The sequence below is a fragment of the Apis laboriosa genome, unplaced genomic scaffold (genome assembly GCF_014066325.1).
Source record: "Apis laboriosa isolate Shangri-la unplaced genomic scaffold, ASM1406632v1 scaffold122_cov146, whole genome shotgun sequence".
NCBI lineage: Eukaryota > Metazoa > Arthropoda > Insecta > Hymenoptera > Apidae > Apis > Apis laboriosa.
Genome location: NW_025221084.1, coordinates 2442799 through 2917390, shown reverse-complemented (window position 1 = coordinate 2917390; position 474592 = coordinate 2442799). Strand labels below are relative to the sequence as shown.

Here is a 474592-nt window from a genome sequence, read left to right as displayed (position 1 = left end):
ATAGATGGAAATTAATTTGTTAATCGATGACATTTGCGCCAGGATTTAAATTAATTAATTAATATTATAATTGAAAGGAATCGTGGCAATGGTTTATTGCTATCTCAATTCTGCTTCACGAAAAATGTTCTAAAATTCTAAACTATATATTCTACGATTCTATACATGTATAAAATAATAATATAAAAATAAGCGTTTAATAAAATTATAAAATTATAAATTATAAAATTTAATAAAATTCTAAACTTTGCTCTTCGATTGGATCGGGAATAGATGGAAAGATGGAAATTAATTTGTTGTAATCGATGACATTTGTGCCAGGATTTAAATTAATTAACAGAAATATTATAATTAAAAGGAATCGTGGCAATGATTTATTAATTATTATCTCAATTCTACTTCACGAAAAATATTTTAAAATTCTAAATTATAATGTTCTAAATTATAATATTATAAAATATAAATTATAAAATATAATATAATTCTAAATTATAAAATTCTAAAAATAAAAAATAAATTAAAATATAAATAAAAAAATAAGCGTTTAATAAATACTTACTTATGCAGAAACATACGCTCCAACAAGAGTAGAAGAAGAAATAGATTATCGGCAAAACCTCCCTTTTAAATTAATAATCGTACAGCGATAAAATAATTTATGGACAGGACAGGATCGAAATTGCAGTCTGGGGAGCTTACTTTAAGTCCCACGGCGAGGCTCACACCTTCATCCCTATAAGGCTTCGTCTAGGAACTCGCGTGGAACAGACGGACAGGTTAAATGTCGAAATGATCGATTGCGAATCCACGGGATGGATCGTGCGTGCAACGAGACGCGTTTCTCTATAATCTGTAAATGGCGATACTCTTTTTGAAAGGGCTTTTTCGAAGGAGGAGGAGGAGGAGGAGGAGGATTCGACGAATGGGCATTTTTACCTCGAGAAGCGTTTTCGGGATCGTTTACGACGGAACGGAAACATCTTCCGCCCGAAGGGAAATGATTTATCGGCTCTTTGAAGTTTCAACTCGCTGTGAAGTTAACTGTAAAACTGATTGCGCGCTTAAGTATGTTAAAACTTTGATTTATCTGGGAAAACTCGAGGAATTGATTGAGTCGTCGTTGACACGTGTAAAATTACGAAAATTACGATATTTAAACAGAAAGATATTTTCTTGAAAGAAGTTGGAAGTGTTTTGTCTCGTAGTAAAATCGAAGATCTTCCTCGGTTCTTCGAAGAGGGGTCGATGACGGAGATTGATAAGACTCTATGCGATAAGAATTTAATTATGCGGTGATTCTTACTTGAAATTCTTACAATTGTTTGATTTAAACTTCGACCCTCTCAACAGTAACTTACAATCGTTCAAAGTCAGATTGATCCTTATATTCTGAACTCTGATTCCTCAATTGCTTACTCATTTATCCTCATATACGTGTTTATTCTCTCGTTCTTTATTCACCTATTTAGCCCGTATTTTATCATAAATTTTTAATAAATTATGTAATATTTTTCTCTGATTTGGATCATAGAATAAACACTGTCATTTGACTCTTGAAACATTCTGTTGTTTAAGTTTTCCTCGTGTGATAAAATAAAACACGTATACACATATATATATATATATATACAAATTATGTACATAAAACTTATCAGAAACGTGTTGGCAATATTTTATGTCGAGTTATTTTTACAGGCTTGCAACTTCATTGTATCGTTAGGAGCACGCGAGAACTACACGTTCTAGAAATAAACCAAACTAGTTTTCCCTTAAAGCTGGACAATAGTTAATTTGAAGACGCAGATGAATTATTCCGGACCTCTACGCTCTCAGACTCGTGCGAGACGCTGCCTACTACTCGACTAAATTGGGAACAGTCAAATTTTCTGTTATTGTGGGCCGTGATTCATACCGACAATGTTTTCATTCTTTTCGCTGTTGTGAGATATAATCAGCTAGAGAGATATAAACAAGACGTATGTACGTATGTTTAGAACGATCTTACTTTTATTTACAGTGTTTAAATATATTCACAAGTTCTTAATGATTTTCAAAATTTTATCCTATTTTAAATTTTATTAAATATATAGAAATTAATAGAGTCAAAGATCATCTTGATTATGTTTAGATAATTTAGTATATTTAATATTTTTCAAAATATGTAATTTTATATTAGAATAGAAAAATGTGAAAAATAGAAAATCAATAAAAATGAAAGACTTCAAGATTTCTCTTCTACTTTTCACTTATTGTATATTTGAGATTTAAATTGTATTTTTTTCTTTTTTTTGAGAAATTGGAAAATGATATAGCTTCGTTTTGAAAAATTCAAAACAGTAATTGCTAGAAATTATATATCAAAATGAATTTCAGATATGATAGACATTTGGATTGATGGCAAAATGGCTTTCAAATTTGATTGTTTAATTTTACTTTATACATATATGTGATCAAGATCAATTATCTTATTGAAATAATGACAAATACATTTCAGAATTTAATTGTTGGTTAACATTCAAATATTTTGACATTACAATTACGTGTAAAATTGCAAAGTATTTTATATAGATACATTTTATTATATTGCAATTTAAATTATAATATACAATGTACAATTATTATTATTATTACGTAAAATAACTTAAATACAATAGCCAGTAAAAATGGCTATTAAAAGATTATTATAACCATTACTCGCTTCGAAATAAAAATAGAAACGATAAAGAAGTTTGACGAAAAGAGGAAAAAAGGCGTACGACAATCGTTTCGTTGTTACTTGTGCCGATGTCGTTTCAATATTCAACTATAATAATAATATTCATCAGGTGACTAAGCATGCGAGTCACCGATTCTTCCAATTCTAATTCGCTCTACGTACACCCACCATCTTTCAATCGTCCATAAAACCAATATTGGAGATGCTCATTATCTTTAATTGTCAATTATATACGATGACTTTAGAAACGCGATACCTTTTCCATTTCGAATCCATTTTCCATAATCCAATAATTAATTACATAACTCTCTCTTATTTTCGTATATATTTTGAAACAATACTCTATATTCTATCCAAATAAAAAAACAAATATACTTTTCTCCTTGTTCTTGAGAATAAAATAAACGCATCAATTGATACGATCTTCCAAGAAAAAGAAAGAAACCAATAATTTCTAAATGCGAAATATTTTTCGAATTACTTGCTTTCGCTCAAAAAAAAAAAAAAAAAAAAAAAAACGAAGCTTCGACATTTCATTTCCCATTAGTCTTTTTTTTTTTTTTTAGAAATACACACTCATCCACCGGTCGCAACTCGGTTGCAACTCGGTCGCCATCACCAATTACAGATATATTCCATTATCGAGGCAACTGTCGTCGACGAGTTAGCAGGATACTTTCTCTCCGCCACGTAAACAGGCCACGGCTCCAAAGCACAGTGATACATTTAGCGTGGCGGATAACGAGCCAATTACGATTTCCTTTCGTATATGTACACCGTGGCGATAGCCATAGGTGTGCGGGGCTCACCCGGGCGTAATTTTAATTAGCCGTCCACGAGTGAAGACGCTCGTGAGGATGGGAGGGTAACACGAGGCGGCCTATGAATCAGGAAACCGGAGGTCTTCGAGGACGGGCTCGAGATAATCTTTCTCGAGTTCGGTGAAATAAGCTACTTTCCACGCGCTTGTCCACCCACGCGCCGCTCGATGGATCACGCTCGCTTTAATCCGCCCGAGATATCTGTCGCTCGATAATTTCATAAAGGTCCGGCCAAGTGGTGAAATTTCAGATTAATTCGACGAGTGAAAGGGGGGGGGGGGGAATGGTTAAAAAATTCTGCGCGCTTCTTTCTTTTTCTAACTTTATTCTCTGTTCTTTTTTTTGGTTCTTCTTCTTTGAAAATGGTAGATTTAATGGCAGAGAGGATAAGATTGATAATGCAATTTTAATGTATTTGATGCTTTAATGGAGTGGATATAAGTGGGAATTGTAATAAAAATATGGGTGATGATTGAAAAGAGTAACGATAATGTAATTTTTGTGTACATATATAATGAATCTTGCTATAATAAAATAAATATATATTGGAATAGTAATTAATTTATCCACGTGTCATAAATTAAAATCTTTTTTAAACCTGATAATAAAACCTAATAACTGAAAATATTAAATATGAAAGTATTATCAATGAAATATATTAATTTATGGATTAGAGAAATTTCTCATATAAATCCAAATAATTTCAATTATTATCCTTATTAATGAATCGTTTGAAACTTCATTTATTCATCACCAAACAATCTCTCTCTTCCATTACAAACATTTCTTTCATTAATTAATCCCATAAATTAACTGAATCATCGTGACTATCAAATCTATCTCTTTTAATCGAGGCCATCGATAATCCTAATCCGTCGAGAAAAGATCCAGCAGACTGATGCATAAATCAATACATTTCATCGACAGAGAATTTTCACTCACGAACGTTCGTTCACTTTACTTGAAAGGAAAGAGAGCCTCGGATAATACGATGTTGAATATAATATCGTCTCAGATTCGAAACATCTCGTATCTGGACAGAAAGGTTTGCGGTAAAGTAAGCCGTTAATTAAAGAGGATCGAATTAATGCCCCTGGTTGGTGGTAAGAGCTTCAACGCTCTATTTAAGAGGAATCGAGCAGATTCTGTAACTGCGCCTTAGATCTCGCAGGCACAGATACATAATCGTTCGTTCAGAATTCGTCGTTGAAACTATGATCTTTGTGTTAATTGTATTTGCGTATAGACGTATCTTTGCGCAGAGACGTGTAAGAGAAGATTTTAGCACTTTGTGGTAATAAACAAGAAATTGTTCGTATATCATGTTTTCGATGAAAGTATAAAATTTGTAATATTGTTCTTTCTTTTTAATATTTATTAAATAGAAATATTTTAGAAATTTTTATCAATAGAACATCAAAACGATAGGAGAAAGTAATTTTGAACGAGTTTCTAATAAGGGATGTTTTTAAAAAATGAAGATATAAATTTCTTTTTCCTCGTGTCTCTAGTAGTATGGCGATTAATTTATGTTAATTTTATATTAGATTTATACGTATCGTGGAAATTTATTTTGAAAGTAGATATGTAATTTAAAAAATTTATTTATGTATACTTTGAATTACACGTTGATTAATGCACATTTCTATAATTGAAACGTTTAATATTTTACGATGAAATATAAATCTAGAATAAAAATATCAATTGAGAAAAGAGATTTTTATTATCTTACCACGTTTATTCCACATTTTCAGTGAACTTTTCTCATAACTGACTGAATATCTGCCAAGTTAAACTTATGGGTGTGGAGTTTCCTCATCATCTTATGTTTTTGATATTAATACGTGTAACGTTACTAATATCTATTTACTGGAAAGCTTGTGACCATTTCCTTTTCTCTTTTATTGAATCGAAGAATCAATTTGAGGAAGGAACAAGAGAGGAAAAGTCCATTTCGTAATTACAATATTCCTGCTTTCCGAGACCTTCCAATATCGGTTTCTTTTTTCTCGAATTAGTGGAAAAGTCACATATTGAGAAGGAAGAAAAAAAAAAAAAAAAGAGAAGGAAGCAAGAGTACGCACATTGAATTTCTATTTTGGATATCGAAAAGAAAAAGCTTGGTCGTGAAATTGTATGTATTAAACTTCCATCTCTCGAAATTTTGTACTTATTGTAATTAATATAATAGACGATACAAAATAAATGTTAATTATTATTAATAAATTTTTATTATTAGTACAATATTCGCTTCCTTTTATTTCTATCTTTTCGCTTAATAATTAAAAATTTATCTTCCCTTTAAAAAAATTATTCAAATTTTCCAAGCTTAAAATTTTATTATTCCAAAAATTAGTGAGATCAAAAATTGAAATCAGACCTTTTCCACCAATAGAATTTTCCATTGCATGATATCATCTACCTAAGAAATAATACATCGATATTTATTTCTAAGAACTTCAATAATAAATCGTTACGAGATTTAGTTTCCATATATATATATCTACGTCTTATAAACATTTTAAATACACATTTTAAATAAAATCTTCACGTGCAAACATAAAGACATTTAACACTTACATAGAAAAATATATTTTCAAGTTCTCTTGTGACAATCATTTAGCATAATATTTTTAGCAAGTGTCTTTAGTAAGATTCTAATAAAATTGTAATAACAAATGAGCACGATCATTTATTTCAATGGATTCCTCATAAAATTATAATTTATCGACTATCGTGGGTAGCAGGAAACACATGAAAAGTGACTCACCTGTTTCGTTTCGATGTCTTATGTAATTGTTATGGATTTATGTAATCGAAGTAACGCGCGATTTCCTCGACTCAACATCGTAATTACGTTGAAAAATATATCAATTGGAAGGATTTAAACAAATATTAACAAGATTAAAAAATATCTTTTTAATTAATTTTTTCATATTTTTTTCTTATCCATATTTGCATCACCTCTTATCAATTTTCGTAAACAAGCAAAAATTTTCAATTTTTATTCAATAATAAATAAAAAAAAATATTTACTTTTCTTCTTTCATATATTTTTTACCAATAGAATCTTTTTGTTCAACAAAATATTTATTATTTTTATTCAGCAATAAATCAAGAATTTCGTTACGTTATCTCATCCAAGGAATCTAAGAAAATTGATAAAAGTTGCTCACTATTTCTTACAGTATCCAAATTGAAAGCTGAATATTACATTCGTTCCTCCAAGCTGATAGAAAAAGGCGATTTTATACTCGTACGAATCACCCCGGCCGTGTTCTGAATTCGAACAGATATGCAAATGCGCGACGCGTTAATTGGACTTCTTTTGCCACTATTTTACCCGAGCAGTGATTAGCCACAAATTGACCGTCAAAGAGTTAGCCTGTGTGGCGAGATACCACGAATTATTTACACTGTGTTACTTTGCAAACTTGGCGACACTTAAGCAGCTTGAATGAAATGAAGTTGTAACTATGGTATGGAAATCGTTGAACAGGTGTAATTAACTTTTATAAAACGTGATACCCACTTGAAATGGGTTCGTTGGAACCATAGAAGTTGCAGTCTAACTTTAATGTGAAATTTTCGCAATATAATTTTCGGTCGGATGTAAATTAGAGAAATATGAATGGCATTTATACGTGGAGTTTTTCTTAGTGATAATAACAGTGGTAATTTACCTTCAAGAGTTTCTTTTCTCTTGAAGGAAAAAACATTTGCAATAAAAGTGATTAATTAATTAAGGATAAATAATGTGAGGAAAGGTTTCAATAAAGGGAATATTTATAATAAAAGCTTAGGATAAATTCCAATTCTGAATAGTGTTCCAATGTAATAAAATATAGAGAGAGAAAAATGTTAATTGTTATGTGAAATTTTTATAATATAATTTTAATTTTAATATTTTAATAGTAATGAGAAAATACAAGTTTCTTATATGAGATTTTTGATGATATTAAAATTGTAGAATTATTATACTACTGTTTGATTGATTTATTATTGGAAAAACGATTAAATTGTTGAAATTTATTACAAAACTTTGTTAAATTCAATTTAATGTGAAATTCCTATGCTTTTATGCTGTAACTATTCCTTTTAATACAGAACCATGCTAAAATAAGCTTGAAACTCGACAAACATTCTTGCTTTTACGTCCATCTCTCACATTCTCACATACATAACACATAAAATTATTATAAATAATAGTTCAGTATCAAATCCTTTCCAACAACTTATCAAATACTTTACATCAATAAATATATTTATCTAAATACAGTAAAATAAAAAATAGAACAAGAGAAATGCCACATTTATAATACCACAAAAAAATCATTTGATATGTGTATCTATTTTTATTAATTTTATTTTATATCATTCACCAAACACCATAACTTTTAGACTATTTAAGAATCAGAATGAAATATGTTAGAATTGTTCTGTAATAAAAATATACTGACATATAATACTCACAATAATACATTTTAAAAATATTTACATATTTTCTGTTTCTGATTTTATTTAAGATACATGTTCTTCATGTTTGATCGTGGGAAAGAAGCTGCTGTCAAAATTTTAAAGCTGCTTTAGGAGTGGTAAGGAATTGTGTGATCAGAATATTGTCGATATTCAACTACAATACCTTTCCTATTTCAGAAATCATATTGTATCAAAACATTCTGCTATTGGTAAAAATACAACGTATTGTGATCGATGTGAAACTAATAAAATTAAATATCATGCACAAGTTTAGAATTTATGAATCATTTTTCTTTGTTCTTCAAGCAATTGCAAAATTAAATTATGCTCAATAATAACGGGAAAATTCTATTGTAATATTTTTAATATCTTCTTTATTTAAGATATTATCGAGAAATATTTGTGATAATATTATAAATATAATTTTTAATTTTTTTTTTAATTTATCAATTCCTTTATACTCCAGATTTCATTTATAAGAACGTGCTTTGATTTTCGGCTTTTTAAAAAATGAGACCGCCTTTGAAAATTTCAAGCTAGCGATGGGATAATTTATTTTAGAAGAGAATTTTGCAAATTCACTTTTGAAAAGTGAAAGAAGAATACTTTAGAAAAGGATTAAGGATTATCCCGTGTTATTTATTCTTCAATATTTAATAGACGAATACTCTCCGAACGAAATCTTCCTTTTATAACGTAATCTCTCTTTTTTATAACATCTAAATAACCTCTCTTCGCATAAAATCACTTATTCGATACCGTGTAATAAACATTTTCAAAGATAAATTAAAACCCAACAACTCAACATTGGCTGAACATTCCCATCATAAATATCCCACACGTAAATAATTACAAATGAAAAAACAACCCCCCATTCCTCTTCCAACCCCAATTTTCCACGAATCAAATCCTTTAAATTCATCATCAAGTATCTCAAGTATCATCTACCCTCTTAATTCAACTTTGGAAACGCTTCCCCCTCCCCCGAGATTTCCAAGGGATCGATCCTTATTTCCAATCGTTTCCAAGGACCACCACGAGGTAATATCATCGAGGCTCCGCTCGAACGAGTCATATCGCTTTCTAGGTTTATTTGAATCCACGCACGCCCCGAAGGTTTATTCGCACGAGCGACCCCCTCCGCTTATCCCTTCCTATTCCTGCAGTTTTCATCTCGCGAAAATGCAATCTTGGGAGTCACGTCGCGCTACACGTTCGCTCCTCTCCTTCGCCCGGCCGAGACGGAAGAAGTCGAGGCACGAAGCCCCTTTGTTGTGGGGCGGGCCAAGGGTGAAGACAAGGGGGAATCGAGATCGAGGCCCCGGATACATTGTTCCGAAATTTCCTTCGGCTTAGCCGGCCGTGTTTCGCGATATCACGGCGTTGCACGCGATAACGTTATGCGGCTGAGAAGCTGGCGGCCTGACTCGATCTCTCCCCGATAAGTGTCCCGGGGACGCTGGAACGGGGGATGGAATTTTGTACGCGGGAGAAATGAGGATTTTTGCGCGGTTCGGAAGAAGTTTGGAAGAGGGGATTTTAATAATGCAGTGCAATGGGAGATTATTTTATTTAACGGGATGATATAGATGAGGAGAAGAAGGCGTGTTGATTTTGCAACGTGGTTTTCGATGGTTTGATGGTATGAATATGTATAGTGTAATATTTTATTAATTAATAAGGAATTTTTAATTACAGTTTGGATTCTTTCTGTTCGTAATTCGTAATTCTTTTTGTTCGTATTAAAAGTTATTTTAAATAAATCAAGGTTGTATGGTGTATAATAAAATGAATGAGGAATTTATGAAATCGAAAAGGTAATTCAAGAGTTGATTCGCCTTTTCTGGTCAAAAGATTGAACGAGTACGTTTTTGTGAAAAAAAATTTTTTTTATCTCTTATAATATTGCGATTAAATGCTTTTCATATAGACGCAAGCAATTATCGTGGACGGGGAATTATTGAAATAAATTAAAATTCGCGTGAAAAACAACGACCCACGCAAAAAACTCGACATAAAATCATCGATATTTGCATTACAAACACGAACGGAGAAATATATTTCATGATCGATTTAAAAATAAAAACTATATATAACGTTATCATGAATTACACATACACAATTATCTCGTACATATTTTCCATGAATAAATATATTTATTTATTAGCAAAAGATAATAAATATAACAAATACTTTTGTATATAAATTTATAGAAATTTTTGATATTGATATAAACCAATTAAAAGTAAAAAAAAGAAATCATAATTTTATATAAAGTCGATAGGACAGATAAAGAGAATCTCTCGTTCTGAAATGCAATCTTTATAGTTCTTCGATTCTGTTTCAGATGGCGGTACGCGATGATGCCTGACCATGTTCACCCTTGTTCTACTTTCGTCTGATTATGCGATCGGCCTTGCCGTTTATCACTTAAAAGCCATTCTGTTCGTATATTTTTCCCGATCAACTGTAGATATTTTCCTCATAGAATCGTTTGCAGTATTGGAAAATCATTTGTAGACTTTTTACGAAATATTGAGCTCATAAACTGTGTAAATGCGAAGAAATATCTCCCTTTTTTTTTAAATAGATCAAGTTGTTTCAATACGCGCAACTATCTTATTCTTTATATTTAACTTTTTCTACGATTAACTGATTAACTAAATAATTAATTTATTTCTTAAATTCACTTCGAAATTATTTATTTGAAATTTTTATTAGGAATGGAATTGAAAATTTGTGAAACGCATGAAAAAATTAATTCTAATAAATAATAATGTAAAGCTTTTCTTATATTCTTATTGTTTATCTGAAAATATTGAATTGAAAAAGAAATCGTTTTATTTATCATATTTATATTGTTTCAACATCACAACGGATGTTCCTCCTGTTTTAATAAATAAACTAATTCAAAATTTTTATTCACAATCTGATTAAATTTCTTCGTGATATTCAATTATTACGTAAATAAGATTAATAATCAGAAGAAAAATATATATTTGCATAAATACCCTCGGCCTATTCATAAGAATCCCCAATTCAATATTGAAAATCTTAACACGGCTGAGTGAAAGCAATATCTCGAAATTCGAGAATATTCCGCCTATCTTTGAGAACAGAACAAACAGCGATCAAATCTTCCATTTATTTTCTCTTCTTTTTCAACTTTTAAATAACTCGCCCCTTACTCTTTGAATAAGCGCGAAATAAGTCGCTGGCAAACGAAACGAGGGAAGAATTGGTTGGAAATTAGAGCGCGATCGTGAAACAATCACGGACGATTTCTTGAAAAGGACGTGCGCCCTTTCCAACACGATGATGATTCAGCCGGATAAAATATTAGAATTATTCCTTCGAAATTCAAAAAATCGAGAATAAAATAAAATTAACAGGGTTTTAAACGAAGATTCGATTTCTAGCATCGTCGTTGCAATCTATTTCTAAAGAAAACTGTTCAGGTGATGAAATATACATGCAAAATAAACAACGAGATTTCGTGAAACGATAAAAATCGAAGAATGCTTGAGAATGCTAATCCTAATTTTTATTTTTTCTAGTGTTTCTAGTGAAACTTAAAGGTTTAAATTGCAAATTTCATTAATTATTTACAACGCAATTTATTTATAACTTATATGCTAACAACTTCGTAATTGAAGTATAAATTATTAATATATAATACTTGCAGTTAATAAAAGTAATAATCAATAGAATTTAATATTTAATAAAAATTAATATTAAATGGTACGCTAGAAATGCGAAAAATATTGAGAATCGTGAATGGAATTTATCAGAATTAGCGAGCGCAAGTAGTATTAGATTGCAATGATCAGGCATACGTAGACTAATCCACGTACATACAAGTATCATATTTTCTCCCAATTTCTATCTACTTGAAATGATAAAAATTATTCCACTACACAGACCTTTAAAAAACCTTTAAAAAACGGGCATTAAAATTGCAGAAATTATCTCGAATAATCGACTCATCACGTCCACTTATTCCATAAAAAGAAAGAGTTATTCAACAACAAAGAGAGAAACATCGCGAAAGAAGCGAAACGATAAAGGCCTAATTCACGTCAAAGCGAAAGGAAACGAAGACAGCCATTAGGGGAAAACAGAGAGGGAGCTAGATAGAGAGAAAGAGAGAGAGAATAATCGAAGAAAAGTGTGCAGAAGGAACGGGAAAGGACAAAGGGAATCGGTCCACGGTCACAGGGTCGCGTTTCGACGTATTTTTAGAGCGCATCCCCTATATTTCGCTATTTCAAAGCATCGCCTGTTCTACGAGCGAGACGAAATCCGGTGCACTTAAGCTTTAACGTTCGTTCTCACGCGAGCTGGAATGCGGGCGTTTCAAGGCTTCCAGAGACCAAGGACACGGTTTTTCTACCTTTGCATTTCCCAGCTGGAATTTCACCGATTTCAACCCCCTTTTGTCGCAAATTCTTCCCGTCCACTGGATGAAAGAACGACATCTTTTTTTAAATTATCAAACCGTTTATTTCTTCTTTTTTTCCCCCTCCTCCCCCTCCCCCATTTCAAGCTTTCTGGATTGGATGCCGAGTTAAATGAAACGAATGCGTTTAAGGGTTGGTGGCTTTGTGGTTTATGAATTTTATGATTACACGTAGTGTGTAGGTGAAGTGTGTTCCTTTTTTCTTTCCTTGGATCTCTTTGCTGCTTCTACATTTTAACATTTTGATTTAGTTAATATAAATGGAGATTCTGCAAGTAATTTTTTTATTGTATTGTTCACGAATGAATCATTTCTCAATTCAATATTTTATTAAAAAAATATTGTAAATGAGTTGTTATCATAAGAATTAAGTAATGATATGTCATAATTACTTACTTTATTTGAAAAATTATATTATTTGAATTCTTTTAAGATACTTTCAAGCGAAAGAATTTTGAAATCTTCTCTCGAAAAAAGTTTAATAAGGGATACGTTTCTTCAATAAGAAAATGTAAAGGTAATCTTGATTGATTATAAGATATTAAACCTTGAAAGTTATTTCAAGAAATCGCATTGGTGGGACAATCGATCATCCCTTTCGATAGATGTGTCTCAAAGTCGTGTTAACGTTTCGAGGCCAGGCCTTAAAAAAACAGAGAGAGAGAGAAAGAGAAAGAAATTAAATTATAAATTATAGAAAATTCTTTTAAACGCGTAATAAAAATAAGTAATTAATAATTGTATATTTTTGTTCGCGTTAATTATTTTCTTTTTTTTCAGAAATCACGATCGAATTAACGGCGATACACCCAGCCAGTTTCATTCGGATTATTTGCCAACTTCTCGATTTTCCGCGATTTAATTGAAAAGTTAGCTCCTCTGAGAGTCAGTCAACGCTTCGTCAATTTTAATAGAATCCCGTCTCCGTGACAAATTGCGTAACTGCAAGTTTTACGTTCGTCTGTTGTAGAATCGAGGCGATTAATAAACGAAACGACGTCAGTTCCTGTCGACGAGCCGAGAACTGAAAGTGAAAAGTTGGGAACAAGTTTCCTTCTCCCCTCCTCCCTCCCATTTCCTTCCTTTTTTCCTCCCCTTCCTCCCCAGTTCCTTTCTTCATTTTTCCTCCCCCTTTTTTCCCTTCTTTCCTTCATTGTTATACCCTCCTCCCTCGTTTTTATCAATTTCCAGCCCCTTGTCGCGCTATTCTTCTTGCACGGCCATCTTTCGTCCCTGCCACAATTTCTCTTCAATTTCGTTTCATTAATCGAACTTATTCGTTCGATTTTCCTCGATTATGGAAACTCTATCGATCTTCGTTTCCGTTACCGGATAATTTTGTGTGATTCATCGGCGTTGTTTTTAGATTTGGAAAAAGAATTTGGGGGAAAAAAAGTAAATTATTTAAAATCGTCGCAGGGAATAAAGTTGTCGATATAGATAAATTAAAATGGAACTCTCTCTGGAGGAATGATATTTCCATTTGGAATTTTCGAAAACAACAAAATTTCGTATCACTTTGTTGGCATTAGTATAGAAGATATAAGCAAAAAACAATCAATTTGCGTAGTCAACGTTTTTAGTTGCGCAGCTAACAAAACTGAAATGAAAACCAATAACCTAATTATGAATAAAATCACAAAATTAATACAAATACTATCAGACTAAGTTCAAAATGAAGAGATTATTAAATTTTCTAAACAATTGAATAGTTTCTTAATAATTAAAATAAAGATTGGAAATACAAGATATAATATATTGAAAAAGATATTAAAAATTTTCTATCTTACGGATAAATAAAAAATTCCACATTAATTGTCGCTATTAATTAAAAATTGGAATAAAAGGAAATAAATTTATCTTCGTACTATCAATTTTTGTACGAAATTGTACAATTAAAATCTATCTCGATAACAAAAAGTACGAAACGAACGTGAATCCCTCTCCACAAAATTTCCATCGTTAAAAGCCTCCGTTAAAAATTCGTTTTTCACCGGTGGATCTCGTAAATTTTCTCATCGACCTTGTCCTTGCCTCGCTTTTTCTCTCATTCAGTAGTTTTCTTCCCATCCTCCATTATCACGGATAATTTCCGTGCAGCCTTTTCTCCCCGCCAAACTTTCCCCTCCGCGATCCCTTTATTTCAATCCTTCTTTCTCTTCCCCTTTCCCTTTCCCCCTCCTCCACCTCTTTTTATCCCTTTCTCTACTTTTCTCTCTCTTCTTTACTCCTCTCCTTCACATTTTATCTTCACGCCCCTTGAACTCTTCCCAACTTTCATCCTTCTTTTTATCCAGACTTTTTGTCACTGTCTCCCTCGAGCTTTTCTCGGTTTCTCCCTCTCTCTCTCTCTCTCTCGATATTTTTCGACGAAAGAGACGAGGGGACGAGGGGCGACCAGCCTTAATCAGATCTGGAGGGAAAATAATTAATGCGAATAAGATTACGAGATGGAGGGATCTCTCTCCTTCAGATAAACTTTCTAATTATCCTCGTTTCAGGGGATACACTTGGCTTTCCTTACTTCAAAAATTGCCGGTCGCCATTTTGGATTTAGCGAGAAATTCACGGTTCCAACGACTGACAATACTCGGTTGATTATTTTACTCAGCGAATAATTTTCACGAAATAATTAATTACTGATGGAGATGAGAAATCATCAGAATCGATAGGAGGGAGTTTATCTTTTTGTAGCGAATTTATTTCTATTTATTAATCAATTATTCTCCGTTTTCCTTTCTTCTTTTATGCAATATTAATTTTTGTTGCGTGTCAATTAACATTTTTAATGAAATAATTAAGCAGGTTTGTTTTTTAAAAGTTAAACCCTCGTATAAAGAAATAATTTTATCCATTTGGTATTCGTATCGACGTTCGAATCATCTGTCTTTGATAAAATTCTGAAAGAAATGATACCGATTTCCTATTTCTTATCTTCTCTCTCTCTTTGTGAACGTGATATTTTTTTTTTTGCAATAATATCTCGCGTGATAGTTTTATATTGAACGCGTTATTGAATTTTCTTTTTATATCTAGATAGGGTGGATTAGTATTAGGGGTCGTCGGGAAACGAGTTCGTAAATTGCATTTTCTGAGGAAATTACTTTCCGATTTGAAATCAAACGTGCAGATATATGGAAATAATATCGTTACTTTTGTGGAATTTTAAAGATTGGATTCGGTTAAGTTTGAAAATAACGTGATTTTTCAAAAGTTTTATGGATTATTCAATTTGATCAATTCAATTAATTATTATCACTCTTCGAATTACTGTGAAATTATCAATAAAATATCTATATTATATATTATATCCTACATTTTATTGCAAAAATCACGATCTTAAGAAAACACTTTACAAAAACTTTTATATTGATAATTAATTAATCACGGTTACTGGAAATGAGGGATATATTACACCGTAAATTCCTGTCAAAATGAAGGATAACTTATCGAAAAGCACGAATGGAAAAAGCACTTATGGAAAAACTTTTCTCTTCTTAAACAAATTAAAATTCCTTAAATAAATTAAAATACATTAACAAACGTCACGAAACAAATTGCACAATGTCGCGTCTGCGATATTTCGATAGTAACTATCCGCGATTTTTAATTTTTCCAATTAAACATTTCCCCATTTACTTTCGTTCATTAAAAGCGGGAAAGTTGTACGCAACGAATTTCACTCGGCTCTCGTGTCATTTTTACACGCGGCCACGTTCCAATTATTCCCCGTTCTTTTTCAACCCCCTACCCCCTCTCGCGCTTTTCTTCGACCCTTGTCAGACTCGCGAATAATCGCCGCTATATATCGAACAAACAATTTTAATTAATAATGGTCGTGCAACGATCATTGCCAGTGCTGTCTCGCTTAAAAACTTTCGTTTAATTTTGTTCATACTTGAATGCGACGTCACTGCTTTTTGTGAAAGTGTGAAATCCGATCGGTTTACTTAACGAATCAGTGGTTGAAATCGATTAAACATTTGTCAGTTTGTTATTCGTGAGATTATTTAATTTTTCGATGCTTTCAGAGGAATTTTTAGGAATGAGAATTTGGGGAGGAGTATAATGAGTGATTGAGCTTCGAATATTTGTAAAGGAAATATAGAAAGTTTCGAAATAATTAAAAAGGAGATGATCTTTCTTAGTGTGTACATTTATATCATAGAATTTTATTCAGTAAATTTTATTAGTTGTATATTTTAATTATTCTAATTTAATAAATTCCTAAAATTTAGTAATAAATTATTAAAATCATGAATATTTAAAATTTGCATATAAATTGTAATATATATACTTTTTTTTCTATATTGAATTTTAAAGTACTAATAAATGTTAAAAATTTTATATATCAGTAATCTTTATACACATATATATGTATATATTTTTCCATAGATTTTATTAATTTTTTTTTCTAAAAGAAACGAATACAAATTTTGAAAAAATGTAATAACTATTTTGAACATTTCATAAATGACAATTTTCATTCAAATATAATTTCTTAAAGAACTATTTTCTTATTAATTTCTATGATTTTGAAATATTCTGTTAAAAGTATTATATTAATAATAATAATAATAATGAAGAATATTTTTCCTCGTAATTAAAATCGATTGTCATGGAGAAAAGTTAGTTAATATGATATTCTTAACAACAACACAATCGTTGAAATCGATGAAAAGTTAACTTTTCGACACGAACTTTTCACCAAAAATAATTACGCTCTACAGATGGATATATTAACATATAATTATGCAAGGATTTATTGCATTGTTCAAAAAGTTTGCAACATTTATTACATATTATTATCCGCCCGTAATGAATTTTAATAAGTATTTAAATGGAATGAAAAAGGATTATTTATAACAAACTTCTATGATATAATAACTTCTATGATATATTGCTTCTGAGTTGGATGTTAAACAGCAGCAATTAAATAGAAATATTCAGGTCCAGTTAATAAACGACTAATAATATTCGTTAAGCTTTAATCACGATGCTCAATCCCACTTTTATTCGTCAAAAATAATATCTATTTAAAAATTGAATATCTGTATTCTGATTTGTAATTGAAAAAAATCTAATATTATTATACATCAGAAACAGATTAAAGAATATATTAATCAATAAAATCCTAATTATATAAAAATATATACTCTCTAAATCGTAACTTTATAAATTTTCCAAACAAATCGATGATCCATATCGATGAAACGAATCATTTTACATTAAAAAATAAGCAAAAAAATATCCTTAATTCTTTGATTATTGGCAAGAATTACGTTTCTATATATATATATATATATATCCATAAAAATCCAATGAAAATTATTTTTTAAAACTACTGTTTACTTACTTCCATGATATTCCACCCTCCATGCTTTAGCCAAATACATTTGTTCGCATCCTATTTGTCCGATTCCGTGCTATTGTTGTCCCGAGACGAAGATCGACGAGGATGCTCGCACGTGGAATAATTGTGGCGTAGGTTCGTTCCAAACGTTGAAAGTCTACGAAATCTGGTTATTATTCGAGAAATTCTAGTTATTATTCGCTTACGCTCCCCGTGTTCCACCAAATCTTCGGAAACCGGCTCGCCACCCCAAATTTCCCCGTTAAATTTATCTTCCATTATTGCTTTATCCATTCCACGCGAATCGCGAGTTATTTATTTTTCAACGGTGGCCAATTAACCACCCGCTAATTAACCGTTTCACGAGGCCCTTTTCAACAAATTTTGATCCCCATTTTTCCCCCTTCCTCCCCCAATCCCCGTAATTTATAATAAATCATCGCAGTTTCGTACATCCCTGTTATCGTCCAGTGAAATTAACAATTTTGTTCGTATATTATTTTTTTCGAGCTGAAAGCAGAGAAAGTTTAGATGAAAATATATAAAAGTATTTGTTAAATTTTAAAATCTTTATATATACATATTTGGGGAGAATATGTGTTAAATGGACGACGACCTTTAACCTCTTTCGTTTAATCGTCGATTCTGATTCTGGTAAACGATAGCCAAATGCATTCGTACGGCCAAGTGTCGATTTTAGTCAACGACCGCCAAATGCGTTCGAGCACTTCAATTTTTCAAACTGTTTCTCGCTTTTGCCAACTCGTCGCCATTCCTCGTATAAATATCTTTGATAATTCTCTATTAAAATGTATGCACAGACGTTAAAAATGAAATTATAAATGCATAACAGACTTGTATGCATTCAATTATTAACTTTAATATTATTATTGTAAATAGATTAATGGAAATCGGATTAAATATTAGAGATTACAAGCAAAAAATAAATCTATCTTTCAGGTATACTTTATAATTTATACGTAATAAAAATATCTAACATTCACTAAAATTTTCTTCGTTTTCCTATTTACCAATCACAATAATCCGATATCGCGAAAGGAAACATTGAAAATTTCTTGAAAATTTTTATGAAATACCAGAGAAATACTATCAATACTATCTTGGAATTTATCTCATCGTAAGTAAAGATATTAAGACACCTTTCTCCCACACATGAAGGCGATGAAAAGCAATCTGGGGGTGAGCGCAATTACCGCAAGGGTACAGTGTTTCATAGGGCGAGAATTGGCTGGACGAACGAAGAAATGCAAGATCTTCCAAGGTTTTTGCCTCTCGACGAAACGACGCGACCAATGTGCATCGCCGAATTACCAAAGTGACGCGAAGGCTAAGAACTAGGTGGAGCCACTGTCGTGACTCCAGCCATCCGAGCAACGACCGGTATTATTCCACTAGATAAATTCACGTTCCTACCGCGATATATTCACGGAACGGGGTAAACATCGGGGAAGAAATAGCCCTTTGGTGTTTTCTTTACACGGCGTATCTCCACTCCATGCGCTATTTATTTCAAACGAACAATTCTCCCTCTCTGTTTAACTCGTCTTCTAAAACGTGAAGACAAATCGGCACGTTTGCGTTTTTAATTGATAAACGAAGAGGAAAGGAAATACTGGAATTTTATTTTTTCTTGGTCGAGTGGAATTATTTCTGGAGGAAGAGATTTTCGTTTTGTTTGATTATTACTGTGATGACGTTTAATGACGATGCAGTTTCATAAATCTATTACAAATAATCGCAATTTGATAATTATTCGAGGATTTACGAATTTACGAGATAAATTGTTAATTAGATTATCACGCGTTAAATTATTAAATTATTATTCATCATTGTAGTTATTAATATCTGTTCAAAAGATATTTTATACAATTTAATTATTTGATTTAAATAGAACTCGCGAATTTCCAAAATAATTTCATAATTTTAGATAACGTTCAATTTTTATAAAATATCTGTATCGAATTAACTGAATGAAATTTTAATAGAATTAGTATAAATGTTACTTTCTTTCAACAATTAGAGTAATGCAGAAGAATGTCTGATTAAGCAATGCAAAATCTCCTATATTTCATTTTTCTTCTAGGGATATAACGTTTTAATTTATTCAGAATAATTCTTACGCAAAGTAACTTTTCAAATGTTTTTTCTCTTCCTTTATTTTTGTTGGAATTTTGGCAAAGATCCGATTATTAATTTACTCTTTCATCGTTAAATAAAAAATAAAAAAATTCATTGCTATAAATGAATAACCCATTTAATCCATTTTAAACATATTGCTCATATAATTACTTCTGCAATTACCAAAAATATGAAATAAAATATCATCGATGATGACGATTACTCAATTTTGAAAACGGAGAACCCTTTAATTCAAACACTTTGCAATAACCAATTGCAAAATACCTTTTCACATCACAATAATCATGATATAATAACAAGAACTATAATTATATCATAGATATTCCCACACACTGATTCCACAATTAAATTATTACATTTTGCGGAATATTTCTGAAACACCGTCTGAAGCACAAATTCGTTGAATCAACTTTCCACCAGTGTTGTTTCAAACATACCACCGAGCACCAAGTTTCAATAGCCCAACTATTTTCTTTCCCCGCTTCGGGACCCCTAAAATTTATCTAGGAAATATTGTTCCAGTTTCGCACTCGCTCACAAAGCATCTGCAATAGGAGGGGTTGCGGTCTAAAACGAAATATATATATATATATATATACACACACACACACACACACACACACAGATACACATAGTATAATATCGTCTTTATCCGCAGGTGACTTAGAATCGAGGAATGGTTGTGCTATCAGTGGCAAATGTGCCCATCTGTACTCCACACATACACACAGCCATGTCTCTGCGGGTCATTTGTCATTGGAAATAATCAGACGAGAGCCGGTGTGCGGCTAACCGCTTCGTTAATCCAATTTCCGCAATCCAGTTTGACCAAGAAAGAGAAATTCCTGGATAATCGCCGTGTCTTACGGTCTTGGCTCCGATCGTGTTGGATTGGGAACACTGCAATGTTCAAAAGTATTGCTGTTTTTTCAATTGGATTCTTCTGGAGTCTTGGATCTTATGGATTTTTGAATTTTGAGTTGTAGAGGGCGGTGGAATCGTTCAATCGTCCAATTAGTTTAGTAGATTATTTATAACGGTCGCAAATTGACATGGGGGCAATTAAATGCATAAATTATATATTTTGCATTTCAAATTACGTCAATTGTATTCATCAAGCAATTTTCGATGTTAATAGTTACAAACTGGGTAAGTACACTCGCAACAATTCGATTTTCCAAATAATTTCAGTTCCAGATTATAGTTCCACGTAATTAATTGTACGTATGATTTTAATTTTCGAAATATATATAAAAGAGTGATAGTTGTATATTTGTACAAAAAAAGAGGTTTCGCACATGAGACACATTTATACACGTTTTAATTTATCATGTTGATTTTTATATAATATTCTCGTTCTCATCCAAGAGAAGGCCGTTAATAATAATAATTCAAACGATCTGGCAAAATGTTTGCTCATAACAACGCGTCGTAAATCTATGGGAAGTAGAACTAAAATTACCCTCAAAGCTCTTCAAAAGTAAATATGTGTCCCGTATTATGTCCCACCAGCTGTATTAAATATTAACAATCTACACACCAGTCACTATCCTCATGGATACACGTGAATGCTCACTGTTTCGGTGATGGTACACGGTGAATATTGCGGATTATACATTCAATGGTGTGCAATACTCTGTTCCGCTTTAAAAGTGGCCACACATATACGCATACTTATCTTTATATGCCAACGTATAATGAGTATATATATATATATATATATATATATATTCGTGCACTGCTTTTTGAAATTTTATCTCTGGAAAAAGCTCTTTTTAACCACCTTATTTTTCGTTTATTCGTATTATCGATATATCGATCCTCTTGATTTGATTACGAGTTTAACGAACAATAGAGAATAGTATTGTTGATAAGTTACTTAGATAAGATAACGTTTCAAAATTGAAGGAAATGTTAAAAAAATTGGTATCGAGAAAGTGATGGAAAATCATGTTTCAATAAGAATTACACTTAGTTATTGTACCACGTAATTTTTCACGCATCTTCTTCAATCTAAATTTAAAAATTGATATTGATCATCTTTACGTAACTTTACGTAAGATTTCATAACGATTGTCGATCGTTCGAAGAAATTACGTAAGACAACTTCTTACGTATAATAGCCGGTCATAAATCATTAAAACCGATGCGAGCAAACTTCGATCTGTCATCCGACGTATTCACTCTGCCCATTACTCATCCATTTACATATATCAAAAGTTCATCGTGGCCGACGTCTATTAACGGAGATACTTTCGCAAGTTGCTCGTGGTCACGTCTCGTGGAACGTCTATATGCACATCATAGATCGAAGTTCAAAGGAAATGTTCGGTTATTCCAACTCGAATCTTTCCTAATAATTTCAGTTACTTGTATATATATTAATTAAAGGATATATTTGGGTATCCTTTTTTAGCGAGAAAATTGCTTTTAATGGAGATCGTAGATAAATGATTTATTCAAGCACTTAGATATCGCAACAAGATTATCGTCATTGATTATTTTTATAAAAAAGAATCGGTACAAGATTAATAATGTTTGAAATATCTTTGTGACCAATAAAAATTCTATCATAAACATCGATAAACATCTTTCAATATTATTTATTTATAATTAAATAATGTGATCAAATTAATTCCTTTCGTTTCAAAATCTCACCATTCTCACTTTCACTAACGCATCAGAATGGTTTCGAAAATTTCTTTGACCTAAAATCGTATCGAATCGTGGCCGAAATATTCTTCGAATAAACCTTTCCTATTAAAAAATATATATATATATATAAACTCACGTCGAGATAAGAAACAAATTTTAATAAGATCGAGAGGCACACGTCGAGGTGATTGATTCGAATATTCCGTGCGATTCGAAAACTCGTGACATGCCAAGAATCTCCATAGATCCCGGGCGTCACCCAGTTTTCACGATCGTTTTCACAAACTTAAATGGATCAGATATTTCAGTACGCGACGAACTTTCCACCCTCCCTCAATCTTTTTCCATCCGTCTCCATTCCTCTCTCGGATCGATCGGATTCGAATCGTTTGATCCGGCCTATCGTTCCAACAACCGAGTTACGAAGTTTCGATACGGGGCAGACTCGAATTATTTATCCGATTGAAATATTCAAAACGCAGATAATACTCCCCCAGTTGTGTCTTCAACGAACCGTGGATTCTCGACGTGGATGATCTGGAGGGGGAGGGAGGGAGATTCGATAGGATTTTAAACGAAGGGTCCAGGGATTTATTTCTTCATTCTGGGGTAAAAAAAGATAATTGGCCAAGTTGAGGGGGGAGGGATATGGAAGGACGTCTTGAAGAGGATTTGAGAAATTTATCGTGAATAACGGGGGATGTATATATATATATTTAGGATTCGATTCGAGTATTCTGGGATAATATTGTGACATTTAAATTCGTTCGGGAATAATATACTTTGCTTGGATTTCGTGCGATTTTATCTTCTTTGTATTTCTTGTAGATGGATTATGATTTTCGTATGTTGTTTCGTTGTTGAGATATTTTTTTTTCTTTTGTATCATTGTTCTCGATGGAAGATGTTCTCGATGATTTAATGAGATGAGATACTTTTCGATTTTCGAAAAATCAAACTTGAAATTTAATAAATAATTTATTCATTCATTATTTAAGTATCAAGGATGTATTAAACTCAAAACTGTACTTCCAATATTCATAATAGTTCATATTATGTAGAAATAATTATAATAATTATGAAATAAAATAAATTGTGATTATTTATAATTAAAATTAGTTTAATAACATCTCAACGCATTTTATGTTTCTTAAAACTTATATACTGTCTCATATTATTAAATTTTTTTATCTTAATCTAAGTAAAAAGTAAAAAATTCATAAATTTCTTAAAATATACAATATTTCGTATCTTCTAAACCTATTCGTTCGATCAATTTATTTAAGCTATTCTAAGAAATCCCGAATAGAAAGAAGAATATTTCACATTTCTACCACTAATTTTTTTCATCCCTTGCATTAACAAAAAAATCGAAGAACGTAACAACAATTAAAGAAAATAAATTATCATAACTCGAGCTTGATAAACAGTCGATCAGTACCACTGCACTCCATTTTCCCTTCCAACGGCTGCTCTTTTCTCTCTCTCTCTCTCCCTCTCTTTTTTAATCGACAACCAGGCAACTCCGATCGAGTTCGATCGAGCCGCAGTTTCAATTGAATTACGCAGGATCGGATTGACGATCGAGTTTCACGTGTGGACCGGGCTTAACAACCTACCACCGATATTACCACACTTAACCAGCCATGGATCCAGCCGTGAATTCGTGCCGAATTGCCTTTTGCATCCACGAGCACGTTTTCCCGCCGATTCTTCCATGCTAAATGTAACATTTTTCGCCCTTTCTAACCCCTTCCTCCCCCTTTTTCATTCGTAATCTCTTCCTATCCTTCCGCGTGTTCTTTTCTTTTTTTTTCAATTCAACCCGTGGCGAAAAAGAATACAGACGAAAGTTTGTAACAATGGCGGAAAAAGCGAGCGGATCGCTCGAAACAGGATTTTGAGATTTCGTTGTTTGTTTAAATTTTAAATTATCGAGAAAGAAAAATAAAGAGTAACTGAGGATACAAAGATGTAATTAATTTTTACGTATACAAAGAGATTAAATCTTGTTAAATACTCGTCACATTTAATCAGAAAGATATCGATAAAATAAAAAACCAGAAATTTTTATACCAATTTATTCAAAGATATGTATTTTCAATTTTATTAATTCTTCATTTTTCTGAATCAAATTAATTAAATGAAAAAAAATTTTCCATTTCATATAGTAACTAATAGACCAATTATTCTATCTTTTAGATTATTAAATACTCTTGTTGGAACAGCAATTTGAATCTACAGATCTATATATTTATTTTTAATTTTAAATTTAAGTCAAATTCGAAAAAGAACTTTTCAAGGTTTGCATACTTGCATGTTATTAATTTTTAAAAATTTCGAATAATTTTATTTATTATTTCAAAATTAATATTTTTCGTATCTTTTTTTTCTCCTGATAAAACCGAAAGCTCTTCCTTCCTCATCTTCCAAAATGTATCTACCTGTTTATCAAATTTCAAACGGATCACGTACTCACCGGAGAAACTCCATTGTTTCCGGGGCAAGAAACGGCAGATCCTGGACTGCGGCCACGATTCGGGGGTGGCGATGGTCGTTTATACCACCTCTATAAACTTTCATCGATTCGATCCTTCCGGTTTCCTGTAGGGAAAGGTCGCGCGCCCACACACACACGCGCGCGCGCTCGCGCGCCTCGTGGGCTGAAATTAAACGAGGGATATATTCTGTGTCGGCCCTTTGTAACCGGAAAACTGGGTCGAGATTCGTGGCTCGATTCGAGGGGAAAAGTCGTGGTGGCCGCCGGCTCGTTATCGCGTGTACCACGCGGAATAAGAATACGGCGGCAAGAAGAAGGACGAGGAGGAATGGAAATTTTCTGGCCGAGCTCTCGCCTCCAAAACCCCCTCCCTCTCCTCCTCTTGTCGCTGTTCAGATTCGATCCGAATTAAGATTGATTAAAGGCGAGAGATTGAATTAAAAAGTTTGAGAGGGTTTTGGGTTTCTTTCTGAGAGGGATGCTGTTTCAACTATAAATTTAAATAAAGTGGGGGCGGGGATTTTAGGATTTTTTTTTCTTTTTATATATATATATATGTGGAAGATTGTTGTCTTGAGGATGAAGATTTTTAAGGAGATGTGTGTTAAATTAATAATTATTGTTGTAATAGAATTATAAATATGTAAAAGAGATGGAAGAGCGGATTTTCTTTGAAATTTAAGTCGCGAAATTATTATAAAGGTATTGCATGGAATAATATAATTCTAGTTTGTATTATTGTATTAGCGCTATGATTAATCTTTCATATGAAGAGATATTATTATACTGTCGTCCAATTGTTATCATAATGCGAAGAGTTATAATAAAATGAAATTTGGATATAATTCTCGTTCAACAACTGATTCTCGATAATAATTCCTCCCTGAATGAAAATGGATTTCTATCCACATTCTATATTATATATACGTATACACGATTGAAAAACGAAGCAAATAATATTGCATATTATTATAAACGAGTTTCACGAGTTATACGCGTGTATTTTTTCTTTTATTTAAATTTCGATATTTCATCGTTGATTTTGTATCTTATGAATGATTTACCTTGTTTAAGAAAAATCTAAATCTAAAAAAATAAATTGAAAACAAAAGTGCTAATGAAATTTATCTCCATTAAAAATTATATACTTCGTTTTAAAATTAAATTCAATACAATTATATTATTTTAAGTATATATAATTATACCTGCTATATAATTATACCATGTATTGACCAAACAATTAAATATCATATTTCCAAAAAAAAAATAAAAGGATAAACCTGGATGATTTTGCAATTCGAAGAATTGGAAACTGATTGATATACACTTGAATATTTCTAGAAATCGTCGAATACGAGGGGCGAATTGAATGGAAAATAACGAGAAGCCGATCAAAACTGGCCGATCGATGGGATCGAGAAAAAGGAATATCGTCGACAGAATGCGGTATCAATTTTTGCAGATAAAGAGAATATTGCGAATATTTTCATTGATAAAAGTAGGAGAAGATTTTTCGTTTCTCGATTCGTGGCAGGTAATGGAAAGAGGGATGAAGTGTCTCGGCTCATTTCGCAGTTCGACAGACCGCGGAATTCCTTAGGCCGCATTTCCAGGATCGAGAACAATATTATTATGGCCCTGCTCGTTTCTTCTCCCTCCGGATGCCACCATCGAAAACTAATAAAATCGCCGATCGATCATTCACCCTCCTATCCTCCTCCTACGAATTTCTACGTATTCTACGAATTCCCCGTATCCGTAATTATTGAATTTCGAAGGTGGAATGACCACCGCGTACGCGAAATTCTCATTTCTCTTTCCGAATGTATAAACGCGTTGTATGACAAGTTTCGATCGATGCAACCAATTTGGATAATTTGCGTAATTTCTTTTGTCGAGATAAACATGGAAATAATGCGCGTTTTGCGAAGGATACATTCAAAATATCGTTGTGAAGGAAATACATTTACATCTATTTTTGTAGCATTTAATTTTTATAACGAATCTAATTAATCAGATTATGCAAACATTGTAATACACAAGTATGTTTCTTATACGTGTACATAATCAAATCTGTAATGTTTTTGTGTTTTTTCGATTAATAAAGAAACAGACAAATAAGTTGCAAACAAAATAAATTATCACTTTGTATTCGTCGTTATTTTAAATAATAATTATTGAATTTTAAATATATGAAAAATTTCTCTTGTATATATAATAATTTCGTGATTACCCCTGATATTGTTATTTTCAAGCAAGAATTATTTTACACGGTGCATAAACACCGTGAATTAAAAATAAAAATCTTCTAAAAAAAAAAAAAAAAAAAAAAATGCTGTTTTGAAAATCAATATCGAACGATTCGTAACACTATCTACGAGCAGCCATTAACAGAATTAATTCAAATCGACGGACTAACCGCAACAACCCCTCACGACCGCGATGGATATTACCTGCCACGTCATCATTATTAATTAAATCAAACTTGCGGGTCATTTGCATCGAAGTAACGACGAGCAATCTTGTAAAAGATAAATCGTGAAATTCAATATTTCATCACAAAAAAAAAAGGAATTGAATTTTTTAAATTTCCATTGGCACAGAATTAAGAAACAACAGTTTCATAACAAACTATTAAATATTACACGTTCACGATTGATAAATTAATATTGACTAGAGATAAATAATTTAGCTTCTTAAATTTATTTACTTTTGTAATTATACTCGATATTTTAATTTTAATATCGAATCACAGAAAATTATAATTTTCCTTTTTTAAGAATTTTTAAATATCGTTGTTACCATATTTTCGCGTACACAAACGAACAGTGGAACCGTGTTATCGATTCCTCTCACGATCCTCAGAGGAAATGAGAAATTGAAAGGATTGAGCCAATGATATGCGCCCCTGTCACGTGGCTTCGACAGGAACTATTTTCCGCTTTCCCCCCTCCCCGGCGTGTCTCCACCACTCGCGTCCCTTCTCATCTGCATCGCGCGGCTTGATCATCGCGCCTTTCCGCTTCCATTTATTTCTCGATATTTGAATGGCCCGCCACGTTATATCATCGCTGGTTAACGCGTTTTCCGTTCTTTAAATTTCTCGGGAAAAATTAAGAAGGAAGGAGCTCAAAGAAGTTTTGATGGCGATAGTAATTGGATTTAATGGGAGATTCGTTTCCGTTTCCATTCTTCCGATCCACGTTTCGGAACAATCGATTCCACGATAGATATATCGTGTCTTCAATAACGCTTTTCGCGTTTGCTGAACGTTCGAGGAACGTTCTTTCGTCTGCGAGGTCGTTCTCGAGTGGTACGAGTGGCTCATGGGTCAGACCGTATAAGGTAAGTGTTCCGCCACTTTGGATCGAACATTCGTATCGATCGTGGAGAGAATTTAGAAATGTATATATATTTTATTATTAGGAAAGTATCATCAAGCGTTGACTTAAATAGCCGATATGCAATGTGCAGAGGTATCGACGATTTATTATATTTTGTAAAGAAATATTATCTTGTTCCATCAATAATGTGGAATTGTGACTTGGTGTTAATTAATTAGTGTTTACATGGTGTAATAAATGGCATGTATTCATAAAAATGAATTATTATATATTTTGTTCCATAAGTTTCTTCTTTCTTTCTTTCTTTCTTTCTTTGGAAATAACGTTTGTAGATTATAATGATTATTGTGCAGATATACGTTTCGAAAACGACTGTCTATTCTTTCTGTAATTAATCAATATTGGATTTCAGTAAGAATTCTTTTTAAATATTTAATATATATTGGTTTTGATGTTTCGTATAAAATTAATTAAAAATAGTATTTAAATATTGTTTTCCATGATAATTAATTTTATCTTCAAGATATATTTCTCAAAAATATAATATAATTTAAAAATCATCGAATTGGAAATTATATTTGATATTTAATTAAATTGTAATTCAAAAATCTCTTGTATACACACACAAAACTTCAAGTTGCTGCACTATTATTAATCGCTATAATAAATCTCAATATCTCCCTCATGATTATTACACATCCAAATGAATTACAATCTATAAAGCAATAACATATTAAATTATTCTCGTATCGGAGGTTAGTATTTTCAATTTTAATTACCATTGCACGTTCCGATACAATTATATATATTTATACATTTAACACAATGATAAAATATTCTTCGACGAAATAATTACTCCCACCTGCTAATTCTTTATACTTGGAATAATTTATCGTCCGATACCGGTTAAACCGTGGAGGGTATAATTTCCTCTTGAAACGTGAAATTTATATTAAATACATGCACGTCCCGATTTTGCAGGCGCAGTGGTATCAGTTTTAACTGTCCGTTTCACCTCGACCTCGATATTTTATAGGTGCGTACTTCTGTTTCTCTCAATTGTCGTTTCTATTCATTTAAAAATATCAAAGAAAGAAAGGAATTGACGAGCTTTCAAACGTGATGCTTTACATTTCAATCGTTGGAGCATCACGATATATATATATATCTGAATATTCAGTTTCCCGTCGTTTTAAATGAAAAGAGAAAAATCAATCGGTTAATAAACAGTATTCTGATCTTTTTTTTTATTTTTTATTTTTTTTAAATTAATGCTTTGTACGCATGATTTAAACTTATTATGGATTTTTAGATTGATTGTTATAAAAATTTCCCCGACAGCGAAATAAAATAAAAAATATTCAAAAGTGAAATTTTTCAATGATTAGTGAAACGGGAGATAATATTTTTGAAAAATTTATGATATGATTGATTATTTTATAAAATTGTCAATGTAAAAATTAAGATTGCTTTTTTTTTTATAAATATGATATAATATATTTGCAACATGTGTGTTCAATTTATAATTAAGAAAAAAATAAAATAACTTTTTTCTAATGTCTTAAATAAATGTATTATTTATAATTATGCGATAAAACGCATTCAAGATATAACGCAAAAGGGAATAATTTAAAAAAAGATAATATATAATCAAGTGAATTTCAAATGGAAGTATAGTGGAGATGAAGAAAAATATCTCGAAAAGGATCAAATGTAATAGATCATGGCAGATATATCGTATTACAAATTACAATCTCCTTCAACAACTTTCTATCTTCTTACATCTTATTCATTATAAATAAAACATATAATAAAAATCGATATTCTTTTGACGATTATTTTTCTCTTTTCTTCCTTTGAACTTTAACTCGACGATTCAATTTACAAATCAAATGCATAATGTATTAAATATAAAAGAATCGAATGTTCAAAAATTAAAAAGCAGGATTAGCTTTTAAAGAACATTCGTGTGATTTAAGAAACAAAATTTCAAAGAAATAATAATAATAAATTTGATTGAAAAAAAATAATGTTTCTCACACGTATCATCTGCACCAAATTAGTCAATTATTTTTCAATTTTCAATCAAGATCCTTCGTATTTATATACATCTTTCTCTTCGATACACGTATATAAAAGGAAATAAAGTATCCACTTTCGAACACTATACACTATACACTATATATTCGCAGAAACGAGTTGATAAAGCTTTCCACAGCATCTGGCCCTCTCGTTAGATTGCTCCAAGATTCTGAAGTGGCGCTCGCCACTCTGCCCCCTCTCTAAGACACCCTCCGGGGTTGGTTATTGGTATTTAAATTTCTTCCATTTCAAGTAAATGGCGTCGTCTGTTGTAGGTTAATTACACGCCAACGTAAGGCCCGGTGGACTTTATAATTATTGCACAGCGGCCGTGAAAAGTCACGAGCATCGATACCGCCATTTCCTCATTTCAGTTAATTAATTTTCCTTTCCTATTCCGTGGAACCATCATTTTTAAAATTTTTAATTACAACCGTGGCCGTAACTACTTCTTCGATAGAATTATATAACCTCGATAAAGTCATCGAATGGAATTAACTCTTAAAGTGAATTCGATAATATTGATACAGCTTTTTTCAAACTTTTTTTTTTTTTCTCTTTTAGATTTAGTTGTTTTATTAATCTAAAAAAGGATACGAAGATTAAAAATACTTTTATATTTATTTTCATATTATTAATTATAAGATGTTTCTTGAAGAAAATATTGGAAATTATATTTTTAATTCAATTCTGAAATTTGAAACTTGAAGATTTTCTTTTTATCATTCAAGATTGTGTAGAATGCTTATTATTAAATAAATTATAAATTAATTGGATTAAATTTATAATTGTCGACATATTCTTTAAAAGAACAGTTCTTCCTTAGAAATATTCCTTCCTCCAAAATTTTATCTCATCCACATCATGATGATTCATCTTGAATTTAATTCAATTTAAAGAAAGGCAAGTATTTCATGTAGTATAGACAATATATTTAATAGAAAAAGACAATCTTCTTCATTACTTGCATTTTTTGAGAAATTTTCAATTTTAATATCCATAAAAATATACGATCAACTTTCCAGGAATCAAATGATCAGTGATAATTAAGAATGATTAATAACATACAACTACCATACTATTGCACTCAATAAAGTAAAAATTTTTGGCTTCTTGATCCGTTTCAAAATTTCATTTCCACAATTATTATTTTATTTTTTTCTTCTTCTTTAGAATCAAAAAAAGATCGTAAGATTACAAGCAAAGCAAATATTTCAGCTGATATTTTACTTATTTCCCGATCTCCTCGATCGTTCAAATGTAAATCAGAGACGAATGTGGAAAGTGGATTCATTCAGCAAGATTGAATAGCACTCGTTTTACCCTGTCACTCTTTGCTATTTGGCCGCGTCTGCCTTTTCTCTTTACGTCCTCTTTTGTCAAGTCTCACCCCTTAAGGGATTACTTTCTCTCCCCGTTTCATCTCCCCGTGTAACGTTATTTTCTTATGGGTATTATGTATTCGTGGGGAGGAGGGGGGGATTTAACAAAAAACAAAGCTGTCTCTTGATTTTACTGGGGCAATTTAGTCTCCAGCAACAGTACCACGTTTAAATTCAGAAATAATTTTGTAAAATAATTTTTACGTTGTTATCATATTTTATTATACTTTCAATAGTCGATAAATGTTTTATTCTTGAATTTTGTTTTAACGAGTTACGATGAAAAATTAGCAAAAGAAGGTTATTTTAATATTTGCTATGAAAATTTATTATATATTCACGAAGAAAAGAGATTATAATTTAGAAATTATAATTTATGTATGATGAAAACGCGACTTTCCACACTACACTATCAATCGTAACGAGAGATAAAATACAATTCTTAAAAGAGAATTAATTTATATTCAGTTTCTTTAAATTTCAACTTTTGTATATTTCAATAATGATGATGAATTATTCGATATCAGAGAAAACATACTTAAGAGACATTTAATCTTTAAAGTACCAAGTTAAATCAATCCACGAAGATAATATTACAAATCCACCTAATTTCTCAAAATTAATGGCGGGCAATAATGTAACATAAACAACATTTTAATTTGGAAACAATGTCGAGATTCTCTCTCTTTGCAAAAGCCATTTAGATAACGAAATTCGGTCTTCAAGGCGAAATTCCTATCCGATTGTACACGCGGATTGGTCGCACGAGTTGCAAATAATTCTACTGCTACGTATATACTCGAAATAATATGAAACTTTCTTTGGACGACTGAGCAATGATATCATAACCATGGATCAAGTTTTCAATATTTCTGAATTTTAATATAATAAAATTAGGGGCCAAAATAAAAGATATAATATAAAATTAATCCGACGAAGATAAATCCACTAACGTAAATATCAATACTTAATAGAATAAAGATTCTCGAATATTTCTTCTGTAACATATTTCAAAGATATAACACAAGTTTCGTTCGTTATTTAAGAATATTTTATTCGCGACGTTCTAATGCAAGCATTGTATAATAAATAAGTAAGGAATTAAAGGAAAGTGCTGGGTCGATAAATGATTAAAGGAATCATTTTCGCGGGGAAAGAAGAAAAGTTTCGCCTAGAAATTTTCATTTCATAAGTTTTCGCTCCTTGATAATCCGGTTTGGAGAGAATAACGACATTCCATTAATATTTAAATCGTCTTCGAAACGATTCGCCGTGGTCCCCGCTCGCGAGGATGGAAATTATACGCGCGAATATGCGAACACCAACGCGCGTTTTACCGCACTTTCGTGCAACGATGAAAGTTTTCATCGCGTAGAAGAAAGAGTGGAGGAGTTTCGAAAAGTTTCGGGACGATGATTGTTTAGATGAGAATGGAATAGAAGTGAAAGTATCACGCGAGTTGCTAATGGTCCATAGTAATTAGTAGGGGCAAGTAAAACTTTTCTTTGACACAAAACTTGGTACAAAAAGCCGAGCATGAAAACAGGTCGAAGTGTGGAAAATTTAATCGCTGTCTCTTTATGATTAAATATCGAAAGATAAGTGGATGAGAGTAATGTTTACAGATTTTCAACGATAAATTGAAATATTTGAAATGTTACCTTTTTTTTGTACCAGAAATTTAACTTCCATAATCTTATGGAAACATTATTAATTATGGAAGTAAATTTATAAAAATAATATTGGAGTCTCTAATTGATAAATACCTATCTAAAAAGAATCTTGATGCGAATCTTTCCATTCGATTATTAAATTATAATAAGATTATCTAAGCGAAAACACGACTGTTTTTATTATTTTGTCGAATTATTCCTCTTCACTGCGATCGAAAGTAGGGCAAAACATTTAATTTCACTTGACGAAATATTTTTGACTAATAAGAGACGGCGTAATAATAATGTATGGATCAAAAGTGCAACGTGGATGAGGAGTTAGAGTTTGTTAAAGCCTGTTAAAGTTGGTGATGGTCCATTGAAGATGGTTGAAAGCTGATGAAGATAATCGATGTTGGCTAGTCTATTGGGAGAGAAGCTCAATTGAACTGTTTAGAAAGTCGAGAGACAGGTGTTTATGAGGGAATTTTCTTTAGAATCTATGCGAAATTGTACAATTATATCGTAGAAAGCTTCGATTAATACGTAAGTCGAATACGAGGAATAAATTCTATTTAGATTCGAGAACTATATTCTTCAAAGTGAAAATCAATAGATAAAATAATATCTTTCCAACATCTCCTTCCTTCATCACCGAATCATCCAATTTAAAATCAAATCCAAATTCTTTAAACCACAATCATTTCATTTCCCATGGAAAATCGAATCCTCGGCGCAAAATTATCCTATAAATTCTCACCTTGCCCTGGATAACGATCGTCAAAAACTTCCATTGTTCCACAACGTTCGAAAAACCACCCGCTAAATCCACCAACCCCCAAATTACCCCGCTTAATTAATAGCCCCCTAGATTCCTCTAATTGACACTCGACGACAACGATAACGATATCTCGGCAAATATTCCCCGCTCGATCCTCTCTTTCCAGGGTGGATCCACCCCTCGGCCATAAAAGACTGAAGGGAAGGGAAGGGAGGGATAAGAAGAAGGACGGAAAGAACGACGTTGGCCATCTTGCCCGTTCGTGTTGTATCGTTCTCGCGGATCGCTGCCTTTCACGGGCTTGTGCCATGCTTCCTCAGCATCGCCGCCCTCTGTTGGTGATGGTGGTGGTGGTGGACCTCGGTTTCCACCTTCTGCCAGACACCTACCACCTTTGTACGGTGCCTCTGCGGCTTTTCCCTCCCCTGTCTAACCACTCTTATTCGGACACTTGGTCTGGCTCTCTTCCACCCCCTCTCTTCCATCACGTCTCCTCCTACCCCCGACGTTTTTCCACCTCGTTTCAGAACTCGAATATTGTGGTTCCCCGTGGTTTCACGAGGATTCGTCATTGCTTATTTCGATCTTGCACGAATTAATCGAACTCGAGGATTAAAATATTTTGCCTCTTTGGCTTTTTTTTTTTTATCATCATGGCATTCGTTTTATTTATTTTTATGCTACGACTTCCATGCTTTTTTGCGAGAATCTTCTTCGAGATTGGTGAAACGAAAGCAAAGTATTTTGAAAGTGATTTGGAAAATTGGGGAGAATATTATTATGAATTTTTATTGTCCATTTATATTTATTTCGTATCTTTATCGCGAAACGATTTAATTTTTGAAAGATTTTCAACAAGATCATCGAGATGCGTTACGAGTTCCCTTGTTAATCAAGTTTTGGAAGGGATTCAAAATCGTGCTTGAAATATTCAAGAATATAAATAAACTCGATGAAATCGAGAATCAAGTAATATGTTATAAATAAATATTTTTATGTATTTTATAATTACGAATTATACACGTCAAATTTTCCGCATGAATTATAACAATCGCTCAATTGTAATTAATTAAACGAAATCGTATCTGGATTTCTATTACATTTTCGGGTTTCAATTTATTATGACGAATTTCTGAACGTTCTATTTTATTCATGTAGATACACATCCGGATGAAAATGTACAAATTGCACAATAACACGCTCTCCTGAAAATTCGAAATGTTGAATTTCTTCTGAAAGACAATGCCATTTCACGAATTATTGGCACGCTTCATCGTGAAATTTGATATCCCTTCAATTTCTCTCAGCTCAACAGCTGATACGTCAACCATTCTTCGATTATTTCTTCTTCTTCGAACACGATTCGATTTCAATTATCACCGACGACAATTTGATTTCTTGTAAAATCACTACACACGAGATTAATATAGTGAACAATTTTCTAGTTTAATCGAAATATAACATTTTCAGATTCCAATACATTATTTCTTTACTGATAAAGTGACAAAGCACGCTTGAAAAAGAAAAAAGAAAAATTCCCAAAATCCAAATTTCTAACGCTTCATCGTCATCGAGCTCGGCTCAATAATCGACAATCAAACATTTCACGTTGCGTGCCCGCTCGAATCTCGCGGAATTAACTTCGACCAACAGAACGTTACGAAGCCCCCTCTCGTCGAACACGTGCCAACGCGCGAAACACCCGATAAATCCACCGTCATCCCCCTAACCCCCAATTAAACAAAGAAAGTCAGTGTGTCTGGCCAGGAACAGTGTCATCACGGACCGTGCAAAAAAAAAAAAAAAAAAAAGAAACGCTCTTCTTCTCGATCGTTCGGGGCCCACCGTTCCATCCGGCAATTTTTCCAGCCCGAGCATTTTCCGCGAGAGCCGCGAGCAATCTCGTTCCCATACATCGCCTATACCACCCACCCACCACCCTCTCTCCCTCTCACACACACGCAACCCTCGAAGCAAACTCCTCCGTCCTCGTCCAACCTCGGCCGTCGAGCATCGCCCCCTCCTCGTCCCCGTTTGCGCGTCGAAGCGTCGGGGCGCCTGCGCGCGGAAACGGCGCGAGGCGTCGGCGTCGTGCCGGGGGCGTCGCACCAACGTCGTCGGCCAACCGACCGACCGACCGACCGACCGTCTCGACCGAGCCGTCTCCTCTCAGCCAGGCCAGTATCAAGCCGGGAGCCGTCGAGAGGGTTGTTCCACCTCCGCAATCGGCGCTCATGCTACGCTCTTCCGTGCATCCCAACGCATCGAACGCAACGCGACCCACCACGACCAACGACGCACGTCCCTTTATTTAAGTCGCGCGCGGGTGCCACCACCGTGGCAGGCAGCCCGGTGCACCGGTGAGCTCTGGCGGCTCGACTCGACGAGAAAAATGGGGCGTACGCCGAGCCACGAGCCACGGATCGATCGCGAAATAAACGTACGCTGGATGGACGTGGAGTAACCCTCTATCGAGAGTGGAGATCGAATATACGAGTATACATACCGTGATAAGATAGTCGCGCCTTGGTGGTGGATAGTGGTGGAGTTGGTTAGAGTTGTGGTGACGGTATCCGGTTTTATTTTATTCCTCGTGTACGTGGCACGGCCCTGCGCGTGATCGGAGAAGCGTGTGAATGATTTACGAATGCGGTCGTGGAGTAGTGCGTGGTGAGTGTGGTCGGGTGTATTGAGAGGGAGGAAAAGAAAGGGGAGGAGGAGAAAGGGTCGAGGTCGTGCCTCGTCTCGTCGAGGAATCTTCGGTGGATGGTTTTCGAAACGATTTTCGTGACGAGTCCTCGTTCGATGTAAGCTTACGATTGATCTCTGTCCCTTTTTCGAGATAGCTGGGAAGGAAGGAAACGTGGTGGTGGGACCAGGAATCGACCAAGCGAGGTTGAGAAGTGGTTTGAAGAGACGGGGAAAGTGTGTCACCGACGTGGTGCGAGAGGCGCCTTAGGTTAGGTCGCTGCTGCTAGAGTGTCTTGATGCGAAGCGACGATGGAATAACAAACCCGCGCAATTAATTATCGAATTCGTTCCACTCGGCGATTTTGAAGGAGGGGGAGAACGGGATGCCGAGAGAAATAATTGAAACTTGATGATAAACCTCTTCGATTTCCAGATCGTAAGGGTTGTAATATAGCTCGAAAGGGGTTGACAGGATTAGCCTTGATTACTCGTGCTTTAATGGAGGAAATATATATAATCGTCCACACTTTGGCATATATATACATACATGACAAGAAGATGACCACGACGAGAAAGCATCCGTCGTTGCACTCGGTCGATTTCATCGATCCGATTGTTGGAAAAGTGGATTCATCGACAAGGTTAATCTAGTGCAGGATTTCTAGGCCACGGAAAGATTCGTTCGAATTGTGTATAACGTGATTGTGAAGTGTGATACTCTTCGGGGGTTACGAAGTGTGTGACACAAACGTGTGTTAAAAGAATCGTTGAGTGATAAAGGTGATAACGTGTTCTCGAAGCGTGTCGCGTGTCCTCTCGATCAACCTAAAAATCCCATAGTTAGATCAAAATAAATAAATAAATAAATAAATAAATAACAAAAATTAGGTCCAAAACATATCACGATTACTCTGCCAATTTCAAACGAAACGTGTTCCCTTCTCCCTCAAGTCCAATTTCTCTCCAAACACGATTAAATCCTTTCCAAAAATTAACTCGACCAAGCATCGTCGAACATCCTCCAACGAGTGAGACAGACGAAAACGAACGAGTGGAGGAAAAGATCCCGCAGACAGACGTGTGTGCACGGTCACTCTCTCTTTCCGTATCCGCCAGCCACGCAGTCGAGGCCACCCGCGCGTGCGTGCTCACGTGCGATCACAGCCGGTCACAACGTGGCTGGCTGGCTGGCTGCTGCCACTTCCAATCTCGGAACCACGATCCGAATGTCGAGATCTGATCGTCCTCGTACGAGAACGTTTTGACATGTGACGCGACGCGAGGAGGAGAAGAGGAAGGAAGGAAGGAAGGAAGGAAGGAAGGAAGGAAGGAAGGAACGCATCGAAGAAACAATCTGATGATCTAGCAGATGATCCAGCTACCGAAGCCAGGAGTAGAAACCATGTCTATAAGAAACGTGGGCACGTTGCTGCCGTTCCTGGTCGTGCTGTTGGGCCAGGTGGCCATGTCGTTCGTGCTCGAGGGCTCGGCCACGAGTTACGCCCAGTTCAGGAAATGGAACGCGGGGTTGAACGGCACGTTGGAGTTCGAGTTCAAGACCGAGCAGGGGAACGGTCTGCTGCTGTACACGGACGACGGGGGCACGTACGACTTCTTCGAGGCGAAGCTCGTCGAGAGCGCGCTCAGGTTGAGATACAATCTGGGAGGCGGTGCGCAGATCGTGACAGTCGGCCACGATCTCGGCGACGGCCACTGGCACAAGGTGCAGATCACAAGGTGCGCGGAGAACACCACGTTGACCGTGGACGGCGTGAGCGCGGTCTCCACCTCCCGTGGGAAGGAGTTCGAGTTCGGCAAGCTGGCCGGCAATTCCGACGTTTACGTGGGCGGTATGCCCAGCTGGTACAACAGCAAGCTCACGTTGCTCGCGTTGCCGAGCGTCATCTTCGAGCCTAGGTTCAACGGGTTGATCAGGAACCTGGTGTACGCAGATGGCGAGAACACGGTGCCGAGGAGGCAGGAGATGAAGAGCCGGGACGCCAAGGTAAACGGACACCCTTCTTATCGTACGGTGATAAGTGAATTTAATAAGAGGGGGAATGAGGGGTGTATTTACGTAGGGCGGAAATAGAAAGAGGAGGGGATCTCGCGTGGTGAAAGGGTGAACGTCGGTGGATGATGTAACGATTCGTCGAACCGAATGGTGTGTATAAATAGTCGTTGCATAATGGGCTCGATTCAATAACGGTGACAAAGATGAGAAGGTGTTCCGCTTTGTGGATTGTATCTTATCGTACGTGTCGTGAAATTGTTGAATTGGAAAAAAATAAGAAAAGTTGGGCATCAGAAATTTGTTTAATTGAAATTATGATATTTGACGTGAAGGATTGAAGAAGAAAGAAACTCTTATCGAGATAACGTTAATAGGTGAAATTATTATTTAAGGAGGAACGAGATTGTGGTTATGAATTTTTTAAGAAGATTCGGTGGATGGTTCTTTGACTTGGCAAATTTTCAAATTGAAGAAAAATCCGATTTTAATTTTAAATCTCGTGTATATGGTATAGGATTATGTGTAGTAAGTGGGGCTGAGAGACTGTAATTTGCGTGTTATTGTCTTATTGTTAGGGATGACTCGACAAAACTCTCGACCATCCCTCAAATAACACGTCGAATATGGCAGGAAACGGACCGATCGATAGGAAGAGTGGTGCAGTGACTCCCTTAATGGCCAGTTTATTTTTGGCTTCTTCCAAATATTTGCGATTTAGGGGGAGATCAGAAAAATGTGTGCAAGGTGGATTATCCTGACTCAGCTGACGTAGAATAGAATTTTAACACGGATATTTCTTTCTCTTCTATTTTTAATTGTTTATACTTTATATCGATTTTTTTCAAATGAATTACTATTATAACAGATAGAAATACATTCAATTTGCAAAATGGATCCAACAAGAACATGGAATCTAACGATTCTTGCAATAATATATTCTGACTTTAAGTAATACTAAAATGATATATAAAGATTCAAACATTTAATGAAATTCATTTTATCGTAATAATACCATTTCACTGTTAATATCCAGAAAATTCGTATCGTTAAGACAATATTATTATAAGAATCGCGAAGAAACAATTTCTTTCGACTCGTGTTGTAAATCATATCATCTGTATGAGAGTGTTAAATACAATAAATCCATCGCTCGTGTGTACTCGAGAAAAAGAGAAAGAGAGAGAGAGAGAGAAATTTCATAACTCTGATATCTGCACGATTACACCCAAGAATTTCTTTCGTCCACGTTAATCTGGGCCAGCCATCGCACAGACGTATTGTTACGCACGCTGCTGACACCATTTCGGTGCTTCATAACGCGAGGCTCGTTTCAAAAAACAAAAGGGGAGAGGAGAAGAGCGAGAGAGAGAGAGAGAGAGAGAAAAAAAAATCATAGAAAACAGAAAAAGAAAACAGACAGTTTTTTTTTTTTGCTTTTTCTTTTTGCAAAACTAAAAATTCTCTTCCGCCCTTCTTTGCTTTCAGAAACGGGCTCTTGTTTAATAATAGAGAAGAACGAGGGTGGGAAGGGGTTGTTAGCCCGGTCGTTACATTAATCAAAAAGGCAAGGGTTGTTTTTCTTCTTACTCTTTCGGACGCAACCGGCTGCGTAAATCAACGATAAACTCCAAAAGTAATTTAACGTTTAACTGGATTTCCCAGGCGCACCTGTCTGAACCGCACGTGCTGTAACTACTTGGACGTGGAAGCGAGAGGGCGAGTATATTTCAAAGGATTTATATCAACGGATTTTAAAACATTTAAATGCAGGCGTTCACGGGGAAATGCTCGAAATTTTTCCCTCCCGAATAATTGCAATTTTCTTCGAAAATTGGATAACGATTAAATCCAAATCATGCTCGCGATTAATTCTTCTCTAAAAAAAAAAAAAAAAAATACTTTTATTCGCTTTTCTCGTTATTGATCGTAGAACGATGGATTTATTTTAGGAAAGGACATGGACAAATAAATCGAAATTCTGATGCTTTCTATGTATCAAAACAAAATTTACGGATACAGTTATTATAAAAGATAAAAAGAAATCGCGATTCTGCGTCGTTAAAATTTGTTTGTGCAGTATTAATATTTTTTTTCAAACTTATTCATTTTTCGCATCTCTTTTTGCTTCTTCTAATTCCATACCGTGGAAGCGTGACTTTCAACAATATTAATTTAGCAGTTGCTATTTCGTTTGGGGGGAAGCTCGTAGTAAACTCCGCCCCCTCCACAGAAATTTACCCCTCTGAATACTAATCTCAATCTCTTTTCAGTTAATCCTTCTATTATTCGCAGCTACTATTCTAAAACTTTTTTATTAAAAAAAAATAATAATAAAGATTTATACCACCTATAATAATTTCCTCATAGAAATATTCACTTTCCATTCAACGGATATTAATTTAATTTCCAATGAAAGCCACTTTCTTTTTCTTTTTTTCATCGAAACCTCTTTCATCTCATAATAATTCCCCCATAAAAGTATCATTTCCCATTCAACAATCATTCTATCATCTCGTTCAATGGGAATTCCACCCCCGAGAACGAAACAGAAGAAAGAGACGATGATGGTCCTCCTTTCCTTTCCTCTTCGAGAGGAGCACAATTTCCTTGGCACGTCGATAAATCCAAGTCGCATCCAGGTTTGTTGCGCGGAGAGGTGATCTAGGAAGGGCGATAACGTCGCCCGAATTATACTACCAGGCCAACGACCCAACGCGCCAACTGACGGATATTCCCGATTTGTCTCCTTATCTAATCGCAGATACGCGCTTTATGCTTGGCAAACGAGCAGCGTCGTTAAAATTTCGAATGGTTCAGCGTGATGACGGACAAGCGTGGATGCGTTCTTGGCCATCTCGAGAAAATATCGAACCGAGGCTGGAAGGATCCTCGATTTCTCAATCAATCTTCTCCTTTCTCGTTAATTACGATGATGATGTAATCAATGATAATCAACATTATTTTGATTGAAATGGTTGGACAAGTTTTTGAAGAATTTTCGAATTTAATAAGTAGGAGGAAAAATTAAAATAAATAGAATATGTTTTACATAAAATAATTATTAAACGTTGATAAACTTTTAGAAGAAGTTAATCTGTTAACCGATGATATTTGGTTTATCGGTGATTTAGGAAAAGAGAGTTGATAAATCTCGACAACGAGATGGTGAAAGAATAAGTGGCGTACATATAGAATATATAGTAAGCAGCAAAAGTACATAATATATGCGACTTAACCTTAAACGCGAATTTTAGAGTGGTCTCTCGAGTAATAAATCTTTCAGCCTGATAAAAATCTTAAGCTATCGCTTATCCGCCTTAATATCCGGACCCCGTAACACATCTTAATAACAAAAGGTCGATTGTAAGAGTAGATCGAGCCGATGTTCGACAGAAAATCTTAACAGAAAAAGAAAGATTACTTGAGAGACAAGTTCATAAACAATAATACCTGTGATTGTATTTATATATATACGATGATGATGTAATCAATGATAATCAACATTATTTTGATTGAAATGGTTGGACAAGTTTTTGAAGAATTTTCGAATTTAATAAGTAGAAGGAAAAATTAAAATAAATAGAATATGTTTTACATAAAATATATATTTATATATTTATATATTTAAATATATAAAATATATATTTATTTTATTAATAATAGAATTGTTTTTAAATACGTTATTCATAAATATAAACTTTTCCAATTGATCATTTTTAATTATGTAAATTTCTATTTCAATATAGTCAGATTTTTTTATAAGTAAGAAAGAAATAAATATAGGGTTTTAGAAATAAATTTATTTAGAAATAAATAGGGAAAAATTTCTATGATTTAAGAAAATTATATTTAATATTAACAATTTTTTTAGGAATTTATTTTACAATTCTTCAATCAATTGAATATTTAAATTCATATTTTTGTTTTAATATGATAGAGTTTATGGATCAATTTTTTTATTTATATCTTTATATCGAATAATAAAAATTCAATTTTCAAATATACATAATATTAATTTTGAATTAGCAATTTGATATTGGCATTTTGTAGATATTATTTGACGTCATTCTATATATATATATAGGGTGTATAGAATCACTCGGAAAAACGATCGAGAAACAGTGATCTAAAGGGAAGGAAGATGAATTCCTTTCCACTTCCGCTTCACGCTAGTTGATAAATAACTCGATAACTGTGTGTGCGTATACGTTATTACCAGGTGATAATAATTGTTCCTAACGTGACATAAATGCAACGTGATAAGCTACGGACGGGGATAAAGTTAATGTATGCAACGCGCGACAGGCTATCAATTATGCCCGGTTTCAACAATGTTTTTTTCGAGGCCGGATCCCCCAACCAACGTTATTGAACGGCCGATGTTTCATTCGCGGCGGATCGAAAGGAGCGGGGGGAAAAAGACGATAAACGTGATTAATAGACGAGGAAAGGATATCGTTGCCCGGAAAGATAAGTCCCCTCCACCGGTTTCGACGTTGACTGATCGCCCCAGATTAATCGCCACACCCAATAACTCGCGAAACTTATTCCATTTTTCGACGCGGCAATTAGCGGTTCGCTGGATGTAATTATCCAGTAGTGGAGTGGAGAAAGAGAGAGAGAGAGAGAGTAGAGCTTTGATTAATTTTCTTAATCCGATGTGATGCAATTAGAGCTACGTTATTACGTCTACCAGCGTTATTGGAATCCGAAAGAACACGAGTTATAATCAATCACGAGCAATTATCCACTATCGAGTAATAAACTCGATGAACTGAATTTATTTGTATCATAATTGGAACGATTCGCTTTTCTTTTTTTTTTTTTTTTTTCCCCAGGAACTTTCTTGAAGAATATATCAGAGATCGTCGTCGTCTTATTCGTTAGATATTATTCGATAGATTTTAGGATTTTTTTTTGACTGAAAAATAAAATTACAAAGTATCAATATCGTTGGATTTATGAACAATTGATGTTCAGACGAGTCGTTCGATTCTTTGTTCCCGCTTCGTTTCTAATTCAAGCTTCGATTGATTATATAACTAAAGAAGAAATAAGGAAGACTGGTTCTTAAAAATACTTATGCTATGAAAATTTGAAAATGAAAATATCTATATTAAAAGGTGCAAGGCTAATAGCGTACGTATACTATCACTGTAGCGTATAACGCGTCCATGATCTATCAACGAGTGGACTATGATGGATGGATTTGTAGATTATGTGTCGATCAATAAGCAAACGCGCAGAACGTATCTGTGTATCGTGGGATGCACGAAATTTACTTTTGAAGCGACTGATAAATGTGTTTGCATTTCTTATATACATTTGGGATAGTTATGTAGGGCGCATACTGTTAATTCCTCCTGTAATATGTACAAGCCAGTAATTGAAACGTACTCCCTCGAATCGGTTTATAATATCGATCAAATTCGCTGTTATGCCTGCTTTCTTATTCTTAGAATAAATTTACTACGATTATTAATTTTCATGATTATTAATAATCATACGATTTAGAAAATGGATAAAATGTTATTTGCCATCAACAAATTTAGAAAATCTTGGTTTGTATCCAAGTATCTAGTAGATGTGTGTAATTACATCGCAATTAGATTAGATTAAAATATTAATTTTCATAAAAAATACGAAATTTGTTATTTTAGGGTTTGGTTGTTCCAGTGTTAAAACTTGATGAGTGTAAAAACTTAAATTTAGTGTAGATATAGTATATTTATATATATATGCTTTTAAGCATGTAGAAGTGATAATTTTAAGTAGAATTTAAAGTAACTGGTTTTTACACGGTAGATCGATAATTAACGAGTGTGCACAGGAGCGTAAGTGTCCTACCAGTGCAAGTAAGTGGATTATCGTTAATGCTTGAATTTCCTAAATCCTTGATCCCCTCAAGATAAATTAGCTTTTTGAGGGTACTTTGCATGATGATGTGGTTGTACGACGAGCATGAATATTCTTTATTTACTGAATTTTTAATGAGGAAATATATAGAAAATATGAGATAGAAGACAATTTATATAATCAGTGCTATCATCCGCTCTAAAAGGATTAAATCGGAATTGACAATATTTTAAATATTTTAAAAATGAACGACAACGTAATATATTGATTATTCGAAAAGGGGGGCAAACTATATTTTTTTCTGACGTGTTTTGTCGTCTCTTGTCGACCATTTCTCTCGAGTTGGAGAAAGTACGATGTAGGGAAGCATTGGAAAAGCTGTGTATAGTGGAGGGTGCGCGACACGCATTGCGTGCTTCGTTGATGCGTAAAAACGGCGCGATATGCTAAGTAAGTAAGTGAATAATTTCGTTTAATTCGTATAACACCGTACCAGGGTTTATTTATGTTCGAAAACATTTTAATTATATTCCATCGAGTGTTGGGAAATTTTTATAGTTTAAAATAATAATGTTTTTTTTTTTTTTTTTACTTTTAAGATAATATATGGATGGAACGAATGTTCTACTTGTGAATATTTAAAGCACGATAACAGTTATTTCAAGAGGATTGATATTCAGTTTTTAATGGAAATATTATCGATGCAAAGGGAGGTCCAAATTGTTGTTTCGATACCGATACGTCTTATTTTAATTTGGAATAAAATTTATTCGACTCTTCTATATGCATATTTATTAATTATTAGCATACAGATTCAGTATGCAAATATTTTGTGTCATTGTGAAAGCAATTACATTAAACAATTTTTCTTAGTACTAGTATCAAAGAATCCAAAAACAAAAGACTCTTTGAAATTAGTTTCTTGAAATTGCAAACGTCAATTATCTCGTTCTATGTTAATTTCGAGAAGTAAAATTTTATCATATCTACATAATAACAAAAAAGATAGATAAAATCGTTATTATATAAAAAAGATTATTAATTGTAAATTATTGCGTTAAAAAAGCAAGCAGTTGTGATAAATAAGCAGAATAAAATTCTATCTCTCTCTTTTTTCTTTTCATCCTATTCAATTATCGGTTTTTCATAAAATAAAATTGACGATCCAAATGAATCGTGTGTACTTAAAACGAGCAACAATATCGTCACAGGTAATCTGCTTCGTTAACACGTTCAATGGCGACGCCAAAAATTGAAGGAGGTCCCCGGTGGCGGTGGATATTGGTTTTTGATAAATACAGGAAAACAGTCCTGAAACGAAATTCTAAACAGTTGTGACGACGATATTTGCACACGTTTTAAGAAAAGTCTTTTCTTTCTCTGGAGACGATATTGAGTTATGCGTTAAAAAATATTCCAAATTTTTAATTATCAATTTCGCTTTGCAATTAAAATATTCCTTTATCAAAATATAGATAAGAAAATTAATGAACCGGTAATAACAGTAGTGAGAGACAAAACTAAGATAATAACAGATTTATTCATAATGGAGATCATTATTTCCCTATTGTTTCGTCGAGTCAATCCTTTCTTTTTATTTTTTTCACTTTATTTACTTTTGTATAATAATTTATTGCGCGAGCTTAAAATGAACGCAATATCGCGTGATCAATATGCGTAATCCTCCGCGTTGAAGAGCGCTCGACATCGAAATTTCCACCCCCCCCAAGAATTTCCCCACGAAATTCCCGAAGCGAAAGTATATATATTTAGTCTTTTGAGCTTCACTTCAATATTTCCTCAGCAGGTCCACAGCAGTTATCACAGCAGCTTTTCGATAAAATCTATTTACCCTTGTGACACTTTCCTGGATACGCGGCTATTAACGCCGTTGGTGAATATTTTACACGTGCGTTTTCCATTGTTTCCAACGAGATAATGGGGGGCAGGAAAGCTTTATAACTTTACAACTTTAAGTATTCATCGTTTGTCGAAAACCAAGCTTTATGTATAATGGAGAAACCATGATTAATATCCGTCTCATTCATTGTTACATTGTTTTCCGTTGATGAACTTCGTCATCGGCCCAATTCAATATTTTCACGATTGAGGTCCGTTCCATTTTCGAATTGCGGAGCTTATCAAAATAAATTATAAACGTCGTTCGAGTGAAATTTTTATTTCATTCCGTTCACGCGTTGTTCAAATAATTATCACTCGAATTGATAATACGTTTGAAAGGGTAAACTAATATTTAATATTTAACGTGTCAGTTATTTTCGACAGAGGGGGTGGTGGTTATAATAGAGTAACTCTGTGCCGGCTATGTAAATAAAATCTTTCGTTGAATATTTTAGGTCAATGCTTGCAACAGTACTTTTAAAATGTTCATGATAGAGTGCTGCTCTGACGTCAATTTTTTTGGGGTCAGAGAATATGATGTTTCCTGAGCAATATATGTGAAAGAGGTCATGTTACTACGTGCTACAGCGAGTACAGAAGATTGACTACACGTTAAAGAATATTTTCCATAGAAATATCTGCTGCAATAGCAGTAACATTTCATTTTTAACTTTATAATTATACACACATCTCAATAAAAGAAACAAATATTATTTATAATTAATTTTACAATCCATTATCAATTCAGGAACACGAAATCATCACGGAAAGGACAAGTATGAAAATCGTCTTAAAGTTTTCACCCTCAACAATACTAGTAGAATAAAACAGAGAACACAATAATCGTCTTTAACCGAGCTCAATTATAACGCGAGGGGAAACATCTTTTCTGTCGTATAATCGTCCAAAAGGCGTTCTATCACGAAAAACTAATTAAATTCAGCGGAGGGAAGAGAGCGTTTACCAGTCGATGAAAATGCTCCCTTCGAGTCGAATACCTCGGCCAACTCCCGCCAAAGTTTCACCACGGCGAGAAGGAGGTTGAAACGGTTTGTCATTATGAAAAGCAATTTCATGCCAATGTAATTACAACCCAGACGTCGCGGTTGCTCACAGAGCTATGTATTTGCGTTTTAATGCGTGGATCGTCCTCGATTTCCATTGGAAATGGCGATTCACAAATCGAAATCAAGGAACACCGATGCACTTTTTGATCCATTAAGTGTCAAGAATTCGTCAAGGATGGCGCTAATTAATTAGAGTGATTCGTCAGTAGGTGTATTTAGAAATATATGAGCTCGAAATTTTCTAATTTCAGAGAATCTTTGAGTTTAAAAGTCTCTCAGTGTCTCGATAAAAAGTTCCTAAGTTGTAAAAATTTTTTCATTCGACAGTTTACGAGATTCGTCTTTTTTAAGAGCTAGGGGAAGGTAACTCAAAGTGTTGATGATATAGATACCAAAAATCCACCATTTCGAATTAAGTAAAAATTATATATCTTGGTAAAGATATATAAAGATTTTAATTTGCTGCTAACAAGTTTGTTAATTCAACATGATAATTGGAGGGTTAAAATATAATTTCTAATCAACAAATTAGAATCACTCACAATTTTCAATATTTTCCGCGTTTTCAGTAAAATTTGAACGATTGAACGAAATTTTATTTTGTTACTCACAATTGTTATACCACATCAATGACTTTTACTATGCACATATCGCATATTCACTTTTCTTTCGTTGAAATTTAAATTTTTACATGCAATACGAACAAATAGTTATTATCTTAGTATACAAAAACCACATACTTAATAGATTTCTATGAAAAAAGAAATTTAACAAAATACCTGCTACGTCCATCCAAAAATTATTCCTTATTATAAAAGAAAAACTATTGTATATTTATCAAGAGACTTGAATCATTCGCAATGATTTTTCTATAATTTTCCGATCGAACGTAAAAAGGGCGGGAATTTTGAACAGCGGTACAGAGAGGCGGACGAAATTACGAGAATTGGAGAGACGATGCTCGGTTTTGCCGGCGGTTCCCCGAACAGACCAGGCCGCGGTCACTGCGCGGAAGAGTGGGAACGCTTTCCGCTTCCGGCGAAATTCCCGCCATATTCCCAAAGCGCGCTTCCGGATCAGTGTAATTCACTATCGTCTCCACCCTCCTGCACCCTTCGAGAAACGATCCAAACCCGCTCCTGCTTTTGCACAACACGATGAAACAACGATACCCCCTGTTAGTTGCAGATCACTCAAGTTTTATACCTTATTTTATATTAAATTTGAAATATTATTGCGAGAATTTCGTTCGTTTCTCTGTGGAAAAATGACAGTTGCATCGTGAAACTATGAAGTTGAAACAAAGATTCAATGATTTCCAATGACTATTCGAAAATGAAAATTCTGTAGGAAAAAGTGGAAAAAGAAGAAGAAGAAGAAGAAGAAGAAGAGAAGTCTTGGAACTTTCCAAAGTTAGTGGTCAATTAACACTTGGTTAGAAGTCAATCGTGAAACAGAATCATTACACTTCCAAAGTCCGTCTTAGAAGCAATCAAGCTTTGAATATTCTCAACTGAGTTCAACTTCAGCTTCTAAAGCACAGTCGACTTTAGCCAGGTGGTAATTAAATTCAAAACTTTCAACATTTGGACAAATGTTAATTAATTGTAATATACCTTCTTTGTTGTTTGCTAAAATGAAATGTGCTAAGGCAGAAGCAGTTTTCAACATTTCCTAGGAAATTTCTTGCGTAATTAATAGAAAATTTCACGAGGAATTGCTTGCAAGAGTACAAAACTACGAGTTACATTTAATTTTAAAAAAACAATTTCAATACAATATGTATTTAATGATATTTAATAATATAATGTCAAAGGTTAATTAAATTACTTTGTAAAAGATACTTGAGAAATATATATAGAATAGAACACAATTCTTTAGAAACTGACAATAAATCCTAAGATAATTTTTACAATATTACGAATGATTAAAGAGACTATATTCTCTTGAGTATGCAATGATTGAAATATGCATATATATAATTATTCACGTTAGAAAAATTCTTATATCTTATATCTCAATTATAGCATTCATCTATAGAATAAAAACTCAAGGAAATTCGATAATCAATTACCATTCGTTTTCAATCGAGAAGGAAAATCAGGCAAAGTATAAAGTCTCCGAAGGAAACTATAATAAAAATTTTCAACGTTCTAGCAGCACGTCTGTGAATAATAAATATTCCCAGAACACGTGTCGTGATCGTAAAATCCAAAGGAGGAGGAAATTGTCGTATGGAAAATTCTCGTTGCAAGAAGGACAGACAATCACAGGTGTTTCGTGCGAGAAACTAAAAAACTCTTCTTTTTTTTTTTTTTACGACATCCTCGTCTCGTGCTTCGAATACCAATTTCACGGATAAAACACAGTCGGAGGGGAAATATTTTCTCATCTTCAAAAACAGATGTTTGCGCCGAAACGCACACGTGGACGCGCTTTGGATATCGATTCCACTCGTGCCTTCCTCGAGATCGTTCAACAGAGGGAAACGCTTTCTTTCTTCCACGTGATCCATGCCACACTTATCCACCCCTTTCTCTCGCCTCTTAACCCCGTGTCACGAGTATTCTGGCCAGAGTTTTTGGGGTTAATGGTTTCTGCGCGATACTTTTACCCCGATTTCATCTCGAGGTCGATTGTGACAAATATTTTCACGCGTCGAATTAATCCTCATCTTTCAATTTCTTCTTATTATATAATTCTTCTTAATATATTATATTATTCTTCTTATTATATAATCTTTTACTAAATTTTTTTCGTCTCTCGAACTAAGAAGATTCGATTAAGAAAAAAAAAAAGGAAGGAATTTAAAGAAAACCGAATACCAAAGATTTCCCTCGAATTCCCTTTGCTTAGTGCACGCAAACCACGCGTTGTTGCCTCTTCCGGTTTTATCAGAGGAGAATAAACGTCTAACAGAGCGGCGTGTTCTCTTTTATGAATTATCCGTATCGATGAATAATTCAACAATGTTTACAGAGCGGAACTATTTACCCCTGCCAAAGTTCACGTTCTCGAAGTTTCGAGGAGGCCGTCTCCCCTTTCAAGGAGCGCGAGGGATGGAAAAAAGACGCGAGGACGCGAGCAAGCTCGAGCCTCGAGGTTTTAGAATATTTATGACTACGAAACTATCCCTTGGAACGGGGACAGTTTTTTATCGAACGAGAATGCGCGCTCTCTCGAAGCAGCCTTATCGTCACGACTTCTGCAGGGGAACGAGATTTTCCCCAGGATCCTCTCCAACCAACTTTGGGCAAGTTCGCAGAGTCGACTTCCGCCAATCGAGCCACTTGGACGATAGCTTTAGATTCTGTTTAATAAACGCTCCTTTCTTCGTTCGAACTTTCGTTATTATTCCTTCTACGCGATTGGTCATCGTGATTTCGCGACGGAGTGTCCTCGATCAGTGTTCCAGCACACGGTGACGTAATTCGTCACGTTTCTCTCGAATCGATGCAAAGAGACACGTCCCTGATTCGAAGAATTAGACACGATTTCTTTTCACTTTACCCATTCACCACAGTTTGGGAAATGAATCACGAGATAAGCCGAGGCATTTCTCCTCGAAAGAAAGAATCGATTCTCCTCGAGAGTCCTCCACGTCCATCCCTTCTCCGCGAAAGAGAAGAAGCTAAAACTGAATAAATTACCCGAATATTTCTCTTCCCTTCCATTTACTTTGTTCGAGAATAAGGGAAGAATTTCCAGTGTCCGATCAAATGTCGAGATGACATCCAGTTGTTCGAGGATCGGCCCAAAGCGTTCCGCCGCTTTTTTCTTTTCGAGGGAGGGGAGGGGACGGAAGAAGCGAAGGGGGTTGGAAGAAAATGTCCAGAAGTGGAAGTCTGCCATCGAGTCCCCTTTCAAACGATACCTTATATACCCCTCTCCCTCTCTCCCTTCGTTTCTTACACCCTCAACTCGAGTCTTGCCTCCGGCCGACACGGCTTCCACTCACCGCCGACATAATAGGAATTTAATACCTGCTAGCATCGCCGGTGAAACGAAGCGAGCGAAAGCCAAGCGATTATTTATAAAACCATTGATTTCTCTCTCGATGCACACATTTTCCCACCCCCTCCTACATTTTTCTCTGCACCTGACACGCTCCCCCTTTCACGCGTTTCACTTTATACTTCTTCTTCCTCCTCCTCCTCTCTTTTTATTCCTCGTTGGACGAGGATGTTGTGCAGCGAGCAGAAGCAGCCGTCGAGAATCTCGAACGTTAAAGCAGCTCCAGTGGCCGGAGAAGTCCCCGGAGAAATTCGATAAATTCGGTGCCCGGGGCTCTCTCTTGCTACTCGATCGCGTAATTCGACGTGAGAAAGGCGACGGGGTAGGAAAAATGAGGAGCGATGCTGATATCGACGAACCTGGCTAAGAATATGTGTGTATGTGTGTGTAGGATAGATATTACTGCTGTAAATTTCGAAATACGGTGCAACATCGTGTTTTTAAATTTTCGAGACGCGTGTCGATGATCCAATCGCTTGATATCGTCTTCTTTTCTTTTTTTTCTAAATTCTAGAATTATCTCAAATAAGATAACAAATTTACCTCTTCGCTCTTCGATACGTAAATAGCCGTAGAAATTAATTAATCAAATTGGGAAATTATTCATATAAATTTGTTGCGAAATTATATCTGTCGTGGATGTAATAACGTTTGATTTAATCTTGAGAAGATAATTTAAAAAAGTATATAAATATTGTTCGTATTTTTTTTAACATGAACGTTTATGTATTGATCAGAGCAAGAATTAAATTTTAAATAAATTTCAAATTATTTCGAATCGTAGTTATAAACGATTTGTTTATAATTTAATTTATAAATTTTATATCACATCATCGTTGCACGTATTTCTTTTCTTTTGGATGGAAATAAGCGAGAATCGGGGGGCAATGTAACGCGTCTTGTTCAAAAGACCGATTTAGTTGGATCATCGTGTATCATCTCTCCTTGATGTGACGACAAAAAAATTAACAAATTGACAGATTGATATTTATGAAGCATGACTCATCACAATGTTTTGACACGATGCTTCCTGTCCATATTGATACTCAACAATGATAGATTGAAGACACGAGGATGTATAACAAGTGTAAACCATCTTCACCAACCTGTGCATCGAAACCTGTATTTCGATCGAATACACAATGAATAGAGGCACAGAAAACCACACTATACTTGTATCCTCGAACGACACGCAACACGTAGTACGGATAAGAAACAAGTGGATACTCAATTTTACATGACATTTATGCGTATATAGTCGAACCTCGATCGAACTTCTTATTCTAAAATAAATAAAATTTGCTTTAATTCGAACTGTGCACTACTATTTTATCAGTGTAACTCGAGTTTAAAATTAACCTTAAACTTTTATAAATCGAATTTCCATTAATCCAATCACTTGATATCGTCTTTTCTTTTTTTCTAAATTCTAGAATTATCTCAAATAAGATAACAAATTTACTTCTTCGATACGTAAATAGCCATAGAAACTAATTAATCAAATTACAAAAATTGGAAAATTATCTCTCTTGAAAAAATCTTCCAAACCTCTATAACTCGATCAACGAACGGGATAAATAAACGGAAAAATATCGATTTTGATAAATCATCGTGGATAAATCGATCACTGCTCGACACGGTTCATTAGCCAGTGTACCGGCAAGTTCCTCAGACGATCGGTTTTCTCTTTTCCTCACAAAGGATCGTTGGAAGACTCTCTCGCTCTTTTCTTGGATCCGAAGGAAAAAGACCTTGCCCATCGATGATTAAGTCGTCCCTCGAGTTTTATCCTCGAAGGGTGGCCGAGCACGCTCGAACCATCCCTCTCTCTCTGTCCTTCTCCTTCTCGGGTTACAGAGCTTACAGAGAGGCTGGCTTTATCTTCGATCGTACTTTCGCGCCGCTGCGGTCTCGTTTGCGCAAAGTCGAGCGAGATAATCGATACGTCTTCGTCTACTCTCGCCACCTGGACCTGGTGGCGAGATGCTATTTCCTTCCTTCTTTCTTTCTTTCTTTCTTTCTTTCTTTCTTTCACCCCTGTCCTTTATACCTTTTCCAAACGATTCCTTTTATCGAGCCACTTGCACCACCGTCTTTCGATCCCTTGTTTGTCCATCCGTTTCTTACCACCGGATTCCTCGATTCGGATAATCCGAATGGAGTAGAAATCCATTTTCTTTCGCGGTTTGCAGTCGTCTCGTGATCGTATTTTTTTTGTGAGAGCTTCGTACATAATTCTTGAAAAGGAAATTTTGAAAGTATGGAAAGTATCGGTAATTGATGTGGATCTGTAAACAGGTTCTTATGAGAACCGTGTGTGTATAAATTTTTTTATATATCGTTTTATTTAGCAGTTATTTCGAAGTATTATTAATTTTAATTTTATACCAATCATTTTCTAAGAGATACACATGTTATATAATCTTAATTTGTTAAAGAATGAATTTAAAATATACTTGGATTTACACGGTTGAGAAAAATGGGAAGTATTAGTGTAAAGAACTTTTAAGATTTCCTACGATACGTTCATCTTTCAATTCATATTAGACAACGAATCATAAATATCAAGCCTGGAGCACGAACCATAAATTTCCGTGAAACATCCCGGCTCGAGCAGCATCCTTTGCTTCGAACAACTTCTGCGTTTTGCAAATCTTTATTTATCCTATCCCCTATATATATTCTTTGTACAAAAAAGATTCGAAAACGACCCATAAAAAATGATCAAAAAAGCCTTCCTTCCCAGTATTCCTTTTCAATTATATTCTCGTATCGAGGATTTTACCTATAAGGGATAAAAGTTTCCAGGAGAAGAAGAAGAAGAAGAAGAAAAGGAGGAGGAGGAGGAGGGTTTCTAGGAGCGCAAAATTGCACGCTTGACTTTTCGTCGAAATGTAAACCTAATAATGGAAAAGCTACGAGTAGTGGTCGAAAGGACATTTCGAAACATTTCGCAATTTCGAGGTTCGTATTCGACGTCCGCCATAAACCACCAAGTATTAAAGCCTCCACCCCCCCATCCTCTTCGTGAGTTTCCAACGATTCGAAATACACTATTCGGTTTAAGTACCGTGCATCCTCCTTCTCCTTCTGCAATAGAAAGCTCTTAAACACGTATACACGCGATCTCCACGTTTGATTTATATAAGTACTTGACTCGTTCCGCTCCTTCGAATGGAATGCCTTTCGAAAGCAGGGAGGGGGAAACTCGATAAAGCGACGTCGTTATAAAATAGTTTATAAAACGCTTGGCTTGGTTGAACTTGGAGATCGATGATTCCAAAAGAGCAATTCCTTTTTTTCCTTTTTTTTTTTGTCGTTTAATTGGAATAAATGATTTTGAGTAGATCGTTTCTTGAAAATTTGGTACAGTTTTTTTTTTTTTTTTTTTTTTTCTAAGTTTTGCACTGGTCAGAACAAGAGTAATCCTCTTGTCGGACTACAGGTCACGTTTCGCAAATCCTTGACATTTCAAGTTAACAATGGTGGAGTGTTTTCGTATCAGTTATAGCTCGGAGCAACAATTTCAAATTCTTGGTGAATGCAAGGACAAATGCGACGAGATGTTCAGTATCTGTTATTTAATTTAACTCTTGCATTTGGGTCGAAGAAGAGTAATCAATTAAGAGAGATCTATATCCGGTATATCTTTCTTCGTAACGAAGATCATTTAAGCAGTAAATTCGTTACACGCAAGAATTGGCAACAAATGATTGAAAAATATGGAATTATATTGTGACAGTATCAAAGAGTTATTAACAAAATTATTTAACAAATTTTATTTATAATTTGCTTGTTACGATTGCACCCTGACCTATCCTATAAAGCTTCCACTCCTTGTTTATTCCAAGAATTAATAAAGAATTAATTTTCTTTGTAACTTCCCTTCTAAAAAAAAAAAATATCTTCGTGTTTATTTTTCAATCCTTAAAGCATTGTGAACACATCTATATCTATTCGTTGAGTTATAACTCAACGATAACATTTTATCAATTAAAATTACTTATAAACTAATTGTGATTCAATGATAGGCTAATGATTCTAAGCTCAGAAATCTGTCAATAATTATATAATTTTTCAAAATTTTTAAATAAGTATAAGGAATAATTCAAGATCGTTGCGGATTTATTCACTAATTCATCTCAGAATCTGTTTTGCAATAACACAATAAATAGTAATAATAAAGTCGACGATCTGTTTGCATTCTGAAAATATTAGAATCTGGCAAAGTTATAACTCGATAATATTTTAAAGAAGATGCTTGACGTACGAAATGCCACCGCTTTCGCGACAATAAAGATCAGTCGTAAATATTTTATCGTAGCCAAGATTACCATGTTCATTCTTCGGATTTCCTTAGACGATTTTTTCTCAAAAGCAATTTTCTAGTGAAGTTTAAGCATATTGTATCGATTTTATTGTCAATCATAAACCGGTTGGTTAAATTACCCTGAATAATTGCTGGATTATGCTAACTATTTATAGATTTTTAAATAGTTACTTTGATATGATGTTCGTTTCTGATTAGGATTATTTAAATAAATATATATAAGGATGAAACAGTGAAAATAAGGTATTTGTATGCACGAAAATTGCGTGTATACAAAATGAAAGAAAAAAATTTACATATCATGTCAAAGTACAAAAGAATATTTAAACAATAGATGGTACAAAAGCTTACTGTATGCACACGATTATAATATAAAAGATATAAAAGATAAAAGACGATTTGTTAATGATGAAATAAATTCTCATAGAATTTCAGAATGTAACAACAAATATTTATAAAATACATAGCAATGGAAAAAAAATATTAACAAAATCCCTGAAATTCTTTTTCATAAATGCAATATGATACGAGATAATCAAGTGAACAATCTAAATAAATTGAAGAACGAACTGCAAACAAATATAAATATCCTATCCTATGCATCGAAGTCCGATTTACTTTTTCTTTTCGAAATTGGAAAACGTTCGAAAGATATAAAAATTAAACTGCTTCAAAAAAAAAAACGATAGAACAATTCTTAATAGACTTAATCAAACAATTGATATTACAAGCCAAATAAATTCCTCTCAGAATCAGATCAAATTTATTTACGTGCAAAGTTACGTGGTTACTGGTGTAATTTCTTTTTTTTCGAGAGTATTGCGTTTGGGAATGGGTAAATTAGTAATCCCATTTCGCGTAATTTATCAGAAATTGCAACGAACGAATCCATCGAGAAACAAGATTATTAAGGAAAAACCGGATCAGCGAAAATGAGCCGGCTTAAAAATTGTCCGTCGATCGAGCGTAAATTTTGACTCGATTCTTTTGAAATGGTCGCGACGACGAATCATTCGCGTTAAAATTTGTATAATATTTTCGTCGATTGGGGCATCATTTCCGGATTCTTTGAAAATTTTCCACGCACGGGATACATCCAATCGGCCTTAATCCGACATTCGACCCCGATGGATGGAATTCGGCCAACTCCTCTCCTTCGTCTATTACCTACTGCTACTATTAGGTTTTTGGGATTGTCGGGTTACGGGACGAATTTCCAAAACAAAAAGATCGGGCGAGCGCGGATGTTGTAAGCGGATTTCCCCGGAAATCCGTCCACGTAAAGGGGAAAATTGAAATTGGACATTTTTTTCCCGCAGGGGAGGGGAATTAAATTGGTACGAAGATGAAAGTTTCTGATAAGCTCTCGACACCGCGCTGTTATTTTAAATAATCCTTTCGCGGAGGGGAGGGGGTGGACCATGAAATTGACTGTGCACGGATTATGCTTCCGGAAGCCTTTTACCTTGGCCTCCTCCACCTTTTCCCCCATCATGGAAGGATTAAACGAATCGTAATAGTTGACCGTTGAGCACACTGTTCGCTTATCTCTTATCAATCTATTCAATTTAGCTTTATATGTCGTGGCGAATGAGAAGAGAGAGAGAGAGAGAGAGAGAGGGAGAAGAAGAGAGATCGCATAAATTAAAAATTCATATTTTTAATCCATCAAAAGGGTTTAGGGTTCGTTATTGAAGAATTATTTTTTCGTTCTCGTTATATTATATTATTTTCGTATCGTCTGATAATATTAGGATAAAGATATATATATATATATTTTTTTACGAGATGTAAGAAGGGATGATTCCTCGTTTGTAAGATTGTGGAGAAACGTAAAGTAACAATTTTCGATCGAAAATTTCGAGAAAATGATAAACAATATTATAATTTTGTAATCTATATTTATTTAGAAATTATTTATTTATTTAAGAAATTTATTATTTTTTATATATTTATTATTTAATTATTTATTTATTTAAGAAATTATAATAATATCGCTCAAATATAGAATTAAAGTTTCAAAAATTATGAAAATTCTCATATATATATATATAGGATGCATTATAAAAATCGATGTTCTGATTTACGATGCACTCTATATATAAGGCTTTTTATAATTCATTTTCAGTTATATAATATATCGAGATATATATCGAGTATAAAATTAAAATTGCTGTTTAAAGCATAAAGGTATTTCGAATTTTGGTAACTCTTTTGAGACCACGGTTATTATACCTTCCTTGAATGTGCTTTTTAAAAATGTCTGTGGTCTATTGTACATCTTTGTGGTATAAGATATACAACTTTTGATAAGCTCAACATTGGACTAGTTTACAGCAGCTAAAGCTCGTCTTTGTGACGTGACTTGCCTTCCATAACGTGGAACGTTATAGGGGTAGGGATAATCCAAGTAGTACTTTTGTAATGGATGTATTATAAAAAGAATTTATGGATTATAGACACGCTTCGATCCTGTCCAAGATATATAACAACGCGTTCCCGATGAAATAAATAATTTACCGAATGATAAAATTCCAAACAACGATAACGTATTTTGATAACATTTTAACGTTATTATTGGCGTGAATTATTAAATTTTTGAAAACAAGCACAAATTTTTGAAAATAAAATATAGCTATGTCGAAATTTATCGATTTGGAATTTTAAAATATACAAAAGTGCAATTTCTGATAAAGAAATTTTGTCAGAATATAAATAAAAATTCCTTAATCAATGTGTAGAAATATAATTTACATCATCCAATCTTATTGTGAATCGAGTAATTAATAACCGAGAATTGATATAATGATATATCAAAAGAAAATATTATTACGTTATTAAAATAATAAAATAAAATTCAATCAATTTTAGATTTCTAAAAAAAGGAAGAGATATTAATTCGTACGCTAAAATCCTAATTTAATAATTTTTTTAACAATTTGTAACATTAAAAAATCTGTTATTGATAAAAATTAACGAAAGAATGTAAGAAAAGAAAAACATTTATACGAAGAAAAATAAAATTGAATTTTTACAAAATTATTACACCATAATACCTAAACTAATAATTAATCAATGAAACTGATCTCTTAATACTTTCGCCACACGATGATTTAGCCTCAAAGAATACGATTTATATTATCACGTACACCAGATATGACGTGAAAGACATGTACACGATGATAACATGGAAGAACGAAAACGGTTAAGGTGGAAAAGGATTCGCCAAAATCGCATTGTAAGCTCTTTGAAGTTATCCCTCCTTCTATCTCAAGATGCGAAGCGTGGAAGATCGGATAATCTTTTTTCATGGGATCGTATATCTTTGCCGGGTAATAGCTATAGCGCGATACAAAATATGGTTGGGGCATTGACATGAAAAATTCTTTGGACTCTTTCCGAGAGGAACTATCTTGGAATTCTTTTGCGAGACAAGATATAACGGCCGAGTTATTTTGATTGGTACAATTATGGAAATTATTATTTTGCGATGAAAAACAGTTGTATACAAAATTAATCAATGTCGGAATTTACAAGTAAATAATCCTGAATATTTTATATTTATACGTTTTAAAGCAGAGCTGATGATTGTTTGTACAAAAATAAAAGAAAATAAATTGTTTATGATAATAAAAATCCAAATAATTATTATTCATAACAATAAGCTTTTATGCTAAAAACTTATAATTCTTTTCTTCTAATAATTATTTTCTTTTTAAACGAAAATGGAAAAGGAATAGTCATTATAATCAAATGAATCTATATCTATATTATCATTCTCAACATCAGACTCTAAAATTGCAGGTTTCAATTTTTGACAATAGTAAATTCTTCTTCCTCGTTAATTAAAAGGTTAAACATTCAAATCAATATTTCTATTTTGATATTTAATATTTTCACTTTTGATATTTAAAAGTTATTAAAAGTTTGCTCATATAAATTCATCTGATGCAAGAATATTTATTTTACACAACATTTTATAATATCTATTCGATCCTTCCTCCCCTACATCCCTTCGAATCGCACTAACATCCATTTTTCTTCTTTCAGTGCGGTGGATTTCCATGCGTGGAGAGCATGAAGCGCAAATCGGCGAGGGTAAGTTGCATTTTCAACTTGCTAAAAGACAGAAAACTTTTTGGAGGAGCAAGCGTAATTTGAAATTAGATTTCAAAAAATCGCGCGCGCGACAACCTCTGTTCTTCTCATTCCATTTCTCTCGCTTTCGCGCGAGGGAAAGAAGCTTGAATTTGTGGGTATTCAGACGTCTTATGTAATCAAATTACTCGAATCCAATTAATAGAGTCTCGATAACGCGACGACACGCACCCCTCCAACTTCTCGTTCCACGTGTACACGTATTACACGGGGGCGTGTTACGAACACGGACACGGGCGCGCACACTTGTGCAACGGCGCGTAATTAACCGCGATGCATGTATGCAGAAACAGCGCGTTGTTTGCGAGTAGCAATTCGGCGGGTACGGGATTGAAATGTAACACGGGAGGCGCGTACAATACACGCGGAATGCGCACGGCCCTCGTCTTACGGGCCTATTACCTCCCCCCAGACTTGGCCCCAATTGCCCATAGGATTGGTTCAATGAGTGATTACGCGGCCGAAAACGAAGATTTGCGGAACAATGAAGGTATAACAATAGTATGAGAATTGTCTTAATGGTTGTATACTTAATCCAGATGTATTCTTTGGATTGGTTTTTATTCTAAGGGACGCTGGTCAACCGATGATAATATTGGATAATTTCTTTTTTTACGTTACTGTAAAGGAAGATGTCAATTAAAAATTGACTTGATCCTAAGAGAGAGTAGGAAGGAATTGATCGTATATTTTTAATCTATAAAAGAACCTATGAAATTTTATGGATAATTAAATAATCTTCCAAAAAAGAAAATTGTTGTAGAAGTGAATAGTTGATTAAATTTATTTTTCTTACAACTTTGCTTTGATCGATCATAATATTTAAATTGGAGACTAATATTAATATCAATATAACAAGTTAAAATTAACATGAAATTGATCTACGAGTCTAATTTCGAAAAGCTGGTTCGAACAAGTTGTGCCAAGAGCAGTGGAAAGGAAAAGTTCGAAACGCATCGGGGAAACAATAATTTCAGCAATCGTACGAGGGAGCGTCAAATAAATTCGTGGATGGAATATAAAAACACGAGTGAAATCGATGGGGCACGCGCGAGCTTTCCGAAATAAAATCGGGAAAAAGTAGGAAGGGAAAAAGTATCGTGGGTAACGATAAGAACATCGGGTATATATGGAAGAGAAATCAGCGTGTGCTAAAGTATACGCGGATGGATAAAGGGAGAGGTAAAGTCGGAAATGTGGGAAGGAAAAGTGGAAAATCTCAAAACAATGCGCCGCCGTATTGCGTATACGTGCACGTATCGCACACACACACACACACACATTGCACAGCTGCATTGCGTCAGATCGCTATCCGGAATAACGATACGTCGTCGCTCTTCGCGTCGTTGTGATTTGCCACGGTGCAATAATATTACACGCTCTCTCGTCTATTTTCTGGCTGACACCAAACTGCTGGCGCACTAGCTGCGCGGTATTATTCGAACCGCTTCCACCCGACGAAACGAAATTTCGCGATACCCAGAAAATTGTATCCGCCAGTCGAGATTTCCACGCTCCGCCTTATTTCTGTCCCCTTTGACGAATCGACGACGGGAACAATTCGTTACTTTCCCCCGCGCGCGTCCATTTATATCGTTCCATCCGATTAAAAGAGTATTAGAAGAGTCACGATTGATCCAAGCGTTCTAATGGAAATTGTGACGATTTGAAATATTTTTAGAGAGAGAGAGAGAGAGTATTATAGTTTAATTTGATACGAGTCTAATGGTATATCGATAATACATGAAACTGTACCCGGTCAAAGCGTTATGAAACTCTCGTTACAGCTAAGTACTTAGCCCCATCACCGATGAATCGATCGAAGTCTTGTTCCAGACGCGCATATAATACCCTTCAAATTTACAGACTGAAGCTTGGAAACGGATTTAAAGAGAATTTAAGAAAGGATTACTAATCATTTTCGACGCTAGTCTTTCTTAATCATAAATTATCCATTATTCTCGTCAAGAATTTTGTACAACAAACGAATGAAATCATCGAAATCTTCGATCGAAATTTAAAGAAAAACTCTAAGAGTGATAAATTGAAGTTTAATAAAGCGTATCGCTTAAAACATATCGATTAATTCGTCCATATCCCTATACACTCCCTTTCCCCTCCCTTTCGATAATCGGCGATATCAGGGCCTTATCTATCTTCATCCATCCCGATTTAACCGAAATTTACACCGATGCGTATCATAAATCCCGGGCGGAAACGTTTCCTTGGGCGAAACAAGGAAGAGACGAGGTGGGCGAAGATCGATCGTCCAGAAAGGATTGCACTCGTTCGAAAGGATTCGTTGTGGGCTGCATGTGAAAGTGGGCCGTGGAGGGGGTGGAGGGAGAATTGTTGGAAGGAGAAATGAAAACAAATTGCCCGGGTGGGTGGGTTCGCCAGAGAGAGAGAGAGAGAGAGAAAGAGAGAGGGGCGAAAACTCGGGCGGGTAAAAGTGCGATTTGACAAATGGCGTGTGATAAAAGCGTGCAACGTTCATTAAGGGAAATGGTCCTGGGTAATGCAACTTCGATCATAAAACTGATGCATTGTAAACACGTTTAGGATAGGCTATATATGTTCCACGCAACGGGTTACAGCTTCATACGTCAATGCCTTTTCCAACTTTATATCCTCCGGGTTAAGCACGCTTTTAACCCTTTTCAATGCTAAGATTTCAAATTTCCCGTGCACTCGTCAGCGAGCGACGAGAAGTTTAGGTGAACTGAATATCCCTTGCCTCTTGCGTAGAAAATCTTGGGAACGCGTTAAATTATTCAGATATTTTGTTGCCCTACACGATGTCACATCGATTCCTTGAAAGTTTTGTAAGCGAAACTCGGTTCATTCAAATTCAAGGGGATGGATTTTAATTAATTCGTTTTGAATGGTTGAATGATAGGGGAGGAAATGAGTGTAAATGAAAATTTTCGTTGAAACAGAGAAGAATTTTATAAAATATAGAAAAACAATTGTGAAAATTTGTATGCAGAAATGTTAATTGAGGCTTATTTGTTTATACCTTTGTCTCTTTGAGCTTTATAAATAAATCTAAGAGCTATTGGAATTAATTTTGTAAAGATTAGGAATAATGAATTAAGAATAATGAATATATTAACATCTTGCATGTAGAATAATTCAAATTGAGCTAAACTATTACAAGAAAAAGCAACAACACTTTACTTTCCTATCAGAATTATTTTTTTGAAGAACAGTTCATAATTGTATCGATATAGAAGAAAATATATCATAATTAAAAATCTTATTTATTCCCTTTTGCAACTTTTTATAAAAATATTCAATTCTATTTTAATATATTAAAAATCTTTAAGATATTATTAGATGCTTTTATCTATCTTTGAATTATCCTAAAATTTTCTTCACAAAGAAATCTTTCCATCTTTTATAATTTCTCTATAAATGTTAATAAATTAAATGCAAAGATATTGTTTAATAGATTATTTCCTCTTCCCTTGAAATAATTTTAAAATCGAAAACTAATTAAATTTCATCGAAAAAATATCGAAATATTCACAAGAATTGGATATTTTGATAAAATAAAAAAGAAAATGAACCTGTGAATGGAAAATTTTCACATTGCTCGTTTTCCTAAATCGATTAACAAAAAAAAAAAAAAAATCTATAACACTACTCCCATTTGAAGTCAGTTAAACGCTAAAGTCTAAACTATTTGATACTCAATACTACCCTATCGTACTTGACGATATAATCTCCTTGACGATGTCGAGAACATTTAGCGAAACTGAGAAAAGGATCTTGACAACTCGAGACTCCTTCAACTAGAATTTCAAAAGAACTTCAAAACGCGTGTCGAAGACTTTGCTTCGACAAAAGAAAATGGAAACGGTTCTCTTTTTTGAAAAGTATTTTTGAAAATTTATGTTTGTGCTATATCTAAAAAAGAAAGCTATTTTATAAATCGCCCGAGAGATCTTTAATATTCTGTAACAAAATAAAAGGAAAATTTTATTGCTTAATTTCGTAAACGATAGTACTATTTGAGAAAAAAGTAAATATATTTTTCTTTTTTTTAGTTATAAATGAATCACGTACTTTTATTAATATAAAAAAAATTTGTGTCAAACTTAAAAATAAATCTCTACATTAAAAGCACAAACATCTATCTTCTTTTTACTAGATAATATACCTAGTAACAAAACTAAATGGATAAAATATTGATATGAGTATTAATATGTAGATTAGATATTTGTAGAAATTTAATATCATTTTATCTGAATTTGAGAAATATAGGTCATTATTGGATTAAAGTCTCCAATACTTGCATATAAGCGCCTTAAAATTGTATAGAGCAATACCTATTTGTTTTAATTAATAGTATTAATCTATTAAACATCATAATTATGATGTTACATCATATTATGATAAAAATATAATAAAGCAAAATAATTGTTTAATTTTTAATCATTCTTATTTTCCTTTTTTTAAAATGTTATTAAAGTATTGGAGACTATTTATGAAATTAAAAAAATTTTTCATAATGGTATATAAAACCATTATAGAAAATTATTACTTCACAATATATACAAATTAAAAAAAATATCGAAACTATTAATTAAAGTTAAAAATAGTCATCATATTCAAAAAGCAATCTTTTTCAAATATTATTTCTCTTCCAAAAATATCCAATGTATGTGATCTAAAACTTGAGAACGCTTGAATACATGAAACAATAGACTTGAAAGCATTCCTATTACAGTTTCAATTAACTAAAATGAACAAGAACTATCCTATATGTACGAGTTCCATTTTCTTTCACAGAGAAATTACAACTTTGAATCGAGAATTCGTGTCTGTTCTCTTAAAATGTTTTTTTTTTTTTCTTTCCAACATGCTCTCTTTCCCGTGCATAGTAACAGTCTGTACAGTATGGCCTGTCGCAAGTATCGACTGTTAGTTAACCAATATAGCAAAACGACTTTGGAATTCAATTTGTAGACTAGAATCGCACGAGTTTTAATATGGCATTGCGCACCAAAGTGGACACGTAATTTCCGTTGGATCGATTAACGGTACACAGCATTTTAAAGAGGGAAGTGAATTTAATCCATCGACCGATCGCGTAATATCGGTCGTCCTATAAAGTGGATGAAGATTCCCTTAACTATCTTTTGTATCTCGTAGTTTTCGAATATCTTTATCACTATAGAGCGTACAATCAGCTTTTTAATCAACGAAAAATTAACAATTCCGATATAACATAAATAAGAAAATTGGAATTACGACAAATGATGCGATATTAGAAAAAGAAAATGATGTTTAACGATACTAGAATGAATGGAATAGATGAATTGAATATTAACAAAAAAAATATATGTTATTATGTATATGTTACTCAATGTATATTATATATAACTTTATAATAAATTGCTTTTATAACTTAACAAATAAGCCTCAAGTGATATTTGTGTGTATTATTTTGATCTTTAAAATCTATCCTCTAAAAGTAATTCACAAATGATGAAATTAATTTGGTAAATTCATAAATGAAAATGCGAAAATCTTTTCCATCCATATTGTGAGATATCCATTAAAAAATGCACAGAGTATCAACTGAATTCATATTTATATTTATATTTCCTAAACGACGACACTCGCTCAAATATTTTTAACAATCATCATTAAAGTTGAAATTTCCTATGTGTTTTTATACGATTCCTGATTTCCCTAAGCGTATGCGTAAAATTGATATAAAAACATCGTTACGATATGCTAAAATTAAATTACAAATTAAATTGAAAGTCTATTTTAATCATATGTAAAATCTGATTCATTCAATTCTAGTTGATACAATGTGCAAACGAATTTTTTAATGATACATATTTAACGGATTGAAAATTTTGTAAAAATATATTGAATGAATTGTAATTTGTTTGTAATCTTGATAATGCTTTCTGCAAAAACTATCTCTTTGAATTGTGAGATTTGAATTTTATATTATATTAATTGAATATTAAAATAATATACAATATTTGTAAAATAAAAGAATATTGAAAATTTATACTTTATAATGCTTTATATTACTGATAATATTAAAGATATATTATCAATTTATTATTATTATTATCTATTTTAATATTAATTATATTAATATTAACTACATGTGATAAATTTCATCAAAATATAGATGGAAAAGTAATAACCATATAAAAATGTATAAATTTTGCTTTTCTTTTTCTTTTTTATTAAGCTATAATGTATAATTTAAGCTAAAATAGCTATCTTCTTTGAATCTTTTATATAATTACTATTACTATATGAATCTCTTATATAATTACTATTATATAATATTATATTATATAATCTATAATATAATATTATATAATTAAATTATTATAATTATATAATGACAATATACTTTAATATTATATGCATTATGAATATAATGCAATAAATTATAGAAAATAATAAGTGAAATCTGATAAACTTAAATAATAATATAATGTATAAATTATAGAAAGTAATAAGTGAAATCTGATATTTAAATAATAATATAATAATATAATAATAGTATAAATTATAGTTTAACAAAGTTTGTACTTACCTTTTTCCTTCTTATTAACTAAGAAATAGTTATTTCTATATAATTTATTAACTATATAATTTAAGGTTAGGATAATACATCTTTACTTCATTTAATTATGAAGTTCTACTTGTTATATTATATTTTAATTTTAAATATATTGTAATTTAAATAATTTAAACAAATATAAATTATAAAAAACATCAAGCATATTAAATGTATATATATACATTTGATATTAAAAAAAATTTTTTAAATTATAACTATTTTTCAAAATATTAGTCTTTGAAATGTTATGTTATGAAATATTCTAAACTTTTTTCAATCAATTTTAAAATAACTTCATTTTATCAATTAAAAATTCAAAAAAATAAGAAGAATATTATATTAACTCACCCAAACATGATGATTGAAAATTCCTTATAACTGTACTGATGTTTGATGTTTGTTTATTCAAGATTCCAAGTCGTAGAAGTATCTATCTAGAACATAAACATAAAATATATTACGATCAAACAAAAAATAAAACATTTGTCAGTTATTTAGATAACAATCACTTCTTGAACTTACACATTATTGCAAGGTTATAGTTTGTCGTTGAATTTTTTCACTTAATCATTACACTATATCTTGAAAGAAAACAATATTATAAATTATGTCACAACTGAAATGTTTTTTACGCAAAATATTTCAATAAAATTATCTCGTTCAATCACATTTCTCTCAAATATTTCTTTATTTGAAAGAAAAAAACTGTTTCACGAAACGACTATCTAAACTCTTACTTATATTGAGAATCGATTTCAATAGTCAGAAGCTATACGTCGCAATTCTTTCGCGTACTGTGATTGGTCGATTCCAAATGTTACCATATTCACTTTTTTAAAGTGCTACGTTTTGAATCTACATTGGAAACTATATAAGAAAATTATTTAATCTATTTAATTATTTTATTAATTATATCGTGAAAGTTATAAATATTAGTATTCTTCAGTTATTGTTTAAATATATATAACATTATTACTATGAATATTAAATCAAATAAGAAAATTTCTTTTGAACGAAGTAAGTCAAATATATGTTTAAAACATTTGAATAAAAATTTAACTAATCGTAATTAAAATTATTGATCAAAAAATCATGCTCTTAAAATTTTAATTGAAGCATATATTTTATAAATATTTTCATATATTTTGTATCAGTAGTATATTGAAATTTATACAATTTATATAATATATATATATATATTTTTTATTATTATTAGTATTAATATTAAATAATATTAATATTATTTAAATAATTAATCTTAATTTTATAATATTAATATTATCACAATTTAAGAGAAAATAATAGAGATAAAAAATTTGTATTATACATATGATTCATATTTCACGGGGCCTTGCACCCATGCTAGTTCCGCTCCTGTTTCCGGCGTAATGTAGCGCCACTAAATCCGTGACGTCATTTCCGCTTTTGTTTCTCCGCGTTTTGTGTGCTACGTGTTCGTTTGAATGAAAGTGTCGTGAGTGTGTGACAAAAACCATGGAAAAACAGAAAAATACGGAAGCAAAAGGAATCCTAGACTGTAGCAGAACGTCTATTGTGCAGCAGAATTTCGTAGCATGGTATTTTCAACGCGGTAAGTCATTATTTTTTAGCACATGCGATGCTACCTTATTCTGACCAATTAGATTATATTTAACACCGCTTTAAATTCGTATATTCAGAAAAAATATCATTCTCTCTTCTTCTCTATCGTATTTCCTAATTCAATTTATGAATTAAATATATGAATTATCGTTAGAAGTCGTTTTATATAACATATTGGTGATGTTATATTTGAAGCATTTCATAATGCATAAAGCGTATGCAATTTTTGAATCGTGCTTGTAACAATTTTATAGAAGGTAGATGGCGTACTTTTCGCGCCATATATGATAGTACCATATGAAATTTGAAATGAATCATAAGTGGAACATAGGTTACATTTACTATATTAATTATTACACAATTAAAAATGATCACAAAATTGAAAATAATTTTATAATTATACGAAAGATTATTGAATATATTTATAAGATTTTCATTATTTTTAATGATATCATATAAAAACATTCGAATATGTACAATATAATAATTTAAATTTTTTTCACAAATTTGAAAGAAAAATTATTACATTAACGTAGTAATTAAATAATTAATATAGTAAAAATTATAATTAATATAGTATATAATAAAATCAAACAAAATAATAAAGATTAAAGCATAATATTTTAAATATAAAGATTATGTATTAATTATGCATTCTTTTAATATTATTCATTTTAAAATCACATTTCCTTTAGCTACTAAATCAAAATTTATTCCAACTAGCTAAGATTAAGCTATTAAAGCGCGCGTTAACGATATTCTTAATTGTCTCTCGTTCGTGTCGAAACATTTATACGCGGATAATCAAGTATCGCGTCGATACTTTTCAATGAAAAACGAATGTTATAACACGTGTATAACATTCCAAGAATAGGGAATATCAGAAATGCAAGATATGCTTAAATTATACAAGGAATAGGACGTTTGGCCACCATCTCGCCATAAGAGCTAAGACAACCGTAGACAGGCTTACGAGGCATATTATGCGGAGATTTGGTGATTTGCATAAAGCTGGTTCATGCTGTTGATTCGGTGGAAAGAGGAATAGAGAGACAGTTGGCTGATTATAGGATGAATGGCGAAAGAGGAGATAGAATAGGGAGTAGGTGGGGAGGAAGGGAGGAGGGAGAGACACTCGGTTCTACAATCGTTGAAATTTCGCGTGATGGATCTTATCGGGGCGAATGCATAATTTCGAGGTATAATATAATAATGCAGTCTTATCGGAACGTTTGCTATATGATGGAACGCGGAAAATATTCGCTCGATGTTTGATTCCTTGCCACGAAATTGAGCCCCTCTCCTGGGAATTGATTGATACGTACATTCCTGTCTGTCTTCGAGTAACCACGAGATAATGAACTAAATGATCCTGTGAAACTGGCCTCGATAAATTTCAAACGAAGCTTTGATGGAAGCACGCGCGTGTGAAACAAACGTTTACGCGTTTAATCGTGTGTCAAATGTTCTTGAGTTTTCATTTATATACGTATAAGTAAGAAACGTGATACGGGATTAAAGTAAAGTCGAGGGATTACTACTGAAAAGACTAAATTTATGGCGTATTAGCTTTGGATTTTCCGTCGTACCTATATAGATATAAGATACAACTCTCTCTAAGAGGATATCGTTCTAATCTTGTGTGACTTTATTCTCTTCGTTTAATACGTGTAACGAAATTGGAATCGCTTCTTACGTTTTAACATTATATACATATTGAAATTAAAATTAGATTTTTTTGAATCAACAACCGCGACGACAATAATTATAATTATCTGATCGAAACGTAATTTCGAACAATCGCGACAGTGATTCGCTTTTATTATTATTTATTATTATTTATTCGTCCAATATTTTCGATATTATAAGCTCTATCTTGGAAATTACTTACATTATTACAGCGAATTCGGAATATCGTGAGAACTATCCCGATACACCGTAAATGGTATACTATTAGACGAGGAATGTTCTTCAAATTAAACTTCCTTTCAATGAACGTTCCATAGTGTCTATCGATTTTGTCGAGCTATCACGAAGGGCCCGAGTAGTTTGAACAATTGGTTGACGGTTCTATTGTCGCGGGTTCGCCTCCTTAGATCTTCGTTTCAATGTCCTTAACCTACCAAGTGGAATAGCCACTCGACTCGTCTTTCTCTTTCTCCCCCTCCCTTGTCACCTCTCATACCTCTTGTAATTCTGTCTCTCTACTTTTGGAGAATCCTTCTCGCTTCCGTTAAGGAAGCTTCCAGATTGGACGGAAACTCATTGCGTCGGATTATACTTGTACACTTGTTCGCGAGATACTCGAAGATGAGATTCGATCTCAACGAATGATTGATTCAAAGTGAAAACGATTGTAACTACAAATACAGAGATTGATTTAGGACTATTCGATAAAAGTATTAATATTTCTTTTTATAGAATATATTATAATAATATCATTCGATTTTATTCGATATATTTTTCTTTTATTATATTCTATAATATTTTATAATTTCTATTTAAATTTCCCTATACTTTCTACAACACTTATTAGTTACAATAATTTCTTAAGTTCTTCTTCGCGACTATTTTATCATAGAATAATTATAATATTTTTAGAAAAATTGTATAGCGATATTTCTATAACACGTTTTAAAAGAATAAATATTTTCCAAAACATAATCTGTGTATCACCGCAGAATTTTCACATTGTCGCGACAGTTTCAAGAATCTTTATCGAAAAATATATTCTATCTTCCTTCGAATCTTTACAACAGATCCTAGTGAGATTAGTTCCTAATGAGATTCAGCGTAGATACGAAGCCAAATCCCACGTCATTCCAAAGTAGGCTCATAATAAGAATCACCGAAGCGTTTTAATTTCTAAGAACTTCCAACTTGCACTCTATCAGATATCTATATCATAATCGAAATCTCTACCTACATATCGAATAGTATACCTTCCATTACTTCCAAAATCATGAATCCATCCATCCGAATGGAAAAAGGGCAGGAGGAATATGAGAAGGATTCGAAGCGTTATCCATTATTTCAAAGATACGTGGCAATGGGAGCGGTGGAGGTAAATCGCGCCAGTTTCATCGATGATGTAGAAGGGGGGTGAGGAGGGGGCGATTCCTTTTCCTTTTCCCCTTCGTCGTGGCCCCGTCGTCATCCTTTCCACCGTCGTCTCGACGGTGGCAATCTTCCTCGTCTTCGACGATCTGAAGATTTCCTCTCGATCTCACGGCAAGATAGAAATTTCGCCTCCCCTTCCCTCTCACGGCAAACGTTTCAGAACGAACCATCGTTTCCACTTTACCTCTTCTATTTTGCCCTCTGCCACTCTACTCATCCTCGATTTCCTCTGTATGCCCGATTCCTTCGATCCCCCTTCGAAAGAGGGGATCGAAAAAAGCTAGACTTACGGATGAATACCCCCTCCCCCGGTGAATTCATAACGTTCATTTATCCACGGGTCAGTAACTCATATCCTTGCTCGAGGGGACGTACTGATTCCCGATCCTCGAATTCCCCCATTTTCCGAATTCAATTTAACCCACGATAATGAAACATCGCGCGAGTCCCCCTCGCGAGTCCCCTCCTCAACCCCCTCAGGCCTCAACCTCATTTTCATCTTGGATCCGTTCCGGAGCGAGGATAAGAGGAGGCGAAGAAGGAGGCCGTGGAAAGGCGGTGTATGGGGGTGGAGGCGTGTTTGGGAACCCTTTTGCGGCCGGCTACGGAGCCAAGAGCGCGAAGACAATGGCGATGGGGGGGCGGAGGACGGGTGGAAACAGAAGACGAGTTGGATGGTATAAAGCAAACCGTGCCAGCCAAGAGGATTCGTTCGCTCCACCCTTTCTTCCTTTCCCACCTCTTCCTCCTCCTCCTCTCAATTTTCCACCTGCTCTTTTCACTCCACCGCCGTTGTTACCTTTTAAGCTACTTCGCGCTCCCAGGTATTGTATTCTCATGCTTGCTTATTCTCGCGTTACTCTTCCGTGTTACGCTCACGACCAACCTGTGCTTCCTCTCGCCTCTGTGAAAAACCTTCCCATCGCGTCCTTCCTTCTCGCTCCCTCTCTCTTTCTCTCTCCTTCACTCTTTCGGCCGTGTGAAATTTTGCGGTTTCCAAACTCCCTGTCAGAGCCACGCTTTCGATATCGGACATTCGTCACGCTCGAGTGAAACTCGCTTTTTCATGCATTTCATAGTACACTGATTTTTTGGTTATGTATATATATATATATATATATTTCGAGGATATTATTATTCTGTTTCTGTTTATTCCTGTAATATCATTCGTTGGATTAATTTATATTATTTTTATGAGATTTTTTTTCTTCCTTGCTTCAGGTGAAAAGTATCATATATTTGTTGAGAGAAACTATGATCGATGTTAGATGGTAGAATGGATAATTGGCGGAGAATTATGAAATTAAAATATGATTAATTAATGACACAATAGCGCGATAAATTTTCAAATTCGATTTTCACAAAGAAGTTGTATTTATTATATTTTATTTCTGCATGTTTTTTCATAATTCATTTAATTTCTCGATTATTGAGTCCATTTGGAAATAAATTAGCTTTTTAATGTTAATTAAATGCAATTTATAAATAAAATCTTCAACCTAGCTTTGTCACTCTTAATTTTTCTTTTATCATCTTATTTGTATTTCGATGCAATGTGTGTTAACATCAATTTTTTTTTATTTCTTTCGAATTACTTTCCCCTCGTATGAAAAATAACCGAGTCAAATTTCATTTTTTATATACTTCTCCAAAAAAAAAGAAACACGATGCATGCTTCGTTTTTTCGTATCGACAGGTGGTTGGAAAAATGATGGTCGTAAAATAATGGTTTCGACACTTTGATAATTTTTAAAGAATCTTAACGACGAGATCTTGGCTTCGTACCACCAACGAGAAAGGTTCAATTCGCAGTTTCAAAGTTTCCGGGCTGCTATATACTATAAAAACTTTGTGGAAACAAGGAAATGCATCTCTTCCGTATAGAAGACACGTGTATATATTCTTTCCGGAAACTGCACTTTTATCAGAGAATATTTCTCGTTCAACTTTTCATCCGGATGTAACTTTATATATATATATAGATTATAAGAACGAGAGGTTAAAAGCAGGAAAGTATAATGCAGAAATAGAATGATTCTTTCTGAGAAAAAGGTTATTTCACGTTACATTCGTTCTTTGAGATATTAGATATTTTATTCGATGTATTTTTCTTTCATTATATTCTACAATATTTCATAATTTCTATTTAAATTTCCCTACACTTTCTACAACACTTAGTTACAATAATTTCTTAAGTTCTTCTTCGCGACTATTTCGTCATAGAATCAGAAGAAAATATTAATTATAGCGTTTAAATTATCATTAAATTTCGACTTTGTTCGTTAATATTGAAAAATTTCCAATGACTCTCCGGTTATAGCATAAAAGATGCAAGCCTATAACCGGTTGCTTTTTTCTTTTTTATCATTCTTCGGGCACAAAGACATCGTTAATTATTTCACGTTAAAATTTTTACTTTGATGCGGTTCGTGATCTTCCGTTAACAACCGCCGATATCGATGTATCGTTGCACGCGTTTGATGTATTACCTTTTCAACCCGCGACCGCTTAATCAACGCGATTTGTCTCGCTTTGACGCGTGTTCTTGAGGCAGTTTCAATGGAAACAATCGTTCGAATCGTCGATCAAATCTCGAATCTTCATTCTTAAATTTCCTTTCAAATTTTCGCGCTCATCGTTATCGATACAATTAATCGAAGATAGTTTAATACGATTTTTACATCGATTTCCACTACCGAAAAGACACAATGGAACGGATTCGATATTTAAAAATTGGCGCAAACAACGCCACGACGATTCCAAGAATAGATTTATTTGGACGAACAACGAGGATAGAAACGAGATGTCCGTGGTTTCGAAGGCATTTGTTAGAAAGAGAAAGGAAAAACGGAAGCACTCGTGCCGATAGTCAAAGGAATTTTCAACCGTGTTTTCTCCCCTCCTTCGTCGAGCGTTTTTCGTAGTTTCTAAAGAGACCAACCTATCCCAACCTCGAAAAAAGGCCTCGTTTTCCCTCGTTCAACCAAGAGAGCATCCACTACTTTTACTTTTCCACGGCGTTGGTAAGCTTCATTCATCCAGTTACTCCCGCCCTTCCCTTTTGCCCCCGTATTTGGTACAAGTTTCGTCGAAGAAGAAGGGAAACTGGGAGTGAACAACGCCATTGCCGCTGCCGGAAACTTTCAATTACGCTCACGTAGCGTGTCGGTATATCCCGATATCCCTTTCTGCCTAGAATTGAACCTTCCAAGCTCCTATTCCAAGGGGATCAAATCCATCTGATTACTGGTAATAGAGTTGTGTTTCAATCCTGTTTCCCTTACTACTAGTTAAATCTCCTCCAATATTTCCACGATCGAACGTTCGAATTACAGGTTTGGTAAATATGAAATATCGTTTATGCGTTTGATGAAGGGGGTTTTGCATTAATCATCGATAGTTAGAGAAAATTTATCACATTATTTATTTATAGGGTTGAAATTAAGAAAATTTTGGAAAGTCGTTCGATTTGATTTTTCGTTGGTTCCAGATATGAATTTAAAACGATTCAAAGTGTTCATAATAAAATTTTTCGTGCGTTATTATATGCATTTATATCGTAGAAATTTTATGTCTGGCCGAATCGTGTAAGGGTTGATTTTTAATAATAATTGAAATTCTTACTTCGTTATTATTAAATTTAGAATCTAGTTTCTCTTTTTCTGATTTTCTTGTTGGACAGATCATTTTAAGGGAAGTATTTTGCGAGATAAAGAAACTCGCATTATTATTCTAATGCTTACTGGATTTTACATTGGATTTTAAGATTCAAGTTGTTCGTTATTTTCGAAACTTTGATAATTTTCACCTGTCCAAATATGAAAGAAAATTAAATTTTCTTGTTACACGGTGGAAGTTCGTCGATTTATTTGAATTCGATTCGAAGCATAGTTCGATTTCACCGGCGAAGTCGTGATTCTTTTTGATTGCCCTCGCTGTTTGCGTTCCAATGATAAATCGTTGGCTAAAACGAGAGGAAATTTTTTTTTCTTCTTTCTTTTTTTTTTTTTTTTTTTTTCACGACCTACATCCCAGTTTTATATTTTCCATTCTATCTTTTCCTATCGCGCACGCTTTATTCCTGAAATTTACTCTCGAGCCGGATACACTTCTCGCGTTACACACTCGTCAGTTCAGAAATGCTGCTACATTCATCGAGGGTAGCCTCGCGCAAGTAATATAAAAATCGATAAACGAACTAATGGAACTACCTCAGTCGCAGCACGTAACATATTTCATCGAACCTCATCGATTTATTTTTATTGTTATTTTTAAAATTATTTTCTCATTTCATGCGTATCTACCTCTCTCGAGTATTTCATTAAAAGCTACGAATCGTCTTAGAAGATACACACGAGGATACAGATTATTCTTAAAACATAATTCATAATATTCCCTCTTCACAAATTGATATATCCTAGGCTCACAATGATTTGAATACAAATGCGATGAATATTAAATAATTCGAATCCGCGTACATTTAAATTTTCCGTAACTTTTTAGAGCACTTGATGCAAAATAATAGCAATTAATAGCAAAACGAGAATACGATTTTTGGAAATGTCGAGAATCCGTGTAATTCGAATAAATATATACATAAATATCCAGGAATCAAAATTATATTCGAATATAATAATCTCCATTTTAATTAACATAATTAATTCAACGATCTCCTAGCAGAGGGGGCCATGAGATTTCACAAGCCAAGAAAATTATACGGATTTTCGTGCTTCCGGTTGCACTTGTAATTGATGAATAATTACGTTCGTCGTTCCTCTGTTTGACAACCGCGAAATTGGGTTGCATCTGATGGAAAAAAGGGCGGGCACACACACACACACACACACGAGTGCAAAGAAGAGGGGAGGGATGGACGGACACAGGCGCCGCGTTGGTGTGGGATAGGTGATAGCATTAATTTATACGAGAGAAACTTTGACGTGAATGAATGGGCCCTGCGATCGAGTAACCGTGCGAGAGCCGTGTCGATGAAATTAATTGAAAACTTGTTTATTTATTGGTGACTCGGCCCCGGCATCCAACCCACCTCGAAGTTTTTGGCGAACGTCGGCGGATCGCCGATACGAGACCCACGGCACACGGGGTAATTGGGAATAGGATTTGGAGCACGAAAATAATTGGTTTCTGCCAGGTGACTGGTATAACAGTGCAGTTATACCGTTTAACCTAGACCTAATCTCTTATCCACTTTTACGCGTTGTTGCCCAGTTGTTCTCCAGTCTTTCGTTTCTTCGTTTCGAAATCGAGAGAGATGTTTATTGATCCAATTTTCGTTGATACATCTTCTTAGAAGGGAATATCACGTTCCTTTTATTCGTATTATTTGTATACGAAAATCAAGCCTTTGTATTTATTTTTCGAAGTTTTCTTTCACAAATTTATAAGTCTTCGTAGTAATAGTAACTTTTGTGTGTCCTTTGGTTTCTGAATCACTATTTAAGTGAAATGGCTAGAGATGATGTAAAGGACAGTTGTGACAAGTTTTATCAGTCGTTGATAGCTTTTGGTAGTTTCATTGCGTGGATTATTTCGTTGAACGACACGAATAATTTTCTTGTTCATAAAATCATCTTGATGTAAATATACAAATTATTATAATGTCAATTGAGCGGAAATTTGATTCGTTGTTTCAATTGGTATACATTCAATTTCAGAATTTAATAAATGAAATTTCTTTCGTTTCTTTCTCTATAGCAAATGGAACGAATGACTGTATACACTCGTTGTTAGGAATTTCCACTTTTCAGCATGATATTCCCGAGAATTTATTCGATCCCCTCGAGCTTTTTGGCCATTAAAGACGTCGAAACTTGGAGACTCGGTGAAAGAAGATCTTTTAATGCTGTTTTCACGATCGTGAAAGTGAGCTGTAATAATTCGAGCTTGTAAGATGGCTTGTACGAAATTCGTTCCCTCTCTGCTTTCTTGTAATTTATATAAAAAAAACTGAAATATCGAGGAATATTCAAAAAAGAACGTATTAAATAATGATTTTCATTTGTATTTCATATAAGAAGAAAAAACAAATTTAAAGGATACGCTTTACCCTCGATATTTAAATTTAAGTTTTAATTTATGAGAATTGAAATTCGAGAAATTTAAAGAACTGATTATTTCTTGCGAAATTTTTATCTCGAAGATGTGGCATTTTGTTCTTATTTTCTGAAAAAGAAGCGATACCTATTTTTATTATGAATATTCATTCTTTCCTATCTTTCTATATTTCTCACTCCATTCCAACTAAACATATTCAAAAAGGATATTCCGTCACGTTCGAATCCTCGCGTGGCCACCATTCTCAAGTTAAATTGAGCTCCGTTCCAAATCTAGAATTTTCAAATCCAATTTTAAAATCTATCCCAAACACGCGTCTTCTTTCATACTTTCATTTTCCCACATTTAATAAAATATCCCTATTGATCCCTATCCATCATCGATCGAATGACAAAGTTGAAAATCAGTCTCCAATCATACACACGTATGTCGAAAATGTCACGAAGAAATCCCAGTTTCCTGTTTCGAAATTGCAATTGCTCGAACGAACCTTGGCTTCCCCAGATTTCGCCACTTTAAAAGTTGCAAATCCTTCGCGGACTTCCGGGTCTCGAAGAAAGAAACGAGGAGTCGGATCGAGGAAGCTTAACTTTCGAAGAAGCAAGCCGACGGTTGTGCGCGATAAAAAGCGTTCCGTTGAAATTGAAATGGATTTGAAAATGGGAAGATTCGGGGAATAATTGGAAATTAATGCGGGACAAATGAAGTTTTCGTACGACGAATCTTTCATCGTTCGTGATTTCAATCGCGAGAGTCATTGATATCGGGTATAAATTAACGAAGGAGAGACGATGATGATGACGATTCGAAACGAATAACCGGGTTCCGCCTTCCCCGTGTTTCGCGCAGGAAATTATTCATCGAGGAGGAAATTGAAATTTTCAAAATGTATGTCGCTCGACTTGAACTTCGACGAAGGTTTCGCAAAATAGCGGCTCGTTGGCCCAACAAGGTTTCGTTTCACGGATGATCCGTAACCGGAGAAAGGAAATTGAAATTGAAGATGGGAACGCGTCGATAATTGAAACTACTATACCGCGGTTTCTCGCGAATTATACAAAATGGTGGAAATGAAATCGAAGTTAATTTACTCTTTATCTTAATCTATTATTTATAAAAGTTGAAGTTTGAATGCTGTAAATCGAGAGAGAACGAGATTATCTGTATAGAAAACGCGTGAAAGAAAATTTAGAAAAATTATCTTCTAATTCTTTCTTATCGAAAATAAACCAATAAGAAAATGATTTACGATAATTTAAAACATTCTCGACACGATTCATCAATCTCTTTCAGATCGGTAATTTAATAACAACGTTAATAACATTTTCTTCTCGATGGTTAAGCGTAGCACAGATCCATGCACGATTGAAATAGATACATCGTGAACCGAATTCAATATCGATATTGTCGAGCATGCAACAGAGAAGCAGCAGAAGGATATTGGTATCCTTCGAATCAAAGCAGTTCGCTTATATTAACCATCGCGCATCCTGCGCTAGATTCTTCTTCTTCTTCTTCTTCTTCTTATTCTTCTTCTTCTCTTTTCGTGCAGTTTCGACTTTTTATTCGGCAATAAGAAAGTTTTGACAAGAATCTTTATGGAATAAGTTTCGACGGAGGAATCGTGGAAAGTTGGTTGGTACTGGCGCCCAGCCTTTTCCGTGTCCTTTTGTACTCTCTGCCCTCCCCTCCTCCCCCTCCCCTCTATCTCGCGCGCCTCTCCTGTCCTACCTCTCAATCTCCCGGTCTCCTCTTTATGAATACTCGCTCGTTCTCAATACTAATCCAGACTAAATTTGAAAGCGGGCAAACTTAGATTGCTCTCGTAATCTTTTTTTTTATAAAGAAAGGATGGGGAGAGGGAGGGGAATTGAAAGTTGGAGGGGAGTTGCAAAAAGGGTTTTCTCTTTCTATTTCTCTCTCTGTCCCTCGTCACTTTGGGAATTTTCCACGAATTTTTTGATTTACTCGATTTCGAAATTTCTTCTCTTCTGCTACAATCTTTTGTAAAATTTAATTCCTTTCGAAGATTCTTCTTCTTCTTCTTCTTCTTCTTCTTCTTCTTCTTCTTCTTCTTCTTCTTCTGGATTGAGAAGAATGAAACGAAAGTTTCACGATGTTTTAAAAATTAAGAATAAAAACTTTGTTTATCAAAGATTCGTTATTAATTTCGAGCCAGCTTTTTCAATCTCCTCGGTTTCTCGCGAGTGTCAATCCTAAATTTATCTCTGCCCTCGATTGCGAGCAGATCTCGTTACATTTATCCATCATTTTGGAAAAAGTATCTCGATCGAACGTTAATCAAAATAGAATCGGACTTTTCAGCTTTCCTTCCATTTCTCGCATTTGCCAACAATACGTTTAAACGTTCCGCTTAATTCGAACGGTATACACGTATTTCCAACCGTGTTTTCCCTTCGTTTTAACTTTTCCGCTTGTACAATGTCAGCTTGAACGTGACACGGTTGAAATTTCGTGACGTTTCTCTTTCTGCCCCCTTCCCCCAAGGGGCAGAAAGAATTTTTCCTCCGATTCTCCCCCCACTTTTTCGTTGGACAGCCATGAAAATCGGATACGACCCATGCCCTGCCCCTGTATGCAAGGGCATGCATCGATTTGGCACACGCGTAATTGTGTGTCGCCGTGTGTGGATGTTGCTGCACAGGGATCTCCTATAAACTGCAAACAGAAAAATTATTATAAAAATATTAATTTTTTTGGAATTTTATTATTTAAATTTAGATTATTTATAATAGTAATAAGGTTATATTTTATATTTTTAAATAAATTAATTTTTTTTGAATGATTAATTTATTCAATTAATTCAATAAAATTTAATTTTTTAATATTAATTGATTATAAATCATTAATATTTGTATTTTTAGTAAGAATAATTTTTTCAATAATTATTATTTATGGAATTAGATATATAGATTTAAGAATGTATATAATAGATCGATTTTTTTATTTAATAATTTTATTTTTAGTTTCAATATATATTAATTTTAAGACCAAATATATTATCAATTATTTTAGGATGAGATGATTTAGGATTAATTTCATTTTGTTTAGTTATTTATTATATAAAAATAAAATCTTTTACTTCAGGAATAGTAACTATTATTTTAAATCGAATTGGTAATTCAGGATTGTTATTAATAATATGTTTTGTTGCTTGTTTTGGAAGATGAAATTTAATATTATATAGAATAAATGAATATATAATATTTTATTATATTAATAACCTTTACTAAAAGTGCACAAATTTGAAACTTTTCGTCCTTCTGTATTTATCCATATTTATGAAATTCTCTCACTTTTTTCTTCCTCCCCCTCCTCCGATTAAATGATCCGTGTCAATTCAATCCTCCTAATCGTTTTAAAATTTAATTGTGTTATTCTCATTGATAATTGCGGTTTCGAGTGTTGAAACGGGTCGATTATAATTATTTTGAAGTTGAAAATTCGACGATTGATGGACGGGAATAATAATGGAAGGATATGGAGGAATAAAAGAGAAGTAAAGAAATGTATATGTAGATGATAGGTGAAATTAGAAATTGAATAGTTTATAGAGGTATCTCTATAACTTTTCTGGCGAAATTAATTACATTGCGAAATATAAAGTATTCAGAAAATTTTCACCGTGTGTTTCGAGTATTTATTTTTTAATCGAATTTTGATTGATTATTTAAAATCTATCCTTCAATATTTCTCTCTCCTTAATTTGATTAGAATTCTTTGTAACTCTGTATTTACGTATAACAAAATCCTTAGATTTCTAGTGATAGCTTTTGCAATTGAAAAATATATCATTCACTACGTTCAATAATTAATTTTGTTCCATTTGATCGCAAGTACCATTATAATTTAAAAGAAAAAAAATTGTGTACGATTTAGGAAGAATTTTTCACAGATTTCCTTAGATTTTGTAACTTATCTTCATTTAGTTTCAACTCGAGTTGTAGCGAAATATTTGAAGTGGTCGAAACGAGAACACGTTCCTCGTTAAAATTGTTCAACCGCATGTCGCGATATCAAATAAATTGAATTTATTTCGGCATCTTTGACCCTGTTTGCCCGTGTAAATGTATCACGTGTCCAATTCAGCCTTTACACGGACATTTTGCGGACATGTACAGTTGTCTGTGAGCCGCAACAAGGGCAGGGAACAGATGCAGACGCGAAGGAAACTGGGCGTGAAACAGACTTTGATGTAGAAAGGAAGGATTTTGTGGTTGAGGTTGATGGAACGTGAATAATCGCAACCCCTCTCTCTCTCTTTTTCTCTCTCTCTCTCTCTCTACATAAGATAAGAAAACTTTGAAAGAGACGGAGATAAACGGTACAAAGAAACAGGTGCAGGTGCGCATTGACACTTTTTTAAAATGCGAAGATTTGTTTATTGTTTCGTGAATAAATATAATTTTAATTCGAATTTTTAAGCGATTTTAGTTTTATTCTCGACATTTTTACACGTAGATTTAGACTTCTCTTCACTTGGAATTAGATTAGAATGGTTAAAATGATCATAAGAAAAGAAAATTTCTTCTTAATGAAAATTAATTTCAATAGATATTTATCGATTGTTTCTAATTTAGAAAATTATAAAAGAAAATTTATTAGAAGAATTATATTATAACAGCAACGATGCAACTAGCTTTATCAAAGGTATTTGAAAGTATACAAATATCGAGCTCACTTTTCAAGTTACGTCTGTTTAAATTACAGAAAAAAATTATTTCCATCCGCGTTCTATTTCGCGATACATATACCCAGCTTTTACAATTTTCGCTATGAACTCTTTCAAAAAAAAAAAAAAAAGAAACATTAAAAAAAAATAATAATAATAAGAGAAAAGGAAATATTTCTGCAAATACACGCAGCAAGTTATTTCAGTTGAACGGAGTATCAAAAAAAAAAAAAAGTCTCATTTTCATGCCACGTCACGTACAACCGAGGGAAAGAATGAAAAGCATTCAAGCTGAAATCTAAACGAAGAAAAAGAAGAAGAAGAAAGTGCGTCGGAACGAACGAGCTCGATTCACGATCAAATTGTCCTGTAGGGAAAGAGTGGCTGTCCTCTTTAGAATCCATGTGTATGCACTTTTCAACGCGTATTTGCCCTGTGGCGTACACTAAAAGTGAAAGAAATACCGGCTGGGAAGGGAGAGAGAGAGAGAGAAGCGAGAGTGAACAGGAAGAACAAAGCAAGCAAAGCAAACGAGAGGGGAAGTTCCATGATACCGTTAAACGTCGCGCCGCGACCCATAAATTCCTTTAATTAAAACTTCATACCGTGCATCTGCATAAAGACTGAAGAACCTTCTACAACCTCGGCTCTCTCGTGCTCATTCATATTTACATTCTGTAGCGGGGAACGCGAAAGCAGTGCGTAATATAGCTACGTGTCAGAATGGAGAATATTCGTTGTTAATGGCGGCGAGTGGCCATTATTTTTTCCACGGAATCGTATAATTGATTGTACTGCTCAGGTGAATAATTTAATAGGATTTATTACGAGACTTAAGACTTCTCGATAAACGTTTGTATTATTCAAAATTTTTTTATTATTTTTCTCTCCATCTCTCTCCATCGATGATATTTCACTTTCTTTCATTTTCTTTCTTCTTGTGTTTATTATTTTTTTTTTTTTAACTCGTACGAGAAGATGAACGAAATAGGAATACGATAATATGGTCATGACGTGTGATACGTTGTTATAAATATTTAATGTAACGTAATGTAGTGTAAGTTGTTTACATTATTAGTTGAAATAGATATTTTATGGGAAGATGGAGGGAGGTCTAAGAATTGATTGGTGAATCGCTATTTTCATATTTATTCGGATAAATGCTTACGTTTTCGAAGCGAAATGGTCTTGGTGTTGTGTTGGTTATTAAAATTGAATGTACTTGTTCGGGTACACGCATTTGTACTTTGGACGAACGCTTGTTTTGCAATAACATCGTTCATTATATTGTTACGAATACAAATAGCTTCTGACGGTTTTCATTATTACCGTTCGATGTTATCGGAAATCTGTTATTCTTTTATAGATTTTATTGAGTTTGTCACGGTATATTTGCTACGAAATTTAACATGAAATAAACATTATTGTCATAAATTATAATTATCATTTGACATTCATAGAATGTTCTTTTTTTCCATGATACATATATTTATTCTGCAAAATTATATCTTCTTTTCAAAAATTTCAGAAAATTCATTCTATCACCAATTATCCAAATGTACATTTTTTTTTTCAAAATATAATTTCAATTTGGACGATAATTGATTGATTAATTCTCTATTACTAATCATATTTGATCACTATTTCCTTTGTTAATTCCTTCGAAATTGTGCCTCGAATATAGAGCTACACGTTTATTAAATCATTTTTAATTCTTTTCCTTCAAATCATTTCACTCGAAATTAGATATTTACCGTTGCAGAATATTAAATTACGCATAATTTATAATTAATAACATTTAATTAGCCCGAAGTTCAAATTGAACTTTATTAAAATTATTAAATTGAATCCATAATCCCAACCACGATTGTTAATTTCATGTTACAAAACGCGATATTAACCGGCATTCGAGGCCGGTCACGAGAATTTCCAATATAGTTACATCAAAAAATCTTCCAAAAAAAAAAAAAAAATACGAAATAATTCGCACGAGTATTCTTCTCCATTTCAAAATTCCGTTTTTTCCGCCATTTTTCATCGTTTCGCAACCGATTTTTTTTCGTAATTTACTACAAAAATCCTCCACCCCCTCCCCCTTCTATTCTTATCATTATAGCCTCGAACACGAATAAATATCTCAGATGAACGTGAATCAAGCACTTGGCAAATATACGCGGGATGTTACTTACCTACCTATATAATTCATTCAGGTTAGCCTAACGAAGGAATCGTGTGTGGTTCCGAATTCAGGCAATGCACGTTAATGCACGAAACATAACTGATGCACCAATAGGGAAACGGGCCAGGCGCTCGATCATACACTACTAACTACTGCCGGCGGGTCCTACGCTGGCAAGTGCACGATTTGCATGTGGAGTACGAATGGAGTTTGGCGGATGAGTGTACGGCCAGTCGTGCATCTGCATACGATTATGCAGCTACGTGTTGCCCTAACTGTCGACAACCTCGGCGAAGATGGCTGACCACCCTCATAACACGCGTTGGAGCACTCTTGAAACAGAGGAAAAAATCTCCATGAAAATTTATTTATTTATTTATTTGTTTGTACGAAAAACTGTTCGTTAGTCGGTATGGCGATTATTAGGGGATGAGGGGAGACAATTTTTTGCCCTTTTTTAATTTTAATTTTATCAGATCTGGTATGACGAAAAAATTTGGACGAATTCGTTCATATGTTTTTGAAATATTAAATATTTCTGTACGTGGAACGTGATGTATAATAATAAATGTATTGAATTATTTTTAATGTAGGGAAAGAAGAATAGATTTCGATGTATTTATTTGTTCGTGAATCGTAGGAATTAGATTTTAGAGGATTGTACAAAAATAGTGAGTACTATAGAATATCGAAATGAAGAAATAAAGATAGTTAATTACGAAGCTATTACATCTACTCAATAAAATGAAAACACTTCACAATAAACTTCATTAATTATAATATTGTTAATAGTGAAAAATATTTCGAATTGAAAATTTTTCCAATCGAGTTTTCCTCCCCGTTCCAAAGCGTTGAAGAAATCTCTTTTCCACATGAAAATGTGGATAATCTTTGACGGTGAATTTATTATTTCCGTGGAATCGTGGCGTGGCGTGAATTCCAGCCAGTGTTATTTAGAATGCACGAAAGTGTCGTGAGTGCTTGACACATACAGGATTGGCGGAGAGTGGCTCGAAATGTAGGGAGCTGCCGCCTAGATTGTACAAGGGCGCGAGAGGAAAGTAGGAAAGGGGATGCTTGAGCGGCCTCTGTCCTCGTTACGTGTAGTGCTACGATTCCATGGAGGAAGGTTTCCAACCGGTTTCTTAACAGGTAGTACAAACATTTCAAGTATTCGCCACTACCTGAAAGAAATGGCATCACACGTGGGAAACACGTATATCTTTGAGGTCACTTTAGTTCTTAGATAGGGGTAAGAGGTTGCTGGCCAAGTAAGAAATCTTGTCGAAGACTTGTTTCCCTCTGACGTTGCTCGTTCGTCTTTTTCCTTCTTTCTTTCTTTCTTTCTTTCTTTTTTTCTTTCTTTCTTTCTTTTTACTCGAGAATAAAAAGAGAGGATCGAAAAGCGTGATCAAAAATCTTAGAAGTAATAAGTTTTGTTTGTATTCTTGTCGATGGAGATAAAAAAGAGAGAAAAGAAAGTAGATTCTCGAAAATTATGGGTAAAAGGTAAATACATTGATAACTTGTGCTTAAGATTTTGAAAAGATCTCGACGTTTTGAAATAACTTGAAACAATTATACTGATATTTCAAAATTCTAATTTAATTAGTAATTTCGTTCGTGAAAGTTTAAAACAGCTTGAAACAACTGCAAGGATGTTAAAGAAGCATTTTAATATTCCACCAGATAAGTTAAAAATGAACTCGTACATACATTTTACTCAAGAGCGAAATTGCAGTGTGCTGCAAGGTGTTGTTCGCCATTAAGGTTACGCGGAGTAGTCGCATTTGTTCTTAAGACTTGTTAAGAGGTTGCCAACTGTATACGGAAGTTTCCTTGCGCATCTTCTCTCTGGAAGATACTTCTTTCGCGCTTTTATCTTTTTTAGAAGCCTGTGAAATTGTCCAAATGACAAATCTTGCACCTTCTCTTCAACTACGTATACTTCTATGCACTTTTGTCTCTCTCTCTCTTCATTTATTTATTTATTTTTTCTTTTTTTTTTTTTTGTAAATCAGTACTTTTCGTTTAACGCAAAAAGTTTTTTTTCTTAATAAAACTCGTTAAGAAATTGTCAAATGTGTGGAAATTTTCTCGCGCATTCTTTCTTTGAAGATACTTCTTTCTATTTTCTTTTTATCTTCTTTAGAAGTTTGTGAAATTGTCCTAGTGGTTATATGTAAAATTTACATATCATCCCTTGCGTGTTTCCTTAACAAGAATTCTATGCTTTTCATCTTTCTCTTCGCTTATTTACTTCTCTCAATAATCAGACAGACAATATCGTACTTTATATTTTATTTCAAACGATATACCGCTTATTCATTTTCACATGATGAAAAAGGGAGATGAACACCATGATCTTTTCTTCTGACTCGTATATAAAGCCAGTAACAGGTGATGCAATGTTGCCCCTGCAACTGGCGAAATTCCAGCTGCTTTTTACGTTCGATGCACCTCACTGCCAAAAATGATTACACGGCTAGACGATGGTCGTGCCAAGAAATTGTTGCCTTCCCAGCCACAGCGACGCCCTTCGATCTTCGATATCTGGTGGTGGTGCTGCAAAAACAATCCTCCCCTCATTAATATCGAACGTTGAACATTTTCAAAATACTCACCTCTTTTGAATAATGTAGGAAAATAATTGATGGCAAATAACAACCAATTTCAAATCGGTAAATATTTTATTTCCGTGCATTATAAATTTGTTCACGATACGATAAATCCCTGTTTTCGAATCTTTTCAATCATTGGAATCATTTCGAAACTCGTGAATTTTAAAAACCTTTTAAATTATTATCCTCTTCATTTTCTATAAATTTCCATCTTAATATTCAAAATTCACAAAATCTACGGAGATTATTAAATTTTCATTTGCTGCTACAACTTCAATTCCCAAAATTGTGCAATATATCCCCCATTCTATCGCCATTTTTCATTGGTAATTTTTTTAATTACCCTCCAAATAAAATATAACAACAACTTTTCTCCAATTTCACCCTCATTTCACCCCAAAATCGCAATCTCCAAAATTTACCAAAATGCTTCCCATTTCCACGATTTACTTTCCCATTTCTTCAAACGCGTTCCACGCGTAAGAATTATCAACCACCGTTAAATATTCAAAACTCACCCCTTGCGCTTTGAACACAGCCTCGTGCATCGAGGGAAAAAAAGAGTTGCTAGAGAAAGAGAGAGAGAGAGAGAAAGAAAAGGTGACGAACAATCGGTTACCAAATGGGGTTGGAGCGAGACGAGGTGGAAGAAGCATGGATACGGGTTCGGTTGATAAGAGGGTGATGCGGGGTTAATCGCCGCGTTCACACTGAGCGGGTATCAAAGCCGCCCCGCTCGCATCGGTGTGCGAAGGGAGGGGACCTGGCTCGCTTTGAAACTATCCATGCACGGCGAGGGTGATCTGGAAAAGCCAGAGGGAGGGTGTCATTAAAGGATAGCGGCGGTGAAAGCAACGTCGGGTAGTTGCATCGCCGGCGACGTGGAATTATAAGCTGATGGATAGGATTACCGTGGCCAGGCCGTGTTTAGGCATTTTGACAAACGCCACCCTCGCGTTTCCGAGCCGTATATCATACTTAACGTGTGCAAATTATTTCTTTCCAGGATATTTGCACACAAGACTCTCGTGAGGACCATAATTATTTCAAACTGTGAAACGTTTATTTGTGGATTTTAAAACAGATTTAAAACACTTTGCACCTTAGAAGAATTAAAAATTTATTTGGAACAAAGATAAAGTATTTAAGGGGAATTTTTTAGGGAGTTTCTTCTTAACGCAATGAAATTAAATTTTCGAGTAGCTCGTGATATCGTCGTTTATTATACACTCGAGAATAAAACTTTTATCTCGTGAATTATCTTTCTTTGTTTTATTTGAAAAATATCTTCCAATCAACCGAACACATCTCTAACATTTTTATAATAGATCAATAGTGTGTTGCATCGATCGAAACAATTGCACACGATCGATGGATATTATTCGAATTATTCATTACTTCAAGCGAACGTTTCGATGCAACATTATACGATAGATGGCGCGATTCGAAACATTCTATTTAGACCAGCTCGGTAAGAAATTGTAGCCACGAAATGGTCATCACAGTCGGGCGATCGATACCCCGAACTGTGTCCACGAGAAACTAATCGGCATAGTTGGAAAGCCGGCGGTTATCCTGGGAATCCTACGGGATCGGTTGTCCCTCGTGCCGCTGCGGTTACAACTAACGATCCTTCCTTCCCCGCCCCCAACGTCATCTCTAGAACAGTTGCACGGTTTAACAACCCCCTGTATTACTTAGCAGTTTGATTTACAACCGGGGTTGAAGTGAAAACGTAAAACTCCACTGGGCGAAATTGAAATTCCCCATTTAAAACGACTCGCTTATGGGGCGATTCGCAATAAACCTGCTTCATTTGTCTTCCCTTACCCGATTCGGTATAGATTATTCGTATGAGAATGTTGGAGAAGTTTGTTCGTATGTTTGCTTGCAACCGTGCATAAATACCGCTTCGCTTAATTCTTCCATTATCTATGATATTCTGTTCGGTTAATAGGTAGTTCGAATTCGTACCGAGTGGATTCTATCGAATACTCGTTGAAAGGATAAATCGTTTTAATTGCTGGGAAATTCGTAACGAGGCTACGTAAGCTGAATCCTTTATTTCGGTATAAAAATTGTTAGATTTTATAGGTTGGAACGCGCAAAAATATTTCTTATTTCTAAAAATAGATTTAGTAATTTGGTTCTCAGAATATAAAATTGTCTATACAATGTATGATTTATTTTTTTAACAAAAGGAATATCAAAATATCTGTTAGAAAATATCAAAATATCTGTTAGAAAAATTGTTCGATTTTATAGGTTGGAACGCGTAAAAATATTTCTTATTTCTAAAAATAGATTTAGTAATTTATATGATTTAGTATGATTTATTTTTTTAACAAAAGTAATATCAAAATATCTGTTCTGGAGGATAGAGATATTATTATGATAGAATTGAAACTATATAATATAGTTTATGTGTAATAAATTCCTGAAACATCTCTGGCAAAAAGAAATACATAAATGCCAGTTTACTTATTGAGTTATAGACAATAAACTTAAATTGCTCGTAGCATAATAAATAAAACGCTCGCTTTCGTCCAAGATGTTCCAAAAAATCGTATCATTGTATATTGTTATATTATAAAAAATATTCAACACGAAACAGAGTTCAATTAATGAGTTCAATTAATTGAAAGGACAATTCAATCGAAATAAAGTTTCGATAAACCAAATTCCACTGAAACAAGGATAGGGACGATAGCCAGGATTCTATTTGAAAAATTTGGTGCGTCGACTCGTTCGATTCCCCACTCTTGCGTCAAGTGCAATCAGGCTTGCACTCTATCCCGAGGAGAGGTATTATTTTGCGGCAGATTCGTTGATGCGCCATTGTACCTAAATCGAGCAACGTTATCGCCTTTCCCTTCTTCTCCCGTGATCGAAATTTCTAGGACGCGATTTTTTCGGTATGCCGCGCGCGCTTCGATCGATGATTCTGGATCTAGGCGCATAATAGCTCGTCAATTTCGCGAAATTCGAAAGTTCTCGTCCTCCTTTATATGGAAAAATAGGAGATTTTATATCATTTTTTCCCTCTTCCTCCACTCGACTCGACTTTTATTCTCGAATGATCGGAGTTTCGATATAAATTAGAGTGTCGCTCTGGTCGAGCAGATCCGTTTCAATCGCTGTTTAATCGATGCGAGATAATGGAACGAACGCTCGAAACACGATAACCGATCGAAATTTGCCAAGCATTTCGTTCTTCCTTGATTCGATTCGCGATGAAATTTCTGATAGAAAATTAGAGGCAGAGAGATACGTCGTTTTTGTTTCAAACTTGAAAGCTGCGCATTTCTTTGTCCACATGGATTATTGTATTAGTATAAAGGATACCGGATTGCTCAGAGTTGCAGAAAAAGTTGCACAAAATTGATCTCTTTGTTCGGAGTCTTTGTATTATTCATCCTTTGCTTTGTAAATTTTCGGAAAAAAAAAATTTTTCTGAAAAAAAATTTCCAGAAAAATTTATATAAGAAATAAGAAAAATTCGTCGAATATTAAAATTAATATTTATAAAATAAATAAATAAAAAAAAAAGGAAAAAGAAAGCAAAAGGACATTCATCCTAATCAAAGGATAAAAATATTTCACGATTCGAGACACAAATATGAAAATTTCGTTTCAACGCGACGCGACCACGTTCGAATTTATCCGCCGTTAAATTCCATCCATCCGTGTTTCTATCCCTCCCCACCTCCCCCCGCATCGAAACCTCCACCCGACGCATTAAATCTCGCTACGTAACGAGATTCCCCCCCGGGCGCGGCAATTTTTCTCTTCCGCCTATTAAACCTGCGAGTCGTCATTTTGTCATAGAAGCATTAACCCATCCCTTGTGTCGACCCTCCATTTTTCCACCTACCGTCCCATCGATTGACCATCGACGCGTCCTCCTCGTAGCCATCGTCGTTTAAACGGCCGTAAGCCTATCCAGACTTCGTTAAAAAAAGAAAAAAGGAAAAAATAGAAGGAAGAGGAAGAAAAATTCGACGCGTTTCACCTGTGTGTGTGTGTGTACAAAGCTACAGGCTCCCTTTAATCAGGCTCCCTTTCTCTCTATCTGGCGTCTCTATCGCACATCCAAACGTAGGATGCACTTTGTGGATCGTCGGTGGTGGGCGCGTTCGCGCAGAAAAACGACAGAGCTGCACGCTTGACGGCGTATTTCTGCAACTACCCCCTTCTCCCCCTTCCATGACCTTCCTTTCTTTAACAGGCCCGCCATTTCTACTCCGTGCAAAAGGGGTCGAAGGCTGGCCCAGGCGTATGTAGGTCGATTTTAAGGTTCTAACCTACATTTACATCGCACAAACGAACCAATCCCCCGAGACAGAGACGGAGACAAGGCAAGGATGGAGAGGAGGGGATGAGAGGAGGGTGGATATGCGGCAAAGGTAAAGGTCATGCGAGCCGAGTGCTATCGACTGCTTTTACATCGGTGGAAGCACTTTCATCGGTTCTGTTCTCTCTCTCTCTCTCTCTCTCTCTCTCTCTCTCTCTCTCTTTCTCTCTTTCGTTCTCGTCTTTTCATCCATGCTCGATTTCCCCTTCGTTTTGTGTTTCTTCGTTTCGTTGCTTTTCTTCTGGATTCTGGTTGGATACTTCTTACTTTCGAGATTGAGAGTAAACGACGTTATCGCGAATACTGTTGCGCACAATGAGACGCTTTGTTACACGATCCCTTTTCTTTTTTTTTTTCTTTTCTTGGGAACGGAAAAAGGGGTTTTTTTTTATTGCGTCTCGATTTGTTTCGATTTGTTCTTTTTCTTTTTTCTTTTTCATTAATTAAATTAAGTTTTTCAAAGTTTTGGGGATTAACGGTGATTGGAAAGGAACTAGTTTTGTGCAACTAGATTGGAATTTAATTTTTCAAGGTGTAAAAAATGAGGTGAGATTATATTAGAGAAAGGGAATTTAATTCGAAGGAAAAACAATTCGTGCAAATAATTATATCTATAATTATATATAAAAATCTATAAAGTAATAGAATAGTTGTATTGTTTGTAAATTTTAGGTAATAATTCAATTCGATGATAGGATTAAATTCTATTATATAATATGATATATCGTGTACGTGTACATTTCAAAAACGGATTTATTTCGAAAATTTTATTCTCCTTCATTCAATACGCGTTTTTTTATTCTCTATATAAAAAAATATGCATTTAAGAACTATTGAAAGATATTTTAACCAACATTTATTGTCATTAAAGACACAAAGGATTGTAATTGAATATGTTTGAGATATAAAAAAAAAAAAAAAAAAAAAAAAAAGGTGCATTCAAAAATAACCGACACGTAATGCCATATTTATATTCATTGCGAGTTTCCAATAAAAATACAAAGAATCGATTTAAATACCGCCGTTTGAATGACAATATACTTTTCGATTTATATTCCTGAAAGTTTTACTGAATACTTATATACGGATAACCACGAACGAATGGGTCATTCGTTCTATTATTCTTATGCACGAGGAAGAAATATAGTGTTTATCTGAAGGCGAAAAGGCTGACATTGAAATATTGTTAATGTTTCTATCTGTGAATTCTATCCCTTTGACATTCCATTTATACGTGTCAAAACTTGGCTGTAATTCACTTCTTTTGTGCGAAAGTATCGACGATTTTATATAGTTGAAATGCGCGCGTAATGCGCGGCGTTTCGGGATTAAAAAAAAAAAAAAAAAAAAAAAAGAAACAGAGAGAAAAACTTGTTATTTCGAACGAATGTTGTAAACACAAGCAATGTATTATTAATCCTGTAATCCCTCTAATTGGAGTACACGTGTAATATTTCAGAATAAAAGTAAAAAAATTTTGACATCGTTGCAAATAATTCTACGTTAACTATCCTTCAATTTCTCTAATTCTAATTATTTCATGCTTAATCAAGCATGAATATAGTTGATTATAAATCGATTCAACTATCTATTTTGTTATACTGTATAATCTTTTTAAATATTTTTAATTCACTAGAAAGAGAAAACTATTAGTCAGGATAAAGATATTGAATATCAATAAATAGAAATTTTCTCGAAAATTTGTTTAAAAATATTTGAATTAAAGAGACAATAATTGTGTTTTTCTTTGGTAAAAGAGCAATTGCAAAGAAAAATTAAAAAGAAAAATTAAAAATTAAAAATTATAAAGAAAAAAATAATAAAAAGGAATGCGAAAGATACCAAAAAATTGAACATCCTCCATAGAGAAATATTTTGCCCAGTAATACCATTTCCGTGGGAAACCGAGATAAGAAAGGAACGTTGTTAAGGAGAAAACGCGGTTCTTGATTCGTGGCCCTCGCACCTTTCACAATTCGCCAGGGAATGAAATTGTTTCGCGTCTTTTCCGTCTACTTTTTAGTCTTATTCATCGACTATAGCCGAGGACAATTTTAGATATCAATTTTAGGATATTTAGCGGACAAGAAATCGTTTTTAACTTCTCAGAGATTGCCTAGAAATACTTTTATTGATTGCAGTTAGATACAATGGAATAATATCTAATAATCTGAAGATTTATTCGAATATTTTATTTTTCTGTCTATATTCTACGAACAAATGTGTTTTCTCTCAATTTTATATTCCTATTGGCGTATGTTGAAGAGGAAAAACTTGTACTATTAACTGTAAGCGTTGAAATGAAACAAGAGATATTTCAAAGGTTAGAAAAATAATGGAAATTAATGAAGAAGCAGGAAAAAATTGTTACAAGAATATCAAGAATGAAATAATAATAAGAAGAAAGCAATGTAATGACAAAAATATATCTTCACATTCTGAAATATTTATGGAAAAGGATTGAAATGGTTTGAAAAACGCATAGATTCAATGTAATTCAAGGTATTAAAAAATTCATATGAGTAACAGCAAATATAGAATCTATGAATAATTAAAAAAATATTTCATTTCTTGAAAAAGAAGAGGTCAATCATATCCTTCTATTATTTTAAATAGGATTCACTGTAACTGTGAAAAATCATATCTGAACTTACCTAAGATTTATCAAATTGTAACAAGGATTTAGTACGTGGCGTGGCACAAAAAAATTCGAGGAAACCATTTTTGTATCAGATTTCCAAGTAGAAAAGTTCGTTATTGATCAGACGGTCTGCCTTGGAGTGCTCTCGATTATCTATTCATAACGAGAAAAAAAAAAAAAAAAAAAAGAAAAAGAAAAGAAAGGAAAAAGGGAAAGAAAAAGAAGATTATAAGCGATGTTGATTGAATGTTTTGTAGCAGAAATTTCTTTCGATCTGGAATTAATTTGCATCATAAATATCGAGTTGCAATTATCCTTGCTTTTAGTAGATACATGCTATTCTTTACTCACTCTGGTCGGAAGAGTTATACATAAATCAAACGATCTGTTCCTTATAACAACAGCAATTAGTAGCAATTTCACGATCGAGAAAAGTTTTATAATTTATTTAAAGTACTCTCTTATGCATTATAGTCGTACGTATTTTTGCTCGTACAAGACATTTGATTATATTATTCTTGCGATAATAATCTTGATCATACTTAATATGATTCTATTTAAATTGAATTTGAAAATGGATTAAGATTGAAAGAACATTTTAATTATTCTTGTTAACAAATAATCAAATTTTTTCTTGTTTATTCTTGAATGAATAATAGAATAAAACATTTTTAAACTTTCTTTTTTTTTCTACGTTCCTTTTCAAGCAAGTTTTCAAAATCATTTTCAATCATATTGTACAATTTTATAATTTTCAATACTATACAATTTTATTACCAGTTTTTCATTACCACATGTAATATTTCTTCAGAAACTATAATAGTAGAAAATCAACTTATCTAACTTGCTTGTAAAATTCTCTCTTACCTTCATCATTCAAACTTTTTATCTTCCATTCCATTCCATAACATAAACTTGAAAAATAATTTCAAATTCCTAGAAATTTTGTGACAAAATTCTCATCCTCCTCGTTCAAACTTCATAAACACGGAATGGAAACAGAACAAGGATAACAATATACCCTAATGATAGCGTAGACGAAAAAGGCTATAAATTGGCCTGCCGTGTAAACAGCATAGATAATTGTTTACCGGGAATCGTTTACGTGAGAGTAATTGTTTCGACGAACGGAATGCTCACAATGCTCTTTGACATAGTTGATTATTATCGTAGCCGAACAAACTCGTTTTACATGCTCGAAGGATACCTGGATCGATGTGGAAACCATTTCAGATACGTAAAGGTCACCTGTAAAGGTAAAGGTACACTCGGTCTTGAACAATCTCTCTGCTCGTCCTCCGTGCCGTTTCCTACCACGAATTACAACTTTCTGCATATTCTATCGTCACAACACATAAATTGTGAATTAACACTTGCCGAGAAATCTGACGTATAAAAAAGTCAATGAAATTAAATTGAATTTTCGTATTATCTTTCACATCCTTTGATATAAATATACATTTTCAATATTCGAGTAGATACAATTCATCAAACTCTTCCAAACTCTTCCAAACCAAAATAGAATAATAATAATAATTTTCTAGATATATTTCTATCCCCCTTTTAATCAACGAGATCGTTCTTTTAAAAATTCGTTCTCACGAATGAATGATAATAATAAAAAAAAAAAAGAAAAAAACATTTGCACAGAACTCTAGAATGATAAATTAATGGAGTAATCGAAAATTCAATTACCGAGATTAAAACTTATCTCGGCAAATTATGACGACAAATAATCGAAACTGGGTGAAGGGTCGCGAGATCGCAGTGCCTCTTTGTTTCATCGGGACGACGATACCCGGGACGAAACTTTTTAATCCCGGAGGAGTAAATAACCGGGCCGGAAACTGGTGAAGTAGCGGGTGAAAAAGCGGCATTCAACGGGTTCCCTTCGAGCGTGAAACAAACGATGCCGCCTGAAGTTGAAAGCCTGAAACACGTTTTGCGGTTGTAAAATGTAGGGGGATAACTATGAGCTAGGATATCGAGGAACGGACGAGAGAAAGGGTTGAGAAGGGGCATTGACACGGAGAGGGAACACCCCTTTTCAACCCTCCTGCGGTTGAAAAAAAGGAAATCGAACAATTTGATCGGACGATACCCACGTTTTTTCGACCTTGTTCAGAGTTCTGAAGGCTCTGGAAATCGAGCTTGCCTCCTCCTCGATCTTCTCAGAGGAGAACGGAGGAGAGGAAACGAAATATTCTCTCCTCCTCCCTTTCTCTCCTCTTCCCCTCGTTCTTCTTCGTTTTAATACTTTCTTCTCTCTCTCTCTCTCTCTCTCAGTCACGATGATGTTCGTGACTGGAAAAAGACACGCGACAAAGAAAAAGAGGAGGAAACTTGGTTTAAAAAACCTTTGACGTCGAGAAAACGTCCGCCCATCGACGGGGATCGCGACATCCTTTTCCTTCGAGGATGCTCGCGTGGCAAGCAAGTTGGGAATGCTTTATGAGACATTGAATTTCGCTTCCTCCTGCTCGTATTGTGTCATTTTATCAATTTATCAGCTTCGTGACTCGAATTGGCCGCGCGAAAGCATTTCGTAAGAATTTTACTTTGGCACAGTTTGCAACGTAGTTTCATAATCCTGGAGCGTGATTATCGAATTTTATTTTCGCCAGATGGGTGATATATTGTATCGATCTGAATGTTGAGTCTTCATAATTCGATTTAGCAATTTGCTCGAACAATATCGAAAACATTCTTAGTTTCGCGTAGCTGCTCGAAATAACTCCTTTAAATTTCACATTTCGTTAGGAGGAAAAAGGTTTGATATATGAATTCCACGTGTATGGAATAAAATTAAGGGAAACAGGAAGATTAGTTTCAATTTGAATGAGTATATATATAGGAATAAAAGATATGCTCTTTTGAAATAATCATAAACTCATAGTTGAAAATTTTAACAATCTCGTCCAACTCGTAAGAAATTAGGTTAATTTCATGTTGTTGTATCTTTCACCACGAATTTCCAACCCCATGAAGATTAACAAATTGTATATGGATTAAATGAATCATCAATGAAAAAAATTTTAAGAATTCTACAACTATAGATAAGCGAAAATAATTTATTGGAAAGCAGGGATCGCGAGTTTGACCGTACTAAAAATTCGAGAGGAAAGAAACTCGGGGAAAGAAAATGGCGGAGGAGGAAGAAGAAGAAATGGAATAATAGTGATTCAACTTTTAGCTCGAATTGGTCGCCCCACAGTGTTCTTCTCGAATGGCCATTCTTGAAACCGGTGTAGTACATTCGTCAGAAAAATTACTGGAGAAGGAGCGGGCGGTGGAGTGAGATTTCCGACGATTTTTCAAAGGACACATCCGGTTTCCTCCTTATACCTATTCGCGTGTGTCGCGTGGATCGCGTGACCGCCGTTCAAAAGGTCGCCCCGAGTTTCATATAAAAAGCTTCGTGGCCCGGAAATTTTAGTAAGACGAAGTAACGTGGGAATTGCACGGTGAAAGAAACCAACCCCCTCCTCCAGCTTTTGGGGTCAGCGGATAATTTCGGTTACATCCTATCCTGCATCCCTTTCTTCTTGGCAAAGAAGAGCCTGCTGGACTATTTAATGTGAAATATCGGCGAACTTTGGAACAATGGATCGAATTCTTCTGGTGTGATTGATAATTGGCCAGGAGGGAATATTTAATCGCCTTTTGACATTTGATAAAAGAAGATGCGTACGTTATTTTCAAGCTTCCACGCTTATTCTCTTCTATCGTCAATTAGATTGGTTTCTTTAAATTGATGCTTCTTTGATCCATGAATTTATTATTGATTTCATTGGAATATCTTTTCAAGTTTCAACAACGAGATTGAGCCTCTTTCATAACTCTCTTTGATAACTCGAAATCTTGAACGATTTGCATAGATCGAAATTTGAACGAGGTTGAAAAGTGGTTGAGTGTGTTATTAAGCTGGAAACGAAGGAAATGTCAAAATTTGTAACAAATGAGAAACACGATGTCTATGGAAAGAAATATTTAATATTGCAAAATATGCGTGAAAAATTTCAATTTCTCTTGAAATAAAAGCGAAATAATATCTTGGTAACTTTTTAATCAAAATTATAATATCTGAGCAAATTCTTTTATTTGTCACAATCTTCGAACAATCGTTCGTAAAATATTACAGAGATATGTTTGAGAGCGAAAGGGTCGAGCTACATCATTTCTTTGAAAAGAAAGAGGGGAAAAGAAAATGAGAAAATGTTTTTTGGACAGTATACTAACTATAAATCGAGTACACATATCCTTCGAATATATAAATTCTTCTCGAACGCGAGTTCAACGTCGTGTGCAAATGATTAATCGTGTACAACCTAAACTTTGAAGGTACATTTTTCCAACTGTTTCTGTTTAATCCGTATTCACGGCATGATTTATATCTTCATTTACCAGTGACCCAGTTCGCGTGGGTCACATCATTAGCCATTTATTTTGAAGCATTACGCTTTCGTGTTTAATTAAAGCCCAGATATTTCGTTGAATTTTTCGTAATAAGACTACAAACTCTCACAATTTTTCCATATTTTCCTCTACGTCTCAATTATAACTTGCACACCCATAATTTCATTTCCTCTCATTTGTTTCGATATAATTAGCAATTTTTCGTTACGAAACCTTGTGTCGTAACGTGGATGCAGATTTATATTGACCTTCGCTTGCTGCGGGATTAATGCAATTGATAATTTCGATAAACAATCTATGACATTTTATAATTATACGTGTAATTTAAAAATCTGAATGATGAGAGGACAAGATTAAACGTTACTTATTTTTTTGTTACTTCAAAAACAAATTCTAAAAATAAGATTTTTACTTTAAAAAGAAAAAAAAGAAAAAGAAAAGATGGCTTTGGATAGATTTCGTTAATAAAAGTTCGATATTTTTTGCGTGGAAAAAGCTCGTGCAAATCTTTGCTATTCTATTTCCATTACCATCCTTTCTCGTACTATTTTATCTCACCTTCTTCCGTGAAAACTTCACGAGTTCATAACCTTTTCGCTTCGTCTCGCTTCCTTTTTCATATTTTCATACCGTAGCATCATCGTCGATCCATCAATCCTCACGATTCATCGATTAAGGGATGTCATAGGTGCACCTCATCGACGTGTCCCTGCGCACCCTTCTTCCTCCGTGCATATTAATATATGCACGGGGATCATGCAAGCATAAGATGCATCGAACCGTTTCATCCGGCATGAATCAAAGCAGAATGGATCGTATCGATCGTTAATAAAGTGAAGCAAGAACGATGAACGCAATGTCTTAATAGAATCGTTGACAGGGAATTTTACGAATTTTATATCTCTTCTTTTCTTAAATAATTCGATTCTCAAATAATTCTCTCTCTCTCTCTCTCTCTCTTTCTAATTTTTAAATCGCGTCCACGATGAATTTGAAATTTTTGAAACAGAACGAGAGAAAGAAACGAAAGAATTTCGCGAGGATTTCGTTCAAGGAAACGAGAAATATTTTATTGCATCACAGTGTTGCGGACGACTTCGACTATAAAAATACCCGATTCTTACCATCTCTCCGCTAAATTCCTCGGCTGTCAAAAGAGCATAATACAGAAACGTCTGGAAACAGACGTGGAATGTAGACGCGCAATAAAGAACGACAATCCGCTCGAAGAGAATTTATGTAACGTGGACGGTGGTTGAATATTTTGGGGATGATTGAACACAGAGAAAAAGAGAGAGACGAAAAGAAATAATACATAGAAGAACAGTGTATCGATATTTGGCGAAAAATTGATAAAAAAGGAAAATAGGGTTATAAAAACATACGCCGTACGTGGGAGAAGAAACGTAAGAAGAACTTTCCATGTTATCTGAAAGTAAAAGAGATGGAGTGAGAAAGAGAGGAAAAATCAAAGGTTAATGGTATGCAAATTAGGTGAAAAAGATGAATTATGAAAAATTATATGAGTACAGGAATAGAATTGACTTTTGAACTATTTAAAGTAAAAAGAAATGGGAGGAAAGGAAAGATTTAGTTATCAGATCGAATAAGAGTGATAGATGCAGTCCAAGATGATCGTTTAAGGGACTGATTCATGGCATAACTCTGTCAAATCTGCTAGTCTTGGTTTTAAAAGAAAGCTGATGCATGAAACGTTTCTTGAATTTTATTCTATAAATGCGTGTATAATAGTAAATATTATAAACAGGAATTATTAAAATTTGCACAACTTTTACACGCAATTAAAACTTTGTAAAGGTTATTCTATGTTTCATAAAAGATTCGTAAATATTTTGTTAGAAACGAAATAGATTGTTAATATGAAACTAGTATTGAAACTAATAATGTTAAATTGTCTCTTTATCTTTTTTGTATCTTTTTAATGAAACATTTATGTTTTTTTCTTATTTTTATGCATGCTGACAGAGACGTCTCGTACATTCAATAACAATTCTTAAGCTCGTTATAGAAATAATAATGAAATTATTTTTCCAAAGTTTCAAATTTCACTTAATTCGTAGTATAATTTTAATTATTGTACGTTTATTATATATCGTTGTTCAAGTGAAAATGTCCAAACGAAAAAGTGGAATTCCAATTTTGGTTCGTTCTCGAATTATGACGTGCTTTATGTGACCTAAAAGCAGCAGAGACGAGTAATAAAATCCTTACAGGGCTGTCGCACATGCAATATTTTCACGTTCGTAACGAATGTTTTAAAGCGATTCTTTGTATTTGACGTACAATTATGGAAAACGAAGGCCAACAGCTACGTTTGAACACAATCTTTCGTATTCTTTTGAATTCGTTTCGAAAGCTTCTTCGTATTCCGTGTCACATTATATTCGAATATATAGAATTTATTGATAAAAATGGAAACTCAGTTACGTAGAAAGAAAGAAAATATTTCATCTCCTTTACACCAATGTGTAACTTATGTCTAAAGAAGACAACTATCGAGATCATTTTTTTTTAGATGCCTGTACCTTACTTCAAAGTTCATCTTGATTGAAAAAAATATTCAGTCATTTCGAAGATATTCAATAATTAAAAAGTTGATTTATAATAATTTATTCGATTACACACTTTTACACATTCGTGCATAAAGGAAATTTGTTTTTGTGATGATTGAATTAAAGATAGAATTTTTAATCATATTTATTTCGTAAAATTTTCTAACATATTATTAGGTCAATAAATAATAGAGTTAATTAGAACGAGTTAATTAGTTATGTAATTATAGGAAAAAGTGGATATAGACAAAATATTTGGAAGTTAGTCAATAGTTGTCTAAACTATTGTTTGATGTTCAACTTCAAAATATGTATTTATCTACTTTATTTATCAACAGAAAAAAAAAGAAAGAATGTTTAAATAAATTAAACAGTTTAAATGTTTTATTTTTCATCACGAAAAATATCAAAGAGATTTAATTTTTAATTTAAAAAAATGTATATGCATTTACAAATATTTGCACCGCAATATGGAAATGATCAATTCGAATGAAAGTTTAAAAGAAACAATCAAAGGAAGAAAATTGATACAAACAGTTTAAAAAGTTTAATAATCGATATAAAGCTTATGGTGTATCATTACGAGCTTTCAAATAAATAAAATTGTTACGATCGAAATAATTCTTTTATTTCGTATTAGGCGGATTAAAGCCGTTTCGTTTTAAAAACTTACAAAGGGAAGGATGAACGAATGCAACAAAAAGTGATAATGCGTTATGCTGTATGTAAAAACGCGAATTAAACCAACTGCAAAGTATTAAACGAAGTTACATTATAATATATTCCTCGCTGTAATATATTCGTAAAATGTAACGAATTCTTTGTGTTTTTTATACATATACAGAATTTTCCGCCCGTGTAAAAAGTAACAGAAATTACTTATCGGTAATTTTAATGTGATATTGATTCTTATGAAAACGGGAACACGAAACGCGGCAATAAGAAGTGTTTAATTGGACGCGCGAATTAAAGGAAGGGATGAAAAATGACAGATGCGATTTGCATATTTGGAATAGGAAACATGGATGAAACAGATTCAAGATGATTAATTATAAAGTTTCGTTACGTTCTAAGGTCTCACAAATCATGCTGTTTGAACTTTGGCCTTGACATTTTGGAACCAACGTGCTCACCCATCGGTGAGCGTTCGAGTTCACGTTTTGCACGTATCTCCTCTGTAACAATATACGATATCCATATCCTAGATATTTACTGTACTAATTTAATATTTATTCATCGATGGAAATGATTTTTTCTCCATTCTTTCTTTTTTCCTTTTCCTATAGATTATTGCATACATACATGTAGATAAAATTCAGAATTTTTGTGCTTATATTTTACAAATATGGATATATATAATAATATACCCATAATTGCATTTAGGAATACAAATGAAAAACTCTAATTCGTGTGTTCAAAAGAGAGTCGATATTTAATATTTAACGAACAAAATATTAGAAAAAAACCATCTACTTATATCGAATAACTATGCGATTAAATTAACTGTCACAGTTTTAACGATTCAAAAATTTTTCAAAGCATTTTAAAAAAAGAGAAAGAAGAAAAAAACCAGCAACAAGAATCAACGATATTATATATGAATACCTCATCGAAGGAACGACAGAATCTCAATTAATTTAAGAAATTAGGGACAGAGGGGAGGAAAATTTTAGGAAAAAATTTTTCCTAAAATCCAAATCATTCCCTTTTTCCATGAATTCCATCAAAGTCTGGATGATCCCTGAAAGGCGTCGAGGCGAAAGGAACCGCGAAAAGACGCGGCAACGTTGCGGAGCGACGTTGGTATGTCGGTGATGGGGGAGGAAGGGGGAGAGGCTCGACTGGTGGGGGGTGCACCGATCAATATGGCGGCAGGGGAGGGTGTGGCAGAGGCGGTAAGGGTAGTTTCGAGGGGGTGGTGGATGGAGCGAGGGGTACGTCCACCGCGATTCGTATCGCGCCTCTGCGACCTTGAGCTTTTTCCACCCCCGCAGGAAAAAGCGGCTCGCGCCCGACCATCTCCTCCCTCGTCCTGTTCCGCGCGCCACAAGAGGGGGAGGTGGATCGTGATGCACCGTGTAATGCATCCTCGAGATATCTCGCACGCGTAACTTGCTGGAAGGGAACCAGGTGGCTCCCGATTTTCGTGGCCGCCTCCTTGTTCGATTTTTCGCGTAGAGCACGTGTTTATTCGGGGATGGAAAATTGATCGGATTAGGTTGTCGAATTGAAATGGGTTGGGGGGAGGAAATGCGGTCTGGGTTTCTGGTTGATTAAAGATTCTTAGCGAACATCTTTACCCAGAATCTGATGCCGTGAAATTCTATGATCTCGGATTTGGCCGGGGTCGATTGATCGAAACGATGATAGGCATTGTTTCGTTGGAATTTGTCGACGATTATACGGTTAGGTTAGGAAATTTTAAGGGGGAGGATTAGAGTATTTAATAAAATGCTCTCATCATCGGGGAATCGAGCTTTTGTTTGGTTAAAATTAAAATTGTAAGTTTTTATGGGAAATTTATTTTGGTAAGGAAAATTGATTTGAATGTGATTGTTTAAAAAATATATATATATAATGATATAATCATTTAAAGTCTAATTTTAAAGTTAGATTGTAACTGGAACTATATCATGATACGATTTATCATGATGTTTATCTTGAAAGCATAATGGTTTTATTGTGTTCCATTAAATTCAAATCTTCTTTGTTTATATTAAATGAATTATCGGTTAGATGGATGCATTGTCTACGGGTTTGAGTGCAATTGCATGAGTGACACTCAACCCAACAATGCAAAATCACCCTGGCAGCAAATCCTCCTTTCCAACGCTCTCATCACCACCACTCAAGCTAATCAGAACGATACATTTCTTAATGAAACAATTGCATCTCCATGTTACATAATTTTCTGAAACGGTTAATATAATTATTTCGAATGTATGCTCTTCAGGAAATACGCAATGAAATAAATATCTTAATATTTTAACAGTTTACAAATTATGATATATAGAAATTAGAAATTATATATCATGTTGATAATTTTCAATGTTTCTCTTAGAATTTAAAAAGAAATTCTGTTGTAAAAATAATAGAAATTGCATAGAAATGTATAATTACATTCAGACACGTCTATCTATGAATTTTTTTGTTTTAAACAAGGAAAGGATTATTTAAATATTTCGTTGCTTATGACATGTGAAAATATGAAGTAATAATTATAATTCGTAAATAAATTGCACAATTTTTCGTAATATCATCTACAAACATACTAATATTAGTATGTTTTAAATAAAAGAATTTTATGTTGAATAAATGATTTGAAAAGTTTTAAAACAACTAAAAAGATTAAAAATAAAAACGTTGGAAAATATTAAACTCATACTTTCCTTTCAAATTTTATACATAAAATATTCCTTTTCCATGAAATATCCACATATTAATGAAAATATGAAAATATAATATTCTTCATTTAAATTTAATTATGCAAATAGTATCATCACTTTCAAAAAAATTTTGTGTATATTCACGAGGTAAAATAACACCAAGTATATTATATTTTCATATCGAAATCAACACGACGTTCAAATAAATCGAAAATAAATTCAGAAATAAACTGATATATATATTATATATCCAAATATTAACACGATTAATTATACATAAAAAAAAAAGAAAAAAAGAAATTTATTTACCGAATAGAAATAAAAAATATTTCAAAATCAAATAACGAATTTCAAGAACTTTAAGATATTATTCCACAACAAATGAAATCTTCTCAAGAGTTTACATTATACATCCTCCATCATATTTTCTCACACTGTTGTACAGTGTACATATGGTTCTTCTTTCGTTTCTTCGTATAAAATGCACTTCGACGGTTCGAAGGGCGTTTCTCCAAGGGATAGAAATTATTTCTTTCCGTTCTATATATCACGATAAAAGCGGGATAATATTCACCGAATGCTTACCAACCAAATACGTCGTATCATTCGCTCCGTGCGTGAACCAAGAAACCTTTTTTTATTTCGATTTATATATCCTCCGATAATTTCGGAAAGGATTCTCAGTAAACGAGAGCCGTTCGTTTTATCAAACCATTTTATCGATTGGTTTTTCTCCTTACATCTCTAAAACGTCTCCTTCTCTTAGAAAACTTTCTCCCTCTCTCTCTCTCTCTCCCTCTCTCTTTACACATTCATTCTTTCACTGTTCAACCTGTCAACCGTCTCATACGCTTAGAAAACTTTTCTCCCATCTCTCCCTCTCCCCCAACGTTTCTATCTATATTCGCTCTCTCTCTCTCTCTCTTCCTCGTCCTTCTCTCTCGCTCTCACTGTCGTCGAGAAGAATTCGATATTCGCGGATCCCGCGTTTATATTCGCTCGATCGACCGTGAATATCCTTCTTTTCGACCCTCGAGCCATTCCGAGAAGCGAAAATTCGAGGGATCGTATGTTATCGACGTTTCCTACCTTCTTCCTCCCACCATTTCCTCGCACGACGCGCGTTCACGTCTGGTGGATTGCGGTGATTACGTTTCCACGTGCACGAGTCTAACATCGCGCGCCAGGTTTCACGCGCAAACACGAGTACCAGAGGCGCACGAAATTATTCAACTGGGATGGATGGAGTGTTTGTTTGTTATGGTATTGTTTCATACCTGATGCGTCGTATATTCTATGGAAGATACATTTTTGAAATTGAGCAGTATATTTTTTGAAAGGCCGTTTTTATATAAATGACGAATGTCGAGTCTTCTAGAGACTTCTTGAAAATAAATTTCATGTTGGTAAGTTTGTTTCTAATTAATTAAATCGACACTGAGAATTTTTATTATATTTTTAAAAGAAAGAACTTTAAAAGAAATCAAATATATGGGAACTTCTATGGGGTTTTGATTATGGATTAATAATTTAATGCTTGGAAGCTTTGCAAGAGGATTTTTGATTAAATATTTTGGGCCATCGTATTTGATAAATTTTTAAAAATTTGATAAATGATAATTCTCGCGTTGATGTACGAATAATTGATTGATTCTTGCGCGAAACTATTTTTTCATGGTTTTCTTATATTATTCGAGGATTTATATTCATTCTAATAAATATTTCATAACTTATTATAATAATTTATTACACTACACTGGTTTTTATTTTCCTTTCGTAAAATATTTTTGCGTTTTATTCATAAAATCTGAATATAAAATAAAAATTCGATTGAAATATTCAAATCATTCTGTAATAATACACGAATGAATTTTTCTTCCCATATATTTTCATATGTGATATAGAAAAAAAAAAATATATATATATATACAATCGTATACGTTCCATGAAAAATTGATATACGTCATAATGTCGATCAGAATCATAAAAAAAAAAATGACTTATTAACATAAATAATATCCCCTTTATTTTCCTTTCCTTAACATTTATTATTTCTCTCGAACGATGAACACGAACATGAATTTATAATTTTTCAAAAGATGTAACACGTTGATATTTAACCCGTTTAATTAAAAAAAAATTAAACGACAGAATCATCAAGTTTCTGTCAGTGATTGAACGTTAAGATTGAAAATTGAGCCGGTTTATCTAAGGCAGGACGTAGAGCAGTGACGCGAATCCGTGTCGTTTATTTATCGAGCAGCTCCATTATGCATCTGCCAATAATGCGATTCACCGAAGCGCTGCGCCTCAATTTCAGTTCCTGAGGAAAATAAATGGAGGATCAATAATCCACGTTTGCTAATAACTATACCATCGTGAACCCTGTGCTCGTTATAAATGCTCCGGATAAATGTTTTTCAAGGAAATGTTTGCCTTTTTCTCGATCTATAATGCAATTTATCTTTTAATATCCACTATTAATCAATTTTCAATAACGTGTAGTAATTTTGTTTTCGATTCTTCTCCATAATTAAATATCCTCGATATTTTCCTCCAACATTTTACTTTTACGATTTGTCCAACGTTTTTTCCACTCGCCAATATTAAGTCACGAAATTGACCATAAGCTTATAATTATTTAAACGTACGTAATCTTTTTAACTTTATCTGGTATGAATTTTTATAAATGGATAGATATTGGTTCTTCCTATTCTTTCCTTTTCATTCAGAGGATTGAAAATCCATTAAAATGGATATTATCGAATAATAATTTTACTTATTGTATCAAAATTAACGAAGCCAAATTAACAAACGTAATTTTAAAGCGTATAATCGATATTTACAAAGCAATTATTTAAGTAACAATTTTTAACCGGTAAGATAAGATCCGCGTAATATTATTCGATAAAGTAATTTTCGTTTTTTTAAAAGAATTTTCCACTTTTCGAGAATAAGACTTTGCGAGGATACGCGAAATTATGAGGAAGAACCGTTCGTTTTCTCGACAAAGGGAATATGAAGTAAAGAGATCAAGAACTGGATGTTCGACTTTCCCCCGCTGACACGGGGGATCTAGATTTCGATGAAGAATAGCACGAGGAAACGAGGAGGAAGAAAGGATGAGTCGCGCTCGAAGAACTTTCTTTTCTACAATCCTAGTCGGCAAATGTATCAAATCTCTTTTCTCTTCGAGGAGCAGGCCATTTCTCCTTTCGGTATCTTTGATCTTAGAACGCCCCCTATCTATTTTGTTTGAACGGATAGTTGTGTAACTGTCGCGCACATTCTTCATTTCCTTCCATTCTTATATCTCTGATAAAAAAATTTCGATTTCTGCAAATTCTAAGGTAATTTCAATTCTTCCAAATTATATCTCGTTATTAAGATACATAGAGCGAATTTCTAACTTGAGCGTTTATAACGTTCATTCTTAGTCGAGAAAATATATAAATGCTGAAAAAACTATGGTTATTTTTAATCAATCTCGTATTACACTTGGTCGAAATTAATACAAAAAATAATAAAATAAATTTTTACGAAGACACTGAATATTTATTTTCAATTACGAAAGAAATTAAAAATTGAAAATTATTAATTTAATTTAACAATAAATAATTATTAATCTTACTAATACGATATATTTTTCTTTTTCTTATATCATCAATAATATTTTTTATCAATCAAATCTGCGCTCTCTCGATGTTTTACATTATACACTTAAATATGAAAATGTACAAGGATGGAATAAAAGGAAGAATAAAAGAGGAACACGTTTGGAATGAAACACGCGTGGAGTATCCTACGGCTAGAATTTTCCACTTTCAAGGCTTTCCTCCTTTGCTCTTCTCCGTCTTTTCCCTGCAGTTAACTTCCTCGTAAGCTTTGACATTCTTCACGCAAGATTCCACCCCCGATACCATCTCTGATTCCACAACCCTGGTGGAAATGATAGCTCTTCGGACCTTGGAACGAATCCTTTCAATCATGAAAAGCTCGTATCCTTTGATCACCACCGAGTTGCTGCTTTTTCTATCGATTTCGAGAATTCCTTCCAACATTTTTCTTTCTCCCTTTCGAAATGATATTCCGTTCCACTTGATTTTTAGCCATTAATTGCTCGAAGAATTATTTGTTCTCGTTGCGATAATTATTTACAAAGTAAATATTTTTTAAATTAAATTAAATATAATATAAGATTTATTTTACTCGTGAAATAATATCTTTCATGTATAGGAAAACACAAAATTTGTTTTTATAAAAAAAAAAAAAATAAATGAAATCTTTTCGAAATTAGAGCAAAATCCTCAACCGATATTTCGATTAGATAAAAATTATTTTATCACACCATCTTATCACAAGAATGATACATATCTTACTCGAAAAAATTTCTACCATTTTTAATATACGATCTTTCAAAAATTTTTCCCAAATCGAAAGGACTCAAATCACTTTTTACCTTCCATCCCGATTCTTCAATCACTTTCAACAGTTTACACGAATATCTCACCGATATAATCAAACCAAACAATGCTCTCAGAAATTCGACACTCTTAATTCGTTATCTACTTACAATTCCCTCCGCGCGATATTTCTTCTTTCGGGGGCAAGGACATTCTTTCGGGGGGCAGGAAGGAAAGGATGAATCGAGCTCGAAGGCGAGGCATTGAAAACGAACAAAAGGGGCCGAGCTGTCTCGACAGAAACGTGAAAATAATCGGACGCGCTTTGTCGACGGGGCTTCGAGAGACAATGACAACGGGGGGAGGTCCAAGGATGTCCCCTCAACCTTCGATTGTCCTTCCCCTCCTCGTCCTTGTCCCTTGTTGAAAGACACCGTATCGCGACGCTGTCGAGGACAAACGAGGGACGTTATCTCGCGCGAGAATCGTCCACGGTCTCGGAGAAAGGATTTTCCAGGAAAGTATCTTGTATCAACCGGGCCAGCCATTCCTCGAAACATCCCCTTCCATTGGGGAGAGGGAGGGGAAGTCACCCCACGTCGCGGATTCTTCGGTTATTGGGGAGAAATCTCGGCCAATTTGATCAGCTGACGTGACGTACTTAACGATCCTTGAAATTGTTTCTATCAATCTGTCCGAATTCTGACAATTTTTACGGGCAATTTTTCCATCGTTGCTCCCTGCGTAAGCCTGTTTATTACGTGTGTTTTCGAGAGGATAGTGACGTTCGATCTGGACAAGGTTTTCAAGGAAGAAAGGGGGAGGATTTTGGATTATTTCTCTTCGAGAAATTGTTTCGAATTGTGGGATCGGTGTACGAGAAAGATTCGCGTGTATTTCATTCGACGTATTGGATTTAAACGCGAAAATGAAATGTTAATTAATTTAATTTATTTTATTTAATTTAATTTTTTGCCTATATAGTATCATTTAGATAGAATAATATTGTTATTTAAAATAGTGATTGCCAATAGATGTGTTATAGTGCTTTAAAAAAATTATATATCGCGAAAATTTTGAAAAAAATATTTAATATTTATTGATATTGTTATATTGTATCCTCCACGATGTTTTTTTATATACAAATTTTTTAAAACAATCATTTAATTTATTTATAATTATTCACACGATAGTAATTTATCTATTAAACGATATAATAATTCGAGGAGCAGAGAGAAACACGACCGTTCCGCTCCGTGTCCGGAAAGCGACTTTGCTAAATCAATGTTTCGAATACGAATGACAACCAATGTTTTCATTTCCCCTACCGTGATTCATTTGATATTTTACATCGTAACTGTGAACACGTATTTATAATACGTATTTATAATTTAATAATCAATCGTGGGAATGAAAAATCGCTATTAATTAAATAATATTTTTTTTATCGGGATACTAATTTTTTTATTAATATTTATTTATATCGATGGTATTAAAATATTTTTTCTTTTAAACAAACAATTAATTATAACAATTATCAAAATATATTGTCGATTGAATAGAAATTTTTTCGTCTGTAAAAAGTTATTAAAAATTTAATTCAAATCTAATTGGTTTATGTGTCTTTTCTCTTTCAATTTTTAAATAATACTTTAAATCATTGTTTTCAAAATCAAAAGATTATTTAAAAATTAAAAGGTATCTCTAGTTAGTTTCTTTTTTCTTTTTATTTTTATTAAAGAAAGAAATATAAATTTTTAAAAGTAACCACAATTTAATCATAACTTATAATTATTAGATCTTAGAAATTATTTATTAACAAAGAATTTAAAAATTTGTTATATATTTTAAAATTGTATTTGTAAATGTTGAATATTTATTTTAGTTTTAGGCTTGATAATTAATGATATAAGGAAAGTTAATTAAAATGTTTAAAAGTTTCTGTTAATAAATCATACTTCGTTATATACAAGGAAGACGTTATTGTCGAAAATTGACAGTGTCTTTCGTGAAACTTCTTGAAAGGATTCATTCTCTTAATTAGACATTTTCCATCGAGATTAATAAATACAAGTAATCGCAGAAATAAGTAATATGAAATTTAAAGTTATTATGAGAGATATATTGCATTTTGCGAAGAACATAGAATTCAGAGAAATAAGATTCATATGAAATTTTGTATCTAGGAAACTATTTAAAGTTTAGGATACTGTATCTCAAATTATTTACTATTTAATTCCATGAATCAGTTTCTTACGCGACAACAATTAACAATTAATTCCATAATCTCTAAAAAATTTCGATTTTTCTTCTTGAGGAGCTATTTAATTTTATGCTAAATTATTCTCAATCTTTTCATTATACATATCATATAAAATAATTAAATCAAAATATTAAAATTTACCAAATTTACTTTTTCAATATGATCAATATGTAATTAAATTCAGATATATCCCATCGTTCGAATAATTATTTTATAACAAGATTCGAAAACTAGCCCTCGAATCATTCCACGAATTTTTTAATTTAATCGATCATAAATCTAAAACCACCTTCTTCCCTCGATTTCAAACTCTCTCTCTATCTCTCTCTTTCTCTCTTTACCAAAAACTCCTCTCCCCATTTCCTCTATTTCTCCTCGAATCGTCATTGTTTCAAGTGCGAATACGCGTCTCCGCGATTAAGAACTCCTCTCCCTTGGACTCTCCTACATAAGAAAGGCGACACGTTTCCCTTTCCAACGAGTTATTTGCCCTGCGTTGAAGGAACTCGATTATCCGTGCTTATATAGTAGCTCGTGGAGGAGGACCTTTAGGGGACATAAAACGGTATTGCTTTCCGGAAAATCTGCTGTGGAGCGAGCGGGACGACCCAGAAATGCAGAGAGACAGAGAGAGAGAGAGAGAGAGAGAGAGAGAGAGAGAGAGGTCTCGAGGAAGGGGTTGGAAAGAGGGCGAGATGAAAGTAATTTCCGGGCTAAAAGAAGCCGACTTCACGGTAAAAACATAATCAGAGGGATGGCTTTAAGTTTCTCCTCGCGACAACGCGAGGAGAGAGGAGAACTGTGGAATGATGGAGAAGAGGGAGGGTGGCGAGGGAGACGGAGCGATATCGCTCGATGTGGAGGAAGAAGGAGAGGGGGATGCAACTTATCGAGAGAAGCTCGGAGCGTTTGATCGAGGCCGCGAGAAGATCTGCTCCGTGTCCGGATTTAGAGAATACGAAAAGTTTAAGTCGCTCCCGTGTTTCGCCAGGGTCTTGGAACAGGATTGCTCCGTGTCTATTGCGAAGTTATAAAATCTTTTTACCGACTGGCTTGTTTCTTTCGTTTAACTAGATTGGATTCGACCTGGTTGACGCATTCTCGCGCTGCTCGCGAGCAACCCACTGCGAAATCGCGTTTCGTTTAATCGTTTTCTTTTCTTTTCTTTTCTTTTTTTAGAAATGTGTACCGTCGAATATCGAAAAGTGTTTCAAGTGTTTTTTTTTCCAGATTCAGCAATCGATCTTGTTAAAAATTTGTTGCACGTAGAAGGTTAGGTTATTCTTTCTATTACAAATTGAAATAAATTAAATAATTAACTTTGTAGATTTCTAAGAAAATTGTTTCTAATATTTAGGCTAATGGTTATTCGAAATGGAGACTGCATACGTTGCATGAATCCAATTATGCCTCATTTATGATATAAGTTTGAATTAGAAGAGTTTCTTAAGAATTAATAACTGTGATTTTTATTAACTTTATCTTTTTATTAATATTTAACATGTTTCGATGATTATACATCTATGAAATTTCCACATTGTTCGTAATTGTTTCAAAACGTGCATAGTTGTCCAAATAAAGAAAGTTTAATATAGTATCATTCAATTTCTATTAATTATATTTGTTATGCTATGAGTTTTAAAATATTTTACTAAATATTAGCAAAATTATTAGCAGAAATAGACTACATTTTTAGACTAATTATATTAGTATTTAGCGTTTGAATATTATTTATTAATTTACACTTTCGTATTGATAATTATTTTTTTACACAAAAAAAGAACACGCGATAAATTTAAACAGTTATTGTACTTGTAGAAATATATATTCTAAATATTCGATTCGAATCTTTTTTTAAATAAGTATTCGAACGAGATGCACGTGTGTTCATTTTGATTCCATTAAGAAGGCGATACGAACGTGTTCCCCGTTGTTAACAAAAATCGATCGGCCATAGAAAACGTGCTAAAGGGAGTGCTGAAACACTGCCTCGGGGATTAAACAGATCGAAGGCTTATCTCACGTCCTTTCAAGAGAGTCGGAGAAGAGTTAGTACTTCAAAAAGTAGTTTGCATCTAAATCCATCCTTCTGAAAGTGTTTGCTCCGTAAGAATGGAATCCGGCTAGCTCTGGAGTTTCTGTTAAACGAGGGATGAACACCGAGCTTTTTCAAACGGATGACTAATCTCGTCGAAAGGTTTCGTTGCTATCTCTTCTGTTTCTTATTTTCCTTTAGCCAAACTTTTTTTCTTATTAAAAATTTTATTGCGGTCCCAAGAAACGAAACTGATTAATTATTCGATTTCGAATAATTAATCTCGTTGAAGAATATTATATTATTTTTGTTGTGTAATTTTTTTTTAATTGTAATAAAAATACAATATTTCAAGATTTTTATTTGTATACAATAACGAGGGATTTTTTTAATATAAAATATTTGTAGTAAAATTTATTCTAATTTATTTCGTGATTTTTAGAAAGAGGATAAATTATTGTGCAATCGTTACAACGATCGTGATGTTGGAATAACAAGGGAGAATTATCCATATTGCGTTTTTGATCGTGGCATCGTTATTCTATTCACGATATGAAACATTTGAGGTGTATTAATACGTATGTATTAATAATATGCACGTGAATTCAATGCTTGTCACAACATACTGTCATTCTACAAAATGCAATTTCTATATACATATATGATTATCGTGAAACAAACAAAATTTTGATTATTCGATACCTGTGTATCATTATCAAACTTGCTTATTTACACTTTAATATAGTTTCATAACTTATATTTTAACACAAACACCATATTGCCTCGTATCACCATCCAAATTTCTGTCTCTATCTAATTCGAGAAAGAAAAATAAAAAGTTTACAATACTTATCTTATATATACCACATTTCATAGATAAATTATCACAAAGTTATTTCATTTATAATTCCTTTCTACTAGATAAAAACATATATCCCATATAATCATCCTCTATAATATAAAATAAATATAAATAAATATAATAAGAAAGTAAAATAAAAATATAAAAAGTAAATAAGAAAAAAGAAAATGTAAAACCAGAAACACTGTGTTTCGTTGCCTTTCTCTATTTCGAAATTCACATTTCACTGGACAGCAACATCCCTCTCCCAGAAACGCACCACACTTTCCCCCTTTTCTTCGCACAAACGCTTACATTCCGACAAAGTGGTTCGATGTAGCGCTTATTCGATGCAACGGAACCATTCCAACCTGTGTATCGATTGAAAAACGGATGAAGGCCGTTAAAATATATAATCATTTTCGACCATTTCGAAATCTTTTTCATCTTCTTTGAGGGAGGAATAATTCGGAACAAGGCAAGGTCGCCAGTTTGGCAATCATCGATCCATTTCCCCTATTCGTTTGAACTTCTTAATTCGTGCAAAAGCCTAGATAACACAGATACAATAAATTAGTCACGCGAATTAGAAATGTGGCTCGTTGATAGACACGACGCCAATTGAATTTAATCTGAAATTTGATTTGCATATTATCCGAGAGAGCGAGAAGTAATCGGTCGATCGACGAATTTCGAGTAATTGAAATCGTGTTACCACGCCTGTAATCTAACCACGTGTAGGAGAGGCTAATTGTGGAGTCAAGGATACGGAATAATAATCCTTAACCACGTATTACTTATTCGACGAGATACTTCGATCTTTGTTTACCCCTTTCGATTTGTTTTCAACGTTAATTTTAAAACGATATCGACACCATAAGTTCGTTAATTTCTTTGGAACAAATTTATTAATAACTTTCTATTTTAATCAAAACGATTGTAAAGTTTCATTCGTAAAAATATCGATTCAGATAATTAGAATTCTTGCTATGCGTATGGTATCATAAATATTTAATGGTGGACGAGGAAGCGTTGATTTAAGAAGATTTCTCGAGTTTATACATAAGCAGCGAGGAAATAAGAGGAAATTAATTGAGTAAAAAGAAGTCAGATGAATTCAACGTTTATTGACAACTAAATATATCGTGAATGAGATAAAGTGTCAAAGGAAAATTTGAAAAATTTCTCTTGATGAAAGAAAGAAATATTTTTCTTTGGAACAAACAAATAATATAATTGTGTTGATATAATTTCAAGTATATGCGAAACAATCTACAATTATATTCAATTTAATCAAATTACTTAATTGTTTAAAGATTAAGAGAGAGACATTGATTTTAATTATCGAGCCAGTTGTTCAGAAACTTAACCGTACGTCGTATGAATGGCCGATGCACGTCGAAGAGACGCGTATAAACCGGATCATTGGTTTTAACGGGACGATTGCGCCTTTACGGATCCACGGATATCGATGCTGGCATTCAAGGACAATCGATGTTAGTTTCGTTTAATCCACCCTGGTTCTGGGGAACGGAAACACATCTGTCAAACGACGAAACAGCCACGGCACGTCCGCCTTCGTATTTCTGGCTGTCACTATCACGAACCCACGTATTTGACTTCGCCATCGATGGGGCGCATCGATGGTTGTGCACTTGCATCGCCGAGTATGAATGCTATGCTATGTCGTCGGCTCACAACCTGTTTCCAATTATAAATCATCGATCTTCTGATCCGTTATCTTCAGAAACCTGAATTGGCTTGTAAATATCTTGAATTAATTATTCACTCGATTTTGTCGATTTGTTCATCAAATGGTCATTTTATTTTGGGACGAGTCATTTGGATCTCGACGAGTTTATGGGATTGAACATAGCACGAATAAGAATCATGATGATTTATAGAGAAATGTAAATAATTATACTTAGACAGATATAATAAATAACATTATTCTGTTCAAATTAGAAATTGAAAGAATAATTTTTATTATTTTTCGAGTAAGTTTTTATAAATTTAGATATCTTGATATAAATCGAATATTTCTTTTCCATATTAAATATATTATTCAAACTGTTTCAATATCGAAAAATATTGGATAAAATTGTTCGTCGTCAAAAAACTTGATAATTTTCGATCTTTCCCTGAACTTGAGAGTAATTTAATTTAATAAGGGGCGATGGAAAAATGGAACTCTTTTTTCAATTCGGATTAAAAATAACATCACCGAACAAATCACGAGATAACGTAGAAAAAAAGAAGGGGGCGAGTATCGGTAGCATGCAAATGATCTATGGTACAATACAAACAAGATCGTGCAACAACGCGTGTGTAATTCTGGCTGAGACATTCGGATAATTCCATCCTGTGGTTTGCGGACGACAGAGCATGCTCGTGACGCTAATTATAACGAATGCCTTCGAGTGGGTCACGTTTACTAGTGGAACTGATATCGCGATGCAAAATGTATATGCATATAGCGTTATTAAACATTGTTTAGATACAGTGCCATACATTTTCGTGGCCCAGTGTATAATGTCGATTAAGATGATTTAATTGAATTACATGGAGTAATTCCATTATTTTCATTTGAAACATTGACTCTAAAAATGGATAACCAAACTAATTTTCTTTTCTGAAATCCCTATTGAAATATTTTTGGAAATTTCCAAATAAAAATTTTATCACAGAGGTCAGATTACTTTATACAATTGAAATTGTGTTCCCAATGATGTATCAATTTATTTCAAAATATGAAACTCAAGAATGCTTCTCCTCTTCCTGTTTTATACTTTTTCGTTCGTTCATTCGTTAAACTCAACGAATATAAATTATATATTGAGATTCTGTTACTTATATTTATGTTAGATAGTATTTTTGTTTGGACAAAAGATCACACTTTCATAGAACAATTGTAAGAAAAAGAAAAAGCGAACGATGATTGAATAAATTTATGTATAATAAAATTATTGCATTCCACAGCTTACTAAGGATCGATGCTACATTCATCTCAAATTGCAACAATTAAAGGGAAAACTTGTGAAACTAGGTCATATTATAATAAATTGTATCGAAAGAACGATTATTATGATAATGATTTTCTGCTCGATTCGAGATAAGGATCTTTCAAGCAAATATCCTCATATCCCTCATTCTTTGTATTTGAAAAAATTAACCGTATCCTATTTCTTATCTTTTATTCTCTTCGAAATGAGGAAGAATATAATGTAATAATATGATAAATATTTCATTCTCTTCGCATTTTACTTGTCATTCCATTCCTATATCCCAGCGTAGCTACAATAAAACTTTTATAAGAATTATCCTCTCTCGAAATACGTTTATTGTCGCCCCATTTACACGCCATTATACCAATCATTCTTCATTCTCATTCAATAAAAACCAAATCGAAAGTGTGAAATAGAAATCAGAGCGAAGCTCGTTAATTATTGCAAACACATCATGCTATGTACATTTGTTAGGATTCTTCTTGAAACAGGATTGAGATAAACGAAGATTGATGTTCATACAAAGGATAATAATGTACATTCCTAACGCACCAACGCGAAGGAACTTACAAGGATTCGCATTGTACACGTTTAACCCCCAACTCGTATCTTTGAATTTAATTCGAAATTATTCTTAGCACGTTTAAATATCAATCTAATAAATCTGTTATAATGTTCAAGTAGTAATCAATTTGATAAATATTGTAAAAAATTAAATTAATATCACAATTTACATTATTTCTTATCATATTGAACAATACAATTCGATTATTCGAAGTTTAGTTATTCAAACGATAAATGATTAATAATTATTTCTTTTAATAAGTTAGATTCTTTTATAATAATTGTATACACGAAACGTATCGAGAAGAATCTGCTACGTTTCTTTTGTAAATGTTAAATACAATTGAAAATTATTTGATTTTCAGTTAGCAATGCCAAGATGTACTAATAAATTTGATTCTTCTTGATCCAATTATAAGAAGAACCATTTATACGAGGAGGATTTATCCCCCAATTAACTCGGATAATCGATATTCTACTATAAATAAAAGAATCTTATATTAAAATACAATAAATAGATAGAACTTTTTCTCAAATTAAAAACAACGAAGATAAATATACAAAGATGTTAGACTCTGTATCTGGAATTGCGATATATCAAGCATTGCAACGAATTCCAAGATCTTTCTGACAAGAAGAGTACCACTCTTTCGACATTCAGAATTAATCAATGACGTATTTTACGTCCCGATAAATTCATCCTGAAATAGTTTTCACGATCTGTCATCTCCTTTTCATGATCTCGATCAAACTTTTAGCATTAACGACTCGTTTCGTTTCGAGGCTTATAACATTCATCTCGTACGTTTATTCGTTTCTTTGGAGTCTTGTTTGAAATTAAATTATTCAAGTTGACGAATGAAAGAAGACATGTTTAATGATTCTCGTAACAACGATTCTATCTTTAACAGAATTATTTCAAATTGTCACGTCTGGAGGATTAATAGATTAAGGAAGGTGAATTATGTAAGTTAAAGAATGAAAGAAGATTTAACGATTCTTATAGCTACGAAACTGCCACGATTTTAATTTTAACAATTTTAATTTTAAGTTGGATGAAATATTGTTTCAAATTGTCACGTCTGCAGGATTAATAGATCGGGATAGATGAATTATCCAAGTTGAGCGAAAGAAAGAAGATATTAAGAATTCGATATTCTTTTATAATCTTTAATATGCAAAGATTATTTTAGTGATACTCGTTCATTGGTCCATCATTGCTTGAAATAATCCTTATAAGAATCGTGCAAGGATTGTATAGGAGAATAAAAATTCAAATTACTAACTATAGCAATTATAATTATATCGAGAATTGTATTCTAATTCAATATTTTTTAATCAATACATAATTTAAATACTTCCACTTTGTCATCATTGACTCTCTTGTCATGCAAAAATCAAGACTATGCAATTATCACAAAAGAGGGTAAAAGAACGACATCGTTAAGAAATGAAAAATGTTAAGTTTAATTTCGTGATATTTCATTCTGTTAAACTCATACCAGAGATGTATACATCGACAGAGAAATAAGCTTTTTATTTACTCAGAGAACAGACACCATTGAATAAAATCAAATCAGGTTCAATTTCGTGAAATTCAATTCACAAAATTACCACTCTATTCAAACTCATATAATTTAACACATAAGTATGATAATACTTATGTGCGTGTACATAAAAGAACAAATCATTCCAACTATGATTAATGAATTATGATAATTCGAGGATGATTCTTTAAATAGTAATTTAAAAGAAATAAAAAAAAAAAAAATTCCCCTTTATCTATTCGTTATTTCGATATATCTAATCGACAAGGATGTTCCAACTCCCGTGTACGAGATAAAAATTCAAGACACTCCTGCTCTTCGTTCTACCGGTGCAATTAAGAGGCAATGGCGGAGGGGAATTGCATATTCTCTCGTCGCGGTTTCCCCATTCTACTCATTAGTAACTCTTTCCTCGCGGTAGAATAGAAAGGAAGAAAGTCGAAATGGGATTACGTTGTTCCATTTCCTACCAGCTGGCTTATTCTACGAAAACGAGGTATTATCTCTACTTTTTCTTCTCTTTTTATTATTTTCTTTCTCTCATTCTTCCCCCTCCCCCCCCTCCTCCTTTTTCTTTCGCGAAAAAAGGAATTCATCCCTCAATCGTTGCTTCCGCTAGGCTTCTTCGTATCGAGACGAATACCTTATATCCCTTTTTGTTTAGTTGTTTAATTCCTCGAGAGTTTCTATTTTGCGGAATTGATAAACAACGGGCAATTTTTTCTTTTCCTTTTTTCTCTTTTTTTTCTACGACGTTCTTACAGGATATTAATAGTAGTTGGAAAGGAGATTAAAAAACAGGGGAACGCGAGAGAAAATTTATCGCCTGCTAGGTTATATTCTCTTTGAAACGGGAGGGGGGAGAAAAATGAATTTTTCTATTGTAACGTGTTGAACGTGATTTAAATTACGCGACAAATTTCCCGGTAAGAGTTGAGGATTTTATAAATTAATTAGAAAAGAGGATTGGTTGGTGGTTTTTCTTATCTTGATGCGATCCGAGTTTGATAAAATAATTAGAAAATAATTGTAAAGTGAAATCCTCGGCTTGTTTGATGTTTAATTTTAAATACAAAATTGTTATTGTTTCGAAGAAATTGATTATACTTAATATTTAACGAAATTTCAAAACTCGATAATTTTAACAGAGATCTATCCGTTAAATATTCTGAATAAGAAATAGAAGGCAATAGAATGCAATAAGTTTATCGTTTTATCATTTTTAATTCGCGTAAATCAATCCAAACTTTGAGTTTTAATTTTGTTTAAAATAGATACACGATAACGAGTAATATTGGGCAAGCTACAAGTGTTCCAACCATCAAAATAAACACGATAAAATTAAATTGTATCTCTTCTCAGAAGGCAAAGAAAAAAATCTCTCTCTTATTGTTTATCAACAAATACTTCTGTTCTTCGATTTTATTTTTCTTTACGCTTCGCTTGTGATTAGATTGACGAGTATAACCAAATTTCCTTTGTAACGCGATCGAATATTGTTATCTCTCCATCCTTTTCCCCCGCAAAAACAACTCTTCTCCGAGATACACAGGGGAGGCGATTCGATTTGAGAGACCAGTCGACATTTCGCAGGCTTCGACATCTCTATTCGCCTTCCAACCAATACGTCAATTTTCCTTTATTTGTTGATGTTGTGTCACGAATCGAGGAAGGATGTGAATCGTCGTCGTATTTGGTTCTTTCGCGATCGATATATCGATCCACGATCTACATGTGACAAATTTTTCAAGCGATAAATAATTCAACAAGTACTTTAATTTTCATGGTAAGCTAAATTTTGAGCTTAGAAGATTACATTTTCATTCTCATTTAGCGAGAAATTGTTTAAAATATTAGAATTGTTATTGGAGATAAGTCCTGAAAAGAAAAATTTTTTATTTATTTTTTTTTATATATTTAGTTCTTTCTGAGATATTCAACGTGTCTAAATAAAATTATATATAAAACATATTTCATATCATTTCTTGAAACAATGGATAAAAATTTTAAATTTTCAAACGGCACAACGAAGGATCATCAAAAAGTAGTTGTCTTTTTTCAGAAAATGAACGAAATCAATTCGATTCGACGAAGCTTGTTTTAATTAAATGAAACGAATAGAAATTTTCATAATGTTGCGGTCAAGTGGATATTCGAAAAATTTTTGAAAAACTTTTATACCCGCGATTCCACCGCAAACACTATCTAAAAATTTGCAAATTTCCAATTACGTCATTTATTTCACTTTCGTAGCATCGGCGAAATAACAAAAAAATCCCACTCGTAACATAAAATATCGCGCAATTTATCTCTGTTTTGCATACATTTATACTTTGCATACATTTTGCATATTTTGACGTATTTCGATGCGCTATCCACATTTGCATAAAAGTCCGCAGTCCGCTCGTAAGCTGTCCAAGGGTCGGCCGTCCGAGAATTAAGAAAATCCCGAAACCGGGAAAATGTCACGGCCCAGGGCGGGTTTATCTCGTTGAGAAACGGAGAAGGGGTTGTTCTCAAAGAAATGCTGCGCTTATCGTCGATTCAATTCAAAATTAATAGTGTCGTGATCTGAAAATTGAATATTTGATAATGATAAGCGTAATGATAAGCGGCAATAAAAATTGTTGACAGATTGTTATAGCTATTTCACTTTCACAAATGTCGTCAAGGATGGTAGAAAAGGGAATTTATGAATCTATCCCTATTAAATAAAAGTTTTGCTTCACAGGACGCGTAATTCTATGGATAGATAACGATTGATTACCGATCGGCAGACACGAGTTTTATCCTTTTAGTAATTTTTTAGTAATCGGAAACGAAGGGTATAAATTAAATTGTTGTGAAAAACGATCGTTGCAAATTGCGTGGATGGATTCAGTATCGCGTGAGTTCGAGGCGATTACGGTATCAGATCGTGATATACGATCGAGAGTAATATCGAGAGTAAGTGTGGCTTTCTCGACATAACGTTGTATTTTTCTGGGAAAAATATTCGTTCTCGCACGTTTTATATTTTTGCGTGGAATGTAAAACTTCCATAGTTGCGATCGAAGATCATTGTTTTGTAACCCTTTGAACGTGATAAAGTTATTTATGTATCGTCGATATCATCGTGAAAAAGTTTCAAGTTTTTCAAGTTTATATATCGTGGTAATATTAATTATTCAAACTTTGTATATTCATAGGCATTAAATTGTAAAGTAAATGTTCAATCATTGATCTTGGGAATATTTTATCCTTCTAGTAGAATTATTTAATAAGCTGAGCTTATGAATCTTTGTTTCTTGGCAATACAATAATACTTTGATGAGAATTTGTTAACGTTTGAATAAAAAGTTTCAATAAATATTTTGTCCCATTAGTCATTTAAATTCATTTAGATTAAGTTTAACAAGTAAAGATTTTTGCTTAAAGAATACAATTTTTTTTACAATTGTATCATATATTATTCAAAGATTAGAATAATTAAATTATTATTTATTTATTTTCACAGCTTTCTTGCAAAAGAAATCTTTGCTATGTTATACAAATCCACCAACATCTCTCCTTTTCAAACAAAAATTAATTTTTAGTTTAAATTTCTTCTCAATTCATATTTATCAATTTTGAATCAATACCTAATTCTTCTCACATACATAGCCTATTATCAAGCTTCATACAAGCCTAAGAAATAATAAAAAAAAAATCTTATCTTCAATACGAATAATCTAAAAACGAATTAAATTTTTCATTAGCATTCATTGCTCAGAAACACACGAATGAAACAATTTCAATGTTCAACGAGCCACAAGAAAGAAATATAATACCTCGAGTTCCATTGTAAACGAATCGTTCCAAATGAAAACAATTCCACGTATTTTAACGAAAAGTTAATTTTTTCATTGATAAAAGGAGAAAACAAAAGGAATCATTCAGTAAATTAAACGAACAGATAAAACAGCCACGAAATCTTTTTCATCAACCGCGACGCGATCTCAAAACAGGGATTAAGTTATTAATAACCATTGTGTGTCACTGTACGTTAACTAGACACGGTGTAACGATACTCGAGGCTAATTATACGTAAGAGGCTTTGCAGGGACAAGGCTGATACAGTTAACGGCGCGATATACGGAATTGTTCGCGTATTTTCCCCGTTTCCTCAGACCTATGTTTGCATGCACTTCAAAGCTTTATACCCCCGATCGATACGGGCAAAGCTTTACACCCCCCTCTCTCCCCCTCCCTCCCTCTGGAGGTACGGAGTTCGTTCCTTTTTCTCGATCCATTCGAGATGATCTGACCCTCGCTTTACATTTTTTTTTTTTTTTTTTTTTTTTGTTCAGGAAAATAGGGCAGATCGAGAGATTTTTTTTAACGGGTTAACAGAGAATCCGGGACGTTGAATTTTTAAATGATTCTTGGCTTGATTTTTTTATCAATGACAATGAGTTTTCGTTTTCGTTTCGAGTTTAATTGGCGTGGAATAAATGAAACGATTAAAATTTCTCGAATTTATTCGATGAATTAATTTTTTGGAATGATTGAATGATGTATATGATGTATGTAAAAACTGTTGTTATATCTTCATTCTTTATTTATGATAATTCGGTTTTCAATGGATTGGTTAATTTACTTATCGAAATCTTCAATTAATTTTAAGTCGAGTAAATTTCTGTAAGTTCTTTTTTTATCATTTTTAACGTGTTTATATTATAAATATGTTAAAAAAAAGGACAGAATTTTTATAATCTTGAGGAATCAATATAAAGTTTCGTAAAGGTGTATCTTCATCGTGTTTGCTCCGATATCTCTGTAGAAGTTGAAAATACTATCCCAATGATCCTCTTTTCTTTGAATCTTTGTGTCCTTTCTTTTCAGCTTGACGCAATACACTACGTAACACGTTCGATTTGTTCTTCGCATTTTCAACTTATCTTCGTCGAGGGAAAAAAGTTCTCGGATTTGCTTTTCTTTGATACAAAATAAACGGATCATAGATCATAGATTGTTTATTTTGTCTTTCAATAATGTTTCTTTCAATTAATACGTCGATAATTTTAAATAAAATATCTTTAAAAAGTTATCGTACAATTTTCACAAATACAATTTCTTCGAGTATTTTATCATTTTAAATTAACTTGGCTCTTTTTCAATTTTTTTTTATCTTGTTCTAGATTTTGAAAAAAATCTGAGATATTTAATTTGGATTAACAGATACAATATTGTTTTATATTATTGTTTAACCAGTTCTTTCAATCACTTTAAATACTAAATGAAATAACAGCTTTAAGATATATCTATCTTAAAACTGTATATTAACATCAATGAAGATTATAAAATGAAACTTTTTTTTATTCATTAGCTTGAATTAAATTAGATTATTTATTATATATATTACTATTATAAGTAAATGTTCAATTTTTCCATTTTTTTTTCATCAAAAGGAAAAATTAACGATATAATTGTAATAAATAATATTACAATTAAACAAAGATTTTCCACATTATTTACTTTTCTAAATTGAAAAATTTCATGATCACTGTACACATCACTGTTAATATAAAATAATGATGAAAATTGATAACAATACAAGTTAATTTAAAGTTATGTCTAATTTAGAATTAATTAATTTTTTACAAACAAAACTAACGAGCCATCCTTGCTTTTAATCCTTCGATTATCCATCAGTTTCACACGTCTTATCCAAGCTTGAAACAATATGAAATAATATTCCGTGCAAATTGGAATATCGGATTTTCGAGTAAAATTTCAAATCTCTCGATTCCAGTGCCATTCGTACACATTCGTGTCTGTATAAATGTACAAATCGTACGTGTGTGGATACTTTACTATGTGTCAAATACCTCTAAAGCGTGCAAACACCCCTCGAAACAGTCGCAGCTGCACAAATAGTTGCACTTCTTCGAATTTCGAACGTTCAACACATTTTGGGAATGAACTTCAAACACAAATTGACTCGTCGCTGTGGACATCGCGAGTTATTCTCATTGATCAATTAATCGTCTTCTATAAATGATATCACGAGTGGTATAACTTCTGCGTTAAGTTATAGATATCATCGATAATTTTGCAGAGATATAACCATTATATTCCATCATTCCATTGCCATCATTCCGATTTTTATTATCAGAAAAATAATTTCTTGGAAAAAAAAAAAATAGATATTTCTTTCTTAAACCAATTTTCAAAGTGTCTTCGTTTGTTGTTGTTAATCACAAGAAAAGAGATAATACCGTTCGTTTCCATTTAACATATCGTCGATTTAATTTTTCAATTCCAACGAACGAATCATAATTTTGAATCACATTCAAATTGCCATTCATCCGAGATATCTTTTACTCTATTCCCCCCTCCCCCTCCCCCTCCTCCTGATGAATTTCACGAATGATCCGCCCGCGTTTCTTCGCGGAGTAATCGGCAATTTCCATCCACTGGATATCGGGTCAAGATTTTTTTTAAAAGGCGCGAAACCAATTAAATCGTCCGTGCTTAATTGATCGTTCGCTCGTTTCGTCGATGGAAAAATGGTACACGGGGGCCGCCCCTATTGGGAACTTTCTTCGATCCACTTGGAATTTTTTTCGCCGAAAAAAAAAACGCGCCAAGTAATTAAGAAAGTAGCGCGAACCACTAGCGGAAACAGGGCTAAATTACTCGGAAAAATTTAATTCTCTGATAATATCGGTCACGTGGTATCGTTTCGAAACTTTCCACGCCACCCTTCATCGACTATTACCCACCATTAATTTCGTATCATATTTAATGATCGCCCCCTTCTTTATTTTGCGAATGGGCGTGAGTGCCATTTCCTCTCCTTTTCATTTTTCCTTATCTTCCTCTCTGTTCTTCCTCTTTGTTTCATCGTCGTGAATTGGAAAGATGTAGGAGTGAATGCATCGAATACGATTATTTATAATTGTAATTTTAAAAGGAGTGTAACTTTGTCGATTTGATTTTTAATTCTGGGGATAACTCTGCTTGTTCTCCATTTATTCGTAAACGTGGAAAATCTTTTCAAGGAAAAGACTGGACAAGAAACGATGAGAATATTAATTCTTAGTAAGGATTTGGAAGGAAGTTAGAATATTAAAGATATTGCGAGTTGTAGTATCGTACTTGGCATCTTCCAATGCTAATTCTCCTTTCTCTATTATTTCTCATGAAAAAAGGATTTTAGTCTCTCATTTTTTAACTTCCTCTTCAAAGAAACATTAATAAGGAACGATTAGATCGAGAAAGTAGGCTTGGATAATACATGAATTTTTATTATCAACAAACAGATTGAATTTATGGGATGATTAGTATTAAGTGAAGGATATTTTCTTTTTTTCTCAATAAATATTATATTAATAACATAATGTAATATAATTATAATGTTATTAAAACGTGTAAAATACTTGGATCGATGACACTCATATTTTTGACAATCAACGTAAGATGAAATCTTCGTCAATGTAAAACGGAGCACGAAGATCTTGCAGAGATTGAACCAATTAAATGGTGATCTAATTGACAGTAAGTCGATTACACGTGTTTCTGGGCAAACGATCTAGCGATGTGTGTGTGAGAGAGAGAGAGAGAGAGAATCACAGAAACGGGCGAGAAAAGAGGAATTCATGGAGAAAATGGAGATAGAGGCATCTTCAGGATATGTAACGAGCCACAAGGGGATGCTCCACGGCCCCTGTCAAATTAATATGCTTGCCTGTCTGTTTCTGCGATTGTGGACGTTATTTTGGTCGATATGAACGATCTTTCCTCTGATGATACAGAATATTGCAGCAATTTTTGGAAATGTTTGAAAATTTTCCGAATCAAACGAGCTACTCTTTGTGAATAAATTTTTTCTTCGAGGTATGAAATATTTTTTAATTATCTGTTACATTCATAAATGTAGATTGTAATCGTGGGAAATCGAGGATTTTAATATCGTCGTGTGATGTAAATTTTTATAATATAACAGATAATTAAGTCAATTTTGAGATTACACTTTAGAAAAATACGAATATTGGATTATTTTAAATTTTGTTTATTGATAGTGGTAGAAGTGTTATTGCTTGCTTCATGATTCTTATTTAATTTTAGACGTGTAATCATTCAAATATAACATTTAATATAATATATTTTCCACAAAAGTTGCACAATACATTCTGCAAGAGAACATTTCTTTAAGAAATATAATTATTGGTTTTAGAATTAAAATGTCCATCATAGTTGATTTTTATGAGTAATCTGAAATAGTTTCTGTTATAAATTTTCGTCTTGATGGCAACTATAATTGAAATTTTGCCCAGATCATGATATTTGATAAAGTATTGAAAATTTAATAATCCTCTGTGGCTTACGGTTTCAAACTTGTATAATTCCGCTTGTATAATCCCCCAAGTTTGATCCAAAACTTAAAAGATACAGATTTCTCTACCATATTGTCTATTTCTAACTATTATAATCCAAAAATTGGAAAAGTTTCACATGCTTGTGGATATAAATAAATTTTATATTTTCTTATTATTGTGAACGAAATTTATTTAAAATTTATTAAAAGAAATTATTTGAAACTAAATAGACAATAGAAAATTTTCAATAATATATTGAATGATGTTTCACTTGTAGTTTCGTGTTTTAAGAATACACTTGTACTTTTTACAAATAGAATTCTTTAGAATTTCTCTTCCAGTTTGACACTTTGATATTCTCACACCGATATTACACCAATTCAAAATGACTCAAAATCATTTCTTTTAAAATCGTAATTGCGTCACTTTTCCAAACAAAAATATTTTGCGAATTGAAATAATTTACCAACAATAAAAGGAATCAATTATGGGGACGAGATGCATCTTCCCAACTATTTAAAACAGATTCCATGGTGTCATGATCGTGAATGAATGGGAATTTCAGTTCTCGGTACACCAAGGCGGTCGAACGATCACGTTTCGTGGTCGTGGCTCGTGTTACGTATGGCAATCCCCGCCACATTTGCGCTCTATGCACCGAATTTCTCCTTAGCCTAGCGGCATTTGTTTCGAGGCAACTGTTCACGACACGCGAAAGTTCATAATAACGCGCTGGGCCTGCAATTTTGTAGTGGCGTATGCGGCACTCGCGACAAATTGCCAGAAACCCCTTGACACGTCGAATTCCTCTGTTTTCCCCCGAAATTTAGTGGCTCCATGTATTTCTAATCATTCCACACGTGATTTCCTTATATTTATTCATCAATTGCAATTCGATATCAAATTTATATTTAAATTAGAATCGTATATTCGAAACTTAAATATAATAATTTTCATTTCTATGAACATTCTTCTACGAATACTATAAATAAAATTATTAATAATAATGATATTATTATATATCGTTTTAATTATTGATAAGAGAGAAATGGATTTAAATGGATTTTTCAAAATGCAAGATTACGATAGTAGAAGATAGAAGAAAATTTAAACTTATAAAAAATATTCAACCTTTGCTCCATCATCCTTGTTAAAAGATATTCTCAAAAATTCTCGAAATTTATATTCAAAGCATAAAAAGAAAATGAGAATGGGCTTCATCTCGTGAAAAGAGATTTTCCTGCTGAAGAAGATTGTCCCATATACGTATAACTGTACATTACATACATACATACAAATTTTCATTAAAATCAAGATTTTCATTCGTTTCAACTATATTCCCTTATAAGATAATGTTCAACCACTTTCACGAGCTTGAACAGCTATCGTAAGCTAATTTTTACCGCATAATCCTGTAATAAGTTCCCCATTGAAGCCACTTACTTGAACACGAAACGCTAATTTCCTCGAAACGGTAAAATTACTAATATCTCTCGCGACTGGTCAATTAGAAACGGCCCTCTCGGTTAATCAGCCGAGCGGATATTACGGATCTTAACTTAAAATCTCGAGCCGTCCTCGATTCTTCGTCGGATAACGGGCGTATTAGGATAATTAAAGCATCCGGCGTTGATCCTTTCTCGGTGATACAACGCAATAATATACAGCCGCGAGTTGCCAGACTCATTAATGTTTCGCGTATAGGGATGGAAGAGTGGAAACTGGGGAAACTGGGTCACGTTCAATCGTGGCGCATCGCCACCACGGAAATTCGGTATGGTCTTCGTCGTCGTACGCCATTACCAATTCCGCCACGCTGAATTATTACACGGTTTGCCGTGCGTGTGGCCCCCTATCGCGACAATAGCGCCGCCACACTTCCATTTCACTAATGAATCCCTCGAATCTATCGTGATCGTTTCCTTGCATTTCTTTTTTTTTTTTTTTTTTTGTTATATAGTTTATGAAGATGCGAATTTTTATTGTTTTCGATCACGAATCTTTGATATTAAAATTGGGTTCAGCTTTATGTCGATGCTAGATTACACGTTTATTGCATTACGTCGTTGGCATTAATTAGGAAATATTGCTTCGAGAATAATAAGGTTGGAATAAGGGAAAATATATTATGCGTTCCTTTTGTTTCTTTGATTTATAGAATCGTGTAAATAAATCAACTTGATGATTCGGTTGATAGAGAAATTATAGAAATACTTTTCATAGAAAAATGAGTACTTTTTATTGATATTCACTTTATTCACTTAGTGTGAAACTCGTGTAGGGCGTGTAGGTTTGATTTATATAGAATCAATAACAAAAAAAAAGTTGAAAGAAAATACTCTACGATTGAAACGTAACAATTAGTGCCAATTCACGCGATAATAATCATCCTTAATGGAATCTGGACGATATTCAAATCGTCGGAACGATTTTAACGAATGCTCAAAGGTGCATGGTTGATCAAACAGCGGTGTCGTAATCCTGGCTTTCCGCAACACAAAAATTCTAATTCGAGGAAAATGCAAGGAAAGTCTTGTCTCCCTGAGATTATTTTCCTTGTTGCGTGATCACGATCCGGATGGAATTTTAATAACCACTCCGTAGATTTTCCCCGTTGGACCATTGGAAACTCGTCCACGAAAAGGAAAATCATCCTGCTCGCTTATTCCACGCGCTTCCATTTTCATATCCGCTATGGAAAGGAACGAGGGCGAATATTCCTCCCTGTCGCACGATAGAGACATAACGTTTATTTTAATAACGTTCCCCACTGTTCTGTTAAACTGTCCCGTTTTTCAAGACACTCCACACCAGAATTGTCTGCTCGCATGAGTGATTTATGATCCAAACGAAAGCAGTTGCTCGTTAAAATGTGAAACTGAAAAGTAACCTTTGCGGTGAAATATGGATTTTGTTCGAGAGATATCAGCGACTGGAATTTGGATTTTTTTTTTTTTTTTTTTTTTTTCGTTGGAAATAAAGTGTGAACTTTATTCGATGAAAATATGAAAAATTAAGACGAATTCGATATTCGTGCACGATTTCTCTGTGTCATGATATTTTTATATATTTTCTAAATATCAATTCGTTTGTGCAATTTTGTATTTTTTTTATGAAGAAATATCTCAAATTAATCGAAAGGTTGATAAAATAATCGGTCAATGACACGCTTGGGATTCTTTGTTACAAAATTTAAAAGATATTTTTGAAAGTAGAGGCTACATTTTTCTCCTCAATTATTATATTTGAAAAATCCCAATTTGATGCTATTTCAGTCAAAACAAATGCTTTTCGTTCCGTTTTATAATCTCTCGGAAAGAATTAACATCGTTCATTAACATTCCCTTATTTTCACAAATTCTGTTCCATTATGCTATTGAAATTCTCAAAAATGAGATAGATATGAATTTACGCAATTTATATGTTGCAGCAAAATATTTATCGCTTCCACGAACGAAAGAAAGAAATTTATTCAATTGCTTTGTTTCATTTCAGAGTCAGGAATCATCTCACTCGCTCGATTGTTACACGAATTATTAAATTACGTTATATTTTTCTTTGTCGAACAGATAGAGAAAATGTAGCCTGCACGGTTAAGTGGAGTACATTTTCCCCGACTCCTTGTAAATTGAAATTGGTCGGGAATTGAGAGTTTATTTGACTTTATCGAGTGAAACATTCAGCACTCGTTCCCCTGTTCATTGGAAATTGGATTGGCGTGTTGTAAAAGAAATATTTCAAATTCCCTTTGAGCTTTCTTGTTTATTTCAATCATGAAAATATTAAAAGCAGATATTGAATACATATTGAAATCGACGCATATTTCACGCTCTGAAATGTTTGAAAATAAAGGTAAAAGCATTTTCGGATGGCAGGAAGGTCGATGCCTTTAAACATAATTATGAATATTTCTATGGAAATTTTTGATTAGTGTACTAATCGAATTACTACTAATTTTAATTCGATTATAATTAAATAATAAATAATCGATCATTGCAGGGGAAGAACAATCACCTGAAGAAAAATTATAAAGTATAAATTAAATTGGTACATATCATTCTAGATAGCTTTTCCATTTGTTCGAGATAACTTTTGTTTTTTGCGTTTATGCTCGCTCTTTTACTCTTATTTTTTCTTGCTCCTTTTATGATATCTTTTATTCAAATGTCTGCATGCTACCTTTTATTGCTGAAATCTTTTCTTTTCCCACCCTTAAGCTATCCTTTCTGCTTCTAGAATTCTTTTTCTTTGCATTGTCTTTGCATTGTGTCTCTTCTTAGAGAAACGAAAAAATACATTCAATTGATATATTTAACTTCTTCTTATTATCACTATTCTCTGTAAAATCCCTCCTTCGTGTTTTCATTCATATAATTATCTAAATATCCAATTCATCATGTCACATTGCCAGAAAGCTATTATTATATATTGTAGATCGTTAATTATACTGATTTATTAATCACAGAAATAATTGTAACCAAACTAGGAAACTTCCAGACATGTCCACATATTGAATATTGTGAAAATTATTATTATACTTAAACTATTTGTCTTACAATATCATGATAAGTTTCTGAAAATTTGTAAAATTATATACATATACTATAATATTTACAAACATCTTCCATTTTCAAAGACACGTTAATGATTTCTTTATTTTTAATGAAATTTTGTGAGATTAATGAAGAGCATATCTCTAGATTATATCTAGAGTTGGATAGTCCAGGAGAATATTTTATTCCTATTATTATTTTATTTATTTTATTTTATTCTTTTTTCCTAAAAAACTGCCTACTTAAATAAAAATCTCTGATTCATCGAGGAAAATACACCCTTCAATTTTATCCTTTCTGCATTCCACACATTCCTAATCTCAATTTCATCGCTATATTCTTTAATATCCTTTCAGTTCTCGATTCAATCACAATCTACAAACGTAATAACTTCAATCAACCGCGTTTTATCCTTCGACCACTTGCAAGAAGCGTCATTCCCCGCCTCATCTTCAAATCCTTTTAATTCAAATTCCTTTCTCCAAATTTCTTTTAATTCAACAATTCGGTCGCGATCGATTCGACAAGAAATAATACGGTGGATCGAATGGCGACAACGAGGAAGAGCTCCCTAGCCGCCTGTCTATTGTTCTTTATCAGAGAGCACGGGCCGGTGGTTACGGGCGAGTGGACGTGGCTGCTCGTCCATCCATTCGAGAAAATACTGTCAGCAGAGGTGATGCGGCCAGGTGGGGGAGGTGATAAAAGAAAATGGCGCGAAAAAGTATGTGTATATGTGTGTGTGTGTGTGCTCGCTTCTACGATCTCGTAGAACAGGCGAACACCTCGTGAAAGAGGGTGGGGATTGGGGGCAAAGAAGTGGTGGTGGATGAAAGACGATGCCTCGTTCCGGGCAATAGGACTATACGCGGGGGAGGAGGCGAAAGAACGGAATGGATGGAAAAAAAAAAAAAAGCTGTAGACGAAGGCCCGCAAATAATTACCTAGATCATCTATCAAGTCGTCTCCTCTATCTCCTCTCTTCCTTCTTTCTCTTAATCTTCGTCGTCGTTTACACTTTTTACATCCCCTCTTTTTCGCGTCCAACTTTACGCCGTATACGGGGCGCAAGGTTCATCGGATCTCGTTTTCCTAGGTATATTATTGATGGCAAAAAATTTTTCCAGATGGAGTCCAAATGGGAGCATTTTTCTTAAGGATATATATCAATGCTTTTTTTTTTTTTTAAAAAAGAAGATTATTTGCAGAGACTGGTTTAAAAGTTTACCGTATGAAAGATAAGGAACATGCAAAGCGATTCCTCTATTCTTCGTGTTCTCATCTTTCTCTTTCATATTTTTAATCTAAGAAAGTTGGAACGTCTATTTAAACTATTTAAATGATTTTGAATGAATATTAATAGGTTAGTATTTTTCTTTGTAGAAAATAATGAACTGTATTTTTGTAACATCGATCGGTGTTAACAAATTAAAATTAGTCTCATGTATGATCTGTAGAAAAATTATTAATTTATCTTTTATTATATTGCATGATATATCTTTTTATAAATCAAACAATTTTCGTAAGAATTATTTTTTTCATTCTTTCCTTAAAACATATTTCACAGTATTTAACTAAATCAGCCATCTTGTATATAACTTTTAATAATGTATTATACTTATATTTAAAAATGTTAAGAACACGCGAAACACTACTTTAATGCTCATTCACCTTATCTTTCAAGAATTATATCGTAAATTTTACAAACTTCAACTTTAAAAATTCTCCTAAATTAATTTTGTGGATCTAACTAGACGCAAATTAATATTTTTTTTTTTTTGCAAAAAATATCAAATTGCCACCTATATGTATCCAATTACAAAAAAATTAGTAACATCAGAATATGTCCTTTCCTGAAACCATTTGAAATATTTTTTACCATGGATGAATAATAATAACATGAATAAAAATCTAAAAGACAATAATATTTGAACCATCCTGTAGCATAATTCGTTCACGAAAGTCTTTACGTGAGTGAACAGGGGATGAAATAGCAAAACGAACTGCTCTTCTCTTAAGTCTCTACTACTTTGGGCTGAATGTGCCTTCGGGCACTGATCGCGACCGCTTTTAAGAGGAAGAAGCTTCGTTTGCTTGCTCTTTCAACTCGAGTTTAATGATGGAGGATGGTGGATAGATAGATAGAGAGCACTGTAATTGTAATTTGTGAGTAATTTTTCACGTATCTGATTAATGAAGGGTGCGTGATTGTGCAAGAAATTATTAAAAAAAAAAAAAAAAAAAAAAAAAAGAAAGACAACCGTGAATTGGTCAGATTTAATATTAACTTTATTCGAGGAAAACAATGTATAAGTTGTTAGATCAAGAAGATTAAGTAAGAATAAGAAGGTCAAGAAGATTAACTTTGAACGAGAATTTTAAAGACTCTGGAAACGATTTTCAATTCATGAAAAGGATTGATTTAAAAAAAAAAATTGGAGATGAATGGCTAGACATTGGTCAGTTAAATGAATAAAGTTCAGGGAGACAAAGAGAAGAAGGAGAGCAAATGAATGTCAAGAAATGAATAAAATTGAACTCTAGGAAAATGCTAAGAACTAAAGAAATTATTTATAAAAAATTTCTGGTATAATGATAGTAAATAATATTGAAGTAACAATAGTTCTTTTCTCTAGAAAATAAACAATTAACAAAAGAAATTATAGGCACCATTTTTCCGATTAATATCAAATTATTCAAGTGAAAAAAATGAATTACAATAATTTCTAATCTTTATTCTTCCTAGATTGATGTAACGTCTGAATTAAATTTGCTTTGTGGATCATAAGAAGAACGATACATAATTTAAAATATTAAATTTAAACGAGAACATCGATAGATTTAAATGAATCGCGAATTTGAAATTGAACTCGTACATATTAGATATATTCAAATAGTTTCGTAATAATAGTAGATCAATGTGTCCCATTAGAGAATTAATTTTGCGCCGTGTGAATCGCGCCGAAATAATCTTGTTTATCGGCTTTGTGACTGATGGTTATTGGATTTGAAGTTTAAGATAATTAAAACTGATTAAGCTTCCTGGAAAATCATCCCGAAATCTTATTGTATCTCTATCCGTATAAATTCTGTTTAAATGGACTTTGCGTGTTGTCCATCAAGCGGCAAATGAGAATAATAACATTCACAAAATGTTACTGTATGAGATATTTTAATTTTTAACCTTAAAACTATTATCAAAAATTGTCATAGAAATTATTGTTATCTTCCTGGTTATTGTTAACACTTTCAAAAGACGAATCAGAATTATTATTTTCAATAAATTAATCCTCTTACATAATTCAAACAGAACTAACTTTACAAAGTCATCATTTTGATTTCTTTCTAAGAGGCTCTTTTCCTTTTCCTTTAACTCCAATTACACAAACTAAAATAAATATTTTCCACAATAGAGATATATCAAGAAGAATCTTAATGAAAAAAATCTCATTTAAAATCATTCGAATAAACAATCTTCCATCGTGGACGATTAATGATAAACACATCTATGGAAACGAGCCGTCAAACAATCGAATCACAATTTATTTAAAATTTGACGAGAAACGCGCAAAATCGTTTCCCTCCAGCGAAACACAACGACAATCGGTTTGAAAAGGAATACGATGCGAAGATAAAAGCCTGCTGCTACCAGTCGGAAGGAGGCGAGCATACATTGTTCGCGTGATATTTTATTGATAGCAGCATCCCACGTATGTTTCGAATCGTTCGGTTGTGCACGCTGCCAGATCGATAACACACACAGGGCCTCGTGAATATTTCAATGGAACCGGTGTTACATCGGTTCGTGCCGTATGTCAAGTTCCCTAGTTATTTTCTTCCGTTTCGTTGGTAGCGCCGCATGAACTTTACGATACGACGCGCATAATGGGGCGCGCAAGGATCGACATACGTCTGACTGTGAATCTTTAATCCGATCCATCGTCTGACATTTGGTGGGGTTAGACGGGAATCTATCAATACGTGAGCGTTTAAACGTGAGTTTGATCTCTTCGAGAGCGATTAAGAAACACGAATTTTTTCATTCTGGAGAAGATAGTGAAAGCGAGGAAATAAAGTTCGCGAATAGATCGTTTTTCCTTTTTAAATATTTGGTTATTTATTTTTGGTTAATTTACGTTTGTTAATGTATTAGTGAAATATTTTTAAAGCAAACACAAAAGTTTGTATGCAAACATGTCTAAGGTTTATATATCAAAATATAAACGATTGACTTTTGTATTTATTTTGAGTTTTAAAATAGATATATTTTATATAAATACAAAGTTAAAATTTTGAAAAGAGTACTTATTAATTAGAGTTAATTTAATTGAAAATAATATTACGATTTTTTAAGAAGAAATATAACGAGTTTGTAAGCGAAAGATTGAGTATCTCTTTAAAATTATAAAACAATTTTATAAATAATAGGAAGTCTGTTAATTTCCAATTTGGAAAGCTCGAAATATAAATTTCAAATTCAATCCCACGATACAGAAATTCACTATACTTTCCAAATCTTGCGAGTATAAAATACTTGAATTATACAAAATTAATATGTATTAAAAAAAAAGAAATACCTTTCATAATTTTCATATTACTATATTCCCTGGTTTATATTCTATCAAACCAGGTTTACGGTCCCATGAAATTCCCCCAATTCTCAAAACCGGAGTCCCAATGAGCAATTACTTCTGTAGACGTCCATTCCCTTGATATTCTCATCAGCGGGCCAATAATTCCGTCTGTGTTTTCCACGCTGCAGTTTCAGCAGCAAGACTTAATTAAAGGATTGTATTTCAACCTATCCACCCTTCCTGTAACCTATCCACCCCTTCAAGTCCGCTCGTCCAGTTTCTCGAAACTCTGTTCCAGCCTGGCTGGCAGGATGCGATCCTCGATACCGGGCGTTATCTTATTTTCAATTAACTTCTTCCCTCGCACCGCGATTGCCACCCACGGCTGGTTACATGCCGGAGAACCAGACAACCGGAACTGGTCGTTGTCAGAGGAAACCACCCCCTCCGTCGCCCCCTCCGTGAGCGCTCGCTTCAAATTAATCCGTGCAATTACGGGGCGGATCGAAACGAAGGAATATCGTTCTTTTTTTTTTTTTTAGATTATATATTTTTCAAAATGTGGAATTACTTGTGAAGAAATGGGGATCTTGAACGTAGGGGATTAATCGAAGCTCGAAGAGAAATTACGTTTGGATTATGTTTGTTGTGAGATTTATGTGAATATATTTCTTGTATTCAAGACATGTTGATCATTAAAAATTAAGGAAGAGATTAAGTGAAATTACAGAAGGAAATTTCAATTCTGTTTTTATTGGGCTGAAAAGAAATATTTTTTTGTCTGCGAAAAATGTTGATATAATCGTGGAATAATTTTTGATCAGTTTCAAGGATCAAAATGAAATTTGATATACAAAAATGTCGAGAATTGTTTCGAATTTTAATTGTTTAAAATTTAATAAAGAAGTTACAATTTTTGTCGAATTGTAATAAATTTTGTACTTGTTTTAATTTCTAAAATTCAAGATTCTATACATTCTACATATACGTTTTTTCATATCCAATATAGTATATTAATATAGTACATAGAAAGATAATATATGTATACAATGTATGCAAAGATAATATATCTTATAAATGGTGTTTCCATACCATATACATGAATAGTAAGCAAAATGATTATTAAAATTTCAGTTTATAATGTGTATAACACATTGTATTTTTACAACTTTAAATTTAATTTTATTTCATTTTACTTCTGAATTTATATAAGTAAATTAAATATCATATTTATAAAAAAATAATTTCGTTTAATAATAATATATATAGAAAATTTTAATTCGAATCTTTCTTTGTTTGGATCTTTTTGTATAACGAAATTAAATTAAGAATAATTCACAGAATGTTTGTTTTTTATAAAAATTATTTATAGGGACTAGAAAATCTTTTGTTTCCAGGCAAAATGATTCCAATTTTCATGAAATACGCTCTATGGTGCCTATATTTCCATCCTTTGAAGAATACAGCATGATGCAATTTAATCGAGTTCCAATTCCATTTACGTTACATCTTCCTAACAATTTCATGTTCTCGAAAGAGAATATCATCCCCTGTCTCCCTTCACTATCAAACGTAACAAGTTTTCGTTTTGTGGTTTCCATGATTCTATTTTGTATCCACTATTGATATCTTTGATTTTTGGACAATGCAATTACAATGACACGATGACAAAAATTTAAATACAATACAAAAACAGTATATTTTAATAAAAATTTAAGGTTGATGAATAGTTAATGTTGAAAAATAACAAGAAAAAAATTTTAATAACATTCACGAAAGATTGAAATACGTTTTGTCAAAGTGACATAAAAAGAACTTGAATGAATCATTGAATCATTTTTTAATTACTAGTGATTGGTAACAGAAAAGAAGAAGAAGAAGAAGAAGAAGAACCTAGCTTCGACAATGAAAAGAATTCAATAATAATCCTTTCGGAAAGACAGCTTATTCTTAATCTCTTATTCAGATCTTGGACGTGAATTTCAATAGAATTGGCGCGAGAAAAAAAGAGATTTTACTTTTAAATTCGTAACGCTCGTATATCAAATATTTTCATAAATGTAAAATTTCGTATAAGAGAAAATTATCGTATTTCAATTTAAAAATTTTGTTAAAAATACATCGAAACTTATGGCGAAACTTATAAATTGGTAAATCGAAATCGAAAAACCGAAGATTAAAATTGAAACTTACGAACAAACGAGAGCATGGCTGTAACGAACTGTAATGACGCCAGTTAATGGAGTAACAAGAAAACAGAGGCGACGTGTTTTCAGTTCAAATGGATGAAATGTTAATTCCCCTTCAATGTTCCGGAATTAATGTAGGTCGTATTTGTTGGACCACTGTTGAATGCCGCAGCGAAACAGATTATGGAAAAAAAAAGGAAAAAAAAAAGAGGAGATTAAAAATCGAAGCAAAAACATTTACACTGTAAATTGAAATTTGTGTTATTAATCGCGGCGAATCAGAGATTATTTTCGCCTATATTTTTCGGTTAACAGCCATTTTAAATGCGCGTATTTACATTTATTTGTTTATATTCATTTAAATTTTGTTTGATTTTGCGAGAATGGTTACTTTCATTTTTCACATTAAATACATTTTAGATTTTGCGTAAAAATTTGTAATTATTATATTTATTATTATTAAAGATATCGATTTGTTATTCTTTCCTTTGAAATTTTAAATATTTTCTTCCGTTTCCGTTGTTTCTATTAAAAAAATATCGGTTTTCTACTGTCACTTAATAAAAAATCCGTGTATTTTTTTTATATAAGTTTAATCATTGTATTAATCGGATTATATTTGGATGCAATTGAACTGGTAAATATACATGTGTAATGAAAAGAACAAATAGGTGAAAGATAAATACGAAAAACCAGGAATATTATGATAATATGGATACGGATCGAGAATTATTTTAAAATTGTTTCTACTCTATGAAATAAAATTTAAAAAATATTTTATTTCGAATTTATATAAAAATGTTAATAAAATATTGCTCTCTGAAAGAAAAGGAATAACAAATATTTTTCAGAAAGCGAGGATAATAATTTAATTTCCAATTATAAATTCACGTTTATCAACAATCTCTATTAATAAATTTCTTCTTTGTTACACAAAATTAAGGATATAGAATATTTTTCGCATAACATTCAAATATAACAAACTTCTTTGAATACATAAAAATTTCAAAGAAATTTCTTTCTTCCCATACATCCTATGCACTTCAAATAAATATAAAAAAATATACAATGATATATCGTTCCAAAATTCCTGCAATTTCGTCAATATCAACTTAACATTTCATCCCCCTTACATTATTACTTCGATATCTCGCAACGAGAGGGTGAGAATAATACAAATCCTATGCAAAGATGGTTGCAAAAAATCATTTCAATGGATGAACAGCCCACTCAAAGGGACACCTTGAGGAAGGGATATCTGGATGTCTGTGAATGTCGCAAAGACGGAATGGAGAACAGCGTGAAAATCGCGTGAAAGAGGATATCGGGTCGAGGGATGATATATACATATATATATATATATAAAGGATCCGTGGGATAATAAAGGGGAAGTGGAGGAGGAAGTAGGTGTGAGAGGAAAGGGGAGGATAGGGTCTGAGGAGAAAAATGCTTATTGCTCGTTCGACCGTGCTCCCCCTCCCTCCTGCGAAAACAATGCCGTGAGAATATTCTATGGTGGGTGTAACGCGTTTGTCAAAGTTGAAAACAACGCGAAGTTGGTGGATAAAGTTCACGTGGTAACGTCCAATTTACAATATGGCTCTCGTTCGAGCAGGGAACTTTTCTCTAAAGCAAACTTAACTAGCGGCCAAATGCGTGATATATGCCGTGCAATTTTTACGTTATTTTTTCTCCATTTATTTTTTTGTAGATTTTTCGAAAGTTAAGATTATCAGAAAATTATTAGAAACGGGATTCGTTCGTCCTCGAATTGAAATGAAATCGAAGCTATGAGCCATCTGAGATATACGAGGTTTGTTTATTTTAATTTATTAATTATTTTAATCTACTATAATCAACTAAACGTATAATATTATTCAAATGACTGACTCATTCAGCTTTTTCTTTTTTTTTTCACGAACCAGACCCATTTTACTTAATTTTCTAATGCATTTTTACATCATTCTATTTCATTAATGGAGACTAGAGAGACTATAGAGTATTACTTTCATTTCATACTTTATTTTATCGCATATATCGCGGAGGAAGAAGTATCCAACAAAATTAAATTGCATGATTTATGCGGCGAATATCTCTTCTCTTCTCTTCGTGAGAGGCGTTCAATTTTTTTTTTTTTTTTTTTCTTCACTATAGTTTTCTTTTCTTGATGTAATATATGGTATCATCTTGCGAGTTTATTATTAATCTTAGAAAAAAATATTACACTTCCAGAAGGAAACTTCTACGAAGTATAAAAGAATCATAGTATTAATTTTATATTAAGAATATATACGACGAGAAACAACTAGTCTCCAGTTCTCGAATTGATTCTTGACAATACGATGAAGAGAGAAACTTATTATACGTTAATTTTCGAGTAAAAATTTTTATAGATTCTCTTCATACAGTTTCTCTTTCTCGGTATGTATGAGAGGTGAAAAAAAAAAAAAAGAAAAGAATGAAAAAAAATCGATCGATAGCGAAAAGCACAACAACAAAACGCGAATGAGCCCTTTAGAAAAAGAGGCTTTAGGTATCATTGGAGAGTAGGAAGCGTATGGCCCTTTCGAGCTGCCCTATTGCGTTCTCCAATAAATCGAATGTATTTACCAACGCACACAGAGACGCTTGGGTATATATGAGGGCGCGTACGAGACGGTGTGTACACACAAGGATGCCGGAAGCCCGCAATGGATCGCGTTTACTCGTCGAACAACCACGGATATACCCACTTTTATTCACTCGGTTTATACTCGCCTTCCATACATGCGCACGGAGAAGAATATGCGCATCAAGATAGAAACGATTCAATCAGATGTGTGTATATATATAGTATAGTATATACAGTATATATCCACGTTGTTCATTCGAGAATTAAAGCTTTTAACATTGGGAAGCGAATTGATACCAGGTCAGATCGGAGAAGGTCGGATTCTGCTATCTTTTTTGTTACTTGAGAATGGGAAGAATGGGAGTTGTTATCGTTTCGTTCGAGTCGATATTAGACGAGTCGAGAACTTATTGGATTTTTGTTGAGAAGTAAAAAATTTCTTTTCTAAGGAAAATTCAATGCGTTTGATCCATAGATTTTTCTTTTTTCATTCGAGAATTGATAAATTTTGTATAAATATGACTCAATTGTATAATAATTAATAAAAGGTATTGATTTTAAGGCATGAAATGATAAGAGACAATGAAAAAATTCTCCATGATATTATTTTAACAACGAATGAAAGAGGCTGAAATTATTTTTTAAATAATTTAAATACAAGTTGTAACTTTTATTAATTAGATCGTAGATTCAAATGAAATTATATATTAAATTCAGTTTGTTTTATCTTGGTATCTCAATCCATGATAGATGTGCAAACTCAAAATGTTCATAAGAGTTCGTTTATGCAGAATTATGAATAAGAATCCACGACCTATATTTTTTATTGGAAACACGTTCTTCCAGGAATCGCGTCTACCACGTGTCTAGACTCTGGCATAGTGAGACGAAGTGAGAGATCGGACAAATGACAAAGACGGAGATAGTAAAGATTAAAAATTAATCCTTTTCCTTTACATAAGGATATCTCGGGAACCCATAGGGATATCGCGATAAATAAAAATGCATTTTAAAGATGAAATCTTGTACTTCTAACGATCCCTGATTCATTGATCGAAAATCATTGTCTTCTGAATTATAGCGGTTTAAAATTGCACTAATTTTCAAAGGGTTTTAGTAAATCGAGTTTTAGTAAATTATTAGAAATTACTTTTTTCTTTACATGATGATATTTCAGGAAAGTGTTATCCAGAAATAATATTCGGATAGATAAAAGAGGATAGTTTCGTGTTTTTAATGATCTTTGATTCACTGATAGAGAATTGTTATCTTCTGAGTTATAGTGAGTTATAGTTTAAAGTTTTAGTAATTTTAATAGAGTTTAATCGAGTTTCAAAGTCAATTACCAGAGTAATATGTTTGTTTCAAGAAGAATATTGCTTATAATGATCTTACTAATGATACATTAGACTTTTAAATTGGTTCTTTAAAAAGTTCTTTAGTTAGATTTCGAAATTTTTGATCGTCGATTTTTTTATTTATATAAAATATGCAAACATATAATATAAAATATATATATATATATATATCTACATGAAAATTTATTCAAATTTTTTATATAAATTTGAATTTGAAATTTTCAATAGTTAGAATAATTCTCGAAATTCCATTTTTTGACAAAAGTTATAACAATACCTGGTAACCTTTCAAAACCAAGTTAAATATTCGCTCATTTACATATTATAATCAGATTTTTATAGATTTCACTTTTAAAAAAATATATACGAATTTGTTTAAAAATCGACAATGATATACGAGAGAGCATCAATGTGTGTTTCCCGTTGTTACGCCATTGTTAATTATTTTCATTGCTCTTAGTAATGACACTTGTTCGGATAATTGCAATCGTATTAACGAGGCATGACTACGTAGTATACCGCTTTGTAATTAACGGTGCAGGAAAATCGCCGTGGTTAAATTATTTTCAAGTGGTACGCTCGGTGTAAAGCGCGGCGTGCAATCGCCGATCATAATTGTTGCATACATGGAATTCACTTTCGCGTAAGAATTATGCAAATTTATGATATTTACGAGTGCGATAACTGCGACATTGTTGTTGAAATTTTATTTTTCGAAATTATAGGATCTGATTATCATTCATTCATAAATTGCCACCCCACTTGTTACGATATTACTTTATTTTTGAAATATTACTTTGCTAATGATGGATGGAGATTAATACAATGAGATGTTGTTGATCAATAATATTCAATTAATTATTTGATGTATGTGATACGATAGTAATAATTTAATGTGAAATTAAAATGAAAAATAAATTATAGAATATAAGTTTGAAATATTTTTCTATTAGATTTAATATTATAGGAATTAAAATCGAATTGATTTATTTAAAACGTGAATCATATCATAAAACATCTTTCGAAAAGTTTGAGATCATACAACGATACTTGATTATAATTAAAGAATTAATTAGAATTTTAAAACGATTAAAAGTTTTTTCTTGTGAATTCTTACACAGCTTTCTCATAACATTTTTGAGACATTGCTGGAAAATGTTTAAACAAACTCGTTTCACATTTTTTATTACTCTCTTTTTAGTATTTCAAAAATTTGTTCTTTTTTTGCCGGAATCTTCTTTTCCTTTCCAAGCATCCACATAATTTGGGTCAAAATTCCTTTCACTACATTTTTAAAATATTGTATATCATATAAAAACATTTCAAAAAGTTTTTTTATTCATTTCAAAAATATTCAAAATTAACCAAGATATCCAAAATAAAACATAAAACTGGATCGAAATGATAAATTTTTTGTAAAAATTCCCCTTTTACGTGATCCTAGAATTAACCTCTTATAATTTAATGGAAAGATGTTGAATCAATATTTAATATTGCTCGAAACTCTATGTAAATGTTGAATCAATTAAAAAATAAAATTCTAAAAAGTTCGAAATATTGAGAAATTTGATTCTTATGAAGTACAATAAAATTTCCAAAATTCCATGACTCTCAATTTCTCCAAAACTTAGTTTGTCGTTATAAGACAAGGAATTAAGGCATTGATATATAGTATAATAAATTCGATGATAAATTTCTTTAAAATCAACTTCCAAATTTTTATCATTTTCCCTTATTTCATATATTTATAACAGGCTAATAATTTAAAAATTGTATCTCGTATCATTACGAAATAATACTAAAAAAAAAAGACGTAAACAATTTAAGAGTCGATTTTACTCTTTCAGTGATATTTCATTAATAAAAAAATATTCATACCCATAATATTTCATATAAAAACGGAATTATCGTTGATAACACGATTTATTAATTGAATCCTCATAAAATATACGAAAATTGACTGATTGTTCCACAAAAATTACTTTAAAAATCCTTAATTAAAAAAAAAAAGAAAAATTTCTTCGAATATAATATCGTGTCGTAACCCAGTTTAATCGAAGCATAGTGCCATACGTTTATTTCGTTCACGATAAATACATATAACGAGGGCATAAGAACGAAATCGCATGGGCGTTCTCAAAGGCATTACGAGTTTACGGCTCGAAGTTACGATATAACCTTTCGTGGGCGCAATATGCATAAACGTGGGAGACGTTATGCAGACAGGAGCCGTGGACACATTAATCTGTTTTCCACTGGATTGTAAAGATTTACGATTAAAATAAAGCCGGGTCGGGAATACAGCGTTCTCCTATATTTTGCTCCCACGCTTCTCTCTGATTGTTATCAACGGCTCGAACGCGCGTCGTCCATTTGTCGACGGACAATAAAAAAAACGAGGGTGAAACAAAGGAAAGGAAGAAAGAAAAGAGAAGGGAGAAAAAGAAAATTTACGATGCGCGTTTGTTCATTCCTTCCTTTTTACGAGGACAAATTTATATTTTTTTTTTTTTGTCGCCCGATCGATGATGATCTTCGATCTTTATCGGGTCGATCAAATATTTAAAAACCGGTCGTAGTTGTAACTCGAAAACGATGAGCCGTGAAGACGCCATTTTGCTTGCACTTCCATCCTTCCAGCCATTTAAAGAGAGGTTTGAATGGTTTAATCGTGCAGAGGGAAGACGAGGATTTATCACGATGTTAACGTAGATGAAAATATCAGAGGCGTATGTGAATGTTCATCTTCAATGATTCATTTGTTGCTTTAATCTGTAATAGTTTGTCGTGCGGTTGTTTGTTGTTAAGCTAAAATGTCAAGCTGGAGATCTGTGTAATTTATGTGTCAGATAAACGTGCCATTGTATTTTTCTCGGTTTAAAATGTTTATCGATAATGTATTTACGTTATTGTGTTCACTCTAAAGATTGCTGTCATTTGTTGTAATTTATTGTTCGTGTCACAAAGTTTACAGAAATATCTCTTAATACGAAAACATTATTTACAAACGTGGCGTATTGTATTTTCCTCGTGTAATCAAAATTTTTATCGATAATGTATTTATTATCCAAAGATTGCTGTCATTCATACCCGTAATTTATCGTTTCGATGTCAAAAAGTTTACAGATAATATTTTTGTTTTCCTCATTGATTTTTCTTTAACACTTTGATACTTTTGTCGAATAATATAATCATCGAAATATTTCTCTCTTTCTTTTTGATAGGTTTATACAGGTTTTTAATTATTAATTATTATAAATATCGTATGGATTTGTTATTAAAAATATATATATATGAGAATGTCGTTTTAGTTTCTAGAAAGGAAATAGCTAGAAATCGCGTGTCTCTGATACTACCCACCGATATCGCCAATAACAGAACCACTATCATTTCGACTTTTTCTTTCTTTTTCTCGTTCATTCCACGATCTTACTCGTGGAAAAGCTTAGAATTATGGTTATCCCCCGAAATAACCATCTCTACCTCATATTTGCCCGATTCCGTTTCTAATTTCAACGAAACCAGACTCAAATGTGCTCTCTTCCCTTTCGATATCTTATTATAGGTTTGTTCACTAGTAATGGAGCGTCCGATTCTGCGTTGTCCTCTATCACTTACTGCAAAATTGTAGATTTTTCGCTATGAAATGAACAATATGGATGAAAAAAAATTTGAAACGAATAAAACACGTTAATACTATTTTTATGAGACAAGTAATATCTAAATTTAATTTTATATACGTATAATTTTATTTACGAAATATTAAATAATTTAATTCATTTTATTTCAAATTTCTATAGTATTTTATATCATTTTTTTCGAAGTTATGGATAAAGAAACTCGTTAACTATATTGTGACTACATTATATTCTTTATTTAATCAATAATTAATTTTTTTTTAAAGAAATCCTAGTTTAGATTGTCATTTTCAAATATGTTAAACAATTATTATTATTTACTATTTATTATTTCTTCATTAATTTATATATATATATATACAATGAGCCAAATATTTCTTTTTCAAATCTAATTTAAATTATCCTAAATTTTTACTTTGAAAATGATACCATTTATTGAAAAATAAATATCTTCGTTAAAAATATGAAAATCAAAGCCAATTTATCATCGATGGAATATAATACAATCTTTTCCTCCACGTCTATATCGTACATTTAATTCCAGCTTTTCGTTACTCGAATTGCAACATTCTCTCGAATCGTTACTTTATATGTATAAAGTAACCACCGTATGTACAAAGCTCGGCTGATTTTTGCCCGTCATTCAATGGAAGGCATTCAATTTCCATCGAAAAATCACCAGATGGTCAGCGGTTTCGTAACTTCGATTGAATCATCCTGCCACAGAACGAAGACTATATATTTTTCAGCTGGCTCCGTTGTGGAATCCCTCTGTTTACGCAAAAAAAAAAAAAAAAGAAAAGAAAAGCGAGAAAAATAGAGAGAAAAGGGACAAAAAAAAAGAGGCAGGAGAGAGAGAGAGAGAGAGAGAGAGAGAAACAGAGAAAAGTCTTTTGATTCGAGATGCATCAACATAGACGAATCACCACCAATCAAAAAGTATTTCCATTGCTCTTTCTTTCTCGTTTTTTTCAACAATCTGCTACATGTTTGTCGACGCCAAACGCGCGAACCAAAAGAAAAAAGAGAGAAATGGAGAGAAAAAGAGATAAAAGACAAGAGAGAGGGCGCGATCTCTGCGTTTTTCTTATTATTCTCACGAGAGGGCGCAGTGTGCCTGAAAAGATAGGTGAAATTTCAAGGTTTAAATATAATGTTAATTCAATTATTAATTTATATTATTCAAGCTTTACATTTTTATTTTTGCAATAAATGGAATGCGGTTATTTATGCAAAATAAAACACGAATAAATGGATTATTTAAATATATATTTGTCTTATTCTTCAAATATCACTGTAATTTGAATATTTTATATTATTTTGCATTTTTGCATTTTTATGTATTTAAATTTTTCATAAATGCGTAAATAATCGTGAGAGGAGAAACAGCTCGCTCTTTTTCTTTCTTCTTTCTGCTTTTTTTATTCTATCTTTCGTGGTGTTTCTTTTCTTTCGAATAAGACACGACCACGAGAAGGCCTAATATCGTTGAAAGTAAGAGCCGCCCTCTTGTAGAAATCACCCCAGGCTATTCGAGCGGCAAGAAAAGTAATCTGGGTTACACGGATTTGTTATGTAACACGGTGTTACATCTCGACCGAGTTTCGTACAACTATGAGAGGCTGGCCCAGCTGAAAGGCCTCTGTTTTTGGGAGAATACTGTACTTGTCTCGTCTCTGGAAATAATAATGTTGCTTACTAACCATCGTGGAGTCGTAATGATATCTTTGTCGAGTTTATCTTTGCCTAATTGTGAATGATTGTTTTGTTGTTTCTGATTTTATTTATTTTCTGTTTTGTATTGAAATTATTTTTAAATTTATTAGTGATGAATATATGGAGACATTGTAGCATCAATTTCGAGATGGAAAAGTATTGATATTGAAGAAAGAGAAAGAAGCTTTAAAGAAGATGATAGTTGAATTTGTTTATTCGTTTTTGTTATAGATTAATATATAGAAAAATATAAAATATATAGAGAGATATATTTTTTGAAAAAATATTTAGGTTGAATAAAAATAATATCATCAAATTAAATAATTAATCTTGTCATGTAATTTTTTTATCATCATATATCTACATTATATTAATTTGAATGGCATAATATATTTTTAATACCTATTCAAAAATATGTAATTTCCATGTAATTTTATGAATCACTTTCGATATGCTAATAGCATAAATTTTTGTCTCGTCTCTGATATTTCATATAAATTAAAATATATTAATAGTACGGTTTAATTAACTCTCATTTTCATTTTTTCAAATTTTTCTCAGAATGGAAGACTAAACAGTGTAAGCATCATTCATATTTGCTCTTTCATTCTTTTCTTTCACTTTCTATATCACAGTCTCCCTCATAAAATTCAAGAAAACGCTTCAGACATATCTGTAAAATATTCATGCTCGTCCACTGAAAAACTTGGATGGCCACGCATTTTGCGCTCGTATTCTCAAGCACACATCGTGTTTCTCAATCTCACATTGTGCACATTCACCATTATGTATCGCATAATATATCCATATATAATAATTCAAACAATAATAATACAGTAAAATAAAATAATAATATCAAAACATATATTGTCATTAAAATATTATTATTAAAAATATATTGAAAAGTTAGATAAAATATATTGTGTGTAATGGTCAGGCAAACGTAATAAATTTAATATCAATAAAAAAAGCCTCAAATATAACAATTCAAGTTTATTATCATCGATTTATATTGATATTCTTATCACTATCTTCTTCAAAATTAATAACAATATTATAAACATTCTACACTTGTTCTAATAATAATACAAAATTACAACAATATTATCACGTGATTTTAAATCAAAGTGAATCCATTACACAGTATAAAATAGAGTTAAGAATACACTGGTGATTTTCTTTTTCGAAAAGAAAAATTGTTTCTTTTCCCAACGATAGAAGTTTTCGTAATTTTCAAGGAACGAATGTCGGAAGAAAGATGGTTCACTTTTAAAGCTGGCTTACCACTCGTTACGTTTTTTAGGTCACCCTCGTCGTTAGGGAGGAGGGGGGAGAGGGAATCGCTAATTTGCATCTCATAAACACAGATTTTCAAACGCGTACCCGTACAAAGAACGATTTAGAGCAGTTATGAATTTTCGACTTTGTGCCCTCCCCCTCTTCCTCCCCCTGTTCATTAATATTAATATCGTAGAAATAATGACAGTGATTAATTAATACTCGAATAACCAAAGCAAAATGACGAATTCATTTTTATATTGAGAAAGTTAAAAATGTTTTTGGCAAAATTAATATTCTATTGAGATTCTATTGAGATAGGGAGGTATAATTATTAAATTGTTTATATATATATATATTTATGGGAAATTTAAATGCACAAAAATCTACTGAATGTATATATGCAGAAAGGCACAAAATATTCAAAGTATAGTGTGCATTATGAAATTTATGATGAAGAATAAATAAATCTCTATTTAAACTCCTAATTTCTTTTCGTTTCATAAATTCATTCAAAATTTCATAAAAATTTTATTTTGCTTTTAAAGTAATGTAATTGGCAATAATATAAATAATATTTTTAATAATTGCTCTTTCATTATTTTAATTACAATTATTTATATGTAAAATAGATGTTTAGATATTAAAAGATATTATTTAGCGATAAATTTTATCACAGACATTAAAGGCCACGAATTTACTCTGATAATGACGATCAACTATTTATTCATTTAAATTTCCACGATGATTGAATCGATAAATATATACATATATAAAGGGAAATATTTATATCAATATTTATCATTCTATTTTTTTCTCTTTGCCCATTTTCTCTGCATATTTTAATCGAGTTTTAATTTTATATAAAATTTTAAATCGCGAAAACATAAATGGGTTCCATATCGATTGATAAAGAATTAAATTTGAATAAATTTTATACAAAGATAAAGGATACGAATAACATCAAGAATTAATATTCTAATTTCTACGAATATATCTTACAGGCATGAATTTTTAAAAAATCGAGAAAAAAATCAAAACGATTCTAAACCAATCGTGATCATTAGATTTCTCTAATCAAAATTTTTTTTAAATCGAAATCAATTAAAATACACGAAAACAAACCTCAAATTTCTTATCCAATATCCTCGATAACTATATAAATTTTTCTTCTCTCTAAAATTTCCACAAAATTTCTCAAGCTTCAGTTCTATAGCTTTGTTTCCACATTTTTCTTTCGAATTCACATATCTCATTTACTCTCGAGGGCGGTCGAATCCGTACATCGTTCCTCGCTTATTCCACATTTCTTCCCTCGCTCACAACGCAACAAATCTATCGCAATTTATTCATCCGGGTTGCAGGCTGAATTTCCTGAAAAGGGGTTGGTAATAAAGTCGCGGGTAAAACGAGCCACGCTTTGGATCGGTTGAGCGGTTCATTGAATTCCAAATGGAAAGTCGTATACGCGTGGCGCATGAAAATGTAACCCCAGCACTAATCCCTATACTGTTTCGAGGATTGTTAACGTTGGTCTTATCTCATCGCGATAAACAGAATCATTAACCAAAGGAGCCACTCCACAAAAGAGATGACGTAATAACGAGTTGTAAACACGTATTTTCGGTGCAATAAAATTTTTTTTTGAGACTCACAGAAGGAAAAGAAATGGTGGAAGATTTTTTCATCGAAGTGTTTATACTCGATGCTTTAAATTTTATTATTGTAATATGTAGTAAGAGAGTAGAAGTAGATTGTTAAAGAGATAATTTTTTATTAATACATGGTTTGTACATGGCTTTTTTTGACTCGAATATTTTTTATCAATAATATAATAACATCATTTGTGTAAATGATGTTCTTGTTAGGAATCATTTATTTATGATTCTTTTCAATATTATTTTCTTTGTTTGAAACAAAACAAAGAAAAGAAAGAATTGGATTTTTGTTTTCTTGTTAGTTTATATTTTCTTTATTTATTATTTTATAAAAATCCAGGTAGAAATTTTTTTATTCCACTTAATCTTTTTATTTCAACGATTAAATGAAAATTTCTTATTTTTTGAAGATTTCATAAATCATGTCCAGTTATGATTGAGTTACATTATTACATGTTTGCTATTAAATATTTACAAGAGCAACTATTTCACGGAAACTTTAAACGCCAATCAACCAACTTCCCGCTCTTCCTTGCACTTCCTTCGCATAAACGTGAATCCATTCTTTATAAACTCTGTACATCTTCTGCAGAGAAACAATATTTCCAATTGATCGTCCACTTTCCGCCTTTTACTCGTAAAATGCACTTCCTCACCGCATTTTTTAATTCTGCTTGAAACAATTTCGAGCAAAGCATACTTGTGACTATTGTTTAATTTAAGAAAGGAAAATGGAAAAAAGAAAATACGCGTGATTCAATCAAAGCACCCATTACAATAGCATTTTTTTAACGTTTTAAGAAAGAATGATTTCAGAATATTTTCTTAAGAATATATTTTTATTGTGGACATTTATTCTTAAAATTTATTAGAAAGATCATATTAATTATATGTATAATTAATTAGCAACGGATTGAATTTTAATGAATAATTTTTCTCGAAGGAATAGAAGATAGTATTAATCAATGCGAATCAAATATAAAGTTCGTAATTTAATTTTTAATTAGAAGGAATTGAGGAATCCGGTGACCTTAAAATTCTATTGAATTATTTGGAAAGTTGTTTCTGTTTTCGAACGATTCTTTTGTATATATATAAATCGAATAAAAGGGGATTATTCGTAATAAACTTCTATCATAATATTAAATTTGATTAAACACCATGTTTTATCGTGATAACAGAATTAACGAAATAAATTCTTGTTCGAATGATTATTTGAATAATATCATAAATTATTTTAATATCTGTTTATTTATTAATTTATTTCGTTTGATATTATTGTAATCTCTATTTCTCTCAATTAACTACATACAATACTTATAGAAATACATAACGAATAATACCAATAATAATAATTATGCAAAACTTTAATATTACAATATTGTATATCAATAAAATCGAATATACATGAAAAATGCAGATATTTGAAAACATTGAAAGAAGTAATAAGAGATAGGTAAAAAGAAGAAAGAACAGAAAAAACAGCAAAGGTTAATTGAGGTTAGGTTGCAATAAAACAGCAATGGAACATTATAAAAAAAAAAAGGAAAAGAATAGAAATGAAACAAAGAAAACGATAATTGTTTCCATCAAAATCCAACAACAAGACAAGACCAAACGAATAAAGATTAAACAAATGTAATAAAACTAACCTAAAAAATTTTCGCGATAGGAATATAACCTTTTCAGACTACACACAAATAAACGTTGACTCGTTGTTCTCGAGTTGCACTTTTCGCAAGAGATCAAGCGAATCAGCATTCGCCAAGTTGTTGTAAACCCTGAGAGGAATCTGCTTGATCTCACCGAAGCGAGAAGCGAGCACAGGGGATGAAGAAAAGCTCGAAAGAAGCTAAGAAAGGAACAATACCAAGCTGTCTGGAGACGCTCGTAAAAGCGTGCGCTACTCGGTTCTCGGCTTGAATGTATGTATGAATGTGTGTATGTATACTGGAAGGAAATAAATGCCATGGGTCGAGCGGTTGCTTTTGTAATCACGAGCGATACCAGGGAACAAACTGAAACGACCTGCCTGTCGTCAATAGAGAGATCGGTGTATTATTATTCAAAATTGGACAAGACTTTCGTTTAAAATGAAATAATAGTTGGAAATAATTAATTGCTCGCGATGTATATTTTATTTCACGAGTCAATTTTTAAATGAATTTTTATTTGAGTTGTTTCATTTAAATAAATTAAGTAAATAATTTGATACGAGAGATTGTGATTGGGATTAATTATTATCAATCTGGAAATTTTTATTTTACGATGTTGACTTAGTCTTTTATTTCGAATAATTTTTCAGAAAGATAATCATTTTGTGGTAAATATTCGATAGAAAAGTTAACATTGAATTTTGAAATGAAATCATTTTAATTAAATATAATGTTCAAATATCAGTGTAATCTATTTTTATATCAGATGAATAACCTTATGTAAAAAGCACACTTCGTAAACATGTTTTTATAGACAAGAAATTACTTCAGCATAAATAATACTGTAGAAACTAAACTTTGTAAAAAGAAAAAGAAAATCTTGATGATATAACTATAGGAAATTTATTCGATTTTCCTCTCAATGAACATGAATATGAAGATATTGTAACGTATGTAAAATATTCATAAAAATTTAATTTAATTATATAATATAATTTATTTGCTTTTTACTCCATTGCAAAAGATTTATTTAATAATATATTCCTAAATAAATTGTGAATTAAATTATGCGATATATTTAGAAAGAAGATTCCAATATGCATAGGAAAAATAATGAAACGATTTGGAAAAGGAAAAAGGGAATAAAATGCTCGTTATAATATAAATTGTTCGTGTAGGAAAAAACTCTTTTCTAAGGAAAACGCCAAAGAAAATTGTATTGCTCGCAATGTAAGGTGAAAATAGGAATGCAAAGGCCAAAAGGAACATCGTTTATGTCAGAACTTCAATATATCGATATTGAGTATATGGTATATTTATAACATATTTTCCACATTTTCTAAAATAGTTTTCCTTTTCTTTAGTCTTTTTAAGAATAATGCATACTTTCCTCGTTATTTCAAATCCTTATCTTCAAAAAGAAACAAAATTACAAAGAAATTTTGTGAAATCATAAGAAATCTAATAAATTATACATAAATTTATACTTGTATCAATTCGTTACAGTATATTTCGAATCCATTTCAAAGATTCTTCACTATGCTCGTCATTAACACGCACAAACGAAGAAAACAAAAAAACGATTTTATAAATCAAAATTTTATTCGAATCCATCAAGACAAAAAAGTCAATTCATTTATTATATTTCGTACGACTTCAAAAATTCAAATTGGCATCAATTTCAGAAGAAATTCGAAATTTAATTCGAATCTGTACTTTATAAAAAAAAGAATTTCAAATCCTCATCATTATGCTCTAATATCTTTCCAAAAAAAAAAAAAATCTTATCAAAATTCAACGATGGATTCCTAAATTCCATCGATGCAAACATAACAGAAAAATTGCATGGACGACCAAACACATAAATGCGATATTAACCAACCTCGTGTATTCAATTCAAAGCGTTATCGCGTGTCGTTCACGAGCAGTCGGAACCCATTCGCTTAAATTTTTCCCATTCCCTCTCGTTCCCTCGTATTATGCGCTCGCACGAAGCCAGTTCGATTTATCAGGTATCCACGAGCCGATAAGAAATGAAATATGCTCCATTCTTACGAACAGATCCCGTAACAACATTTAATCTCGTTTAATCTGTGCGTTTCTCACAGGATGTTGAACAAATCGTGTATTTAAATATTTATATTCAAAGATTTATAAATAAAAGTATGTGAAAAAAACGTGTATCACGACAAGTGTCAAGAGTATTATCCAGAATTATCGAACGTTACATTTTTTTTTCAAACAGAAATTACTTTGAAATTGTTAATAATGATAAAGAATCGTGTATACCTGTTCCTTCATCAATCCTTCATCAGCAAAAATATAACACTGTTTGAGAAACTGTTTCTGAATTTACATTCGATCATATTTATATTAATTCCATTGCCGTGAATTAATTCCATCGTTGCATTTTAAAACTGTGTTTACTCTTGTCGCCCTGTCGGTTTACTCTTTATCTACAAAGATTCGCCGCACACCTGTTGCGATCGAAGCTTTCGTAATGATCGTTCTGCGATTCGGTTTTTCCCTTGTTTCGCCTTTTCTTTCTTTTTTTTTTTTTTTATTTATTTGGGTTTGATTCGGTTTTCAAATGGATTTCCTTTCCTTCTCTTTCCCCTTGTTTTTAAGGGTGGCGATAGAATAGAAAGATTTAACGAATCGTATAAAGGATGATGTGGTCTAGGGATAGGGATCTGAATTTGGTTCGTTTTATTCACTCTCTTGTTGGGGATGTAAGATAAAAGATGTGTGTGCGGGAAAAGTGGTGTAATTAAAAAATGAAACGTTTTCGGCCGCTGGTTTTATTGAGGCTCAATTCTTCTTCAGTTATTAATATTGGATCGTATGTTAGATAACGGTGTATAGCATACAAGAGGAATACATGATTAAAAGTAGAAAGATAATGCGATACAATTACTTAATGATAAATGTTAAATTACGCTTATTCTCAATCTAAAGTCTAAAAACACATCCCACGTTGCAGATCTTGTTTGATTATAAAATATTATTAAGAAACGCAAATTATAAACTATTACTTATAAACTAACGTTTATATCAACGTTGCATCGCTAACCTACTAAAATAATTATTTGTGGACGCCTATGTTAAATATAAATGTTTAAATATAAATGTTTAAATATAAATGTTTAAATATAAATATTTACAATCTATTATTAAACTTACAATTTATAGATTAATAGAATGTGAATTTATAGATTAAATATTAGTAAAATTAAAAAACTTAAGATTAAATTAGAGAGAAGAAAATACAAGTAGTTCGTAAAACAACGTATCTAGTCATATTTGTGCATATAAATTAATATTATATGAGAGAGAAATAACTAATAAATAACCTTAATAAGATATAGATAATAAGATATAAGATTATAAATAACTTATAAATAAGTCGTAAAATTAATTTTATATTTTAAATGAGATTAAGGATATATTATATTAAAATGAGCTTCAATTGTCTCGAAAATTTATATCGATATATAAATCCGTGATACCTGTTTCTTCTTCGAAATTGATTATCGAAATTCAATGGAAAATCGAAGAAAATAGATATCCGATTATCTCGTAACAATCTTTTTAAACTTGTAATAAAATTGCAAGTTTCGTGTAGCGATTGAGTTTCTGAAACTACGTCGACACGTAAAAATACTCGAGTATTTTATTATTGAAATCTTCTTTTACATTTTTGCCCTTTCGATTAAAAAATCGGATGTTGAGCGGCAAATTCCGTTCTCGATTGACAATCCCAGCAAATGTATAGCAAATAGTTTCGAGACATTCGAATACACTTAGCCACGTTTTTGACAAATCTTTTTTTTCGTGAATAAAAGTGAATAAAAGAAAAAAAATTCGCGTACTCTTATATATCATTTGATCAAATTAATAATAATATTGTCGCTCGTACGTATGTAGTCCTTTTACTCTGATAAATCGTCAATGGTTTAAAAAAATATTGAATCGTTGTGTGTACGATTCATTTTCTTTTCCACGAAATTAAATATAAGTAAAAACACGCGTCACACGTTAGTTTTTCTTGCTAATTCAATTTGATTTTGATGATTCTCATTTGCGCCTTATTCCTTATTTCGAAACATAAAGGAAACGTAATAAATGCAATCGATGGGGTGGAAGCGTAGGGTGGGTCAAGCGCAGGGAATTAAAACACCTTGAAAACACCTACATATTTACAGAAAGAAAACGATGAATGTCGAAAGAAGAATTGAAAAATTTTAGAACTCCGTGTGTAATCGAGGATTAAAATATTTTACGACTATTTCAATGACTGTTTGAATGACAATTAAAATTTCTATCTACCTAAATCTAACTGTAAATTCTTCAATCAGCGTGTATCATAATTCCAATTCGAAGGATTCAGCCTCATTATAGTTTCAATGTTTTTCCATGTTGTGCAGCAAAATACTTGACGGAGTCCATGAAGAGTTATGAGTTATGTCTGGAACAACTTTTTCCAAAATTTATAAATTGCATTTCATGCATCTAGAATAATAGAAAAAAAAAATTATTATATCGATCAATAATAACTTTCGAATCGAAACCAGATGAGAATTTTATCTATCTCTCCACACGCGATTATAGATCAAAATCAAAACTCGACTTGTGTAACTTGAATAAAAACGAAGGTACGGTTCATTGGACTGTTCTCCACGACGAGTTTTCATCATGTTTGTCCCCCCATCTTCAGCCGGCTACATCGTCAGCCACCACGGATTACCACAACGGAAACTCGTCGGCGGATTCCCCAATCCCCGCAGTTACATCCAACCGGCAAACCCTTGAGGAAATTATTACACGGCAGAGTAACGCTTCCACGATCGTGGTCTAGTTTCACATCGGCAGCTTTGCATATCGTTATCGGTGTTGTCACTGCGGTTCGAGGGGCTGTCCCAGGATTTTAAAAGCGCCGTGTTAAAAGCTTCCGAGACACGTTTCGAGCAAACTTTATTATTAAGATCCCTCGCGATTCAAATTATTGGTCATATTAAATTTTCGTATCAATATGTGAATAAAGAATATTTTTTTTTTTTATTTTGTAAATCACGTGTATTAAATATGTATACGATTGAATATATGAACGATTCTTGCAGTGATTCTTAAAGAAGATTTATCAAAAGTTTTTTTTTTTTTTGGAAAGGAACGTAAAATACTCGGGCATTTTCATTCTTTGAAACTTTAAAATTACGCACGTATCCCTTCTCTTTGCGTAAAAATATTTCTCGAGAAAACATTGTACGAGGAATTTTTGTTTTCATAAATTGAAAAGTTAAAAAGTGCTTACCGAAATATATGTGGTATAGTTGATCTTTTTAATTTAATCCTCGAGCCTGTTCGTAATTGATTCCGAGATTAGCAGCTACTATACGCTCCCTAAAAAAATATTATTTCATTAGAAGCAACAAATATTTGTTCGTTTAATCGATAAACTTTTCCTTTTGCAATTTTTGCGATCAAGAAAAAAAAAATTCGACAAATTCGAAATCAACGGTTCAATTTTGGGGACTAAATCGGAGAAAAGTTAAAGATAAATCATTATAATTCCACGGTATAATTTTTATTCTTCTCGAAAATAAAGTAATTAAAAAAAATCATGATTAGAATATCGAAGATATTGAAATAGAGGACGAATAACGAAAGGGTGGTTGCTTACCAGGTTTCATCATCCATCAGAAGCTCTCGCCATACCAATTGACTTCTTCTCTCAAAGGAGGCTCTGTCGTAAAGATCTTGATAAAGTTTTAGATTGCACAGCATTGTACGTAGACGTTGAGACGACGAGTAATAAGAATTTCTTCTCTGCATCTTCTTTTCTTCACTCAGTTGTTGCTCGTCGAACTCCAATATCGAACGCACGCTGTTTAATTGTCTGGCGAATTCTCCGTGAGTCAGATTAACCAGGAAAGCGTCAGGAAATCGTTTAGTCCGCGTCACAACTTCAGTGCTACCTAGCTCGTTTATAAGTTTCAAAACTTCGTTTCTACTAGCCTTGTCGTGGAATTTGCACGACATGATTTTAGACGTAACATAAGCTACTTTTATGAGAGGAGCGAATTCAATTTCTTCCAAAACAATGTGTACTACAAGCCAATTTTCGTAATGTCCAGGCATTCTGATAACAAAAAATGGAAAATTATTCGTAAATGGACGCGCAAAATATCGTAATAACGATGAAAAATTTTTATAAAATTTATCTCTGAAATGTATATATATATATATAAAATTTATAAATTATTATTATTATAAATGAATTGTGACATACTCGATAAATTTGATGAATTGCTTTTTAATCTTTTTAATGATAAATATATTCGTCAAACACCAAAATGATTAAATATCGGGGACTTACTTTGGAGACTTAAGAAATTTTAGAGACCACAATTTCAGCAATTTTTCAATAGTACACTAACGAATCGAAGAGACATACGAATATAATATTGGATGTGCGAAATCACGTGACAGGTGAGCTATCCAAATATTATTTGTTTTTATTCTTTGTCATTGGTTTTTGTATCGTGAAATCGTTAAATCGTCGAAATTTTAATGACGTATATATGTTTATATTACGAGAGGTAACCGCGGTTCAAAGTGGTTCTCCAACAATGGTGTAACGTATGAGAACGTTGAAATCATTCATTTTCGAATAATTCGTTTCGAATTGATTTAATTTTTGTACCTTCGATTAAGATTCTCCATTTTAAATTTGTCAAATTAATTGGAGATCATCGTAAATATTTATCGTGTATATATAGTTTTATGAAATGTAGAAAGTGATTTAGAGTACAAGAGTAGCCGCGAAATGAGCACCATCGATCAATCGTGGTCGGTTAATTTGTATAGTTTGAATACAAAATTTGAATATGCAGATCCATCGTCTTAAAAATATACTAAAATTAACAAACTCTAACACGGTTATTAAATTACAAATTAACAATTTATTCACATTCATAGAGCGTATATTTTATGATATTGAAATATTAAATATTAAAGTGCTCGTATAGATTATAAATTTATATAAATTATATTAAAAGTAATATTAAAGTTTTCTCAGATCGCACGATAAATATACAAATGTTTTTTTGTCAAAAGGTATAAAGATTGTAAAATAAACATGCACCAGGGTTTCAGAAAATATCGTTTGAAATTTATTCGGTAAATGTAAGTAAGCAGATAATTTCACATTAAATTATGAAGGAATTGTTAATGTCACTAATTGCTGTATAATTAGTATTATGGTGCTTGTATTTCAGTCACTTACTCTAATTACGTTTTAATTTCATTATGAATCTCTGTCTCGTGTTTAAATTGCTAGATAAAATCATATAACGAAAACGGGATTAATTTTGTTTATAAATTGTATTTTAGAATGTAACGGTTGATGTTTATGATATTTAAACTGTTATAAACATTTTGTGAAAAGAATTAAGAATATTAAGAATATATATAATCAAATTAAGAATATTTCAAATTAAGAAATAAGAATTTATAGAAATTTATACATATCATACTGTATTGTATTAAATTATATTAAAATTATGAAATACAATTATATTAATAAAATTATACAAAATTTATCAATGTAATAAGCAACAAATTATATTATTAATGTTTAAATAAAAAAAAACTCTATATTTTAACAATACAATTATTTGTATTAAGATTTGTAAATAGTTTTGTTAAACAATGACACTGCAAAACATTACATCAAATTGAATTTTTAGGAATAAAAAAATATCATAATTGTTTCATTATATTTTTAATCAAAGACAAAAGAATTTTTGTCATTACTTGTTCAGAATATAACAATTATTATTTCATTTAAAAAATATTAATTAGGAATTTGTTCTAGCCACTATTTATTTTTTCAATAAGAAGAATAATCTTTTGAAGGATTTTGTTGAATAATTTATTAATGAATTCATTTCACATTTTTTACCATTCTCTTTTTAGTATTTTGTAAAGCTAGTTTCGATTTTTCGATTTCTTTCATTTCATTGGTCCATATATGTATTCTATAAAATTTAGGTCTATCCTCTTTTAACGTCAGTATCCATCCAATTTATTAATTAGAGTAAATAATTGATCTACCAGAAGAGAGTACAATATATGGAGTATATAGGAGTGAAATATTTAAAATCCATTTCTATATGAGTATTAGGGTACTCATATAAAAATTTCCTTTTCAATATCATTTATGAACAGTAAACTCAAAAGAGATCATCAGAAAATTGTTAAAATCATAACTGTAGACCTTTAACCTTTTATATATACAAAAATAATATCTTTCTTTTTGTGTGTTATATCCAGTTCTTAATCATTTTTTTTCAATTTTGAAAATATTTAAATTTCCTAATTTTTAATAGATTTTGTCAAGACTTTTTTTTAAGTTTTTAGTCTAATTCATAATTGCTTCATATTTTAACTTACAAAAATTTGATAAATGTTAAAAGACACGAAGGAATCTTATTCATTGTAATATTTTAAAAAAAATATAAAGTATCAATATATAAAGTATCAAGTATATTTTATATCCTTAAACATCTTTTCCATTCGATATATATATACGTTTAAAGACTTCTTCTTCGTTATTGAACAAAATTCGAATTTTTCGATCAGGAAGTCGAGTTCAAAACAGCGAGCTGATTGCGTGACACGCTGGCGAGTTTTCGTTTATTCGGGACAAATTGACCTGTCCTTTCCGGTAGCTACGTTTAAATTGGAAAGCAATGGGTGGACAACGATGGTCAGGACGTTCTCCAGTTTTCATTTAACTCTTACGAATGGGCTGGTAGCAGGTTTTAAACTATGCGATAGTTATTCGGGGACTTTGAATTGTTTCATTTGTTTTAAATGCAAATTTAGAGTGTTTAGAAAGTTCCAATGATAAGAGTTTAATTGCTTTCGTTTTATTTTCTTTTTTTTTTTTTTTTTTTTTTTTTTTTTTTTTTTTTTTTATCAGAGATAAAGGTTTGGGAATTAAACGATGAGGTGATAACGAGGATGTGTAATTGAGTTGGAAATTGTTTCCAGGGGAAGATCGTTGTTGAATTACGAGAGAGTTTCGTTTTTGAAAAAGTTTGAAGAAACTTTCTCGTTATATTTCTCTCCTCGTTAAACACACCATTCGTATTATATATACACAGTATTAATACAGAATGTTAATATATTCGCGAAATAACTTTCGATGATTCATTTTAACGTTCAAAACAAAACACAAATGTCGGTTATACATAAAGATATTCTCACGATTTCAATCATTATTTGTTATTGTAACGTTATTTCCCTTTTTTTTTTTTCCTCTTAGAATTAACGATACGTTTAAATCTAATCAGACTTTATTCGAGGAATAATTGTTTTATTTACAATTTACATCATTTACGTATAATAATACATATAATTAGTAAAAAGAAAAAAAATATTTTTAAATCACAATAACAAGACACACTACAAATTATAAAAATATACTTATTAAATAACAATAAACTTTAAACTACAACATCTTTTTACAATACTTTCTCTAAATTTATTTTTATTAACTATTTTTATTAACTTAAACTACAACATCTTTTTACAAAACTTTCTCTAAATTTATTTTTATTATTATAATTATTATTAATTCATAATTTATTATTATAAATCATTTTCTTTCAACAAGAAAAGCACAGTGATTTTCACTTCAAATTATCCATCCCATCGCATCTAAGTCCATTCCCTAAATCGAGGCAATTTGAATTCTTCCCCTTCGAAAAAAAACCGAGAAAAAAAACTTGGAAAAAACTTTCGAAGCTCGACCGGTTCACACCGGTGAATTTGCGGCACCGATACAGGATTATAAGAGCTTCATGGAGTTTAGAGGGGCGGAAATGAAATCGGAAAATGAGCTGGTAACGATTCCGGGCGTGGGTGGTCGGAAGTGGAGGGGTAGCGTGGGTGGCCGATTTAGGCGACGTCGACGACGGGGGTGGTTATTAAATAGCTTGGCTATAAATTGCCGAGCAATTCGCCTTAACCACGCTCCCTCTCCCCCTTGCATCGGCTAAAACTTAGTCAATTTCCAGTAGCGTGAACGTTTACACGCGCCTCCGACATGTATTTACGCGGGTACGTGCGAATTCCGTGAATCGTGCTTTAATCCATCGGGGTGCAGATGCGTCTAAAGTGCACCACTCCTCGTTTCGTGTTCCTTTCTTACGTGGCCGTGCGTGGATCGATCGTTCAATGCTCGACACGCGATTCCACGGTAATGAAATCGCTCACGATATTTTTTTTTTTCTGTTTCTTTTCTTTTTTTGGTAGATTTAGTTAATTGGTTTTTTGCTTCGAGACGATTATACGTGGAGTAATAGATGTTTTTCTTGAATTAGGGGAGAGCACGTGTCTCCTCGAACGAGGACAGAGAAGGAGTAATTGAGAATGGTTAGATTATTATCTTGTGAATCCTTCGTGAAGAATATTGGTAGTGTTTTGTGAAATTTTGTAGAATTTGTTAATAATAATATAGCGTTAACAGATTTTCATGTAAATTTATAGATTGACTCATGTCAAGACTTTGAAATTTAATTATCTTGAAATGGATTTCAATATATATAATAAAAATGAGTGATATTCTCATATAAAACCTTTTGATCGATGTTTCTCGTAGACAAATTTTAATTAGCTTAAAATTTACATATTTCAGAATTTATTAATCTATTATTAATCCACTATGATGAGCAAAATATTTTAAAGATAATGTCAATTAAGGATCAACAAGAATACGAATATTCATATTCGAAGCTAATTTAGAAATTTCTCACGTGATTTAATTATCTGCAGAAACAGAATAATTGTCGTTTTCTTATTCCACAATATAGAAACAGAAAACAGAAACAATCGAATTCCTTTTTTTTTTTTTTTTATCTTTTCCTCTTTTGTGATGAACGACTCTTCCAATCTCGCCGCGTGGCAGTTTAAGAAAGTTTCGGCCATGCCTCTGGGCGGACACCTCGCGCGATTACCCCTTTGAGGCAACTTCTGCCGAAGCAGAACGTTTAATCAAGTTGACAACTTTCGTAATCACGCTCGTAATACGGTCGAGTCGCGTGTAGGCTGAAGTTGAACGAGCCTTCCGGCGCCTATTCGCTGAATAACGATGCGACGATTTGCTAAAAAGCGCGTATAATTAGAGATTTTACCCGTTGGATCGGATCGATTCGATCATCGGAGGGTAAATTTAATTCTTTTCTTTTTTTCTTCGAGGAGGGGGGAAATGTGGCTCGATTGAAATGTTAATAGCCAAGCACTACTTTCGAACCGTGGATTTTAGATGTGGATGATCGTGGATGAATGTATAAAGGGATGATAGAGAAGTTGGTAATTCTCTTACCCTTTTTTTTTAAATAGAAATTGGAAATTTGGATTGTCCTCTGTGTACAATGATCGATCAAATGTTAGGTTTGATTTGGCTAATGAATTAATACAAAGTGATAAGAATTTTAAACGTTTAATCAAGTTGATCTATTCCACAAACTAATAACGAATTATAATAAAAATATTGTTTAATAATTCCAGACGATGTTTCATATGCAATGAGTTCTAGAGGAGGAGTAAAGGTATCGAATGTAAAGATTTTAAGTTATGTAATTAAATTTATTGAATAGAAATAACAACGATAATTAAAAACACGTTGGCAATGGTAAACAAAGAATGGACGAGTTGAAATTCGATATGGTGCTTATTGAATAAATTAATAAATTTATTTTAACTTAAATTAATATATAATACTACAAAAATATCGCTCTTGTGTTAACTCAAGCATAAAGAGTGTTTGTTACATTTATTATACATACGTATATATTTTTTTTCGAAGCTTTGCTTTGAAGGATTAGTGTCTTGTCCATGTTTTTTGTTACAATTTCGATTATCTGAGAACTGGCGCAAATATCTTTTTTACGTATTTTTCTCGCTGATTCATTGATGTTCGTTCAAACAATTTGAATAAGTCGTGGAAAAAATGATTCAGTATAGATTACAAGATATGAAGACTAATGAAAAATCGTAATAAAATTGGAAAAATCTGAACGGAGAAGAGTTAATAATGAAGATAAATAGAAGGGGGTGGATGATATCAGATGAAAGAAAGTAAAATTGAATGCAAAAGAAAAGTAAAAAGTGAGATATGATGTAATTATAAATTATAATATCATGTGAGATTTAGAATTTTCAATTATCTAAATTTTGTGAAAGAGAATTATTTAAATATTGATTGGGATTGATGCCAATTTAATGGAGTCGATAAGGTTGAGAGAGAAAGGGAGAAAAGGAGGATAATAGTTGGATGTATTCCGTTCATACAAATGATTCGATGGAGGATTGTAACGAGGCTGCTCTTAATTAGGCGGGGCTAAAGGAGCAATTATAACGGTCTACATTCAGTGATTAATGAATGAAATAGTTTTGAAACATTGGATGACAGATTTCATTTAACAATGGCGTAACTAATTATCACGTTGAAATTGAAATATCAAAGTGCAAAGTGATTAAATAAACGCGCGATTGAAATTCTTAAAAATACTTTGCCCTTTAATTTACTTATTTGAAACAATTTCTAATTCTGACTAATTTTATGTACCGTGTTATTTAATAATCGAAAATATATAGAAATATTTTAAATTAACTATAAATAAAGGTAATTTAAATTAAATCATTCCTCTCTCGTGACATAAATTTTGAATTAATACATGTATTTAAAAGAACAAATATCGAATTTTATTATATATTAAATTTGTTTGTTAATTATTACTCATCACGTACATATTATTTCTTTATTTACAATTGAACGAGAAAAGAAATAGCTCACTTAAATCAGAAAATAATTGATAAACAAATCCTGTGGAAAAATATTGAAACGAATTACGTAATACTTGTGTACAAAATTTTACTTTGTATTTTAAATCGTATAATAATACTGGTGATTCGTATTACAAAATTATATTCCCTTCCAAATACTTGTTAATCCCAAGACATGCTCGTGATATATAATTTTCATAGGATATTCCACGATGCATGCGATGCTCATCACATTTTCTAAACGTCCATGGAGCTGAACAACTGTTCTGGGTCATCGATCTTCTCAACACCGACGACGATTTTACGCTCACGAGTCGCTCTGTTGGGTATTAACTCTTTTTTTATTATTATTATTTTTTTCCATCGTCGTCTGTTCGTGTACGACCGAGGTTCCATATGATAATACACGGATGATATAATTTATCGACGAAAATATCGGTGTTGTACTTTCTCCACCGTGAACACGCGTTATCTAGGTTACAGAGTTAAGCTGAAAATATAGGAAAAACGATTTCGTTTAGTATCGGTATATATACGAAGTATTGAAATACTGAAACGAATGTCGGATATACCGTGTATTATAAAACATATGTTTCGGGTATTTGTAAAAGCACCGTGTTTTTTAAAGATGAATTTGTTTTAAAGCTTCCTAAACGATAAGTGATATTCCAGTTCCGTTGTAGAATAATTTTTGCCCCCTTCTTTTTATTTTTATCGAATTGGAATAAAGTTGTGGGAAAATACGAATTATAAAATTGAAAATATAAATATTACTCATAAATGCAATATCAATGCAACTTTTATTTGAAGTTTGCTCTGCGGTATTATAATTTTTTTGTTTTTATTAAGATATACTTGTTTTCTTTTTCTTTTAATAAAATACAATATTTCAAACAGGGTAATTTTATTTATATTATATCATTAATTTATTTCACTGCTTTTTAATAAATATATTTTTTCAAAACATTTGGATATTTATAGAGATATTAATTTAGTTAATTGTCTTTTTTAATTATATTAAAGGATCGAATAATTTTTAAAAGGATAACTTTTTAGAAAATGTTTTAAAAAATATCTCAATGCTTTACAGATCTTGAATAACATTTTTCTCAGTTTTTCACTGACTTATCATAAAAATGTCGATGTTAATACACGAGAATAATACAATCGTAAAACATTGTCGAGATAAAATCGTACATGGTGACAAACAAATATTATAAATTATATTTCTGTTCTTGTAAAGCGAACAGAAACTTCCATTTTGTTCGATTTCACGACCCATCATCCTATATAACAAACATTCCCAAAGAAAGAATTACAACATTGAAGGACTGCATTTGTGGGTCGACCAATTCTATATCCACTCTTTGCTTAATTCATCACTCCATGATTTTTTCGTACTTCGAAAAGGAATATTCATTTCTCTTTGGATAATTAAATGAAAGAAATCCTAAAAATAAATGCTTCTTTTCAACCGCTTCTCCCTATTATTTCCCTTTCCATCTCATTCATTTCGTAATTTACCAATAAAATATCTCTAAATAGCTGTTAAACGATTCATTAAATATTCATTAAAGATTGAAACTCTTGAAAAGCCTTAACGACGAAACGAAAAAATTGACTATCGATCATCGTCCCGATAACTAAAAAAAAATGCTGCTTAGCTTCTGCATTTATATTTCACCGGGTTAAATGGCCAAACTGTACGTCCATACACGTTCCGCAATTTTAGAGCCTCGTTAACCCTGCATATTTCATCGGGAGCGTTTGATTTTTCAAAACGGTTGCCTCTGACGTGGATTGACAGAGATGGCCATGTATCGTGAAATAATCGATCGATCGAATCGTTTTACGATTCGTTCGCCACTCGAAACCCTGCTAATCCCTTCAATCACTCCCTCCCCCTCCCTTCCTTCCCCCCTTGGAAACCATACGATAATTGAATCGAGACAAACTCGACGATCGCAATCTGCTTTCGGGGGTCGCAAGCTGCTTTTCGAAATCGGTGAAAAAGGGATAAAATCGGTTCTGAATTGTGGTATGTGTAATCCTGCAAAAGTTTCACGGTAAATTGGTATCGGATGTGTTTAACTTTTCGTGTTATCTTACATTGCATGTTGTCTAGAATAGAAGCTTTCGAGAGAGCTTAAGTAAAGTAATTTTGTCGGAGGAGTTATGACGAAACATTGATAAAAGAATTGGTAAAAAGATTGATTTTGTGAAAAAAGTTTAAGGTAATTGTATTGAAATTATATTCGAAGCATTTTTTTCTTGAATGAGGAAATTGAATGGTTACTTTCTTTCATCTATCTATTCTAAATTTAATTCAAATTTATTTTTACATAGTATATTGAACAGGAATTGTACAAAAACGATAGTAACTTTTAAATGATTTGTAACATCTGAAAAAATTTATCGATCAAATTTAAATTTTAATATTAAATGTTATTATGAAAAGCAATTTTTATTGAAGTCAAAACAGAAAAGAATTTATCTACCTATTATATTCCATCCTATTATGAATATGCATGAACGTGTGTATAAAAAGTAAATAAATAAATAAAATTATTCCTCATTATTCACGAATGAATACACGTCGCTTTTTACGTGGAATAAAATTTGCTCGATTTACACGAAATTACACGAGAGTTCAATTAAACAAGCAAATCGATAACTTTCGAAAGAAACAGATAGAATATCCATCTGTCCAAATCGCATTCACGAGTGTCAAAATGTGTGCAGAGAGGTAAGAAGATGGTTGTGAAGGGTTGAATAAAATTCGAAAAATGAAACGAGGAATCGTTTTTCCACGCGAAAATGATGGATTCGTCAACCGTGCGTTTTCTTCACCCTGAAAATTTCGCAGAGCATTATTTCGAGAGCACACCAGGTTTTATCGATTCACAGGTTTTCAGATTCACTCAGATTCGCACGAAATGGGCGAAGCGGATCCGCAAGGAGGTTGAGAAGCGGGTCGGAATCGCGAATAATTTTATCCGTATTGCTCTTCCTTGTTTTAAGACGATTCACCGTCGCAACTTACGAAAGAGAATTCTGAATTCACCGTTCCTTTAGCTGGCCTCGTTGTCGCGCACCAGAAAATGAAAGCTAAACGGGACGACGGGGCCGTGCACCTTTGATAAATGTTTGACGAGAGTTTGTAAATTGTGAAAGTTTGAGGAAGTGAATGAACATGGCTGACAGCTCTGCAAATACTGATACCGTTCGTGTAATCTCTATTCTTCCTTCTTGGGTTACCTTTTTTTTTTTTTTTTTTCTTTCTTTTTTTTCTTTTACCTTTTCAATCCTTTGTTATGCACTCGTGACGAGGGATTTGCACGAGGTTCTAAACCGTTCGAGAGATGGTGAATAGATAAAAGTGGGGAAAGTGGTGTGGTGAGATTAATGGCGGCAATGGGGGAAAAGAGGAATGATCTCGAAATTGAATACTTGTGTATCATTCGATCGAATGATCATCTCAGTTTGGAATAATTAATTTGTAGTATTTTAATTTTATTTTATAACGATGATACGTGTATAATGTTGTATCATCTAATTTGAACAAATGTTTCGCAATGTTTGATGTAATTTTCTATGATATCTTTATTTACAAAGTAAATATCTAATATAGTGATTAACTATTTATAACTAGATTATATTTTTATGTAAAACGATTTCAAACGAAACTTTGATATTTCATATAAAGAATAAAAGAAAACAAATTAAAAATTTTATCATCAAAATCTATTTAGAAAATAAACAAAGATATACCAGTTGAAATCAGTTATTGTTTTATCCCGATATTTCGATCGGTTGCCGACATATAAAGACTCGAAATGTCCATTTAAGACAGTGCAGAAATTATAAATAAGCTCGCGACCTTCATTTTTCCTGGAAATGCGTACTACTTCTTCCGTTTGAATCGCGTCTGCTGTTTGTCTGGAGTTTGGGATAGGTTAGTGAGACGAAGTACGAGCGAGAGATCCGAGTAAGCAACAAAGACGGAGATAACGAAGGATTAAAAATTATCTTTTTCTTTACACGACGATATCTCGGGAACCGGAAGTCGTATCGGGATAAATGAAAAAGCGTTTCAAAGGGCAAGATTCCACGCTTCTATCGATCGTTCATTCATTGATCAAAAGTCATTATGTTCGGAGTTATAGCGGTTTAAATTTTTTCGAATTTTAATAGGATTTAATAAGGTTTCGATGAACGATTAAAAATTATCCTTTTCTTTATACGATGATATCTCGAGAACCGGAAGTGGTATCTAGATAAATGAAAAAGCGTTTTAAAGGGTAAGATTCCACGCTTCTAATGATCTTCGATTCGTCGATTAAAAATCATTATTTTCGGAGTTATAGTGATTCAAATTTTGTCTAATTTTAATAAGGCTTAATCGAGTTTTAAGATAAATCTAAAATACACCGATCTTAATAATACGATTACTATAAAAGAAAAACGAAACAAATTGTGCGAGGGATACGTTCACGTGATTATTTTGACTGCGACAATCTTTTGTCGATAGGATAACAAACTCTCGCATCTATAAACTGTGTGCCCAGCAAGCGGAGCGTTGGCTGAATATTAAATTATGTTGTCACTAATAACGTGTTTCGTCGTAGCTTCTAACCGGCAAGAAATATTGTCGTTCATGGTATAACGTTGGCCACGAGATATACCGAAACGCGATTACATTTACGCTTGGTTCGTTTCGAAACTCGTGAGATGTAATTTTATTCAAATTGTGTTATCAGTCGCGTCGTCACGTAAAGTACATACGTTAAATCCTTGGCTACGATCCTTTGCAAAGTAAGGATATGACGAAAGTTTGGTGTTTAGCGGACGTTTCGTGAAATTGTTAAGTTTCAGACGTGCATGCTCGAAATCTTGTCAGTTTATCTTCACATTGATCTTGCAAATTGAATATATTCGATCGAAAATCACGGTAATAACTTGCAATTTTGTTTCTTTAATTTCAATTAGAGGAATAATTCAGAGATTGGTTTCTAATCTAAGATTTAACCTCATAATAAAAACAGAAAATAAAAAAATCTCGATAAATTTCTCCATCACAAAGATTTCCGCATCTTTATTTCATTTTACATACAAAGAGTAACCCTTATTTTGATATTTTGCAACTTCTGCGATTGTTTCGATTTCAAACAATCGATTCCACGAAATATATCAACACTCTATATTCCCCAATAACAAGAAGGGAAAAATAAAAGAAATCCGAGAATATTCATAAAAATTGACAAACATTGACAACACAAAGAAGAATTTCCATCGATAGAGGAAAAAAAAAAAATAAAAAGAAAAGAGAAGAAAGAAAAATACATCCAGGAAAAGCGAGCAGACACGAGGCTTTGTCCAAACGAAACGAGATAGGTGTTTGAAATTTATGGGCTTAATGTTAGGCACACTTATCGTCACGTAGGAGGAACGAGGCTCTCGTAAATCCTTCGCTACCCCCCCTCTCCCCCTTTTTACCCATCTCACCCCCGTTGCACAGGCCGTACCTGTGCTCGCATACGAGATATGACGAAAGTTTGTAGACTGCGAACCGATTTCGAGACTTGTCACAGAGTTTACAATATATATTCTCGCCTCTTCGCCGAGTTTCCATCCAATTTCTGTGTACCAACGGGGGCATAGCCGTAGCCGTTCTCCTTCTCCGTGACAAAATTTGGTTGACAGTCACGAAGGTTCGTCCCCCACGGATGGAATCGAATACCAGAAACCAGTCTAGGGGATTCTCCAAATTATCCCCTAGACATTGTCATGGGATAGTAAGCCAGTCCCCGTCGTAATTCTAACGTTCCTGGCGTGCCGGCAAGAAATCGAGGGGCAAATATTCGAGGATTATGGAATTTGCATCGTGGTCTCTGGTTCTTTGGACAGTGTTTCTCAATTCTTCTCTGGGCTTGAGAATTTTGTTCTTTTTTTTTTTTAAATTAGATAGATTGTGTTTAATGTAATGATTGGTAAAATGCAAATTATCTGTTTAAAAGGATAATATGTTTTGATATTTTTTTACGTAGTTTATTACATATTCGTTTGAAAAATTTATTATAATTATTTATTTTCGTGTTACATATGATTTTTTTATTATAAAGCATAGATTGAAAGTTAAATTGGAGAGATTAGAGTTGCTAAAGCCATTTTTGATTATTCAATAAATAAATCAAGTACATTTATATATTCTTTTATATAAGCCAATTCTTGTTCATTGAAAAATTCTTTATCAACATATTAAAAAATTAGAGTATTTTTATCTTTTTAAATTTCCATATATCATATTTCAAGTAAGGATACATATGTAAAACAATGTAATTTATTTTTATGAAGATAAGGAAATAATTTTGGGAATAAGTATCAATGTAGAATAGTAGAATAATGTATATTGTAAACAATCTATCTGTTCCACAATTTCTGCACTCTACATAGCAGGTAGATTCAATTCCTGGCATCTACCGAATTGCCATCTTAATGAACGGTTGTCTCATTAACACGAGATTCTCATTGCATATAGTTAATTCATGTTACGCTGCAATTCACGTTATGCAAACAACGCTTGTCCCTGCTCTTAACACGTCGACACGTCCTTGAATTTACTCAATGCTCTTACAGTTAGTATCTATTTTCTACTTGGCTTGCTTTTGGATGTAATGCAATTTTTTTCTTTCCATTAATAATTTATTTCAATTTTTGTAAGATAACATAAAAGTTTTAGTTAAAAGTAATTTTATGTAATATATTTAAACAATTTTATGAATAAATAAATTATTTGTAATTTTAATCTGTCAGTTGAATTAATATTTTTAATATTTAACTAATATTCCTTTATTCTATTCTTATTTCTTTTGTTGTCATCGTTAATTTTTTAATCTTTTTAAAGAAAAGTTTATCAAAACTTGATAAAATATAATTATTTTATCTTCAAATAACATTTATTCATTTTATTCCATTTATTATGTTGTTTTAATATTATGTTATAATATTAAAAAATATTTTGTAACTATATGTATAATACAAATGCATATACAATAACTAAAACATTTAAATTGTACATGCAACATAAATGTATGCCAATAATATTTATTTCAAAATATCAATAATTTATCAATAATATTTGATCTAAAATACAAATTATTTTCTGTATAAATTTAATTGTATAAATGAGATACTCAAACGTTGCAACTTTACATTATTACATTCTTATGTTTCATTATATTTCGAAGCGTTTCCATATAAAATTACGATGATGAACATGAAGAGATAGAAACAAGGAAAGATAACGTTTCACGAGAAATGAGAAGAGTGAATATCAACGTTCTTCTTTCTCGTTAACGAGAATGTTTTATGAAAACCCTCTTTTCTCAACCTATACTTAAGGTCGAATTATTCCACTTTCACTTTATACCCCACATAACTACGCTGTTTCATGGCTTAACCCGGTTGCCTCGTTCATAGTGAGTAATTGAGATTATACCCAGAGCCTAATATTCACTGGGACAGAGAAGAATTGTACGTCGAGAGTGAAGCGTAATTTTTCTGGAATCAGATTGTTTGACGGATAATTTATTATTCTTGATGGTTTAGTTTAAGATGTTTTGATTAATATGTAAAAATGTGTACGTGGATTTTTCCATGACGTTTTAATGATAATGGAAAGATTGAAATGATATTAGAGTTAAAGAGGAAGAAAGTGATTACAGTTGTTTCTATTTGAAATATCTCTTTTGAATGAAGCTTTTTTAATTTTAAGATATATTTTAGATAAATATATCTTATGTAGTTACATGATATTTGTATAATTATTATTTAGAGAAGTATTTGAAGTAATATTGATAATTGATTAATTATTGAATTGAATTTATTGAAATATGTATGATAATAAGTTGATTATTAGCATTTTTACGAATATACGAATACAATTTCTAGTGAAATACGATTATAGGAATAATAAATATTAACAAAATTTGAAAATAATAGAAATTTCTCCAATGTTTGCAAAGATTTAATTCAATGAACGATAACTTGATAAACTTTTTTCGATAATTTCGAATATATTTTATGATCCTTTTGTTCTGAAATGGATACTTTAATTCATTATGATAATTAAAAAGTATACAGAGCTACACTCGTTACAATGTTTGAAGTATCTACTAATTAGTCAGATTTAACTTGCATAAATTTTTCGTATTATTTATTTTGTAATAAACAAAAACGGTAACAATAACATGCTAATTCTCTGTTAAAGTTTAATAAAATATTGAAATCTAAGCGTACAAATTATATTCATAATGCTTATTTCAATTAAAAATTGCTCATTATGTGGCACGTAATGTTGATTAAGGATAAAGTTGCAGAATATTTTAAAATCTGTAGAGAAAAGACATCTGAAAGAAACATCTGAATTGAATTAAATATTCATATAACCAGTTTCAAAAAATATATATGTATAAATAGGTGGCAGTTTCAAATAGTAGTAAATTTTCAATTAGAAATGAAACATTATCAGTCATTAAACAATTTCAGTTTATCATTTTCTTAATATATTTAATGCACCGTGTTTCCTATTATTAAAATTTATAACACACAATTTTAATAATGCATTCAATATCTCCCTGATATAACAATAAAAAATAATTCATTTCTTTTTCATTAATTTCATATTCATCATCAAATCGATATTTACAAACTTTCATAACTCTCAGATCTTGATTAATCAAGAAAGAAAAAAAAAAGAAAATCAAATCATTGCAAATTATCGAACAATCATCATCATCAGAAAAAGAAAAAAAAAAAAAAAAAAAACGTATCAATCGCTTTCGTTAAATTGCAACTTCGATAAAATATTTCTGAAACGAATCCACGAATCTTACGTATCCTTACGTACCAACCACAATCTATCTCTTTACGCGATTTTCAATTTAAAAGGGCGAGCGTATCCTCGAGCGAATTGCGGGAAGCACGGGGCACGATTTGTCGGTGATACACACACACACACACACACACGCATACACACACACATATATAAAGTATCGTTTGGGCGAATTTTCATCGCCGGTTCCCAGATGCGGCTTCGAATAAACAGGAAGCGGCGTCTTCGTGGACGTTATTTGTATCTGTCAGCGGGGCGGGAGGGGTGGATCGGTGGAAGGGAGAGGCGTAACACGCGTTGGCGAAACACACTTCTCCGTTTGCACGCGAATATATACATTCCCATGGAACAGTCGCTATTGATTATCGTGACGTGAGTGGAATCTGAGCGTTCGCATACCGGGAGGGGGGCATCTGCCACCCCTTTTCTTACGTTTCCTGGCTCTCGCCTCGTGTCCCGAATACGAGGCCGGAACCCGATACCGCGCCAATGGCTAATGTTTCCCCGCGGATCGGTAAGGAAATTACTGTGTGAAATAAAAGCCCGTACATCCGAATGTGAAAAGTGAATAACGTTGTGCAACGATTTTGCTACGATGAAATCATTTCTCCCCGTGAAATATGTTTATACTTATCTTCTGGGGAGGATGGTTTTCTTTCCTTTTTTTTTTCTCTTTTTTCTCGAGCTGAAATGAAAAATGGTTACGATTACGACAACATGGTTGTGAAAGTGGGACAGTTTTTTTTTTTTATTGGCGAAGAATAAATGTAAACGCAAGGAGCAAGTTTCGCAGATTCAATTTGTTGTAACTGTACTTTAGAAGTAGAGTAAATTGTATTAATATGGAATTTATAGTAACTTGTTTCTTTGATCTTTTTCTTCTTTTGGAAATCGATGAGTTGAGTAATTAATATGTTTTAATTATATATTTAATTTATTATTATTTCGCGAATAATTTTAATTATTAATTATTAATAATACATGCATTAATTATTTTTCTTTTCACTTGTTCGATCTAGACTAAGTGTTTAAATTATTCATCATCATTAGTTGACTAGTTCTTGGTAAAATAGTTTAAAAATAAAGAATAATAATATAAATAATGCATATATAATAGTAAATCAAAATAATTAATCAAAGAATATTGTTGAATAAATATTATAATAAAAAATAATTGAAAATTGCAAATGCTAATTTTTTATCCAGAGATTGTATTTAAAAAAAGGTAACTCATCCATTCAGAAATTTTTATTTGAATATATTTGAATATACCAACATCTTCCAACATTGAATCGAGTTATTTATTCGTTTGAATTATCATTTCATATCATTCCTTATTATTATCACGTCATTGACAAATTACTGTATATATAGTTAAATTTCAGACGCGTGAACCTCTCGCAATTATTAACGAGCACGCGAAAGTTATGCGGGGAATTACGGTTACTCGATTACGCATCAAGAAATTCCAACAGGGCGGAAAGTGCATCGCTTTCGCAAAGTATGTGCCGCATAGTTACATAAGTATGTCTCCTGGTGCATCGAGCACGTTTATCTCGAAAGTAGCAAAGTATTTGCCGCATTTGATCGCGTAAAAATCCTTATTGAAGAACGCGTTATAAAATAAACGATTTGGAATCAACAATTCCTCCGATATAAAAGATTTTCCATATTTCGTGAATGATATATTTGAATATTTTAATTATATTTAATGTAGATATAATTCTAAAAAAAAAAAAGTAAGAGGTGAATCATAAGTTTCGTTAAAGATTTTTCAAAAATAATTAATTGTAGATAAGAAATAAATAAAAAGAACTAATAAATATTCGATCAAAAGTTCAATGAAAACTAAAAGAAAACTCCTTGAAAAGGATACAAACGAAAGATTAAAAAATCTAAGACAAAAAAGGAAAAAGGAAAAAATTGAAAGATGAAGAAAGAATAGAGAGAGACAATCGCATATCGTACCAAACGAAATTTGTCCCGTTAAGAGGAATAACACCATATCCTCAAAACGTGGAAAAGTCAATTGTAACCGGAGACGATTACGAGTGCTGCAACAGCTATTACAGACCGGGAACTGAAATTTGATTTTGTGCCCCCGTATCGTTTCTCGTCTCACGACTCTGGCCCGCGCCCTGAATCCGCAATAGTCTTGAAAACACGGTTACACCGTCAGCTGATACAAGTGGCTGTACGTGATCCGGTAACAGAGCGCCCTGGGAAAAGTATAATTGAATTAATAAACTACCACGAAATCTGGCGGCCAACTTATTTACCCCGACAACTGCAACGAGTACTGCAGAGGTCGAAAGCGTAAAATGACCCATCCATCCCCCGATATCTTCACTCCAATTCACGATTTTCACTGTTCTGCTGTGGAATAATATTATTCGCCAGATATTATCGTCTAACGAACTTTTCAATTATTTTAAAATTATTTATATACCGATTTTATCCTCCTTGTGTTTGCGATCTTAATTATTGATTTTTCAAGTTTTTCTTATTTTCCAATTATTTTCTTTATTATCACTTTCTATTATGGAATTTATAGATTATCGTTGTCTAAACGTTGTAATAATTTTATTTTGGTATTTCTTTTTATTTCATTCATTGTTATACCAGTGAATAATGGCGCAGAAATAAATAGATATTTAGAGTCGAATTAAAATTTTGAATCGATCTAATATAATATTATTGTACGAATAATATATCATTATTAATGTACAAGTATGTAAATTAATATCTAAATTAATAAAAAGCATACATCGAACGATTATCATATATTTGAATTGGTACAATTGGAAAATTAAGAAAATTTCTTACAAGCAGACGTATTTTCTCGTTTCTCAAGTCTTTTTAAGCGCGAACTACTACTGCGTTCGTGCAATTTCCAGCGAATAAAAAGCGGAAATGTACAAGTGGCGTGGATACAACCACCTTATGAGTGTAAACGAAACGCGCTTTAATTAGTCCGGATGCCACTATGGTCAGTATTACGATGTTCGCATCTTCCACTTTATACCAATTTCCCTTTTCGTTTACACGTTTCTCTCCTTTCATCCCTTAATAATCTTGCGAACGCGCGATGGTTAAAACGAGCCATGATGATGCAAATATGATAATAAAAGTGTATCATTCTCAAATTGTTGAAAACACGTATAATTTTCTGATTATAAAAAGAAATTGAAAAGAAAGAGTGGTATTAATTTGTGTATACTAGCTCTCTCTAGAACTATCTAAAGATCTGACTGGTTTTGATGTGAATCCCATTTGTCGAAGATCGAAGAATCCAATTCCTAATTCTTCTATCAATGATATTTCGTCCAATTAATAAGAATTCACGTATCAAATATTATAAATTTTTAAACAAGTTTGTAACAATTGTCTAATTATATTGCAAAAACATTAATGTAAATTCTGTTCATTAAATATTCGAAAATGCAATTAATTTTTATGTATTTCAAATATTCTCTGAAACGTGATCACGAATCTTTAAGTAAAACATCTTTAATATATCTTTAATCTTTAATAAACATCTTTGAATATGTTATTTATAAATCACAAGAGTAGTGGCTAGATACTCACGATTTCTTTCTGAAGTGGTTCTTAAAAACCGGAAGGCGAACTTTCGCGAACACGGGTGCACGTATTAGGTTATGGGGTCAACCGCGTTGGTCTAGTCCATTACGTTCCGGTGAATTCCGTCGATCGTTTCGTTGCTGGCACGTGGCCATTTTCGGACGACGAAAGATGGAAAAGGATTTTCTCGAAACCGTATCGATTCCGATCGAAGCGAGACACCGTTCTCGTATTATTGCGACAATTTGATACACGGTGACTTAGTGTAAGAGACGATTTCCTGAACAAAGATACAATATCGAACTTCTACGTATATATATATATATAAAAGTAGGAAATTTCTAGAATTTATAGACTGTAAGATTTTGCTCGTTCTGAAAATATACATTTTATCGAGAGAAGTATTCGAAGGATTTTGCTTTGATCGAGAACAGGACAGATTCATTGCTAATAATTAAGGAAATTAAAAAGAATAGAGAAATTAATAATTGAAAATATTAATTGGAAAAATTTACTCGTTGATATTTTAACTCGTTTCTATTCAGATTGTGGAATGAATTGAATTGTGCAGAATATATTTGTTATAAGTTTAAGAACATTATATTATATATATCATGTTATTAACAAGTTAATTGGATAATTAAATTATTTTTATGTTCACATATTGTAGAAAAAATAATTTATCCAGTATAAAGATTATTTGGCAAAAAGAAAGTTTATTTCAACCAAACATTAAATTTATATACTTCAAAAAAAAAACTACAATTTTCGATTTTATTCATTTTTTTAAGAATCACAAATTTATAATTTAAAATAAAAAAACAATATGCTTTGGTTGGCTCGCAATATATCTTTTAATATATTTCTCGGGATTAAAATATTGTTCAAATTGTTCAAATAAAAGAAGAAGAAAATCAAGAATATACAATCCTACTTAAAAATGATCCTCTATTCTTTCGTATACACACATATTTTCAGAAAAGAGAGACTCTTGATATCGGTTTCCTCTGTATCGAGATGATTCGCTTTGATGTCCACGGATACGTAAACGTTACTTTCCATTGTTTGTCGCAGAGTTTACGCAACATGATGACAGCCAATACGACGGACGCCTGTGAAACGCGTGATCCCTGTCAACACGGCGGAATCTGCATATCAACCGACAGTGGACCCATCTGCGAGTGTCGGTCCGGCGATTATGAGGGTGCCTATTGTGAGAAAGGTAGGTTGTTTTACATCCGGTAGCTTTGTTGTTTACGATCGTTGTTGTTGTGTGCCGTTTCCGGAAACGGATGGATCTGTCCCTCGTGTTTACCCTCGGTTTCGATCCTTAATCTATGCTCTAGCCTTTGCGCCAAGATAATGATAATAGCCACGAATGAAAAGTTCATTGCTATTAGTGGAATTAGTTGGATTTGATGGGTTGTCAATTTAGTAATTTTAGGAGGTTACAATATGTGTTCTATTCCACTATTTTTTGAATCTATAGTCGATAGATCATGTTATTCCCTTTGTTTAACGATAAATTGATTCATTCGGTGGATATATACGATCGATGTACAGATCGATATATATAATAGTAGGCTGACTTTAACAGTTCTACATTACTAGCCTGACAATTACGTAACTCGTTCTACTCGTTTGACCTCAATTGTTTGATTGCAGTTGTCCGAGAATGACCATACTATTTTACTTGTTTAACTGTGACTGGTTTATTCTACTTACCTGACTTGTCGCCATATAACTTGAGCTATAGTTACACTGTTATAACTATAGTTTAATTATAACGGTTCTATATTATATTAATCAAATTCAATTACGTTATTTAATGGCATTTTGTGTAAAAGATATAGAACAGTTTCATATAGAAGGCGATCTTTCTTTTTTTTAATGAATAAATATGTTTGTAATTTAAATTTTTTTTTTCTCTATTAAGCTTTTGAAATTTATGATATATCATAGATAAAGTTAAACATTATATTATCAATATTGAATAATTAAGAAAAAAATCACACTATATTAAATGTTTCAATACACATGATAATTAGATAAAATTCAATTAGTAAATTTTGATTGTAATTAACCATAGAGTAACCATTGAAATTCTATTATACGAATAACGTAAAATATGATGTAATAATAGAGAAATCAATTAATGTTCGTTTTCAATATGATATTATACGTGTATAAGTTTATACAAAGTGATTAATTAAATCTCAATTAACCACTCAATTAAATCTCGTTTCAATCATATTTCAATAACAATCATCCTTCCTAACAATTTCTTCTTAATTTCTTATTGTGTATATGAGAAGTATCTCTAAATCAAAATAATTATTTGATGAAAATGGAATAGTATCTGAATTCTATCTATATCATAAATTTATAATATCACTTTATTACAAATTTCACTGTTTATTTTATTAGCATTTTAATGATTGTTCAAACTTTAATTAATAGAGATTTAAATTGTAAACATCGTGCACAGAATGAATCAAGTATCGTGAAACATTTGACAAAATGGGTTTCGTTTTACCTGTAATCGTTTAACCACGTCCGCAATGATTTCGTTCTACGCGAATATCCCGAGTGAACTTTGACTTTTGCCGCGCACGCTATTAACTAGGTGAAGCATAAGGTGTTTCGTTCATTGTGGAGCGATAAAATATCACAAGCGTTCTATCGTGCAACGATAAAATTCAGAGTAAAATTTTAGGAAGCGTATCAAGGAAAGATAAAGAGTTTGATGTCTGAAGAATATAAAAGTGTTTTGCGAGGGGATTTGGAAATAATCGATCCGTGCAGTTGTTATTTTCTTTTTTAAATTGAAGATTGTTTATGCTTTCTTAATTTAATTTAAATCTAAAAAGATTTTAAAGACATTATTATATACAAATTGATAGAAGAATAAGAAGAAATTTAAAATTAATACGATTTTATCCTTTTCCATTCAGTGTTTTTAAATAATAATTTTTAGTTTTAATATACAGATATCATTTAATTGAAAGTAATATCTTAACGTTCAAGTTCAAAGGGAAATACAATTTTTTTGTAAATCCAATAATAGAGAATTTCAATTGCATTTCTTAAAACAGAACTGTATATATATTTTAAATATATTGATTTAGATATTTCAAAAAAAATATTAATCTACTTTGGAAAAATCAGTAATTCGAATTTCATACAAAAGGATCCTATCATAATTCACGTCAATCATCATCTTTTGCATAAAATTATCAATTGTCCTAATAATATATCATACATTCATCAATTATCGAAATAAATTTGAATGGAACGATCTTGAAACCTCGACACTTGAAAACGAATCGTTTGGATCGCTCGAGGGAAGCACGCACTTTTTCTCCCCTCCTGCCCCTCCTCCCACGAAAAATCCTTCCACGAGGAATGCGGGATCACGTCCGGGCAAATTTAAAATCGTCGTGAGCGAAATTTCATGTTTCTCAGGGGACGAGCGGGATTTACTTTAATTGCGATTTACTATGCGAAGTAAAACTCCGTGGCTCAGGATGCACTTAGCTGTCAGACGTTCATGAATCGAACGGCCGCCACTTTGTTGGACGTTTGTTTCCATCCCGAAAAAGGGTGGCCGCCAATGAATTCAAACCTCCGACTCCTCTCATTATAATACATTTGAATAAGCCTCGAATTTTTACTCCCAGGAGGGCGGATTTTTTCCCACGTTGGAGGGAGGATTTGCGAAATTAGCGGTGTAGTTTGTATTATGGACGGTATGGAGGGTATGAAGAGGTGGATTTTAACTCGCTCGAGGTTGGAATCTGGATCGTATGAATAAATTAGTTGCAGGAAGTGGATGGATTGTCGAATTTTTCTGATATAATCGATCTGAACTGAAATTGTTGAGGTTGAGGAAGGATGATTTGTTAGGGGGTGAGAAAATGTATCGTGTCGATTAAAATATGTTTTAAACAATGTAGTGTTTTAATTTTATTTCGTATGTATAAAGATTATAGTTTTAATATTTGTACAACTGGAAGTTTTATTTGGAATATAGATTAATTTGTTTATTCAATTATTTCTGTTGAGATATTCAATGAAATGGGCTTTCAGAAACTTGTCATTCATTTGAAAAATTTCTTAAATACATATTTACAATTAAATATTTTTCTTTTTTATGTCTCTCTTATTTGTTTTATTTATATTATTTTAGGAGAATTAAATTAAGATTTTATTTTCAAATATACTCTTCTGTTAGATGTTTTCATTTTGAATTTCATACGATAAAAATATATATTTGTATATTAAGTAAGAGGCAAGATTGCAGAACAATTTTTATTTTCTGAGTATTATTAAGTATGATTATATTTGATATTTTATACTTTATTTCTATTTGAATTTAGAAAATAAGCATATATCATCTTGTTTCGTTAATATTAATTTATTTATTATATAATTTTATTTATTACGATTAAATATTTTCAGTTATTTTTAGAATGGAATCACTTTTGGAAGAAGATGGTCTTTACAGATTCTCTTAATACGATTACAATTTTCACATTAAAATCCTTTTCATATAACGAAGTGAAAAACACATAATTACACGTATCAAGTAATTTTAAAGAAGAAACTTTTCTTCCTTCAATATTATACCTTTCTATCTTCTTCATCCAGTTTCTTCTTCATACCATTATCTTCACAGGAAATTGTTAAACAATCGCGTATTCGTTTCAAACTTTAGGATCGCGTGTATTTCAACCATTTTGATAGTAAAAACCTCGTTCCAAATCTCGTTCGAAAGCTCATGCATTTAAACGTGCTCTTAACTTTCGAACAAGTATTTCTTTCAACTTACGATGGCACGAAGTAACATTACAAATGGCCATTTAATCTAAACAATACTCGAGTCACAAAGAACGTATTGATTCATCGATTATTCACAATCGTATCTTCCTCAGCGATTAATAAACTTTTTTCTGGATTTAAATAAAACGAGATATCTTCTGAGCCTAATAAAATGGAGTGAGGAGCATTTCTCTTGAACAAGGTAAAAAATTCTCTTTCTCGAAGGGCAAAATATTTCATCGAGATACAAAGACGTGTTTTCCTCAAATCTGTATACAATAAAATAAAAAGTAGAAAGAGAGATGAAATAAAAGTGAAGTAGAATTTTATGCCGAATCCTTTGTGTCATAAGAATCAATACGTTTCAGAAATTCGAGGGAAAGAAACGAGGAAAGAAAAGAGGAAATTCTCGAAAATTCTTCCTTGAAGTAAGGTTAAGAGCCAAAGATTTTTGATCATCATACTCTTACCTTGATATTTCAATGTGATTTCTAGAAAATAAGAATTTTATTGGCTTTTTTATTTCGTCTGATTAAATTAACGTATATAAATTGATTTGTAAATTATCAAATATTGAAAATATTTTGATGTTTTTAATAAAATTTAAAGGGTTGAATGAAATTTAATTGCAAATTTGATTAATTATTGATGTATTCTACATATACATATTAATAATTCACGTAACAAATAATATCTTATTATTTTTTATTACATTCCCAATTCTTCAAATATAAATCCAATTGAGAGTATGTAGAATTTACTTAAAATATTTATACGTGCATAATTATCATATTAATTAAATTTAAAGAAAAACATTCTCATAAATTATCATATGTGTACATTAAAAAAGAAATTATTAATAAATATCATTCAGATTGATTAAATTTTATTAAAAACACGAGAAATATCGAAAGATATAAACAATCTTAATCTTTCGATCAGGAATTGTATTATTATCCAAACTAAACAAATAAAACTAACAACAAATCCCATAAATAATAAAAATCACAATTTTCAACATCTAAATTGACGCAATTAAAAAAAAAGGAAAGAAGGGATAGAAAAAAAGAAAGCAAAAGCAAAAGCATCATCCAAATTCAAAATAAACAAAGAGAAATTCCCTTTTTTCCCTTATCATAAAATTCGGTCATTAAAAATATCGCTTTTGAAACGTTCGATTTGACTCGTTGCAACCGATCGACGCCATCTACTTGCCTCCTTTTATCGCCTTCCTTGTTATTCACGGCTGTATCAATGCTTTAAATTAATCCCATCTCGGCGCCGGAGCTCATTGTTGCATAAAATACGCGGCCGCTCGTGCCGCGAATTTATAGCGCGATTACCGGGATGTAATGCACGCTCCCAGTGTAAATCATTCTTAATTCACGCTTGCCTCGCTTGCGAGTGTCTCGAAGCGTGGTGAGGCGTAAATGAAATTACACGCGGATAAGAGGTATCGATGGGAGACGGGATGGGAAGAGTTGGCTTTGATCGAATTGATTTTTCCTTCCTTTTTTTATTTTCTTTTTTTTTTTTTTTTTCATTTTCACTTGGCTTTTTCGAAAACCAAATGGGGGAGGGGTTTTTTCAGCTTCGGGTTTATCGAAAATTCGATAAAACGTATAAAATGTACAACGTTGGGATTAGAGAGGAGTTGTACACTGTGTAGTTGTACGCCTGTTTGATCGCTTTATAATGGGTGAGGGGGAGGGATACATGTCGAGAACGATTGGTGTTATTCTATAATTAATTCGATAGGTGTGTGTATGTATATATATATACAGTGCTCGTTGTAATCTAATTGAGGATGCACTGTGTATCAGGGAATTGAGAGATTCGCAATAAATATGGCAATTTCATTTAAATGAATTGTATCGTTTTTATTATATTATTTATTGGAAAATATGTAATTATATTTTAATGTTGAATAATAATCTCTATGTGAATTGAAATTGCTTACATTAGAAAAATCAAAATATGAATGGATAATGTAACATCTTTTCAACTAATTATTACACAAAATAAATTCTACTTTTTAAACAGTATTAATTAAATTATATTAAAAAGCAATTCTTTCATTGTTTAAGGGAAAAGAAAGGAGAAAGTTTTTTAAAATAATCAAATTGTACAGAAGCATTTGTAATAAAAGAGAAATAATAACGTAATATCGATAAAATAATATCTAAGGAAAATTGACAACACAATACAAGTTTCTTCTTAAAGGAAGCTATTTCAGGAATTTCCAATCAACCGAAGATAGTTTTTTGGAACACTTTGTACATATGGAAAATAGGTCACAGTACACCTGCTCAATAAATGCTTCGATTGAAATTTGAATATTCCGATAAGTATCTTCAAAATTTAACACGTATTTCTCCCGTTCCAATTTTTACATATCCTTGTTCGAACAATTTTTTTTTTTTTTGAGCCACTCTCTTCTCAAACTAGATTAGCGACAAAATTTTTCAATTTCGAAAATTTCGACGCATTTTTCCCGCTCTCCAATCCCTTTCAAGCTTTTGTATAGCTGGGAAATCGTCGCTTTCTCTGCGCTATTTGCAAGAGATCCCGGCGGGCTGATTATTCTGACCCTAATAAATCCTCCAGTTCGTTTTTCTTCCCCTGTTCCCACCGCACCAGCGGCTCTCCATCGCTATTTCATCGTCCGTTTCTTTTCCCTCCCGCGAAAGATCTGACGGTGGAGCTTCAACACGGTCATTAAATCGTGGAAATTACGTTATATCGCGCGTAACGACCGCCCTCCTATCCTGTTGGAACAGGCAATCGTATCTAAGTAAAAACCTCAACGTTAAAGGTAACGTTGGAAAAAATTCTCACGATGAATTCTGCCCGATTCCAGAATTTATCCATATGTTTATTTAATTTCAACCTGTCACGTTATTGATCCTTGAGAAACTGAGTTATTAATTGGAATTATTATTTAACAACTTTTAACCTTTAAATACTTTGTGTTTATTATTTTGCTTCGAGGAATTGATTGAAAGTAATGAAACTCATTGGACAAGTGTTGAATCAGAATGAAATTGTTATTGCACAAAAAATATCGTTTCGTATGAATTATCAAATAGATGATAGAATATACAGGAATAAACATAGATAAGGGAACGCTCTGTTTTCGTTATTTCTCGTCGTCGTACTCCATTTGTCTTCGCTTATCGATTATCCATTCTTCAATATTGTCACAAGTTTTTATAACACATTGTACCTAGAATATAGCACGACTACTTTTATAGATTTTTATGATCTTAATGCTTCCTTGGACAGAAAGATCGTAAAATGTGGTGCATTGTGACATTGAATTTTAAGTAATGTTGTTAAATATTTATTACACTTTATTATATTGGGATGAAGTTCGTTTTTAATCGTTTCAAAGAATGATTATCAAAATGTAGGATGATTCAAAAGGTGTGATAGTCAACGATGCAATTTGCATTAAAGCATAGAAATATAGGTTTATTGAATAAATTTTGAAAGGCTATTTTATTTCTTGTGTAATTAAAAAAATGTGATCCTGGAAATAAGAAGATTTGTATAATGTTCTTAATGCTATCCTCTTAGTAACAGTTACAATATTCCCACTTTTACTAATGTCTTTTACGACATTAATGTCCTCAGGGAGGAATATGAAAATCTCGTTTATCTAGTTAAATAAGCATCTCTTTTTCTTTTTACCACGTTATCTTTTTTACACATTTTCACAACTTTACATATTTTCAACTTTTCCTTTTTAATATCTTCTCTATTTTTAATCATTTAACTACTCTCTTTTCATTTTTAATTCTTTACATGTTTGGAAAGAATACCTTGTATTATTTTATTTAGAATAATAATTTTCCTTTAATTATAATCCTATAATGTCAATGTAAATTTATTTGAATACGATAAGAAGAATATTAATTTTATCATTTCACATTACAATTATATTTCAAATTCAAATATTTTTCTTACACAAATATAAAACAGGAAAAGTAATTTACCATTGATATACAAAATTTAAAGAAAATAAAAATATTAAGAAAAAGATCAAAGAATCAATAACGATCAATTAAAGACTTTAATTCCAATAGTTTCGATCTTGCCAAATTTTGTTAGATTGTTGGATTTGTTGAATCTCATTGAAAATCGTAGAGCATCGATTCAATTTCCTTTTCGACTTCCAAAATTCAAAAATCAAGTTTCGAGCTCCATTTTCAGAATTTTCCCCCGTTTTCATTTTGCAATTGTACGTGGGTATCAGCCGATGGAATCTCAATGTTGATCGATTGTCTCGTGAAGTGGAGTGGAAGCGTGATATCGACGATAAACGGCGTATAAGGTGAACGAGGAGTGCTAGCATCTGTTTTGTTACCAATGGGGTGGCTTAACCTCTCCTCAAGACTGTTGATTACCGACCTACATACATCCCACACATTTCCACATTCGTCGAACGATTCAATCCTGATTATCTTACTCGATGATCATAATCGATCGATCTCTGTTTGATTAACGTCTCGATGTAGCTTTTCTATCCTTTAAGCCAACGTAAACACTGCTCTTGCGTGGATTAGTAAAAAAAAAAAGAAAAAAACTGGAGACTCATTGTTGCATCATGAAAGATAAAGCATATAATGGCAAAATTATGCAAAATTATGATTAAATAATAAAACTCGAAAACTTGACAGAGAAACGAAAAAAAATTTAAAATTTTATTTTCTATTAGATTATCGATAATGTCTACTTTTACTTTTAATTCAGAAAAGTATTAAAAATTATGATTTTTCTACGCCCAATTGGAGAACGTATCGAATGGTTTAATTATTGGTTTATTATTTTATCAAGAACGAGGATGAATTTCGCGTGGCGCGGCGAATACGCGTTATAGGATGAATTAACAAAACATTTGTCAGCGTAATGAAATAGTTAAATGAGATAGACGAATTAGTGGATGCTGGGAAATGAGAAACGCGAACACCGGCTAAATTGCCGAGGTGGTATTTCCTCCTTAAGACCGTTGATTGTTGGCCCACTTCTGCGTTCACGAACGCTACGTACAAATACCAGGCCGCCTTCCATCTATTCTACAAGTTTCTCGAGTCTTTTAAATGAATTTACCTTTGACAATCTTCCTCCTTTTCGGATATATAGATAGGAGAATGGAGAAGTATGTAAACTGGTGAAGTTGTCTTTGTCGATTATGGAACGGTTTAAGATCGCTGGAAATGGTCTTTCACCGGTTTTTAATTCTCGAAATTATTAGTGAATTATAACCGTCCTTGATCTCAATTTAATACAATCACGTAAAGGGAAAAGGTTACAATTTAATTCGACTTTATAAATAAATGGAAGATTGTACAATAAAAGTCAATAAAGAGTTGTACAAATTTGAGTAATTGATCTTCTACATTGAACTTTTCCAATATTTTTAATTGTTAAAATATAGAATATAAATAAAATTAAATATCCCCATCTGTAATTTAGTTATTGTTGTTATAATACTAATTAAGTTATTACAAGAAATCAATTTTTCATAGCTAAGTAAGAATGTAATAAATGATCTCTAATAAATTTTCCATTTAGATTTTAAATACGAAATATTTATCAAGAAACTTTTGCATCGATATTAGAAGAATCTTAAGTTAATATGTTAATAATTTCTTTTATTGTTTAATCCTTAATAAAAGGAGCATATTTTTGGACAGATTTTTAATTAAGAATAAGCGTATTAATCATTGTGAACGTTACATGTGTTTATGAACTGTCAATGTATTGTAAGATTATATGATATAAATATACTTGTTTCCAGCAGGAAGTAATAAACTGACAAGTATAACACAAATAGTAGACACAGTAGTACAGGCTGACGTACAACAAATCATTAGACACGTATTAATGAGAAATGCAATTATCGATTCTGCTATTATAATCAAATACAGTTGTACGTACAAACCAGATCCACTCTAGGCTATTTCCTATTGACCTATTTCTATTAATAGCGCCCGTATTTTCGTATATACGCATATTTAAAAATTGTGTAATGCGAATACTCGAGCAATAGCAATCGATAATTCATTAATTTCTCTTGATCCCTCTTAAAATAGTAAAATAATAAAAATACTGTAAAACGCAATAAGATATACTTTCACGAAATTGAATTTTGATTACAAGTGTTACAAACATTAAAGATGATTCTTGATCTCTGAAAATTTTTTTAATTTGTTTAATCAAGTTTTAAGATAAATTATAAATGATAGATTGAATTCATTTCCAGAAAAATATTATATATTTAATCGATCTGATACAAATTTAAAGATTTCGTAGAAAAAATAATCTTCAAATAATTAATTTTGCATGAAATTAATTGTTACAGATATTATCCTCTTATATTTTATTTGAAGAACCATCCTTTCAATTTTTGAAAATATTCCGCATCGCCAATTTATTTCAATAACACACATTTCAATAGAATTGGAAAAAGATATATTTCATTAATTAAACGATTGCATAATAAAATTCTTTCGGATCCATTATAGGTTAGCCATACCGAAGTTGAATAGATCACTTAGTTAATAGCAGTGTTTAGTCATGGTTCGCCAATCCGATCATGATCTGCTTGTAATTCGTGGCCGTAAACATTCGATTAATTCAGGTAAAATAGTCACGTTTCATTGCCGGATTTTACTAACGGTGATAGCATACCATTGTTTAAACATCGATCTGCTACTGTTTCCTGTGATTGCACGCTTTGACATAATCGAAATACAAAATGAATCATAAATCAAGGAAGCTATATTTAATTAACGTAGCAATGGGTTTATTTAAATTGAAATTAAAAATTGATTATTTATTTAAATCTATTTCTTTTTATCAATGTTTATGCAAATATATCTGAAAAATAATCTTATTTTTAGTTCCAACCTCAATTCATCTCAAAGATGGTATAAAAAAGAACATAAAGAAATATATAATATCGTATAAATATAAAGAATACAAAAAGATTAATTTATTTACTTAACTTTTGTCATTAACTGTATTATATTACATGTACAATACATCATATATTGTATACCGTATACTATATACAATACACACATACAATGTACCTATAATATACACATTACATTACTGTACCACATACTATAATTTAATCATATTACTAATGAGATACATATATAATTTAATTACATTACTAATGACCCGAGCCATAGAATAGTAAATCCCCATGATGGCGTTACGGTCACCCGTTATTCAATCTATTAATTATTTAAAATTTCACTCCAAGACTTCAGATGTTTCTATTAGTCCTTGATAGTTGAAATTGTAAACACAGAGGATATTATTAACGATAGATGATGCTATCGAAGGAAAAAAATATTTTCGTGGAATTGGAAGACGAAATCAGTCGCGTATATCCGTTTGTGCGGGGAGCGGATTATGGTGTTTACGAGACGCAAGGACGCGATAACTGCGAAGAAGAGGCGGAAAATGTATTTTCGATTGTGTGTCGACCGTAGTTGATGATGTTTTACGCGGTGAACGAGTCGTTTCGCGATTTATCCGAGGCTTTCTCTTCCGCGATGCGAAGGAACATGGAAGAAATTGCGTTGAAGATGCGTTCGTGGAAGGTGAGTGTTTGATGTGCAATTTTTTATTGTCTTCTTTTTCTATGATAGTGATGGGTTTTAGGATGAAAGTGTGAAAAATAAATAATTTGGAGATGATATGATTGAGTTATGGGACAAGAATTTGATTTGTAATCTGAGAATAGTGAAAAAGTTTTTTTATAAATATTTTGTGTTACATGATAAATTATATGTAAGAGATGTTATTTTAAATTGTTAGTTTTTAACATTTTTTAAGTGAGAGTTTGTTTGTTCTAATCTTAATTTTTACATAGATTGTTAATCATTCTGATTTATAAAAATAATTGAAATTTAGTTTAGTTTAGTTTAATTTTATTAGAATTTAGATTATTCTTATTTTGAAAGTTACTCATTTTTTCATTAATTTATTATATTTCGTGCTATTACAATATCTTTTCATTTCAAAAACAAAAATTCGTCTCGAAAAGGTTAATACGTAAATTTTATATATTAGAATAATACGAAATATAATTATTCGTTCTTTATAATTAATTAATAATTAACATGAATAATATTAATAAGACAGTATTAATAATAACATTAATTTTAGCTAAAACTTTATTATTATTATTATTAAATATTATCGAATATCGTTTTTATAACAGTTTGATGAAAGTGCAAATATGAAGAAGAGAATAAATGAAAAAAGTATAAAAAGATATAAAATTTTGTAAAAAGAAAACGTGATAAGAAACTTTTTATGAAATAAGAAGAATTAATAATTTATTATAATAGATATAAATATTATAGTATTATTGAAACATAAAGTTTCATTATAGTTGTCTATTTAAAAATATAGAAATAGAAATATATATATATACACGTTATTCTTAATATAATAATTTTACTTTAAAGAATCATTATGTTACATTCATAGAACATATTTTTTAATTATTTGAAATGAGGTGCGTAAAAAATATTCCTAACATAAAAATATTATTACGAATAATTCTTTTTCTTTTATCATTTTTCCAACTATTCATTATCTCTTCCTTTAATTAATTATCATTTAACAATTTATTATTACGTGCTATAATTTAAAAGAACATTATATTAAACTAAAACTTAATTTTAAAAACGAACACGAACAATTTTCACACGTGCCTCGTTTCAAGAAACACTCTGTTATCACACAATATCTCTAGTACAAATATCTTTCACTGTTCTCTCTCATAGTGGTCACAATCCTTGGTAAATTAGTAAAAAATAAAATATCTCGATCCAGATGGAAGGGACTATCGATAACTTTTCGTTCAATAGTTTATAAAAAGCATGGTTCAGTTTTTTACTTTCTTTCTTTCCTTCTTTCTGTTTACACATAGAAGCATGGAGCACGGTGCTGCCTACGGCGGGTGCTGGTGATTACTGGGCGTGGGATTACAGTGAGTCACGCTAATTACTAAGCTAGAAGGTCCACGATAACGTGGTCCTGGCCTAGGTAGAGGTATCAGTTAGTGATGTTGATCAGTAGATCGTAGCTCTGGGTTGATATGTATATAGTCCGATGTCGCATTATTCTTGTGCACCTGGACCATCGTCACCTACATTTCCCTATCAATCTCTTTCTCCTCTCCTATTTTTATCGAACATCGTATCTTTGTATCCTCGATAATTTTACAATTTTCGTGACACGATCGAGTGAATTCGATTTCTTTGTTAGTGAAAACAGTGATGATAACCAATCGGTCGTGTCACGAACACGTTACATTGAATTTAATTTAGAATGTTTGTCAAAGATGTTGATTAATCTTTTTTTGATTAGCGATGATAGAATGATTAGATGCAAGTATATAATAATTTTATCCCTCAATTTTTAGATGTTTTGAAATTTTGACGGTAGATGTGTGATTAACTTAAAAGTAGGATTAATTATATATGAAAATATAATTGATTTAATGTTAAAATTACTGATAAATTTGTTTACGAATTTTTAGAAATTTAGATAAATATCGGAATTAATTTGAGTAAATAGTTTCATGTTCTTTCCAAAAAAGAATATTATAAAGGTGTTGTAATAAGAAATATTTATATTTCAACTTTTTGATAATATTTTTTTTATTTTATTATAGAGCATTTACACAACAAATATAATTCCAATTCTACTATTTTCTTCATTCTATTTTCTAAATTAAAAATCATCCAATCCAGAAACTTAACTCTTTCGACTTTGATGAGACATACATGTGTCAATATTTCCAATTTTCCATATTATCGATTGATATAAATTTGATTTATATGCATCTCCAAATTAATACTATTTGTTCTAAAAAAAAAAGAAATCAAGTCGAAAGAGTTAATTTTGTACAGATTTCTTTTATTTTTTTATTTTTTTTACTTTCACGAATGTTTAATATATTCTATTATGTTTAATAAATTCTATTATCTTTCAATAATTCGAAACTATAATTTCGAGGAAAATAGTACAAAATAGATAGAAATTGTGGTGATATATTATTCAAAAATGAAAAATAAAAAATACTATATAGAATTTTATATTATATTGCGGAAAGTTAACAAGATTCTCCCAATTTCTTCAAGGTATACATTACAACACGCTTTAATGTTGCAATTACAATGGCTACATCATGGACAAAGATTTAAGGGTGAAATTGGAGTCGATAAATAATGCGAGAAATTTAAAGTAAACGCAGACGGAGAGATTAATCGGAACAATGAATCTCTTCCGTTCTTTCTAATCTTTGTTTCTTCTATGGAAAACGAGAATGGAGTAAGATAAATCGTATCTTGCTACTCTGATTAATCTTGAGCTACACCAGAGATTCTGTAGAAAGCAGATCCTATTCAATGTAGATTTTGATCTATCGTTTTTTTGAATTATAAGAAGCTATTAAGAAAAACAATTTTTTTTATCAAAAGATAAATTAAATTATTAGGCTTGAAAATAAATTGATCCCCTTAGAATTAGAATTCAATGATTTTTTTCTATTCCATTAAATTAAAAAATTTTTTATTTAAGATTTCTTTCTATTGAAATAAGAAGATATTGTTATTGATTTAATTGCAAAATTTTAGCATTAGGGAGTTTCAAGTATTTATTTTATTTTTTTTTTTTAAGATAATACAAGGAGTGTCTTCTATAATAAGATCTAAATTATAGTAAAAAAATTAGTTTGAGTCTTACATATGTTCTTTTTTATATTATAATATAAAGTTTTAAATGAATAGATTGTAAATTATTGATACATAATATGAATCATGAGGTAATAATTTGAAATCATGAGATATAGAGATATATTTAAATGATTAAAAATAATCAAGGCAGAGAATAATTATCTACAATTCAATTGCTTTCTAGATTGCAAATCTCTCAGATGATTTGCAAAAATCCTTCGCGTGTCTCCGAAATATTCGTGCAGAATAGAGATATAGTGTTTGAAGAATTTGTAAAGTGAAATTTAAAAATGTTCATTTAACACAACTCGTTTTCATATCGTAGAATAAATGATGAATGAAATGTCCACTTCCTGAAATAGAACGAAAGATCTCCTTTGATATTTCTCTCCTTGAGTACGGTTTTAAACAGGTTTTATCGATTAGTTAATAAACAAGAAGTACCATTTACTCGTTTAAAATGAATCACGCACATGAGAAATTATATTCTATGTTCATATTTTTGCAAAAAAATATTTAAATTCGAGATAATTATTCATATTAAATACTTTTAATTATTCAAAAAATTATAGTTAAACAAATATTTTGAAATATTGATGAATAAGAAGAAAGAAGAAATATTATTTTTTGGAATTTATTGAGTTAAGTATTCACTATCATTTAATTTCAGTTTATGATATTAACATTAAATATTTATTGAATCTTATTTAATTAAATTTTGAATCTTGTTAAAGAAAAATTTCTTTTGCAATAAATCTTCAAAGCGAAACGTTACAGAATGATATAATAAATAAATTATAAAATAATGATTTATATTGATAATAACAATAATAAATTTAACATCAATTAAATGATAGAGATATGAATAAAAAAAATTCCAACAAATGATAACAGCATAACAAAATACTATATTTATAAAATAATACTAGACTTGGCTGGTATGATTTAATTGTATGACAGTTGATAAAAGTATTCTGTCAAAATAAACTATTTATTCTTATTACTAATTATTGTGATATCAAAAATTTATTTATAACAAAATATTTAAAAGTTATTAACTAGTTTAACAGACTAATTTTTAGAGAACATTCAACGCTTCGTTTCCATTTTTCGGTTCAATCAAAGAAACAGACAGAAGCCGTCGCAAAATGAAAATTAAAAACCAGGGAATATTATTAACACAACGTGATCCTCAACGAATCGAAAATAAACAAAAATCGAGAAAAACAAAAAAAAAACCACACTCGAAAAATAGAATACTCGACCAAGCGAATAAGAAAATTTATTTAAAAAGAAAAAAAAAAGAATATCCTTACTGGAGAATATCCAATGAAACAGTCGAAAACGCGGAGTGCAGGGAGGGGTGGCCTGGGGAGGGTTTAAAGTTCTTTCCAGAACGTGGTAGAACGTAATATTCTCTCTGCTCGGGATTTATGCCGCAGTGGTGGCGTGCACGTGGTGGGAGAAATTGCGGCGTGGGGTGGTTGACGAGGGTTGGGGGAGGAGGGGGAGAGGAGAGGTCGCTCTGTGAACCACGCCAGAGGAGGGTTGGGTCGTAGATTATAAACGGTCGTTTTGTTGCGTTGTTAGCAGATGTCTGACGCGAGTGCGGCGTGAAGGGGGTGGGAGGGGGAGAGAGGGAGGATGTCCTTTAGGGATGGGGCGGCCACTAATTAAGTTTTTCACGCAGAAATTCGTGGGGCTGGGGGCCTCGGTGGGATTCATGGCTGTAGGGGGCTCGATGAAAAATCGACGAAAATGGCCAGCTGTTTTCGCGACACGGTATCAACCCCCGCGAGCTACCCCGCTGATGTTAACTGCGGATAATTAAAATCGTTCCCCTTACGTAAACACGCCTGCTTTTTATGGTAATTAGAGAGAGATAGAGCGTTCTTTAAAGTGGTATTATTTGGGAGCTTTATTTATTGGAGCTTTTGTAGGATGGAAAATTTGTCTATGTTACATTATATTGTATTATAGTGATAATATCATCATTTGTTGTCAAAATATAGAAAAATAAGATCAAAATGTATGATTATTTTTTAATAGTGAAAGAGAAGTTCTTTTATTCTCCTCTGGAAGATTTAATTTTAAGAAAAATCGTTTCTATCAAATTAATTATTGATGGAACGATGTTAATACATTTCCTTGAATGTTTGGTTCTATTTTTTTTTTTTATTAAATCTTCTGTTAGAAATATACATTCTTTATGCGAATTTATTAAAAATTTAATACAATCTATAATTATTTATTTCGTAGTTTAATATTTATTAAATGCATCATTCAGAGATACATATTTAAATATATTTTATAAATTTCTTCTATTCATATTTTTTTTTTATATAATCCATCAATTTTTTAATTCTTTGTACAAATAATGTATTCCATATCATACATTGAATAATTTTGATTTTTTAACAAATTGCCATGTAATTTGATGGATTGAGCACAGAAATTATTTGATGTAAGTCTATTGTGTAACCGATACTCGTTCGAAATACACTAATGTCTCAAGAGATATGCAAATTAACGTCTAACTGCATCGATGTACAATTGCTATTGATACGAAGGACCAAGGGTTGACCTAGTCTTGTCTAAATAGCTATACATTTAATTTACAATGGTAACTCGCCAATTATCCATTTTACTTTGATGAATTTCTGCATGAATTCTTTTATTAATATATTTTATAATATATATTCTAAAGTATTTTGAATCACATATAATATTCTTAATAATAAAAATATTTGAATATTAATTTTTTAGATTTTATTTCAAATTATACAATAAAATAACACGTTGAACAATTCTTTATTCTCAAATTAATTTTTATGATATCAATTTATTATTCATCTCTGGTTAAAATAACTTTTTAAAATGAAACTTAATATAAAAATAAAAGTTTCTTATAAATGTCCGCCGTTTAGTTATTAAGCTCGTATAATGTAAAATTTAATGGATTTCAATTATTAAAAGATGAAAGATCAAAGAATAAATGAATACTGTTTAACTTTATCGCGAATTGATCAATACTTGGTCAAGCATTATTGTTTTCACACGTCGAATTTTACTAAAATATTATTCTAGAACAAAGCCTCGAAAATCTTCTCAAATTACAAATTATAATAGCCTGTTTCGATAGAAATTAAATTGGACAATTCAAAATTTATAACTATAAAATCAGCCAATTAAGTTCCATTATCCTCTATCAAACAATATTATTATTTTCTAAAACGAAGCACTTTAATTTAACGCTTCACCGAAATAATAATTATAAATCCTTCTAAATATCATCCTTCGTTCTCGGCAAAATATCCCAAGCTTCTGCCCTCCCTCGCGTTACATATTAAAAGTATATCGCGAAATAATCTCACGTGTCGACGGAAATCCCAGCACAGCAAATCGTAGCTAAGCACCTATCATAAATCACGAGCGGAAGAAACTTGCACGGAACGATGAATCTATTCATACATTTTAACCGGTCCCTTTTGTCTCGATATCGCGGCCAGAACAGAGAAATCATAAATTCTCAAAGACCGCCACGGGTGGTCCAAGTGCGCATTTCGCACGCGAGATTATCGCCCCCATACGCCACCCCTATCCGTCGCGAAAAGACTCGCGCTCCAACGATTTAACGATGGATGTTATGGCATCCATGGTTGGCCAGCGCGAGAACAGTGTGTGACGAGTGTCGACACTTGACACCGACACTTTCTGTCAAGGGGTGTGTTCCATTCGTCGACTGGAATGGCTCGAATTAGGGGCAAGGGTGGAAGTGGTGATGCATAATGCTATCGTGAAACGAACCGTGCTGGGTAGGGAGTCTTATTGATCGATTTATTAGATTGCAATCTGATTGCACAGCGCGATAGGAAAGTGCGAATAGTGAATGGTGGAAGAGAAGGTTACTGGGCAGTTTTTTTCGAGTGTCGTATGTGTATGTATGTAAGGAAATGGGTGTTTTTTTTTTTTTCAATGAGTTAAGAGAAATAGTTTGATTGATGATAGGAAAATATATACTCGATGATAAGAAACAATTGGTGAATATGAAGATTGAATATAATAAAAATAAAAATTGTAAGTAATTAGTTTGTTTCTTAATTTTTATCAATGTAGATTAATTTTTTCAAATATAATACACATATTGTCATTTTTGTTCTGTCAAATATTTTCCTTGGTAAAAAGTAAAAATTTTGTAGGATAATAGAATAGAAATTTATATATACAAAGCAACGTAATGAAATATGATTAGAATTGATTCAATTTTATATTCAATTTTTTGAAAATAAAATTTGTTGTTTTATTTTTGTAATATTAAGTAAGACGATTCTTATATATTTCTCTATTCGCAATTTCTTGGATTTATTTAATTTATCCCTAATTTATTGCAATTTTTTATCATATATGGAAAAATAATGATTATACAAGATACTTACAAGCGTAATTACAAGCGAAATTCGAGAGAGGAAATCGGTAAACAAAATTACGACTAGTTACACGTTTAATTACACGTTAGTATTTGCTTATTTTACACACGCCATTTACACATCGATCTTATCAGAGAAAATGTCGTTAATTTACATTTTCTTAAAATTATATATTTTCCTATATAATTATATATCATATATAAGTCAATTATAAATAAATATAAAAATGCTATGTAAAGTCAGAAAACTTATTGAAACTTATTAAACACAAGAAAAGTAATAACAATGATTTAGAATATGGTTTAGGAAGAGCATTAGAATGATCTCACTTAAATTATTTATTTTAAAAACTATATATAAGAAGAAAGTTTGGAGAAACATATATAATTAATTAAAGAATTTCATAGATTCACTTTTTTAATATTATTATTTAAATTTTAAAATGTATAGTATACGTTTAATTCACTTTTTGTCTTTTTTCAGAAAAACAAAAATTACTTTTCAATGTGTATTGAATCAGAGATAATTTACAACAATTTGTATCAAGTTCAAATTAGATTGCTCGATATTAAAAGAAGAAAAATATAAAATAAGATTAAACTTAAAATTAAAATTGAATAATTGTCATTATTTTGCTTGGTTGCTTGATCCACGATATAATTTGAGGATTAATATTATTTATATAGTTCGATAACTTCAATTATTCATAAGCTCATCATTAAACTGTCGAATCATTATCGTACAAATCAATATAAAGTAGCGAGAAGCAGACAAGCTGGTGAAATTAATCGTCAAACAAATCGAGCTTAATTTTAAACAACAAATAATGCATAATTGTGTTAATAAATTATAACGCTAATCTCTATCATGAGAATTTCCATCGAATAAATTAGTTGCAAATCTATTGATAATAAAATAATAAATATCGATAATTATGTAAAAAAGTATTTATAATATTTATAAGAATGAGAAAAGTCACATAATAATAAAATAGAAATTGATTCAAAACAATATTTATAAATTATATAAAGTCTTTTAACAAAATTATTCACAAATGACTTGATTTTACAAAATGTGTTTATTTATAAAATTATAATCTCGAAGAATTGATTTATAATCGGATAATAGAGTCATTATAAGAAATTATTCGATAAAATATTTAATTATATAAAAATTCATGGTGAAAATATGAAAAATGATTTTCATCCATTTTCGTTCATATTGATTAATTCCAAAATTTTAACATAATACAAACATTATTCTTTAAATTTCCCAATATTTCCTATGATTTATATCATCTTCTTGTGTCAAACGTACTTATAGAAAATAAATCATTTGTTTTTTTTACTTTTTTTTGAAATTAAACATCAATAATGTATCGAAAACGAATGGGATTAATCAGTTTGAACTCTAAAAGATTTTCACATTACAAAATTACACACAAAACACTAAACTCCTTCCAAAATCATTCAATCCTCCCCCAAAAGAATTAAAAATATCAACAATTTGGAATAATTATTCTAATAAATTCTAACCAAAATTAAAATCAAAATTAATCTCATTCAATCAATTTATTCAATCAACTTCCAAATACCAAATCTTCATCTACTCCCCACCAAATTATCCACAATCATCAGCAATCGTAATCGTGCGTCGTTAATCGTTAAGTGGGGGGGTGGAAAGGCTGTACGATGCCTCCCATTGCCTCGAAACTATCTCAAAGGACACTTCCTGACGTCCCTGCGGCTCGTACACCGGCCAAAGCTGGCCAGCATTAGCATGTATATTGCGTCACGTCGACACGACACGTGAGGACATGTCCCGGCCGGAAGCCACGGGTGGACCAGGCTATCGCGGCTTCCGTTTCACTAGTCCATACCCGGTTGCCGGTCGGCGCGAGCTCAGACACTTTCTGCGGACCGTCTAACTGAAAAGAGGTTTCCTTTGTTCCCTGGGAAAAGCTTCCGCTCGTTTCCTCTCATGAATTCCGACCTTGAGAGCTTATACGTCACCGGAGGGTGAATTGCTCGGTGTTTATTGTTCCTCTCCGGAAATACGAGCGGGATTTGGCATTTTGTGGAGAAATTTGTGGTTATTTTAATGGTGAAACGGTCATTTTGTCGCGAAATTTGGATTATTTGGATTTGTTTTTGATCGATCGTGAACGGATGTTAATTGATTTTTAAGGCTCGTTTCTTTAGAGACGAATTGGGGTGCATCTTTTAGAGGTTATTCTTCTTATAGGGGGTTTCTTTATTAAATTTTGTCAAGATTCTTTTGCAATGAGTTTGTTTTTCAAGTGCTGGTATTTTTTTGATAGTTTTTTTTAAGAAAGTATATAGGGATTTTTAATGATGAATGAAAACTTGATTTAGTTTTGACTTGGGGTTGATTTTATGTTGATTAAACAGATGATAATTGTTACATGATTTTTGAGAGTATACATAGATTGTTAATAGTACATAATAATTATTTGTATAATTGGTCGATTTTAGGAGCTAAAATAAACACAAAAATTGATATACAAGAATGTTGATTGACTGATTTATAAATAACTAAAATTTGATTCATTAGTTGAAGCTGTCTTCCATTATACTAAACGTGTGCACTGTACGTATTGCTTACGATCCTGTTATATATCATCCAGATTCAAAGCTTTGTTAGACCGCAATAACGATCGAAATGCAATGGTAATTTCTCGAAATATGAATGGGCGAGAGCTCATGATGCATGGAGGCAGAGAACAGATAGACTTTCGAGCATTGATCCTGAGATTCTCGAACCAATCTTTGACCATATGGGAAAGCTTGATCAATGATGATTCCCATTCATGCGATGGGATCAAGATCTTCCCTGATTCATATCGATCAGGACATGCATATTCAGTTTGATCAGTATATTCCTTTGGAGCTTGCTTCCTCTCATGAATGGATCGAACTTTATGATTATCCTTTGAAAATGCCTCGTTGATTCGAAAAGTATCGTATTATTGTTATAAACAAATAAAAATAACGATTTTTAAATAATTTATGTATAATAAAACAGAAACTTTATTTGGACAAGCCACCATTTGCTTTTTAATTACAATATCACTTGTTAATAAATGAAGAGTTCAAAGAGATTGTTATGAACAAATAAAAATAACGATTTTTAGATAATTTATGTATAATAAAGCAGAAACTTTATTTGGACAAGCCATCACTTGCTTTTCAATTATAATAATTAATATCACTTGTTAATAAATGAAGAGTTCAAAGAGAAAGTAACACAAATGAGAAAAATAAAAAGAAAATGCAAATTAATGTTAACAAAACACAAATCCTCTTACTTAATATCATTGAAATCACTCCTATTATTTTTCAAAAACACAATCTTCATAATAATCTGCTATTACGATACGAAGCAAAAATCTGATTTATCTTCAAGAAAATCAAACTCGTATTTCTTCTCTCATTTGAATCCAGCAATTAATTCGCAAACGAGGTATCGTTTCATAATCGATTCCACGGAAATTCGTGGAAACCAACAGACCAAACCAATGGAAAGGTTTTGGATAATAACAATTGAGTTGCAAACAACTATTCACTTTTGTTGTTTAGCGGGGAAACTTGAGGACAAGTTAGCGGGAAACTTGAAAGCTACGATTGCCATCGTGTAATAAAGGCTCGACAACGAAATCGATGTGTATAAGTGTGTGTGTGTGTGTTGGCGTGGCACGAGTGTTGGTTAAGAGGGGGTGAAATAGGGAACATGTATATACCGTACTGTGCAATATCAAATTTCGAATCGTCGATGAATCACAGCAAATCAGCGAGTTGACTGAGAACATTATACACACAGTGTGACGTTCGATACTTGGGTTCGCGACTAATGAAACTGGTGTACGTCGAATATTGAACGAATTGATCTTAATCATGGGTAAATGATTATGTGAAATGAAATTTGTTCGTAATAATGATCTTGATTAGTGTATAAAGCGTTTATGAATTATTGTAGTTTGAAATAATTGTTAAATGTTTGATACTGGAAGATGTAAAATGAGGTTTCAGAGAAAATAGGATAGATTATGAATTTTGTATGGAAAATTTTTATAAACGTAATTGAAAGTATGATGTTTCAATAGAGATTTGTTTTATTTTTCAAATATTATAATACGTTTTCATTTTAATTTATTTTGTGAATAGCTTTCTCTAAATCTAGAGAATTAATTAGATTTATTATATTAATTATTATTATGCAATAATAATTAATTCAATAGAAATATTTATATTTGCAATAAGAAAATTATTCTATTAGTGAATATGAAAATACATATTGGGAGTAATGGTGGCTGTATAATATAATTGCAGCAATTTAATGCCTGCAATTAATGCCTGCTAAAATCGAATATTATTTTATTGCATAAATAATAACTAGTCATAAAGAGTTGTTGCTAATAGCCTCTTTACTTGATGCATTAAATTAATAATAAAGATAAAAGATCGTTATAATTGCATTTATTATGCAAAAGGAAATGAAATGAAAATGTACATATAAATATGAATAAATTATTTTAAGGAATAATCATATATAAAATTTTCATTTTACATAAAATTAAAATTCAATAACTGGTCATAGGAGGTTTTGTTATTTTTATTCTTATTTTTTATCATCCCATAAAATTTACTTCGAGAATAATAAAATCGGCTAACAATTAACAATATGTTAAATTTGTAATTTAAATTAGTAACATTAATAAATTTCGAACAAAATTTTCGTTTCGAGATATTTCATTTCTCTAAATGAATAATAATTAATGATTTTTTAATGAACGGAAATGATACTATTTCAGAAATGATAATATTTCAATTGTAATATTCGTTTCACCATTCTGAAAAGAATCTTATTATCAATCCATTTTTTTAGAATTTAATGATATTTAAATAATTAGTACACTTATATTAAATCACACTATGAAAAATATATTTAAAAATTATTCTTTGACATCGTTCATTCATAATAAGACATTTCATTCATAAATTATCTGTCTTAGATTATAATATCACTAATGAATTTTGACAAGATGCAAAGAATTCTAAACAAAAAATCTACAATTCGTAATATCACTAATTAATTAATCATATATATACCGAAATCATTGCACAAATAATACCATCTTCATTCAATTTCTCAAGCTTCATCTTTCAAAATCTGCATCATCTTCATCCTCATCTCATTTCATCAAATCTCAGATTCATCTCGCACAAAGATCCATCTATTCGAACCCATTCATCCATCATTCCTCTTACATAAAACATCCTCCCTATAAATCCTTCTTTCCAATCGTTACGTATACAAAACCAAAACCACCCCCTCCCTCCCTCCACGTCATCAACTCGAGCCATTTACACCATCTTGAAATCCAACGCCTCCCTAACTCGTTTTCGTCCTTGTCTTTTTCAAGCTTCGTTTGGTCGAACGACACGCGACATTGGGCGGGCAGAAATATCATTTCGCGTATTTGAGACGTTCCACGACGGGAGAAGCGGATCGTTTCTCGAGAGGGAGGTGCAGGTCGATAGAGGTGGCGAATAGACGAGGCGAGCGAATAGCTCTTCGGGAAGAGGAGGAAGGACTCTCCTCCCTCGCTCTTCTCCTCCCTGTGGCGAAGCTGATAGCGAGAGCCTGTTTACGAGTTGGTGTGCACGTATAGATAAGAGCGATCACGAGTAAACATTTCTATCGAAATCGGCGGCGATATTGCGCTCGTCGGTTGTGCATGATGACCGTCGTTTGCAGAATACTGGTTGATAAAGTGCTAAGGTGAATTTAGAATCCCTTTTTTTTGAAAGCGATTTGGAAAGGGTTTGAAGTTTTCAAATCGGGGAAGAGATTGATTCTTGCTTGAAAGAGTGTTTTTATTTCTATTTGACATTTTGAAAACTTTGATTTATTTATTATTTTGCAATATTGAAGATGGGCATTATCGTGTTATATATAGTAGATGTAAAATTAGTTGTTACAAAGAATAATAGGATGTAAATTAAATTTTTTTAGACATTGTTGATTTAGATAGCAAAATTTCTTCATTACTGTTATTCTCTTTAATGTTGGTTGGGTAATTTTGCAATTATTTGTTTTATAAATTCAGTAAAATGTACAGGATAATATAATAATAAATACAAAAATTTATATCGGATAAAAATTGTTTATTAAGTTTTCAGGAAATGATATTACTATGTATTAGGCATTCACAAATTTATTACTCTATATAACAGTGGAAAAACCATGATATAAAAAAATATATGTTAAAATTAATCAACAAAGGAGGGAAGTAAGCTTCTAATTGGATCCCCGGACCTTATCCTTAATTTCCCGCCATCCGCCCGTGATTTAATGTCCCCCCTCGACGGTTCCACGCCGGTGAATCGAACTTTTAACGACGGAAATACGTAATATTTCATGGGGATGAAACTTTGAGCCGGCGTGGATCGCATCTTATTTTCCCGGAATTTCGTTCAACTTCTTACTTGCTTAACGAGTTCTCTGCGCAAACTTCCTTCCGGTAACAAGATCCCTACGAAACCGACCGAGATCAAGCGATATGTAGCTATCGGTGATGCTATATCGCTATGTCCAAAAAAAAAAAAAAAAGAAAGAAAGAAAGAAAGAAACGAAAAAAAAGAGAAAGAAGAAGAAGAATAAAAGAAGAAAAGGAACGAAACGAACGAATGACTCCTCTCAAAAAAAAAAAAAAGAAAAAAAATTAAAAGAGGAAAGGGTAAAAAATTCTACTTTGACACGTATCCCATTAATTTCCGATCGAATCGTAATTCCTACTGGGGATAGATCGAATATCCCGTCTTTGGTTGGCTGGGACACGGTGGAAATCGGCTTTATTGAAAATTGCCCTCGTACCCTGCCCGCTATTCCGGCCTCCTTTCGTCGAAGGATTAACTCGATAATCCTGCGGATGTATGGAGGATACAACGGGAAGGAAATAAATCGAACGACGTCTTTAGTACACTTTTATCCATCGGTGATCCATCGAGATTTATTAAACGAGCCGGATCCGGACTCGATACACTTTTATTCGCGCGTCGATCGCGTCGATCCCCCGATCCCCCTCGATTTAAGCTCCCCCGAGATAATTTACTTTATTGGCCGCTCAAAGTGGCCCAAAGTAGCATCGTGGAACGGGGATTAGAGCGAGGTACATCGCGGCTTTCTTATAATTTTTAATTCTCTTATTAAGGAAATTGCCTTGATCCGATTATTGGAAAGAATTTAATTGATCCTAGATTTGGGAATTGATACAGTTGTTCGATATATCTATTTATCGGTCAAAGTATCTTGATACAAATTTATTTTTTTATTGTGATCGTATAATATGTTTACAAGTATCGTGGAACATAGGAAGGATTGATTAAAGAATTGATTAAAGTATCTGATATATATCGAAAAATCATTAGTTTAAGATATTTTCGAATATTTTTGAATAAAATTATTATTGCAGTATCTTTGAAATATGGAATAATAATTCTTCTATCGATTATTAAACAAAATTATTAATTTTTTATTCTCTTTACATTTGCAGTAGTATTTTAAGATATATTGTATCAAATAATTTCAAATTATTATCAGAAATTGCATTAAAAATTTACAAAAATTTTTAACAAAAACAATTAATTCTTTTTGGATAATTCTAATTTTATTTTAACAAAATATATCTTTATTACTATGTAATATTACAATAATATTGTAAACTATATAAAATTTAATGTTGATTGAAATAAAAACAATTCTAATTATATTATTAGAAAATTGATAATTATTAATAAAAGTGCTGCAATAATTTCACATTCTTATTTAAAAATTATCCAAAACTTATCCAGAATGAAATAAAGTCTAAGAAAGGAGAAATGGAAAGTCGATAAGCAAGAAACTAAAATGAAAAAACGGAAAACAGCTTAAAATTGCACGAAAAAGAAACTTCTCAAGTTATTTAAAACTGTTCTCAACTCGCGAAAAGGTCAGGAAATATTGGTTAGAATCTTACAAAGCTGAAAAGGTCAGATGTTCGTATTATAATTTACCGGATTCTCACGGCAAGTTGAAAATAAAACTTTTTTAAAGAGTCTTTAAATGTTTATCGAAACTCAGGATTATTGGCTAGTGTGGTTTAATCCTCGAATTTAAAATTTCCATCCTCAAAAGACTCGTTTCTAGATCTACATCTTCCTACATATAAATAACGCTTAGCTACAAGTTCAAGTATGGATCAGTGATCCAAATGGATAAATTTTCATTCGAGGTATAAATGAAACATGAATGGACCGGTTTCATATCACTTCTGATCCACGAATTATATTATATTAAACATCATTCGAAGATATCACGAGACAGAAGCTAGCCCAGCATTTTATTTTGGTTAATTGTGGAACGTCAGAATCGAGACTTCCATCAAGGAAAATGCTTTTACTCTCTTCCTTCCTATTCCCTCCTCGACGACCAAGGCCGCCATCCATCTTTTTAAAACAGAAAATAAGGAAAACAAAGAGAGGGATAAAAGGGAGGGCAAAAAGCTGAAGCAAAGGGAACGGAGAAAAAAGGAAACAAAGGAAGAAGGGGAATGAGAAGAGGTATCGAAAACTTTTTCACACGTGATAAAGAAGAACGATGGTGGAAAAAAAGGTGAGAGAAGGAGGAGCAACAGGAAGACAAGGGGGAGAAAAAAAAAAATAAAAAAATAAAAAAGGAAAGGAAGGGGTGGAGAAAAATGCAAGAGAGTAGCAACGTGGGTGGAAGCTTTCGACTTCCAAGATGAGAAAAAGTCTTCGTTCCTCCGGGATCTCGTTACTCCCGTCCTCGAAGCTCTTCCAGAGATTACTCGGCTAATCCCGCGTGGACGAGGGCGGGGGACAACGAGGACATCGTGAGATGAGATCGAACGACACCGTTAATGCCACTTTTATCGTCTCCCAGAGTCATCGGAATTTATTAAAATCTCTCTCGTTCTCTCTCTCTCTCTCTCTCTCTCTCTCTCTCTCTCTCTCTCTCTTCTCTCATTCGTAACTCCCTTTCTCTCTTTCTCTCTCTCTCTCTTTCGACCAAGCCTGGTTATTTCACTCGAATAAAAAGAGGAGGAGCTTTGCTCGCGATCAAGAGCGTAACTTCCGGCTTCGTAAACGCGTTTAATAACGCGGTTTATTCTGCACCGGTGCATGAATATTTTAGCGAGCTGTGATAACACTGTGACGCGAGGGAAGAGAGAGAGAGAGAGAAAGAGAGAAAGAGAGAAAGAGAGAGGTAGAGAGTTTTTTATTTAATTTTTATGCGGTTCCCTCCCGAGGATTTTTAGTTGGATTTTCATGTGTCAAGCGTGAACGGGAATTTTCATGAATGCGGAGATGTTTTGAGTTTTGACAGTAGGGTAAAGTGCTCTCGTGAATTGTGGAATTATATTTTTGTTGTTATTAATTCTCTTTCATATATACATACATATGTATATATTTATTTTAAGATAGATGTTATTATTTAAATTATTTATATTGTTTATATGAAATTGGTTATTAATAAAGTGAGGAAAAGTGGATTGGAAGAGGTAATACTTTATTTTAAACCGGATGGCAAAATTTATTGTATCGCTTTTTTATCAGAATTGAAATGTGCTTTTTCACGTGTATCAAGATGAGATGTATTAGTTTGCAAAAAAAATGACATCTGTGCAATTTAAAAAAAAAAAAAAAGTAAACAGAGAGAGGACAGATTGTATTTTCGAGAACGGTGTGATTTTATACAATTTTGAACATTTTTGAATAAATTTTAATATCGTTATTCCGTAAAAATAAGAAAAATATCAGATTTTAATATTTGACTAGACAATTGTTTTATATAATTTTCACATTGAATTGTGATAATTATTCTTAATTAACATATATTGAAAGATTTGAATGTATGATAATTTTAAGGAATAAATTTAAAATGTTGGTTAGATTTGTATTTTTTATTTTTTTATATTTATAAATAGGTAACTTATAAATGCATTTCTGTAACAAAAATCCAATTGAAAAATTACAATTGAATTTTCTCCACATGATAAAAAGATACAAGATTGTAAAAGTTTTTAGAAAAAGAATTAATCTTTAATTTTTCTCTGCAATTTTTATATGACGTTAAACTCATTTCCATCTTTATTCATAAGGATAATTTTATGACAGAACAAAAAGAAGTACATTTGTTTTTCAAAATGCTGCAGAAAATAAAAAAATTCCATTATGAAAAAGATAGGACTTTAAAATCTTTGCATATCACATTAAACATTGATTATCAAGGATGATTTTTTTTTTTAATAATATTTACAAAAGAGAATCTTATCTTTCCTTAAGTTCATTTGCAATTTCTTTTTCCTTTCATTTTCTTTTCAATAAAGCAAGATTAATGAGATGAAATGAATTTAAAATGATAAACTTATCATTTATTTAAATGAGAGTAGACGAGAGATTATGAATGAGTAAAAAAGAAATTGATTAAAATTTTATTTTCTATTGTTTATTTACAATAATAAAATATAGTTATCTACAAATGCAAGTGTTCAATATCGAGTATTATAATTTAGAGCATATTAGTTTTGTCTTTTTCAATTTATTCATTCATTTTAATATAGAACATTTCACATAAATTTTATGAATATAATTTACAACTTGAAAGATGAAATATTATATAGATATCGTTTTAAATACTTCATTAAAAAATCACGCTCGGCATACGAAAAGCAAAGAAAGTGATAACGGATTTACATTTAATTCAATGCAAGGGTAAATGATATTTATTTATTTATTTTTTTTTAAATGTGGCATATAAAAATATATAAAAATATTTGGCAAATAAAATAAAAGATAAATCTCTGTTAATTAATAAAAATATGCGTGTTAAACTTTTTAATCTTGATAGTTTTAAAAACTATATATAATAAAGAGTGTATATTTTTAATACTCTAAAATCTGTTACAAAAAATAAATAAATATTTTCAGGCGAAATTAATTCATTCTTTAATTTATCCAATTTTTTTTTTTTTCCTTTCATCTCTGTCTCTGAAATATCGTCATTCAATTTCGAATAATTTAACTATCTCTTTCCTGTTCTCTCACTTCTCTCACTCCCGCGCTCACTGACCTGTCGCAATGTCTGCACTGGTCAGAATAGAATGCTGAGGTCAGCGTCTTTTTACTACTACGACGTGCGTATTTCCGTGGGGAAAAAAAAAAGTAGGTCGTGCCGTTTTCAGGAATTTCGAATGCCATTCAATGTCCTGGTCCATTGAAATAGACCTCTTCAAGACGTATATTCTGGAACGGATTGTGATAACGATTCGAAACGAAATACGTTTCAAAAATATTTTAACAATTTTATATTCTTCTTCCAAATGAAATAACGAATCTTTATTTTTGTTTGAAAATGTTTCTTTTCATTTGTTCATCGATTAGTATATCTATAATAATAATTCTTTTAATAATTCCTTAAAGTTTTTACTATTTTTTTTTTTAATTTCTTTCTAAAGAAGATTGAAATTGCGAACAGAAATAAAGATGATTTTAGTAATTCAATCAAATTCTATTAATAGACCTCGTTAAATAATATGAAATTTTGTCTACAATAATTTTCTCTGACAATCACTCCATGCAAAGTATTTATAATTTGTGAGAAAATCGATCGAAGATATATCTCTGTCTGTCTTCTTTCACAATTGACTCTTCAAACGTACATCTTCTGATTTCTATTTACGATTCCTGAATATTTCCAATTGAAAGAATTCAAAAGGATTTTCTTAAATCGATTTCTTACGATTACAAACAATTACAAATCCTCGAAATTGATCACCTCTATGGGGACAAATTTCCAAGATTCAAGATCATAAACGATTTTGTTAATTGCTTTCTCTGAACGTATACGTGCCATTTCGTTAGCGCTCGAGCTTACTTGGCCATTGTCTTCCACGCGTGCATCGACGGAGTTTAGCCGAGAGATTTACGGTAAAACGGGTTGTGGGCGTTGGTACGATTGATCGTGAGAGTGCGCCAGGTGCGAAACTGCGAGAGCATACCCCTCTGGGGAAGGGCCACCCATCGCTGACTTCCTAATGAATGGTGGGCGATTAATACGGATTAGTAACGGCATGTGTATCGTTCGTTGCTTCGCATAAAGGACTCCTCGTGTCTTTGGAACGTTCGTTATAGATCCGTTTTCCGAGGGAGGAACGAGTGTGCTCGCGATAAATCGAGGAATATAAACGTTGAAAGTTGTGGAGTATGAAAGCAGGAAGTCCTATCTTGTGTTTTATCCGGGAAAATTTGGAGTAAAGTTAAAACGAATAATAAGAAATTGAAATATCTTAAATATCATTGGGGGATATTATTTTATTTGATGTTTGACAATTTATATTTTATTTTTTAAAAGTAGATTGAGTTTCTTTTTTTATATTTTGTGTATGTTTATATTTTATAGTGTGATAATATTGAGAATGCTTGTTTGAAATATTATTTCTTTTTGTATTATAAAATCCTTTATTTCTCATCTAGTTTTAAAAATCTATCTTCACATACAACTGTGAAATGTATAATAGTTTGATTGATATAATCTGCGTGATCTTGGCAAAGTCAAATTAAATTCTTTCTATTGTATTCTATATTAATTCAGAAAAAATCTTTTGTCAAAACTATTAATGTATAAAATATATGTATATATATTGACAGTACATTTTTTAAAACTTGAGATTTTATATTTTTATCTATTCTATTCTAATATTTTCATTTGCTTTATTATAAATCTCACAGTTTTGGAAGTTTACATAATAATGACTAAACTTTTAAACGTTACTTATTACTACTATGCAAGTCACAATTTGTAAAACTCCCTATAGAATAATCCAAATTGATATTCATCTTCATAGCAGTTCCTTTTCTAAAGAAACAATGCGCTAAGGGAGGTATTAATACATTGTAAAAAGAATTATAACAAAAAGAAGTCTTAAATAGTAGAATTTAAACACCTAAATCGAACCGACAAGTATTATCATTTTCAATCTTCAATTTCTATTATTATCTAAATAATTATAGAAAGCTCGTGATGTATAAATAATCCGTCTCTACAAATGTAGAATGAAAATTGTACAAGAAAAGATACTTTCAGTTGACAAAGTTTGAGCCTCAATGTAACAATTAGACTAATTAATTTGAAAACGGTTTAAGAGTATTGTTTTACTATTTGTAAATTCTCCTGACATTTCAACATTAAGATATAGAAACTTTAAGACGTCAGCTTCATTATCAGATTAATAGAACAGAGTCAATTTTAAAAGTTACACATACAATTGAATTAATAATATCAATCCCTTCCCTTATTCAATCACAATTCTCAATATTTCTCTAACAAGTGACAAATTCTGAAAGAAATAAAAACAAAACTTCATATCTCGTACGATAATCAAAACAAAATTCTAAATTCATAACAATGATCGTCAAAGAACAATGTCACAAACTTCTCTTAATATTCTATACCATTCTTAAATAATTCTTTCTTAAATAAACCTTGTTGAAAATCATTTGTTTACAAAATAATTTCACAACCCAATACAGTATCAATACTGTACGTGATATTATTCCACGACGCATTAGATTCACACCGTTAATCCGATTATCAAATAATTATCCGAGATATTTTCTCGAAGGGTCGCATCGATTGAAGGCGGTACGGCGGGAAAATTATTCAATAGCCGAGGAACCGGCCCAATTAGTAGCAAAGCAGGCCACGTTAATTACACGATACTTACGTTCTCCGTTGGAAATTACGGTGGAATCGAATGGTCGATTTAGGGAGATCGCGAGATGGGGCGGCAAATGGGCCCCAATGGGGCAAAACCGTGGTGCTAAGCGACACACCAATCTGCCGGATATCGCGTAATTATTACGACTCGGGGAGAGTAGACCAGAAGATCCGGCATTTTATGGTGATTACCGGAGGAAGCGTTATTTGGCGGATCCGTCTTCCATCACGTTTTAGTTTATGAGTTTACGAGTTTCGGGAGAATTTAGATTTTGCCCCTTTGAATTTACGATTTCACTCTGACTCTGGGATGATGTAGAACTGTTCGAGTAGAAAGTTGATATATATATGTATGTGTGTGTGTGTGTGTGTTTTTGTTGATAGTTGAAATGATAAAGTTGAACGGTGTCGTTTATTTCATCGTTTTCTCGATGTCGAAATTGAAAAATCTCCTAGATCCTTATATTATTTATACGATTTTAATATTCAATGATATTCCATCTCACGATATCTCTATTCTTCTTCCAACATTCCAACATTTACGATACAACGATTAAATTCCAATTGAGTGGAGAAAAGAATTTCTCCCTCCTCTTTTCAAAATCGAAATTTATCTCGAGCTCAATTACGAATAAAATTGATTCGAATGGTTCGATTTCTCGCGGTAAAAACCCGAGGTATATCCCATAAATCCAGTATGGCGAAAGAAATTTGCCAGGGAACGAGTGTCGAAGTTTCCTTCATCAATTGAACGAGTCGTGGCGCGTGTTCCACAATTAGTCGAAGCCGGTGAGGGCTTCGATCCTCGAGCAATCTCCTTTCGGGGGGAGCAGTTTTGCGTTGCTCGACTTTCTCTCTTCTCGAAGCTGAAATCGCGTGCTGAAAAGTTCTCCTTCAGCCACTTCTCCTGCGTACCGAACCGCTGTCTAATGAATGAAGAAGCGTGTTCGAGTAAGCCGAGTTAGCGTGAACCGTGTTTAAAAGGGGGCCTGCCATGCCTTGTGGTAAATTGGCCGCTCTTCCGTTTGAAATTTATTTTCCTTCTTCCTCCTTTCCTTTCTTTTCTCGTCTGCCGGAAGTTTCAAGAAGGGTGAAAGGATAAATCACTTATCTTGATGCATAAGAGGCTGTTTTTAATGTATTGGTTTGTTCGACGATACGTATAGTTCTCGTATAATTAGGTCAGAATTTGCTTAAAGAGGATTAATATTATTACTTATTATTATTATCAATGATAATTTTGATCGATTGAAATCTTGAAAACAATGGGCGGATTACAAATGTTGTGGTAATGGCGTGTTAAAAATATTAATGTTTTTACTAATATTTTCAATGGTATTGTCAATATTATTGATCGTGTTATGAAGATTTTAATTATTAAAATTTTATCAAACATTGAAATATGTGATATATAGATATAATGCTGAGTTGTTTTATAAACAACTCAGATTGATTAATACGACAATTAAAAATCATTATTATGTTTTTTTTATTATTTCTTTAAATAAATTGTAACAAATGTTATCATTTCAAATAAGTAAAAATGTTTATTCTAATAATCATAGCGTATCACCAACTAGTTTTTAGATATATTTGTGATTCAATAAAAAATACAATTAATTTATTCTCATTTATTAGAATTTCCAAAAATTGCTTCAACGAATTTTCATTTATTAAATTACATTAAATATATAACAATTCAATTCATTAAATTCTTCGATATCACATCATTTTGCTTCAAAAAAGAGAAGAAATAATCGCATTCGAATACAAACACATTCACAATTCACATTTTCGAAACAAACCGAGATTATTATCTTTCCTCTAAACGAGATTCGTTAAAAAAAAGACCAAGAAATCAAGCTCAAACTCATCCACTATTCTCTTCACGAAAAATCCAAACAAAAGGAGAAGCGAGGTCGCATCGGGACGACATCAAAGCGTCTTCCTTTTTTTCCTCCCCGCAACCTCTCCTCTCCGCTCAACGAAGCCGATGCAAACCGTTTTCGTTTAACAGGATTAGATCCCAGGCGTCGTTTCATTTACCCTCTCGCCACTTTTCTTTCGTGAATAACGGTTAAAAACGAAAGAGAGACAGAGAGAGAGAGAGAGAGAGAGAGAGAGAGAGAGAGAGAGAGAGAGAGAGAGAGAGAGAGAGAGAGATAAGAAGAGGATTTTATCCTTCGACGTGGCTAATGACACTTCCACGCGTGTCTCCTTCTTTTCGACGATAAAAGAGGAGGAAGAGGAGAAAAATCGTGTTCACGTCGCTGTCCACGTTTCTTCGTTGTGAAGGCGGAGGACAGGAAGCCGTGGGGAAGGCGATCTAGCGCCAAGCTTCCCCATCCGTGAAAGTGTCTTTCTTCGGTAGGTAGACAATCGCAAACAGCTCGACGATCCTCTTGATACTCGTGCGAGCCACCCTCTCGTGGAGATTGAAACGAGCAGGGTCAAGGAACGTGCAAGTGAACAATGTCGTGCTATTAAGTGGAATACTTCGGATGGAGGAGGTATATTTCTGACATGGTGCATGGGCTTTAGAAGAAGAATTTCGAAACAAGATGCGCAAAAAGAACATATAAGTCTTCAAAAAGAACATATAAGTAAAAAGAATAGTTTTATACCGATGAATTTTATATCGACATTGTACGAGACGAAGAACGTTGTAATTGTTCTGATAAAAAAGTCTTGAAACAGATCTCTTTTGTCTTGAAATTAGAATCAAACGATGTATAAATATTTTAAAAGTCTTAATAAATATAACTATTATTTAAAAATTCTCATAAAGCAAAGTGACCAAAGAAATCATAAAATAAAAGGATAACAAACAATTTTCTTAAACTGTCTATAACTTCTAAAATGCTATGTTAAACAAGAGAACAAATAATTTTACAATAGACACAAATTCTACATCGAAACACAAATTCTTTTGGAATGCGCAATGCTCTTCAACTAATTGTAAATCATACGTACCCCATTGCATTCGAGATTCCTCGACGAGCTGCATCCCATAGAGGGTATTGTCGCTCGAGTATCGTAGGATGATTTGCGGTGGTAATGAACATTTCAATCGGTGGCTCGGTGCATTCAAGCCTGAAGAGACGCGATTTGGCGCTAAGCCAGGGTCATTAAAAGCCCGTCTTGCGACCTTTTTGGTCTGGCCTTGCGTCGGTGCACTTTTGTTTGGCCGCGCCATCACAATGGCAAGATGGAAAATAATGAAGGAAAGAAAGAAAGAGAGAGAGAGAGAGAGAGAGAGGTTTTCGCAAGGACGCGTATTCGCGGCTACGTAGGCGAGATCAGATGTCTTGAGACTGAATTAAAAAGCTCGAGCGTATTGGGAGAGGAATAAAAAGGAGGAATAAGGGAAGAAGCGCGCCCTTGTGCCACGCTCGTTGCTTTTAATTAAGCTCAACTTGAAACGGATCCACCTTCGTTGGCCCTTTGTGGATCTCGAGAAAAGGCGTGTCTTTATAGCGTTTAAGATTCCCTTGGTGAGGGATGTTTCGATTGAAAATTGAGTAAAGGGATGAAATTTATCTTTGTTGGATTATTGGCGATAAAAATTATGGAAATAATCGTTAGACGAATTTTAATCTGTATGGCAATTTTAATCGAACGTATTGATGTTTAACAATATGATAAAAATCTATATTTTATAATAATAATTTTAATCGATTAAAATTTTAACAATACATTTATTGATTTTTGTTTGATTCTTTTATTTTTAATTTCTTTTTATTTTCAATGAAACAATAAGACTGTATTTGGTTAAAATTTTTAAGTAGCAAATCATAAAGACTAAGCTTGAATAATTTTTAATAAAAAATATTGTTATAAATAAATATTTCTATATATATTTGTTATATGGAATTCATTATTTTCAAACTCAAAAGATATTTATAATTTTCTAATTCTTAATTTATCTCTAAAAAAAAATATAAAATTTCACGAATAATCGATTACAGAAAAGATTTCTAATATTATAAATATATCTGGAATATGTATGCAAGTTGTATTACATTGGGTATTGTGTTATTATCGTTAATAAGAGTTCCTTCCGTGATTAAAGTCTTAACTATGCTCATAAATCATCTTCTAAAATATCGAGTCTACCTTAACCTCCATCCAAATGCATGTCCACCAATAAGGAATATTATACCGTTGTAATGAAAGGAAGAGGAAGTACGTTCCGCTTGGAGCCTGCTAGATTCATCAGTAAGACTTCCTTCCAGATTTGAGTCTTAGATGATAGGATAATAGAAGTCAGGGCAGAGGATTACGTGAATTTGTATTTAGATGAAGACTTTCGAGGTTGCTATTTGATATTCATCGTATATAGCAAGTATAAGGAGAGTTGTTATAAATTACATAATCATAGGTTTATATCTTAATACTTGATGGATTTTATTTCTAACGTGATATATTTTATATAAGTAGTAAAGTAATTAATGCTTGATAAAGGTTAATAATAATTAACAATTTATCTATTTTTAAAAATCTGAGAAATATATACTTTAAACTTAAAATCTGGAGTTAGGAATTTTAGTTTATCTACAACTCTCGAGTAGATTTATCTGATTTTATGCATGTTAATAATCATCAAGATCAGGATTATTATTGTTCAAAATACAAAACTGCTCTCTAATATTTATAGTAGATAAATAAACAATAACGTGTATAAAAGCTATTTTATCTTATGTATCTTATGCTATATATGTACAAATAAATCTACAATTTATTGTTTTAAAGCAGAATTTTCTATTATCGAAATAAACTCTTACTTAAATAATTATTTAAATAAAGTTTTTTATTTTATTTTTGATTTATTGTGTTATTTTTCATATTATTTGAATAATCGTGTATTCAAAATACAAATTATTTTTAATATTTGTTATTTAATATTGAAGTATTTATTTGAACGATATAATTATAAAAATATAAATATATTTAATTAATTTGTCATTTAAAATAATTTTTATTCTTTATTATCATTTTCTAATGATATTAATTATTCGAAATAAACATTTCCAATAATTATAATTTGTATTTCTTTTAAATAAACCATGCATACATTATTAAATTCAATATTTGCTTCTCTTTTCAATTTTACATAAGAAATATAGAAAGTATTGTTTTAAATTACGTTTAAATTATTCAGTAGAATGTTCATTATTACGAAAAAAAAACTTCTCAGTCGTTGAGGATAAAATTTAATCAGTTACCATGGTAGAAATTCTAGGTACAAGCATAATCCATAAAATTGGATTACTTTCTTAATGGAACTTTCATGTGTTCAGAAATTTAACATTTCCTTTTTTTACTTTTAAATAGAATACGATAACATTGCGTTACACTTTATAAAATTATTAAGTATTAAATGGTTTTGGATTATTTTTAATTTATTATAATTATAAAATTATTTGATCTAGATCTAGATGAAAATAATGACACAATTATATTTTTCAATTAAAATTATTTTTCTCTGAAACAACCTTATGTTCATATAATAAATATTTAAGTATTATTAAAATGCTTTATAAATTTTTTAACATATAATAACAATTAGCAATGTTTTTTTTAAATAATACAACAATAAAAGTTTTTTAAAGTATTATCAATTTAATTAAGTTTGACTAAATAAATTTCTTTTTCCTTCATTTTTTAAAGAATATATAATAATTCTTTTAAATAAATAATAAATATATAAACAATATTCATAGTAAACTATAAATTAATAAATATAATTTTAAAAAAAAATATAATTATATAAAGAAATTGTATAATTGTTATATATATAATTTCATCTAAGTGTTATAAATTATTATTTTTTATTTTTAGCACATTAATCATGTAAAATATATACATTTAACCTATTACTAAATGTAAATGCAACAAATCTTTGACAATATGCATTACAATTTTCCAATTACTATCCACTATGTTTGTTTTATTCATTGTTTTTAATTTCGTTTTTAATCTTCACTATATTTTTCTATGTGATCTGGTCTTTTAAAATATTATCATATCACATACATTTGTTCTGCACTTTGTATTTATAATTTTTCTCCACCAATATAATACATTTCACTTATTCGTGCACTCTGTTTTGTTACAGATAAAGCGCCTTCCGAAGCCTCTTTCAAAGGAACGGAATATCTCACGATAGATTTGAGCAAAGGAGATCCAATTTTGAGCACACAGGAAACCGTTAATTTGCAATTTAAAACAAAGCAACCGAATGGCCTTTTATTTTATTCCGGTAAGTTGTTCTGATAAATTTAATTGGACAATATTCGATACTTTTTATTTCGTTCAAACATCAAGTTCATTAGATTAAATTATATATCAACAAGAAAATATTTCCATTTTATAAATATAAATGCTTTATATAGAGAATTTTTCATCGAAATGATTCTTTTTTTATTTTCATTGAATTTTAATATAGAATTCATTAGAGCTTATTGTTTGATCCATGGCATTTATTATAAAACGTAGTGATATTTTCATCTTTTTTATTACTATTATTACTATTGCTTATAGATACTTGTAGATATATGAGACAAACATTAAAATAATAGGATTCTAGGACTTTTATTTAAAATCAATAGAAATATTTATATTTAAGATTTCATCTATACCATTTAGTTTAAAATTGTTTAAATACCATAAGAAATAGCAATATTTAAAAAATTTTAATTCGTTGCTTTTAGATTGCTAATTTTAAAGAAGAATTTTTTGTTGAAAATCTATCTAGATTAAAATTTTATAGTTTGTAGATTAGATTAGGAAAATATAATCTTCAAATAAATAAGAATTTTCCTATCATGATGTACTGCAAAAATTTGATTGAAATATAATAAAAAAATTATAAATCATTATCAATATCAATATCAATATCATTTAAAAATTTGCAATAAATACAATAGGTATAGAATATTTTGATCATTTGAATAATATTCAATTTTTTTAATATTTACTTTTAATATTCAATTTAAATACTATAGAATAAAAGAAAGCTCTATATTCAAAGAGTTAAGAGATTTTTTTCATCAATTTCATAATACTAATAAAATAATAAAATTTACGACAAATCCTCTTTAAAATAAATTTTTTTTGTAATTATATACTTCTGGAAGCGTTATTTCTATATATTTCTATAAATAATATTCCTGTAAATAATATTATACAAGATATCTTGATCTTAGCAATGTGATTAAATTAAAATGAGAGATTATTTGAATTATAATAGCTACACTTACAATCACACAAACAAAATCAAGATTAAAAAGAATTCTCAAGAAAATTCTCAAATGGATCGAGGAACTAACCTTTGATAAGCAAAATCATTTTATGAAATCCCTCTAAATTTTAAATACATCCTGTGAATTTCGTTCCCTCTCTGTCGAAACCTCTTGCGGCTCTCACATGAATTAAATATACATGGAACCGACGAAATATTCGCATTGCAGTCACTGCTTCTTACTAGCTCTCAGATCCCTATTGCGACTGAAGGTAGAAATAAAGAAAAAAAAAAAGTAAATGTCCCTAGCTTCGTGCTTCGTAAATTGCTTCAAACTTGTAGATGCTCCGTCCGCGACGAATTATGTTCTTGAGGAGGAAGTTAAATTTTTTTAAATGTAATTGAATTCTCGTCTCGTCGACGTGAAAGAGGGTTGTGTGGTGTGGAAAAAATTGTATCGATCAATTTTTTTGTCAAAAGGAGAAAAAGAAATATTTTTAATTTTAATTTAGTTAAGGAAATTTGTTTACTCTTTTTGTATTTTATTATATATCGTTCTGTTATTTTTCATTTATTTTTATTATTCACACACATTAGTTCTAGCTGCACATAATTTTCTCTTAATAAGTTCAATTTATTTCCGTTTATTTCCGTGTGATCGTATTATTATATGAATTTATTCATGCGATGAAAATTATGAAAAGCGAGTAATCAAATTTGTAATTATAATATTGCTCATTCATCGAAAAAACATTTTATCTTCTACTTTATTAAATTCAATAAGAAATTTTGATTTCTATTGACTCCAATTGCGAATTATTTATTTTTTAAAATTTGAAAAATATAATCCTGTATCATTTAAGAATTTTCTATTAAATAATAATTTGTTAAATCTATTTATTTCAAATTATTTATTTAAAATTTTTTTATTAACTCAATAGATTCATAATTTATTCATTAATGCAGAATATCAAATAAAAACAACTTGATTAGATGACAACTAGATGACAGAAGGAGATTATACACTATACATGATTCATTTTACACTTACAAGTTTGTTTTGGATTATTTTCATTTCTTTTGCTCAGAGCACTAATAATTACAAAAATTCTCTTCTAATTAATACATGATTATTACAATAACAATAAACACAGTACAAATCTAATTAATCACTGATTAATCATCACAATTTTTCAAATTGATTTTGAAAACCCAACTCTGTTTTATGATATATCATAAATCAACAATTTCTTTCTTTTACTTTGAACAGACACCAATCACAACAGATTCTAAAATCACAAACTATTTTTTTCATCCTTAGAATAATCATTCCGATAACCTAACTCTCAACTCTTTAATAAATATAATCCATCATTGTGGATCAACAATTTCCAAAAACGCCATACAAACAGATTACCCACTTTATTCCATTTGAAGCAAACACCTTCAAATAATTACAAATTATTCTATTTCTCTTTCTTCATTCCCTGGAAACCTCTCAATTCTTGACTCCACTGTACACGGTCCACCATTGTATTCGACAACAACGTTTCCAAAGACACCGTACAAACCGATTTATCTTGTCACAAAGGGGATGATCCACGACAACCAAGAAGAACATCCCGCCAATGTCACATAGATCTCGCTGCTAATATCACGGTTTTCAGTCCCGATAATTACGGAACCGTAAGTTGGCTTCTTATTGACGTCAAAATTCCCCAAAGGAATCCTCCCCCTTTATCGATAACACATCATACCCCTCTGCCAGTTGGATTTCGTTCCAGGGCCCTGTGGATCCCCGTGTGGATATGGCCAATGCAATATCTCACACGTGATCTTCCACCCCCTCCTCTCCTCCCTCGTTACCTCCGCTTCTGTAAATAGAACCGGATAATCGCGGGCATCGGAGAATTGGAAGAAGTAGTGGATGACGATAATTGCAATTAGGGTCGAGCCTGATGCTGCTCTGCCACTTTTACACCGGTTGTTGTGTCGATGCAAGCCCCGATTATCGAGCTTCGAGTAGTTGCTTTGGAGGATTGGGCGATACATTGTGCGGTATTACGAGTGGTTTTCTTAGTTAGGAGGGTGGGTGGAGATTGGTATCGGTATTTCGCGGTTTGATGGATGGGGAAAGAATTAGAGAAATATAAGGGCATTAAGAGAGTGAGGTTTTTTTGGATTAACGAGATTATTTTCTGTTGATAGAATTTTTATTGTTTTTATATTCGATTGGTATTTCAAAATTCGTCAGATTTTTAGAATGTGTGATTATATATAATATTTATAATAATGTGATACGTGTTTATTTATTTATTATTTTCTTTTCTCTGACACAAGTATTCGAAATGGTTTTATTTGAGGTAATTAGTATGTAAATTTTTGAGAAAATCTATTTTTTTTGTAAATTGATATTAGCTGTAGTGTATTATAACATTTAAATTTAGTTTAGTTAAGATTAATTAATTTTTTTAAATTATTAATTCATTAAATAATTTCTATTTAATAAATTGTTTCGAATAAAATTACAACTGCATTTGAAGATATTTTTGGTATTTCTAAAATTGATAAATCCGAGGATCTGAAACTAATTAATCATTGATAAAAGTACGTAAAATCGTCTGAAAAATTTATTTCGTTTATATTGAATTTTTTAAAAAGCTATGATTAAAATTTTATTCGGGGGAACGAAATTTAATACACACAAGGAAATGGTGAAAATGAAAATTTAATTTACTGTTCTTGTCCATGTTACTTCTTGAACAAATTATTCCATTGATGAGAGATAATTTCATATCTCTCTACATATACAATTTTTTTTCATTCTCTGTTAAATCTTCTTTATATATTACAAATATAAAATTTTTTAATTCCTCTCTATATCTCTAAACAGACTAAATGATAAAAATTATAAATATAAATATCGTATCATTTTAATTCACGCGATACAACTTTGACGTTCAAATAATTAAAAATCTAAAAATTATTAAAGATTCATCCCCACGAAGAGTAAGACATGCAACCAAAAAAAGAAAAAAATATCCAGGAATTGGAGAAATAATTTCAACGCATAATTTAACGAACGTGAAACAATGCGGAGGAATAGCCGCGACGAGGTCACGAGCTTAAATTGGCGAAGCTTGGTGGAACGTAGCGAGAGATGAGAAACGCAAGTAGGACAAACGAAAAATAGTAAAAGTGGGAGGGACGAGCGCGGTGCTCGCATGAAAGAAACGAAGAAGTGCTCTCGTCGAGAATTTATGCGACTCGATGGAGCATTTGAAGTGGCGTTACGAGATATCAGAGGTTTACGTAGAAATATTCCTATGACTGAAAAGAGAATCATAACGAATGCGAGAGTTGCTTTAGAGTTGCGCGTTGCCTTGATATTTACAGCGTATTGTTTTAAATTGGAAACACTTGAGACACAAAAGAGCACACAGAATCTAAAATTGTCCAAATTCATTCGACGAGGATTTAATGTGATTTATCTTCCAAACACAGAGTGTATTTTAATTAAAAGTTTATTTCTGTAACATTAAATTCGATGTTGGATATTTATTGCATTCGATCAAACCAACGATATTATCAATTCCAACATTATCAAACTTTCTGCAAAGTTCGACTCGTTGATTTAAATCGTGGATAATAATTCACCACGGATAATTATTTCCTCTCCTCCTTACAATTTTCAAACGAACAAACCACCCCTTCCAAGATGTCTCACGCATTCCTTTTGATCTCTAAACACGAAACTCTTGCCCCGACATCACGGTCCCCTGTACCGACAAAAATGTGCATAATTTAAACGGTTGACCATCGGTATAGCTTATCTGGAGAACAAATGAGCGTGCTGGGGCCGGATACTGCGGAGAGCTTGGTGGAGATGCGCCGTGGCGAAAGTAGAACGTGCCCTGTGCATGGACGAATTCATCTGTGTATAGGTGTGCACGTGAATCTGTGTGTGTGGATGCGTGTGTTACAGCATTGCGGAAAGTGGTTGCGTGTGTACGTGTACAGGTTTTCGAGTTCACGGTGCCGCAGCCTCCTCCTACCCTCCTCCCATCCTGTTTCCATTGCGATGCAGCTGAACCAGATAGTATGTATCCTCGAGATACTTATCAGCCAATTCTACTTCTGCTTAATATCTTTTGTATTAATCTGTGGCTAGGGATGTTTGACTAATTTATCCATGCGAGGTTGGATTATATATACAGTCCGCTCGTAGGAGGATTTTCAAATGGCGATTTTTATCGGATTTGTTTTGAGAGAGAGAGAAAGAGAGATTGAGAGAGAGAAAAGTATTGTTTCTTTTTGTTTTTGGATTAGAATATATGGGAATGAAGTAATGGAGGGAAGATAAGATGGTTGTTATTTAATGATGAAAATTATTTGTGAGAAAAATAATTGTAATTGTTTTGATTGCATTATTTGTTACAATTTTAACACTCAGAGATACTTAGTTTTAAATTTTCGCTTTCTAAAATAAACTGTAGAAAGTAAGGTACAGTTTGGATTTCTAAAAACTTGAAAATTTAATTTAATATTGTTGTCTTAATTAATTTTGAAATTTTGAAATAAAAATTTTGTAAGAAAATTTCTTTATGAGATTCTCTTAAAGTCTTTTTTATGATATTGTTTACCATATGATATTTTTTATATGGACAGTAGTTACATTTACACAGGTAAAAATTCTTCTGCCAGGAAGTCAAACTTAAAATACGTGGTCCCTTAATACACACAATTTTTCTAGAAATAATAATTTTCAATTTTGCAAGTTACAAATGCATGCAATATGCAATTTAGTTTCAGTACATTTTATTCTAAGAACATTGCAACATTGCATTTTGAAATAAAATCAACTGAGAGGTGAAAAGAAGAAAGATATGAAATAATGTGACAAAAAGATTATTAAAATAGGCTGATAGAAGTTAATTTTTCTTTATTTTCATGCATTTCTTAGAAAGCAGTTTTCAGTGTTTAGATTCATCCTCATTCATATCTCATAAAACAAAGTGTTTCTAAAATTATATATTTATGAACGCTTTTCTTTTCAAACAGCCAATGGACGTAATCGCGCTTCCTGCCCAACCGGTAATTAAAAGTTTCTGTATTTTATTAGCTGTAAATGTTTCATACCAATGGTTTTTGTTCCATTGCTTCATCTCAATTTCGAATTTCCTTCGATAAATTCATTTAACAATAAATTTACTTGCTTTTTTACATTTTTACAATTTTCACTTTTTTCTAAGATATTTATAAACACTTTCTTTCTCATTTGAACACAATTTTTAACTTTTATAGCTGAAACTTATTTCTAACAATGATATAAATAATAATAAATAATAATTTATACATAGTTACATAATAATAATTTAATTTATATTACATTATGAGATATCAAAGTAAGTATTTTTATTATTTTTTTAATTTTATTTGGAATTAGGTCAATAGATACTTATTGAAGAGATTTATACCATTAATTTTACATTATTAGCTTTTCAATGTTGCGTACAATGTATACAAAATAAAGAAAATTGTAACTATATTAAAGGTTTCAATTATTTTGAAGTTCAATATAAAGTTTTACAAAATTTCAAGCTATATGCATGTTAACAGAGAATTGTAAAGAATAAATATAAAATATTATTTTTGCAAATGAAATTAAATCAAATTCCTGTATCGGTTTGTTTATTCCAATATTTTATTTTCATTCTACTGTATCCAACATCCAATTTCGAATACTTTGAAATTCTGTTATCTATGTTTTTTTAATTTTCAGTTTCCCCAATATGGGGAACTCACTTATTCAATTTAGTATTGAAATATTCAGATTTTTATTGACAACAATAATGGATGACATGACGAATAAAGATTTATTCATATTTAACAAAAAAGGCAATCCTATTGACTGTATATACATATGTATAATTTCTTTTATTTATTTATAAAAATAAATAGAAGAATGTAATGGATATAAAATAATAAAATAGTAGCAATAAACACGTACAACTTCATAAAATATTTTAACATGAAATAGTTTTATATTAATTATACTTGTATAAAATGAAAAAATGTATTTTTATACAAAATGTAAATTGAATTGAATATTTTTCTATTTGATTTTATTTTACAAGACACGATCATTTTCAAATATGAAATGTTATTTTATTAATATAATGAAAATATTCAATAGATAATAATATAATAATTATTTAATTCATTTGAAAAGAAATTTTATTCATCATTTCGATTCAAGTTATCATTATTTTAATTCAATTGCATGTTTTTCATATTTATTAAGTCTTCTAGAGACAATATTTTTATTCTCCAATTGTAAATTTCTTCTCTCAAATTCATAAATTTCACAAAGAAAATGATTATTTATAATTTAAATTATTATAATTATAATTTATCTATATGCTATAATATTTTAATTCAAAATTAAAATATAAAATTAAATTCAATATCTCGTTTTCAAAATTTTGGATCTTAGACAGTGTACAAAATGCTTGTTTTGACACAATTAAAAAGGACGATGCACGCGTCATGCAGTTAGGCATATGCAAATTACTGGATGCAATTAAGTCTACGGTGCAGTCTGCATTTTTTACATGCCTTAACTTCGGAATAATTAGCCTGCGGTCTAAATGCAAATACCGTAATAAAAAAGAGACTTTTAGAAGTGGTTACAAGATGCTTGGTGAAGTGGAATTCTAAAAATGTGTGACACATTTTTTTTTTTGAAAATGATACAATAATTCCGTAGAACAAAATTACATTATATATTTACAATAGTTCACAGAATATTTGAATATTCTTTTCAATGAATGATTTAACATTCAAATAATATAAAAATTATAATAAATATAATAATACGTGTAATTGTTATAATAGAACAAAATAATTGTTAATCTTATCGTAATATTCAATGGTAAACTATCGTAAATTTAATTTTCCTACGAAAATTTTTGATAAATTGTTTAATAAATATTTAATATCTCTCGTAATAGTTATACCCAAATTACAATGGTAATATTAATTTCTATACATAATCGTGCAACACAAATAACGAATATTAATTGTTCGAATAAATACGTATAAACGTGTGACGAATATTGATTTATTCGTAATATTATTACATTGACATGTCTTACAATTAAATTATTGCATATCTGTTTTTGAGATCGAACATTGCATATAATTGTTTAATCAAGACATTTCCATTCCAATTCGTTTTACTAAAATCCAATTACTAAAGTTTTTCATCGAGATTGACTTAATTAACTAACTAATTAAAATAATCAAAATCAACAATAATTCCGTTCGATACATAAAATATTACGTGCCTGTGTTCCAACAAATGTTCAAATGATTCGAATTGTACGTAGTTCGAAGAGTTGTAACATTTTTATTCCATTTCTCTTAATCCAAACGTTATCCAAACGCTATTCAACGTTCATTCCAAATTCGTTTCTACAACAATTAATAATGGACGAATTGCAGAAATCCAGAAACGGCAAATAAAATCCATACCCCCGCTATAATAAAAGCCCGAACGATATGAGAACATGGAGTAAACCAATATCGAGCACAAAGCTTCGGGATAAATTGATAAAATTTATACCGTCTATTTTACACGGTTACAAATATCCCCACGCGCAATAATAATAAAACAGTATTAACATCAACCGCAGCAAAACAAACGGTAGTAATACCATTTTCCAATCCCGCCCCACAATCCACGGTCCAAAGGACGCACGAGTAAAGGAGTAAAGGGGGATGAAATAAAAAGAAAATAAAAAGAAAAAAGAAAAGAGAGAAAAAAAAAAAAAAAAAAGCTTCATCAGCCTCTTTTCCACGATTTCTCTGGCAATCGACCTCGCACTGGATTAGAACTCGAAACGACGCGTATAAATCGTTTGTATCCGCTTACCATTAGTTTCGCCCCTTTTCGTTTTCCGGTTTGCCATGGTTATCCATGGTCAAACGAGAGAGAGAGATAGAGAAGGATGAGAGAGTTCGTCGTTAATAATTATCGTGGCGAACGAACTGAAAAGCCCGCGGATTATACCGGTATATCGGCGAGAGCTCGTTACGAGCCGAGGGATTAAGACGCGACAAACGACACTTTATTTTTATTATTTTCGGGGGGTGGAACCCGTATAATTATGCTCGGGGAGGGGATTAAATCCACGTTCGAACCTGTGTATCTTACATTTACAGGGGATTAACGCGAATTATAATCTCATTCGCGACCTTTGCCCTTTGCGAGATTTAACGAAGTTACGCGTAATGAGAAATCAGAGATCGGGGGAGAGTTGTGCGCGGGTTGTTTGCTCGATTATCATTTATTTGCGCGTGGATTATCGGAAGTTCGCGTGGTAGTTTTGTCGATGATTTGTGGTTGATTGCCCGTGAAATTTAAAATTTCAAAAAAGGGAAGTCTTTTTTTCTAAAAAAGAAAAAAAATGTAATGCAATTGTTCTTTTCTGAAATGTGTACCCTGGTCGTAACTCATTATTATGCCATTATCATGTAGGATGATTCACTGTATGTAATCGAGCATATAACGAATCGTATGTTTTTTCTTTTTGGTTGAAGAAGAAAAGATTAGATTAGAACACGAATGATTTGAGATAAAGTAGATTTTTATTATACCTTTAATTAAAAAAAAAAAAAAAATTTACTTCGTTTTACCATTGCATGAGTTACTTTATCTGTGTATCATGGAAATTCATTTCACAACAGGTATGACGGATATATTTGCATTGTTTTATTAAATTATACACTATTTTTTAAGAATTATTTTTTAAAATTTTAACCAACGTATCTCAAAGATTCTCAAATTCTTTTTAATAGAAATTTCTTGCTTCGTACTTTGCTCACCTTTCCATTCAATTTCTTCAATTTTAAAAGATCAAAATTTTAAGAAATATTTCAATCACGTTTTTAATCTATTTCTCACGATATCACGAGTCTATTCAAAAAAAAAACTGGTTAATTCACGTCAAAGTAACCTTCCTTTTTTTTCCCCGTATCATTTCAGGGGAAGGAGATGATTATCTGACCATATCTCTAAGAGATGGAGGGGTGGCCGTGGGCATGACTTTGGCCAAAGGGAGATTAGATCTGCACATAAAGCCTGTTCGGGTCCGGTTTGACGATAATCAATGGCACAGGATTATCGTTCACAGAAAAGTTCAAGAGGTAAGAAAACCTTTCATTCGTCTACTTTTCGTGAATTTAGTTGCTAAATTTAAAAAATGAAAAAAAAAAAAAGAAAGAAAGATATCATTATTCTGATCATTTATTGTTATACGAATCTGCCTTGCCTTTCACGTGTTACGTTTTATAAATTTCAAGTTTAAATATCTATATATTTGGAATCGAATGATTTAACACAAATTGACTTCATATTTTCTTCATATTCGAAATAACATCACAATGCTTTAAAATAATTCTAATTTTGAATTATTTTTTATACAGCAAATAATTTATGAAAAATTGATTGATTTATTATTAGGATATTTATTTATATTTGTTTATAAACATCTTTTTAATCCTATATTAATTTATTGATTCGCTTGTGACTGTAATTGGAAACAATAAAATTTTAAATATTAGACAGTTATAGTTAAAATTACTATAGAGTTTTAGAGATATAGAAAAACAGAAGACATTCGACAAATCTTTACATTAAATACAAAAATTGATCTCTTATGAAGGTATTTTATAATAATAACAATGATTCGTTTGACTAATTTTATATTGCATTGATTTGATAATCGAAATCATGAATTTATACGATTCTTCACTTTTAGAAGAGCTTTTTCTCTTTACGTTGAATTGAATATTTTAAATCGTTCGTCCATGCACGTGCTACCGTTTGCTCGATGTTTTATTCAGCACCGAAACTGAGTAATAAGCTTCTTGTGCGCATCGTTTCTCGATTGAGGCTTTTTAATAATGAATATCGAGGAAGAAGGAGTAACGCTTAACAAGTTTGCAAAGATATTTAAAGAGTGGTTCAGTTTTTTTTGGATTCATAAACGAGATTTTTTTCTGGATTGCGTGTTTTTCTCGCGTAAATTTATCTTTTTAGCAATTCGTTTGTTCTTTTATTTATTGGATTAATGTAATTCTGTACAATACTGTACATACAGCTCAATGAATTTAATAATCTTTAAACGTTAAAAAGAGATATGGTGTTTCTCAAAAATATTTGAATAATATTCCATAAAAAAATTATATGAATATAATATGTTATAAAAAAATTATATATTGTATACTTAAAAGAATATATAATATATTATGATGATGATGTCAATTAATTCTTATTATATTCTATATTACATTCTCTATGTTTAATTTTAAATATAATTAATATAATTAATATATTTTCATAAAACTGTTAATGTTTTAAAAAAATAATATTATAACTATTATTATATTATACATACATATATATATATATATATATATATATAATTTGATTTGAATCAGAAGCTATAAAATATTCATTGCAAGAAAATATATTAATTTAAGTGTATTAATAAACATTAATTTTATTCATCATCATCATGTAATTTATAATATCTATTTGGATTTCTCTCAACTTCAATTATAACGTCATACACTATCTTTTTAGTTATTTTAATAAAATTCCATGATATTTTGATCTGATAGAATTCCATAATACTCAATTAATATCAAAATTATATAATTAATACCCAAAATATTTATATTTCAACACGTTTTCCCAAATTTTGTGAATCACAAATCAATCTCAATATAAGATTCAATATATATTTCATTCATCGTCCAAAAATTGACACAATCCAAATTTATATTTAGTTTCAATATTTTAAATTCCACCCTTGTAATTTTTATTTCAAAATCACAAATCATTTTTTAACAAATCAATCTTTCCAATTTTTCCAATACTCCTAGACATTAAAATTAAACTCATATATATACAGTTCAGTGCGTTCACATTCACGATGAAAAAATTGACAACAGATACGCAAAGATGGTTTCTGTTCCTCAAGTATTGGTTGCATCGAGGCTCGAACTGCCAAACAAGGGATATTTCATGAAATATTAATGAAAGCATCCCCGTTCCCCGACTTTCCCTTTGATCTCTTCGATATTCCTTTAGAATTTCGTGGACCCCGCAAAATTCTTCCTCGTTCGAGCGTGAACGAGGGAGAATTGTCAGCAGACACACGGAGATATTAGTAGATGGCCCTCCCTCCAACCGTGTGGATCGAAAGCCTGTTTTCCAATAGATGTCGCGTTCTCAATTGAAAACACGTCGATACGTGTTATTGTCGTCGAGCCGGTTCGTTAAATTTTATTGTGTGTATATCTGCTCTCCTTGGCGGAGACTTTATCGACATCGAGGAATTTTATATCATAACAGGGTTATACATTCATTTTCTACGTTTAACGATGTTTAACCTTTTTATTTCGATATTGAACAAGATGGTACATTGAAGATATTGGATATTAATGTACATTTTATAAATGGAAGAATATTGAAATCGTTTTGAATCGATTGTTTCTTGGTCGATGAGAGATAAAGAAATTTCTTTTTCTTGAACGAGGAAAAATTGTTGGGATAAAATAAAGTGATTTATAAATTTCTGTTGTTTGTATGATTACAAGTAAGTTTTAGTAAGTTTTAAATTATTTTTCTTTGATAATTTGGGAAAATTATTGGATTTATTTCTCGAAAATTTATTATGTTATTACGATTCATAATAGTACGAATTTTTTGTTTTAATGTATCTTTTTTATTGCATTAAATTTTATTAAATTATAATATATATTCTTTATATAAAATAGTGTATAAAAATCTTACTTGTAATGATTTTAAATTTAGAGACACAAAGAACAATTATAATGTAATTGTTTAAGGAGTTTAACTATTTAATTTAGAATATTAAAATTTTTGTATTATCGCACGAATGTATCTGTATTTTTTCTCTAAACTTTATATATCGTTTTCTACACTTATCTCGTTCAAGATTTATAACATTTTTAACGAAAAAGTATATTTTTATTAAACTTCCAAGTATACAAAATATATAGAATGGATAAACGTAATGATTCTGACTATACATTGACTTCTACTACTAAATTCTTATATTTCTAATAGCTATATAATAAAACATATTTTGTATTATGTACTATTTCATTATATACATGTACAAGATCATTTATGTTTATTAAATTTCTTAATTATATAGATCATATTATCAAATCACAATAGAAAGAACAATTTTCTTTTTTCTTTCATTTATATTTAAAATACTTTGTTTATTTTCGATTAAAAGTATTTTCGTTGGACAAAAATTGAGATTTACTAAAATAATTCTTCTAAATTATTTATTAAGGTAAATAAATAAATAATATTTTACGTGAAATCACCGAGATCGAAGATAATAAAAAAAAATAAAATGAAAAAAGTCATCGTGTTATTAAAACAAGAACATCACAGCGATGTTTCACGTTGTGTCTCCGTTATGCGGCTACGAAAGAATCAACTTTCCCCCTATCGACACTCTAAACGATCTCCACGAACCCTCGTATTAACCTCGTTAAAAGCGGAAACACGGCGTACTCGGGTCGATTTCGTTGTCCAGCGTTGATGTCCCGAAGCAAATAGATCGGCGAACGGATGTGAGAGCAATATCGTTAGTGTGTCCTGGGTATACACCGACATTCATCGTGTATTACGCGCCATAGGGTCGGTAATGCAATTATTTACGCGTTAACATGGCGCGGGAGGGGAGGAGAGCCCAGTGCCGGTTTGTCGATTTAACGCCACCGTGTATTCGTGATCGTCGAATCGATTTTATTCGCAACAACCAATGAGATTTCAATAGATATTTTTTCATTTACCGTTTCCAGGCAAATTTGTTCATTGTTTTTTTTTTAAAGAGGCACTCCGAATTATTAAAAATTCGAATTTGAACAATTAATTTTTGGAAAATACTTGATTAGATTCTGTATCAACATCCCCCAATCAAACATTTCTCAATTTTGAGAAGATATCTTATAAGTTTCATAAATATTTACGTATGTAAAGTTCGATACGTTTATAGCATAATATGCTATATTAGAAGACAAGGTAAAACTTTCCATATAAAATTAAAGCATATTTATTAAATTAGCAATTGAAGAAACAAATAGCTTATAATTCCAAACTACTCACCTTGTAACATAATATTCTATTCTGCTTCGTTATTCCATCATAAAAAGAAGAAAGTAAAATTCAAAAGGATAGAAATATCGCGACAAATTGATTTCGACCCTTAAATCTTATTACAATTTACAAAAAGTATCAAAATTTCATTAAAATTCCCTTATTAAATGCTCACAATAAATTGAATAGCTTCGCAAGCACGGACAGGACAAGGGAATGATATTTCTCACCTCGTTTCACAACATTCCCCCGTCACGGTCATCCCTCCCCCATTCAAGAAACCCCCTTAAACGCATCGATCGCAGCCGATTACGTAGGAACGGTCGAACGATCGAGGGGGACATTGGGGAAATTAACCGGAGTGCAGTTTGCCGGGAGCATTAGTGCGGGTTTCTGCATGGCATTGGTGACCTGATTCATGCGGGGGATAGCTCCTTCCGCATCCGCACCCCTTAAATCGTTGGCGTGCAAGCAGCCGCGATGCATTCCCCGCGCGGCTATCTCCGATACAAGATAACGGATAGCCGGCCAGAAATAGATAGGCCTTCCAAGATCCCCTTCGCGGCAAATGAAACGCGATTATGTCCCCGTTCGCCCTCGCCAAGATGGACGGCCGCGAAGGGGTGGGTGTCACGGTGTCTGGATCCGCACGAGATCGATTCGGTGTCTAAGAAGATGATTGATCTCTTTGACCAATCGAAGAATGGAAAATGGCCATTGATAATTTTGCGTATTGATAGTAATTTTTTCGAAATAATAATTGATGTGAGACGTTGAGAAGAGCTTTTTATATTTCTTTGTGTTTTATTTCCTAGGTTTTGTTTATTTTTTTTATTGGAATTTTAACTTTTATAACGAATATCGATGATGATCACGTTCGATTTAACGTTAGGCTCGAGGGCTAGTTTCGAAAGGCTAGTTGGAATTAATTTTCGATAAGCATACGTATTGATTATGTACGATACCGATCGATCGTGTTTGATTTGAGCGCCAAAATTCACGTTTAATGTTCAATTTCATAGAAATCAAATAATGGATAGATTATGTTGATTACTTTGGCTTTTTAAAAAGACTTATTATTTAATCGTAATTTTATCAGTGCAGGAAATTTTCGAAATAAAAATCTCTTTTCCAACAACAGTCTCTATTTTTAGACTTTGGAGTTTTGTTTATCGCGCGAGAAATGAGAGTACACATTTCTCTGCGGTTATCTGTTATCTTGTATCGGCGATAGCACGGGGAATGCAGCCACTGTCACGATACACAATCACGATTTAAGGATTCCGGATTCTGTTGCATAATGCGAGCCATTTTATGGATGCCACTTTACGATCTATTCTGTTATTCGAGTTTCCAGTAAAATTGGTATTATGATATTAAAAGCTATGAATTAGCTATGATATCCAGTAAAATGTTTAAAAATCTTTTGCAATTAAATATAAATATTCGTAGTATATATATATATATGAATTGATCCAATTAATTTAATTTCCATGTTATTGATTTTTATATACATATCTTACATTTCTTTAACATCTCCAAAACCAAAGCAAGACCAATAAGCAAAATAAATAGAATTACATCAAAGAATATAATAACAATTCTTTTTTCTATCATCTTTCTTTTCCATCACGAAAAAAAGACAAACTTTCTCGATTACGATGGATATTTAAATTACTTAAATTTTTCTATCGATAAAAATCTCTCACCGCTGTTAATCCCATTAAAATTATTATTATTCAAATTTTTTTATCGTTAATATAAAGAAAATTCGTGTAAACTTCATTTCAAAGAATCGATTATAACAAGGATCTCGATTCAATGTTTCGAACGGATTGAAATTTTCGAATATGGATACCAAAGTTCCACGTCTTTCGTTTGCATACCCAACTTCGATCGTAAATAATAGCGGAAACAAAAGCATATACTCGAAGAACGAATTTCTACATCACCGCAAACTGTCTGTCGGACAGACCACCAGCGTGGCCGGAAGCCACGGCAAGAAACTTGGGACTCGAGGGGTAAAGTTTGACAGTTTCAATCTAACCGGTCGGCCTCTGAATGGTACGCAGCCAAGTTCACCTTCCTTGATAACTAGTTCACCGCTTCCTCCTCGACCTGTGCCGTCTTTTCCATTACGAAGTGGCGAGGAATATCGTGAATATCGTTGCACACCGAACAATATTCCAGTATACGAGTTCTCGCGAATCTTGAGACGCGTGAAACGGAAAGGGGACGGTGATGCATGAAACGTGGATTGATTTTTCGAAAACAGGATAATTTATAATATAAATATATTCGTATATTCGTATATTCAATTTTATTCATATTCGTATCGTCGAATTCGACATATATTTGTGAATTAATTAAAGAAAGGATTATTAGTGATTCTTTTATAAACAATGGACGAATTTAAGAATTATTTTTTTTTAAACAATTACGATATATATACAAAGAGAGTCAAAATTTATTCGACGATCTGAAAAGGAAAGTTAGAATATTTCGTATGAAATATTTATTCTCGTCGTGAATTTTTTTTTAATAACGCGAAAGAGAAAAGTTCGCTTTAAAGTTTGCTTTTAGAGTGTTATAAAAAATTGATTGTCAATTCTTCGTGACTTTGATATCGCGTAATACCACTACAATCCTTTGATTATCGATAATTTCACGTTTATGCAAACTGACATGTTGAAACAACCTGTATTTACGCGAACTTGGCGTATATATAATATCGACAAAATGGTGGATCAATGTTCGTGTTTCACTCGATAATTGCTCTTGTTTCCTTTTTCATTGCCCTACTGACCACTATCAAAGTGGTATTGTGAAACGAAGTGAGAAAATTATCGTTCTTTCTCGCAAAAATAATTCGCTCGCCAATGTTTTCTTTGTCTCGAATTAACATGTTACATAATGACAATAATTTCATGTTTTATTTGATTAGGAATTCAAAATTGCATAAATTTAGGATAAATCTTGAAATTATTTCTTAATTAAGATTTCTATTTTGTGTCAACATTGTAAATCGATATATTTGAGTTATTTTTCTATTTCTAATAATTTTAAATAATTTTAATTATTTTACTTTGAGTTAAATTCTTTAATAAAGAATTAGTAAGATGTTAATAATTGTAGGAGATTGAAAAGAAGTATTATAACGTGCATTAATAAAAAATATCTGTGAAGTCGAATGTGTAAACTTGGTCCATAATTGTACAATAAATTTTCATGAAATGCGCGGTTGTTGAATAAAAGATCATTCAGTGCACTTTAAAGGACATTAAAGCGTTTTCTCAGTTTTTCGTCCGGCCATTCGAAACTTCGACTGGTGCATTAAACTTTGGGAGCTCGAAAGTTTTATTTTTATGACGCGTTCTGTGAAAAATGTAAATAAAGAAAATAATTAGATATTCTGTTTTTTAGACTGTTTTATATTTAATGTGTTAAGTTCATGATTTTTTCTCGTCATAATTTTTTAGCACTTAAAGCGATGAATGAAATATATTTTTATTGTTAGCTAAGAATCCGATTAATTGTGTATTTAAATAATAATGCTCGTACTAGAATAGATTATATTTATAATGATAACTTTATGATATAATAATATAATATAATAACTTTACACTCACACTTTATCCAATAAAATATTCAAATATTTTTATTATTTAATGATAATATAATTTAAAAACATATTAATGAATTATCGATGAAGTATTTCAAAAGCTTGTAATATTTCCAGAAGAATATTCTCAAAAAAACATTACAAAAATATGTGTAATGATATCACTATAACTATACCATTACCATAATATATTAATAACAAACAAAAATTACAATAATATCAAGTTTTAATATCAAACGTTATATTATTTATTTACAAACTTTCTTCTTTTCTTTTCTTCTTTTTCTATTATTTTCTATCAGAACTTTTACAAATTTTAAAGACAAAATTCGCCAAGCACAATATTGAATCCCGACCAGAGAACGAGAATCAAAGTTTTATCTTCGAATTTCTCAACTTTCCATCAATATTATCATTTCATCCCTACATCTCGCTTCATTGAACACTCTTGTCGCGTCGAATATCTCATTTTCCCCGTATTACGAATATTTCCCAGGGAAATTATGGAATACGCGGCATACTTGTCGATTGGCAGTCGATCTTTCGATCAAAGAGACGCGCATATCTCCAGCCCGGGTATGTCAATAACGGGGACGTCTTTCGCGCCATCTGCGAGTCGCCTCTTCATGATTGATGAACCAGATCCCCTGACATCGAACGATTATACCACGGCTAACGTGCGGCAGATAGAAATATCGTATAAATATCGACGTAGATACGACAGAAAAAGGGAATTTCTCCTGTTCTGCGAAAGGGAATACTTCCGGCACGATATTACATTTGAATGTAGAGGCTATTGATATATTGATGATTCGAGAAGCTAGATAATGATGGTGAAGACTTATCAATTAAGTTATAATTGAAGTTTTTCATTTAATTTAATTGTTCTTAAGGATCAAACGTATGCTAATAAGATCAAATATGAAATTATTACATTACATTGTTGCTAAAATATACTTTATTGAATTTTTCTTTTTATTTTTACTTTTTTCAATATGTTACGTACAAATAAAGTATAAATTTCTAATAATTAATTGTTATTCTTGCAATTAAGGTTGTTGTGTAGAATAAAATCCTCAAGAATTAGATTGATGATAGTAAACAATAATTTTTTTCCAAAAAATGGACAAAAGTCTGGATATTAATCCGAGCACTACTGGTATATTTCATTTAGAGAAAAAGTCCATCGTGTGTAAAGTGTATTTTCAGCGGAAATTCCGTCGTTGTAGAATTAATTGCGACACAGAGGAGAGAAGACACGTCTCTTTCATTCGTTATTCAGGACTCGCGTTTCTTGGCTTCGTCCCTGGGAAAGATTCGCAAAATAGTCGACACTCTCTGTAGTCGCTTGAACGTTTTCGAGTGGATATTTCATAGACGCTTTTCATAGTCGTTTTTCGTGTCTTTTATTAATCTCGCGAGACGCGTCTTAAGCACGATGAAGGGAGGAAACGATTAAAGGAGTGCAACGTGAAACGATTAAAAGACGGTATCATCGTCTTATGTATAAAAACTCGTCTGAGTAACTGGAATTTCCATCGAGCGAATTCTTTAAGCAAGATTGCGAGAGGCAGCCTCTTGAGATATCGAGAATTTCGCGTAAAACATTCGTGTTGATTTTTCTAAATTTGTTGTGAATGCATGGATATTTTATCGGTAGAATTCTTGTATAATTGGAAATGTGTTCAAAAATATTCGATTGATGATCGATATGTTAAAAAATATTCATTCGTACATACCCATCAATAAAATATCGATTTTTCATATAGAAATTCAATTTTTATAATTCTATTGAATAGTTTTATTTTTCTAATTCCGATCGTTTGGCTTTAGAATTTTAATAAATCAATAAATTAATTAATTAGACTTCGATTAAAGAATTTCGAATTAAAAATTATAACATAAATTACGTTCATAATGAAAATATTATTCAAAGGTGAAAATAATGAAATATTCATGCTTTATTTAATTACATATAAACATATAAACATTCTTAAACTAAATTATCATGTTATTTGTATTAAAACAATATCTGTAACGATAAATAATTTATAGACTAAATAATTTATTTTAATCTTTGTCTCCCAAATCATTTGAATATCCATAAATTCAATCATATAATAGAGAATTTTCGGATATTTTGACATTTTAGATGTTCTACAATATATCGAGAAATAATTTGTTAAAAATTATTACAATATACAATAATATTTGTTGTAAATAAGTTACTTTTAAAGAAGAATAAGTGTCTATATTTTAATATGGATATTATAATGTAATGTAAGAAACAAATTGTACATTTTTTTGAAACTGGGTCAATTTGCTTTTCATATTAATGCATATTTTAAATAACACCTTACTGATTATACAAAAAGAACAATTTTATGGAAATTGCATTATAATTTATTCCACCAGTAAGTCAACAAGTGAAATTCCGCTGCAGAAATAGCATACTAATGAGATTTATTTTAATTTACAATGTATCATTTTCATGAAGATTGTTCTTTGACATACCATTCACGACAATAAACTTGTAACCAAAATACATTTATGTAACAGAAAAAATGTATTTTTTCGCTTTTATGAAACATATACAGAGATGTATGCAGAAAATTTCTTTCTGTCATAAAATCATTTGTAAAGAAAAATTAACAATCAGATTTCAAATAGATTCATAATCCAATTATTAGACAAATCATTTATTATTATAATAAAATTGTTGTAAGGAAATTATTTATATTTCTATTATTCTCTTGAAATTAATCCTCATATTAGCATTCAATATTTTCAAGGTATCATTCAGTTTATGATTTCAATAATTTTTTCATTCTAAAATTCTGATCTTGGAACGTAAATTAGTAACAATAATAAATATTGGTGATTTGACTAGATTTGATAATCTTTTGATAAAAAGAAAAATAATAAAATTTAAATTTTCTTTTAAATTGAAGTATAATTGAATAATATGAAGATTAGAGAGAATATTATTGATAATAATAAGTTGATATTAATTAATAATATGATTCACTAAAAATATACTCTTTTTTTATGTTTTATTTACAATAAAAATAATTCATACGTACACAAATATCTGAGTATCGACACAAGAGTGTTAACTAATTCAAAAAATGATCTTTACTTTCATCCATAAAAAAACTTTTGTATTTCTAATTATAATTCTATAAATTTACTACTTTTCCAACTATCCTCCACTTTTTTTAAATTCTCGCCAATAATTTTTCTTTTCTATTTTTCTTTTCTACGACTCTCCACAAATCCAAAATAAAATAAAACTATTCTCATTAATCTCACTAAATCTTCCAGAATACCTCCAATCATATACCACCGTCATCAAAATACGTCCAACCAATTTTCACTTTCGACGCAAGACAGACAAGAGTTCAATCTCTCTCAACATTCTCTCCCCCTTTTATCCTCCCTCGTTAAAACCACCCCAATTTCTTTTCTCCGCCGTATCGATAATCTCGTCCCCCTTCTTTTTTTTTTTTCGTACGAGGAACGAAGTTTCAGCAAGTTTCCTTCGCTGAAACGGCGATCCTTGGCATTCATCCTTTCCCCACGAGGAAAACCCGCCCGAATCTTAGCCGTCGATCGCGTGTGTACGCCCCAGGTGGCTACAGTTTCCGCTCCGGGCTAATGCAGTCGCACGACGCGCGACAGAGAGATTGGGTGTCTAGACACCCCCACCACCACTGTTGCAGGTGAATTCGAGACAAGCTGTACTCGTTAAAGGTGAGAACAGCGCTCGAGGTAGGGGGTGGAGGTAGGGGCACGCGCGTGTCACTCGCAGGCGAAGCGTGAAGGCGCGTCTTCTCGTTTGTCTTCGGAGATTGTTTTCAGAGAGAATAGGATCGAGGATACGTTGGGAATGGATACGTTGCTTTCTTCTGGGTTATTCTTCGTTCATCGAGCGAGTTGGTTTGTTGATTTATTTTGTAATTGTTTACGATGCGTTGTAGTAGATGGATTAAGGAAGTTTTTTCGATATATGTTTGATGGAGAAGATTACGAAACTTGGAAGATGTGTGGAGAGTATTTGGATAAGTATCTCTTTTCAAAATATATTCACAAGGTTTGGTTTTTATTATTGTGAAATTTTGTGTAGGCTAAAAATGGAATCAAGAATTATCGAGAAATATATTTCAGGGGATAAATATTTTATTTATATTGGAAACAACTTAAAAACTTCTTTTCTATTTTTATATTTTGCGAGTTAAAATTGGAAAAGATTGTCTCTTATATTACATTACGTAATCCTCAAAATTCAAAACCCATTGGGAAAAAATGCATTTGCACGCTTTTAAATAATAGAATACATTTTAGCGCGTACTCGTAAAAACCTCAAAAAATTCAGAAATAAGTTCCTTTACCCAAATATATAAAACAAAAAAAAAAAGGAAAAAGAAGAATCAATGCAAAAATTTCTTCAATTTAAATCGATATCCAAGCGAATATCCCTTTATTTTTTTATTCTTCTCGATTTCGATCGAGAATTTCGCTGCTTTCCTCCACTGTTTTTCCTTCCTCCAAGTTTCTCCTCCATACATACGTTCTCAACATAATTACTCGAACGAGAAAAAGCCCTTGGAGCGTAGCAAATGCGGCGCGCAAGGGTATTTCGCTTGGGTATGGATTTTCATCTGCCCATCCCCCTTCGGGTGAAACCGAGCGGAGATGGCACAATTCGATACGAAAATTCAAGGCATTTCCAAGTTTCCTCGGCGGCGACGAGGGGTCTGTATCGATGCATAAGTTGAAACCGATTCGCCTTTCGTTGATTTATAGCTGGCCGAGCTTGGTCGACAGGATATACACACGAAATATCCCTTTCCGGTCTCCGTTCGGATGAATGTGTCACTGAGCGTGGCTCTGAGTCGTTGCTTCCGGTCGCCGCGCTTTTCCTTCGATGTAAAGAAGGTGGCGGGAGAAACGGAGAGAGAGAGAGAGAGAGAGAGAGAGAGAGAGAGAGAAAAAGAGAGAGATTGGCATTCACGATGGAACCATACTCGCTTGGACACGCGAGAGATGGCACAATCTTTCTCATGGCGAGGCTTTAACTTGTAACTTGAGTATCAAAGGGTATTTTTTGGGGATGGAAGAATATGAGACGATCTCAAGATTGGTTTTGAACGAAGTTTTCTTTTCTTTTTTTTTTTTTTATTGAGTGACGAGAAATTTGTTAGGAATTGAGGATTTTTGGATCATGAGGGTATTGGTATTTAAGGTTAATATGATTGTATTTTAAGGAAATAGTTTTATTTGGAATAATAATTCTAAATGATTACTTGAATTTTTCTTTTACTTTTCTTGTAAAAGTTCTTCAATTAATGTTTAATTTAACGAGAATTAAAATTAAATCTCTTTATGTTTCTTATAAAATATCTATTAAATTAAAAATGTATTAGTTAGATATATATTGAAATAATCTAATTAAAGAATATTAACAGGAAAATCTGACTTTAATCTCTTATTGAAATCGCGAATTATCATCTGATATAATTAAACTAACTATATGTCTTTGTACATAAGCTGTAATTTACTATTGCATATGTATCAATAATGATTAATTACATATAACGATAAAATATTGATGAATATACAATTACGTTATGCTATAATGTTTGTAAATGTAATAAATCAACGAAATTAGTATACGATTACCGATATTCATATCAGGTAATGATATTTGATCAATTAATGTCAAACATCACGTACATTATCACGTATACCTAGAATCCATAAATGTGCTAAAAATATTTGAAATGTAACGAATAGTTCTTACAAATTCACATATGATAAAAAAAAAACAATTTTAATTATTCATTTATTTAAATTATTTTCTGATTTCTATTTATCATAATTTATTTGAGTTTGTTATAATTTGTTACAATTAATATATATATACTAAAAAAAAAAAAAAATAATACGATTGCACATACAATATTCAATTTATAAAAGAAAAAAGTAAAATTCTATTTCAACAGAATTTATTACTTAAATATAATTGAATCATCGATCATATAACATAATATAATATCAACTTCATTTTCTCGAAGAGAATAAAAATAAAGATAGAACCTTCTTATTAAAACTTGCCAGTGAAAATTTCTCTTGTATTCCTAGAATTCCACATTTTAACGAAAATCCCTTTGCCAAAACGTAATGAATTTGATCGAACTTCATCGCAGCGACTTCATCAGCGAATTTAATCGCAAACCAGCGAAGCGGATAACCGATCAGGAGTGAACAATGGGGTTGCCAAGTCGAGAGTCGACAATATCTTATCGTGATGTTAGTGTTACGCCATATCAAATTCTATTCGATGTATATGTGTAAGAAAATCACATAAGTTGCTCGAAGCTGAAATTTTTTTAGCTCGAAAATTTTTCGCGTTAACAATAAGTCAATGAGATGTATAATTAATTTCTTTTTCTTTTAAAAAGTTTAAATTTTTAATACGCAATAATTGACATTTGTTGATATTGGCAATGATTTTTCTGTTTGATTAACTTTCTAATCATTTGGATTAAAAATTATGTGTTAATAGTTTATTTTATTTATTCTTATAATTCTTAATTCTTATAAGACAACAAAGAGATGATAAAATTGAAACAATTTGATGAATATTCAAAAAATAATTATGCATTGTGTAAACAATGTTATACATCGTGACATTTTGATTAAAGAGGGACGATATATTCTTGAATATTTTAATCTTTGTATATCTTTTTATTTATGTTCTAGTCTTTGATTATCTGATATGAGATAAATATCCGATATACAGGATTGTAAATGAAGTTGGAAAGATATATCTATTTCTCTTTTTAAGTTTCTTTTTTCTTTTTTGATAACATTTATTTTCTTACAGCAATAGCATAAATTCGAACGAATAAATTCAAGATACAAAGATAGAAGGACGAAGTATATTTGTGAAAATAGAACTCTTTTGTCGTAGAAGAAATTGCAAGAAAAAAGGAAAAAAACTTAAAATTTGTAAATTTAAACTAGAAAACTAAGTGACTAAAAGCGTGAAAATAAAAAGAATAAAACAAAATTTTCCACTTTCTTTAAATTTAAAATAAAGTCATTTTAGCGATAAAATAAAACATTTAAAATAAAACATTAAAACAAAACAAAAGGAAAAAGAAACCGAGTAGAAGAGTATTATTTAGTTATTGTTACTATTTCGTGTTTTTACACTGTTTTTCTTTTAATTTATCGCAGAAAAAATTGGTCAATATTAACCAAAATTTCTTTTTTATATTTAATCTAATAAATTTTACTTCTTACATTAATATTCAACGAACTGGCTCAATGTTTCTTATTTTTTACGATTGCAAAAGAAAAAGATTTTGTGCTGAAACGAGGACAATTCGTTTCAAGAGGAAACGTTATTATATGAAAATTGGGTCAACGAGTACTAGTACCAATTTATTAAGATAAATATGTAAATTATATTATTTTTTTGCCACAATTCTTTAAAAGCTATTTTTATGAATATTTCATTCATTAATTTTTATTTTTCAATCAATAAATTTCTATATCATAGAAAATTGAGAAAAAAATAAAGAAAATTATTCGAGATATTTGAAAGAATATTAAACAGCGATTCCATGAAAATATATCAAATATTTTAAATATTTTTATTTTTATTATAAAAGATAAATACGTCCTATTGTAATATATTATATATTTTGAAGTATTTTTTTATTATATTTTTATTTTTTACTATCATATTTTTATATCTGATACATGAAAATATTACCAATAAATATAGTAATTTAAATATTTTTACATTATAATAGTATAAATACTTTCAAACTATACTAATCAAAACAAATTAAACAAACGAATTAAAGAAATTATTTCTTTTTAAAAATCCCAACTTCGAATTAAAAAACAAAAACAAATAAATTCTTTAAATTATCATTTAACAATATAAATATCTTTCTCCTATCCCAAATCACAGAAATATTTGCCACGTTAAATCGACCAAAAATTATTCCATTATCGATACATCACCCCATACTTTTATCAATTTTATATTTTTCGAACGATAAAAAAATTCCAGCTGAACCAAAGAGACGGAACAATTTTGAAGCCGCCCTCCATTTTCCCCCATCCCACCTTCCGTCCGGAAATCATGGACGAAAGTTACAAAACAGGGAATCGCGGTGAATGTAAAAAAGCGCGGCCATTAACAGAAAGCACGATGTGGAAGCTCGAAGACAACTCAGCCTGGGTATCTAATTCCGGTGTACACAGAAGTTCGGCCATCGCAACGTCGAGGAATACGTAAAATGTCCTTCCGTTTTTTCTCTCTCTCTCTCTCTCTCTCTCTCTCTCTCTCTCTTTCGAGCATGTCGAGAACCGTTCCAACATCGCAAAACTTCTTATGATAATCACGAAACTTTTTCGTAGCTTCCCACGATCGGATTCTCGAAAGCTATCTTCGTCGATGCGTCTGCAAGAGAATGACCTTTGAATTTCAATACTCCCTTTTTTGTCGAATCGAAATATAAGGGATGTTGCAAAATTGTTGAACGAATCTTAAAATCTGAATTAAAATTCATATAAATATATAATAATTGTAAATACTGATATTTATATATTCGTTGGACACATTTAGATAAATTGATTCTAAAAGAATCTAAAAGAAAAATAGAACTTGGTGATAAATGTTGATTGAGGTTTAATTATTAAGTTACGTGCAATTTAAGTTTGTATTAAGTGAAGAGAGTTGAAGATAGAACGAGCTAGCTATGAAGATGGAAATACATTTATTTTGGATTCTAGAACCTTTAAAGATATTCCACGAATATTTTAATCTTTGATAAATATAATGGTGAATTAATAATGGAACCTCGGTCGATCAATTATGACTATTTAAGATCTCGATTATTCCCGATTATCTAGCTTAACTTATTATCCTCTATTAATTAAAATTATTAATTTTTCATTAATTTTCTTTCGATTTATTCGCCGTATTTAAATAATTGTTATAGCTGACGTATTGAATTTAATTCCATTATTTCAAAACGTAAAAACGAATTGCAAAAAGAGTAAATTTATACAAGAAATGCATTTCTCTTTAAATTCATAAATAGCAAATTAATTTATACAACCAGAAGATCAATAGTTTAAGAGATACTTTAACTTCATAATATTAGAATCTGGCATAAGATAAACGATTGAATCGATCATGTATTTATCTTTGTACTATTGAATTCCAAGAAATTAATCAATCTTTTCTGTTTTTTATTTCAGATATCCTCCATCACCAGCTTTTGCAGGGTGAGTAACTAACTCGTTTGTCAATTTATTGGATATTGATTTTTCTTTTTAATTTAATTTGCAAAATGTGATATGCGTGGTATCTGAAGTACAATTATAGAAAACTATAGTATAATAGTATCGCGAGGAAATTACTATTTTTGTTCAATTATTTTTTATCCTTTCTAGATAACAATCATATACACTGGTAGAACGAATATTTCATAGTTAATTATTTAAATAATTTCTATCAACTTCTCGAAAAATTTCCTTCTGTAAATTGTTGCTATAAAAATTATAATAAGAGATACGCATTTTCATTTGAAATTGAAAATAATAGAAAAAAATATATATTCTCGTCGTATCATTAATTTTATTTATAAAATCATTTTCATCCAATTATAATAATTATATCATTCTAGAAATTCGTAAATGAACGAATATCACGTCGTGTAATTTGCACATGTATTTAATTACATCTATATCCAGATTTAGCGAGTGGAAGAAATGCATAAAATGATGAGATTCGTGTGTTTTCATTAATTCACGATCTGGTAATCGTAAATACGAGAGAGAGAGAGAGAGAGAAAGAGTACGTTGAATGAAAGCTTTCGACCACGGGGTTGATCGATCGCAACCTCCTCGGTGTCTTGACATAAATTTAAAAATTAATCGAGAGTTAAAAGCATCGGTTTCTACGTAGTTTGGAATATCGGTTTGACATATTTTCCCGAAACGTCGATAAAAACGATACCTTTGGTGCCTGGAGCCAGATGATGAGAACCCAGACGATGCCATTAAATCGTTCGGTTTCCTTTGAGCAATAACCCGATCCTTGATCTCTCTTATCTTAACAGGATTTCTCTCCAAGAAGAGAAAATGAAATGACTATTGTGTATGTCTCTAGATAGATGTATTTTTTCCTCCCCTAATCTCTCTTCGAGAAATGCTGCTTGTCTTCTTGCAAAGTGTATGGATTAAAAAATATCAAATTGTTACATATAATTGATCATAAAAGTCTTGATGCACTTTATATTCAAATTGAACTAATTTAAATTTTTATTATATATATATATTTATTTACAGTGCATCAATATTTGTGCATTCAATGCAGAAATTTGATTAATTTAATAAAATATTAATTTCATAAAAATATTTCAATATTTGCATCAATATTTAAGTACTAATTTTCACATAAATCAATGTTATTTATTCTAAAAAAGTACTTTTTATCTAATTTAAATGATTTATACTGTTTAAATATTTAAAATTTCTACAAATGATGATGAAATATTTTATATGAGATAAAAAAAATAAATTTTACGAATTTAAAGTTCGATTCCACAGGAACATTAGAATACCAGTTAAAGTAGATAAGTATGCTTTACATCAAACATCAACTATCCACTGGAATTCTATGCTAGTTTCCAAGATAATATTCGAGAATATACAATGGAAACTGATAGTGACGAAATGATCAGATTAGTCGGAGAAAATACACGGTTCGCTGCTCGTGAGATTGCATCAGGGCTTGAATTCACGATTCAAACGTTGCATTCACGAGCATTTACGATTACAGACAATGTCTTCATTGTGTATCGCTTCGATGTATATCGACGAGATCTGGAAAGACGCGAAAATCTGATCCCCCAGCCTCCATTAATTTCGATCATCGCTTAATTTACTTAAATCTTTAAAATCGTTCTCTCGCGAATTAAACCTTCCCTCCTTTTCTTTTCTCTTTCAAATTTTCACGACGATTTTACTTTATTGAAACAAAGGAGGGAGAAGAGAAGAAATGGAAAGGAAGAGATTCAAATTTATGAAACAACTTCGGTAGAAATCTTTTCTCTCCTTGATAAAAATACGTAACAGGAAGCGCGCTACCTGGAGCGGAAGATGAATCGCGGGAAGAGACAGAACGGAACTACGTGGCGCGAATCTGGCTAAAAATGGTCATCATTTATTAAATCGAGCCGAGAAGTTTCCCCAGAGTGCCTCGACCCTGACCGTATCCAATAGTATTTCATTATTAATTTTTCGCCGGAAGTTGGACCGTGCCCAAAGAAACTCCCCTCGCCGTGGAAATCTCGCCGTGCTTTTAAGATCTCGTACGGAATTGCTTTTCCTCGTTGGCTTTCGGGCCAGCCAAGGTAGAAACGTCTCTCGTCTTTCATCGCTCCCCTTCTCCTTTTGACGGTCCATGATTTGACGCCGCCCTTAAATAAATCACGTTTCATAGATGTTCGAGAGAATGAACGTGTACGAAGAGATATTATATCGTAATGAGAATGTATCCTGTCCCGTGAAATAAACGTAATATAATAATAGCAGAATCAAATAGTTATTTAGAATTATTTCGATTGGTTCGAATATAATAAAATGAGTACGATTTAAGTTGAGAATACAGGATATGAGAATTGAAATTTATGTTCTTTTTATTTTATGTAATAAATGTAATAAATATTTGCAAATTTGGTTCTTCGATTGAAAAAATCAGTTTATTTTTTGGAAAGGATTCATCTTCCAATTTCAGTAGCTATTTGGATTGAAAGATTTAGAAAAGTAAATTTGTGAATAGTGTCGATGATTTTCTATTTTATTTTGCTGATAATTTTATCAAAAAGAAAATGTACGAATTACGTTCGTTGTTTGATCAAGTAATAAAATTCAAAATTTTCCTTCCATAATTGAATGTAGGTTTAAAATTTCCTAATATATAATAATAATAATATAATAATAATAATATAATATAATATAATAATAATAATAATAATAATTAATATATAATAATAATTCTATAATTTTCGAATCTTCGTTTCGTTTATTTTATCAAAGGAAATCGATCGAAACGAATATAGAATATAAATATTTCTGAATAGGAATATTTGAGGGTAGATCAAACACGTAGAAATGTTTAAATTTGTAATGGGTAATATTTTTCGATAAGCAATCTTAATCAACAGAAATTAATTGAATGTGACAGATATTATATATATATTATACAGGTAAACGAAAATGATAACGAATTTTCGTGTAGTTTGCGTTAGAAGCTTGTGATGCGATGTCATAATGGTTAATTTAGTGCGCCACGTATTTGTAACTCGTGAAAATTAAATTTACACATTTGCGCGTATTAACATGACACAACTTGACATTCATTTGACGTGGATGAATTGTTTCGCGCAAAATTCTCCTAAAAAGTATATTCTCGTGGGAATATACTTATTTTTATACTTCAAACTTTCATTTAAAAAAGTTTAATGGATGAAATTTTATTCCTTCGTTTTTTATTTTCATTTATAGTATTTGTTTATTCCTTATTCTTTATTTCTTTATTCATTAATCGAATTCAACGTTTTATTTGCACATTTATTATTCATTTTAGTTTAGCAAGGATATAACAATAATAGTCGGATATATATTTATACATTTTGTATAATAACTTTAAAATAACTTTCTATATTTTATTTGAATATTATCTTATCCAGAAATTCATTTAATAATCGAAATAAAAATTCCTATATATGAGAGAAAATAATAGTTTAAAAATGGATTGATTATTTTTTGAACAGAAATTTTCTTCGAGGGGATGAAATTTATCCTCTGCTTCGTTTTTTGAATATAATTTTCTCATGGCAATATTTTTCTATAATTTTAAAATTTTGCATCGTTATAAAATTGTGTTCAAAAGAATAGAAAAATGATCGAAACATTAATTTCATCAATTGTTAGACCAACAGATCGGTAAAAAGAATATTTCATCCGATTTTCCTTACATCCTCGCTATAAAAATTCCATAAAATCGAACTTTCAGTAGTATTTCAAAATCTTTACTCAAATTCATTTTATTAGTTTATCGTCTATTCCTCTCATACACAAAAGCGTACACAAACTTTGCCCGTGTGTATTCTTTGGAACGAAAGCTTTCAATTTCGACTAGGTAAACGTTTTTAATTTCACCGCAAAAAGGGTGGATGCCTTGTTGGTGTGATAAGAGCGCGCGCGCGCGCGTGTATACACGTACACGTGTGGGGCGAACAGTATGAGTTTACGATGGAATAAATTAAATCAAAATGTAAATCGGTTCTCCGTTGAACCGTGTTTGGCCAGAAGTCGAAAACAAGAGAGGAAATGGTTCAGAAACCGACGTGAGGACAAAAGAGCGATGAAAATGTGGAATATATGTGGACCAATGCTTCCATCTTTCATATAATTTTGTTTTTGCCTCTGATTATTTATGACGATTCTCTTTCAAAAATATTTAAATAACTCCTATTGATCTTCTCTTCTTTTCCTAGTTAGAAAATAAAATCAAGTTTTTATTCGTAGAGGATAAACTTTTATTTTTGTCAGTAAGGAATAAATATCTATTTGTATAGGAATTTATTTATTGGTATTTTAAATTGAGATTAATTAAATTAATCTTTTGTTCGTTGAAAGTATCATTCCTTTGGAAATTTCATTCATTTGTATCGATATTTCGAAGCTTATGAATAATCGAAGAGTTTATATTATTCTTCCATTGAAGTTGTTTTGAATTCTTAAAATGTAATTAATTGTTTAAAAATAATAAAATCGAGAAAAATTAATCGTCAATTTTTCGACAATTTCGAATGAATCGCGTCACGAAAATTCAACGAAAATTCAAGGCAAAGAAAATCGTTCAAACTATCGTTCTTGAGGAAATGGAAAAGAATCTTGACAAGTCCTTGCCTGCACTTGACTGCTTTTTCGAATTTCAATTGCAGACTTTTACGAATAATAAAAACAACTCTTCTCGATTTTCTAACTTTGTTTCCCTCGTTTTTCAATAAACATTTACACGATATGATAAAATTATATTTACCAATATATATTTACGAATATTTTGAATATCTTTCTAAAGAAAAAAAAAAAAACAATAATCAAAGAAGATACAAAATCAAAAAGATTCTTCACGAAATATTCTCAAACAATTTCTCATTTTTCCTCCGCAAAACTCAACAAATCCATTTTTAATTTTCATTAACTTTTCGTTCGAACAAGTTGGCCGATGGACCATCAACCATTTCTTCCTCCCGCCATTTTTCCATCGCTTTTTTCCTCGCCAAGATTCTTTCGCGAGCCGCTTTCCAGACACTTGGAGCATCGCCGTAATTTACGATCTCGTTAAAAACGGGGAAATCATTTATTTTCGCGCGACATGATCTACGAAGGCTCTCGAGAAGAAAGCCAGGGGAGGGGAGGATGGAAATGGCGGGGAGAGGTGGATTTTCAGCCGGGGAAAGACGAGCCATGGGAATAGATCATTTTGCGAGTGTGCCGTCACAACTTTATTGCGTAATGAGCACCGATCGATCGCTTTTCCACCGCGGAACGACGACGTCGGGATCGTTAAAACCGTGAAATCCGGTTACATCGTTAATCCCTTCGCCGTTTTCGCGGTGTATTAATGATTTGGAAGAATTAAATGAGACGAGAGCACGCGTTGGCACTTGTATTCACTGTGTGATACAAGTATTCTTGGATGGAATAAATGGTAATGGTAATTTAGGATTACCATTTAATTCGAAGAAACGAATGGAGTTTGGATTGATGGATTTTGTGTCCTCCTCGTGGAACTGGTTTTTTCTTCGTTCGATTGTTATATTTGGAGACAATAATAAATCTTTGTCAGAAGAAAAATAGAATAGTATTGTTAGAATTGAAAATTGATTTATGGTATTACAAATAATGAGAGAGAATGGAACTATGAATCATTCAATGAATGGTTGTTTTTTTTTGTTAAAAATTTAAAAGTTGAATTTTTGTAGATTATGTAAATAGAATATAAATAGAAAGAAAAAATATATTTTATACTCAAATTTTCAAATGTATTCTGAACTCTAATAAATGATATGCAAGACAAGAATGTCCATGGTAAAAATACTATTACGACGCAAGATCTCCATTCATAACTCGCAACAACAGTGATTGTGATAGCTAGATATCTCTATCGCAGAAGGATATCATCTCCATCTATTCTGAAGATCAGGCTCGAATCAGAATCACGTGTATAAAATTAAAATACGTTAAAATACAAATCATGGAGAATTGGAACGATCCTAACGAATAAAGCGTATTTTTTTACACGATCATAATTATAAATGCATCTTTTACAGAGAGAGAAATATATAATAAAATAAACACCATTTAAACTTCGAATAATTATAAACATTCGAGTAAATTAATTTTGCCTTTGATTGCAAATTAAATTGAAATTGTATTACACATAAACTTTTTTTTGATCGAACAAATTTTCATAGATTTAAAGGTATACACGTATAAAAGTAGCAAGAAATAAAGAGAAATTACATCTCAATCAATGTTACAAAAAAGTAATAATACTAATCACGAAACAGTACGATGATATAAACATAAAAAAAAAAAAACAAGGATCTAACGAGAAAGGGGATGGACGAATTTAATCTCGCGCACCAGAACGAATATTTTTTTTAAATAACGAAATAAACGCGTGAGTTAATTACAGCCCTCGACAACAATAACAACGAGAGGAGGGGGGAGATGCAATCAAGAAATACCAGAGAGGAATTTTAAGAGACTTTCATCAACGTCGGGAACGATCTAAAATTTAAAAGAATTTCAACAAGAAAACCTTACCAAGATTAAAAACTACCACGTCCATCCTCAACCCGCGCACGCAGAGTTCTCTCCACCTCGCTCGAATTCTTTCCTCCCTCGTTGTTGCCCCATCCGCTTACCCGTCTCTACGCACACGTGCACAATCTGGTTCCGGCGTATTTTCACCGGTGGTCGTTTCGAGGTGCAACAAATAATCCCAGACCGCGAGCACAATCATTTTGGAACGAAGAGGAGAGCTCTCTCTCTCTCTCTCTCTCTCTCTCTCTCTTCGTGGCGAGAAATCTCGTCTGGGCAGAGCTCGCGAATTTCTGCTCCGCTTTTCTGGCCAGCGGCGCGTTCAATATGGTCGCGAGCGGAAACGCACGGAACCGAAGATGGCCGCAACGTTTCTCGTCGTTAACAAAGACGGGGGGTGGAGGAAAAGGAGATGAAAGGGACGGGGAGATGGCGAAACGAGAGACAGTGTCGCTCGAAAAGGAAGGTTGTTGACGATATTGAAATATGATGGAGGTGGAGGGTTGTTTGGAGTGTTTTGAAAAATCAAATATGCGTGTATTCCTTGAAAAGTTTGGTTAATCATTTGTAAATTAGAAATTAATTAATAGATATCTCAATTTAGAATATAAAATTTGAGCAATATATATATATGCATATATAACAATTTTAATAATAGAATTGTAATTGTAATTCATTTCAAAGTTCAAAATATGAAGCTTGTTTCAATGAATTAATTGGAAAATTTCAGAATAAATAAAAAGAATAGAATAAGGGATAAGCAAAATAAAAAGATTAAAAAAAAATGAAACAGCCAAAGGGTGACAGGATTAAAGGATAAGAGGATAAGGAAGTTAGGGACTGGTTAGCAGAAAGGGATGAAAAACTGGACTAGGTGATAGAGGATAAGACAGTTAAGGAATGACAGATAGAGGCGACGACAAGATTGAATGTGATAAAACTAAAGGGGGTCGAAGGATTACAGAATGGAAAAGTTTGACAATAGGAGGGTAATGAAGTTAGGGGATAAGAACGTCTGGATACGGCGAAACAAGAAAACGAGAGTTGAGAAAAAGAAACGTGGAAGAATAATAAGAAAAGAAATGTAGCATAACGAATGGTGGAGAAAATTCTAGAATAAAAGTACGATACAAATATTGAATTGAGGAAAATAAAATACGGAAAAGGGAAAAAAGGATGGAAAGAATAATTTCGAATGTTATGAATATTGTGAAGAAACTGACAGATTTATTTAAAAAATAAAGAAATTAGGAAACATCGATAAAAATTTCTGGAATACCGAGACTTTCTTAAGACTTTCTTTTCGAAAAGTAAAATATAAAGGAGAAAAATGACGGTAAAAGGAAGTAGTACATGATGCTACGACATAAAAAGAATCAGGAAAAATACTCGAAACACGAGAGATTTAGAGCGTTGGAAAATTAGAGAATAACAGATTTAGGGGATGAGGGAATTAGGTGATCGAGATAAATAATGGAAAATGTAGTTGGAAATTGGAAATGAAAAACAAGCCGTGGGATAGAGAAAGAGATAGGCGGGAAAGACTCGAACGAGTTAAAGTGGAACGAAAGAGAAATGGGAAGGAGGCGTTGTAGTGATGGCACGTTGGTGGATGAAATGGAAAATGGAGATAAATAAGGGATGGATAGAAATGGAGGGAAGGTATCCATGAGTGTCGCAGAAGCATGAAAATGAGTGACACGAATGGAAAGGAATGGGTCATGCGGATGAACAAAAATAAAAGGAACTCGATTGAAAGTATGTTGAAAATTACAGATATATATTGAACGAAAATTTAAGAGAAAAATGATGCAATATTACATTTATTTTTATGTATAAGTGATAAGTATTGAAATTTATATCGTTTTTGGGATATAATTGTAATTATTTTTATTTATTTATATTTATAAGTATACAATATAATTATACATGCATTATTTAAAATTTATTTATGAATTATAGTTATACATTTTGTAATTATTTAGATTTATTATCGTGCAATTGTAAAAATTAATTGACATGCAATGAAATTTAAATTATAATCAGATTTGAATAAACAAAAATTAATTTATAATTTGATGATTAATTATAATTAATTATACTCATATATACTTATTATAACTAAAATGACTAAAATTAAGACATAAAAAAGAAAACAATTTCCATAACGTAAATTTTATAAATATTCATCAAAATCGATATTTCATTTATTTATCATTCGAATCTGACTTCAAATCTATTTTTCTAACTTCTTTACTCGTTGGTAATCTAAAAATCTCAAAAGAGTTTCCCGTAAAATTTTCTCATCGAGGAACGGAACTAGAACTATTAAAACAAGAAAAAAAGGAAAAAAGAAACGAAGCTCGAAGAGCGTTCAAGCTGAAAGAAAGAGAAGAGAGAAACGAGGAGTTGTACAGACAAAGAAAAAGACGAGGTCGGTAAAAAGGCGACAGGGTAATAAGGGAAAAGCGTAACTAATAAAGAAACAAGGGGGTGGAAAAAAAGAATAAAGGACGCAAGGAAAACAGCAACACGAGGCGGAAAGAGGGAGAATTAATGAAACAAGTAAACTGCGCCACGCTGCAAGCCCAACGCTGTAATTTACTTGGTCCGCAAACCCATACGTTTCCAACCCCTTCCTCTCAACCCTGTCTTCCAACCTGTTTTCCATCGGCGCAGTTTCCATTCGAGTCCGCTAAATTCGTATTCAGCAGTCCACGAAATCGGACTTACGATCCTGCGGCGACGACTCCACGCCCTGGAAAATTACTTAACGCGATTAATTCCACTTGCGGCTGACATTTCTTTCGCCAAACGCTTCAGAGAAAAAAAAAAAACCCAAAGATAGATTCTTTGAAAAGAAACCGATATGAGAATCTCTCTCTAATGTAATACGAGATTAATCATAAAGGAAGAAAATATAAAAAAGAAAATGAATGATACGATGAGATAAAAATATATATTAAAAAATATACTTAATCTATTTTACAAAAATTATTTTCTATATATTTATTATCAGAAAATAATCAATTTTTTCTTATAAATTTACTTAAAAATTTAATAGTAAATCATTTTTACATTTATGGATGCAGATTATATTCTATGATTTACTTTTAGCAAATGAAAAAAAATAAAATCAGAGTATAACAAATTTAAAATTAATTATATTGTATATGAAATCTTGAAAGAGCAAGTAAATTAAAAAGTTAATGTGCCATGAATTCTATATAGAAATGTAAGAGTTTATATTTTTATGTTTCTAAAAAATGTTCTGGAGAAACGTTCAGCATAGTTTCTGGGAAATTGATTAACACGATTTAGTTGTCGAGCAAGATTTCCCTAAAGCTAATGTGACACGTGAAAGCTGGCAATGTCTGAAACGTATATGCAATAACGGATTACAGTCGACTCTAATCTGGTTCACCATCGAAAAGGAAGGATAGTTTATTAAAAATATGTACACGTTGAATGTCAAGTAAAATTGAAATTGATCTATCAATTCAAAATCAATTGAAATTCATGGAAGATACCACATCAAATAGTAAATAAAGAAAAATACATTAAAAAAAATATATATATGAATTGTTCAAGTTAGAAAAGACTTAATATAATATTGAATTAAAAATGAAAATATATACACTAATGCACAATGAAATTGTGTGTTTAATAAATATATATAATATTAATTTCTGAAATATAACAAAAGAATGTATAAACAGAATCATATGTATGTATAAGTAGTAGTAGAAGTCAATCAAAAATGAGCCATACAGTATTTATCAGTTTCTTGGGGATCTCATTGCTATTATACTTCTGAAATACTACTTTAGAAGCTTAGTACTTAATAAAAATATTTTTCTTTTTATTAAAAATTAATATTATATTATATAAATTTATAAATATTCTTATCACATTACAAAGATTTCTAAAATATATTATTTCATTCAACGTGCAAGTCAAAATAACATAATAAAAAATAAATAATAATATTATAGATAGAAAATTCGTGCTATTATATAATATATTTTCGAGAAATTAAATACAACGTATAATTTGATCAATTGAGATTAATATAATAAAACTTATACATAATATTATATATATTTACATTAATTTACATATTATGTCAATTTGATCCACGCTGAAAGATACAACAACCGAGAGAGATTTAAACAAATTTCCAAACCAATCACTCCAAGAGATATCTTTAATCTTTAATCCAATCTCTAAATTTCATAAAATTCAGAAAAAAAAAAATAAAAGATATAAAAGAAAAAAAAAGGCTGTCGTCAGAAGTTTCGCAGAAGACATTTTTACAGCTGTGTCGAAATTGAATCGTGTGTCAAGTCGGTTGTATACAAAACGGCTTTCTTACAGTTTTTGTAAACAAGCTTAATGCGAGCAAAGCCCGAGGAAAATTTTTCCAGACCTGTTTTTTCCCTTTCTATGCTGTCGAGACAACGACAGTGAACCTTGGTTGGATGAAAATCGCGTAAAAAACTTTCGAGGAACGTTCTCCACGTTTTCTGATGGTATCGTATAAAATATGGGTTTGTTTTTCGCCTCGTTGATCTTACTCCGCAATTTCTATTAGCTTACTTTAATATTAATAATATTCGTTATTGTTGCATTCTTTCTTTTTTGAGTGGGGAAGAAAATCAGTCTATCGAAAATTCCTTTATAATTATTTTGAATATAATTGAAATTATTGTATAGTTTCTTATCTTTATATATATTTAATTTTTATTGAGACATTTTGATAATAATTTCTATTGTAGATATGTATATTATGACTTCATTTAAATAAAAAATTAAATAAGATGAACAGAAAATTAAGAACAATTTATTGAAAAATATAACTTTAGATAAATCTCTCGTATTTATTTTTTTCAAGTAAAATTATTTGAAAGAAATTTAAAAATGTATAAATTCTTTATTTTATATATTTTATTTTAATTCTATCCAACAATTCGAAGTCATTAATACATAAACTAATAAAAAGAATTTCTACAAAATTTAATTAGATTGTGAGAATATCCGATAAATTTTGCATTTAGAAAATTTATTTAGAAAAAAATATTGCCAACAGAATTTTTGAATGTAACAAAAAGAAAATAGTAATAATTGGAAGAGGAGAGTATCAATTCAAAAAAAAAAAAAAAATACAGATTAAAACGAAATGGATGCAATTGCTCCAAAAATTTGTCCCCTTTTCGAATAAAAGTTGAATGTAGGGAGAAATCGAGATTTTATACAAATTGCACGGTATTTAAAATGGCCCGGCCACCGTGTAAAATCATTCTGAACGATCCTCTTGTCCCATGTAATTTTACCGATTTAACGAGGACCCCGCACTCGGCGGCCATTTTCATTTCGACGATACATTCCGCGGCAAACTGAAATAAAAAAATGGCCCTAACAATTTGGAGCAATTTAACAGAACGACAAAGAGCCATGGCAATTCCATTTCAACTCGTATCCCAAATTTTCATGGAATTTCCCGTGCACATCGAATTTACGTTATAATTAGGGGAAAGGAATCGGAGACGAAAAATTCTTTACTGGGAAATAACTGTAGAATTTGTGATAATTTAATTTTTAATGATACACTCGAGGAATTCAATGTTTTCTCTTTGGCTAAATTACGAGTAGATTGTATCAAGTTAAAATTAATTCTGCAATGGTATGGGGTCCTTCATTACGCAGTTATTCATTCTCGTCAATGAAAATGTATTGCAAAATCGGCGCCACATAATGCATAAAACTTGTATAATTTTCTTTAAACATGTAATTTAAAAGTAATATATATATGAGTAAATTTTTTTCTAATGATTTGAACGAATAAAAGACGAACTTAAGAAATTATTTGTTCAAATCGTTCGAAAAATTTTTCATTTAGTGGACATTAGATTCTCTGAAAAGAAATCGAATTACATTTCAAGAATTGGAAAACAATTACCCTTCTTAGTTACAATTATAAAACATTTTAATTTATCGTTAAGTACTTCCAATCGAAGTAAAGAATTATTGTAGAGGCAATAATCTTAATTACAAAGTAACAAGTAACTATGATTAAAAACTTGTTGTTAAAGAAAACTTATTAATTTGAAATATAAGGTGTGCACAATTTCATCTTATTGTTTATTTAGATAATTTATTTTTGATTAATAATGTACAACAATCAATGCCAAAAGTTTTCATTAATAAATTATATTATCAAAGCCAACAATAATTTTATTTTATTAAAGTCAAGACTTTTTGATCGAGTTAACTGACAATATGTAAAAGATAATGCAAAAGATAAGATGAGATCACACGCGAGGAAGAAAAGATCGATAAATCCCTTTTCTTGTCGAACAGATGTCTGAAAATTCTTAGAAAATTCCTCGTAGATCAAACTCATTAAAGTAACGTGTAATTATGAGTGGAACAGCCTCGTTGATTGCGCTTATCTCTCTCTGAACTTCCGCTTGGAAGATCTCTGGTCGTCTATACGGCTATAATATTCGCAAGTTTCGAGACAAGGGGTGCCTTCCATGCCTTCCCTTGATTGTGCCACGTGTAAGTTTTAATTGTGCCGCAGTTTGAAAGCTGCGACCCTGGAATAGTACGACTCCCACGCCGTTCCTTCGCCAACGAATTTCGATTGGCCTCTAAAATAAACTTCAATATTCTAACATTCGCGTGCCACTGCCTGTTTTCGAACCGGGAAACTTTCGCCGCAAGTTTCCTACGTAAGTTTCGCCAATATGGAATTGTCATTCATTGGGCTCGTCGTTATGGATGTCTATTATTATCCACGAGGCGTTACGAGGAATATAACAGTTTCAACGATATAAGCGATTGTTTTGGAAATAAGAAGACAGGAAGGAAATGTCTCTTTTATAGATTTCTTCGAGATTACCTTTGAATTTCCTTTTCTTACATTTTCCTTTTTATCCAACTTTATTCTCCATACGAGTTCAAACAATTTTTTAAACCATGCGTATCTCTGTCATAAAAATATAAATATACAGAATATAACTCAGAAAACTGATATAATACTATTATTAATATTAATAAATTAATTATTTTATTACATATTCACTGCATTCTTAGAGAAAAAGAATACAATTTCTTTATCAAAAAATCTCAAAAATTTACAGATATACTCGTTTAAATTTTTATAATACATTGCAAAATGGTAAAGGATTTTCGAAAGATTCAAATTTTCCAGATCGTTGTACGTTTTTCACCTACAGATTTTTCCGTCCAAATCCGTTGGAACAATGTTGTTCCAATATGTACGAAAGGTCCTCCTATCAGCTTCGCGAGGTAACTATTTTCCGCGCGGAGAGGAATTAAACAACGGGGTTAATCGCGTCGAAGGTTAGCGGTGAGTGTGGCGAGTAATATCGGCTTAGAACCAGCGCGAAATCCTGGCTCGTGGTGAAACCAGTGCGGAACTTTTTAATTAAGCCAATCAATCCGGTTTGAATGTACGGTAATCCTTGAGATCTGGCGAGAACAGGGAACGGAATTCTCTGCAGTGCACTTGGAGAATATCCTCAAGACGAATATCAGCAAGCATGTATTAAGCACGTAATCGAAGAACGATCGATATAGAAATGTGATAAAAATTTGATAATCAATTCTTAAAGAAATTATAAGAAATTATATTTATATAAAAATTAATTTATATTATTCGTGTTGAGGGATTATTGTCAGAATATTGTAATATTTCTATTTCTTACTATCTTGCTTATTAAATTTTAAGATTGTCTCTGATTCATGATTTCGATAAAATTTTCAAGATGCTACAAAATTATTACTTTCATCGATTAAATCTTCGAAATCTCAGCAATTTAATTCTTGTTCCTTTCTAAAAAAAAAAAAAAAATTATATTTCAAAAAAGCATCATTTCCCTCCATAAAGAAAAGGGGAAAACTGCGATGCACCTCCCTCCATAAACTTTCCACCATAAAGTTTAGCATTTAGACAAGAGTCTCTTCTCGCGGAGCGCAAACGTCGAGTGGTCCATTACGAGGTGAAGGGAAGGCGTCGATAGTCGTTATCTGCCGGTTATTCCGTTCTCTCAAGCCTCCCCCTCCTCCCTGAAAATGGGGAAGAACACCGAAAAATCTCCAAGCGCACTCCTCCGAAAGCGACTCCTCCTCTACGCTCCTCGCTCCTCGGGCTTCTCGTTCCCGTAATTAGACCTCTCTCGAGGACCGCTTCTCCCTTCGACCACCGGCCGAGCAATCTTCCTCATAATTCCCGCCAGGGTATCTTATCTCTCCGCGCCCGTTTCCTCCACGAGCAAACAAATCTCTCGTGAGATGGCGAGAAGCACCCTGGCGTGATAAAATTAAGGGAGGGAGGTGGAAAGGGGAAGGAGGGGGTGGGTTCGTTAAGGGGCTCGCGGGAGCCATTCCGCGGCGCGCGATGCTTCCTCGAAAGGCGGCTGCCAGCCTCGAGTGGTGCATTACGATGTTTACAGTTCCTCGATGCTGGATATTGTGCGCCCTCCGCTTTCCAACCACTTCCAACCCCTCCCCCGCTTATTCCTTGCTCGAGGCTGAAGATCTCTCGCGAGAGGATGGAATGTAGACACGTGTCGAGCTTCTTGTATATCAGGAATCGAGTTTGATTGATCCACAATTCAAAGGGATCGTGATTTAACACGATTTCTTCGTTGCAATGATTATTTTCTCCAAGATTATTCGTTTCTAAAATTCATTACATGGAAGGGGACTTAGCAATTATTATAATTAATAATTGTCACGGTCATTGATAAATACATAAAATCTTTTTGCGTAGATTAGTCGGGTTTTTGGAAGAGTGCTAATTTGATTTGAAGAAGAATAAATTGTTGCTTCTTAAGGGTAAATTTCGACAGATTTGCAAGGGTTGATTTATGGGATGACTTTGTGGGATGGTCTAATCGTAGGTTATACTCTCGTGCGCAACAGTGAATCGGGAAGCTACGTACTTCTTGCACAACCATCGCGAAAAATGTGGGCGTTGTACGTGAAGCGACCATAGTCGCTGGTGCACACGTGGCACATCCCTTCGTGACAAACGATCATAATCACCCTTGGCAACGGGATGGGTTAAAACCGTGTCGTACTGCAGACGTGCACCGATGTTTCGCCAGCATTGCAGCTAACTTTACCAAGAGTCACAAGACATGATGATAATTGTGTGATCAATATACTTTATGGCTCGTATCCCTCATGAGACGCGATTTCAAACTTGGAAACTTCTGAACGCTTGGAAAATTGGAGGATCCTAAATTATGAAAGTTTTTATTATCATTAATTTCCTCTTGGTAAATAAATTATAATTTAACATTGGTATACAATTTTATACTTCGTAAAAATCGAAATATTGTGAATAATAAAATAATGAATGATATGATTTATAATTAGAAATTTCAAGATGTTGGTTGTTTAAATCGTTTTATATTATCAGAAAATTGGCTTGTTCGGAATAAATGAGCTATTAGCTTTTCCATTATCTCTTTCCTATCAATTAGCATCACTCAAATGGTTTTATTTTTATCATCTTCTTCGAAATCTGTCAATTTATATTCAATAATTATATTTGTATTACACAACCTCGTCATTTCTCACCGTCGACTAATAATTGAAATTTCATGGAAGCTGGTTTCAAAATTACAATTCCTTGATTAATAATCATTAATTAACGAAATCATTAATTAACGAAAAGAAAATCATTATACGTAATAGAGAACAATAGGATTCATTTTACTTTGGAATATATTTATCTCTGTCTGAAGGAAGAAGATTGACCCTCCTTAATGGCAAATTATATTCTCGTTATGTACCATTTACTGATCCTCTTCAAGCGGCTTTCTCCTAATGGTTTAATGTTTATATTACGAATAAAATTAAGTCAAAAAAAAGCATCTGAACCGTTCCGTACAAACAAAATTATTTAACAAACTGATAACAACAAGAAAATTTATCTTATTAAAATTGTATCAAAAATATAAGAGTTTTCTTTAATTTAATATACAATATATTCACATCTTATACACGATCAAAAATTTCTATACGCCAAGCCATTCTTTAAAACCTCGTATTTCTCGGAAACACGAGAAAACGAAATCGAATTTCAGTACACGACTCAACGAGAATTAACTTATTCATACAACCGAGGTGCGAATGAACGAGCTTTTATCGCGCAACGATTCTAAAATCACTCTGTGTAACGATCAGCCTCTCCCGTAACTCGAATCAACAACGAAAAAAAGAAAAAAGAAAAAAAGAAAATTCCCTTCTATTGAAAACAACACGTACAACGAACGCGCATACACCCCCATTTGACCCGAGGCGAGCAAATGTCACGAGCTCGACAAGCTTCGGTCAGAGTAAAGCTTGTACACGTGTCCAACCGAATTCTTTCGAATCAACGACTGACTGAGATTCAATCCTTCGCGCGGAATCGTGTCAGCTCCCTTTAATCCCAAATCGTGATCTATTGAGAGAAGATAGGCAGATAGAGAAAGAGAGAGAGAGAGAGAGAGAGATTATTGAGAGAGGAAGCCTTTTAAGCTTTCGACACACAGCGCAACTTTCCAGAAACTCCTGACGAACTTTGGCTCCGTTGCTTGTTGCAGCTGTCCGCCATCGTCGATGGGATTTACGCGGAGCACGGCCACACTGCGGGCTCGTTCACACATTTGGCGAGCGATCGACTGCTGGTGGGCGGAGGCGCCGACGCGAGATCCCTCCAGGGCGCCAAGGGGATCAACAACTTCAACGGATGCCTGAGGAAGGTAAGCGAGGTTCCGTTCCACCGTGATCCACTTTACCTCTCGCGATTTATTTAGCTAGTCTAATGGCCTACAGAGAGAGAGAGAGAGGTGGAAGCGTTGGTTTGTTCAATTTGGCGTGTCTCTTTTTCCTTTTTTAAATACGATGGTGATGATTTGTTGAACGTTTGAGAATTCTAGAAGTTGAGGGTTATTTATTAAATTGTAGATTAAGTTCAAGTTTATATTAGATGAAATAAGACATTTCTTTTGGCTTCTATTGTTTCCTGAATGTTTGAAAGTGTTTGATGAAGTGTGCAACATGAGAGAATTTTTTCTTGCTGTTAAACTGTATCTCTTAGATTGTCTCTGTTATATTAAATATTATTGAAAGGTTAAATCGGTAATTGTAAATAAATAAATGATTTAAGGGGAATAAGACATTACATCTTTATAATAATACAAAGGTCTAAGAGTCTACTTGTGTTTCATAATCAAAAGCTTAATCAAAAAAATATTCTCTCTTATCCAATCAATTTGTAAACAATCAAATCGGTAGATAAGCGACGTTGAATATCTGCACGTCCTCAATCACATTTCTTCGATTGTATATAATTTGTATACACTCTTCTTATAACACAGTCTCTGAAAACACGATTTAAACAGTTCTCGTATAACACGAATATTTCCATCCCACTATTTTTGTTAACATTATTTATAATGATACTTTTGTTGCTTAGAAAGTGTAAAATCATCCTATAAAAAACTTTTCTTTTGTTAATCATTAAATTGTATTACAAATTTTAATAACAGGGTGTAAGATTAGTTCTTTTCTTTTCAATTTCAAATCGATTACTATAATTGTGATTGTAATTGGATAATTGATAACCAGTAAGAACAAAATGTCGAACTACGAAAGGACATGATTCTTAGAAAGGATCAATGAAGTTAAATGATAAAAGTTTTATTCGAATAATTAATATCTTAGTGTCTCCAGCTCTTAAAGATAAAATGTAGATTTTTGGATGGCAAAACTTCGAATTCAAATAAATGAGTTTCTTAAATTAAAGAAGTTTGTTAAGTAAATCAATGAAGTTTAATTTTACTTCCAATCTTTCTGGAATTAGTTATAATTACATATATATGTATTCCAATCTTATAATAATTCAACTAGAAATTTTATTTCAACTATAAAATTACAAAGATAAAGTTAATATTTCAAAACTTTCATGATGTCAAACTCAATAATGTCAAAATGGAGTTTTAAATCGATCAATTTTTGTAACAAATTTATAAAATAATTATCCTTTTCAAGTAAATTCAAGTAACTAAATTATGCAAAAGAAATACACACATATATCGTAATTAAAATTTTATCTTATTTTTTATCTTTGTTTATTTACGATTCATTTAAAAAAAAAATTAAATATTTTGTTTTCTTGAATTTCTTTTGATATCTGTCACGATGAAACAAATTAATGGAATAAAAAAATTATTTTTCCATGTTTCTTCATGATATAAAACAAAAAGGATAATTAAAAAACAAAGGTGATTAATTTGTTCAAGAAGAAAATAGATTATTGCATTATTATATTCTTAGAACATAATAGCTATCATATCTTTAAACATAAACGATCAATCTTTTCTATTGATCTAACTATGTCTGGTTTATTCTATTCGTTTCACTGTGCCTGATTGTAAACGACTTTTTTCACTTGTCAAACCATTATAATCCTATTACAGATGATCAATTATAATCAATCTATCTTATAATATTTATATAAACATTTATATTTAATCGTAATTTTACAAAGAATTAAACGTGATGAATTAAAACTATCATAAAACTACATAAATCGAGATTTAAATATAATATACATAAAACAAATATTGATTATAAATTAAAAAATATTGATTATAAATATTAGAACATGAAATAAAATTTTACTCAAAATTCTACTTCCAAACTGCTAGATCATTACAATCTAATAAAACTGAAATAAGATTAAAATCGTACGCACATTTTCCTAACCTCAAACAGAGAGACATGAAAATTTTATAGGTTATGTTCGATTCGTCGTAGTCCAATATTGAAACAAAGAAATTTCAATCATTATTCTAATTTACTTAAGAGAAGAACATTCGTTTCAGCTCGTGTCTAGTTTTTTTTTTATTATTAAAAATAAAAGTATATCCAAATTGAAATTGCGACGCGAATAAAATATTCATGACGACTCGAAAAGTTTTTCGCGAAAAAGTGAGCCAATGGTGGAGTCTAATAAAGAAGCATACGAAACGATAAACTAGATGTAAGAAATGGAACGGTGAAAAAGTCGGAAAGGTTAACTACCGTCATCGTTCACTGGATATTGTCCTTTAAGTAGCCTCGAACGTTGCACGAAGCGTTGGCGTGCTATGCAAATAGAAATCGCCACAGGCTTCCTCCTACGCCAATTACTCACCGTGAGTCTCGTCGGAAATAATTATGGGAATGGAATAATTATACGTCCGACCCGGAAGTGCTGGGATCTCGCGATACCACCGTGAGAAAATTTATTTATCAACGTCTTTGTTAAAATTGTAAAAGAAATTTAGCTTTCTTGCTTGTAGAATAACGTGCGTTCATTTAAGAATCGTATTATCAGATAGAATAACGAATAAAGAAGTGATTATAGAATATTTTGAAACATGTACAGAAGATGCGAAATTGAATATTTCTTATTTGAAATGAAAATAATGAATAGAAGATGAACAGATGATTCGATTAATTCGAATGGAATAATAAGTAAAATGAAAATTTAAATATATTGATCATAATCTTATTCGGAAAATAAACAATTTTTTGAAATTTTTAATTATTTCAATAGATTAATTAATACATTACTGATAATAATTCGTTACTATAATTATTAAATTAATGAATATTATTTATAAAAAAAATTCTATATTAAATTTATTAGAAAAAAGTTAAAGGCTATTTTTATTTATTATATATTTATATTTTATTATACATTTATTTTCAAATCTGAATCTCGTCTGCTAACAATTTTTTCTAAAAATTAAAGATAATTTTCAAGAATGTTGATTATCCTCAGAATAAATATATATATCTATAAGAATTGAAATTCCAAATATTTTTCACGCAAGAATCAGAATTTTCATTTTCATCCAAATCCAATAAAAATTAACATTTCGATTACTTTCTAAATTTATACAAATCCCTCTCCAAAATGGACATGTGTCCGTTTCGAATATCCATCCGCATGAATTCACAAATAACAGGGATAACGAAAAATGTCACGAGAGAAAGGAAAGAAAGAAAGAAAGAAAGAAAGAAAAAAAAAGAAATACTAAAACGTGAAATATTAAAACGCGCGTGCATTTGTCAAGGAAATTTATACGGCGACCAGCATACGTCTCCATCTTTTCCCTTTTTCTATGGAAAAACTGAAATAAAGAGTCTGTTCGATACACGACCGCTCAAAGAAAATCCAACATTTCCTGTTTCGAACAATGGCGAGGAGGGTTCATTTTACGCGCACGTCCCTGGATTTTTGACCAGGTGGAGTCGATCCTCAGGGGAAATATCCAACCCATATCGTTCTCCCCGTGGATAGTATTGTTTGTTTAATGATAGGAATACGAGAGAACGATCGATACTTTGGCTAGGAACGGTCGAAGAATCGGCGAAGCCTCGCGCTTCCGGAAAATTAGATGGATATTTGTACGGGACTGTTTACAAGTCCAGCTCGAGACTGGTCTCGAGAGGACGATATTTCTCGTGTGCAAATAATGTGAGATAAACTTTACAAGATGTTTTACAATGTAAAGATGGAATGGAAAATATTGAATGAGAGTTGTATAGATTGTGTAACGAGATCATTTAAATTTTTTTCAAAAACGAAATTTTAGATACACTCGATTCGTGAATTAAACTATATATTTAATAAAATGTTAAAATAATAAATATAATTGTTCCAATACGCCATTGAAGAGTTAATTTTACTTATATTTGGTCTCTATATATTTGAATAAATATTTTCTCCTTACGAACAAGAACTTTTATTTCTTTTTAAAGTTTGTATAACGAAATTGTTATTTGAAAATAAAATGAATAACGTAATTTCATACAATTTTTTTCCATAAATTGATCAAATAAATTTTCTTATATTCACGAAAATCTTTCGAATCAATGAAAAACTTGCGCTATCTAAAATTACTTAAGCGTGAATCACGATTTGTTTCCTTATCGTAATTTATTACCTTTCTGTGTGAAGAATCGGTAATTTGCAAAGTTTGTGTGAATCTATAAATTTTGTGATTTCCAAAGTAATTTCAAATTAATTCGTTTCTCGTATCAAAAACTAAAATTCAAAAACTTGTTTCGTTATTCTCTATTGGAACATATCGTTAATAATTTTATAATCAAAGCTTATAGGCGATAGTGATCGGTTCATTGAATATATTCTTCGTCATTTTCATCATTCAAATCGTAATAATGACTTCTCTTGCAATGACAGAACTTTTTATGACGAGGAAAAAAAATTCCATTTCTAAATTCATTGCTATATATGTTATTTTCAAAATTTTCTCTAATTTATTGTAATTTAAATAATTAAATAGCTACAAAACAAAAAAAAACATTAAATTCTCATGTTCCAAAGTCGACATCAATAATTTATTATATTTATACATTATTAAAATTATATAATTCAAAATTTTATTAAGATTTTACTCAGTGATTTCATGCAAATGTTAATTTTTAAAAAAAACATTTATCAAATCACTTAATAAATCGATATAACCAACACATTTGTTATTTTACAAAATAATTATTCCTCTCAATGCTGTTCAATCGATGTTTTTATGAAAAAATTAAATCCAAAATCCAATAAGCTCGATCGTTTAATTAATTTAAAACATTACGTTTATAAGGATGGAAAAAGATGGAAAAACATGAAAAATCCACGCGAAAAACGACCGAATTTTAACTATTCTCTGCGGTTTTAACCATCCTGATAAATAACGTTTCTCTCCCTGGTGGATGGTAAATCTCGATCGTCCAAAATCGATAAAAGATATAAATCGTAGCTAATATGTAATTACTATGTTAATGCGTACGTTAATAATCTCACAACTGGATTTATCTTTCAATTAGCCTTGTTTCATTTGTCGGGCGATTCATAGAGGAACAAAAATATAGGTTGGATTTTGTTCGTGCACTTATTGTTATGTCAATTTTCGATGGTATCTTTATTACTTTCACGGTTATCGTTTTTCGTTAGAATTTTATTTTATTCGATTTTTCAACGATATTCGATGGCTGGAGGAATGTTCAAATATTTCTGCAATATGGTGTGGATCCTTTATGGTGTATTTTTTGATTTAATGTCTTTTGTGAGATATTAGATTTAAATGAAATATCGTAAAATATAAATTGAAACAGTCTAAGAATAATAATATAATAATACATAATATATAAATAATAATACAATAATATATATAAATATGTAAAACATTTTCAGAATGATCAACCATAATAATCAATCACCTCTTCAAACACGCGTACACTTCTCATCGAGATCGACAATCCTTTGAAGCAAAATTTTCAAAATTCATCGTCAGTAGGAAATTCACTGGCAAAAAAAGTAACGAGAATCTATAATAAAATCATTTTCTCCTGTATTTTAATATCAATCACTTCTCTGCAAACATTACTTTACGTACACCTCTCATCTCGTGATCGATAATGGGCGAACAGTGGAGTTTCCCAAATTCACGCTTTGTTCCCCGAAGGGTTTGCATCGCGATATTAAAATCCGGTTACACTGCATCCGGCCACGATCGAGATAGCCGATGTAATGAAAATGTTTTTCCACCCTTTTTTTTTCCAGGTCGAATTCGTCGCGGAGGGGGTGAAAATGGAGTTGATCGAGGCGGCCAGGAGTGGAGCCGCCGGTGCTGCCGCCTGGGGCAAAATGGATTTCCACTGTCGGGAGCCGAGATCCTCGGATCCAATCACCTTCACCACGAGGGACTCTCATCTCGTGAGTATTCCCTCTTGTATTATTCCATTATGAAAAATATGAAATTCCCTCGAACAATTCTCGATAAGCTTGGACATCTGTTTGAATGGAAAGGGGTAACGGTTAAGGGAGGAAATTAGCCCCTTTGACGGTGTCAACGAACGAATAGCGCGTATAATCCCTCGTGTATTTTAACTCTTTGTGCTTGAGGCTATCGACCATTCTCTGGTACAATCGTTTTTACTTTTGAATTAATTTATCAATTAAAATTTAATAACTTTTATTAAAATAGAGATTCTAGTAACTATTTCTTGCAAGTTTTTTTTTTTAATATGTTCGATTATAAAATTAGTTTTAAGTGTTAATTTTTGCAATATTTTTTGGATATTAAGAAAAGTAGTAGGAAAATTAATAAAAATTATTCTTAGTATTGGATATTGTTGGATATTAGAAAAAAAAAGGAGATTTGATTCAATGATTTCGTTTTTTAAAATTTAAAATGTTATTAAGTTGATAGTTAAAAGTACTAAATTGTGAATAAAATTCAGAGCATATATATCTATATATACATTTGGATAATGAAGATCAAAACATACAAGTTTATAAACATAATGGAATTTGATTGGATATCAAAACATTGATTATCTAAATATTAGTTAATGTGATGAATTGAAAAAAGAGATGAGTCAAACTGTATATTTACCACGTCGCAAATCTCGTTTAAATCTATTTACATTTCTAAATCAGTGTACGCCACACGTAAACAGAATTGGTTTCCTTTATACGATGGATCACTCTAGTCAATGTATTCATGTTGTTTCACTTGTATTCCTGTCACGTTTTCAATTTTAAATCGTAACATTAGTTTTTTCTTTATTGTGCTAGCTAACTGTTAAATTAAAACAATAAATTAAAAATTGTCAACTTTTTATTTCTCTTTAATTCAAAAGAATGAATGAACTTTAAGAACAAAGTATCAATTTTTGAAGTGATATATAATGTATTAATAATTTCTCAATGTTTTCCTCATGCTATATTTACTTGTTTAAAAAGTAATTCAATTTATGAATCAAAAATATTTTCGTCAATTATCAATAATAAATTAATCTGACAATTTTTAATGCATAAAATATTTATTTTCACTTAGTTTTTCAATTTTTGTGCAAAAATCTGAGTAACGTTGGAATTAATCAAAAACCAATTTATAACTTTGACGTGAATACGTGATAAATTATAAAATCAATTTTTTTAACTGGAAAATCTGTCGTAGTTATTGTATTAGTTCAATTTTAATTTATAAAAAATATTACTTTTTAATTAAAAAGAATGTAGAAAATGTATTTTCAAAATTCATGAGATTTTAAAATATATTATAAATACAATATATGATAAAAAAAATTATTCTCATAACAGATTTTATATGCATATATCTTATATATATATTACAATTTAATAAAGACAAATAAAGTTAAATTAACTATTTAACTTAACTTAATTAGATCAATAATATAAGTAATTCTTTTTTTTAATTTCTTTGAAAATTCATTTCTACAATTTAGCATTGTTCAAATAAATTGCAATCATTTCAATTTCTCAGACTAAAGATACCCTTGTTTTTCCTTGTTAATTCACATTTTTCCATGTTACAGATATTGCCTCAAATTCAAAGAGTTAAAAATTAACAGGGACAGGAAATCAATTATAATTTTATTACCCAGTCTAAAAATAATTATAACGAATAATAATAATTAAAAATAGAAATAAATTTCTTCGAATATCAATATCTAGAGGAAACCATTAAAAGATCTTAAAGAAATGGACGAGGGAAACGGCTTCGAAAACAATTCGTGAAAGTTTTACAGTTGCATAGGGAAATATAAAAGTCGTATACTCGAAGAAAAGGTGGATTGTAACGGGTGGTCTTATCGAATGACGCGTTACCAGTGCGGAAATTTAAACGGAACCTGAATCGTGGTTCGAATGGCAAAGACGGGAAAGTAGTTGAAACGCCATTTTGCCTTTAGCACCTCTGCAAACGGTACTCATGACTCTACGTATGATTGTCGTTTCATGGCGGTCGGACCCATTCTCTGGTCCCAGTGTTTCTCAAACGTTTTTCACGGGGATTGCACGATTATTACCCTCGTTAGCTATTAAATTCGCTTCGTATGACTTGCAATGATATTCGATATCAGCTTCACTGTTTCGAAGTTTCAAATATTGCTATTATTTTATTTGAATATCGTTTGAACGTAAGCTATGATCGTTGTGGGGTAGCAATATCTGGAGTTTGGTGTGTTCGATAATTGGGAAATATTTGATGTTGATTATTTTTCAAATAAATTAATAAATTGGCGATTTTATTCTAGTATCAAATGTGTAAGAATTGAAGAAGTTGAGAGAATTTTATATACGTTTTAAAATTATAGAATTTGAATTAATTATTTGTTACATTAAAGTTTGAGAAAGTATAAAATGAAGATCATATGAGACTCTTGATACAATAAATAAGTTGGTTTCTAATTTTCTAATTGAAGAGCAATGATAAAGCTGAATTTATAGATTTCTATTCGTATAAATTTCAGTTTTAAATCAAATAAGAAATTCTAAAAGATCTTTGAAAAAAGATCCTGATGTATCATTGCATATTTAAAATAATTATAAAAACATATCAATTATTTCTTTTAATTTTTAGCAACTAAATATCATAAAACACAAAATAATAATAATAAGAAACAAAAATTAATTTAAGCATCAAAAATGAACTTATCAAGTTTCTCATATATGATCTTCGAATATCGAATAACTACTATTATACTCAAGAAAATTAAAGATTTCAACACATATGTTTCAAAATAAAAAAAAAAATCAATCAAGTTTTGATACCACTGATAATGAATAATTCGCCAATATACAAATTTTCATATTCCATTCGAAAAATTCAACAATCGAAGAACGAACGAACAAATCTATTCAATCCCTCTTCCATTTCAAACCGAACTCAATCACGGCCTAAAAGACTCGAAAACTCGAAATCCGACCAATTACCATCATAATGATGAATCACGCTCAGCTAAACACGGTCAGGGAGCGGAAACAAAGGAAACAAGGTCGAGTAACGAAGGATCGTTAAAGAGGGGGGAAAGGGGAAATCTTTGGTGGGGCTTTATAGAATTTCGATGAAAAAAGTTTGAGAGACTCTGAGGGCGAGAGTCACGTAGTGGCGCTTTTTAAGAGCCGCGAAACGTCGTCGTTACCATTGCAAATCCTTGTTACCCCATTTATCGCGAAGGTGGCCGATGAAAGGGGATGAAAACGAGGTCGTGCAACGAACTAGAATAGCCTAAACGGATTCTAAGCTTTCCCTGAGTACATTTCGCATCCCTCTTGCGGCATTTGTTTACGAATGATCGTTCGTGGTTGATCATGGTGATCATGGATAATTGGTTGGTATCTATCGATGGTTAAATGACACGATAAATTGATGGTGTTTGAACGTGTTCCGATAGGAGATGAAAAAGTTTAACCCTTTTGCTAATATAAAATAGTATAATATAATTCTTTTTATATAATGCAATGCTTTTTGAAATGGCAAAAGAGTTTCAAGATACGGTTTATAAGTAAGATGAATTAGTTGCTCGATATTTTTAGGAATAGAAAGGTTAGTGGTAAAACTAATTTGTTGAGAGTGCATTTGGGATTTTTGGTAAAATACTTAAGAAAGGATTTGATGAATGATGACATTGAAGAAGGAAGTTTATTTTTGGGCAAAAGCTTGCAACACTTCACTTTTCACTTCACTTTAAATAGCTTATTTTATTATAGAATTTTTTAATTTCATAAAACATGGTATAGATTTTTAAAGATTTATTTTTCTTGTTCATTTATTTATTTGTTCATTTATAGATTAATTTTAATATATGTTAATATAAAGTAATAAGAAAGAAGAAATATTTTTTTATAATAACATAAAAAGAAATAAATACTTGTAAATTAAAAAAGCTTTACAAAATAATGATGATAAAATATTAATTATCCAATTATTGTTGAATTAAATATATTAATTATTATATAACTCATTCATACAATTATTGACTGTTAATATCTAATTATTCGTTTCCATGAATTAATCCTAATTATAATATACGAATACAAACAAAACTTAATTAATTTTAATCAATCCAAGTATGAAGTTCCTCTGTATCGATATCACAATTATCATTAAATTTGATCAAATTACAAATTTAAATAATAATAAACAACTAAAGATAAATCTCGATCAAACTTCGACAAAATCCACAAAATTTTCTCATTCACGCAAACCTTTCATAGAAACTATATATCCAACATATATCGAATTATAACAATGTCACCAAATCCCAAATTCCAATTTAAATTTATAATATATTTCTCCCCAACAACTTTAATCACGGATAGTATAACCAAACAAATTGCTCCTATCTTCCACAACATCGCCTACAAGATTCCTATTCTCATTATCCGTCGCGATCCTTTCATGCGCATAAGCCAAAAAGAAAAAAATTATCCGAGGGTTTGGGCGCACAAATTCAATTTCGCGGCGGCCTGGATACATCCGGGGGAAAGTGGGAAAAGTCCAGCGGCATCTGGTAGTGGGTGGGGGATGCCACTATGCACGTGCGCGCACAGAAATCGCGCGCGAATCCTGCGAGACATGAAAATGCGGTGTCATCTCCCTAAGCGGATCATACGTCTCTCGTGTTCACGCTGACGGTAGATACAAGCGGAATCCGTCACACGATGAGATCGAGATTGAATTCGACAACGTCGGATGTGAATTTGACTGGTTGATTTCGATTTCTTCCTCGTTTCTTTTCTTTTTCGTTGTAACGTGGGATGTAGGAATTGTTGATTATTCGTTTAACAGTTGAAATAATTTAAATATTTTAATATGGCAAGTTTAATGCTCGTAGGATGCACACGTGGAATACGAAAGTTAAAGGATTATGAGGAAACATAGTGAAGTTAGTTATTCGTGTCAACGCGAGGGCGCATCGATCGACGTATAAAGGCCTATTTCTAATTATCATTTTATGAGTTCTAATATTATTTTATTGAGTGGCCAAGAAAGTTTTGTTGTTTTTTTTTATTATAGAAAAGTAAGGAGATAAAGAATCATTTGTTAAATTTGTGGAATATATGGTTATTAATAATTAACCTAATTAAATGATATTAGATGTCATTATTAGATTGTAGATCTTTAAAAGATATTGTTCTATAAAAAGCACTATAAAATGTAAATGAGTATGTAAATGAGTATGCATACAATAGTGTTAAATTAAGTAAAATTATTTCAAATTTAGCCTTTAATTATAAAACAAAGATGTTAGAACGAAATATTAATGGAAATAGTTAAAATTTAAAATTGGATATAATGGATTATATTCTTTGAAAGTCATGCAAATTAAAATTGTTTATTTAATTTTGTTTTTTTTTAAGTTCTTTTTGCTTTTAGAGATTCTTATTAAATCTTCTTTTATATAGTATTCGTTTTTTTATTTTTAAGTTTTGAGACAAATTACACGAGTTTTAAGTTATATTCGATCATGTCTAAAGTCACATCAAAATCTAGAATATTAAACAAAAAATAGCTATACATTTTTGTTTAATATTCTAAAACTTAGGTTTTCTTTTTTAAGGCTCATCCACATCATTAATTTATTCAAGTTATTTGAATTCATTTATGTCATAATTTATCTTTAAATTAATTTCATAAATGACATTGAAAAAGTGAACAAAGAAATTTTCTTAGAATCTATAATAATTTTATAATAATTAAATAATTTGAATTGGAATCATTTTAAAGAAATATAATAGAATAATTTATTCATAAAATTAAAAATTTTTTCATAAAAGTTTCATGAATGATTAATGCAAAGTCAATATAAATTTATAATTACAAATTTAATAATGTTGAAACGATTCGTTGAAGATAAAATAATCGAGCGATAAATTTTACTCTCTTGCTCAAAAAGGAATTAAATAAATTAGATAGGTACTAATGGCGTGTAACAATCGAAAGGTTTTAAAGGATTACGTGGATCGTTCGTAAAACCAATCCGACATTCCCCAATATCGAAATTGAAACCGACAGAATGAAAATCCACGAATGAAGAGGAAACGACGCGACGTGGTCATCCACCATTGCTATCCAATTGAAAGACTATGCGTCCAATGGAAGCGAAATCGAAAAATCGTTATTCACTACGAAAATATCACGTATACTTCAAAATTCGGCAATAACAAATAATAATTTCTATCTTTGATAATTTATGATTAAACATTTTCGTTAATTATTTTTTATAAATATTGTGTTTTCGCAATCTTTGTCGTATGTTTCATATTTTCATATATAGATAGAGTGAAAAACTTAAATTGCTTATAATTTAACAAATAACCGATATTTTTACATATCGAAATTATTTATTTTAATATTTCATAAAAAAATAAAAGTCCATTTCTGATATTAAAATATCATATGATTTTATAAAATGTAATTTCATATAAATTTCATAAAAATAAAAGAAATATTGAAAAATGAAAGAATAGAAACTCATGAAATTTTCTTAAAACAATTTTTAATAATATTAATTTTTAATAAGTTGCATTTTTGACGCAACTACGCAACAGTAAATCCATACAACATAAAATAACTTTACTTGATAAGTGGAATTTCTGAGAATTACTCGTTATTAAATTCAGCTTATTTGAGTTTTAGTAAAACAGTTAAGTTTTGATTAAATATACGTTTTCCAGGTATTTAGTTGTATTACATAATTCATGCACAATTCATCGAAGTTCATACGTGTTATATCTTTCATTAAATGAATCTAAATTTGAAAATTGATTAGATTCGAAGATAGAATTTAGTTGCTAAGAAAAGATATTTATATCTAAAATTTCATTTGACGTAATATTCTTAGATGGTATGATATTGTAGGAAAGACGATGGCAAAGATTTATGAGCAGTAAGAAGTTGGAATGCTAGACAAAGGAATGGTTAAGAGAGGATTTTTGAGAGGACGTATTGTTCCGGATTTTCTAATAAATGATAGTCTTTTCACCACGATTTACTTTTGAAAGATTTGTGTCAGATAGTACGGGCTATTAAAAATTTTAATTACGAAATTTTACAATTTTTTATTGTGTTGTATAAAAAAAATTAAATTATCGTAAATTTAATATAAAAAAAATTAAATTATCGTAGATTCTAATTAAATATCAAATCTAAAAATATTGCAGTGAATATATATTTGGAAAATATTTGAAAAAATCTTCGTTTCATGCAACAGTATCAGTTATAAAATTTCTATATTCATACTTTATTCATATATTGTATTAATTAGACAATTCTGTTACTTTATCCATTATTTTTTTGATTTACAAAAAATAAAAGATTTAAATAAAGAAATTCAATTGAAATTCAAGTTAATATTTCTCGCTTTTGATAGATGCATATTAATTCCTCGAAAGTGTCGAATGTTGGACCAAAATTCTGGAATTGCCAGTCTCTTAAATTAAACTTATATAAGTACAAGGTTTCCATTTTGCATAACTTGCATATTTTACGCGATATATTCTACGGCATATATGAAATTCGAGAAATTAAAAGATGCTCAGTATATTATTTCTATTTTCAGAAATATTACGAAAACTTATAGTTCACGAAGAATATCATTAAAAAGTATATCACAATTATTCTACAAATATGTTCAATTTCAATTATTTTCCTATTGAAAGCATTATTTTCATAGATATAGATTATACATTTCAAACTTTAACTTACCCTAAACCTTCCAACAATATACTCAATTATTATAAACTTACATTTCCTAACCTCAAATTTATAATTTAGAAAGTATAAAATTTCAAAATCAAATTTAAATTCGACAAAACTATTCCAAATAAACATATGTAATCTCAAATATTTCCTAACCTCAAAACACTTAATTATACGCTTAAAAATATTAGTCTACAAAATAAATTGAGAATGATTGATTAATACGAAATCAAAAATTTTAAAAGCCAGCAATTCAATTTGCAATTATGGTCAAATTTCAGACAATGTGAAACAAAAGAACGATTAATATTCCCGCGGGATCGTATGCGTATTTTCTAGGGACACACAAATTTCGAGGCGGGAAAAAATGATCATTCGATTAATCGAGGAAATCTGCATATCCATTTGTTGGTCGATGGGAGTTCACGCGAGATTCATCGGTTGTTCGTGGGCTACATACGTGCATAAGCGCACGTGGGACACGCGAGGGCCGTTCACTAGGAAAATGCGATTTGCATAGAGCCGTTTAATTGAGGCATCGTTTCGCATTAACGTTTGTCATTTAGCCGGGCTTGTTTTGCGAATTTGCGATAGGAATTTGTCGAACGTTACGCGCCATCAACGCCATCTGGTTCCTCTTTTTAAAAACCATAATGTTTTCGTTATAAAGAGACTTATTAAAAATGTATTTTGTACGTGAAATAATAAGTTCTTTACAGAAGATATATTTATTTTTACAACATATTTATATATTCTTAATTTTATCAATTTTTTACTTTTTAATCTTGTGATGATTTTTCAATTAAAAAAGTAATAATAACGTAATATATTTAAATACATAAGATGATTATATTCACGAGCTTGATAAGTGATGGAAATTTATGAGTTTCATAATTAAACTAGAGACGCCACTAAAACCGTGTTCAAATAACTTTCAAAGCTGTGAAAAATTTTCTCATGAATTATAAGTTAATTCGATCCGTTTGCCAAACTTAATTTACGATAGAGTTTAAGGAATTTCTACTCAGTCGTTAAGGAATTTCAATAAAATATGGAAATATTAATCACGATTCCTTCTTTCAATTTAAATAGATATTAGAATATAAAAAAAATTCAGATTCTTTTTATAGAAATTCATGAATATTGAGGGAAATTTTTCATAATAAAAATATAAGATATTAAATAGTATCAATTTTTATTTTTATTTTTTCGTGTTTAAAATTTCGCAATAACTCATTTACTTTTTTATCCCTGTGAAATTAAACAAATAAAATATTTAAATACATTGCATGCGTAAAAGAAAATTTTTCTAATTCTCTTTTTTTATTTAACACGAAATCACGTTATTCAACTGTGCAGCAACTTTATTGCGTGTTATCCAGTTTGATGAAGTTTTCCAAACGTACAAGTTAATGCTACCTAAAATATTTAAAACGATTGAAAAAGTTTTTGTTTCGATTCAAAAATTTTTTTATAACTTCTTTATTATTCTAAAATATTTGAATGTATCTATCAATCTTTTAAATTTCACTTATTTTCTTTGAAATGAAAATTTTAAAAGTATCAAATAATCAAGAATATTCTATCATTCCTTTAATGATAGAAAAATATGAAATGAAATATATGTATGGTAAAATATATTTGTACACAATTATTTATTATAGCATTTACATACTAATTTATTTCATCATATTAAAGTATTGAAAAACACATTTTCACTTCGTTTCTAAAATCGTGACATTTACAAAATCTATTTCTCAATTAGATTAAAATATTTATACATTAATTAAGAATATTAAGTAAAAATATTTATTTTAACGAATTAAAATTTCTTCTCTACATTTCTCGAACCCTTTATCTGCCACAATGATGATAAAACTTTCTTGGTTACCTAATATTTCACAAAAGGAGGAATATTAAGGTAATCGAAACCGTGGCTTACAAGAGAGAAGAACTCGTCTTAAGAGTCGTAAATTTTTCCTGGGCTTCGTCCACCCAGGGAACTCGAACAGTTTTTCTCGTTCTTCCCCTTTGTTTCCATCGTTCTTTGTCTCTGATCAGACCCAGCCAGTAGTTACCGATAATTAAAACGCATCCCCCTCCTCGTTCGTGTTCGCCTCCACATCTCATCGGCGCTTTTTCGGATTTGGCGGAGGAGCGATTCGATTTAAGTACCATCGATCGATTTTTGTTTCAATTAGGAAGTCTGGATAAAAGTGCTGGATTCGTAATCTCGTGTTCCAGAGAAGCTTCCCTACTCTTGAGATTTAAGGGAAAAAAATGGGAATAGGTTTGTTCCTTCGCGTCATAGGGACGCAGATTCTCATTAGACTCTTTCTAAATTGATAATTTGAGAGAGAAATTTTCGCTAGTTAAAATTTCATTTAACTTTAAAAGAGGAAATTGTTGAAATATTAAATTGGATGAATCCATATCCTTATTTTTAAAATATCCAATTTTCTTTTTTTTTTTTTGCATTTTCTTCCATGGAATTTAAGACATTCTAGTAAAAAATGAAATATCTAAGTTCTTTGTGAAAAATCGAAATGAATTTTCTATGAGAGATGAAATTATGAATTTATAAATGTTTACTAATATATTTTCTCATTAAACTTCACAAATGTTTTATGATAATTAATTATAAATTAACGTACTGGCAAAATATCCTAATGAAAACTATTTGAGAAGTCAATAAATATAAATATGTTCTGTATGTTGAATTACGAAATTTAATTTTGATTTTAATTCCAATTTTTTTAACAAATTATATCAACAATCGACGTTGTATAAACATGTTGTTGATGTATAAAAATTTCAATTTCAATTTTCAATTTTCATTTTAATTCTCAATTAAAAAACAAATTAAAATTGCATAATTACTATGGAAAGAATTATGAATATGAATTACAAAATATTTTAAATCACTGTAAAAATATGTACAAATTACAAAGATGTAAAACAATTTTTATCGATTTTTGTTCAGGACATAACGGATATTTTTTTTTTTAATCGCGATTTTTCTCTCGAAAATAAGGCGGGAAATTTGAATTCAACAATTGAAACAACGCAATTCATAAATACCTATTTTCCAAAATACGAATCACTGTAAATACGTGATAAATTATAAAACAATTTCGATCGACTTCCACCAATATTTTCTCCACATGCGACTCGTTCATCATTTCCTTATCGCCATTTTTTCTTTCCTCGGGTAAAGTAAAGTAAAGAAATTTGAACACGACATAATTCCACACTTCGGTATGACACACGAGGAACGATCGACAGGAGCGTGAATGCGAGCAAATTTTTGTCACGTTACGACAATCTTTTCCCGTGAAAAAATTGTCAAGGATTGGAACGAATTCCGAGCGATCCCCGGCCATGGAAATTCCTACGATCGACGTAATTCCGGCTCTGTGATGTACGCGGCAATGAAAACGCACGGCATCCCTGGCACGGCTCATAAAATATCTATAAACCGAGTTTCGGCCACCGAATTGAACGGCAACGTAAACGCCGTATTTTCAGGCCCGGCTGCCTGACATTTTGGTAATTGAATCATACTTCCGGCCGGCCAGGACGCTTTTATGGCCTCCATCACGCCATAAATAAAGGACGCTCTGATGAAACTTGACGACGTTCCAACCTTTCGAACGAGCCCTTTCGTGGCTCTATGAAAGATTGTGAGTGGAATGACAATCGCCATAACAGGCTGGTGACACGATGACAAAATGGCGGTATATATACTTTAGGTGGTTGATCGATAGGCGATTTTGAAAGCTTTATGGTTTCGAATTATTACAAAATATAGGGATTCAAAGTTGTATCTTTTTCCTGTTTTTTTTCTTTTTTAAGATTAATGAATGAGAATATATTTTATTATTATTTGTATCGGCAAAAATATCTATGCACGTGATCTACTTTTATAATATTTTAATGATTGACATAAATTTATATTTATTCTTCCCAGGTAACACAAAATGACACATGATTTTATTATATCTGACGTTTATTTTATTTATAAATATGTATGTTACGTCATATATGAACTAATCTAAATATCTTAATCCTTTTGTGGCACGATTACAATTTTTAAGGAATATAACCGTATAATAAAATTCTTCGTACGAGCTTCATATAAATCCTCAATTTTTATAAAATAAAAATTATCAATTTTTAAAATCGTATTAGTTCAATTTCAAGCTAGACTGACGGATAACAAAATAATCATTTTAAAATATATCCGATAACTATTTATACCTTATTAAAATACATAAATATCTGTATTTAATCTCTTAATATTTATATTTCGGCGTAACGATTGTTACAATTGTTTCTTCGAACGAGAAACAACGTGGAATGAATTGAACAAGAGAAGAAATAAAACAAATTTTATGAAAAATACATAAAAAAAAAAAAAGAGAAAAGAAAACACGGAATAAATTACGAGATTTCACGCATTAACGCGAACGAATGTTTTCGTTTCGATTAATAATTGCCCGTTTCCATTGTAAATTGATCCTATAAATTATATCCAATTTCCGGAGATATTGTGTCGCGCTTGTTTTGGAACCAATCGTGTAACGAATTATCCGCGCTCATTTTCTCGGGAAAATGAAGGACAGCTGTTCCACTCTCGAAACAGGGACGCTGTTTCATTGAAAGATCAACGACCATTGTTGAGTCACGCGACCGATTTTAAATTCATTTCGATGTAATTCTCCGGCACAATCTGCTTTTCAATTAGAGTCCTTTCGACTCGTCGAAGGGTAGTTTTATTCGAATATGATATATATGAAAGATATCGAGGATGAAAACTTTGAAATTGATAAAATTTGTTGGATTAATTTTAATAGTTCATGATTATTTGAAAAATAAGATTTTTAGTTTCATCATCAAAGATTGCTATTTGTTATAAAAATGAAAAGTAAAGTATTTTTATGGATTATGGTGTGTAATTGATATTAAAAGCTTTTATTTAAATCATATGTATTATTAAAATTATGTATTTATTATATGATCTTTTTTATTTTATATATAATCGAAAGTAATTTTTTTGATAAGTATATCATAATTTAAAATAAAACAACATTTGTCGAAATATTTAAAAAATATTTAAAAAGAAATTAATAAAAGCAACAGATAAAAATAAGTAATAAATATATAAAATTAATAAATCTATAAATAATCATATTTATATAACCATGAATCATCCTATTTAAATATAATTATATTCATAAAATTTTCAATGCATTTAATACGATATTACAATTTAATAATTCATCATATTCCATGTAATGTTGAAAAACAAATAAAAGCATCCTGTTACCACAAAATTTATCCAACAATCGTCTATTATGTTAAACAAATATCTTTCCCAAGGATTGATCGTAATTACCTTTATCATAATTGAGTCGATTATACCCGAAAAAGATCTTTTCGATTACTCAACCTCGTTATTTCCACCGACTGCGGCTCGAAACTTTTCTATCAGCGAGAAGTTTAAGGAAATTTTCAGCTTCGTGAAAGAGACCCGTTTAATTAATTGAATGGTGCGATCGTTACAGCACGAGCCGGCTCGAGGGCGATAATTACACCTTCCGAACTCGACAATAAATGACGACGAGGTGCGCGACAAGTAAAAAATCGGTATCGATAAAAGTCGAAGTAATTGCTATTCGCACGAGTCATGAAATATTAACGCGGTTAATTGCTTCTTCGTAGAATGAAATGTTGTTAAGAAATGTGTGTCGTGTGTCTCGAGACGAAGAAAGAAAAGAGGTGGGATGCAGATGTTGAATAAAGGAAAAAATTAAAAAAAAAAAAAAATATGTAGGAGATAATTTTATAGGGATTTTGTGAATTTGTTAATTATTAAGCGCAAAGTAGAACAGAACTTTAATTGTCTGAGATAATCGTAGATATGAGGATAAAAAAAGAAATAACAGGACAATTTATTCTTAAAAAAAATATAAATATAGAAATTAAATATAACTTGGTTAAAGATTTATATATTTTAAATTTTGTTATCTTTATTTTATATTTTTATTAATATTTAAACTTTATTCTATTTCTATAACATAATTAAGTCGAGATTTGTTCGCAAGAATTTCGATAAAGTTTGATCGAACTTTTCTGAGATACTCTGGATAATCATTGATCGAAAACAATCAAATGGCAAATAGGTTAAGTTTTAATTAATGAGAACGGTGAACCGATAATATCGGTTATTATTGGGTTTTTCAACCTGAGTGTAATTAATAGGCATCGACTAATTAGCCAATCATGTTAAAAGTCATTTATAATTACGAAATTACACGCGAATCTGTCTAATTAGACAAATTTTCGGATTTCAAAATGACAAATTTTGATAAATTTTATGATATTCGATTAAAAATGTAACAGTAATTTATTAATTGTCAACATTGAAAATAATTTTACTATAAATTTGGTCTAAAATTATTGGTCTAAAATATTTCGTGTTGTATATTTAATTAATTAATTAAAATTTCCAAAAAAATAATTTTTTAATTGACAAAATATATCAAAACTTATTTCTTCCTTTAGATATTCATCAAAGATGATAATTAGTTGAAAATTTTAATTTGCATTAAACGCAAAATAAATGTTTTACATTAATATTACGTCATTATAATATTATTCGTGACACGAATCAAATATATTTTAACTTGATTAACAATGATTACCAAACATAAAACACAATACGATCATAAAATAACGGTAAATTCCCCTAACGCTAAATAATCTGATAATACTTGCATAAATAAGCATTTCGATATATTTGATCTGCTTATAAACTAAAACTATAGTATATTTTGGAAATATATTCCAAACCGTGCTAAATATAATAGATATTTAATTTCTTGCTAATCCCCTGTACATAATATGTTAATAAACAATATTTGTATAGAATCTATCTTTATATTTACATTTTCCATGTATATCTCATGTATTTCATATTTAAATCAAAAGATATTTCATATTTAAATCACATAAATACAAATATTATTTAGAATATTATAAATACAATACTGTTATAAATACAAAATGTAATGCTTAAAAATTATTATCTATGAATTCGTTGAACCTCAATCATATTCTTTCCAATCTGATATTTCAAGTTTTATCAAAATTTTATTTTATCACAGCGTCACGTCATAATTCAAATTTATAGAAGTTTGTTGCTATTCTTAATCGAAAACTCTAACCGAAAGGAAATTTTCTTTCATAATTAAAAAAATATAACATTTTATGTATACGTATTAGCCGAACGCGAATTACAAGTAACAATTAACGCAACGTTGGGCCCCAACATGTTGACCAATAAACTCTAAAATATTCGTGCATCAAATAACCAGCTAACACTCTAACAAGCCAGCACTTGGAATCAGCCAATCTCTGGCAACGAACGAGGTTTAGTAAAAAAAAAAAAAAAAAAAAAAAAGGATCGTCCACCACTTTTGTCGCGCGCTAGACACTGGGTTCAATTAAATCGCAACACCCTTTGGCCGCGGCGCAATATCGAGTATTTGCCAGCCGAGAGAATTGGCCACCAGGTCGAAAGGTCCTTCGGGGAATTTCGTGATCGCGCAAAAACTAATTATCGCGCGCCCCCTATGCGCCGATGGAAATCCTTTGCCGCGTCCATTTTGTTATTCGCCCGGGCTCGACAACATGGCGACGTGTCCTGTCGATCGAATTTCGATCCATCCCTGATGATAGGGAAATTATTAACGATAAACGCGTTCTTCTTTGCGTCAAAAACGCGAGAAAAGGGGATTTCGCGTTGATATGGAGCTTTTCATTTGTGCACGTGTAATCTTGGAAATGATCTGGCGTGAAAACTGGAGGATGTGAAATAATTTGCGATGAAATTGTGCGATAGCAATTGAAATAATAAATTTCACAGATATTGGGATGTAAAATTTTTGAGTAAAATTTTATTCGTTAGGAAGCTTATTAATATTTATTGAAATATCTATTATAATACTTACAATAATAATTTAGTAATTTTAATATAAATATTAAGAGTTCTTTATAGTCTCTTGAACAAATTTTACTTCATATATAATGTAAAAATGAAGTTTATAATAATTAAGACAGTTTTGGGCAGATAAACGAAATGAAGCATTCAGATTAAGTTAAATAAGATAAGTCAGTCATGATCAGACAAGTAGAATAAACTTAAATACACAGCTTTACACACACTTTTATATCCAAATCATTTTATACAATACAAATTCATCTTAATACAGTTAGATAAATGAAATGAGATAAAATCAAGCAAGTAAAATGAGAAACTCAGGATAAGTGGATTGAAATAAAGTTNGCTTTACACACACTTTTATATCCAAATCATTTTATACAATACAAATTCATCTTAATACAGTTAGATAAATGAAATGAGATAAAATCAAGCAAGTAAAATGAGAAAGTCAGGATAAGTGGATTGAAATAAAGCTAATTCTCTGCAATACTCTAAATAATATCTTATAGAATCCTTAATAGAATAGAATTGCTTATAATAAAAATAAAGTTTAAATAGAGCTTATTCTTTAAATATAACAATATTTTACATACAATATGTATTCTATAGTACATGCAAATTTTACTTAAATATCCACTTATACCTAAACCACAGAAAACTTATAAAACTCGTTTTCATTTCACAAAACAACTTATTATATGGCAACCATATACAATTTTGATGAATATACGTATATTTTATAGGAAAAAACAAATTTTCGCAAGATAATTCTCATCTTTTCGCCCATTCCTTTTCACCTAAATTTAATTTACACGTTAGGAACGCGTGAATCATCACCCGCCCCGTCATTAATATCGCCAGTTGAACAATTTCAGCCTCTGAATATTTTCGCAACCGAACAAACCCCATATTTGCATACTCTCGCGAATCGACTCGTTGTCATTTGCACACCGGCCACTCTAATTGAAACTCGTTATATTCCGAATTACTCCCATTGCGCGGGATTCGCATTATCGCATTACCGATTTAATGTTCGCATTCCGTTCATTTGCCGGGCTAAGCTTTTTAACCAACCGAGCTAATCCCATTGTCGTGCGATCGCGCTTCGATTTAGCGAACGAATTTCGCGGCTTTCAGCTTTTATCTTAATACTCCTTTCATTTCGTCTTATTCCAGATCATCGTACGTGCATTTTTTTTCTTTTTTTTTTTTTTGTTCCATTATTCATTATGTTATTGAATATTCATTTGTGATTGAATGACGATCATTGACTGAAAATGTAGACTGTAGATGTTTGTTTAAAAAAATTTGTAATAAAATTTATTTGATATAGAGGAAGACACGAAATAGTAAAAAAAACATTGTGATATTTAAATGGTAAAAAAAAGTTTCAAGTTCTGTTTCTCTTGCAAGCAGGAATTTTGCATGAAAATGAAAATGTATTTTTAATTATGGATCAATGGATTATTTCAGAGTGTTTATGATTGAATAGAAATATATAAATTTATTTTTTCTAAATAAATATGAATTTTATATATAATTTCTTGTTCCAATGTTCTGTATGAATCCAAAAATTCATACAGAGTTTCATTTATTTGAATTCTTTTCCTTTCCTTCATTTTTTAATTTTTACATCGCACTGGAATTGATTAAACAAGCATTAAATAATATTCCTGATACTTTAATATTCTACATATATGTATAATTTATTATTGTAATATCAATATGCAGTAATACTAATGTATATACGCATTTACATTATTCATGGGGTAGCTTTGGAAGCCTCGATTCTAGAGGCTAAAACAACAGTTAATATACATAAATGTCAATTAAGAAATATATTTATTTGTAATCAATTTAGATAAAAAAATGAGAAAGAAACAGAGCAAGACAATTGTGTGACAAAGATAGAACTGTTCCACTGCTATTCTGTTCGTTTCAATTAAAATGCAAAAACCAAATAATTTACAACTTAAATAAGCTTCAACTAGTATTTTTAAACTGAACCAAAATTTTTGTTTCAACCTCTAAACCTTCGTTAAAATTAACATAACAAAGTAATATATGAACATCAAACATTGCTCGAGTTATTCCTCGCCCAAATTCGGAGGGGATTAAACCCATTATCGTTTTTGCCACGTAGCTCAAAATCAAAACTTCAAACCGTAATCCACAACAGATATACGTATATAAACATACGCATATGGCCATTCGATATCCATCGTTAACACTTCGCAATTACGTTGATCCATTTATTAAATGCATAATTATTTGATGCATCGCCTGTTACACGCGAACTCGTGTAAATCTCGTGAATACGAATCGAATTATCATCCAGCACCGGCCACGTTATTTATCGTAATATGAACAGCATCGAAGCGTGAATTTACGCATACATACGCGTATTATCCACGTAACCTGTGGAGAAGGCCCCGAATTATGCATCTCAATTTTACCATTCCCGATCGTACCCGTGGCCGCAACCATTGAAACTATTGAATTATTTATCGACCGGATGCGGGAAGACGCGAAATTTTCTTCCCTAGATGGAACCTAGGGTGAAACTCCTTGAATTCACCCCGAGTGGAAAACTTATTCGTCTAACTGCTATTTGATTTTGGACGTTTTTTGAATAATCGCATTTTATGAGACTTTGGTACTTTTATCAAGAGAGTATAATATATTATATTGTGTTATTATATTATTATATATTATATACGTCATTATATTGATTTAATTAATAACGTATATGAGCTATTTATGCGATATTAGTTATAATAATTATACTTTGTGAGATTTTTATAATTTTATTATTAATATTATTTGTATATCTTGTTTAGATGTATTTTATAAAAAAAAAATTAATTTCAACATATGGAAAGTTATAATTTACACTCTAATGTATTGATTTAATAAATTAGATTATTTACAATATTGATGAATTATGGGCAAAATATTTTCTCGTTAATTTTTCAAGATTTCAGCAAATTTAGAATAAAGTAATCTTCTTATGAATATAGTTTAGAATTGCAAACACTTGGCCACTTGGCTAAATTCAAAGAAAAATCTCATTCCACGCAATCGTAATTCATTTTTACGACTCGCCTGGAAGTTAATAAGCGCGATTTATTACTTTCGGTAAAAGATGGTTTCGAACTATTTCCTTCAATTCTTTCTCACGATCCATTAAGACTTACTTAATGACACATTAATGAAATAGAATAGAAGTACGAATAGAAATTACGTCGTTTACTTTGATAAATAATTAACAACGGAATCGTTGTTGAACTTTGTGATCATAACCCATAATTTCGCGAATTTCATTTAACTTGGCAACACTTCTCAGCTTCACGGGGGAGGAAAAAGGAGAAAGAGAGAGAAAAAATCGAGGTGAACCAAAAACTGATTTGTTTTACGACATGCCCTCCTCCCGGAAGGCTTCTGATTTATCTACCGGATTTCCCGTGCTCGCTCGTTTCGCGCGTTGACACACGCCAGTGTGTGCTGTCCCGTGTATTTATTATCTAACTAACGAACGCTAACCGAACAGAAGAAAATCGGAAGTCGAAGTTTATCTGTGAATTCGAATAGCTTGGACGGCAGATCGATGGACAGAAATTTTTCATTCGTTCGCTTTTAATAATTCGTTTACTTTTAAATAGATGGAATTAATAGATTTAACGAGGATGATGTAAACGTACGTGTTATAGAAATTTCATATTTTATGATGTAACAATCAGAGAAATTAAAAAAGAGTTCTATAATATAAAATGATATAGAATTATTTTCTCTTGCAATTGATCTTTAGTTATTTTGAATGAACTGTAGGCCATTTATGCATTTCAAAGACGCTCTATTAAATGGTGTATGTAAAGAAACATATGATTTAAAGATTTTTACTGTATCTACAAATCAAAAAAATTATTAAATTACGTGATTTTTAATGCAACGTAGCTTTGGATACATTTTCTTTTTTTTTTTTTAATTAAGAAAAAGAAATAAATCAATCATTTTCTATTTTCCCTGTATACGCCATTCGTGTAAAAATCAAAGATATGCGTGAAAGTATGTGCGTATGTTAACTCAACGAGTTCAAAATAAACAACCGTAACAAATCCTCCCCCGTTACTGGAAATATTTGTTGAAATTCTGATTTTTTGTAGACATATTCATGTTTTATCCTTTTCATCCTTTTTTTTTTGTCAAAAAAAAAGCTAAACGAAAATAGAAGAAAATAAAATAAAAATAATAAAAAATAGATAAAAAATAGTAAAAAAAAAAAAAAAAANAAAAAAAAAAAAAAAATGTCAGCGACCAATCGATTGTGCCGCTTGTGTCAAGCTCGAGGCATAGAGAAAAAACTATACCTACCTTTGTTTCATCGTAACAATGTAACACAACGATAAAACGCTTTCATTGCGACAAACGTTCGTCGATTTCGACAGAAATTTAATTGAAACCCCCGGTGATTTTATTTCATACGTGAATAGGAAGAGATCATACGTATAATCGGGGATGTAGTAGCTTCATAGAGTTGATTTACCAATTGTTTAACTGTAACGGGATTCATGTTCATCAATATGATGGAAAATAGTGAACACATAACTCTCTATATTCTTTGACGTTCGTGTAAAATTAGTGAAAAATAAATCTTGATATTCTGATATCAATGAATTTGGAAAGTATTATATTTTTAAAGAAGATATTAAACGATAGAATATCTAAAAGAATATATTGATTGAAATGAATATAAATTATAATTAATAATATATATATACAATTATGAGCTAATATTAAATCGAAAGATTATAAATAATAATTTTCAAAAAATAAAAATCTTTCATTATAATAATCTTGAAGAAAATTGATGTATTGATATTCTACTTTTATGTAATATAAAATTCACAGGCAAACAAAAATTACGAAACAACAATTGAATTATCATAAAAACAAATTTTAATATTGTTATAAATTAAATTTTTTTATAACTCTTATTTCAATACAACTCGCGAATCAAATCATTTTTATTATTCGAAATATTGTATCAATATTATAAATATTATTAATTTATTTTCGTAATGCGTTTATCGCCATGTCGAAAACCCCAATGTGTAGCAGTTAATTTCACTTAAAGTAAAAAACTGGCAAAAAGCAAGCAGGAAACTTACCTTACCTTGTTATTAGCTCGTTCTCGACAGTTCAAATTTCAGAGCCGACCGACTACTTACTTTCGACCCAGTATGTCATAATTACTCGTGAAAAGTATTGCAAACGAAAGTTGCAACCAGACATGGCGTTAGTGGCCACTCGAGAACCATCATTTTCCATGAAACTTCATTTTTTCACGTGCATGCTAACTTCTCTTTCTCTCTCTCTCTCTTTCTCTCTGCTTCGTTTCTGACATCGATGGCTAATTAATGGCTAATAATTTAAATTAAATTTGCAATAAAAATAAAGAATGATAAATACAGAATTTGTCGAACAAAATTGAGTAAAACGAAAATGAAAAATTATTATTGAAAAATTATAATAATCGTAATATCAATAGCTTACAAGTTTTACTATTAATATCAAAAATAAAGAAAGAAAAATCGTCTAAAATCTCAATAAAATTAAAATTATCTTCATTTCTTTAATTGAATTTTCACAATTCAAATTTAGATGTAAAATATTATAAAAATATCTATAATTAGAATTAAACAATAAAAGAGAAATTTCCTAAAAGTTCGATATTAAATTGCTCTACGTACAATTCATTATGCTCTATATATATATACACGAATTTTCATTAAAATTAAATTTTTCGAGATAGATGAATTTCTTTATATATTATATTCGCAAACAGATTACACTTCTCATCAACCACATTCACAATTCGTACAGTTTATACGTTTCATGGCGGAAACTTTGTCACTGGCGCTATGAAAAAAGCACGGCCATTAAGATGGTCTTTTTTCTTTCGAAATCTTGTTACGTTAATGCTTTAATTAAGACACGATGTAACGACGAACCCTTCTCCAACAATAATCAAAGGCCTCGTTAGACCCCCTTTCCTCTTTCTCTGGAATTAAACCGCAAATCGGGCCTGCAATTTTGCCATACAAATTCCTCGCCATAAAGCGAAATTCCGGCATTATTGCCGTAATCACGAAACGATAACGAGACACCTTCTGACCAGGATCTCCTCTGAGCGAATCGAGTTTCTCTCCCGAAACGAATCTCGTTTAGGAAATTTAACTGAACAATGCGGATATCGTTAATCCTTTACGATAAAGGATCGATTCTATATGTTGGAAAATAAAGTTTAGGATGAACTGCGAAACGTGGAAAAGAATGTGAGACAGAAACTTCAGACAGGATACGTTGTGTGATTAGAAATTAATGGAATCTTATATGGAATTGTAAAATTGATCATTGAATCTTCTATTTCGATAACAAAGTAAAAAATATTGCAACGAATAGATATTATAATATTATAATATTATCTATTATAGACTGAAAATAGAATAGAAATATTAAATTTGGAAATTAATTTAAAGAAAAGAAAGATTGTAGTTAGTATAAACAAAAGTTCTAATCACTTATCAATATTAATAAATGTAATAGATAAAATATTATATTATATAATACACATTTTTATTTTGTTGTAATTTAATAACTAGTGTTTTACTCTTTTCCATTGTTTAGTTTTCTTTCCTTGATTCTGATATTCCTACTATAGGTTTAAAATCTTTGATCTTCTAATTAGCTCTTCAATAATGATTCTCCAATTTCTGGCTCTGGCTTTTCAGCTTTCTAATTTTGATTTTTTGTGATTTCATCTTTCAATTTTAAGCTTTTACCCTAATTTCAAAATTTTTGACTTCAATCTTTTAATAACTAAAGTTTAATCTTCTAATTTTCTAATACTGATTTCATTTTTTGATTTTATCCTGTAATAATCTAATTTTATTCATTCAAATAACTGATTTTGTTAATATAATATTATACAGAATTTCTTTTTCATTTTCCGTTCTAAATTTTATTTTTTATTAAAGTTCTAATTAAATTTCTTTCCTTCCTTTTACTTTATATCACCTATTATAATGATTACAATTATAATACAGTTCACCTAAAAAATACTATTTAAAATATTATCTTTAATTTTTAATCAAATACAATAATAGGAAATTTTTTAAAAATATTCTAGTTTTTAGAATTGTAAAATATTGTAAAATATTCTAGTTTTAGAATTGTAAAATACTATGATACGAATTTAAAACATAAGATATTTTATTTTATTATTATATTTTTATTTTGATACATAAGATTTTGTTTCTATTATTATTAATTTTTTACTTTTTGCTGATTTTATATATAGAAAAATAATTTTCTCTAATTTTCAATTTTAATTTTTTAATAATAAGTTTTTTCCCAATAATATCTCTGAATAAATACACAGCAATTTGTAATACAGAAAAATATAATTCAAAAAAATAACAAATTCTTGATAAATAATAACTTAATTTTTTTATATTAAATTTTCAATTTCAATTTTTCACAATTACGATCTCCAACAATCTGTCTGAATAAATATACAGTAATTTGTAATTCAGAAAAATAACGAACTCTGATTTAATAAATAATAACTCAATTTTTTTTGTATTAAATCTCCAATTTCAACTTTCCACGATTATAATTCCCAATGATCTTTTTGAATAAATACACATAGTAAATTGAAATACATTTTCTTTTGGGATAAAGAGATAGAAACGACTATCAATCCATCCATTGATAATTTCCATTAAAGAACGTAGCCATGTTGGCGGATTTAAAAAATCGTTATCTCTGCTACCGATCCTCTCCGGTGATTTATAATAATTAAGCGCCACGTTCATATTTATAGTCGTGTTTTCATGGTTGTTTTGATATCTGCCGTGGGATTAACGACCAAAGCAGTTCAAAAATTAATCAAGATATACGATCGTTCTATAAACTTTCTTGGTCATTTTGCATCGATTTTATTCATAAGTTATTAATTTCTCTCTAATTGGTTTCGTAGTAACTAATTAAGAAAATAACGAATGTTATTACGGCAAGGTTTAATAATTTTAAGTAATGTTTCTCGAATCTTTTCATAATTGAAACTGTTCGTATTAATTTTTAATTTTTTTTTAATTAAATTTTAGAAAAATTACAAAATTGCAAAATTATAGAAGTTACCTAGAAGTTATCTAGAAGTTATTGTAGAAAATTATCAATAAAAGAATGTTCATAATTCATTATAAAAATTTTTATGATCGAAAAAAACGATCTGCTTCCCATTTTATTATGGAACAAAGAAAAAATACTTCTTTAAAAATAGAAGCAATTTTAATAAAGATACAATATAATTTAATATTTAATAAAATTTCTAATTCTTCAAATCTGATTTATTCAATAAAGAAATAAAGATCTCTTCTTGTTTCATCGATTATTCTTAAAACAATCATATTTATTTGTTATATTTATTTTTCAAGGCATTCATCCATCTCAATAATTCAAGTATTTTCTTTGCAAGACCTATAATTTTACGAAGCATTGCAGAAACGCGTTGGTTTGAATATTAAAACGTCAGCTTGAATTGGAATTTATTCAAAGCGGTTGAAACGTTCAATTAAGAGGGCAAAGACCGCGTTCGATGAATATTCCGCGGATAGAAGAAACGAGGATATTTATTTCTTTCGCTTTGTTATTTAATATTTACCTGATTTTCTTATAGAAGAATGAAAAACTTTCAAAGATAAGGATGGAAAAGACAATACTATATATATCCTATATATAAGGAATAGCCAATATTAACGTTACATCTTTTGCAAATCATAAATCTACAAGTTCTAAAAATTTTAAAATAATTATTAGGCATACAAGTTTATTAATTTTCTTCTTAAATTAATTATTAAAAGAATTTTTATTATTTTTTTTTGGTATATTTTTTAATATAGTAGAATTTGTTTTAAAAATACAATGATATTGAGAGAGACAAAATTTGTTTATACATATGCATGTATTTGCAATAAATAAAAATAATTTATTATTAGAATAAGTCGAATAAAATTTTCTAAAAATCATTCTACTTCTAAATTATCATAATATTAATATATATTATAAATTAATATATATTAATTACGTTCTTGCTTAAAAAAATTATTTCTCTTCTTAGCCAGATACTTATATCAAACTGATCAATCATACATTAAAATTATGTTCATATTTTTACACTATGTATTGCTACGAATTTACAAATTTGACTCTTCAAGATCAATTATCTAAAAAACCAATTATCGAAACAAGTTCGTTTATTTATTAATAACGCTTTCTACTCGAATAGCGTAAAACAGTTTAAAAAAATCAACAAAAATGAAATTCCTCGCGTTTACCACATACACATCGCTTCACAGCTCTAAAGTAGTTAAAATTAACTCTAACCTTAATGGAGTTTAACATCTAATTACAGTGTGGTTTCAATTAACGTTCACGGTTTTTAATAGCACCCTCGAATGGAGCAGCTTGATGTGTTACGCTAACACGACAAGTGTACGTATATGTATTTCTTGGTCTCCTTCCCACAGGCCACAATGAGATCTTGCTATGTGGGTGGAATTAGCGTAATTCGTGAAGCGCCGGTATAGTAAACATTTGCTATTTCAACGCGCCACTTCGTCTCTGTTCTCCACTTTTCGTTTTACCATCTCTTTTCTATCCCCTGTTCCATTCCTTTTCAGCTGTCTACATCTATTTGCGTGCTCTTGCAACGGTTTCCTCACGATGCCCTGGATTTTCTTTATATTTATTCGCGTTAATACTCGTTTCCATTAATTTCCCTTGCTTCCTCGGACGTATCGTTTTGTTTGTTTCGTACCGTTGTTTCTCGAATATTTCACTCGACGTAGGTACTATTAAGCGGTCTACGAAATGCTAAAATACATTACGATGTATCGATTCGAGTGATGGGTTTAAGTCAAGCTCGCGCAACGGTGAAAATGGTATAGTAGTTAATAATAATGATTTAAACCCATGAAAGTCAATGACATTGAAGAATTCACGAATGCTGGAATTACTTATATTACTTTCAAAGTATGAGCTATTGAGTTAAACTTATTGTTTGAATGGAGCAATGCATGCTGGAATGTGTTTCAATGCCTATAAATCATTTAGTTATATGTGTTTCAACGTGTGGTTATCGACTGTCTACACGATGATCGACACGACTCTTGATCAGCATCTGACTAGGATCGACATATTCATAGCTATCGCTCATTTAACAACGTGTTATTGACACAACGATTAAAGTTTAAGAATTAATATTATGATATTTTATTAAGAAGTGAAACATTTTGTATTTCATTAAATATATGTATATTGTTTCTTAAAATAATATACGAATTAATGTAATAAGATTAAATCCTATTAGAAATTTCGATTATTTTGTTATATTTTTTTACCATTATAGTTTAATAAGAATTTTCTGTCTAACATAATCAGTCAATTATGTTAATGATCTTTCATAATAATTTGAGAGAAGTTTAACGCGATGTCTTCAGAAATTCAATAATGTCGAAACAACGGAAAATGGAAATTTGACAATTTACGACCATCGTGATAACATCGTTATAACGCCATCTCAATTTACTGAAACAAATGGAATTGTCATCACTTTGAATTCGATACAAGTTTTGAAACTAACATTAATTTTTTAAAGGATTGAATTCAATATTTTTCCTAGAAGAGAAAATCAATATTTCATTCAGCTCTCAATGACCTTAATTAATTTAAATAAATTCATATTGTATAACAAAATAATGGATATAACCTAATACTTTGATCTTAAGTTTGATTTAATTATTTCAATTATTTTCAATAAATAATAATATAATTATTCACAAAGCCTTTTCTACAAAATTACAACATATTTTAGAAGGAAAAAAATTAGTATATTATAGTAGAAACAAGAGAAATTTCTTATAAAAATAATATAACACTCCATCTTATAAAAACTTTGTCCTTTGAAGAAAGAGGTGAGACGTGTAGATAAATTTTTGAGTGAATTATATTTTGCAATTCTATTCTGTGCAATTAAGCCTGTCTCTCTAAAAGTGGGTGCACGAGTTAATTAAGGAAGCCACACGCAGAAGAAATAAGAAACCAGTGGCGTTAATTAAAAGAAGGAGAGACACGTTTGAGCTTTATGACGAATCATGATTGCCAAGCGGAAAGGACAATGTAAAAGTGCTAAAAGACTGGACAGTGTCTTCTTCGAAAATTTCTTTTCAAATTCACTGAAACGGAAAAAAGAAATTAGAGAGAAAAATTGCAATCATGATTCTTTGTTTTTCTTTGAATTAAAAAAACTCTCTAAAAATTAATTTAATTCCTTACTGTGTTAGAAGTGTATTTGTGCTTACAAATTTTCATTGTATAAAAATTATTATTATTATTATGAAATATATAATTATATATTTCATAAAATGGCATGACCAGACATTATTTCTTAATTAATTTTCCCTAAGTTCAGTTAGTTGAATAAATTATTAAGAAATAATTTTTCTATACAATTTTTTCTATATTTTAATAATTTACATACAGATATAAATTATTATAGCCGCTATACAATAACTGTGTTGAAAAAGAACATGAAATGAATACAGAGTAAACAAACAATTTATATGTACATTCAGTCAAGTTATTTTATATTTATTGCCACGCCATGTGGTAAAAATTATATCGGAAAAGTCTGTCAGAAATATTTATAACCCAACGTAGCTCGTTGAAAGTAGAATAGATATGTCACTAGTCAGACTGGTCGGATGCCACTTTTCTGCGTGAAAATAAAAATAAAATAACAGAAACAGAGATATTATTTATACGATTTCTACGTGTATACAGATGTTCACTCATGAAAAACAAAAAAAAAATTATTATTAAAAAGATTTACAAATGTAAAGATAAATTAATTTTTTATTTCATTGTAACGCTAATCGTATTAATAATTTCAATTGAATATTTCCTATATATTAATTAAATATTATAACATGTTTCAATTTCGTACAAAAATTCACATTTTCAATGATGAATAAACAAATACGTATTTGAAAAAAGATTTCCAAAGAGAATTATAAATTGACAAAAAGAAATCACTGTATTTTTTGCCATTGTGCTGTACTATATATAACGAAACAAGAAATATCAAATTATTTAAAATATTAAATTTAATTATCAAAAACTACGTTTTCAACGACAATTACATATTTAAAGAAAAATTCCAAAAAAGAATTGCACATGCTTCACAAAGAAGATAGCAACGCCATTATATTTTAATGTTATTCACATTCTCTCATGCCAAATTTGCAAGATTAATTGTGAAGATACATTTTTATCTCGTCGACGATAATTTTATTTAACCCAGATTCTATATCTTCTTGACCACGTCCAGACATCTCGAAAAGGACGAAAGCTCGACGTAGGGAGAAAGAAATATAAGAGTGGCTGTTGAGGTTTGAGTAACAGGCAGAGTCGTTAATTCCCATGGCAAGCTGCAAGCTTCATCTCTGATCATGATCTCTGGCTGAAATGTAGTTTATGGCGAATAGAGGACTAACAGCTGTTAAGATAGTAAAGCATGTTATGGGGAAAATATATATGATAGTAATTTTATTAGAAAAAGAGTGGATTTTAGATGAAACTTTTACTTTGTTATGGCTAGATTTACTTGAAATTTCTTGGATTATTATTATTTGGTTTAAGAGATGTTTGATGATAGAAGAATTTGAGGTTTTTATTTCTTGATATATGGAGCTACTCTTTTTAAATATTTATTGGATTGTTTTATTTTGAAAATATAATAAGGGGATGTTGTATTCTTTTTAGAAATTATACATATATAATGATAAATCTTTAAGGAATAATTATTTTAATATATATTTTATAAATATATTGAAATAATAAGTATAATGTATAAGATAATATTAGATTAATATTGAAACTTAAAGTCATTCTTTTTAATTTTTCTAATATTTTTGCAACATACATTTTCATGTGAAATTTCTAAAATAGCTACCATAAATTTAAAATTATAAACTGTTCCTAATTATCTTTTCCCCCAAAAATTCTAAGCGACAATATCAAACATGTTAAAAATTTTTTCTTTTTCTTATTAAATTTAATATAAAAGTTCGAGTAGCCATATCGATATTAAGATCCTCGATCCTTTGGAAATAATGATTACCGATTTCTTTCGATAACAATAGATTATGTCTTCTGAATAACCGATACGTTATTTCCAGTCGTCTCGATGTTTCTCGCGTGAACAGAAGTTCGTTTTTGCGGGCCCCAAAATAACGGCTCGTAATTCACCCCGCCTGTACTTCACATTCATTATCAGACTGCAGCTGTTACATAACGAACGAGCTCGAACTCGTGACATACGTGATACGAAATATTGTACAAACGATACCGATGCATCCGCTTGTCCCTGTTCTCCATTTTTACGGGCTTTTTGTACTTCTTCTTTTCGTGCTCCAGTTTGAGCATCAGCCATGAGCTTCGAGTCGAGATGAGAATCTTGATATATGTGTACAGAGATTCGAAAGGAAATTTCAATTTATTAGTTGTATTATTAATTTAATAAATTAGAATATTCCGTTACTTGAATTTTCAGATGTTTCAAAAAAATCTATTATTTAAGACCTCTATTTATTTTTAGATCTTCTTAGAGCAAAGTTTTGTTCTTTTGAAATAACATTTCTAATTGTCTATTTCGTAGCATTGAAAAATCATGAACAGCTTACACAAAGTAAATCGATTTTTTCTTTTTATCTAATTTTATCTAAATTTTTTTATTTAATTGATTAGAATATAAATTTTGTTAAAATACACAAAATAAATTAAACAGGTAGCATTCTTAAATTATTTAAACGAATCGCTCATTAATTGAAGGATAATGAAAAGTGTTAGAATGAAAGAATGATACAATGTGTATATGAATATATACATGGAAAGTATTTTTATAAATTAAATATACATATCGTATAAAAAACAGAAGTAACATTGTCCTTTATTTTTAACAAATTTTAAAAAGATGGATAAAATATGAAAGAAAATTAATTCAAATGATTATGAAAAATACGATCCTATAGTTTTTATTAAATACATCCTATTTTACTTGAAACGTAGTAACATTCAATGAGACTCTTCACTTCTCTACACTCAGTTAATTCTACAGAAAAAATTCATACAGAAAAAGAAAAGTATTTAAACGTATATTTTATTCCTTATATATATATATACTCTCTATTATTCGAACGATACAGTTCGAGACACAGAGTTTTAAATAATTCCACGACACGCAGATAATATTCACCATAATTGGAATTCCCAGTGGAAGACGAGGTCGATGTATGCGACGCGCATATTTCTATTCATATTTCTGTGCACGCGTTTCGCATAGACTCCGACACAATCAGTCACGAAATCGTGGAAGCTTCGAGTTGTCCCAACGAGCAAGGCTTACGTGACATCTTGAAAAACGTTCGCGAAAAATGTCGTATTGAAATAATTTTAAAACCTCGGCGAAAATTTCCTCAAGATCTCGTACAGATTCCATTACGCAGCATCGTTCGATGCATGTTTAATAATTCGAAACATACGAGAACAAACTCGAGAAATTCGTCCATTTTCTTGGAACGTTATTATTCGCGTAATAACGATAATATAATCGTTCGTTTAAGCAGATTAGATTTTATTTCGTAAAATTGTGGAAGATTAGTTTCGAGCAATTTTAACCCTGTTATGTTCGGATCTATGTCGAAATGAGGATTAAACTTCGTTTAATCTTTGTCGTTTATTAATAAGAACTTTGTGATTTTGTTTAATGTTACTTTTATGACTTGTTTTACGATAATTTATTTAGAAATAAAATTTTTGGAAAAGAATTAGTTTATAGGAACTAGAATAATTGAAATTCTTTTTTATCATTTTGATAGAAAAGAAAAATTGCAGTGATCATACAATTGCAACATTAAATTTGAAATATTATATATATATAATTTTAAAAAATGCAAGTTGAGAATATGTGAAAATAAAAGTAATGAAGATTATGAAAAAGTATTATTAAAAATTTATCCTTTAATGGGTTAATTCTCAAATGAATTTTTATGTAAAAATTATTTCATACAACATATGTAAATTTCATTAAAATGCATATGACACTTAAATGATGTTCCTTGTAAGCCTCTTTCGTACTAATGAAATTAATTCTATTTGTAAAAAAAATAAAAATTCATGTTTTTCCAAGATACCATTTTTATTTGAAAAATAAATGAAATGAAAATTATGTGTAAAATATACAAGTTAGAAAATGCTATTAATTTAAAATATATTATTAAAAAACTCGTTAATTTAATTAATTAGTACATAAATATAGAAGATTTAAACTATTGAAAGTAAGATACTTTTACTCAAAATATTAAAAATTATTCATATTTCTACAATATTCACATTATAATTACGAATTCTCAGAATTAAAAAATCATCTAACTATTTATCTCGTTTAATTTAAAAATTCATTGAATTTAAATTAGAAATTATTCATATATTTTCTATAAATAATTTCAATCTATTTTCCCTTTCTTTATTGCCTCATTAATTAAAAACAAATCCAATACTTTAACTCATACAAATACAATTTTATCAAAATCAAAATTCGTCATTATATTTCTCAAAAATATTTAAATTCTCTCCTCTTTGTCTCTATTACACGGATGATTACAACAAATGCAAGCATTTTCATTTTTAATGCCAAACTCTCGATATCTCGTTTAAGAGACACAGTTCCCCATGACATAGCTCGTTAAACTTATCTTACAAAAGTATCCTATAAAATCTTATAAAGGTTGGAGTGAAAGTTATCCTATAGAAGGATCTCAGGTGGATTTATTCGTCTGGGACGTGCTCGACAATGTAGCTAGCTAAATTGCTAGCCTGAATTCACTCTAAAGAGACTTTACTATCTTGATGACGCTAATTCATTCGCAATGGGACCTTATTGGCGAGGAAGGACTATAGAATCAACAGCGATTCGTTATACGGCCTTTGTTTTGTCTCCCCTTTTCTCGACACCCCTGCAGCCACGTCGTTTCTTTCCCTTTCGCGAGCAGTAAAATCTTTTCGGATGGATCTTTCCTGGAGAAATAGAATCTCGATGTAAACGGAACGTGCAAATGGCTACGGTGATTTCGAACGAATACGAAATTAGATGGATACGATGGATAAACGATCGTGAAAGAATTTCTGCCATGGTATTCTTAAACGTGAATTTTCTTCTATGTGCTTGTTTTTTGAAGAAATGTCTTAATCAATAGTCGCGTGTTTTTTCGTTGGCTTAGCACGGTGGACGTTAAGGATGATTCTCGAGTGGGTAGGAAGGAAAATATTTTAGGAAAAGGGAATGATAATATTTTGGAAAGTTTCATAATGAAAACTTATCCAATTTCAATCACAAGATCCATTATAATATCATTATTTAATTCGGATATTCTTCTGTAATAGTATAATTATAGATGATATTTGTGTAAAAGTGTAGAATAAATATTTTTTTTTAAAGAAAATTTTATTTTATTCGAGAAATTTAAATTTATAAAAGAAAAGTTAAACAAGTTTTTAAATATTCCTTTGTTTTAAAATTTCTTTTATAAATAATATACAAAATTTTTAATTGCATTTGACGAAAAAATTATATAGAAAATTATATAACATTTATGTTTCGTATAAAAGATATATAAAGTAATTTAAAATATTAACTTGATATAAATCATTTTGGCCATATTCTGTATTCACAAAAAGAAAAGTATAACATATATACTTTTATTAATACGTACACTTTATAAATTACTTCTCTGTTTCTAAATTTTCCAAAATGATAAAAAGATATCGAAAGATATCAATTCCAGCATATAAATATGATCAAAAAAATTTCTATTCCCTTACACAAACAAAAATTTCTATACACTTGCGATGCGAAGCAAAAACAAATCGTGGAAAAATTGCGTAAAATCGTACAAATGGAAAAATGGGAGAACAGAAAAGACTCGTGGGACACGCGAGGGAAAAATAAAGAAACGAGGTCCTACGATAAAGCAATCGTAGAAAGAAAAAAGGGTGCATACGAAAGAAAGGGGGAGGAAAGGTTAGATATACGGTATTATGGGGGCAAATCTATTGCCGGAACAATTCTTGGTATTTTATTAATCAATAATACGTCTAGTTTTTGCACCTAGGTTTCCTTATCTGGACAATATGAATCGTGGTAATGAAACGACTCATGGCTCGTTTTTATCGAACATTTCCATTGATCGTTCAGGAAAACTTATTTTCCCTATTGCGAATATCTATTAATAAAAACATAACGAGAATGTTAATTGTTCCTTAATCGACTCTTTTATCCTCCCATTTATTATTCTCTTGTCGAGGATAATAGAGCAATGTGACGTTCGAGAATCTTTTATGATTTTAAGGTTCAAAGATAAATATTATTGTTGAAATTGAAATTTAATTATCTTCTATGACTTTTTAAATTCTTTTTTAGCTTAATTTGATCATAAAATTCAAAACTCTTTATTTTCGAAAGACTTTTTTTGATCTAACTAATATCATTATTACTAGTGATAGGATTAGGTATATTGTGACAAGATTTAGATTCTTTGTGAGAAGCATTTTCAAATAAAAGAGAAAATCAGATTCGAGAAAATATTATTTTCAACCAGTTAAAAAATACAAAAATATATAACCTTAACTCAAATTCTTTTAATCGATAAAATAAACATAGCCTCAATTGAAATACATGAAATACTTATTATAAATAATAAATAGTTTTATTCAAAATTATTGAAATACATTTAAAATAATTGAAATACATTTCGACCAATATAAATCTTATAAAATAAATTGAATTAGATTTAGTTTAAATTTAATCAAATAAGTTTGTATTGAATTTGATCCCATCATTAATTATTATTCGAAACATTTGCTAGGCTACGTTCCAAATTTAAAATTTTATTATCAAGTTATAGAAAATTACTTGAAATCAAAAGATGTACGAATATTTTGAATATTGACATAAGAATTAACGTAATAATTAATCGTATTAGATGTGACAGAGATTTGTAGCGAATTTCCTCGAAACGAAAGAGAAATTAAAGATTAATTGGTTTCAGCATTGATCGTTCATTTATCATGGTCGATTAGTCACGATGTTTACGACATACATGGTATATTTATCGTTCCACCAAATTTAATTAGCATTCTCCGTAATGGATAATGTAATTAACATTTAGTTAATGGCGTTTAAGTAATTACATTTATGCTTGTAGAATGGCATGCTTGCGTTTATATTAATCAAAGATTGCGAATAAGGGTAAATTTTAAAAAAAGAAAAAGAAATTTTCCATAGAAAGAGAAATTTGTAAAATAACATCAAATTTTCCTATATTATTTTATAAGAAAATTTGACTCAACAATTTTATAAGGAACTTGACTCAAAAATTCTAATTTTTTAATAAAATTCTATTTTTAATAAAAATTTCTATATAAAGCATAATGAATTACAAAAAATTTTTTTGCCGATATTTATATTTAAAAATTATTATACGTGTTTGAATTTTTTGTAACAAATCACTATTAACTACAATCATTCCTTCGTATTATTTTTTTCATATTATCATATTAAAATTATAATTCAATAATTCAATATATTTGATAATCCAATATCGTTACATCTTATTATGTTCATCTTATTAATATTCTGAGTCATCAGAATTCTACGAAACTAGAAAGTCAAGAACGGCAATATTATAAAAAAAAAAATTTCACAAATTAATATCAACCATTAATTAATCTTAACTAATGACTAAAATTAACAAATAATAAATTTAATACTAACATTAATATAATTAAATATCACGCACACATTAACACAGATTGAACAGCTGCAAATATATCAATCAAAGAACACGTAATCGCAGAAAGCCTTAAAAGAGTATAAAAAAGAAAAACTTCCCTTCTCATAAAAGATTCGAATCAACCTCCATACGCCGTGCACAAGCACTCAACCCTTTCTCTCGCCAAAGTTCCTTCCCCTAATCTCGCCCTCCCTCCCCTAATCTCGCACACACAACGATCTCGTCTCGCGTGTCGCTTATCGGTCCGTGATCGAGTCTCGAAAAGTCGAATCCCGGCTAATTTGAAAGTGTTTCTCTCCTCGCAACCGAGGCATAAATCAGTTTGGTTCGCCACGAACGAAGATGAATGTTCGTCAATCATCGAGCCGGTTGGCGATAAATCAATGGGGAGACGCGTTAAAACGCTCGCGTGCCCAGCCATTGGGGGAAAGGAAGGAGGGATGGGCCGTATTATACACGGGCGAAAATCGAATTACACCGAGAAATAATAATCGCGAGCCAACGAATCGATAATTGGCGAAATTCTGGCAGGAGATCGTTCGAGCGCCGACAATGGAAATCGTATCACAAACCCGGCGGCGGTATTAAAGTGAATTAATGTCTCGACGAAATTGCTCTGTAATGCGTGCGCTCCAGGGATTTAATGGGAAATCAAAAAATAGTGGCGGCGAGGGGGTGAGTGAAGGGGTTCGTAGGAGGATGTTGTAGGAGGAGCATTTATTATTCGAATCGAGCGTGTCGTATCTTTGAATTGAAATTTTTTTCTTTTTCATTTCTCCTTTTTTTTTTTTTAATTGTATCAATAATGAAACGAGGAGAAAAAACAATATCGCAAAGAGCTATTATTATGCAAATATTATTGTATATATTTGCATAATAATAAATATTATTGTATTTCATAATATATATAAATATCATGGATTTTGCATTGCGATGGTATTTGTGTTTTAAAATGACGCTTTTGGATAAGCTTGTATGATTGAGAATAAAATTTTGATAAATGATATATTTATCGATCTATACTTTTATGAATAGTAATAAATATAATAGTAGACAATTAATATAAATGATTGGTAATAATTATTCATAAGTTATTTATAAATATACATGAATGTGAAAAATAGATAACAAAATAATCTAATCTATTCAACAATTAATTAATAATATTAATATTCAACAATTAAAATCATACTGTATAAATTTTTATTATTTTCAAAATAAATTTCATATTTCTTTTCATTCGTTCCCTCAGATTTTTAATATTTAATCACGCGTGTAACGTGATCATCGAAAATTATTTGCTACATACATTTATTTATTTGCTCACAAGGAAATGATTCAACGCATTATTACAATAATTCACGATACTTTCTGAATTTTATATTATTATCGGATATTCACACAGTATGAATATATTTATTTCACGAACGTTTTCCATATCGAAGATTTTATTTATCGTTAAAGTAATCGCGCTGTATCATTATAATAATATGCACGGTAGCCAGCACAATAAGAATTAAAATCTCGAACATTGCATTAGCATTGATATGCATAACATTAAAACGTAACGCGCGTGCAAATGCGAAGTAATTGTTGTATATAATTTGTTTTTAATTAGCGTGTAAATTTTCAAAATTCAGTGAGACACAAGACCGCGTCCAATTTGCGAATTAATTTCATTCCGGTGACACGTTTTAACTTTTAATTGGTAAGTATTGCCTTTTAAAAAAGACTTATAATGCAAACGTATCCGTGCATTGTGATATTTCGTATTCCATAATGGAAAACATTCGATATATGTATGCCAGAAATTTATTTATTATTTGTTTGCGATTGTGTACATACCTTTTTACGAGATATCTTTGAAAATTTGAGAAATATTATGAATCAATACAAATTTGATTTTAGAATCAAAGAAATTTTGTATTTGCTTTCATTAAAATGAAACACATGTACTTATTTCTTTTTGTTTCTTTGCGAGAAAGTATTTTCCTTTTTTATTTATTTTTTAATTAGTATAATTTAAGATACGTGTTGTTATTATCATCATCATTTCTATTAAGTTTTTTACAATATAGTAAAAAAAGAATTTCAAGTGGATGATTCAACGTATAATGATTTCTACAATTCAATTATTTTCAATTTTATGAAACAAATTCTTTCGTAATTATTAGTTGAATAAAAATATTTCTTCAATATTTCTATTTAAAAAAATACGAAACTTCCAAATTACACAAAATATAATCAATTCGACATTTAAAATAAATTGAAAATTTACATATGTATCTACGCGATTCATAAATGATTCAATATAAAAAAATACCCAGAAATGGTACTATTGATAAAATGAATAAATAAATAAAAACGTTCGTCAACTAAAAAAAAAATCTATTCTATTGCAAATTGTCATGGACAAAACAAATTCATAAATCTTGGTTATAAAAACGCTTGTACGCGTGCATCAAGCGACCAATTATAATGATCGCTCATTGAAAACATCCCAAAAAAAAATAAAGAAATAAAAAAAGATAGTAAAATAGTAGAATTTAAACTAAATTTAAATTAAATGAAACGATAAATCACCATAGTAACATCGAATTGAAGAGGGGCCGTTAATTAAGAATTAACGCGCGCGCGAAATTCAATGAGCTAAATTTCAGGAATGGGATCGTTTTAAAGCCATAAAGTCGCGATAATTTATTCCTTGTTCGACGTGCATATGTCAGACAATGTAAGCCACGCGGAACCGTGTAAATGTCGGCCGATAATCAAACGCGCGGATCTGGAAATAATCGGGGCCAATAAATTCGAGATACCATGAAATTCGTGCACACCCCACTCTTTTACGAATTTGTTGTTGATCACAGGTACGAGAGTAACGATCTCGTTCAAACCGATTTGAAGTTAGCCAGTCGTGCAATGATAATTGTTGTTCCGCGATTCTGAGCCAGAAAAGGATGAACACAACGTGTTTCGATACAGAGAATAATCGAAGCTCGATTAAGAAAGATAGATATTTTTCGATATTCCATCGGATTGGTTGGATAGTCGATTGAGAAATTTTGAAAAATTCCATGACCCGTAATGGAATTAGGAATTTTATCTTTTTATCTTTTGATTTCTTCTTTTGTTTGCTGAATTAGTTTCGTTACAGTTTTCGCTTGTTCTTTTTTACTGAGCTTTATCGATTTATCTATTCATAAAGTAGAAAGAATCTGATTATATTTATTTATATTTTTAATTATACGTCAATAATCAAATTTAAGTGTTATAATAATAAAATTGTAAGCTTAACAATATCGATAGTAATTACGACAAATAAGAACGATTTAAATGATTTTGAAAATCTTTCAAAGAAAAAATAACAAATTTGGAATCTGAGTATATTAACATAAGAGTTAACTTTGAAGAAATTAATCTTCTTATTATGTCAGATATATTCCCAATTTAAATTGAAATTTTTAAAATTCACAAATTCTCCTTTTTATTCAACTTTAAAATATTAACACTAGAACTAGCAAACTGTAATATTTATTTTACGTGTAATTAAAATAATGTTATAAAAATAAAATGTTATAAAAATATACAAAGACATTTTCATGTTGTCAATAATAAGAAAACAAGAAATATAAAATCCATTTCAAAAAGTTTGATTGTTCTAATGTTAAGATTAGGTATAAGTTCACAAATAATTATAATTCTAACTCAATTTTACCAGGAATCGTCGAAGGGAGAAAAATTCGAATCCCACCAACAGATTTAACATCAACTAATCCATCTTCTTTTCCAGGCCAGCATTTTTAGAAATTTCTCCACGCGATTATCCTCTGTATAAATCGATAAACGAAATCGCGACGCGTTTCTCGTTCCATCGACGACAATCCACCCTGTCATTTAATCGAACGAATTGAATCCTCAAACTCGAATCGAATCACGTGGAGGAAGGTAACGAACCACGAATAAATAATATAATAAAAGAAAACAAAGAAACGGCACATTTCAGAGAAGCATCCAGTATCCTACGATGATTTACGTCCGTAAATTCGTAAAAAAAAAAAATAAAAATAAAAATAAAAAAAAAAAATTTCTAAAGTTCGATTCTCAATGTTGTTGCCTCTCGCCCTCGTGGTCGTGGTTGAAAATCGGGCCCGAACACGTGCAATTGGACCCACGCAACGTGTGTTAAGAAGTCTGCGGCGACAATAAATGCGGGGCGACTTCACGGCACCGTGGTCTCCTTCACCAGCCCAGAGTCCCACCTGGTAAGCCTCAGTATCCAAAGCTTTCAAACGAATCAACAACAAAAAAAAAAAGATATTATATATAAATAAATAAAATAAAGTGAAACAAAATTTAGCAAAAGAAAAAAAAAATTAAAGATAAAGAGAGAAAAAAAAAAGAATAACGAATAGAAAGCAAGAAAGATTGATTGAATGAAGCACAACACGGAGCAAGCTCGTAAAGCTCGCTCTCTTTCAAGCTGATTCGCCCGCCATTTGATACGCACCTGTATAATTATTCTATATATAATATATATTATATATAATTGGCTAAAAATCTCACGCGAAACTTAGCTTTTTAGCGAGGAGCGATCACCAGAGCACCAACTTTTCTTCACCAACCACTCACGTACCTTTATCTCCACTCTCTTTCTTTCTCTCTTTCTCTCTATCTGTCTATCTATCTCTCTTTCTCTCTCTCTCTCTCTTTCTCTTTCCACCTTTCAATTTGGTTTCTTTTCTTTGTCTTTTCTGTCGAGAGAGACCTCGCGACGCGGGTCGAAACGGGGGGAAATCGGCACGACGATGAAAAGTTTCGAGTATTTTTCCTAGACTGCCATCCAGTTTCTCGATTATGGCCTTCAACCCCCGGAACCACCCCCTCTAGCTCCCTCTAGCGTGCTTCTCGACGACTTGAATGATCAAGCAGCAGGAACTGGGTTAGCTTCGGCACAGAGAGTACACTCGAGCAGATGGAATTTTTCCTGATTCTGATCGAATATTTTTTTTCTTCTTTTTTTTTTTTTTTGTCGAAGGTAGAACGCCTCGAGTAATGTTTTACTGTAACGATTTTCAACCCTTTCGAGATCCCATTCGGGTTCGTGTGATTTCAGATTAATGTAATGTTTTTTTTTTTCGTATTAAAGTTCACCGGTTATTATATTTTTTTTATTCTTTTATGATATTTAATTTAGAAATTAATTAGTATTATGAAATTATTACGTAATTAATATAAATTTCTATGAATATATAATAGAGGCATTAAGTGTTTGTTGTTCCCTTTGTTGATTAATAACGAATAATTAATTGTTAATTTTTAAAAGGGTATGCTTAATCTTATGAGAGAATTGGATAATTTTGATGCTCGTATAATATTATATAATCAATAATTGATTCTCGATATCTTCCAAACCAGTTCGAAAAATTCTTCAATCGCATGATTTATTTAAAAGTTTATGAAAATTCTTTATTTTTATTAAGATTCATTCTCAGTCAGTCCATAAAAAATCCAAGTTGATGTTTTCAAATGTAACCTAGCATCTTTTGCAAAAAATATTTCAACGTTTCGCAAAAATTTCAGCTTCCTGTTCAGTATATTATTCAAACTTGGGACTAGCTGCAATATTTTGTAAAACATTGAGATGCTTTCTCGAAAAAAACGTGACTTACATTCGGGAAACTTTGACTGTAAAAAAATCAATTCTAAAAAATCTTATTATCAAGTACATAAATATACCTGATTTCTTAAATTTGAAAACTTTTCTCTTAAAATTTAAAATAGCATCTTACTTTTTTAATCGAGGAATTTATTTACAATATATTCTACCAATCTAATTCTATTCTATCAATCTACGATATATTCTATCAATATAATTTCTATTTCTCGCGTTCAAAACATTTATTCATAAAAAATAGAAGGTTTAATATTTTGATAAATGAAGATATCATAAAAAAAAACATATTATGATTATAATATCTAAAACTTTGAAAATTTTTTCCATATTTTTGTCGTGCCGATTTTTCGTCGCTTCCCCGCAGGCTTTCTTGTGGAATGGTTAGGAAGTCATGTCACGATTTGTATATATATATATAAATATATATAAATAGTTCACGCGTGGGGTTCTTTGCTCACGATCTTAAAGCCTAGCCTCTATAGGTATACACCACTGGTCACTGCACATGCACGCAATAATCTTCGCTCCTCTCGTTATTGTCATCACTGTCACTCATATCTCGTCTCATCTACGCGATTCTCGCGTTTTCTGTAATCTTATTTCTAACTAGATTCGAAAAAAATGTTCATTTCACGGGTCAAATCGGTTCACAATTATATCCACTGTTTAATAATTAACGATAAAATATCCATAATTCGTAAAGTCGTTGCGACATATAGAACACGTTCGTTTCCAAACTATTCAATGCGAAACAATTCGAAAGTCGAAAGATAAACATCTATCCGCGATAATTCGCCGATTTCTCGACTCGAAATTAATTTGCTCGCGATACGCCGTTTCGTTCAATGGTTTTGATTAAACGTGACGCGAATATTCTCCGATATATTCTATAAATATGTACTCATTTCATCGAATCCATCCTCTGTGCCTCGTGGAATGAGCGACTAATAAGCGTCTGAGAATTGCCTTTAGCTCGATGCACTTGAAAATGCATGAGAAAAGAGAAACGGAACGAATCGCACCGCCTGCATGTTGACGCAACAAAATCTACGTCTAATTGTTCTTTCAGGACGAAAATGGAACGCGTTCCATGTGTGAACGCGACATTGCCTGTCCTTCGTGACCGGCCGCCTTCGTGATCGAGGACGATTGATTTCGAAATATGGATTGGAACAGAGACATTCGCGGTAGTTGGTCAAATATGAGATCTGAAGAGTAATTTCCATTCGAAGTTGAATATTCGTTGAAAGTAGGCTCGTTGAAAGCACAAATAGATGGAATTTGGATCGAGTTTAATCCTTTGATGACAATATGTTATATTTATGTTTTATAATTTTTTTTTTCTGCATAATTTAAACGAGTTTTGGGATAGAGAATCGAAATTTTGTTCAGAGATTTTTTTCTTTTTTATATATTTTTGATATTGAATGAAATTTTATTTTTAAAACATTCAATAAGGATTTAGTTTAGTTTATTTTCTTTTTGATATTTTTCCTAATGTTTTATGCATAAGCAAATAAATCAGAGTTGAGAAGATTTTATTTTAATCTTTTAATATCTATATCATACATGTACAGTTATGTATAGTTTTATTTGAAGGTAAAATAATGATATATATAGGAATTTAATTTACATTAATTTATATTAATTCCAATCGTTTTTTTTTAATTTTTTTATTTTTCTCAAATATTTGATATCTGAACAATTAAATCGGGGAGAAAATTTTATTTGAAAGAGAAATTTAAGAATAATAGATAGATAAATAATAAGAAATTTAAGAGAAATTTAATTATTCTATATTATTTCTTTCTTTATATTTCTCTTAATATTTGATATCTTGAAATCGCAAAGAGGAGAAGAAAATTTTATTTTTAAATTCAATTATTTCTAAAGAAAAGGAAAATTTGAAATTCTATTTATTCATTCCTTTTTTCCATATTTTTCTTAATATCTAAATTTGAAAATCGAATAATTTTTTTATTTATTAGTTTACACATCTCTCTTTTCGATATTTTTCCACGATATTTGTTATCCAAACAATTGAATCGGTGAAGAGAAAATTCCATTTCGAAATTACTCGAAGGAGAAATTTACCGACACAAAACGAAACTTTAGAATCTGGATGTTCGTTTCGCAATTAATTAAGCTATTGGGATTAGCCACGGATCGAGAATTCGAAACAGCATGGAAACTAAGATAAACCCGGCTTTGGAACTGCAAGAAGAAAGAATTAATTGGCTAAAGTCGAAAACTTTGAGTTTCTGTTTAGTCATTAATTAAGTTATTTCGGCATATTCATTTTTACATACAAAATATCTTAAAGTATTCTTGAAGTCGTGAATACATTGTTAATTTATCGATCTATTAAAATTTTATAACCAATTAACCAATTATTCAAATTATCAAAATACTCCATGGAAATATCTACTCCATCCTAATATTTCCATTATCTCCTATATTTTATGTATTTCAATCCATTTATATATATATATTTAAAACAAATGTAACGTCACCAGAGGATTAAATCTAATTCAACGAGTCTATTTCCGATTGATTAATCGAGAATTTCCGAATTGAAATATGAAATTCGAAGCATCTTTCAACCGTACGATCCAAAATATTAAAATTAAAATTTCAAAAAAAATTTTTTTTTCTTTCATTTCAAAACATTTTAAATGTTCCAATGATCAAAATTTTTTATTCAATGACATGAAACACACGCATACATGTGTAACTCGGTCCAGTTTAGACCCGTTTCCATCGCAACGACCAGCGTTGTAACCGATTCCGGTAACCTAGTTAACCGGAATAATAAAGCACGAAAAGCTGGGTCATCATCGTTTTCCAGAGATGGGAGAGGAGCGCATAAGGTTATCTGTGCATCGGCGACCAGCGCGAGAACATCAAAGAAATTTGGACTTCCGGCCCCTCCAACACTAGCACACAGGAGATCAGTTCGTCTCGTCTCACGATCGTTTCGCCCTCTATCCACCAACATATCTACTATACATATCGTGCATCACACATTCATACATACTCGTATATATATACACACATATACATACACAATATGTTACATGGAAAGATTTATCTTACTCGGATCTTCCTTTTGTTTCCCTCACCTCGCGAATAACTTCCTTCTGTCTTTCTCTATCTCTTTCTCTGTCTATCTATCTGTCTAACTCTATTTCTCTAACTCTTTCTAATTCTCTCTATTTTTCTCTTTCTTTCGTTCTTCCTTCCTCTGTCTCTCTCTCTCTCTCTCTCTTTCTTTCTCTTTCTTTCTCTCTAAATTCTCGTCTACGGAGCTCGAGGTGGAGCAATAGCTCGTGTAACCACGACACCAATATCGTAACTCTTGCACAGCTGCAGCACGGTGGGGCTCTGGGTAAGAAAACACGAAATAACTTTGAATATATATTTCTCGATTACTTTGGCTACCAGTGTGCCAAGTTGTCCAACGAACCTGAAAATGCCTTCCAGTCAGACGACAATGGATATAGGGGAAAAGCAGGAATAGGTTAACTATAGATGAAATTTAGAATGATTAAGTTAAAGTTTCTTTTGGTACGAATGAATATAATATTCATATATTTTATATGGGTTTGATTATGTTGGTATTGATAGCATAGAAGCATCTTATAAATTTTTATTGATTTCTTATGATTTCTTATGAAAATTTCAAAGATATGGAATTATGGAATTGTGTTGATAATAATTAATGTTAAATTTAAAAATTACTGTAAAGTTGCAAATTTATTGAATTAACTCTGTTATTTTATTCTAGAAATTTGTTTTTTTTTCTTTCAAATATATTAAAATCAAGTTGCAAGAATCTTTTAATTTCTATCAAATTGTTTTAATGAATTGAAACTATTTTTAACTTGTGAATCAGTTTTTTATTAATAACGAATATTCTGAACTTATCTAAATAAAACATTGCATTCTAATTATACACCAATTTAAAAAATGTTGTGAAAATGATGTTTTAATTAAAACATAAAAGAATAATATCCTAAAAGATAAATTAATAGAAAATTGGAATTCGAAATAGTTTCTTTTTCACACACACGTTATTATAATTTTATTATAACATCTTATTATATTACAATCTTAATATCAGTCTTATATTACAATCTTAATATCATATTACAAATAAATTTTGATTTCATTTCAATTATATTCAAATCACACATTTAGATTTTCAAATACAACATTTTCAAAATAAATAATTAAACTGTAATATAATTCTACATTTTCAATTGTATTCTAATCTTAAATTGAATTTTCATCAATATTTAAATCTTCAAAAACTCACTTTCATCTATCTATTCCTAATCTCAACATCAAATTATCCCTTAAGAATCTCATTTCACAAAATTCCTTCTATACATATTTTTTTATTCCCTATTATCTCAACTATCTTACTTAACAATCTTATTTCATTATTCTCTCTCACAAATTCTCATCTTTATTCAACAACTTTCTTTATCTTCTCATTCTCATCGTATATTTATAATCATAAAAATCTTTAAAAAAAACTTATTTGACAGATAGATCTAATTTTGTCGCAAAAATTATTGCCAGAACTCAAGATGATCGATATTCGAATCGATGATGAAGTTTGGCAAAGATATAAATCTCGCTTGCCACGGTCAGAGTGCTTTTAACAAAAGGCCACTACGTTATAGGCCGTGACATAGTTCCTTGTGGTTATGCATCGACCTATAACGTTGCACATCAAGCTGGAAACTTGTAGCTTGCACCGAGCAACTTGCGGTTCCCCCAACTCGGGTGAACTTTACTTCGACAGCTCTAGGGCGAATGCAAAGCACAGGCAAGTACATTGAAACCCGCACAAAGGATGCATCGTGACAGGGTTAAGGGGAAGACTGTGCATTCCCCTTTTAAATTTCAACCGTGCAAAAGATTATTCGGCAGTGGTTGAAGAGTTTACGTGGCGATACTTTGAAGGATCAAGTTTCGAATAACGTGAGTACCCACTTATATGTTTGTTGGCAAAATATTAAATGTAAACAATAAGAAATAATAATTAGACAATGATGAAAAAATTATTCTATTGTGATAAAAAATTGTCATTAATATAAAAAAATAAATATCACTTATATCAAATAGAAAATTGTACATTATATGAAAAAGATTAAATCTAAAATTTGACTTTTCAAAGAGAAATTTACAAAATGAGAATTTGTTTCAAATTTTCTGTATTAAAAGAATAATAATTGATATAAGAAAAAATATTATTTAAATATAATAGGTTTTCTTATTTAAAAAAAAAAAAGGAAAATTCGTATATACAGTTTATTTTTGTAAAAATAATCATAAGTTGTGAAATTATATACGTCTCTTTCTATCCTTCTTAATCTTCACTATACATATTTAATACTTACTTTTAAAATATTTAATACTTAATTATTAATTATTAATATTAATAATATTTAATACTTAAAATATATATATAATAATATACTTATAATATTTAATACTTTTAAAATATAAAATATATATATGAATTTATTTTATACAAGATTTCAATTTATTATTATTGATTTCGACTAGCATTGTTGTATATCTGCACAACTTCTGTATAACTGCTAATTTCTATTTTGATCGATTAATCAATCCACGATTCTACATATCCCTTCGACCTTAATATCGTGAGTCCTCTGAGAAGGAGATGTTCCACCATGACAGCCAACTGTTCCCGATATTAACGATACGCCGACATGTCTCCATTTAGTAGAAATTCATATAGATCGAATAACACGATAAGCTTTCTGACAGATATTCCCTCGTGATTATGAACTATGTGCCGACACATAAAATGGAATACCTATTTCTTAACGATACAGAGCCTATTTCATTTATTTTCGAAATTTTCTTGGCTGTAAAAAAATTTCAATGCTGGATATATCTTAAACAAAATCCGTTGAAAATAATTATTGAAAATGTTATCATTAAATAAATCGATATATCTTATGATATGATATATAAAAAGTTAACCAATCGTTAAAATAGAAAATTTCAATAAGTTATCAATAACGAATATCACGATCGATCGAAGATTTCACTATAATTATAATTTCACTTTATACCAACAAATTTATTTAGTAACAAATGAATATTTCACTATAAATTCGGCTATTTCATCGGCAAAGACTTGAATAATTTCATGATATAAATGATTCTCTTAGTCCAATGAACCTTGGTGACCGATTCGTCTAGGGACCGCAAGGAATGCGGTTTCAGGCTGAATTCTCGACCAATGCAATTCTCGGAGGAGCAGGTTGTCCAACCTTGGCTTCCGACACGTATCGCCCCCTGCATTTCCTAACAACCTAACTAACTTGCGGCCCCAGGCAGTCTCCATATCCCTTGAGTTGTGTAACTGCCTGGTCCCATCGTCTCGAATGAAATTGATCTCGATCCAAGGATCTAGCGCCTTGTATCACGGTCCAGAGGTTCATCAATATTGCAAAGTTGGCCCAGTTAATGAAAGTTTTTTCGAACATGGTATATAGTGAATCGAAAGAAATTCGAGAGATATTAAGAAATGTAATTTCATGATGAAGAAAATAGTCTAATAGGGATTAAATTGAATGATTCGTTGAATTTTAAAATAGAATAAAGAATGAATAAGAAAATGATGTGACAAATTTTAGATACAATTCATATAATTGATATACTTAAAGCAAAAATAATGTTCTTCAATGTGTTGAATATAGTGAGATTTGATTTATCGTAAGAAGATTTGAATGTGATATAATTTTAAAGTAATCTTCTTTTGAAATATTTAATTAATAATAGATAATCTAGAAATATTTTTATATGAATATATATTAACTTCTAATTTACGTATAATACTTGATTATTAATTCCTACCGGAGACAGAGGCTCCTGACAGAAGTTACTCAAATCGATATTGCAAAGTTGGTAATTGTCAGATTTTCCCTAGGCGAAGTATAAATTATTTATTAAACTACAAATTACAAAGCAATACATTTGAAGTAAATGCAAAGATTCTTATTGAATAAAACATTTTTTTGGATTAATAAATTGATGAACATTTGAATTACTTTTTATTATAAAATAAAATAATATGAATGAATTAAATACCGCAATAATAATTTCTTTTTTTTATTAATTTGAAAATTGAAAAATATAGGGAATTTTTAAAATTTTTCATTTTTCATTGTTTGCAAGAACGAAGCAATATTTCGCCGGTTATATCCAGTTCGAGCAATTATTTTCCACCCAGTAAAAGGAAATTTTTATCGCACGCTACGTTTATCAGATTCCCTTTCCCACGTAAAATAACTCGACGTGTTTAAATACGCGGCAGTAAATCTATCATTTCTAACTGATACACTGACCCTTTATTTTTTATTGCAACAGTCAAACAGTATTTCATCGGCAACAACTAGTGTGAGCAATCATTTTCCATGTACCTGAAGAAATCTCTATGCACATTTTATCAGATTTTTTTGCCCGAATTAATTCGATAAAATCGTTTAACAATTAAAGTGAAATAAACGGTAATATATATTAACTCTCATTTTTAATTGCTATTATTTTTCACAATAACAATTGTTATTAAATGTTAATAAATAGTGGAATAACATTTGAAATTAAATTCAACCAATTGTTATAAATAATTTTGTATGTTATATCGTAAGATTCATAATAGCAAAGTTGAACAGATCACGAGACATGAAAAATTCAGATGTTTCTTTTTTGTCTCGCGCAAAATTTGATATTCTTCGTTTCAATATGATTGAAATAATGCAAATCAAATGATTAACTTCATCTGATAAACTTAATTATTTTTCTGATTATGATTCAAAATAATTTGACGATAATCAAATATTTTTTTGTATTTAATTCTTGCATAAATATAGAAATATTTTCGCATAATTTATATGCATAAAATGAGCATTTATTATCGTGAGCATGACAATTATAACCTGTTCACTTTCTTTCTTTTCTTCTATCTTGTTATATTTGAAATTTACGGTGCAAGTTAAGCTTATTCGATATAATTAGCTTATTATTCGATAATAAGCTAATAAAAATAAAATATGATCTATTATCGCTGACAGATATTCATAGTTTCTATCATCGGCTGCATTAATAAATAATTTTTTAATTATAATCTTGTGATTAGTTTTTATTGTATGTTCTTTATAAAAACCAAGCATTCGTAATAGATATTTCCATTGTAAACTCCAAGAAAAAGTTTATTCTCTATCTTCAATGTTTTTCAATATTGAAATTGGCTGGCATTTCGAATGCAAAGGATTAAAATCAAAGTTCGAAATAATATAACTTTTCATTATATTTATAACACAAGCCATAAATATCTTTTAAAAATATTCTCGCATTATAAATTCCAATGAAAAGAGATAAACAAAAGTTCTTGAAGATAAAAGTTTTACTTTAAACAGAAACATAAAAATAAAAATTTTATTCGTGAATATTAAACGAGGTCATTGTAACAAATATTAAATAATATCTATCATATCTTTTATTCTATATAAACTTATAAATAATATAACATTATATTGTTAAATAAAACTAGTATCCATCTAATAATTTAATATCTTATCTATTTTGTTTATCTTATGAAATCTTTTCTAAAATAACTTGTTTCTCTTTTATTTGTTCCATAAGAAGATTCCTAATGATAATACTTCTTTTAATAAAAATTCCACAATATATTTGAGGGAACAGATATTCCCTCAAATGAAATACATTAATATATGTTAATATATTCATACAGTACCATTGGAGAATTGATTGTAGAGATCAAAACAAATATAAAAATAGATATACAAAAATTAATTTATATAAATTGAAATTGATTTATTTTTGTCTCGTTTCATTTAAACTATTTATATAACAAACATCAAATAACATTAAAAACTATTTATACAACAAATTATTAAATTATTTATAATTTAATAAAAACGAAGATTATCTTTGTCGCGCCATCATTTCGTTCTATCTCTTTCTCCCTTTATCTAATATAAACTTACTAATAACTTAATAAATAATTTTCAATCGACATTTCTACACACATTTGTTTTTATTTTAGAATCAACTCTCCAAATGTGTTTCACATTGATATTCTTTTATACCATACATTTAAAAGTTCGAACAGAACTGTTTATTTTGATTCTGATTAAAATGATTCATTCCAATAACACTTTCCGGCCATATCACATTGAAATTATTGTAGCAGAGGATAGACTGCCTCTCTATTTCTCCTCAAAACTCTTTAGACGAGAGATGTTACCATTTCATTGGCACAGTAATATCGTAGCTGCCTATAATCTTCGATACACGGTACATGTGAGTTGACACGAGGCACGAGGCATGTTTTCGTTGTTATGTCGTGCGGATATTTGCGCTACGAACATCCCCGGATTCCTGTATAGAAATTGTTCGATGGATATTCACCGAAAACGTTACATGAATATTTAACAAGCGGCTGGTAACAAACATGACCGATATAATATGGGGTCAAATCTCGGGTGAAATTAGGATGCATCGTGGTAAATAACTGTGTAATAAACGAAAATTCCGGAAATAGGATGTTTTTGAGCGTGTTGATATTTTGGGGATGACTTTTATTTTTTCTTTTTTCTTTTTTTTATTTTGTTTGAAAATAAAATGAAAATTTGTCTGGCAAAATTTACTAAATAAATATAAAATATAATGAATGAATATAGATGAAAATATAATATTTAAGATGTAAATTTTTTTTATATAATTTTTATGAATAAATAAATGGATGGATGAATAAGAAAATAAAGAAGTTTTTAATTTCTTTTGAGGTGAATGAAAACTTTCAAATTATTTGCATTTGTTCAATTCACAATTCAATGATTTGTTTATTGTTTTATATCATTTTAAATAAGATTCTGAAAAGTAATTTTTAACTGTGAAAATAATTCATGTTACCAAATTAATAATACAACGACCGACAAATTAGAATTTCAAATGTGAAATGGTACAGTAATGGTAATAAAAGATATTTGCATATCATTTATTATATATAATATTATAACATCAATTATTATAGCATTTATATTAAAGTTAAATATATTAAATACAAATATATATACAAATATATTAAAGTTGTTTAATAATTTCATATGATTCAATAAAAATTTAATATTATAAGAATCTAATAAAAAACTATCTTAATTGAGAAATGAAGATGTATGCAAATACTTCTTATAACCATTGTTTGTTTTAATGATTCATTTCAGTCCTCAAAATATTCCAAATTCATTAAAATCAAATTCAAATTAAAACTTATTTTATTATCATTTCTTAAAAACATCAATATAAAGTTTATTTAAAGTTTTTATAACATCTTATTAATTGATCATAAAAATGATTTCGTTAAGTTAATCTGTGTAAAAAAAATTTTTATTTTTTTCAATTTTATAGATTTTTTAGCAATTTATTTTGCTAAGTTAACATCCAAACAATCTCCCACATAATATCACACATTATATATCATATATAATATACACTAATATACATTTGATCATTCTTTTATAAAGTTTGAACTTGCAAGCTAATGAAATCTCTATTGTAAATGATCCTTGTATCTGTTCTTTTTGTAAAATTTTCCAAACACATTCGTATTCATAAAAAATAAAATGTTTACCCTAGATCAATTGCACTCGTGGAGAAAGGATTATCTTTTTAATGGCTACGACTGTAAGAGTAAATCAAACGTTTGTATTACAAGAGATATAATGGTTCGTTTTAATCTACTATAAATAAAAAATGAATTATTCAAATATTGAAAAATTGAAGAAGGATTATAATCTGTGATTGATAAATCATTCATAATATGGAATATACGTGAATCAAAATTCATTACAAATTACAAATGATTGTGTATTCAAGTGAATAGTATTGTTCGAAATACGATAAAAAATAAAAAATTAAAAATTATATAACAATTATAATTTTAACACTAGAAATAAAAGAATTCATTTGCAAAACTAATTGTAAATTAAATATGCAGTTCTAGATCAAATAAATATCCTTAAAGTAAGATTTTAAATATAATAACAAATTCACATATATAAAAGAAACACAATAATGATAATTATGATGATAACTGTACATTAATAAGAAATATATAAATACATAAATATTCAATATAAAAATACACATTGAATATTCAATGATTAACTAAAAGCTTTATAATATCTATAAAGAAAAACAAAATAAAAAAATGGCAAAGATTTTTCTTTAAACAATCAACCAAGTATAATATCAAACATATTATAAAATGAAATAATTTTAAAGTAAAATAAAATACTTGGTATGTAAATAAATACTTGATAGAAAAGTGAAGAGAATTAAAAGGAAATGAGTGGCTAGCAATAGTTTACAGCACCCTTGCTAAACTATCCTCAGAGACCAGTGTGTTTACAACCGCTTCAAAGTGATCCTTTATTCACTACTCTGGAAACTCGTTCTTTGAATTATCCGTCTCCTGTCATCCTTTTCACGGATTAAGCGTATTCTATAGGGATAGAGGTCCTTGTGGTTCGCCACGGGTTCCACCTCCATTACCACTACTAAGAAGAATTTCTCCTTCCCATAAGCAAACCTAAATCGGGTCTCTTTCGAGCAAACTCGACATCAAACACGATCATTGACTGTTCCCCAATTTGACTGGTAACTTGGCCCGTACGGTAATTAAGAGAGGTATTTGATTTTCTGCTGTAATTAGAGCACTTAACTACCGAGTAAGTTGATTGAACATCGACACTTCAACTCTGCTTTTGTTCGTGGTCGGTCGATTCTTCGAGGTTTTCCTAATTATGTTGAATAATTTCTTTGAAGTGACCATTATAGTTCGTTTTGTTGAACTTTTACAATAATTTATTGTTTTTATTGAACATATATCTCTTTTATATATTACAATTTTTGGAAATTTAACTGTGTAAATATTTTTATTTTTAATGTAATATAATTGGACAATTTTATTAATTTTATGTTTATTTCTTTTTCAATGGAGCTGAATATTTTTTTTCAATATTTTATAATCCTTTAAATACATGTTAAAAAATAAGTTCAAGGATTAGTATTATTTTGAATTGTATTCAAAATAAAAAATATTGAAAGTTTCATTTCAATCTCTTAAAATGATAAATTGTTAAAAAATAAATAAATATTTCTATCTTTTTAAAACTATTGCATTTTGAAATTTAAAAAAAAGAAAAGCATATCAATTTTTGCCATCAAACACAACTATTCAGTCTAAATGAAAGAAAAAAATAAAGATAGAATATTTTTATTCTTATTTCAGAATACATTTCTATCACCAATTGTACGAAAATCTCCATAACTAGTCCACCTGGATTCACAGAATATATTCACGTCTAATTTTCTTATTTTAAGCAACCTGATTTTTGTCACGATTATATGATTCTTCCAGTGGAAACCAGTCCGATAATGCAACGATAAGAGATGCCATATTCTGCTCAAAACTCACAACCCACTATACAATTTGAATATTTTATAATAATGGAAGTTGTAATGTATATTTTAACATAAATATCGCGAAATTTTCTAGGACTCATTAGGTTAATAAGTCTTTCGAACAAATAAGTAATTTATCTATTTATTTAAATAGTATTTGTTCAAATTTTTATCACTTTGATTTTATCATTGAGGTTAAAAATTTAGAATTATGTTTTTTTCTTTCTTATAGTGATCTTTTTCTTGATTTTCAATAGAAATTTTAAATTTTAAATTGCTGAAGTTTATAAAAACTTATACATACTGTATTTGTATTTAAATGTCATTTAATTGCGATTTAAAATTAATAAGAATTTTTAAACTGCGAAAATTTATGCATCTATGAAAAATTTAAATATTTAAGATTCTAAAGAATGCAAAAAGATATAAAATATTCAAAGAAAAATATTATAATTTTCATTCGTGACTTCATTCATAAATTAATGTAGATTTTTTTTAACCAATTAGTTCGGATAATGAATGATATAATAGTTAAAAAATGAAACACATCTTTGTTTTAGTTCTATTTTTATACTTTATAACTTTTTATTCATAAAAATTTAAATTAACATAAACATCTTCAACTTAATAATTTCATGATTAATTCGATAGAATTTTAATAATTTTCTAATCTAAAAACTCTATTTATATACTTTTTACACATTTAAATTTTATGAAACTGATTATTATTATTAATGATTTCAAAATTTTAATCGGTAGTATAAAAACCAGATGTTTCATTTCATTAGAATATTGTTGAGAACATTTTAATAGTAAAAGATTTCGAAATTTACATTGGTACACACGATCCATCGAATTTCGAAGGAATTTCCCTACGAAATTTTCCCATCGACCCTTTTCCACGACGTCCTACAATTCGGAAGATTTTAATTTTAAGCTACAAATACTTGGAATTCTTCGAAAGCACAACGATAATTCTTGTCACATGCTTTCATTGCTTTAATTAAACAAAGTCCTCGATAGAAACCACAACTATTCAAATATCTTGTTCAGAATGAAAGGATAGAGGATAAATTCCCGATACAATCTAAAAAAGTGTTTATCAATTTTATTGTATATTGCTTTTTTTTCATCGTTTTCATCGTTTTTATTAAATTTTTTAATATTGAAGAAATTCTTGGAACTTTACACTTACACATTACACTTTTTTTGAGATATTAAAGAAATTTATAAACTTAGAAAGGTTAAATTTTCTTAATTTTACATTGGAAATTTTTAAATATATAATAATAAATAAAAATTAATAATAAATAAAAATCATTTTAGTTCAATAAATACACAAAATTTTAAAAAAATAAAAGATATAATCTTACAATAATGAATATATAAATCTATTAAAATGTTCAAGAATTTATTCTATTATTAAGTAATGAAATAAATAAAGTGTTAATTGACTAAGATAATAAAATCATAAATTAATTAACAGTATATTGCATTGAAAAATTAATTTTTTCAAAATAACTTATATAAGAATCAATCAATTCAAGGATCTCTTCATTTTTAAAACTTTCAATTAACCATTCAATTAAGCAATTACTCGAATAATTTAGATTAATTTGTTTGTAATTGAATATTTAAAGAAATTCTTTGGACTAACTTAAAATGACAAAAGTTATTTTCAGAAAATATTGATTTATACTAATTGATTAGTCTTTAATCCTCGTTCCTGAAAATAAAATTCGATATATTTATTTCTGAAAACCGATAGATGAAATTCAACTTCGTCAAATCTATCATCTTCGTTTCTCTAAAATATACTTATTAAAACAAAATTAAAGATATATTTCGAAAATCGAGAACGAAACACAACTTCGTCAAATCCTTCATCCCTTCGTACTTCATCCGATCCTAGATTAGGAAGCACGGATTAGTAAATTATTTATTTCGCCAAGTAATTTAACTTTTCTAATTGATCGCCCCCACCCCTGTCGTTTCGTCCTCTGATTTTCCAAACCCGAACCAGACGGGATGAAGGATCGGTGACTGGAAAGTCGAAGGGCAAAGGGTGAAAGAGCCGATTTCCTCCGATGAAATATCCTCCTTTCGACCCACGACGAAGCACCACTTTGCGGTTCCGACTTTCCAGACGAATTTCTGAGGAGAAATGGAGGGAGGGGAGAGGGGACACCGCGAAAGGAAGGGGTTGGCGGTTGCTGAGGTAGCCAGTGGAGGGATGGAAGAGGCGTAGAAGAGAATGGCCACCTAGTCTAAACGAGATTTCTCATTCCCGGCTAATTCGAGAGATTTCGCCGTGGAACGAGTTCCATGATTCATCGTGATGATCCTTGGGAGGATTCGAAAAAAATGGCGCAGGTCTGGCCAATTGCGCAGCCGCCAGTTTATTTCTGACGGAATAGTGGACATTTGTTTCACGGGGGAATTCTCGTTGGTCATGGTACTTTGCCGATTTCTCGGCAATCTTTTCGTTCCAATTGGATTATTACGAAATTTGATGGCTATTTAAGTTGTGCATTGGACACGTGTTTGAGATTTGATGGAACGTTTGGGAAAGGAAAAATATAAAATAAGTTTCACGATGTTTTATTTTATTTTTTTAACTTTGAAATTTGTTCGTTGCTATTGATTACGTAATGAGCCAATTAATTAGAGAAATAATATTTGAAAATTAATGATAATGATATTTGTAAAGTAAGAAATTATGATATAATATTAATTTTGTTGATGATATCTTGTTAAATATAACAAGCTATGAGATATAAAATATAGAATATTAATATATAATTTTAAAATTCAGAATATTTAACAATAAATTGTGTAATAAGTATATTTTAGATATTTGTAATATGTAGATATAATATAATTGGCAATATGATTTGGAAATAGTTAATAAATAAAAAGAACAACATTTAAAAATTTTATTTCTGTTCAAATTAAATGGACTTTAATTTTCTCATTTATACATACTATAAATAACAAATTTTCATCTATATAGCATGAAATTTCAGTTTATCCGCGATATCTGCATCAAAAATTCAAGAGAATTTCTTTTACTCAATCAATTTTTTTCTAATTAACAATTAATCAATTAATAAGCGTTTTCAAAGGAATAACGAGCTCATTACGAATATTCGTGTTAACGATAGAAATTAAATCGTTCTCGAGTTTCATGTTTGCCTTCGCCTTTTACCATTCCTCCATCTTCTTTTTCCCGTTCCTTGATCCCTCGAGCGACACTTCAGGCAACGATTCCTCGTCCTGGAATTTCTCGAGAAACGTGAAATAAAGGAAACAAGTCATCTTGATCGTTCGATCTCGTATTTTCCTTTCCCGAGTCAGAACATTCGGTTTCAATAAACATATTTTATAGATTGATTTTATCGAACGGCATTGAAACGAAGGAGCACGAATTTGGAAGGATTTTGATATTCAACGAACGAAAAGCTGAAGAAATCGATTCTATTCGAAATAGATAAAGAGATGACAAAAGAAAATTGAAGAGATTCTTGATCCATCATTTTACATCGCTTTGGATTTGTTCTTTGAATAACAATATTCATTTTTATAAAACAGTATAGAGATCTGTATTTTAAGACTGTTTTATTTTTATTAAAAGTTAAATATTTAATATGGGAACTTCTAATGGGAAAATCATCCCTTATAATAATAATTTTGGATATCTTATACATATAAAGAATCAAATATATAATGACAAATAACAAAGCAAATATAAATAAGGAAAATATTTTATATTTAATATAAAATAAAATGTTCTGATTAATGAATGATTGTATTTTGTATTTTTTTTTTTAAATAGAATATATAGAATTTTGAACACTATATATTTATTATAATTTATTAAAATTAATGTAAAAGTGATGGTAATACATTACTTGATATTGCGTTTAAAAAACACACTCAGAATTTAATTTCTTATTCACCTCTATATTTATCTCGTCGTTAGATGTACATCTATTTACGTATTATAAAATGTTCGTGTGTCACGCACAATGAAATTATCCCTGACAGTTCGTTCACTGAAAGAGTTATTTGATTGATAATATCTTGAAACATGAACATTTACAATTTTCAATTTTTAATTATATTTAATTTCTAATTATTTTTCAAATATATCATCGAATTTCAAATATATCATTGAAAGAAAGATGATAGTTCTATAATTAAAAATATAATATTTGAATCAATAATTTTAAAAATTAATTTCATTATTTACTGTTATATTAAAATATTTATTTAATTTAATAATCAGACTTAAAATAAAATTTCAATCTAATCAGAATTTCCTGTTATAATTGATTATATTTGATTAAGAATTATTTTACATTCTTATACATTTTTTTCTTTTTTTCTATAATATCTTTTTATATGTACAACAAGTAATAAAATTCTCTTTTTTAACTGTCTATATTTTTATTTGAATGAAAGAAAAAATCTAAAAATGCAAGAAATTTTAATCAAAAGTTTGTTTTTATCATCAGACATTGCAATTTATTTAATTTGATTATTTTTCTTTTTTTATTTATGAATCATTTATTTAAACATTATTTTGCTTTAACATATATCTGAATTATACAATTTATACAATACACTTTAACATTTTATATCTGTATTTTATATATTTGATCTCATTTGATATGAATGAAAATAATAAAATAATTGTATTAAAGATATAATAACTTGTGTTAAATTATTTTTAAGATACTGAATTAAGTCAATTAAGGATTTCTTGGCTTCAAAGAAACTTTAGAGGAAATTCTTGGTTAAAGAAGTTCAGAAAATTGACTGAGCAAGATAAAGAAGTAACTTATACCGATATTCTCATAGGAGGTTCATTTCGTTAACGTTTTGATAAAACTGTCCAAGTAATTTTCTTAGACAAATCTTTGCGTTTCTTTACAATAGATTGTCTCGTATAGGAAATTGACTTTCTGTAGGAAAAAAAAAAACAAAAAATAAAAAAATAAAAAATAAAAGAAATTTATATATTTCATACTTTTATAATTATTTAATTTATAATTATTTAAAAGGAAATAATCTTATGTTAATAATTATTATTTAATAGGATAAAAAAAAATAAAGTTATTCTTTATCCTTTTATATTTGATTATTGTATTGGATTTAATTTAGTTCTTGTGTCATGTTTTTATATTATTGAAAAAATAATAAAAATTGAAAAAGTTGAAAGAAAGAAAATTATTTTTATATATAAATAAATAAATAAAATAATAAATAAATAAATAAAAATAATTTTTATATATATATAAATAAATTATGTTCTATTAAATAAAAAAATATATGTACATGATAAATTATTTTTTTCATTGATTTTATTAAAATTACTCTAACATGATAAATTATATTTAAAAATCTTCTATTATTCTAAATAATATTATTCTTAACAAAATTATTCATTAATTAATATTTTTCAGAATCTTTCAAATATTCAATTTCAAGATTTAATATAAAACATTAAATTGCGATCAACTTGTGATTATACAAATTGTGAGATCATATCTAACAAAAAGGAACATTTTATAAGGAAAGTTCCGAGGAATGAAATTTATTCTCAATTGCGAGAAAGGGATGGAAAATTTAGGACAAACAAAAGTAAGAAGAATAAATAATGAATCTCGTAACCGTAAGTTTTCGAGTTGACTCTTCATCGCGAAAATTGGCCCCACTGTCATTGAAGTGCAATTACACTTGGTGCAGTTCACGTCGAGTCTCTCTCCCTGAAACCGCTCTGATTCCAAAATTACAAGCTACTGTTCTTCGAAAGACAATTGGGGAAAACAAAAAGGATTTGTTTCCCAGAGAGATTTTAGGATCTATGGAATTTACTGAAGCAAAAATTATGACTAGACTGCAGATATTTATGTATTTATTCAGATTTAAATTTACAAAAATTTACAAAATGAATATAATATGGAAAAATATACAAAAGATTTACCTAAATTCTCGTTACAATATATTTAAAGGATGAAATCTAAATCTTCCATTTTTTTAAATTGTATAGAAACATGAATTTGCATAAATATCTGCAGTTATGATATTTGAATGGCTATGATAAAGAAAAATTAAAGAAATTGGTTCTAATTGTTTGAACAAAATAAACATTATATTAGTAATAAGTAATTGTTCATCTAAATTTAAAAAATTTTAAAAAGAATAATAAAATCAATCGTATTATATTTATTTATTAATTTTGATTAAATGTTATTCACAATTATATATTTAAAAATAAGCTTTATAAATAATTTAATTTTTAAAAATATTCCTTAGATTATTTCATAAAAAACTATAAATGAATATGATGATTAAGTCTTGATAAATATTCAGATACTAAAAGCTAAATTATTTGATTTATTATCAAATAATATGTTTCTTAAAATTATTAAAAATAAGAAAGAATTGATTTTCTAATATTTTAAAAAAAGTTTATACAATTTATTTAAGAATAATTAATAATGTTTTTGAATTATTTATAAAAAATATTTTTTTTTCGAACAGATAAAATTGAATAACACTTCAAAAAAAAAAGTTCAAACTAAATACTTGTGTAGAAGAACTTCTCTCGAATGTCTGCTCTTGACAATCACTGCTTTTGACAATCTTCCAACTTTTGAAACGATAACTTCTTGTTCCATATTTCTTTCAAATCTTTATGTATCTTACCCAGAAACCCTCCGTCGCGCACAAATCATTATACTCGAACAAAATATCAAATACCGCACATCATAATACGGTCAAACAAACTTTCTATCCAACTAACCAACCATTCGACTTTCTTCAAACTTAATCTAAGATGCTCTTGATACACAAGTTTTCTATAAACGATACTAAATCAATCAGAGTTGGGTAAAATGTAATATGATTAATTATTAAAAATTATAAAAATTATGGAAAAAATGTGAGTGAGAATTTAATTGTTAAAAGAAGTAATCAAAAATATGATTTAATATTTTAATTGTCATATAAGCAAATTATTTTTAAACAAAATTTTTACTTTTCTTTTTGATTTCTATTTCATTTTTTTTTTCTTTTTAGAAATAGACTTATATAAATTTTTGGATTAGTCAATAATAACAATGATACATTAGTATAGATTATGAAAGTATAAAATAATGTAGGTCATAAATGTAGGTCCAATAGAGTGTACATATTTTATCAGATTTGAAAGCTTTAAATTATGATTAATGACAATAAATTAATTATATTCGTGATTACAAATTAATAAATACTCTGCACGATTATTTACTCATCCTTTTGTTAAAATTATTTATTTGAATAAAATATATTAATTTTACGTTTTTTTTTATAGATAATCCTTAAATTATTATATTTTCAAAATTAAATTAAATTAATAATTACAACATGTTTCATAAATTAATGTTGATCTAACGAAATTCCTTTAAAGATATAGAAACTGATTATTATCAAATATTTCTCAAATATTTCTTACATCCAACAATACAATCATCAATACTAAGAATTTCATTGCCCAACTCTGATTTCAAAACAAACAATATCTCGAATATTCAGTTTATATAATCGACATTCGCGTCGTGTCACAAGACTTTCCTTGCTCAGCTCCTCTTCTTTTATCCAAACAAGTAGCAGATTGGTCAGACGGGAATATTTGACGATTGGGCACGCGTGGAGACGGAACTGCCGCGAATTTCTCGATGGTGAAACGTAAATCAGTCAGCCGCAGAGAGACTCGGGTCCGGCAACGAAATTGAAGTAAAAATTCCACGAGCACGAGACACGTGATTATTTAAGCCGTCATGCATGATGAATGGACTCGTCCAGGGCGGAGAGTAGGAAATTTTGGATTCCGAACACGGTGGACTGCCAACCCTGTCCGTTCTCCATTCTTCTTCAGGACGTCGAGGGATTTCTCTTCCTTCCTTCCGTTTACTCTCTTTTTATTTTTCTTATTTCCTTTTCTTTCTTTTTTTTTATTATTATTATTGTTATTGTTTTACGTCTTTTGGAAGTGACGGCTAAGAAGTGGAAAAGTATTAAAAGACGTATATCTCCTGTGTTTCAGGTGCTGCCACCTTGGAGGGCGGCCAAGTCTGGTAGTATATCCTTCAAAATCCGTACCAACGAACCTAACGGATTGATTATGTACAGTCGTAGCGGAGCTCATACGAGGGTATGTGAATTTCGTTCGATATATTTATTTTTCCTCCTTCTCTAAAATTCTACTATCCGATAATTCTTTTTATGCGTCTTAAAAATTGCACAGGCAAAAAAATTAGAGACAATTATCAACATTTTTCGTAAAGTTGAAAGATTTAAAGGCAAATTTTATCAATTTTTATAAATATATATTTCACGTATACATATTAATAATTTGTATATTATAATATCTTATTATTTTTTGTTATACTTGAATGACCAGACAAATATTACGATATTAATTCAATTAAGAATATTTGAGAGATTTATTTAAAACACTTGTAGACAAATCAGCACATTAGTTGTTTTAAAATAAAAAATTCTGGATATTTAGCAAAATCATCCAAAAACAAAGAATATGATAAAACAGAAAAGATATATATTCGATCAAGGCAAAGAAAGAAAACAGAGATTATTAATATAATTATGTAATCTTTAATAAAAATAGTAATAGAACTTAGTAAATAAAAATTACTATTAAATTAAAGTATTCAGGTAATTGAATTTTACTAAAAGTAATTTTTTGATCAGGGATTGTACGATATTGACAGAAATTAATGATACAATAAAATAGTAATTACAGAAGAATAATAACGACAATTACTATTTCCAATTTCCCTTCAATCTTTTTTTCTTTTTTTGAACGAGTTGACAGAATTGTAAAGCGATTTTTAATGAATTTAAAACGGAATCGTTTCGCGAATATTTCCGGTTACACAGCGATTAATCGAAACTATCACGTGAATTGTGGATTGAAATATTTCGAAAAATGAAAAAGCCTCGATAAACCGTGGAATTTTCAAGAGCTCGGTTAATGAAGTTGTTCATTAGTGGTTCACTGCTTGATATTCGTTGCACGTTCGCCATCCATTCGCCTCGGATTTTGTTGATAGCCCCTCTGTGAATACTATTTCCGTCTGTATTCATGGCATCATGGGATTTGCCTCTCCCTTCTTTCCTTCCTTTTTTTTTTTAACTTCTTTTTAATGCGATTAAGGTTTTACGAATTACGATCATGAGCTCTTTTTCAATGTTGTCGTACTGATATAATAACTTTATTGCTTTTACGTAAATTGTTGAAAAAATGTTATAAAAATTTCTGTAAAGTACCAAAGACTATTATCTTTCCATTTTAATCTTATATTATTTTATGATCGATAAAACGTTGAATAATATCATTTTCACGTGATCGATAAAATTATGAAAATGATTATTGAAATCAAAATTCAAAATTGAAGAATAGTTGAAGAAAATAAATTGTGGTTTTTAATTTATAATAATTATATTTAGAATTTTATGCATTACAAATGTTAATTTCACATTTAGTATGTGATATATCATTCGAAAATAGATATTGTATTATAATTTATTATCTTTGTACATTTGTCTTCTTGTGAAGAAACAAATGCATAAGACTTTTTTTATATAAATTCAAAATACATTATTCAAAATATATTTTGTAAAAATGTATATATTGAACACTTAATGTTATTTTCTTTCTTAATTTTAATGGCAAGACAGAAATGGCAAATATACTTTTATGTAATATTTAAATATCTATTTTAAAAGAACTTATAAAAAAATTAAATTCTAGAGTAAGAAAAATGTAGTTTAAATAAAGCTACAATTTTAAATATTATACTATCAAAAACTGCAATTAATTTTTGGATCATTTAATATTAATATTGCTATAAATAATTTTTGAATGAAAAAAATTATTTCACAAATACTTAATCTTAATATCCACTCAGAAGGATGAAAAATCACAATCTTTCCTAACTTTAATAATTTATTAAAAACTTCATTAATTTTCTCTTGTATGAGAAAATTACTCGTGCATATTAACATTTTTTATTATTTTAAATTTAGCTTTATAATCATAATCAATTTCGCATTGTCAAAATGTAATTATATATTGAACAAAAATGAAAATGTAAATGTAAAGAAAAATTGAAGAAAGAAACGAAGCGAGAATTTGGAAATAGGATAAAAAAGATTATTTAATAAAAGGAAGAATTGAAGGGAGATGGATAAATGAATGGAAGATAAAAAAACGATAACTAATATAAATGAAAATTGGAAGCTACGACTGATTTAAAAATCGATGTTTATTCAAGCGAAAAAGGAAGAGATTACATGAAGTGGGATGATGGCAATTAAATTATCGGTCACGTGATGCGTTTTTTGTTTGATAAAATCATGGATACTGTTTCAAAAATTGTCCCTGGAAAACTGTTATCGAACTGATACAGGAATGTAATCGAATTTTATTGTCGCACGTTGAAAAATATGTGACATTATAGAATAGAAAAAGGAATTTTTCCATTAATGGATTTTTATTTACAGAGGAGACATACGCTTTGAAATTGTTAATAATGCATTTATTGATACATAAATCAAATACGTGTGTTTTAAAACGTTACGCTTTCCTCTTTAATATAATCTATATGGCAATATGAATATAAATAAAACAAAAGTAATATTTTTCGTTTGAAAAATTGCATGGATATTTTCAATGATTGTTGCTTAAGGTATTGTAAATTAAATTCGATTCAATTATATGGAATTTGAATAAAAATATAATTAATCCATACGATTTAAATATGCAAAATATCGTTTTATGATTTATTTGTAAAATTAGAGGTGAAAATTTAATTAATAAAAATAAATATGTCATTTGTAACTAAGCATTATATAAACTATACATTAATTGTAATTGTATACAAAATTATTTTAAATAATTAATAATAATAATAAATTTAATGAGTTTTAAAATATTGTAATCAGATAAAAAAATATTCCAATTAAAAAGAAAAAATATATTAAATTTGGTATAATTTAAAAAAAGTTAATTTTAAACTAATTAATTTTCATATTAATAAGCTTTCTATATCAATTAAACAATTAAATAATGATTATAATTAAACAATTAAATAGAATCAGAGATTTGCATCAAATATTTAATAAATTACTAATAAATATAAAACTATATTATAGAAATAAAGAAATAAATTTATGCCATTGCATAAAATTATTAAAATAAAAGAATGAAAAAAATGATTAGTTTAGAAGATATAGCTTCATTAAAATTCTGTAAAGAATTCTTTTCATTACATGAAAAATAAAGAAACAATCTCCTTATGCTATTCTTTCATACAAATTTTATATTTTTTCTTTATCATTATATCCTAATATTTCTCAACATAAAATTTTAAAAGGAATCAAACCTACAGAAAAAAGTAAGAATTCCTTTCAACGTTCTCAAAAAACTTTTTTCTTACAACAAGGCAATGTTAACGAAGTTATAATCTGAAAAAATTACATGGCCTGTACACTGTGTGTATTCTCGTCATAAGCATAAGTACAATTTATATAAAATTCCTCGAAAGAGGAAGATGAATGGACTCGATTCAATAAATCCAACTGCACCTTTTCCAACTGCACCACCACTCCAGAAATACACCCTGCGCACAGTTACTTGCACGCAGCAAGTGCAGGTAGACAGGTGAGATATCTAGGGCACGAGGTGGGCAAGCGACAACGGGTAGGAAATGCATTTTCACCACTCGAGCCGCGTTTCGCTCGCTGCCTGCAGTTATCTCGATTTAACAATACCGCCTCGTAATTCCCACAATTATATTTCAACGTTGAAACAGGTATAGGTGGAGAGGGGCGCTAGCATCGCGAATAATCACAGTTGCGTGGCGTGGAACGGCGTGAAATAAATCGGAAAGTTGCGAAAACCGGGTTCTCGTTAAGGCCGCGAATTCGTGCGGGTTGCTCATTAGCAGAATCACCGGTTCCACCGAACAAATGCTTCCTCCGTTACCGTTCTGTAAAGCAGAATGTCTCTGTTTTGGTGTTTGTAAATGTATATATATATGTATATATGTATATATGTATTATTACATGGCTATTAGTCGTGAAATAAAAGCAAGTGGCCAGTGACGCGTCACTGCGCCATTTTGGGAAATCATTGAGAAATTGAGGATTAAGTTTTTTTTTTGGAATTATTGTTGGAAATTTCGTGAAAAGGGTGAGAATTTTATGAGAGAAAATTGGACGGTAGAAAAATTGATGAAGGGAGATTTTGAAAAAATATAAGTGCTTTCAAAATTTTAGACAAATGGAAGAATGGAAGATTTAATTATAAATTATTTGTTGTAATGTTCTTTCATAAAATATTTTGAAGCTTGAATAAAAAAAGCCATGTACAATTATTACAAACAAAAAAAAATAAACAATATTCCAAAGCTAAATTTGGTTTATAATGAGTATTGCATCTAAAAGGATTTTAAAGGATGTAAGTCTTTTGGCAAAATTGAATCAATAGAAAAATCTTAATTAGAAATGAGAAAATTATATATTCTTATGTATTCTTATATATTCTTTGTAATGTGCATTGTATATATTCTTCTATATTTTGCATAAATATATAATACATAAATAACATCTTTATAACATAAATTTCTTAATATATAACGCTACAAATTTACATATGAAAATCCAGATAAGATTAGGTATAATTTTATGAAATTAACTTATAATATTAACTTATATTATTAACTTATAATTATAAAATATAATATATATTAAAAAGATAAAATAAAATTTATTTTTGCAGCAAGATCTTTTCGCATTCGAAATCTTTGGAGGTCACTTATATCTACATATCGATCTCGGAAGCGGACCTGTAAAAGTAAAGTCGTCAAAACAACGAATCGACAATGGAATCTGGCACGATGTGGCACTTCGTCGTGTCGAACGAGACGGACGTGTCACCGTAGACGATTCAATAGTTGAATTTCGCACACCAGGTAAGAAATAAAAGTTTTATTTCATCACTTAAACGTAAATATTTTCATTAATTAAATTATTTCTATAAATAATAATTAAAATGATATTGATTTTTTAGTAAAAGCAATAAATTATTAAGGGAAAAAAGGAATACATTTTAAAATTCAAATAATCGAAATTAAATCAAATCTACTGAATTGTTTCAATTAAAACAAAATTTCTTGTCATTTTTTTAATTTCATTATTGCTATAAGTTTTCTTTCTCTATTTCTATAAATTATTACAGATAAAAAAGATTATTTTTACTCAAAGATTTAATTAACATTCACGTTTATATATATTTATTTTAATTTAATTTTAGTGCACGTACAAATTAACAAGAAGTGTTATGTGGCGCTGTCGTAGTTTCTTATAACGTGACACCATTTTCCCTTATTCCTTCATCTATGTTTAATCTTAATCTGATAGCAAACTTTGAATTAATTAATTTCGTATCGAGTATAAATTTAATTCATTAATAGGCATAATATATTAATGCAGCTTATTTCAATTATTTTATTGTGCTCTAATAATTTAGTTTAATGTATCTTTTATTCATATTTTTTTTAAAGTATAAGTAAAAAAAAAAAATACACAATCTATATATAAATGTTTCATATATTTTATATTGATAAATATTCCACAAAATATCAATATATTTTATATAAATTTTCTTCATAAAATTATATTTTCCGTACTCTTTCAATTACAAATCATTTTTTTCCATTTTCTTTTTTTTTTTTTCGTTTAATCTCGCGACAGTTTGGTAGGATGTAAGGTGTTTATCGTTTAATCTACACAAGGAAAAATTTTGGATCCGGTTGGTAGACGGCATAAACGACGAAAGAGGGAAAAATGCTCGGGGTTGAGAAGGAAGCCACTCATAATTCAGAGTTACATGCTCGAGGACACTTATCTGCAGGTGCAGCTAACCGTTCCATGCGTGGAACGTAATAAATCTTCCACCCTTACTTTTTCTACGATCCTCCAGTTTTACTACCGCTTAGTCTCTTCGTTAGATCCGTTCCTTTAGGAATTTGTTCACTAACTTTCTTCGTTTGCAATGAGGGTAATTCAATAGGACGTAATTTACAGTTTGGGTTGCTGATTAATTTATTTTATATGCCAAATAGAAATTTTTATAGCAATTTGTATTTGTTATTATTTTTTATAAATATAGATTGTGATATAGGTTATTTTGAATTGTTTTATATGTAATAAGGAAGAAATTCTGCGAAGAATAAGATGCTTTTAGATGCAAATACAATATGCAAAATAAAGAACAATTGTATAACATTTTATGTCATGAATTTTTATTGCATAACATATGTGTAATATATACACTATTTAAAATTTAGAACTTTCTATTTTATAAAGATGATGTAAGATATTTACATATATATACGTATATGTATGTAATGTTTATATATAGAGACCATTTTATTGATCCGAATTTGGTGGATAGTTAATAGTCGAATATGCAGGAAACATGCAACAAATATGCATCCAATATACATGCACAATATGCAAATAATATGCAATATGCAAAAAAATATATAAAATATACAACATGCAAAATATGCAAAATAAAACATCTTTTTTGGAATGTTATACAAGATTTAATGAACAAATAAATTTTTATTTTGGTTTTATTTTTTTATCTACTTTTTATTAAAATACATATTTACATTAATATCTTCAATCTAATTATAATTGAAAGGTTTAAAAAAGGTTTAATTAAAAGGTTTAAAAAAAAAGGTAGTATGACTATTTTATATTGACATTCTTTTTTTAATATAAAACTTGACTTGAGTGTTAAGTTTTTTAATTTTATTTATTTGCACATAGAAATATTTATCATGAATAAATCTTAAATCTTAATTTGAGTTTATTAATAAGATAACAAATGAACATTTATGAACAAAAATAATTTTGAACTTTATAATCTTTAAAATCTCATGAATCTATTCTATGTTAACAGTATCAAATTCTAATATCAATTTTAATATCAAAGTCAAAACTTTTCACTTTACAAACACATTTTCATAATTCTTATCATAGAAAATTATAAAAGATCTTCCCAAATCATTTGAAAGACAATCAAAAACTTCTTCCAGATTTAATCGTGAATTTATTCATAACTCTGAAACTCTACACTAAGACAGAATAAAAAGTCAAACAAGCGTAGAAAAGAGAGTTGATACAGCTTAGGGTGTACGGTGAGGCTTTATTAAACCGATAAATAAACAGAAAGTGAAGGAGTTCCCCGGTTGTGGATCCTTCATCGGCTTCTCTGTCGCCCAGTTCAAATAACGGAACCCGGTCTCACCGCAGAAATCACGTCCTTCCTGCCTCTCCCCCGTGTACTTCCGTCTTGGTTACTTCCAACTCTTGCGGCATTCTCCCCACGAATTCTGTTTCCTTCGATTTTTCACGTTGTTTGTACATGGAAGGCGGCGTGGCGTTAAATTCTAGCCGCGAACGATTTCCGGGGACGTCTTTTATCCCCTGGCCATTTGCGATAGTCGGATTTACGATTGCTCGAAAAATATTCTTGTGGTGGGCTTTATATGTTTGGGATTCTATTCTGTGATCGCCTCATAGAACGACGTTATATGGGGCGACAAATCGTTGAATTAGGCTTCTTCTTCGGCGCTTATGACTTTCATAGATGGCGTGCTTGAGTTAAGGGAATTTTAAGAAGTGGTGAGAATTGGTGGATGAATAAAAATTGAAGTTGCGATATATCCATTTCGATCAAGTAATTAATAAGTATGAAAGTATAATAGTTCTTCGTGGAGAATTATATTTCATGTATCATATTTGTTTTTTTGATTTTTATATTTTTATTGTTCTAATTAATCCGTGGTATATTTATATGTTAAATAAGTATTTTGATTGTTATATATATTTAAATATTTTAATGATAATTGACTCTAGTATATTTCATTTGTTATTTTATGCTGATTAAATATTTTTTTTTTCTTCTTTAGGGAAATAAATTCTTATAATATATCTCTTAAGAAAAATAATTAGTATGAATATTATGTTTTTAATTTAATTTAATTAATATAGGAAATATTTTCAACATTGATTATCTATTTGAAATTTAATTACAATATTGCAATAAATTCTACACAAATCGATTAATAATTTTTTTAAAAAACTATTATAGAATATATTCTATAATTCTATATTCAATACTAAAGTTAAAATAATATAAATTATATAAATTAATATTATAATATAAGTAAATATAAATATATAAATCACTATTTTATGCAACGAAACCATAAAAGTCAATCCTTTATTAATCTTGGACACGAATTCAAATGAATAGCCGAAAACGTTAATGGTGTCAGGATTAAACGAAAGAAATTCACAACTACAGTCGAATCGTGTACTTATTCACTATTCCACAAGTTTCCACGAAACCCTTGGTGGTCACCTGAATTACACAGCCAGTTAATTTGTCCATGAAACTCGCCTTTGAAATCCGAGCTTTTAGCAATTTCAGCCTCAAAACTGTGCTTCACCGCTTCACTGGGACGAGTTTGTGCGAAATTTTTCGAGTGTGAACGCTTTCTGCAGGCCAATTGCCCTCGTAACACGTGAAAGAGACCAATATGAACGATTCAAGCATTCGTAATTAGACTTAATGTATGATTCTAATTAATATGTACGTTAAAAACTTCCTTTCTATACCTTTCTACCTTTAATATTATACTGATGCTTAATTTTGAATATTGAGAGTATTTGACACAAATAAATCATCGATAAAAGATAGTTCTAAAAATAAGCAAAAGAATTATAGAATTATAGAAATTTTTATCATTTAAAAATTAGTTTTTGAAATAATTGAATTTGAAAATTTGTTGAGTATAGAATATTATTATTATTATTATATTCGTGGAATACTTTCGATTCTAGTATAAAAATTAACATAAAAAAGTATCGCTTAAGGCTTATTTATTAACTTACAAGCAATTTAATTTCGCCTTGAAATGAAGAGTACAAAATTCGATGATAACGAAGATAGACGCTCTCAGCTTATCTCGTTTCACTTAATGCAAATTTCAATTATAACTTAATAAAATAAAATTTAAAACATTTTATTTGGAATAAGCTTCTATTAATATTTGAAACTTGAATGAAGTTGAAAAAGTTTTATCTATTCAATTTAATGGAATTATTCGAATGTTCCAAAAATAATGCAACATTTGTATCAAGTATTTGATAAAAGCTAACTGTAATATAATATTACAGAGACATTTATAACTTATATTTCAAAGATGGATAAAAATATATTTTCGTCTGATTTATCTGAATTTCTTAAAATAATTCCTTAGAAATTCTAAAATGAAATTACTTTACAAATAATAAATTACAAATAAATTGAAATTAATTTACAAATAATAATCTGACAAGTGAAATTTTCCATCAATCTAATATTTAATTTCTTATGTTAAATTCTATTGAGTAATTGATAAATATTTTAGAAATTTATTTAAGTTTCGATTAAGAAATTCAATTTATGTTCAAATCAAGATATATTTATGAAAGATTGAAACTTTATACTTTTTAAAATTAAAAATAATTTATTAAAAAGATTTAAAAGCAATTCAAAAATAAATCAATAATTGACGAAATGTAACGAAATAATATCAGATATTTAGGATATCTTGAATATTTCTTGACGAAAGAAAAATGATTCTAAATTACCAGAGAGAAACATTTTAAGTTGAGACGACAAGATAACACAATTAATAATCTCAATAAAATCTCTTTGAAGATTACAAAAAGAAATGAAAATGAAAAAAAAAAGAAGCCTTTACTTAACTGTGAAATAATTTCTCTCAGATGAATGGAACACTTGAAAATGTTTTATCTCGTTCTTTTAATGAAACATCCTGCCAACGTTACCTAAAACCTCAAAGACGACAACTGAATTAAATCGTTGGTGGCGATTATTCACGGTAGGAAGAGCGTAATCTGTCAAACATGAATCATCGAGGCTTTAAGCGCGATTACGGTTAAACCAATAGAATAATCTTCTTGGGAGGAAAAAAAAAAAAAAAAAAAGAACTATTGGCATTCGAAGAATCACTGCAGAGATGATAAGCGAGAATATATCTTCACGTTGATATAAAAATAGAAATATATTTCTATCGATGTGCAACTTCCTATTTTCGGAAATTGTCGATGACGTAATTGGTCTGTTTAATTTTCTTATCTTGAAAAAATATTAGTGAGGATTTGGGATTTTTAAAATAGATAAGTAAGAGAGAATATTACTTTCTCGAATGATGCAAGATTTTATAAATAAAATCTGTTTCTTCTGTATTTGAAATAACAGTAGTTACGTAAAAAGATACTATTTTCTTCTGAATATTATTTTAAATATTTTATTGAATATTTTATGAAATATAGGAGAATGATATTTGAAATAATGATATTTCAAATATACAATTTTTCATTTTAATATCGTTCCAATACAATATATTGAAATTACAACTGCAATACAATATATAGAAAAAAATTCCATTAACTTTTTAAGAAATAATTGTAATAATTATTCCTACATATTATTTTATCAATTTAAAAAAAATTGTTTGAATTAAAATTTTATAATTTTATAGCATTTTCATAAAAATAATATATATTAAATTATAACATCATTATAATTACACGAGCAGATAAAATTAAAAATTTATCAAATTTTCCAGATCTTATTTATCTTGATCGAAACCTTTGTACTTTTATAATCTTCCGATAAAAAGAGGAACAGAATCCTCTGTTTTTTAAGAAATAGAGACACGAAAGGATGGAGGAGGACAATTTTTTTTTTCCTTTTTCTCCAAAATTTTGCACGATCAAACGATAGGGCGAAAGAGGAAAGAAGGGTATAGCACGTAGCATTTAGAGGAAAAAAATGCGGAGAGACATGTTCGAAATATCAAACTTTCTCGCACATTCAATTATCGTAGCCTGGCGCGCATTATAATATTGCAGATCTATGTAAATAAGCGTCACGTGCAGAGCATTGCATCCGAGTTTCGTCTGAAATGCTTCCGGCTTGATCAGCGAATTTCCAAGCAAATGCCCATTTTCCAGGGCCCGCTTAACGTGGTTACAAATATGATGTAACCACGTTTGCACGAATCACGTAGCAATAAAAAGATCAAGTTTCGAGCAAATAATCCTCTTTCGTAACCTCCTTCAAATATTGAACATTAAAATTTTATGAGCATTGTACGGCAGAATAGTTAATAGATGTGTAAATTATAGAATACTACTGAAAAAGGAAGTTGTGCACAGCTCAAAGATGAATGAAGATATGCAGGGATCGTTTAAAATATATCTAAAATATTAATATAACATGATATAAATATTAAACATTATAAATAAAATTGTTCAAACGCAACGATATTATATAAAATTACAAATTTCTAGAATATTTTTCCCAAATCCTAATGAGTATCGGAATGAAAAATCTCCACTCTTTTATTTTGCAATAGCAATATGTATAATAATAAGAACAGGCATCCAATTAACGTAACCAGCAATTAGAAGCCATGATACTGCATACAATAAAATAGTGAGGAACAAATTTTATCTGTCAAATTATAATTATAATCTTGAATATTTTGCAAGATCAACTCGCCACCGAGTTTTTACCACGCTTGTGATAAGAATTTTCAAGGAACGAGCCACTCATTTTTCTTTGTCGATTACAATTTCCTTTCCAACTCTCTCCCGAATACCTTTCGCTATTTTTTTTCTTGTTGTCCTCTCATAATCAAAAATAACTTCTATAATGTCCCTTTTTATTCTTTTTATTTTTTATTCTTTTGAAATTACATAATGTAATAAAATATATTATTTATTTTAATTCTATTTTCACATTAAGTAAAGAATTTTTATGTAAAGAAAATATTTATAAAGAATTTCAAGTTTGTCGATTAATGATGATGTAAATGATAGATAACACAAATATTATGTACATGTAATTATTTTATCAAAATTGATAATTTATATTTGAATATATTATTATAATTTTATATTAATTAATAAGATTAATGAAATTTTCTTACAAGGTTTCATTCTCTTTTTTTTTCCCTTCTTTTTTTATAATTGTATTATTCATTATAACAATTAAATTATTATATAAAATTTGCATAAAATTAAATTATACAGTTAGTAAAATGTTAATGATTGATAAAAAAAAATTTAATCTTAGAACATGGAAAAAATTAATTTTTATTCGCAGAAATTCAAGGACAAAGATAATGTGTCGACGTTTGCATGTTTCATATACATTGGTCTATTAACGCTGTAGCGATAATAGAATTATAAATTTCATTATAAAATATTCATGAATCAAAAATAAAATAATTAGAATGTCCTTCAACCAGCTTTATAGTGTTCTATTTATTATTTCCGTAGCATTCTACATTTAACGCGCATAAATTTTTTAATCGCAAATGCAAGTATTAATCTTACAGAAATCTCAGAAATATGCTTTCCAAATTCCAAAAATCCATATAATTTTAAAATATCCTGATAATTAATTTAATAAATAATCATATTTTGATATAAGATATCAAATTGAGAAATGAAAAGATGGAAATTTTTTAGTTAAAAATTTGATGCAGAAAATATTGTACAAATTTATAATATATTCCCTTCTATGATTGTTAAGAAAATCAATATTATAAATTATTCGGCAAAAAGATAATTAATAGTATTTCTATTTTAATCGTTAAAGAATTTAAAAAAATTAAAAATCAATAACTACTTCTATTTTCATTATCTTCTGTTTAATTACTTGTTCTCTTAACTACAATTTAAAAGAAATGGATTATATTTCATAAATTAATTTGCAATTATTCTTGTCCAATTCATTTCATTATCATTTATAAATGAATCAAAGATATTCCGATGCTTAAACACGGATAATGATGATTACAGAACGATTAAGCTCGAGGTTATGCAAGAGACGACTATTATTTTCACAAAGCACGTCGCGCCGTGTCCTAGTGCTAATTCGTAGAGTCGGTGAACTTTTTCCCTCCGGTTCTCCAGCGCTCGTTCCGCTCGTAAGCGGGAAACTTTCGTTTTTGAGCCGGAAAGAAGGGAAAGAAAAATAGTCGGGCGGAGGATAATGGACTTTAAGCGGGTCTCGTGAGTTTTTAATTAACGTCGAATTAACGAGGCTCGAGAGCATCGGTCCGAATAATTGGGCATAGTTCGAGTCATTTCGAACAAGCTCCGTCTTGAGAAGATGGTGCGTTCTCGCTGCTTAAAGTATGTAATGGGTGGATCGTGAATGGGAGATAATGAGGATAGTTAGCGGAACATAGATGTAAATGTTTCGTAGGGGAGATAATGCGTGATAAAGTTGTGCGAGATAGTCTGGATTAAGGCGAAATTTTCGAATGAAATGTAAGTGGAAAGTGGTACCAAGAATTCTATAGGGACGTGATTAGGATAATAAGAATATATCTGCTCACACTTCTACTTGTGAGAAAATTTTTTAATGAATTTAATGTAAAATATAAATTTTAATATGAAGTATTTCATCGTATAATATGTGAGGGTGAAAATATATTTTTACACAAAAGAATTTGAAATATTTTTTATTCGTAATAAAATTTTAAAATTCAGATATAAAACGTATTGATCTACGAATAATTGATTTAATCAATAAGTAACGTTTAATCTAAAGAGATTAAAATGATTAAAAATATAAGATTCCTACTTGAATCTAATCTATATATATACATGTAAAATGATTATAACAAAAAAAGAACGATAAACTTTATAATTTCGTATTATATAATTGTTATAAATATCATATCAAAGAATTTTTTTATATCTTTGAAAAAAAAGAGTGACTAAATGAAAAATTGCACGAATGATAAGCTGACATATGCATCATGTAAACTTTGATAACGAATTTCACGTATCATGCATTGATGCCAATCATGAAAGAACATGAATTACGAATGCACTATGGAAACATTGATATCATTTTGTCATTTTTACCTGTATCACTTACAAAATTCGATTAGAAATTGAAAAAAATAATGTATATAGAGCTGTATATATATATACATATATTGATATCATACGTTAAAAGTTTTATATAGATCATGAACTTTAAGTTGTAATAAAGCACAACTTTTGTATTCCTTCATATTTTTTAATAACTAATAATTTTTCCAATTAAAAAATGCAAACGATATAATAAAATTTTTAAAATTAAAATTTACATTGTATAACATTTTTTAAAAGTCTTACAGCTAATTCTAATATTATATGTATAATGGTATAATTCTATAAAATTTGTTTAGATGTTTAGAAATTAATTTTTAAATATTATTGTTAAAATGATTAATATAGTAAAATGATAATAGTCAATTTATAATGATCTTGAAAGAATTTATAAACTTCATATATTTCTTCAATGATTTTAATAAACTTCAATATTTAAAAAATGTTTTCTTTAAATTTATTAAAAAAAAAAAGAAACTACATAATTATTTTTATGAAAGTAAAAGTATTTTGAATGTATTTTAAAATATCTTGAATTTCCATATCGTAATAAAAGCAAATAAACAAACTTGATAACTAATATATAATTTTTCTGAAATATAATATAAAATTCTATAATTTGATTTCTAAAAATAAAACTTGTTGAATTTGAAGTGAAATAAAGTTTTAAATAGTCATAGATACGTATGTAGTTTGCAGATATATGCTTGTTGAAAATGCATTGGAATTACAAAGTTTTAAATGATCGAGTAAAATAGTACTTCAACTAGCCAATGTATTCGTGGATGGATTGGAACCACAAAATTTTAAGTGTTTGAATAAAATAGAACTCTCTATAGTCGATGTAGAAAACTTTATTGAAACCATGAAAATTTGAATAATTGTGCAAAATTTCAAAAAACATTAAGAAATGCTTTCAAATTCCTTTATTATTATATTTAATGATAAATTATAATCATTACAAATATTAAATGCTATATTAAACATTCAATATTCATCGCCATTGTTATTAATAATAAATAATTATCATTATTCCAAATAAAAATACCTTAAATATAAAATAAATAAAATCATATTAATTATTATTAGAATTTCTATACAGTAATTTAAATAACAAGATAACATAACGCGTTTCAGGTGATTCGACGCAACTAGATCTAGATGGATTACTATATATTGGTGGTGTAGGTGCTCCATTTGCACCCCTTACAGTTCCTCCAGTACTGTGGACAGGTGCCTTGAGACAGGGTTACGTTGGTTGTATAAGGGATCTTGTCATAAACGGGCAACAAATCGATATCGCTGGATATGCTCAACAACAGGACTCTGGTAAGATAATATTTTGCATTTTATAGCGATGCTAAAATAAAATATGAACATCAAGATTCCATTTCGTCGAGAATAACTCAGCTTGTCAGCATACAAATAACAGATTTTATAAAAATCGTGCAAAATATCTCAAGCATTAAAATGCAAGAAATATTTCTTTATTATTTTTCCTTCTTTAAAAATATTTTATGAATGAAATTACAATTTTTTAAAAATTTAAATATTAGATCTAGCAGTTCTATTGAGACAATGATTGATCGAATAAAAAAAATTTATTATTTTTAAAAATTACTTTTTAATATATAAGTTTCTTTTAAGAATTATAGAATATTTTTATAAGAATTACATAATGATTGCAAATGTAAATATAAATTGAAGCATACTATTTAAAAGTTAAAATACTATTTGCTTCTTATCATATATTGTAGAAGAAACGTGTTTAGTTCTATAGTACAGTAATTTTCAATTTGCAAAATAATTGTTGTAGAAAATTTAAACGCTATTTTATTTTTATACTGTTACTTATAGAAGAGTTATAGAAAAATATTCAGATAAAACATATAATACTGCATATAATAATTAATATATCTATACAACTAAATTTATTCAATTTATATAAAAATATTTTTAATCAATTATTTATATAACTAAAATATAAATATTAAAAAATAATGATAAAGTGTTGAAAGAATATATGATTATATGCACAAGAATAATAATAACATATTAATGCGTGTTTAAATATTTTATTTTTAATAAAATATCGTTTTATATCATTAAATATATTTAAAAAAGGTAAAATATTAAAAATCGGCGTAAAAAAATTAATTTTTAACAACAAAAAAGTTTTCGCTGCGGACAGGATTCGAACCTGTGCGGGCATAGCCCATCAGATTTCGAGTCTGACTCCTTAACCACTCGGACACCACAGCTTCTATCAGACTATTCTTCTCATTCAAACTTATACTGTACATTAATATTTTTAATAATATTTTTATATAAATATTATGTATTATATATTCATTTATTTTTTAACCAAATAATTAAAAAATATATATTCCTAATTTTAAATAGAAATTAAACTATTACTAAAATGTTTAATTTATCAAATATTTATAATATTAAATAAATTTTAAGTAATATGTAAAAAAGTATTTAAAAATTAAATATATATAATTTTTTAATATCATATAGATGAATATTTTTATCAATAAGTAAATAACAAATGAATAATATTATTACAAAGTAATACTAAACTATTTAAATAAATTTTTATAAATTCTATTTTATGAATGTATTTTGAAGAATGAATCTATAAGAATGAATTTACATTAAATAATATTTCATTGATATAATCATTATATCATTTCAACGATAATTAAATACAAAACTGAGAGCATCTGTTATTAACTACTTTTTCTAATTTCACTTCTTTGGACAATTTTGTAGGTGCTGTCAAACCAGCTTGTCATTTTCAACAATCCCACTGTCCCTCACAACCTTGCATGCACGGTAGCCACTGTATCGAAGGATGGAATAGATTTCACTGTGATTGCACTGGAACACAATACACTGGTCCTACTTGTGGGAAAGGTAAAAAAATTTTCTTTTAATTTGAGTTTATGGTATCGCCATTGAACGCAATAATAATAGAGGAAATTTTTTGTTAAGATATAAATACAATTATGCTTATTTACTGATACATTTCATAATTGAATTAAAATTCTAAGGTTTAAGATGGAGTAGTTAATAGGATTGTATTTAAATATATTTGTAATTATATTTAATTTAAATTATTAATATACTCAATTATCAATAATGTAATAATCTTGAAAAATAATAATAAGATTACATATTATAATGTAATATAATTACTGAAGTAATAGCCGGATATTTAAATACTTTTACCTTTAAAACTAATTAACTTGTTAATTATTTCGTTTTTATGCTTATTTTATTTCTTATAATATTATATATATTACGCTATTATTATATAATATATTTTTTTTAAGAAGAATATTCAAAAATCTGTATTCAGATGCATCAACGTTGCATCTGAACGGAACACAGCAAATGACAGCATTGATGCCAGAGGATTCGAAAACCCAGACTGAAGAAATAGTAGTTCGCTTCAAAACTACCAGACCACGTGGTCTTCTTCTAGCCACGAGTTTAGAAAATAGTTCGGATCGATTGCAACTCTACCTTGAAGAGGGCAAAGCAAAGATGCTGATTCATATCGGGGACAAAGAAAAGGTGAGTCAAATTCTCTCAAATTTTACTAAATTTCGCTTTAATTAGTAACTTATGAATATTGTAACTGCAGATTCTCAAAAAGGTAAAAACATAATTAGAATAAAGTTGAATAAAACGCGAGATTAAACTTCTTTTTCTTTTCAAACAAGTTCTAAGTACTTATGAAATTCTTACTTAGTAATGTTACTTTTTGGTGAAACATCGCCACGTTTTGTCAGTCATGTTCTCTAGCCAGCTTCATTAGAGAATATCGTAATTCCACAGTGGTATACAGAAGTAACAAAGTAGAATACTGTAAAAGAATATTACGTTACATAAAGCCTTTTTCCACGAGAAGAAAGTTTATTTGTTTCGCTGACCGCAATTCTGACCAATAGCGTAATATTCGTGGAAAAAAGACATTGAAGAAGCTTTTAAGAAATGTGGATATAAAACCAAAAGCCTTTCAACGCGTTCTTATCTTTTAGTTATGGAAAATATAAAAATTTTAATTTATATGATTGTGAAGTTTATAATTAGAAAAAATAAAAGATAAAAAAAGACTTGCTTAGGATTTATAATTTATTTTTGGATTTGATAGATATTAATATTATTATATTAACATAATATTTCATTATAAAAAGTATAATTACAAAATTATCTGATCATTTTTATTATTATTATATTTATATTGTTTATTATTATTTATTATTATAATGATAAAATTAATTCCTGAAAGATAATATGTAATAATAGAATTAATATTTGTAGATATCAAATTTGTAGATATCACTTTATTTTTATTGAATTTTAAATAGAAGAATGAAGAAAAATTGAGAATATTTATGCAAATTTATTATTTTATTTTTATTATTCTATTTTTCTAAAATATTTTAATAATTACAATACATGCATTGATTTTAATGACTTTAATATATATTGAAATGAATGTTCTAAGTAATTTCACTTCAAATATCTATATATATATAATTTGCTTTTTCAATATATTTTATTTTCTCAAAATTTTCAATTTTTTAATTATTAATGCAAAGAAAGCAATTTGTAACTCGTATTTTTTACTAATAGTATTCAAATCATGAATTTTTAATTTTAATTTTCAATTTTGATCTGGTCTTATGTTTTCTTACAAGCAATATGAATTATAATTGTTTCTAGAATTATAATTTTTTTCATTATGTTATTTACTGGAGCAAATGTGATATTAAATTTTATGATACAATTTATATCTTTATATTTTTATATAATTTTCTAAGAAATTTTATTTCTAAGAAATTTTTCTCTAGATGTCGTAGTAGCACAGGAATAAAATTTTGTAATACGATGTTTCACAATGATATAGTGCAATCTCATGACACATGACTTTTACAACCAACTTTAAAAAAATTATAAACCTCAATAAACTTGTAACTTCAAAAATGTATTGAAACGTGAACACGTGGAATTGGAAAATTACACGGTGAATAAAACGTTGCAGTTTGAAGTGGTTGCACAGTCATAAACTCAGTGGATGAAAATTATTCGTGTGCATCCTTAGAAGCAGGAAGCATTCGTGCCACGGGTAAATTGAAATCCGCAGTCTCCAAGGAACGCGATAACACATGAAAATTCGAACGAATCTTGCTCATCCGCGATCATAATTCATCGATTCATTCGACCCGTTTTTCCACGACAGAATAAATTGACTGTAAAAATTCAAATCGAACGAAAATAGACGCGGCCGATAGAGCGACGTGTATTCATAATTCATGGTTCAGCCGAAGGTTGAAGGTTCTTTGGTGGAAGATAGTGGTGAAAAAGGCTGTGGATATTGCTTCAATTTGTAATATAATGTTGTTCAACATTGGCGAAATAATATTTTAATTTTAAATATTAAAAAAATTGACTCCTTTCAAAGATATTTGATAAATTAAACGAAATTTTAATTAAATTTTAATGAGAGAACAATTTAATAATGTTTTGGCATTTAAATAATTTTATGATAAATTATATTTAGTATTATTTCTTTTTTTTTAATTATAAAATATCATAACTAAATGAAATTTTAAGAAATATTGTCAAAAAGAAATTTTTTCATTATGTTATTCAATATTTTTTTATCGAATCAGAAATATAACATTATATTTTTTAGTTTGCCATAGGATTTTAACAATGAGTTTTTATAAGATAAAAATAGTTGAAAATCGTTGTTTTAATTATTGCATAGAAATAAAAACGTTATTTTATTTTTTATTTTAATTTTTTATTTCAATATTTCACTTTGAAATATTTTAAATCGAAACAATCAAAAATGTAAAAAAACAACTGATGATATTTATAAAAAAAATAAATATATTCTTCTTAATTATTTGAAAAAATAAAAATAGAAATATAATTATGAATCTATTGAAATCTGACTTGTTACAAATTACCACAATACAAAAAAAATTTTATACAAAAAATATTGTAATATATACATAATCAAATTGCTTATAACTTAATAAATACAATAATAATTGAAAAAAATTATAAATGTTGTTAAGAATAAAAGTGTAAAAGTGTAAATACACAAAAACAAATACATACAGTCATCATAGTTATCATAGTAATGTCTTCATGAGTTTTGACATTTATTCGCGTATGATATGGCAAAAGTGTAAATACATCAAACAAATACATACAGTCATCATAGTTATCATTATAGTTATATCTTTATAAGTTTTGACATTTATTCGCGCATAATATGGCAACGAGCATACAGTTTCTGCTACAGTCGTGTCGGCGGAAAGTCGAAATACTCAGAGTTCGTTATTTAATCAATGCAGTTGCCTATTCGCTTCATTTTATCCCAATCCAATGTGTCGCCAGACGTTCCACCCTTCTGCAAATTGGAACCGCGAATGTGAACAGCTTATATGTACACTAAAACAACGTTGTGCCGATGTGGGACGCTATGTATTCGCAAGTTGCGAACGAATTGTTTTCAATTGCAATGCCTCTCAAATTTGAAATATAGGCATCAAAAGTTAGCTGGCCTATTATTCGAAAAATGAAATCGAGATGGGGAATAATTAAGGCGTAAATTTGATTTATGACAATTCAGATTATTGTTCTGATTTCTAAAACTGCAAAGAAGATTTTAATTGAAATTTTTATTTGATAAAGATAATTGTAATTTAAATTTTTCATTTAAATAAAATTTTTCAGGAAATTTTTATTTCACAGAGAGAATATATTGGTAATTCTAATAGATTTTAGACATTAATAAAAATGTTCTAATTAATTGCTCTTCTCTTAATTAAATGCTCTTCTGAATATTTGCTGTGTGCTTGCTAATATTAATTTAACAATATTAATTAATATTAATAACATTATATAGTAATAATGTTCCGTAAATTTTTAATTAAATATAATAATTGATTTTAATAATAATAAATAATGATATTTATAATAGATAAAAAATAGAATTCAGTAACTAAATGTTTATATTGTTTTAAATATCAAAATACGAAATATATACAAAGATGAGATTATCAAATAAAATTTTTTTTTAAGATTTATCTAATGTTAAAAAAATTAAGAAATATCTATTATCTAAAATAACAATTCACAGTAAGTCTTGTTATGATTGTCAATTGAGTCATCTCGTCATCGTTATTTCTCTTCCTTATAACTTTGTCTTTACAAGTGCCTGTGTCTGTTATTTCAAGATATAACATCTTCGTTGTGAACACTCGTCTTATTGTTGCACATCCAATTTCACATTGCAGTCTTTATATTATTATTAGTTAAAATAATATTTACAGGCTTATTAATTATCGAAATCAAAATAAATAAAGTTAAAGTTAATTGTAACAGATAAATATTTTAAATGTTAATACATTTACTAAAATATATTCAGTCATAATTCATATTTTTATATTCTTTGTATTGATAATATCGTAATTATATTATTCGTTTTATATTCAATTTTTAAATTAGAAATAAGTAATTTAAAAATTGCTATTATTTTTTATTTTATAAACAATGGCTTTTTGTAGTATTTCAAAATGCAAAAAAATATAATATATATTTCATTAATATTTAATCATTAATATTTAATTTCATTAATGAGAAAATTATAAATTTCAGTAAAAATTCAGTAAGACAAAATTATAAATAAATTTTATTATATACAGCTATCAATATAATTTGAACCAATGAAATAATTATACAATTTCTCGAAATAAATTTTATCTAATTGAACGTAGAAATCGAAACGAATGATTTCCAATTTAATTCCAACTTAATTTCGAGTGTAGTCGAAACGTTCAATTCAAATGCGTTTTGAATGTGGTTACATGCTGTTTCGATTCAAATATGTAATACGTGTTACGCTGTTAAACAATTATGAATTTTATTTAAATTTCAATTTTCTTATTTTAAATAATTTCATATTCATTTTATACATAAAAAAACATGAAAATATATATACTAAATATTAATTTATCACTAAACACAGGTCAAAACAAATATTGATATACAAAAATGTTAAATCTGTATAAGATAAATAGATAAACACAAGTATAATAAAAGATAAAACTATCACTCTCTTTATCTTGCTTCATCTAATATAAATTGTTTATAATAAATAAAAACAATTGAGTTAATAAATAAATCTTAATGTAAACATTTTTATATCTTTATGACAATTTTTGAATTGAAGAATGAAAAAGTCTTGATTAAATATATTCTTATAAAATAATTTATTTACAATCTTTTATATTAATAATTCTACAATCTTATATCACAATAATAATTTAAATAGTTAATTAACTGCACAGATTTATGCTATTATTTATGCTTTCGGATATAAATGATAAAATTTCCTGTTATGTTGATAAGTCCGGAAATGAGATCTTCTTTCTTTAATGTTGGTAAATTATGGAATATTGAATTTGGCATTAGATACTTTTCCTCTAACAATATATAATAAACTATAATATAATATATAATATAAGATAAATAATGAATTAAAATTCTTTTATATAATTATTTTTAATTATCATTTTTATTTATCTTAAAATTAGAGATTTAACAAATCTTTTTCAATAATTATAGATGTTAGATTTTCAGTGTCATTAACGAACAAATTGCTTGGTGAAAATTGAGTTTGGAACATAGTCGCAAGCGCTCACACCCCCCCATTTCGAATGGAAACTAGTTGAACCTCTAGAATACAACCGCGTACGATTAGAGGAGGCTGTAATTTACGTTTATGTTTCAATCTCGGCCTCTACACGGTCTCGATAATTGAACAGAATAATTGATACGGTAATGAACATTTCAATTAACCCGGGCAAACATGAATTTCCTTTTAACTGACTATGTGCTCATAAAAATTTGGGTATCCAATTTTATGGTTTGCAAAAAGAAGAATCAATTTAATTATTGGAATATTTCGAGATATTCTGGATTAAAAAATATGGAGAGGAAATATTTGAAGAAACATATTTTTCGTTTTTTTTTTTTAATTATTAAACTAATTCCACGTTATTAAAATTCTTTCTATTTATTTTTACAGTGATATGTTTTATCAAGTAAATGTATTACGATATATTTATATACTTTCTTTTGATTATCTCATATATTCTTGTATATTATTCCTTTAAAATAATTTCTAATTTTTATATAACATTCTTACACGAACGATTTCTTATGTTATATTATGTTTCTTTCAAAAAATTTTACACTTTATTAATCATTCTCAAACTACGTTATAAAATCATAAGTAATACATTTTAATAATAATTTAATATTTATTGTGATTTCCTCAATTATAAATTTTTAATTGATTTAATTGTTAAATTTTTCTTATAATAGAAATAATTTCTTATTCGTATAAATGCAATTGATGTGAAGAGATATTGATCAATTAATAATAATGAAAATTCAGAAAATTATCTATAGATGGCAATACTTATCGATTAATTAAGCGGTATATAGCGGTTATAAATTGTTAGATATATAGATATGAATAGAACTGTAATATATGAAACATCTGTCTGATTGCTAAACAGGTGGAACAAGAATTGGGTCAGTAAGTGAACATTTGTGTGCCGATTAAATGGGTCGAATTAATTAGCGGTGCACGAAATTACCTACTCACATTTGTATTATAAATTGGAAAACGAAATTAGGAAAGGAAATACCTAGGTTGGAATAACCAATACGAATATATTAAAGTCCAAAGTTCAATTCTCCAAGAATTTCGAATTCATCTAATCATTGGATCTTGTTTTGATTGAAGTTTCTCAATCATTGGATTTATTTTAATCACGAATATTATAGTATTGTTGATAAGAAAAACAAAATTGATTGAATTTTCTACGTACTTTTTTTTAAAAAAGTAAATTTATTTCATTTTTTCTTGCCTTCATTTTGAAAAGAAATTTAATATTATTGTTAAATTGAAATTCCAAGATATAAGTGATATTATTATATTATTATTAAATTAAAAAAAACCACATGAATTTCTATTTATAAAATAAAAACTAATAAAATTATCAAATATCTAATAATCCATTCTTTATATTTGAAACATTTTAAATAATAAAAAATCGAATTCTACTTTTAAAAAAGAAGTTCGCTTCCATTTATAATCACAATTCATCCTTGTTCATACAACAGTTATTTATATATCAATCTAAATTTTAAACAATTTAAGTACTTAAATTTTAAAATTTAATTCTAATTTTAATTCTCCATTTTAAATTATCTTAAATAAATGATAAAGAAATTGAATTTTATCTTCAATAAAAAATAAATACATTCTTATTCGTACAATAAAAGTTATTCATTCGACAATTTCTATTACGATTAAATATTATAATTTTCATCTTGAAATTGAAACGAGAAATATTTTCACACGATTGAAATTTTATGTGTGACCACAAAAATGGGGCGTAATTAAAATAATAAATGAAAGTCGATCAAGGTATACGATAGGATAGGAATGGAGAGTTAACGAATTTGCATTATGCACCGATTAATAAACGAATCGTCGATCCGGCCTCGAAATCGCTCAACGATTTATTGTTCAACCGACCGAAAGCATCGCGATTGCAAAATTGGTTACACGTACAATTCATACAGATACACGTTGCATACAGATGGAATGCTCTAGAAGGTAAACAAAGAGGGTGAGAGCTCAGGGGGATGCGTTCAGAAATTCATTCGATCCACGTGGGACAATCGACATAGATAACACTTAGAATGTGATTTTCTAGAAAATATAATTTTCCTGCAAAATTCTCTAGAAATTTCGAGCATGAAATCAAAAATTCATGACTTTAAATTTTGTAACGAAACGTACGTGTTTGATACAAATAGAATATTCTATATTTAAAATATGTATTCAAGTTACTGAAATTTAAAAAAGATTTCTTTTTAAATAATTAAATAATTGATCAATAGAGAAGTATATTTTCTTTCAAGATCAAGATTTGATTTGTAAAACAAAATTTATCGTAAATTTTTAAATCTTTCATATACACATACGAAGATTACACATGTTGATTACAAAAATATATTTATATATATATGAGTTTTCAATTACGCTTTGATCAATATTGAAATAAATTTTTCTTTTTTACGTTACATAATGATTTTGAATAAAAAATTAATACTTATTATAAAATTATTTCAAAATTAAAATTTTTGTAAAGATAAAAAGATTCCAAATACATATAACCAATCACATGTAATCACTTGTACCATTCTCCTATTGAATGCCTCAATTGAAAATAATTTATTCACTTAATCAAAGTGAAAATAGAATAAAACTCATTCACTTACTCGTTGATACAATTTATTATGCAACATCCTAAAAGGAGATTAAGAGAAGATCGTGCATCCCCAAAATTCAATTGCATGCATTTGCACAAAATAGAGATCGATACGATTTTATAGGATCGAAATAGGATAAATAGATATATGTATTGTAAAATCGAACAAGTGACGGTAATAGTGTGAACAAGTTAGAGTTGTAAATAGATCAAATCATGAACAGAACTTCCATTATCCCAATTACACGCGTATGCACGTGTATACACGTGTCACAAATGATGTATGTAGAGTTATTCAGGTTAATTATCAAACTCCATTATCTAAATAATAAACAAATCACTGTCGTTTTGATTACCAATTAATCACTTAATAATCATTAATATTTTTATTTCTTATATCTTTTTATGATATAGTAATGCAATCAATAAAATGCAACTTAAAAAAAATTGTATTTCTAGAGAAATAGAGCAATAAAAAGAATTCTTACTTTATGTATATATAAAAAAATTTTCGAAATACAATAATTTAATAATACATGAAATGACTATTTTAATTTGTAAAATGTAAAATGACGAATTATTTTATTAAAAATAAATTTAAATTTCTCTTAGAAATTTCATAATTGATTGTAATTTTTTATTTATCTTGAAATTTTTTACGTATAAAATTGATATGAAAAACTTTTATATCTGGAAAAAATTTTCGTTTATTTTGATATTTCTTTGACAAATACATATAAATATTTAAAAAATTCTAAAAATATTTCATCATATCATATACAGATGTTCTGATTAAAACAAATATAAACAAATATAAACGAATATAAACAAAATTCATCCATTTGCAAATAATTAATGAAATTTTTAAAACTCGTAAAATATTCCCAATAATTCCAAACGTCTCGTTAGAATTTCATTAGAATCAATTTCTCTTATAATTATAAGAAATAAAATAGAAAAAAAAAACAAAAATAAAAATAGAAAAAAAAAATCAAAAAGAAAAAATATAAGAGAACAAAAGAGAGGGAGAATAAAAGAAAAGCGAGGAAAAAAAAATGATTAGTTGACCTACAGAGGCAGTACAAATTAACGCATGGAGAACAGTGGCTAAAGCTGATTTCCCGCGGAGAAATTTCTTTGTAGCCTGCCGAATATTCAAATAGCGAATTTTAATTAAAGTTTGCCCCGGTTCGTCAAATATTTACGATCCCCTGATCAATTTCCGGTAGGATTTTCCTTCCGCCCTACACCCTCCCTCCTCCAATCCTCATTTTTTTTTTCCCCCCTCCTTTCTTTCTTTCTCTTCCATTTCTCGTCGATCGTCACGCTCTGCATCATCTCTATTTATTTTCTTTCGTCTCTACGGCCCCCCTCCCCCCCACGTTAGTTTTATCCAGTCGGAAACAAACGGATCGGAAGTAATGCCTTCGGAATCGTCCTTGGAAATAATTCTTTCGCGGAGAAAGGGGCGCGAGTTTATTTCTTTCCTCGAGGAGAAGTGGAGCGAGCCAACCACGTTGCCGCGTTCCCTGTGAACGCTTTTTTCGCCTTCCCTCCCCCCTCCCTTTCGATTAGTTTCGGCTCGAGAAAGGAGGAGGAATTTCACCGCCGATGGATCGTGGTCGAACGAGAGGGAGAAGCAATCGGAGAATGAACGCGATAAGGCGTTTGCTTCACGAAGCTCGTGAAAGACTTAGATAGAGATATTTCCTCGTCTTGAACAACGTTAATTCTCTGTGGAACTGCGCAATTGGAAATCTTGATGGCGGATTTTGACTAGATATTGATGAGATTGGAGAGTAGATTTGTTACGAAGGGAAGTTTGCTTAGATTTGTTTGTTCATTTATTAGAAAGATTATAGGAAGAACTTTTTTTTTTAGAATTTTATAAGTCGATTGGATTTTTATAATAAAAATTGTGCATGTTTTAAGATTCTTATAGCATTGGCTATTAATGTGTAACAGAATATGTAACAGAGAGGGATATTGAATGAATATATTCATTTATTATATCCAAAGAATGATTTCTTTTGAATCTTCTGTTAGATATGTATGAGATGATTTGAATAATATCAAAATTTGAATGATTAAAAAAAATGTATGGAGTCTTATAAATGAGTTTCAAACATTAAGCCTTCAATTTTAATTAATTTTGTAATATTCTCACATAATTTTATTAGGAATGTTCAGATTTTTCTTTAAAATTATGATTTTTGTATTATATTTGTGTCATTGTTGCAACAAATGAACTATGTGAATAAATTCATGATAATTTTTATATGCATCTATAATTATTTCTCTATGAAAACATAAAATATATAGATTCTTTGATAAAAAAGTTATCAAGTTATATATGCAGGATAAATTAATATTGATTTACAGGATATAAACAATGAAAATTATAAAATTATGAAAATACTGAATTTCATTAAAATAAAAGAATAATTTATAAGATTATAGATAGAATATGAAAAAAATATATTAGATTTTCATTTTTATTTTCACTTTTATTTCGTTAACAAAAATGTTTTAAACAATTGTTAATTGTATTCCTCTTTCATGAAAGATACTCGATTCAGGTACATCGGATAAAAATGGGTTATATTTCTGATCGATCGTGAAGTTGATCGCATTGTTGGATGATCGTATAACTGCAATCGAGGAACGTTGAATAATCGTATTAAGTTTACTTTCGCGATCTGTTTTATTGATTGATCGCAATTATATCGGCGAAACACCGTTCTCGATACACAATGCGTTATAATTAAACACAAATCACGGTTTGAAATGCATTCGAAACGCTATAAATCAAACGCCGTGTTGAGATATTTTTCAGAAAAATAAGGTCTTATCGAATTGCACGCCGATACAATCACGAATCGGATTGTTAAATTTATTCGATCGCGAAAAATATATTTTCCAATTACAATGGGGAAATATATATACAATAGAAATGCGAATATAAAGTGAATTGTATTTTCTACATTATAAATTGTAATGTCATATGTACGTTATACATCGTGATTAATAATAGTAACAGATGTGATAAAATAACTGAATAGAAGCAGACAATCTCTTTATATATAGAAAATATAAATAAATCTTTTTTTAAAAAAGATTAAATATTATGCAAGAATAATCTAATGTTTGTAGAATAATTCATTTTAAAATTTATTAGAAATTCATTTTCAATTGTTTCTATACTGAAAACAAATTTTTAATTTACACAAAATGAATCTTTAATATTTTAATGATAATTTATTAAGATAGTTCTGAATATTACTTTGCAGATTTAATTTTCAGTACTTGTAAATCTATTTTACACTATAATTATTCTTAATTTTAAAGTTATGAAATTATTATTAATTTTTATCAATATTAAAAGCATATTGTAATAGAAAATATAGAAAAAATATACATGGTATTAATGAAAACAAAATTAAAACAGAAAAAAATAAATAACATGGATTAATATCATCTACACTGTCTTGTGATTAAATTAGATATTTGATCTTCATTGAAAAATCAATAATCTTTTGATAATCCCTATGATTCTAAACCTTTAAATTTCTAAGTTCTAAGTTCTTAAAATTTTGAAATTAAATAAATTTAATAGTCAATTCTCAACTATTTAACAACCTGGACATATTAACTACTTATAATTGGAAATTGTTTTTAAAAAATATTTATTACAAGAATTATAATGTTAATATACATATTACTTTTCTATTTCATTAAAATCTTGATACATGTTTTGTTAAACAAATCTCTAAAGATGAAATAAGTATTACTAATTGTTAAAATTATTAAAATAAATGCATTATATCTAGAGATACTTTTACACATTATAAATAACGGCAATTATTCCGGCATTGCAATATATTGTTTTGATTATTTGAAAACTTTCTTCTTGATTAATAAAAATTATACATTATTATATTATTAAGTTATAGATTTCAGGCTTGAATTATTAACAATGATTTTTTTCCTAATTAACATAAAATAGTAAAAGGCATGAAAAGTTGTAGACATCATTGTTGAAATTGCAAAATCAATCTTGCAATTTTTTAAAAATCTCCATAAAAATTGCTCTCAAAAAATCTATTTATCGCAATACACTTATTACTTTTACCTCTAAATTTTTATTCACTTATAACAAATCCCTACATTAACCAATTAACAATAATTAACCCATCAAAACACGAATACGCAATCCAACGATTTCCTGATTTAAAGAAACTATTCCTCATTCTAATTCTGACCGAGCAAAATTATTTATCGAACCGCGACGTTGAATTTCCAATGATAGTTTTAATAACGCGGTATCCACTCCCCAATAGAGGAGCGCAAAAAGACACACGCCGTTTGCCAATCGATAAATGCTATCGCGGGGGCTCGGCATGATTGAATGCTTTATGCAGCTGCGATTTCCTGCGGCGAGCCGAGCGGAGCCGATGAATTCGATAAAGCTCGATCGAGCTTGAGCACCGCGACAAAACGTCCCTTAATTGCCGGATTGATTCGTAGGTGGTGGCGGAGACGCGCGATTACCCGAGCGTGAGTCGGCGATAAAGTTACCCGAGGGAGAGAAACCGTAATATCCGTTTACTGATAGACTTTCTATGTAATTTCACTTCGCTTTCCCTTGGTGCGCTTTTACGCGTCAACCTTCCTAACCAGTTCGGCTGACGACATTAGATTTCAAACGTTTGTCACCACGAATTTTGATCTTTCCGTTCAAGTTGGATCTTCTTGTCGTTCGAGCAGAGCAGAGATCAGGATCGAATGATTAGATTATTTTTGTGTATAGATGTGAAGTTTGGTTGATTATAGTAAGTTGATTATAATATAGATACTTGTTTTGTAAGATTTGAAGTAAATTTTATTTATTGTATAAATTATAGACAAATTTGTTATTTATGAATATATCCAGAAATTAAATTGATTGATAATAAAAAGTAAAAGAGGATAAAAAAATAGATATTTTTAGGAGTTGAAGATGTATACTATTTATTAGATATACTAGCTTTATTAACTTTTCATTAAAAATATTTCTATATATCTACATACTATATTTTTTATTTTAAAAATTATTCAAAATTATATTAACATCCATAATCTAATCACCAAACAATAAAGTACAAATAGTAAATTGTAATATAACAATTAATATTCAAAGAAATAAAATCATAATTAATAATCGATATAATAAATAATCTTCATCTAAAAATTTATTTAAAATAAAACATTTATAATGTAATCATCATCAAATAATAATATAATAATAAGTAATAATCTCGAAATGATTTCGTTTCAAAGAAAAGATAACAATATCTATGAGACATTCTTGTCAAAATCACAATGAATTTCATTGACGACCGTGTAACAGTTTCTTGATTGAAAGCTCATCACGATGAACGATTGAAAATAACGCTTAAATATCAGGGAGATGGGCACGAACGATATCTGGTGGCGCAAAGGTGACGTCAGGTGACAAACGTGTGTCAGGTGCCATGTGATAGATGAATATCGCGACTGGCAGCGTGGACCAAACCAGTTAGCAGATAGTGACGAGTTGCCCGGATTTATGGTGGTTTAACCAAACGAGAGGCGCCGTGTGTTGTTAGTTTATCGATGCTACCATACTGCTATGGTTAACTGTACGTGTATCAGGATCGTTCCGCCATCCTTGAATAACAGGGTCGCGCATACATTTTGCATGTCCTTTTCTGTTATGAAAATACACACGGATCCGAAAGTGGATCTTCAATAATCTGCAAATAAGCTCTTCCGCGATGGAAATTCTTTGGGCGTTAATTTTCCATTAAATTAAATTTTCGTTGATAAAATAAAAAATCGAGGTTTTTTTTTTTGATGAATTGAAAATATTTGAAATATAAGTTAAATTATTTAGTCTCTCGTTTGGATTTGGATTTGTGTGAGTTTAATTTTTAAATTCGAAGAGAAATATTTTTAATAATATTTTTAATAATATTAAGTTTTTGATTTATATTAACAGTTGGATGAAGGATTGGATCGTTTTTAACTCTTATCAAATTCAAACAGTTATGAAATAAAATGTGGAAGATATCATTTACTATTTATTTGCAAAAATGTAAATTATAATTGATCTCACATGGATAGTAGATTGTTCAATAAACGAAAATATGAAATTTCAATGGATCACAGATAAGATAATTCAAAATTTATTAATATGCTTATAAAGCTATTACATAAAATTATTTGACCGATTAAATTTTTAATAAATTAAACCTTTTAAGTATTTAAAAAAGAAATTTAAAAATCCAGTATTTTAAAATTGAGAAAAGTCATGATAATTAAGGAACGAGTCTAAAAAAATAATTTTCTTAAAGATTAAAGCTTAGCGCTAATTATTCACGCTCAAGCATTATTGCATTCGCGCGGTGTAATTCAATCGGCGCGTTTCCGCTCGAGATGTTTCCATTACGCCATGGCGCGAATTTCCTCGGTATTTGAGCGGTTTCATCCTGCAACACGCAATCAATTTCGTTGCAAGGAACCGTATAAGCTCAAAATCGAAACAGGAATTCCAGACTTGTGGCCTGATTATTATATGCAACGTGTCGAGTTTGACCATGAAATCGAAATTTGGATTCTAGGACATAGTTTTTGTAATTTATAATTAATTCTCGACGATATGACTTTATTTGGACACTACATAGAATTTCAGAAATTTTTTTTTGATATTTAAGGATTTCTTTTTTTCAAAAGAATTTGTATTTACTCGATTTTGTGACAAATAATTTTTTAATAATCCATAGGCGAAAGCAAATTTCTTTTCACGATCAAAAATATAGATAAAAGAACGGTATCATTGTGATTTTCCAACAGCACATAGAATTCATGCAAGTCAAGAACTATGTTTAAATATTTTATTGGTTAATTAATATAATTATAACGATAAAGTGAACTTCTTTTGATTAATTAAGATAATTAAACGAATCGAACAAGATCGATTGAACAAAGATCCAATTTATTTCAAGCAAAGGACTTAAGATTATTTTTAAATCAAATTAGAATTTTCAATATATCATTACTAATTATAAATAATATTTTTCCAAAAATAAACAAATGTACACAACAATTTTATTAGCTTAAAACGCGATTAAATTCTATTAAAATTAGGAAAACTTTAAACCGGTGTAACTCCAAGGATAATGATTTTTAATCAACGAATCAAAGATCATTAGAAGCATAAAACCTTGCTCTTTAAAATGCTTTTTCATTTATCCCGATACGACTTCCGGTTCCCGAGATATCGTCATGTAAAGAAAAGATAATTTTTAATCATTTATCGAAGTCCTATTAAATCCTATTAAAATTCGGAAAAATTTAAATCGCTATAACTCCGAAGATAATGATTTTTTATCAATGAGTGAGCAATCAATAAAAGCGCGGAACCTTGCCCTTTAAAACGCTTTTTCATTTATCCCGATATGACTTCCGGTTCCGGAGATATCGTCGTGTAAAGCGAAGGGTAATTTTTAATCGTTTACTATCTCCGTCCTTGTCTCTTATTCGGACGCTCGTTCGCGTCTCGCCTCACCGATCTATCCCAAACTCCAGACAAGCGGCAGACGCAATTCTTGGAAGAACGTAGTACGTATTTCTAGGAAAAAATGTAGGTCACGAGCCATTCATAATCTCTGCACTGTCTAAAACTTTAAATCCTTATATCTCGGCAACCGATTGAGATATCGGAATAAAACAAAAAGGGATTTCATTGGCATGGTTTTCTCTATTTTCTGGATAATTTTTAATGATAAAATTATTTTTTTTTTTTTAGTTTTTTGCGTGAAAAGTTAAATTAAAAAATATTTATAATGACATAATATGGTATTTTATTCTGAAATACGATATTGAATAAAATTTAAATGTTCTGAATAATGTTTTGAAATTTATTATGATCTTTGTTGTTATAGAATTTATCATTTGAAATAAATTTGTGATAGACAACTTTAAAATTATTTTTATATATTGTAATGCAAGTTTGGCATTTATTTTATATAATATTATATATTTCATATAATTGAATATTTGTAGAAGTTTTAATTGTAACTTATTTATGATACAATATAAATTTAATAAATTATAAAAAATATTTAAATGAATATTTAAATATTTTAATGAATATTAAGAAATACTAAGAAAAAAAGATTCATAAAATTATATTTATTGTTTTTCTAATAGCACAATTTTGTTTTATTTTCAGACATTAGTTGCTGGACAAGGTTTAAATGACGACATGTGGCACACACTAAGGTTCTCCAGAAGAGCAAGCTCTTTGAAATTCCAAATCGATGACGAAGCTGCTGTACGGGGTAAGTCAAAAATATAAATTCTTATTTATTGCATGAATGAATTATTTAACAATAAATCATAACCAATTATATTCCATTATCAGAATACATTTATTTATTAATCAAAAATAATTTCTATATATTTTACAAAAAAAAGTTTCACATCTTTCATATAAAAGAACTCGTAAAGAAGGAACACAAAAAAAACTAATTTTTATATGCAAATAGAACAAGGCTTTCATAAAACCTATTTGAATAATTGAATAATATTTAAATAAGGCAATTTTAAAGGATAAAATTGTTTTTTGAATAAAATATTTTCTAATTTATCTTTAAAACAATAATAAATATTGAAAACACTTTTAAAGCGAAAGTTTAAATAAAATTATATTACATATAATCAAATATATCCATTACAACAAAAGTTAAAATTAATTTTGCTAAAACTATTTATATATTTTAGATTATTTTAAAAAATTTTATCATTTTATCACTTTTACTATCATTTCAGCTATAGCTTTAAATATCAAAATAATTAACGATATTTTCACAAAATTCAAATGCCTCGTGTGTGTGCAAACAAAAATGTAAATCAGAAAATTGTTTCGTCCAAAAAAATAGATAAAAAATTGAAAGTTATAGGACAGATTCAATCATCTTTTAAATTGTCGAATTTGTTTCTGTCCCGCTATTACAACGAGACTGACAAGAGCACCATGAATTTGTATCAGCTCTCCCTTGTTCATCGTGGCATTATATGATTCCCTTTTTGGGTTTCGTGTGAAGTATTTAGTCACACATCGGTGATCTCGTTCGCGCTTTTCGAGGAACGAATACAAAAAGGGGCTCGTTCGTATTTGAATTCGAATTCGCTCGTCTGCAACGAGCCAGCTCGAATAGGGAAAATATTTCTATCCGGATCGATTCTACCGGTTTTTCGTATGCACACATTTATCGATACATGGTAAATCGAATATTTGAAAAAACTAAATTGGATATTCGATTTTAAAATTGTCGATGATGCGATTAATTATAGATATTTTATTTGTATTTGAGTGTTAAGAATTAGAATAGAAGTGAAAATTTTTCAAATCAAGATAAATATATCTATTTTCTTACGAATATTTTGATTATATACATAGATTATGATTCATAATTAAAGATATAATTCGATTGAAAAAAAGAAATGTATAAAATTTTCTTTCAAAATTAAATTAATAATTAATAATTAATATTTCATCTTTATTTATAATCTTTAATAAATCATTTAATTTCTATTATTATTTCAAATTAATTTAATAAAATATAATTTTAAAATGTCTTATCGAGAAATAAAATATCAATTTCTTTTTTATATTGAATATTGATAAGAAACAAGAAGAAAATATAATTCTATCTTGAATAAAAAATACATAATGATACTTTGAAAAATAAATAATAAGTGAAAAATATTACAAATCGTATTATTCCTCTATCAGAATATAAAGAAAAGAGGAAAAGACGAGGGAAAAAAAATAAAATGGAGCACGTCATTCTTTTTTTCAAATTGTCAGCCTCGACAACACCATTTGGATCAACTATTTTACAGCTGCATCAGACGTATCTATATAATTTGCGTGGCAAGCGAGATATTTTTGAAAGTTGTTCGAACACAAGATGCCATCGGCGCACCTGGAAGCTGTAATCGTGTTAAAAAATCATGATACTTTTTTTTTTTCAGTGTCAATAGGGAGTTACACAGAGATAACTTTTAGATAGGTTTTTTTTTTTCGTTTTCTATCGGGTGTCATTCATTTTTCATTGAATAGCTCATGGTGTTGTAAACTCCCGTTGAGAGTACAAAATTGGATTCGAAGTTTATGTAATATTCATTTAACGATCTTTTTTTTCTTGCATTCATATTCTTCTTCTTTTTTTCTTTTTGTTTTCTTTTTAAACCATTTTAAGATAATTTTTTAAAAAAATAAAATAAAAATAATATTTTTTTAATTTTACTATAGAATTTATACAACATTAATATAATAATTATATCCAAATAATTATATTATTGTTATTTTATTAGTATTATACGGAAATGAAATATGGAATATGATTAAAAAAAAAGGATACTATGTGCAAATATTTATTATACTTACTGGGATAACTGCAACGAAATTAAATCTATAAAAAATTCAATAACGCGTTATAAAAAAAGCAATTCGATTTCAATTTTAACAAGTATAGATACATATTTATTATTTCAATAATGAACAAATTAAAAGCAATAATAGCTTAATTGTTCAAAAAAAGAAATCATATATTTAAAACTAACTAACTAATAATTAATAATACTACTACTAATTAATAATAACTAACTAACTATTAATTAATACACAAAAATTTTTCCAATTTACATTCTCTTGCCACTTATGCCAATAAAACGATTTAAAAAGATTCTACCTACCACCGACACGACACACCGACAAACAACGAAAGTTTACGATTACAAGAAAGCCATTTTCCGTTACGAACGAAGGACAAAACTTGCATCCAAAGTTTTACAATCGTCAAACGCCTCGTAACACCGTGGAGTAAGTGGCTCGTAACAGTTAGCACTAGGTTCCAATCTATCGCTTGTTCTTTATCGCCTCGAACCTAATCGGATTGTCTCTCATTGCTCAGGCAATAGGTACTCGACTCTGAAACGTTGGCGCTACAACTCTGGCCCCTTTGTTACCATTTACCCCCTCCCTCTCCATCCGGTTTGTAGAATTGTCGTCGGTACGTAACGTTTCGAAAGGCAATCAACCGTTTTACATCTGGAACAGACACGCAATTTACTCTATCCTCCTTATCACAGACATCACCCATGTTTCGTTTCATTTGCATCGATACACTTTTGTAACGGAAACTGCAGGGGCATCCCGCCATTTCCAACTCGGTTCCGCATCGAAACGCTTTTTCCGGCTTTAGACGCTTCATGCTCGAACTCGTTTTTAACGTCTGGTATTTTGCTTCGTATCGTCGTGTTTTCAATGCGAAATATTTGACGGAAGTCGAGGAATTTTATGGAAGGATTTTGAATATGTCGATTTTTACGTATTATTGATATCAAGTTTGTGGTTGAATGATAGGTTCTTTGAGATAACGAATTTTTAGAAATAATTTTATTGTGATACAATGATTAGATAACTTGTAATGATAGTGTTATAGAAGAATTTTATATAGATATGTATATTTATTATATATTTAAATATGTATACTTAATTTTATGTCAAAATCAAAAGTTTATGGTTGTAGAATTTCAAAAAATTCAGAAACTGAATTTTTTTTCGATTATATTATTTATATATTTAAATTATGTAAATGATATTTTAATTTTTTCTCTTTCTCAATATTCATATTTTCATTTCGGCTTTCCTATTTTTCCAGATATTTATACTTTTAATATCATAATATTATATTATATTGTGAAAAATATTCGAAATATGTTTTTTAATATCATAAATACTAATAAATAAAACACTAAATAAATCATTAAGATCATTAATGAAAAGATTTTTATATTTAAATCAAGCATTTGACTTTCGATATTAAATTTCAAAAATTGAAAATATCAAAAAACTGATATAATCTAATATTATTATGTTAAAATATTTACAAAACATAAAAACGAAAAGGGAAGATCGTATTGGTAATTTGAAAAATCAATAAATTTCCAATTTTCTTTAAAAATTAACAATTTTTAATCATCATAGAGTACACGTTGCATTATATTTAAATCATCGAATATTAAACAATTTAATCCTCGAAATAGAAAAATATTTTTACACTCCACGTAACATTTTACATCGATTTTAATATTGGACGCGCTGCACCGTTTCGTCCCATTTCTATTGCACAAAAATTTTTAACGACAGACCAAATTTTCAACGTCTCTGTCGAGTGGAACATTTCCAAAAGATATTCCTCGCTTTGTGCATGATAGAATTACCTGAGATATTACATTTTTTTTTCAGGTAGAAAGTAGAAAATGCGTTTTCTCCGACGACGTGGTGAAATTTGCAAAACTGTTATTGCTCTGTCAGAAACAGAATTTGTAGAAACGGGCCGTGTTTGTCCCCGAAATTTTTCGAAATATTCTTCCGCTGTCGTGAGCAAAAATTTAGAGGAACGTAAATATTCGAGATTTCTAAAAATAGTCGATGCTTAGAAATTTATTTCGTGTTAAATTCAATTTATAACTATAACAACTCCCTTTAAAAAAAATACGTGATGCATAGTGAATATAAAATTGTAATATGCACGAAATGAGATTCACGAGAAGAAGTATAAAATTACGTTTCTCTTAGCCACTCGTATTAATTTATTTTAAGGATAAAAACGAACACGTTGAAAATAATGCAAATAAATTTCTTCAACTGTTTAGATATTAAATATAATTTAATCTTCAAAATAAAAATGTAAATTTAAGTTTCTTCGTAATTTAGAAGAGAAAGAAATGATAGAGTTTCAAATAAAATTGTATCTTCTTAATCATTAATTTATCAATCTCAAAAATTACTGAAACATAATATATACATTAGAAGTGTGATTATTATTTTGAAAATAATAATCGATCTATTTCAATCAATTTATCACAATATCATATTCATTAAAAAGAAGAGAAATATATCTTCAAAAGGTTATTGTATCGAAGGATGGACAAAGTTTAAACTTATATCTCGAGACGAATCAAATCACGAAAATCGTGCGAGTCAAGGTATCCTCGACAATCCATTTCGCATCAACGACTTCTTTGATCCTCGTATCTTTCCTTTATGCTCGAACTGTCGCGAATAAGCAATCGAGAAGTCAATCTTGTAAGGGAGAGAGAGATGAAAAGACGAGGAAAGTTTTTCAATCGAATCGACACGTCCAATTTAATAAATTCTCGGTTGACATATTGTGAAATTGCGAGTGTATTATGCACAGATTTAGTCACCTTTCTCGTTAGAATCTTGACTTTAATTGCGCGCGCGAGGTATTAATTAGGAGGGATTAATTAACGCTAATTAAAACTGACGAAGAACAGGGAATGTCGTATTTAACAAGTCTGATGCTAATTTTCCCAAATTTTCATCCAATTTGTTCTCCTTATTTCCACAGATTTGAAGATGAAACAGGTAATTTGACATCAAATTTGCACGATTTATTTCCCTAATTAGTATTTTTATTCGTATTTTTATATTGAGATGTTTACTTTAAAAGAGGTATAGAGTTCATTTTTCATTAAACACAAAACAATAAGATGGATTTTCAAAATTATTCATTTATAATTGAGCACATAAATTAATAATTTTTTAAATGTTTTATTATAAAAATTATATATTGACTATTGCTTTTCTAAAAAACAAACGAAAATTATAACAATATTTTGTAATATAAAGAAATTAAAATAATTTTGATTCGAAGTCGAAAAAAAAAAGGTGGTACTATTGCGTTATAGTGTGGTAGAATTGAGCAAGAGGTGATTCTATGAGGAAAAAGAAGTCAAAAGGAAAAAAATACAATTTTTTCATTTCGGGCTTCGTTTTCGAGAAAATCGAGTTTGAAAATTTTTCTAGTACACGTGCACGTTGGTGTTAGCTTCCAATCGAACTTTTTCACCATATCTGCTAACAAAATGTCGATAACCTCCCCCTCAAATTTAATTTTCTCAGAAACAGAGCCTTAAATAAATAAACTTTATTTTATATTTTCAATTTATCTTCATTGCTCGATTATCTTTTCGCAAATTAATCAAATGCATATACAATATATTAATGTGATTATATTTATTTTATTATTATTATTATTTTTTTTATTTTATTATTTTATTATTATTATATTAATATTTACGAAACAATGGTATATAAAAATATATCTTTGGAGGAAAAATGATATAAAAATATCAGTTTAAGCTTATTTATAATTATTTAATTTTGTGCCATTGAAACGAGAGAAAGATATAATTTAATAAATAAATTTGAATCGACATTTTTATATACCAAATTTTGTTTTCTAGAATCAAGCATCTAGAATCATCTAAACCTTCAAAAGATATTCTATGAATATATTGGCATTAAAATGTATATCTTTTTACATTTGTTACATTATTATTAAATAAATCATTATTTCCTATTTGTTACAAATACTCTCTTCATCAAGAATTGAAAAATATAACGACAATTTTATCGATTTTTCTTTTTTTTTTTTTTATTCTTCCGTGTAAACATATTCCATTTTATTACCAAAATCCAGACAAAATAAAACTGAGCGTAGTAGCAACTATATCGATTTCATCGGTCTCTAGTATTCCTTTCAACGCGAAAATTCACCCTCGAACATCGTTCACAACCTGTGGCGGGGGCGTTGCATCCTTCAAGACTGCCCTCTCCCAATGCAATATCGTATTTCAAAATCCCTATTTAGCATAAATATCGGAGCAACGGCCAAGGCGAGAGCGGCAATTCCTTCGGGAATTGCACGTTCAAACCCTAGGCGATGGAAGGACAATACGGTGAGAGAAATATCGAAGGAACGGTAGAGTAAAGGGAATAAAAAATGGAAAATAAATCTCTGAGAGCGAAATAGAAGATGGAAAAAGGAAATGCGGGAGGAATTTTATTAAGACTTGGAAAAATGAAACACGTATATTCCAGTTACACTGTCGTTATCTCATTCTATTTTGAAATAATTATTGTTCGTTATATGTTTTCAAATATTTCTTGACAATTCTTTCTGTCTTATTTATTTTGTTTATCGTGATATTTTCCACATTAGAAGAAGGCTTTTTAAGAAAATGAACTATCTGTCGATGGGTGTGGTAATAGCTATTGCCATAAATTTTGTAGGGGAAGTTTTATGCTGGTTATATTTCAATCATAACTTACGTCAAGAATATAGAAAGATAAGGAAGATATAAAATAATAGTAAAGTTATGGAAAGAATATAAAATGATGAGCTCACGATATTATCAGTGAATAGTTAAATATATATATATGATTTAAAAAAGAAAAATTAATTAAAATTGGCATAACGTAAAAAAAAAATTTTTGTTTAAAAAATAATAAATATAAAACGATATAAAGAAATGTTATATTGCACGAAATATTCAATATAACAAAATAGCATTATTGTTTTCAAATTCTACAGACTGAAAAATATTTATAAAATTTCAAAAATCTCTTATTACATTTAAAAATTTTCCTTTATTGGATGTCAAGAAAAAGAAAGAAATCAATATTGTTTCGACTTGAACACTTTTATTAATGAAAATGGTACGAAGAAATGAAACGGAAACGATGAGGAACAGCTCTGTGTCTGATCGAATTTTCTCTAGATGTATAAATATGGCTAAAAGTCATGTACACAGCAGGAGATCCGCCATTTCTTTTCCAATAATTAATTCCTATGTCGATATTTTTGTCAGTTGATCAAATCTTCAGGAAAAATTTCATTAATCAAGAAAATTTTTCTTATTGTAGAAAAAAGGCAAGTTTAAAAATACAACTGTGTTAAATGAAGGTATATACATATTTCATGCAATAACTTTTATTAAAAAAATTAATGATTTTTATGATCTTCTATATTCATATTTATTAATATTATTCTACTGTATAAAATAATTTCTTAAATATTTTATAATTATATTTTTCCATTAGGATTTTTTTCTATTTTATAATTACTTTATTTTTAAAAAGAAAATATTCAATATAATTTATAATTTTTACAAACAAACCAAAAAATTAACTATAATGATATTTCCTATATCATCATGAGTGTATTATATTTTTCGAAATTATCGATAGTTCCATTATGAAATATAGCGCGAATCGTATATGAATTGTATCCCAATTGAACCAACAATTTCAAAAAGGAATCCACTATTTTGTAACAATGCGAATTGTGAACAATCGCTTTCGTGTTGAAAATTCAAATACTAAAGGATCAGTCATTCAATCTGTATGGAAATGCAATAAAACCGTAAATATATTTGAAACTTCTTTTAATATTCATAGCTTGTAAAAAAAGAATAATCTAGTTCACTATTTTTTGTTTTTAGTAGGGAATAATATGAATATTGTTCAAAACATCGTATATTTTCTCTATATTTTTATATAACATTTTTCATTATTTATTTTTAAGCATTCTGAATTGTGGGTGAATGATCTTGTAGATTTATAATAATTTTTATAAAAAAATTAATTTCTAAATAATATTAATATAACTGCAACACATCTTATGATATTTTACAATATTTATATCTTTTTTGTTATAAATTCAAATATTTTTTGAATGAACCATGTATTATACATATATCATCAATTTGGAAAAAGTTTAAGAATTGGACAATTCAATTCAATATCATTATTTTGCTTTTGTCATTAAAGTTTTCTAAAAGATACATTTTTTAAAAAAAAATGTTATAATTTCAATTTTGCTTTCTAAACTATCATTATATATAATAAATAAAATTACATTATCAAAATATATTATCGATATTATTTATTAAAAAAAAATATTGAATAATTCAAAATAAATAACAAACAATATTTTTCATTTCCATTGCCACTATACATCAACTCTAATCTAACTTTAAAACCTCGATATTCTTTCAGTTTCGTGTCGCAACGACGCGAAAGTCGGTTCCATTCCGCTTCACTTCCATCCCTCACACGCGTTCTGTATTTTTTTCCTTTTTCCTTTTTTCTTTTTTTTTTTTTCTTTAAACTCTTCACACGTGTTTAACGCATCTCTAAACACGAAAGCACTCGAGATTTCTAATTTTTTAACGTAAGAGCAACGATCATCATCGCTGAGTACCAACGTCATTATTACAGCTCAAATAGGAACATCCGTTCTTCAGCGTTCTTCCAGAGAATTTCCGGTGAAACGTGGTGTTTGTATGTACAAACGATAAATTATTTCCTTCCGTTCATACCACAAATCGTTAAATTAACGTTCCACGCGTTCAGAATAGTAGGAATTAATTGCTAGTCCAATTAATTTTCATATGCGAATTACATTGATGATCATTGTTAAACGGATTTCGTATAATTAAAATTAATCATATCGCGAAATCATTTACAATTAACAATTAATTGTTTACATTTTTGAAATAAATTAATTCTTAAAATATATTATTAGATTCTTCGTAGAATTTTCAAGCTAGATAATTTTTATAGCTGTTCATTTTTTATTTAAATCAAAGAAAATCATTAAACGAATGAACGAAACTTATTTATTTATACATTTTCTAATATTATACGAAAGAGAAATTCATTGCATCGAATAATTTTAATAATAATGTGATTATTAATTAATATTGAAATATTAATGATTAAAATGTAATTACATATAAAATACATATAACTTTAAATTAGTTATTAAATATTTAAAAAAACAAAATAAATAAAACATAATTTATCATGTTAATAATATAATTGCACAAAATCTTTCCAAAATAAAAAAGTTATCTTATATTAGATATATCAATAACAAAGAAAATATTGATAGAAATATTAAAAATAATTAATTTTAATAATTAATGTTTTGCATAAAATATAGGGAAAAAAGCAAGCAATTTTTAAACAAATTTATCATTATCACAAAGTGGTAATTTATTTATTACCACATCGAGTTAAGTTATCTTCACCATTTGACAGGTTAATGACAAAGAATCTTTTCGAAATAGGAAAGTTTTCTGTTTATAAAGAAACTCGCTCTACTTTATCTCAACGATGGAACGGACCGCAAAAGTTACGGCAAGAAATTACCTGAAGAGATTTTTAATTTCGAGTTTCCACCGTGAATATCATCGCATCGATTCTTCTCGAAACTTTCTTCTCCACGATTTTCGTTAATTATTCAAAGACCCAATACTTGAGAAATAGCCAACTCCCGGAAAATTTTCTCAGAAGAAAGTACAACGAAAACGCCTTCGACCTACCGATATTTTCGATAATAATTTACGCTTTGACAGGTTCGCCGAGTATTAAGTTCGACGTTTGTAAATTATCGACAGATCGAGATTGTAACGAGATTCGAGCGAGAAAGAAAGTAACTTCGCAAGCACTTTTCGTTCGTTCGTGACTCGTCGTGCATTAGTAGAACGCATTCGAAATTATTCTCGATGAAATATCTTAGCAATCTTGAATATTCTTCAAGTGATTAATCAGAATTAAACGATAATTTAAATGTAATTTTTATTAAATGGATTTAATTTATTTCTTCAACGATTTGTATTTTACTATTTAATAAGAACCTTACTAATTGATAAAACAATTTATTTATTCTTCAAAAAATTGTAAGAAAATTATCAAAATCTTAAAAATTGTGTTATATTCAGAATTAGGAAACTGAAGTATTTCCATAAACAAATACTATTTTATATAATATTTAAATCGTGGTACTATTTGCTATTTACACTCAAATTTTGTTAAAATTAAATACTGTATATTTGTATATATTAATCGAAATATTACATTCAATAATATGTTTAGATGAATTGATATTAAAATACACATTTGAAATACACATTCTTTACAATTCAAAAAAATCTTGCATCGATTCCAGAAATCAAAATCTTTCTTTTTATTCACCATCAATATTTTAAAAATCCATATTCTTCATTATTTTATAAATCCATAACATCACATAAACCAAGGAAACAACGTTATTAATTTTTTTTCTCGAAAGGCAATGCAAAAACCTTATAATAAAATATCGTTTCCAAAATATCTTTCTCACGATCAGTTTCAATAAAACCTTGCCTCCAACCTCTCCACCAGACAATGTACGTCTAAATCACCTACGAGGAACGGAGGGACAAGATCGCGCGTCCCACAGGGGCTGTAAGAATGGATGCTGATGCATCCCGTTCGCGACTCGAATTCGGAACTTTGTAAAAAGCGCGCGTTTCTTCTGATCGTATCTCAGCTCTCAGAATTCTCTCGGTCGGCCATGAAAGGGGGCCAGAGGCGAGCACACTCGGGTAAATTACAAATTTCCCAAAGCGGTCGCCGGATGAAATCACAAATTCCAAATGCGCGGCCGTTTGCATTCAACCGGCGACTCTTCGAATCGAGGCGCTCTTATGAATGCTAATTGAAGATTTTCCCGAAGTGCATCGGGGCTTCTGGTGTTCGTCGACGACCCCTATCAGAAATATCATCATGGCTATAAGTTTCTATGGAAATGTAATCGAACGAAAAGTTTTCACTGGCCGGGTATTGGGGGAATTTATTTATCGTTGTATCTGTTTCATTCTATTAAATTTATCTCCATTTTGTAGGACAAGATTTATTTCAAGTTTTAAAATTTTATTAATGGATAAAATTGTAGTAATCGATATTTAATAATTATTGTTTGAAATGTGATATATATGGAGTATTAATGTATTTGTGGAATATATTTAAAGGGAAGTAGATTCTACAAATCATTTATGAAATATCATACAAACGCGAAAGTTATTTATTTTATTTATATAATTATATACAATTTAAGTTTGGAACAAATAAAGTGGAGACAGAGAAAGATGATTGAGATATGTCACTTTGTGTCTCATTTCGACTAATGAAAACTTCAATTTTATTCTTAACCAATATTTTTGTGTACAAAATCTTACGTATTAGCATACATGTGTCTTAAAAAATTAACTAAGGAAAAAGAATATAAAAGATGTTCATTTGGTTTAATAAAAATTTGAAATATTAATGTTAATACACAGAATAATTGGTACTTTTATTGCCATTGCTAAGTTATTATTATTTTTTTTTCAAGACGACATTTTAAAACAGGAGTTGTCTATACAAAAATAAAAACTTTCAGTAATTACACAGTCATTCTATAATTATTTTCTGATGATAGAAAATTTAAATATATAAAAATGTACAGAGTATATGCAAGAAAACATAAAATATCCAAAATAAAGATAGGCATTATTGCAATCAATAAATAAAATTTAAATTTCTATTTAAATTTCCTTTTTCAATTTATCTTAAACCTTTGTAATATACTTCTAACTAATTAAAAATCTTAATAATTGATCCCAGCTTATGATAAATAAAAAATAAAACGAATCACGTTTCAATTTTATCACGAGGTTCAAACATTCATAAAAAAAATAGTAAAAACAAAGATATTTTCTCGAGGAATTGGCCGCTTAAAAACTTAGCCTTCCCAACGACCTATCGACTTTTTCCAAGGATCTCGAATCGCAAATCGGCAGCATGCAAATGCACCCTTTACGGCCGCCTACTCGTTGAAATAGATGCAACCGCTTTCCAAGAGGTGCATTCGAAATCGCGGCTAGAATCGATCCACACCAGAGAATTTCTGATGTCGTTCGAAACTTCCATTTTCATTTCATCCTCCCGCCATTTGTCGTCTCCTCGTACGCCTTCTGCCTGCGAAGTATTTTTTTCTTATTCATAAATAATTGGAAAAGAGATTGCAGGACATTCCTTCAACAGAAATTCGACGTTTATAGAATAATTTTTATATTCGAGGAACATATTGATCAGTTGGCGAACGAATTCTTTTATTAGTTTTCTTTTCTTTCTTTTTCTTTAAATTTGAGCAATTTTCATCTACAATGGGATTATTTTACATTGTACGAAAAAGGAAGTTATTAAAAATGGGAAACTATAAATAGTTGGATTATTGTCTTAGATTGATAAGCTGCAATTTGTCAGGAAAAAGTTTACGATATTATAGTAAATTTAAGATAATATAATGTTACAGAATAATAGAAGAAGTTGATTTTTAATTGTTATTAATTAAACAAAAATAAAAACGCAATTGTTTTATTTAATTTTAATTTAATTTTCATTTATTCTTTTAATTTTCATTTTATCTTGATTTAAAGAATCATCCCTTAATCATATCTATATTATATTCTGTATATTAGTTTTTTTAATAATAAAAGTTTGATTTAGGAAATAGATTGTTCTATTATATAATAATAAATAAGAAATGTAAATTGTAGATTTTAAATGAATATAATGCTTGTTCATTATATATTTCTTATTTATTTCAAAACAATAAAACTAAATATAAAATAAAATTCAAAAATAATTCTATATTGTTATAGAATTTTATTTAATCAAACGTTACATGTCGTCATCTACGAGCTACCAAAGTAAATAAATTGTTCGCGTTGAAATTAATCTCGTTATTGTGAAAAAATCGTTTATCTCCATCCTTTCATTAATACAAGATTCTACTTTCATTTTATTCATTTTACGGGATTCTCGTTATACACTTCAGTCTTTACGAGCTCCATAAAAATAATCTCTATAGGGTAGAAAAGCACGTGAAAGTACATTAAAGGATAAACGTAATAAGATAACGACTACTTTTCGCGAATTAAAGCATCAGCATCGATTTACCACTATATTCACCAGTGATAAAATTTCCAAGCAAATGTAGAATCACCGATATTGCGAATTTAAATATGTAAATATGATGTGAGAAGAAAATAAACGATAAAAATAATAAATATAGACTTTTTTTCCTTAATGATTCATGAATATTTCACTGGATTGACGTAATATTGATGATATTCTATAATAAATATTAGCAAGTTTGATTGATAAATAATGAGGAAATTATACAGAATTTGTTAAATAATATTTGTAAAAATATTTCTTCAAATAGTGATTCATGGATATTTTATTGATGTAATGTAATATTGATAATATCCTTATATAATAAATAATAGTTGTTATTAAGTTTGATTGATAAATAATTAATAAGAAAATTGTAAAATTGTGAAATATTTTTCTTATCTGTAAAAATAATATTTTTCAAATACATTTTTATTCAGAATCAGATAAACTCTTATTCCAAAGTCTTATAAATAAATTACAAATTAAAATAATATGTTCTTGAATAACAAATTCGGTAATAAAATTCTAAAATATAAATGAATTTTACAAATTGCAAAGTCAATTATTTCGTTAAATGTAATATTTCAAAATTATGAAAATTATTTTCCAAAAATTTAACGCATATATCTTTATTACTTATCAATTCATTATTATTATTAGTGAATTGGAAAATTAAAATTAAAATATTATAAATTTTCATTATATATTATAACAATTTAAAGAAAAAATGAAAAAATAAAAAATATATAAAATTTTTTATTATATTTATTACATTTTATAAAATTTCTTCTTTTATTTCAATTATATTAGATAATATTGTTATCTATAGGAAAAAATAAAAAGAACAAATTCAATAGTAGTTAAAGTCACAATTTTAATGAATTAAAAGTTTAAATTGTTATCCTATTATAACTTCACTTGTTTTCAATCATATTGAAATGTATTATTAAAGTTTTCTATTCAAATAAAAAGTTACAGCAATTAAATTTTTATGCAATTTTGGAATATCAAAATTCAAACGTAAATCTGTGACCTTTTACAAACTTTTTAAAATATTGAAATCTAAAAAATCTTAATTTAATCTTTTCAATAAAAAAAAATTCAAAGTTATAAAAAATTTGAATATTAAGTTACTATTTAAAATTATTGTAAATTTGGGCATTTCTTGATATTTGAAAAACAATAAATAAAATAATAAATTATCACTATGTTATTATTTTTTTAAAAAATATTTAGTTAATATTATGAAAGATGATTTATTTAAAAAGAAAAATTATTTTATTACTTAAATTCTACATAATTCAGAATATTTTTATTTATGTATCTTTAATTTACTGGAATATATAGTGAGACAAAGATAGATAATATCTGGTGGTACAGTTATATTTGATTAATGAATAATTAGTCCCTAAGGAGTAAATGTTTCACCTAATATTAGATAGATTAGATAAGTGGTAAATGTGCAGATATAATAATAAATTAATTACTATAGATTATCATGTACATCTATAGACTTAATTTGAATAGATCAATTTTTCATTCATTAATCATAACTTTGTATTTAAAATAATAAAATTTTTACATTTGATCCTAAATTAATATATAAATAAATAACATATCGAACTCTAATTATGCAATATATTGAATATTTTATTAAAAAAAAGAAAAGACTAAATTCTTCTGAAGAAGAATCAAACGTGAATAGAATATACATTTTTTTCTTCTCTGAAAAATAAAAATGAAAATCAATAAGAAGTCGTTTTCGTTATTAATCCTTCAATATTCAAATTTTAATTAAAATATCCAGAAAAGATTGGAACAGTTTCGAATAATATTCGAATCGATTGGAGGTATGCGTGTATTCCTATATTTATCGGGCATGGTAGCCTGACTAGGCCGGAAAATCCAATCGGCCTGTCCGGGTCGTGCATAAAGTTTCAATGCCGCCTCGTCCAATCTCTTGTAAAGCTGGCCGTAATGTATGCGCTTTGCAGCGTATTTAGGCCGCCAGTGTATCGTTGCCTATAACCGATAACCAACACTATGCATCTCTCTCCCTTCGTTTCTGTGCATATACACGCGTATATATATGCACACTATGCCTAATTGTGTTTCGCGTGCGAATGCTGTGCGTACTACTCTATCTATCGAACGGTCATTTGCATTTTACTTCACCTACTACGCAGTTTAATATTAATTGTTTTTCTAATTCATTTGTTCTTTTGTTGTAACAAAGAAAGAACGATTTCTTAATATTTTGTAGGATTAAGAAAAATTCAGAATTAGAAATGATTAGAATGATTGACATTGGAATTATAATATTAATTCTGAGTGATCAATAGTTAAATACACTTATATTATATAAAATGGAGAAAAAAAGAGAAGAAAAAGAAAACTAGTGAACTTAGTAACACCATCTAATAAGTCTATGATGATTTAAACATTAAAAATAGTTTCAAAACGAGTTAAATTAGAAGTTATACTATACACTATCTGTATGAAGATCATAACACGAATTATATATAGCAAATAACATCAATCTAATAATATTTATATATCTACATATGGTATAATTATACCATCGATCACTTATATCTTACTCATATAACCATCAAATCCTTTACAATTCAAATCGTATAAAGGTCATTCAATCTAATTTTACCATTTTCTCAGATAATTTCAATTAACAAAATTGAAATGTCAGACGTTCAACTATCGTTGCACAACTTCATCAAAACTGGATTAGATGTAGGTATATCGAACACGTAGCAAAGGGAATAAGGGAGTAAGGTAGCGTCTAAAACAGCACTTTTGGTTATTGTCAAGTGAGAGCACGTCCGTTCGAAAGCATCATGGTCCTCCAATAAAGCAGAATACCCATACTTGCTCCTCAGATCAGCCTATTAAATGGATGGCGAGTGCTAGCAATATTGAGTTACGTGGCAATACCCTAAATTGCTTGACCGACCAGCACCGCCATAACCTCCACACGGCCTTCACTTGGTTGCTTGTCGCTGGCATCGATCGCACGATAATTACTACGCTACTGAGTGTATGACATCCTTCGGTTGTTGCCCGCGAGAAACTATAACTGACAAAGATCCTTGCCTTGGGCCATGAATCCCACTGGTCCACAGTGGAAATTCCCGTGGATCGAAGGAAGTAATGGAAATTTATGGCGATAATTTCTGTTTTGTCGAGATTCGTCTTTGTTCCAACTTCGCTTTTCGAAGCGTGGGGTGCATAGATGGCGCTCTTGAATTGGCGGACTTTGACGGCAAATTAATGACGGTGTACAATAAAACGTTGAATCGGCGACTAACAATCTTTATTGAGAAGAAATGTTTTATACTATTTTGTTTGAACATTGCTTGAAGTTTTAATATTGTTTGATTAATAAAACAATTAATTTTTGTAATATTGTTTTTTAATTATAATTATATCCGATATTCAAATACAATTAAGATATACGCTCTTAGATTAAGAGAAACAGATAATGAATATATCCTTATTTTTTAATTTGATTAACTTAAATCTATTAAATCTATTATTTTTTTTTTTATTTTTATAATATAATACTGAGAAAAAAATATCTATTTCTCTATATTTTAATTTTTCAATTAATAAAAATGGAAAACTAAAAACTAAGATTAATCTAATTAAACAGTCTTAATTGAAAAGATTATCGTGATACACGTGGAATATGTGGGATATATTTAATCAATAATGTTTGAAAGGCTTTGAGATCGTTGCAACGATATATCTTCTAAACTTCCAGTCGACGTTCTTTGAACGCCACAAATTACTTCATTAACCGAGATACAAATTCTAGTTCATCTCGAAAGATAATTTCAGTTTTGAACGATGTGGATTACATTTACTTTGACTAGGGAAATTTAATAACTTTCAAGATGTGAGAAAAATGTCGGCGGCATAGAAAGATGAAAAGAATTAATCAAATAAAGTTTATTTTCTTCGTAAAATAATGAATATCAGAAACTTTAGCGATAATAACTTTTACTTATTACCTATTTGAAGATAAATATTATAAGATTAATGAAATTTTAATATTCCTTGTTTTCTATTAAAGATATTAAAGACATTTTAAATATAATAGATGAACTCTAAAAAAGTTTGTGTCTTCAATGTTTCTGTTCTCTGGAAAATTAATTTATGAATCTTGTAATTATTTTCACGACAAGGTATTTTAAAGAAAAAAGTGTAATTATCGTTTAGAAACATTGCGATTCTTTAAAATTTCTGAATAAAATGATTAAAACGATTTTTAATTTCATAGAAAATGTTTACAAAATTTAAACGAACTATAATAAATTCTATATAGTTTATAAAAAATACATTAAAAATACGATATAATTACTAGACAATAAATTATAAATATATAATAAAAATTATAAATATATAATAAGATGTTTAAGATATAATATAATTTAATATATATTAATTTAACTTACTTATATATTTGCAATATTTATTCAATTCTGTGCTTAATATATCAAATGTTATAAATTATTATGATTATACAAATACATTTTTCAAATTGTATTAAATACGAGCAACATAAACAAAATCACAAAATAAGAAACATTAAAATGTCTTAATTGATCCACATAATTGAAATATACAAGGATATAAACATCATAATAAGAATGTCATGAAATGTAACAAATGGTTTATCTTTTATTATTCTTATTATTTTTATCTTTAAAATTTTTATTATTATTGATAACTATGAAATTATTGTGATAAGATAAAATAATTTTATTTTCTTTGAGATAAAAGAAAAACATTTCAGAAATTTATAGTTAACACATTAATATATAAATGTGTTATTATTTAATAAATGTAATATATTGATTCAATTCACAATGAATCATGACTAGACTGTAAACTTCTATACAAAAATCTAAGAATCTATAACTTATATTCATTATCTATCTATCTATATATATATATATATATGTATAATACTTATGTAATTTATCTATTTTGTATAAAATTATATATTTCCATATCACAATCTAATCACGATGTTGTTTATCAATGAAATATCTAACTAAATATCTAACTTTTCATTTCACTTAATAATGAATAATTTCATATTCAATTTCCTTGAAGAGAGAAAAAAGTCCTATATAAAAAATTACCATTCCACACTTTTGATTTATTTTCACGCAAGAAATCACTCTCTTTCGATTCGCTTCATCCTTGATTTTCGATACACCCTGCGCATATGCGTTGACGAGCGGTAAACAGGGCATAGTTCATGCTCGAAATTACAATGCCAGCCATATGGCCGTGATCTGTGAAGGGGTCGCGTTGACTAACGGCCGATAGAGACCTATCCTGGGCCGGCCATTGGGTCGGCCAGTTTAATTGAATCGTAAATTGACATCAAACAACGATCCCGTGGAATTCATCGAGCAACGTTTATCCGTGTTTATCGGCAAATTGGAAGAGTTCCTTCGGAAGACACGTGCACACGGGGCTCTAATCACGATGCCCGCAGTTCCGTGGCAACGTTTGGCGAAATTTCGGTGAACTTACACGCGCCGCTGGCAAATTTCAACGGGGCACGGCCGATTCGGCCGAGTTACATCCCGCTTCGGGGCGAGAATTTGATTATAACTCGGAGAATGCTTATCGTTTGATCGAATCGAAACTGAAACAACTTGGAAATTATTCGAGAATTGAATTCTCTGTATCGTGGTCCGATTTGGATTCGAATTTTCGGGTAAGAATGGTCCTGTACAATATAAATGAATTTGTACAATAAAGTGAAAAAACATTTATGATTAAACATTTATGAAAAAACATTTGTGATTATCTACATTTTTACTTGTGAATTTTTGGAGAGATCTCAAATCCAAAAAAGTTGAAGAGAAAGAGTTGGTTGCTTTGATTTATTGGTGATATGATAGATTTTTTAATGAGATTATAGGAAAAAGAATAATGTGATTCGAATCATTTACGAATTCTTTGTTTTATTTAGGTTATATTGTAATAGAATTGTAATAGAATGATTGTAATAGAATTAGAATTAGTATAGATAAAATAATAAAGTAATAGAGTAACTGTTATTGAGAGTAAAAAAAATATAATGATCGATTAGTTTATCTGAAATACAAGTTTATATTGTTTCGATAATATTGTTTTAAAAAATGAAGCACTGTCATTTTGAATGTAAATAAAATTTATTAAAAATTTCAAAATCCTTCATCATTATATCGCGAAATACAATTATTATCATCATTATATTAAAAATATTAGAAGCAAACAATATTTCATATGTTTAAATAGAATTAAGATAAAAGAATTGAGAAGTGTTATAAATTATTTTAAAAAACATCTACAAAATAAAATTGTCAATGAAAATACATTTTATTTTTTATAATTTTCAATTTTCTTAACAATTTCTCTTTTTATACATAATATGAAAATATTTTTGTGAAATTAAATCTGTAAATATAGAAAAAAGAGACAATAAAACACATGACAAAAGGAATTATTCGCTAATCTCTTCAAGGAGAGCACTTCATTGTATCTTATCTTTTGTATTAGCAATAAACATCTCATTGCTAAATCGTTTGATATTAATTTTTCTTTCGTAAGAAATATCTCGAAGAATTCAAATATTAAAATTTTTTCAAAATATTCTCCAAAAATTATAAAATTATAAAAAAGAAAAGAATAAAATTGTCTCACGATAAATGAATACATATCCGTATAAACCTTTATAATAAGACGATTCTCTTTTCTCACCTCTCATCGAAGAGCATCCTTTGAAGGCAATTTGGTAGATTTATTAGCAACTGCTGTCGATACTTACATCGCACTACTAATTTACAAAGTTCAGTGCATTGTGCGCGAGGACAATTAAGCTTAATGGCTTCGAGTCCGGTAAGATAGTCGCAAAGAACAATGCGCCGATATCGAGCTTTCATTGTCCCTGGATGAGGACAATCCCAGGGCCAACTAATAATTAAAATAGTTCCCGTGTAACTTTCAGACCAAGTTTCGTTCGACTTTCACGAGTACACTCTTCCGTTTTACAAGGCTGGATTCTTATTAATGACTTTGTCTTAATCTCGATCCCTTTTTATTTAATGGTGATTAAAAAGTCTGGCAAGAAAGTAAGGATGAGAGAATTGAAGAGAATATTGAAATTGAAAATATTTATCAAACAATTGATTCTTATTATAATAAAAAATTGTGAAATAGTTTAGTTAATCAGTGTCTTTTTTTTAAAATTGGAAGGAACTTTGGATTCTAAAAAGATTAATATTTCTGGATTATAATTTATAATATTAAAATTAAAATTAGGAAAGAACATTAAAAAGAAACAAGTAGAAATGAACAATCTCTAATCAAACATTTTATATTTATACTTATTTATCTATGTATATAGTTTCCATTTTAATATATTTATTGTTTTTCAATATTGTTGTTCTAATCAATTTAAATATTTTTAAAAAATTTTACTTATTATATTCTAATATCTTTTATTTTACAAAAAAGAATCAAATTTTTCTTCATATACAATGATCTTTATTATGAAATTTAATTCTCTCTCTCCAGGATAATATAATAGTATATATACCTGGAAAATAATGAAGTGCAAATTATTGAAATAATTGCAATTTATGGAGAACATTTATTAATACAATTAAATCAAATAAGTACACGATTTAACTCGGTATTCAAGCACCGTATGATAATTGTTTATCTGCTTTTCACCCATCGCATTCAACCACATATTACACATCATATTTACATTCACTCATCTACGATCAATTCTAATTTATCATTTCTGCATATAATAAATTCAAAAAATTACCACAACACTTTAATATTTAATAACACGTAACAAATTTTGATCTTGAAGAAGTATGATCAAATAAAAAAGATCAAAATAATAATTCTTTCGAGTTTCTCTCGTACGAAACTTCATATATTCGATTATCATTATTTGAAAATGGAATTTGGAATTTGTGAATCCAATTGTCTTCGCATTTTATTCCATTTTTTATTCAAAATTATTTTCGATTTAATTTCGAATAAAAACAGTTCGTCCGTAATTTCCGATAAATTCTAAAAAATCCTCCGCTCTGTTCAACAGCCGAAACGCAGCTTGGCAAACAGAGCATTTTGGAATTTCGGACGCTCCACGTCGGTGGCTACTTGCACGCGGGGGAGGAAATCCCGCATTTCGTCGGCCAGCTCCAGCAAATCTGGTTCAACGGTTACCCGTACCTGGAAATAGCGCGTAGCTCCGGAAATCATCAGGCATCTCATCAAGGTGTAACGCCGATTATTAGAGTCACAGGGAAATTCGGGAAGCGGAACCATCCAGTGCATCATCCTGTGACTTTCACGTCAAAGCACACGTTCGTTGGTTTACCTGTGTTGAAAGCGTACGTGGAAACGAACATCTACTTCCAGGTAAAATTTTTATAAAAAAAAAAGTTAAAATTTGATACGTGAAATCTTTGATACAGGAAAAATTGTTTGAATAGTTTTTTTTAAGAGATTTTTATAATAATATTTTAATGAAAATTTTTTAATTTTAATAGAATTAGATATGATATAATAGATTTCTTATCTGGCCTCGTTTTAATCGATTAAGAGTAATCTTAGAAACAAATCGTGATTTCTCCGTACATATATTTTTCTATATATTTTTTTTTTTAGATTACTAGTATTTATGGATTTATGAAAAATATAAATAAAAATATACGAATATCTGCAGTATACACGTAATATAAAAGAGACATGAAATATATAGTTAAGAAAATGAAACAGAATCTCTATTTTTCTAGTATAATAGTTACATATGTTTATGCAAATTTAATTTTGTATGAAGAACAATTCTCGTATCGTTGAATTAACCGGCCAATCACTTATCTAATCAACAGTCAGTTCTATAAAGGCCAGTTGAGAGGGAGTCTATTGTAATATTAAATCACTTGGTAGAAACATGTGACGATATACTCGTACATAGGAAACGGAACATCGGGGTATAATTCTTGTTGGACAGGGCTTACACCCGGAAGCTTCGAATAGAAACTAGAAACAACTGCTTCATAGTAAATTCACACAACTTTTCCCACAATCGTAAAACAAGCACACTTTCGATGTAGAAATATTCTACCAATATAGCATCGTGGAATAGATACGTGTTATCAATCGATAAGTATTTGACTTTTTTCATTTGATTGCCTTAATCAATTTTATAATAATAAATATAATATATGCATTTTCTATTTATAAATCATTTAAATAGATTATGAATAAACATTGATATACATAATTATAAATTTACAAACTGTAGTTTAAAATATCTTAATATAAATCCATTAAGCAAGAAATAACAATTACAATGATATTGGGAAAAATAAAAAAGCAAAATATATTACATTAAAGTATAATATACAATTTTAATTCAGCATATTATAAATATTATAAATATTATATATAATATTATATTAAATTTTAATAAATATTATAAATATTATAAATATTATAAATATAAATATTAAAAAAAAATTTCTCAACTTAAAAAGAAAAATTTATGTATTTATGTTAGTGCTATTTTCATTTCTTCTGAATTTTATAAAATCATATATGATTTACAATCAAATAAATAAAGGAACCATTACAAAAAGAAAAAAATATTAAACAAAGTACTTAAGTAGTTTATAATTTCGATATTGAAAAAAAGTTTATATATTAATATTAACTATTAATATATTAATGAATAGTTGACAAGTTTCTTGTGACTTATAAACAGAAATATACGTTCAAACACTCGATCTCGAATCTTTGGAAAATTCAAACGTTCTGTGAAGTGCCCTATAAATATTTCACAAAGTCGGTTCCGTCCACATTGGAAAATTCGCATCACAGGGGCCACAGAGGAAATGAAATGTCAACGGTGACGCGTCCCCACAAAAGGTTAGCCCAATTAGACCTTCCCCACCCTTGCTCACGACTCGATGCACAAACTACGGATTAATCGTGGCACGTGTCACGGTGCCGCACGTAAAAACCCAATCATGCCTCGTTCTTCCATGCCAAGTGACAGACAACCTTCTCTGCCTGTCACCTTCGTAATTACAGCGGCCAGTAATTGACGGATTTCTGCTTTTTCCGCTGCCTTTCATAGGACTTCCGATCGCCTATCTCCGACCACACTTCCTCTCTCGTCCGCGCTTTGATTCTCGTGGAAAGAGCGTGATCAGTTTTCGTAATCGAAGCGAAGTTAAGTGGCATACAATCGATAACAACAACTATACAACTATATGTCTTGAATCTACAATCGAAAATAAAATTCAAATCTCAAAGATGATTGAAAGATTGTGAATTGATTCTTTATTCGATGAATTATGAACATTGATGTTACGAATCAATACATTTTTATCGATTGAATTTTCCTAATACATATATTTACTGGCAATATTTTTATTTATTGATACTTTATTATCATTGACGCACGATAATACGGAAAGTGATAAAGTTTTATTTATTGGGTTATCCGGATATTAATTTCTCGATATTTAAATAATTGTATATAAATAAAAGTTGACTTATAAAATACTTAAGATAAATTTATTTTTAAGATTCTCTATCAATTTTATAAAAACGAGATTTTTCTTGCAGAAAATTTGATAAGTCGATTGATGAAAAATGATTGTATATAATTTCTACAAAACTAATATGAAATAAAATTTATGAATTTATTTTATTTCATTCTACATTTCATATAATAACATATACATTTAAGTACAGAAATAAGGTTACAAATTTATATGTTTTGTTTTGCCATTAACACGTTTCTTTTGCCTTCCAGTTCAAAACACGCGAGGCAAATGGTTTAATTCTGTACAACGCCGGTCGTGAACGTGATTTCATCGCGGTCGAATTAGTAAACGGGCATATTCACTATGTGTTCGACCTCGGTGATGGCCCGGTCAGGATCAGAGACACTTCGAGATCCAAGCTGAACGATGGAAAGTGGCACGCGGTCAGCATCGGAAGGCCAGCTCCAAAAAGACATACTCTCGCAGTTGACGACCACGTCACCGCTGTGAATAGTCAGGGTAGCAACGAGAATCTTGACCTGGATGGAATTTTATATATCGGTGAGTGAATCGTTTGTAATAAAGGTTCTCCTTTCATAAATATATGCTATTGAAACCAGAATTCAAACGTTCCAATATCACAAAAATACTTTGGTACTTATAGGATCAATAATAGAAAGAATAAGATGAAGTAGTTTGGTTATAAATATAAATATATATATATATATATATGTAGCTAAAATTATATTTTGCTTCGTTCCAATAACATTATTATAGATATTGAATTCTTCAACAACTATCATGAATTTTGCAAATTATACAACACTAAGCGAACAAGATTAAACAAGTTAAACTAAACACGAACGTGAAAACTGTAATTAATTTTATGCAATGAAATAGTAATTTATTAGTTTGTACAAGGGTTTCTACACTCTCGTTTGTGTAATAGTAGTAATATTTACCAGTGTATTAGTATCATGAACATATATACAGTAAGTATATAAAATATTTGCACATCATTATATTTATCATAGTATTTAAATACTAATTAATTTAATATACATCATGATTTAATAATACTTTCATATAATGATATAGATTAATATATATCATTTAAGTACTTAATAAAAGTACTTAACAAAGTATTTTTCTTTAACTATATAAAGTGAATACTTTGAAAGTAAATTGGTAAATAAAAGTAAATATATATACAGATACTTTTTATAATCTATAAATATAAATAAATTCTTCAATCAATTTTAATTAATTATTCATATTACGTGATTTTCCTATAATATCACTTGATTCTGTACATATTATAAATTATTCAACAAAACAAATTTATATTTCGATCAACTTTTTTCCACAGATTCCTTTAATTTTAATTTAAATTAAAATAAAGTTTAAAATATATTCTTTAACATCATCTCCAATCGATTTTAAATAGAAATAAAAAATTTTACATATAATTCTTATTAGAATTGCTCTAATCTATTACTTTCCAATAATTCTTGCAACATAATCTTTAGAAATTTTATCATATGTTCTTACGTAATGCAAAAAATTTTAATCGTCTTATCTAATTCAATTCATCAAATTTTCTCACGAAAACAACAAACATTCTGATACTTATAAACGAACGTCTATCCTCGGTGTATCAGATTTTTATATATCGGACTAACGCGTATTATTCACGCACTTGAACAATATTTACCTTACTTTTATGCCACGTGCATAAAATAACAGGAAAAAGTAAAGAAAAACTGGCGCGATATTACGTCATAAAACACAGGAATTTAATCTATAGCTATTCGCTTCAAATATAAAACGGTCGATACATTTATTCGAGCTAAGGAACGTTGCTCCGTGAAATATCTTTAACCTTCGACGAGGGTAAAAGCGTATCACGATACTTCTTCGAAGGCGAGATATTACTTTATGAATCACGGTGAATTTCGAAAATCCCTGGGAACGATAAATCGCGGCCAGCCAGAAGCGTGGAGAGATTGGGGGAGGGGCGATACATCCGGGCAACGAGATAAAAACCGAAAGTTGAAAATCGATGAACATTCCCCCTTTCTCTCCCCCGTAATATCACGCAAGAATGAAAACATCGATCAGATATATATCGGTTTATAAAAATAGTGATACCGATAGTGATGCGAGTTAGTGATATTTTCAAAAAAAAAATCGCTTTATCGCGTCTCATTACGTCAGCGATTGGCACTGATTCTTGGAATCATGTCTGGAAATATTGAATCGTGCTTGGCAAATTTATCAGCATGAATTTTAAAAGGGAAAGAAACGTGTTGTTCTTTCGAACACGTTTTTCCTTTCAGGACGATCTATTTTTGCTGAGAATTAAAAAAAAAAAGGAAGGATGAAATTTAGCCCCTTGTCTTGGCCTGTATCGGTATTAGATTTTAATTAAAATATATAAATAATCGGGTAATTAAGAAGATTTTATGGTTTTTCTTGTGGTGGAAAAGAAAAATGCAAGCAATAGATAGAAAAAAAATCTTTATTATAAAATAGAAAGTTAAAATATCTTAAATAATTCTTATATGTGCTTAATAAGAAAAATATAAATACAGTAAATTATTCGAATATCTGTTATCTAGATCGATCGAAAAAAACAAATGCTTAATATATTCTATACAAATAAAATATTAGATTATACATTTATAGATTACATAGAATCGAAAATAATAAATATAGATTTGATTGAAAATATGATAAATGATAACAGGCGAAGAAATTATTGAAAGAATTAAACAGATTTAATAAAAATAGCAATGATTCACATAATGATCATATTTTCATAAACTACGCATTCATATAATTTTCATATTTCATATGCATTCAGAAATATTCATAACAACAAAAACAATCTTTAAATGATATGAAATACAAGAGAAAAGTAATACTGTAGAAGTATAAATATTAAAAAAATTTATAATTTGTAATATCAAAGTTTTAGTCAATAAAATGAACAATTTTCTTACTTTCAATTTTAAAGATAACTGTTTAAATTTAACAAGGATATATATACAATAATTTAAAAGCAGAACTTCAATAAAAATAAGAATTGGAAAAACTTCATTTACAAATTTTATAATAATCTTTTAGAAACTTCTTAAATTTATTATTGAAGAGAGTAAATTTACACAAAAATGCATAATTTTAATTGTAGTTTTCATTACACGCTTAATTTTAAATCTCAACAATCATTTATAGCTATCTATAGAATAGTGTTCCTCGAATTTTATAAATAATTCTTTATTTTATCATGTATTTTTATATTATAAAAGAAACAACAAAATTTTCTTAATTATCTAATATTTAAATTCATAAATTATTAAAACTGAAAGAATTTCTAGGTACATTCATGTATAAGATTCTTTATGTCGTTGGTAAATAAAAAATATATTTTTATACTATTTTTTATACTATTTCTAAATTAATATATGAGAGATTTTTTAAAGAAACTTTCGTACTTTCGTAGTGATGATGATGAAAGCATTCAGCTCTATATTCTTGAAAATCTAATCAATTGCAGCTGTTCTTCAATTTATGAAACTGAAATGTAATAAAAATGTGATAAAAATGTAATGATAACAAGCAATTTTTACGCAATATTTGCATAAAAAACGAATGAAAGCAAATAAAATTATTATTTTAAAGAAAGAAATGTTTATTCTACATTTTCATGATTGAATTGAGTTCAATGAATACATATATTATTTCATTGTAACATTTAATAATTTAAAAAAAAATTATATTAGATTGCAAAAAACAAAAAGAAATTTTAGAATAGAAACTTTCGATGTAATAATATAAAATATATAATATAAAAATAATAAAAAAGATAAAAAATATTAAATGCAGAAAACTCACTAAACAACCTCTCTACACCTTCCCAAGTGATCTAATTTCTGATTCTTAGGACAGATATTGATGTCAATAATCTTTTTAGAAGCTAATGATTTATTTTTTTCATTTTTACTCCCATTCTTGATGTTTTTTTTCAAATCAATATTGACTTTATTTTCTTCTATGTTCTTATCAATGTTTCCATTCTTCAACTCTATGTTGTTATCATACGTAATTATATATTCTATGCTACTCGTATATTTTTTATTCTGCGAGTCTTTTAACAATTTGAGCTCAATTTGCGGAGGTTTCAACTCTGGTGACACAATTCTCCACTTATCAGGTAATTTGTCCAACTCATCGTTGACCATAAATCTTGCCAACGTTATTGGCAATTGAACAATGAGAATAACAAAGAAACCACTTGTCAAAAATAACATATTGCTCGATCAATTCTAATATTTAAATTCGATATTTTCACCAATTATTCGAATTACTTTTATAACAAATTATAAAATTATTAATATGATCACTTCAATTATTTAAATCGCGTGTAAATAAATAAAAAATTTATCGACGAAACACTGTTTGGCAGAGATTGAAATAAAAATAAAATCTTTCTGCAACTGATCACCGTCAAATAATAAACGATCTGATTCCTGACAATTTAACGAATAACATATCTGGCGTGAATAACCACAATATTCCGCTACAGATTAGATTTATACGTTTTCCATCATGTCGTCATTTCAATGATATGACTAAGACGATAATGCGATAATACAGTGATAAGTGCAGATTATAAAAGGGTCAAAAATTCGCAATTCTGATCAATCTGAATACAATTTTTGGAATTATGACATTATAATTTTCATGTTGGAATTTTTGTTATCTTTCCGAATTGATTAATATGATAAATTCAAATACAAAAAAGAGATTAACAAGTGAATATAAAATTATCAATTGATAATGAGATTGCACAGATTTTTTCATGTAAATCAAAAGCATATATCATAGAATTGATTGAAAAAAATAAAAATATAAATTAAAAATATTATTTAAAACTAATTATTTTATCTAATTTTTATCTTTTATTAAATTTCTCATTATTCATTACATAATTTACATAATTTTTATATGATAAAAATAATTTTGTATGATAGATAATTTTTTTTTCTTTCCTCTCTTTTCCATTATCTTTTTTTCCCTTTTCTTGAATTTTTATGGAATAGTTATATTCAATTTAAATAAAAAAAGTCTTATATGATTTTATCATCTGTTAAATAGTGTTTTTTATAAGTATATAATTAGTTATATTATTATATATTTATAATTATATTATTATTATATTAATAATATATTATATTATTATATTAATATTAATTATATTAATATTATTATATTATTATAATTTATAATTAGTTATATTATAATCATATTATAATCAAAAATAATTATAATATAAAATATTCTTATTAAGTAACAAACATTAATTAGATTAAAATAATTATATAATTTAATAATTTTTTTTATATTGATCAAATTTATTTTCTTCTTTTTTTTAATCTTTCTTTTAATCTTCATAATTTCTACAAGTATTTTCCTATGCTTTAAATATCTTAAATATCTCGACGATGACTTGAAATGTTTGATATCAATTATTTCCAATCAAGACCTTCATTTAATCATCTTTGAAAAATATATTCTAATCATAAAACATCACAAACAAAATATTCTCCTTGGATTTACAATTTAAAAATTTTAAAGTAGTGATATCTTTAATGTTATAATTTATAAATGTATATAACCGATATTTAACCACAATATTTTATCACAAACGAATTTAAGTTTTTCTTTTTCTAAAATTCTTCCTAATTAGTTTAATTATTTCATTTTATATTTAACTTTACCTTGATCAACAGGATATAGTGGTAAAGTGATACACAGAATACCTCTTTTATAATAAATGTGAAATAATTTTTCATCTCACGAAAAATTTTGAAATTTATTTTAATCGTCAGAAGTACAGATTTAAATTTATCGAATCATATAAATCATTAAAGTCAATTTGAAAAAAAAAACTAAAAAAATTTTACATAAAATAAATTTTTAAAAAATTAAAAAAAAAGATGAAGAAAGAATAAACAGTTTGGCAAACACATGAGATTGTATTTTTGTTTCTTATACATTTAGAGTATCTTTAAATCGATTTTTATTAAGTCATACAAAAACTCTTTAATATATTTACTCGTTTATGTATATTTTACAATGATTTATATTTATATAAAATAAATTCGAATAATATAAAATATAAGTATAGTGCTGATACATTTAATAATTTTATTAATTTCTTTTGAATATATCTTGAGTACAAATAATTATTAATGATACAATTTGAAATTATAAAGAATAGATATCAGTAGGTATCAAAAGAAAAATCTTTTATCTTGCATTATTTAAAATTTTTTTTTATTTATTTATCATCATATATTTTTTACACATTATATTGATTAGGAATCCCATATGATTATATATATGATATTATATATATTTATTTATTTAATAATAATAATTTTTAATTCATGCAACTCTTCAAATTAAAATATTTTATTTTTTGAATTTGTGAACATACTCTTGCAAGCATGCGAATTTATGCCTTTATTTTTTTACATTTATTATTACCAACATATTTGTAACCTGCAGGACATCTAGGAACACCTGAAAATCCAAAAATGGTTTTGAACTGTGGCATTAAATCGGCAATTCGTGTTTCCAATGGTTGCATATCATTGCTAACAGCTTCACATTTTGATGAAGTAATTAAAAGCATAACAACAAAACTGAATAGAAGAACAGTAGTTAAATATGTTGCATTTCTTGAATAGTTCCTCATAATTCTTCTTTAATGTTGATTTAACTTCTTAATATTTAATTTCAATTTGTCTTGTAATTCTTTGTAGAATGATTGATGTGATTATAATGTTGTTCTTGAATATTTATTCCTATTTTAATATATACAATCAACAAATTAATTTTAAATAGTAAAATAAATAATAGAAAATATAAAATTATAATGTCCAATCATAGAAAATTTTTTTCTAAAGAATTCATTCGTAGCAACTCGATTAAATTTGATCTATATACTTTGAAAACATTAATTATAAGTATTTTAAGAAATAATATTTTGTAATATAGTTAATGCTTTTTTTTTATTTGTATTTACATTTAGTATTTACATTTAAAGACAAAAATATTTGTATTTAATAATATAATAATAAATAAATATTTTTATCATTTTTTACCAAAATATTATATTTTAGTGTTTAATTTAATAGCAAAGCAAAATGATATAAAAACTTGTTTTAATAATTACTAACTTTCTTCACAATTGGACTATATAAGAGATTATTACAAAATTTACAATAAACATTAAAAAATAGTTGAAAGAAACAAACCTTGATTCAATTCAAAAGAATTAGTTGTATTTTTCTTATATATGAATTTCGATTTATAAATGATTTCCTGATATTTTATACTAACTTATATATAGTGGAACAAAACGTAATAAAGAATTTTTTAATCACGATTAAGTTTCACGAATGATAATTTTTATAAGTCATATTTTTATGAAGTCATGTGAGAATTCTCCATATACACATATATATATATTATTACACTTATATTGAATAAGTTTCAAGATAAAAGAAATCTTTATTATGTTAGAACATATTTTAATTTTATTTTTTTATTATTTCTTCTTTCTTTTTTTTTTTTTTTATATATTTTGTTTTTTATAATTTATAGAATCAAGAAAGAAGTTAATCCTTAAAATATATATCGATAAATAAAAAAAAAGGAACATAAACTAAATATTAAATTGTAAAAATATACAAAATGTTAAAAAAAAATGTAGTAATTGCATAATTTTCTTATATTTCCTTGAAAATTAATCAATGATTTTCAGGATGATTATCTGAATTAATTTGGCTCGATTCGAATAATGAAGTTGAATAATTCTGAAAAATGGCATTCATGATGCAAATTAAATTTGAAAATTATAGGATTCGACGAAGCGAGACGATCACACGTCCAACTACTTGCATTGCTTTCTATTATCATAAATTCGAGATATCTCTTCGTTCAATGAAAATTATTTTGAACTACATTATACCGTAATTAAGTATAGAAATTTTAAAATAATGATCTTCGATCAATTAATTAAGTAATTAAAAAATTTCCATGTATTTTTCTTATTTCTTTTTTTATTGATATTGAAAAAATAAGATATCTCTTAGAAAAAAAGATTTTTTTCTACTTATTATTTAAAAAGAATAAATTGTTTAATAGATTAAATTTATTGATAATTAGTATGTACTAAATATATACTGTTATCTTCTTATAAAATTAATACATGACTATAAAATAAAAAAAAAATTTGCAAAAATCGTACACGAATCTATAAATTTCAGTCACGATTATTTAGTACTGTTTATCAACACGATTGTTAGTACAGTTTATCAACACGTTTTTTATTTTATTATTTCTGTTTATGACAAATGCACGATTAGAAAAATATAATGGAAAAAATTTTTAGACAATTTTTAAATCTATTTTTTATTTAAATATAAATAATTATCGAATTCTTATTAAAAAATATTTCTATCATTGCTATTATATATAATATATATAAATTTGAATTAATAAAATTATTTAAATTTGATTATAACAAGCAATTAGCAGCAGATTTATTTATTGTTTAAAATTCTTATAAATAAAAAATATAAATTGGACATAGATTACTAAATTAGTCATAAAAAATAACTTTTATCTAATATCTCTTTTTTAGAAAAAATAATCTAAAGTCATTAATAAAATGGAAATAAAAAAGAAATCAAAGAATCAAAACATAACCTTTGTAATAATAATTTTATAAAAATCAAATATATTATTTGTTATAAATATATAGAATATATTTATCTATAGAATAAAAGTCTTATCCAAGAAATCACAGAAATTTAATTTTTTAAAATATTTATTATTTGAAAAATTATTTTATATCTTTTTTTATTACAATTATTATATTTATTATAGAATTATTTCTGAATACAGTGCCAACTATTTTTATTTTTAATTTATTTCAAATATTTACATTATTTTTATTTTATGTATCATCGTTTATATATCATGTAATTATTTTATTATACATTCATAAGAATAATTCATGCAGTTAATATTAAATATTTTAATTTTATCTAAATTAAATTATTATATTAAAAATAACTTAATATTTAATTTATATTTAAAAAGTATTAGTAATTATATTCTCTTAGTAACAGTCAGCGCCATCTCTCTGTCAATAATCTAACTTTTAAGAAACTGAAACATATAGTGATATTATATCTGATTTTATTGTATCATTTGATTTTTTATTATACATTGAATTTCCAAAATTTTTAAATAATCAAATTAATGATTGAATAAGATGAAAAATTTATACAGGATAATAAGAATATATGGGAATGATATATGGGAATGTAAATTTAAGATATATTCTATGCTGGAATTTTAAAATACATTTTAAATTTAATTATAAACAATAAATAATAATAAATAATATAACAATTAAATTTATATTCAGTAACTAATTGTTATAAATGATTGATCAAAAACTTTTATCAAATGATTCCATTTTTTAAAAAATAGAATTCTAATAAATTATCAAATTTTATTAATATATCACTATCATTCTAAAATAAATTTCGTCATTTTATTTTTCAACATATTTATATATTCTATATTTATATATTCTATAATTTACAAATAATAAAAATATATTTTCTTTTTATTCTTCCTCCTAAAGATTAACATTTAAATCATATCTAAATATAAGTAAAGTTCTAAATGAAAATGAAATAAATTTAATTAAACTTATTGCTAGATGTTCAAATTTTCATAAACATAAAATATAAAACCAGAATACATAAGATTAATAAAAAAAAATAATTATTATAGCATTCAATAATTAGATTACTTATTTATTATTTTTATATTATTTTAATAATCGCTATTATTTATCGATTATTTAATTCATTAATGATAAATGAATCATAAAGTAATTACTTCTATTTACTTATCTACTACTATTACTTCTAATTAAATAATTTTTTAATCACAATCAAATTTTACGAATTCGCTATTATTTTCGCTAAATCGAAGTCATACAAAAACTCTTTAATATATCTATTCGTTTATGTATATTTTGCAATGAGTTGATTTATATTTATATAGAATATGAATAATATAAATGATAAAATATCGATATCTAATATATTTAATAATTTTATTAATTTCTTTTAAAGATATTTCATATACAAATAATTATTAATGATACAACCTGAAATTATAAAGAACAGCAGATATCAAAGAAAAATTAATCTTGTGCCTTACATTATTTAAATTTTTTTTTATTTATTTATCATCATATTTTTTACACACATTTTTTATAATTATTATAAATTTCTTTATATTTAATAAGAAATTCTATTTATAAGAATCTAAATCCCATATTTATATATATATATTTATTTAATAATAATTATTTTTAATTCATGCAACTCTTCAATTTAAAATATCAATTTAAAATATTTTATTTTTTGAATATACTTCTTCCAAATTCATGCAAGTTTAAGGCACTATGACTCTACATCTGTTCTTAATCAATTTAGAACCTGGAGGACATCTAGGAGGAACATCAATAATGTTTCTGGGTTGCTGGACTAAATCAGCAGCTCGTGCTTCCAGTGGTTGCATATCATTACTAACGGCTTCACATTTTGATGGAATAATTAAAAGCATAACAACAAAGCTGAATAGAAGAACAGTAATTAAATTTCTTGAATAGTTCTTCATAATTCTTCTTTAATGTTGATTTAACTCTTTAATATTTAATTTGAATTTTCCGTAATTCTTTCTAAAAAGATTGATGTGATTATAACGTTGTTGAATATTTATTTTTGTTTTAATATATACAATCAACAAATTAATTTTAAATAATAAAATAATAGAAAATAGAAAATTTTAATGTCCAATCGTGGAGAATTTTTTCGTGGAAATTCGATTAAATTTTGATCTATACTTAAAAAACATCAAAGTGGTATATTAGCATTTTAAGAAAAAATATTTTGTAATATAATTAATTCTTTTTTTCAATTTTATTTATATTTAAAGACAATATTTGTATTTAAAAATAAAATAATAGAATAAATAATAATTAATAAATAATTTTATCAATTTTTGTAGCAAAATGTTATTTTAATATTTAATTTAATAGCAAAGCAAGTCACAAAATGATACAAAAACTTGTTTTAATAGTTACTTTCTCCATAGTTGGACTATATAAAAGATTAATAAATTTTCAATAAACATTAAAAAATAGTAAAAAAAACGAACCTTGATTCAAAAGATCCAAGAGAATTAGTTGTATTTTTTTGAATATGAATTTCGATTTCTTGACATTTTATACTAGTCTATATAGTAAAATAAAAGGTGATAAAAAATTTTTTAATCACGATCGAATTTTACAAATGATAATTTTTATAAGTTATATTTTTATAATATCACAGGAGAATCCTCCATTATATATATATTTTATTACACTTATATTGGATAAGTTACAAGATAAAAAAAATCTTTATTGCGTTAAAATATATATTTAATTTTATTTCTTTTTTTATTTTTTTTTTTTTTTTTTTATGTATTTTATCTTTCACAACTTATAGAATCAAGAAAGAAAATTAATCCTTAAAATCCTTATAATCTATAAAATATCGATAAATAAAAAAAAAACATAAAAAAAATTAAATGTTAAATGATTATAAAATTTTCTTATATTTCCCAAATTAATCAATGATCTTTAGGATTTCTGAATTAATTTGTCTCAATTTGAATAATGAAATCGAATTATCTATCTACGTCTCTGATTCAGAATTCAACAAAAAAACAAAAAAACATAATCTAAAAAAACAAGATATAAAAAATACAAGCGAAAACTCTTAAGCAATTCTTCATAATTTTTTTTAAATATTGATTCCAATTCGTATTTTTTCTTATGTTCTTATATATTTCCAATAATAAACACTAATAAAGAATAAAATAGGAATGAAGATACTGACTATTTCTATAATTATCTATTATATCTTATAATTAATTAGATTAATTTCAAAAAGCATAGTAAAAATAAAATCAAATTTAGAATAATATAAAATTATCTATAGATTCTTTTATTTATTATCTGATAGATTCTAGATAATTGGCCAATGTTTTTAATAATTTTTAACTATTAATAAAACTCAACGGAAAATTTTTTTTATCAAAGAAAAAGTTGCTTGAAATTATCTCAAAAATCTACATTTCCACATTTTTACGATGCTCTATATTTATTATATATCAATTATCTATCTATCAATAAAATTTTTGATTATTAAATATAAATAAATCGAAATAAATATAGTTATATATATTTCTGCAAATAATTTTTGATTTATAATTATATATGCTCTTAAATATATACAATGTGTATAATTCTTAAATACTTTATGTTAACTAATTCATTATTTACTTGTTCTGCTTCTTATATAACTTGCCATTAATCGATAGAACGTAAAAATAATCAAACAATTGGTAATAAATTCATTTTTTGTCATGAACTAAATTTATGATTAACATTCGAAATTTAATAGCGGAAATAAATAAATTTTGTTGTGGATAAATGAAAAAAAAAACTATAACTATCATATAATGATTTTTAAATTATCACGTGACTGAAAAATGGCATCCATGACGCGAATTAAATCGAAAATCATAGAATTCGACGAACTGAGACGATCCGATTATTCGCATTGTTTTTCATTGCCATAAATTCGAAATATCTCGGTCGTTCAATGAAAATTATTTTAAACTGCGTTATATTGTAATTAAATAAAAATTTTTAAATGTTCTATGTTTCGATCAGTTAAAATAATTAAAATTTCCATATATTTTTTTATTGATGCATATTGAAAAAAGAAGACAAAATCTCTTAGAAAAAAGATTCTTTCTACTTATTGTATAATTAAAAAGAGTAAATTGTTTAACAGATTAAATTTATCGATAGCCAGTATATATTAAATATATACTATTATCGTTTTGTAAAACTAATACATGACATAAAAAAAAAACTATTTGCAAAAATGTATACGAAGCTATAAATTTTGGTCACGATTACTTGGAATAGTTTATAAAGATATTTTTTATTTTATTATTTCTGTTTATGACAAATACACGATTAGAAGAATGTAATAGAAAAAATTTTTAGACAAGTCTTATATAAGTATAAATAATTATCGAATTCTTATTAAAATATTTATATTGCTACATAAATTTGAATTAATAAAATTATTTAAATTTGATTAAAATTATTAATTTGATAACAAGCAATTAGCAGCAGATTTATTTATTGTTTAAAATTGTTATAAATAAAAGATAAATTGGACATAGATTATTAAATTAGTCATAAAAAATAACTTTTATCTAATATCTTTTTTTTAGAAAAAATAATCTAAAGTCATTAATAGAATAAATAAAAAAGAAATCAAAGAATCAAAACATAATCTTTGTAATAATAATTTTATAAAAATCAAGTATATTATCTGCTAGAAGTATATAGAATATATTTATCTATAGAATATAGAAAGGCCTTATCCAAATATATCATAAATAATATTCTTCACAGAAATATATTTATTTAAAAAATTATTTTGTATCTTTATCTTTTTTCACAATATTATTTCTGAATATAAATGTCAATTATTTCAAGTATTTTTATTTTTAATTTATTTCAAATATTTACATTATTTTTATTCTACATATCATTATTATATAATTATTCATTTACATAATTATTATTTTACATATAATTCTATATATTTAACAATTAACATTGAATCTTTTAATTTCATGCCTATATCTTAAACAGGCAAATATATCTTATACCAAATATTCCTGCGATTAATTGTTAAATTTACTATTTTTTTAAATTTTAATTGAATAGCTTAGCTATAAAGATATATTCTATATATTTTTATTCTTAATTATACTTTATTATAAGAAAAATTTAGTCGTTAAAAAATTTTTTATATAATGTGTCATTTATTTTATATTATATTATTAAAAAATATATAATATTATATAATATTATTAAAAAATAATCTTTTTCTCTTCTTCTCTCTTAAATTATTTTAATAAATAAAAAAGAAAAGAAAATCACAATTTTCATTCAACTGACACAATATTTATCCAATTCCAGGTGGTGTGGAGAAATCACAGTATGGTCAACTACCGAAACAAATACTCAGCAAACATGGTTTCGAGGGATGTCTCGCATCGTTGGATCTTAGTGGCGAGAGCACCAACCTGATTTCCGACGCGGTGGTCCCTAGCTCTTTAGTAGAATCCGGTTGCGATATGTATGCCAATCTGCATCCTGGCAAAAAGTGTACACACGATGTGTGCTCGAATCATGGCACGTGCGTCCAACAATGGAACAGTTATACATGCGATTGTGACATGACCAGTTTCACAGGGCCAACGTGTAACGAAGGTAAAAAACAAAATGCATATTTCATGCATACATAGATCGATTATCTTTGATTGATTACAGTACTATTGGTTAGAATACAATCAGTTACAAAGATGTATATCTTTTTGTATATTTTGTATATCTTGTGAGATCAACCAAGAAATCGTGTTAATGAAATCAAAAAAAATTTGATTTCTTATGAAATTTTGTGAGCTTATAATATATAAATAGCTTGTGAGCTTATAATATAATATATAATATATAAATTATATATGTCAATTATAAATGTCTATATGATATTTTGATGCGAACTGTATTATACTATTGAAATGAGGAAAAATTTTGAATTAAAATAAAATTTCGTGAATAGGATAGATAAGAGCAATTTTTTTTAAGAAAATATTATTTTAAGAACATGAAGAAGTTTGTTCTTTTTATTTTTTTAAATGGAAATTTGTAATACTGCAAAATAAAGCAAAATTTTTAATATATAAAATGTTCAGATTTCAATCTATGATTCATTAATAAAAAGTGCTGAAACTTTCGAATCGAAGTTGAAAATTAAGAATTAAGAATTCTCTATAAAAATTCCCATTATGTTTTACATATACATAAATAATTGTTAAAATAAAACTTTTCAAATTAAGTGAGTTTTTGTTATAAAATATTATATAAAAGTTTTTGTGATTGTATTTTTATGAATGGAAAAATCATTGTCATGAATAGAAAACGAATAATCTTACTTGCAAACATATTGTATTTGTTCTTGTTTTTATTCAAGAGTTTTAACTCATTTTTTATTCTATCTTTTGTTTATAGAGTGGAGATTACATTTATTCTATTTGTTTACTTATCAAATATAAAATGAAAGTTTTGTAATTTATTGTTGTAGATAAAAGTTATTGTTATCTTATTTTATATTTTTTTATTTTATTTATTTTATATATTATAGTAAATACAAATATCATTCACATGCATTTTAATTTTTTTCAATATTTTAAATATATTTTTTAAAAATTCAAGATTGCTTGTTAAGATACATAAATATTTTATTAACTGTTATATTTTTAATTAAAAAAATATCGAAAATCAATTTCTAAATTTAAATTTTTCGATTTTCTATTTATTTTATTAAAAACATTTTTGATATAATAATGTAATATTGAAATTTTACGAGTATACTTATATTTTATGATGTAACTTGTTTTGTTGTTACGCACAGCAGGTGCGCTGCATCTGTGCTTTTTTCATAAAAAAGAATAGATTGATTCATCTTTTTAAAATATATTAAATTTGTATCATACTGGCAAAAGTAAAATAACAAATCAATTCTAAAACTAATTCGATTTTTATAAATATATTTTGTGTATATAAATATATTATGTCTCAAAGGTTTTTGAAATTAATAGCTTTTTCGATGTTTTATTTTATTATAAAAAATTATTGTGTATGAAAAGTATTTCATTCAGGATTGCGTGACGAAACGAAATATAGTTACTTATTTTGTGAAATATTCTGTATCTGATTACTTAAATCTAGAGCACTCAAGTTGAGTAATGATTCAACGCTATTACTGTAAAAATATATGTTACGTACTGAATATTTTAAGAAAAAATAACATATTTACAAAATATTTTGTTTTATTGTATAACGTTAATTTTGTTTAATAACGTTAAGGCAATCCTTGTGATAGTTTAATACATCGTAAATAAAATTTCTTCTTTTTCTTTTGAAATATCTTTTTTGTTTTTAAAAATATCGTTTAATAAATTGTTTTCAGAATCTATTTTAAATTAATTTAAGTTTAATTTATTAAATCAGAGATTTTTAATTATATTATAGAGATTATATTCATTTGTATTATTTTCAATTGAATATTATAAATTAAATAATTTGATTTTTGATTATTTATTAACAAAAATTATTAATTAAAAAAATATTCAATGCAATAAATATTTTAATGTATTAAACGTTCGATATCATATAATTTTTAAATGCATTAATTTTTTGCATTTAAAAATTATTAATAATATAATTATTAATAATAATTATTAATAAATTAATATTATAAATGCTAAAAAGGAAAAAAGAAAAGAAGAAAGAAAAAAAACATTTTAAGCTTTTAAAGTTTTTAAAATTTTCTTTGATTGATTTAATTCTAAGCTTTTTTAATTTAACACATGCAATTGTTCTGTTGCAGAAGCGGCGGCTTATGAATTCGGACCAGGAAAAGGAATCATCACGTACACCTTTCCGCCAAATCAAAGACCGGAAATGAAGAAAGACACTGTGGCTTTGGGCTTTGTAACAAGCGTAAACGATGCTGTACTCGTCAGAATAGAATCTGCTTCGAGCGACGACTATCTTGAGATTGAAATTGTTAGTAGGATAATTTGGATCATAGTTTATAAGCTAATTATAATTTTGTCACGTTGGTTTTCATTAAAGATAAAAAAGATTTCATTAAAATTTTACATGTAAATTTTATCGATTATATGTTAATTATATCATGTAAAATTCCAAGTTCTGCTTGAATATATTATTTCATGTTGAATATTAATCTGGAATATGTTATGCAATTTCTTATATAATAAAATATTATTATAGTATAATATTTAAATATGAAAATAGCTCAAAACAGATGTTATATGTATAATTTTATATGTGAAACTATTTTATAAAGGTTATTAACAACAAAGCTATATGGAAGATACTTTTGAATATATGATGCATTTGAATATATAAATTTAAATTGTTATTGACAATTTTAAATTATTATTAAATAAAAAAAAATATTTTTAACTATAGATTATTTTACAAAACATATATAATACATGGAAATTATATTAAACAAATTTAAGAATATTAAGTGAGTTATTTTATTGATTTAAATAAATATAATTCAATTATTTATATATTGAATATTATTTAATCAATTAATTATTAAATTTAGAATTATATAATTTTTATCAAAATAATTAACACAATTTTTTTTAAATATTAATATTATATCAAAAATAATTAAATTAAAAAAATTAAATGAAAATATATTTTCAAATAAAAATATATTAATAAAATATTTATTTTATAAACATAATAAAGTTTATAAAAATATTATCAAAATGATAAAAAAAGCAAAAAAAGACATATGTAAAATAATCTAAAATTTAAAATTTATACTTAAATTTTTCTTAAGAAATTGATAATTCATTATGAATTTAAAACAAACTATTCAAAATTTTAATTCAAAAAAATATTATATAAATTTTTATTGCTCATTTTTACAATAATTTTTTAAATAAAAAATATTAAATAAAAAATAGAAATAATTATATATCTATTTATTATATTAGAAAGTATATCTATTGCTCCAATTGTTACCAATTAAATAAATATAAACAATAAAAGTAATTAATTTTGAACCAGATTAAACTTTTGATTTGATGGAATCAATCAAATCAAAAATACGAAATATTTTATCACATATAAAATTTTACGATACTTTTATTGATATTACTTTGCCAATTTCAATTAGATATTTTTTAACAAATTCTTTTAATAAAATTTATCACTTCAATTCTTGAATTTAATATATTATACTATTAATACAATCATGTCAATTGATTTCATAAAAATTTCATAAAAATATTTTTAGTTGGAGGGAAATGTGTTCGCCTTTTACAATATGGGCACAAACGATCATCCAATCGGTGAAGTCGGTGTAAAAGTGAATGACAATCAATATCATGTAGTAAGATTCACAAGAACAGGGCCGAACAGCACGCTACAGGTCGACGATTACAACTTGCAATCCAATCATCCATCCGGTAAGTCATAATCACTTTTATTTCCGTTTTTACGTCGAAACAATGATAATGATTGCATATCATTTAATTGAAGATTTTGTTGAAAAAATCAAACAAATCCAGATTTTGAAAATTGTGAAAAATTGAATAGAATTAAATTAAATCCTATGAATATATTCTAATTCTTTTTTTCAAAAATTATATTGTATCCAAAAATTATTATAAATGCATTAGATTTATCTAATTCTTGCAGTAATCAATCGACTATATATAAAAATATATAAAACAAATACAATTGTGGACTTACTTAGTTTTTGCACCAAAGTTTTTAATTACACAAATTTAATTTTTAATAAATTTAAATCATAATTCAAATCGTCCATTATTGAATGAATAATATAACAATATATTTTACGTAACTTTTTGGATTTAAATTATAAATTTTCTAAATGATTTATAATTAAATTTTTGATTTGATATACACTTTTGCTTTTCTATCAATTTCTTTTCACAATTTTTTGATCAATTTTAATCTAGTAATTGTGGAAATCATTGCACAATTTTAAGTATATTATAACTATATTAATATCTTGCAATTAAATAATTATACTATACTTAGAACATTATCTTTTATCTCAAATTTTATCTTTTATCTCAATTGATATTTTCTGTTTACTTCTTATCTATCTTGCATTTATTACATAGTATCTACATTCTTTACTTCAATTTTTTATATCAATTTTGTAAGTACTATTAGTACTTATATTCTATATATTATTACACAAATATATTTCCAATAAAATATATAAATAGCCAAATATCTATACACGATAGTATATATACAATGAATAAAAAGTTAAATCTTGCATGTAGTAATAACACATGAAACTTGTATTTTTAACAATATGAAAAATATTAAGAATAATGTGTAAAACTAAGAATAAAATTTATCATGTTAATATAATTAAATTTAAATATAAAAAAATTATAAGTTAAATTTCTTGCAACTTTAAAATATATTCGAAAAAAAATTTTATTTTTCTTAAATAAAATATTTTCTTATTATATAATATTTTTTAAGATTTTATATAATATGTACACTTTTGAAATTCCACACATCTTTTATTTTTAAAACGAAAAATTTCACACGATTATTGTTAGAAATTTATCATAAACACAATCTATTTATTCTATGAAAGATAGCACAATAAAAATGATAAAACTTTAGATTTCAAAATTTTAGATAAAATATATTAAGAAGAGCAATAGTACACACTATGAAGTATATTAACGATACGATTGCCAAAGAGCAACTGAATGGAACTAAAGTTTCTGGGTCCCTTTTATAAAGTTCCCTCTTACGATTCATAGTCCCAGAACCGTGGGAAACTGATGACGTAGGTAGGGTGAACGATCCCATGAGTTCTCACTCTTTTCGTGGACATTGGTATGCTAAATATTCTTGTCGTGGGAAATTGATTATGATTGTTGAGAATAGACGAGAAGCATTTAATAAATTGTAATTATTAGAATAATTTGTTAAAAACCTATTTATTTGAAGAATGAATGATTGAAGCATTTGTTAGAAATATTGAAATTATATTTCTATATTCTTATATTCTATTAAGTATAATTAATTTTACATAGAATAACAAGAGATTTAAATAGTTGCTTTTATGGTATAGTTTAGCAAATATATAATTTAGTCAATTAACTGTCAATAACATTTTCAATAATTGCACAATAACAACAAATTAAATTTTGTAATTAATAATCATATTAATAATATAATAAAATAATAATAAAATATTTTTATATAATATCTATTTAATAATAAAATGAAAATTAAATATTTGATAATAAAAAATTAAGTAAAAAATTTATTTTTATTTACTTTGAAAGTATATTAGTCTTAATAAAAAAAACTTTATTTGAAGAATCTTAAGTTAAAAATAATTAATTTATTATACTATATATTAACATTACTAATAATATTATATTGATCATGAGGAAAATATGAAAGTAAAGAGTAAAGAGTTTCATGTTTTCAGAAAAATTTAGAAGGTATTAAAAAAGATAAATCAATTAGAGGATAAGCCCTTACCGGTGGGACCAGATACTTTTGGAAAGTACCTCTGTCATATTTCTGTTGCCCTGCTTCTTAGGATTCAATAATTAGCTTTCACTTTTTTCTGATGCTCGTCATTGCGAGAATGGAATATTATAATATGAATTTCTATTGTTCTGCTTCATTGTACAATTTTTTAATATTTATTTAAAATTAGAAAAATCAATTCTTTAATATTATACATTTAAAAAATTAAATATATATATTTATATGAATCTTATAAAAATTAATAAGTAATGAGAAATTTTATTAAGATAAATTATTTATTTTCTGAAGAGTTATAATATATTATATGTATTAATTACATATATAATTTTGATTTTTTATACTTCAATTTGGAGAGTAAAAAATGCAGTTGGAATGAGTTTGATTTGAAAGGACTTATATAATTATATAAAAAAAAATTATTTTAAGAATTTTATATAAAATTATAACTGCAATAATTTTTTTTATTAAATCACATTTTAATATTAATCCTTCTTCTATAAAAACTTAACAAATTTAAATCAAACAACTGTTAAAATCTTTAAAATTAATCAATTTTTTCAAAGAATTATAAAACTTAAGAACCGTTAATAATTTATTATAATAATAAATGCTAAAATAATCAACAAAAAAAATTTCAATCCTATTTTATATTAAACAATAAAAAATAATCATTTGAAAAGAAAAATCTGCTAATATCATTAGAAAAATGTAAAAATGTAATTCAATGATATATATTTCTGAATATAAATTCAGATATTACATATATAATAAAGATTAGAAATTTGTTTTAACTATTCAACTACAAGTTGAGGCAGTAGCCATTGAAACGGAAGAAACCTATACAGCATGGTTCCTCCAAAGTTCCTTCAGAAACATACCTACGGAACTTTTCTGCTTTCCTATCTCTTGAGGGCATGTTAATTGGCTTGTGAGTTTTTAACCCTTGCCCACATAAATCGTTGTCACTGGAATTTCAACGGTTCGTCCGTTAACTTGCTAGCGTTTTCTAACAACCTACTCCATTCCTGTTCCCTAACGAAGCTTTTTTTATCTATGAATAGATCCAATTTTTTATGTTCATCGAATTAATGAATGAATAATGTTGTCCCCTAATATCTTAATCTTCTGGAAAAATATCAAGGATAATAAATTACCAGTAATTAACTGTATTCATCGAACTTTATAGTAAGTTTATATAGCATTCAAAAATTTATTTTCTCTTAAATTATTTTCTTGGCTGTTGGAAAATCGTACGATACGATCTAGAATTTTCGTGAAACGTGTCTTCTTTTATTTTCTGAAATCCTGGCAGAGAAGGACAGTTAATTTGGTTTCACTTTTTTCTGAGACACCTTTTGAACTTTACTTAATTTCTCGTTTTCCTGCTACTCTGTTACTCGGTGGTTTTATATTTCATTCTTTTTCTGATAGATTTAGCTGTGTGAAAGTTTTGACACAAAAACGAGTTTGTAAATAGAATTTGACTCTCGTTGGTGATACTTCTCGAAATTTCTGTTTTCCCTTTTCCAATCTGCTCAAATTATGTCTTATTAAACGATCAGTTAGTTTAGAAAGGATCTGGAATAGAAAAGTATAGAATCCTAATAAGTTATTCCTGAAAGAATTTTTTTTATTTTTATACGAAAAAATGGAATGTAGTTCGAAAAAAAAGAAATATGTAATTCGATAAAATAATTAAAAGAAAACTATTTTTTAATTTTAAATTCTTCTTCTTCTTCGAAATTCAAATTTTTATAAATATAAATTACGTAGAATTTTTTAGACTCTTTGAAATTTAAATTTTTGTAAGAATAAATTACACGTATAGAATTTATTATTATTCCTCTTTCTGATTAAACACTTTATTTTGTACTTTAATTTTAATTTCAATGTTCGCAAATTAATTTTCTTATCTTTCTATTATTTATCTTATTAACTATTAACAACAAATATTAAACAATTTGAATTTGTTTTAAGTATTAATTTAACTTTTTTATAAAATCTTTTAAATTATATTTTATCGTAGACTTTACTGTAGAAAAAATGGATTGGATTGTCATTTGAAAAAAAAAATATTTGAAAGATGAATAAAAATTAAATTCTATTTCATAGAAATATGTTTAATTACAATGTTTAATTACATTCATAAAAATAGAATTATAAATAAATTCACAAAAGAATTTCTTCGTTTTAAATTTCTATTATTATATAGAAATTGGATATAATAAAACATTAACTTAATCTAAATCAAGATATTAATCTACATCGAGAATCACAAAATTAAAATATAATTCAACAAATTTTCTCAAAGATGAAATCTTCCATTTTTTTCAAATAGATTTATTCTTAATTTATTTTTAATTCTTCGACAAAACATCTTGTACGTTTATTAATGGTTTGAATATTTCGCATTCCTTCTCGACAAATTGTAAGAACTTCATTAAACAAATAGACGTCGAACGAAGATTCATCAAGAAAAGTTCACCTCTATCGTTTTACTGTGGTCCCAATAGTCGAGATGGAGATAATTGGCGCGCTCATTAAACGGTCACTTCTCACTTAATTTCACGATGACCTTTTTCCTCCTTAGTTTCTTCTGTCGACCGTAAATTCTTCGAGGCAATTAAATTTCTCAAAGGTATGCCGTTTAAATTCCAGTAAGATCTGGAATTTCACTCATTGGTCACCTGTGAATTTTCTTGTTGAGAAATCACGAAGATGGCTTCCTTCGAATAATTAAAAGATTAATGAATAATCCATTATAAAAATCTTTGCTTGTCGTTTATTCCTTGCTTTATATTGTCTTTCCATTTATTTAAGGAATGTTCATTTTTTAAATGAAAGAATGCGAGAGAAAAGAAATTTCATTAAAATGGAAATAAATCTCTTAAAGTCTATTATGAAGAATGAAAAATTAAATAGTAATGTAAAATTTATGAGAAATTTAATACAATACATTAGATGTATTGAGACATTTGTATGATTTAATATTTATATGTATATTTATGAATCTATAATACTAATTGTATGATAATTATTTGATTACTTAGATACTAGTAAGTCTAAACTCAGACAATAGAAATATAAAATATCTTCTCGTCATTATAATAACATAAAATGCAATTTTCATAAAATATATTTATCATAAACGATAATGAAATCATTTGAAATTGTTTATCTTACTAAAATCAAATTAGATTAATTTAATAAAGACTTATTTACATTATTTCTCATTAACTTTAGAAGCTTTATAATTATATATTTACTTAATTTTTAAATATCTTTGATATTTTATTCGTCTTCTTACAGAACGAACAATTGAACTTTCTCTTCACTCACTTTTCGCATTCAATCTAATATCTAATAATTCTTTATACTATTTTCACGAACATTATATCAACGTACATTTCTATTCCATTTATATGTATACTTGACCAATTTTCCGGAAAACACATTTCCAACCTCCACATATTTTGCACTTCATACTATCCTGTCCTTGCAAGCTACAGGATCGATAGATTCCTGAAAATGTCCTTCTTCGTTCCCAAATTCCTAGAGTTTCTCTAAACGTATGATATCCTGATTGCAAAGTAAATAACATTCGGTAAATACACAATAATTCTAACGAAATAAAATAATCGTAGAGAATTTTATTCGAGAAATATTCCATTGTAATATCATTCATATATCAAATCATTTCAATATTCTATGTACTAGAATTGAAATCGTAGGTATTTTCTTAGCACAAGCGCTTTCGTTCTAAGAAATAACGAATCTATGCATCTATTCACGAAGGAAAATCGTTCACGTTTTCCGCCGTTTATGCTTTCCCGATCGGTGACTTTCCGCCTGCCAATTTTCCACGATTTTCCATATTTCCACGCGCAGCTGTTGAAACCTTCGCGCTTTTCTGAAATCCTGTTCGTAAGGCAAACAATTCGGAGAACACTGTTTAATGAAATTGGAAGTGAAAGACACGTGCACCATCGAAAAGATTTTCCCAGGTATTCTCTCTCTTCAATAATCTTATGGTATCCTATTAAAAAGCTTCGTGGAAAAAAAAATAAATACGATAATTAAATTCGACTGAAGTGTCCTTTTCCAGTGTCGATTTCTTTCACCTCCTCATTCCATAATATCCTGATATTAGTACGTCAAAAAAATAGACTGTTTCCCGGGCCAATCAAACTTTTTAAATATATTTATACTTTTCTAATTTTCCTGATTCATAGTTTCCTAATGAAACATCCCCAAAAGTGAATCAAAAATTTTTCTGTATTAATATTCTAATACAATAGTCCTCGAGTACGTCTAGATTTTTTATTTTTGTTCATGAAAACATCAATATCTTCAATAACCGAGTATCATCGATGTGAAGTATAATTATTCTTTCTTATATTTTTATTTTACATTGTTTAATCAGTTGAATTCTCGTTAAAATAAATATTTGCTGTAAAATAAATATTCAAATAAGTATGCAATTATTCAAACATTATTATAATTTGGAAAACTATTTCAATCTATTTCATTAAATATGCGCATATGATTATATATATCAGTTTGAATTACGTTTAAATTAAATCGTCTGAAAAGCGAATAAATGGCGGATCAGTGGAGTTTCCTATGGCCACCATAACGATGCTTCCTTCACGTTCATGATATCCTGGCAATCATGGCAACGTCTATGGTGTTTCTCCACCATAGGTGGAAAAGTCTAAAGATATTCATATATTGAATTTTAATAATGAAATTTATGGAATAAAATAAAAATATTTAAATATCATAAAAAAAATATTATTGGAAAATATTTTATTAAATTTTAAATATAGATAATCGGTAGAAAAATTGTTCAATTTTATTGAAGATTTCATTTCAGAAAATTGTTTTAATCATTATAATTAATTAAACAAATATTTTTTTATTCATGAAATATGTACTTACATAAGAAATTTTATAAAAATCTGAATATAATTTTAAATATTTACTTTACATAATAGGATAAATTATGGATATTCTTTCTTTTGATTCAATAAACATAAGAAAATTATAATTTTTCCTTTAGTTTACATGATTAATAATGTAAATTCAGAAGATTATACTTTTGCATATGAAAATGTAGATATAAATATGAGCGTTAAATAAGAAATGATACTTTATAGTTTCATTTTAAAGTTTTCTAAGTTCTGTTTATTATTAAAGAAATTTCAGTGAAATTTATTATGGTTAATATTTATTATGTAATAATTAATAACATTGAGTCTTTTGTAATTTATTAAATATAAGCACTATATGATAGACATAGTTATTCTATACTAGTGTCTTAAATAAAAACAAAGTAAAATAAATTTGATTATGAAATACATTAATATTAGAAATTAATTTTGAAATTTTATATCTACAATCTTTAACTTTTTATTATTTATATGCTATCTATTAAAATTTGTTTGAATTTCTATTTTTATTATATAAAAAAAAATATAAACATTTTAAAAATAATGAATACAATATTATATGAAGGTAATCTTTCTAAAATATATAGATACATATTATAAAATAAAAAATGAAATAGCTTATAAAATTAATTTCAAATCATTTATGCACGATATGTATTTAAATTTAACTATACTTAGTAGTTTATTCTAATCATAAATTAAATTATTTATCATTTACTATCATATACTTAATATATTATTTCTGTAAAGCCTATTTTGCCTTTATATCTATAAAGTTTATTAAAATCTTTTTAAAATTAACTATTAGAAATTTTATATTTTGGATTATATCTCAAAATCAAATTGTTTGTTTAATAAAATTTATTTTAATTTAAAATTAAAATATGAAAATTCTTTTTGTAAAATATTTCGTATAGTTAATTTATATTTTTCTAATTTTCTTTATTTTTTCAATTCTATAAGTCGTCAAAACAAAATTAAGAATAACAAGAGATATCTGAATTATTAAAGAATCTTCATGTTAAAAAGAAAGAGAAACAAAATGAATAAGAAAAAAAGGCAATGGAGAAAGAGACGTAAGAGAGAGAAGAGGGATGCATCTAATTTGATTTAATTAGAATAAATTTGCTTGCATAAAAGGCAACAGGGCGGGGCATGCTCCACGTGAAGTATATTAGCCTGGTAGCTAAATTTATCAAATTATGCGTAGCTCGTCCGATTCGTATCAACTTAAGTTCATTATGAATGCCGATCAATCACCATAAATCCATTAAGTTTATTGTCAGTTTTCTTTTTATTATTTTTTTATATTTCTTTCATACCTCTTAATTCTTTCATACTTTCTGTAATGAGAATTATATTAAAGCATTAAATAAAACTTTAAACTAAGAATATATTATTTAAAAACAAGATTCTACTTAAATTAAATCTGTAGTTTTATTTTAAGATACATTTGTAAATATACTTCATTCTGTGTGTCTTCATATAAAATTAATGTATAAATATATTTAAAAATTCTCTTTCTAAAATATTACAAACTTCAAAAATTTTTTATTATGATTATATCTAATATTGACTCGTAATTATATTAAATATACATAAGAAATAACAATATAGTCAATATTTCTTGTTAATTTTTATAAATGTTTCAACTCTAATGAAATATGTATTTAATTTACTTCATTAGATTTATTTTATTAAAAAAGAAAACAAACATTTGACAGAAAATATTTTCCCTCAAAAATTTAAAATTTAATATTCATATTTCTATAATAATAACTGAAGAAAAAATATAAATTCAATATCAAATATCTTTTTAAATCCAGCAAATTTTGTAGAATCGATATCTTTATCTAAATACGAAGAAAATATTAATTAATAAATCTAATATCTGTTAAATCCTAAGTATTCTATGGAAATTTAAAATGGATTCGAGACGCCATACTGTGCCCCAAACATGCTCCCTGGGCGTGGTAAAAGAGTTTCGGTGGCCACCATCGAAAAACAGGCTATTGCTCCTACTTCTTCATGTTCTCCTCATCCTTAAGTAGTACGACCTTCGACGTAGACCCTTAACCCTTTCGATTCGAACTAATTAACACCATTACTGTAGATTCCTAATTATATTGGGACACAGTTGACACGCGTACAACGGCGTTCTTGCATTAAAGTCACCACAAAGGAGATTAAAAGTGAAGATGGAGCGCAGAAAAATATCCATGGTGACCATGGAACATTTCTCTACGCACATGATTTCCTGATAGATGAAGCCATATAGCTTTTGTTCGTGTCCTGATCTAGTCCAAAACGATATTCATTAAATACATGTACGGTATATTGCTGATAAAATGGTTGTCGAAATGATATAATACTCCTTTCCATAGCTTTAACAATGTTGTATAATTTTGTATATAAATATGATACTTTTGATCAATACGTGTACTTATATAATTTAAATTAATCAATCAAATTTTTTTTATCATTTTTTTATTAACTTATTTGCATATATAATAATAAGCACAGTAAAAAGTGTAGGTAAATATCTTCAAAGAGATTGATTATGATTTAAGATATTCTTTATTCTATTTAATTTAAATATCAGAACATTTTGAGCACTAATCAAAATAATATTATTAATGATATTTTACAAATCAAAAATAAAAATTATCATTATAATAACTTTCAATTGAAACGTTTTGTGCTTTATTTAAAACATCTTATACATTAAAGTTTATATTCATATGTATAAATTGATTATTATTTATTATAATTTTTATTTTAAATCTAAAATTATGCTTTAATTTGATGTAAAATGGATTATATAATAAATTAAATTTATTTAACGAATAAGGATTATATCAAAGGATATTAAAACATAAAATAAAATTAGAATTTAAATATTGCAAATCTACATATGTAAAAATTATTTTATAGTAGAGTATTTATAGATATTTTAAATTCGTTAAAAAATTATAACTCGTGTCTCAAATTTCCATAACCATAAAAGGGTTCCAGATAAGGGCTTCCTTCACAGATAAAGCTTCTTTCTATTTCTGGCGTCCTAATCACGGAGAACTCTTGGCTTTGTCGCATTAACCCTTTGAATTAACAATACCAAACAAAACCATTATGCTTTAATTTCGTCGTTTCCAAGACTTTTTTCAATCGCATTTAATGAATCAGCTCGAACTCTTAATATCCTTGTTAACCTAATATATTTCTAAATCATCTTTAACTCTTTGGGAAAAATTTTTTTTGCCAATGTTCTTCTAATCAATTTAAAGATAAAAATATAAGCAATACAAATTTACATATGATAAATACAAATATTTGTAGACAAACTATTTGTAAGAAGACATTAATGTAATGATAAAATCTTTTTTCAATATCAAAAATTAAAAAAAAATGATTACAAAATTCAAAATAACATTTCCATTAAATATTACTTATAATATTTTAATTGTAATAAATATTTTATATTTATTTTTATATTTTAACTTAAGTACTTATATAATAGAAAATATTTGCAAAAATGATAATATTAATGCATGCAAATATAAATATATTTAAAATAGCAATAATGTAATTTAATATATAAGTTAATTTATTATAATAATATAATTTAAATTCTATATAAATAAGAAAACCAATGAATTTTTATTATCAATGTATCTTTTAGATAAGTTTAAATACTTAATTTAAATATATATCCATATTATCCTCAAACTTCAAACTTCTTTCAAATAAATTCTCTATGAATTTATACAGTTTTCATTATTATGATACAATCTAATACAATTCAATATACAAACAAATGAAATTCAACGTTAATACGTGCAGAGAAAATCAATATTCCCCAAACTCGAATACCCAGTAAAGGAGGAATCCTTCCTCGTGGTCCTGATATCTTGTTCCCTAGAAATTCGAGGCAGCTTAGAAATCTCGTCCCTTTTCCCACATCGACGCAGGAACCTCGAGGCATGTTCACCATGCTCCACTTGAAACCTGTCTCATCACCCCTTTTCCACACATCCCAACGACGACGTCGTATTGAAAGACTTCCTCTTCGTGCTTCCTGCTTCTCTGCTTCATATGTGGAGGGCTGCGTGTCCCCAAGTCACATATTCTCTCTCGTGCGTGTCACACACGCATGTCCTCGACAAGTGAGGCACCATCGCGGTATCCTTGCATTTTTTTACAATTCCCTCCCAGTATTGCTGGAATCACATTGAAATCTTGATCTTTCATTCTGTATCTTCTTTCTACAATAGAATTAATTTATTTCAAAATAACTTTTATGAAAATTGTAGAATTATTATAATTATTATTGATATAATGCATGTTTAAACAAAATTTCATTAAAAAAAAAATTAGATATATATTCCATGTTGAAAATTCAGTCTATGTTCTGTTTTATTATAATATGGCATTCATTCACAAATGAAAAATTCTTAGAATAAAGGTTATAATCTTTTCATTAAAGATTTAAAAAAAAAATTAAGGATGTTGTTAAGTCATAGAAAATAATTTAAATTCATCACTATCATTGAAGTAAAAAAGAGATGAGATTTTTATTGTTATTATATTATATTAACTCTTTCCCTCTTAATTTCGTGTATACTTTTAGGATAGTATACTTTTAATTAATTAAAATAATAGATATATTTCTTTTTGATAGAACAATTGTTAGATCTTAATAAAGTCTTCTTTAAAAAAGAGTTCACAAAAAATGTTTCATTAATAATTAATAAAAAAGAATTTTGTTATGTCAAAATGAATTTAGTCTTGAAAGATTTAAGATTAAAAGATAAAAGTTTTAATGTAAAGAAATTGGTTAACAAAACAACTTTTTTTTCTGAATTGAAAAGTTTCCTTTCCTAGAAAAATTCTTTTTTCTATTATTAATTGTTTACTTCATACATTAATATTTTATTTTTAATATTATAATAAAGATTTAATTTTGTCAAATTAGTTTGTCAAATTAAAAAGAATTAATTAATTAATTTTTAGTTTCATTTTTAATAGAAGATCAATAAAAATTTTTTTACTAAAATAATAGAATTCTTTCATAGAAATATATTTGTATCATTTGGAAAATATATGTATGTAAATAATTTTTTATCATTCTACAAATGATAAAATGCACTAATTATGGAACATATAAATAATTTTGAACAATTTCAAATCATTAATCTAAAATTGATATAATAGATGTGATATTCCTAGGAAATTATTGCCTAATAAGGCAATCCTTCGAAATCCTCCTTGTTCGGATGAAACTCTGATGAAAAAGGTCACGTGGAAGGTCTTTTTCTGTACCTAACCCTATTCAACCAATTTTTTGCCATCACACCCCTGCAAAACAACCCCAGGATAAGTTACTCCCTATCCTTGATACTCCTCTGCTCCTGAAATATCTCGAACAGCACGTAGACACTCAACATTCAACTAGAGTATCTCTCTTTCCTATCGTAAATTATAAAATATGCATATAAAATAAAAAAAAAGTTATATACATAAAATAAAAATTAAATACAAAAAGATTACATACATTTTGAAGCATTATTTTGAAGATACATTTTACACATTTCTAATATAATATTTTAAAATTTAATCACGTATTTATCTCCCACAAAAATTAATTCTAAATAATTCTAAATTCGATTTTTAATATTAACCAACTATTTATATCTTTAAAATAAATTGAATTTTATAAATAAATATAAGGTAAGGAAAGAAGGAGCTAGTGTCCTATTTACCAGGACATTTCTTCCATTTTACCTCCTTTTACTTTCTGTTTCCTGGCTACCTAAGTAGATCAAGAACTAAACAGAAGTTTAAATACCTGCAGAACCCTCGCTTTCTCCAAATTACTAAACACCACATCTCATAAACTTTTCCACTTACACTTTTAATTTTTTTGTCTTTTAATGAGACAATCTCTTCCAATCTTAATCCTTAATCACATGAAATGAAAAGATTTAAGAAAATTGGCTAATTTCATGGAGTGATGAATAATTTTACCTGGATGGGCGCTCCCCTTAGAGCAGTAAATAGCTTGGACATTAGAGGACCATTTGTCGACCACGCCCGGTATTTGAAAAAGCTTCCTCGAGTCGTATACTAGCCTGGCTACTAATTAGGGAACTCTATTCAGTTGTCCCCCTTGGGGTGGCGCCTTACGTCCCAACGGGAACTTTCTATGCATTCTAATAGGACCGGAATAATAGTCGTTCCTCGAATGGCTGTGCACGGCCGGTTCATGAATATGTCATGAAGCGGCCAGTGTCGTTTTATTACCGACAAAAATAATAAAACAGAAGATGAGAACAGTGCTTGAGTGAATTTCAATATCGTGGAATTTAGGTCGTTGAGAATGATGCTTGTTGCAAGTAATTACAACTATACTTTGAAGGAAGTTTTTTGATAGTGTTTACTTTTATAATGATTGACACAATTCTATGATGCTAATTTAAGGAATATATTAAGTTTTTTCTTCATATAATGTGATTTTTTTCGGTACATATGTATAATAATATATCTATCTATATAAGAAATTTAAATTATATAGAAATTATAAAGTATATCTCATTACAATATTAGAATGAAATAAATTTCTTCATCAATATTCATGAATTAAAAATTATTTATTTATTCTTTATATAATTGATTTTTTATAATTTATAATTCTTTATCATTTTTTTAATAATTTGTTTACGTATATAACATTTTATTTAATTATTAAATTGACGTAATTTTAATCATTTTAATTGGAATATGCTCCTAGTAGAAACATCAATTTAAATTTCACATTCAATCTTGATTTATTCTAATGAATATCTATTGCAATAAATTCTAGAAAAATTTTTTAGAAAGAAAGCATCATAAGATTTCTAAATGTCTTCAATTTTCATTCTTCTAAGGTTCTCCTTTCAGTTTATTACATATATAACTCTTATTAAACTTAACTAATTATCTTGATAACTAAAAATAAAGAACTAACATTTATAATTTTTTCCCTTTCATTCAACAGAATAAAGAGAATTACTTCAACGTATCGAAAAATTTTGAATTGAACGACAATTTTTCTATATTTCTTGCATCTTCCCTTTTTATCACAAAGAAACAATAAAACTTTATTAATTATCTAATAACCATTAAAATTTTAAAAGCAACAAGACATTTAAAATTTCTAATCAATTCACATTTTCCAATCCATCTTGCGACAAACCCTTTCTCCAAATCCCAAATCTACACCTATTCAAAATTAATCTCCATTTCCTCGGTGTCCATTTTAACGCCTTTGCGCCACAATGGCGTCTTCAAGATCCGCCATTTTGCTTCCATCCACGGCCCTCCGTTTTGCTTCTTACCATCGCCTAAGGCCCTAATACCGAAATGGTTGAATTTGACCGTGGGCAAGGATTGTTCTCACGCTCGATTCCTCGAGGAGGAACCAGTCGAAGTCGAAGGCCCCCAGGGGTCGTGGGAGGGTTCGAACCTTTGGTCCTTCCCGCCTATCTTTCCCTCTTGTAGCAACAGTCGAGAGACCTTTGAACCTGTGGAATTTCGCGTCTGGCTGCGGCTCGTCGATAATTTCCAATGGACGACGCCACGACGGCACCACGTGGCGGACAGTCCTGGTGTAACCCGACCCGGGGATGCTATAATTTCTCTCCTTTTTACAACTGCCAGATACGTAGACGTGCCGATGGAAAAGCCACGTGGACGGCTAAGGGTAGATCTCAGACGAATTTGTTCCCTTTATTCGAAGAAGATTATTCTCTGTGCATAACTTCCTCTTCTTGCTCCTTTTTACTTGGTTCTTGGAAAGAGGAGGCAGATTCTCGAGGAGGCTGGTATCACGGGGCGGCTCGTGGGAATTCCGGGACGAGCTCCGTGAGAAAACGGCTACGAAGAGAGATTGTTCCTTCTCAGGGTTACTAGGGAATCAGTCGATAGGAGAAAGCTTCTTGAAGGAGAAGTGGTGGAGGAAAACAGGATGGGTGGTGAACAAGGGTGGTGGAGATCGTTCGAATGTCGGGTGGAAGTAATCTGGGAGGAATCTTTGAATCTTTCAAGAGACGATTAATCTTTGAGATTTGTTTTAGATTCGTAGGTTTAGATTTGTAGGACACGGAAATTATTTACCCTTCAGTGGATAAAATATCATTCCAGGTGGAATAATTGAATTGTTAATGAAATTTTTAATTATTATTGAAAGTAATATTAAATCAAAATCAATGGAATCAATATATTTTGAATATATTATAAAGCAGGTACAAGAATATGGTAGAAACTTTGAATTAATTATTGTTGTTGATAATTTATTGATTTATTTTTAATTATTTTGCAATTTTTATTTATTTGCAATTTTTATTTATTACGACAATGATACGTTGTCTTGAGTTTATCTTTCTATCTTGGACATTTTCTAGGCTAATAATTCTGAAAATATTCTGAGTATACAATTTTCCAAGGAGAATAACTTTTGTAATTTAATTTTGATATTTATATATATCTATAAATTTGGAAGAAAAAGAAAAAGAAAAAGCGTTGTTTGGTATCTTTTTATAATAACATAATATGATAAAGTTATTCATAATGCATTGATCATTCCTTCGAGATAATAATTCAAGAGAGTATCATTCACAGCACAATAAACTCGTATAAATTTGATCCAAGATTGTCTCATAAACATGATAAAACACCAATCGAATAAATACATTCGCAATACAATAAAGGATCAACCAATTGTATATCAAAGAAGAAATTATGCTTCAATGATATAACGAAAATATAATTCAAATATAACGACGTGAAAACTTGAAAATCTTATAAAATGAAAAACGATCGAAATCGAGATGAAATTTAATTAAAAGAAAATAGTAAAATTGTAACAAAGGTGATATTTAATCTTTTTATAATATCTTTCTTTCGAACATAAGCATGCATTTATATTGTTCTAAAAGTAAGATATTGTAATTTCAATATTAATTTCGAAATATAAAATAATAATAAAATATCATATTATCGACAAATTATTTCAGCATGTAATTATTAATAAATTTTAATAAATCTAATTTACATTTAGAACAATATATTTTCAATGGTTAAGCTTTCCATATTGTAAGTTCCAATATTTAAATCCAAATTTTTATATCTACTAAAAATAAATTCTAACATTTTAAGTTAAGATATCTAATTAAAAATAAATATTTTTCGTTAAAAATTTTGCATTCAAATCCTCGAATCCAGATCTTCCAAAAAAGAAGCAATGAATCTACACATTTTAATCCGAATCGTTTCGTCAATTCCTCTCTTTCCTATTTCTAACTTTAGATCCTAGAACATGAAATTCATCATTCTTTAAACCTATATCAAAAAATCAATCTTCCACCAATGAAATGTCTCTCCATCACTAGTACAAAACAAAATGGCCATACTCGAACACCAAGTTTACCCGCATTCCTAGCGTTCAACGTATCTCCTCAATCCTCCTGCGAGCTTGTTATCCCTGAGAAAACGTACTCGCCCTTCGAACCTTGCTTCTCACGCTCGTCTCGCCTTATCTCGAGGCTCTCTTCAGGTAGAAGTCCTCCTTGCCTTGTGAGTAATCTCCACCAGGACATCTGGCTTCGTTTTTTTTCTTTTCTTTTTTTTGAGAACTTCTCGAGAAGGGTGTGTGGTCTTCGAAATTCTCGGATGCACACACGGAATTCGCGGCTTTTCATCTGCCTTTGATCCGAGTTTCCTCTCGGTTGACCGTGAACCCCCAGATTCTTGTGAAACACGACGCTTCGAGAAGAATGCAAGAGAGAAAAACGGGCTCGTTATTTCTCGTGTATTCCACCACTTAGGTATGGCCTGTGTCGCTGTGCACAAGAATCCGTTGATGAATATTCCAGCGGGGTTCCTTTCGAGAAAGATCGTCGCTGGAAGATCGGAGTCGTTCTGCATGCTCGATTCCCACGAGCCGTGAGAACGACGATTCCGTGGTCCGTGCGTTCTTCCCGCGCGTGATAGAGGAACATGAGCGAAAAAGAGCCTTCTGGCCACGGTGATCACGCGTGAAACGTTTGGCTATCTTGATACAATTTGTTTGGGAAAGGGTTCGAACGCGATCATCACGTGGAGAGGAATGCCGATATATAAATGTTTGGCGGGGGAGAAAAGATTCGTAGGAAAGTAGATTTGCGATAGAATTTGCGTTCAGCTATTCAGAATTAGGATCAAATTCAAAATTTGGCAAAATTTTAGCAGATGGAATGTTATCTCATGAAAGATTGGCGTTTAGTTCAAATTGTGTGATCTTGTATCAATAAGATAATAAATTTTGATAATGATCGTGAGGAATTATTGTTTTGTGTGAATCTAATTGAGATTAGATCAAGAATTGATCTCCAAATTTCATAACTATAAATAGATAAATATAGATTTTCAATTTTATTATTAATTTTTAAGTAGATTAGTGTAAAAGCAAATGGAAATAAAATATTGGAAATCGTATAGGAAATATGAAATTACTAAAATTAATTTTATTTCTATTAATATTTAATTCAAAGATATAATAATATTAAATAGATACATAAACATTAAATATTCATTGTTATTATAAAATGTTTAAATTATATATGTTTTACATTCAATGATCCTTATTTAAGTATTAAAGTACTTAAGTATTAAAACCAGAGCCAATCTTCATTTTCCTCAAGTTAAACATATTGTCTTGTTCCTTCAATGAATTACATTCTTTATATTTCAAATCCAAAAAAAAAAATCATATTTTAATAATTACCATAAATAAATTCAAATTCATAAAAATAAAACAATAATAATAATAACGAAAAATCAAATAAAATAAAGAACATAATTTCCAATATTAATATTAAGAAGTGAATCCATATAAAAACTGTCGAGAATTATTTTATGGAAGAGTAACTTTCGACACTGGAAAATTCACTAGAAGAAAAATACATACATCTCGGGAGCAAAATTTCCGTGAATTTTACTCTCGAATAAGTTCGCGCATATAGAGAGGATTCAATTGCCTTTAAAACTCGAAATTTCACATCGTGCAAAATGTCGGGTCATTCTCGCAACATCACAGACGCAATATTCCTTCTCACGATTATCGGAGAACTATGTGCGACGAGAAAGTATATTGAAAGTGAGGATCATGAAGCTGTGATCGAAACGGGATGTCGGGATCTTTTGAAGTCGGTTTTTTTCCTGCGTGGCACGTGCTGCTCTGTCGCGCAACAAACGCGAGGAATGCCAGGGCCAATAAAGGATGGAATGCATCGGTGGCCGAGTCTGGACAAGTCATTCCCAAAGGTTGTCACGCTCCAAACGAAGCGTGAGAACGAAAATACACAGTTCCGATCGACATTATTCTCACGTTCATCAGAGCGACATGGATGAGATGAGATCAACGCGAAATTCGAATTCCAACGATATATTTCTTAAAATTTCATTCACGAAAATATTATTCATGATGATATATGTAAATTTAGAAAATTATTAGAAAATCATTGAGGTTTTAATTTTTTAAGATTGTTGAAAAATTATTATCTTTAAATCATTATCTGGAAATCAATAAGATATAATGTCTTATTTCGTTATGTTAAAGACAAAGATATTGATTAAATTAATCTATAAATTATTATTTAGCGTTTTAATACATGTTATCTAATTATTCATTAAAACTGTGTTTGTATTATGCAAATTGATCGATTCCAAAATTATTTAAAATCATTCACAAATTAAATTTTCACAATATAAAATAAATGATTGAAATCGAGCAACTTGACTTGTAAGTTACTTACAATCTTAATGGATAATATAAAAGAAAATTATCAGAAATAAAAAAAACTATGTACAGTCAATTATTAATAGAAAAAATTGGGGATGAATTTGATTTTCAAAATATATGCAATAAGTTTGAATTTAAGAATTAAAGAATTAAAAATTTTTTTCTTTAAGACTTAACTATCATACGTTTAATGTAAATTATTTAATATGAATTAATAAGAAAAGAAATTAAATTGTTCTTTGTAAAATAGAATTATCTGAAAATTGATTATAATAAAATCAATTCATTGATTATATATCTTTACTATGTATTATCAATTTTACTATGTAAACTATAGATAAGAATACAATTACTTGTATAAGTGAGAAAATGTTTTCTGTTTTTTCATAAAACATCGAAATTCAAACTCTTTCTGCATATTGTTAATTATATATTATTAATTTTATAAATTTATTATTATATTTTTATCAAAAATATATCATTTTATTTTTATAGAATTATTTGCAAAAAGTTGAAGTTAATTTTATTCAAATACATTCGCTTTCATTAATGAAGAAATTCTGTCTTAATAAAGAGATTTCCAATTAAATAAAAATCCAAATATCCAATGGATATTTAAAAAAACATTGAAGAATGCTTCGTATTACGCAAGAATGCATAGATAGATCACGTAATAGAATGACTTAGAAACGCCTCTTGCATACTCCTAACCTCCTGGCAAGTTTATGATCGAAAACATAATATAGACATCAAATTATTTTCATATTATAATTCTATCAACCATTTCCCACTTATATATATCAATATATATTAATATATTATTTTACATTTCATTCGTGACATCCTTCTTGCAAGATCTATATACATTTAGTTCGCAAATTTACCATCTGCAACCACCTGCTTCCCTGATTCTTGTTTACAGCGAATCCCAATTTTGTACAGTAATGTCAGTTACCATAGACCATTTACAATTGTTACAAGTGGCCACGAACAGATATATATACTTACAATATAAATCTATTCAGAATTCGATTCAGAATTTACACGAGGCGGGTGAAAGTTGAAGACCTAACCGCCTTTTCCGGACACTTCCATCTCTATTCTAATCCCCTGCTGCTTCGACACGCTCGAATGATTTCGGGGAAATCCTTAAAGCGAATCGGTCACGTTCAATAAGATCCCGCCTTCTTTTTCGGGGTCCTCATTATAGAAACCGGGCCCAATGTAACTTTCTCCACTTCCCTGCTCTCCTAATCCTCGCGCTATAGAATATTGACTTTTGACTGTCAATGACACTGATCATCATCAACTTGGCCACTCGACTTGGTGACATGAAATTCTTACTTACGATCAATTCAAAGGGGAAAAACTTCCCCTCTACATCCTAAAAGTTTGTACATCTCACTTTACTACATAACATCTACTTGTAAAATACTTATAATTCACTCGACTATATGTCCAAACAACTAAAATCCATTAATATCATCCAATAATCTTGTTAAACGTACTTAAAAAAAGAAAGATCTCGACCGATCCCCCGGAAATTCGAAGATATTATTAAAGCAAGTGACTACCTCAAAGGCAGTCCGCCTAGGGGCAATTGGAATTCATGGGCGGAGCCAGGGACAGGTAGTGACCGTGGCAAGTAGAGCCCACCTTCCAACAGGTAAAAATCAAGAGACTCCACTTCACGATCGACCTCCCAGCCTTACCTGTTTGCCTGATCGAAATGGTACCAGGTTCTCCACAAGTGTTAACCCTTTCCCCAATCGACGAACCCAGAAGGTCGATTTATGACAGGTGCAACCGTGACTTTCTCGTACCTGTGCGAAAGTGAAAAAGATATGGACGGTCAAGAGTCGAGGGTGTTTGGTTAGATAGTTAGCCGCGGCGAGGAAAGTCAATGACGTCTGTGGTCGAGATATCTCGAAGATCTCATGAGAGCCTGGTCGGGAGTCGTCGAAAATTAACCCTTTCTCTGATGCGGAAACCGCGCTACGGATCGTGTCTACGCAAGCTTTCTGTCGGATTCTGCGAACCTGATGCTAGGTCTTCGATTAATTCGTGTTTACAACGTTCTTCACGCCTTCCCGCAAACTTTAACGGTCCATTAACGCACGAGTATCGACGTTTCCTAACGCCATGTGACGCTTGTCGTTCCTCTTTGCTTCCACGTTGCGTCTTCATTCGTGGTATCAATGAAAGGGGACATCACTTTCGTCTTTTCACTCAGTGAGACAAATTGATGCGATAGCTTGGCTTGGTTTCCTCGGGTTCATGGGATCCTGCTACTTGGAGGATATAAAATTTCCGTTAGCGTGATTTTCAAAGACAAAGTAATGGATAAACGAAACTGTCTAAAGGATTTCTGATTATTGTATTCCTGTAAATTCGTTATTATGATTATAATCAACAACAACAATCAATGAAAGAAATTTGAGATGCTGGATAACTTTAAAATATTATTAGATATATGTTTAAAACTTTAAAATGATTCGAAAAGTTTGTGATTTTCTTCTTGATACAGTATTGTTAGTTTTAATTTTATTTGATAATAAGTATTATTTAATTAATAATGGGTAATTTGATATATTTTATGATGAATGAAATTATTGTTTAAAAATATTTTTTAAAAATAAATTTATTATACTCGAAAATTAAGACAAGTTTGAGTGTTCCAAAGCACAATTGTTTAAAAAACTATTTAAATAAATTATTTAAATTACTTTAAATACTATTCCATTTCTATTTATTTATTTTCTAAATTTATTTGTATAATATTAATACATACAGATTAATTTGGAAATATTAAATGCAAAAATAAAATATACATATAATTCATAAATCATTCTTTGATTCATAATTAATAATTAGATATATAGATATATAATATTTATTATATATTAAATCAAATTTTTGTTATAAAAGTTATGAATGCTTGTTCTGGAATTGAAAAAGATTTCAACATTATAAAATATCTATAAAGATCAATTATTTAAAAATTATATAGATAAAATAGATAAAAATATATCTAGTTATTATTTATTTTTGTTTAATTTTTTTAATATTATTTATATGTGCAGACTAATTTCTGAATATTAAATTATTAAATGCAAAGATAAGATATTAGAAAAAAGTAATATCATTATGAGCAGAAGTCATAGAAAACATAGGCTTCTTATAGATAAGTAGATTAGATATAGAAGAATGTTGAGATTAAGATTTAGAGATCTAGGACGAATTTCAAGCGCTTCTTAAATGTTTCTAAAACCCTGATATAAAATCTTTTCTTAATTTATATTTAGAATACTTTTGAAAGCTGAAATGAATTGAGAATGAACGATAAACTTTTTAATAAATCCTCCTATATCATTTCAACATTAGAGACAAATTATTTATTAAACATTTCCAGTTTCTGTAAAAAATTGCAGACCTCTTTTCTTTCATCCTATCCTAATAATTGAGGTTCATCAGATATCCGCTGAAAAATATTTTAAACGTTTATATATTTGCAAAATAATTATAATACTAATAAAACTGATATTTTTTAATCTTTAGAAGTATGATAAGATAATGAATAATTATAACAATTCTTTGTTCTAATAAATTTTTTTCAATAATATTAAAATTTATTAAATATATAATTAATTTTTTCTAAAATAATGATTGACAATAAATAATGATGATTTTTTTCTTAAATTTGTATTGAAAAATTTATATGTGTACTATAAACCATAGCGATAGTTTTATCGATGCCACATATGTATTGAAAAATATAATCTACAAGTTAACTTGTCTAGGATCTAGTAACTTGTCTAGGATTCTAAATTATATGATCTCCTAGTCTCGAAGCGTATCTAGGTAGTGAGATATTCTTCAATATTTCTTTCTTCTATTCTTTGTATATGTTTATAGTAATCAAATCTTATCACGATAGAAGGCATTCATTAAAAATATTATATTAGTCTCTTTATGAATACATGGAATTATGATTAAAACACAATTTTTTATATATTTACACCCTCTTTAAATTAAACATTATTAAAAAAAATTTATAATAAATGATATGTATAAGTTGTAAGTATAAATTGCAATAATGATCTAAAAGAATAATGATTCGCAAGCCATTGCTATATACATTTAATATAAGCGTGCAATTGAAAGAAAACAGAATAATAAAATTACTATAATTAAGAATAAAGTAAATATTTAATTTCTACATTTATGATGACATTCGATTGAAAAATTTATTTTTCCATTTTATTTTAATCCACGCTATTTATTTTTTTATACACATAATGTATATAGATTATTTTATAAAAATTTTTCTGAATTATTATATTTTTAAATAATTGTATAGTACTCAAGATCAATTTTTAATATTTAAAAATTATTTAATTATTTAGTATATATAATTATATATATAATAAAAACAAATATAGAAAACATAGATTGACAATATATATCTTGATTTGACAAATTTTAAAGACTTTTATAAGGATCAGGATGAACCAAGATATAGCTCTACATGTTTTATGGTACCCTAGCAGACTTGTTTACTAAATTGGTTTCTTTCCTCACAAAGATCAAATAGGGGCAAACGATAAAGGGAAAGATTCCTTGATACCTGAATATTAAGTATTTTATTCTTCCACATATGCATGAATTCCTAATAATAAGAAACCATTAGTGAGATTGGTTTAAACAGACAGAATCATTTTTTAGAATATTTCTTTATATGTTTTATTTTTTATAATAATATATAAGATATTAGTTATATGAGTTATATAAATTATTTTTCAATTTTTTTTTCTTTAAATTCTCTTTGAAAAAAAAATATTAACGAAATCCTATTTTAAATTAATAATAATTTATCCTATTTTAATTTATATTAAAAAATTTATCTTTATTTTCTTTAATTTTTTTAATCTTCATCAATATTATAAAATGGGATAAGAAATAAAAAATATTTTAATTTTATAAAAATATAGATTTTTAAATATCAATTTTATCATAAAAATTGTCTTCATATCTATAATGTATTTTACATTTAATATAATTAATTCATAATTTTTTAATATATAAAACTTATCACAATAATAAATTTTATTTTTAACTAAATATTTAAAGATACATATTTTAATATCTCACAAATCCATAGAAGCCATATTTACGCCCTTCATTTCAAAGCATAACTTCCAAACATCTTATACTACCCTATAAAATGTGTTTACTAGTTTCGTTTCCTTAAATGGGCATGAAACCACAAATTATAAGGGTTAGCTATTTGTCAGATCCTTATGAAACAGCTTGACTTTTGATGCTTTCTTCTGTTATCATTTCCTATTCTGACAATGTTGTAAGTAGTGAGGCTTTGCGAAATCCTCTTGATATATTTATATGGCATATGTATCAATGTTCAAAGAAATATCATTTTTTTATTTAGACAAATATATGTGTCATATAAGTACATTTACTTTTAATTTATATTTATTTTATAATAATATTTACGTAATTTTATAAATTTTTTATAATAATTCAAATTTTCATTTATTTCTATTTATTAACAAATGTATTATTTTTAATCAGCAAAAAAAAAAGAAAATAGATTAATTATAAAATAAAATTAAGATAGGTATTAACTGAAGCTTTTATAAATTTTTAATAAATATTTTATTATATTGATTTAATTAATATAATTAAAAATTAAAGGAACAAACTTTTTAGAGATTACAGAGTATTTTATTTATTTTTTTATTTTTTTATTCAAAAGAGAAACGACTTTTTCTTTAAAAATTTTATTATGTATTTATTATGTATTATATATATAAATAATTATATTTCTCTCGACTAAAATCAATAGTTTGTTTACTAGAATTTCCCAACAGAGTTCGCCACATACATATATTTCAAATGCTTTTCATTATATAAAAATAATCAATTTATTAATAAAATTATGAATCGTTTATTTATGTAATAGAGTGAACAGAATGAATGAACAAAACATAAAAATATAAATTTTTAACACAAATTATAAATTGCAAATTACAAATTATAACATTAAATTTGCATGACTTGTAGTATTTTCTATAAAACTGTGTACAATATTTTTTATTATTTTTAGGATACTTTTAATAATAATTTATCAATCAATAAGAATTGATTATAGACTTATCTTTTATGTTTTTACAATTACATATTAAATAATATGATCAAATGATTTATAATTCATGAAATATAATTCATTTATTGATAAAATTTTTTTTTACTTTATTATCAACTTCTTATTATAATATGATAATGCTAATACAAATTATTATTATTGATATTATTAATATATGAATTATGAATTGTAAAAATTTACTATATAATGATATTTGTTCAATTATACAAGAAGTAATAATTAAATTAAGTTATAAATAAATGTATTTATTTCCATATTAGAAAATTGATATATTTACTAATTGCAATTATCATATAAAAGTATGATATGAACTTGTATTATAGTTAAATGTTAAAACTTCCAACTACGTCATGCTACCCTACGAATTCTGTTTACCAAACTCATTTCCTTAAATGGATATGAACTACACGAAGAGTCCTCGATGTTCGAAAAGAGATTCAAACGCCTAGATACAACCCTTTCCCGCATGATTCCCTATTCCTATAGACTAACGAAGCAGTGAGACGTCCCTCGATCCCTTTAAGGGTCCTTGCAAACATGCTCAATGCAAACCGGTTTTCTGTTTACATTCCTGAGCAGCCATTGTAAGAGAAGCAGGTGTCTGCATCATTGCAAATCTATTCTGCATATAATAGGATGCTCCATGTTTTGAATGAAAATAAATTTCATGCAATAAAAAGTATATTTACGTATATTTTAACTTGAATTTTTTATAAATATTTCAAATACTCATTATTTCACATTGTATCAAAATATTCTGACATTTTTTTCTATTAAAGAAAAGGAATTGGATCGAATAAAATCATTATTAATTATTTTACATAATTTATAATAGGTATCCGTTGTTACTTATGACTATTACATAACTATGTTTAATTATTAATTAATTTTTATAATTTTAAATTTAATTTGACAAATAAAACTAAAAAAATAAAAGTTATTAATACAATTTTGCTCTTTTAAAAATATTTTTAAATATTTTATCTTTTTATTTATTTTATTTAAATAATTTATATTTATTTACTTATTATAATTATTTCTTAAAAATTCTAAAAACGACTTCAACAATCTTTTAATATTGTTCTAAAATTTATCAGTGGCATATTAATATATTACTATAGTTTTTTTTAATTAAGAATTTTTATTTAAAAAAAATTTTGATTTTGAAAAAAAGCTTAATTTTAAGGAATTTTATTATTGTAAAGATGACAATAAATTATTTACTATTTCATATTAATCTAGCATATTTATTGACATAAAATATTAAGATGAATAAGCTTTATTGAGTTCAATTGAGTGAATTTAAAAGGTCTTTTGAAAATCCCACAATTATAACCTAGGCCAGATCCCTCTGGAAAAGTTTAAGAAACTTCAGAATATACTTTCCTGATAGGAAAGGAGATCAAGTATCTTCAATCTTTAACCCTTTCTCACGTATTCTTTTAACCTCTATTAACAATATCATTAAGAGTAAATACATAAGCATCAAAGTAATTAATAACATCGAGAGATATCGTAATAGCCTTGAAGGAACTTTTTGTTCGTTCCTCTGGAAAATAACTTTCTTTAATTTCCTGCTCTCCTAGGAATCTTGTTTACATAGGGTAGCTCCAAGAATGGAAAACGATGATTGACCATGAAATTAGACATTAATAGGATCGAACCTGAAATTCTTCCAAATTAAACGAAAGAATTCTTGTTTCATTATGATTTTCTGTTAGAAATATAAGACAAATTCTTAATATATATATTTACTTTATTTTTTTTTCTTTCGAATATATTATATACATATATTTACTTATAATATTTATTTACTATTAATATTTAAAAAATATCGTAAGCATATATATAATTTTATTTTATTTTATCAATAATTAACAAATGAATAAATACAAGAAGAAATATTTATTTGAAGAAAATTAGAATTTCTATAATAATAATCTTTAAGATATTATATTTTTTATAAATAAAAGCGATCAATAATATTATTTTTTATCAATATATCAATTATATCGTTATTTCTCTTGAAGGACACGTAAATAAAATCCTCCATTTTAGAAACCCTTAAGAAGGAATATTACCTTCTTTACTACTATACGACCCTACTGAAAGTATTCAACATTGGTGCCTCTGAAGAGACACGTTCTCACGCCATAGCTTGACTTCCATGACCAAGATTTTTTTTCACCAACTATTCATTGGTTGAGGGAGGATACCAAAGATTTAAATCTTTTCTTCTTTTTCTCTTCCCTCCATCCTTTGTCGCGTATTTTTAAAGTAAAGATTATCTCATGATTGTGTCGTCTTTCTTGAAATTTATACGAAGAGCAAAGCAAATCCTTGCATGGTTGCATTGTTTAATGCATAAACTTGCTCCAAAATATTTATTTTTTCACTATTTTTAAAAGATGCTTTATTTTATTTTTATATTTCTAATCGCAAATTATCGTAATTTGAAATATTTAATATATTCTATGTATAAAAATTTAATTTCATACTACATTTATTTTATGTCAAAAACACGAATGTACAATTCGATAAATACTTATATTTTAAATATAAAATATAAAAAAATAATTATCAAGATCAATATTTTTAAGAAAAATATTTAATTCAGTTTACTTTGACTGATAAAATATTATTTTATTATTGTGAATTGAAGTTATAAAACATTCTATGTTCATTCTATGTCCTTACTTATATTCGGATAATGAAATAACATTTAAATTTATTTGAAAAATATTAAATCGGATAGTAAAGATTCTATTATTAATAATTTTTTGCAATTATAACCAATCACATCTTTATTACACTATCTTAAAAATTCTACGTTATTACACTATCTTAAAAGGAATATTTATTTTAAAAAATCTGATCTTAGTGAAAATTTATGTATATGTAAAACATAATAGATTCTTTATCAAGCAATTTATTTCTCGATATAATAAATCTCTTTGAATACGCGAAATCAATTTTCAAAATTTATCATTTTTATACACAATTTCATCTACAAATATTTTTTCACAACAGGGCAATATAGAATTAAAATTTCATTATTTTATAATTTAAAATTTTATTCCATTTTATATCAAAGCTGTACTTAAAAAAACAAAAATAATATTGAAAATTTAACTGATTGCTTTGATCCCCTCGAAATGATATTCCATTAATAAAAACATTTCTCCACATATAACCTTATAGTCTATATATTCACAAACTTTGATATAAAACAGAATTATTATCAGTTTTGATAACACAATTTAAGTAAAGTATATACATATTATAAAGTATATACATATTATGACTAAATTTTACAACCAAATACCTCACCGATAAAAAAAACTACTGCGACAACATCGAATCAGAAGAGGAATTCATGCGGGGGTGGATTCCCGCCAGAATCTCCGGCCATCGACCATCGACCTGCTACGACCTCATGTGATCCTGGTGTAACAAGCGCCACGCGCCTTCGCCGTTTTCCCACGAGCCCTTGTCGAGTTCTCACGCGAGCACGGCCGTGCTTCCTCTCCCTATCTACGTACGTATCCATGGAACCCGTATCAAAAACGAAAAAAAGGAAAACGATCCGGCCAGACGAGCCAGAATGCAGATAGACGAAAACGAAATGGGATGAGAGTACTCGTCGTACTCCCTCGATCGTCATCGCCCTTCGTGACGACTTGCTGAAGTCGCATGAGATCCTGGCAGGCTCGATGCTTCGATTCTCGCGTTCCTGAACAGACTCTCCCACGGTGCGATCCCGTGGGAACGATTTAATTGGCCGAAGAAGCGACCTCATTCCCGAAGAAGATACGTTCTTATCTTCTTCTCCTCCTCTCCTTTTCCTCTTGTCGTTTTTCGTTCATCTTCTCTGCCCCTTCGAGACTAGCCACGTTAACTATTATAGTAGACTTTAAATCGGTTAACCCTCCGTGACGGGAATTGGATGGTGTTGAGAATAAAGTACACGTGGTCGTAAACTTCGATCCTTATCGTGATTTCTTTTTATGTTCGATAATTGGACGAAAAGTCGATGATTCTGCGTTGATCGAGAAAGTGCGTGGAATGTATTTTGTGAATCGATTAAATATATAATAGATAATAGATAAGATTAATTAGGATAACATTGGGGGGAAAAAAAGACCGATATATACCGGATAAAATATTAACAATATCGAAGCTGTTAACTTGAGACTTTATAAGACTTATAAGTTATCAGTATGTAATGATTCTTTTGAATAAGAGTAATCTGATTATTGTAGGAAAAAAGGCTATAATCCATTAAACTTATAGTCAAATAAATAGATATTTATTAGATAATAGATAAATAGATATTTGATATTTAATAGATATTTAATAGTATGTTTGTAAGTATATATATTTATAAGTATTATTATAAGTGTTAATTGATAAATTATTCTGTAAAAAGACTCTGAGCTTTAACTTTTATTCATTTAAATTAAATTATTTAAATTTCATTCATTTTAATTAAATTATTTAAAAGAGTTTTGAATTAATACCTATTTATGATATAAGTAACTATAATCCAATCAAATTAATCCAAAATAATCTTTTGAAGAAAGAATTACATTTGTTCATATATATTAAATCATTTGCGGATCTTAGATATTAGAAAAGTTTTAATAAACTGCGTTATAATAAAATATTTATATATTTATTAAATTTAAATATATAATATATAAACTTATTAACAATCATAAATTTACCATTAAATTCAATAATCTATTTTCCTTTGAAATAATTTGGAATGAATTAAATAAAAGAGACAATGTGAATTGACTCATGATATAGCATGCATAGAATTAAATAATACAATAATACAAATATATAAAACGATAATACAAATATAATAAAAATATATATATGTGTATATACATATAAATAATAATTTAGTTATAAATAATCCTTAATATCTTTACAACTTCCTAATAATATTCCAAGTTTATCTTATTTTCCACAACTATCTTAACACTTATGCGCAAAAAATGCACATCTGTCCAACTCATAATCTCAAATTCCAAAGTCTCCTAAAAAATTTCCGTTCGTTCCACCTTGTCATCGTGCTAATCTAAGGCGCGCCCTTTGAACCGAAGAGTATTCGCACTCGAGAGGACGATCACGCTCGGCGCGTGACAAAAATGTCAAGGATGATCTCGTCGCCGGCGCGTTTCACATACTTTCTCACGTACCCAAGCATGGTTCCCGAGGAACACAGACAATTCCCACAGGCTGGTCGAAAGCGTGAGAGAGCTCGTCCCTGGAAGCATCGAACCGATCTGCTTCGGTAGTAGGCGTTCAGCCCTGGAAAAGAGTTTCAACTCGCCGTCTTCTTTCTTCCATGTCTTTCACGATCTCGAAAGCTTCCCACGGGACACCGTTCCCAGACAGTTCCAACCGGAGGAACACCTATTCCCATGATCGTGAGAATTCAAGCGACTTCAGGGGAAACAGATTCCCAGATCGACTAGGAGAGCAGAATGGCAAAGCTGGTCGTACGCCCTACCGATTTACCCCTTGCGCGCTTTTCTCGTTCGAAATGGCGGTTCGTGTTTGAGAGAGATAGTTTGGTTTCTGGATTATAATTAAGAATTATTGAAATTGTTCAATTAAAAGTTTTTGTTTTATTTTTAATTAAGTAATATAAATGTATAAGATTCTTTTAAGTAAAATTAATATTGGATTTTGGGTAGAAATATAATTATGATATGTACAGATATTTAATTATTTACGGAATGTTATTATATTTATGCATTTTTATTTTAATAGTTTAATATGTATATAATACGTTTATTAGGTAGGAAAATTCTGTTGAAAAAGGAAAATTGTAGCAAAAAAGAAAGGAATGTAAAAAATAGCTTTTTATTCTTATTTTATTTCAAAGGGGAAAAGATTTTATTTCTTCTTCAACATTTTATTTTTAATTTTGAAGATGAGATATCCAGATTTAACGATTCGAAAGTAGAACTTCAGAAGAATTATTTATTAGTCTGAACATAATAAATATGTAAAGAAAATCATAATTCTAATTCTAATTCTAATTCTGTAATTCATTATATTCATTATATTCAATTTTAAATCGCAATATCATAAAAAAAACGATAGAATTTTTTTGATTATTTAATATATATTATAGAACGATAGTTTTAATATTGATTTTCGACTGAGATTGATAGTTAATTAATTAATATTAAGAATTAAATCTTATTTAGTTTTATATATTTTGTCGAAGTTATTTATCTACGAATATTTTATTAGAAAAAATATTCATATTGAAATGAAAATTTAACATATAAAGATTGAATGATTGAGAATTTATATATGTACTAAATTGAAAGAGATTTAAATTTAAATGGAAATAATGTTAATGATCAATATTTTCAATTTATGTATATCAAGATTTGCCTTAATAAATATTAGTCATATCTAGAATTTTGTAACATATTATTGTTGATATTATTTCGATCATATATCTTTTGAGTTTATTTCATTTATATGTAATGTATGATTATTAGTATCTTTACTTTATTATACAATATTTATTATTACATACTACTACTTATTATTATATTCTACACAATATAGCAATTTTTAATTTCATTATTGGAATCCAATATCCAAACAATATATTATAAATGTCTTTGATTAATTTTATTACAATTGATATTTTCTAATTTATACTATTAATTAATAATTAAGACAACAAACTTTAGTTATAATTCCTTTCTTAATTCTTTTTTATAATTTTTAAGCATACAAAAATTAAGAAATATACCAAGTTTCAATATATAACATTTTACATTTTTTATGAAAGAAAAATTGTCTTAATCATTCTCAATTAATAAAAAAATAGATAATGATATTACATATCGCAAATTCCTTAAAGCATAATTATACATTAAAAAAGAAAGATTAGTAACGATATCATAAGACGACTTTCATCCCTTTGATAGTCACTTGATACAAGAATCACCAAATTCAGCCCCAAGTTCAACATCTTCTCACGGTTCGTTCTCACAACGACTCTTAACACGCCCGAAATCTCATTATTTTTTGTGGCAACAGCATGAGAAAGCGTGCCATGGGAAAGTCGCGGTTATCGAATGCCCAAACTGTTCCAAGTGTGGCATCGCTCGTAATCTTCTCACGTTTTTGAAATATCCCTGACAGAAGAAATCTCTTACTAAGCTGTATGTAATTTCGGGTTTATAGATCTCTGCTTCGACGATATTCCATTTCATGGAAAGCAATCTATATTTCGAGATTCAGAGTCTGATTAAAATTTAAATATCGGGATGCAGGTAATTATTGGATTATCGAATAATTATTATTATAGTTATATCTTAGTTTTCGATCTTGCTAAAATAATTTTAAATGATTCATATATGATTATAATAAATTTATTCTATAAATTTTATTTACAAAATATTCTATTCTTATTTGAATTTGAAAATCGATGTAGATTAATTCAAATCTAGTTGTATTTTTAGTTTAGGATTATTTTTATTAATTATTATTAATTATTATCCTAAACTATTATTATACATTTATATACATTAATAATTTATGTTTCATTTTTTGATGATATCAATTATTTTCTTTCAAATCAGTTAATGTATAATGATTTCTATAGAAGTGTTTTAAGTAAATTCCGAACATTTTCTTGGATTTATATATATTATATTATATATAGGGAAAATTGTTACAATAATATATAAATTGTTAATAATTAATAAAAACTAATTAATAAAATTTCTTATAATTTCTTGAATTTATTTAATTAAATTCAATGATGGACAAAAATTAAATAATTCAAATTTGACGTTAACAATAAATATCATAAATTAGTAAATGATACAGATACATGATAACAGATAGATGAAAATTAAATATTATTAGACAATTAAAGAAACGAAATTAGAAGAAGAAAAAAATTCAATTTAAATAAATGGCAAAGAAATGAGGCAGAGAAATCTATTTCGTATGATATACACGCACGATACGCGTGTATAGAATGTAAGGTAGGTTAGGATTGATCTAAGCGACGTGTTTAGAAGCATCCGGCGAACATGTTGAAGTGGTAGTTCTCCTAAACCAGTCGAGCTCGTACTAGGAATGGCCTTGAATCCTCAAGGTTGTTGTTCCGAACCTACCAGACAAGCCTACTACTACCTGCCGCTATAATGATATTAACGGGTTCTCCGCTCATTTACTACTTAGTCAGCGCCTACTATGACGTCTGTTGCTGCTCCATTGATAAATTCTCCGCGAATGTACGAATGACGATATAAATAAAAGTTTTTACTATATATTTTTCTTCAACAATCAGATTGAAAAAATAATTATTACGCCACTGATACATCAAAATTTCTATATTTCTCTTTGATACACGCAAAAAAACGTATTATAAAAAAAAAACGAGACTATAATCAATCACAAAATGACTACACCGATTCATATATTTGTCTACAATATCATATTTATATCATACAATGATCTCATTTGCATTCTTTATTTAAGAGACGTATTGATATTTTATTTTGTCTTAAGTTATTTTGCATAGCATGAATTGAATTTTTGTAAAAAAAGAAAAAAAAAAGACAAAGAACAATCGTTTAAAAGTCAACGCTTATCGCGATAAACACGATTACATGGCGCACGAAGTGCGTTTACTTGTCGCGTTCATGTTTCATACGTATGAAACGTTCTGCTCCCATTGCCTGGGAATCATCGATGTTTCCCATACCCAGCGTATACCCATAGCATTCCTCGTTCCCACCAGTAAAAGCGTTGCGAAACTAAACGGTTCCCAAAGTCCGTGGGATCAATGTTCGATGGCCACGTTTCGATTTCGATTATTATTTGTTCGTTTCGAGCATTGTATAGACTCGAACTAAACACGTGTAGATCTATTGATCTATCTAGCTTTATTTGTCGATCGATTGTAAGTTGAATCTCAATAATTTGTTCAAATATAATAGATTACAAAATTACTATTCTAACTTGTAACATTCTATGTTTTAGTATATTATCAATAGATGAAATAAAAAATATTTTAATATCAAGAATAAGAGAGGAAGAATATCTCCTATTTATATAGATATACAAATTCTTGGATAGTTAAAAGTTTTAAATATGTAATAATGAATTATTACATTGAATATTATTCATAAAAATAGTTTGAAATACTAATCTCTTTTTCTTAAAAAAATTTCAATTTAAAATTTTACATATCATATTTTAGATATTTAAACATTTTAAATCTTAAGAATTATCATTATTATTATATTATTATAGAATAATTTAAATCTTACTATAAATAAAGAATTCAAAAGAAATAATATTATTTATAATATTATTCTTCTTATAAAATTATTTATCCTATCTATAGATATTTAACATGATACAATTCATATCTAATCTTCTTTTAACATGATACAATTGATACTTAATTTTCTTTTCTATTTGTAAGTGAATCTAATTTTAGTACTATCTATATTACGATTACCATAAGATGAACTGTATGAATTATTGAAAACTAGTTTTGAATACGCAAACAGTTCAATTACTCTTACATAAACGAGCAATGAAGCAACTATAACAAAATCAACTACATTTCAATGTGAAATGCAGCACGTGTTCTTACCAGGTATAACTACACGTGGTCAAGCAAACAAGTTATAAAAGGGATTTGAATAATGCAACATTCATATGAAACTGGTATATTGTTGCGTTACACGTAAGTTTGTGATTATATAACAAGATTTGTTCTTTACAAAAATAAATATAATAAATATAATATTAATATTTATCTATACAAAACTAATACTTGTAAGATTTTATTGCACATAAATATTATATTTATCATTTAATTACTAGATATTTATTCTTACCTCTATATTATTAAAATTTTTAATAATTATTTAATAATTATTTAATAATTTTTATATTTTATATTATATTTAATTTAATAAATTTTTAATAATTATTATTAAACTTCTAATTTTTAAATTAATATTTTCTAAAAATAGATTTAAATTATACATCTTTATTTGAATATTAAACTATATAGCTAACAATGAATATAGATGTAAAAAATAATATTTGTATTATTATTTTTTATTATTTTATTTTAATATCATATCAGTGTCATATAACTTAAAAGTTATTATTTAAGTAAATAAGTATATTTATATTTTTTAAATCTTATTTACTTCATTTAATATATAGTGTAATTTATTATTACATCATTATAATAAATATCGAAAACAATTAATAATTTCTTATTTATATAAATAAAAGTACTATATAAATAAATAAATAAAAGTACTATAAATAAAAGTACTATATAAATAAAAGTAATAATGGAATTCAAATAATATATCTTTGTTATATCATTATATGAAATTTTTACAATTTCATTTTTATTATTAATGAAATTTTCTATCAATCCAACTTTTTCTTTTTCTTCATTTCCTTTTCTCGGCAGTCGCCATTGCTACGGAACTGTCGATTTAGTAATTCCTCGAAGGCGGTGCCAAATATTAGGCAATCCGATCCACATTCTGGTTCTTCTCTCCTGATCCATTTTAACCGAATGCGCCACTTATCTAAGCGACCGAAGGCGACTCCTTAACCCACTTTCGGGTTCACCACCTCCACGTTAATCATACTTTCCTGTCAGTTTACTTATTAATTTAGATTATGTCGCGCAAGAGCTAATTGCCACGAAACGTTAGACGATCGAGATTTTTACGCCTTCGATCAAAAATACAACAAATATATTAAAATGATTTCCAATAATCTGATTATGATCAAATTCTTACATTTAAAAGATCATATTCTCTTTTCGTATGTTTATAAAAATGTTAAATATTAGAAAGCTAGATTTATTTTAATTCATTTTTTATAAAATATAAAAAATATAAAATAAAATAAATAAAATGAAACATTAACGGACTTTTGTTAGAAACATACAATATAATAACAATACATGTGTTAAAAAATCGATATTTGTGATTTATAATTTATAAATTCGAATTTTATAAAATTCTAATAATAAAATAAATATTATTTCCTTAATTATAATTTATAAAAAATATTATATTTCTATATTCTCCGATTGGGAAAGAGAATTGAATATAAAATTTAAATATATGTATTAATAATAAAATAAATAATCAAAATATATTTCGATATTATAATATTCAATCTTATTATACAAAAGTCTATATCAGAAACGGAAAAAAAGAAATTCACGATGCATGAGTCGTTCCTTATTGATTGAAAGAGGATGCCAAAAGGTCATGCATTCTCCAGTTGCCTAAAATTTCACAATTGGTCGAGTAAGGAACCCGAACACACCCATAGCCCTTCTGTTCCCCTAATAAAGTGATACAGTTTATTGGACTTCTTCAAATCGGAATGCGGTGTGAGTGACACGTTTATTTCCTTCGAAAAGGCATCTGTCCACCTACTTGTTTCATTATCATTGACAAGAAATCATTGAAGAAACAAGGTGGTAATGCGGAACGCGTGCTGGCACGTGCGTTTCTTCTGGTGTAATAACTCTCGATATACACTTAAATATGACGTCAAACAAACGATCAACCAGCTGTATTTTTATACCACGCTGATAGATTCACTATGCTTGGTCGGCAAGTGCTAGTTAAGTGGATGGAAAAAAATGTATCGTGGAACTCGAGTCGAGTTCTGTATGAATGAATATGGCTGATGACATATAATTTATTTCTGTTATCTATGTATGACATAACTATAGAATAATTTCTTTGAAGACATTAACTTTATCGTGTTTGTAACGATAAATGAAATAATAATACAAATTAGATATATTTTATTGAGAATAGAGTAATTTGAAATTGGAAATAGGAAAAGTTATAATTGTATCATAATAAACTGTATTGTTTAAACTGTATTATTTTCATCTTGTATTGTAATACAAATTTTTTATCTTTTCCAAATAAGATTATAAAATATTAAAATAAAAATATCGGAATATCAATAAAAATTAAAAAATATTTTAGAAATATTAATTTTGGTAATAAATTTTTTATATTCAAATATCAATTAACATATTTTATTTAATACTAGAAACTTATAGTAAGATATATTGAAATCATATATAGATATATTAAATTAATAGTATATAGATATATTAAATTAATAGTATAATTATTGTTTGAAATCTTTTTTTTTTTTTAAATATTAATTTTTTTAAATATCATCATTAAATTTTTTCCATGTCATATTCATATTTGAATAATTGTATTTAATCGGTTAATATTAATCACGTGTAAATAGTTGATGATATTTAATATATTCTTATTTTTAATAAACTCATTTTGCTCGAGAATTTAATAAATAATATCGGATTTCATAAAATAAATATAATAAACGTATATAATGTGGAATGTACTTTAAAAAAATATAAAATATAAAATTTTATTTTATTATATGATTAAAAATTCTAAAAGTAAATTAAATTTTTATTCAGAATTCATTTCTATTAATTTTCAATAATATCTATATAATTATATATTTATATAAATAATTATAAAAATTATTTTCATAAAATATAATAAATTTTTATTTATATTTGTTTAAAATTATTTTATATTATTATATTTTAAGAAATACATTAAACAAAATTAAATAAATAAAATTGATTAATATTATAAATATAATATATAAATTTCATGAGTATAAAAAAATAAAACGTTTTAATAAAACGTAGGAGGTTAATCATTATTTGTAATGAAATTTGTAGTAAACAATGGACATTTATCTCGTACATTTATCTTATCTAATATCGAATGGAAATGAATTTAAGAATGACGTCAATTTGATTGGTCACATATAAAAATATCCACAAACATTTCAGAATTTCTTTAATTATATCATTTATTACTATTTTCTGTTTTTATTAAAGAAAATTTATATTCTTTAAATAATTCTTTTCTTTAATTATCACATAATAATTCATAATTAATAATATAAAAAAAATATAATAAAACTATGTAATAATTTCATAAATAATAAAGAAACTTTTTGATGATTTTTATATATATTTATAAATAAATAATATCTTAATATTATCAGATTAAAATTAAAATATAAAATTTATTATAATAATATTACTAAATTCGTAATAAAAAGTCTTTTTCATTAGTAATCTATATCTTATCCTCTCTTTTAATCACAATACTAATAAATAATCTAAGAAATATAGAACTTGACACAAGTTATGTTGTATCCTAACAAAAGATAAGGAAAGGGCAGCTGAGAGAGGCCATCTTTACGGTGCCTAAAACGGTACACATATCGGAACATCCTCCTATAAGATTCTGCAATCCTGGTAAGCCTGTCAGCCAGGCTCATTTTTTCTCGGCTCACCGAAAATTATTATCCATAGTCAAGCCCTGATAATGGCTCCATTTCCTCCACCTGAACCAGTCCAGAGAAAGCTCGTTCGGTTTGTTGCTTTCCTAGTACAAGGTGGTATTTAACTCGCCCATGGCAGGTCACGTGGATGGAAGCTATTCGAACGGTATCCGGTCCCAGTTGCGTCCTCGGTTTCTAGTCGCCTAATAAAAAAATAGCCACATTATCGATCTCTGCCGATCGACTTTATCGTCATGATTCGAGATGATGAGCGTGGGAACCTCCGAGACTACTATGCTGGCCTGATTGGTGTCTCCTGTTTATATACATATCTAAAATGAACGTACAAATCACTTTGGTTGAAAACATAACATTATATCATTATATAAGAATTGTAATTATAATGTATCATTAAATACAAATTAAGTTCAAAATGACATTAAGACAAACTCGATTATTTACGTTAATTTTTCTTCAATAATTTGATTGACATGTTATTTATAATATAAAATATATTAAAAATTTAAATAATTAGAATTATTATATTTAAGAATTTAAATATTTAAATAAATGTGCTTAAATACTTTAAACGTAATATTTTTCAGATAATACATAATAAGTAGAGCTTATTATTTAGTTTGCACAAAATTATTTTAAATATTTAAAAAAGTCTATCTATCTTCTAATTATTTAGCTAATTTATAATTTTATGTAAAATCACAATTTTACATAAAAGTATAAAATAAAAAAAATGTTTAATTTAAGAAATCAAAAAATTGGACATTAAAAATATAATGCAAAATTTCAATTTTTACGAATTTTGTTTAAGTATTAAGAATAATTTAATTCGCTAGAGAACGTCTTTTTATCACAATGATGTACATATATCTGCTGGTAATGCAAGCAATGTATATGTGTTGACTACAAAGGGCAGATCGAACCCTAAAGAGTTCCACGCGTATCATGTTAGCCTGTTCTCAAAACCAACCAAATTTAGACCCTACAAAGGGAAAGGGCTCGAAGCAAACCCATGCGAAGGAGTAGGAAACATTGGAGGGTATACCTACACTTCCATCTTTCTTTAATTATAAGATACACTACTTGTAGGCCAAGTGGACCGGTCAATGGTTACTCATGCTATACCCAATAGCTTCTGTTCGCCTGTTAAGTGGTCAAACGAAAACATTTGTCAGCCGGTGAATCAGAATAAATTATCCCTTCGATTTTTACCATTACATACGTAATAAAAATACTTACTATGGTCAGTTAACAGGTTTTTTTATTATCTTTAGAGTATTCTTATGAATACTCTAAATTTTTGGAAAAATCATATGTAACTTCTTCATTAATGATAAATTTCTAATGATAAATTTATTTAAATATTAAAAAAATATATTCTTGTATATAACTTTTTTAATTTTATCTGGGATTTGAAAATATGTAATTTTTTATTTAAAATAAGATATTAGTAATACATTATTTTATATATTATTATTTTATATATATATATAGTAATACATTATTTATTATATATTATTATATATACAATAATTCCTTATTCTCTTGAAAATTCTAATTTAATTAATATAATTCATTTTATGATCACATCATAAAATATGTATGTAATTTTAAACTATTTATATTTAAAGATGATTTCTCATTGAAGGGAAATTAAATTATCAATTGAAAAGATCTTTGTCTAATAATAATGTTTACTTTTATTTGCAGGTCGTCAATTGACGGTATTCAATAGTCAATCAACCATTCAAATTGGCGGTCGATGGAATCGCAACAAAGGCAGAGTGGAAAGGCCATTCTTGGGTATAATTGCTGGTCTTGTTGTAAATGGTGCACGAATTTTAGAACTTGCTGCTTCGAAAGATGGAAGAATCATCACCAGAGGAGATGTTCAATTATTACCTCCTGGAAGTCTTCTGGATCGTGCAGCTCCATTACAGAGAATGCAACAGGTAATTAAATTTCAATATACATAATTGATAACATTATTCTATATATCATTAATAGATTATATCTAATAAAATAAAAAAGAAATAATAGATACATATTTAAAAATTAAATTTTTAATTAATTTTAAATGACATGATTCATTTCAAATCATTTTTGTTCCACAAAAAACATTTATTTCATTGTAAATTTTTATTTAGATAAATATATGTATAATGATTTTAAGATTTTATAATTATGTGATTCATACAAGAACATTATTCTAATATGAGATTTTACTGCGTTATATAATTCTAATTAATAATCTGCATAGGTATATCTTGTAAATTGTTGCATATAATTTTAATTTGAAATTTAGCATTTAATTATATTCATAAATGGCTTATTAATAATAACATGGTTCAATATTAGATACGGATATTAGAATAGATAATATAGGATATAGATATGAATAATAAAGATTTAATATGCAATCTTCTCAAATATAGTTTGTTGAAATATCAAAATTAAATATTAGATAATGTACAAAAGTTTTAATAGAAATTTAAAATAATTATCTACTATTAAATATCAAATAGTTTTATTATTAAATATCAAATAGTTTTCTTAATTTTAAATTAATTTTAAATTAATTTTCTACAATATTAGAAATGTAATAAGTTCTGTTTTATATTCATCTCACATTCAAATCTCAAAACAATTGTTTTTATTTTCAACTATATACAATAAATTCTCATATCTTTTTTTTATTCTAGACACCAGCTTCCGGTTTTCCGGGAGTCATGGATGATCTAATATTTTCTGGCGCCGGAAGTGGTTGTGCCGCTGATGATGAGGACGAAGAATGTACGCCAATTTATGAGCCAGGTTCCGGTAAGTGTAAGTAATATTTAAAAAAGCGTAAGTAATTCCTCCTGCACGTTTTCTCGCGGAGGAATTTCTTGTGCACATTTATTCTTTTACCTCGCACATATCAATATTTTATATACATTATATGAACTTTTTAAAAATTATTTAAAATTGATTACACAATATTTTGTATAGAAAGAAAAATTATTCGACATAAATCAATTTTTAAGTGTCGATAAAACAATTACATCAAATATAATAATTCATGGAGATTTTATTGACGAAATATGTGTAAACAATTGCATGTTTATAAATAATAAAATATATTTGATCTTAATGTGATTGCTATTAATATTAAAAATATTGAATTTGCAAACTTCTTTAGAATATTAAATCTATTAATGATATTCAAATTTTAATATTAAAAATATTAAAAATAATATTTACAATGCTATAAAAAAAATATTAATAAAAATATATCAAACATTCTATATCAAAATAATCGATAAATTTAATTCGATGAATAATATAATATTTCGAAATAAATTTCATAAATACTATTTATTTTTAAAAAAATAAATAATAGTTGATATCAGCAAAAATGGATAATGATAATAAAATTGATTAATCAATAGTTGAAATCGTAATATTATATGATTTAGTTTGTTTATTGGCAATGATTTATTTTATTGTATGATATAAATAATATCTATATACATATATATATATATATATATATTTGTATGTGTATGATACATATAGATATAATTAAATTTTGAAATCAAGTGGATTGATTAAAATATTATATCATTCGATAGATTATATAATATCGAGTAAAATTTATCCTTATAATTTTTAAATTTGATTTGTCCTTTTCGAATTATTCACAAAAAACTACTTTCTCGCAAGTGGTCGTTTAACAGTACGTTTCTATATAAGAGTGTGAAAAGCGCCATCTCAACGTGTAGTATGAAAGGAGAGACGTTTAGCACTCCCCTAGACAAGGATGGAATACACATATAAATGGTAAGGCACTGTCGTCCTTTGACGACACTTACCAAATTTTTTTTTAATTATAATTAATTTAAATATAATAAATTAAATTATTTAATACAAATAGGAATATGATTGGAATGATTTATATTGAAAAATATTTAAAAATTGAAAAAACATTTGAATATAATTTAAAAATGAAATATATTATTTATTATTTAATTTATCAAAATATTATCAATTGTATTAAAATAAAATAAATATTAACAAATAACAAAAATATGATTATATATTTCATTAATAATAATTTTAAAAATAAAATATAAAATAACTGTAAAAATATTATAATAATTAATAAAAAGAAATTATTTTGAAATTTTGCAGAATTCTCTCATATAATTTTTCATCATTAAATTTTCTAAATAAATAATATCAATAAATTGTTGGAAAATACATAATATTTATCGTACATAACATATTAATAACATTGAAATGATTTTTCGTGATCAAGATTGAATAATTATAAATAATTTTTCTCTTTATATTAGATATCTATACGAATGTAATAATAATAAATAATTCAAGTATCATGTTTATGTTATCATTTTAAAAGTATACATTAAATCTTTTACATAATTTGAAAATCTCAATTAAATTAGGAATTATAATTATCTTTAAGCTGAACAAATTAATAAGAATAAATTACTTATTTTAAAGTTAAATATAATCAAAATTATAATAATCACGTTACATAATTTCGTTATTGATTTCAAATATAAAACTTAATGAAAATTAAACATATTTTTTTTCTCTTACACTTATGAATTAGAATTATGGATTTAAATATTTTATCAAATCTACCAAATATATTCCTATTGTTTCAATATAATTTATACTTTATATTCTTCTTTATTTTATAATTCCTATTTTATAATTATAAATATTCTTTTCCATTCTATTCTATTTAATCATTATATTATTATCTTATATATAAAAGGAAAAATCATAAAGCTGACCATGAAACTTAAAAATGATTTAATCTATTTTCCTTCTTAAAATCATTTTTATTTATATCCTTATCGAAAATAATTATTTATATTTTTAACTTCCATAATAAATAACATTATAAAATTCTAATCTAATCAAGTAAAACATAATGTAAACAAAATCCATCATTTATATTTATATTTTAATAATCGATAAAACAAAAATAACATTTCTAGACGGAAATGGAAGAGTTAAGATAGGACAGAGGAGGATACGTGCACGCACGATCGGGTTCGCATATCGCATGGCATGCTACCTTTTCGTCTTCATGCTTGCCCGATTGTATCTTCGATTCATTTGCATATTTAGAATCCTTGACTGGCACCCCACCTTTCTCCTTCCTGTCGACCTCCTCAGTTTCTCTGCCACCCGGCTCGGGAATCTTCTCCGGCTGACTAAAAACTAAATTAATACGATCCCTTTAAGAGAATAAGATGATGCACGACCAGTGATTATAAATGCAGCAAACAGCTGGCGCCGAGTAATTTTAGACGCGTGACATTTTAAACGATAAAAAGATCATAGTGGAGAATTTCAAGAAATGTATATGATAATAAAATAATAATATATTTATGTTTTTATTCGTTATCTTATTTATATTAAATTCATATTAATTGTATAAAGTTTGTTAATTTTTCGCCTTGTATAAATTTTATTAATTATTGTTTTGTGTTAATTTTACATGTCACTTTATATTCTCACTTTAATATTTGTTATTATGAAGAATTTTTGTAATTTTCTTATTTAAAAAAAAAATTTAAGCTATACTTTAAAAAAGATTCACATAATTTATATATGGTTGTAAAAGTTTATTAAACAATACTATAAAATGCTACATATGTGACATTATTAAATGTAATAATGATAAATTTAATACATGTAACAATATGTTTTTGAAAACAAGAAGAAATTTTATATCATGAAAATTATAGAATTTATTAAAATATAATTTTCAATGAAAATAATTTTTTATAAATATTTTTTTTTTGTTTTTTTCAAAAAACATTCTTTAATTTAAAATTTTTACTTTTATCTCATTATAAAATTTCTCTTTTTTAGAATATAGAAATTAAAATCATTTGTAATTAATGGTTAATAAAGTTTAAAGGTTAAGATCGTTGTTTCCTTTATTTTACTTTATCTAAAATTAATACCAAACGAGATAAATATCTTTACGATTTTCTATTTTATGTTTTAAGGAAATAATATAATAATTTCAATATTCTTTATAACAAATACATCTGAATGAAACTATCATAATTTTTTAAAATTTTTAATTCTTTAAATTATATTTTCTAAAAATACTGAAATAATTAAAAAAATAAAAAATATACAAAATATTAAAACAATTTCTCTTTTACCTATTTATAACTCGATATTAACTTTGTTTTTCGAAATCTACATATTATCGATCACGAAATCTACCTATTATCTCGCTATATCTATACTCCATCTACTTTTTATTCTAACAATAGCATGAGTTACGTCAATTACGATCTATGCCAATTTCACTGCTCAATACGAAACATTGAATCCAATTCATTCTCATTAATTTGAAAAAAATCTTCTCCTCGTTCATGTTAATACCACTATAATATATGATCTCTATTGTGGAATTAATAATATCATTATTTCAATTCGAAATGCATCAATGCGCGCCCTCCATCATGTGATCATCATACATATATGTATATATACATCCGTTATATCCTAAATAATCGGTTGAAAATCGAAAACCAGTCAAGTTTCCTATGGAAACCGAATTGAAAGCTGAAACGAGCCTGATATCGGGAACAAAATGTTCCAATCAAACGCGCATTCTATCTCCATTATCGCCCATCCCGCATCCACACTTCTCCCCTTTTAACCACATTTTCATTTTCCGTTATGCCGATGACGCAAACCATGCAATCATATAGGAATTATGCGAGAGTCGCATTCCATCCTACGCAATTTCAATGATGAAACCCCTTCTCTGTTCGCAGACGACATAATAACACCGGTGTACGTCGCGCCAACGAGGTCGCCGACGACATTTAGGCCGAAGCACCATAAAGAAAATATTCAGGAGCGTCCTTCTTGCGACGACGAGGAAGATTGTGAGGAAGGTTCCGGAGAACCAGTCACCACTGAGGAGATATTTGTCACATCGACCACTGGTCCGTTTTATCTCATTTTTCTTTTAATTCTCTCGTTATTGATTTCTTTCTTTCTTTCTTCTATCTTTCTCTCTCTCTCTTTCTCTCTTCTTTTTTTATTTTATTCTTTTTTCTCCATCGACTCTTGTTTTCAGAACACTTGATTTAAACTCCCGAACGAAACACACTATCACACTATCAGTATTGATCTTCCACGCATGGTTTCCTCTCGTTCACTTTCTAGTATGTACTACTACCTGCACACGCCAGACGAAGTATTTCCAAGACATTTGTGTGTGCGGTTTTCGATAGATTTTTATTGACCGAGTATGCATCGGAAATTTGTTCGATGGCCTCTTTGAAGTGGAGGTTCGAGGTTCTGAGGTGGAATGGTTTTAGCATTCCGTTCGAACGGGGTCTGTGGAAATATTATTGAAAGAGTGTCTGCTTGCTTAGTTGTTGAAAGGAATTCGTAGTGAATATATCTTCAAAGAATTCGTATATCTATATAGTTTCAGGAATATTTTCTAGTCACGATTTTGTCGTTGGGTCAAAGTACTCTCTCTCTTTTTTTGCAATCGTTATATCGATCCTTCTTATCTTTTATTCTTTTTTTACTTCTTTTCCAGAATTAGAATATTACAGATAAGAGTATTTACGAAATTGCGACTAATCTGTTTGAATTCCTGAAAATCTTCAATTTTAATAATTTACAATAAAATATAAAATAAAATATAAAATTCTTCTATTAGTGAAATTCGTGAAACAGAAAGCATTTAGTGAAATCGATTTACTCTAGGACCTCTCTTCTCCATTATACGATTTCTTAATTGAAGAAAGGGATTGCCCGATCTTCTATGTCAGTAAACGTGAATAATCTAAAAAAAAAAGAAGAAAAAACAAGTAAAAAAACATATGGAAAACGTATGGAAATACTTAGCTCGTGGGCGTCCTCTTCATTTGCATATCTCTCAACTTGATGCATTGAAAGCTCCTCCAATCCCAACTGCTATCGGTTAAGTTGACCGTCACGAAAATAGCACTACCCTGTTCGACGCGACGTTGATGCGACATCTTTTCAGTGCGCCGCTCTTCATCGTGGAATAGCCTCTCCTCTTCATCGTTTGCTTGTCGCTCGTTTATCGCGGTTAAAGCAATTTCACGTCGAATAAATCGTAAGAATTTCCGACTGGTACGATCGTCTTTCCTTTTTATTACTATTCCTTGATCTTCATTGAACAGATTGATTTTAAACAATTTGAAATTCTTATTCTGATAGGATATGAAGGATCGTCCATTTTTGTTACATTCACACTTGAGAAATTTTGAATAATCTCGTTGAAGTAACTACGTTATATAATTTATTAGGAAATATATAGTGTAGAATAATTTGATTCGAATAATCGATAATTGAATTTTTGAATTGATTAATAAATTCCTATTCAAAAGATTAATGTGAATTTTAACAATTTATTCGTTTCATTATTTTTTCTCAAAGATTATTTTTGAGGACAGCAGACGCTTCGATCGAACGACGAATTCTAAGCGGTTAACGAACTTACCTGGTAGACATATTGTAACTAGTTCAACCGCGAATCGATGGCGAAAGTCGTAAAACGAGCTTTCTATCTGGCATGCTACGCTTCGTGTGTGCACTAACTCACGATTAGTCAAGATAGTTCCTTGGAGATCATTGATACTATAGAAATTTCAATTGTAATAATTTTGCATCGTTTTGATGGGAAAACAGATTTAATTTAGGGGATGAAATATTTGAAAACAGTCAATGAATTAATTTAGAAAAATATTTTTGATCGAGAAATATCTAAGAATTAAATATCATAAGAACGTATCCTACCTTTTTTATTTTCGTAAATCTTACAAATATTCTCGTAAACTTCGTATCTAACTTTCCACTGACAGTTCTCGCAAGTTCTCGCCAGTATTACTCAAAATTAACACAACTTGGTAATTTCTCGACTCAGCTTAATCTCGCTACTTCATTATCAACCACTATTAAATCTACTTCAAGCCCTTATAAACTTGCGAATGAACATAGGCCTGCTTCTCTGTTTAACTTGCTCTAAAATTGAATATGTCTTTTGAAATACGAATTTTCTAAATTTTCTAACAGTATTTCTAATGCATTTCTTCAAAATTAAATAATATGATCTTTATCACATATAGAATGTATATATATGCTATACACTTTTTCTAAAATCGTTTCCTTCTTAACGTGATATTGTAATTAACGATCATATAATTATAATCTTAACATGAAATTAACTACCATATATCATAATCTTAAAAAGCTCTTCTCTGAACTTTCGTGCAACATCCCCATACAACGAACTCCTTTATACTTCCCCTAAAGTTGAATATATTCTTCGTAACATGAAACCTATAATTAATGATCATCTCGTTAACTTTCAATATGATAATCTAGAATTTACTTTAAACCCCTATTCGTTTCCCTTGAAATCAATTATATGTTCTTCGCAATATGATACCTATAATTAAGTCTCTAAATTTTTTTCTCTTTTTCCTATATATCTCTTTTAAAATTAAATACATTATTATTAATCTTCAATCAAACAAATAACGTATTTAGAATTTATCTTTTTAAACTTCTATTTATATTGACAAAATCATATCTTTAATTAATTCATATCTCTAATCTTATTACATAAATTACATAAACGACACACATATTTAAACTTCACTTCAAGTATTTTCCTAAACTTTTTATAAATTTCTATACAATATATTTTATCTTCTCTAAAGTCACATACATATTTGGCATCTATAATTAATCTACCTTCTTTTTATCCCTTTCTACAAATCCCTTTCCATATCCCATTTCTATAGCCGCAATCAAATACATTCTGATATGATACCTATAATCAACCATTGTCTGTTCAAATTCCTACAAATAATCGTACAAATAACCATCTATATTTATCAGACTTCTTTCTATTCCTTTCTAAACCCTTATACTTTATTTCTGCACCCCTGTGCGTGTCACCCTTTACGAAATTGAAAAAGGAAAGCAATTAACAGCGGAGGGGTGGGGGGAGGCATCGTTCAACACGCGTGCTCACACTCGTTACGCGTGTGGATGATTGAACAATTGTCCCTGGAAACCGCGAAACACGAATCCCTCCTTTGGGATGCTCGCAACGTGGCTGCTGGCCACGCACGCGTGAATATCGCCGGCCTACGCACGCGTAAATATTGTCGGTAGCACGTTACTATCCCATACCCCTGTTCGGGCCAATCGGATACGCGTAATTGCAGCAACCGGCTGACGTTTCTCTTCTCGTTTCCATTTTCCAAAGCAGACTCGAGCTCGGCGGTGTACACGACGGAACGCGAGTACACGACCAGCCACATCAGCACGCAAACGTCTCCAGCCTCGCCGACGACATCGACCCGGGACATCGTCACCGTCTCCGTCCAGTACAATGTGTCAACCACAGACCTCGAAACCAGCCACGCCAGGTGAGTTTGCCAGTTTCCCGTATCCCGCGGCGACGTTGAAAACGATAGAGTGACGAGAAATAGAACGTGCACGCTGTGATGTGTATTTCCGGTGACACGTCGGATCCGGTATCTCTATTTTATCATCGTTAATTGTATCTTTTGTAGAGACAGAGTTTTTTTTCTATTCTTTTTTTTTTTTTTTTTTCCCTCTCTTTTATACAGTGCTCATAGAAAATATTTTTCTTCTTTCTTGATGCGTCGTCCTTTTCCGATGTGCTGTTAATTTAGTATCTTTAGTGGTGGATCTTAATCTATAATTGGTTACAAAAGTATCTGGCCACATTGGATATTTAATATAATTTTATGAATAATTGTATATTATAAAAGAGTAAGTTGATATAAATTTTTGATTCTATATTTATTATTTCATTCTATGATAATAGTTTAATTTCAGATTTAAGATGAGATTAAAGTGAATTGGTAGATAGATATACAATTGGTTAAAAATATAAATATGGATATTTGTTTATTTTTGAAATCAAAAAATTAACCATTTTATATTTATTCTGTTTTATTATTATTATAGTTGTATGCATAATAAATTAATATTATTTATGTTAATGTTAATGAAGATTTTTATACTTAGTAAAGTTTTTTTGTTATTAAAGACAATCTTCATTAATTTAATTTTTAAATAAAATAAGTTTTTCTAAGATTCTTCTAATTTAGAAAGCGCTATTAATTCAAATAACGATTTCTACAATTGGTAACTATATAAGTTACAATTTTTTTTAATTTATTTAATTTCAATATTAAATTTTAATAAACTTTTTAATTCAAATTTATAATTGAATGATTATAATTAAATAGAATTACTATTTTTAGTCATTGATTTATTATTAATTTGGTAAAAGTATTTTTATTATAAATTGTTTTTAATATGCAAATATTTAAAATTAGAAATTAAAAAATTTTATTATTTAATTACGAAACAATTCGTATATATATATAGTACATATATAAAATTTTAGAAACTCATTTTTCTTTTACTTATTTTTTTTAATGAACGAAATTTGTTAAACAATTTGTTAAATACTTACATTAATTTAAACCAAAATCTTATATGTAAATATTATTTAGAAATACGAAAATACAGAATTTTGATTAATTTTCAAATAAATGAATGAAATTTTTTAATTTTTAAATTTAATACTTAATTTTATTTAATAATTTTCATATCGATTAAAATACATTAAAAAAATAAAAATTTAATTAACATTAGAAGAGATAGGAATAAATTTCAAAAAATATAATGAATTGGTAAAATAAAGAAAAAAACTACAAGAATTACAAATATTAAAAATCTTGCATTATTTTTCCTTTATATTTGATTTTAAAAAAATATTTTAAAAAAATTTTATAAGGATATTCTTACTTAATATAATAATCACTATTGTTTTATAGAATGTTAGTAGAGATTATAATCATTTATTGAGAATCTTAGAACAAATTTAAGGATTGATTTAATGAGAAAATTATCTACAAAGTTTTGTGATATTAAACTAATATTTAATGATGCATAATGTGATCTAATGATCTAATAATTCACCGTTTGACATCAAAGTAGTTGATTTTAGAACAGTTTAATGTGTGTGTGAAGTAGCCATGCAGAAAGATAATTTCGATAGTTTAAAAATTATTGGTATTCGACAAATTAGTATTGTCAGTTCTAAATTATTATAATTAAATATAATTAAATGAATAGTTATATCGAATAGCATATTTCAAAATCCAAAAAAATGTTTTTTTAAAATAATATTTAAAGAAAATATTAAATTTTTCAATATAAATAATAATAATCATGATATAATTAAATTTTTTATAAATTTTTCATAAATTTAAAAATAAAATTATAAGATCCAAAATAAAATGAATGCATATCACTAAATAATCAAATTAAATTTAAAAATTAATTAAATTTGAAATAATTCATTCGATCAAATATTTAAAATTAACAGCTAATTTAATTTTTGATTGATTTACCTAATGATTTTGATTATGAGTTTCTTAAAAATAGACTTCACATATTTGTCACAAAAATAGAAATCACATATTTACATCCATTTTACTACATTTTATTACAGCTTTCCAACTATATAGATCGTTATCTTCATAGGTAGCTGATGTTAATCTGAATAAACATTAACAGATTATTTGCAAATATATCTCATCATAAATCCTCAACTACATATTCGGAAACAAATATTCGCAATCGATATTTTGAATCGTGTTCCATTTAAATAATATGATAACATAAATTAATATCCATTGATATTCTATATCTCAAAATATCGTAGTAACATTATAATCTTCCACTCCAATCAAACATTCCATTCTCTGTAAAATACTTAACTATAAATCTAAATATTTCAATTTCATTATATTTTCTTCGTCTAAAAATTTTTTTTCGAACGTACAATTTACAAATATTCTTACCAATTCTGTTTTAAACATTGCAGTAGCGTTGTGACGCAAAGATCGACTACTGTGATGCCCCAAACGCCTACTACAGAGATGACGGACCCACCTCCACGACAACCACCCCCGATGTTCCCGCCGATGCCAACGCCACCAAAGAACAATAATAACAAAAGGATAACGTCCGAGGCGGCGGAGAACGCTGCCTTAATAATTGGCATCATAGCCGCGGCGTTGATCGCCATTGTTCTGATCATATTGATCATCCTCAAGTTCAAAAATCGTCCAGAGACCAGTTACAAAGTTGACGAGACGAAAACCTTCTGCCAGGATCCAAATGCAGCACTGCTGGGCGCCGCTGGTTCCGGTCAACCGTTCAATGGTCCCTTGAAAAATGGCGCCAATGGTAGCAAAACTAACAAGAAACGAGAACTGATAGATATCAAAGAGTGGTATGTGTAGAGATGGCTCGTCTTCAAGATTCATGCGTCCGCTTGAATTGTACACGTGCTTCTTCATCTCGTGGCAAGATGAATAATAGGAAACTCTGAGAACTTGACGAGGAACGTATAAGCCTCTTCTTAGGTCCTTCATTGGTGCTAGGAGAACTATTAAATATAATTTTGAACACAATATTGATCAGCATAAAATAGTGTGTTCCTTGTGGGCGAACGAATGAAAAAGAAGAAAATAGTGTTCGATTTCAATTTAATGAATCACGAACTAATTTAAACGTCGTGATTTAGTTAAATCGTTAAATACGATTATAAATCGTTAAACGAGGTTCGACGATCATCGATCATCAAAAGATCAGATCTCCTCAAAGCGGATCAACGTTAGGTGAACCATAAGCATATCTATAATGTTATGTATATCGATGGTGATCGAACCTAGTCGATGATTATGCTATTTGAAATTGTATGCATCAAAATGCAGACAGCATCTTGTACGACAGACACTGTTTGAGGTTAGGAACGTCAGTTGGTGTCGTAGATGTCGCCGCGCATCAAAAGAAACCAAGATCAATCGCGCCGATCGGAAATACAGAAGAAGAAGAAGAAGAAGAAATGCTGATCAGAAAGAAAGAAGAAAGGAAGAGATAGAGGCATGAAAGTGCATTGCAAAAATATATCGAATAATTGTGCCGATCGAAAAGAGCGGTGGCGGAAGTAGAGCACGGCGTTATTACTCTTCGTTAGAGCGATGCTCGGCTTTGATTCCAATACTTTCCCAGTATTTTCCAGTGCTGAGTGACGTCAAGCACAGACAACGAAATTTATAGCATTGAATCCTTGAAATACGATTGCAATCATATAAGAAAGAAAAAGAAAAATAGAAAGATATTGTGAATTCTTGTTATAGATTCATAAAATCAAACTTCTTCCTTGTTGCTACGTATTGTTAGTTGTGTATTATATTCATTATATATGGAAAAATTATTACGTATTATAATAATATTTACATGTGCATGATCCTCCTTTTTTTCTCCATTTTCAAAAGGAACTCGGAGAAAAAAAAATAATTCGAAGATAGATATTATATTTATGAAGTATACGTATTTCGAGGATGGAAAAAAAATAGAAGAAGAACAATTTTGCTTTTGTTTAAACGTTGTCATAGTCCATCATACATACGTACACGGATACGAGAAAGTGTTGGAACTAACGCGTAAGGACGAAAGTATCAATACAAACGATCCTATCTAGCGATTAATGAACTTATTGTTGTATAGAAGAAGAAAAAAAAATATATATATACGATATTTATCAATTATGTTATGCGTGTAAATTGTTTATTAAATTATAGATTTTATTAACACAACAAGTGGAAGAAAGAATGCATGTATGTATGCATGGAAACGATATGAAAGGGGGAGAGATAGTCCGCGTTGTTTTGTTTGAATATGATGAAGCGGTTCGAAGTAAAGTTGATGTATTAACCATAATTAAATGCATCATTGCGAAAATGTAAACTCTAAATGATCGCGCGCAAAAATGCTCTGGAGGACACTGTCGTAGTAGTAAATGACACATAGCTACGCGCAGATCGATGCTTATACGTATACACAGGGTGTGAATGTATTGCCAAAGAATATAAATCGAGTTTAACCAGTGTTTAACCCTTTGATGTCCGATATTGATCTTTAGTTATCATCACATATTATTTCTTAATATATACTCTCTTTATTTCGACGTTTGTATGATATATTTTTTCTGTCAATTATAAATATTTTTTTATATTTTATATCTTTCTTTTTTTTTTTTTTTCTTTTTCGCAATTTCTTTAATCTTTTCTACTCTACCAGATATTTCGATGTATATAGTACCGAGTTTCGTTAATTTAAATAAAGTTTTCTGTAGAAATATAAATTCTATTATGGATTTTTTGAAAATGGGCCGCAAAGGGTTAATTGTATTGGTACATCACACAAATTATTGTGGATATGCAAACTTGTTACTATTGAACTCTTTCGCCTCTATAAACACTCTCTAGAGGCTTCTCTTCCAGTTTTCTATCGTCGAACTCTTATGATGAACGCACGAATAATCTTTCACTCAACAACTAGTTTTCCTTAAACGCGGCGAAAGTATAATAGTGGGCAAAATATTCTATATTTTCGTATCATATTGCTCAATCTTATTTTTCAATAGATATCTGGTTAAGACTGGTGTTTGCTAGTTAAATTTGCAAGTTAAGATTAGAAATATAAATATAGATACTTTTATTATGGATAATAAATTTGAAACGTGTAAATAGATCTAAATTTTTGATGTTTTAATACATATTATCTTAAAGAAATAATTCTAATATTATTAAAAATAATATTTCATAGTTGTTTAATTTTTAAATAAATTATTAGTTAAAAATAACACCAGTCTAGATTGCAAACTACTCAGTTAATTTAAAAATCTTCGCAAAAATTATATATTTATTAAGTCTTTATTAATATAACTTAAATAGATTGTTAAAATTTTTGGTATAAGTAATTCGATTAATCTTGTTATTGTCTACTAAATTATTCCAAATTTCTTTAAAGAAACCAATTCATCAAAAATTTGTTGTTTCTCAAAAAATTATTATGTAGAAAACACAAAAATCATAAAATTGGTCGATTTCGCAAAAAAAGCAATAATGATTGTCATTGATTTTCAAACTATTGACGTGCACTTCTAAATCGATCAATTTTGTTGTCGAAAAGACGGTGTGATATGTGACGGCGGATGAACGAAAGAGAGAGAGAGAATGTGAAAAAATAATGTTTAGATACGGTAATAAAAGGGATCTCCTTAATCCTTGACTAAAAACGAGAAGCAAAACGTCCGATTGTTGAATGGTTTATAAGGTATAACTTTGTAAACTGCTCAGTACGAGCTAATAACTCGCCATTTTTTCTAAAAACGACGTACCTTGAACATCATGAAATCCTAAAGTCCGATAAAATAAAATAAAAGATAAAAATTAAAAAAAAAATGTCGAAAGAACAAAATGAAAGGAAAAATATAAAATTTCTCATATTCTTCGTTGTCTATTCTTTCGTGATTTTCAAAAAATATAAGAATAATTTTAACATTGTTAATTAAATGTTTGGGATTTTAAAAGGATTCCATGGAGGTTAAAGATTCGAGGAACGCCGAAAAATTTGTTTTTTGCTCGCGACTCGACTTTGTGCCATTCTCTAAACTCAATATTTCTAGAGAAACTTCTTGGATTTTCGTATCAAATTTACTTATTCTTGTTAATTGTCAATGAAGTCCAATTTGAAATGTATTTGCTAACAAATGAACTCATTAGTCTCATTATCGTTACGATTCGCGTTTTGACTCGTATCCTTATGACTCTACAGAACTTCGTTATAGCTTCGTCATTATAGCTTGACTACTTCTCTAATTATCAATGATAAATATACTTTTATTGCTTTTTATAGCTGAATATCAGACAGGCCACCATTTAATAGATCGTATCGTAGACATTATTCTTTCTAAATATTTAATTTTTATTTGATTAATCGTCGATTCTGATTGTTATCATATCGTTTTTCTATCGTTTCAATTTCTCTATTGAGAAATTTAATAAATTCTCTTTTTTAATACAAGCTTTAAAGATTTTTCGAATGCTTCTAATATACAAAACTGTAAAATGAAACTATGAAAGTTATAATTAATTAAAAAATCAAATTTTTTAAACAAAATAAAAATAAAAATGTTATTAGCATGAAACATCGCTTTTGATAATATCAGAATATAAGCTCTCAGGGAAGCACAATTCATTTTTAATTAAAAGAAACTCCGAAACCAAACTAAATCAAATCAATTTATGAACTAACGCATATCAAAATGAAACTTTTTAATAGATTGTTCGCTCGATACAAAAAAAAGGAAATCGATGAAACGGCGAATCCAGAATATCACAAAGAAGAATATCACGATACTTTCAATAGCTTATCAATACAATGCTGATTTTCTGTTTTCTCTTGACAAAAGAAAAGATTCATACAACATCAACAAACACTTATGCAAATATAAATCAGAAATGTGTTTGTAAGTATGTACACACATTTCGAATTGTCATCTAATATAAAGATAGTCACATTTATTTCCGTATATCGATCGAATATACGGAAATCATTATCAATTGATGAATGGAAAGAACCAAAAATGAAACAATTGTTTTTGCAAAAAAATATTTCTAGAAACACAATCAATATTTGCATTAGATTCTTTAAAAATTGAAAAAAAGAAAAAAAAATGAAAAATGCAAATAAAAAAAAAGACGAACAAATGTGTACAATTTTTAAGTAATACCGTTTCATATCTTAATTATACAAGAGCTTGATAAATTTAAAATCTAAATATAGCACGATTTTTATTAATTACTGAAAAAATGAAAATCACAAATCTAATTCTTCGCTTTCTTTTTTTTCTTTTTTTTTTTTTTTAAATTTTTTCATCATTCATTTTTCATTATTCTTGCGATACTTCATTCAATTGATTCGATTGAATAAAAAAACGATTACAATTATACACGACGCTTAAAATGGCACAATAATCTCTATTCTCTCGACTTTATCGATCTTCATCCTCGAAATCATTCGTAGGCTATAGAAAACGATAAGTCGATGCGGATTTTGTATATTTACGTGGCTAAAGTTGAGTGGGCAGTCTTAACGATATCGCTGTTGCATCGTTAACACATTTACAAATAATAAATTTTCAACATAAAATATCATATTTATGATGTTATTCTCAGTCATGACAATTTTTGAGAACTGAAACAAATGATTGATAAAAATAACACAATGCAATATATGATATATAAAATATATAAAATAATTTGTTTGTCATAATTAACAAAACATTTTGGCACTTTCGTATTAACGGGAAACAAATGATAATATGATAATGTTTATTTAAATAAAATATCTTCTACTTAAAAATTAATATTAATTTTTTTACATACATTAGATTATGAAATTTTGTTCGAAATTATTTGCTATCTTCTCATTGTTGAATTATGATGCATAATCGATAATTGAAAATTTATGATATGAATTTTTTAAATCATTTATTGAAAATAATTTATTTTACTAATTTGTGAAAAATGAAAGAATTTTAATTTCATTAAAATACAATATTAAATCTTCAATCATATTATTTCTCCATTTAAAAATCTCATTTAAAAATATATAACATAATACATATATATAAAATTATTTTAATTAGACATTTATATCTCACGAATTGTATTATATTCTATATAAAATGACCCATCCTGTATCATATAAGTACAATTAAATACGCGTTTTGTAACATATATATACAAAAAAAAAAATTCAAAACAAATATTAAGTACAAAGATAATTTTTTTTAACAATAAAATGTATCTTCACATGACCAAAAACTCATAACCATGTCTTTTAAATATGAATCGAATGGTTTATCGGATTAATTCACCTCATCAGTTCTTAAGATCATAAATTTTTCAATGATATATTTTTCGTTAATATGAAAGTACCTTAGTAAATTTTATTATTTTTTTTTTCTGAAAGAAAAAAAAAATATGAAACCAATTTACTATTTCGCTCTGGCATATCGCATGCCAGAAAATGACAAACCATATCATTAATCAAGAATATGTGTTCACCAATTATCGTAAAAACGCGAACATATTGTTATCACTGCCCTCCAAACTCTCTATCTGCATATCTTTCAGTGTACTGACGATTAATATTTATACTAAACTAATTAACTTCTAATAAAATATCTTATCGAGCAAAATGTTACTCTAACTTACTTAAAATACTAAAATCTTGAATTTAAGTGTGTCGTGAATATGACGATAAATGTGACGTCATATTTACACTTAATTATTACCATGTAGTATGGTAACAAAGAAAATATATAAGAAGAAAGAAAGAATAAAGAAACAAAAAATGTAAGATAAAAGGAAAAAAAATGAAAGAGCGAAAGAGAAAAATGAAACAAATATTATGTGCAAAGAATATGAGCGTGTATGTATGTGTTTGTGTATGTGCATAAAAAAAAGAGATGGAAAAATCATATGTCCGCATGCAAAAAAAATAATAGCGTGACATATGTATATCGCGAATCGAAAATTGTTGGATAGTATGCAAGCAAAAAGAGAAAAGAAAAAAAAAAATAATAAGCTCACACACAAGTGTATTTAGAATTGCTATAGCTAGATGGAATTATATTTTACAATTGTACAGTTAAATATTCGGACGCACTAAACTGGTTCAATTTATAGATAGTGAAAATAATGCTGTAAACATGATCGAAAAGATGCAAACAGTGTGAAACAGGAAATTAATAATAAAATAAACAGATGATATTAAAGTGGTAAAGTGGTAAATTCGCAAAACACAAAAGATTAATAGTGATTACGGAATATTTTTGTTTTTTATTAAGCTGAAACTCCCGATTTTTACACGTATACTATTATATGTGTGTATGTATAGTAGGATTTGAGTGCGTATATAATTTACATCAGAAATCGGTCCTTTTTGGATAAGAAAGAGTATATATATATATATATATACACATGAATGTATATATATGCATCGTATGTGCATGCGTTTACACGTATGTATTCTGCGTTAAAGAAAGCGATCGAGTCAATTATAGCTTGACGTGTTTTCAATGTGATTGGACTGACTCTTTCGTTTTCAGGAATTTAACGTGGATACAAGCAAAATATATAAGATACGAGCTGTAGCGTAAATGCATTTAGATTTTTTACATGTCAATACGAAGCCTCCTGTGCCGTTTCGTTAGAATTCTCCCAATTTATAAACGCGCAGATCTTCGACATCACAATACAACACGTAATTCAATTCGCAATTTTTTTTTCTTTCGCCGTAGCATTTTATGTTTTATAAATCATGGATGAAAAGAACAAAAACAAAATGTAAGCAAAAGAAAAAAAAGAAATACTATTAATGATATGTTTTACAACTTATTAATACAAGGAAAGAAATATAAATACACATAACACACAACAGATACATGTACACGACATATGAGTAATATACTAGCGCGCGTATATACACGCATTACGAGTTCTCGTGGAAAATTGGAGACATGTAAATATATAGAAATAATGCCGTAACTACAAAATTATATGAATAAAGTATTGAAACTGAGTATGAATTTAATTCCATACCTTTCCAGTTAGTTCTACTTTTAAAATTTTATTTTTTAAAAATTTATTGTAAAATTATTGTAAGAATTGAAAAGTTTAAATTAAGTTATAAGTTCTATTAAAAGTTTAAGGTATTAAAATAGCTTAAAATTATTAGCTATTAAAATAGCTATTAAAATATTATCGCTAAATCACGTGATAATTTAGTAATTAACTATTAATTAGTGAATTATTAAATACAGTAAATACTTGAAATACTATAGATTATTAATTTTTTAGTTTATTAATTTTATTTATATTAATTTATTATTAATTTTATTTATATTATTGTCATATCTTCAAATTATAAAATTTTTTATAATAAAATAAATTTTTATAAAGCAAATGAAATTATCATATTTGTAAGTTTAAATTTACTTATATTATTAATATTATTATATTAATTATATTACTTATATTATTAATATTATTATATTATTAATATTATTATATTATTAATTATACATTATATTTTTTATGTATTATGCTTAATTTAATTTCAATTTAAATTCAGATATGGCAAGTTTGAAATATATATATGTCATAACTGAGCAAACAAATTCCAACAAACTATATTAATTAAATTATAATTATAAATTATCATTATCATTAATTATAGTCGTTTATTAATTTATATATTTATATTTGCTATAAAAAGAAAAATCATTAAAATATGAAACTCTCACTTTTAAATATAATAAATATAAATTTAAATTAATTTTTATTAACAATAATTTTATAATCAATTAATAAGAATTAATTTAATTGCATATAAAATAAATTACATTTTATGATTTTTAAATATTAGATAAAAAACATTAAATATTTAAAATTTATCTGCTCTTTATCACTTTCATATATATTTCTTTAATTTATTGTTCTATGAAAAAGATTATTTACTTTAATAATTTTATTTATTTTATTAATTACTCGATCACGAGTGTTTCAATACATTCGAAATTATTCTAATATCTCTAGAAAGATATATATATAAATTATATATATAACAGTTTAAATACATTGTATATATATTTAAATTATTATTGTTTCTTAATATTTCTATATTTAACATTTCTTAACTTAAACAAAAATATAATCTTAATTAAAAATAATTTTAGAAATTTCTTTATAATATATATATAATAAGCTTATTAAGCTTTAATAAGCTTTAATAAGCTTAATATATAAGATTTAATAATAAGATTTAATAAGCTTATAATAAGAAACATCTATGAATCATATTTTTTTTCAGAAATATAAATAAAAAAATTAATTCTTACAATATCTTGCTTCTAAATGATGTTATAAATACTTATATTATGCATATAAACATAAATTATATAAATCTTAAAAGAATATTTTTACTTAAATATTATAAATTTTTTTTAAATGTTATAAATTATTATAAATTATTATAACATGTTATAAATTATTTTAATGTAATTCATGAGTAATTACTCAAATAAAAAAATATTATTATATATAAAAATATATATTGATTAAATATTTTAAAATAATATAAGATATAAGTTTATAATAAAAATTGGACTATATATAGAATTATTTCGAATATGCACCTTTAACATCAAAAAATTTAGAGGTTATGTTAAGAACAATTGCCAGAAAGAACACGTTAATAACATGATCCAACAAGAGTTAATGTTGGGATTTAATTTACTTTTAATTATAGAAAAATAACAAAATGAAAGATCATTGATCGATATTTATGCATTAACTATATACTTAATAATATATATCGAAAAACTTTTAAATTGTTTATCAGTCAAAAGACTGATATAGGTAAATTTTATTCTTTATTAAAAATTCAATTATAATATTTTCCATATTTTTGCAAAATTAATTTCAATTTAATTATTATAATTAATATACTGTTTTGTAATAAAATGATAGTGCATAAATAAATATAATGAATAAATCGTTTTAGTTAATATATTATTTACGAAAATTAATTTGCAAAATTAATTTTAACTATTATAATGAATATTATAATAAATATTATAATATTTCTATAATAACATGATATTATATAAATAAATAAAATAAGTAAATTACTTTAATTGATATATTATTTAGGAAAATGCCAGATATTAAAGTTACACCTTTAGGAGCTGGTCAAGATGTTGGAAGAAGTTGCATTCTTGTATCAATGGGTGGAAAGAATATTATGTTAGATTGTGGCATGCACATGGGCTTTAATGATGAAAGGAGATTCCCAGATTTTTCATACATAATTCCGGAAGGTCCAGCAACTAATTATATAGATTGTGTGATTATTTCACACTTTCATTTAGATCATTGTGGTGCTCTTCCATATTTTACAGAAATGGTAACATAAGTTATATAAATAATATATTGAAATATGTTTTTTTAAAAAATAATTTCATTTATAGGTAGGTTATACTGGACCAATTTATATGACACATCCAACAAAAGCAATTGCACCAATTTTACTTGAAGATATGAGAAAAGTTGCAGTAGAACGTAAAGGAGAAAGCAATTTCTTTACATCACAAATGATAAAAGACTGTATGAAAAAAGTTATTGCTGTTACATTGCATCAATCTGTAATGGTTGATTCAGAACTAGAAATAAAAGCATATTATGCAGGACATGTACTTGGTGCTGCAATGTTCTGGATTCGTGTTGGTTCACAATCAATTGTATATACAGGAGATTATAATATGACACCTGATAGACATTTAGGTGCTGCATGGATAGATAAATGTAGACCAGATTTATTAATATCAGAATCAACATATGCAACAACTATTAGAGATTCTAAGAGATGTAGAGAAAGAGACTTTTTAAAAAAAGTATGTAATAATTAATATTATACATTAGTATTAAATTTTATATAAAGTTATTTTTTAGGTTCATGAATGTATAGATAGAGGTGGCAAAGTATTAATCCCTGTATTTGCTCTTGGACGTGCACAAGAATTATGTATATTGTTGGAAACATATTGGGAACGAATGAATCTAAAAGTTCCCGTGTATTTTGCTTTAGGATTAACTGAAAAAGCTAATAATTATTATAAAATGTTTATTACTTGGACAAATCAAAAAATTAAGAAAACTTTTGTACAAAGAAATATGTTTGATTTTAAACACATAAAGCCATTTGATAAAGCATATATTGATAATCCTGGGGCCATGGTAGTATTTGCTACTCCAGGTATGTTGCATGCAGGATTATCTTTACAAATTTTTAAAAAATGGGCTCCAAATGAAGCAAATATGGTTATTATGCCTGGATTTTGTGTCCAAGGCACTGTTGGACATAAAGTTTTAAATGGTTCTAGAAGAATCGAATTTGAAAACCGACAGATTGTAGAAGTTAAAATGGCAGTAGAATATATGTCTTTCTCTGCTCATGCAGATGCAAAAGGTATTATGCAATTAATACAATATTGTGAACCGAAAAATGTTATGCTTGTACATGGTGAATTTGCTAAAATGGAATTTCTAAAAGAAAAAATAAAACAAGAATTTGGAACTAACTGTTATAATCCTGCAAATGGTGAAACTTGTGTTATCACAACTATTTCCAAAGTGCCAGTAGATGCCTCTTTAGCATTATTAAAGGCTGAAGCAAAAAAATATTCAGCTTTACCACCAGATCCTAAGCGACGAAGATTACTCCATAGTGTTTTAATGTTACGAGAAGATGGAGTATGTCTTGTAGATGCAGATGAAGTAATTAAATTATTTTATTTAATTAATATATATTATTAAAAGTATGATTTATTAAAATATAATAATTTAAAACTTTTTTTAAGGTAACAAAAGCTGCAGGAATAACGAAACATGTAGTACGATTTACATCCACTGTACAAGTAAGAGATCCTGGTCCTGCACATTCAACAACTTTAAAATTATTACAACCATTGAAAGAAAGATTATCAGGTTGGACAGTTCAATTAACAGATGGATCAATATCTGTTGAATCTGTTTTAGTAAAAGTAGAAGGTGATGAAGATGATCAAAAAAGTGTATATGTATCATGGACAAATCAAGATGAAGATTTGGGTAGTTATATTTTAGGATTTTTACAAACAATGTTGAATTAAAAAATAACATAAACTGTATTAAAAATAAAAACAATATTCACTTAATTGATAAATAATAGATAGAATTTTATATAATGTGTGATATTGCTACAATGAATACAATAGACATTATATATAGATTATAAATTTATTGTAATAAAAATATTTTTATTATAAATATTATATTATTTATTAATGATCAAAAATTATCATTATAATATAATAATAGATAAATTGTTTTATAATTTTTAGTCAAAATAAATTTGATAATTTATAGTAACACATTAATTGTTTACATTTCTTTTTTTTTATATATAAGTATTTAAAATATAATTCTTTTAATAATATCAATATAATATAATAAATTTGCATAATATTACAATTTTATATTTTTTAAAATTATGAATTGAAGTTATATTTATATTTTATATTTTTTTAAATTAAATTATTTCACATTATTTTATATTACAGTTTTTTTAATCTTATGATTTCTCATTTACATTACGAAATATTCGTACAAATGAGATACAAAATGAATCTAATATTCAACTTTTTTATTCCATGTTTTGAAAGCATTATTTTTATTCTTATACAATATTTATATTTTGTCAACTCTCTTTTATCTCTCTTTATCATTTTTAATACTATTAATTTAATTCAGAATAAAATTGCAATGCTAATAATATTTAGAAATGTTTTACAAATATTTTATAAAATTATAAATAGTGAATGAATTCAACAAATCTTTTTTTCAATAAAATTCTTTGTTATTAAATCATACTTTCATTTATTTAAATTCTATTTTTGTTATTCTAACGTTGTTATTTAAACGTTCATATCATATTAAAATATATTTTACAAAGCCATTATCTTAGAGATATATTATAAAGCTGAATATAATATCTACATTTTTTATATTAAAGATTAATACATAAATACATTTATGTTTTTAAAAAAATAATAAAATGAATCTTAAATGCAATGAAAGTATTGATAAGAACTCTCTAGAGATATTTTACATAAAACAAATATAAATAAGAAAAACAATAACAATAACAAAATAACAGGAAAAAAATAAAGATAGAATTAGAATTGTTAGTACCAACTATTGAGCATAAAGATATCTAAAGAATACCAAAATACTTTCTAAAAGTATACTTGAAGCATTCTAGAAATGTTTTTTCAATTTATACTCTATTTTTATTTTTCTTTTACATTTGTTCTTTTTGTTTTTTATTTGCTCTACAAAATTTATGCCTCAAGAGAAAAGATGACTTTAACAACTAGAAATGATTCTAGTTAATTATATTGTTTTTTGTCTAACTGAAAAATCAATAAAATATATTCAATCCAATTTTTATGTGTATAAATATTATACGTGTGTATATTTTTATGTATATTTTTATTTTTATATCATACATATTTTGTATATTTTGTATGCAATATAATTTTTCGTTTTTAACATTTCAAAAATATTCTATAAATATATAAATATATTATATATCTTGTATATTTTTCAGTTCCTCAAAATTAAAAAGGAAATATATCAAATACTAGAAAAATTTCACATGCTATTTCATTATATTCTTCTATATAATGAAAATAAAATATATAATAAAATAAAAATTAATTAATAAAAATTAATAAATTTAGACGATAATTTTACTGCCAAAAATTTCAATTTTATATCAAGAACAAAATCTGACAGAATACAAAACTATATACAATATAAGAATATATATGTATATCATTATAAAAAAAATAATATTAGTTATAATACTTAATATTTTTTATTATGGAATATAAAATTCATATAATTTATTATTTAATAAAGTTAGATTGATTTCATTAATAAATTATATAAATTTCATATTCTACATGAAACTTATTTTTTTTAACGATATGTATATCTACTTAATTGTTTATTTAAAATAGTATAAATATAAGTCGATTATGAATTTTTAATACTTTTATTGAAGGACCAATCAAAACCAATAAATACTATTCTCCAGCTAATTAAACCGTTTTATTTTATTTCCGATTCATTTTAAAGTTGAAATAAGTCGTAACATAGTAAAAGTACTGGAAAGTGTTTTTAGATTTAAGATTTTAGTTTAATAAAAATATTTCTTTTACATTGAAAAGATTAAAAGTTGTTTTTAAAATTTTTAAATTAATATAGTAAAATTTATTATTATATTGAGATATTTATTGATTTATTAATTTTTAAAAGTTTATAAAAAATATATGTTTTATTAAAGATTTGTGAATAAATTTAATATATTTATAGTTTAAAGTAATGTGAGTGAATAAAATTTAAATATTAAAAAGTAGAATAATTTTTGTACCTTTTGTATCAGGGTTGATTAAAAATATTATAATAATTTATATATCTCGAAAATAAAAGAGCTAAATTTATAAAAATTTTTTTATGGCAATAAAATTATAAATATAAATGCAAAATTAAATTACTTATATCTTAATAAATAGATTTGACCAATATTTTTATATTTTCATTTTTATTTCGATATCTAAATTATACCAGATATATATTAAATTTTTTAAAAATTGTGAATGTATTAATACTTTGAATAAATAATCTTAAAATTTAAGACTTAAAAAATGTGGGTAAATAACTTACATCATTCATTATAGTTACAAATTATTATTGAAACTTGTATATAATATAATAACGTGAAATAAAACAATAATCTTTTTAATAATCTTTTCTAACTCTAATTTTTTAAATGTAAAATATAAATAAGTACTGCGCTAAAACTTACATGATTTTGTAAATAAACGAAACGATATTTTACGAAATAAACATTTAATATATTATAAATAGAGTATTATTGCCTGTTTAGATTATAGTAAAAATTATAATTGTTTTGTAAAAATAAACTAACAAATAAAAACTTTAACAAACATTCTTAAATGCCCCATTTATATACTGATTACTCAATCTTGTTTAAATTTTATAATAAATTTAATATTTATTATCATTAAAAATCATAGATTTAATTTTGAAAAAATATACCGGATAAGACAATAATTTTAATTACTTCATTTATTATTTTTAGAGACATAAACTTTATAAAAGTTATAATTCAAAGGAAATAAATAATAATTTTTTGTAAGTAGAAAAGATTTCTAAATATTTTCTATTTTTTTAAATGTCTATCATTTTTGTTTCAAATAAAATAAATATCATTTAAATAATTTTTTACATAAAAAATAATTATTACTTTTATATAATGTTTTTCCATATCTATTAAAAATAATGACAATATTCATAGTTATTAAAGTTATTGCCCTATCCAGAGTATATTTATTAAAATTAATTTTTCAAATTTTTTTCATATTTTATAAAATTAATTATTTGTTCGCATAATTTAAAATTGCTTTAAAATGTCTATTGAAATTTTCATGTATTATTTTTGTATAATAATCACACAAATGTACTCATTTATTGCACATTAATTCATTAATGATTTCAGCTTTGTATACAAATCTTTTGACAATATGAAAATCATCTAAGATTCTGTCTATTATTAATTAAAAAAAAAAAAATAATAATAATAATAAAGATATTTAAAATATCACTCAATATTAGAACATTAAGTGTAATATATGTATATTTTGTTTTAAATGATTTTATGAATAATAAATTTTAAATAAACTATGAAGATTTTAAACACATCTGAGTGTTTTACATAACAAAAATAATAACTAAATAACTATTATTTAGTAATTTACAATATAATTTTAATAATTGTTGAATTATGCTTTTTTCCTCATATCTATTAATTGTGTAATTGTAACAAACACCAGCTCTATTTCTTCTTAATGTCTAACTACAAAATTATTTATATTTTTCCTCATATAATAAAATAATATATTTTTCTCATAAGAAACATTATTCATATTTTCATTATTATGTTAATCTTCTCAATGGTCAAATTTTCCATTGATATTCATGTAATGTTGGAGTTTTTGTAATTTTATATATATTTCCTTTATCAATTGTCTCGATCAATTATGCTGCATTAACGCAGCTTGTTCTTTGAAGTTATTTTTTTCTTGAACCACCCTGAAAAATAGATAAGAAAAATTTTATTGTATTATCTAATATGTGCAAAAAACAATATAAAAATAATTGTTTGTACATTCGCTCCAGCAGATACAAAATAAATAATTCATTTTTTTATTCCATTAATTATTGATTTTAATATTCTATAATTTACATAAACTTTATATATTAAAAATATAAATAATTAGAATATATCTACTGGAAATAAAAATTAAAAGTATTTAATAAATATTTTATAAAGCTTAAATAATCACTTAAAAAGCTTACATAATATTCATGCTGTTTGAATTTTTAAAAAAGAAAAAAATTTTAAATAATATATTGTGTTTAAAATCTTAATCTTTTATCATTCTCCATTTTTAAATTACTACAAATTAATCCTAATCTTTTATCATTCTCCATTTTTAAATTATTACAAAATTCAAAAGCAAACAGCATAAACTTAATTATATAGCAAAATAGTAATAAAATAATAATAAATAATAATAAAAATTTTTACATAAGCACATTTCTTCTAAATATTGTGGCTGTTAAATAAAATACACTATGTTATGTCCAACAATATATTTACCATCTGTAAAGAAAGTTAATTAGACATATAAGAGCAAAAGCAATACAAATATACAAAAATAAAAAAATAGCAGATGAAAAACTATAATGAAAAACTATCTATGATTAAAATCAATGGAAAATCACATATTCAATTTGATAGAGCAAATAAAATTTTTTTATAGTGTGCCCTTTACCCCAGTGTTTGTGTTCATAAAAATTGATTCATATGTAGTTATGCATAATCTTTGATTCATTATCTATGCATTTATGCATCACTTCATTCGCTGGCAATATTATTATTTTTGTATAAATTTTTTATATTTATATAAACTATTGTATATATTGTATTTTTTATAAACAAAATATTGTTATTTATATGTTATAAAATTTTATGATAATATATAATATAATTATATTTTATATTGATATAAATGATATAATGATATAATGATATAAGTACACAATATATATATAATTTGATATAATTTAGAACAAAATATATAAAATTTATTTCCCTTAATAATATGTAGGGACAAACAAGATGCAAGACATACAAAATGCATTATGATGATTAAATAAAATATAAAACTAATGAGATCTAAACACTGTGCAACATATTTGAATACATATGTTATAGGCCAGAACTTAAAATAGCTAAAAATAAAAAATCATTAATGAACATATTTTTAAAAAATTAAGAAATTTGTCAATGAAGTATGTACAAAAACAATATAAAAAAT

At 29.3% G+C, this 474592-nt stretch overlaps 4 protein-coding genes and 2 non-coding genes across 11 annotated transcripts in view; 3 read left to right on the top strand and 3 right to left on the bottom strand.

Annotated features, from left to right (window-relative positions):
* The first annotated feature begins 38444 nt into the window (after positions 1 to 38444).
* LOC122720222 (neurexin-1) lies at positions 38445 to 458930 on the top strand. Its single transcript, XM_043946779.1, has 25 exons — positions 38445 to 39080; positions 60309 to 60356; positions 179318 to 179465; positions 218182 to 218325; positions 228356 to 228516; positions 245430 to 245456; positions 262700 to 262858; positions 268729 to 268881; positions 307849 to 307920; positions 329962 to 330069; positions 334720 to 334912; positions 345126 to 345317; positions 346767 to 346910; positions 347356 to 347573; positions 363630 to 363738; positions 385249 to 385571; positions 387979 to 388270; positions 401925 to 402218; positions 404398 to 404576; positions 405853 to 406024; positions 446218 to 446459; positions 447210 to 447327; positions 451329 to 451502; positions 454823 to 454982; positions 457484 to 458930. The coding sequence occupies exons 1-25, from the start codon at positions 38445 to 38447 to the stop codon at positions 457902 to 457904; spliced, it is 4887 nt and encodes a 1628-aa protein (XP_043802714.1). The 3' UTR covers positions 457905 to 458930.
* Trnas-cga lies at positions 346168 to 346249 on the bottom strand. Its single transcript has one exon. It is a non-coding gene; the product is annotated as a tRNA-Ser (tRNA).
* LOC122720282 lies at positions 390905 to 392136 on the bottom strand. Its single transcript, XM_043946881.1, has 2 exons — positions 391607 to 392136; positions 390905 to 391288 (listed from the first exon to the last, which is right to left on the bottom strand). The coding sequence occupies exons 1-2, from the start codon at positions 392020 to 392022 to the stop codon at positions 391276 to 391278; spliced, it is 429 nt and encodes a 142-aa protein (XP_043802816.1). The 5' UTR covers positions 392023 to 392136; the 3' UTR covers positions 390905 to 391275.
* LOC122720294 lies at positions 448266 to 448373 on the top strand. The gene has a single exon (XR_006347741.1). It is a non-coding gene; the product is annotated as a U6atac minor spliceosomal RNA (small nuclear RNA).
* A 7847-nt stretch (positions 458931 to 466777) lies between the features above and the next one.
* LOC122720252 (integrator complex subunit 11) lies at positions 466778 to 469349 on the top strand. The gene is made up of 5 exons (XM_043946824.1): positions 466778 to 466940; positions 467235 to 467487; positions 467552 to 467974; positions 468033 to 468857; positions 468941 to 469349. Exons 2-5 carry the CDS (start codon positions 467239 to 467241, stop codon positions 469229 to 469231), a joined length of 1788 nt encoding a protein of 595 aa, XP_043802759.1. The 5' UTR covers positions 466778 to 466940; positions 467235 to 467238; the 3' UTR covers positions 469232 to 469349.
* Positions 469350 to 472643: 3294 nt separating this feature from the next.
* The window catches only part of LOC122720207 (kinectin), a 15464-nt gene continuing 13515 nt past the window's right edge, over positions 472644 to 474592 (bottom strand). For 3 of the 6 annotated variants that reach the window (XM_043946752.1, XM_043946750.1, XM_043946751.1), the window contains exon 17: positions 472645 to 473300. In XM_043946752.1, the coding sequence (XP_043802687.1) occupies positions 473257 to 473300 (44 nt within the window). In that variant the 3' untranslated portion in view covers positions 472645 to 473256. Of the gene's footprint in view, positions 473301 to 474592 lie in introns of all 6 variants that reach the window. The other 3 variants (XM_043946748.1, XM_043946749.1, XM_043946753.1) reach the window with 2 other exon arrangements.

Bases quoted from the DNA above. Each gene is read 5' to 3' on its own strand.
- LOC122720222 (XM_043946779.1), top strand. From the start codon at position 38,445: ATGATCCAGCTACCGAAGCCAGGAGTAGAAACCATGTCTATAAGAAAC. The intron at 179,466-218,181 runs GTAGGTTGTTTT...GTTTTGTTACAG, and splicing joins GGGTGCCTATTGTGAGAAAG to ATAAAGCGCCTTCCGAAGCC. The intron at 446,460-447,209 runs GTAATTAAATTT...TTTTTATTCTAG, and splicing joins CATTACAGAGAATGCAACAG to ACACCAGCTTCCGGTTTTCC.
- LOC122720282 (XM_043946881.1), bottom strand. From the start codon at position 392,022: ATGTTATTTTTGACAAGTGGTTTCTTTGTTATTCTCATTGTTCAATTG.
- LOC122720252 (XM_043946824.1), top strand. From the start codon at position 467,239: ATGCCAGATATTAAAGTTACACCTTTAGGAGCTGGTCAAGATGTTGGA. The intron at 467,488-467,551 runs GTAACATAAGTT...TTTCATTTATAG, and splicing joins TTCCATATTTTACAGAAATG to GTAGGTTATACTGGACCAAT. The intron at 467,975-468,032 runs GTATGTAATAAT...GTTATTTTTTAG, and splicing joins AAAGAGACTTTTTAAAAAAA to GTTCATGAATGTATAGATAG.